Source organism: Haliotis rufescens, unplaced genomic scaffold (genome assembly GCF_023055435.1).
Source record: "Haliotis rufescens isolate VD_foot unplaced genomic scaffold, xgHalRufe1.0.p SCAF_1, whole genome shotgun sequence".
In the NCBI taxonomy this organism is placed as follows: Eukaryota; Metazoa; Mollusca; class Gastropoda; order Lepetellida; family Haliotidae; genus Haliotis; species Haliotis rufescens.
In genome coordinates, this window is record NW_025963779.1 from 8,892,405 (window position 1) to 9,469,120 (window position 576,716).

Sequence of the window (576,716 nt, forward strand, 5' to 3'; positions counted from 1 at the left end):
AAACATAATCAGGACGAAATGGGATTCAAACCCTTGATCATATGTTTTTTGAACAGCTAAGGGATGCAACTTGGCACAGCATGTGGTGATGCCTTAGTTGACAGGGCAACCCATGTCCCCACACCTTTAGAAGGAACAAACCATCAGGTCAGATGAGAATGACTTTAACTGACAGTTTATAAACAGTTTTGGACACAACAACGATTTATTGATTGAATGCCTAGACTTGATCCAGTTTCTGTTTCCAGACATAAATAACAAATTCAAAATTAAATGTTATTTTGTCACATGCTTTTTTCATACATAAAATCTGTCTCGGAATATTTACATCTTAATTTTAATTGTGTTGAATAATTGCGAGGATGTGTGGCAAAACAGATGTCTAAAAACATCTGACTTAGTCTACTGGAGCCAAGATCTGTCAACAATTGCCGGCAGTAGTTGCTGATGATAATTTCCTTGAAAATGATGTTTAAAGGATCTTCCGATCAAGCTGGCTTCATGTCTGGACTCCAACACAGAATGACTTAGAATAGTTGGTTGTTTGTGGCACGGTTTGGCTAGATGATTAATCTTGCAGCTCAATCTGCTCTGTATTGATTTTCTTCATCTCAGTATCCTGCCATTATGTGTGCATGTGATCTGTTGAACAACACCTTACTACTGCATGGGTGATAAGTGATGTATATAGGTACCAATAATTCAATTTGAAAGGAAGGATCTGCTTTGTCGAGGAAATTTACATAAGATATAAACACCGTTGAACTTTATAGCTTTTGATAAATGGCATTTGAATTGATGGCTATTTATTTGAAAAGGAATTATATAAAGGAAAATCTGTTGGGTTGATGTGTTAAACACTATTAAGTGGTTTCCCTCATCCGGGGTCCTAGTGTGTCTTATGATGTCCGATGCAATTGCCAATTTAGACTTCTACCATATGTGCCCATGTTTTTTCAGGTGAACACTTGACTTGCCCTTGCATGTGTTTATGACTGGTGCTACTGATAGGACAGAATACGCTCACTTTTTTGTGAACCCCTGGTGACATCACTATTTGATAGTGATTTGTAAACACATGCTCATGATATAGTCGGATATGGTCAGCTTTTAGCAAAGATTGGAAAGAGTTTTGTAGCCTTGATTTACGGAGAATGATACAAGAGGCTTTTTTTGTCTTAACCTGTTACGTATGTCACTGAGTTTCAGAGTTACTTTTTGTTTTTCACAAGAGAATTCTGTGTAGTGGCGTAGCTACTTCAAAGAACAATAGGCAAGTGATTAAACTTCAAAATCCTTACAAAACTAAATAAAATAATGTTTCATTTTTTGGTACTATAGTGTGTTCCACCTTCAGTCATTTGTTGTGGTTACATAATTTTTGGTTAATTTACTTGTTGACCTGCCTACTATATGAAAATTGTCATTGATGAGTTTTTTCGATATTATGTTTGCTTGTTGCAGAAGTTATTGAGAATATTTGATCACAGTGAACGAAATGTTCTACACTTACAATGTGTTATGTCCAGAACGGGGTAGGAAATCTTTGAGATATATCTGCTTGGATATATTGCACAGGCCTGCATATGTTTGGTCTGAGTTTGATAAGCGTCTTGAGTGTGTGAAAATAAAATGTACTAAAACATGTTTTCTTACATTATGATTTCCCCCAGCTAAGCCCATGACTTAATATTTAACAGTCTGGTATTCTGGTAATGCATATATTTGATTGCACATAGGGGTTGGATAGCATTGTGGTCAAAGCATTAGCTAGTCTGTTGAAAGACTACACAGGTACAATGCCCTTTTCTGGTGGCCCTTGGTTGTTTGCCACAGCTGAAAAATGCTAAATTTTATGATCTCACTGTATTATGAGATGTCCTCAAATACTATTCAGTTCAATTTGTTTTATTCAATACGTATTGGCCACAGACCTTTGTGTGCAGAATATGATAAAACAGACAGGCTATTTAACATTGGATAATAAGTTTTTTTCAACATGAGCATGATAGATATATTTAGCTTAATTAACTACAGTGTTAGGATCTTGCAATGATAAAAGGAGGTTGAATTAGTGATAGTTTGGATGGAGATAGAACTTGCTATTAAGTCTTAAGTTATCAAATACAGGGCAGATAAATATGAAGTGGTATTCTGTTTCAACACAGTTTAAGCTGCATATCTTACATTTATGTAGATTTTGTGAAATATTTGCATGCAACCCACGTTCGATTTCTAGATCATGACAACGTAATTGAAATCTGGAAAGAGCAGTTTTTAGTTTAACTGATTGGATGAATTCCAGATAAGTTTCACCATTTCTAAATTTATTAATTAGTATTAATAGTTTGTTTGCTTGTTTGAACGTGTACTCAGCAGTCATAAAGTCATACCAGATAGTCCAATGATTGACATCATGATCATCAATCCATACAATTGGGATACCATGACATGCATCAACCAAGTCAGCGAGTCTGACCACCTGATCCCGTTAGTCTTCCTGAAGACCTAGCTATTCTAACCCAGCCTCCTAACTCCTATTAATGGTCATCCTATTGTCACACATTTGGTGGAATCATTACCTTGTTCATTCACAGTGTAGTTGGAGGGATTGTATTTCGTCTGAAAAGAAACCTAACCCAAGGATATGACCTTAATAGACCATTTCTCTGGGAACATATGAAGCAAATCATACGTTGAAGAGTTTAAAAATAATTAAGACGATCAGAGTTAAGACAGTGAAATAGTATCAATTTTTGGTTAAAATGTTGACGGTATGTATAGCAATACATAAATCATCTAAAGAATATGAAATGACACAACTTCAATCTCATTGAAGATATATAAAATCATGTGTTACATAAATCACTGAGTTGTTTGTTTGTTTGTTTGTTGTTTAACGCCACACTCAGCAATATTCCAACTATATGACGGCGGTCTGTAAAATAATCGAGTCTGGACCAGACAATCCAGTGATTAATATCATGAGCATCGATCAACGACATTGGGATCGATGACATGCATCAACCAAGTCAGCGAGCCTGACCACCCGATCCCATTAGTCGCCTTTTACGACAAGCATAGTCGCCTTTTACGGCAAGCATGGGGTGCTGAAGACCTATTCTACCCCGGAATCTTCACAGGTTTGACTTAAGTAGTGTGTACAGGTAGAGGATGGAATGAAATGCTGTCAATGCTCTGTGTGGCTATCGGACAGTATTGCTGCCACCAGATGGCAGTGGAGTGCATGGCTCGATTCTGTCAACAGAGTAATGATTCAAACCCTTGCTGTTTGGTAGGCTGGATGTTATCAGATATAGTTTTATTTCAACTTCCTGAACTCAGTGGAATTAATATGAATGAGAAAACTACTTTGCTTGAAATGATATAATGTGAGAAGATGACCAAACACAATTGTGCATCGTTGGTATGGTAGTTGTCAAGTGTTCTTGTTTTGTTATCAGTTTCTAAAACTGTGTGTTAGGTTCAAGTGTTTCTGCTTTCCCAGTGTTTGATAGCATGGTGTTGGTGGCAGATGACACTGCACTACCTTGAATGGTCACCCACTTCAAACTGGTTGTTGTCTAGACTTCACCACTTCCTTGAATACTTGTCCAGCATCAGACCACCTCAAGCCACTGACTTTGTGACAGTTGTAGTCTGATCCAGCATCAGACCACCTCAAGCCACTGACTTTGTGACAGTTAAATGTAGTCTGGTCCAGCATCAGACCACCTCAAGCCACTGACTTTGTGACAGTTGTAGTCTGGTCCAGCATCAGACCACCTCAAGCCACTGACTTTGTGACAGTTGTAGTCTGGTCCAGCATCAGACCACCTCAAGCCACTGACTTTGTGACAGTTGTAGTCTGGTCCAGCATCAGACTACCTCAAGCCACTGACTTTGTGACAGTTGTAGTCTGATCCAGCATCAGACCACCTCAAGCCACTGACTTTGTGACAGTTGTAGTCTGGTCCAGCATCAGACCACCTCAAGCCACTATCTTTGTGACAGTTGTAGTCTGGTCCAGCATCAGACCACCTCAAGCCACTGACTTTGTGACAGTTGTAGTCTGGTCCAGCATCAGACCACCTCAAGCCACTATCTTTGTGACAGTTGTAGTCTGGTCCAGCATCAGAACACCTCAAGCCACTGACTTTGTGACAGTTGTAGTCCAGACACATTAATCATAGTAAGACAGGCAGACAGAAGCTTTGAAATTCATCCTTCATAATATACTGATCATAGTATATATCCTTTGTGAGAACATGATATTCTCTGTTCCTCTGGGAAATAGTTAATAATGTTAAAGAAGTGTGTACTCTTGTCCTTTGCTCATCCATTGCATTATATTGTTACCTCGCCATTAGAAGTTGTTTAACAGAAGATTCATACATGTTTTATCAGCAGAAGCAATTTTCAAAAGTAGGTTTTATTGACTAGTTTGTGTTTAGACTTATACTAGCGACACAGTGTGTCAGATCCCAAAGGGATAATTCTCCTGCTTCTAGTTTAACCTTGTGTTAATGTACATACACCGGCGCACCAGTTGAAACACTTGAAATGTAGTGTAACAGTTTACGATCAGTATAATGTGGTTACATTCCTAAAAACTAAATATTTCAGTAGAACAGATATCATTTCAACATTGTAAGAACTGCATCACTTGAAGCTTTCCTGACTGACTGACTGACTGACTGACAATTTTTCTGATGCTTTATTAAAAAGAAAATGGTTGTCAGGGCGGTGAACAGAAGAACCATGTGATGTGGTGTGGAGGATGAGACAAAATGCTGTGAACATTGTTGAAAAAATGTCATATTTAGTCAGGTGGTGAATGGCAATAACACCAATGTTTTTATATGGGACAAGGATAAGGAAGCATTGAGACCGGAGCTCATGTGACCTCCTCAGAATGTGGTAGTTAGTTTTGATGATCTGGGAAAGCATCCGTTTCCATGGTGTTGGCACTTCAGTGTGTGTTGACAGCAACAGAATGCTAAAAAGTACATTGATACCATGAACAGTAATTTGTGCCCTGTAATAGCTAAACGTATCCTCAAAATGACTATGTATTTCAAGAGGGCTATGCTCTGGTTCACAGAGCAATAATGTGAAAACCTTAATTGCTGATAATGACAGAAATACGATGGAATAACCAGCACAGTGCCAAGATCAATTGTGATTGAAAATGTGTGGCTAAAATTGAAAAGAAAAATACAGGACTCTGAAACCACATAATCACTGTTAAACAGCTGTTTGATGTGATCCATACCCCCTGGCAAGAAATTGAGTTGGATAATATTCCATGACTACAATTCAATTCCATGTGGGATAGCTCATGGTTTGGTTGTGAATGGGCATCTAACAGACTACCAAGGTAGGCAAAATACTTGTTCATTGATATGTCGACCTTTAAAAAGAGAGATGAAATGTCACAAACTGGCCACCATTTTGGATCATACTATGTAACTGGCATGGGTCTGTAGTCAGAATGGAGTACCATTGTTACCAACATGTTGGAAGTCAGAACAGTTGATCACTTGGCTGAGCCAAACCATGGTTTCGTTTGCACCATGGAGAGTCATTAAGAGTTGAAGGCAGTTCCTCAAGGCTTCTTATGGATAGTGACGTGGCTGCCATGCCACTGGTGAAACATGCCTGACGTGCTGGATTGTTTGTTGGAATACCATGTAAAGTGATAATAGGATCATATTGATTAAGCTTGAGAAGAAACTACTGCGCTAAATTTCTTTGGTCCTTGATCTATTATGCTATCATTGAATAACCTGGAACAAACCTGAAAAAGAATCTGTGAAAAACATATAAACCAATCAATTTCTTTCATTAGTCTTGAAATTTGCCACCATTCTGTAACTCTTCTGCCAACTCTCCAAGCCAAGTAATGACTCGGTAAAGACGTAGAGAGCCATGCAAATGGAGTGATTTCAGACTTTTTGTTTCAATTTCAAATTTTTTGTTGGTCTTGTAAAAGACAAGTCACTGGCTTATTTGGTTATTCAAGATTTTGTGGCATCATTAAGTCTATTGAGCTGTTGTTATTTCTTCCCATCTAAGTTTGAATTAAAGAAGCTTTTCCTAATATTTTTACTTTTTTGTCACATAAATTTCTACCAGGTATTCTATTGACATGAAGTTAGGCAAAGTGACAGCATGTTCTTTCAGGGATATTTTAAGAAGTAACTATACTCTTTAAAAAAAATAGGGGATCATAAAATCTAAATGTTAGTATCAGTATCAGAACAAAGATAAGTGTTGACAACAAACATCCTATGCAATTACATTTATCGCTGTAAAACTTAATACCAAAACACATCCTATGATTTGCATGTGCCTCGATGACGCAGTAACTCCACACATGTGTAATTCCTGATTTTGACATTTTCAAGGAAGGTTGATTAATCTCTGTGGACCATTGCTTATCTTACAGTTGTGATTTACATGATTTCATTCATTGTTTGTGTATGAATTAGCGATGCAGAGTCTGCAATGTGCAGAATGTCTACGGGCAAAGTTTCACAGTCGGTGATTAGCAGGCTATGGTACAGGTACCAACAAACCCAAAATGTTGACGATTGATCCCGTTCAGGGTGTCCCTGGTAAACAACAAGAGTACAGGATCCTTTGATCCGAAACCAGAATCTACGAAATCAAGCTCAGGTGATGAATCAAATTGCTGCAAACTCATCATGCTACTGGAGTACGAGTTCCAGGGCAGATCATTAGTAATCATCTGCATGCAGGTCATCTCCATGCTCCACAGCCATGTGTTGTGCCGCCCTGTTCAAATTGTCATATTGCCAACAGACGTCAATGGTGTACACAACGTCAAAACTTGGGTAACCGTCAGAGGTCAGGTGACATGTCTTCAGATGAGTCCCGATTCACTTTGTACTTCCTTGATAGGCGTAGTCATGTCGGGAAATGAACTTCAAGCCAATGTCAACCTGAGACCTCATGACAGATGTGGGGCTGGATTGGTTATGAGAGTGAGGGAGTGAGTGAGTATGGTTTTACGCTGCTTTTAGCAATATTCCAGCAATATCACGGCAGGGGACACCAGAAATGGGCTTCACACATTGTACCCATGTCGGGAATCGACATGGGTCTTCGGCCAGACGAGCAAACGCTTTAACCACTAGGCTACCCGACCCCCAGATCGGTTATGATGTCAGATGGCATCACTATTATGCAATAGGTGTGTGGGTTGATACTTTGACTTTCAGGACAACCACGCATGAGTTGTTGATGGTCACCTCCAGCAGCACAATATTCATGGAGTGCCATAGCCAGCAATGTGCCATTCCCCATTGAACACGTCTAGGAAATGGGAGACTTGTGCATCAACGTTATGGGCTGCCGACCAGCTGAATTTGGCCTGGCCCTGCAAGAGGAGTGGGACAGACTCCCTGGAATTGTCATTGGGAGACTTATGCAGTATGCCTAGTTGAGTGAATGAATGTTTGACAAAATATGGCAGAATTACACACTACTGATAAAAAAATGTCAACTTTGAAATTTCCCATCTTACCCCTATTGTCCTTGGTGGTCATAACATGAACTGTCATACTTCACTACCATTATGTGTTCCAATTTGTTCTTATCTGTCAGCAGAGTACATGGGTAGGAAACCAATCAGATATGAGTATGTTTATGCAAGCTAAGATAATTGTGTTTTTATATGCAGTAATATTACAATTGTGTAGCATCTGATGCAAGACTTTGAGGTTCAAATTACACTAAGACAGCCAGGCCATGAATTATAGATAATCGGTCATCCTAAGTCAATTAGTGATACATAAAGTGGTGATAGTTATTGCTTAAAGGATCACATGCATATCAAGACATTCATGAGTTCAAAGTCAGGGAACATTCACTGTCATGAACTGAATTAATACACTCTCTGTAATTGTGTATCTCACGGTCTTCTAGCTCTGCTCGATCAGTTCTCTTTTATCGAATAGAGAAAAAATGTTGCACAAGTTTCACCGCAGATGTTCATGTTTACAAATCATGAAATGTTGCTGAATATCTTCAAAAGCCTACACACTTTACTTTCATTTTTTGTAGTTTATTAAAAAATGATGGTTGATAAGAATATGTCTTCCAATTATTATGATCATAATTGGTAGTGCTGACCAAAGTGGAGGCCCTCTCTTATCCTCCCTATGGCAGACAGAGTGAACCTTTGATAGTCCCTCATCAAAGAAAACAAAGACAACTCCATGCCAAGATTTATTATAGAAAATTGTAGAAACCTGAAGACCTTGCCTTCATGTGATGTACAGATGTCAAAGATCAGACTGGGGCCACTTAATTCGCTGTCTTGAAATGCCGTGATCATATTAATGTCATTTGAGGAACAACAAACACAGATGAGAAACTTGATCAATTATTTAATTAATATCTTCATGATTTGTGTAAGTACTTTGTACTTTGTTCAAAGAGGAATTGCCCAATATAAAATGTGAAAAGTCAAATGTGGTTTCATGAGTGAGTATAGACTTGATTAAATAGTAATTAATTCGGTCTGATTTTGTTAGGGTATTTGTCATTGCGGTAGAATTGTCCTTGGTTTGAAAAGTCATGGATGCAAGCAACATCGCGCACCTCTATCAAGGTTAAACATTCAAGGTGCTCATCATCAACTCTGTGAACACTTCGACCGGAGGCTATGCTGTTCATGGACAAGAGGTTAGAATTTCTTCCTTGAAACAGTTTATTTGTAAACATTCTCATAATTATTTATACAGTTCTTATATGTTTGTTCTGTAGCTTTGTTATATATACTACTCAAGGGAAGTAAAAGAACACCCAATTATTTCATTTACTTTTATATACTTCTCAAAGATGTCAAGGACTACCCAGTTCTTTCATATTATTATAGTTAATCTGTCATCTGTCAGTAATAGTAATATAAAAGTGTGGTCTTCAACTTCTTTTGAGTGGTGTTTTATGATGAGAGTGAGTAAATAAACATTATATTATATACAGTTATTGCAAATATTTTTGCAGCTAAACTGAATAGGAGCCAAATTTAAAAACCGTCAGGCATGCTAGATAAAGATTGTGTTTTTCCCAGCTAATCCCACTACTTGTGTGGACCACCTCTTTGATCTATTAGTAGAACGTCTGCCCGATTGGTGGAAGGTTGGGGGTTAAATCCACGGCTGAGTCATAACAAAGACGTTAAAAGATGGTATTTGTTGTTATCCTGCCTAGCACTCGGCATTAAAGGGCTAAAAAAGGACTGGTTGGCTCAGAGTCAGTATACTGTATCTGAGTGTCGTATCCATTTAAACTGTGGCATGGTATCCCGGTAGGATACTATATGGCTCGATATAATCGGCATTAGTCTGGACTTGTACAAGCAGATACACACATGCATGCTATACAAGTGCAATAACCGTGAACATGATGTTAAACCCAATTTCACCTCGCGACCGTAGGTATGGGCGTTTGGGCATGTGTTCAGGCATTGCAGGCGTGCCTGTGTGCGTGCATGGTACACAATTACTCTGTCAAGAGTCTTGACACCTACAACCAGTATATAGGAACACCAGCATGTGTACAGTTGTTGTGAAGTTGTCACAATTACTCTGTCAAGAGTCTTGACACCTACAACCAGTGTATAGGAACACCAGCATGTATACAGTTGTTGTGAAGTTGTCACAATTACTCTGTCAAGAGTCTTGACACCTACAACCAGTGTATAGGAACACCAGCATGTATACAGTTGTTGTGAAGTTGTCACAATTACTCTGTCAAGAGTCTTGACACCTACAACCAGTGTATAGGAACATCAGCCTGTGTACAGTTGTTGTGAAGTTGTCACAATTACTCTGTCAAGAGTCTTGACACCTACAACCAGTGTATAGGAACACCAGCATGTATACAGTTGTTGTGAAGTTGTCACAATTACTCTGTCAAGAGTCTTGACACCTACAACCAGTGTATAGGAACACCAGCATGTATACAGTTGTTGTGAAGTTGTCACAATTACTCTGTCAAGAGTCTTGACACCTACAACCAGTGTATAGGAACATCAGCCTGTGTACAGTTGTTGTGAAGTTGTCACAATTACTCTGTCAAGAGTCTTGACACCTACAACTAGTGTATAGGAACATCAGCCTGTGTACAGTTGTTGTGAAGTTGTCACAATTACTCTGTCAAGAGTCTTGACACCTACAACCAGTGTATAGGAACATCAGCCTGTGTACAGTTGTTGTGAAGTTGTCACAATTACTCTGTCAAGAGTCTTGACACCTACAACCAGTGTATAGGAACATCAGCATGTGTACAGTTGTTGTGAAGTTGTCACAATTACTCTGTCAAGAGTCTTGACACCTACAACCAGTGTATAGGAACATCAGCCTGTGTACAGTTGTTGTGAAGTTGTCACAATTACTCTGTCAAGAGTCTTGACACCTACAACCAGTGTATAGGAACATCAGCATGTGTACAGTTGTTGTGAAGTTGTCACAATTACTCTGTCAAGAGTCTTGACACCTACAACCAGTGTATAGGAACATCAGCCTGTGTACAGTTGTTGTGAAGTTGTCACAATTACTCTGTCAAGAGTCTTGACACCTACAACCAGTGTATAGGAACATCAGCATGTATACAGTTGTTGTGAAGTTGTCACAATTACTCTGTCAAGAGTCTTGACACCTACAACCAGTGTATAGGAACATCAGCCTGTGTACAGTTGTTGTGAAGTTGTCACAATTACTCTGTCAAGAGTCTTGACACCTACAACCAGTGTATAGGAACATCAGCATGTGTACAGTTGTTGTGAAGTTGTCACAATTACTCTGTCAAGAGTCTTGACACCTACAACCAGTGTATAGGAACATCAGCATGTGTACAGTTGTTGTGAAGTTGTCACAATTACTCTGTCAAGAGTCTTGACACCTACAACCAGTGTATAGGAACATCAGCCTGTGTACAGTTGTTGTGAAGTTGTCACAATTACTCTGTCAAGAGTCTTGACACCTACAACCAGTGTATAGGAACATCAGCATGTATACAGTTGTTGTGAAGTTGTCACAATTACTCTGCCAAGAGTCTTGACACCTACAACCAGTGTATAGGAACATCAGCCTGTGTACAGTTGTTGTGAAGTTGTCACAATTACTCTGTCAAGAGTCTTGACACCTACAACCAGTGTATAGGAACATCAGCATGTGTACAGTTATTGTGAAGTTGTCACAATTACTCTGTCAAGAGTCTTGACACCTACAACCAGTGTATAGGAACATCAGCATGTGTACAGTTGTTGTGAAGTTGTCACAATTACTCTGTCAAGAGTCTTGACACCTACAACCAGTGTATAGGAACATCAGCATGTGTACAGTTGTTGTGAAGTTGTCACAATTACTCTGTCAAGAGTCTTGACACCTACAACCAGTGTAAAGGAACATCAGCATGTGTACAGTTGTTGTGAAGTTGTCACAATTACTCTGTCAAGAGTCTTGACACCTACAACCAGTGTATAGGAGCATCAGCCTGTGTACAGTTGTTGTGAAGTTGTCACAATTACTCTGTCAAGAGTCTTGACACCTACAACCAGTGTATAGGAACATCAGCCTGTGTACAGTTGTTGTGAAGTTGTCACAATTACTCTGTCAAGAGTCTTGACACTTACAACCAGTGTATAGGAACATCAGCCTGTGTACAGTTGTTGTGAAGTTGTCACAATTACTCTGTCAAGAGTCTTGACACCTACAACCAGTGTATAGGAACATCAGCATGTGTACAGTTGTTGTGAAGTTGTCACAATTACTCTGTCAAGAGTCTTGACACCTACAACCAGTGTATAGGAACATCAGCATGTGTACAGTTGTTGTGAAGTTGTCACAATTACTCTGTCAAGAGTCTTGACACCTACAACCAGTATATAGGAACACCAGCATGTATACAGTTGTTGTGAAGTTGTCACAATTACTCTGTCAAGAGTCTTGACACCTACAACCAGTGTATAGGAACATCAGCATGTGTACAGTTGTTGTGAAGTTGTCACAATTACTCTGTCAAGAGTCTTGACACCTACAACCAGTGTATAGGAACATCAGCATATATACAGTTGTTGTGAAGTCTCTCTCAGCTCCATCACGTGACTCACCACCAGGAGCAGTACAAAATCGGGAATACTAAATCTCATGAGACTAGGATTTCGTCCATGACAATGAAATATTTCATCATTTTTTAGATACAGGCAATTTATTTAACCAACATTGAGTGACAAATTTTTTTTTACATCAATCATTCCCCCAAAAATTTCTGTGTATTTTTAACTCAAAGTTTTGTCAAAGGGAGGATGTATTCAGATTTTTCAGAATGATCTATAACTGACAATGTCACCATGACACTCAATAAAAGTCAATTTCATCTGTCCCCGTTGCCAATGTGATTGTAGAAGTTATGAAGGTGGCAGATGGTGCGTTCATAGAGGTTGATAAGATCTCTGTGTTAGAATTATCATTTAATTGTTGTAGCATGAAAATAGCAATAAATTAATGGCAGGTGATGGAGTACAAGTTTGGACTTGGTATGACTTGTTGTAGACTGATTAAAATAAACAGACATTGTGCTACCAGGATCTCTTTCTTGCTAAAATTATTTTGGTAAAAAATAGCTTTTGAATTTACTATGCATGTGTATAGCTTCCTTATTCTTGGACAGTAATATCAGAAAAATAAGTGTCAAGAGTGAAGGATTGCAATAATATTTTTTCAGATAGCAAAACATATTGTGTGGCAGCCATTTGCTATTTGTTGCCATTACGTATGAGCTCTGGTATATATCTAAGTATAAATATGATAATCCTCAGGTGAGATGTGAACAAGGCCTTCACTAAATTGAGTGAATGCTGTAACCACTTGGCTACTCCGCTGCCCCTATAATGAATGATTCATTATTACCATATTTTCTTGAGTATAGTGTGCACCCAAGTATAATGCGCATCCCTCTCTAGAGGATTCAGGTTTTTTTTCAAAAATTTTTTTTCGAGTATTATGCACCATATCCCTTCAGTGATTTCAGGTAAACAAACTGGCCACAAGAAACTTGGTAAGTACAAATTTGAAATTTATGCCAAACATTTGTTTATCAAGAAATTTGTTGTCTGGATTATTTTACTAATAATGTTGCATCCGGGTTGTTGTTTTTCTGTAAGTGAGTGAGCATCGTTTTATGCCCCTTTTTAGCAATTGTCCAGCAATATCATGGCAGTGGACAACAGAAATGGGCTTCACACATCGTAGTGTTCAGCAACCCATGCTTGTCGTAAGAGGCGACTATGCTTGTCATATAAGAGGCAACTAACGGGATTGGGTGATCGGGCTCACTGACATGGTATCCTAATTGTGTGGATCGATGCTCATGATGTCAATCACTAAATTGTTTGGTCCAGACTGGAGTATTTACAGACCGCTGTCATATAGGTGGAATATTGCTGAGTGAGGCGATAAACAACAAACGCACAAACAAACAAACATTGTACCAATGTGGTGAGTTGAACCTGGGTATCTGGCATGATGAGCGTATGCAACGACTAGGTGACCCCACTGCCCCTCTTCTCTAAGCATGAAAACAGGATGAATAGACGAACAAATAAGTCTTATCATCATGGGAATCTTCTGTTGAGTGTTGATACCTGGAAATTGATTTAAACTACTCGTGTCAATGAGTATTTGGTGCTGTGAATGCAGAGAACACAGACATCCAAACATTTTAAGCCCAGCTCAGACTCCTGCAATCCTCTTACCACAGATACTGAAATACTTGAGTCACTGTAGGAGCTGCTGCTGCTGCCGTGGCTACATGCTTCACATTGTCTTTGATGTGTCCCTAACCTAACATTATAGCATCAGGTTACTTTTCACCGCAATTTCCACTTTTTACTTTTGGATGACAACTTCAGTATTAACAACTTCAGTGAACCAAATGTTAGAATAAACAGTTTACGCCCCTTCTCTCTGGGACTACACAAGTTAAATTAAGGAGAACCGCATATATGTGTTGTCTGTAATTGGCTTGTGAAAGTGCCTCATCTGTTTCATAGTTAGGCCTATGCATACAGATTCAGATTCTCTCAACAAGACTGTGTGTCAAGAGGGATGACGTCAGTTTTCCAATAGTCTACTTTCCCTTTATGTCAAGCAATAATCCAGGTGCTCAAGCCTTTAGGTACAATCAAGCATTCTAATAATTATGGAGAGAAAAAATTAACTTCACATTTAATGAAACTTATGTCACTTCACAAAGAGTAACTTTATTAAAGACATAAATGCCTATCTTGTGAGGAGACCACCGTAAGACCACCTATGAATGTGACACCACAGAGTTCCCTGCTGCCGTGTTCCCTGGCCTGTGAATGTAACACCACAGAGTTGCCCTCCTGCCTTGTTCCCTGGCCTGTGAATGTGACACCACAGAATTGCCCTGCTGCCGTGTTCCACGACCTACGAATGTGACGCCACAGAGTTGCCCTCCTGCCGTGTTCCCTGGCCTGTAAATGTAACACCAGAGTTGCCCTGCTGCCGTGTTCCCTGGCCTGTGAATGTAACACCACAGAGTTGCCCTCCTGCCGTGTTCCCTGGCCTGTGAATGTAACACCACAGAGTTGCCCTGCTGCCGTGTTCCCTGGCCTGTGAATGTAACACCACAGAGTTGCCCTCCTGCCTTGTTCCCTGGCCTGTGAATGTGACACCACAGAATTGCCCTGCTGCCGTGTTCCACGACCTACGAATGTGACGCCACAGAGTTGCCCTCCTGCCGTGTTCCCTGGCCTGTGAATGTAACACCAGAGTTGCCCTGCTGCCGTGTTCCCTGGCCTGTGAATGTAACACCACAGAGTTGCCCTCCTGCCGTGTTCCCTGGCCTGTGAATGTAACACCACAGAGTTGCCCTGCTGCAATGTTCCCTGGCCTGTGAATGTAACACCACAGAGTTGCCCTGCTGCCGTGTTCCACAACCTACAAATGTGATGCCACAGAGTTGCCCTCCTGCCGTGTTCCCTGGCCTGTGAATGTAACACCACAGAGTTGTCCTGCTGCCGTGTTCCCTGGCTTGTGAATGTGACACCACAGAGTTGCCCTCCTGCTGTGTTCCCTGACCTGTGAATGTGACGCCACAGAGTTGCCCTCCTGCCGTGTTCCCTGACCTGTGAATGTGACATCACAGAGGTACCCTGCAGCCGTGTTCCCTGACTGACTACAAATGTGACACCGCAGAGTTGCCCTGCTGCCGTGTTCCACAACCTACGAATGTGACACCACAGAGTTGCCCTGCTGCCGTGTTCCCTGGCCTGTGAATGTAACACCAGAGTTGCCCTGCTGCCGTGTTCCCCAACCTACGAATGTGACACCACAGAGTTGCCCTCCTGCTGTGTTCCCTGACCTGTGAATGTGACATCACAGAGGTACCCTGCTGCCGTGTTCCCTGGCCTGTGAATGTGACACCTCAGAGTTGCCCTGCAGCCGTGTTCCCTGACTGACTACAAATGTGACACCGCAGAGTTGCCCTGCTGCCGTGTTCCCTGACCTGTGAATGTGACACCACAGAGTTGCCCTGCAGCCGTGTTCCCTGACTGCCTTTGAATATGTCACTACAGAGTTGTCCTCCTGCAGTGTTCCCTGACTGCCTACAAATGGGGTGAGGTGAAATGGTTTTTAATGTCGCGTCCAAGATTATTGCACTTATATAGCGACATGCATGTACATGTGTGTGTTTGTGTGGCTGCTTGTACTAGTCCGGACTGATGCCGATTTATAGTGCTAGCTCACTGAGATACCATGCCGCAGTTTAACATGAATACCCCACTCAGACACAGTATACTGACTCTGAGCTGACCAGTCCATGTTTTAGCCCCTTAATGCCAACAGGGTAACAACAAGTACCATCTTTTAACATCTTTTGGTATGATGCGGCCGGGGATCGAACCCTGGACCTTCTGCTCTCCGGGCGGATGCTCTACCACTAGACCACGGAGGCGGTCGCCTACAAATGTGACACCTGATGCTGGAGTTGCCCTGTTGGAGTAGGGAACAGCAAAGTAGTGATGGCGCTCAAGGGTCAGGGACAAGGGATTCAGATGGCTATGGCTCTCCCTTTTTGTTGCAGCAGTTGATGCTTTTGACATTCCCGCACTACATGGGATCAATATATTAAAAAAGATGTTGTGAATTCTGTTCTGCAAATTGAAAATTGAAAAAGGCAATAACATCAAAATGAAATCTCAACATGCAGTGTTCCGTTGAAATGTTTACAGTGAGCATTGTTTTCTGCACTTTAGCTCATGGGGATGCCAGGGCTGAATAGCTCCCCAGTGCACAATTGTGTCATACGGGGCAATTAATCTGGATTGTCAAAGGACACAATTAAAGGTGCAAGATCACAGTCATATTTCTTTTTTACAGCTTCTTGTATATTCACATCAAATTTGTTTTGTTCTACACACTCAAGTTTGTTTTAAATTATTTTTTCAACAAATTATATTGACTAAACACATCATTGATGTCCCCCACTGAAACCAAATCCTCATCTGTACTCTGATGAATGAATCGCCTGCTGCATTACAGCCTTCTAATACAGACTTGTTTTAGAGTGTATTTGCAATGCATCACCTTGTGATGCTTAATAGTGTCTGGTGCAAACAATTAAGTATAAACATTTGGTCTGTTGGATAATGACTGCTTACTCCCGAGGGCAATGTATTAAATGTGATATTAATGGGGAGGTTGTCAAGATAAACAAAATATACTCACTTCGAAATTTGATCCAGTTCTGCTTTAAAAGGGTCCAAAGGTCCCCCCGTGTTTTCAAGCAAGAGGACATTCGGGAATCCTCAATGATGCTCAGCAAGTAGGCTCTCAAGTGGAATCACATTTAAATACTGAAACTGAAATCAGCATCAAGGTACCATTGAAGTTACACATTAAAACAATTGGGAGGATTGATTAAACTTGTCCTTTGCCAGAGAGAGCATGGCCAGTGGGAGCAATACAGTTTTTCTGTAAGGTTGCTGGTGCAGACATCACCAGATACCCATGATCCAGTGTGCAACAGCAGTATAGATAAAGAATCAAGAATATTTTATTGTACAAAAATGCCCACTTGGGGTCTGGTACAAAAATAGAATGAGATGAGAACATGATATATATGCATAACATAAATGCATGAAAACATGATGGAAATGGAAATACAGGTGATGGAACCCTATCCATATGTATGATTTTTACAAGTTTAAAAGTTATTGGCAACATTCATCAGGGTATATTTGAGAGATAAAGGTGTCTGATAATGCTTTGTGTACAGATTTTAATGGCAGATACAGACTTATCCAATGTGGGCCCTTATGTCTCAGCTGAAATGAAATACAGTCCTGGCAACAAAACTTCACCATTCTTTTGGAGTGTTCATGATTTGTTTTAGGAGGTTGGTTTTATAAGTCTAGGAAGTGTCCCTATTTCTAACAGTGTCCTGAGATTTCTCCTGAGGTCTGTATACAGTGGCATGAGAGCAGGAAGTGTTCCTCATCCTCCACAGTATGGCAATCACACTGCGGACAGAACCTATTTTCAACTGGAGTGTTGGAGTATCTTCCCCTTTCAATTTCCAGGCTGTGAAGACTCCGTCGGGGCTTGGTAAGAGTCCTTCTATGGCTTGTATTCTTCACAGTTGTGAGATAATATTTTAATCCATATTAGTCAGTTATCTGCCCCAGCTGACGAGGCTTAGGGTTTACATCCATCAGTTGGCACGTGGTCAGTTTCACGGAGATACAGTGAGTGGTGATGTTGCAATGGGGACTTTCAGGTAGCACACTGCGAAGACACTCAAAGTGTCGCTGTAGAAGTGTACTTCCAGCTATATGACATAGGCCTGTAAATAATCAAGTGGTTGATATTGTGAGCAATGATCCATGTCTTCCGGGTACAATGACAAGGTATAACCAAGGTCACACAAACCCCCACCCCCACCCCCATATATGTATATATGAATCATAATGGTTTGTCATTTAAAATTGCATCTGTTCAGTAATAAAGTTTTTCGGCAATAAATATTATCTATCTTATCTATCCTGACTGGGCATCTGTATGTTATCCACCCCCATCTCCCTCATGCTGGACCCTGTATATATGGTGACATCTGATACGATAACATAAGACAAGATATTTATTGCATAACATTCCTTGAAGAAACATGGCAATATTATACAAACTACAAATAGTTGAAATATCATCCATTAATAACCGGATGCCTCTGGTAGACAATGCATCTCCCAAAGAGAGAATTGAAATGATTAACACCAATAGATCAAAACTAACATCAAGATTCCAAATTTTACCTTTGACAGTTAATTTTCTTCGATTGTGTTGTGTTTGAACATTTGTGGTGCTTGTTTTGAGCTTTCATTTCGGTTCATATTTAACATCATATGTGAAATTCATGTAGAAGAATAGTCTCATTTGGTCCAGCATGTCCATGCTGCTCTGTTTAGTTCCACAGTCCACAGTGGGGAGAGTTGGTCAGTTTTAATTACACACTTCAAGGGCTGGAACAGGAGACAAATACCACATGTGACATGTGAGGGTGCAGTGTGGTCAAAAGGGCTCCAGAGAGGTGTCCCATTGGTTGATCTTGAGTACAGATAAACAACCTAAACAAGATGGAAGATGAAAACATTTCAATTATAGTTACGAAAGACTGTAGTTACTTCTTCAAACACTGGATTTACTAAACTGTCAAAATGATACTTACATTTTTGCAAGTATCTTGAACCCCTGTTCTGAAAAAGCAAAATATGTTACATGATTAGCTCAGACATGTTTATTAAAAGAACCATGTAGACAACGTTTAGATATGACGTAAAAACTTTACTACAACTATACTTATCAATACAGTATCTACACTAAGTTACGCTGCCAGCCACCTTATGATATATATAAATGTTTGTATATCGTGAATAAAAATAATATGTAATATCTCTATTAGACTAGTATCTAGTCTCTGAAATGAACATATCTTACAGAAGAAAACAGTTGTTAAATTATCGTTATGAAAAATAATAAAAAAACATCCTGAGACTTTCTTCATCCGCATACTGCAGTAATCTAGGTTTGCCAAACATTATGGACTTGCATAGGCTGTATTGGATATATTTGTTTGAGGGTCTGTATGACAGACTTTATATCTGTATATTATATCTATATATATAATATACATCATGTGCATCTACTTTTCATGTTTATAGTTATATTTATTCCCATATGTAGATAGTTTGTACCCTGCCCTACGAGGATGTTCTGTACATAAATATTCTTGATTCTTGATAATGGAGATCATGTCACTGAGTATATATCCACTGTGTCACAAAATATATACAAATATTAGTGCTTTTCAGATTTGTTTCTTACCACTTTCCTTTGTGAGGGTCAATAGCTCGATCCTTAAAGTAGTGTTTTCTTAAGTATCATCTTGTGATGTCAGTATGAATGCTGCTGTTTGAGCAAATAGATGAAAATGTTGGAAGAGTGAGTGAGTATGGTTTTACGCCGCTTTTAGCAATATTCCAGCAGTATCACGGCGGGGAACAACGGAAATGGGCTTCACACATTGTATCCATGTCGGGAATCGAACCCGGGTCTTCGGCGTGACGAGCGAACGCTTCAACCACTAGGCTACCTGACCGCCCCATGTTGGAAGTGGGGTGGGGGGGGAGATGTTATTCATCTATTCAACATGCAGCAGTACTCCATACAAATGTCTTAAAAGTGCAACTAGATCATTCATTGATACCACCAGCTAATGACATCAAAGACAAAGGACATAGCCTCTCACATTCATTGTGATACAAGAAGTAGGGGACCTGTCATAAAGTTAGAAGTTATGTTGTTTGATAAGAAATCATCTTCATTTTCTTCATCATTTTTTGGCTTTGATTCTTAAAATTAACATATTGTTGCATCACAGTTTGAGTTGCACAGTAAAAGAAAAATTGACACAGACATTTTTTAAAATGTTTTGCTGATTTAAGATTAAAATAATCAATTTATATGCTAGAATGATCAATTTAAATTTTAAAAACAGTTGTGTGGTAATATCGCAATACATGAGAAAGAAACATGAAAAAAGAACAAATATTAGGTTTTGCTTGTTGCCAAAGAGACATAGATACTTTTATAGTACTTAAACAACAATCATGTAAATATCAACCATAAATGACAGAGAATTATCAGTTTCGATTATTTGCCTTAACAGATTCCATTGGGTGTAAAAGGCAAAATAGTGATGAAAATTCTATGAATGGTTCAGTGATGACAACAGGTGTTCGCATACACAATACTATTCTAAATATACAAGTTGATTTTTGTTTTGTTTCTGGGAACCAATATTGTTTGTTTGTGTGTTATTTAACGCCGCGCTCAGCAATATTCAAGCTGTCTAGGCGGCGGTCTGTAAATAATTGAGTGTGAACTGATCAATCCAGTGATTGACATCATGAGCATTGCTCCATGGCATTAGAATACGATGACATGCATCAACCAAGGCAGCAAGCCTGACCACTGGATCCCATTAGTGGCCTCTTACTTCAAGCATAGTCGCCTCTTTTGGCAAGCGTGGGATGCTGAAGACCTATTCTACCCCTGATCTTCATGGGTTGTGAAGCAATGTTGAATCATCAATACTTAACATAGATACCGTGGTTACTAAACATGACAAAACTATGAATGGTGTCATACAATACAATACAATATTATCAAGAAACAATACTTCCATCTGTGATCATTTTCTTTTCAATAATTTGTCAGTCTTTAATAACCATTCATGTTATTTTCAAAATACACCTTGTTTATAGTGTCATGCTTGTAACTTCATATGAGACTGTAAGTGGATATGCATTCCTATGTGACATGCAAAATCTTCCCAAGCTATGAAATATAGGGTTTGATTTCTTTAGGGGAGACTTGACTCGGGCCAATTGGTAATATCAGGAAATTAGATTCAAGTCATTCAAAACTTACTTTTTGAACTCGGGGGCATGGGTGGCCCAGTCGTGTAAGGTGCCGAGATTCGCTGTGCAGAGTTGCTTCCCTTGGGCATGCCAGAAACCTATGATTGTGGGTTCCAAGCCTGGTTCGCCCCGATTATGTTTCTAGGTTTGTCAGCACCATACCCGTGCTCGTGTGTTTCACTGAAGTGGTAAACGTCTGAGACCTGCATCACTTCGGGCTTTCCTCCCACATTAAGCTGACACGCCATGATATAACTGGAATAATGTTAAAAGCGGCGTTTATCCCAACTCACTCATTCACTTACTTAGTGAACTCAATTTCTGTTGTATATACTGAACCAAAACTTGTGGATATCTCTTTGTAGTGAAGATTTAGCACACAATTTCATAAAAATATCCCCGAAAATATTCTTGATTCCCTAACTTTTTGTGTTCAGTATATATTAATTTACTATGTTCTATAACCAACTACACACAGACAATGTCTCCAAGAAAGAACATGGGCACCAGATTGTGGAGCATAGACCCCCTTTAAATACTGGGGAAAGGTTGCCCTATGGGAGGGTAAAGTTGCACATGATGCTATCAAAGTACTATTGCAATACTGCGTAGTTTTACAACACACACACACACACACACACACACACACACACACACACACACATATATATATACCAATGTATACTATAAGGCCTCATTAGGACACATGGATCAATATTTTTTATTTTTTATTGTACAACTACATATTCCTGTGGATACAGCTACAACTATTGCAAGAGCAAGACAGTGTTTGTAGCCATTGCAAAAGTTGAAATGCCACAACAGTCCTTCTATCAGTGGCTATCTCCCGATATAGTTTCCTGTGAGTGGTGAGTGATACCTTTGAGTGATTAACCAGCATGAACCTGACTACAATAGTGATGTGCTTGATGAATAAATGAACATGTAATTGTAGCACGGTGCAGAGCTGGGAATTCACCTGAGATACTGGCGGCAGTAAAGTGAGCAGTCTGTGAGGGTATGTTCTTTCAAATCAGTGCCATGGATCTGAAGCCGTGTCATGAACCCTGCAATTATTTGTTTCACCTCATGTCATGATTCTCCACGAAGTTCTTCAACTTAGTAGGTTAATTGGGTGTGAATGTTAGATATTAGCTGATTCAGTTTTTCCTCTCTGATATTTTCAGTCCATGGGATATTGTTTGTATGAAGACTTATAGCTGTAATAATTTGCTGAAATATTGGTGCGTATAGGGATAGTTTGTGCAATGGTACAAGTATTGAGCTACAGGTTATGTATGCATCAATACATTTGTATGTAGGAAATGTTACATGGTTATGAATGACTAATTTCTAACATTGCTAGTTTCAACATATCAATAGGTTTAATATCAGTCTGTTTGGGGTGCATGAATGTTCCCCTGACATAATATTTTATGATATCATAGCTATTTTATATCAAAATCTTACTTTCAAGATATGTATCCAATTTCATATTTTCCAAGAAAATGTTTTGTTACAGGCCTTTATGTTTATCAGTACAACAATAAATAAAGCAAAATAGTTATAACTGAAAAGAATTATCTCTGTCTTTGTCGTGAAGTTTCCTTTTTGTGAGTTGACATGATGTTCACGTTCCATGAAATTAATATTTTCTTTCCATATTTGCAATTCCTTTTCATACGAGAATATGAAGTATATTCCCCAATATTTACCCAGTTGTACCATTATCAGTTGAGATGGTCCACATCTTGGAATATTTATACAAGCTTTTAAGGCTGAAACTCAATACTTGGACATTTATGTTTATGGAGAACCTTTAAAACTTGAAGAAAGACCCGCTGTATTGTAAGTGTGCCCTTGTCATACCTCAGTATGGACAGGTGGTGACTCGGGAAGTTATTTTGAGCTTAAATGAAGGAGAGTCCTTGATAATAGGTGACCCTTTATCCTGAACAAACGTCCCTCTTCATCCCTCTTTGACCTTCAGCAAAGGGAAGGTCGATTGATGTCATTGTGGTCACATGATTACCCATCAGCACACAGAGATGAGGTCAGAGTTATGTACCCTTGCCTCCCGGCAGAGGATTGTTTGAATGTGTGTAAAATCCTGAGTAAACTAGGTACATGAACTGTGTGAGTAATACGACCTAATCTTCATATGAAGATAGAAACTAAACATGATTACATCAACAGTTGAACCTTAAGAAATGATTCATTTGATGATTTTAGATGAAATATCAAAATCTTTTGTTCTGGTATTTGGGACAGTGATGTGAAACCAAGCAGTAAATGCATATTGTCAGTTAATCAATAACATCTTTAATAAAACTGATTTAACAAAATCTCAGAGCCCTTTTCGTTGAGTTTGCAACACTGACTTTGCGGTGAGGAGTATTGACACTGTCAGTGGCCATATTGACACATCCCATTGCCAGTGGCTGAATCTCCTTGAAATTAAATACCATTCCAGATTGAAGAAATCTCCAATGAAGTTAAGTAGCTTTGATGTTATGCAGATGAAAGCTGGAAAATTATTTCATGCTTACGTCTGTAAGTGTCAAAGAGATTTCTCCACATCCATAAGAATCAATGATCTGTGTAGGACAGTGCATGAAAAAATATGCCTATGGAAACATTAACTTCATTTTTTTCCAAAACTAGAATAGTTACCGAGTGCTACCCTTTGGTATTAATTATTTTTATGTGGTAGGATATTCATTGTCCAAATACTCAGTTCCATGTCTTGAAAAAAATGAGTGCGCACAAAGACCTTTAGGATATTTGAGCTTGCTACAAGAATGAAATTGACAGTCAACAGATAGGCTGCTCCAACATGCATTCCATTTCCTGTTGCAAGTCCATGGAGATCGCCTTATCTTCACATGTAGATATCTGTAAAAGAATTACAGCTTGGGCACAGACATATATCTTCATGTGTCAAATATGACCCTTGAATATTTTTGTATTGGAGTATATAACATTTATCTGTCAAGAATAACCAAAATTTATGTCATGTTATTCTTCCATTTCATATTACCTTGGCATGCAAGTATTAGGATTTGTAACATTATATTTGGCAGAAATAGATAAATGATATCATCTACAGTGTGGTGGACTGTTTGAGACTTTAGATGATGTAGTCCCCAAAGTGATAAAAGAATTGCTCAGTGAAAAAACAAAAAGAGAACTTCTTAAATTATAGAGGTACCTGTCTCCTTTAAGATGAATATCAAAATTATCTGCTCATAATAAATATAACCTATCCCTGAAAGAAAATCAAGATAAAGTAATAGCTGATAAAAGTATAGATGAAAACATGTGTATCATGATATACCATTTAGTGCTGGTCTGGCTGTTATTGTAGGATTTTACCCATATTTTGGTGTCACTGGTTTGAATGCTCTAGAATTGTTAATAAATCATTTCTATGACCCGACACCCAATTTGCTTACTTTACTTACATGGTTTGTTCGAATTTTGTTGAAAGTAAAATACTTTGGAAAATTGGAAATATTTGGTCACAAGACCATCATCCCAATAAATCAACACGATTGTTGGTAAAGAGTTCTATATATCACTATCCAATGTTCATAGGACAGTTGTGACTTACATACCATCACAATACACTGGACGTAAGTAAGGCCATTGTGACTCAAGCTTGTTGACTCTGTCAGTCCATAATGCATTCCACAGTTCATTTCCGATAGTTTATACGCATACCATCCCTCGTGTGTCACTAATATTGAATGGATATCTCACAAGAAGTGGAGAGGTGACTTCAATCCCCGGACACACCTTCCTCTTGTCTGTTAGAAGAACCAACAAGAGTAAGTAATCCTTTATGAATGATATGTGTGAAGAGACATTCCATTACTGTGGCTTTATGAAGCCATATGACAACATTGTATGAGGAGTATTGTCTCCAAACTTAATAAGGCAATCTTGTTTTATCCCTTTAAACAGATATATTTTTGAGAGAGAGAGAGAGAGAGAGGCAATTTTGCTGTATCCCTTTAAACAGATATATTTTTGTGAGAGAGAGAGAGAGAGAGAGAGAAATTTAGAGAAACAGGAATAGTACCAACAATTTTACACTTTTTAAAAAAAACAGCCTTGTAATCTAAGAGACTGACCTTAAGGGAAAATATTCAGGCATTGTTTTCTGGGTTCAATTGAACCTTTTACATGTATTATATCAGATTTTAATTTTTTATGCCATTATGTACATTTGTGTATAAATTTCATCTGAATGTCCTTGAAATAGGTGCTGGAGACAGGCCAGAGATTTATTCAGCTGATTCTTAGTCTGGCGCATCCATCACTTGGCCAACGTCAATGCATCCTTTCATTCATTTCAACTTTGTTTTCCATAGTTATAAGACCACTAATATGATTTTAGATGGAGATGAACTGAGATTGTGAATCACATTAAAAAAGATGTCTCCAATAACCAAGATTAAATAAATCCTTGATCTAATAAACTACACTTCAAGTTGGGGTATCTATGGCAGTTTTCATTGAAATACACTCTGTTGCCTTTAAAATTGGCAAATCTACTTAATTCATCCTATGTGCTTTCTATATAATTAAAGATGTGGAATTGGTTATTGAACAGAAAAATATCAGAAAGTTAAGCTCAGTGTCCACTTCCACAAAATCGTATTGCTTAGATGATTGTCTGATTCCTATGCTTTAACATAGACTCATGAAAGTCACTGAGAAAAGGTTGCTTGTGGATTTAGGGCTCTGGACTTTGTTCCACAAAACGATCTTAGAGGTAATTATACTTTAACATAGAATTAAGATCATCCTAGTGCAAAGGTTGCTTTGTGAACGGGGCCCTCAGGTTACTGAGACAAAGAATACTCATTTTGTTTGTATGATCCCTCTTCCACAAAGCGATGTTAGCACTCAAACTGGCATCTTCCAGAGGCAAGGGAGTTAACTGACTGTAAAAGTCCAGTTCCCACTCTTACTAAACTAGGCTGCAATTATGGAGTTATGGAGTTATATTTTGGCTGGTCTAACGAGTCTATGCATAGTCCATTCAAAATCGCGTAATGAAATCGACATCCGGTTCGTAAACACAACATGGATTAGGTCAACTGCAGGATTTGCAAAAGATGTGTACCGTCAACTTGGCATCGACAATATTTTCCAAATTGTTTATGTTTTTGATCAAGGTTCGCACATGATTTGATGCACTTCGCGAGGTTAGACCCGTTTTATTACAATACATATCTTGATCATGGCTCAGACCATCTTGACTGGTGACCGCCATTTTGTTTGAAGGAATTGCAAGTGACATGAGAGGTGGAATCTGATTGGGCAATAGGAAGGGAATAGAAGGGTCTTAACTCGTAATAGCCACTGGTGGCGCTATGATCGAGCCCAGAAATTCCAGCATAGTTTGGCAAGGGCGGAAACTAGACTTTTACAGTCAGTTAACTCCCTTGTCTCAGGAAGATGTCAAACTGAAGTAACATTCCTACATCAACATCGACTTAGCTGTAATGTTCAGAGCATTCTGTGGACTTCACACACACACACACACACACACACACACACACACACACACACACACACACACATACACACACACACACACGAACTGCTGAACTTTCATTCGACTTGCACTGATTCATATATTTTATATCTCAACTAGGACACAGATTGGTAAAATAACATGTAAAGATAAAACAATAACGCTATCAATTATCTGCTGTAACAGATTGTGCACAAAGGGAAAATAGTAATGAAAATTATTTGAATGGATTAATGAAAATCAGCGATGACACCAGGTGTTCATGAATACCACTTTCCATACGAGTTCTTTATTCCCAGTTCTTTTGTATTTACTGATAGAAATTTCAACTTGCATCCATATTCACAAATCAGACACCAATTTTAATGTGACTGACATTCCATCCCTTGATACATCTGTCTCAACTTTATAGCATGTATAGCAGGAAAGTCAGCCTTACTTCAGAGTTTTATAAAGGAATCACTACCATTTTTACAGCCAGTACCCAGACACCAGAATGGTTACATTACAACTTCATATTCCTTTCATAGAAGCCTGACAGAAACCTTTGTGCAAGTTCTTGACATACGGCAACCTTCAAGTCTGACGTTGTTTTATTGTGTTGGTGATGGGGTGCTTCCTGTTGACTTCAAAAGATTATATAAAAAAATGTGGAAAAAACTTATGGATAAATGTTGGCATGGTAACGCCTCTGGGAAACATTGTACACGATATACTTCCCAAAGGTGTCACTTTCTTGGAAACACAGATTTTGTCTGCAGCTGCATTGTTTATAATTCACTTGAGTTCATCAGTCATGATGTGTCTCCTGGATGTGTAGATGTAGTTTTTTCGGTATCTGTCATGGTTTCTATGGCAGCTATGCTTGTCGTAAGAGGTGACTAATGGGATCGAGTGGTCAGACTCGCTGACTTGGTTGATGCACGTCATCGTACCCCAATTGAGTGGATCAGTGCTCAGGATGTCAATCACTGGATTGTCTGGTCCAGACTGGATTATTTACAGACCGCCGTCATTTAGCTGGAATATTGCTGAGTGCAGAATTAAACAACAAACAAACATTATTAGTTTTAAGTTTTCAGAATGTTGGATGTATACAACATTTGACACGCTAAACACCTCAGTATGTTCCTAGACAAGTTTTGGAGTAAAATGTATGACCAGTGTTTGAAATGACGGCCTGCCTGTCTGGATTGGTTAACTGTCAGAGTTATCAAGTAACTTGCCCAATGGCCCAGTATCAAATTTTCATCCATCTCCGCTATGAGTATTCTTTTGGTCTTTAGTTACTAATTGTCTTCAGAAAGATAAGTTAAATCAACATTGCAGTGGAGATTACACAGTTCTTTTCTCATTTCCTCTTTATTTGCTCCATAGTAGTGTACTGAGCAAAAGCAAGATCCTAGACAATAACACAATTCCCTGATACCAACAAAACTATCCACTTAACATTCAGCAATGTGTTCTGTTGTTGATAAAGTGGGTTGTCTGCTTATTTTGTTTCATGACTGCCATGGTGGTTGATGATAAGGAGATGAGTTATTAAGGGACAAAACATTTAATGACATGTATCTTTTATCAACTACTTCCATCGAAGTCAGAAAAACATGGTTTTGGGAAAAGCGTGCTGAGAATGTTAATCTAAAGAATGCTCTGAGGCTCCAAAGTACCACATTGCATACATTCATTTGGATTCATTGACTTGGGTATACATGTATCTTATTTGCTCAAAAAAGGATATATGAATTAAATCTGTTCACAATAAAATTTAAAACATTAAATTTCTATGTTTTCTTTTGAAAGCCATTTAAAATTACATAAATATAAGACTTCAAAAATGCCAGAGAATAACCTGTCTTGATTATCCAACGAAAAAGATTCAACTGGGCATATACGATACCAGTATATCATATCTTGTTTTAGAATAATCACAATCTGCAAAAAAGGCAAAATATCGATGAAAATAATGTGAAGGGATCAGTGAAAATCAGTGAATTCGGGAAAAGCGTAAGTATGACCTGCCCTTCTGGTAGCACCCATCATTCACAGTTTGAATAAGGATGTCCAGAAAATAATAATAATAATAATAGGCTCTTCATATTGCGCATGTTTCCACACCACTCGGGTGCATGCTCAAAGCGCTAAAAGTTCTGAAAGTTTTACTAAAACACCAATGAATGCATACTAAGTACAGTAGATGCTGAAACTGGTAGCCAGATGTTGATTCTTTGTGGCAGTATGCTAAACTGAGTTTCCATCGAGTGAAAAACAGGAGCCAAGTGAGACCGTTTGACAGCTATTGTGCTAAGTGGGCACCATTGTGATTATTGCATGGGTGTTAGAGGAGACATGCAGTATAGAAACTGATGTATATCACATTCAGAACTAATTAAGTTGCGCAAGAACCACCACCCACATGACTAATTTACGAATATTGCCACCAAAATGTCTCGTGTTGTGTTTGTGAGATCCAGTGTCTATAATGTTTGTGTTGAATACAATCCCACACAACTTCTAATACATCTCCTATGTGACTGCAATATTACACTGTGACATTCTTCTGATGCCAGTCCGCTAAGTGTTATTTTTCTAAATCTTTAAATGGTACTAAATTGGAGTTGGGGAACTGGCGGCATCTCCGTGGACTGTTGTAATTGAATCTGTGACGAAAATTCAATTGTATTCAAATCACATTTTCAAATAAGTTTATTATTCCTTCAGTGTTGTATTGCTCTAAATCAGTTTTCAAAATTACCAGCGAAAGAAAATATTTTCTTTCAAGAATCTGATGCCACCAAGTGCTGATTAAAATATTCGTAACAGTATGTCAAAGACCCATAAGCAGTCATACTTTCTTAAGTTGAAGCTTCTTTAACTGTCTGAAGGTTTGAAAACTGAGAGAGAAAGGTTATTAGGACTGTTAAGAGGAAAGATTTGATTGAATAGCCATCACAAGGAAAATCCATTTCTAATCGCCTTTGATAGTGTGTTCACTTGATGAATTTTCTTGGAGGCAGTTTTTAGGAAACGACATCAATGGGTCTGAAGTGGAGTTAAGTGACTTGATTCACAAATCATAAAGTTATTTGACTTGTATGGCAGAAAATGACAGTCCCCTGTTCATAGAAAAAAACTCAAATCTTTCAAATAGCATTGCCAACACTAAACCCAACTTGTATGCATTCATGGAGAAAATATAGTAGCAGTTACAGGCACTATTAACTGTCATATTTTACACTTGGATATCACATAAGGCTGGGTTTCTATTGATCAAGGAACCGTACTCTGATCAGGCACATAGTTTTGTGAAATAAATACAGAGCGTTTAGGTGGTTAAGTCTTGCGTTTGTATTGATTTCTTCAGCTGAGTTAAGTTTAGAGTCTGACAGGAATGCAGTGATTCACAAACTTCCTTTAATTGAAAAATAAATATGGATCTGACTTTGAATGTGAAATTAAATCGGAAATATGCAGGGTCAATATAGAACAAGTCTGGGCGAATAAAGAGTGAAGTGAAGCCCTGGTTTCAGTTGGAGATTTGGACAGGAAGTATTTTTAATGCATATAAAGCAGTTTTTTTAGCATTATTATGCCAGCTCGTCAGTTGATTTTAAACTGATATATTTCCTTAAGATAGCTATTGGATTATTTGGAAAATAAGACTGTTAATTTAGAGGACATGTATGTTAGTGTTAAGTGGCTAGTGCATTTGCTCATTACCCTGTTGGGAACGGTGGGGAAGCTTGATGGGCAGTGGGTTCAAGACTTGTCATTCACTCACTCACTCTTTCATTGGAACAATATATCTTTTGTTTACTCGCTCGGTGCTCACTCACTCACTCACTCACTCACTCACTCACTCACTCACTCACTTACATGTAGACTACAGTCTTCATATTTTGTGTTAGCCTAAATTTATTTTGGTTAAAGCGTTAGCTCTCCACGGCGAAAACCCGGGTTCAATTCCCAACATTGGTACAATGTGTGAAGCCAAATTCTGGTGTTCCCCGCCGTGATATTGCTGGAATATTGCTAAAAGCGGCATAAAACCATCCTCACTCACTCAATACTACTTTGCATGGTTTTTTTAATAAACTACAAACTTTGGCATAACATGACTTAACTGACCTAATGATTCAGAGATATAAATATGTATGGACTAGAATTTTCAACTAGACAGTTTGAGCAGCTTTATTGTTAGCATCAGGCCGCTATTTTGGATACTGGTCTGGACTGCCTCTCTTGGTCTAGTGGAAAGACTGTCTGCCCAGAGAGAGGTTGGTCATCATCTTCCCGAGGCAAGGGCATTAACTGATTATAAAAGTCCAGTTTCCGCCCTTGCCAAACTAGGCTAGAATTCCGCAGTTACACTTTGGCTGGACTACCGAGTCTATGCACAGTCCAATCAAAATCGTGTGACAAAGTAGGCATCCAGTTCGTAATCGATGTGCAGATTTTGGTCGACTACAGGGCCGGCAGATATAATGCAATTTTTTCATGTTTTTAATCAAGGTGCAAGTGATTTGAAGCACTTCGCGATATAAGACCTGTTTTATTACAATATAGATTTGGATTATTGATCACATCATCTTGATTGGGCGTTGCCATTGTGTTTGAAGCAAATGCAAGTGATATAAGAGGTGGAATCCGATTGGTCAATTGGAGTGAGTGAGTGATTGTGGTTTTACTCCACTTTTAGCAATATTCCAGCAATATCACGGCATGGGACACCAGAAATGGGCTTCACATATTGTACCCATGTCGCCAATCGAACCCGGGTCTTCAGCGTGACAAACATGTGCTTAAACCACTAGGCTACCCAACCGCACCCTGGTCAATTAGAGGGGTTATAGAAGTGACATATCTAGTAATAGCCACTGGTGGTGCTATGATGTGTGTGTGTGTGTGTGTGTGTGTGTGTGTGTGTGTGTGTGTGTGTGTATATATAAGCGATAATCTTGAATGAGATATCGAACCCTATTATGCTTCACATCATATTGTCTTGCAATTTGCTCTTCATGTCCAAAATTGTATCGATTGCTGTTTTGAAAGTTTTCATATCTTGTTCCATAAAGGTTATATTGCACAAGAAAATCATATCATTGAAAACTCAAGAAAATCTTTTTTTATTTTCATAAACAATATTTCTTTTGTCCATAAATCTATTTCAAGAAAAACTTTGGTTTCTCATGACAACTGTAGTCATGGTTATGTGGTGAATGATAAAAGAAATTTAATTGAATGATCACCTGATATAGAAATCTGTTGAACTGTGGCAAGAACATCCCTTCCAATATCTCCATTGTGATGCAAAAGATGTAGGAGTGGGTTTTTTCCAGTTCATATCTTGAAATAAGTTCTTTACAGATAAATTGTTTAAGAAATAAGAACCAAGACACTTGACCTCTTTCTCCTAGATCATTACTGTTCTTATGATAAATAATAGTCAGATATTTTCACTTCACAACTTCCAAACCTGTCGTGGCCATTTTGAGTATTGATTGAAAGGAAGCATTTCATTTTGTGATGTAAATCCAATGTTTTGTTTAAAAAATATTTTTTCAGGATTCCATCATCTTTAGACAAACCTAGCATTAAATTTAAGAGCTCACTTGGCCTTTTGTTTGGTTGGACAAAATAAAATAAAATCTTTTTTATTTGCAATTATTGGTAATATTTGTTTTGGAACTGTAATCATTATTGTGAGTCTAATCATTAAGATTGAGGTTACAACATTCAAGTCTTCTTGAAGCAGGCTTTTTCTACAAGATTTCAAAGAGTCATACAACTTTTGCTGAAAAGTTGTTTGATCAGTATTAAAACATTCATGGCATGAGTAAAGCTTTCAAAATGTTTTATGGTAGACATGTGGATGACATTTCTAAATTTGAAACATCAGTGACAAAAATGATGTCTGATGCAATTCCATTTTTTTTACTTGTATCATAGGTTCCCATGTGTTTTCAGGTGAACAATTGACTTGCCATTGCATGTGTTTGTGATGGTCCCACAGTGGGGCGGGATATGCTTTTTCTCAAAACCCGGCCTCATCTCTTACTAATATTGATTCATAAACACAATCATTTGATATAGCTGCAATTATACAATGGAAATGGTTTTGTCGCTTCTATTTATGGTGTTTAAATTTCATTTGAGATGACTTCTGTAGAGAATAGGGAATTCAGTCAGTTGCCGATCCATGCAGGTTTTTTATCTTAAAGAAACTGAAGGGAAAAAGAAAGAAAGAACTTTGCTTGTGCTTAGTCAGCACACCAATAATACTCCCATGTGGTTTTATTTTTTCAAAATAATTTAATTTAAAACTCTTAAACATTTGAAAAAATCTTTTCACATATATATATATACACAACTGATCATGGGTGTCTTAGACATCTTATCTTAAATCAATAAATTTGCATATTTCAGCACAAATTTATAACATTTCAAACAGGGAAGAGGTCTAGTGGTTGCAAATTCATTTCTTACTCCAGTCGTCATTGAATCTATTGAATTTTATGCAAAATTACCCTGTCTGATTGCTTTTTTCAAACTGTTGCTGGAATGAGTGATAGTTAAATAGACGTGATCAAATTTAACAACAGTTCTTTCAATTTTCAAATACATAAAAAGCAAACTTGGCAAACTTTCTTTTGCCCTCAGTTTAGGTGTATCTGGTGTATTATATCAACTCCTTTCTCTTACCACTAACTTATCAGATAATTTCACACACTCATGAGGTTGAAATTAACAATCAATCAAAATGCCTCTCATGGACACAAGTTTGGCACAGGTCTACAGGCATAATTGTGGGCTTATATTTTTGCTGGGAATGATGCAATTTGGAAGTCCTAGTTTCACAAGCTAGGAGGTAGATGGCGAATTGAGAGGTACTTATCACTGCTTCTTTCAGTCATGAAGGCACAGTGCAAATTGATTGGATATCTAGTTTTAGAGTTGTGTCCTTTGAACAAGACTCAAAATGAAGCTGTGGTGGGGAATGGGTCCTATTCTGAAAATAGAATGGAGATAATTGAGGATACACAGATTGTGAAGTCCATTCTCAAGTAATTCTTATTGTTGTTGCTTGTTCACTCACTCACTCACTCCGTGTTCTAGTGACACTTGAATGGTCCAGCACTGTGTGGAAAGTGCTGGAAGCTAGTTAGAGTAAATAAGTGGAGAGGGCGCGTGCCTGTCTCATCTCACATTTCATTTGACATAACATCAAGAACAGCTTTCATGTGTTGATCACTTATCACCCTGGATTCCAAGCCTAGTTAATTGTGTAAAACATTTGTGGATTGTATATCATTTGTTGGATGTTTGTTGGTTTCACACTAAGTTCTGTTACCTACAGATTTCTGAGGTAACATATAGTTTCAATTTGGGAATCGGCATGTAACAATTCTATAACACTGAATGTTTGTTGGGGGCATTTATATATGATTGGATGTCTCTAAAGAAGCTGAGTGAGTGAGTGCACACCCGCTGTAACTGTTCATGACAGTAGACATTTATCTTTGAAAGATGAGCCATCAGGGTATGTTGTTATTGGGGCATAGGTATTATCTCCAAGTCCCTGCTCAGCTCAAAGACACAACTCCTTAGATAATAATAATAAGTTCATCTATACTGCACCAGATTCCATTCACCAAGTTAATGCTCATGGCGCTACATAGTTTTAGCAAATAATGCGGATGAAAGGTGAGTAGAGGTAGATTGGATAGTGTTGTCAGAAAAGGTATGTTTTCAGATGAGCCTTAAAGGATGCAAGCGATGGCTACATCTTAAGATCAGTGGGTAGTTTGTTCCATAGCGAGGACACGCAGATCTGGAAAGATCTCTGACCAAAGGTTATGAGATGGGGTTCCGGGACTTGTAACAGATGGTTAATCTGCAAACGGAGAGATCTGAAGGCTTGTATTTAGACAGTTGTTCGGTAAGATATAATGGGGCTGTTTCCATGTAGCATTTGTAGGCCAAGACTAGAAATTTGAATTTAATTCTGTCTTTGAGTGGTAACCAGTACAGCGACATCAGAGCAGGTGTTACTGGAGTCCATTTTGATGTCTTCATGACGATACATACTGCTGTTTTTTGTACACGTTTGAGCCTGTGGAGTTGTTCATTTGTGGTGTAACTCATGAGACTATTGCAATAGTCAAGCCGTGATATAACTAAAGATCTAGCCAAAGTGTGTGCAGCTTCTTTTGTGAGTAGATGTCGAACCCTTCCAATGTTGAGGAGATGAAAGAAGCATGACTTTGAGACATGGCTTACATGTTGTTCCATAGTTTGTACACTGTCCAGAAAAACGCCAAGATTTTTCATTGATTTTGAGAATGCGACATGGGAATAACCTTCTTGTATTGTGTTTAACTCCCACTTTCTCAATTTTTGTTCTGATACCAATCAATAAAGTCTCTGTCTTGTTGTTTAATTTTAGTTTGTTTTCAGTCATCCACGGCTTCATGGCTCTGATGCAATCTTCAAATTTTTGAAGCTCTGTTTCAGTTTCAGATGGCATGAAAGTCTTCATCAGTTGCTTATCATTGGCATAGCAATGATAGTTCAGTAGTTGCTTAGAGATGATATGACCCAAAGTTTTAGTGTACAGTGTGAAAAGAATGGGGCCCAGAACTGACCCTTGGGGAACCCCACAAGAGAGAACAAAACTATCTGATGTTACCTCATTGACAGTGACTGACTGATGCCGTCCATCTAAGTATGATATAAACCATTTGAGAGCATTTCCTTCTCGTCCTATCTGATGGTGTAAACAATCCTTGCACCACTGACTTACTCTGTTGGATCCTGTCTATTGGGGTCTTGTAAACCGATGAGTGGACCTCTTTGAAAATACTTTGGATTCTATGCTGTTTCTGGTAACTTCTAATTAGCATGTGTTTATGTAGTGCCCCAAGTCATTCATGTGTCACATAACCTCACAGCAGTGACATGTCTTAGTTACATTGAGCGAAATGTTACAAATTTGTTCATTATTCACTGCAGTAGAGTGCATGTTTACGTGAGGCCTGCATTCAGTTAGTAAGAAAGGATCTGTAAGGTAAGGACATAGGTGTGCACAAGCTGAGAAAGCTACATTCTGTAATTATGCATAGTATTGTGATACTATTGAGTTTTCGAATTTCTTTATGTATAAATGTATGCAACTAAAGGCAAGCGTTAAAATTTAATTAGGTTCGGGTGATTTAGTTGGCATAGTTTATATAAATACATAGCTTTTCTGGAGTGCTGATAAATTAAGATGGTTGTGGAGCTATTAAAGGTTGTCATCAAGGGGGACACTTTTTACCCTCAAAAGAGTGTAGAAAACTATGGCAAACTGAAGTTCATGTAAGAAGTAGCACAGGTCACAAAACAGGTGAAGTTAAGCAACTTAAGTCACAGATAGTCCTTGGATGAGTGACCGCATTTGGGGCTGAGTGTTTCTGAGCGTTTCCAGGGCTTTGGTCCTTCCCCACACTGAAGCACATGTAGCACATGTGGCGTCTCCTTGGGCAAATGACTTGAAATGAGTCTCAGTTCACCCAGCAGTGAAGGGGTACCCGGTAGGCAATGGCAATGTGGTTGTTAACCTTTTAGCGCCTAACAGGCAGCTTGGGTTATATACTCCCCAAGGAGCTGAGAATGATTCTTGAGTGCACATTGATCATGTGACAGAGTCAATCCCACCCAGAACTTTTCGGAGAATGTGAAGACACCCCAACACTGCATCCTTCTGCATTACCCAGGTTGTCAGAAGGGCTGTATTCCTGGTAGAAAACCCAGGTACTCTCCCAATATCAGTCAACAGATTGGGAGGCACCAAACCTGAGGCACCGAGAACAATTTGGAGTCGGACAACTTGGTACTTGGGATGCAAGCATGACATTTTGAAAGCGAGGTCTGCATATTATGCCATGTTTTTCCTCATTCTTGTCAATCACAGAAGTGTCAAAAGGGACAGAAAATTCAATAGTATAAATGATTTAATTGGATTTATCAAAAAGGACAAGCTTAGGTTTGTTGGCCTGGATATAATGTCTGATGCTGTATACAGGCCTATTCCAAAGGATTTTGTATTTATCATTTTCCATGACGCCCTATATAATCTACATTTCATATTATTACTATTATTATTATTATTATTGACTGCTAAATTTAGTCTTTTTTTTGGAACACAGTGGTCCATACATTAGTTGAACACAAAACCAGCCTGATGTCCACCATTGCATATATCTGTTTGATGGCATTACAATCCACAGGGACCGACTCCATATATCTTGACAACCAAATATCCTTTTTGGCATGAAGAGTTACACCCATGGGTATTCTGTGTTACAATTGGTCCCCACCAACAACCTATGCTGGCCATACGAGGCAACTGTAATATACCGCTGAGTGCTGTGTTAAACAAGAAACACACAGACACAGACACACACAGACACACACACACACACACACACACACACAGACACACACACACACGTTTTACTCTGTTAATGTGAGTACATGAGCATGCACACACACGTGCACACCCACATGCGAATAAAGGACACTCTCATTTTTCACACTGAATTCATGCTTGCATCAAACTCATGATTTACAGTATTTATAAATCCAGGGTGTCCCTCAGCTATTTGTTGCCAGTTAGATGATGCAGTGACTTCTGGGTAGAATCCTCCTTCTACTAACTATAGCACATGTAATGAGAGACTTGTCTTGGGCATTATCTTTCTGTCAGATCCAAGCCATGATGAAGACAAGTTGGATCGCTTGAGCGATGGATACACTAACTGAAGTTCACGCTAATGAGGTTTCAGTGAAGGTGGGTTGGTGACAACATGAGGAGAATGGAATGTTGAGGCTCTCTGCTGTACCTTGGTGCTATGTTGTGTGTCATTACACACCAAAGTAAAGGTCAGTACTTGAAGCCATCAATGGTCATCTATTGTTCCCATGGGGATTCCACCCATTGCAGAAAAGGTTCATAATACCTTGTGAATGTTATATGAGCCCATTGAAATGGAGATCAATGGGTTACTTGGCTGACTGTGTGTGATTCACCCAATGACCTGCCCACTGACTTGCCCTTTGACTCACCCACCGACTTGCACATTGATTCACCCACTGACTTGCCCGTTGATTCACCCGTTGATTAACCTACTGACTTGCCAACTGACTTGCACATTGATTCACCCACTGACCTACCCACTGACTCACTCACTGATTCGCCCACTGACCTGCCCACTGACTCACCTACTGATTTGCCCGTTAATTCACCCACTGACCTGCCCACTGACTCAGCTACTGACTTGCCCATTGATTCACCCTTTGACCTACCCACTGACTCACTCACTGATTCACTCACTGACCTGCCTACTGATTTGCCCGTTAATTCACCCACTGCCCTGCCCACTGACTCAGCTACTGATTCACCCACTGACCTGCCCACTGACTCACCTACCGACTTGACCAATGATTCACCCATTGACCTACCCACTGACTCACTCACTGATTCACCCACTGACCTGCCTACTGATTTGCCTATTCATTCACCCACTGACTTGCCCATTGATTCACCCACGGACCTGCCCACTGACTCAGCTACTGATTCACCCACAGATTCACCCACTGACTTGCACATTGACTCACCTACTGATTCACCCATTGACTCACCTACTGATTCACCCGTTGATTCACCCATTGACCTGCCTACTGACTTGCCCATTGACTCACCTGCTGACTTGCCCATTGATTCACCCACTGACATACCCATTGATTCACCCACTGACCTGCCCATTGACTCACCTACTGATTCACCCACAGATTCACCCACTGACTCATCCACTGACCTGCCCACTGACCTGCCCACTGACCTGCCCACTGACTTGCCCACTGACCTGCCCACTGACTTGCCCACTGACCTGCCCAGTGACCTGCCCACTGACTTGCCCACTGATTCACCCACTGACCTGCCCACTGACTTGCCCACTGACTTGCCCACTGACCTGCCCACTGACTTGCCCACTGACCTGCCTACTGACTTGCCCACTGACCTGCCCACTGACTTGCCCACTGACTTGCCCACTGACCTGCCTACTGACTTGCCCACTGACCTGCCCACTGACCTGCCCACTGACTTGCCCACTGACCTGCCTACTGACTTGCCCACTGACTTGCCCACTGACTTGCCCACTGACTTGCCCACTGACCTGCCCACTGACTTGCCCACTGACCTGCCCACTGATTCACCCACTGACCTGCCTACTGACTTGCCCACTGACTCACTGACTTGCCCACTGACCTGCCCACTGACTTGCCCACTGACCTGCCCACTGATTCACCCACTAACCTGCCCACTGACTTGCCCACTGACTTGCCCACTGACCTGCCCACTGATTCACCCACTGACCTGCCCACTGACTCTCCCACTGACCTGCCCACTGACCAGGCCACTGACCTGCCCACTGACTTGCCCACTGACCAGCCCACTGACTTGCCCACTGACCTGCCCACTGATTCACCCACTGACCTGCCCACTGACTTGCCCACTGACTTGCCCACTGACCTGCCCACTGACTTGCCCACTGACCTGCCCACTGACTCTCCCACTGACCTGCCCACTGACCAGGCCACTGACCTGCCCACTGACTTGCCCACTGACCAGCCCACTGACTTGCCCACTGACCTGCCCACTGATTCACCCACTGACCTGCCCACTGACTTGCCCACTGACCTGCCCACTGATTCACCCACTAACCTGCCCATTGATTCACCCACTGACCTGCCCACTGACTTGCCTACTGACTTGACCAATGACTTGCCCACTGACTTGCCCACTGACCAGCCCACTGACTTGCCCACTGACCTGCCCACTGATTCACCCACTAACCTGCCCACTGACTTGCCCACTGACTTGCCCACTGACCTGCCCACTGATTCACCCACTGACCTGCCCACTGACTCTCCCACTGACCTGCCCACTGACCAGGCCACTGACCTGCCCACTGACTTGCCCACTGACCAGCCCACTGACTTGCCCACTGACCTGCCCACTGATTCACCCACTGACCTGCCCACTGACTTGCCCACTGACCTGCCCACTGATTCACCCACTAACCTGCCCATTGATTCACCCACTGACCTGCCCACTGACTTGCCTACTGACTTGACCAATGACTTGCCCACTGACTTGCCCACTGACCAGCCCACTGACTTGCCCACTGACCTGCCCACTGATTCACCCACTGACCTGCCCACTGATTCACCCACTAACCTGCCCACTGACCTGCCTACTGACTAGCCCATTGATTCACCCACTGACCTGCCCACTGATTCACCCACTAACCTGCCCACTGACCTGCCTACTGACTAGCCCATTGATTCACCCACTGACCTGCCCACTGACTCACCCACTGACCTGTCCACTGATTCACCCACTGATTCACCCACTGACCTGCCCACTGACTTGCCCACTGACCTGCACACTGACTCACCCACTGACCTGCCCATTGATTCACCCACTGACCTGCCCACTGACTTGCCCATTGACTCACCTAATGATTCACCCATTGACTCACCTACTGACCTGCCCACTGACTTGCCCACTGACCTGCACACTGACTTGCCCACTGACCTGCCCACTGATTCACCCACTGATTCACCCACTGACCTGCCCACTGACTTGCCCACTGACCTGCACACTGACTCACCCACTGACCTGCCCATTGATTCACCCACTGACCTGCCCACTGACTTGCCCACTGACCTGCCCACTGACTTGCCCATTGAGTCACCTAATGATTCACCCATTGACTAACCCACTGACCTGCCCATTGATTCTCCCACTTACCTGCACACTGATTTGCCCATTGACCTGCCCATTGACTCACCTACTGATTCACCCACTGACACACCCACTGACCTGCCTACTGACTATCCCATTGATTCACCCACTGACCTGCCCACTGACTCACCCACTGACCTGCCTACTGATCTGCCTACTGACCTGCCTACTGACCTGCCCACTGACTCACCCACTGACCTGCCCGTTGATTCACCCACCTACCTGCCCACTGACTCACCTACTGATTCACACATTGATTCCTCCACTCATTCACCCATTTACTCATGATACACTCATGCGCTGACTCACTGACGCAACCAATTACTCATTGGTTCACCCAGTGCTTCCGACCACACTTACGCCTACCCACATTCGTCCAATCAGTCAGTGACAAATTCCCCTAATACCTCTTCTCAATTGTCATTTTCTGAAATTCATTTTCTGAAATTCAGGAATTCACATTATGTTGTTAAAGATAGAGATGTTCAGTCTTCAAAGTATAAATATATTGTCAAACTTGGCAGAATTTTTTTATTTGAAATTTGAGAATGTTATGTCACCCTGATCCACCCGTTATGCCCTTGAGTTGTTTGTGAGGCCATATTGTGGACAATATGAAACACAAGCAGCTTCATTTGCCACATGAAATGCCTTACAACATCCCATCTTCTGGATTTGGAAGCACTTAACAGTTTTCGTCACGCAGTGCCTTCAAATGGTGTCAACGAAATTGATTTTATACTTCACCTTTTTGAGTGTTAAAATTAGATTGGTTTCATCTTTATATTTGCCTTAAATATCCATACCAGTAAATAAGGTTGTTATAAAAAGAATTATGATGATTCCTCTATTTTTAATCAATCAGGAGGAATGCTGTTTGCAAATAATGGTTTCATGGCATGTTGGTATTGTCAATTCTTTCAGAAAATCCTAGCTTGATTTTTGAATGTCTTTATTACATGAATGAATGCATCTTAGCAAATAAGAACTTTGTATCTTTAGTTTCCAAAGGCTGGAAGCTGCTAGTTCAAATCTATATTGCTAGTTGCTAGATTGGTAACAGTCATTTACATCCTAGAAAATCATGTCCTGGTTGTATGTCCTCAAACAGGGAGACAATTGTGGTGTAAGAGTTGCCTCCCTTTGTTGCCATGCAGGATCCACTTGTCATGAGTTCAAATCCTATCTTGATAATGACAGTATGTCAATTTATTAATTATCAAACCATCCTACACAGTATACAAACAACAGTGCCTCTATCAATTTTATTAAATTCTCTTCCTATCTTAACCAACCATTACAAATTGTATTTAAACAGTTGAATAACTGATACCAGTATGGATGGGGATATTTTGTAGGATGACCTTTGGTGATTATAAGCAGTCATATATGTCATAGCCAATCCGGATTAAACATATGTTGGAAATTAAATGGACACATTTGCAATTGTGCAGTATAAGCTGTGTGAGTGAGTGAGTGAGTGAGTGAGTGAGTGAGTGAGTTTGGTTTTACGCCGCTTTTTGCAATATTCCAGCAATATCACGGCGGGGGACACCAGAAATGGGCTTCACACATTGTACCCATGTCGGGATTCGAACCCGGGTCTTCGGCGTGACGAGCGAACGCTTTAACCACTAGGCTACCCGACCGCCCCAGCTGTGAGGTGTTTGAGGTGAAATGGGGTTTAACTTCATTTTCAAGATTATTGCACTGATAAAGCGATGTGAAAGCACATTAATGTGTACGTTTTCGTGGCTGCTTGTATTAAGGAAGGAAGAATAAATTCTATTACAAATACAGTAAAATATGTTTATAACAAACTCGCTTATAACGAACTGACAGATATCCCGAACTTAATTTTCTGTCCTGTCCATTTGCTATATAGATGTTGTATATATGCTTAACAATGGTTATAATGAACAAAAATTAGTGGTCCATTTAAGTTTGTTATAACCGTAGTTTACTGTAACCATAAGCAACTGAGCAGAAACAATAAAAAATGTAGAAATAGCTAAAAACTACCGTATATATATATCCAATCAAACTTCGTTTATAAGAATATCTTACATTAAGTTGAGATATGTACAACATTAACCTTTAATGTAAAAAAAATATAATTTTACATTAAGAGTTCACACGTAAGCCTTAATGTAAATTGTTTTACATTAAGAGTAATTAGGGTTGTAACATACCCCACTCAGACACAGTATACTGACTCCAAGCTGACTAATCCTTGTTTCATCACCTTTATGCCAAGCACCAGACAGGGTAACAATAAGTACCATCTTTTAACTTCTCTTGCTATGACGCGGCTGGGGACTCAACCACGGACCTTCCGCTCTCCTGGCAGACACTCTATCCACGGGACCATGACCATGGTGTTAATAAACTGTGATTCCTAGAATTCATGATTTTAATTACATAGAATGCCCATCCATCTAGTTTTTTCTTTCCAAACACAAACCAAAAAACTGACAAACTGGTTTTGTTTAGTTTTTATGTAAAGGATCAACATTATGAACCCTTATATTTATATTAATTCTTAGGACAATTATTCTCAAAACATAAACATCATATCCAAATGGATGTTTTAAGAGAACACTAAATGTATCAAGATGCCCGATTATACTCAGGAGAAATAAGGATGGTTTAGTGAGCTTGAGACGATGCTGAATGTAATTTCTCACAAGCATTACCATTCGTTCAAATTTGCAATTGATCTTTCCAGGGTATTTTTTGAAAAATTGATTTAAACCCTATTAAATTCTGTTATTTGAATGGCATGGTAGGTGTCCATGAATAAGTTCATTTAAATATAATTATTGATGTCTGGTAATGGAGGCTTATGGATAAGGCCATGGAATCCCTTTGGATGTGTTCTGCCTCATATGATGTCACTTCGTTGCGGCCTTGGAAAATTTATTAATTCTGATATTGGCAGATGTGACGAATTAAGACATTCTAACATTCTGTAATGAAATTTAATTTGAAGCTTGTCATATGATAATAATATTATAGAAAAATTCCATACACAGAGCAGTCAGAGATAGCCTGTTTGCTGATAAATGTTAACAGATGTTGTACCTGGAGGGCAAGTGGAATTTCCCAGGGGTGGAGAATGAGGGGGTGTTTTACTGGGTCATGTTAACATTGTATAAACAGGATGATGTGCGTAAGTGTGATGTGCATATAACAGTATTTCAGTTATAATATCACTGTCTGTACCCTATACCTGCATTAGATATAAGCCTCTATAAAACGTCACATCAGCATGGTCTGTGGAAGTAAAAACAAGTTTTGAAAATGGAAACTGGCAAAAAGTATTTTTTGTTGCAGATTGAGAAGTAATGATAATATATAATTACATGTTTCATGATTAGCAATTAGTCCTCATTTTTGAGCAACCCATTAAGATCTTGGTTAGAATTGGTCTTCAACAGCCCATGTTTGTCATGAGAGGCGAATAAGATGTGGTCAGGTATTCCAATTGCCTGGATTGCTCATGATGTAAATCACTGGATTGTCTGTTCCAGATTCAGTTATTTACAGACCGAGTTCAAATAACTAGAATATTGTTGAGTGCAGCATTAAACAACAAACAAACAAACAAATCTTTATTCATGCAGAAAGTATGTGGACATCGTTTGTTAACACCCAGGTGAGCTTCACATGCTCTGGCACCATTTCTTTAACCTTCTAAGGAACACAGTTTTCCTTTTTACTTTTAAAAAAGCTCTACTTGTACAAATTGCACTCCTTTTTAAAGATATTCATTTTTCGTAAGTGTCAACTCCATAACAGCAAATCATATCTTGTTTTAGAATGATCACAGTCTGTGTAAGAGGCAAAATAGCTTTGAAAAGTATATGAATTAATCGCTGAAAATCAATGATGACGCCCGTTGTGGCCAAAAAGGGTAAACATGTTGTTGGATTTTTGATTAATTCTTTTGGTTAATTTTATATTTAGCTGCCTTCGTTTAAGTTGTAAAGGGAGGTAACTCTTATTTCTTGTTAGTATCGCTGTGTGCAAGAGACTGCTGTGAGCAGGGCAGTGTGGAGGTTATATAATGGTAATTATTCAATTAATTTTAAAAGTTCAGTAACAGTGAAGTAAGACATATAACTAACGATTAAAGCAGGTAAGAGAAACTTCCCACTTTATCACCACGTAAAGTATGGTGCTCGGCTGTTGTAGCGGGATGTGGAATCATTTTAGAGATGACATCCTTACTTTGTCAGCTTGCTGATGGGGTTAACCTGCTTTGTCATGTTGATGGGCATCCGACCCTGGATCAGAAGGTCTGTGGTTCAAATCCCTCCATGGGACTCGGCATCTTCCCGAGGCAAGGGAGTTAACTGACTATAAAAGTTCTGTTTCCACCCTTGCTGAACTAGGCTAGTATTATGGAGTTGTGTTTTGGCAGGACTAACGAGTCTATGCATAGTCCAATCAAAATCGCAAAATGAAATTGACATCTGGTTCAAATCAAATCTTTTCATGGTTTTAATCAAGGTGCTCACGTGATTCAACGCACTTCACGAAGAACTGTTATATTACAATATAGATCTTGATTATCAATCAGATCGTCTTCACTGGGCGCATTTTGTTTGAAGCAAATGCAAGTGAGAGGTGGAATGTGAATGGTCAATAGGAGGGACATAGATGGGACATATCTTGTGATAGCCACTGGTGGCGCTACCATTGAGCCCAGAAATTCCAACCTAGTTCGTCATGGGTGGCAACTGGACTTTTACAGTCAGTTAACTCCCTTGCCTCGGGAAGATGGGGAAATTTTATGGTCACTACACAAGCATGAAATTGCTGCAATATACTAAGAGTTGCACAAGAACTCGCTCTATCCCTCTCCTTGATAGACAATGATTTCTTTGGTGTCATCCCAATGCACCCCGGGTATGTGCAGTCTATCATCTGCTAGATCCTCATCAGCAATCCCATGAAACCAATATGTCTGCATCACAATACAGCTTTTCAAAAATATTCACCCAGACATAACAGCAATAAGGCCAGAAAAAAGGAAGAATGGCAATTAATCACATTTTGAAAAAATAATTCTGGTATGAAAAGGGACAATTATGATTCCAGTCATGAAAGAATTTAATGAACTTGTATTCTGGAAAAGACTAGGTTGGTCATGTTGAAAATATGATGCAGTAGAGTTATGATCATCTCATCCTTAGAGCCTTCATCTGCTGCAAGGCCTGTTTATGGATATGACCAAAAACTTAATTATCAGTGATGAAAGAATATGAATGGGCTTCCTCCATGTTGGTCATATTGGAAATCTGATACAAGAGACATAATTATATCTTGTCGTCTCCACTTCACCTTCAGTTTCTGCCAGAGATTCCTGTTGTAGACATCATTACGTTCAGCATCAGACTAGGTTTTTTGTTTCTTTAAAAATTGCTTTCAGATCCATATGAAATACAACGTAATGATCCACATCACAACCATTAATCAGTGGAAATCACAGAGAAGCTTAAAAACATCATGATTTCATAAGTTTTAGATATACCATGTATTTTATGGATATTGATGTGATAAGTGCTCATGGAACTTAATGTGCCAGAATGTGATTTCATATTTCAGTTTTACTTCAACATTTTAGTCTCACCAGTATACAGTGTTCACTCGTTATTGCGCCCTTCAATATAGCGCTTACTCGGTTATAGCCCGCAGTAAAGCATGGCTCCCAAAATTTACTAACATTTTTAATAAACTCAAGTTTTCCAATGACGCGATGCTAAAATTCCCCCATCTCAGAAAACATTATCAGCTGATCACCGCGATCACGTAACACCGGAAATACCAGTCAACAAATCCTAACAGAAGTACACAATTTGATCCTATTATTATAATATCTGGTAATAAAAAAAAATGTTCATTGTTTATCTGGACTAATGTTTGCAATTTATTTTTTTAATTATATTCAAAATTTCATTCAAATATTATAATAATGTTTACAATAATTTCGGCGAAATCGTATGCGAAGGGATCGGTAGATCGCTCAACTCACCGTTATTTACAGCAACCACGGTCAGATTACCGGTATTGACGCCCTAAAACGAACTTTAGCAAGAGAATGGATACACATATCATAAATGCTGTACCATGACTTGCTAAAAGTCATATTTGAGGCAGTTTGACTATTAAATGTCAACATAACGTTTTCGCAATCTAAATACATGCAGCGCGGGAAGTCCCTACGGTGACTGGTCAAAATCGTTCCATACGTCAAAATATATCCTGCATACAATCTGTACCAAAGTGCTAGGCTTGTGTTTCTTATAATTTTAAGTATGTATGGTGGAAGCTGCAACTAAAATAACATGATATTAGAATATATTATTCCTGATAAAATAATACAGATACAATTTCTTCTGACCATTGCATCAGATTTCTTTTTTAGTGGTATCACTGGGTACATTTTAACTGAATCACCGGTAGATTGGGAGGAAACGTGTGCACAGCTGATTGCGATTTCCGGCTTAGTTTACGAGAAAATACACACGGTAATCTTAATCTCTGCATATAAAACAGTACCTTGGAGAGCAGGAAATACATTTTAACATGTCTAGTGATGTTTTATATCAAATTTCATACTTTTATTGACCAAGTTTGTTATAGATCTGCCTGCTTATTCACCTGAAGGGATACAATGTGTTTGGGGTTTTTTAAAGCGCAGATTAATACTCGATCAATTCTTTTTTTACACTATGAATCATAAATAACTTATGAAATGTGCAATGTAGATCGTGTTAGGTAGGCAGAGCATGTATACTGTTTTGTTGGTCATCTACCACCTACGACTCGACCTTCGTTAAACCGCTGATCATCTATAACGCTCATCAATTATTTGGACCCCGAAGGTAGCATTGTAGCGAGGGATCACTGTATAATGCAGAGGGATATAGTCGATGCTTCATCTGTCTGTCCATCATCCGTCCGTAATGATTTTGTTTCCAGAGCATAATTCGAAAACCATTCAAAAAAATTCACACAGATCCTGAAGTTGTGCCTTGTACTATTTGGGGGAATTTTTGGCAATTTTTTTTCTAGATTTCCATGAAAACAATTTGGACTTAGTCTCTAAAGGTGGGGTGGATTTCGTTTCCGGAGCAACTTAAAAACTGTGAAAGAGTTTTGATCCAAAGCTGGTACATGTATTACACGTGTTGATTTTTCCCTGTTTCCATGGAACCAAGTTGGACATAGCTGAAACGGAGGTAGGTGTCGTTTGCGGAGCAGAACTAAAAAAAACTATTCAACATCTTTCATCCAAACTTGATACATGTATTAATCAAAGGCTTAAGTGGTGCCTTTTGCTGTGTAGGAATTTAAAAAAAATAAATTCTATCAGGAATTAGAATAGAGAAGTATTTTCTGATATTAGGAATTAGAATAGACAAGTATTTTCTTATGTCAGAAATAGGAACAGACAAGTATTTTCTGATATCAGGAATTAGAATAAACAAAAATTTACTGTTATTGGTACTAAGAATAGCCATAAAAAAATTCCGATATCAGGAATAGAAATATTTAAGTATTTTCTGATATCAGGAATAGGAATGGACAAGTATTTTCTGATATCAGGAAAAAGAATAAACAAGGATTTTCTGATATCAGGAATAAGAATAGTCAATGATTTACTGAGATCATAAATAGGAATGGACAAGTATTTTCTGATAACAGGAATGGGAATGGGCAAGTATTTTCTGATATCAGGAATAGGAATGGGCAAGTATTTTCTGATATCAGGAATAGGAATGGGCAAGTATTTTCTGATATCAGGAATAGGAATGGGCAAGTATTTTCTGATATCAGGAATAGGAATGGGCAAGTATTTTCTGATATCAGGAATAGGAATGGGCAAGTATTTTCTGAAATCAGGAACAAACAAAAACAAGGATTTTCTGATATCAGGAATAAGAATAGTCAGTGATTTACTGATATCAGGAATAGGAATTGACAAATATTTTCTGATATCAGGAATAGGAGTAGACAAAGATTTGCTGTTATCAAAGTGGATGCAGTGTTGGATGTGAATACAGCAGTATACATCAGTGGTATAACCTGTTACTTTGTGTGATTCAAATACAGTTTGATACTTGTAGTTGTAAAGCCTTATGTGAATCTGTGTATGGCTTTCAAAACAAAGGCAGTATAGAACAGTATGATTTGTGAATACTCAAGTGGACAGTGACTGAGGCATATTACTAGATAGACAAACACGATGTTAGGTGTCGTTTAAACATATTTTGTTCATAAAAAGTGTATGTGATTTGATACAAGTTCTCCAACTTAGGACACCCAAATATTTATACCATTGATGTACAGTTTGTACTATACATGAACAGAACAGTTAGTCCAGCAGATATGTGCAAAATAAATTAAAATTGTGTCTATTGTCATAAAAGCATGAAATATGTGCAAAATAACTTAAAATTGTGTCTATTGTCATAAAAGCATGAAATATATGCAAAATAAATTAAAATTGTGTCTATTGTCATAAAAGCATGAAATATGTGCAAAATAACTTAAAATTGTGTCTATTGTCATAAAAGCATGAAATATGTGCAAAATAAATTAAAATTGTGCCTATTGTCATAAAAGCATGAAATATGTGAAAAATAAATTAAAATTGTGTCTATTGTCATAAAAGCATGAAATATGTGAAAAATAAATTAAAATTGTGTCTATTGTCATAAAAGCATGAAATATGTGCAAAATAAATTAAAATTGTGTCTATTGTCATAAAAGCATGAAATATGTGCAAAATAACTTAAAATTGTGTCTATTGTCATAAAAGCATGAAATATGTGCAAAATAAATTAAAATTGTGTCTATTGTCATAAAAGCATGAAATATGTGCAAAATAACTTAAAATTGTGTCTATTGTCATAAAAGCATGAAATATGTGCAAAATAACTTAAAATTGTGTCTATTGTCATAAAAGCATGAAATATGTGCAAAATAAATTAAAATTGTGTCTATTGTCATAAAAGCATGAGATATGTGCAAAATAACTTAAAATTGTGTCTATTGTCATAAAAGCATGAAATATGTGAAAAATAACTTAAAATTGTGTCTATTGTCATACAAGCATGACATATGTGCAAAATAACTTAAAATTGTGTCTATTGTCATAAAAGCATGAAATATGTGCAAAATAACTTAAAATTGTGTCTATTGTCATAAAAGCATGAAATATGTTCAAAATAACTTAAAATTGTGTCTATTGTCATAAAAGCATGAAATATGTGCAAAATAACTTAAAATTGTGCCTATTATCATAAAAGCATGAAATATGTGCAAAATAAATTATAGTTGTGTCTATTGTCATGAAAGCATCAAATATGTGCAAAATAAATTATAATTGTGTCTATTGTCATAAAAGCATGAAATATGTGCAAAATAAATTATCATTGTGCCTATTGTCATAAAAGCATGAAATATGTGCAAAATAAATTAAAATTGTCTATTGTCATAAAAGCATGAAATATGTGCAAATAAATTATCATTGTGTCTATTGTCATAAAAGCATGAAATATGTTCAAAATAAATTAAAATTGTGTCTATTGTCATAAAAGCATGAAATATGTGCAAAATAACTTATAATTGTGTCTATTGTCATAAAAGCATGAAATATGTGAAAAATAAATTAAAACTGTGTCTATTGTCATAAAAGCATGAAATATGTGAAAAATAAATTAAAATTGTGTCCATTGTCATAAAAGCATGAAATATGTGCAAAATAACTTATAATTGTGCCTATAGTCATAAAAGCATTAAATATGTGCAAAATAACTTAAAATTGTGTCTATTGTCATAAAAGCATGAAATATGTGCAAAATAACTTAAAATTGTGTCTATTGTCATAAAAGCATGAAATATGTGCAAAATAACTTAAAATTGTGTCTATTGTCATAAAAGCATGAAATATGTGCAAAATAACTTAAAATTGTGTCTATTGTCATAAAAGCATGAAATATGTGCAAAATAAATTGAAATTGTGTCCATTGTCATAAAAGCATGAAATATGTGCAAAATAAATTAAAATTGTGTCTATTGTCATAAAAGCATGAAATATGTGCAAAATAACTTAAAATTGTGTCTATTGTCATAAAAGCATGAAATATGTGCAAAATAAATTAAAATTGTGTCTATTGCCAAAAAGCATGAAATATGTGAAAAATAAATTAAAATTGTGTCTATTGTCATAAAAGCATGAAATATGTGCAAAATAACTTAAAATTGTGTCTATTGTCATAAAAGCATGAAATATGTGCAAAATAAATTAAAATTGTGTCTATTGTCATTAAAGCATGAAATATGTGCAAAATAACTTAAAATTGTGTCTATTGTCATAAAAGCATGAAATATGTGCAAAATAAATTAAAATTGTGTCCATTGTCATGAAAGCATGAAATATGTGCAAAATAAATTAAAATTGTGTCTATTGTCATAAAAGCATGAAATATGTGCAAAATAAATTAAAATTGTGTCTATTGTCATAAAAGCATGAAATATGTGCAAAATAAATTAAAATTGTGTCTATTGTCATAAAAGCATGAAATATGTGCAAAATAACTTAAAATTGTGTCTATTGTCATAAAAGCATGAAATATGTGCAAAATAACTTAAAATTGTGTCTATTGTCATAAAAGCATGAAATATGTGCAAAATAACTTAAAATTGTGTCTTTTGTCATAAAAGCATGAAATATGTGCAAAATAACTTAAAATTGTGTCCATTGTCATAAAAGCATGAAATATGTGCAAAATAAATTAAAATTGTGTCTATTGTCATAAAAGCATGAAATATGTGCAAAATAACTTAAAATTGTGTCTATTGTCATAAAAGCATTAAATATGTGAAAAATAAATTAAAATTGTGTCTATTGCCAAAAAGCATGAAATATGTGAAAAATAAATTAAAATTGTGTCTATTGTCATAAAAGCATGAAATATGTGCAAAATAACTTAAAATTGTGTCTATTGTCATAAAAGCATGAAATATGTGCAAAATAACTTAAAATTGTGTCTATTGTCATAAAAGCATGAAATATGTGCAAAATAAATTAAAGCCTATTGTCATAAAAGCATGAAATATGTGCAAAATAAATTATAATTGTGTCTATTGTCATAAAAGCATGAAATATGTGCAAAATAAATTGAAATTGTGTCTATTGTCATAAAAGCATGAAACTTGGCAGGGTGATAGTTCATTATGTGGGCAATATTTTCAGAGGTAGAGCCACTTAATTTTTTTTGTTTTTGTCGGCCACTTTGGATGATTTTCCAATATGGTCACCAGAAATATTTCTATTCTTTACAGTCAAAGGTTTTCTTGATTTATCTCAACAACCATATGCAGTACAAGGTCACTCCATTTCTTATTTAAAAGCTTATTTCATCAAGTTTATGATTATTAAAAGCAAACAAAATAAAACTTTCATATTTATTTTAATTACCGGTAAACACAGTTCAAGATAATCAAAATTGTTCACTACATTCTTTCAATTTGTGTTGATTCTGCCACCAAAAATTAAAGTAATTGTACATCATATACTTTGTTACAATGAGAGATATTAGGGTAGTTGTAGTAGCATATCTCTATTCCATGCAAAAATTGTTGACATCCTCATTAATATTTGATTATTCTTATTCAGTTGCCAGTATTGTAATACTCAAGAAAATCTTTTTTGTGTATATTTTATGAATCTTTAAATGACCATGAATTTCAAGATAATGACTGGTCCCTTTTCAATTGCTGCTTCCAAGAGAAAACTTAACAAATGATGCAGTGGACATTTTGTAAATGTATTCTGTTAATTTGAAATCAGTTGTCAATATAGACATAATAGACATATAACCAAAGACTTGAAGAACACAGTAAAAGTTTGGGACAGTTTATGGATAACATATCTGCTTTATTTACTGTAAAGTCAATGTTTCAGTATAGATCCTTATACCGTTGTCATGATGGGATCCGTTGCTCAGGCATGCTGACTTGGTTGATGGATGTCATCCTATCTCAATTGCTAGGATCAATGCTCATTCGATCAACCACTGGATTGTCTGGTCCAGACTAGATCATTTACAGACCGCTGTCATGTAGCCGGAATATTACTTAGTGGGGCATAAAACAACAAACAAACAATTACTAACATATCATAGATCATATTGATGTGTTCTCCAATAAGTTTATGTCACAAAGGGATGCTTCAAACATAAAAGTGAACACTTTATGCTTCACTTTATGTTTTGAGTTATCAACATTCTCTGCTGAAACTCATCCAAAATCATAATATTCCTAAAAACCAACAAGGTATTTTAAAATACTAAACGAGCTCCTGTGTAATACCAATTTTATGAAACTCGTGAATAGTTGATGTATCTGACTCGCGAAACTATTCATGAGTTTCATAAAATTTGTTTTACATGGGAGCGAGTTTAGTATTTTATTCATTACTTGCCATTTATAATGGTTTTTTTTAGAATTATGCTGTTCAGTGTGAATAGGCTGACACCTACACGACCCATGGCATAATCCAATTGAGTTCAACATAATATTACTTCAAACACGTCAAAAGTTGAAACGTATGAATTTAATACCATACAACGGTCTACCTTCAGAATTCAGGCGCCCGTTCCACAAAACTATCGTAGCGTTAAGGTTATTGCAACTCACATACTTTAACTTAGACCAACGACTGTCATTGCGCTACAGTACGATCGCCCTGTGGAACGGAGCCTTGCACCTCAAAGTTTACAATCATGTCACAATACCCGATGACGTAATTTGTGAAATTTTGTTCCAAGATCCATCGGCGAAACAATGCCATGTGACGTCAGGCTAGCAGCAAGGTTGCTGGGGTCATCGAGTGTGCATAAGCTCCTCTCAGTAATCTATCATCTCCATCCGCAATGTCGTTGAATAAGCCAAGGGATGTCGAGAGCTTTCAATATTTGTTCGTAAAACGTGTTCCAAGAGTACCCGGTACATAAGCACGTGTTTTGGTATTACACAATGTGTAATACAACTGTATGTTTATTAAACAGGTGATCTCTTCACGGGCAAGTAATATATAGAGAATACTACACTCATTCTCTTTAGGTATCATTTTTATGAAATAAGTAGAGTTTCTATATGGTATCTGGCCAAGTGAAAGCGAGGTCAGACACCATAGAAAGTTCACAAATTCACAAATGGTATTTAACGAGAATGAGTGTGGTATTTTATTTATTACCTATGTAAAGTATGTGTTTAAGTGTAAACAGGCCAAACTGAAACCGGTTGCAAATCTGGTTGTGCATGAATATTGATATATTCCCAAATATGGGCATTGTTGACATTTTAATGCATACATATTAACAGCATGTTCTTGCCTTTGTGTTTGCAAACATGACAGCATCAATGCTCAAGATCTTATTTAATAATTGATTCAACTTATGGTAAGTCAAGCGCATTATTGTCAGTACGCATGACAACTGTATGAAAACTTTAAAAAGTCACATGCTTTGAATCTCAGGCCACTCTCGGTCCTTCGCACCGACGGGTTCCCATCTTTGTAATCAAAATGGTTTGGTTTCCTTGATCAATCAGCAGAATTTATATCCTGTCTGTACCATTTTGGAAGAGGGAAATCAGAGTGCTCCCCAAAGACATTCATGTTATCTGTATGACCCTGCACTGAAGACATGAAAATCAACAAACTCAAGTCTGCTTACATGTCAGTGACAGTGACAAAGGCCAAGGTCAGCATCGGAATAAGAAAAGACAACTGTGATCTACTCACAGCGTTTTACGCTAGAGGTCAATAGAAAATGTTATTTTCACATTTGGGATGTTTCGGCCACAAAAACAGAAGTCAGACACACTTTCAAGGAGTTTTCAAATGTGTTGTATCGGAATTGTTCACTTTAAGTGATCTGGTCGTGCAGTCGTGTATGCTCATTCATGAACAAACACCTTCGGAAGCAATGTCACAAAAGTATGCTTAGAATGGGGACACTGATGGCACAACCGAAGCATCCATAGTATGTCTAGATATCAGTCCAGATAGTTTAAACTGACTTAATTTCACCACGCTTAACCTTTTATGTTAAATCAAATTGAAAGTCGCAAAAGTGGTCAGGTGCCTCGATCTATTGGTAGTCGTACTTTGCATACTTTGCATAATTTGCATATGGCTATAGCTCAATTATATAAGGTCAGTAGTAGTTCTATGCATAACTAATATAGAATGCAAGGCGAATTTGATGCATGTGACGAGATTGTTTGGTTTAATAAAGTGTGTGTAAATGTCTCTCGCTTTCACGAGATTCCTTCAGTTCTGCCTTGTAGTTGTAAAAGCGAATGACGTCTCGTGATATTTTTGTGAATGAAAAAAGAAGTTCCGGTGTGACGGGGGTCACGGTTATCCAATCAAAAGGAAAAAAATGAGGGTCAACCTTGTACGACACATGTGTGACGTACGGAATTAGTATGTTACCACCTGTATCTTCACCATGTGAGTAATAATACCCCAGTAATTTATTACAATCTACATAGTTACATAGTACATAGTTATCAAAATATAACAAAAGCAGCTTTGCCTGTTGCCTACAGAAGGAGAACATCCGGCTGGGGATCGAACCCCTGTCCTTCCGCTCTCCGGGCAGACGTTTTACCACTACAGGCAACAGGCAAAGCTTCTTTTGTACTATACATGAGAGAGAAAAGTCCGGGGTTTAATCCCCGGCTGCTTCATACCAAAAGAAGTTAAAAGATGGTACTTGTTGTCACCTTGTCTGGCACTCGGCATTAAGGGCTGAAACAAGGACTGGTCGGCTCAGAGTCTGTATACTGTGTCTGAGTGGGGTATTCATGTCAAACTGCGGCATGGTATCTCAGTGAGCTAGCAGTATAAAATCGGCATCAGTCCAGACTAGTACAAGCACGCACGCATCGCTATATCAGTGCAATAATCCTTGATGCAGAGTTAAACCTCATTTCACCTCACCTCACCGCTTATGATAGCAATAATGGCTACCATGAAAAGAAATTGATGTCGCTCCACCCCTGAAATTACCACTGACACCAAGTACCAAGTTTCAGGCTTTTATGATCAAAGGCACAATTGTTACAATTGTTACACATATCTGCTGGACTAATTAGGTAAAGGTAATGTAAGTGAACAGTGAGAACAATATGAGTTTTGATCAAGACAACACCTTTCACAACACTCAGAACGACTGAATTTTTGTCTCAATTGATCAATGTTGAAATAGTTTTGTTATTTTAAACTGTATCTATAATTTTAGCTTGAGAGTGATATATTGCTAATACACTTGATATGAATTTATGTTAAATCATAATTCATGTATGTAAGCACCAAATATTATTGTCATATAACTATAATCTCTCGATCTATGTCCACCATGATTGCCCGATTCATTTTGAATTATGATAATCTGCCTTCAGGAAAACATCATTTAACCCATGGGCAGTTTACTCCATCAGTTCTCTCCATCAATATACTATTTCACAGACGCTTCTCCCTTTGGATGCTACTTAATTCTGAAGAAAGCATATATGTCCTTAACAACGATGTATCTAATACTACTTTCTTCACAACATGTCATATCTGTGATGTCTATTTGTGTTAGATGTCTGTGGTACAGGGAGGAAGATGGATATATGCCTAATTGACAGTTTTCCTCATTTGATACTTTTCGCAATAAACTTGGGTGTCAGGACAGGGCAGCAGTCTGATTTATGAGAATTCCAGTGAGAGATGTCAAAATTGATGAAAAATCAACATCTTGTATAAATTTCAATCAGTAATTTGAGCCTGATGGTGAAATATATGACACCACTCTTCTCTGATTGGCTCAACACTAAATCAGGAAAATGTGGTAGCTTGACCTTGACCCTGTGTGATGGTGATGATGTGATTAATGTGATATCAATGTCGAGACGGGACAATTGTCAATTTATCTCCATCAAAGGCTGAAACGTTAATGTTGGTTACATCACAGTTGGTTATTTTGTTCACCTTGCAAGGTCTGTTCTTAAAGGATTCCCTGGTGGGGATACTTCAACTGTTCAATCACCAGTTGTCAGTCCATTTCAAACGTTGGGGAAAGCTGATGACAAAAAAATCAACACATGATCAAAACCAGTATACTCTTTCTCTCAGTTTTATTAAGCAGTGACTTTCTATTGGAAAAAAATTGATTATATTTAAGATATTACCAGTCAAGAGTTGAAGGTGCATGATCAGTGATCAGATTTTTTCATGACCTTTCTATTTTCACACATTTTTATCCAACTTTTTTAATTCTACACACTCAGTAATTTCCAGATTTTTTTACAAGAAAAATAATTTAATTTAACACTAAACATGTCCCCTCTCAACTTCTGGCCTGTCTCAGTCAATCATCAGATCTCCTAGCTCTCTACGTAAATGTTTTTTTGTTCCTCGATGATGCGTTTAATATAGAGTATTCCGAATATCAGAGAAGATGCTAGATGGTTTGCATACTAGCTTCTCTATGATGCCTTACTTCATATAATAAAGTAAGTTTATATAAGGCATTTTTGACACCTCCGACAAGTTCAGCAGTGAGAAAATCTGGTTGATTAACTTGTGTTATGCATCAACACATCACCATCTTATTTTACACAAAATACTTGAGTCAACTCATTTGAATGGCAACAAAATTTCAATTGCTGTGAAATTGAACAGTTTTCATTGTCAGATACGCTGGTTAAAAATGGCTCCTGGCTTTCCAACCTTGAGATGCTCAATCACATTTGCTGGGTTGGTTTCTTTTCCAGATAGGGGCACGAGTGGCCCAGTCGTCTAAGGCGCTGCAATTCCCTGTGCAGAGTTGCATCCTTTGGGCAAGCCAGAAACCTATGATTGTGGGTTCGAATCCTGGTTCACCCCGATTATGTTTCTAGGTTGGTTAGCACCATACCCGTGCTCGTGGGTTTCACCGAAGTGGTAAACGTCTGACACCTGCATCACTTCTGGCTTTCCTCAAACATAAAACTGACACACTGTGATATAACTGGAATACTGTTAAAAACGGCGTTAAACCCAAATTACTCACTCACACTTTCCTGATATATTTTTGCCTAATTCTATGTGACGTGGTTGATCATGTGTCATCATGCTTCAGTAAGATGGTAGGTGGCGGGGTAGCTCGGGGGTTAAAGTGTATGCTTGTCACACCAAAGACCCAGGCTCGATTCCCTACATACCCATAGCAAAAACTTAATGTTGACATATAATTGTCAAACTACAACTAATATGACTTTCAGTGAGTCAATGTATGGCATTTATCATTTTATGATATATATATCCATTCTCTATGACTAAAGTTTGTTTCAAGGCGTCAATAGCAGTAATATGACCATAGTTGCTGTAAATAACGGTGAGTTGAATGACCTTCCGATCATTTCACATATGATCTCGCCAAAATAAATGGAAAAATAGATAGCAAACATAAGTCCAGATATACAATGCAGCCTTTTATAACCAGACAATGTAATGAAATGTTTAGTTTGCGTACTTCAATTTGGATTTGTTGACATGGTATTTCCTGTTTTACGTGCTCACAGTAATGTCTTCGTAAAACTCTTCAACCCTGTGTATAAGACGGCCACCCTTGAAAGCCCCCTAATTTTAGGTCATAAAACTCACCTTATACACAGCGATATTTGGTTGGCCTGTAAAAATTCACTTGCGTATTTGGTGAATCAAACCGTATCCCTCCAGGAATTGAATTTGTTATTTGTGGTCACTAGAATTGAATATCTATGTTTTTTGTTTTTTTTACTTGAACTCATCAGTTATTTATCAAAGCGAGATATGCAAAATGGAATATATACAATCCATGCAGTAGTACAACTTGTGTCAGTTTGCTACAGCCCCTAGTGGTACTGTCAACCAAAACATGAGGCTATAGTATAAGCGGCATTGTCCCGATGTATTGCTTGTTTTCATCACAATAAATATCACTGAAATGTTTCAAACTGAGCAATAACATAACAAACTGTTACATACATTTTTAATAAACTCAAGTTTTACACTGACACAATGTTTTTCCCCCAACGCAAGGACAATACCAGCTGATTACCGTGAGCACATAACTCCGGAAGTAACATGTTATTGTATTCGTGAATAAATATTCGTGATACATATCATACTCGCCTCATAGTGTATTTGTTGCAGCCCTAGTAGGTACAATGTGTGAAGCCTTTTTCAGGTGTTATTGCTAGGACACTGCTAAAAGCGGGTTAAAACTATCCTCACCCACTCACAACCTGTTTCAATGATTAAGACTGAATTCAATAAATACAGGCTTCAACAATATAAATGTAATATTGCTAATTTAAGTGAAAAATACCATTCACTCACCCTATCACAATCTGTATGTGTGCTCTTGCCCTTTAGTCCCTATGGTATCATACAGAATCTGTGTAAAGAATGATATAAAACTGATCCCTGAGTTCTTGATTAACATCATGTCATGTATTTGAGGTAGTTCTTTAGATATTGAATTAATTCCTATAACGGATAGTTACATTTATACTGTCCTTGCAGCAAATAGAGAAGTTGTTGCTTTAGCATTCAACAATATTATCTTACTCACCTAAGTGACTTTAAGAACATGGGCAAACAAACCTACCAGTGTGACATGGAAATGTCGTAAGTATTGATCATTTTTGTTTTCAAAATCACATATTTACCATTTCAGAAACAGTAGACATCTATTGAAATTGCATGCACCTGAACATCTTTCCTAGGTACTTTGATGATGTACAGATGAACGCTTTATATACTCTTGGGACAGTTGTTTACTTTGATGTCTTAATAAGGATTATCTTAATGGCGTCTTTGTCCAACACATTTGCTAATTGACATTCTGTCTTTTGAAGTCAGTACATCTTTTAGCCATTCATGTCAGATTCTGCCATTATTGCATCGTGTTCATTTCTTGATGCAATCATTTCTCCAGTCACAGTGCATCTTTTTTTGTGTTTCTTTTTGTCCAATATATATCATAATCAATAATCCCTTCCTTGAGCAATCATGGCATGTCCAGTCAGGGAATCAGAAATGAGATTTGACCATAATTCCTTGTTGTATAGACAAGACTATAATTACTGTAGCACAAAGCTCACTCTAAGAATAGGCGCCAACGGACTGCAGTCCAATATCAAGAAATAATGGTACGGAAAGACAAGATTATTATTGTGAATATATACACCTGTCTAGGCTGAATATGTGTCTAGGATGATTTCCTTATGCGTCGGTACAGCTCAAATGTCTGGCAAATTGACAAAGTTGGAAGGAGGGTTTGTTTCAGATCCTTATATTGGATGCCATTTTGTCTAAATTGCAGGAGTCTTACTTGCTTTGGCAGAACAATTATGTTTTGGTAGAATTTGAGGACAATATATGGCATCTGTAAGCCAGACAGATTGGACTTGATGAAGGTCATGTATTTTCAGTACCTAGCAGACAAGGGTTGATGTGTGTTTGACATAATTGTTGTCAATAAAAAAATATGTAGGAAACTGAAAGGTTTTAGTCACTGTATCATAAAAACCAAGGTTCAGAATTGATCAGATTAACTGTTTTATGGTCACTGAAAAAGGGCCGGTTTCTTTTATCATGTTTAAGCTTCATGCATTTTTTTTTCAAGAATATGCTAACATCACAAAAACATGTTCGATATTGAAAATTACAAGGATACCAAATATTGATGCTATGCAGTCAGACAGTGAGTTTTTTTTCAATAAATTGTTTCAAAAAAAGACATAGGAAATTCACAAAATGAAAAAAAAAACATGATGAAAAGCAGATATGCCAGTAATATTGACATGGAACCCAATCTTTCAGTGTCATCATTTTTTCGTTTTTCATGCTGATTATTGATTGAGCCTATTCATATTAGCAAGCTGTCTTTTAGATTGATTAGTTGCCTCGTAATCAACATCTGCATGTAGGTCAGAAGGGAAATTCAATTAACTATACATTTCCTGAGCAGTATTTATACCTTAGGAGGTAACCTGTTTAAAAATGGTTGAATATGATGTGCTTAAATGTGAAGTAATAGAATTACGAGTTGTTAACAGCAAATAAATTCAGTTTGTCAATAAATCAATACAGACAGTTATTAATGTCAATTTTCTGACAAGGAAATCTATGTGAGGAACTTGGGTAACAGCTTAAGTTCTTATATTAAATTCTGAAAATGTTATATTGTCACTGGCAATCCATTGAATAAGAATTCATCCTTCAAACTAGTCACCGTTAAGTTACCTAATTGAATTTTGAAAAAAGGTTTTGATCATCGCAATTGAATTGATGAAGTAGTTCAAAATAGAAATTTGGTCGATGAATAGTTTGTGTTTGGCTATTATTTACACCTGCAAATAACTGATTCTGCTGTTGGTGGTGAAAATATATATTCTACCATCACATTGAAGAATGCTTGATTCTGATTGGTTAAAAAGAGATATTATTTTGCCTATTGATACCACTTTTAAATTAATTCATTTCAACCACAATACATGTGTATGAAAACATCGATTTGATGACAGCCTACATTACACCAGAGAATAATCTATTATCCGCTGAAACAGATTCCATTTTGTGTATAAGGGTGTGAAAATTATATGAATGTATCACTGAAAATTAGTGATGACAACAGATGTTCTTGAAAAGGGTAAGCAGTACATTCCCTGTCGGTAGCAGGAAAGGAAAGCTAAGGAAACATGCATTTTGTATGACCTAGCTACCAGACAAGTGTAACTGTGAACAAAACATAAAAACCTGTCACATCAAGTCACATCAGTTACATGACAATTGATGTTGCTCTGTAATATTGTGAATTAATTCCTATCAGGCAAAGTTAAGCGATGCTTGTTGCAGGCATGGGCTTAGCAATGTTGATTCTAAGCATTTCTAGGGATTCCACCCTGCCTCTCAGTCCTAGCAGCTAATGGGTGCCCGGTAGGATGACATGGTAGTATGTGTATGAATAATTTTTCCAGTTCAGAATGCGAAACATGGGTTTATGTACGCCTCAGGAGCAACCCAAAGCAGTAGGGATGTACATTGCTCGATTAACCAAGGTACAATTCATGTGGGATGAGCATATCATATTGTGTGGAGTTTTGCACTTCAGAAGTTGCATATTCTTGTAATACTCCAACAGACCCATGAAGATCTGGGGTGGAATAGGTCTCCAGCAACCCATGCTTGCCGTAAAAGGCGACTATGCTTGTTGTAAAAGGCAACTAACAGGATCGGGGAGTCAGACTCGCTGACTTGGTTGATGCATGTCATTGTATCCCACTTGTGTGGATTGATGCTCATGATGTCAATCACTGGATTGTCTGGCCAGACTCGATTATGTGCAGACCACCGTCATATAGCTGAAATATAGCTGAGTGCGGTGTTAAAAACAAACAAACAAACTAACAAAACAACTATATCTTTTCATATTCTTTACTTCAATGAATATTTTTACTGATAAGCCAGCATTAGTTATCTCACCAGGACAAAAATACGATCATGATCGCATCCAAAGTCAACAGTGCTCATATTTGTAATGAATTCACCTCTACTTCCAGAAAGTATGCCAAGCGCACACAAAGCAGTTATTTCTTACTACACGCTACTGGACTATCATATCACTCTCTATGTAATGTTCAACGAATACAGCTGAATGTCCTACCAGGCTTTATTGATGTCAACCTTATTGGTTTCTTATTTGTCATGTCCTTGATAGAGCTGTAAACTTTTGCAATAACCATAAGAAAGAGGGAGGTAAATCACAGACCTCCTCAGCAAGTACATCTGGAAATTGAAAATTTATTCTTCGAAATTTATTTCCTCCAGTCGATCAAGCAAATTACAGACCCATTGGATGCGGGGATGGTACTTGAGCCTCCCTTCAGTGATATATGCCTGTTAATATGGTCATACCGAATCTCCTGACCCTAGAGAATAAATTTAAAAAGGAACCCAGCTCAAGTCTAGAATGGTTTGGCAAGTCTAGATGGCCTCAGCTCTGAAATTAAACATTGTTCTGGGCTCCAATTGTATTTCATTTTTTATTTTGTAGGTATATTTTTTTAGATAAGACAGCTATATTTCTGGGAGTGAATGTTAGTGTCTGTGATTCCAGGAATGATTGTAGTAGAGAAGGATAATAGCAGTACATTTTGATTGAGCCAGTTCAGCTTCTTGCAGGAGACCCCTTCTTGGTGTGCTATTAAAAAAAGTTGATTTTGACATAATGGCTTAGCTTATAGAAAGAAGTGAAAATAATATTGATAACCATTGCAATTTGTTGTTTGATTTCAGTCTCAGAAAACCTGGAAACTTGGTTTTGGGTGATTTGGGGACAGAATGAAGATAAAAAATACACAATATGTGATTGTATGATGGTTGTAATCCTCTATCTGTGGTAACCGCATTTCTGTGCTGCTGCTCAATTATTTTAATATTGACTTGCAGCTATACACAGAGCTAAGAGCTGTCCCATAGTGTTTTCCCAATAGATCCGCCAATTACGAGTACAATGTACTTAAATTTTAGATTGTATAACAATATATTTACTTATCGAGTTGGAAACCGGACCCATAAGTTTTTTTGTATCTGACATTGTGCTCAGTGATGGCGGCCATTAATCTGTATTCTCTCGATGATGCCAACCGGATCAGACAGCATGAAAAAAGACATAAGTGAAGTGATATTTGAAGGCAAGTATCTTTGGAAGTGAATCATGTTGCAGTTGTCATTTGATCACGACACATGCACTTTACTGAAGCATGCAAATTGCAATGCAGATTTGGATCAGAGATCTATTGGAAAAACACTATGGAACAGCTTGTAGCTTTGTGTTGCGACAAGTCAATATCAAAATCGTTTATAGGAGCAGCACAGAGGTAGTTACCACAGCTAGTAATTCTCCTACCTGTACACACTAGTCTGGGGGTAATGTATTTCATGCTCATCCATTGTCCTGTGCCATGACTATGGAATTTATGTATATATATTTTAAATTATTTGGCTAAAAGCCCAGGCAAGTCTAGATCACATAAAACCAAGTCTAGTTTCCTTGATTACTCATATGGGAACAGCAGAGGAAGAAAGGTTACTTTTAAGAAATGTTTTCATAGTGTTAGTCTGGCTTATCCATGTCAGCTCATATTGTGATATTCTTTAATTATAGAGATATAAATAATGTTAACAATCATACACATTTAGAGATAATCATTTTGCATGTTTTGCTCAGGCCGTTCTTTGCTTTTCTAGCCTATCAATTGACCATGCTTGTTTCATACCAACTGGAACGCACTTCTTACAGTGAACACACACTGGAACCATTATAAGTTTGAGAAACTAGTGCAAAACATGATAGAATGTTGTGGTTTTGAACTCCCAGCAATCACTGCCTTGTGCTACTGTTTCAGTTAGCAAAACTTCTTTGATGAAAAACCAGTAAGTGTTTACGCTGATTAGAAATTAATTCCCAAACATTTTTTTCCACTTCACAAATTATTTGTATGGACAGATAATGATGAAAGCTTCATAACATGAGTTACGAACACATTCATTCACACCACCTTTGAGAAGCAAGCATGCAGCTCCACCTAGCACGTGTGTAGGGCAGAATCTGATACTGACAGACAAACACTCCTGGGATAACCTTCAGTGTTTACAGTGCCTTGAAATAATCACCAGTAATAGTTTTCACAACATCTGTAGGAGTAGAGCCTTGTTTGTGTATGCTGGATTGCATTCCATAATTCGGGCCGGCAGTGTGTCGCCATTTCGGAGTTGAAATTGTACAATGGACTCTGCTATGGCAGACATTTGTTATGATTATGGAAGGGGTTTTGAGGCTTATATATTCAAGTTCTCCACAACGCTGGCTTGGCTTGTTTGAAATAACCACAATTCATTTCTAGTTGTTGGCCACAAATCAACAAAATGGTTTTGTTTTTGTGAATTTTTTATCAGTGTATTTTTAGACTTTATATATATTTTGTTTGTTCCGTTACACATAACAAAGTGTATTGGAAACGTTTTCTACGAAGGTCAAGGAAGTCAGGTCACAGCTTGTTTATGTGGAAGTCATATGTCAAGGCTTGTTTATGTGGAAATCAAGTCAAGGCTTGTTTATGTGGAAGTCAGGTCACAGCTTGTTTATGTGGAAGTCATATGTCAAGGCTTGTTTATGTGGAAATCAAGTCAAGGCTTGTTTATGTGGAAGTCAGGTCAAGGCTTGTTTATGTTCAAATCAAGTCAAGGCTTGTTTATGTGGAAGTCAGGTCAAGGCTTGTTTATGTGGAAATCAGGTCAAGGCTTGTTTATGTGGAAGTCATATGTCAAGGGTTGTTTATTTGGAAGTCAGGTCAAGGCTTGTTTATGTGGAAGTCATATGTCAAGGCTTGTTTATGTGGAAATCAAGTCAAGGCTTGTTTATGTGGAAGTCAGGTCACAGCTTGTTTATGTGGAAGTCATATGTCAAGGCTTGTTTATGTGGAAATCAAGTCAAGGCTTGTTTATGTGGAAGTCAGGTCAAGGCTTGTTTATGTTCAAATCAAGTCAAGGCTTGTTTATGTGGAAGTCAGGTCAAGGCTTGTTTATGTGGAAATCAGGTCAAGGCTTGTTTATGTGGAAGTCATATGTCAAGGCTTGTTTATGTGGAAGTCAGGTCATGGCTTGTTTATGTGGAAGTCAGGTCAAGGCTTGTTTATGTGGAAGTCAGGTCAAGGCTTGTTTATGTGCAAGTCAAGTCAAGGCTTGTTTATGTGGAAGTCAAGTCAAGGCTTGTTTATGTGGAAGTCAGGTCAAGGCTTGTTTATGTTCAAATCAAGTCAAGGCTTGTTTATGTGGAAGTCAGGTCAAGGCTTGTTTATGTGGAAATCAGGTCAAGGCTTGTTTATGTGGAAGTCATATGTCAAGGGTTGTTTATTTGGAAGTCAGGTCAAGGCTTGTTTATGTGGAAGCCATATGTCAAGGCTTGTTTATGTGGAAATCAAGTCAAGGCTTGTTTATGTGGAAGTCAGGTCACAGCTTGTTTATGTGGAAGTCATATGTCAAGGCTTGTTTATGTGGAAATCAAGTCAAGGCTTGTTTATGTGGAAGTCAGGTCAAGGCTTGTTTATGTTCAAATCAAGTCAAGGCTTGTTTATGTGGAAGTCAGGTCAAGGCTTGTTTATGTTGAAATCAGGTCAAGGCTTGTTTATGTGGAAGTCATATGTCAAGGCTTGTTTATGTGGAAGTCAGGTCATGGCTTGTTTATGTGGAAGTCAGGTCAAGGCTTGTTTATGTGGAAGTCAGGTCAAGGCTTGTTTATGTGGAAGTCAGGTCAAGGCTTGTTTATGTGGAAGTCATATGTCAAGGATTGTTTATGTGGAAGTCAAGTCAAGGCTTGTTTATGTGGAAGTCAAGTCAAGGCTTGTTTATGTGCAAGTCAAGTCAAGGCTTGTTTATGTGGAAGTCAGGTCAAGGCTTGTTTATGTGGAAGTCATATGTCAAGGCTTGTTTATGTGGAAGTCAGGTCATGGCTTGTTTATGTGGAAGTCATATGTCAAGGCTTGTTTATGTGGAAGTCAGGTCAAGGCTTGTTTATGTGGAAGTCAGGTCAAGGCTTGTTTATGTGGAATTCAAGTCAAGGCTTGTTTATGTGCAAGTCAAGTCAAGGCTTGTTTATGTGCAAGTCAAGTCAGGGCTTGTTTATGTGCAAGTCAAGTCAAGGCTTGTTTATGTGCAAGTCAAGTCAAGGCTTGTTTATGTGCAAGTCAAGTCAAGGCTTGTTTATGTGGAAGTCATATGTCAAGGGTTGTTTATGTGGAAGTCAGGTCAAGGCTTGTTTATGTGGAAGTCAGGTCAAGGCTTGTTTATGTGGAAGTCATATGTCAAGGCTTGTTTATGTGGAAGTCAGGTCAAGGCTTGTTTATGTGGAAGTCAGGTCAAGGCTTGTTTATGTGGAAGTCATATGTCAAGGGTTGTTTATGTGGAAGTCAGGTCAAGGCTTGTTTATGTGGAAATCAAGTCAAGGCTTGTTTATGTGGAAGTCAGGTCAAGGCTTGTTTATGTGGAAGTCAGGTCAAGGCTTGTTTATGTGGAAGTCATATGTCAAGGCTTGTTTATGTGGAAGTCAAATCCAATCTTGTTTATGTGGAAATCAAGTCAAGGCTTGTTTTTGTGGAAGTCAAGTCAAGGCTTGTTTATGTGGAAATCAATTTAAGGTTTGTAAATTTAATTTAACTTCTGCCTCTTTAACACTGGTTTGAATCATTGAATCTATGAATGGTTTTACTGGTACATCACCATCCTTTGGAACACCTCCATGGTCTAATGCTAAAGCGTCCACCCGGAGATTGGAAAGTCTGGGGTTCGATCCCCGGCTGTGTCATACCAAAAGACGTTAAAGATGGTTCTTGTTGTTACCCTGCCTCAGGTGCTTTGGGCTGAAACAAAGACTTGTCGCCTTGGAGTCAGTAAACTGTGTCTCAGTGGGATATTCATGTTAAACTGAGGCATGGTATCTTAGTGGGTTAGCACTATAAAATCAGCATTAGTCCGTACTAGTACATAAACACACACACACACACACACACACACACACACACACACACACACACACACACACACACACACACACACACACACACACACACACACACACACACAAATTCAGCAAGGTTCATTCTTCAGTTTGGAGTGCATGTTAGGAGGTCAAATACACTGAATTATTTTCATGATATATAGTCTTAAAGGTGATTAAGTAATTAGAATATTGAATCCTGTTCATGTGTGTGAAATTCCAGCCATTAGACCACCTCAGCTAAATGTTTGTGTTGGCCTTCTTTCCACTAATTCCCCCAAATAGCTCTCTGCCCCCAAAAGCATTTAACATAATCACTTCCTCTGTGCACCAAAGGTTTCCCTTGAGCCGGAAATAGCAGCCTCCGTAGCACATGATGTCAGACAATATGTTCATGAACTAATTGCCTCCTGAAACTACTGAAGCTTCACATGGAGGAACACTCATTATTCTGATGATATGAACGATGTCCCTGTAGAAACTGGGAAGATTATACATGGCACCAAGATTATCTACCTGCTAACAATTGAATTGATTAAGCTTGAAGCTTCCATAATGTTTCGCTAATACAGTTAATGCTTATCCATATAAATATATCCATCTTGTTTGGCTTTAGTATATAGCAGTTTCTTTTCTTGTGTTTGTGGTTCAAATGAATACCTCTCAGACTTGATATGTATATCATTGATAGACATAATTACATGTATGTGTATCATAAAACGTAAAAATGATATTATTTTTTTGTTAAAACAATTAAAAGTCTTATTTTCCAATATTTTCCATTATAACATTCAATAATCTGACAATTCAGTCCAATTATTTGAACTGATGAATTTACTTTCTCTTGATTAAGTTGTAATAATAGTTATTGTGGTCAATTTCTCCCTATGACAATCAATTTCATTAGCAGCATGATTAGTTTTATGATGACTTGCCAAACTTGAAATGGCAAAGGGGGTTCATAAAATGATCTAATGTCATTGCGGACCAACCTTGATCTGGTCAGTGATACATATTTGATAAGCCAACTAGTCTCCTTCTTCAGGGTCATGGAGGGGACCACCTGATTGCTTTGTCTGTCAGGGGGAGGCATGTGTCATCATACTCTTTTGTTGCAGCATTGATGTGACTGACTGACTGACTGAGGTTATTTTTTAAACCTAAAATACGTTTTCATGTCTTAAACGTTCCTAGTAAGAATAACGAAATACATGTCGCTTATATCATTTTTAGACGGCATACTTGGCAACTGTCTGTTGAAGAAAGAAACAAAAAGGTGTTTGTGAAGCAGTTCCATTTTTTAATCGGATGCTATTATATTTTTTATTCTTGATGTAAATGACATGTATATAATTCTCAAATGTCAAAGCGAAAGTGAACGATTTTTTAAGGGTAATGTCTGTGTTTAAATACAGAATGGTGCTGCTGACGAGAAAAAACATAATTTGTTTATCATACAGACCAAAAAATGGATTTATTGAAAGAAAACAGTATAACTTTTTCAAAATTAAGACGAAATGTTCATGGTTGAGTGACTTTGAATGGACGGATATGAATGTTGATAGCAGTGACTGTGAATTATTTTGTACTGTCATAAATATGCTCACGTCAAAGGTCAATTACAGAAAATGGTAACAATACCTGAAAACATAAAACCATATAAAATGTAATAGGGCAAGTGAAGATATTGCAAAATGAGTAAGTAATAATATCTACTTGCTCTGTAGGACAATTCGGGTTTATGAGCCCTGATAATACCCATGTAATACATAGCAGGAAATAACAAATAAGGCATAATGAGATCGGTTACGTCAACCCAGGAACTGTAAAGGTTCCAAGTGTTACACGAGTTACCATGATCTGTTGAATGTAAATATCCATTGTGATGTATTCGTAAAACATTACCACATCTGCTGTTACTGGACATTTTCACAAGGGAATGAGCAGTGTTTTGACTATAGTTACAAGATTATATGACAAGGTTGCCAGGAACGAAGACCTCATCACATGCAGCTGGCAAATGTCATAACAGCTTGACGCAGTACCCATTAAGAAACAGTATGTCTGGCAAAAGATTACATTGTTTACTGGGAGCTGTGTTAGGTTATTTATGTCATTGTTAACAGCATTTGCAGTGAACCTGTGACAACAAGCCCCAGGAAGTCCAGATAAAAATATGTTGCCTTAGTTTTGCAAGTGGTGAACTCTCACAGTTTTCACATTAATGTCAAGCTCTAAATCGGAACTGCTACGCTTCTCTCAAAGCTTTATTTACCATGCAGGTGAGTTACAGCACTGGTGGGTCAGTACCAGATAAACTAAAATATGTGAAATATTCATTATATACGTCTTTTCCATTGGATGACAGGCCAGTCACATGACTACAAAATTGACGTTCATATGAACATTTTGAACACATTTTGACTTTCATATGTTTTTCATGAGACTGTATCCTTGATATGACATAAATACTGAAGGACTACTTCCACATTCCTGAGGAAACTCCTGGGAATGTCCTCAGCACAAATAAATACAGAAGTGATGTTCTTGATCATGTAGACTCTCTCAAGATGAAAGCTGCATTGTTGAATAAACTGGAGACCCGTGAAGATCTGGGGTAGAATAGGTCTTCAGCAACCCATACTTGCTGTAAAAGGCGACTCTGCTTGTCGTAAGAGGCGACTAACGGGATCAGGTGGTCAGGCTCACTGACTTGGTTGATGCATGTCATCGTATCCCACTTGTGTGGATTGATGCTCATGATGTCAATCACAGTGGATTGTCTGGCCCAGACTTGATTATTTACAGGCCGGCATCATATAGCTGGAATATTACTTAGTGCAGTGTTAAACAAAAAACAAACAAATGAATACACTAGAAAAGTTAGAGTCATTGACTGCATACCTGTGATAGAATACCCTCGCTACAACCCATCCAAGTGAACAAAATGGAGAAATACACGCCCAAACTATCAACTTGATCTGTGCCAAGACTGACAGTGACTGTCAACAACATTTTACAGTAATCTATGAATTTACTTTAGTATTAATTTGACACATCATACTAATAGCCTTTGAATGATTGGCCAACAGATCAATAACGACTAACGCCTAATCACCACAGGTTCATGGACAAGCTTGGAAATTTCCCTTATTACATTGAACATGTCAGCCATTTTGATGCCCTGTACTTGTATAAATGTATTACGACGCACTGTCACTGACTGACTTAACGAGGTAGTTCTTAACAGATATTTCTCATCTAATGATGTTATTATTTGAATCTATTTGTTGTAAACAACTTCAGCATACATAAACATACAAGTCATGTCTTGTTTTGAGGAACTATTTTTTCCCCATGATGCAGTTAGTTGATGTATGGTATAAGCGTAAACATTAAGTCACACATACTAAATGAAATAATTGTGTATACATCTTCCAGGTACCAAACAGGGTTATGAAAACAATTCGAACTGACTTTCACTTTGTGAGTTCATAGGATGAGATGTGAGATGAAATCAGGTTTAACGTCGCGTTCAAGATTATTGCACTTATATAGCGACGTGCATGTACGTGTGTGTGTTTGTGTGGCTGCTTGTACTAGAGCGGACTGATGCTGATTTATAGTGCTGGCACACTGAGATACCATGCCGCAGTTTAACATGAATACCCCACTCAGACACAGTATACTGACTCCGAGCCGACCAGTCCTTGTTTTAGCCCCTTAATGCCGAGCGTCAGACAGGGTAACAACAAGTACCATCTTTTAACGTCTTTTGGTATGATGCAGCTGGGGATCGAACCCCAGACCTTCCGCTCTCCGGGCAGACACTCTACCATTATACCACGGAGGCGGTCTTGAGTTCATAGGAGTATGAACCTTCATAGAGTGAGTGACGAACTGCATGAACACTGGAGCTTGCTTACTGTCTGAAGGTTTATGCTCCAGTGAACTCACACAAAGTGAAAGTCAATTCTAATTATTTTTATTTAATTCTTAAAAGAAAATGCAATCATGTGACATATAATGATAATGAAAATTGACCATTGCTAAATTGGCTGACATTCTTATATCAATATCCATGAAAGATGTCACAGAGACCTGAAGATGGGTGATGATGAATTTGTTGTATTGAAGACTCTGTCATATTTTTGAAACTATAAGTAGGTGTAAGGCTGCCTCAATGTGTTTAGGACAATGTATGATAGAGGAAGTGCTACATTAGAAGTGACTAGGTGTCACATTGAGTCAATCGGAAATTTCCTTATAGGTGCAAATGTACCATTATTAATACATGAGAGAATACTGTCAAGAAAGTAACATATGCATCACAGTTCATGTTGGATTCAGTTATAGGTTTGTGAATGATCAAATACATCAATTGGGCATATATTATTGTAATAGGTCCACATTTCTTCTGAATCGTATTTGTGATATTGTAATTTAGAATCAGTGATTCAGTATCATGCCATGTTTGATGCTGTAGATAGTTAATATTATTTATCATATAAAGTTTCATGAGTTTCTCAGCTGGATAAAGCCAACGGATAAAAACGAAATCTGTTGGGGTCATATTCGGATAGAGATGCAAATATCAAAGGTCAAGAAGGGACTACTTTCACTGTTTATAAACAAACATGGCGTTGCCCTTGTCATTCAGCGATCGAGTCAGAATTAACCATCAGGAATCTGGAGAAAGTACTCAGATATCTTTATCAAAAGAATAGTCTAATATTCTGAAAATAAGTGTCTACCTGTGACGTAGCTAAGGCATTTTACAAGTTTTGTGTGTACATCTGACTGCACTTCATGACGATTTGACAGGACTGTCAACAACGTCTGACTGTGGCCATGACGTTTCATATTCTAGGGTTTGAGTAGCTTCCCTTTGATAAAGGGCAGTTACTCTAACGGACAGACTGATGGATTGCCACGAAATGCAAGTAAAACAATTTGTGTAGTGAATTGTTGTTTTGCATATATGTAGTTACGCCACTGTATAAGAAACTGGTTTTAGTTGGAACTATATTGGCTACCGTCACTGTCCGACAGACACATCACTTACCCTCTTATGTAAAATTAATTAATGCGCACATTCCAGGAAAACATGCAATGTTTAGGTAATGTTTGTTAAATATGAAAGAGATTTTCGAGCACAGGAATGAAGAATGACATTATATGATAAAGAGGTTATCATGCTTGTGTGTTTGGGGATGGTAAATATCCTGTATTAGGAATAAACACTATCTATATGGCTCGCCAAGGTTCGCTAAATACAATGTTTATTCCTAATGCAGGATATTTACCATCCCCAAACACACTCGCGTGATAACCTCTATTGATGCAGTAGTAAGTTAATATTATTGATACAGTAGTAATTTTAAGTTAATATTATTGATGCAGTAGTAAGTTAATATTATTGATGCTGTAGTAAGTTAATATTATTGATGCAGTTGTAAGTTAATACAATTTTTGAAACATTTTCCTGAGTTCAATGACTCCTTGTATCATGAATTTTCTTGGTCAGTATATTTAGTATAGATCAAGATGCACAAGGCGAAAAACATGTTGTTAGTGTTCATTGTCAGTGTAATGTTATTGTCAGTGGAAATTTAATTGCTGAATGTAGGATATTGCTTGAGCCATAAAACAAACGCAGTTTAATTAGAAGTGTTTTGAAAAATTAGCATACTTATGTTGAGCAAAATATTGTTTAATCATACTGTTGTCGTTTGCTATATATAGCTCAGGTTTCATTGTGTAACAGAAAATGGGAATTGATGGGACTTGATAATCAAAGGTTATTGCACTAGAGATATGACTTTTGATATAATCTTGCAGAGGTAAAAGTTACTTCAATTTCAATTAATGTGTCAAAGAAGTAGTTTAATGTAGAAGAAAAGCTCATGTATGGTGCTAACATGCCCATAATTGTGATCAGGGTGAAAACTGGGATTTGGACACAATATTTATAGGATTCTGCCATGCCTAAGAGAAGCATGTTGAATTGTGACACTGTTGACGACCAAGCCGTGGACAAAATCAGGCAATATGAAATGATGAATTCTCTAGACTTAGTCTGAACTTGAAACCTATGTCTGAATGGTTTTTTTAAGAGGATTCCAGAGTACAATGGGTCGTCAGCACCCTATACTTGTCTAGTGAACAAAAAGATCATGTGGTTGAGATGTGTGACCTGATCACTGTCTGTCGGCTTGCTCTGACAGCATGAGGGACTTTTCATGGATCATGTATCTGGTTTGACTGGTCCAGGCTCTGTTTTATAGGATGCCTTAATATAGCAGGGATATTGGTGACGGTGGATGTAACATTCAGTCACTCATTTTATGTCTGTGCCATGAAGTGGGCCCTGAAAGTTCGTCAGACCTCCTCCATTGCCTTCTGGATGTAGCGTCTGCCTGGGGGAGAGGAAGAGGGGTGGTTTGATTCCCTAACCTGATCGTATATAAGATGGAACTTGTTGTTACCCTGCCTGGCATTAGGCATTAAGGGGATAAGGGTAAATATGGCATCATTCATATTTCTGACTCACCTCACCCCTTCTTCCCTGTGGAGATTTTAGTCTGGGTCCCCAGTCTTGCTTGTTGTCAGAGTCTACTTAATGGGGTATTGTTTATCAGGCTATGTGATTTGACTATTTGACAGTCATTCAGCACCCATGAGTGCACAACATTCTTTTAACGTTCTGTACACAGCGGTACAGTCTCCCTGCATGTTGCGGACTGTGGTGTTAAACAACATTCTTTAAACGTTCTGTACACAGCGGTACAGTCCCCCTGCATGTTGCCTTGTTTACAGTTCACAACCAAGTACAGAACAACACATTACCCCATGAAATTAGAAGAATTTAATGCTTGGATAATTGTGGTTACATTATCATCTGTCTACATGACTGACACGGTGATTACACATTGCAAAGTTTGGGTACTTAATAACATGGTCATTCAGAGCATACCAGCAGGAATATTTCCGGCATATGTTGCATAATTCTGATATATGCATGTTTCATGGCAATTGCACAGCTTGACATGTGATTGTCACAATTATCTCACATCACTTGCTATGATTCACATGTCATGCCAAACCTCCAGAAAAAGTAGTCGGGAGGCATTTTTCTGTGTTTGACACAGTCCCGGTGAGGATGGAAGAAATTCCTTGATGTAAGAATCATCTATCTTCTTGTTGTTGTTGTTGTTGTCGTTGTATTGCCTCCATGTGGATATTGCCTTGTCTCCTATCATGATAAACAATATATTACGAGTATGACGAACTCATAGTACTGCCTAAAACTTGGGAGATCCGGAAGTGATCTGTGTTGGAGTCCATAGATTAAAAAATGAATGAAAGTCACAGTCTCTTGCCTTTAGGGGCGGTGGGGTACTCCAGTGGTTAAAGCTTTCGCTCATTACACCAAAGACCGGGTTTGATTCCCCATATGGGCACAATGTGTGAAGCTTGTTACTGGTGTTCCCCACCCTGATATTGCTGGAATGTTGCTAAAAGCAGTGTAAAACCACATTCTACCATGAATTTGGAAATTACTTGTTTCTGATTGGTCATTCAAGGTTGTTAAGAATAAATGAACCCCTTCTGACTGAAACAGCTGATTTGACACCCGCACCACCGTGGAAGCTAATATTTTGAGAATAATGAATAGTCATTATCAGTAGGCAAATTTATATAATTATATGTACAATTATAGGCTACAAAATGCAAAGTTGCTATAATGTTCAAAGGATATGTTGCAGTACAATTCAGATAGAAATCTACAAAAGAATGTATCTGAGGACAACAGAGAGCTATTTGGTGCTTCCTATAAGAGACTGTGACATCATATCGTTTCCATCACAATAAGCGATATGATGTCATAATAGTGGCTTGGGATGTATATCGAAACCTTTTCAAAGGCTTTCTTAGTTTTCTTTAGGGTTGCCTGCCTCATGTTAGCTTACAAAGTTGCCGTGCTACATGCTTTCAGTGCCCGGTATAAATTCGAGTGATTTATTACTGTGTTAACAAACTGCTGGAGCGTATAGAGCGCCATATTTGGTTTAGAGGTTGTTGTTGGTGATTCCATAAATTCTGATCGACACTCACTCTAAACACTGGACTCAACCCATGCTGCATCACTCAAGGTATTTGCTAACACGAAAGAGATCACGTTTTTTTTAGTCATGTTCGAGTGGAGATAAACCTACTGTGTTTTCAATGTAGAGCTAGGTCATCCATAGATGGAACAGCACTTAATTTAAAATTTGAAACCTCATGCTGCACGTTCGGTCCCAAATTCAATTGAGAGTGCTTAAGTCTTCAGGTAACTCAGTTCTACATTGAAAACATAGTATGTTTATCACACTCACTCACTCACTCACTCACTCACTCACTCACTCACTCACTCACTCACTCACTGAGAGTCAACTCAGTGAGAGTAAACTCAATGAGAGTCGACTCAATGAAAGTCAACTCAATGAGAGTCAACTCAGTGAGAGTCAACTCAATGAGAGTCAACTCAGTGAGAGTCAACTCAATGAGAGTCAACTCAGTGAGAGTCAACTCAGTGAGAGTCAACCCAATGAGTGAGTGAGTGAGTGAGAGTCAACTCAATGAGAGTCAACTCAGTGAGAGTCAACTCAACGATGATACAGTGTGTGTCCTGGTTGTCTCATGCTTGTTTCTGTAGGTGACTGAATGGGGATTGGTTGGGGACAATTGTTCTTGATTATGATTACCTCTTCAGTGTTGGAGCACCATAAAAGACCAAGATGCATTGATGATTGTATAGGTATATTGCAATCTTGGTCCATCATATATAGGTTCTCAATATGATTTCTCATATATATAAATATGTCTTCTTTGCCATAGTTTATTCTGTGAATTATATTCATGAATAAATAACACTTCTTACTGTGCACAGAAAAACATGAAAATCTGCAGTAAAAGTAAATTATTCAAGAAAATTAAACAGAAAATTAAGTAGAAACCAAATATATATGCTGAGCAAAACAAGTTAGGCATCATAAGTATTTTGGGGGATACTTTTTGGAAGTGAAAATAAAATCCCCCAAAATATTAATGATCTCAAACTTTTCTTCTTCTTATTTTATTGTCCAAAATGACAAAGGGATTGGGCACAAGTGCACCACTTATTACCCCCTCCTCCCTTATTCAGTATATAACATATTTTTATGGGAAATAGCTTAAATGAGTGAAAGTATTAAGATAACAATAAACACGAACTGTTGTTTTCGGTTTTGTAGCCATTATCATTTTGGTAACAAATACATAGTGTGTATGAGTTCCCTTAAGCTTTCATACAGGTGTGCCACAATCAAACAGACTGTAGAATGACATTCACTCCCACCGGACTTGCTTCATGTCAATATATTTGTACTAAATTGCTAATAATACCAACTACCTTTTATTCATGTGACCCGGGAGCGTGATACTATAAATCATTATATGTTTTTTTATTCCTGGAACTGGACCAGTGTGATGTTGGTAGAGTGTGTTCGTCATGCTGTATGAAATATGAATATCAAGTGCTGTCAAGTTCCAAGCACACTTTCTGTGACTGCTGGTTCCCTTGATGACTTCAACATAGTGTTAATATGTTTGTCTGGCAAGCTAGAAGAGTGAAAACAGGAAAAAGATATTGCGAAATATACAAAAATAGTTCTTGTGACTCCTTTTACTGACCATTGCAAGTGTTCATTAGCTATATTGTGTTTATTAAATTCTTCTTTGCAAACAAATTGGATTTCAGGTAGCATGATGGTTTAGTTCATTTACTTAGGATACACATCAGACGTGTGGATACAGATTGTATCTTTAGATATAACCGTATTTGTAAAAGAATTTGCTGATTAGTCGTGATTAGCAACATATCGAGCCAAAGTATATCCTGGGGATCACATACGGTATTGAAGGTGGCCCAGGTGGCCCAGTTGTCTAAGGCAACTATTTGCTGTGCAGAAACATATTGTTGTTGGTTCGAATCCCAGTTTGCCAGTTTTGTCAGCACTATACATGTGGTAAATGTCTAAGACCTACATCATTTTGGGCTTTACTCCCACATGAAGCTGACACACCATGATCATAACTGGAATACTGTTCAAAGCAGCGTTCAACCCAACTCACTCACTACTGTATTGGAGGGGCAAGAATAGCTCAGTGTTCTACCATGTCACAGCTGGCAGAGATTTCATATGCTTATGGAAAGGGTTTTGTCGCTTTCATTTCCTTCTATAGCTATGATCTTGTGTTTCCTGTATTTGCCTTGATTATCATCCTTGGTTTGACAGCACTTAATTTGTCCTCATGGGAAAACAGCTACAAGCTGTGTCACTTTAGGCTTTCTGACATTAGATAGGACTGAAGTAGTGTTGAGGGAGGGGTAAGCCAAACTCATTGGAACACTGGAAGATATATGTAGTCATATTTTGGAGACAATTTCTAATGTTGGACCTGTCTTGTTGGTTTTTTTAGTGCCACGTGTAATAATCTAGCTGTATGGCCTGTAAATATTCAAATCTGGACCAGGCAATCCAGTGATTGATATTATGAGCAATGATCCTTGCTGTAAGAGTACAAACCAATCAACCAATTCTGATCTTCTGATCCATTAAGTTGCCTCTTGTGACTGGCTTATGTCGCAGGGGATCAATTCTAACCCCCAAACCCCATGGTGTAGGTGATCAGTGACACTCAAGTCTCAGAACCATATAGTAATACTTAGTGATTGAAGTACCATCTTCCCGAGGCAAGGGAGTTAACTGACTATAAAAGTCCAGTTTCTACCTTTGCTGGAACTAGGCTGGAATTATTTAGTAATGTTTTCACTGGACTAACAAGTCTATGCATAGTCCAATCAAAATCATGTAACAAAATCAACATCCCTTTCATAAACTGCTGTGCAGATTTCGGTCGACAAAGTGCTGATACGGTTTGATGCACTTCGCGAGGTAAGACCTGTTTCATTAACAATATAGATCTTGATTATAGGTCAGATCATCTTAACTAGGCGCAGCCATTTTGCTTGAAGCAAATGCAAGTGATATGAAAGGTGGAATCTGATTGGTCAATAGGAGGAACATAGAAGAGACATCACTCGTAATAACCAAGGGTGGCGCTACAATCGAGCCCTGAAATTCCAGCCGAGGCAAGGATGGAAACTGGGCTTTTGAGGTCAGTTAACTCCCTTGCCTTGGGAAGATGTTGAAGTACGAGCTTTTGAGTTTAAGTGCATAAACTGCAGGATAAAAGAAAATATTCAACAATGTTTGATGCTGGTTAAAAATCAGACAAAAGTGTTTTTTTAATGGGGATGTTTTTGATTCAATAATCATATTTATATAACATTTGTATTTTTTTTGTCAAATCCAATGTTCAAGTGTATAGTTTCTTTCGCTGAGCAATTTATGTAACATCGTGCACTACTTTGAATGCTTGTTCAAAATGAATCATATTAGAAAAAACAATTTCAACATCATTTACAAACACATATCTAAAATTAAATATTGACACAATCTGAACATTGAAGCAAGATGCCAAGATTTCCTGTTTTTACATTTGGATATTATTCGGTACACCCACTACATATTGATCAATATATACATGTGTATATATTGTTTCTATCTTTTTCAGGTAACTGAATGACAGGTTACATTAGTTTCTGGAGGTCTTGTTTCTGGTTTTGCTCTGAGATAACTTTGCATCTCACTACTGTAGAGTGATTTCTTGAATTCATAAAAAAATGTGGAAGATGTTAAATGGACTTTTCAGCCTCCCAAAAATAGAGGAAGTACTTTTAAAGCAAAAAGGATTTCTCTCATGTTTTGTTGACTTTTTAGGTGAAAATTCCAAGAGACAGGAAATAAAGATATCCACATGATTATCAGGTTAATTTGAACTTAATTTGAAATAATATTAAACTCAAATACAAACATATCGGTAAAGATTTCTGAAAAGATCTTCTAACACTATTGTATATGAGATTGTTGAAAATTTACATAAATATATCAGACAAAATAGACTTGCACCAAGTCTCTAAGGCAATAATTATTTAAATCATAATTTCTAGATTATATAAATAATGAGAACAAGTTGTCCCTATAAAAGATTGGCATCCTTAGACTGTCCGTTTATCTAGACTTGCCTATCATAAGGATAGAATTACTACACATCCATGGGCTTATCTTTCAGTACAGACTTGGAGCAAGGCTACGGACAAAATTAAATGCTAACTTATATAATAATTAATATTAGTGACAAATTCCTTTCCACATACATAAGAAATCTCTGCCAAAAGCAGAGTCGATTGTACGATTCCTACTATCTAAATACAAAATCAAGAAATATCGTTTGAATTAAGGTTGAAATTACTATTTCTTTAGAAAAATATAACTATGCATGTTGTGGTTGGCATGGTTATCTGGGTTTGTCTGATGGTACAGATGCTGTTTGCAGGGTCAGAAGGATAACGAGGGTAATATGGAGGCAAGTTACCTCTCTCCTCCAGGATGAGACAAAAACAAAGTCTTTTCATGAAGATAATAAAATCATTTTCATATTCAAAATGTGTAATACCTTTCAATGTACTAAAACAGAAACCATGTACATACAAATGGAGTGCCATTTACGTAATGTTTCCCAGACAACTTGCCACTTGAGATGCAATGTCGTTTTTGTACTGTCTGTGCATTACAAGTAGAAATATGTTTTTTTTCTGCTCTGTCAACACTGTCTGTTCTGCTGCATAATCTATTGCCACGTATGTTAATAAACCATGCTGCGTATAACGTTGGTTATTGTTGTTCACGCTACTGTGCAGCATCAGTAGAGGGTTGTGGATATGAGCATATACTCACAGAAGGTTGAGAGAAAAACTTGAATACGTAAACAGTAATACTGGAGCTTATTGGTTTCCAAATATATTTACAGTATTGACATCTGTCTTTGACATGGACATACCAAATAGCTATTTTCACTTCATGTTCTGTAATTTGGGATTTATTTTACAACTTATATGAAACCAATTATCATAAATGTGTATTGACCCTATTGATTGTTGTGTTCATCCCAAGATGAAATGCATAGGTTGACCCAGAAATCGGTACGTACAGAACAAGATTGTGAAATCATTAGGGTAGGTGAAATGGGGTGCGTGCGTGCGTGCGTGCGTGCGTGCGTGCGTGCGTGCGCACCAGTCCACACTGATGCCGATTTATAGTGCTAGCCCACTGAGATACCATGACACAGTTTAACATGAATACCCATTCTAGACACAGTACACTGACTCCAAGACAACCAGTCCTGGTTTCAGCCCCTTAATGCTGAGCGCCAGACAGGGTAACAACAAGTACCATATTTTAACGTCCTTTAGTATGATGCGGCTGGGGATCATACCCCGGACCCTGGACCTTCCACTCTCCAGACAGACGCTCTACCACTAGACCACGGAGGAGGTCCTGTGAAATCATTAAAGGACCACACAAGATCTATGCATAACGAACAAATTATATTGGAACACACAGGATTAGGTTTACAAACTTAAAAGGCAATACAATGGATCAAACAGGTGGCAGCAGCAATAAATAACAGGCCCTATTACCTAAGTCAGTGCACCCGCAATGACCAGAATTTATCACAGTTGAATGTCTTGAGTGAGGCAGGGGCTCTGTTTTTGAATGCAGGAGTGTTTGAAGCAGGCAATTAAGCCGAGTTTTTTTTGATAGGAATCCTGTCTGCACTGGGCAAGTAGATGATGCAAGTCAGGTTGTAGAAGGCCTCAAACCCTCACCTCGCTCTTTACTTAGGTACAGCCTTCTTGAAACTGGTGCCTTGTGAAGCATCTTCAACGAGAGAGTTTGTCCTTGAAGGGAGGTAGTGATCGATTGCCCTATAATTTCTGGTTGACTCGTACCACAAAATATCTCATGGCATTTGCTCTGGACTGTTTTCAAACAGCTGTCACTAACAATCATCAGAAGTAAACTAACTTCTTTGTGAGGCATTTAGAAGTTGGATTACTAAGTAAGGATAAGATATATGGATGAACAACTTCTTTGTTAGAATTAGGAGCGACGTTTCAGTGTAGGTTCTAACACCGTTATAAAGCTTGTATGATAACGGTGTTAGAACCTACACTGCCACATAACAAGAGGCATGGTAACAGTCACAGTTTCTAGCAGTTTGCAATACTGTTTCAACTACACATAGTTACAGCTAAAACAAATTAGGGTTTGTTTTCATTCAGTGAGACACTGGTAGACACTCATTGGCTTTGAATGAAATGAACAGATTTTTGTGGCACCTAGAACTAAACCTTTTTCTTAAATTGAAATCTATTGAGCTTTTTACATCCGTTTCAGCTGAAAATTAGATTATGTCTCTTTTGTCATGGGAACTACAAAGGTTCTGATCCCGTTTTCATCTTCTGCATCACACAGTTGTCAAAGAAAGAAAAAAAAAGCAAGAAAATAAAAAACTCCACATGACACCTGCCATTGTGTCCACATATCAAACTGGCATAGCCTTGACGAAAGTCTCATTTTGTATGTGGTCATGAAAACACCAAAAGAAGATAATAGGATTTTTATAAAAAACTGTAAGACACTGACATGACCCAGACCAGGAAGATGGGAAGACATCACCTGCAAACTGGATTAGGGTGTTTAGCTTCCATAGAGGGCAGCACACTCAAATACCTAGCTTGTATTCATACAGCAGTAATTACATACACTTGGGTTTTCTGGGCATTTTTGTAGTCCAGTTAAATACTATGCTGCTAAAGAAATGTTAAGGACCAGCCGATCCTTATATGTTACTATAGTTAAGCTGTCATGGAATATCCCTATATTATGTCTGAAGGCTTGGTTGGTTGGTTTGTTGTTTAACGCCACACTCAGCAATATTCCAGCTGTATGACGGCTGTCTGTAAATAATCGAATCTGGACCACACAATCCAGTGATTAATATCATGAGCATCGATCCACGCAATTGGGATCGATGACATGCATCAACCAAGTCAGCAAGCCTGACCACCCGATCCCGTTAGGCGCCTTTTACGACAAGCATAGTTGCCTTTTATGGCCAGCATGGGTTGCTGAAGACCTATTCTACCCTGGATCTTCACGGGTATGTCTTAAGGCATTACAGATAACTGTAGTAATATGAAAGAATCTGGTGGTCCTTAACTTTTTTTGAGTAGTGTGCAATGTTCATAATGCATTTAGCAGGTAAGATAGTTTATATACTACTCAACCTGTGATAGGGAGAACCAGTTATGTCATTCTGTTTAAATATACACTTGACATTTTATGAGAATCAGTTTTGTGTTTCATGGAGTTGTGTAAAAGTGACAAAACCATTTCCTTAGTCAAAAGAAATCTCTACTAAAATCAGTCCATTGTACGATTCCGACTGTATCATAAGCATGTGTTTGTGAATACTTTGTGAATCCTGCACAGTTCCTCAATTTTGAACCAATCATTATTGTTGTTATTATAATTTAACTCAAGTTTTCCATGTTAGTATCTGTCTTGGTAAGACAAATAATGTATTTACTACCTTGATTGTAATTAACTCTGGGTTTGATGCCTGTCTCTTTCCATCCCCAATACATTAGTAGTTAGCTTAATAGAAGTGAGTGAGTCAGTTGGGTTTAACACCGCTTTCAGTATTCCAGTTATATCATGTCAGCCTAATGTCAGCTTAATGTGGCAGGAAAGCCGGAAGTGATGCAGGTCTTAGATCTTTACCATTTTTGTGAAACTGATGAGCACGGGTAGAACCGGGATTGGAACCCACAATCATTGGTTTCTGGCATACCCAAGGGATGCAACTCTGCACAGCAAATTGCAGCGCCTTAGATGACTGGGCCACTTGTGCCCCCTCGCTGCATAGGATGATGATGATCATCATAATCATCTTCAGCAAAATGGACAATCACAACAGACACTGTACAATCAGGGATAATGTATGCATATTAAACAAAAGGCATATGATTGGTCACAAACGTGGTTAATGTTTAAATTAGCAGTACCTGATTGATCATGAATGTGGTTGATGTGTTAATTAAATCATATTCGTGGAGCAAAAACTTATATGTTCTTATGTACCTATTTATATTTTAGTTCTGCAGTTAACAACTTCTGTAAAAGTTCTAAATACTCCTCAGAAGAGTATTTTGAGGATATAATCATGAGCTTAATTTGTAACCTTCTAGTTTTGATGGAACGATAGCGACCTGAATTGACAAGGACAGGAAAGGGCTCTTCACACTATTAAGTAACTGATAGTAGCGCCATCATGTCACTACGCAGCATGATCGTAGTGCTTCAACTGTCCAATTCCTACTTAAACTTAGATTTACAACTGCCATAGTTCAGACATATGTATTGCTTGTGAAACAGGATTACGTTGGATGTACCAGATACTCTTTTTATTAATGTCTGGAGATGGTCTCAAAGATCAGGCAGAAAATGAGTATGATTGACTGTTAGAAAAAACTTGTCTGCTACTGAGGGCTAATTCCAGAGGAAGAACTTTGAAATTTTCGATCAAGCATGTTTATCAATAATCAGTCTTTAGCTACCTATAAAGGGCTCTTTAACCAAATACGGTTGTCTTGACACAGAATGAGACAATGACTCTAGTTGGGGTATCAAGAAAGAATAGATATAAGCATTCATTATCGACCTGTAGATTTTCTCATAGCTGGAATAGTAAGAGTGAGTGAGTGAGTGAGTATGGTTTTATGCCGCTTTTAGCAATTTTACAGCAATATCACGGCGGGGGACACCGCAAATGGTTTTCACACATTGTACCCATGTCGGGAATCGAACCCGGGTTTTCGGCGTGACGAGCGAACACTTTAACCACTAGGCTACCCGACCGCCCGGATTAGTAAGAAATAACACGTCAGAAACAAAAATATTTCCACTGACTGACATAATTTTGAAAGCTTTGTAATTGAAACCATATAACCTTTTCTCAGTTTTCTCAATCACACAGACATGTGTGTATTTGATTGTCAGTCCATGTGCTGGTTTTATTCAGAAATGTGTTCTAACTTTTTCGAGAACCTTCTCGAATGATTACACTGTGCTTGTGGGTCATCAGAGGTGGGGAGACAGGGACAGTTGGTCGTTAGACTTTGTCTACTGAATAACATTCTCCTTGTTTTCTTTCAGGGTAAATCTCATCATCTGCTGACAGAAGGCAGAGAAGGTAATTGTAAATCTTTACATCCAATTATTTTTTACATGAATTCTTCATGGCTGCTCTGGGTTTGATACAAGACTTGGACTGTCCGATGTTATCCATCTTTACTTATTACAGTGTGTGAATCTTTTATGGCTGAAAAAGCTCTAATGTTGACTTGTTACTGTATGAGAGCGGATGACTGTCTGAGAAATTGCATATGTAATACAACTCCCATGTCAATACCAGTGGCTGTTATTACCATTATGATGAGGAGCTGAAAATAGCTGTGCATTTCTATGATGCTGAAGGTTCAAAACATATCATACGTCTCAATTGATGATATTATCAGTGACGGTATTCAACACATACATCACACCTGATGATATTATCAGTTATGATATGTTGAATGCCTTCCATGCCCCTAGGGGCACCTGTTAGCAACCCCTGTGTCAGGTGATAACTTACGCACAGGATGACCACAGGATGACCACAGGATGCAGAAGGTGTTACATAAATGCCTTGTGATAAGTTATTGGTATAAAAATGAATTATGATATCCCAATATGCAAGGAAGTGAATAACTTCAGGACTTTTATTGTTTACATCTCACTCGTCCAGCCAGATGGGATTCCTGGTCAGACAGAGTAGGTCCCCAGTACCCAGTGCTTGTCATGGAAACAGAGGATGGTCTAAATGTGTGTCTAGTCAGTGTGCCCTGACTGCATGGGTATTTGCACATGCTATCAACTACTGGTTTGCATGACCCACAATTAGTTATTTACAGACTATGACATTGCAGAGTGAATCATAAAACAACATTCCCTCACCCTGTCCATAGCCTTATATTTGTCTACTATCATTTACATTTCTCCCATTATGTAACTCTGTACTATAACTTATGAGGATGTTGCACATTTGAGATTGGGGAACAACATTCTGAAACTGATTTCTTTTAGAACTGGCTTCAAATCTTTTCAAATCCAGGAAACAAAAGTTCATGAAATATGTTAACTATACAGGTGGTCTGAATGCAGTGAACTTGCAGAACTAATTCTTCACAATTACCACTAGAACAGTTACTCATGAGGTTACAATCACATCAAACAGACACTTTGAAACTTCTTCTTAAGATTGTTTACTGGATAACATGATGTGAAATGCAGTATGTAGATTTACCCTAAATAAAATACTGGGGCACACTCTCAAGTTTATGTTATCTTTGAATTTATTTAAAATTCAACATAACTGAAAATACAGTGTTTCAATTTATGATAAACTGCCAATATTTTGGGGATGCAACCTGATTAATTTACTTGGTTGCACCTGGCGCAGGTGGTAAAACAGAATGAAATCATACCCTGTAATGTTGTCATATTGAGTGCATTCTCACTTGACGACAGTTGCAGCTTGTCTGAACCTTTGAAAGAAATTTCAAATTTGTACTGACAAAGTTTCTCATCACCCTTTCGTTTGCCGGACTTTGCTGAAGGGGTACGGTGTAAATTTTTTCTGCGCATAATATTCAAATTTCTTTTTTTCCAAAATATTGAACCCGCTAGAGGGGAGTGCGCATTATACACGGGTGCGCACTATACTCAAGAAAATACGGTAGTCTACCCCTGAATCAATACACCTTGACCACCATGAGTACATCAAGCATTCAGTCGCAAACTTGTCAACAATAACAGCACTGACATTCAGGAAACATTGAAACTCAGGTACAATGTACAAGATAACTATTATGTATGTTTTTTGTTTTCCCCAAAAATGTACCAAATTTTGCTGAGTAAAATGTGAAGGTTAAAAATACTCTCTCCAAATGTCAATAGTCATGAATTGCAGGTCACAGTTAAAATTTAATGAAGGTGAGTTTTTTTTATAGAGTTTGTGATAAAGGTTCTTGATAAAGGTTAAGAGTGGCAGACAAATTGACACTGCATCTACATAGGGGAGTCCATTAAACACTATCAGGTCTCAAGACAATTATCGTGACCTATGTGTGTTACCTGTAGGTGGCTAAAGTGTGACCTTTCTTTCCAAGTAACATGATTTATCCATGGTATCTTGACATAAGATTCAAGACTCCGCAAATGGAGCATTGCACTTTTCTACAGGAACCTTGGACTTTTAAGAGTCTGTATATCTGGACAAAATGTTACAAATGTTTACTTCAATCAATATTTCTTGACACATACGTTTTTATTTGACATACGTTTGTGAGTTAAAGGTCAATGTGAAACAAATATTATGATGAACAATGGTTATGTCATGCATATTGAATTAGCCTGAGATACATCTAGCGTAATAATTACTTTAAGTTTGTTTTTTTGTGTCTGGTATGAAATCTGTTTTGTTACTTTATATGGATGTGTTTTTATCATGACTATGAATGCAGAAGTTCAGACAATGCTAAGGATGATCTGTATGTGCACATTATGAGTTACCAATATACTACCTGAAAGCCTTGATGCTTATAGATAGGCCAATATAGAACATTAATAGGCAATTGTGAAGTCATGAAGAAACTGAATTCACTATAAATCTGTGGTTTTATATTTCCACTGTTGTCAATTTCTGATAAATATTTATTCCTGAGAAAGAGTTTTATTATCCCCCCGGCATATAATGCGGGGGGAAATAGCGATCAGCCAGTCTGTTTGTCCGTCCGTCTGTCTGTCTGACCGACTGTCCATCCGTAATCATTTCCTTTTCCGGGGCAGAATTTGAAAACCATTCAGTGTATTTGATCGAAACTTGGCAAATCTATCAGGCACATACTGAAGTGGTGCCTTTTGATATTTTGGGATTTTTCTAATTTTTATTTTTTTAAATTTTTATGGAATGAAGTTGGACATAGACTCAATTGGGGATGGGGTTCGTTTCCGGGGCAGAATTCGAAAACCTTTCAGTGTATTTGATCGAAACTTAGCAAATCTATCAGGCACATACTGAAGTGGTGCCTTTTGATATTTTGGGATTTTTCTAATTTTTATTTTTTTTAAATTTTTATGGAATGAAGTTGGACATAGACTCAATTGGGGATGGGGTTCGTTTCCGGGGCAGAATTCGAAAACCTTTCAGTGTATTTGATCGAAACTTAGCAAATCTATCAGGCACATACTGAAGTTGTGCCTTTTGATATTTTGGGATTTTTCTAATTTTTATTTTTTTAAATTTTTATGGAATGAAGTTGGACATAGACTCAATTGGGGATGGGGTTCGTTTCCAGGGCAGATTTAGAAAACCATTCAGTGTATTAGATCGAAACTTGGCAAAGCTATCAGGCACATACTGAAGTGATGCCTTTTGATATTTATTTTTTTACGAATTTTTATTTTTTACAATTTTTATGGAAAGTAGTTGGACCTAGACTCCATTGGGGACGGGTTCGTTTCTGGGCCAGAATTTGAAAACCATTCAGTGGGTAAACAATGTATGCTTCTAAAAGAACATTCAACTGTTGACTCATTACATACAGAATTGCACATTTACTAGTGGTTACTTTACAGACAGCTGCCGGGGGATATGTCATCTTTCCTATTACTCTTGTTTTTGTATATTAGGGTTTGACCAACGTATTACCTTATTTTCCAGACAGGCCTACCCTAACAAGAAAAGAAAAATTCTGTGTTTAATTTATTAGTTTTACCCTCCACTGTGTTGCAAAATGAAAGCATTTCTTAAATGCTTTTTCTTTACTTATAAGCAGCAGCATCCCTGCACTTGTACACAGCAGACAAAATTAACATATCGATTTTAGTTTCAACAAAATCAGTAAATGTGCAATTGTGTGACTTGATTCCTGGTCCATGCCTCCGTGGCATGGCAGGAGTACTGCTGTGCTGTGTCAGGCAACAAACACCTTTTTATGCAAATTGTGTGAGTGGCGGGTCCTACCGTTAGGGCAGGACGTACATACCCTGTTTGTGAACCCTAGCTGGTGTCATATATTCTTATAATGTCTTTTTAGATATTTTCTTCTTATAAAAACTTTTATTTCATGAGTATTGTTGATAAGGACATTCATATTAAATCAATAATATTTTTAATTTTGCATCTTGCCTCTTGGCATATTCAGCAAGGAAATATATAAATCACCAAGTTACACTGACAAGGCCTTACAAAGAAGAAAAACATAAAACTAGCTATAAAATATCAAAAAGAATTATCAATTGAGCTAAGCCCAATGGAATCTGTTTTGGCAGTTTATTCTCTGAAGTTGACATTTTATAACAACAAAGTTCAAAGTATTATGTGCACATTTTCACATGCTTGATTAAACTGTGATAAAACATTACATTTCCCAAACACATAAATGTAAGATATGTCATCCCAACCAGAACATATTTTTGTGCATTATAACAATATATACATGACAAGTTAAATGCAAAACCTTTTAACGGCACAAGACTAATGGTCCCTGACTAATCTAAAATGACTAAGCTGCACTATATGTCAAAATAAAATTATACAAACCTCCCATCATGTGTTTTCATGACGACCATCTAGCCTGCCTGTCTCCCCAAGGCCTGGTTGGGGTTGAAATGTTAGATGCTATTGATAATCACAACAAAAACATAATGGAAAACTTGGCTATATAAATATATAGACCTTGACCATGTCGCCAGGAGGCCAAACTTACATAAACACACCACAGGGAGAACGTCTTTCAGGTTTACCCACCACGGAGACCTCCATTAGGTTTTTCTGCTATGGATCCTGGAAGACTGTTGTTTTTTATTTTTTTGGCAGCAAAATGTTACTTTGTCCTCAAGACACCATTTGGTATTAAATATGTTCTCCAAAGGATTTTAACACTACTCACTCGTCCTTAAAGTGGAAAAAGCAATATTGATAAAAATCTGATAATTTTGTACATACCATATTTGATGCAATAAGTACCCTGCTCAAATAAGTGCCTTCATTTGTAGGACACATTACAAGACATGCGTTATATGAGGGATGAACAGCTTCAGAGCGTTGTTATATTTTTCTAGTTCTGTCTCTCCAATTCCCAGTCATCATTCGATTCTTGTCAGAAATTAATTGTGAGCCTGGAACATCCATGTACAGTTGTCCTCAGTGAACCAATAAGTGTCTTATATTTGCCTCATCTTCTATATTCGTTTCACAAAGTACATTCATTTATCAGTAAGAGACACAAACAAGGTTGTAAGAGAGATGCTTCTAAATTTAAACAGTCATGCAACTCGTAATGCAACTAATGCTTACAGTTTATACCACCACTACTACTACTACCACTACTACCACTACTACTACTACTACTACTACTACTACTACCTTGGTCTGGTGGTAGAGCGTCTGCCCAAAGAGCATAAGGTCCAGGGTTTGATCCCCGGCCACGTCATACCAAATGATGTTAAAAGATGCTACGTTAAAAGATGGTACTTGTTGTTACCCAGTCTGGGCATTATGGGGGTAAAACAGGGACTGTTCAGTACACTGTGTCTGAGTGGGGTATTCATGTTAAACTGCCACATGGTATCTCAGTGGGCTTGCACTATAAACTCGGCATTAGTCTGGACTAGTACAATCAGCCATTTTTCCATAATCATAAGAAATCTCTGCCAAAAGCAGTCCAATGTACAATTCTGAGTATATCATGAGCATTTGTGGTACCAGGTGGTCATGAAAATGTGAACAATTCCTCCACCACCTGTCACACCCTTCACAAACACATACAAAGGCAAGGCAAGTGTTCACCTGAAAAAAACTGTGAACCTATCGTACAAACCTAGTGAGGAATTGCATCGGACATGGTTTTGGTCACTGTGTCGATCTTTTGATTGTCCTCCACATATCTACATATCTTTTGAAAGCTCTGCTAGGGTGTTTCTTACAGAAGCCTTTTAGGGCCATTTGTTTTTTAATTTTTTTCGATACTATCTTGAAATTTCAAGATACTAAGTTGAAATTTCAAGATACTATCTTGAAATTTCAACCTACGAGCGTAGTTTCTTGAAATTTCAACTTAGTATCTTGAAATTTCAAGATAGTTTCGAATTTTTAAAAAAACAGCCAAATGGCCCTAAAAGGCTTCTGTAGAATCTTGACATTTTAAGATTATTCACTTCAAACGTATTTTACATCTCAGGATGTTAACTTATTATCTTGAAATTTCAAGATAGTATCGAAAAAAATATAAAAAAACAAATGGCCCTAAAAGGCTTCCGTAGTTTCTACAGCATTCGAATTTTTGAAAAATCATCCTGTGCATATTATGTTATATGTATTGCTGCACAATACTGAAAATATGCACGAAAGATTACTCCATTGCAATACTCCTTGATTGTCCAGCCAAATTTATTCTATGGTAAAAATTATCATGACAGTACTTTATGATTATTTCCAGCTGATCAATATTGACATAAAAAATATGTAGACAATCAGTGTCACATTGTTGATTATTGGTATATCCTGGCTTATGATAGGTAATTAATGTATTTAGTGTAATTACTGGAGTTCATTATGGAAAATGCCAATAGTTTTGTTGAAAAATCTCCTGCCACTCGGTGCTAATGACTGCAAAGTATCTCATTTCAAACACATGTTGCATGTTATGGCGCCTCATAGATCACTTGACACATTGTTCATTTTCATTAATTTTTGTGGTATTAAACCCATAATGACCATGGTTTTGTACAGAATAGAAATGAAATGAAATATCCTCTTCACAAGTTTTTATTACTTGAATAATGTAATGTATCATTTCTATGTAATGTCTAGCAATTTGATTAATAAATAATGAACTGGAATGTATATTCTTTGATAACTACATATTTTATGTACTTGGGTCCTTAATACAGTTAAATACGGTATTGTGCTTACTAAGCGAATCCAATTGTCTGAAGGTTCAAGAAAATGTTTATTCACTTTGTATGTATGATAATAAACATCATTTCATTTGTGTGTTTGTTTATATTGTCAAAAAGGAATTATAATGAATATGATTGTCATTATGTGAATGTATGGAAATCTTATTCCTACTTCACACCCTTGGAACGCTGTTTGGCGACACAGAACTTGTGATACGTTCCTATTTCTGTTGCAGAAGCTACTGTGTTTTTGTTCACCGTATAGGGTGTCCATCCTCATCTTGGTGTGAGTAAGATGGATGATAGATGAACTTACTTCCAGGTAATAGAGATAGGTGTTGCTTTCAATGGGCTCTGTCATGATTCATCACAGTGTATGTACGTCTTTGAAGGTGGTAACTGATAATGTCTGGCTTTCCGGGGGTATCAGCAGCAACAATGTTGAAAGCAAACAAGTTTTCCATCGTAAGCAGTTTTGAGTTGTACTTTTCTAAAATACATCAATTATGTTTAGTGGAAGTTTTTTTGTTAGGCAAAATTAATGTGATCATTTGTTTTATGCCCCAAATACCTGAAGGCACAAATTAATAAAAGTTTTCAATATAAGGCAATCAGTCAGTTTGCTTTGATACATGCTATCCTTTCACTTCAGGTTTACTTGCTGGAGAGAGCGTGATAGAACATATATATTCAATATGTCAATGTAACTGTCTATCTTCAGATAATAGTTTACGGGTTATTACTGATTATTTTCAAAATTGTGTTTGTATGTTTTGTTTGGCCAAATTGTGACAGGCAGATTAGGTAATTAATGTTAATCTTAAATATTTTAATGATCTATTGCAAAATATGGAAGTTAAATTTTGATAATTGCATTGGTTTTTCTTTAAAGAGGTACCACAAAGTCAGTGGCATACATGTACTCTAAAGGGGATCTGAACCATTTCGGAATTGTTTTATAAAATATAGATAACCAGCTTTGTTTATTCTGAATGGAGATTACAATCAAATATATATTTCATTAGTCTGGTCTATATGCTGTTGAAATGGGTGTTGAAATGGGATAATTGCACTAATGTTCTTACATATATTCACAGTATACTTCTCTGAGCAGAACAGTCCTTGATTTTAGCACCAGTCTGGGAAACAACCAGTACCATCTTGCTCTACGGGCAGATGCTCTATCCTATAGACAACGAAGTCGGTCAATCTCGACTATAAGTATAATGTATAAATATCAATGTAAGTAGAAATATAGACTTTCAGCTACCATCTCATTCCTGTATAATCTCCATGTACTATTTAAGTGTCACCCATGTAAAATAGGACTGAAAAACAATTTCCCAAAACAATGAAGACATACTGGCTGAATACGATTGAATTGTGTTGAGCTACAGATTCTAAGCGACACAGTCAGCAGGACCTCAGTGGTGGAGCAACTCAAGGGGTACCCTGTAACATCATGTTCACACAAAAACCTGTCCCACTCATAGCACAGCAGGGTGTATCTTGTGTAACCACCCCTGTTTCTGATCCAATTGGTGCACCTTGACCTCATGCCCAATCATCTAAGGTGCTGTGCAGAGTTACATCTCATGGTCACACCAGCAACCTATGATGGGTTTGAATCAAACTTTGGATCAATTATGCTTCTAGGTTTGTCAGCACCATACCCATGCTCTTTGATTTCACCAAAGACCTGCATCACTCCGGGCTTTCCCCCTGCATCAAGTTGACATGACATGATATAACTTGAATACTGTTCAAAGTGGCGCTAAACCCGACTTCCTCACTCCCTCCTGCTCAACCTGTGAAGATCCGGGTTAGAATCAATCTTCAGCAACCCATGCTTGTCATAAGAGGCCACTACCGGGATCGGGTTGTCAGGCTTGCTGACTTGGTTGATTCATGTCATTGTATCCCAATTGCGTAGGTCAATGCTCATGATGTCAATCACTGGATTGTCTGGACCAGACTTGATTATTTACAGACAGAAAATTGTTATTCAGGTCCAGGTTAAAACCAATATCATCCTGCCTCAGTGTTTTGATCCAAGGATGAACAGATCTTTGATCACGTGCAACAGTTCCATTTGTGTGGTACCACTGTCTCCAAATAACACTCACACACTAAGTGACCTTCAAATGTGTTACAACTGCCATTGACTCTCCAGTGTGGTGCATCCCAATAGCTCTGGCACCGTTTTTAATACTCATCAGCTGGTGATATGTTTTAAGTGCCCATTGTCATACCAGTACTATTGATGAGGTTGGAAATGATGTGACTTCTTTAATACTGTAAAGAGCGACGTTTCAGTATAGATCCTTATACCTTTGTCAAGCAATGACTTGCTTGACAGCAGTATAAGGATCTTTACCGAAACGTCGCTCTTTACAGTATTAAAGAAATTGTTATCCATAAAATTGTGTCTACCTTATTCATTATCATGTGGTCTTGGATGTTTTGGAAGGTTGTGTATGTTTATTTCCAGTTTTGGACAGGACAGCTTCAACTCTACCAATTATATACATATTGGGACTGTGATTAAAGTGGTTAAAGTGTTCGCTAGTCACGCCAAAGACCCAGGTTCGAATCCCCACATGGGTACTATATGTGAAGCCCACTTATGGTGTCCCCCGCCGTGATATTGCTGGAATATTGCTAAAAGCTGTGTTAAACCACACTCACTCACTCATATCCATATCAGTGACATTTGTGTATTAATATACCTCTTCCAGAGCATACATCATTATTTGTATGCAGTAACATCCATTGAAGGGCATGTCTGCATACAAAATGTTGTAATGAACACAAAGGCTTGTTACCAGGTGCTACTGGTATGTCAGGACATGCTTACCCTTTTCTTGAACACCTGGTGTCATCACTGATTTTCAGTGATCTATTTATATATTTTTCACTACAGTTTTGCCTTTTACACCCAATGGAATCTGTTTCGACAGGGTTTTATATTTTTAGTAAAAAAGCAGCAAAACTTGAATCCATTATGGCCACTAAGCTATGAAACCGATGTCCAATATCATTAAGGTCCCCATAGACATTGTGAGTAAAAAGATAAAGTTGTTCCTTTGACTGTTAGTTCAAACTTGAATCAAATATGAACGCCAATCGCAAACTTGATTAACTCAGATATAGAAGTTGTACTTACAAAGATCCAGCATTTCCAACTGATAGCTCTGAAGAAAAAAGTTTCTTTAGAGGTTTGCTCTTGAAAAAGGAAACTCAAACTTGATTCCAAAATGGCAACCAAACCACTTGATGTAAAGTAATAGTTTTCTGAAACTTGATTAAAGTCTACATAGACATTACATTCACAAAGCGTCATGTTTTTTGAATGATTGTTTTGAAGTAGAAGAACTCTGAAATTATTACATCTGAAAAACAGTAATTGAAATGTGAGTACAAGATGGCTGTCAAATCATGAGACCAATAGATTTCTCAAACTTGATTAATGTCTACATGGACGTTGTGTTAAAAAGCTGAAGCTGTTTCTGATAGCTCGTACTCAAGAAGGCTTTAAAGGCATAGACCCACATATGATGTTCAAACTTTTATACAATATATAGATGACGAACCAGGTGACCATGCTATGGCATTTCTTTTCACGTTTGACTAAGGCCTTTCTGGACATATCCTTGAAGTACCAATATGATTTTTGTTCCATTTAGTGACCAGCTCATATTGAAAATTAGATTTAAGGGTTTTGAAATGCTGGTATCTATTTTCAGAGGCCAGCCAGGCTGGGATTAAATGGGCCTATTTTGCACCTACTTTTTCACCATTTCATAGTTTTTAAGCGCTATTTTGACTTTTACGCCCAGTGGAATCTGTTTTGGCAGATAATCGAGAATGGATATTGATGTTGATGTTTTATATTTCTCTGTTATTCTGTTGAGACTCTTTGCTATACAAGTTAATATTTGTTTTCAGAATCTTTTCAAATAGGATCATTATGTTATCTGAAACTTCAGCATGAAAAACTTATTGTCTTTGGACGAAATATTAATTGAGAGTTAAAAAACATAAATCAAGACAATATTAAAGAATAGTGCTCAAGAAATTATATTTATGTGTTCTTGATAATACAGCAAATGATATTTCATGCAATGAGATCCAAAGGACATAATATAAAATATCCCAATAGAGATAGATTATGTTACTAAATATATATCTTGTACGACATAACCTGGCAAAATAAATGTATTGAGGAATACTTTTTGTTTAATGACCATAATCTTTGCACAGTGCAGAGTAAAAAAATGTCTCACATAAACATAATTTGTTTTCCATATCAAGGTTAGAGAAAATAGAAATATTCTTCAAAATCTGATCCTACAACATTTATGTGGCCTATTTAGTTGTCTAGTAAACAAATCCAGGGATATCTATTTTCAGACTCTAGTGGTTTTTTTAGCATTACTAGATTTGGGGAGAATGTATTGTCATCTGGCTTAGGACTGACTGGTTAGTGGCAGCGGTTGTGGGTTCTTGTGAACCTTTTATCTTTAAAGCAATTCTGAAGGTTCTAAGGAGACATTGGTTTGGACTGAGGCAATGCCATTTGTCATGCCAGGAAGCAATGATCATGGGTTCAAATCCCTCATTTGTCCTTATGAAGATCCTTTGTCATTGTACCAGCATATCTGCACATGCCATACTTTGTTGTCTTCCCTGCCATGTTGAAATAAGGTTTTAAGCAGTGCTAAATGCAGTTCACTTACTATTTCACTCACAATTTCTTTGGGAAGTGTACCATCCAGAGTAACAGGGTATCACTGTACATTACCCTGAAATATCTGGCTCCTTCCCACTCTTCTCTCTCTCTCTCTTACCTCCACTTCTCTCTTTCCCTCTCTTTTCCACCCCTCTTCCATTCCTTCCTGTCTTACCTGCTCTTCCCATCTCATCTCATTCCTCCCTTTCTTCTCAAGTACTCCCCACTCCTTTCCCATTCCTCACTTCTGCTCCTTCCCACTCCTTCCTGCTCATCCCCTCTCCTCCCCACTCCTTTCCATTCCTCCCCTCTCTGCTCCTTCCCACTCTTACTTGCTCTTCTCCTCTCCTCCCCAATCCTTTCCCATTCCCCGATCCTCCTCTCTGCTCCTTCCCACTCTTACCTGCTCTTCCCATCTCTTCCCCACTCTTTTCATTCCTCCTTCATCCGTCTCTAACCTGCTCTTCCACTCTCATCCCCACTCCTCTCATTCCTGCTTCCAGCTCCTTCCCACTCTTGCCTGTTCTTTCCCTATCCTCCCCACTCTTTTCATTCATCAGCTTCCCACTCTTACCTGCTCTTCTCCTCTCCTCCCATCTCCTATCATTCCTCCCCTTCCTGCTCCTTCCCAATTGCCTGCTCTTACCCTTGCCGCTCCCATTCCTCCTGCTCCTTTCCGCTCATACATGCCCTTCTGCGCTCTTCCCCAATCCTTTTCCATCTTACCTACTCCTTCCTCTCTTACCTACTCTTCCCCTCTCCTCCCCACTCCTCTCATTCTTCCCTCTCTTCTCCACTCCTTTCCACTATTACCTCCTCTTCCCCTCTCCTCCCCACTCCTCTCATTCCTCCTCCTTCCTGCTCCTTCCCATGCTTACCCACTCTTCTCCTCTCCTCCCTACTCCTTTCCCATTCCTCCCCTTCTGCTCCTTCCCACTTGGTTCTCTTTCCTCCTCATTCCGCTCCTACCTGCTCTTCCCTTTTCCTCCCCACTTCTCTCCTTCCTCCTTCCTGCTCCTTCACACTATTCTCTGCTCTTAATTCCCTTCTCTTCCCCACTCCTCTCATTCCACCTTCCTGCTCCTTCCCACTCTTCCCTGCTCATCTGCTCTCCTCCCCCTCCACTCATTCCCACCCTTTCCTCCCTACTCCTCCCCATGCCTTCCGCTTCTTCTCATTCTTACCTGCTCTTCCACTCTCCTCCCCATTGCTCCCGCTCCTCACCCCTCATCAACACTCTTCTACCCTCCTCCACACACCTGCCAACTCCTCCCCTGCTCTGTCATGCTTCTCCTGACCACTCACCCTCTTCCCTCCCCTCCCCCAATTCCTCCCCACTCCCCAATCCCCCAGGTCCTCCTCTGTCCTACCTGTTCTACTCCTCTCCTCCACACTCTTCCCATTCCCTCCATGAACACCCCCACATCCTCCCTCTCCCCTCCCCTCTCCCCTCACCTCTCTTCCCTGCTCCTCTACCTAGGGGCTAGTGGGTAAGCTGGTACTTGGCTGCCACATATCCCTGTTGCCACCCACACTCATGCCTATAAACCCCACAGTCAAGGAAGGAAGTAGTTGGTGTTAATTCTATCATAGATCTATTAAATTTTTGTGAGGAAATAATACCAAAGCTTCATGGCAATGAAATAGTTGTGAGATTGTATTCTTTTCATTTCATGTGAGTGTTTCCTGTCTTGAGATGGGTTGGTTTCATTTGAACATTTGAGAAACACATTTAGTTGGTGATGGAGTACATTTGGTCTCCTTCTGTGAGGTATTAGTAGTAAATATTCTTTTATTACCTACAAATTGTAACTAAATATACAAATTGTAAAGTGTAGAGCTATAGACGTGTTAAACACCTGGCTAGTTTTACTTCAATCTTAAACATGAAACACTACAGATGTCAAGTACATGATAGGCAGGGTTGTGTTTGCTCTAAGATACAACACAGCATGCAGTTTGCTAAATATCAAATCTCCGTCTCACCTTGCTTCATCTAAGTGTAATGATTAGTAATGTGTGTGTGTGGCTGCTTGTACTAGACTGATGCCAATTTTATAGTGATGGTACTTGTTGTTACCCTGCCTGGCACTTGGCATGAAGGGGCTAAACCAAGGACTGATTTGCTTGGAGTCTGAGTTTGGTATTCATGTTAAACTGTGGCCTGTGATACACGTCACAAAACAAGTGCAACAATCTTGAACGTGACATTAAACCCCATTTCATCTCACCTCACCTCTGATCTGAACCCGAGAAGCTAAGTTTAACATCTTTGGTTGCGTCTGTTTTCCTGGTCACATATATAAGCCTACCATGGAGAGGGAATAATCAGTCGTCTTTTCACCGGTATCTGGTAAAGTTTATAAAAGGAGGGGTGGTTGTAATATATAAAGTTCAAGAGTGGGGTATAAGGGTTTTACATAGGCACGGAAGGGGGAAAAGTAGATATGTTTTTCTTTTAATTAAGTTTATGAAGGTTAGCTAGCTGTTACCAGAGACCAACATTCAGTTATAACCAGAGACCAACATTTAGCTATAACCACAGACCAACATTCAGCTATAACCAGAGACCCAACATTTAGCTATAACCAGAGACCAACATTTAGCTATAACCAGAGACCAACATTTAGCTATAACCACAGACCAACATTCAGCTGTAACAAGAGACCAGCATTCAGTTATAACCAGAGACCAACATTTAGCTATAACCAGAGACCAACATTAGGCTATTACCAAAGACCCAACATTCAGCTATAACCAGAGACCAACATTTAGCTATAACCAGAGACCAACATTCACCTATAACCAGAGACCAACATTAGGCTATTACCAAAGACCCAACATTCAGCTATAACCAGAGACCAACATTTAGCTATAACCAGAGATCAACATTCACCTATAACCAGAGACCAACATTCAGTTATAACCAGAGATCAACATTCACCTATAACCAGAGACCAACATTAGGCTATTACCAAAGACCCAACATTCAGCTATAACCAGAGACCCAACATTCAGCTATAACCAGAGACCAACATTCAGCTATAACCAGAGACCAACATTTAGCTATAACCAGAGACCAACATTCAGCTATAACCAGAGACCAACATTTAGCTATAACCACAGACCAACATTCAGCTGTAACCAGAGACAAACATTTAGCTGTAACCAGAGACCAACATTTAGCTATAACCAGAGACCCAACATTCAGCTATAACCAGAGACCAACATTTAGCTATAACCAGAGACCAACATTCAGCTGTAACCAGAGACCCAACATTCAGCTGTAACCAGAGACCAACTTTCAGCTGTAACCAGAGACAAGCATTCAGTTATAACCAGAGACCAACATTTAGCTATAACCAGAGACCCAACATTCAGCTATAACCATGCAGAGACCAACATTCAGCTGTATCCAGAGGCCAACATTCAACTGTAACCATGCAGAGACCAACATTCAGCTGTAACCAGAGACCAACATTCAGCTATAACCAGAGACCAACATTCAGCTATAACCAGAGACCAACATTCAATTGTATCCAGAGACCAACATTCCACTGTAGCTAGAGACCAACATTCAGCTGTAACCAGAGACCCAACATCAAGCTATAACGAGAGACCAACATTCAGCTATAACCAGAGACCCAACATTTAGCTATAACCAGAGACCAACATTCAGCTGTAACCAGAGACCAGCATTCAGTTATAACCAGAGACCAACATTTAGCTATAACCAGAGACCCAACATTTAGCTATAACCGGAGACCAACATTCAGCTGTAACTAGAGACCAACATTCAGCTGTAACCAGAGACAAGCATTCAGCTATAACCAGAGACCAACATTCAACTGTAACCAGAGACCAACATTCAGCTATAACCAGAGACCCAACATTCAGCTTTAACCAGAGACCAACATTCAGCTATAACCAGAGACCAACATTCAGCTGTATCCAGAAATTAACATTCAACTGTAACCATGCAGAGACCAACATTCAGCTGTAACCAGAGACCAACATTCAGCTATAACCAGAGACCAACATTCAACTGTATCCAGAGACCAACATTCAACTGTAACCAGAGACCAACATTCAGATGTAACCAGAGACCCAACATTCAGCTATAACCAGAGACCAACATTCAACTGTAACCAGAGACCAACATTCAGCTGTAACCAGAGACCCAACATTCAGCTGTAACCAGAGACCCAACATTCAGCTGTAACCAGAGACCAATATTCAGCTGTAACCAGAGACCAACATTCAGCTGTAACCAGAAACCAACATTCAGCTGTAACCAGAGACCCAACATTCAGCTGTAACCAGAGACCAAGATTCAGCTGTAACCAGAGACCAAAATTCACCTATAACCAGAGACCAACATTCACCTATAACCATAGACCAACATTCAGCTATACTCAGAAACCAACATTCAGCCATCACCAGAGACCAACATTCAGTCATTGCTAGAGGAAACCAATATTCATTTATGACAAAAGGAGGCAGACAATCAGACTTGTGTGTGACAGCTTACCTTAGTTGTGTGGTTCAATGCCCACAACATTGATCAACACTGCATTATTCAATGCCCATAACATCAACACTGCATGGTTTGCCTGGTCCGTCACCTGGACAGACTTGAGATACTTTCCTATGTGGGACAACTTACCTCAGTGGCCTGGTTCAATGCCACAACATCAAGAGGGTTTGCCTAGTCCAGACCCAGTCACAAATCTTGCATGACATAACTTCGTCATAACCCTCATTTTCTGATATCACTATTGGTGTAACATGTGAGGAATAGTATTGTGTAATAAATCACACCCCCATGTCTTCTCAGTTCTTTCATGCACACAACCACGCAGTGATTATCGAACACCCACCAGATCAAGTTATTGTCAAGAACACATCCATCCAATCATCCAGATCCTGGCTACACTGATTAGCATATAAGCTGCCAATATCCTTTATCTAATAAGTATTTACATAATCACTGCACCAGTTATTGATGCAGGTGATGTGTAGTAATATTAATAAAGACAGATCGCCAAGAACGGGATCGTGTGTAGGAAGTGTGAAAGGTTCTAATTAGATTGACAGCGTTCTATTTCTCTTGCTTCACCGCCCTGTAATGTATATCTATCTATCTTGTCAATAACAGTGTTATGCTATTGATCTAATCCATGCCTGCCACTCAAACCTAGGAGTGATGGCAAGTGTTTTGGATTGCGCACGTGTGTGATACAAGCCTATATCTCCCTATGGTCTTATCTTTCAGGATGTGTTGCAAGGTGCTTGCTATAGACAGCAGGTATAGTAATATAGCTTGACATGTTCTGATTGTGATGAGGATGTCAAGCTTGAGTTGGACTGAAATTAATTTCCCCTGCAGGTCTAGATGTTCAGGTTGATATGATGCAGAATAAGATATATGCTCATGTATTATGCATACATAAATTTCATATTGATTAGTCACTTCTGTCTTATGTTTTAAGAGACAGGATTGGCATGAAATGAATATTAGAGCAAACCAGGTAAAGACCACCGTCATGTCAATATCACAATGTGCATGCTATCACCGTGATAGTCACACGTACACACTGTCGGTTGACTGAGTTATCTGGTGTTTGGTGGGACGTCAGACCCCGGGTTGAACACATTGGGGGATTTCACGCTGTTTCCTCCCATGCAGATGTTGGGAGATTAGAGACGGAGGTATACAGTTAGCTCACACCTGCGCGGGTTTGGAGAAATATCAAACCACTGCCGATCTCCTTGCTGTGTTAGTGATGAGTGACACAATTTGAACCCTCAATATCTTTTGAAAGTCTCCCATGCAGGTAAGATCATATTCACAGTTCAAAATTTTAATTTGCTGAAAGGAATTTATGTCTTCATTGTACATGCAGAGGTTCTTTTTCTTTGTGAGTGTGTCTTCTCAAATGTCATCCATTCAAAATCGTTCATGTATGAGAGAATGAACATAATGAATTGGAAACATTTTCCAACATCTACGTCAAAAGCAATTGTTTGGTGGACATGTAATACATATGTCTCATTGTGTGCACATTCTTTGTCAAGAATGCAGTGGAATTTCAAAGCATTCATTTAAGTATATGATAAAAGCTTGGTTTTTTAAAAAAGGCCACATTGAAAGCTTTAAGTTTCAAACATTCATACACATTGGAGACTTTGTCTCTTACAAGAAACTGGAATGTTGTGCCAGTATCAGGTATTACTAGCTTGAGTGAGTGAGTGAGTGAGGGAAGGAGGGAAGGAGGGAGGGAGCGAGAGCAGTTTGGTTAAACACTGATCTGAACAGTTTTTCAGTTATATCACACTATCAGATTAATCTGTGACGAATTGTGAGTTGTGTTTAATGCTGCTTTTAACAGTATTCCAGTTATATAATGGCATGTCATCTTAATGTGGGAGAAAAGCACCCACAATCATAGGTTTCTGCACTTTGGTACCGTCACTATCATAGGGCATGGTGCTGACAAACCAAGGATCAACATCAGGGTGGATCAGGGATTCAAACTGATGAACATAAGATCCTGACATGCCCAAGAGAAGCAACTCCTCCCCTTCCCGTATCTGGAGGAGGGTGATATTTCACAATTATTAATGATAAAATACTTCAGAGTTGTGGCACCATGCTGTGTTTGCTTCAATTACAGAATATATTTGGTTGTGTAATGTTGCAATGGATGGGATTGATTAATGCATAATAGCTCCAGTCAGCGTACACTGCAACACCTGTCCTTATGCTCTTTGTTCTTTGTTATGACAAACTCACATTGTAACTAAGCACTATGTGTGAAAATATGAACATAATGACTACTGTTGGTGGAAGATGTTTATATGTTTATCACTCAATCCTAAAATTTGCATAAATACATCATGCAGACTTGCACAGGGATCACTCTGTTTCATACATATATTCACATCCTCATTCTTCATTGTATGACAGACACTAACTGGGACTTCACTGCCTGTGATGAATTGATCTTTCTTAAACTGTGTCTTGGCAATATATGAACTGCATTTTGAATATCAAGAGACAGATTCATAACCTTAGCAATTCTGATGATTCTATTTTTAGGTGATAACCCTGGAGGTGTTTCCCATTTTTTTCCTCCATCTATCTGCATACAGGGATGTTTTTTTCCAATTAATTAATTTTTTCCTGTGTCAAATAGTACTTTGAGTATAAAGTATGCCAAGGATACCTTATCACCTCATCAGTACAGAAATAGGTAAAAAAATGAATAAATAGTCTAGTCACTTGTACAACAAATGTAATCTGCAACGGTTGTCATTTCCTCTGTCAACGATCCAAACCTTGATGTGTGTAAAGGTACACAGTCCTTCCACCTGTCTATTGTCCTTGACATTGTTTGAGTCTGTGATCCATGATTGAGGTACAAAGGTGACCTCATCCAGAACCAAGCTTCTCTTCCCACATATTACCCAGTGAACCTCGTCAGTACATATGTCAGGCAGGCGACCCTGCACAGAGTAAATGTCGAGTGCTTCTCAAGCAAGTGTAAAAACTTCCAGTGAATACAAATAACGTATGTTATGTCATAGAGGTTGAACTCCAGCACATCAACAAATGCCATTGTTTGTGTTTGTCTACTGGAGGGACTAATTAAGAAGACTGACTTTGAACACAGATCCTCCTTTTGTCAACAGACTTCATCCTTGGTTTGCGTTAGGATATTTGAAAAATATCTGAATTAATTTGTGCCCTTGAAAGTATTTTAAAGATGCACTTCTCATTCAAACAGGACCCGTGAAGATCCAGAATAGATTGTGTATTCAGCAATCAATGCTTGCCGTAAAAGGCGACTTTGCTTGTCGTAAGAGTTAACTAACGAGATTGGGTGGTCAGACTCACTGACTTGTTTGATGCATGTCATCGTATCCCATATGCATGGATCGATGCTCATGATGTCAATCACTGGATTGTCTTGTCCAGACTCAATTATTTACAGACCGCTGTCATATATCTGAAATATTGCTGAGTGCGGCGTTAAACAACAAACAAACAAACAAACATTCAAACAGATTGTTACAGCCCCAAAACAGCTGTTGAAGGGATGGTTGGTTGACTAGTGGTTGAATAAGTGTAGCTGTCATAAAATTACTGAGTCCTGTGATGGGATTCGAACTTTTGACTTTCTGGTTTGGACACCTTGTCCACATGACTAAATAGGTGAAGCCAGTCAGCAAGCTGACCAGGTGAGGATGAAACCATTCCATGCTACACAGGCATTGCCCGATTTTGTTATGTTTAGGTTGGATTATACACAATAGTACAATATGTGAAGCTCTTTCTTTGAATCCACTATGGAGAGCTGGAAAAATGCTAAACCACTATAAATCGCCGTCCACTATCATAGAATAGGAGTAAAGAGTGGGCAGCATTCATGTTTACTTAATCGCTCTGTTACTCAAACATTAACTGAGCTGGGCTGTTAAAATGACCTCACATCATGCTTTTGAGTTTGTTTTGTATTTATAATTTATTGCTATTGATTATCTGCAAATGCTTTAGTATTTTTCTCAGATCATGTTTCATAGAAGATTCCAGATAAATATTGAGGTGCATGAAAATGATTTTATATCCCTCAGTATTTCAGCACCACCGAACTGGTTTAGTCAACGTTGAGACAAAATGTGTTGCTTTCGATCAGTGCTCAAATCAAATGGTGATTCGAATCTGGTTGGTCAATATTTGTAGAAGATTTGTCTCGAGTGTTCTGTGATGTGCTTTACCTCTAGTACAAATTGAAGTTCCATTGTTTTATCATATGGTTTGATTTAGTGAAAAGAGCCATATTTGAGTTGCATTATGTTAGGTATCCTCTAGGTACCATATGATATAAGATATGAATTTTCTATGTCTAAGAATGTTTATCAGGCCTACCAAAGAAAACCAGCAGAGAGCAAAAACACTGTGGAATATGTACACACTTTAGATAGAAATAGCCACATAAATTACAAACAAAACACAATCCCAATAAAGTTTGCATCATAATGATAAGAACCGGGCACATTTTCAATAGAACCAATCACAGTAAATCACACACACGTTTTTTACGGTCTCCATTGAAAATGTGCTTGGAATAAAAAGCAGACAAGCATGGGGTACTGGGGAACTGAGACTTCTGTCCAAGAATTCTCACAGGGAGACAATCATGGGGTACTGGGGATCTTTCCTGTCCAGGAATACTCACAGGGAGTCAAACGTGGATATTGCAGACTTCGTTTGTCCATAGAAACCAGCGACATCACTGAGTTCAGTTACATGCCTGTGACAATATGAACTGAGGCTGTAGCATGAATACAAACTGCAGGCAACGATATTGTACATTCAGACTGTCATAGAGACTGACATGTTTTCCACCATAACATTCAGATCAATTTATGCATCACTGGACCTTCTCTGGGTGTAAGCTTCCTGTAAATGGAAATGTCTAAGCAGGATAGAGAGCTTAATACTGAACATACATTGGACAGGACTCCTGTGGCACTGCGTGTATCACATCAATAATATCTGTCAATATGATGCTTTATATATCGTACTTGAAGCCAAATGAGGGCTATGGAATCAGAAAAGGAGAGAGTTCTTTGCATTCCCCTCAATGTTCATCCATTGATCTTGCAGGAATCAGGTGTTCACATGTTAGATGCATCCAATGTGAGCATTTTAAGAAGAACCTATTTTAATCTCAGCTGATGGGATATGCTTGACTTCCTCCATTATTGTTTAATTATTAGATCGTTGACAGAATTTGAAGTAGCATTGTAGGAACAATTGATGGCTTCAATACATCATCACTTTAATGCTTCATTAAATTGACAAACTTTGCTTGAGTGATTTTGATTTTCATTTATTGCGGTTATTCTGCAAATAGGGGTTGAGGCCATGGCCTTGGTTGAATTGATGATCAAGTCTCTCGGACATGAAAAGAAACAGAATCCACAAAATAGAAGCAACAAAGGCATAGTGAGACAAATCTTATAAATGCACAACTCCATCATTGAATGAACACATTGTTTGGGGCAATAAAAATTATGCCTCATTGTGCTTGTTTATATCTTGTGTGTTGAGGCTTGGGAATAAATATAAAGCAACAAAACCTAAGTTATTTCATTAATATAATTCACTTCATTTCATAGAGCAATATCAAAACACTCCTTGAGGAGGCATCAGGTGAATATCCTAATGGATATCATAGATCTAGTGCAGGAAAAAAGGACTTCAACAATTTGTCTGTTTGATGTTATAAATATATTGGCTTTTAGCCACATTATTGCTAAATCCTTTACACATTATTGCAAAATCTGTTTATCATACTTTTATCTAAGTCTTATCTGTACTTTATGTATCCCACTGCTGAAAATGTCAACGGGATAAAAATTGAATTTTCTTATGCAGGGTGTGATTATTATAGATATGTGTAAGCTTACGTCTAGACTTGGACATTTTTATAGAGTTTATGATTAATAAGTACATGTAATCGTTATGGATTTATAACATAGGTTTAATGAAAAATGGGGTCTCAAAATGTTAACAGGTTATATATCATAGAAAATCTACTTGATTTATGGGCCAGCCATTACAGAGTTCAATGGGTTTATGCTGGCTTTCAGATATATTGGATTTGCTGTGAGGAACATTATGCTCGAGTGCATGTCAATGTGTTGAAAAGATTATAAATATTTAACATCTAAAGTTGAAGTGGTCATCCAGTATTGACTGTTTTTAAAGATTACCAGCAGTTAATCTACAGTAACATTTGAAATATTCTTTGTACAAATCGGTGATTTTGTACTTGCTATTTATTATAAGAAATCTTTTATATCTATTTTTTAAAAGTTAATGCAGTTTTATGCTATTGTAATCATTATTACTGTGCCTTTCTGTCAACCAGATGTTTCTTATTTAGTCTGAAGCTGTCAAAACTAGTGATTGAATAGATTGAATAGAAACATGATGTCAGGGTGATAATACACTAAATCAGCAAGGATCCACCAAGAGTGAGTGAGTGAGTGAGTGAGTGAGTGAGTTCAGATTTATAGTCACATCGGCAGTATTTCATCCATATCGTGACTCCACCTAAGACTAATAGAACAGAGATATAATACCCTGGATGATCGGGAATGTGTTTGGGAAGGTTTGACACCAAATCATTCAGGTTACATCAAGAGCTGGTGCAGCTTCCCAAAGGGTCATCATTCATTGGACGAACAAGAAGATGCTGGCATTGTGACCATCTGATCCACATTTTTGCTGACATTGATGACAAAAATGCAGTATTGACAATCAGCTTCTCACATTATCTGCATTTTCTCAGAATTTAGTAAAAAAAAACAAAATTTAGCTTTTGACCATTACAAACTTCTACAACAACTCTCATCAGTCTCAGGGGTCAAATGTTTGGTAGACCTATATAACATGCTGACTTCATTGATTTATTCAGTCATACTTTGTACCTTATAATAGGTTGATATTGATAACACATGCGTTTCCATCTATGCAGTAGTCCTGGTGTGAAATATGTAACCTTCAACATGCACATCCATTTACAGAGAGTTAAAATGTCAATGGCATTGAAATAAACACACTCCACCTGTTTTCAACATTAAGGTGGGTGGGAGAAACTATTTCTCTCCAGCACAATTCCATCACAAACGTCTCAGTTGATTTCATATCTTGTAATTTTTGTTTGTTGCTGTTTCTGGCATGGAGATTCCAGTAGGTTTAGAGAGTAAACAGTCTTGTGTATTTCCAGTGCAACTCTCAGGTGTGTGTAACCATATCAACACTATCAGCATGTCAGACAGCATGTGCAGTCATTGATAGTATTGCTACTAGCAGAACCGTGATATCTGCAAGTAATGTGATTACTGTATTTGGCAGAGATCGGTTTGAGTTCTGGCCCTGAGGTGGCAACATGATGCTCAGAGTTGAAACAGAAGGACACACACTCAGTCCATTGACAAGATACATCTTATTGTTAAGTTATACTCATTGATAACCTCAAGTTGTAAGAGGTCACAAAGGATCTTCATGTTTTGTGCCCATCTCTGAGGCCAAGCACTTTTCTGGAAACACTGTTTGCTCCCAGTGTTGGGCCATCAATGAGTGAGTGAGTGTATATGGTTTTACACTACATTGTACCCATGTGGGGAATCGGACCCAGGTCTTCGGTATGACGGGCCAACGCTTTAACCACTAAGCTACCCCACCATCCCTGGGTCATTAATATAGAAACGGCTGGTTTTCAGACAATGAGTTTGAAAACTTGTTGTTGGCATGCAGAAATGATTGTTTTAGTTTGCCAAGTCCAGCTATAGGGTCAGAATGTCATACTTTTTCATGTCAAAGAGCAGAAATAAGACACATGCAGGAATATTTCGACATGAAACAAATGCCATGATAGGAAGTATGTTGACAGTTTCTGATTAAATATAGCTTTGATGATGATAATAATAATAATAATTAATAAATAAATAAAATTATGCATTCAGACAGTCATCCACAAAAAACATTGTGGAACAATGTTTTAAGACGAGACATTCAGGTTTTATCCGGCTGCACATTTTCTTATTATGTAAGGAAGGAAACATAAAATCAAAATGGGGCCTAACTGTAGTCATTGATAAATACACACTTGGAAATGTTCATTTACCCTGGTCACTAACACACTGCATATTGTACTTGGATGTAAACATATATATATGTGACAACCCTTGAGGGATGAGTGAGTGTTGCAGATACACTAGCTCATTAAACAGGAAGGTTCTCACAAGAGAATTATCAGTGTAAGGAGATCAAATTCCATTATTTATTTAAGCTTATGACTGTTGGCTATTCTAGACCTGAGAACCTATGCAAATGCACTTTCACATGTGTTTTGCCATTGTATAAAATATGCCATATTTTATGATAGTGATAATACTGAATCTCTGATCAAAGTGTCTTTATACATAAAAACATCAATGACAGAGAATAATTTGTTCCTATTTTTGGCTGAAATAAGTCCAAAAGGTGGTAAAAGTATGAAGAAATGACACCAGGTGTTCACAAACGAGCAAGTCATCTAACTGTAGCACCTGCCAGTCACACAATTTGCTAAAATAGTAAGTGTTTGTATGCTGGTCAGCGCCCCACCCAGCAATAATTCTGCTTATTACCACAGGGGCCTCTAGACATCCAGGTCTTGACACAACTCAACTTGGGACAAAAGTACATCATTCATGTATGTAAAATACATTTAAAATGATATCTGTGCCTTACAAATGCTTATGTTTATTTCAAAGTTCACTTCCACTTCCTAGACCTTTGTAAATGAAAGTGACAAAACCTTTTCCACATTCATTAAAAATGTCCATTGTACGATTCCTGCAACTGGTGTATCACAAGCATGTGTTTATGATTCACTATAAGCAATATGCCTCTTCCATGCCACTGTCTCTGTGAGGTAATATGTTCAGCACACATCATCTTCAGCTACATCATGTTTTATTGCTCCCCTAGAGATATATTAGAGATGAGATTTGCCAGTTTGCCCTCAGCTAATACATTTAAATAAGCACAAAAACCAGTGTGCAGTGAAATGCCTTCACAGTACAAGATCATGGAGATAAAGCGTTTTCTTCACACAGGTGTAAGTGGATGAAACGGAAACATTTTGATAACTATCTGGTATGCACTCTTAACAAAAGGAAAGAGGTTATGCTCTTTTTGACAGTAAATTATATTTTCAAGACGAGATCTGCACCGTTACTGAAAGGTAAGCCTTGCTGTTCTAGTTTTGTGAGGGTTGGTTTGGCTCAAGTTTGGCTTAGCCAATTTAGGACTTTTTTTTATTAAGTTGAGTGTTAAGCCTTGTTTCTATATCTGCAAAAACATCTGGATGTGCGCCATTTCAAACAAATAATATTTATGACTTGAATACAGTTTGCGCTGCATTTTATGAAGTTTCTTTTCTTTTTTAAGTAAATAAATGTTCCCCCATTCCATGCTGGTGGAGTAAACTCATTTCAACAGATGTACATAGGATACTGACAAACAAAGTTTATAAATAAACTGCTTGTTATTCATAGAACCTGATGTCCTAGTATGATTAAATGAAATGTGAAGTGCATCACCAATTATTTATCTTATCTATAATAGCAAATGAACTATGATATGAATAATGTTTGATGTGATAGAGCTGACACGATTGTGTTCATCAGTAGAGCTCTACAGTAAATCATGCATGTTCTCAAAACATAATTTATTTATAGAAGAAGAAGAATATTTATTGTACATAAATGACTGATCATATTCTATCATGCATTATTGATCATTTTTGAGAAACAATTGTTGCACAGTTTCTCATCCTAATTCCTTCATAGCTTCCTTGTTGTGAACTTTTTACCTTAAAAGCACCTCTAATGGTTCTTAGTAAGCATGGTTGGTTGGTTGGTTGGTTGGTTGTTTAACGCTGCACTCAGCAATATTCCAGCTATATGACGGCGGTCTGTAAATAATCGAGTCTGGACCAGACAATCCAGTGATTAATATCATGAACATAGATCCACGCAATTGGGATCGATGACATGTATCAACCAAGTCAGCAAGCCTGACCACCCGATCCCGTTAGTCGCCTTTTACGACAAGCATAGTCGCCTTTTACGGCAAGTATGGGTTGCTGAAGACCTATTCTACCCCGGAGTCTTCACGGGTCTAGTCAGTATGAGGTTGGGTGGGTCTAAGGTGCCACAGCATTCCTCAGACCCCCATGAAGCTGACTCTCTGAAATAGCTGAAATTCTGTTCAAAAGGGCATTAACCCCAACTCACCCAAATATTAAAGGCTTTTGTCCAATGAGATATGCTTATTTGATAATATGGGGCATAATAATAGCTTTATAAATTCATTGTCGGTAATATCACTTACAACCCCTCATATACAGTTGTAAATAAAAAACCTTGCCATATCATTTGTACTGTCAACAGTAAAAGGATGAAATATCTCTTCATCTTGCATTTTCAACTCTTGCAGAAACTCTGATATTTGTCGATATCCATACAGGAAGAGTTTGAAGAAAACATGGCCTAAACAAGATTACACATGCAATTCCTGTCAGAGGATAAACCTTAGTAATAGATGATGAAAGCAAAATATAATTCCTTGCTACCTTATCTTTATATCTTTCAGTACAAACAGGAAAACTATGTTCCATCTCTTGTAAAAGGATAAGAAGTCCCTTATCTGTGGCATGTCTGCGATGGTTCCAGCAGCTTTTCTCCTTTCTAATTTGCCATAATCCATTGGTGACTTTACAACGAGAATGCCAATCTAGCAGATGATGTGTTTCGGCTGTATGGCATTCTGGGAGATAACGAGGCCAAAAACAAACTTTTGTAGCAGATCGAGAAAAACATTCATTATCAGATGGGAACGTGATCAGACGAGTGGTGGAGAATTCAGCCGTGAAATTCCACTGATCACCTCCCTATCAGAAAGATTGGTCCTGATGTTGAGGGATAGGACTTTGATGCCTAGCCACTCGGGTATAAGACCCAGCCCCAAACATTCCAAGCAACCATTCTATTGGATGGTTTTATAGCTGAAGAAGTTTTTACAGTTCCTTTGGGCAAAACCTTTTGACAAGCTGTAGATTTTAGGGTCGTGGAAAAAGTGTTTTTAATGACCCTCTGGGTATAACACTTGTCTTTGATTCTGAGCAATTCGCAGGAATCAAGGTCATACACGGCTATTGGGATTTGATTATAGTAGGTGTTGTATTTCAACTGTTTTTGCTCATTGTATTGGTATCTCACAAATCATTTACTGTTATATTTTGAGATTTTTTTACCATTATTTGAATATAACACTTGCCTTTCATTCTGGTTGGGAATATGATACAAGTAGTTACAAATTGGTTATTTATGGTATTGTTTTTCTTGTTTTTTTGATGATCATTGTTGTATATGGTCAGCCAGTAGTATTACTTCTTTGCAAATAATTTTATGTAGATATGTTTTGGAAAGTAGTACACTCTGCATTCTTTGCCTCTGTATGGAATTCTCAAGGTCATATATCGTTACAGGACTGTTTATATGGAGAATCATGTTTCATCATGTACAGCCTATTATTTCAAAGGGAAAAGGCTATCTTTGCTGTGCCATCAGTTAGGAAGGAGATGTTTGTTTTCAGAGCAGATGTTGATGAATCAGATGTGTATGTCTGGTTCTTTATCATCCAACATGGCCTCAGGGAATCAATGAACTGGTTCTGAGAAAATTATATCTTTGGGGAGCATCAGATGTAATATCTTAAGTGCAAGGAATACTTACAAGATCAACAGTACATGATCTGTGAGGTGGCCCTGTGGTTACAGCAGTCTCCCATCACAGAGGCGTTCCACATCCATTGCAACCATTGATGCAATTGTGAATCATGTCTGTAATTTACCTGAGTCATGATGTATCTTCACTGTTGCTGCAGTGGTGTAAAATCCGTTTTCCACTTTGGATTTGAAGACTGACCATATTACATAACAACTGCTATGACGATTGAAGTTTATTGTAACCAATCCATTATTACCATCCTGCATATCTCCATTGTCATGCCAACCATCTTATTACCTTCCTACATATCTCCATTGTCATGCCAACTATCTTATTACCTTCCTACATATCTCCATTGTCATGCCAACCATCTTATTACCTTCCTACATATCTCCATTCTCATGCCAACCATCTTATTATCTACCTACATATCTCCATTCTCATGCCAACCATCTTATTACCTACCTACATATCTCCATTGTCATGCCAACCATCTTATTACCTACCTACGTATCTCCATTGTAATGCCAACCATCTTATTACCTACCTACATATCTCCATTGTCATGCCAACCATCTTATTACCTACCTACGTATCTCCATTGTCATGCCAACCATCTTATTACCTACCTACGTATCTCAATTGTAATGCCAACCATCTTATTACCTTCCTACGTATCTCCATTGTAATGCCAACCATCTTGTTACCATTCTATGTATCTCCATTGTAATGCCAACCTCACTTATTACCTTCCTACGTATCTCCATTGTCATGCCAACCATCTTATTACCTTCCTATGTATCTCCATTGTAATGCCAACCTCACTTATTTCCTACCTATGTATCTCAATTGTAATGCCAACCATCTTATTACCTTCCTATATATCTCCATTGTAATGCCAACCTCACTTATTACCTTCCTACGTATCTCAATTGTAATGCCAACCATCTTATTACCTTCCTACGTATCTCCATTGTAATGCCAACCATCTTATTACCATTCTTTGTATCTCCATTGTAATGCCAACTATCTTATTACCTACCTACGTATCTCCATTGTAATGCCAACCTCACTTATTACCTACCTACGTATCTCCATTGTAATGCCAACCTCACTTATTACCTACCTACGTATCTCCATTGTAATGCCAACCTCACTTATTATCTACCTACGTATCTCCATTGTAATGCCAACATCACTTATTACCTACCTACGAATCTCCATTGTAATGTCAACATCACTTAAGTTATTATCATCTTTTGACTACTTTTGATTTTCAAAAGCAAAGGGTGAATTGGTTCAGAAATAGAATAAGGAATATTGCCATGTCTTTCAGGTTAAAAACATTGGCACGTTCTCTCCTATACACATGGTTAAACCATTGAGAACCAACCACAACCTCATATTTGCACTGATCCTCATTAACTTCTCACTATGTGTTCTGGTTGCAAGTGTACAGGTAGTACTTGCCTTACAACAACATGCATGTTCAGTTACATTTTAATGATATCTACCACACAACAATACATACTGGTGATATATACTATGACATCAACATTGTATAAGTCGCCACTATTGTTTTCATTATTCTGTATTTGCACTTAAGACGCTTTAAGAAAACATGTAAATAAGTAGAATCACTGATGGGTCCATATTAGTTTCTCACAACATGCTCTGGGAGACTTGTAAGACATGCATGGATACACAGCCTTTACACAACAACATAAGATTAGTTGTCAGCAAATTCTATATGAGGAATAAGGACAAACACGCACAATGGCCATTTAGAGTACAGTGACCTTTGTATCGTGATTAGATTAATAAGTACAAAAATATTGTCTTTGGTTTTTCTCTGCCATGACCTGAACTGTGTGACCTACTGAAACTCTAATGTATTGTTTCAGTTGAATGTGTTTTATCGTCTTAAAACAAGCAGCAGTAAACTGTCAAAACACAGCTGTGAATGGTTAAAAATGAATCGATAACAATAGCACCTGAAAACACAATAGTGGTTTTTTTTAAAACAATTACATTTTCTTCAATTCTTTTTTAAAGTTACACTTTTCCTTGAGACTAGGTTTAATATCTTCCTTTACATATTTATTTGTAAAATGGAGCAACAAAGGTAGTGTAATTCCTTTGCCCAAATAGATCCATTCATATTATTTTACTGCTATTTTGCCATTTATGCCTAATGGAATCTGTTTTAGTGAATAATCAATACTAGTTATTCTCTGGTGTTATTTATATTTATTTTATATTTATTCATTATTTACATGGCTAGCACATAGAATTGACAAACAAAACTAGCTACAACTGACATTTCAGTTCGATGTTTAGCATACAAAAACTACTTTTTTTAAAGCTTAAAACTATATAGATTTCATTTTTTTAAAGAACAACCAAATTATAAAAACTAGGGTTGGAACAATACACAAACTGTGCAATCCTATCATGAAACCTTATTCATGATCTGATGCATATCACGATACTTGTATGTGCTCTTATCTGTGGTGCATAAGCCATCTTTTTCATAAACAGGATGGCCAAATACCTGGCACACTGATTATTTACAGTTGGGAGTGTCAAGTATGGCTCAATGGATGAAAATATTTATGTTTTCACTAATGATTTTCACTACTAATTAGTGTTTGGTGCAGCAGTTATGAAAGCAAACCTTTTAGGTATGAATCAATATTTGTTACTTTGTGTGCTACTGTAATCTATACTTGTATCATTAAGTAAAATATCGCGATCCACCGATGCATCAGTGTATCTTCAGACCACTAGTGAAAACATACCGGTAATAAAAGACAACGATATGCTGAGGAAACAGCCATCATCGATCCATCTTTCCCACAGACTGAAGATACTTGGCTTCACTTTATTTAATTGCATTAGTCTGTTACATTGATATACAGTGGCTAGCTCTACATATGTATAATGTCTGTCCATCGAAGACAGCAGTTTCCTTTCAGTAAGATATTTGTATGCAGGTTAAACTGTATACTCTGAGTGACCTTCAAACAGACAGTACAGATCTAGAAAGCAACTACCTCTATAGCTGCTCCCTACATCCAGTTTGATAAAGATTGATTATTAAAAATACTGCATTAAATATTCATTTTATCATAATCCTATCAAATTAATTCAATACCTGCAATGGTAGCCCAATAAATCGTTGAGGTTATGAACTAACTGAAATAGGACAATTTCCGGACCGTTTGACGAGTTCCTTAACATGTCGCTTGTACTGTGTTTGTGTGGAATCTACTCACTGGCATACACAGCAAGAATAACAGCAGGGGAAAATGGTATTGACAAATGCAACAGAATATGTGTGCGTCTCTATAAAACAACAGACCTTGTGTGTCCTATGTCGACACTAATGGTTGAGAAGAGCTGAGTAAAGGAAGGGTTTGCATTTCCATGAACTATCAGTGTAATTATAGTGTTTACTGTTCCTCGGACAGTGGCATGAACATGTGCAGTGTGTTTGCTTTCATGGAACCAAAGAACGGACAGCCATGCAAGACCCCAGATTATTATTTTTGCTAATTGAAATTAGTTGGTGTTATTGCTATGCTCATTGATGCAGTGGATCCTTATTATGGCTTGGGCACTTAGATATCATCAGCAATGTCCGTTGCAGCAGCAGCAGCAGCAGCAGCAGCAGCAGCAGCAGCAACAACATGCACACATACTGGAACAAAAGTAATAAATCTTTATATGTTGTTATATGAGCATTAACTGAACAAAACAAATTCTTGAAAAAATAGAGACAGAGTGTAACGGATATGCCATTGCTACATATGATCTGAAGAACAGTTTGAGAATGAATTATTGAATTATTTAAATGCTGCTAGATGTAAGAAATGATGATTTGCCATGCAGCATTTAGATAGCAGGATTAAATCAATGAATGCAGTTTCTTTAGAAGGCAGATTTAGCAATGCACATACGCTATTTCTAAAAATACATGATAGGGTATGGAGAGAGTCTTTATTAAAGATGAAGTATATTCTAAACTCATCTTACAGCAATAACAACAAAAACTGACACACATTGCCCTGTCCTACACCGCCTAATCCTGTACCATCCTGTCTCACCCGGTACAAGCCTGTCCTAAACCACCTCACTCTGAACCAACCTGTCTCACCCAGTACAAGCCTGTCCTACACTGCCTCACCCTGTACAACCTGTCTCACCCAGTACAAGGCTGTCTTACAGCGCCTCACCCTGTACCAATCTGTCTCACCCGGTACAAGCCTGTCTTATAATGCCTCACCCTGTACAAGCCTGTCTCACCCAGTACAAGCCTTTCTTATAGTGCCTCACCCTGTACAAGCCAGTCTCACCCGGTACAAGCCTGTCTTATAATGCCTCACCCTGTACAAGCCTGTCTCACCCGGTACAAGCCTGTCTTATAATGCCTCACCCTGTAAAAGCCAGTCTCACCCTGTACAAGCCTGTCTCACCCGGTACAAGCCTGTCTTATAATGCCTCACCCTGTACAAGCCAGTCTCACCCGGTACAAGCCTGTCTTGTAATGCCTCACCCTGTACAAGCTTGTCTCACCCAGTACAAGCCTTTCTTATAATGCCTCACCCTGTACAAGCCAGTCTCACCCGGTACAAGCCTGTCTTATAATGCCTCACCCTGTACAAGCCTGTCTCACCCGGTACAAGCCTGTCTTATAATGCCTCACCCTGTACAAGCCAGTCTCACCCTGTACAAGCCTGTCTCAACCAGTACAAGCCTGTCCTAAACCACTTCACTCTGAACCAACCTGTCTCACCCAGTACAAGGCTGTCCTACACTGCCTCACCCTGTACCAACCTGTCTCACCAAGTACAAGCCTGTCTTATAATGCCTCACCCTGTACAAGCCAGTCTCACCCGGTACAAGCCTGTCTTATAATGCCTCACCCTGTACAAGCCTGTCCTAAACCACCTCACTCTGAACCAACCTGTCTCACCCAGTTCAAGCCTGTCCTACACTGCCTCACCCTGTACCAACCTGTCTCACCCAGTACAAGCCTGTCTTATAATGCCTCACCCTGTACAAGCCAGTCTCACCCTGTACAAGCCTGTCTTATAATGCCTCACCCTGTACAAGCCAGTCTCACCCTGTACAAGCCTGTCTTATAATGCCTCACCCTGTACAAGCCTGTCTCACCCTGTACAAGCCTTTCTTATAATGCCTCATGCTGTACCAACCTATCTCACCCTGTACAAGGCTGTCTTATAACGCCTCACCCTGTACATGTCTGTCTCCTGACACCTCACCCTGTCTCACCCTTTGCAAGGCTGTATTATAACGCCTCACCCGGTAACAACCTGTCTCACCCTGTACATGTCTGTCTCCTGACACCTCACCCTGTCTCACCCTTTGCAAGGCTGTATTATAACGCCTCACCCGGTAACAACCTGTCTCACCCTGTACATGTCTGTCTCCTGACACCTCACCCTGTCTCACCCTTTGCAAGGCTGTATTATAACGCCTCACCCTGTACCAACCTGTCTCACCCTGTACATGCCTGTCTCCTAATGCCTCACCCTGTCTCACCCTTTGCAAGGCTGTATTATAACGCCTCACCCTGTACCAACCTGTCTCACCCAGTATACAAGCCTGTCTCACCTGGTTCCACCTGGTAGATAGTTAAAATCAAAGTTTATCATTGAACATATTGTCACAAACAAATTACTACCTATAGTTTGAGATGCAGTGACAAGACTTGATTGTCAGGCTTTACCTAAATAAATATTCATCCCTGTTTAACTGACAATTTTAGGCATGCTGGTGGTTATAGCAGAAGAATAGTTTCATTTGTATGATTATAATTTCACTGTTACTTGACAATTTCTGTCAGATTCGTTGAACTACAGTTCCCCGTAGTGACTATTATCCCCCGATGAGTCCCATTACAGACAGGTCACATTCAAACCCACATTCAGAATGCCTAGTGGTTGATTCCATCATACTCCAATGGGTATCATTGATCTCGTGGAACAGTTTGAGCTGTTCAATTCCTTTTGATTTGTAAATCAAACCCTTTCAATCCGTCATTTTCATTTCAAGGAAAACCGGTGGGTAATAATTATTATATGACTACATGAAGTTACTGATCATTAGTGTAATGTAAGGACATGACCATTTTGCAGGAGTTTCCGGTTTTGTAGAAGAATAAAATCGGCATCGCATGTGGGAGATAGGAACTATCAAACCATGAATGAAGTTTAGATTAATTTTGACATGGATTATTGATTATCTTCACTTTAAAAAAATTAATTTTGTGGGATGAGACTTTCTGAAATGGTATCATTACTGATGGGATTTGAGCTAATGAAGTGCAATTAACCTCCTTTCTGTCTTTTGACTTGTATTTTCTGTGAGCAGGTAAAAGTTAAAGGCACTGCTACTATCAAAATGAAAAGACACAGCAGATCCATATTTTGTCAAGTGTTCACCTATGAGGATCATTTGAAATACACCTGTATCGAAATAACCTGTATGCATGTACTGTTTCATGGTGGCCTCTGCCTTCAGTTAGGAGAAATACTTGATATCTGTGTGCAGTGAGACCTCATCACCTATGCAGCTAAAAATCTGGAGTGAGTGAGTGAGTGTGTATGGTTTTACGCCGCTTTTAGCAATATTCCAGTAATATCATGGCAAGCAACACAACAAATAGGCTTCACACATTGTACCAATGTGGGCAATCAACCCCGGATCTTTGGCATGACCACTTTAACCACTCCACTAACCCACCGGCTCTTTAAATATCTTGAACATATATCAAGCTCTAGTATAACATGTTGTGCCAGAGATCTGAACCGTCCTTGAAGGTCCCAGTTTTACACATTATATTTAAGATCTGAACCATCCATGAAGGTCGCAGTTTTACAAATTATATTGAAGATCTGAACCGTTCTTGAAGGTCGCAGTTTTACACATTATATTGAAGATCTGAACCATCCATGAAGGTCGCAGTTTTACAAATTATATTGAAGATCTGAACCGTTCTTGAAGGTCGCAGTTTTACACATTATATTGAAGATCTGAACCGTCTTTGAAGGTCGCAGTTTTACGCATTATTTTGAAAATCTGAACCGTCCATGAAGGTTACAGTTTTACACATTATATTGAAGATCTGAACTATCCATGGAGGTCGCAGTTTTACACATTATATTAAAGATCTGAACCGCCCATGAAGGTCACAGTTTTACACATTTCACTCACTCAAAATAGCCACTGAATGATGGTAATATGTCTATGAGGTGACACATGTGTTCATCTATACGTATGAACCACTAAGCCGTCAGATTGATCTGAATATGTTAACCTGGTTTGCTGAAAAATATTCCTTGCATTTACCTAATATGCATCTTATTTTGTGTCTTGAACCTCTAGGCCTGATTAATTGACCTGTTTGAATAGATTCACGTCTGAACAACCTAAGTTTGACCTTCTGTTTTGAGCTTGGGTTAACTGGCAGGTCTGAAACCACAAGAAACTTGTGTTAACTGGAAGGTCAGAACCAGAACCACAAGGAGCTTGTGTCAACTGGAAGGTCAGAACCACAAGGAGCTTGTGTCAACTGGAAGGTCTGAACCACAAGGAGCTTGTGTTAACTGGAAGGTCAGAACCACAAGGAAGGTCAGAACCACAAGGAGCTTGTGTTAACTGGAAGGTCAGAACCACAAGGAGCTTGTGTTAACTGGAAGGTCAGAACCACAAGGAGCTTGTGGCAACTGGAAGGTCAGAACCACAAGGAAGGTCAGAACCACAAAGAGCTTGTGGCAACTGGAAGGTCTGAACCACAAGGAGCTTGTGTTAACTGGAAGGTCAGAACCACAAGGAGCTTGTGTTAACTGGAAGGTCAGAACCACAAGGAAGGTCAGAACCACAAAGAGCTTGTGGCAACTGGAAGGTCAGAACCACAAGGAGCTTGTGGCAACTGGAAGGTCAGAACCACAAAGAGCTTGTGTTAACTGGAAGGTCAGAACCACAAGGAAGGTCAGAACCACAAAGAGCTTGTGGCAACTGGAAGGTCTGAACCACAAGGAGCTTGTGTCAACTGGAAGGTCTGAACCACAAGGAGCTTGTGTCAACTGGAAGGTCTGAACCACAAGGAGCTTGTGTCAACTGGAAGGTCAGAACCACAAGGAGCTTGTGGCAACTGGAAGGTCAGAACCACAAGGAAGGTCAGAACCACAAAGAGCTTGTGGCAACTGGAAGGTCTGAACCACAAGGAGCTTGTGTTAACTGGAAGGTCAGAACCACAAGGAGCTTGTGTTAACTGGAAGGTCAGAACCACAAGGAAGGTCAGAACCACAAAGAGCTTGTGGCAACTGGAAGGTCAGAACCACAAGGAGCTTGTGGCAACTGGAAGGTCAGAACCACAAAGAGCTTGTGTTAACTGGAAGGTCAGAACCACAAGGAAGGTCAGAACCACAAAGAGCTTGTGGCAACTGGAAGGTCTGAACCACAAGGAGCTTGTGTCAACTGGAAGGTCTGAACCACAAGGAGCTTGTGTCAACTGGAAGGTCTGAACCACAAGGAGCTTGTGTCAACTGGAAGGTCAGAACCACAAGGAGCTTGTGGCAACTGGAAGGTCTGAACCACAAGGAGCTTGTGGCAACTGGAAGGTCAGAACCACAAGGAGCTTGTGGCAACTGGAAGGTCTGAACCACAAGGAGCTTGTGTCAACTGGAAGGTCTGAACCACAAGGAGCTTGTGTCAACTGGAAGGTCTGAACCACAAGGAGCTTGTGTCAACTGGAAGGTCAGAACCACAAGGAGCTTGTGGCAACTGGAAGGTCAGAACCACAAGGAGCTTGTGTCAACTGGAAGGTCAGAACCACAAGGAGCTTGTGTTAACTGGAAGGTCAGAACCACAAGGAAGGTCAGAACCACAAGGAGCTTGTGTTAACTGGAAGGTCAGAACCACAAGGAGCTTGTGGCAACTGGAAGGTCTGACTCACAAGGAGCTTGTGGCAACTGGAAGGTCAGAACCACAAGGAGCTTGTGGCAACTGGAAGGTCAGCACCACAAGGAGCTTGTGGCAACTGGAAGGTCTGAACCACAAGGAGCTTGTGGCAACTGGAAGGTCAGCACCACAAGGAGCTTGTGGCAACTGGAAGGTCTGAACCACAAGGAGCTTGTGGCAACTGGAAGGTCTGAACCACAAGGAGCTTGTGTCAACTGGAAGGTCAGCACCACAAGGAGCTTGTGGCAACTGGAAGGTCAGAACCACAAGGAGCTTGTGGCAACTGGAAGGTCAGCACCACAAGGAGCTTGTGGCAACTGGAAGGTCCGAACCACAAGGAGCTTGTGGCAACTGGAAGGTCAGCACCACAAGGAGCTTGTGGCAACTGGAAGGTCTGAACCACAAGGAGCTTGTGGCAACTGGAAGGTCTGAACCACAAGGAGCTTGTGTCAACTGGAAGGTCAGCACCACAAGGAGCTTGTGGCAACTGGAAGGTCTGAACCACAAGGAGCTTGTGTTAACAGGAAGGTCTGACTCACAAGGAGCTTGTGTCAACTGGAAGGTCAGCACCACAAGGAGCTTGTGTTAACTGGAAGGTCAGAACCACAAGGAGCTTGTGTCAACTGGAAGGTCAGCACCACAAGGAGCTTGTGTCAACTGAAAGGTCAGAACCATCAGGCTCATGTGTTCTGTAGATAGTCTGAGCCAACAGACAGCTGAACGACAAGACACTTTTTTCAATCTATTGGTCTGAACTTCCAATGGGAAGTTTTAGATTCTCCTGTGTGTTGACCTGTGAACTATTAAACCTTAGATTTACAAGATGTGCCATAGAATATGAACAAAGCAGGGAATATCTCATGCATTTTCAATCTCCAAGAGGTATTCCCTTGAATGTAGTAACCAAGATAACATTGCTGTTCGATGTTAACCATGGTTCTATGAGCAGCTAGTATTCATTAATAATTAGGCTGTTTATTCTCTCAGGCGCTGAGAAGATTCATACGGAAATGCGTGGGAACCTGTGCTGAGCCGTGAGTATAAAATATCCGTGGAGGCACAGACTTATTGGCTCATTGTGCTCAGAGTATAAACTGTTGCTGAAGGCACAGGCGTGTTGGCTCGTTCTGCACATGTAATATGAAGAGTTTGAATCTCTCGGGATGAATGATACAGATACAGGATAACGTCTTGTAGCTGAGATATTTTAGCAATCGTTTTATCAGGGTGTTTTTTTTTAGAAATGCTTGAGATGTATGTTAAAGAGACAGTGGAGACCAGAGATAAAGAAAAACAAATATTTGATTATCGTCATGATTGGACTTTTAGATTCATATATCAAGACCAGGCCAATTAATGTACAATTTACTGAGGCAACATATGTAAGTGTTTTTTAAAAGTTGAAAAATATGCTATTTATCACATTGCATTCACAGCAGGGGGCTGGAAAATTTAAAATCCCAATCGGACATTTGCATTTAGGCCACGCCCCCTTCAAATAGCGTATTTTAGTACGACTTTTCACACACATTACAAGTTTACGTATTCATAATATGATGAATTATGAATTGTTTCAATGTAAATTGTTTAATTCACCTGACAATTAATAACAAATAATATCATTTTAGATTTACATGGAAAACATACGTTTGTTTCTGTTATAATAACGATCTGTTAACGTAGTGTACAGTTTAATTAATATTCATGAGTGTTATATTCATGAGTCTGCTCAAGTGTACGCATTGTATCATTTGGATCGAGACTATTATCCCAAATTTGGTTATCACGTGACCTCACTTGAAAAGTTTTTTTTTTATTTAAACTAAAGATTTTTTTAAAAACAAGACAGATAATTTAATCACAAATACTAAAATATCGTTGATAGCAATAGTAATTGAATACTTTTTTCATGTGTACTTAATTATTGACCATAAAAAAATTGGATATCGATCGTCCGAGAGAGCAAAATGGCGGTCAATCAAGATTCAATATACCACTAGCTACTGAAAACAATAAAATCTGCAAAACCTCATTGTATGTCAACCAAGTGAAAGTCGTTAGCCACGACTTACAAAATAATCGTCCAGACTTTGAGGGATTGGCAGATCCGCTCGACTGATCTGCATCGGTCGACTGGCTGTCGTCACGCTTTCGCTTCTTGTCTGAGGTTACGTATCGTAGCATTGTGAGGATAATGAGGTATTAATGTACAGTTGTAAACACCTTTCACTCAAATTAACAAGATGTTCTCAGTAATTAATCCTCGATTAATCAGTGTCAACTCAGTTTATTGCCTATTACAGTGATTGACCGATTGGACTATCATGTAGGTACGATGTATTTACAGCAATCAAAATAAACAAAGCTTGTCAGTGTAGTTAATCTTCATTGTGTTGCAACTGCAGATAGAAACTGCTCAGTCCTAACTGTTGATCATGTCCGGTCAAAATTTAAGAATGTCCGGACGATACTTTTTAAAATGTCCGGTAAGCAATATTTTAAAACGGACATTTGAGATTCCCAATCGGACATGTCCGGCGCATAGGACGGTTTCCGGACCCCTGATTCACAGTATTCATGGGTATTTCTGTTTTCCCTTGATCTTCAAGATAAATTTCAGTGAACTATTGGTTTTTTTGTGTGTATATTTATTGTTGCTATTTTTCACTTTGCTAACATTTATGGCATATCTGGTCCAACAAGTAATGTTTTGCTTAGATATACATGCAATGGCAGATTATACATGTTAATATCTTATATGTGAAAAGACAATCTTAACTCAACATAAAGTTGTGTTATACTGTTGAACATAAAGTATTAATAATGTGAAAAGTGATGAAATATTTATGTTGTCTAGATAATGTTCCCAGTTCAATGAATTTTGTTGAATGTCAAGGAAGTGTCGTGTTTGAATTGTCTCAGCATTATGTATTCTTAGCAGTATGTACAGCTTTGATGTGGGAACTGTCTGTCATGGGATGCTTCTGTAGTATTCATTGAACAGTATGGACTGATACAGAAAATAATACCTTGTGTTCTGTTTCCCAATTATTTGTCTATCTCCACACAGTGTTTTGTTCCCAAATTATTCATTAATCTCCACATTGCTTTCTGTTGCCCAAATATTCATCTATCTCCACACTGTGTTCTGTTCCCCAAACATTCATCTATCTCCACACTGCGTTCTGTTCCCTAATTATTCATTAATCTCCACACTGCATTCGGTTCCCCAAATATTAATTTATCTCCACCCTGTGTTCTGTTCTGCAAATATTCTTTTATCTCCACACTGTTCTGTTCCCCAAACATTCATCTATCTCCACACTGCGTTCTGTTCCCTAATTATTCATTAATCTCCACACTGCATTCGGTTCCCCAAATATTAATTTATCTCCACCCTGTGTTCTGTTCTGCAAATATTCTTTTATCTCCACACTGTTCTGTTCCCCAAATATTCATTTATCTCCACACTGTGTTCTGTTCCCCAAATATTAATTTATCTCCACCCTGTGTCCTGTTCTGCAAATATTCTTTTATCTCCACACTGTTCTGTTCCCCAAATATTCATTTATCTCCACACCGTTCTGTTCCCCAAATATTCATGTATCTCCACACTGTGTTCTGTTCCCCAAATATTTATCTATCTACACACTTTAGTTTCCATCTATTTATCTATTTGTCTATTGCTGGCCTTTTTCTGTCCCCCATCTGTTTCATAGGTCGGACATTTTACATGTGTCTTTAAAGTGGAACTAAGTTTTAGCTGATTCCTATTTCAAGGCCAGGCCAATTAATTTGCAATTTACTGAGGCAACATACATATGAACTGAGGAAGTAAGTATGAGCTGATTGGCAATGCATGATTCAGTCATTGAAGATCCACTTTGGCAGCTAAATGTTTATGCTGTTTATCAGCCTAGCACTGTTTGATGTCTTTAAGTTTCACACATGGTGCTAATGATATCGATACTGCTCAGACCTCAAATGTAAATCAGCATCTGCATTTGGAGTTGAAACTTTGTATGAAGGAAATCTAATTCATGTATATATGGCAACACTGCTGTACAATAGAACACTTCACATTGCTACATATTAGAAGACATTGTTTGGTTACTTGTTTACATACAGTATTATCAGTGTTAAGTGACTACCTCTGTGGACATTGTAAAGATAAGGGACTACCCTGATCATCCAACAAAACAGATTCCATTTGGCTTTAAAGGCAACATAGCGGTGAAGATTATATCAATGGATCACTGAAAATCGGTGATGACACCAGGTGTTCACAAAAAGGGTAGCCATGTAAGCCATTGCTTATAGGGACAGGTGAGCTACAGTGCTTTAGCACTAGTGACAACTAGTTCAAGATCGTACAATGTACTTAGGCAGTCACCCAATGAAGATCAGGGTCAGAATAGGTCTTCAGGAACCCATGGTTGTTGTAATAGGCAACTGACGTGATCGGGCGGTCAGCCTCGCTGACTTGGTTGATGCATGTCTTCATATCCCAATTGCGTGGATCGATGCTCATGATGTCAATCACTGGATTGTCTGGTCCAGACCTGATTATTTTCAGACCACCATCATATAACTGGAATATTGCTAAGTGTGATGTGGAAGAACATACAAACAAACAAACTTTTATAGTCAGTGATTTATTTATCAGGTTATAAACATACACTACACCAAATGTCAGTCTCTCATTGTGCAAGAACTGGTGTTTGAAAACCAAAAGACCATAAATTTCCTAAGCGCTTGTATAATATGTTATTGTATGTTCATCATGAACACACCTTCAGAACCAAATGTGTTTTTCTTAATTTACAGACATAACATCCCTGTGGGACAAATGATGGTCAATATCAATCTATGTCATTATGTGAACATTCATTGATTTCATGGCGTCAATCAATAAACACCAAAGTGGCTGTCACTTAATAAGCTATTTTATGTTCTGCTCTCACAGTTCATTTGATATTTCATTCACCATTGTGATAATTAATGACCATTTATTACATTAAGACTGATCAATGAGACATCAATAAGGAGACCCTACTTGGGCATTCCCATGCTGGTGCCGTCAACATGTGCGAACAATTAACGTATCTTGTTCATAGCATCGTGACATTGCTGTGATCTATGTGGCAATCCCCAGTACTTAACATATTTCATTAAGACAATTTGAGCATATTATGCAACAGGATGGTAATTTTCGGTCGGAAATGACATGCTTGAAGTCACATGTATATGATAATTGTTATCTGATAACCTTGGTCATTATGTGTCTTACTTGGGTGTAAAATGTCGCAGACACTCTGATGAGGAATATACACATCTAAGTAATAGGTAGAGGATGAGTGCCTTGCTAAAGTGTGTTTATATCCTGATAAAGTACTGAAACAAGTTTTCTATCTATCCTAGAGCATAGGCAAATACTCAACTTACACGAACTGTACACTACAGATCGCAAAACTCCACCATTCTAATTGGAAGCAGATTTCATGATTTTATTTAAACTGTATGGTTCATGCATTCACGTGTTTGTTGTTTTAGGCCTGTCAGGCTGAAATGTACAATTTGACGAAACACGAGAGTTTCCTGCCCCGATAGACTGTATACTTCACAGTAGTTTATCAGTGTGTATATGTACTCCATCTGACCAAAACAGTGACCACCCATTGGATGAAAGTATTTACCTGTGCTCTTAATCTGATTGAGAAAGGGACCTAATTCTTCAAATTTATGGCACATTAAGTAAAGGAGAAAATGTTTAAATCTTTTCATGAAAAAAAATTGTACCGCTGCTGCTGCTGTTACTACTACTACTACTACTACTACTACTACTATCACCACAACCACTACCACCACCACCACCACCACCACCACTACCACTTTTGCTACTACTACTACTACTACCATCACTACCACTACCACTACCACCACCACCACCACTTCCACTACCATTACTACTACCACTACTACTGATGTCACTCCACAACAGTCTAGGTATGATGGTAAAAAACCTCCCCAGAGGTACCAGAACCAACTACCTGTCATGCCTAGGAGATTCTTCCTTGCAGTGAACTAGTCATGTGTGATGATATTCTGACTGATACTAAAAGCAATATTATTCAATTACTGTATGCTCAATTTTCTTTGAGGGACCACTCATTTAGCAGAAAATCTATTTTATTAAAACTATTGCTTCCAATAATTTTTGTAACTGGTAAAAATAATTGGAGTAGATAAAAGTAACATCTGTTACAGAAAAGTGTCCATCCCATAACAACCCTTGGCTAGTTGGTAGTGTATCTTTTTTTGTGCATATTTGTTAAACTAAACAAATCTTGGAATATATGAGTAAAGATTCCTATTGAAAAGATGCTGTAATGTTTTTTCTTTGATTGTTGTTTAACGCCAAACTCAGCAATATTCCAGCTATAGGATGGCGGTCTGTAAATAATTGAGTCTGCACCAGACAATCCAGTGATTGATATCATGAGCATCAATCTATGCAATTGGGATATGATGCACTCCTGTAACGAAAGATGTTCATGTAACCATGTAAAAGAAAACATGTATTTTCAGAAACTATATCCTTTTGACAACCATGCATTGTGTATTTAAATGATTTATTTGAAAGTCAGATTTAACCAATAAGATCAAACGAGTCTTACGTGTCTTTCCTGGAACAATATTTTGTCCATTCCACAAAATGTCCTTCCTGAAACAATGATCCATCATGTAACAATGAACTTTTTGGTTACAAATTACAGTTACTACTATTTATCAGTTCAAATATTTACCATAGACATTTTATCATTGACGATTCAGATTTAAAATGATTGATATATACACTATTTTTGAACTGAGACAGTAATTATTTTGGTTGAAACCCTTGTCACTTTGATGATGTTACAATAACAAATAGATCTTAGGGCATTTTTACACCTAAAAGAATGCTTGTAGTATTGCGTTGTAGTTATTTTAGAACTTAACTCCTATTCTTGATTCAAACTTCAATTACTGGTATCTTTATGTTTTTATAATTCATAAAAAAAGTTTTGTTATGGGAAGGACATAAAACCCCTGTTCAAAGAGGAAAACCTAATAAAAGTAAAACTATTTTCACATTAAGCCAGATGATAATTGTATTGGTACTATGTATTGAATCCTTCATCCAAACCAAGGAATATATTGGTTCTACTCTTTCGAATGTTTTGTCACTTTTGAATTTTGACATATTTTGATATTGCACATGTTCACAAGGGCGTGGGCTATAAATGACTTTGTCTTTGTGTTCTTTTTCTTATTGTCTTTGGCAAATGATGGTGGCTTTAACCCTGAGGTCCACCCTGGTGTGACTCTTGGCATGTCTAAGGTGTCATGGAAAATGATGCTTTTAAAATTTTATGGAATGGGCCCATATACAGCTTTAGTAGAATTCCTGCCAATTAACCTAATCTTATCCTTTTTGATAAAGCCAATCAAGTGGTTTATGTAACTGAATTTTCTGTCTTACTGTATTTGAAATCAACATGATTAGCAAGATTCAGGAAAAGCATAACAAGTATGCAGACCTTTCTTTTGAAATGGCTCGCTTGCATCCGAAGTATGCAGTCCTCTGAATCCCTATTGTTCTCAGTGCTCTCTATTCTCTCAGTTTTGTGCCTCCAGACCTCTTAGCACCTTTTTGGGAAGTGCCTGGGTTCACCAATGGGAGAACAGACCTGTCAATCTGGGTAATGCAGAAGGCTACTGCTTGGGGAATCTCCATATTCGCAGAAACGTTCTTGGTGGGTGGGTTCGCTTAGGGAGAACTCTTATTCACTATCTCGACTGTGTGCAGAGGACACAATGGTACCTGACCTGAGGATGAGCCTAGCCAGGCCGGCAAGGACCCGGGCCCCCAACCCCCCTCTGCTGCATTTTCATTTTAATCTGTAAAATATCGTAATCAACAGATTAATATTCTAATGGTTCTCAAGAGGGGACTGATGAAAAGACTTGAGCTGAAAGACTCCTGCATGGGATCTACTACTCTTGCAATGCTGGCCCGGGATCTTGATTCACTCTGAACACATGCACTTATCATCCTGTCCTCACCAGAACCCAAATTGAAAGTAGTCTCTTCGATCTCAAAGGTTGTTCTAGGCAGGAGTGTTTTGATGTTTGTTCTGAACATCTTCAACCTATATCTGGTCCAAACATCAGGTCTGCTGTTGGAATAATCCATCACCATATATGTCATGAAAACCTCTTTCTCTTTACTGGCCTTTTTTAATTCCAATTTCTAGAAAGAACACTGAGTGTAGTGTATATCTCATTAGGTATCAAGCATTTTGATTAAAATCTATGTTCCAGTGTTAAGTATCAGCTGAATGAAATTTCATGAAAATGGTCGTGAAAGTATTGCTGAAAATTGCTGCACTAGATTTACAGGTTCCTTGGGGACCTTCTTAAATTAAATACTGTCAGTCGTGGTTTGAAATTATAAACATTAAAATTTTGGGAATTATAGGAAGACTTCAATTTTGACACACTTGATGTGTCATTTGTATATTCCTGAATGATGATATGTATTTACGGCATGAGATGTTTGTCAGTAATGGGCATAGTTTTGTGTATAATAGGCACAACATGTATGAAATTGAGATGAAGGAGGTGTAGTTGTTTGGTAAATTACACTACGTAAGTGATTGAATGTTTTAATGGTGATGTTTAGTGTCAGTATTAGTGCACCAGCACCTTGTTAGGTCTGACCCTGCTCCTCCAGACACTTCACCTTAAGCGGCCTGCATGATGGAGCAGCCAGGCACACAGAATATATGTTTACAGCATTCAGAACTAAGTATGTGTATAATATTCTACCCAATATAATCTGACACTGATACAATACATCTCTGCATCAAGGCCTGAGGACATTAGGTGTACCGTCGACCCGTGAAGATCAGGGATAGAATAGGTCTTCAGCAACCCATGCTTGTCGTAAGAGGCAACTAACGGGATCAGGTGGTCATGTATATCACTAGATTGTCGGAAATATTCTTGAGTGTGGCGTTAAACAACAAACAAACAATATGTGAACTGTCTAAGACACACAGAATAAACTATTATAGTATTGAGAACTCAGTATATATTTAACAGTAGACCTGCTATAATTAAAATCAGATCTTTTTCTCTGATACAAAACCTCTCTGCATCAAGTTCTAAGGACACCACCATAGGGTTTCCTGTCATTTCGTATCCCGGTGGATTCGTATCTCGTCAGTTTTGCTACCTACACAGTGGAATCTGTCCAATTCGGACTTGGTTGAAACTGGTAAAAAGGTCTGGTTTCTGGAGAGGTCCGGATTACACACAGTACAAAAAGTTGGAATGAAGACATAGCAAAAGCAACGATCATTTATCTTTATTTGCGTACACATACATTGTACATGAAATATTGACATGGGCTGGCATTAAATACATATTAAAACAGTCTTTTCTTGCAAAATTATTGAGAACGGACTGCTTATGTTTTAGAGGATTGTTTTTCAAAGTCATGTCCTCAGTCAATAGTTTCGAGGTGAAATACCGGAAAGTGGTTCACTTATCACAAGCTGTGTTTACTGTTTTTTATTGACGTGCTCGGGACACAGAATTAATCTGATTAAGGTGAGTTTCTCATAAACAGGTGAGTAAATTCTAATTAACTCTGCATACAATAAAGTGTTAAGATCAAAAAGGATTACATACAGGATTAGTATTGATGTTTCAGCTGACAATGACTGAGCTAACTTCAAAGTGAAAGAATATCCTATCCAGTACGTCCGGTCTGGTCCAATTCAATTTAGACAGCTTCTTTCAAAAAGTAAATTGTTTGTTGGGACCGTAATTTTAGTCAGAAGTCAGAAGTGTAAAAAGTCCAAATTATAGATTTGTAGGCTTGTCAGTTTGAGTAATGACAATTTATTACGGAACTGAGGGGACCTGAGTAAAAGTCCAGTTTTCACAAAAATCCAAATGTTGGACAGATTCCACTGCAGTTAGTTTTGTATCTCGGCAGTTTCTCCACAAAAAGGTCGTTTCGTAGCAGTCTGTGTTCGTGTTTTGTTGAGAAATAACGCTGTGTTAATTACAGGATATACAAACTTCAAACATTTATTCAAGGAACAGTGGACACATGGTACATATAACATATATACTCGTTCAAACAGAAATGAAAGCAATATGAAAACGTAAGTGTATCCAAGAGCTATTAGCATTACCCAGCACTCACCACAGGAAGTTTGCTCTTCTAGATCTAGGTGCCAATTGTTTTGTTTTTTGTTGGGGTGGGGCGGGGAATTCTGATTGAAGATTCGGAATTTTACTTCATAGTCGTACAAGGTCACAATTTAATCACTGGGTGGCTCAAGGGCCGTTGAACTTGGCCACATGTTGAATTAGTTGGCTGGCTGATAATAATCCCGCACTGTACTCACCCCAGAGCTGTAAAATGCGTGCCTGAAGCTGACAGTGCTGTCTTCGTTGGTACCTCTTTGGCTTGTTGTTTGACACAAGCTTGGCCTCTTTCAGCAATAAGGGTATTAGGACATAGAAGGCCAACCCATTGTTGAAGGCCCTCACATTGAAGCGCTTGTGCCAGCCCCTACATCATTGGTTGTTGATCTGGATGGTCTTTCTGAAGGCAGACAAGGACTCCACATCCCTTGTTGAGCTTTCCAACTATGTGGATTGTATGTTACAGCTGAGAGATGCAGCTTCTTCATGGCTGAATGTGCTCGCTTGGAAGATGTGGAAGTGACATTAGTATTCTCGCAAATTTGTATGGTCCTTCCTTCTTGTGATAGGGCATCAGCATCCCTAGTTCCTGGACCTGAGCATTGCCTGTGTCCAGCCTTGTATGTCTATCCCTAATAGATTTCCTCGGACAACCTGCCAAAAGCAGCTGCAGAGGAAAGGAAAATAATAAGTATCAACTATGACGAAGATTATGAGCTCTTTATTATAACCCTATGTTTGAACCACACCTATTTTCAAAGAGCCATATTGAAAATGATTTTGACACATCATCAAGGCTGCCACCTTTAAAGTTCTCACATTTGGCCTGTCAACATTGGGTTCATGTGAAATACTGTACACCTGTCAGAACATTCTGTCGTCATACAGAATTTTGGAGTCCATGTCATAATGAAAAAGTAAAGTAGTGTGAACACTATAATTTGACAAATATTCATAATTTGTGACTAGGTTTCAACCTTTCAATTACTATTGTGTTTTAATGCCAACCTGCCAACCTGCCAACCTGCCAACCTGCCAACCTGCAAGAGAACTTTTCGTCATTCATGGAAATTACCAAAACAATCAGGTGTCAGAAAAAAGGTGACGTCACTTGAGTTTACAGGCGAGGTAATGGAGATCATGCTTTTTTTCAAGGATTTTTTTTCTTTTGGAATGTAGCTGAATTCTATTGTTGAAGACATCACCTATTGATATGAAGCAGAAGTTGAGTTTGATTCACCCATCTCTTGAAATGTCAGCAATGCCATCTTAAATGTTCGAAAGTAGGGTACGTCATGATATATACCCAATGCTTGAGTATTAATGTGCAAAGTATGCACATACTAAAACCTACCGATTATAAAATCCATCTCAACTTCCTTCACTGCAGGTGCTGGTGGCAGCATGTCTGTGATAGCAAGCAATACAGAAATATATAAACATATTTTAAATGTTTATTCTTTTGAGAAAATGCAAATTCGTGTATTTGCAAGAGTATAAAATGAAAGCAATTATGTTATGACACACCTTTTTGAAGTCTTTTTTTCCGCCTTGACATAAATACAAAGACAAGTGGGGACCTGCTTTGTATCGCCATCTTGACGCAGAAAGGGATGGATTGACAGCAGCTGGTAAAAAGGCTTTGGGATTACCTTAAACCTTACATCTAGGAAGCACATCTTTGATTGTGCAGTAAGTTGGTCACTTGTGGCAAAGTTGAGGTGGCGTTCCTCGTCAACTCTGATGCAAGAAATTGGTTAATACGACCTTGGAGTTGAACTGAACTGAAAAATATATAACATCCAAAACACAAAACGATATTGAAGTTCGCTGAAAACATGCGTTAAGAATATAGCCATAGCTTACCTTGAAATCTAGATTGTCAGGTTCATTTAGGCACATGTTCTGCCTCACCCTGCTGGCTTTTCCTGCCCTGGTCGAGGGATTTGCATTTCTGCATTTCCTTGTGTGAATAGATAGTCTTCAACGATGCGTATCGCCCCCGTGATGCAAATGAGTACGGGACATATTTTCCATCCGTATGTACATATTATGATACTGTTCAAATTTGCATACATATATATAGTGACATATCAGTTTGAAAACTTAGGATTTTAGTGTATGGAGACAGAAAAAGTTGTTGATCATTCACATTTAACTATTTTTATCGAAAATGGAAATTCACAAGAAGGCCAAATGTAAAAATTCCCCCTATGTCTAGGATCAATTTTGAAAAATTGAAATATCAAGAGGTTTAATATTAAGATGGTGTTGTTTGGAAATACTAATTTACAAGATGATGTTAAAATATAAATTATTGGATCTGTACATTACTATGTTACGCTCACAAACAAATTTTGCTAAGCTTATTTAATATATTGTAATTATTGTAAATTTCTGTTACATGTAAATTTTCCTTACAGCAGACAATACAATGATTAACGAATATAGCGGGATACAAAACTGACGAAGGGATACAAAACTGCTGAGATATGAAACGTACAATAGGTGTAGAAACTGATGGTATGCGAAATGACCTGTTACCCCTCCATAGAAGGTTGCGAACTATCTCATCAACCAGACTGAGTATTTTAAATTTATGGTAGGTAAAATTGAGCAAATAATCCAGGTCTATAACCTATATTTTGGGAAAAAAAACATGTAATCATGATTTCAAATTATTTTTTATTATATTTTTTTAATATGTTGCCTTAAATTTGAGCAATGTTAGTTACATGTAACTTATTAGTCTGGAAGTGTAATCCATTGAATGCACAATGTTTTCATGATGAACAGATTCTAATTTGTAAACTGTGTTAGTAGAGGCTTAAAACAACACGTTATTCCACTAGCCCTAGACTACTAAATTGTGCTGAGGACAAAGACTAGTAGCAACTCAGAGCTTATGATAGTTCTGAACCAGTTCCCAATGCTTCAGGACATTGCTACAGATTGGAGACTGACTAAAAGTCACAGAAGATAACATAACATAACAAGTCCATTTATACTGCGCCAGATTCCATTCACCAACTTAATGCTCATGGCTCTACATAGTGTTAGCAAATAATGCTAATGAAAGGGGAGTAGAGTTGATAGTGTTGTCTGAAAAGGTGTGTTTTCAGATGAGCCTTAAAGGATGAAAGCGATGGCGACAGATTTAGATCGGATGGTAGTTTGTTCCATAGCGAGGAAGCGCAGAACTGGAAAGATCTCTGACCAAAGGTTTGAGACGGGTTTCTGGGACTTGTAACAGGTGGTTATTCTGAGAACGGAGAGATCAAGATGAACCACAGTAAACATTTTCCTCCTTTTAGTCATTTGTTAAATAAAATGAACTTCTAAGGCTGTCTAATAAATGGTATCAGAATTAATTAATGACATGATGTATTGTGCAACAACTTGTGACCATGAATGTTAATTGGGAGTGCTAGGACCGTCCTGATCCGTCCTGACCTGTCGTTATGACATTAGGGGTGTCAGTTACTAATGGATGCATGTAGACAAAGGTTGCAATTACACATTCTTGAAATGTGAATCACGTGGGAATCAGCCAAGTGGTTATAGTGAGACATTCGGAATGAGCTTGTGAATTCAGTCCAGTCTGTGTGTGTATGCTCATGAGACACATGGTCAATTTGTGCAAATTATCATTATATAATGTCATGTTCTGATATTTAAATGCATGTTTACAATACATCTTCCTGTTTTGTTTGTTTGTTTGTTTGTTTGTTTGTTTGTTTGTCTGCTAATGCCACACTCAGCAGTATACCAGCTATCGATATTGTGATCCACACTGTTGGTTTATTATGACATACAATCAACCAAATCACCAAGCCTGACAACCGAGTCCATTGGTCATCTCTTACAACCATCATAGCTTGCTGGGGACCTATTCTAACCTGGAATCTCCATGGGGACTCCAGCATAGATCAGTACTAGAACCTAATTGTTGTGAGTTCCTTTCAAAGATTTGCCATCGTTAGATTCCATGGAATGCTCCCACCTTAAGGCTTACATTTCATCAAATGGTCACCATCTACAATATGTGGTCTATCCACCCACATTCATCTGACAAACCTTGATATAACTGATATATGGTCCAAAGCAGCACTCTTCCCCTGGTTACCATTGTCTTTTGTCATATATACACACACATTAGATTGGAGATAATTACATTATTTTGTACTGTGAAATAGTTAAAACATAAATCAATAGGAAGCAGAGAAATCTAAAAGCAAAAATACAGTGAGTTTCACCTTACTATCGTCCTGACAGAAAATGAATTTAATGAGGTTAAAGAAAACCCAATTATTCAGTATTAATATCCAACAAAAGATAAAGTTCAGTTTTTCTAAGAGATACTCATGGAGGATTTTCATGGATGAATGAATACCTATCAGTATTTTACATTTACTGCTGATGCTATTATTACTACTTATGTTCTCCTCGCTATGGTAGCTAATGCAAATTGTTACCATATATTCAGTCCTCACTATAGTAGTTAGAATATCATATACTCTCTCTGAATGCAGCAGTAGACTGCCCCCGTGGTCTCGTGGTAGAGTATCATCATACCCATCATACCAAAAGACGTTAAAAAATGGTACTTGTTGTTACCCTGCCTGGTGCTTGACATTAAGGGGCTAAAAGAAGGACTGGTCGGCTTGGAGTCCGTATACTGTGTCTGAGAGGGGTATTCATGTTAAACTGTAGCATGGTATCTCAGTTGGCTAGCATTATAAAATCCGCATCAATCTGGACTGGTACAAGCAACCCCACACCCACCCACCAACACGCATGCACTCACGCACGCACGCACACATACACACACACTCGTTGCTATATAAGTGCAATAATCTTGGACACGACGTTGAACCCTATTTCACCTCACCTAATGCAGCAGTAGCATATCACATTTGACATTTATGATTGAGTGCTTTAGGTTTACATCTTGGATACCTCTGTCAGTCATGAATAACAAGAATCCATATGTCACATATTGAAACTAAACGCATTTGTCACCCTTTTACAAATCCCTTGACTCATCTTTACTGTCAACTATTTACCATGCATTGGACAGTCATCTAACAACTTAATGACTCTTAGCTTTGTCTGTCAATTACAAAGTTAAATGTAAATAAATAATTCACCTTCGAGATGTAGATGACCTTGTTGGCCTACAAGAGGAAACTATATGAGTCTAGGTAGAAATCTTCTCATCTCTTTGTACCAAATACACTCCAGAGCTTCTAAGTTGATTCACTCCACATGTGTGGACGTTTATTAAGGAGCATGTCAAGTGTGACATTTTGAATCAATACTCTGTCTCCAATACTCTTTACAACTGACTCCCAGTATTGATGACCTCCTTAAGGTCAATAAGAACAATTGGAAATAGACCATTTACTTTTCCTTCAGGTAGGATATGAGTAAGGGGCACTGTGTTCAAGTCTCCCTGTAAATGTTGAAAGCATTGCAATGTTACTTTGTAATTGGTATTATTTTCCTAATTAAATAGTTCTCTAATGATGTAATTGTAGGAGTTATTTATATAACCATGAGGTTTAATGTAGACCATTTAGTTCAAGATCATTAATGTACTATCTAATTAACTTCCTGTCTTTATGTTTATATTTCCTTTGGGTTCCGCATTTGTCTTTTAATGAATCGAAAGATCAATTCACCATTAATAAGAAGTGGAAATACATTTCTAGTGATTAAGCTTGTATGATTATTGTGCATTAGCTCTACCAGCTCAGCATGAGGGAGTCTTTGATGTGTTGTGCAAAATTGTCACATGTTTTAATCTCTATTTTTTTCCATTATGACACAGTAGAGTTGTCGGGCCATATGTTACTATGTTACATGTAATACATAGCCCATTGTTCCACTGGCAGCTTTGTTCAGTGGTCCTTGGCAGTAACTGTGGCTGTTCCAGTTCATGTGCATTACGTTGAAGGAGACACTTTGTTATTAAAAAGGCTATGAACAGAGCATTTTGCTGAATGATTACCATTCAAACATGAATTTATACCAAATTGTCAGAATCAATTTTTGATAAAAACACAAAATTCGTAATAATTTTGATTATGCTCCCAAACCTAGAACACTTTGCCCCCCCCCCCCCCCCCCCCCCTCGTATGCATGGTTTATTTTTAGCGGTCGGCCACCTGGAACTGTGATGTCATACCACACAGTCCGCTATGTGTTGATCGTTTGCGTTTATGCTAGGCTATCGACTGAAAAGTGATGCTAAGCGCTATATTTTGAATGAAGTTGCGGTGACAAAATGCCCTATTGTCTCACATTCGGGTGCACTTCCAGTGCTACGAATATTTCAGGCCTTCATTTCCATGGATTTTCCTGCGATCTGCCAAGAAGAAAGCTCTGGCTGGCGTATTGCCAACGTGCTGATGTCAAACTCAAAGACAATGCAAAGAATAAGCAAATACAGCATGTTATGCTCCTTACATTTCTCGAAGAAGAATTATGAAAGGCATCCCGCGTTCATGGCACAGTATGACCACACGAAAGCTAAACCTAAGCTTTTTAAGGATGCTGCACTGGACATTCCCCTGGCTATCGAAGGCACAAGCAAGAGTATGATCACAAAAAATACCAGGTTCACCGAGAGGGGGGCTTTTCAGAAGCGACGACGGTTAGAACAATTAGAAGTGAGTGAAATAGATTTGAACTTGATTTACAATATTGAGTCATATGATATTACATGCTCGCTTGTAACTTTCACAGTTTTTCATTTACCTGAGTTGTTGGGTGTAAATCGATTTTACTGTACTTTGTTTTTATGTCACAGTTTTCGTGCATGTCATAGGTTTTGGCAGTAGGCTTGTCATTTATGAGAGATTGGGCATTCGTCCTATATACACTCGTTGCAGAGTAACTTGGTTTTTTTAAAAATAAGAATTGTCATAATTGTCTACGATTTATATAATTTTTATTTTGTAAAATTAATTAGAATGTGAAATAAAATCATGAAGTATAAAGTAATTTTGTCTACGATTTATATAATTTTTATTTTGTAAAATTAATTAGAATGTGAAATAAAATCATGAAGTATAAAGTAATTATTTTCCCATTTTAGGATCTGAAAGAAGCATATGATAGTCTCAAAGCAACACAAGATTGTAGACAGTCCGGCAGTACAGATCTTCAGCAGGACATGTCAACGTTCGAGCCTGTTCAAACTTGTGTTGAGTATGGCAGTGGAAAGCACCATTTTGAGTTCAAGTGTCAAGTAAGTGATTTATTCTAACATTCCATATATTGATTCTGCTCAGAATAAAATTGTATTAATTAATCCGTAATTGTAACTATTTTAGCTTTCATAGTGATATTTGGATAATCATTTTAGACAAATATTAACAGAAAATATTCTAGATTGATTAAGGGATACCTTCTTCCAATTATTCAGGCCATTATGTCTTCATTCTGTTATGATAAATACCCTGTATCAACCCATTATGATATATGGCTTCCTACACACTCTGAGCTGTTGCACATGTATACATATCTGGAGACAAATCCAGGGTGGCAAAAGAAAAGACATGCAACACTTTTGAATATTGACAGTAGTGGGTGACCTTGCCTAGGTGAACGCTACCAAGCTGACGGCGTTCATTTCCCGATGTAAGTCAGTATGTCACGTGATTACAGATATATTTTATGGGAATTCCTCAATATCTAAAAATAATATTAAAAAATCATTTGTGAAATCTGAGGACATCGATTCAGGCTATGAATGCATGATGCAGGCTTTGAGGCCAGACAGATCATGTGTATGTTGGGTCACCGAAATGAAGCGTCCATTCGAAGCTATAACAGAGAATGCTCATGGAATTTGCTCATGTGAGGCACTGTCTTCATGAGCTGATGAACGTCAACAAATACAACTTCAATCCTTAATTTGACAGAAACCTTGCTCCTGTTAATCAAAGCCATCATGTCCAGTTGGTCCTGGGAAATCGCAATAGAATGGACATGTAATAGCCTGGATCATTGTGGATGGGATATAATGAGATATATGATTAAGGATATCTAATATATAGTTATAAGTTACACTGAAAGATTATGTCCATAAGGTCTGACCTGGTTTATCCTCATTGATATATGTTGATATGTAATCCTGTGTATGTATATATATGATTTTGATATTTGTCTTATTTACAGTGGCAGTTCCCAAGGCAAAAATACATCTTCGCACAAGACGGATTCAGACATTACCTGTCAGAAGAATCACAAGATGCATTCAGGCAAGACCACTGACGGTGGCGGTACAGTGTGACCTGTACAATCACATCTGATCCAGATTATTTCCCCCCCCCGACAACAATCTGTCAGGTAATTCAAATATGTCACAACTCAATGTGTACAGATAGACAGTTTATGTTAAGTTTGACACATAATCTTTTATAACTCTTAACTTAATCTTATATTGAACGTTAAAGTACATTAGTATTTATATTTTTCCTTCTTTTCACTTCAGATGCATGAACAAGAGGATCACTGCCCCACTGCCAGCTTCAATGAAAACCCCCATCCAGTTGATGAGAAGTACTTCTTTGTTGCGGAGTCATCACTGTACAGTTTGCTGAAGAACTGCAAGATATGCGACAGTATGAATGTTTCTGTTATCATTCACAAGCTTGTTGGAACCATGGTTCAAATTGAAATAGTCTGATTCTGTGGTCGACGATGGTGGTCAAGTCAACGACAAGATGGACAGATGCCATTAGGTAACCTCATGCTGACCTCGGGTATTATGCTGTCAGGCAGCAGTGCAGCTTAGGTGATCCACCTGTTTCAGTGCTTGAAAATGCCTGTTTTCACCAGCCAGACTTTCTGCAATTTGCAAAGCTGCTATGTTGTGCCTTCAATTCATGACATGTGGCCCAAATACCAAGGGTCTGTATGACAGAGTACCATGCTTCCTATTTGCATATCTTCAAAGCGAGGCCCATTGCACAAAGTGAGTTTAGCACTATACACCTGTAAGTCTTTATTAAAGTATGTTATTTGCAGTTGTCGTTACAGTGCTTTGTGTATGTGGACCCTGATTGTGTTAGTGTCAATATTCCTGGATATGATCACTCTTCTGTCACAGGGTATGGGTCTTCTAGTACCATGGGAGGCAATGTGTTTTGTTGAACCAACTTTTTTCCCTGTACTTGACTGTCACTACCAGGACAAGCATGTCCACAGAGGGTACCTTGTGATGAGTGGCCTTCACACTTGATTAAATCAAGATGGTCGATGCTAGCTGTCCAGTCTTATAAATAATGTGTTGCTGTCTAATGTGGAGAATTAGTCTTTTACCTGGCCTCTTCTTCTTCATGATTGAAAACAAAACACGGTTTGAAAAACAAAACCTACATGAGTACCTTGCCAAATTTTCACTTAGTACTGAAAGCATGTTGTTGGCGTGTAGAGACTGCAGACAGAGCCGGATAATGTTTATTGATTGTAGGAGAGACTATTGAGTACAGATCTAATGAACATAACAGTCACTGTGGAGAACAGGCATGGAGAGGGTGACATATGACAGGAGCACTAATAATGTTAATTGGATGTGTCTATTTCTTATATGGAAAAAGGCTCTCAACTGCTCAAATGCCAGTTGTCAGTAGACAGCAACAAAAAACACTTTCCATATCCATAAAAAATCTCTTCTAAAAGCAAAGTTGATTTACGATTCTGACAATATCATGTGTGTGTTTATGATCATTATCAAATAGTGATGATACCAGGTTTTCGCGGAAATGTGAGCCTATCCTGCCCTGCACCCATCACAAACACATGCAATGGCATGTTAATTGTCCACCTGAAATAGCACAAGTTACAAGTCAAAACAGGGAATTGCATTAGTCATCCTTTTTGTCACTGATGTGTCAATACTAACAGTAGTGCAGCTTTGTCCACACAGACAATGCTCAATACTTATGGCTGTAGGAAGCGGGGATGAAAGGTTCAGGAGGAGGATCTGTGAAGATTCATGGCTAGAATTTGTCTTCAACAACCCATGCTTGTCATTAGAGGCAGCTAATGGGTTCGGGTGGTCAGACTTGCTGGTTTGGTTGATGCATGTCATCATATCCCAGTTGTGTAGATCGATGCTCATGACATCAGTCTTAGGATTGTCTGGTCCAGAATTGATTATTTACAGACTGCCATCATAAAGCTAGAACATTGCTGTGTGTAGCATTAAAAAATAATCAAACAAACAAATCAGGAATTCATAGTAAAAATGTGTCAATATTTCTTTATGTCATTTTATTAAGTTTGTCATATCTCTACTTCTCTGCATACCAATAATGATGTATCACATGTTATTTCTCATTTTATTATCTGGCATCATAATTGTACTCATGAATGTTAGAGTGAATAAACTCAACAGTTTTGTGATTTTTAAATCAATGGAAAAAAAATGAACTGTTGAATCTTCTCAGAAACAACATGCTTGGGAATGGAAACTATGATATGATGAGTTAGCAACACAATTATAAGATAGAGCAACAAGGCTCTGAAGCTCACCTGAGCTTTCAAGCAGGTGAGATAACAATTGGTATTTGTTCAAAATGTTTATGAAACTTTTCCTCAGAAACCTGTAGACCTTTGGATCTGAAACTCTAGTAAGATTAGTATCACTGTATTATTTGACATACCACAAACAATTTTCTTAACATTTTATCCGAACATATTTAGGCATCACCTTCTCTGAAACCACACAGAAACTTTAGTTCATTTGTTGTTTACTGCCGCACTCAGCAATATTCCAGCTATATGATGGCAGTCTGTAAATAATCGAGTCTGGACCAGACAATCCAGTGATTGACATCATGAGCATCAATCCACGCAATTGGGATACGATGACATGCATCAACCAAGTCAGCGAGCCTGACCACCCGATCCTGTTAGTCACCTCTTACGACAAGCATAGTTGCTTTTTACGGCAAGCATGGGTTGCTGAAGACCAATTCTACCCTGGATCTTCACGGGGCCCATAGACTTTAGTACAGACTACCAAGGGAATCAGATTGAAGTAGGCATGTCACAGAAAAGAATTAAGTTACTATTCAGTGCAAGTTGTTCTATAGAGATAACAGCTACCAATAGAAGTGTCATGTTTCCTTTATGCGTCTTCATCAAAACTCATCTTTTGCTGACTTTGTGGTTCCTCTGAATATTACATTGATGCCATCTCTCCTCCCATCAAGCATATCATATCACACAATAACAGTGACATGTTCCATACTTGGCTGTATGTCAGTGAGTCAGTGAGTCAGTGAGTATGGTTTTACGCCGCTTTTAGCAATATTCAGCCATTACGCACGTCATAGCTTGAATTGCTATAGTGCTAATCGGGAAAAACTAATTGTGTGTAGTTGACAGTGAAGAGGACGTCTGTTGAAAATCTGAAAATTTAGTAAGTGTGACTGAAGCCAAAATACAGGATACAGCAAAGATGTAATAGAGGTATTCTTAGAATTATTAACAATGATAACTATTGTTCAATGTTAGTTTGTTTGTTGTTTAACACTGCATTCAACAATATTCCTGCTGTATGTGGCCTGTAAATGATTAAATTTGGAACAGATGATCCAGTGATTGATATTGTTAGCAACGACCTCCACCAGGATTCAGGCTGTCAACCAAGTCACTGAGCCTGACCATCCAGTCCATTTAGTTGCCTCTTATGACCAGCATAAGTTGCTGGGTACCAATTCACCTGGAATCTCTACTGGGTTCAAGCTTATGAATGAATGAGTGAGTATGGTTTTATGCCACTTTTAGCAATATTCCAGCAATATCATGACAGGGGACACTAGAAATGGGCTTCACACATTGTACCCATGTGGGTAATTGAACCAAGGTCTTCGGCATGACGAGTGAATGCTTAAACCCTTATGTATGTTGTTCCAATGGATGGCAGTTCCAATGATAAATCAGGTGCTGTAACCCTTGATCTATAATTAATCTCAATTTGCTGGAGTGACAAAGCAATACTTCTGTACATAAAGGGACCTAATTATATTTCATAATGATGAAAATGAAGTTAATTGAGTGCAAATAACTACAATAACTGTTTGATCATTGCTTTGATCATATATCCTAGTCTTGTAAGCAAATGTGAAATTTTCAACTCAGTAGTGTGGTTTCAAAAACAAACGGATTTCAAAATATTATGGATATTTGAGAATGATATCATTATGAATAAGTATATTTCAGGTAAATACTTTTCAGAGCTTAAATGAAATGAAACATTAATGTCCTTTACTTGAACAGCATATTGTTTTCTCCATTGGTTCTCATTGGTTAAAATATGTATTAATACACAGAAAATAGTACATGTGAGTAATATTTAAGAACTATGTTTTGATGACCCTAAGAATGTTATTTTAGTTCGCAAACGTCAGTATGTAAATAGAATCCTTATTCTGAAAAGGGGCATCAAGGGTAGGTTTCCAGGGAAGTTTCCGAAGAGCATGCAAGTCCAGACTGCCGGCCCTTGTGCAGCTCCAGTGCAGGAAAAGACTTCCTGCACATACTAGTGCACATACGTTTATTATTAATCTGGTTATTTCTAACCCTATGTATACTAAGTCAGTGAGTGAGTTGGGTTTAACGCTGCTTTTAACACTATTCCAGTTATATCGCGGCGTGTCAGCTTAATGTGGGAGGAAAGCCCGAAGTGATGCAGGTCTGAGACATTTACCACTTCGGTGAAACCCACGAGCACGGGTATGGTGCTGACAAACCTAGAAACATAATCAGGGCGAACCGGGATTCGAACCCACAATCATAGGTTTCTGGCGTGCCCAAGGGACGCAACTCTGCTCAGCGAATCGCGGCGCCTTAAACGATGGGCCAACCGTGCCCCCGTATACTAAATGAATATGTCTGTGCTTATACATGTACAAATAAATATCTCTTTTAGTCATCTTTATACTTTCATCTGTATCAGTTCATCGCTGTCATTGATGTCGATCAACACCAAGTGAATAACCCTAACTGACACAGCTATGTGCTATACATGTACATGTACCATTAGACAGGCCAATCACCAAGTAGCCATATGCAATGAGTGTATTGATACGCAGATCAGAAAGTAAGGTGTGTCATGTATGGTGTCAAAACATGAAATTGAATACTTGTTTACCATGTGAAATTAATACTGTGGTTAAAGGTTCCCGTCATTTACGAATATGTGGCATCTATTGTTTGAATAATGTATGTGTGAATTGTATTTCTTTATTGCTTTCTGACAGCAATGGAGTGGAAAAGCAATAAGCCATTAATTTTTAAAATGAAGCTTTTAGTCTGTGTATCTTATTCATCACATGACAAGAGGAAGAAAATTAATTTTTTCCATATAAATATGTAAATATGCTTTAAATACAGGAAAGTGGATGATAAGTGAGTTCCTAGGGTTGGAAATAGGTGAGTTCATAAAAATTGTATGTGCACTAGTGCAAATATCACTTCACTTACACAACTGTATTTTTCATGTTACCGAGATGGCATTAATGAGGTCATTCAAATTTGATTGTGACGTAAGGTTGGAATGACGTCTCACTAGAACGGCATCATAGCTTATGATTGTTGACGTCTTTTGACAATTGTGTTTTTCTAAGACGGTGGTCATGATCAGTGCATTTTTTTAAAAGCCCCAGAGCTCCAAAGGATTAAGAAATAATGAGTTATAAATAAATGATTACAGTGTCATACTGACTTTACGAAACTGGTGTAAGGATTCATCTATTATCCTCGCTTGGGAAATACAAGAATTTTGACACTCATTTTGTAAAATTCATATGACACAAGTGCTTATATAATAGTCTCCGTGGATCAGCTGGTGTTCTGTGGAGCATCTCCTTGTGCCACCTGGATCATCTAGATCATAATTCATGAGCATTGCTTTTAATCATGTATTTGTGTCAGTAGTCTTTAAGGCAAGGACAACCAAATCAGGTTGTTTTCTGTGTAAGATAAAAAAATCTTATTTATTGCACTTATACACCCACTATGGCTTAGGCTTCAAAAATGCCAAGACATTATATATACTATAACAAGACATGCCATTACACATTATAACAATGATGTGGCAATAGTACACTTAGACAGTACGGTGGTGGGACACATGTAGAATGGTGATCATTTCTTAATTTAAACATGCTGTGTATTAGACGTGCTAATAAAGATGAGCTGTTTAAAATGTGTGTTATGGCTATGGAAGTAGCACCCTCTGAATTACTTTCACCCTTTGAATTACTTTTACCATCTGAATTACTTTTACCCTCTGAATTACTTTCACCCTTTGAATTACTTTTACCATCTGAATTACTTTCACCCTTTGAATTACTTTTACCATCTGAATTACTTTTACCCTCTGAATTACTTTCACCCTTTGAATTACTTTTACCATCTGAATTACTTTCACCCTTTGAATTACTTTTACCATCTGAATTACTTTTACCCTCTGAATTACTTTCACCCTTTGAATTACTTTTACCATCTGAATTACTTTTACCCTCTGAATTACTTTCACCCTTTGAATTACTTTCACCCTTTGAATTACTTTTACCCTCAGAATAACTTTCACCCTTTGAATTACTTTTACCATCTGAATTACTTTTACCCTCTGAATTACTTTTACCGTCTGAATTACTTTTACCCTCTGAATTACTTTTACCGTCTGAATTACTTTTACCCTCTGAATTACTTTTACCATCTGAATTACTTTCACCCTTTGAATTACTTTTACCATCTGAATTACTTTTACCTTCTGAATTACTTTTACCGTCTGAATTACTTTTACCATCTGAATTACTTTTACCATCTGAATTACTTTTACCGTCTGAATTACTTTCACCCTTTGAATTACTTTTACCGTCTGAATTACTTTTACCCTCTGAATTACTTTCACCCTTTGAATTACTTTCACCATCTGAATTACTTTTACCCGCTGAATTACTTTCACCATCTGAATTACTTTTACCATCTGAATTACTTTCACCATCTGAATTACTTTCACCATCTGAATTACTTTTACCCTTTGAATTACTTTTACGCACTGATGACATGGTGTTACTTTCAGAAACATGTAGGTACATCCAAAAAGTCTCTGTATTATGGTCATATGAACACTTAATATTATTTTCCAAGAAGTTCAACATATTCAATCAAACCATCTCAAATTAGAATCGATAAGGAAAATCTTGACTTTGAAACATTTCAACTAAAATATCACATAGTTGCTGGAATATTGCCCAACATACAGGAAAAGTTGACTATTGGAAACTTGAAGTCATCCCTCTTGTCCTAGTCTTGTGAGGAGTGAATCAATGAAGATCAGGAAGGTTTATTTTATCAGACATTTAGTTTCAAAAACACTTGTGTTAATTAAGAGGGGATTAAGCATTGGCAAATTGGCAAACCTGGCAATTTTGATTGATGTCTTTCAAACCTTTATGCTATGATGGATAGCATTTTTGCAGATTTCTTCTCTTTTCTTGTGCAACCTAGCAGTTTATAATTGTTCTTATTGCTCATATACAATGTCCTCAGTTTCACACAGGCCACTAATAAATTATAACAAAGACATACATGGAATATCAATAAGGCTTTTGAGTATGTTTGAATTATGACTATCATCAGGGAGTACTGAGAGATGCTTGTGAATGAGATTGTCACCTTACCAGAACCCAAGAATGTCTTTATCACTAAGCCTCAATGGTGCCCCACTTGCTGTCAGGGACAGATATATGTGGTATGGACAGCCATGGACAAGCAGATAATGCACTGAGGGGCCCTTTATTGTATGTTCAGTGGGGTCCTGGGACTCTCATTTGCAACAAATCATTCTTTCATTAATCTTTCAACACATAAAATGGTTTCTTTCTGAGAGGGGAGACCAAACAATGCTGTGCAACCGAAATCCAACAGGCCCCTGTTGTGTATCTGGCTTGATGTATTTTACATCAAGGACAAGCATGGTGATCGACCTAAAAGGGACATTGTAACATTTTGAGAAATTCTTACTGAGCTTCAATAACATCGAAATACTTCAAAACAACTATTGCCTGTTTTATTTCAGACTTCAAGTGTTATAGTAGGGCAGGATACGATCACCTTTTCGTAAACACCGGGTATCATCCCTATTTGATGGTACAGTAAACTGTAACTCAAAGGGACCACAAATTTTTGTTCATTATAACAGTAGTTTGTATAAGCATATATACAGCAAATGTCCGTGGCAAAAAATATGTTTGTTATATCCGTCAGTTCGTTATAAGCATGTTCATTATATACATAGTTGACTGTAATTCATAATCACATGCTCGTTGGAATCATGTAATCATGTGATATTTCTTAGGACTATGGAAAGGGCTCTGATGCTTTAATTTATTATAATTAATTATTCTGAGAAAGGCATCAAAACTACAGACACTGACACATTAAGTAGGAAGAGAGTGTATCATTACTCATCATAAAATCTAGGCATCTTATTGGCCAGACAGTGTCTTGTAAAATTCATACACATGTTCATGATACAGACAGAATAACACAATCAACTCTTTTTAGCAGATGGTGGCAGGTGTTTGCAAAAGATGAATGTATCCTGCCCCACCAGTGGTACCAATCACAAACACTTGCAAAGGCAAGTCAATTGTTCACCTAAATAAACATGGGAGCATATGGTTCAATTCAAAATAGAGAATTGCATTAGACATAATTTTTGTCTCCGATTTGGAAATGTCCTCCACATGACTACCATAATAATTTTTGAAAGCCTTACTGAGGCCTTGAATGTTGTAACCTTGTTCAAACAACTTCTGAGCTAGAGTCGTATGACGCTCTTTGAAATTTTCGTGGAAAGACCATCCTCGATTATTCCTCAGAAGTTGTGAAATGTAGACACCAAAGGCTGGAGCTGTTGGAATATTGCTGTATAAAAAGGGAAGGGTGACTATTGGAAACTTGAAGTCATCCCTCTTCCTACAGTCTTGTGAGGAATGTTTTGTCACTGAATCTTTCAGAGTAGATCTAAATATGAAACAAGTGAGGCAGTCTCCCTGGTCCCATCTATTTCATCTTTGCACTGCACACTTTACATAAATAACCATGGTGGGTTGCAATAACACTGTCTGCAAAGACAGATGTATCTATGGAGGTCAACATGAAGCCAATCAGAAAGTGTGAGGAACAAGACATGATAGACAATACTACTAGAAGATCAGGTCAGGTTCAGTAGCAGTGGTGTGAAGTCCAATATATCAAGCAGCAGCGTCTTGTTCAGTCCTGTTCTAGCAGGTGCCCTGTGTGGAATTCAAACATGGTGCTGTTTGAATCAAGCCTGCACATAACCAGTTATCCTACATTTTTTTGGTTGGTTTACAGATCCACTGACATTAATAATAGAAAATTGTGAGAGAAAAAATATAATCAGAATAAGTTTTTTTATATCGCCAACAGTAAAGATTGCTTTCACAAAAACATCTATGTGATTTGTATATGACTAAATTTGCATAGTCTAAGATAGGCGGAGCATCATCTTTTTTCCACTAGATACATGGCTTCCTGTCTCACTGCATCAAATATACACACTGGTGCTGTACATGTAAACCCTAATTATCTGTCAGACCAACCAATCCATAAAGTTGAAATGCCTGTCAGATTTTAGATAAGTATAATATTTATTAGGGTCCAAACCAGGCTAAATATTAAGAATAAATATCACCAAACAATCCAAATCAAACTTTAAGCTGACTAAATATATCCTGTACAATGAATATTTATCTTAAACCCACCAACCAAATTGTTCACATCCAAATCCATATAAAAAAAACCTTCCCAAATTGAATATGATTTTTAAATTTCTGTTGATGGACCAGTTTAATCTTAAATGGATACATAATAATCAACACAGTATTCCCAGAAAACAACATTTACAAAGAAAATCTAGAATGTGATTCAAACCAAAATGCAAATAAATATTTATTTATCAATATATTTTATTTTTTCATGATGACAATGACAATCAGGCACTATAGGACAATAGTCCCCACAGTGGTATGCTATGAATGTCTTGGAGCAAGTCCAAACTGCAGTCAGTATAGTCAGAGACCATGTACAGTATATGGTCTATGATATAGTTACAGTGTCGGTGTTAATAACATAATTACAGTATGACATCCATGAGTTATTATGTACACTTCCCACAATGTGTTTCCGACTCTGTCCCGCTGACAAGGCTTGGATCATTAATACATAATATCCTTAATGTAGCCTCATTGATGGCCGTGCTTCATTCCTAATTGCAGTTTCAAGACATGAATAGTGACACTGAAATAATCCACATTGAGTAGGACACTTATTTCATCCAATTCTAGCAACGATCTAATGTGTAATTGTGGGATTCCCAGGAGTTAGGTTGAAGACTTACCATCTGTACTGGGGGTAGAATTGCATTTCCATCTTGGTGGTACCACCCATGGTGCCTCCTGCAACAACTGATGCCTGGAGCGATACGGTGTTTGTGTAGCTCTTGGAATATATAACACTGGTGTATAATGGTGTGGATAAAACATGAAACGTAACCAAATATATTATTTCTGACATTTCCTTATCTACTTCTAGATATATATCTATTACATTACTTAAGTGGAAGATATTTCAGAAATGTTGTTTATATTTGTTGTTTACTTTGTGATATTTGCTAGATTTGTTTGATATGAGATGTTTAAAGAGAAACTTGTCTCAGGCCAATTGCCAGTCGTAGGGAAGAAGTTTGGTTCAAGTTATTCAAAATCCACCTTTGTTACTATATATTTTGTGGTGTAAATGATGCAGTTTATGACAAGCCTGACAGAGAGAAAGGGTCTCACACCAGTGATTTGTTACAGCATCTGTACAGATCTACCCTGGAAACAAGCACCAGACCATGGAGCGATATGGTCCTCTTTATGTTGTATAAGACTGTATCATTTTCCTTTGCCTCAACAATTCAGTCTTTCTAAAACGCATTTAACCTCCTTAACATGGACCAATGAAGATCCATAAAGAACAAGTGAATTGTTTGTAGTTTGAGTGTGTTGACACTATAGCTCTGGACTGCTACAAATAAATGTTCTACCTTGAACCATCATATTGTAGTAAAATGGTGTCAGGAATGTCTCTCTGTATAGGTAATACCTAGCAATAGACATACCAAGCTTCAGGGGCATATTCAACTGTAACCCTTGATTCAATTTTGGCTATTTTGGTTGGAGCAGAGACCATATAATAGAATATTATATGGTCTCTGGTTGGAGACCATCTTTTGTCCTTTTGCAGCCACATCAGTAGGTTGGTGGGTGTTTGAGTGAGTGAAAATGTTTTTACATCACTTTTAGCAATAATCCAGCAAAATCCCAGGAAGGAGTACCAGAAATGGCAGGGGTACTGAGTGGGTTGGGCAAGAGACTAACACTTTTGTGTGCAAATTGTGTGAGTTATATTAGCAGGTGCTGCCAGTATAGCAGGACATGCTTTCCCTTTATGTGAGCACCTGGTTTTCAGTGGTCCTTTCATGTGGTTAATCACCACTGTTTTGCCTAATGGAATCTGTTTCAGCAGATAATCAAGACTGGTTATTCTCTGGTGTTGACGTTTTATATTCACACATTGTACCCATGTGGGGAATCTTACCGGACTTGACAAGCCACCAGGCTACCTTTGGTGTGATGAGCGAACACTTTAACCACGAGGCAACACCACTGCCCCCATGATAATGAAGTTTCAAGATGCTATGTTGTGAGCTTCAAGGTTACACATTGATATTAAGCTGACTTATTTGTCAAGTTTAAATCCTTCTGTTCATCCACATATTCATGAAATTGAATCTAGATTAGAAGGAAGAAATATGTGAATTTCTTCATGCTTTCTCAGTCATTTACATTATTCACAGGAAAGGATGATAGGATACCGGATGAAATGTTTTCTGAATCAGCTGTTTCATGTTTCAACTATTAGCTGAGGACCCCTGAAGATGAGCAACGATCCAAGCTGTTGGGGAACAATGACACATTATCAACCAAGTCACCAAGTCTGACCAACCGATCCATTAAGTCACCTCTTACGAACAGCATGGGTTGTGGATCAATTAATATTGTTACACTGATCCATTGACTGGAGTAATAATGTAGCGCTCTGAGAATACATGTACTTCAAAAGAATTGATTTGGTGCATAATAAATATACACATTATTATTATTTTATTGGTACAGTGTTATTAAGGCAGCAATACTCTTCTACTTTTGAACATTGATTTGGTGAGTCAGACTCTTTGTCAGGTGATTTTGTATAAAATGTACTTAATGCCTTTAATTCACCTCCAATTTGAACAAATTTGGGAGCTTCAGAAAACAAGATAATTTTGACAAACAAATCATGAATTGGCTGTGGCCTTCAGCCTAATTTTATTGTTCAGATCACATGTTGAAAGTATGATATTTGATTTTATGTGTTACAGATGTTGAAGTAATGTGGCACCCACATGAGTAATAACACTTTTGTTTTGATTGGCATGGGGTTTGTGGGGGAACAAATACGATGTTGAGATGTGTATCTATATACCGCTTGCTTCATCTAATAAAAGGTGGCAAATAAAACATATCATGACAGTTCCATCTTTTACCTCAGTATTTGATCAATCAAATGATTATATTCTTTTACTGTCAATATTCCTGTAGTTTCTTCTATTCAGATAGAAATATGATGCCCAAAGTGCAGGTCTCACTGAAACGTAGGGAGGGTTTCAGGGCAAAACATGCCCTACTGAAACGTAGGGAGGGTTTCAGGGCAAAGCATGCCCCACTGAAATGTAGGGAGGATTTCAGGGCAAAAACATGCCCCACTGAAATGTAGGGAGGGTTTCAGGGCAAAGCATGCCCCACTGAAATGTAGGGAGGGTTTCAGGGCAAAGCATGCCCCACTGAAATGTAGAGAGGATTTCAGGGCAAAGCATGCCCCACTGAAATGTAGGGAGGATTTCAGGGCAAAAAATGCCAGCTGAAACGTAGGGAGGATTTCAGGGCAAAACATGACCAACTGAAACATACTGAGGATTTCAGATTAAACATAGAGAAATTGAAGAACAAAGCTGAAAGAGAATGCTTTACATCTAAAAAATTTAATGCCAACTAAGGTGCAAGATGTCACCTAAGAAAGTGAAGAGCAGCAATGTCCTTGGGAACCCATGATGTGGATTCCAGGTCAAACATGGTGGAGTGAACCACTTGAGTGTCATAGAAGCTTTTGTTGGACCAACCTGTGATCAAGAGTGAGTGGCTGAATTTAACACTGCTTTGAACAGTATTTTAGTTAATCACAGTTTGTTAGCTTGGTGTGGGAAGACACCCCTAAGAGATGCAGGTCAGGCATTTATCACCCTGGGGAAACCCATGAGCAGAGGAATGATGTCGACAAACCTAGAAACATAATCTTAGCAAATCTGGGATTCAAACCCACCATGTTTCTGGCATGCTGAGGGAGGCAAGTCTACACAGTGAATTGTAACACCTTATACAACATTACTGTATCAGGAGACAGTCTCTCCTGGCTGATTCAGGGTGACATGGAATGATGTGGATCAGCCAGCCTCTGGTTTACCTTAACATCCCAGGTAAAGCTGTTGCATAATACCAGTGATGTTGCAGACAATTGTGTAAAATCTCCTTCTCTCCATTCTTTATCAGCCTGCATATCAAACATCTTCCACATGCACACATGCAGATATGTCTGTTAGCAGTTTGCACCTTAATTGTTGTCCCAGGTGCATGCACTTGGCTGTTGGGGCTGCCAGGGGGTAATAGGTAGCATCCCTCTAGGCAGCTGCACCCTCAACCACAGCTATGGGAGGAGACTACAAAGCAGTGGAGGTCTAGCCTGGCCATGCAGTCAACTTATACCACTGGAATCCCTTGGCATCTTGCACATTTTTCCACATTGAACTCTTTGACATTTAAACTATCTATATTCAATGTTCTCTGTAATATGTCCTCATGCAAGCTTTTATTCATTAAAGGGAAACTAGGTTTGGGGTGACTGCCAGTCCCAGCATATTTTATTCAACTACACTGTTGTAGAGTGCTTTGTTGTCTTCTAGTTAAAATCTGATTATGCATGTCAGTTTAGCAGTTAACGATTGTCCATCTTATTACACAGAGACTTCACAGTTTCTCACATGGTATACTTACAATGTTTAAAACTAGTCAGAAAATTGGCACTGTGGAGTATATTCCTGTTTAATGTGGCAGCCATGGAATTTCTTATTCCTTCCTTGGGGACATGAACACATGATCTGCTGGTCAGGAAGTGGCCAGGGCCAGGGACATGCACATGTTCCAGGGACTTCCTGCTCAGTGTCAGAAGTAGCCAGGAAACACTGTAGCACCATGGTCCAATATCATAATGCTGTGGATGGATTGTTGCCTAGTTACAGCTCATCACATTGATCACACCTGGGGGTGAAGTCCATTGTTGGGGCCCCTCATTGTGATATTGATGGAAATCTACAAAAGTGGCATAACACTTCATTCATTCATCTACCAACTCACTCATTTACTGACTATCCCCTCTCACGCACTCTACCCGTGAAGATAAGGGTAGAATAGGTCTTCAGTGACCCATGCTTGCTGTAAAATGTGACTATTCTTGTAATAGGTGACCAACAGGATGGGGTGGTCAGGTTCGCTGACTTGGCTGATGCATGTCATTGTATCCCAATTCCATTGATCGATGCTCATGATGTCAATCACTGGATTATCTGGTCTCGACTTGATTGTTTACAGACCGAAGTCATATAGCTGGAATATTGCTGAGTGTGGTATTAACAAACAACAACCAAACAAACCTCACGCACTAACTGTAATGCAAAACATCATTTACTCACTCACCGATGTGATTATTATTTGACTATATGACATATAAAAAAAACTGAATCTGACTACTATTTAATGCAGAGAGGAAACAACACATCAATGTGTTAACTGAATTTGTTTCCCGAGAAGTAGAAAGAAATGACTTTGTTACTGATGGGGAAGATGCTCTGATGATGAATACGACTGTATCTGCTCCTTGTCTTGATACATAGGAACTGTATCTAATCGTCATCTATCTTGGGGTGTAAATGGATGATAATAGTCAGGAGTCATCTCTTTGTCATAATTCTTCATGGTATAGCTATCACATTTTACTCTACAGAATGTTTCATGATGGGATGTTATGGTGCATATTAGCATCAGGAACTGTATTTCAGGACTTGATAATGTCGGTGAGCATCTTTTTTGTTCCAAGAAGAAAGAATCTATCAACATAATATGTGACAGGTAATTGATTGGGATGGTAGGAACAGACATCAGCAGGAGATATACATCCTTGCCTGCAAACACTTCTGTCATGTTTATCATCAGCCTAAAGAAGAACAGGGCTCACTTGCATTAAGCACTTTGTACCAGCACTATGACTATTGTTCGTGCTCGTACTCAAAGCAACATTTCTTTGAGCAAATCAATCCTGATGAAATGTTTTTATAATGGTGCTGTAAATGATAAAGATCCATATCAATTAATACATTTATGTTCTTTATGCTATGGCTCCCTCTTCTCTTACTTACTGCTTCTTTCTTTCCTTATTATTTTTTTTTCTTTTCCTCTTATTCTGTTTTCCTAAATCATGTCTTCCTCCTTGTGTTCTTTTCTTTTCTCTTCTTCCACTGAACGCATTCTAGGCATATTCACAATAATGTGGAAACTGATTATGTATTATCTTACGAATAACAAATTCCAGTAGACATTCATTCAGCAGCTCTGTATAGAAATGGCTGCTTCATGTTTTTAGTGCATGCCTCAGCAAAGGTCGTCTTTGAAACTTCAAGGTCCTGACAAATAAGGATGTTTTTTATTAATAGCCCAGGGTGATTTTGTGGACACATTTTTATGTGTTTCATGAATTAAAAACATCCATATTCATAATACAATTCAAGAACTGAAGGTGAATGATTCCACATCATATGCTGAGGGAGCCTTGAATTAATATGCTCATGGCAGACCCACATGTGAGGTCACAGTCTTTTGTTCACATGGTAGAGTTAATTACATATTGCATGCCTTTTTTACACATATTTTGAAGTCTTTTGCACATTGTTGACAGGTAGTTTGATCAATTTTCATGGACTACATTTTAAGTGATAAACTTGTAAGCATAATAGGTCGCTGTGACCGACTTTAAATAGAGATTATGTGTTTTTATTACCTCATCTTATACACTGAGCACATGTTAAGATAGCATGGTGTGTCTACTTCATAGTCCCTGGGAATTTAGTTTTCATTAATTGAAGGTTAATTGATTTCTCAAGGTCATACTCTCAACATAATAGGGGTGGTGTGGTAGCCTAGTGGTTAAAGCGTACGCTCCCTAGCCGAAAACCTGGGTTCGGTTCCCCACATGAGTACAATGTTTGAAGCCCATTTCTGGTTTCCCCCGCCGTGATATTGCTGGAACATTGATTAAAACTGCGTAAAACCATCCTCACTCGCTTAACATAACAAATAAAAATAATGAACTTTCACAATGGAGTGTTCATTACACCTCCAACAAGTAGTTTATAGCAATGTTTTCATAGTCCACATTTGTACAAACAATAACAGCCACGTTCATAATAGAGTTTGTAATATGACAGTAATGTCATGCAACAATATCACTGCACCAACAATCGCAAGATGTGGCTGTATCTAGTAACTATCTACACAAGCCTCTGTTATTGGTTCTCAAAATTGGCTTGCTCAACCAACCATTCACACTGAGTCTGCGTTACTACTGCTGATGGGAATTGGCAATTCAGGTCAGTTCTCATATAAGCAATAAAGACAGACCATGCAAAGTTATCAGTCCCTGTACAATAGAATTCAAAATCCTCACCTTGGTTTACAAGGCAGTGCACAGTTTGATCCATGCCTACTTACTGGAACTGATAGTACTGTACGAGCCTGCATGCTCACTCTGACTGCAAGACCAAAGTCACATACCAAAACATATGCCAGAAATCAGAGACACACATAATTTAACAAACTTTATAAATACACTGGAGACATGTCTCTCCTTTTAAGTCTCTGGCTAGATCTGTCATGGCCTAACCTCAGTTAAGAGGTCATAAGTTGGAAAGTGTGCTAGACAATTTCATAATTAAATAATGGGATATAGGAATGGGTGCTGCCTGTCCATCCGTCATGTTTCGTTTCCGGAGGAGAACTCAAAAACAATGAGAGCTATCTTAACCAAACTTGGCACATAGATAGATCTTTTGGTTAACTGGTGCCTTTTGATTGTTTAGGATTTTTAAAAAAAAGAATTCCTGAGTAGTAAAGCAGCCCTATATACTTAATAGATTACTGTTATTAAACCAGAACTGCTTATATACTGACCAACAAAAGTTCCTGTGACATTGAATAAGATTTAATGCAAAGTTATGTTTTTTACCAAATCTGAAACAATTTCGGTTTGCAACAGATAAAAGACTCCTGTAAGTGTTCAAGTGGTTTAATTTGCCATACTGACTTCAGAAAATGTGTGATTTCATAAAAAACATGAACATGCCAAAATGTCAATTTACAAATCAATGTGTGTCCACCTCTGGTTGCGATGCAAGCAACACATCTTCTCATGGAATGGACCAGGTGTTGCACAAAGTCCTGTGGGATATCTGTCCATATCTGCTGGAGCATGTTTCAATGTTCATGGGGTGTCTGTGGAACACGTGGTTGACGTCGATGGTGCTGATCCATCTCATCCCACATGTGCTCGATTGGTGAGAGATCAGGGTAGAGAGCCAGCCAGGGGATGACATTCACGTTTGTTTTGTTGAAGAGAATCCTGAACAAGTCGAGCAATATGAGGCCGGGTGTTGTCATATTGAAAGGTAATGCCTGGGTCATGATGACGCAAAAACCGTAGAACAACAGGGTTGATGATCTCATCGCGGTAGCGGTGTCCATTGAGATTTCCCTCTACTACTATCAAACGGGTCCTCTGTCTTGCCGTAATCCCACCCCATACCATAACGGTGCCGCCCCCGAACCGATCTTCTTCCATGGCACAATGATTGATGTAACGTTCACCTCGATGTCAGTACACTCGAATCCGTCCATAGCTGTGGCTGAGGTGAATACGAGACTCGTCAGTGAATAGGACTTGTCCCCACTGCCTTGCCGTCCAGCGTAGACGCTGTCTGCACCACTGTAGACGTGCTTGACTGTGGTTTCCTGTCAAAATGGGATGTCTGGTGGGTCTTCTGGCGACAATCCCTGCGAATCTGAGGCGATGACGTATGGTTTGTGAAGATATTCCAGGAATGCTTCTTGCAGTCACTGTTGCTGGCTGGAATTGATTTCGTAGGTGTGTTGTTCGAATCCATTTGATTTGTCGATTATTGGTTACGCGTGGCCTGCCACTCCGAGGATGGTCTCTGACTGCATTCGTCTGTTGCCAACATTGCCATAAACACCAAATGGTGTTTCTGTGGACGTTAAATTGTCTTGCAACATCACGTTGACTCAATCCTGCTTCAAGCATACCATTGGCTTGCAGACGCTCATTTTCGGACAGGCGTGTCATTTCGTAAAGTTGAATATTTGCGTAATTTTGTTGTTTTTCTGAGTGGTTGTTGTCAGCACGATGCTAAACAATGCATATGGAATACTGTTAACGCACATGTTTTTATACCCATTCTTGGGTAGTGAAATGCATGGGGCTTGCATAAAAGTCAACTTTTGCTTGGAATGCATGCTTTTCTGTAGCAGTTGCATTTTTGTGACTTGATTCCATACTAGTACATGTACTACAATATTGAAAACCAAACTTTACTTGTTTGAAAAATACACTAAAATATTGGTGTCACAGGAACTTTTGTTGTTGAGTATAACTTTGTTATTAAGGTAACTAGAGGCATGGGACTTTCTGTTTCAAAGTTGTACTACATCGGCCATGTGTTGAGGTAAGCAGTCACCTGATGTGGTCAGATGGTTCATGATATGTGTTTCTGAGGGGAAGGTTTGTAGCTTTCAGGAACAGGTGGAGATGGGATGCGTCAATGTAAAGCAAAATACTGGAATCAATGAAGATTTTAATGCACAAAGGAAAAACAGGCATGTGCAATGCATGCTTTGCACATGTGCACTTGATTAAGACCTACCCCTGGATGCAACTCACAGTGTTTCTGGGGAGAGTTGTTTTCTGATGCTGCATGCATTACTTGCAATATCCCCTACTTTTTCTGAGCACTATAGTCCATTGCCTACCATCTAGCACATGTACCAGTGGTGCTTTTTCCTCTTCCTCTTATATATGTATTATATTCACTGGCATAGTTTAATTACAGGCTGTCGTACAAAATGATAGTATAGGGATGCCTAATATCTATTATTTATAATAATGGGTAGCCCAGAAGTAAAGGTGAGGCCTTCAAGTGTCTTATAGTTGTGGGTTTCAAATCCAGACTGAAACACCACATGATCTTTATTGAGTTTCAACAATTAGATAAGAGAAAATATGTATGAAAATTGACTTGCCTTATCATGTGTTTGTGGTCGGTGCCACCAGTGGGGCAGGATGTGCTGACCTTTTTTTGAACACCTTGTATCATATATTTGATAGTGAACAATAGACTTTGCTTCAGGCAGAGGTTTCTCATGAATATGGAAAGGGTTTTGTTGCTTTCATTTGCATCAATTCATTGGGCCTCCAAAAGTAACATTCCGTAATTCCTGTATTATGTTAAACGTAAAACTGAAGTATTCACCGAAATATTTTAGCTCACCTCAATGAAATGCAAACACTTCCAGTTGACTGAAATATGCTGATACTTTATGTTGATATTCTGATACTTTATAATGTCACCATCATGAGGTTAGTTTTGTACAGACATCACCTTATCTTTTATGAAACAATTGGAAACAAATGTAGTGAATTTAAGCAAAATCAAACTCATCCATTGGCTCAGAGTTTTAGAGGAAATCTGCAATGTGAAAGGATACATCTATTATTACAGGTTTAATAAGAAACATTGCAGAGTCAGTGGGGTAGCCTAGTGGTTAAAATGTTCGCAAGTTTGCTAATAAATTTGGTTCTATTCCACACATGGGTAAAATGTGTAAAGACCATTCTGGTGTCCCTTGCTGTGACACTGCTGGAATATTACTAAAAGTGGCATAAAACCATACCCACTCACCGTTACTTGTTGCATATTTTACACTTATGATTATTTTGTTTAAATTAAAAAAATCTGATGGTTCGGTGGTCCATAAAAATAAGACATGTAATCTCTTTGGTGACATCATTAAAAGGATCGTCAGACAAGTGAAATACAAATGAAAAGAAAGTGTTTTTTGTTTGTAAAGTATTTTTCATTTCTGAAATGATTTAATTTCCCAAAATTGTACATATACTCTACATTTGTGAAGTTTTTGTATTTTTTAGAGCTGTTATGGCTGAAATTCCTTTTATTTCTACACCATTACATTATTACCTAAAACAAACGCCATCTTCTTTGTTACAAGACATTCCTCTGAGAAATATAATCTTTCATTCCAACGTTCTTAGAAACTTACAAATTCAATTTCTCTTAAACTGTTCCTATATTCGATTTCCCCAGTCCCCTGTAATTGAAACCTTGTCCCATCAGAACACAGTACCCATGCAATAATGCAGATTTATCAATTTGTTAACTGTGTGTGACTGGCAGTGAGAAATGCCACTCATGGTTTCATCTTCTGCAATCAATGTCATAAAGATAGCTGTTTTTACTTTGAAGTTAAGCTGGTGATACTATGGGTGAATAGCAGTTGCCAATTACAAACTATTTCAGAAGATACATTTCTTGCCATTGTATCCAGACAGATACATGCTTTTTCGTTTTCTGTAAAGGGCATCTGATGGGGTCAGTCTGACCTGAAAGTAGAATATATCCAAGTCCACTTAGAAATAATTTGGTTAACTAACAGTAAGTTCTGTGAGGTAAGCGATTATTCTTCTATCCTGGGACTCAGAGGTCTTTAGATTAACATTTGACAAATTGTCTTGAAGGCTATAATTGTTCAGTCAGCTTGTTCTTATGAAGGAGATATCGAAAGTGAGAAAAGTTACCAGCAACTCATGTCATAGGTGCCAAATACTTTGAACAAGCTGGATGTAGATCTGTAATTATCTCACATTGGCACCGGCTCACTACGCTAAAGCCTATAAGACTCTCTTGGATGAAGGTGTGGGTGAGTCTTAGCTACAGTCTGGTGGTACACAAGGTGTATTGAGCCTAGCTCAGCATGCTCAGACAACCAGTGTTACCCCTGACCCATGAGACGGGCATGATGACACACAGGTCCCAGTTGAAGGTCTGTGAATTTCCTATATAGTTACCCATTAATATTTTTGGCCACACTAGACATTTTGGCCACCTGATCTCCATTTTGGTCATCATTGGTGATAATGCTATATAGCAATAACTAAATCTTTCTTGGCAAGCTGTTGTTTGTTTCTTTAATGTTTACACTGCACTCAGGAATATACCAGCTATATGATGGCAATCTGGAAATAATCAAATCTTTACCAGACGATCCAGTAATTGACATCATGAGCATAATCTGTGAAATTGGGATATGATGACATGCATCAACCAAGTCAGCGAGCCTGACAACCTGATCCTGTTAGTCACCTCTTACAACGAGCATAGGTTGCTGAAGACCAATTCTAATCCAGATCTTCACATTGGAGTGAAGAATATAGGAGGACTGTATTAGTTATTAAGTATTAACAAGAGTAACGAGAGAGGTCAACTTTATGTTCTCGTCTTGGAATTGGACTAGGCAAGGCTGGTCTGTTTTGTAAGCATTTTGAGGTTTGTTACAACTTACTCACTACTTGTCTACAGCATTCTATTTTAGATGGGAATGAAATGCCAGCTTCTGACATTAAATTGCTGCAGAGACTTAATCTGTAATATGAGGCATCTTACACAGGTGTATATCAAATGAGTATTTGGTATGTCAAATATATTTAAAACGTCAAGGCAAGAGAATAACCATACTGGTCTCGATTATCTGCTGAAACAGGTTCCATTGGTCAGAAAAGGCAAAATAGCTGTAAAAATTACATGAATGGACCACGGAAATTAGTGAAGACACCAGGTAAGAGAAGATATGAAGATAAATTGTCTTATTGTAATGCTAAATATTATGTTTCGTGTTGCATTAACCTGGCAACATTACAGAAATATCACTGCAGACTGTAATCAATGACCCTGGAACCAGCAGACCGATGAAACAATTTGTACCACAGTGGACATCTTCCCGAGGCAAGTGAGTTAACTGACTATAAAAGTCTAGTTTCCACCCTTGCCGAACTAAGCTGCTGGTATTATGGAGTTACATTTTGGCTGGACTAACAAGTCAACGTGCAACGAAATTGAAATCTGGTTCGTAAATTGATTTGATCAGATCATCATGACTGGGTGCCACCATTTTGTTTGAAGCAAATGCAAGTGATACGAGAGATGGAATCTGATTGGTCCATAGGAGAGGCATAGAAGGGAAATAACTGGTAATAGCCACAGGTGGTGCCTCGATCGAGCCCAAGAATTCCAGCCTTGTTCGGCAAGGGTGGAAACTGGACTTTTAAAGTCAGTTAACTCTCTTGCCTCGGGAAGATACACAGCCGAAGGATGATAGCAAACATGTCATATGTTTAGGGGCAGAGGTGGCCCAGTCGTGTAAGGTGTCTTTATTTGCTGTACTGAGTTTGAATCCTGGAATCATCCACTCACTCATGTCACATCAAACCACATCTCTACATTCCCTGTTTAATGTATATTGAGTTAGATTTATGAATGAATGTTTGGTAGCCCAATTTTTGTTTTGCTGAATTTCATTTGGCTCCTTTTGTACCTGCTCCTGGTCTGTTAATTGTGATCCGAGTCCTTAGAGGGAACGACCCGTGAAGATCCAGGGTAGAATAGGTCGTCAGCAACCCATGCTTGCTGTAAAAGGCGACTATGCTTGTTGTAAGAGGCAACTAATGGGATCGGGTGGTCAGGCTCGCTGACTTGGTTGATGCATGTCATCAATCCCAATTTCGTGGATCGATGCTCATGATATTAATCACTACATTGTCTGGTCCAGACTCAATTATTTACAGACCGCCGTCATATAGCTGGAATGTTGCTAAGTGCGTCGTTAAACAACAAACCAACCAACCAACCATAGAGGGACCTCCTGAAAGTGATCCTTTGATCTGACTCACATTTGAAGGAAGTTGGAATAACTTGTGCAGCCACTGTTGGTGTAGGGACACCAGTTGGTGTGAGGGTAGCCAAATCTGTGTGCTCTATGCTGTTAATCTCAGACTGACAAATTGCCTCAACTTAAACATACACCGCTTCCCTCAACTGTTCGTTTATTTCAATCTGGGAATAACTGATTCTTCTATCATAAATATTTTTTGCTATATTTGCGGCTGTAATTAGAGAATTGGAAAAATGGAATGCAGCAAGCAGCTCTTAAGGTTTTGAACCCCTTGGGGCTTCCAGGACCAACTTGGTACTGGTCCTGGCTTGTCCTATAAGTCAGCTAGGACTGGTAGTCCCATTGGCCGGAGGATGAACAGTACATGGTCAAGTGACCATCATAGAAGACCAACTGTCCGTAGTCACCATCGCTCATACCTCATTGTGTACTTCAATCATTCTTGGGCACCGGTTTGTCTGCTCCTGCCTTGATAACATTACAGGCCACTGTGGAATGCTGATTTAATATAGAACATCCATGCCAGAGTATAATCGAGCTACTGTGATATGGATTGTTTATTATAAAACATCAACACCAGAGAATTATCAGTCTCGTTTATCTTCTGAAACTGACTTCACTGTAAACAGAATCAGACCCAACTGTAAACTCAAGTAAACAAAAGCACCAAAAACCTTTCCATTATCATAAGACATCTCTGCTCAAAATGAAGTCCATTGTACGATTCTGAATATATCATAAGTATGTGTTTATTAATCAATATGAAATAATGATGATACCCGTTTTTTCACAAAAAGGTGAGCATATCCTGCCTCACTGGTGGCACGTACCCGGTATCACAAAGTTACTGTTATTTAGTTGTACCCGTACTTTGTTACCCAGATATCTGTCTCTTGTGTTCAGACTGCCTCATCATAATATATTGCTTCTGGTTGGAACTGATGATATTGCTTCTTGCCTAAAAGCAGTATTATATGAAATTGCTTCTAGCCTAAAAGCAGTATTACCATGTGATCATATTACTTCTCATGTGCAGATAGTGATAACATACGAAAATATTGCTTCTAGGCCAGTGTGTTATCATAATGATATTGCTTCTATTCTGTGGACAGTGTTATCAAAGGATGATATTGCTTCTAGTCTGTAGACAGTGGTTTATGATGTTATTGCTTCTGGTCTGTGGATACTGTTATCAAAGGATGTTAATGCTTCTAGTCTGTGGACAGTGTTATCAAATGATGTTAATGCTTCTAGTCTGTGGACAGTGTTATCAAATGATGATATTGCTTCTTAGTCTGTGGACAGTGGTTTATGATGATATTGCTTCTTGTCTGTAGACAGTATTATTTGATAGCGATACTGCTTCAAGCCTGTGGACATTGGTATGTTAGGAGGATGTTGCTTCTAATATGGATGCAGTATTCATATGAATTAATGATTATATAAATTGTGGTTTATGATGTTATTGCTTCTAGTCTGCATGTGGACAGTGTTATCAAATGATGATATTGTTCGTTGTCTGAGGAAAATGTTATCACATGATGATACTGCTTCAAATGTTATCACATGATGATATTGTTCGTTGTCTGAGGAAAATGTTATCACATGATGATACTGCTTCAAGTGTTATCACATGATGATATTGTTCGTTGTCTGAGGAAAATGTTATCAATGATGATACTGCTTCAAGTGTTATCACATGATGATATTGTTCGTTGTCTGAGGAAAATGTTACCTTATGATGATACTGCTTCAAGTAGTATCACATGATGATATTGTTCATTGTCTGAGGAAAAAGTTATTCCATGATGAGACTGCTTCAAGTGTTATCCCATGATGAAACTGCTTCAAGTCTTATCACATGATGATATTGTTCATTGTCTGAGGAAAATGTTATCCCATGATGAGACTGCTTCAAGCGTTATCCCATGATGAAACTGCTTCAAGTGTTATCACATGATGATATTGTTCATTGTCTGAGGAAAATGTTATCCCATGATGATACTACTTCAAGTGTTATCCCATGATGAGACTGCTTCAAGTGTTATCCCATGATGAAACTGCTTCAAGTGTTATCACATGATGATATTGTTCATTGTCTGAGGAAAATGTTATCCCATGATGAGACTGCTTCAAGTGTTATCCCATGATGAAACTGCTTCAAGTGTTATCACATGATGATATTGTTCATTGTCTGAGGAAAATGTTATCCCATGATGATACTACTTCAAGTGTTATCCCATGATGAGACTGCTTCAAGTGTTATCCCATGATGAAACTGCTTCAAGTGTTATCACATGATGATATTGTTCATTGTCTGAGGAAAATGTTATCCCATGATGAGACTGCTTCAAGTGTTATCCCATGATGATACCGCTTCAAATGTTGTCCCATGATGATAGGGCTTCAAGTGTTATCACATTCTGATGTATGACTGGAGAAGTTTTGATGTGCACATGTTAGTGGGGGTGATGTATACTGAGACAAGGGTGAGACGTGGAAATGTTCTTTTATCTCCGACAGTCTGAGAAGTTGGTGGACTGAGTCTGGTCACTAATGGACTTTCACACTTGAGTTACGTCAGCAAAAACCCATGGCAACAAGTGTGAACAAATTGCTATCTGCAAATAGGAATTGACAGTGTGATTGATTTACGCTGTTTTTAACACTCATGACATTTGCTTTTGAAGGAATGAAATCTCTGTGGGTTGGAAGGAAGATTCAACATGATTGATAGTGATAGTTAAGTTGAGTGCTCCACAAGACAACAGGGAATCCCGCATACACAGATAATTACTTGTTATGCAAGTTTACATTTCACTTGCACAGAAGACATGACATTTTTTGAAGACAAAGGTTAGAAGTTCTTTGGTGAAAAGTTAAAAAGGATTCTATTGGATCTGTGCTCTTTTGTCATAATTTTTCCACTATCTCTATTTCATTGATTAGCCTTTCAGGACAATAATGACATCTTTGAATGGTTCTGTGTGATCCGTCACATAACTTTTGCCCAGTTTGATATTTTAGCAATTTTGTTCAACCAACTTTTGGAAGTTTTTATGTTAAAATGTTGACAGCATATTTGTTCATTTTCATGAATAATATCTTGCTGATGCAAGTCCTTCATTTCTAACTGACGGCAGGGCAGACAGTGGGCAAGTTTCATGTTCTGTGGGCCCCATCATGTTTTTATGCATAGCTCAGAAAATTTACATTTTTAATAAACTCAAGTTTAACACTGACACAATGTTTTTCCCTTCCTCAAAAAACAATATCTCTGCCAGCACGTAGCACAGGAAATACCAGTCAACAACTCCAAACTGAATTATGCAATTTAATCCCATTATTATAATATCTGGTTACAAAAATGTGTCCATTGTATATCAGGACTTATGTTTGTAATATATTTTAATTAATTTTATTCAAAATTTCATTCAATATTGATGACATTAATTTTGGCAAAATTGTGTGATAAGTGATTGGTAACGCTCATCAATTATTTGGACCCCAAATGTACCGTTGTAGCGAGGTATCACTGAACCAGTGAATGTTACAGACGACACCTTGGGTGTGCGATCTAAACCCTTGACTTCAATAGTAGTGCAGTTGAACATATTCACAGAGGTTCAAAAATTCTTTCCATGGATTCAGGAAACCTATGAGTTGAAGCTAACTTGTAAATGTTTTGGTTATGAAAATAATATTTGTATGGGAATAGGATTCCTTGTTAATCATACATCGGGCAATGTAAGAAAGTTGGTGAAGGAATGTGATTACAATGTATGAAGTAGTTTGAGATATCTCTGTTTGATATGGTCAGGATGCCATCATTTGGTGTCGTCATGGCCCTCAGAGTTTTAAGGTTGGAAGACCTCAACTGAAATACTGTTTGAAGAGGCATATGTGTGCAAATCTTATAGTAGTGAGTGAGTGAGTGAGTGAGTTTGGTTTAATGTTGCTTCACACAGTATTCCAGTAACAGTATGCTACGATTATGATGAACTCAAAGGGACTGCATATTTTAGTTTGTAATAACCGAAGTTTGTTATAAGCACATATGTATATAGCAAATGGGGAGATAAAAAAACAGTTTGGTATATCCGTCACTTTGTTATTATTGTGTTCGCTATATACGTAGTTTAATTACTGTATTTCACTGCGTTTTAGCTTGATGTGGGAGGAAAACCCAGTGCGATGCAGACAATACTTGTTAGCGACCAGGATGAAACCCAAGGATATGGTGCTGACAATCAAAGAAACATAATCAGGGAGAACTGGGATTCGAACCCACTATCATAGGTTGCTGGCATGCCTAGTGGATGAAACCAATAACTAGGCCACCCATGCCACCCTACCAGTCGTCGAAGGCATTGCGAGGAGTTGTCAATCATATACAGCTGATTGAAGTATAGAACCACAGACTCACTGTGATGTCAGGTCCAGAGCTAAGCTTGTTTTACCTACATGGTATAGAGCTATCACCTATATCACTTTCGTATCCTTAAGTGGCAGGGGCATTGGTGACCCCACCATCTGAGGCACTGCAATTTGCTGTGCAGAGTCGCATCCCTTGGGAAATTAGGATCATGGGTTCAAATCCTGGTTCTCCTCGATTATTTTTCTAGGTTTGTCAGCACCATAACCATGCTTGTGGGTTTCACTGAAGTGGTAAACGTCTGAGACAGCATCACTTGGGGCTTTCCTTCCATATTAACTTGACACGTGGTGATATAAACGGAACGCTGTTCAAAGCCCAGCTCACTCACTCACTCACTCACTCACTCACTCACTCACTCACTCACTCACTCACTCACTCATTTTATGTTGCATTGAGAAGCTGTAACATCAATGAAGACAGGGTTCAATTATGAATTTGGACTTCTTTATTCTTTCAATGTGACGTTTCAGTTGAGTTGCTAGTACCTATATCAGGCCATTAATCATCCACAGGGTAAGACATGGGTATATATAGCCTAGATTACATACATACAGACAGCAACAAAAACAACCAACAGTATGGGCAAACACCAACATTCCTGAATGAAATTTCAGATCCCCGTTCCACAAAGCCATCATAGCGGGAACATGATCATGACTCCCATACTTTAACATACATATGTGACAGTCGCAGAGATACGATCTCTTTGTGGATGGATCCCTAGGCATCAAATAGAATATATGAAACCAGAAAATATGGATATTTATGTTAAATATAATGAAAATATATGTTGAACTTCTAAATCACCCTCTCATCACTCCTTCAACTCAAACACTCACTCATCCTTGCCTTGAATAACAATAATGTGTTATACCAAAAGCCATTAAAAGGTGGTACTTGTTGTTACCCTGTCTGGCACTCGGCATTAAGGGGTTAAACAAGGACTGGTCGGCTCGGAGTCAGTATATTGTGTCTGAGTGTGGTATTTATATTAAACTGCGGCATGGTATCACATTGGACTAGCACTATAAATCGGCATCAGTCCGGACTAGTACAAGCAGCCACACACACACATCACTATATAAGTGCAATAATCTTGGACGCGACGTTAAACCCCATTTCACCTCACCTCCTCCTGCTTTGTGTCTGTGAATGTTTGACATGCATACAAAGACACTCCTCCACACAATAGCTATAAATTAATATCATATAATGGGCATGCACATCAATACCGTGCAGACCATCCTATTTTAATGAAGATTAATTGAAACATAAATCAATTTAGCAATAAAATTCACTGGTCTGAAACACAGTTCCGTTTTTAACAGATTTCCATCATCACTGTTGCTCACAGATTGAGGTAAAAGATCTATTTGTCCTTAATTATTGCAATTGTTGCATTCTCAGTTAATAACGCAGTTATTTTTTATCATTGTGGCATTTAAATATCCATAATGATTCTGGGGATATTTTACCCCATCATTCATTGGTGTACATATTTATGTGTTAATTGCATGCTGCCAAATACTGTTTCTGATGCTCAGAAGCGTAAGTCATATACTCGAATGCACCCCATGCTTGGCTCAGTAATGACTGATGCTCAGTCAAGCAGCTTCTCAGTGAATGTGGCACTATATGCGGGTAGATGCTCCCAATGCTTGGTTAAGGTTGATGCTCAACCACAGGTTTCATTGTTATAGTTATAGTGGTAGATAGTTATAGTGGTAGATAGTTATAGTGGTAGATAGTTATAGTGGTAGATAGTTTTAACATGAGAATCCCCTAACGCAAAAGAAACTAGTTTTGTATGCATGTGCTGTGGTATAATGTTATTCTAATAAATAGTTTGTCAGTTATCATGTGTTTGTTAAATTTATTATAAATATTGCAATTGTTTGCAAATGCAGTTGAGAGTGTGGCCAATGCAGGGCCTGAAGCATTTGGTAATAATTATCTTTGCCAAATAGCCAGAAACTATCCTAATACTCCATGTGGAATATTCATGATATGGTGAATGGGTTTGATAAATGGAGTATCATTTGGTGAAGCTCTGCTTGATAGCATTTAGTCGCAATATAAAACCATGATTTCAACGAACACCTCTTTTCAAACAAAAAACACATTATGGTCTAGTGAACTGTGGAAACACAGCTGTTGCAAATATTCTAAAAAAGGATGGTATAATGATGATAAATTATCCATAATTTTGGAGAAGTATGTGTTTTTGCAAACACATGGCTTCATAATCAATTGCCTGTTTCTACTCTAGAATGATTTGGGATTGAGGTTATAAAGTATGTTATTTTCCATTTTATGATATTTGAGTTCCATTAACTGAACAGCTTTGTTTAGCACTTTAGGATAATATTGCCAGTAAAATGTGTCTTTTACATGAAGCCATAACCTTGCCTAATGTATTCAACTGTATTCAGATGTGTTGTCAGGTGAATGGTCAGATGTATTGTTAGGTGAATGGTCAGATGTATTGTCAGGTGAATGGTCAGATATATGGTCAGATGTATTATCAGGTGAATGGACAGATGTATTGTCAGGTGAATGGTCAGATGTATAATTGTCAGGTGAATGGTCAGATGTATTGTCAGGTGAATGGTCAGATATATATTGTCAGGTGAATGGTCAGATGTATTGTCAGGTGAATGGTCAGATATATATTGTCAGGTGAATGGTCAGATGTATTGTCAGGTGAATGGTCAGATGTATAATTGTCAGGTGAATGGTCAGATATATATTGTCAGGTGAATGGTCAGATGTATTGTCTGATGTATTGTTAGGTGAATGGTCAGATGTATCCCTTGTTCCAGCCCTCTTAGTTTTTTGGGTTTTTTTAGGAGCCAAACCTACGTTTTTTGGACCCAACAGATATTTTAAACAGATTTTGTCCGTCACCAGTTCTGTTTACTTTTGGGTAGCCAAGGAGCAAGCAAATGATAAATTTAGGTACCCTGCAATCATAGATTTAAATCGCATTTGACCCTCAAAATGGTCACTACTTAGAAGACTGTCTTTCTAAGTTATACATGTGTATCAGAATTATTATCTCTTTAATACACACGGCACTTTTTTTTACCATCCCTGTTTCAGGGCCCAACCATTTCGTAGTTTGGGTGGAAGGGGGAAAGGCTGAGGCTGTAATGTTTGCTCTACACAGTTTCTTTAGTTTGTCATTCATTACAACATTTTCAATTTGCCTAACTCCCCATAAATGATCAGATGTTGTTTGCATCTGTAGCACATAATTATACCTCTTTTATTTTTGCTATTAAATTATGTTATCCCACGTTGGAGCAAAATTAATGACTTGTTGTCTTGTAGCATATTTTTCAATATTGCTATATTTTGAGGGAAATTACAGGCCCTTCAATAGATAGAGTGGCGAAACTAAGTGGTAGCTATTTTCTCCAGATTATTTCGAAATGCAGATAAAAGGGACGAAAGGGCAGAATTGAATAAGAATAATAACATGGCAGCATTATTTTTAGGAAGAGCTTCGGAGAGGTTGAAACAGATCTGGAATAATGCCATCAGAATTACCCTATTGATTCCATTCCGAGAAACATGCTGAAATATTCTCAGCTGATCATGAAAGAAAAACAATGTCAAAATTAGGAATATCTGTACATCAAAACTTAAAACATGATGGTTAAGTAGATTATAGTATTGGGTGTGTGTGAGGTTTTACTATAATTATGTGTCAGCTGTCATGTATAAGAAGCAGGACTCTCGGGACGAAGACATTGTTGTGAAAGTGAATGTTGGAGGATGTCTCTTGTGAATCATGCAAATGTGAGTTCTGGAAGCAGTCATTGCCGAAACATTGACTAGTGTTATAGATAAGCTAATTCTGAAGTGATATTGCCATCTCTCCTTCATTATCATGCCATTCTCATGTCATCCTAATGTCATTCTAATGTCATTACTCTTGGGATAAGATGTTAAAGCTGGCCATTCTGGCATTAGTTTGTCACATTTTGTTATCTTGATTATAGAAAAATAAGAACACCATGCTGTGCAACGAGATGGATGAGTTTGATTTTCCTATCATGAATTTCCCCTTCATGTCATGCACCATCAGTTCCAGCTTATGGCATGTACATTTCCCAATTGCTTAGGTACTTCAGAGCATGTACGATTTATTCACATTTCATGGAAGACACATTTTGTTTGCAACTAAGCTTTCCCAAAATATCAAGGTTTCACCATCAAAGGCAAGAAATCTTGTGGTAGACATTCAGAGGAATTTACTAGAAATGACACATTGCTTGTCAACATGATGATCGATGGTCTCTCATGCTTTGACCTTTACATGGAGTTTTCACATCTCCTAACTCACTGGCACTTTTTATGGAACTTGTGTGAGTGGCAGGTGCTTCCAAGGACCAGGACATGCTAACCCTTTTGTGGACACCTGGTGTCATCTCTGATTTTCATTGATCCATTCATATAAGTTTTGTCACTATTTCAGTCAGAGCAGGATATGCTGGCCGTTTTCCTGAACACCTGGTATTTGATAGCGATTCATAAACACATGGTCGTCATATAGTCGTACATCGGACTCTGCTTTTAGCAGAGATATCTCATGTTTATGGTATTGTTTTATGTAGCTTTTATTCCCAATGGAATCAGTTTGGGAAGATAATTAGAGACTGACTCTTTTCTGACTTTGATGTTTTGAATTTGCACAAATCAAAACATTGTGCTATGACTATTGAATCTTTGTATGAAGGTTACTTAAACAGTAGCCAGCTTGTGTCTGTACACTGTGTGAACTGTCCTGTATGCACATGCCAGGAATCACACAATGTGGCCTATAATTAGGGGATAGACAGTCAATATTTTGTTATGTTTAAATGTCTCGATTGTCTTCTTGTGTTTTAGAGTAGTTGTTTTTTCAGACAGTATTTCTTTAGTAAAAATAAATTACCTGGGATATGTTTCAATTAGTTTTTAAATTGGAGTTTGCTTATCCGTTGAAATTTTCATAGATACATAGCCAAACAAGGCCCATAATAAAATGACATCACTCAATTCAGATCATTTGCAAGGAACCACATCGTTTTGACGACTGCATGCGGGCTATACGATAAGTAGGACATTAGTATGCCCACGCACTGACAAAAATCAGATGTATTTCAATAACAAGATATTTAATTAAGTTATTGATTTGAAGACCAGAACAGTTAATATTTTAATGTTTACACTTTCATTTGTCAAACCAGAACCTATTTAAATAATGGTATATTTGGGATAACACTTTCTTTGTAAACTACAGATTCCAGTACTTTTTTCCAACAACTGGTAGTCAGACTTTCATTTTTTACCCTCTGGCTGTGTGGATTCAAATCCGGGTTGACACTCAAACCAAAAAAGTACTAGAATCTGTAGTTTACTAAGAAAGTGTTATCCCAAATATAACATTTGTTACATTTGACCACTTTCTAAATGGCATTGTGTGTTCAAAACCTTCAACCCTTCAAAACCGATGCTTGCCATATAAGGCGACTATACATGCTTGGTGAGGTGAGGTGAAATTGGGTTTAACGTCGCGTCCAAGATTATTGCACTTATATAGCGACGTGCATGCACGTGTATGTGTGTGTGTGGCTGCTTGTACTAGTCCGGACTGATGCCGATTTATAGTGCTATCTCACTGAGATACCATGCCGCAGTTTAACATGAATACCCCACTCAGACACAGTATACTGACTCCGAGCCGACCAGTCCTTGTTTTAGCCCCTTAATGCCGAGCGCCAGACAGGGTAACAACAAGTACAATCTTTTAACGTCTTTTTGTATGACGCGGCCCGGGATCGAACCCTGGTCCTTCCGCTCTCCGGGCGGACGCTCTACCACAAGACCACGGAGGCGGTCCTATACATGCTTGGGATTCAGTGGTCAGGCCTGCTGACTTGGTTGATGCATGTCATTGTATCCCAATTGCCTGGATCGATGCTCATGATGTCAATCACTGGATTGTCTGGTCAAGATTATTTACAGACCGCCGTCGTATAGCTGGAATAATGCTGAGTGCGGCGTTAAACATCAGACAAACAAAGAACAAAAACACACATTCAGAATGACGGAATAACAAATCAACTGTAATGTTACAAATTATGTTTATTATGTTGAAATAAGAAAGTAGATTAAATGGTGTTTATACACATGAATATACATATCTACCTTCTCTGAAATGTCATTTGTTCAAACATGCGTGTCACAAAATTACAAAAACGTGAAAATCCAGCAGAGATTTAACATCACCATATCAAAAAAGAAAGTGCATTGCTGTCGAGCATGTCTGAGGTAGAGATAGAACTGTCAGGGATGAAGAGGAACTACATTTTAAGTAGAGCCAGGTTAAGGGTTAATGTAGAGGGGGACTCCCACATCGATGCAGCACAGGGGGAGGATCTTTATAGCTTTGGTTAATCCTTCATGTGTGTTAGTCAGTGCAGACAAATCCTAGCTTCTATATACATGTGTATGAAATCTGTGAAAGTGATTTGAACTCACACAATCACAATCAACCTTTGAAGGGACCCTTACAGAAGCAGCTGTGAGATAGTTCAGTGGGCCATGTGTTTGCTTGACATTAATAAAACCAGGGTTTGATTTTCTATACCGTATATAGGTACATGTGATGGGTAGCCCAGTGGTTCAAGTTTCTGTTCAACATGGTTTGTGTCTCTCTCAAAGACAACACCTAGAAGCATTTGTGGAATTCGTTATTGGGCAATCCTTGTTCTTGACATACATGCTGCAGGACATGACTTGCTATTGGGTACATGAAATGGTAGTACATGTATAGTGGCTGTATTGGCTGTATGTGGGTGGGTATAGGTGGTTATAGGGTACCCCCAGTGTGTGAAATACATGCTTGCCTGTAGGCTCGTGGCAGGTAGATCATGTGTCAGGTCCATAGATTTCTATTGGTCCTTATGACTTGCAGTAAGATCGCCTCCGTGGTCTAGTGGTAGAGTGTCCGCCTGGAGAGCGGAAGGTCCGGGGTTCGATCCCTGACCGCGTCATACCAGCACTAAAAATCGGCATCAGTCCGGACTAGTACAAGCAGCCACACAAACACACACACTTACATACACGTCACTATATAAGTGCAATAATCTTGGACACAACGTTAAACCCCATTTCACCTCACCTCACCTCACCTCACCTCACCTCACCTCACCTCACCTCACTTTCAGTAAGTTTAATTCTAGATTTTTTGTTCACAATGAGTTGCAGTTTTTCGAATGATGGCCTGAAGAGTTTACTCAGGGCCTGCAGTCTATGGGTCCTGATGGCAGCCTGGCAATTTGTTTTCTTCAAACACTGGTCACCACATGTGTACACCATGTACTAAAATAAACACTACTAGCTCAGGCCCTCCTATCTATTTGATTGAAAAGAAGCATTATCAGAATGAATGTAAGCAATATTGTGTGTATAGCTACCAAGGGCGAAGGAATAGTTTCAAATGCGATATAAATGCTGTGACTATCGTCGTAACAGTGGATCTCATTGGAATCACCACATAGCTGCTATTGGAACTGACAGCATAACCAACCAAACACATTCGGTCATATCAGTTAAATTCCGCATTTCGCCGAACTGTAACAACACTTACGCAGTAGCGGAGGAGAGAGTTGGGGAAGTGTTTTAATCAACGCTTGTTTCCAGGGAATGTAATTCTTATTAAGAAGTTGATGCACACTGAACGTACATCATAATTCCCCTTCGATACAGATTATTCATTTTCAGCAAAAAGATATTTTGTATGCATTATCAATGTATTTTGATGGGAGTCGATTGGAAAGCTTATCAGTCATAGAGCTAGATAAATTACTTCACCCATCATTTCGTTCAATGTTTACGTCTTGGAGCTAGATCTAGTATTTGCCCAATAATTGTTGATACAACAGGGCCAATAAAATTTTCTGTCAGTCAATATAAACAGTTAGGAATTAGTCCGTGGCTGAGTGGCACTTAAACAATAATATTAATTTAATATTAATTTATATGTATTTTATCAACATATATCATTACCAGATCCTGATGTGTGTTTTTTGGCTACAACACATTTACCAAGATTGCTGGCATCTAATGGGCGGATGGGCGAGATGTCAGACATCTTCAGTGTGTTGAGAGACCATACCTGACTACTACCCATTTATTTGCGATAACTGATACCAGAAACATGCCCCCAACTTAGATAACAAATTCTTAGGCATATGAATACTAGTTGCTCAATGCCATGCACTTCATGTTTTATAGTCAAGACTTTGAGTCAAACTAACCAAAGAAATTACTTCGTTTGTCGCTTATTTGTTTATCGCTGACATTTCTCGCTCGCTGTTTTTCCGGAAAGGGCGTAGTCAACAAACTGCTATCGTGCTTTTGATGGATATAGCAGAAGTTATTCCGCTGCATTTGACCATAGTTTCCCATAGTGACTGTGAACATATTCAACTAACGACCGCTGTCAAATCCGATAATGTTACTTTTCGTTCGGATCATAAATGCATCGATTCCACTGGAAGCTTTACATACCAATACGCCTTCAGTTTAAACCCATTCAACGCTTTCTATTGAAGTAGATAGGAGGACCTGTAACTCACCCCAAAGAAAAACGATCTGGGAGCTCATTACAAACATTCACTCTAATAGGAGATATAAGTGCATAGAAGAAGGTTACCTTTACATTAGGCAGAGGAGGTGAGGTGAGGTGAAATTGGGTTTAACGTCGCGTCCAAGATTATTGCACTTATATAGCGACGTGCATGCATGTGTATGTGTGTGTGTGGCTGCTTGTACTAGTCCGGACTGATGCCGATTTATAGTGCTAGCTCACTGAGATACCATGCCGCAGTTTAACATGAATACCCCACTCAGACACAGTATACTGACTCCGAGCCGACCAGTCCTTGTTTTAGCCCCTTAATGCCGAGCGCCAGACAGGGTGAAAACAAGTACAATCTTTTAACGTCTTTTTGTATGACGCGGCCCGGGATCGAACCCTGGACCTTCCGCTCTCCGGGCGGACGCTCTACCACAAGACCACGGAGGCGGTCTTAGGCAGAGGACATGAAGGAATATTTTACCTTGCTTGACTGAATGGTTTGCCATTTAAAAGTTAATAGTAAACCAAAGGTCTCAAGTTACCTGTAGAACAGTTAGAGAGATGAGTTTGTATATTGAATATCATATTTTATTTGTATATGCATGTTACTGGTACCAATGTAGATTATGTAGAATAAAAAAACTATTCATTTCCTTCACCGTGGGTAAAGGTGCAAGTGTCTTGTAAGCAGTACAGATAAATGGTGTATGAGATGTCAGTGCAGTGTGGGGGTTGTGGGGAGACTACTCTAAAGAACGCTGAATTGGATTATTTGTTTCTAATGTTGATATTGACCTGATGGCGAAATTGTGAGGAAATTGATTGTCGTAAAGCTACAAATCGGTTGGTTTGACCTCTAGTGAGTATATAGGGCTTTGTGATCTAGAAGAATTCTTGGTGTTAGCTGCAGGCGAAATGTTTGTTCAGCTTCTGTAGACATTTATGTGCATAGAGCTGAACTGGGACTATACTCGCAGAATAAGCCTGAAATCTGATTGAACTATTTGTGGTCACAAATCAGGTCAAGTGAGTAAGTATGGTTTTACTCCGGTTTTAGCAATATCTGGGAACACCAGAAATGCGCTTCACACATTGTATCCATGTCAGGTTTCGAACCCAGATCTTAAGTGTGACAAGTGAACACTTTAAACACAAGGCGAGTGCAACAAGAAGGAGAATGTAAGAAGTTATTTAATAGAGCATTTGTGGAGGGGTAGCATTTTCAGTAGGTTTGCAACTGCTGAGAGTTTTCTAGAGCTACGGCCCTGACCCAAGATTGGGAAACAATCACTGGTGTTTCTTTGGCAAGTGATTGTCCATAATTTGCTTCTGGTCACCATGCATCAGATGGAAGGATTAGATGGGAAAGTTAATGCAAAGCATTCAAGTGCTTCTGAGAATCGTGGCTTGCATATTCCCCAGGGAGATGAGAATTCAGATGAAGCATTATAATAAAGCCACGCGCATTGAACATGTCCTTCAGTGGTGTGGAGTCTTCCACTTTAAGTCGCTATCTCAAGATAGCTTTGTCGAAAGGAGATTTTGACTGCAATATGTTAGGCTCCTCTTATAATCTTTTCTATGATCAACTTTGTGGCACTTCCGTAAGAATCTAAGACAAAATGCAAGATGATCTGTTGGCTTCCCGTACTTCAAAATGCCATCAAGCTCCTCAGCATCCACTTTGTGTGAGTGAGTGATGGTCATAAACACTGTTATTGTCCTTCTGGCACATGGCCCTGGTGGTCCAGGGGAGCCTATTGTGTTGAGGAAAGCTGTTCCATCCACTGGGAGATTTATTTTGCTGCAACATTTGTGTTCAAATATTAAACTTTGTCCTGTACAACAAAACTATCAGCAAATAGCCTTCTCTAATGCCAACATCATTTCCATGAAAATAGGACAGCGATCCACATGGCACAATGGCCAGCTTGAGTATATGCTATCTATCATTACTATCCTGGACAGGGCCTTTTCCACGTCAATATCCATGAAGAGCCCTGTTATAATAGATCCCCAACAATCTGTTGCTTGTAATATCTGACTAAATTGAACCAGCTGGTCAAGCTCATTGACTTGGTTGATTGCATCTCACCATACCTCAAAGGGGTGGGATTTTACTCATTATATCAATCACCGGTTTATCTAGCCCAGACTTGATTTTATGTTGCTGGAATACTGCTGATTGTAGTGTAAAACAACACCAAACATAATGTAAATATAAGGATGCAAGATCCAATTATTTATGTTTAGGTTCATCTGTCTTCAGTTTGATGAAGGAAAACAAATTGAAATTGTGGAATTTGATGTGCTGAATTGTACAACGATGCTGGGGGAAAGGGCATTCCCAACAGTGCAGAGCTAAAAATACACATGAGCATAGAATGCCGAAAGCATCTGTCTCTCATATCATTAAACTTCAGTATCACACATACGGTCAAATATCCATTTATTGAGCGTTCCATTACAAAAGTATGATATATTCATTAAGTTCTCCATTGTTTGTCTGTTATTCTCGTTTGATCAGGAACAATACAATATCAGTTTGATTTATAATATATGCATAGCAAACACACATGTTCAAGCTGAAAAGGAAATTTTATTAGGTGGAATGAAAACTATATCATTATTTACATATGGTTGGGTTTTGTTTGTCCATTGGAATTCTGATGAGCATATAGATATCAAATGTTAATTTAACACTTGTGACAGATAGACCAGAACTTAGTGAATTTCCGCCAATAACAATTACCATATATCGCTGCATAATAAGGCAAGTTTTTCAGACCTAGAGTTAGGGGGCGTTCAAGGGGGGTCGTCTTATACACAGGGTTGAAGAATTTTGATGTTTTTTTCCCCAACAAAAAGACATTACTGTGAGCACATATAACACTGGAAATACCATGTCAACAAATCTGTACTGAAGTTCGCAAACTAAACATGTAATTAAACTGTCTGGTTATAAAAAGTGTTCATTGTATATCTGAACTTATGTTTGTAATCTATTTTATTCATTTATAAACATTTCGTTCAATATTGTTTACATTCATTTCGGCAAAATTGATCACTAGATCGCACAACTCACCATTATTTACAGCAACCATGATCAGATTATCGCCATTGACACCTTGAAATGAATTTAGTGGATAGAGAATGAATATATATTAAATGCTATACATTGACTCGCTGAAAGTCATATTTGTTGTTGTTAGACTATTATATGTCAACATAAAGTTTTCGCAGGAACATCGACAGTGATTGGTCAAATTGTTCCATACAAAAAAATATCTGGAAAATATCTGAATCAAAGTGCTACACTAATGGTTATTAATTTATTTCAAGTTGAACCTAAAATAACATGATATTGGAATAAATTAATCCTGATAAAATAATAGTTTCAGATACAATTTTTCAAATCATTAATTGTATCAAAATTCTTTAAAGTTGTATTATTGGTTAATAAGTATGTAGTATGGTTTTATGCTACTTTTAGCAATATTCCAGCAATATCACGGCGGGGGAAACCAGAAATTGGCTTCACACATTGCACCTATGTTTGGAATCAAACCCAGGCCTTTGGCGTGACAAGCAATTGCCCCCTGTATAACTGTATGAAGCCTCACTATTGCTGATACGTGAGCATACTCACCGACAAAAGATATGCGAATACCATACAAGTTGGTAATATATGCAGTATTACTCATATCCAAGAGATATTAGATTGGTTTGATGTTCAAACGAACATACTGTTATATTGTGTGAACCAACACTCATGAACACATCACATGTAACTCTAGATGTACCATTTGTCTCAAGCAGGATTAGTGTGTAAACTTTGGAAATCACGTGCAGCAATCATGATAAGAATAAAGACACTCTGTGGTAACACTTGCCTGATTGTTAGTTTTGTCACCAATCGGTACACATTGGAAACATCTCTTAACTTACATACTTTTCCATATGTTTCTATAGTTCGCGATATTTGGCGGTGAGTATATATTGCTCTAAATATCGACATACCAGGTGAGCTACAGTGCTATAGTCATTGGTTGTCCTAAAACAGATATAAAATGCGTTCATGCAAGAGGGTGTTTTACCAAGAAATAATGCCTAATAAATGCATATGCACAAATAATATCTAAAAACTGATAACAAAGCACCAATGCTTTTTCTTGTTGAGCCCAACTGTTGGATGTAGGTTAGGAAACAGGTAGGACAACAAGAGAAAGCTACACACAGAGATGTCTCCCAACTGTGACTCTGCAGTTGCCGTGTGACATTATCAGGGGGAACCATCAATACCTTGATGCCATGCCGTTCTGGTAATGATGTCATTAGAGTTTGGGCCAAGTCTGGTTGTTATCTATATATGTGGCATTCCTTACATTTTTCCTCCTCTTCTAATCAGTGGTAATTATTACCATGCATAGTTTCTGGTGTCTTGGGTGCGATAGAGTGACTGTTCCTTGCTTGTTTCAAAAATTGCTTCAAAGGTAATCACTTTTTTAAAATAATGTTGGCATATGGGTTCACAAATGGATATGTTGGAAAGTTAGGTTTTGAATAAAATGTTCAGGGTAATTTGCCAGTAGTACATATAAAACGTAAATGCAAGAGAATTAGCTAGGGCTGCATCGATACAGGAAGATCACGATACAATACGTATCTCGATATCCTTGTCATGATACGATACATATCTTAATACGCAACAATTCGGAAAAAACAGATAACAGTACTCCAGCATTTGAGCATTTTTTGTTTCAATACTTCAAGCATCTCAAGAATGGACCTTTCATTATTTTGGTAAAATTTGGTAAATTATTTGATAATAACATGACTACTGAAGCTGTTAAGCTTCAAAGTGGAACTTTCTCTAACTTTCCTTCAAAACACTTTTAAATTTCAAAATAGCAGAAAACTTCAAAGTTCAAACACCAGAAACTAATCAATGTACATCACAGTCTGAGTAGTTCAACTTCAGGGGACAGTGATGCCCTCTGGGTACTGACAATGTCTCCTGCCACAAATATGACTTTCAACGAGTTAAAGTATGGCATTAGTAATATATGTATCCATTCTCTGGCAAATAAAGTTTGTTTCAAGGCGTCAATAGCGGTAATTTGAACGCGGTTGCTGTAAATAATGGTGAGTTGTGCAATCTACTGATCACTTCACACTCAATTTTGCCAAAACTAATGTAAACAATATTAAATAAGTGAGTGAGTGAGTATGGTTTTACACCGCTTTTAGCAATATTCCAGCAATATCACGGCTTCACACATTGTACCCATGTCGGGAATCAAACCCAGGTCTTCGGCGTGACAAGCGAACGCTTTAACCACTAGGCTACCCGACCGCCCCCAATATTAAATGAAATTTTGAATAAAATTAATAAAATATAGTACAAACATAAGTCCACATATACAGTGAACGCATTTTTATGACCAGATAGTGTAATAATGGTATTGAATTGCATGCTTGTTGACTGGTATTTCCAGAGTTACCTGCTCGCGGTGATCAGCTTATAATGTTGTTTTTTAGATGTGGCAAAACATTGTGTCAGTGTAGAACTTGAGCTTATTAAAAATGTAAGTAAGTTTTGGGAGCCATGCGTTACCGGACGCTTTAACCGAGTTAGTGCAAAATAGCTGTGAAAATTATATGAATGTTCCTCTGAAAATCAGTGATGACACCAGGGTAAAAAGGTGTAAAAAGGTTCATCATGTTCTGCCCTGGTGCTTCCTCTGTAGCTGTTATTGCTAACATGCACAAAAAACATAATCTGGGTAAAGCTTATAGTTTTAGTTCACCTGGGCTTGTGAACTTGACATGCATTTTCTGATCAGTGATAACACCTAAATTATCACAAGAGCGCTTGAACCAATTTGTCTACAAAAGCTGCCATATTGGAAAACACATTGCAACATCTATTTTCGTATATATTAAATTGATATTTTGTAATTAGTAGTATATGGTTGCACTCAGCATGTTTTTCCAGGATTTTCAAATTTGATCTTGGCACATATTGACCATGCATTATTAAGCAGCCATATTAAACTCTCCATTTGTGACCATTAGTCAGTGATATTTCATATTTGGGTATCATGTTGTATGGTTCAACAAATACGTGTATCTTGGTTGATCTTTTAACATTTGATGTTTGACTCCAAGTAAAATGATCTCATATTTAGGAGATAAGCCAATCTCATTAAAATCAGTTCTTAGTTCTCACACCCGCTAAACAAAGATCTGAGGACATCCCATTAGGGGTCATGTCAGAACGACCTTTCATCCGACCAATCAGAGCGTCGCTTACCAGATCATGAAAGTGACAGTTGGAATGTGATTTCTAATCATGCAACCTTGAATACTGTAACACGGGGTTTTCCGAACGATAGAGGAAATGAACAATTTGAAATTACTGCCGTAAAGCACGAGAAAGCTGCCTTCTGATTGGCTAAAGTCGCCTTCTTGTCAGTCAATCAATTGGTCGGTCAAAGTTCTCGCAAAGTCGGTCTGACGTGACCCGTAATGGGACGTCCTCTGATCTTTGTTTAGCGGTAATTTTAATGATATTAATGAGATTGGGAGATAAGCCTGCTGAGTTTTTAAATTTGATGTCATCTCACTGTAGAATCAGTACCTCTTCATTTTAGTTTGGAAACGAGCACCTTAGCATTTCATAAACATTATCACTTGTTTGTAAGTGTTGTTTTGTCATCTAATCATCAAACCAGTCTTGTTAAGGTCTAGGACATCAAAAACATCTGATAATTTTCCGATATCGAACGAATGCAGTTCTGATTGTTATCGGCAGGCATGTTTTTATGGATCATTATGTAGTTCATACGCATGTGTAAAGGTTTCATTTAGAGGTTTGAAACTGGAAAATTGAGACCTCATTTTAACCAATCAGAATCAAGAATTCTTAAAAGTCATGGTTTCTACAATTGACTAGACCATTAAATTATTGATATACTGGGTCAGGCACCACTCTCTCTCACTCACTCACGCACTCTTGAGTGTATACACTGGATCACTGTGTATCAGTCTTGTATCACAGTATCTGGTTTGTGTGGTCCCATCTTGACACAGGCCACCATAAGAGCTGTAATAATTAATGAAAACTGGTAGTCTGTCAGACAGACCTTCATACAAACATATCCAATACAGCCCACGCATGTCAATGATCTATGATCGCTGGCAAGTCTGATAACTGCAGTTTCAGAAAAAGAAGAGAGTCTCTGGGCTCCATTTAGCATATTTCTTCAAGACAATTTAACAACTGTTTTGTCTGAAAAATATTTTCATTTCAGAGACTAGATGTTAGTCTAGAAACTGATTAATACCATAGTCATTCTTTCTCCCTGTAATTTTGTTTGATTGATATTCTACAAATGGACAGGTAAATAAGAAATGTACAACTTGGATAACAACTTTTGTTTTTTGTACTAGATCAAGCTGTTCTCAGACAAAAGTTGAAAGTTTGCAAATGAATACATGTTTTATCAAAAGCGTGGTATTTAATGATTTGAAGTTAAAACTAACATCTTCATGTTCAATATCAATTTACATTCCTTTTTTCATAATTACAAATATTATTTCAGAAAAAATCTCATCTTTATGTGTAATTGGAACCCATGGCTGAAGCTTCCACTGATTAGCAATTAAAGTGTGTCCAGTCACTTCTCAATCTCTCTGACATCTACACAAAGGAATCTACATGTTTGGTGGACAGTTACATCTTGACATTTTATTGTGTGTCTCCACAGTCACGTTTATCATAGTCTGGATTGGTGGCAATGTTGCATTGACGCATACATAGGGTAATGATGGACGTGGGGGCGGCAATTTGACTATGGATTTAAATGGCAATTAAATTTGGAATTTGAAACTATGTGTTCCCCCACCTCATTGTGAAATATGGACAGAGTTTAGTACACACATGCCAATTCTAACATTTGGTTCATGACTGTAAAACTTTGAACTTAAGACTTGAATCAAGAATACATCTTCTGGGGATGTTTGTTCTGATGTGTGGAATCATGTTTGACAATATCGGAATTGTGTGATCTAAATATGTTAAAAGTATTAACTGGTGTTTTTTTATTGATTTATTCAAGTTTGTAACATGAGTTTGATAGAAAGATGTAATTGGCATTTGGATTTGAAGGGAGACGAAATGATAAGCTCAATAAATGTCAATAAATGTTTGATATATGCATAGGTTATACATCATCTGAATATCAGTAATATTTATGATTATTCTGAGAAAGAAGAGAGAGAGAGAGAAATTTATGAGTATACAGACAAGGGAAATATGGAGAGAGAGAGAGAGAGAGATGTCTATAATTATTCTTTTATTTTCACAACTCTTCAGCAATGAAATTAATTTCCCTGTAAACATAAGGACAATGACTATAATCAGTGATGTATCTACACATGGTCAGAGGTCAACATTCTTCCCCAAGTCTGCAGCAAATGTCTGTAAATATCCCAAATTGCAATTTCCCAGTTAATGTTGTTTTAACTAATGTTAAAATACCACTGAATTTAAAAAAAAATTGAAGGGAGACTGGATGCATCTGTCCCGTATCATCGTGAGTGTCTCGATCATCAGTCAGCAGATGAAATAATAAGCTCATTAGCATACGTCAATAAATGTTTGATATATGTATAGGTTATATTACAACATCATCTGTATATCAGTAACATTTATGATTATTCTGAGAATATAATACAACATTACCCTAAAATATTTATATATATGTAAATTAATGATGAAAAGTACACTACTCAGATGTAAGTGACAATTGAATTTATGAGTGTACAGACAAGGGAAATATGGAGAGAGACTGACAGACAGATGGGAAGCCAGTCATTCTGTTAATAAACATAAAGGACAAAAGCCTATTGTCAATGAAATGACAAACTTTCATTAATATGACAAAATAACTGGCTCCATATGGATGTATAAATTATTTTTTTATTTTCACAACTCTTCAGCAATGAAATTAATTTCTCTTTAAACATAAGGACAATGACTATATAATCAGTGATGTATCTACACCTGGTTAGAGGTCGACATTCTTCCCCAAGTCTGCAGCAAATGTCTGTAAATATCCCAAATTGCAATTTCCCAGTTCATGTTGTTATAACTAATGCTAAAATACCACTGAATTTAAGAACATGTCAGCTTCCTATTCTAATTTTGAAAATAATAACAATTTCCCCCAATTTGCCTGTCAAGGGCACTTAGTTTTGAATCCTAGATAAGTCCCTGCTATATGCACTCAACATGGACGTGAAGTTGTATCTATAAATACTCCTATATGTATGTGTTTTTCTACTATGTCAATAAATATGTAAATTAAATTGGAAACACACCCAGTTTACTGCTCCATACACACATGCATGCCTATGTCTGAATGAAAAATGGGACTAACTTCAATCTCTACTACACAATAACAACAAACAGCAAACAGATTGTCCATGTGTGGGGTATTTTATTGACGAATCCCTTGCAGCAAATAATATAGTGATGACATAGATGCAACGTATCCCCCTCTAGTGTCGTACTCTGTGCTTGAATCCTCCAGATGAAACTCAACACTGGTATGTATGATCATAGATTACACTCCTCACACCAATAAACATGTTTTTTTCTAAGAATCATGTTCCTTCTTTGATGTTGAGTGTGTAAATGAGGTAACCAATATATCGTTTGACAGATACCGAGGAGGAAAGGGTTGGCCTTTACTGTATTCTGGAGCACTGGGGTCTTACATAGACTGACATTTAGTCTATGTAATCTTATATTACACAATACCCTTCTTGACTCTAAAATTAAACAAATAATTTTCCCGATGCTGATTTCATATGTGGAATAGAGCTAGCTAGAGCTGGCTAGACTTGCTTTTGTATACATATCTGGAATGGTTTTTTTTTCATAAAATGAATATATTCCAGTCATGGTGCAGGAATAGGGTCTTACAGAACATGGTGTTATCAGTCTATGATGCGAGACTGTCACTTCTAGCAGCCTGAATGTCACACTGGGAAAAGTCGATCCAAAATGTCTGTACTAGAGACTTGTGCTATAATGGGGGTGTTGTTACATTGAAATGAAGGTATTCACTGGCAGTGGCAGCAAGAAGGTGTCCTGTATGCAAACAGCAGAGACATTCACAAAGTTAATGTATTTCCAAATGTCGAAGGGATGAATGTAATGTCTTCAGAACGTGCTAATGCTTTGATAGAAGAGTCTCAGCCAGGCAGAGGGTAAACGTAATGTGTGTTTAGCGTGGAATGGATCATACCGGCTAGAAAACTTCCCCACCACTCTCCTTGCTTATATCCCAGCTAACGCCATGAATCGGACCCAGATCGACAAACTCCCTGCTTCAATACTCCGAGGGAAGTTGTGATTTCAAATATCACCGGGGTTCCTCAATACCCCTGCTGATAGGATGTAATAGGATACAAAGTGACTCTATGATCCAGAGGTGGAAGGGTGTTTGTGTATTTTACTGACATTTTGTTAAGTTACTGACCATTTCAAGCTTCAGGCTTCACTCATGGCTGGTTGTGTCCTATAAACTGGTGAACGCATAAAGGCTTTAGATAATGGGTAATGGTACGTATATAAATTAGGAATTGTTATCTGTATGTGTAACATATTGTCTGATTTAAATAATGATAGTATTGCAATTGTATGACAAATGTTGTGGTTTTTTTATGAAATATTAGGATGCAGTGAAGTATATAATGTTTCATATATGACAATGGGAAAATATATGTTACTTTCATTAATTGTCCTACATGCCAATAATTGTGAAAAGGTGGCGTGCCAAAGCATTGTGAGTACAGTATCATGAAAATCTCTTTAAAGTTTATCTGGCTAAGATTAACTTAACCTCTACAGTGGAACATGAAGGTGGAGCCCTTCAGTGGGTATCTTGACTGTATACATGGTATCAAACCGGTGATAGGATACAACTTAAATCAGATATATCAATGGTTATGACCAATTTATGATTGTACAAAATTGCCTGAATGTTTACAGTAATCCTGTCCCTACGCCTTGCTCCTGATTTATTGTGCCCATAAATCCCTACTATCCACCCCCATTACCAAGAATGTGTCCCCACCCAGTGTTGTGCTTGCAGAATGCGTGGAGCGGAGAGAACCATGTCCTTTTCACAGTGAGAGTGGGTACACTGATACACAGCAGAGGAGCTTGCTACCGGCTAATGATATTTACCCTGTGAGGTTATTTAATTGTCCGTCTTCTTCCAGGTGAGCTGGTTGGCCGACTATGACGAGGAGTGTTGAGATGAGAGGATCGGAACTCTGCTCCGGATGATCAGCGTTGGACAGGCGTCGGGACAGACTTATTCGGGTTTAGTCTCGTGTTCGGCAGACAAGACACATGATCAAGCGACTCAGTGGATTGATTATTACCTGTGTGTTGGATTAATACGAGAACCGATGTGATTATAAGGCACAGCGGCTTAGATCTTTCGTAAACTGATGTCGCTGGTTAGTTTGACAAGTGATAGGATCAGTGGCTCGTGATTAGTTTGAAAAGGAGACGGCAGCTATGATGTTGCTGAACTGAAGAGTCACAGCCGATGATACGTGTGCAGTATTTCGTGGACACAAAGTAACTGCTTTCATTTAAAAGATAAGAATCTGTCATTGGAGCCTTGAAACACATGGTTGGTTGAAAATTTGAATGCACTGAGGTAGATTCATATGACGCAGCACAAATATCAAGGAGAAAGGAGTTATTGTGTACAGTGAAGGGATTATTGTTTGTTATTTCGAACAAGTTGTGATCAATGGTGTGATCAGTGAAGTTAGAAGTCAAACTGTGAAGCTGTTACAACTAGACTCCTGACTAAGACGTGAGTATAAATCTTCAATACAGCTACCACAAGCTGCTAAAATAAGTGGGACAATTTCTCTGTTATAAGTTCTATGCATGTATGATTCGGTTAAAACAAAACATGTCTCTGTAACTATATTATCAACATGATTATGAGGATAAGCTCTATTTTAAATAACATTTACAAAAGTATGACAAGCCTTAAAAAATTATTAAATTACATTATTGCTATCATAATCAATACTGAATGAGCTGTAAGGATATTATTTGAAAATACACAAGAAAGTTTGTTAATATTAAACCAACATGAATATGAACTATCACATTTAAAGAGCAAAAATTCATGTTCATTTGAATGTTATTGTGATACTGGTGTCATATTAGATTGAAATATTTCTAAGTGTGTATCAGTCCCCACACCTCTGTCAGGTAACGATGCACTGACACTACCATTACGCCTGACGCTAGTGTACATACACGCTGTCATTGTAGTCTTGTTGTCACTCTTTGGTTAGTGGTGATCAAACCCACTGTAGCTCTGGGATTGAGACGATTGATCATCAGTGGCTGCTGAAGACGATCGGTAAGCAAGCCTTCTCCCACACATGCTTAGCAGTGTTAAAGGGGCAGGAAGACTTGTGCAGCAAGCAGAGTGAGTTGACATAATCAATATTGGGGAATTATTGATACATGAGTGTTGGTGTGAAGGTATGTGCAAGTCAGAGAGGATGTAGGTACTCCAGGTCATACATACACACCACGGTAAGTGCACGCTTTCGGGATGGGTGATGTCAAGCTCCAGGATGGGGCGTTTTAGGTTATTGACATCTGCTACTTATTAAGCTCTGGGTAATTACTGTAGCGTGTTTCTGTCATTGTAGACAGTGGTTCATGTACTTGAATACCAAAATGACAAGTTAACTCAGACAGGACTTTGTTTTCGAATGTATCATTATTTAGTGTCATTGTTCATGTTGATTAATAGTATGTTCATGATCCAAGTTATGAACCATGTAAGAGTGAGTATTTAGAATTACATGTAACCAAATATTTGTGTGTTTTTGTTCCAAATTCATGTATCAGCATAATTAGGACACTTTATGCTCATAAATATGTGATGAAATGTTCATAAATATAATATCCTGATAGTATCAGGGTATTGACATGTTGGGAGGAGTTAAATATTGCAGGAAGTACCAATGTGTCTGATTACTGGGATGAGGTTGAGTTTGTGTCGGTGTGTTGGAAGTATTGATGACTTGTCAGTGATTGGTCTTGTATGTTACAGAGAAGGGGAGCAGAGACCTCCTTCAGCCTGGATTACACCACAATCAACTAATAGTGCATGGAATACGACCAGCACAAAATGAAAGAGTTAAACTCCTGTGGAGCAGAAAATCTCAAGGTACATCGATCTGTTGCTGCAATCAACCGATGTAATTTGGAACAGTTTCTTGTTTGCTGATGTGCAAAAAATCAGATTATTTGCAATTTCGGGAGTTGAAATAGTCGTTTCTGAAGGTGCTGATGACCCGAATAGGTTCAAGTGGTCAAGAAGAATATATCAATATCACTGTGACAGTTAGTGTGAATTGTTGTATGCAGTAGACACCGATTGTGACAGGGAGTCCAATCTACCAAGTTATCCACCAGTGTATGTCGGACACAAGAATTTTCAACCAATGACTAGGATCCTCTAATGAGCTCTTAAGCCATCAGCCAACAACTTAATGGAGAGTTAATAATACTAATGTTATATCAATAATGGCACCGGTGAAAAAGGTGTCTGTGAAAGCTTGGTTCCAGGATATGTTCTCTATCGTGCTATAATGGTCAGTTGGCGGATACGGATATTACCTTTGGACGTTCTGGTCAGTCTGGCGGCGCTAACATTGGTAGCCACAGGTAGGTGACGCACAGCTCCACAGTGATATACTGGCTCTAATCAAATGGATGCCTTCAGCAGAAGGCACCCCCTAGTAAACACTCTACTTTAACCTTTGAGCTCTGTTCTTGCAACACAAACATGATATATTCAATAACTTTGGCACCAATTAGGCTGCGCATGGATCGTGCTTAGTGAATCCTTCTTCAGGCAACGTTGTAGCAGTTTCTGTAGAGAACAAAGTAGATTGTCAATGCTGTCTGTGGCACTAACAAATAACCATTCCTTAAAGGTACATGATCACAGATGCAATATCTTTATGTTTTATTAATCTGAGATACATAGATATGTGAAAACCAATACCCAATTAAGACATTTATGATCTTGCACTGTACAAGGATATCAGATGTTAGTCGAAAGGGGGCTTGCATCATACATATTGGCTGATATAAATTGATTTTATTAACTGTGAAAAAACCCATAAAAAAGATATCACATCACAAATTTAGGCAAACAGGATTCAGCTATTATGCCAAGCTCCATCTCAGTGCATGGCACCTTATCTCTGTTATCCATCTAGATTATTGAGTGAATGAGGTATCCCTGTAATAAGCTTGGAGAATTACATGTGCACATCAAATGTGACATCATAGTTGTTTGTGATTGTTGGGAGAATGGCTTCAGCTATATGTAAACACATTCTGCAGCACATGTATAAAATAACATCTCCACTAATAATTGACGTGTAAAGTAAGCTTATTGTAGTATTATTACAATATCCAAATATCAAATAATATTTTATCCACAGAAAAAAATGCGACTCATTTCTTTCATATGCCCATACATAAAACTTTATAATATTCAGAAGAAGATTACTAAGTTTTGAATTACAATATCAAGCTTTATGACAAGGAATAAATACAGATAACAACTTCTTTATTATACATACACAATGTTTCAGGGCTACTTCTTGCCCTTTCATCACCTTTGTAATTTTAAAATGGCTATAAAGACTCTCAACATGAAGATTATTTTGTTCTCAGAGTAGTTCTTAAAATTTCTAACTTGTCATAAACGACAAATATAAAGGGATTAGTTGTCCATAATGGCCACCGAGCGGCCATATTGCATTGGATGATCACATCCAAATGTTATAAATAGAAATGTAATTATGGTTACAGCCAACGTGGATACAAATTTGTTGGTATTTTGCTTTTCATTCCCAGTGGAATCTCTTTTCGTTGGACAGTCAAGACTGGTTATTCTCTGGCACATGGAAATAACATTTTATTTTTAGGTATTAGACAGTTATTCTTAAATTTAGTTTCCCCTAAAGAATATGAGAAACACAGCAAAAGTCACACTGGTTGTATACCATTGTGTTATTAATTGTAAAATTGTCAAAAAGCGCCGATAAAGTCATTTTTGTGATGTACATGTGTATGATAATTGTGTTAATAAATAAAAAGGATTTGTTAAGTGACAGAAACCAGAGTAGTTTTCTTTCTTATGCTACCTGTGAAATGTGTGATTTAATAAATTGTAAAGTTGTACAAAAAAGGGATTGGCTATGTAACAAGAACCAGAACAGTTTTCTTTCCTATGCTACCTGTGAAATGTGTGATTCCATGTGACATTTCACACCAGTGACGTGAATCAATACTGCAACTAATGGCTCAAGCTTGTTGCCACATATTCAAGCCCAGTTGTGCATCACATATGCTGGCGTAATGGAGATATTACCGCCCTGGGAAAAAACATTCATACAATCCCGAAGTTTATAATTACACTTTTTTATTATTAAGTGTTCATAATACCAAAATGAATGCAAAATGCTGCATAATTTGAACAGACCTATGTCATTTTGAAACTTCCAATAAAAAGATTACTTCTCCCATTTTGTTATGACTCCTTGTGCATGTGTACAGAGTTTGTTGTATTGTTCTGGTACTAATAGCAATACCCATGGCCAAAAAGTCTGTCATTGTTTCACAAGCTGGAGATAAATCTGTCAATGCAAGCACCCCCTCCCCCCCACGTCATAGGAATACATCTTGCACAGAGACATGCTAAAGTACAAATACTATTCATTTGATGCCATATTGGCTTAGCACTAAATCCATCTTGAGAGCATATATGCTACACATTTCTGAAAATTGAAGATCAGATATTGATCCTTGGGTCATGCATATTTCAGTAACTGTTTGCATGAATGTGTGATTCCAGATGAGGTTTTGTGCTGTACAATGAGGAATGCTGTGTAAATTGACATTGTACAGTATCCATATTTGGTTTTACTCATTATCATGGAAGCTAAGAGACAGTCTTTTTGTTCATTATGTCCTGAAGGTTAGCTGGTTAAAGTAAATAGGGTTATTTGCCGGAGGCTCCTCGGATGATGTGGTTTTGTCCTCAAAGCTGGTTTGTTATATTTTCGTTGCTTAGGTGTTGACAAGACCATTATCTTTGATGCTGTAGGATCATGTGGTGTCATGTTTTGTTGATTACATAATAGATGAAGTGTGCGGGAAAATTTGAACAATGTGAGCAATATTAGTGACCTGTAGTTTCATGCTGGAACTTGGTTGAGGAATAACATCATTGAAAAAATGTATCTGAAATATTGACCAATACATTGATGGGACCATCATCCTGCTCACATCGTGATCAAGTTAAAAGTTTAGTCTATATGAATTTAAGCTCAATGTTCATGAAGGGTTTGAATTTGCAAATTTTGAATAACTTGGTTCTTGGTTTGGATTCAGCAACAGTTAGGTGTTATTTTTTTATATTATTTAAACATATTTTATTGTCCGAAAAGACAAAGGGATGTGGCAAGGGGTCTCCGTATTATTGTTATTTGTTGATCTGAATCTTTCAGTTTTTAGTCTTGAAAATAATCTATTTTCGCAAATAAGGATTGCATTATTGATCCATATTTAAATGGTGTCTTTGTATTAAGTAAAATATGAAATAATTTTTAAGGATTTAGTAGGCACTTTTACTGCTTTAACTTCTAAGTATGTAAGCTGATGAGGCATTGAGCAGACAAAATAAATCAAATGACTGTATATACAGTCAGTGTAGGAAGTCACACAAAGTCCACTGACTCCAGCTATATGGCCATACACAGCATCCATTGTGTCCTCCTGATCCACATCCTTGTCTACCCTGACCACAAGACCCATGTGCAGCACAAGGCAGATGAGATATGGTCAGCTATACAGCCATACACAGCATCCATTGTGTCCTCCTGATCCACATCCTTGTCTACCCTGACCACAAGACCCATGTGCAGCACAAGGCAGATGAGATATGGTCAGCTATACAGCCATACACAGCATCCATTGTGTCCTCCTGATCCACATCCTTGTCTACCCTGACCACAAGACCCATATGCAGCACAAGGCAGTTGAGATATGGTCAGAAAGAACAGAACAGTCGTTTCCAATTATTTTCTGATTCTAAAAGTATACCTTGAATATGTCTAGTCATAATGATTCCGTAGTACCTTGACGTCATGATATCTGTGAAGAATTCCCAACAAGACATAACTAACATGTCACAATGGTCGTGAGGATTTGGTGAAAAATGCAAAGGTTGTCATCAGTTTACAAATGTATCTTCCCTGTGAAGATTCCAAGGTTAAATAGATCCCCAGTAACCTGTACCGGTACTGCTTTTAGCGACCATCCTCTGATCCAGTGGTCAGGCTTCGTAACTTTGTTGATTGTGTGTCATAATACCCAAAAGGCGTAGAACGTCATTGAATCACTTCATGGTCTTGTACAGGCTATAAGATGCAGAGCCCACTGCTGTGACAACGCTTTGGTTTAACTAAAATTCATCTTTTGTCAAAATTATGTTGATACAATCCTAGTAATCTTGAATATTTTGATAAGCTAAAACAAACAAGTGTTCCCAAATATATGAATATATACACAACCTTATTTCCAAGGACTGTCTTCATGGTCTAATTGGTAGAGCATCTGCCTGGTGACTGTAGGTTGATTGGTTCGATCCCCTAGCCACATCACAGATGTTAATACCGGTAGATGGTTGCTACAAGGGATGTCACGATACAGGTGTCACACGAAGCGATACATACCTTGATACAGACGCCAAGATATAATACATATCTTGATTGTAACTGCATATATGTGGAACGCCTGTCATTAGACTTGGAATAGCGTCCTTAGCCTCGCTCATAAAGGTAAAGAAAGACACTTGACAACTGACTCATACCCATCAACATGACACACGAGTCCAGTGAACTATACTGTATGAGAAAACAATAAGAAACAAAGTTTACGTACTGTTTTAACAGGCAGCAAGGAAACGCTGGTCCAGCTGTCTTGTCATTGGGACGGTTTTGCATCCAAAAGACGACCAAGAAAGTTATGAGAAAATAAAAATTAGTTTGTACTTGATTATTGATATTGATGCGAGATCAACATCTGTTATGGGGTTAAATGTGAATTGATGCCAAATTAAGTGTATGGGATATCATATCATGCAAACGGGTGAATCGCGAAATCACTAGTTGGTACCCTAGCTGCCTTGCACTCAGCAATAAAGGGATAGAGAGTCAGTTTTCTCAGTCAATATGCACTCATTTTTTGAAGAAGTAACAATAATACTTTTCACGTTAACTTAACACTAATGTTTTATTGCACATTTCATCATTTCTACTTCAATTTACATCACAGGCAAATTCGACAGAACTTACAGGACTGAAAAAAATGGCAAGCCAATAACTCCACACAAACATACGAATATATAAATATAGGACTATATCTCAATAGTTTTTTGGCACAAAGGAGTCAACTTCTGGTTCCTGTTTGTAAGATGTTACTGCCTCATTAACTCTCACAGCAGAGGCAGCAACCTCTCATCAACCATTTTGGTTGAAACATTTAGCTCCAGTGCAGGTGGATAATATACAGCAGTAATTACTGGGATATCGGAAAACTACGGCAGAGAGTGGCAGCTGTCTGAAGCCACCACTGGCCACAGCTCCTCCTGGTGCCCACTGTAACTGACTGTAGCCAACGTAATATTTCCCTCTGTATATGTGGTACCACGCATGCAAGTAGTTTGCATGTAGATGTAACATTGTGAGATATAGTATTCATGCATCTTTGTGGTTTACTGTGTCTGTCCATTTCGAGACGTTGTCAGTTCCCTATTTTCTTTATGTTCCTGGGATATATTAGACAGGTTTGGTGTGTTGATAATACACACGTCATGTTTTTATGCATTTGTTTGAGATGATGCGTTGCTTGTTGTTTGTTTTTGTTTGGGAGTTTTATGTTTGTTTTGATAATTGTTGAAATCAAATATCACTATATATTTTCCATAAGTATTATTCAGTGGAAAACATGTTTTGGTTGATAAACAGTTTTGTTGTCTTGGAAACATATTTTACAGCAAATTTTACAGCAGTTGCTGTATTTATGGAGAAAGGTGATTTGTTAGGACAATAAACATCAAATGGTGTGAAAGTTGTCAGGGTTTGCATGACTGAAGCACATGTAACACACGTGGTGTCTCCTTAGGCAAGTGTCTTTGTTTGAAATATGCTTCTGTTAATTGTCAAGCATTTTACAGGAAGCTGAGAATGAACATGTTATGAATAGATAGTTGTGTCCCTTCGCCACATGAGAGACCTATGATTGTGGGTTCAATTTGGGTTCGCCCTGATAAAGTTTCTAGGTTTGTCAGGACCATACCATCCTCATGGGTTTCACCAAGGTGGTAAATGTCTGAGACTTGCATCACTTTGGACTTTCCTCCCACATTAAACTGACACTCTGATATGATTGAAATACTGTTCAAAGTGGCAATCAACCCAACTCACTTGCTCAGTTAATGTTAATAACAAGTGAAATAACTGTCCATATTTCTGATTGTGATGTAGAATCACTTTCACTCACTCACTCACTAACTCACTCACTCACTCACTCACTCACTCACTCGGCCTTTTTAGACTATTGATTTGAACAGTAGGACCTAATAAACTGCAATTTACAATTAAGCCATCGTTTCCCAGTCTGGCTCCTGGCAGTATTTGAGTTGCACCACCTTTAGTTATATTTATTGTGTAAAAAAACATTATTGATTTTGGATTTGACACCCAGGATCATCGCACAGGGCGGTCATTAATTGTCAGATGATTTGTAGACAAGTAGCAGAAAATATAATTTTAACTTTGGAGCCAAGATGCTGTAATGTTGGTAGTACAAAGACAAACATAATTTGTTTGTGCAAAGGAAGTCACATTCAAGAACCACAAACTGAGAAGGTCACATATTTATTGGCTTAGGGCAGCCAACCAATGGAATGACTGTTTTATTATTCAGATGTCTTGAATTTTATGAAAACTTTTATCAAATCTTGTTTATTCAGCTGTGTAGGTTTATCACATCAAATGTACTTTTAATATTGTACGATCTGCATGTGGCCAATTGGTATGACCAGGAAGAAATTCTGTTGAAAGAGATCATAGGCTTTGAAAATGATGGATGATTTTAATAAAAATGGAGGCGTCTTGATCAAATTTCATTTGAGCCCAAGTACTCGGTTGCATGACATTGATGTATATTTCTTGATCAGGAGTTTAAAGGCACACTATCAATGTGCTTTTATCATGGAAAAAACTTTTCGAAATTAAAAATATTTTCCTGAGTCTCAATTTTATATGGAATCAACATGTGCAGTAAATCTTTAATTCCTTCAAAATCTTTGGCTCAGTGTCAAATATACAACGAGAGTAATTAACAGGACATGTGATAACCATCCAGTCTTTAATAATCCAGTCCATAATTTGTTTCATCACTGACACTATTGACAACTTTGACTAGATAATCCAGTGCACAGATCCACAAAGCATTATAGCTTTACGACAGCTGTAAGCCTATGATAAACTACAGGTTGCCAAGACGGTCCTGATGGGGTGGTACTGTTTAGCGTTAAACAACTAATAAACCTATTGAAAACGTAAAATGAGTCCAAATTTGAAGCTCTACCAAAGCTTTGTGGATCAAGGCTCTTGATAATACTTTACATTTTCTTTTCTTTACATTTTTAGAAATTGTAACGCTTCATAGCTCATGATTATTCTTCTGATCCTAAAAATGGCATTACAAACTGCAGGCAGACATAATCAATATTTTGAATGTTTGAAATTACAGTTGCAAAAAATGTTGGAGTTGATAAATAGTTAATTTACATGTCATTATCTTTAGAATTACCTTAATTTATTAGACACAAGCATTAAAAATAAGTGACTCTCTATTTTTCAAAAGCACTTTGTTTAAGAGTAATTAGATGATTAGTTATATTTCTTCTAGGGAGTCCAGCTGTACATCAGCTCTTGTAATGTGCTCAAGCCACAGGACTAATATTCTTAAAGCATACAGCTTTAACTGTGGAAAGATGAACTTTGAATCAGACTGCTAACTCTAATTGTAGGTAGATATTTATCTAGCACTTAATACTTTCCTTAAAGGCCATGATTACACAGTAAGAAAATATGTCAGTTTCAAACAGGACTCCTTTGACCAAAACTTAAAATATTCTCCAGACTCTTGATGCTACTTTTATGGTCAAATAGTCACCCCATTATAGGTCACGTCAGACCGACAAGAATGACTGACAAGAAGTGGACATTAGCCAATCAAAAGGCAGCTTTCTCGTGCTTTACCGCACTAATTTCAAATTTGCAACTCTCTTCGAAACATATTTTTGATAAATTATCAATTAAAAATTTGAAACCTGTACAAATTCAGGAATGGCTAATAAATTGTCTAGATTGTATGGATTCAGTTGTTAAGCCCGTAACTATTGTTCTGAATACCCCGTGTTAAAGTTTTCGAGGTTGTATGATTAGAAATCACATTCTGACTGTCACTTTCGTGACCTGGTAAGCGACGCTCTGATTGGTCAGATGAAAGGTCATTCTGACGTGACCTCTAATTGGATGTCCTCAGATCTTTGTTTAGCGGTTGCGAGAACTAAGATCTGATTTAAATGAGATTGCAAATCCACTGACTCTAGACTGCATGAACATATATGTGGAGGATCACATTCAGGAGGAACATAAGGATCAGGGAAAGATTTTCTTCAGTTTTAATCCTTCACCTACTTATAATTACATGAAATGCAGTAGTCTTATTAATTTGGAGATCAGAGCTCATGATATCAGTCATTGGACGTCTGGTCCAGATTTGATTATTTACAGACAGCCATCATATAGCTGAGAGGAGCATTAATAAACACACATACAAACTTCTGTCACTTCCCTTCATACAACAATGAGGACTGGCATTGCAATTAAACAAACAAGAAGGTGGTCGAGTCTGGAGGACACAAACCAGTTGTGACAGCAGAAGACCTGTAGGGTATGAATTCAAACTATGGCAGCCAGACTGAGGCTGATCTGATTACTGACCCTGAGCTAGACATTTGTCTATGGAGATTTCTAGGCGGTCCTTGTTATCCCAAGTTTGTCTTAAGAGCTTGTCATAATGATGATTACTCACAAAATGATTTGTGATTTCCGGTGGCAACAAGTACATTATTGTATTGAAAAAGGGTGTTTCCTCTTCAATAGCTTTATTGTTACCTCAGGTTGATAGCCAAAAGTTTAAGAGGTGAAAAATTACTTTCATGATTACAAATATCACAAAATTTCAGACAAACAAAATTGTGTTTAGAAATAAATGACTTGCAAAAAATATGTGGATCAGAACAGCATCGCACCCCTTTATTTGAGAGGAAATAAATACATGCCTGCACTGTTCAGAAATATGACTCATTGTAGCACTGTGCTTCAGGTTACACTGGGTTTGTGTGAAGATGATTATATAGAAATCCACCTGCTAGAATCATGAAGTTATGAAGTAGTTCATAAGCTAGTCAACAAGCTACGCTGCAGCTAGGCGATTATGATTATAGACGGTGTGAGAGCCTGGTTTAAACGTTCAAATTCCTCTGCAGCACTGACACATAATGATAAACTTGAGCCATAGTAAAAATATCTGCACTGGAACCAAATGAATTATATATACCGTATTCGACGTAATAAGCGCCCCGCTCTAATAAGCGCCCATGGCGATATTTGCTAATATATTGGCAAGTGAACAATCCCAATTAGCATCCCTTCCGATTGATCAATGTACACAAGACTTATTTATTCGTGTATAATACGCACTCGTGTGTTATATGCCCCCTTAATTAATCTGGAAAAATATATCTGTCGTATATAAACAGTTCAGACCGTCAGCATAAACCACAAAATTTATCTTTCAACTCTGTTTTTTTCCACCAAAATAATATTCTAATAAGAGCCCCCTATTTCTAATTTTGAGAGCGCCCTGGGCGCTTATTACGTCGAATACGGTAAGTATATTTCATTGAAAAAAGGTGATCCTTAATAACATCTACTCTATTCAATTTGACATTTAAAAAAAAATCACTTGACATTTAACTTACAACACAAAATATTTTTGATAGAAACAATGAGTAATTTGACAGGATTCTGTTGAATATATATTATGAATTGAAGCTGTAGAGCAAGATAAATCAACATTTCATTATTATCCAAACTCAATAGTCAAATGTTTTATTATGCATTTCATTATATATGTACTGAATTCTTTATATGAAACTGATTTATTTATATTTCCTGCCCTTGTATGAAACAATTTGACCAATCACCATTGATGCTCCCACACTTGCGATAGCGAAAACTTTTTGTTGACATATAATGGTCAAACTACAACAAACATGACTTTCAACAAGTCAAAGTATGGCATTTATGATATATATATCCATTTTCTATTCACTAAAGTTCAATTCAAGGCATCAATAGCGGTAATCTCACCATGGTAAGGTGTGTCATCTACTGATCGCTTCACACATGATTTTAATTTAAACAATATTAAATGAAATTTTGAATAGATGTGATAAAATAGATTACAAACATAAGTCCAGATATACAATGAACACATTTTTTAACCAAATGTGATTACATGATTAAATTGCTTACTTCAGTACAGATTTGTTGACATGGTATTTCCGGTGTTACATGCTCATTGTCTTTGTGTTGGCAAAAAAACTTCAACCCTGTGTATAAGACGAACACTCTTTAAAGCCCCCTAATTTTAGGTCCAAAAAACTCACATTTTAAGCAGCGATATATGGTAGTTGTTATAACCCTGCCTGGTGCCTGGCATTAAGGGATAAAGAAAGCACTGGTCAGAGTCAGTATACTGTGTCTGAGTGGGGTATCCATGTTGAAGTGAATGTTAAGTTAATCCCCACTTCATTTATGGCGCTGCAGTTTGCTGTGCAAAGTTGTGTCCCATGGGCACACCAGAAACCTATGATGATGGCTTCGAATGCTGCTTCACCCCGATTATGTCATGTGTCAGCAATCTGGCATGATTCGTTATTCATGCATGCTTACAACAACTCTGGTCCAAATTTGATCATATACACACTGCATACTTGTGATATATTGCTGTCTTTGTAGTAACATTGTATTTCATTGCAGCTAGAAGGAGGTATACACTCTGATTCTGTGCACTGTTAAACTAGCACTTTCCTTGTGTTAAGATAAGTTGCACAACACAATACTATAAACACCATGTATTACACTTGGAGAAGTTTCCATGTTGAGACCAGATATTGACATTTTGCCAAGCTATACCCTGTAAGAAACCTAAAAATCAGTCATAGACCGGCCATACATTACACACAAAGTGTCAAGTCTATTAATTATATGTTTTGTATGTGCAGAGAACCGTATACATTTGTAGAGGAAGGTTCTGTACTGTGTGTGTGGTCATTAATATCAAAATGATATCTCCTTGACTAGTAGCTATGATTTATAGATCTCATCTGTCATATCTGTAGCTATAATGTAAAGGTCAGCCGTATTCAACCATTCATTTTTAACGGTAATTCTCAGCTTTCAAGTTATATATAGCTAAATGTTACAATGTAATAGCCTCATTGTAAATTCACTTAAGTAACACACATTTACAAATGGGCTTTTACAATGGTCATATAACATTTATTTTGTGCAGTATGTACATTTTCATATGGTATATTAAGCAGTTAGTATTTTAATTGCCAGACTTTTTTATGCCAACCTTTTAATTATGTGAGCATGAAGATCAAAGACAGTATAACTACCGTTTAGAACTATATTCCGTGTTTGAATGATGTACTGGGAATCTGACACTACCCATGTTATTGCTGTGTTTTGAGCAAACTGATTAGAATATAACATCAAGATGTTCTTGTCATATGCCTAATCATGTGTCATCTGACATTTGGAAAACTGTAACTTTTAAAACCCCGGCATTTGATGTGATGGGATATAGTCGATGAAATACAAAGTTCCGAATCCCAGTTCCTTAGTACTGATAGTTCAAAACTACTCTTGTATACAGACAGACAGATAGATATTCTTTCATCAAGTTGGACTTAAAGTAACAGTCAGATGATTTGTTCTTTTTAACGAGCGGGGGCTGGGGGTCTTGTCATCTTCTGATGACTCTTGTTTTTTGTTGTAAAAGTGGGCTATATCATGTCTTCGTATACCTTGTCCTTTCTAAACACAAAACTCCTCAATATATACTCAGGATTATTTGACTGATCAATCTTGATCTGGATTTGAAAGAAGTGCATACCGGTATGTTTAATTCCAACCTATTTACCCTTTTTTCTGGAAATTAGACTACAGTGGACTAGAAACTGAAATTCATGTACCTATGTTTACACAGATATTACTGTGTAGAAGATATAAATCGATGACTACTTATTTACATTTCTTATGGAAAAAGGTTGGTAATGTATAGTATTGATAATTAATTGATAGAACGGAGTCCCTTGCAGCTCAGTTCAAGAAAAACTTGGATAAAGTAATTATTGCTATTTTGTAATCATTGATCATTTAACCTTGTTTAGATGACATTTAGTATATCTCTCTGCTACTGTATAGTGTTGGACGGAGCATTCTCTCTGTATGTTCATTGTCAATGTTCATCTTAAGCCACAACACAAGAGCTGAAGGAACAGGTGTATCCCTCAATCTGGCCCCATCAAAAGGGTCTCTCATGTATTCTGGTTGCTCAATCATGGATGTAAAATGAATGATAGGCGATTATCATAAACACAAGGGAGGCCCCCAAGTCTTTCACAGGTATGTTCAGTTGTGTATTGTGTACAATAATCAGGTACACAAATACCTCCCACACAAGCCCCTGGGACAAACAGCCTATTGAGGTACATATAATATAGGGGTAATGTATATTAAGATGCAATTCAGATTTCTTGCTGCTATCACAGAGAGGAATGTTGTACACATTTTTCATAATCACTCCTGTGTGAGGAGTGTTTTTTTAAGGAGGAGTGTTTTTTTAAGGAGGAGTGTTTTTTAAGGATGAAATGACAATTTCGTGAGACCTACCTACAGTGGTAGATGCTGTTGATAATAAGTGTCTATTCTGCAGTAAACGAGGCACAGTGTTTGCAAAGAGGAGTGTTTGTATGTTGCCAAACCAACAAAGGTTTTATATGCATTTACAAAGATGTGCTTGATGAGAAACGAGAAATGTGAGAACGCATTGCCGACCTTGTCAGTGAAATGGGTTACTAACATGGGGTGGTTAACACTGTAGGAGAATGTGTGAAATGTAAGTGTGGAAGGTGAATGAGGTGTATGGTTCTTCAGTGGTGTAACAATAGTTTGTACACAGAAAGGGTTAAGTGTATGCGATCGTCGCGACCTCGAGACTATGCTGTATCATGAAGTATGTCGTTGGTGATAAGATCTACAAAACACCTCTACCTGTTGGAGTAGTCGGGGATAAAGAATAGCCTGATTCACGGAAGATAACACTGAAAAAACAATCCTAAAATACCATCAACATCATCATCAATATCATCAACATCATAATCAACATCATTATTAACATCATCATAATCAATATCATCAACATCATAATCAACATCATAATTAACATCATCATCATCATCAAAATCAATATAAATATCAACATCATAATTAACATCATCAACATCATCAATATCATCAACATCATAATTAACATCATCATCAACAACAACATCATCAATATCATCATCATCATCATCCTCAAAATCAATATAAATATCATAATCTTCATCAACATCATAATTAAGACCCTCATCAACAACATCATCAATATCATCATCAACATCATCATCATCATCCTCAAAATCAATATAAATACCATCATCTTCATCAACATCACGCATATATCATGGTAATTGTTAGCATTGTCTGGAAATCCTTGGAAGAAAATGAAAGATTATCTGTTAGAAAAAAAATCCAATAAAAAGTTGAAGAAAGAGATATATTAGGAACCAGGGAGACAAATCACTTACCTACTAGCACTGGCAATTTAATTAGTTTTATATTTTTCTCTACTGTATGATAAAAGAAGTGAGAAGTGAAATTAAGAATTTATTACCGCAAGAACAATGTTCCATTCCGAGGAGGACTGTAGGGCAGATGAATTCCACAGAGTCTATCCTAAATAACTTAAACTGTTTTCCAATGTTGGAAACATTGACGTGGCATGATCAAGGATAGGTCTCAAGTAAAAACTGTCTACAGGAGGTGACAAGGGCTCCGAGTAAATCAGTAGCCAGCAGTGGTAACAGAACAGGTTTTCATCAATACTTGCAGTACCCGCACAACTCTGGTGTCTACAGCCACGACCATCATTACCGAACTGATATTGCCATGGAATTTATTCCTACTTCATGCTTGGGGTGCCAGGTGGCAAGGACAGTGTGTTAGCCTGACTCGAGGTGAGAATGGTGTTTGGAGGTATGACCATGCCCGGGGGACATCTCACTTGTGCTGATGCAAGCGAGTGTGTTGGAAAGTTTGAGAGACGAACACTTGGTCTCTAAAAATTTAGAATTTGGATAGAAACAAACAGCAACATTTAAATTGAAAAGGAGACCCACTGAGAGGCGAGGTCGAGAACCTGTTGAAAATCTAGACTTGCTTCATTTAGAGCTACAGTATTACAGTAAGGACTGAGCGGAAGGAAAATAATAATGTTTGGGGACTTGTGCTTGGCTGACCACAAGCTAAGTAAACTGTGTCAGAGTAATAGCCTGTACTCACTGACTGTGTACATAAATGTAAGCCCGACATCTTACGTGTCAACCTGTCAAGTGTTTTTGTTCACTTTGTAAGCAAAATCAAAGGTCTGCCTCTAGCACTGAAAATGCGTGCATATACTGTGTGGCTGAACGCCATTAAGGTCACTCTGAGAAGCAGCTAGGTTACGTTGAAGTCAGTCTAGGTGCATAGACTGTATGGCAGCTCAACCAGTAAGTCTCTCTGAGATGCAGCCACGTTCACCCGATGAAAGTCTAGGTACATAGACTGTATAGCAGTTCAACCAGTAAGTCTCTCTGAGATGCAGCCACGTTCACCCGATGAAAGTCTAGGTACATAGACTGTATGGCAGTTCAACCAGTAAGTCTCTCTGAGATGCAGCCACGTTCACCCGATGAAAGTCTAGGTGCATAGACTGTATGGCAGCTCAACCAGTAAGTCTCTCTGAGATGCAGCCACGATCACCCGATGAAAGTCTAGGTACATAGACTGTATAGCAGTTCAACCAGTAAGTCTCTCTGAGATGCAGCCACGATCACCCGATGAAAGTCTAGGTGCATAGACTGTATAGCAGTTCAACCAGTAAGTCTCTCTGAGATGCAGCCACGTTCACCCGATGAAAGTCTAGGTGCATAGACTGTATAGCAGTTCAACCAGTAAGTCTCTCTGAGATGCAGCCACGTTCACCCGATGAAAGTCTAGGTGCATAGACTGTATAGCAGTTCAACCAGTAAGTCTCTCTGAGATGCAGCCACGTTCACCCGATGAAAGTCTAGGTGCATAGACTGTATGGCAGTTCAACCAGTAAGTCTCTCTGAGTTGCAGCCACGTTCACCCGATGAAAGTCTAGGTGCATAGACTGTTTGGCAGTTCAACCAGTAAGTCTCTCTGAGATGCAGCCACGTTCACCCGATGAAAGTCTAGGTGCATAGACTGTAATGAAATTTACCAGTACTTAAGTTCTCTTTGAGAAGCAGCCAGGTTTATTGTGCTGATAAAAGTGTGGGTGTATGGTGGTTATTTAATATGTAAGGTCAAGGTCCAAATTAATACAGTGATATGGACAGTTTTGTTCTATAAGCAGATTTCACAACCTCATGGCGTGGTCATCTGAGGCACTGACATTCACCAATATATATAGTGGGTTCTGATCCAACCTTCACCATCTCAGTCACTCATTCACACACTCGTGCACGCACTCACTCACTCACTCACACTGAAGCACACACTCACTCACTCACACACACTCATGCACGCACTCACTCACTCATGCACACATTCACTCATGCACACACTCACTTTCACTCACTCATTCACACTCATGCATGCACTCACTCACTCATGCACACACTCACACACTTTCACTCACTCATGCACACTCATGCACACACTCACTCACTCATGCACACACTCACTCACTTTCACTCACTCATGCACACATTCACTCACTCATGCAAACACTCACTCATGCAAAAACTCACTCATTCTTACACTCTCACTCATGCACACTCACTCATTCAGGCACTCACTCATTAATGCATGCATTCACTCACTCACATCCTGTGGGAAGAAGACTTATGACATGTAGTACACCACTAAACAAAAGGCTAGACTGTGGAGTTATTTTAACATTTTTGTAAGCTGTTTCAAAGCTGGTAACTGTGGCAAGGCTGTGTTATAGCTACTGTCTTCATACTTATTCCACTGCAGTTTCAATGTCATCAATGAAGCCTGATGAACAATACTGGGCAGTGTCAGATGGTGAGGTGAGGTGAAATGGGGTTTAATGTTGCGTGCAAGAGTAGTGTGTGTGAGGAGGGGCTTGTGCTTTCCAGACTAATGTCAGTCTTTAGTGCTGCTAGCCCACTGAGATACCATGCTGCAGACACCCCACTCAGACACAGTATACTGACTCCAAGCCGACCAGTCCTTGTTTAAGCCCCTTTAATGACAAGCAAAAAAAACAACAAGTACCATCTTTTTACGTCCTTTGGTATGACGTGGACAGGATTGAACCACCAACTTTCCACTCATCAGTCAAATGCTGATGCGCGCAGTATCGAAATATATATAGATAGCTGTTATTCTATAGCATTGTTCTTTGAAAATGTCAGCATTAACCATTGAAACCTCCTCAATAAGAAATTCAATGCTTGGTCATAAACTTTTCACGTCTAGAGCCAGCTTAAATGTTGTGGTTACATTTGTGCAAGTAATTGAATTTTGTCTATGCAACCCTCAGCTAATCAAATGGAATCTTGGCTGTTGGAGATTGCTGTGTCTTGATCACTTGTTGTTCAGAAAATAAAGTTTATTTGAATTTCTATTGGCTCGGATGGTGAAGATTCACCAGACTCAGGTTTCCAGAAATGAAATTGACTTGAAATGAGACAATATCCTGTGACTGAAGATGAAATTCCTCGATAAGGATTGCAGCCTGCCTATTACACTTGAGTCAAAGATCATTTGAAGAGAGTTTGTTGAACAAAGTTTATAGTATTTTATTCCACTAACTGAAAAAAATCAAACTTCTTATAGTGTAAAAAATAGACCATCAAAATGATCAAAGTTCTAATATTGTGAAACTTAAGATATGGATCACCAGTTAAGATTTATTCAATTTCAATTAAAATCATTTTGATGAATCATTGAGTATGATGAAATAATATTTTGTCGGAAAATTCATTACCTGAAAAAGTAATGTTCCAACTAGTATGAGGAGACATTGATGTGCCCGGTTGGTTCTACTATACGACTCAACTTTCCTTAGGGATAGTGCCACCACACAAAACGGATATATTTGTAATATTATATGTATAGTGTATGAAATAGCTTGGTGTCTCTATCAAAACATGTGTAGCATATATCCTTTAGCCTTATCCAAGACAGGGCTGTTGCAATACACTTCACGATGTAACAATAAGGTTTCAATATGATACACAACACCATGTGTTGAAACTCAACACTGTCTGACAGTCCTTCTTTCAGTCTTAGGGCGGTCGGGTAGCCTAGTGGTTAAAGCGTTCGCTCGCCATGCCGAAGACCCGGGTTCGATTCCTGACATGGGTACAATGTGTGAAGCCCATTTCTGGTGTCCCCCGCCGTGATATTCCTGGAATATTGCTAAAAGGGGCGTAAAACCATACTCACTCACTCACTCTTTCACTCTTATGAAAAGAGGCCAAAACAAACAGAGTAAATTAGAGTCAATCAAAACAGTTACTTGAGATCTTTAAGCACATACTCTCAGAAAATGGTAGTTTCTCATTTTCATTGCACATCATTGTTTGCTGTTCAATACTGCACTCAGCAATATTTCAGCTATAAGACAGCAGACTGTAAATAATCAAGTCCTGACTACGCAATCCAGTGAGTAATATAATGAGCAATGATCCACGCTGTTGGGTACCATGACATGTAATCAACCAGCTCACCAAACTTGATCCCGCCCCATTCTATTACCATGTTTCTGGGGACCAATTCTAACCTGGTGGCATCATGGAGGCATCTTGACACTCCTACTACCAAGCAGTGTTGAAACAACTCTACTCCAAGCAGACCAGGGGCGGCGAGTCAAACTTTAACACAGCAACAGCAAAATCTCGGCAGTTAAAAACAGAGCTTGTAAGAAGATATCACGTCATTGTTCTGGCTGGTTATTATAGGATCATTAGTCCACACCTCTGGGCTGTGAACATTACTTCAATTGATGCAGTCTGCAGCAGGTGTGTAATCTTAATAGCTGAATACCGCAACAGTGAATAACTTTCGGTGATTTACATAATCACTTGTTATGGTCATAGGAACATCAGTGCACATGTTTAAATGTTTTTAAACTTAGATGAATGGAGTAATCTTTGCAGGGCCTACCAACTGAGAGTGGCCTTGACCTTCATGCCTGACAAATTTTAGTGGCATAGAAACGACATGCTAAATTGCTCATTGACTACCAAGCAGGTATAAATTGAAATTCTGAAGTTGATTCATAAATGTATTATGCTTTTGAATCTGTCGCATCAATTTTATTTGGACTTGGTTTCTTTTCATATGACTGAGATACAGACGTAAATAACTAATAGAATGAGAGCAAGCATGGGTGGTGTGCTGTGGCGGCAAGTGTGAGCGTGGGTGTGAAGTGAGAGCGAGCGTAGGTGTGGTGTGCTGTGATGGCTAGTGTGAGCGTGGGTGTGCAGTGAGAGCGAGCGTTGGTGTGGTGTGCTATGACGGCAAGTGTGAGCGTGGGTGTGAAGTGAGAGCGAGCGTGGGTGTGGTGTGCTGTGACGGCAAGTGTGAGCCTGGGTGTGAAGTGAGAGCGAGCGTGGGTTTGATGTGCTGTGATGGCTAGTGTGAGCGTGGGTGTGAAGTGAGAGCGAGCGTGGGTGTGGTGTGCTATGATGGCAAGTGTGAGCGTGGGTGTGCAGTGAGAGCGAGCGTGGGTGATGTGCTATGACGGCAAGTGTGAGCGTGGGTGTGGTGTGCTATGACGGCAAATGTGAGCGTGGGTGTGAAGTGAGAGCGAGCATGGGTGGGTTGTGCTGTGACGGCAAGTGTGAGCATGGGTGTGAAGTGAGCGAGCGTGGGTGTGGTGTGCTATGATGGCAAGTGTGAGCATGGGTGGTGTGCTATGACGGCAAATGTGAGCGTGGGTGTGAAGTGAGAGTGAGCGTGGGTTTGGTGTGCTATGACGGCAAGTGTGAGCGTGGGTGTGAAGTGAGAGTGGGTGTGGTGTGCTGTGACGGCAAGTGTGAGCGTGGGTGTGTAGTGAGAGCGAGCGTGGGTGTGGTGTGCTGTGACGGCAAGTGTGAGCGTGGGTGTGAAGTGAGAGCGAGCGTGGGTGTGGTGTGCTGTGACGGCAAGTGTGAGCCTGGGTGTGAAGTGAGAGCGAGCGTGGGTTTGATGTGCTGTGATGGCTAGTGTGAGCGTGGGTGTGAAGTGAGAGCGAGCGTGGGTGTGGTGTGCTACGACGGCAAGTGTGAGCCTGGGTGTGAAGTGAGCGAGGGTGGGTGTGGTGTGCTATGACGGCAAGTGTGAGCCTGGGTGGTGTGCTATGACGTCAAATGTGAGCGTGGGTGTGAAGTGAGAGTGAGCGTGGGTGTGGTGTGCTATGATGGCAAGTGTGAGCGTGGGTGTGAAGTGAGAGTGAGCGTGGGTGTGGTGTGCTATGATGGCAAGTGTGAGCGTGGGTGTGAAGTGAGAGCGAGCGTGGGTGTGGTGTGCTGTGACGTCAAATGTGAGCGTGGGTGTGAAGTGAGAGTGAGCGTGGGTTTGATGTGCTGTGATGGCAAGTGTGAGCGTGGGTGTGAAGTGAGAGCGAGCGTAGGTGTGGTGTGCTGTGACGGCAAGTGTGAGCATGGGTGTGTAGTGAGAGCGAGCGTGGGTGTGGTGTGCTGTGACGGCAAGTGTGAGCGTGGGTGTGTAGTGAGAGCGAGCGTGGGTGTGGTGTGCTGTGACGGCAAGTGTTAGCGTGGGTGTGAAGTGAGAGCGAGCGTGGGTGTGGTGTGCTGTGACGGTAAATGTGAGCGTGGGTGTGAAGTGAGAGCGAGCGTGGGTGTGGTGTGCTGTGACGGCAAGTGTGAGCGTGGGTGTGAAGTGAGAGCGAGCGTGGGTGTGGTGTGCTGTGACGGTAAATGTGAGCGTGGGTGTGTAGTGAGAGCGAGCGTGGGTGTGGTGTGCTGTGACGGCAAGTGTGAGCGTGGGTGTGAAGTGAGAGCGAGCATGGGTGTGGTGTGCTGTGACGGTAAATGTGAGCGTGGGTGTGAAGTGAGAGCGAGCGTGGGTGTGGTGTGCTGTGACGGCAAGTGTGAGCGTGGGTGTGTAGTGAGAGCGAGCGTGGGTGTGGTGTGCTGTGACGGCAAGTGTTAGCGTGGGTGTGAAGTGAGAGCGAGCGTGGGTGTGGTGTGCTATGACGGCAAGTGTTAGCGTGGGTGTGGGTGTATTATGACAGTTAGTGTGGATGTGGGATGAGAGCAATGCATGATGAAATATGAACTAAAACAATAATATATTAATGCTGCTATTATTACCTTTCCTAAGAGTATTAACAATTAATATAAACCAATTGTCATGATTGAAAGAAAAAAGAATTCAAAATGCCTACTCATTGTATGTTTAGCTTGAGGCAACTAGATTTGTAAAAAATGTGACAACTATGTGACACTGTACATATGTCAGTACCGGGAAATAGATTCAAGGACATGCATATATATATATATATATGGCTTACACAAGGTCTGGGAGTAGCCCAGTGGTTAAATCATTCCCGTCATTGCCAAAGACCCAGGTTCGATTTCCCACATGATTACAATTTGTGAAGCCCATTTCAGGTGTCCCCCACCGTGATATTGCTGGAATATTGCTAAAAACAGTGTAAAACCATACTCTGTCCCTTACTACAGGAGGTCTGTGGACACTTCTTCTTCCAAAAGTCTTAAATGATTTACATGTTAAGTGAACCAGGTGAAGATTCTTGTTACTTTGATGAGGAAATTGTCTGCAACTGTCTTCTTGAGACGGGCATGCCAGATGCAGCAATTAATACTACAACACTTTTTTGGGTAATTCCATTAAGGTCTAGTCACAACAGAGGCATGGAAGCCAGGAAAACAGTGGCACTCATACATATATAAACACATAATCCATTTGTTGAGAATTCTACACTTCTTTTTTCCATTTTTATTGTCAGGGCATGTGTTTTTACGACCTCAGTAATTTGTAGTAAGACAGTACAGGTCACGCCAACTGTGGCCATTCTTCACAAAGGCTTTGATTCAGAAAGTCTGGAATTTGCAGAAAACATTATCTCAAAATGATGAAGTGTAGCCAAGCGTTGATGTCTTCATCCCTAATTTGTTGTGAGAGTGACCACCATCGAAGGCAATGGTTGTGGAGCAGGGGCAGGGATGGCTATGGTTGTGGAGCAGGGGCAGAGAAGGCTATGGTTGTGGAGCAGGGGCAGGGATGGCTATGGTTATGGAGCAGGGGCAGGGATGGCTATGGTTGTGGATCAGGGGCGGGGATGGCTATGGTTGTGGAGCAGGGGCGGGGATGGCTATGGTTGTGGAGCAGGGGCGGGGATGGCTATGGTTGTGGAGCCGGGGCAGGGATGGCTATGGTTGTGGATCAGGGGCAGGGATGGCTATGGTCGTGGAGCAGGGGCAGGGATGGCAATTGTTGTGGAGCCGGGGCAGGGATGGCAATGGTTGTGGAGCAGGGGTGGGGATGGCAATGGTTGTGGATCAAGGGCAGGGATGGCTATGGTTGTGGAGCAGGGGCAGGGATGGCTATGGTTGTGGAGCAGGGGCAGGGAAGGCAATGGTTGTGGAGCAGGGGCAGGGATGGCAATGGTTGTGGAGCAGGGGCAGGGATGGCTATGGTTGTGGAGCAGGGGCAGGGATGGCTATGGTTGTGGAGCAGGGGCAGGGATGGCTATAGTTGTGGATCAGGGGTGGGGATGGCTATGGTTGTGGAGCAGGGGTGGGGATGGCTATGGTTGTGGAGCAGGGGCAGGGATGGCAATGGTTGTGGAGCAGGGGCAGGGATGGCTATGGTTGTGGAGCAGGGGCAGGGATGGCTATGGTTGTGGAGCCGGGGCAGGGATGGCTATGGTTGTGGATCAGGGGCGGGGATGGCAATGGTTGTGGATCAGGGGCAGGGATGGCTATGGTTGTGGAGCAGGGGCAGGGATGGCTATGGTTGTGGATCAGGGGCAGGGATGGCTATGGTTGTGGATCAGGGGTGGGGACGGCTATGGTTGTGGAGCAGGGGCAGGGATGGCTATGGTTGTGGAGCAGGGGCAGGGATGGCTATGGTTGTGGAGCAGGGGCGGGGATGGCTATGGTTGTGGATCAGTGGCAGGGATGGCAATGGTTGTGGAGCAGGGGCAGCGATGGCTATGGTTGTGGAGCAGGGGCAGGGATGGCTATGGTTGTGGATCAGGGGCGGGGATGGCTATGGTTGTGGATCAGGGGCAGGGATGGCTATGGTTGTGGAGCAGGGGCGGGGATGGCTATGGTTGTGGAGCAGGGGCGGGGATGGCTATGGTTGTGGAGCAGGGGCAGGGATGGCTATGGTTGTGGAGCAGGGGCAGGGATGGCTATGGTTGTGGATCAGGGGCAGGGATGGCTATCTTGGCTGACAGAGTTGGATGTGCTTGTAATCCCACTTGAAAGAGGTGGTAAGAATGTCCTTAGATCATCCTGGTTTTATGGATGTAGTTAGGCCAAGGCAGGTGGGAATCTTGCTTCATTGGTGGAACGAATGGCAAGGTTTCCGCATTTATCATCCAAATGCTCAAGGGAGGTCTCTTAATGATGCCTGTGTGTAGATCGTCAGGTCTCATTATGGGGCAGAGGAGCTGTAGGCATGATAGATCTGGAGGCAAAGTGATGGTGCTGTCCCCAGAAGGAATACTGTTGTTACCTGAGTCTTCAATATCAGTAGATGAACAGTATTGTTTGAACATTTATCAATGCAAAACACATCCTATTATCCAGTTTGTTAAGTGTATGTTACAAATCGCTCATTTATCATCTGACTTCTGTTTAGGTGTGCTTGATAAAAAGTAACGTACTAATATAACAAGAGGAAAAAGTTCCATTACAGGGAATCTAGGTGGGAACAGATGAAATATTGGGGTGGAATGGGTACTACATTATGTCATTTGAGTGTACAGGGTACAAAGGCCACCAAAGAAAATGTGTATTTGTTATATGTAAAATATTACTCATTTTATGTTTTGAAAATTTATCCAAATACCGTATTCGACGTTATAAGCGCCCAGGGCGCTCTCAAAATTTCGTGGTTTATGCTGGCAGCCTGAAATATTTATGTACGACAAATATATTTTTCCAGAATTAAATTCCCCATAATTGAGGGTGCATATCACACAAGAGTGTGTATTATACGCGAATAAATAAGTCTTGTATACATTGATCAATTCGAAAGGGTGCTAATTGGGATTGTTCACTAGCCAATATATTAGCAAATATTCCCGTGGGCGCTTATTAGAGCGGGGCGCTTATTACGTCGAATACGGTAACTGTAAAATTGTGGATGCTGAAAAAAAGGAGATACTTCAACTCACTTACTCATTAGAGGAAACATCTATCACAAGGACAATTTCTCTTGTCAAAGTAAGGCCAGACTAATTTAATTACTTTCTTTACACATTTCTATCCAAATATACCTGAAATTAGGTGTGGGGGGAATAAAAGTCACCTTTTTACTGTTTATACTGTGCTGTATTTATCGCATGTATTTATTGCCTTCAATCTACCCACCTTTTTGGTTAAAAAAGGAACGTAAAACATGTTAAGTGTACAAGGCATGCTGTACTGTCCCAAAGCATGTTAAGTGTTCAAAGGAACACTGTTCTGTCCTAGAAAGCACGGTAAGTTACAAGAACATCATGCTGACCCTTTAACTGTACAAGGAACACTGTTCTGTCCTCTAAAGCATGTTAAGTGTACAAGAACATCGTACGGACCCTTTAACTGCACAAGGAACACTGTTCTGTCCTCTAAAGCATGTTAAGTGTACAAGAACATCATGCTGACTCTTTAACTGTACAAGGAACACTGTTCTGTCCTTTTAAGCATGTTAAGTGTACAAGAACATCGTACGGACCCTTTAACTGTACAAGGAACACTGTTCTGTCCTCTAAAGCATGTTAAGTGTACAAGAACATCATGCTGACCCTTTAACTGTACAAGGAACACTGTTCTGTCCTCTAAAGCATGTTAAGTGTACAAGAACATCATGCTGACTCTTTAACTGTACAAGGAACACTGTTCTGTCCTTTTAAGCATGTTAAGTGTACAAGAACATCGTACGGACCCTTTAACTGCACAAGGAACACTGTTCTGTCCTCTAAAGCATGTTAAGTGTACAAGAACATCATGCTGACTCTTTAACTGTACAAGGAACACTGTTCTGTCCTTTTAAGCATGTTAAGTGTACAAGAACATCGTACGGACCCTTTAACTGCATAAGGAACACTGTTCTGTCCTCTAAAGCATGTTAAGTATACAAGAGTGAGTGAGTGAGTGAGTGAGTGAGTAAGGTTTTACGCCGCTTTTAGCAATATTCCAGCAATATCACGGCGGGGGACACCAGAAATGGGCTTCACACATTGTACCCATTTCGGGAATCGAACCCGGGTCTTCGGCGTGAAGAGCCAACGCTTTAACCACTAGGCTACCTGACCGCCCAAGTGTACAAGAACATCAAACTGATCCTTTAACTGCACAAGGAACACTGTTCTGTCCTCTAAAGCATGTTAAGTATACAAGAACATCATGCTGACACTCTAACTGTACAAGGAACACTGTTCTGTCCTCTAAAGCATGTTAAGTGGACAAGAACATCGTACGGACCCTTTAACTGCTCAAGAAAAACTGCAGCAGCATCACATAAGATTCTTAAACCAATTGTATTCCAGCTGTGATGTGAAACTGCTAATATCTACAGTGTAGACAGTGATTGTGGACCAATAAATCATAAACTGCCTGGCCACTGGTACACAATGTCAGCACTAACCATCTGTCATGCAGCATCTGAAACTTGTGTAACGTTAATCTGGCCTTCATGTGTGGACATCGATCATCCCCACCCAGACATCAATAATTACTTCTGTGTAATATACACTAGATATGTCTTTACATGACACCTTAGGAATGTCTATTCTAAAAGGGGGACCATGAGAGGCCCAGTCGTCTAAGGCGCCGCGATTTGCTGTGCAGAGTTGCTGTGCAGAGTTGCGTCCCTTGGGCAAGCCATAAAACTATGATTGTGGGTTCAAATCCCAATTCGCCCCAATTATGTTTCTAGGTTTGCCAGCACCAAACCCGAGCTAATGGGTTTCACTGAAGTGGTAAACGTCTGAGACCTGCATCACTTCGGGCTTTCCTCCCACATTAACCTGACACGCTGCTTTAATACTCTTAAAAGCGAAGTTAAATCCAACTCACTCACTGTTCTGAAAGTGGGAAAGTTTTACTAAAAGATATATGTGTCCCTATAGGCATCCTGTTTTTCTAAGCTTACCATATGACAATTCATCAAATTTGTCGGAAGGTTCCGTCTTATAATTTATGGCATATATGTAGTGCATGTCAGTTTTGCTGCCCTCTTGGTAGGAGATAGGATATCTGTGTCTTGAGCTAGGATAAATCAGTGTCACAATAAGAGGAACATGTCTCTCGGTGAGGAAGAGAATTAATGGATGTCAACTTCTTTATTTTGAGGAACACAACTTTTCGGAGTATGTACTGATGAAGGAGTAAGTATATACTCCGAAACATTGTGTTCCTCATAATAAAGAAGTTGACATCCATAAATTCTCTTCCTTATGTGTATCATCTCTAAATGCCTTTCAAAGACTTGTTGTCTCTCAATGATATTTGCAAACTGTTTCTTTTATATTACGTTATATCCAAAATGAATGCCTAGCACCAAAGAAAAAAATCATTCTTTCTGAACTTGTATTCTAATCAAGTTTTTTCTTTGAAGCAATTTTCTCTTTTCTTTGCAATGTTATTAATTGTTGAAAAAACTCATTTTCTCTTGTCTTTGTCATGTGGCAGTCTTTAAGCACAAAAAAATGTAGAGGGGCTTATTTGATCTTTTCGTAGTTTGATTTGATATCCTGGTTATTTTCTGATACCACAATTGCTGTAGGTGTTTTGATTATAGGAAGTAAAGGTTTTTCTTGCTGTAGAACCTGTTAGAATTAAATAAAATGTCCTCATATCTCCATGATTGTTCCAAAGAATCTGATGAGTCCATTAGAAAACAGATATATCACTCAGCACCTTTCAGGAAACTGCTAATTTTCTCCGTTTTTTAAGAAGAGTTTCTTTTTTCACTTTATAATTACATGAGGTCATTGCCTAGAGACCAATTGATCAAACGCTTTAAAAGTGCTTGCTGTTGTATGGATTATTTAATTTGATCATGGAAAAGTTTTATCATTAGATAGATATTGTTAGTGTCACTGCAAGCCATTTGATGATGAAAATAATGTGTAGTCCTTTTGTCAGAGTAAGACTGAGAACGAGCATCATCATTGGTGTGAACTAACTGTAGCACACAGAGAGGAGTCTTCGAAGACCTAATGTAAGGATTACCCAAGGCATGGACATTCAGACAAACAGGGCACAATCTGGAATTCCCCTAGGGTCCCGTTTGCTTTCAGAATTTAATGTCAATTAGATATCGAGCTTGCCCTTCAAAGAAATTTCATTGGAGAATTTTTTGAGAAGTCATCTAAAGTTGAATTCTGTTGGCCTTTGGATATAAAAAGTCTTTGAGGGTGGAGGATTTAAGATATTTATAACGTTTATAACGTCAAGAGAGGATTTATAGCATGTGACTCCCTACATTTTATGGTTGTGAGGTTGTGGAATGTTTTCCAAGGAGGAACACATTGTCCAATGGCTGCCATTTAATGTGACCAGAAAATTTGTTGTTTATCACACATGTTTCATTCATTATAAGTGAAGAGAAAATGGACTTTCCCAGCACTGGCATTAATCTGTTTAATGATATTGAATGCTGTCCTGAAATTTAAGATCCTTTTGAAGCGTTTGAAAAAATGCTGATGTGTTTTTGAACAGCCATGCACAGCAGATTGTAAGGAAATCACTTTTCAGCTGTGTAGGTAGCCATCTGCATCAAATTGACATGAAATTGTGTTGCTTTTGTACCCAGTGTACATGTATGTTGTTGAAGTTAATAAGTTTTGTTCTAAAGTTTTACAAGAAATTTCTTTTTTTCACATCTCTTTGGCGAATGGAGAACATGATAAACCAGTATTCCCTATTTGTCTTGGCTAACATGGGCATCTGGGTGCCGTTGTACAGGGCGATCTTAGCGCTAAGGTGATCGTAACTCCCATACCTTAACATAGACCTAAGACAATCGTAGTGCTAAGCTTAAGGTTGTTTTGTACAACAGCACAATAGTGTCCGAAATGGATGTGTTCGTACATGACATTATCTTTGTGAATAGGAAAATGGTACATTAAAATAACTTTAGCTGATAAAGTTTCTATTTGATGTTAGAGGTATAGAGGTATAGAGGTACCGTATTCAATTAATGAAATATTTCCCAATATTCTTAGCAGACAGTGAACAATTTATTGTTTTGTGAAGAAGATTAAATTGCCCATAAGACTTAGTAAAGCTTTCAAAAAAGTTTATGGTAGAGACCATTTTATGGTTTAATGTGGATGATATTTCCAAATTTGACGCATCAGTGACCAAAATGATACCATTTGTAATTCCCTGTTTTGACAAGTTCTATTATGTCTTGCCTTTGCATGTGTTTGTGATGGGTGCCACTGGTGGGACTGGATATGCTCACTTTATAGAGTTTTAACAAACACCTGGTATAGTCACTATTTGCTAGTGATTCATATACACATGCTAATAATATTTGTCAAAACCGTACAGTCAGGTCTGCTTTTGGCAGAGATTTCTTAGGAATATGGAAAGGGTTTTGTCATTTAAGAGTTTTAGCTCAGCTATTGCTAGTGGAGATGCACTTACACTCTCTCCCCTACATTTCAAGATGTTTATTCAGAATAGTCTTCACAAATGTTTTTGCAGTCTCTGCTTGTGGAGATGCACTATATCTCACTATTCTTTATGTGTAGAAATCTCAGCATAATCTTTACAATGACTTTATGTGTCTTCACTAGTGAAGATTCATCCACATAGTCTAAGCTGGAAATGTTATTGCTGTGCAAAGAATAATCAGATTATACTTCAGTGAAACTTTATCACTCAAATGTTCTTAAGAAATGTCTTCACTAGCAAAGATCATAACTTTGTGTTGCCCCGACAGAGACATCCATGGTGACAGCATCTTTCACCAGATATCCAAGATAGAGGGAAATTTTGTTATACTTAGTTGCAAAGCACATTAATGTTTTTTATCAATAGTGTATGTCTTGAAAAGTAATATTCCCAAACACCCTGGTTAAATCTATGCCCCTATTCAATCATTAGGACCTGCAACATGGCTCCCTATGGCGCTCGAAAAACAAGGAAGCATGTTAAAGTATTCACTATTACAGATCTGACAGAATCTTTGAAAATCACGAATTTCATGGAATTATCAGGAAATGGTACTGCTGCACCATAAAGTGTTCATCATTTCATAAAAACAAATTCCCAGGAGACCTTCAAGGCTACCCAAAAGTCATAAAAATTATCTTTGCAGCATGGTAATTGGAAATAACAAAACCTCAAGACAATTATTACCATGTTGACAATACCAACCATGTGTATAAAGAGGGTTTTCATCAATTTAATGATATCGTCAAGTTTCAGCTTTTTCCTTGATTTATGGATCTGTTGACAATAATAATGAAAAAAATCAGAATGACATGGGTTTTTTTTCATTCCACTGGTGGTAAAAATCGCTTTGACAATGAAAGTGAGTGAGTATGGTTTTATGCTGCTTTTAGTAATATTCCAGCAATATCATGGCAGGGGACACATTGGACCCTTGGGGGAATCAAACCCAAGTCTTTGGCATGACAAGTGAATGCTTTAACCACTAGGCTACCCCACTGCCAAAAAAGTAACCCAAGGCATTTTTCAATGACTAAACAACATTTTTTCTAAGTATAAATTGTCATAACTTGTCATATATTAGATTTATGATATTATAAGGACCCAAACCAGTCCATTAATACCTATCAATCCAAGTCAAAACTTGTATAATGTATTTTATTTATTATACATATTTTCAACCCACAAACAAAATTTTCCATGATCAGAATCTGTAAACAAAAAATTAAATAGTCTGGTAGAACCAGTAGATAATGGTGATCTATTTCACTGTAATTAAGATGATATAGACATACAATAAAGGCTACTCTACAGCACAACTCAATCATGGAAAAGCTTTTTCATCAGATAGATGTTGTTTATGTTGCTGCGAGCTATTTTATGAGGATGAAAATAATTTGTAGCTTTTTCATCAGAGTAAGACTGAGAACATGCATCATCGGTGTGAACTAACTGTTACACAGAGAGAGCAACTATGGAGTCTTCAAAGACCCAATGTTAGGATACCCAAGTCATGGACATCCAGACAAACCGGGCACAATCTGGAATTCCCATAGTTTTAATCACATCATCTTAAAAATCCTGCAATTAATATGTACTTAAAACACTTTCCTAATGATCATCGTAATGTCAAGTGTATTGCTTGTACTTTTATGAAATGAGAAGTTATACTTACTTGGTATTTATGATGTAACACCAAGTCTATTTCTGAAATTACTCAATTATGAATTCACCGATTATTGCTGGAAAAAGGTTGCAGAAACATAACTATTTCAGTTAAGAACCATATTTCTGAAAACCATAGCAGCATGAATTTTACCTTTTGATCTAAGGTGCTGCAATATTGACTGTGCCATTATCAGCATTATCAGGAAGCTCTTTACTTGACAGTCTGCCATTACTCTTACCGATACTTTCAATACATGATGTTCACTCACCTTTAATGAGAGTATCACAATGACTTCCAAACAAATTTATCTTGTCACATAAAATTTGTTGAAGCTGTGACAAAAGCAGCTAAATAATAAATCGTACTTCGTATGAGCTATTGCAATAGCACAGGTTTTCACATAGCTTCCATGCAAGAGTTGCTGATAAATAATAAAACATATTCTAATAAATCATTAACAAAACATAGTTTTTATCCCTGAGCAAAATGTACTTCTTCCACCTTTATCTCAAAACATAGCTTTCACATCTAACCACAAAATATAACTTTTGATAAATCAGATCAGATGTGTTTTCTTTTTTCTTATTGCACACTTAAATGTATATTTTATTTCTGTTTCCTGATATGAAGCTGTACAGTCGAGAATCATTAACTAAAAGCTAAAGATCATTTTCCAGCAACAAATCAATTCATTTCAATTATACAGCAGGGCTACATTCCACAAGGCTTGCGTGGCGCTACGACTGTTGTGTTACAGCATGAGAGTTATGATCACCTTAGCGCTAAGATCGCTTTGTGGAACAGGTAAACTACCTAAACATATCTCTATGTCAGAATGATGAGATCTGATTGGTCCATGTGATCTTGATAAAATACTGTGTATACCGCCTTAGAGGGGAATAAATTTCTCATGGGGGTGGGGGGTGGGGGATATATCTCTTATACCCCACCACAAGCAAGTCAAGCTGCACATGGATTTCTGAGAGGCAGAATAAATCCCTTATACCCCGCTTCCAAGAAGTCACATAGAACAATCTAACCTCAGCTCAATGGAACAGCCGTTTTCTATCAATATTGAATATGTTTGAATTATTTTACAATGTCATATTAAAACATGTCGGTAAGATAAATTTTGTTGTAGCTGGATCACGAGGGCTACATGGGATTGTACCTGTTCCACAAAGCGATCTGTAAACCCCATGTACCCCTTGTATCCTGCTACAACTTATAATGTACTGCTTATGGCCAAAGTGAATGGAAGTTCTCCATCCTCTTTGACCATGATGTCTTTACACTGGAACATCTGTGTGACACATCAGGACATCAGAGGATGTCTATAGAACATTGCTTCTCATTAAAGAACATGCCAAAATTTTAATGTTTGTATCGTTTGTCTCAAAATAAGCCAATCAACTTACAGAAATGTCTCTGTTTTATAAAGATGAAGATTTTGTGAAAATGTGGGAAAACACATTAGGTGACACTGTTGCCTCATATGACACTGTGGTCTTATTACAATCTTTATACAATTCTGGACATAGCCAGACTTATCTGATTTTAGACAGACAGGTCATCAGGTCATCTTATTTGCTTTTGGTGGTACACAAGGACTTGATCATCTGAGGGGAAGCAGTACTCTAAGGTGATGGCAGCAATTCAGTGTGAAGAGTTCCTGCCCTTAATTACCCATGTACCCGTGAAGATGCAGGGTAGAATGGTCTTCAGCAACCCATTACCCGTGAAGATCTGGGGTAGAATAGGTCTTCAGCAACCCATTACCCGTGAAGATGCAGGGAAGAATGGTCTTCAGCAACCCATGTACCCGTGAAGATCTGGGGTAGAATAGGTCTTCAGCAACCCATGTACCCGTGAAGATGCAGGGTAGAATGGTCTTCAGCAACCCATGTACCCGTGAAGATCTGGGGTAGAATAGGTCTTCAGCAACCCATTACCCGTGAAGATGCAGGGTAGAATGGTCTTCAGCAACCCATGTACCCGTGAAGATCTGGGGTAGAATAGGTCTTCAGCAACCCATGTACCCGTGAAGATGCAGGGTAGAATGGTCTTCAGCAACCCATGTACCCGTGAAGATCTGGGGTAGAATAGGTCTTCAGCAACCCATGTACCCGTGAAGATCTGGGGTAGAATAGGTCTTCAGCAACCCTTGTACCCGTGAAGATCTGGGGTAGAATAGGTCTTCAGCAACCCATATACCCGTTAAGATGCAGGGTAGAATGGTCTTCAGCAATCCATGTACCCGTGAAGATCTGGGGTAGAATAGGTCTTCAGCAACCCATGTACCCGTGAAGATGCAGGGTAGAATGGTCTTCAGCAATCCATGTACCCGTGAAGATCTGGGGTAGAATAGGTCTTCAGCAACCTTTGTACCTGTGAAGATGCAGGGTAGAATGGTCTTCAGCAACCAATGTACCCGTGAAGATCTGGGGTAGAATAGGTCTTCAGCAACCCATGTACCCGTTAAGATGCAGGGTAGAATAGTCTTCAGCAATCCATGTACCCGTGAAGATCTGGGGTAGAATAGGTCTTCAGCAACCCTTGTACCTGTGAAGATGCAGGGTAGAATGGTCTTCAGCAACCAATGTACCCGTGAAGATCTGGGGTAGAATAGGTCTTAAGCAACCCATGTACCTGTTAAGAACCAGGGTAGAATAGGTCTTCATCAACCCATGTACCCATGAAGATCTGGGGTAGAATAGGTCTTCAGCAACCCATGTACCCGTTAAGATGCAGGGTAGAATAGATCTTCAGCAACCCATGTACCCATGAAGATCTGATGTAGAATAGGTCTTCATCAACCCATGTACCAGTGAAGATCTGGGATAGACTAGGTCTTCAGCAACCCATGTACTCAACAACCTGACCCGTGAAGATCTGGGAGGGAATAGGTCTTCAGCAACCCATGTACCCGTGAAGATCTGGGGTAGAATAGATCTTCAGCAACCCATGTACCCATGAAGATCTGGTGTAGAATAGGTCTTCATCAACCCATGTACCAGTGAAGATCTGGGATAGACTAGGTCTTCAGCAACCCATGTACTCATGAAGATCTGGGGTAGAATAGGTTTTCAGCGACCCATGCTTGCCGTAAAAGGCAACTATGCTTGTCGTAAGAGGCGATTAACAGGATCACTGACTTGGTTGATGCATGACATGGTATCCCAACTGCGTGGATCGATGCTCATGACATCAATCACTATTTTCTGGTCCAGACTTGATTTTTTACAGACTGCAGTCATGTAGCTGAAATATTGTAGTGTAGCGTTAAACCACAAACAAACAAACAAACCCTGGAGAATATATTAAAAAGGGAGTCCATCTGAAGTCTGGCAAAGTTTTACAATCTGTGGGTTTTACTCCAACTATGAGAAGACATACTGTGATGAATCTGAAGCTCGCTCCATGAGAGTTGCTCTTCTGAAGGTACCATGAAACTGTAGCAAGCTGTTCATGTATATTGAAGCTACAACAAATCTCAGTGCTTGACTATGAAGAAATGGTTATTTGGTTTCTTTAAGACCTTTTAGTAGAACTACTAGTTAGCTGATTGTGCAGCCCCCACAGACCTCCAGTGACTTGAGATAGAGCATCAGTCTGGAGAGGGGATGATTGATGGTTCAATCCCCAGCCATATCATACCAAAAGATGGTAATAAATTGTACTTGTTGTTACCCTGCCTGGTGCTCTGGATTAAGGGGATGAATCAATGACTGTTGGCTCAGTCTGTTTTCTGTGTCTTTGTGAGGTATCTATGTTAAACTGTGGAATGATATCTCAGTGGTATTGCACACATGCACCTCACCTCACCTCACCTCACCTCACCTCACCTCACCTCACCTCACCTCACCTCACCTCACCTCACTTCAGAAATATGGGTTATTCTGAAACAAAATCATTTACAGCTTGAGTTGAAATTGATATAGTGAGTACAAAATAGAAGCCTATAAAATATTTACATGCTTTCTCATTCCTAAAAAATATATTTCTTTTTATGAACCAGTGAACATTCAGGGATAAGGACAAATCTATTCTCTGCGAAAATGTGCATCCTTCAATGATTTGGATTTCGGACCAAATTACATTGTGGTAAGATTATTGACACCACTGAACTCATAAACGATAGTAATGAATGTTGGATGTGTGATTTGCACTACAATTAATCCATGTCGTAGGCTGTAGAAGCTACCAGACATCCCACGTGTGTAATCAGAGTCCTTATAAAACAATCTGGAGTTCCTGCCTTGTCTTTGCGTAATAACATTCTGCATACTCAGTATGTGATGTTACTAGAGCATCTCCAGGTTTGGACAGATTTAGACCTGCAAATTACAATAATTGAAGCACTATAATACTGCTGTGAGCATGTCTATAACACCAGTGAGATTGTTCAGGTTGAAGTCGCCGGATCTGACAGACACGAACTTCCGTTAATCTGTTCATGCATGGTACTTGTTTTACGTCTCAATATTTGAAGCAAGGCTTGTTACTAAAAAAGTTGAGATTAACACATGCTTTATGTGCTATAATGTTCAGTAGTGAGTGAGTGAGTATGGTTTTACGCCGCTTTTAGCAATATTCCAGCAATATCACGGCGGGGGACACCAGAAATGAGCTTCACACATTGTACCCATGTCGGGAATCGAACCCTGGTCTTCGGCGTGACGAGGAAACACTTTAACCACTAGGCTACCCGACCGCCCCTATAATGTTCAGTAACTGCAAAGGGACTCAAACAGATTTGTGTCAGAACCGGGAAAGGTTATAAATTGATTCCATTTTCTAATGAATCAATCTTTCAGGAATTTGTTCCGAACATTTTCTGAAACTTATTCTCAAAACAAACTATTGAGAATTTTATATTTGAAAAGAAAGAAATTGTTTCATTTCCTCGGATAAATCTTTTTCTTTCATTATTTGGTTCAGTAGGAAAGAACCACTCAGAAAAGTTAAAGAACACCCAATTCTTTCATGGCTTGACAGATTAACTATAGTAATAATATGAAAGCATTGGGTGTTTTTTAACTTCTTTTGAGTAGTATATTTTGCTTTTACCCTTGAAGGATTAAAAACAAGCTTAACTTTAAAGCTATTTTAAGTTTTTATGTGTCAGCGTGAGAGTTTATGGTTGTGGCAGTAATGTCATGTTAAGGGAGATTGTGGTAAAATGTCAGGCCCATTTCCGAGGATGACTCAGTGTTGGAGTATGTGACTAACCACTGGAATGGTACAAAGATCGAACAAGGGCCATCAAAGCAAACAGAAATATTATATATTTGATTATATGTCATCAGTAGGGCTGCAACGAATACACTATGAGGCGAATACGATTTGTATCATGAATATAGGGTAATGAATACGAATAATAATTCACGAATACAATAACAAGTCAGCAGTTGATGTATCATTTGTCATATTCAGCATGTTCAGTGAGGCAACAACAACATAAAATATTTGACATGGTTTGTTAATTTTTAATATATTATTAAATATATTATTCATTAATATACTGCATTTATCCAGGTACTAGTATCTGCTCAAATGCAACAATGACCAGTGACCACAATACTGTCAAATTAAATAGTATAAGAGCGCTGTCTTATGAAGAAATCTATGCATAAAATATGTTCTTATGGGTATTTTTATTATGTAAATGCATATGCTTGCATATTCATAAATATTCGATTCTAGTGGCCTCGAATTACGAATTCAATTCATGAATGGATACAGTTCGATTCACCGAATACGCGAGTGAATCGAAACAACCCCAGTGATCAGCTGTATTGCTCATATATTATAACTGCCATTTATTACTACAAAATGTGTGGTATGGTCTCAGTGTAAGTACTTAATAAAGGGAGCGAAGTCTTCCAGACCTGGGCACATTAATGTAGTTTCATACCCTTATTTAAGAGATTGATAGCTAGGTATTAACATCAAAACTAGTTTAGTTACTAACTTGCAGCATTTCATACCCTTAGTTAGAGTGATGGAAAGACCACTTGTTTGACTTGGGTTGGTGGCATTTATGATGTGTGAAAGCAATTATTTATTAGTTTATCTGTGTATGACTTCATTTCTACTGACTCACTGACTGACTCACTGACTGAGTCACAGACTGACTCACTCCCTCATTCACACCTGCAGGCATTTCATACCTTTACTTAGAGTGATGGAAAGGGCCATTTGGTTGTCAATCTGTTGGAAATTACACAGATGACTTGGGCTGATGGTGATTATGATGTGGGAAACCTGTGATTTGTTAGTTTATTTGCAAATGACATCACTTCTAAGCACCCACCCTCACTCACTCGCTCACTCACTCACTCACTCACTCACTCACTCATTCATCACCAACTCAGCCATTATCACACTTACGCACTCGCTCACTCACTCAAGGCCCACCAACTCTCACTCACTCACTCACTCACTCACTCACTCACTCACTCACTCACTCACTCACTCACTCACTCACTCACTCACTTACTCACTCACCCATCCACCCACCGAATCACTCACTCACTCACTGTTTAAGGTTCCATGTCTGAGGTATAGTCACAATCATGTCTTTCTCACATGTAGACAAAAACACTTCAAACAGAATGTTAACAACATATTTTAAAACAGTCAGGCCATGAATCATTGCAAAATTACAATGATGATCGACAGCAGGTGAGCATAACCCACCAATTCAACCTGACTGGAGGTCAAGGTTGCCACACAGTGTGTGCCAGAAATCGCTCTGTGTATTGAATCTTTTCACAAGAGTACTGTGTACATTTCCCATATATGCAGAAAGGTCGCTATTTAAACTATCTGTGTTCTTCAGCATCACAAGCTTCCACAGAGATGTAGAAAATGAATTTTGTGAAAAAAAAACACTTGACATTCCTGTCAGCACGAATACACTCACAACCTGCCTCCATTGAAGAGCAACATTTACATACCATGTTGACTAAGCATGTCCAACTAATGTTGCTGGCGTGATTAAGTAAGACCTATATTGAATATTCAACATCTGTTTCCCAAGACTAACAATTTCACCATCCCATCAAGCATACTTTTATCGGTATTTGAATAATCGGGACTAGAAATCCGGAAAATAATGTTTCCTTTAAGCAGGAAGGATAAGACTCAATTACAGTACGGCGGTTTGGGTGGTGAAATGTGGACCTGGATGCCAGTTAGTACGAATGGAATATTTTGTGCAAACTCGTTTGTGTGTAATGATGTCATCAGCGTTTTAAGGATAATTTAGGCCTCAGGGTTTGTTAAACATGAAATTATTTCTGTATTTTCTCCATGCTTGCTTCACGATCATTCGTTGTAATAAGATCACGATTTTGAGTTGAGTGTATTTGATTTTGCTTTTATTTCATACTTAATCAAAAATTTTGTACTTAAGATAATTAGTTTTAGTAATAAAATAGAAAAGAAATAGAAAAGAATGTGGAATATAGCTGCAGTGACTCATTGACATTTAGTTACAATACAAATCCTAAACAATATCTGTTAAAACTGTAATGTATCATATTGACTTTTCGTCCATTTTTCAGTTTAAGGAGAAGGTTAATGTATTGGAGGCGTTGAACATTAGAACAGGGTAGACATTTAAACAGGTAAATTATGCATCGATCTATGAATACATTCTAAATGGACTGTTCACTGTTCACTGAATTCAATAGCATTGACAAAAAGTAATTTATCTTTGTGAATGGATGAAGAATGAGCTTGAAATATTGAATAGAATTGTTTTGTGATAAATGTGTGGATATATTATGCACAAGTGAGAGTGTTACAGTTCTCAGCACTGAGTCACTCCTATCCAGCCTTTCAGGAAATCAGTGCACCTCCGTTCTCTGTGAACACATTCAGGCTAAGTTCTAGTGCGAGTTTACCTTGCTCTCTATAACACTGGTTAAGTGTTGATGGTAAAGCACTTACACCGTATATGACTAGATTAGCTGGATTTTGATGACCACAAAACATTCTGTAGAAAGGAGTCGGCCTATGTAAAGGTTACACTTTCCTTAAACTATTTGTCTATTAGTAAAAGACTATATTGTGTTGCTTCAGGTGAACAAACTAGAGATCACAAACTTTGTCAATGATTATGTGAAATTTGTGATTAAACATCACTAGACATGATGATTTCACGTTTCAATTGTATGTCTTGTTATGCTAGGCATTGTTTTATATGCATGGATTAAGATCACCGTGTGTATTTGTCTCAAAACCTATGGAACAGGGTAGACGGAAATTTTACGTATCGGCGGGACACACAATATCGCGAAAATTAATGCAAACATTATTGAATGAAATTTAAATAAAATTAATAAAACAGATTACAAACAGAAGTCTGGATATACAGCGAACACTTTTTATTACCAGATAGTGTGACGACAGGATTAACTTGCGTTAGTGAATACAGATTTGTTTATATTCTAGTTCCTATGATGCATCATGACACGAAGACATAAGTAGGTTGGTGGCCTGGCTTGTGTACTGTACATATTCAAACTTAATGTCACACTCATAAATTATTGTTTTTAGTTATTTTGAATAAAGGGGCATTACATTGTAATAACTCTTACCCCTTTGGTTTTTAACAATGGAGTTCTTTTAATGTGTAACAATAATTTATCCAGTCAGTTCATGAACATTTAGAGATGTATGATGTTACAGATACAGAAGGTGATCACCATGGCAACTTCAATTCCCAGGGAATGAAATGTGATTGGTGCTGGTGCATGTTCATGTCATACTATGTTACATTCGTGCCTAAGTTCCAATATTTTCCTCGCTCTCACTCGGGAAATACTGGAATTTGCAAACTCGTGTCATAAACATAGTATGACATGAAAATTCATATAATATCTTCTATTCACCACTGCAAAGCCACCAGATACTATCATGTGACCAATGTGCATTAAAAAATAACTGAATAAATTAGGTTTAAAATATCCTTATGTGGACAAGTTAGTGTTGTATACTCCCCAGGGAGTTGAGAATGATAACTGGAATGAAAACAGATCCACTGGTTGGGGAACAAATAAAACCCCATTAGAGCAGGTACTAGTACCTGGATATCTGCGATATATAAATGTATAGTTTAATTTAATTTTTAAAAAGTTGTGAATTTTTCACAAGGCACAGAAATGACAAACATGATCTTTATCCGATTTCCGTCAGTATAAACATTCCATTACAGAAGATTGGACCAGGTCCTCTTCCAATACCATCATCCAAAACTCGCCCTTCTTAAAGTATTCAATTCATGTCTATTCTTGCTCACAATACAAAGGTCAAAAGACCTTGTACCTTTGAACAATAAGTGTAATAACCATTCTAGTCTTTTGATCATTGTGGCAACACTTAGGGAGGTAGTTCTATACAGATTGCAGTTGACACTTGCAACAAAAGAATGGAGTCCAATCAGTTTTTGCAGCTAGTTTTTCCTGTGCAACACGTTACGAGAAACCACATCAGTGTTTTGAAGGATAATCTGAAGGAAAAATGTCGAAAAGCAGCAGGTGCTCAATTATTTGTGATTAGAGGCCATTTTCATCTTGGGGTTGATCAGGAAATAGATGGGAACTATGGCACAGGGTGACACTGGAGGAAGGGGCAACTTCTCGGTTTGTGGTCTTCGCTGTTTTTACCAGACTTGAAACAGACGTTATGCATGTTTTGCCAGAGTCTTAATGCATGTTGATGGGGATGCCATGTGGATGCCATGTGGATGCCAGACCAGGATGTGTTCTTATATCATTTGCAACATTGGGTAGGCTGACATACTGTCTGAAAGAATATCAAAAAGTTCAGAGAACATGATTTGGGACTCTGCATTCTGCCCTCATATTGTTTTGTGGTAATTCGTGGTATCTTTTGGTATAAGTGAGTGAGTATGGTTTTATGCCGCTTTTAGCAATATTCCAGCAATATCACGGCGTGGGACACCAGAAATAGGCTTCACACATTGTGCCCATGTCGGGAATTGAATCCGAGTCTACGGCATGGCAAGCGAACGCTTTAACCACTAGGCTTCCCGACCGCCCCTCTTTTGGTATAAATCTGCATGCCTCATTGTTTGAAAATGTTGTCCATGGATTTAGTGAGCTAATGATGTCAATGAAAAATGGTATCTTAATGTCCATCAAGGTTAAAATAGAGTTCACATTGGGAAATTGCCTTTTCATTCAAACTCTTTAAAACCATAAAGAAATGTTAAGCATGTCAGTTAAGATTGAAATAATATGATATTTATAGTTATTTGAATTTAATCTGAGTGTCAGAATCGTAAATAATATGAAATGGGTATGAAACACACAAACTTAGCTTTAGCTGTGCCACATAGTATTTCTGTCAGAAACATCATACATAATGCACTTTGGTTATAATAATGGTACTGAGAACATTTAGATTTATCATGATAGGACAGGATATATAGTGTGATGTGCTAGTCTTTTCTAATTCTAACATTGTATATACTATACAAAAATATAATCATCATTTATTTCTAGTTGAAAAAAAAAGAAGACAAAAACTATTTTCTTAATTATAAGAAATCTCTTCTAAAATTGATTGTACGATTCCAACTATATCATGAGCATGCGTTGATGAATCACTATCAAATAGTGACGATACCAGGTGTTTGCGAAAAGCTAAGTGTATCCTGCCCCATCAGTTGCACCAGTCACAAACACATGCAAAGGCAAGTCAATTATTCATCTGCAAAATACAAGGGAACAGATGCCACAAGTCAAATTAGGGAATTGCATCAGACATCCTTTTTGTCACTGATGTGTAAAATTTGGAAATGTTTGCCACATGTCTACCATATCAATACTTATCTAAGGTGACACACAGTGCTATGTCTCATATCATGACTTGTACTGCTACAGCCCAAGATAAGGGTGGTGGGATAGCCTGGTGGTAAAGGGTTCACTCGTGTTCACAGATCCAGGTTTGAATCCCCACATGTGTGACACAAATTTGAAAAAACCTTCTGGTATTCCCCACCTTAATTTTCCTAGAATATTGGTAAAAGCGGCATAAGGCCATACTCACTCACTCACTCACTCACTCACTCACTCACTCACTCAGCCCAGCAGTCAGTATACAGGTAAGGTCAGACTATGCACAGTAAATGCGTCTTAATTAGGCATGAATTTATGACTGGGGACAGAAATGTGAGATATTACTGTAACAACTTAATTTTTTTGCCCACCAGACTGTATGATACCTGATCCTCTTATGGTGGCATTACAATCCCCTCGTGAGTTTGATTTGGGTGTAATTGTATCAGAATTTAATCAGGGATGCAGCTCTCTGCAGGTTTTAATCATGCTCATTGAGTTTATCTTGTCCTGTGTGATCCCAGAAAATCAATGGATTTCAAATATTTTGCCAAATTTCTGCTTCACCTTCCATGGCCCAGCCACCTCTTGCAATCAATGATCTGAACCATGATACAGACTAAAAACAGGAAGAAGTTGTGGCCGAACTTTTCAGAGAAATCATAACTTATTTAACAATGCTGTATATTGATGCGAGTACTGTGGATATACAGTGTTAACTTCTAACACAATTATATGCTGTATGCACTATTGTAAGCAACAACTTTTTTCTGTTTCCTTATGTTTTTGCTCTCCACATTCTCCTCCCTCTAAGGCCAGGTGGCTGAGTGGTTGATGTGTTTTCTCCTCAGATTAAAGTAATGGGTTGGGTGGATTATGTGGGGATTATTCTTGATGCCAGTAATCTGTCTTTCCCTTCAGGAGTTTCACAAAATAACTGGTCCATCCCACATGCCTTCTTCATGTTCATGAGGCGAGACCAATTCATGTTGTTGTTTGAAGGATGGGCGAACCCATTATGTTTCTTTGATTAAGTTATTTTATTAACATCTTTTTGTGTTGTTAGAAATAAATGCCATAAATCAAACCGATGATTATGATTATATTTTGCCTCGATCTGCGTCTTGGTAGATTGACCAAGAAATTCTTTAAGGCAGGAGTGAGTGAGTTTGGTTTTATGCCGCTTTCAGCAATATTCCAACAATATGGGCTTCACACATTGTATCCATGTATCGGCATAACAAGCCAACGCTTTAAACACTAGGCTACCCCACTGCCCCATTATAAGGCAGGAAATAAAATTGGTCTAAAACATATACTGGTATTAAATGTTTAGGTTCATACTGAATGTACTGCTCTGATGAATGTAAAGTTTAGATGAATGTACCCCACTGCCCCATTATAAGGCAGGAAATAAAATTGGTCTAAAACATATACTGGTATTAAATGTTTAGGTTCATACTGAATGTACTGCTCTGATGAATGTAAAGTTTAGATGAATGTACTGCACAGGTTTTGTCTGAGAATTTCATTAACAGTCTCCATTAGTCTCAAGCCAGTTCAAACCAAGACTTCTTGGTCTTAATTTAGCAGGTGTCATTGCTGCAACTATGGGTTCCTTCAGGATATTACTTCACTGTATGTATATGGTTCTCATATTGGGATCATGTTGACCCAAAGGTTGGTGAGTATCATGAACATTGCTGGTGTCCTGGTTGATTCCAAATTCCACTATATGACGTCGGTCTGTAAACAGGGGTTGAAAAATTATTAAAAATGTTACTTGACCAAGGGCAAGTATGACCAACATTCTCACTTGCCCTATTTTAAAATGTACTAGCCCAAAATCAAGCTAATAAATTTGAACATCCATCAATAAACGTTCTCTTACGATTGCAAGCGTGTATGTTTGGGTCCTTGAAACAAATGGTGCACTTCATGACTTTCGCTGTGTCATCATACGCAACCCAAGGAAACTGGTCTTTCCACCCAGCGATAAATGTTCGTTTTCGTTTACATTCGTCATACTTCTTATTCTTTGCCGATATACAACTTTCGGAATTTCCCTCTGCCTTCGTCCCCACCGCCAAAGAAACTTAAAATAGACCGCTGAGACATGATCGGCCATGTGCGGTACTGGCAATATAAATTGTTATTGCAGATACCCCTCTGGGTGCTAATGAGGCAAAGGGAGACTACTCTGTCCTTTACTAGCTTACTTATTTGAAACAACAGATTTACTTACAGTGATCCCTCGCTATTGCACTCTTCAATATAGCGCTAACTCGGTTATTGTGTGCGGTAACACATGGTTCCCAAAACTTATATACACTTTTAGTAAACTCAAGTCACTGACACGATGTCATTTCCCCATTGCAAAAACATTACCACCTGCACGCAACACAGGAAATACCAATCAACAAATTCCGCAATTAAATCCTATTATTACTATCTGGTTATAAAAAAACACGTTTGTACCTTGACATATGTTTGTAGCATATTTTATTAATTTTATTTTAAATTTTATTCAATACAGTTTAGATCAATTTTGCCGAAATCGTGCGTAAAGGGGTCGATAGATCGCACAACTCGCCGTTATTTACAGCAACCACGGTCAGGTTATCGCTATTGACGACTCGAATGAACTTTAGTTGACAACGAAAAGAAACACCTATTAAATAAATGCCATACTTTCACTCGTTAAAAGTCCCGTTTGTTGTAGTTCGACAAAATTATATTTCATCAAAGCTAGGCCTAACGGAGCATCTAAAGTCGGAAAATGTTTCAACCTCGCGTTACAATTTCCAAGAAATTCCATTTCCAAGAAACATGTGCCATATATGGAAGTGTTACTACGATTTAACAATGAAACAAGCCTGGTTCTCGTTGTTGACCTGCCTGACATCGAAATGTATTAATCCCATTGGTTGACTGGCGTAGCTGTATGCAAATTACATTGTCAGTCTGCTAACAAAATATTAGCCAATCAAATACCGTAACATGATCACATGATTACATTCGCGTGAAACTTGACCCAGTTCAATTTGGGTGCTCTACTTGTCCACGGGCATGCTAGAAAACGTATATTACACGCCCGACATCTAAACCTTACTTGGCACGGGCGTCGGGCAATGGTATTTTTCAACCCCTGGTAAATGATTGAATCTGAACCAGACAATCCAGTGATTGGTATCATGAGCATTGATCCACACAATTGATAAACAATGACATGCATCAATGAAGTCAGCGAGCCTGACCACCCAATCCCAGCCCGTTAGTCGCCTCTTACGACAAGCATAGTCGGCTTTAAGGGCAAGCATGGGTTGCTGAAGACCTAATCTACCCCAGATCTTCACGGGTCTGATCTGAATAGATGGACAAGATAACATAAGATGAAATAAGATGAGATCAACTTTATTATCCAGAGGGAAATTGTTTTGCAACACAGGAGTAATGACACTGACTTTAAGAACAAAGAGTAATAGACACTTATGCTGTCATCTTCAGGGTAACATCCCGCGGACCTGATAACACATCACCTGCTTCTGTCATCACTCACCTTATAGCAAAAAGGCAATAGCCCATACAATCATTCACCAAATACAATGACAATTTGATAAAGTTCCTTCAGGATTTTCCTTTGAAAAGGCCATTATGCTTGGCTAAAAGACCACAGAGGTAGCGCATTCTCTGAAGTTCCTAACCTATGAGACTTGGTCTAGATGGGCCGGGGTTCGATCGGCCGTGTCATATCAAAAGACACTAAAAGATACTTGTTACCCTGTCTGGTGCTCAGCATTGAGGGCTAAAACAAGGACTGGTCAGCTCGGAGTCAGTATACTGTATCTGAGTGGCCATGTCATACCAAAAGATGCTAAAGATGGTACTTGTTTTCTTACCCTATAACTCGGCATTAAGGGGCTTAAACAAAGACACCTAGTTGGTACAGAGTCAGTAGACTGTATTATTTTTTATTTTACACTGCGGCCTGGTATCTCAGTGGACTAGCACTATAAAATCAGCATCAGTCAGGACTAGTACAAGCAGACACACACACACACATGTGCATGCATGTCGGTATATAGGTGCAATAACCTTGGACGCAATGTTAAACCCATTTCACCTCACTTCACCTCACCCTACCTCACCTCACCTCACCTCACCTCACCTCACCTCACCTCACCTCGCCTCACCTAACCTATGTGAATTGTAATGTCCATTACATGAATATGACTTTCCGACATCCATACATCCTGCTCCAGAGCTGTAAGTTTGTTTACCAGCCACAGAACATCCCATGAGTATAATAAACCCATCAATCCCCTCAGACTCAAACCCACCTTTTTCCTGCCTCATTTACTTCACTCTTCACAGCTCAACTTGTGTTTTTTCCCAGCCAGTAGAATATAAAGCAAGGAGTTTACCATCTCCCTACTCACTCATTCCTCCGCTGCCCGATAAGTCCTATATGCCACCTCAACTTCTCGCGTTCCTCTATTTGTTGCTGGCTGGGATCAGTGCTAACTTCTCTCCTCCCTCTGTGCTGCAATCAGAGGGTTTCAGTCATGATAGGCTGATTGGATGGTTGATGGATGAATGAGGTAATGGTTGTAGTTTCAGATGGCATGAAGATGACACAGACCATAGAACTGTTGTCATGAACATCCTTAATTGTTGGGAAAAGTACATGTATGTCGAAAATATGGTCATGTATGAATATTCTGCATTTTAAAACAAATATACAGAAAAAATTCCTTGGAACATATGGTAGGGCTGGTTGTGGAAAATGGGATCGTGGCTTTTCAAATCAGTATCATTGTTCCTGTGCAGTGGCATCTGGGGTGTCACTTCTGAATGTTTGATTCTGCATTGATAGAAGGGATTTGCGGGACATGCAAATTAACCCTTGATAGTTAGATTTGTAATTAGAAGCAATTTCAAATGTCATCACAAGTACTCGCTGGTTGGAGAATGAGTACCAGAAGTTATCATTGACCAGGTCAATCAGTATTGAAAATTATGGACATTGTTAGTTTTGAAAGTGGCAAGAAAGTTTTGACCGATGACACAATTAACCCTTATTGTGTCAAGTAGCACATAGGAGTTAATGCTAGATGACGATTTGAAATGTTTGAAATTGCTGTTATTTGGTTAAGTTATTGTACGAAGAGAAAGGTATACAATTTGAAACTGTTGACTATTGACAAAAAGCCTTTATTGCCTACTGAAACTTGTTGAACGTAATGTTCAAGATATGGAATTGTACAGATTGAAGTCGTGTATAGTTTTGAAAGTTGACAAAGAAAACATTTCTACACTGGAAGCCTTTACGATTGATTTGATCAAGTGTCAAGTTTGAAGGAAATCTTCTTTGTGTTGGCCAAGACAAACTGATGCCTTGATTCTCAGTGTTGTTAAAGAACCTTTGACAAGCAAGACAATTTGCTCGTACCAAATCAAGTGGACTATTACTGATGAGAAGTGGAGGCAGGGGTAGCTCCATTGATGTAATGAAGTACCCAAAGGGTCAGATGTTATCCTGATATCATTCATAAAAATGCCAATCAGATTTTTTAATCATTGCCCTCAAAGTCAGTCTATTGAAAGTCAATTCATACAAAATATATAGAATCTACTTTTTGTCTGCTTGTGTACCCTAATGATATAAAAAGCCTATTATAAGTAAAACAAAGTCTGATCTTGCGATAAGAAAGTTCTGAAAGAATTTATATTAATCTTGAGTATGATGACTTGTCAGCTCTGACGTATTGAATCAGATATTGATTTGCCCATGCATCACTGACACAATACTTGATAATTTTCCTGAATGATATCCTTCCGACTACATCTACCCTTGACCCACACAAAAAGAAATTATATTTTGGGTATAGGTATTGAAGAAAAACTTTCACACTAGGATGACATCCGTGAAGATCCATATCAGAATGGGTCTTCAGCAACCAATGCTTACCGTATAGACTGCTTGTCATAAAAGATGACTAACAGGATCAGGTGGTCAAGCTCTCTGACTTGGTTGATGCATGTCAATGCATCCCAATTACATAGATCAATGCTAATGATGTCAATCACTGCATTGTCTAGTACAGACTCGATTATTTACAGGCCACAGTCATAAGGTGGAATATTGAATATTTGTTTAAAGAACAAACAAACACTAGGAGGAATTATCATCTTCATAATAGATTCTGTGCCATGACGAAGGACTTTTAATATCAATATAAGAGGGACGTATTATCTGTATTCCAAGATGTAACACGATTCTTCTTTTTTGTCAGAAAATGTGGAAACATCTGAGTTTTCTTTTTTGACTTGATGAGGTCAGCCTGTATGTTCTTGGGGACAAGGCAACATTGAATCTTCTGTGACATCAAGAAGAGGTCGGAATCAGCAAAAAACAATTAATATGTTTGTAGATGAGACTAAACACAGTTTTCCAGACATCCATGGTCATTTGGGTAATAATAAAGGAATAATGCTAACTATTCCACAACAAAAACAGTTTTATCTCTTGCCAGTAATATGTTTTATAAATATGGAAATGGTTTTGTCTCTTTTATTTACATCCTTCTGCTGACAAGGTGGGTGTAGAAAAAGGTGAGGTGAAATGGGGTTTAATTCACATTCAAAATTGCTACACTTATATCGTGATGTGCATGCACTTTTGTGTGTGTATGGCTGCTTGTACTATTCAGACTAATACCAGTCTTAAAGTTTCAGCCCACTGAGATACCATGCCGCAGTGTAAAATATAAAGGATACCCCACACAGATACAGTATACTGACACCCTACCAACATGTCTTTGTTTAAGCCCCTTAATCCTGAATTGTAGGGTAACAAAACAAGTACCATCTTTAGCATCTTTTGGTATGATGCGGCCAGGGAATTAAACCACAGACCTTCCCCTCTTTGGGCAGATACACCATCCACTAGACCACAGAGGCAGTCAGGATGCATGAGAAACATAAATAAAATGTAAACCATTATCAATCAAGAACTCCTCCCCTGTTCCTAATGGGGACATTCCAGACACTGACACAAATAACCTTATTGCCTGTTCTTTTATTAGTGCCTAAAAGAGTGCTAGATTCTAGTCTACTGCTGCTGTGTGGGTACTGGGTTGGTATATTACTGGGCAGAAGGGATGCCAAGCTGGAGAGATCAACTCTGTGTGTGTGACAGTATGGTTCATTGTTCTAGTCTGTGATTTTAGTCACTGGTCTGAAGCCTGAGTCTAGTAAAATTCTGTTTGGTCTAGTAAGCTCAGCTATTTTTCATATGATAACACTAAAACTCTGTTGAAAATGGTGCTTAGAGCCATGTTCCGGCTAATGGACTCCAAAGTTTTTGGCACCGACGGCGGTTCCTGCCATCAACAACAGGTTTGTCAGATCCATGTCTACTTTATGTTTCTATCACTGAACAATCCACACACCACTCATGATCTGAGATAGGAGACACTGTAACTACTTTGTTGACATTGGTGACTGGAAATTTTCTGCCTGAACAGCAGCATGTAAGAAAGGTTGGTCAATAAAGATATAAGCATCCCTGTTCTATATAAAGAGTTTTGCCAATGGTTCACCCAATGAAATGTATCCCATTATGAGCTGTCTAGTCAAGTGGTGCATCGTTACACGTGTCAGTGTGTCAAGTGGCAGCATTACACATGTAAGGACATTAAATGTTGTCTAGCTCCAACTTATTGAATCCTAAATCGATTATGCCTCACCCATCGTACAGCACATCCAGACATTTTGGCTGAGTTCTCAAAGGTTAAGAATCGGGCAGATAGCGATTTTTTGGAAGATGGAAAAATAAAGCTTTTTCATTATAACAGTTATTCATTGATAAGTGACAAATTCATAGAAGTTTTAAGTTTGTTAATATATAGATGTTCATCATCTGCAATCCCAACACTTGTTTTACAAAGTATAGTGGAGAAAGATATGAACATTCATTTCACCCACCATGTTCAACAAACTGATATTTAAGAAACTTAGCAACCAAACAAGAATACACATTTAATACTTCAAGCATCCTTTATTATGATATTTTGTAGAGAGATTTCTGTACTTTTGATTACAGTAAACTATGTTTTTAACATTCACTCCTACAACAAACTGATGGATATAACAAACTATTCTTTGTCCCGTCCATTGGCTGTATATATATGCTGTACATTTGCTTATAACGAAGTATAGTTATAACGAACTAAAATTAGTGGTCCTTTTGAGTTTGTTCTAACCATAGTTTACTGTATCTTGAAATTGAAACAGGTAGTGACTTAAACAAGCATCCACCCTTGAATATTTACATCCATCCTGGCCCTTTATAGATTAAATACTCAGTAGAAATTTCAAATTAGCATGTACATATTAAAACATGTGGCTGAGTGGGTTAGATCGCTGACTTTGTGTGCTGGCGATTAGGTGCCTCACTCTGGCAAGTGTGGGTTCAAATCCCGGACGGGACTCAACCCCCAAAAAGTATGAGAATCTGTACTTTACTAAGAAAGTGTTATCCCAAATATAGCATCTGTTAGCATGTACATGTCAGTGAAAGTGTACACTGGTTGATACTCAGCAGGTGCTATAATCATGTGTTCATGCCAGTTTTATGCATTTTTTGTATAATTACTCTTCTAAAGATTAAAATAAAATTTGATTGAAATATTTTACAATTCTGTTATTTAAATTACTTTCAAACTATGGCAGATGGGTTGGAAAATGAGTTTCCTATTTTTTTGTGTTATACAGTTTAGTGATGACAGAATAATGCTCATGTAACGTATGTGTGTTTCTGTAGACGAGGACTCTCGTTTCTGGCATACATAAGTCAAGAAGATGGGCTAAGTGTTGAAAAGCTTTCCCAAACAACATAATTCATAGTTTGTGAAAATGTCTGTGTATATTATGTTTGGTTAGACTGACTATTGAAAGAAGTACCATTACTCTGAAAGAGAATGAAGATATTCCGTGTGTGTTATGGCTTTCAGAAACCGAACTCTTTACAAGCAGATGGAAATAATATTCTTTTGAACCATTACTGGAATAATGATTTAAAAGATGGTGATTTGCTGCCGAAAAAAACCCAAAGTTTAGGGCTCTTCTGCGAACAATCTCTCGAAGGTTTATATCTTGTGGAAGTGTACGTCTTCATGATGGAGGTTTGGGAACAGGGAAATAAATACAGAGTATAATGTGGCGCTGAAAAAAGTGAAAACAAGGGAGGTAATCGTTGTTCCTGTCAAGATTGTCAGGTCTCATGCAGAGAATATGCAAGATGTCTTGAAAGAACAACACGCTCTGTCTAATTGACGCCAGGAAAAAGTCCCATTTCCTAGTGAACTGTTTAGGTTGCTCAATACAAGCAAAGACAGAGTTAGCAGGAATCTCATCAGATTGGGCAAAATAGTCGCAATGCTTGTGTTGCTTCACTGTGGTACATTGAGCAAAATGACTCTTATGTCTTCAGCAGACTGATCATTTTGAAAGAAATGTTTCGCTACAGTCTAAAGTGTGATCTGAGATTATTATGTGGTGTAGTGAGTCGTTGAGCCGAAATACCTCAATGTTTAAATAATTGTTTGTGCCTCTACACTCAATAGCATCGTGTTTCCATGTTTTTTCTCATTCCTGCAACTTGTGAAAAAGATGGGTACCTTCAAAACATGCGATAAAAGTAACAAAAATTTCCAATTTCAATATTTTAAACAACTGGTGAGAACTAAGTGTTGCATTGTTGAAAAATCTCATACATTTCCACAAAACCATCCACATCTCCATCATTCAAAGATTATCTAATATCTGCAAGAAAAGCAAGAATTTTAAGCACTTATCAGTCGCCACACGTTGAGACACTTACTATAAATCATTTACCAGTGACACACTTAAGTTTGCCAACAATTCCAACAGGGCCCCTTAGCATTTCTCCAAAGGACTGTTCGGAGAACGAGTGTGTGCATGCTGCCAGTGTATGGAACGAGTTCTTCGCCAACTTGCATGTCACATCACAAGCGGAGAAGACAGCGTGCAACAGTTTCTTTCAAGTGCACACAGAATGTAAACAATGTGAACGCACGATGACGAGAGATGCAAAATGCGATATGTTACAAAATGATGGCAGCGCTACACGTTTAAGTAACACAAGTTCTGCTTATATGTTGGGCCTGTGTCTGTTGTTAGTTATGTTCCGACATGTTACGAGTAATCAAGTGAACACATCAAAGAGGCTTGTTGGGTCTAATATTGGATTTATACCACATTGAATAATGTTTGTTATAATGTGAGCTATAACACTTGTGTGTTTCCTAAACAATATGCTGTTAGTTTTGTTGTTTTTGTAAATGATATCCTCTCGTATATGTTTTCAGTGAACCAATATATCATAGGGTGAGGAAGTTTATTTAAACTATTTTTCATCAATATCTGTGTCAGATGTCTGGGTCTGTTGAGCCATGACTACATTAAACTGAGGGCATGTAAGTGCACAGTCTACCAGGAGTTTGTCATTACACTGAAGGTGCTCCCTCTGCCAGGAGCTAGTCATTACATAGAGGGTACTTCCTCTGCCAGGAGCTAGTCATTACCTGGAGGGTATGTAGGTACTCACTCTGCCAGGAGCTAGTCATTACATAGAGGGTACTTCCTCTGCCAGGACCTAGTCATTACCTGGAGGGTATGTAGGTTCCCCCTCTGCCAGGAGCTAGTCATTACCTAGAGGGTATGTAGGTACTCCCTCTGCCAGGAGCTAGTCATTACATGGAGGGTACTTCCTCTGCCAGGAGCTAGTCATTACCTAGAGGGTATGTAGGTACTTCCTCTGCCAAGAGCTAGTCATTACCTAGAGGGTATGTAGGTACTCCCTCTGCCAGGAGCTAGTCATTACCTGGAGGGTATGTAGGTACTCCCTCTGCCAGGAGCTAGTCATTACATGGAGGGTATGTAGGTACTCCCTCTGCCAGGAGCTAGTCATTACATGGAGGGTATGTAGGTACTCTCTATGCCAGGAGCTAGTCATTACATGGACAGTATGTAGGTACTCCCTCTGCCAGGAGCTAATCATTACCTGGAGGGTATGTAGGTACTCTCTATGCCAGGAGCTAGTCATTACCTGGAGGGTATGTAGGTACTCCCTCTGCCAGGAGCTAGTCATTACCTGGAGGGTATGTAGGTACTCTCTATGCCAGGAGCTAGTCATTACACGGAGGGTCTGTAGGTTCTCCTTCTGCCAGGAGCTAGTCATTACATGGACAGTATGTAGGTACTCTCTATGCCAGGAGCTAGTCATTACATGGACAGTATGTAGGTTCTCCCTCTGCCAGGAGCTAGTCATTACCTGGAGGGTATGTAGGTACTCTCTATGCCAGGAGCTAGTCATTACCTGGAGGGTATGTAGGTTCTCCCTCTGCCAGGAGCTAGTCATTACATAGAGGGTACTTCCTCTGCCAGGAGCTAGTCATTACATAGAGGGTACTTCCTCTGCCAGGAGCTAGTCATTACCTGGAGGGTATGTAGGTACTCCCTCTGCCAGGAGCTAGTCATTACCTGGAGGGTATGTAGGTACTCTCTATGCCAGGAGCTAGTCATTACCTGGAGGGTATGTAGGTTCTCCCTCTGCCAGGAGCTAGTCATTACATAGAGGGTACTTCCTCTGCCAGGAGCTAGTCATTACATAGAGGGTACTTCCTCTGCCAGGAGCTAGTCATTACCTGGAGGGTATGTAGGTACTCCCTCTGCCAGGAGCTAGTCACTACATGGAGGGTATGTAGGTTCTCCCTCTACCAGGAGCTAGTCATTACACGGAGGGTATGTAGGTACTCCCTCTGCCAGGAGCTAGTCATTACACGGAGGGTATGTAGGTACTCCCTCTGCCAGGAGCTAGTCACTACACGGAGGGTATGTAGGTTCTCCCTCTACCAGGGGCTAGTCATTACACGGAGGGTATGTAGGTTCTCCCTCTGCCAGGAGCTAGTCATTACACTTCTCTCCATTGCAAGATATTTGTAATACTGATGTACCCTATGAGGTTTGACATGAGGTACTCTGTAAGGTATTATATGAGGTATTGTAGTAGGTAATTATTGGTCATATCCCACAGTCATTCAGGGTACCACAAATTTATGTGCAGAGCTGTATCCCTTTGGCATGCGAAAAAGATAGGGTAGGGGTTTTAAATACCAGATTCACCCTGATTATGTGTCTTGTCAGCACCTTACCTGTGTTCTTGAGTTTCACCAAAGTTGTAGACATCAAAGATATTTATCAATTTAGGCTTCCCTCACACATCAAGCTGATACTATGATACAACTTAAAATGCTATTCAAATCAGTAAACCCAACTCACTCACTTTATGACCCTATCACAAAAATATTATTTTTTGTTTTACATAATCTAATAATCTCGTCACAAAACCCACAAGATCTCACCAAGGATATGCATGAGTTATTGGGAACATTATTTAATCACAATCACTCAGTATTTTGTCACTATTTGAATGCAGAGTTGCATCCCTTGGTTGTGCCAGGATATGTTGATTGGATTCAATGCCATACATATGTTTATGATCTCACCAAGTTGATAAATCATCTTCAGCACAATATACCTCAACTCATGATTTGTTGTGTCAGTACCTACAGATGAAGGTAATCATTCTGTCTGTTTCCATCTTTCTTTCCTTTTTTAATTACACCATATGCTTACATGAGTGCCCTTACCAAGGATAGATCACTACATAGAAACCTGATATTTTATCATTAAACACACAAAATGTCACCAGATTTCAAGTCTTATCAAAATCTCACCAAGGTCTTACCAAGGTCTTACCAAGGTCTTATCAAGATCATATCAAGATCATATCAAGATCATATCACAATTGCGTGGATCGATGCTCATGATATCAAACACTGGATTGTCCAGACAAGACTCAATTATTTACAGACCATCGTCATATAGCTGGAATATTGCAGTGTTAAACAACTAACTAACAAACAATCTTACCAAGATCTCACCAAAGACTCACCATGGTCTTATCATGGTCTTATCATGGGTTACATGATGCTGTGATATATGACAACTTCTGAACAGTGCTACTACATATAAATGCCATAGCTTTTACACTGCACCAAATGTCCCCACATCCCAGACAGAAGAGAGTGGTGTCCTGATAACAATCATGTTGTTCCTGCCGCTGTTTACTCTGCCCCCTCCCCCCACCACCCATTACTCCTCAGTTCAGTGAGAGCCTCATGGCGGAGTACATCACGAGAACTATTTGCTGCTCCAACTTTGTTTTCTTAGTATATATGTAAACGCAACATAACAAAATGGGGCAGATTTTACTTTCAAATAACACAAAATCATTGTCCCATGTTTAAAAGCATTTAGCACATGTTAACAGTTATCACCTAAAACTGAAGAAGTTTTTTAGTAAAACATCACTTTTGACAAAAAGAAGTTTAAGGTTTTTTCCAAGTTGTTAATGGGAATACTGAAGCGTCTCAATCCTAGCTCCAAGCTCACGTTCTCAGTGAGATTCCCCAGTTTCTGTTACAAATGTTTGTGAAACAGTGTTCGGTTTAAATACAAACAAAGCTGTATTTTTCACAATAGAAATCTCTTTAAGGTTTGTGCAAGTTCTTACCTTTGAGTGGGATTTGTTTATGCTGTAGGACTGCCTCAGTGATTTCTAGCTGTCAGTCAGATCAGCAGTGGGCAAATCAGTGTAAGCTTCTGTCTCCATTTCACACTTACTTTAACAACATGGGGATCCTGTTTTAACATGAGGAATTTTATGGAGATCGATGTGGTGAGTTACAGCATGACTCACAGTTCTAGGTTTGCAAATATATTGATTCAGAGTTGAAATAAAAAGAAAAAAATCATTAGAAGAAAGGGCCTTTGACAATTTTTAATAATTTTTTCATCTTAGAATATTTTTGACATATCAGGATATTCTGTATCATATATAGCTGAGAACTATCATTTCACTTTTTTACTTTTTTCAATTGTTTTGATGAAGAAGGCAGTAGCTGATTGTACACACTTTATTTCGTAAGTTGGGTTCAGTACCTTAAACAGTACTTCCGTCATATCACAGCAAGTCAGATTAAAGTGGAAAGAAATCCTAATGTGATGCAGCTGTTAGAAATTTACCACTATGCTGAAACCCTAAGTCATGTATGGTGCAGACAAACCAAGAATCATTATCAGGGATTTGAACTCAAGATCATTGGATAACCCACCCAAGGGACGCAACCCTGCAAAGTGAATTGCAGCAACTGCAGACAGAGCCAACCGTGCCCCTTGGATTAATTAGAAGTAATTATGAAGTATATGTATTGGTTCTCCATGTTGGAGTAGATACTGCCTTAAAGTCCATGCACAAGCACATTACATAGCTTGTTCCATGACAAGCAACAATAAGCCTGGGTCAGGGCTGAACTTCAATGGTAATTGTGTGCATGCAACACATGAATACAGAACTCCAAACCGAAGTCTTTCATAGCCAAAAAGAAAGGCATGCATCTGCAATAATCTTTTTAAGCAATATTTCAAGGCTACTTGAATGACCTTCCACGAAACAGTCTTTGTCATAACTTGCGTTGTTTAACACAGACTTAAAAAGCCATAGCAACTAATATTGCTTTGTGGCCCCAAGCTCTAAACAGCACAAAGTGGACAGTGAAAGTGCATGGATATCAGGACAGAGGTTTTTATGTTTTTGCCGGTGTGCTGTCCAATTGGGTATTCCTATGTGGCAAATCAGTTTGTGTCTCCCTAAGGGGCATGTTTGTTGCTGTGATATCTATAGAACTACTGACTACATCAGACACCCTTTCACTCTGACTTTAGTAATACAGTAAACTATGTTTATTACGAACACGCTTATACCAAATTGACGGATGTAACAAACTATATTTTGGTCCCAGCCATTTGTTATATATACAGCGAACTTGTCTTGTGGTCCCGTGTGTACTCTGAATGACAATGTTTATGTTTATTATGAATATGAACTGTTAATCTCTGCGCTGCTCACGTGTCACCATGCGAGGCTGTTCAAAGAGGCAATAAATAATTGAAGACTCTTGTGTCTGTATGTCAGTGAAACTATCACTAATATATGGAAAATCTCGCTCAAGTGTCTTTTGATATCAACTATATCAAGCTTCTGATTTTTTTACTTTTATCAACAAGTGTTTCTATAGTTGATATCAAAAGACACAAGGGTGAGATTCCATTTATCATCCAACATCATTCTCCCAACTTTTTCAGTTTGTAGACAGTAATAAGCAGTGTCTTTAGTGTAAAAAGTACTACTGACAGCTTCAGTAGCAGAGCCATTAGTGATGTCATTTGATTGTGACGTCATGGTAACCAATGACGTAACAATGGTCTACAAAGAATTGTGATTCAATTTCATTGCAGTGATATTTACAATATCTGTAGATACTTACAATGAACTACGGTTATAAAGAACAGAAATTTGTGGTCCCTTTGAGTTCATTATAACCATACTTTACTGTACAAAGTGCTTGTTTCTATCCCCTACTTTATAAACTTGTAACAATTTCCTCTTTTTCATCAATCAATTTTAGTTTATTTCCTATTTTGTTCCAGAACAAAACAAGAAGCATGTTCCCCAGCGTCACCGGCACAAGTACGAGCACAGGGAACCGGAGTACATTGGACCGATGTACAAGCGCCCTCCCCTCAAGGATTCCGTGTATGTGACCCCCAACCAGACGACTGTGAATGTCCGGATGGGGCACACGGCACATCTACCCTGTGTGGTGCAGCACCTGGGCACGAAACAGGTATGTTGTGCCATCAGTGAGCATCAGTTAAAGACGCACTCATCGTGGACAGCTTCGGCTGCATCAATGCAATGAATTCTCAAGCTATGCGTCAACACTTTACTTTTTCCATTAGCTCATGTTAGTAGTAGTTCAAAGTGACAGCGCTTGCTTACTAATGATATAAGCAATGTTCTTTTTGCAAACAGAGAACAAGTTAGACATTCTGAACCCAGACTCTTAACAAACACAATTTTGAGTGTATATATAAACCTGAAAATGTTAAGCAGTAATACTTCATTAGTTTCATATGTCCTACAAGTCAATGTAACTTTTGGAAACTCTACATATTGACCTCATTTCCGCAAATGTCTAAATAACACCAATACCTGACGAATAGTTGGTAAGAGAACACTGTCTGTGTTTCTCAAGGTAGTAAGGTCGTATCATATGTCAGGAAACAGGGAAAACAATTGAAAGGGTGTAAATAAATTTTCTGTGGAACTGTTACAATTATAAAATGTCAACGCCAGAGAATAACCAGTTTCGATTATCTGACAAAATGGATTAGATCGAGTTGAGTGTAAAAGGCAAAACAGCAGTGAAAATGATAGGAACGGCGATCACTGAAAATCAGTGATGACACCAGGTGTTTCATATCAAAATAATTTTAAAGATGCTTGTTTTCACATCTTAAAACAGGACATGTAACTTTTCATTAATTGTTCCTGAATTATATGGTTGCAACAACACAAGTTTAATTAAATTTTACAGCAACTCATGTCAATCATCTAGATGTCCTTTTTCTCACTTTGCAAGAGTAGTATTGATTTGGGGCATGTGGATGGCGCCAATGACAGGGAAGCTGTGCTGCGTTTGTTTGATAGAGATTGACCTCTGTTATAATATTAATCTGTAGTATCAATTTCCTTAAAAAGCCTATATCATATTGTCCATTTAAACATATCTCCATCATTAAAATGCCTATAGTTTTAGTACACACATATTTTCCCAATGGTACACTGTTCCTCATTAAGAACACCTATGGTACACCCACACTCATTAAGAACACCTATGGTACACCAATCATCATTAAGAACACCTATGGTACACCCTCCCTCATTAAAATGCCTGGGGTACACTAGTACACTCTCCCTCATTAAAATGCCTGTAGTACACCCTCCCTCATTAAGAACACCATGGTACACCCTCCCTCATTAAAATGCCTGTAGTACACCCTCCCTCATTAAGAACACCATGGTACACCCTCCCTCATTAAGAACACCATGGTACACTCTCCCTCATTAAAATGCCTGTAGTACACCCTCCCTCATTAAGAAAACCTATGGTACACCCTCCCTCATTAAGAACACCTATGGTACACTCACCCTCATTAAGAACACCATGGTACACCCTCCCTCATTAAGAACACCTATGGTACACTCACCCTCATTATGAACACCTATGGTACAACCTCCCTCATTAAGAACACTTATGGTACACCAATCATCATTAAGAACACCTATGGTACACTCACCCTCTTTAAGAACACCTTTGGTACACCCTCCCTCATTAAGAACACCTATGGTACAACCTCCCTCATTAAGAACACCAGTGCTACACATTCTCTCATTAGTCGCATGAGGCTGTCCTATGTGGCATTTCACTGATAATGGTTCTCCATCTGAGGTCAGTTCTCACTGAAACAGAAATGATTATATGAAGTCTTCACTCCCTGGTATGTACTTAATTTGCCTAATAAGGACACGATCAATCTGTCTAGACTTTGATGTTAGAGCTGAGGAACTTACTACTGTACACATAATGTATTTGAACTTAGCACTGTGTTTACATGCAATGGCATACCAAGTGGGAAGTGACTTCTCAGTCAAGAAAAACCTGTGAAAATGCAGTTGTGGGTATACTTATTTACACAGCTGTGACTTAGAAGCTTGTTGACTTTGGGAGCTCACTTCAAACAACATTATTTGCATATGTTGTGTGTATATGTATATGAGCATCTGAAAAACAAATTCATACAGCATCATGAAGCACTGATAGACTGACCTGTGTGTGGCAAATCACTTAGGCCAAGTAGCAGGAGCATGTGTGGTGGCCCTGCGGTTATTGCATGTTCGCTGTACAGGATTGAGTGTACAGGAGACCTGGGCAATCTGGGTGTGATTCCCAATGTAGCAGGGCGTGGAGTCGTCCTACAGATGACATCCTTACCTTGTCAGCTTGCTGACGGGGTTAACCTCTTTGGTCATGTGGACAAGGCGTCCGACCTATGGTCAGAAGGTCCGTGGTTCGAATCCCATCACGGGACTCGGAAATTTTATGGCTGCTACATTGGCGCCCAACGTGGGGCTGAGCACGTTCATATTAAATTTGAGTAAAATAAGCCTCAGTACCCTACTATGCGTCCCGGGACGTGCCTTCTGTTGACGGGGGAGTCTGTAGCAGGGCGTGGAGTCATCCCACAGTTGACATCCTTACCTTGTCAGCTTGCTGACGGGGTTCACCTCTTTGGTCATGTGGACAAGGCGTCCAACCTTGGATCAGAAGGTCCGTGGTTCAAATCCCATCACAGGACTTGATGGCCATTTTATGGCCGCTACACCAACATGGGCACATTTGTGACTTCATGTAACCTGTGATTCAAGCCCCCAACTCACACATGTCTTTAAAACAGTCAAGGTCTATGGAGAAATGTAGTGTATATGTTACTCTGAATAATGTGAATTCTCTTACAATTTCATGGCATTTGCCATTGGCGCTTAGCTAGAATATGTCAGTCCTCATCATATGTAATCACCATAGACTTGTGAGAAGGGCCATGAAAGTAACAAAGGGAGAAACAGTCATTTTGAAGCCAGCTTTCATTGTATTGTTTTAATGTCTTATTTCTTTGCAATGACCAATTTTCATGAATTACCATATGCAGAATTTCCCTGTAGACCAAACTGTGAGAAATCTTTTCCAACAACCAAGTTTAGCGTTTGGCTGAAGAAATGTTTTTGATGTTTATGACTTTGTCTATGTTTCACCTTGTATGAAACTAATGATATTATGAAGACATTCATGACCTTGTATTCTGAGAAAGGATCCGTGTGTCGTCATACAGTAAAAGGTTTACAAGCGATATGTATTCGGAACAGTTTCATGTTTGTCTTTAAAAGGAATTATTTGTATGAAACTTTGTTCTGTTAATTACAACTTCCTGTAAATATTCCTGTAAATTTTGTTTCTGAAATATCTTGTTTCATTAACCACTTAAATCTTTAAGCTGATGAACTTTTTTCTTAATCTAAGGGAAATGTATGCCTTTGGTCAAGTGGTCTTAAAAATAGACAAGAGGCATTAGTTTACCTGGTTTTTGAGGTATGCATATAATTATCTGGTTAAATCAGTCAAATAATGACATCATAAAATATCCCGGCTTTGAAGTTGGGAGAAACGACATCTTCCGTACTGTAAGCCAAATGATTTATAACCACATATTAATTTTCCCCGACCCCATCCATCATGGGTTTCTTTAACCATTTAATCATCTTGCTATAAATCCTGAAGAGTTGCAAACCAAAATTCCTATAGGCATATCCATCATAATTTCATGAAGGTATATTTCAACTCCCCCAAAACAAGCTGGTCATTTTTCAACCAGTCATCACGTTTTTGTCATTAAGTCAATTAGTTGGTCGTTCTCGTTCACATCATGCACCTTCCTCGTTCCCGACTGAATTTGGCCCACCCTGCAATTAACAAGCAATGAATGAGGAAACCTGACAGACCTCCCTTTCATCTTTGCCTCTTTGACAGCAAGGAACATCTCCATGGTAGATATATGTACAACAAAGCAGGGTTAACTATTGATCATTCATATATAAAAGTAGATAATTGTGTCATTATATTCCTTGTGAAGTACAAAATTTACTCTAAATATCAACTATGTTGCAGAAAGCTGTGTCTTTCATAAGGAATTATATACATGATTGATGATCATTACAAATCCTTAAATAAGCAGTTCATAGAGCATTTGTTTACTGGATGTGAAACAGTGACACATAACGTGATAGCAAGAGTGATTGATAGGACAGTAGAATTTTCTAGAAGCTAGAAATAAATACATTGGATAATTGAGATGATGATGATGATGATTGAGTTGCAACAGGCAGTAAACTCATTGGAGATTCTGTCTGTCTGTCTGTCTGTCTGTCTGTGTGCTGTGCTGTGCTGTGCTGTGCTGTGCTGTGCTGTGCTGTTTTAGCAGTGTTAATAACTCTTCTTATTGTAATGTTGCATGGACCCGGCCTTGCAAGTTCAAGAACTTCATGCTTGGTCAGCTTCTCATCTTCCTAGTCAATATTATATTTATCAATCATAAAACAGTAGGTGGACCCTTCGGGCAGATCTCCATTTACCAAGACCTGATATGATTTTATTCTCTTTTCTTTATACTGTAAACCAGACCATTAGACACTGACTTTAAGAAACCCATTAATCAGACAATAAACAATTCAAAACCAACCCCCCTTAACCACCAAATATTGATACCTTTACCAATAACCACGTGACCAATATATTTCAGCATCATAAATAAAGCTCTGAAATGCAAAAGGCTAATGTTACTACCACAATGACTTTTATACGAGTACTTCATTCTTACTGCAAATAAATTCTTTGATATGAAAGCATATGAGGACTCCATGAAATCATATGAAACCTTGATAAAAGAACTAAAATATTTATGTGAGCAAGGACTTAGGCTTCTGGCATGCTCCAGTGTTGAAAGAGTGAAGCTATAATCCTGGTTGATGGTAATTACACTCTATGTGTCAGCCTTTACTTCCTCCTGTCACATATTGCTCAATCCATTACTAGTATTGATGCTTGCATATACTCATGTCTAAGGTGTGTTTGAACATTTCTATGTGTGTGACCTGTGACAAACAGTTGTTATGAAAGTCATAAAATATTAAATACATAAGTAGATTTGTAGTTTGCAGTCTTTGCATGACAGGTTTTGAATAGGGGACTGAGTATAAGATGAGGTTATCGGGTGTAAAGGCTATAGAAAGTTAATTTTGTCACCTATTCACATGAGTGCAAGTCTAGGTTCCTTACAGTGCTCTACATGAATAGTCATGAAAGAGTGTTTGTTTACAGTCGCACTCAGCAATATTCCAACTTTATGATGTCGGTCTGTAAATAATCGAGTCTGGACCAGACAATCCAGTGATTGATATCATGAGCATCATTCTGTACAATTTGTATATGAGTGAGCGAGTGAGTTGGGTTTAACGCCGTTTTTAACAGTATTCCAGTTATATCATGGCGTGTCAGCTTAATGTGGGAGGAAAGCCTGAAGTGATGCAGGTCTCAGACGTTTACCACTTCGATGAAACCCACGAGCACGGATATGGTGCTGACAAACCTAGAAACATAATCGGGGCGAACCGGGATTCAAACCCACAATCATAGGTTTCTGGCGTGCCCAAGGAATGCAACTCTGCACAGCAAATCACGGTGCCTTAGACGACTGGGCCACCCGTGCCCCCTTGTATATGATGAATTGCATCAACAAAGTCAGAGAGCCTGACCACATGATCACATTAGTCAGCAATGATCACCAATTCTAACCAGGATCTTCACAAGGGTTTGGAAAGAATGAGTGAGTGAGTGAGTAAGTTGTGTTTAATGCTGCTTTGAACAGTAGATTTCAGTTATATCTCAGCATGTCAACATTATGCGGAAAGAAATCCAGAAGTGATGTTAAAAAAAACCTAGAATCACAATCAAGGCAAATTGGAGATTCAAACTCACAATCATAGGATTCTGGCACATCTAAGGGACTCAACTCTACCGTATGAAACCACGTCAGTCACCCCATCTACTGATGCAGATGTGTGAGGATGGGTTGGTTAATGATGTGAAAGATAAAATGATAAGTAGATCTGTGTACAGAAGCTGACAGGTATTGATGGACAGGTTTGTAGCACAGGGCGTTCACAGGCACAGCCCATGGGTCAGGACCCATTCTTTCGGAAGACAAATGTCGATCTGGATATCGATATGTGTAGACCATGAAAGTTAATGCTTTAGGCAGGCAAGTGGCTGAAGCAGAAGCTATTACTATCATACAGCATAAAAACACACACACACACACACACACACTTTCTCTCTCTCTCTCACATGCTCTCACACACTCACTCACTCACTCACTCACACACACACACACACACACACACACACACACACACACACACACACACACACACACACTTACTGTGAATATATCTGAACCTATGGACCTCTTTAAAAGCTGGATCAGACCTTGGTATTTTTCTGTATTGATTGGCAGGATACCAAAATAATTCTGATCACCAGATTCACACTTCCCCCTTCATTACGCCATCAAGTGTGTTTGATTTACAAGACTCTTTCAGATCTCTACCCTGACCCATACAATGTTAATGACTTTCTGAACATTTTACTGACAAAAGATATAATCCTGACGTGTAGGTTTGGTATATATAATATTAAACCTCCGACAAAGCTAGCATAATAACGAGTGAAATGCCATCAGAACAAAACTTCAACATTTTTTGGTTTTGAAAGGTTTAAAAGTGATTAGTTCAACACAGTTGTTTGTCATTCAAAGGATGACATTTCTTTGAGCAGTTAAAAGAGCAGACCCTTGAAGATCTGGGGTAGAATAGGTCTTCAGCAACCCATGCTTGTTGTAAAAGGCAACTATGCTTGTAGTTAGAGACGACTAATGGGATTAGTCAGGCTCCCTGACATGGTTGATGCATGTCATCGTATCCCATTTGCCCGGATCTATGTTCATGATGTCATTCCCTGGATTGTCTGGTCCAGACTTGATTATTTACAGACTGCCGTCATAAAGCTGGAATATTGCTGAGTGAGTTAAACAACAAACAAAAAATTTAAAAAGCAAGTTAGTGTCTTGAGATTTTGCCTGTTTTGTTGTTTATTTCATTGTTTTGTTTCAACGTAGTCAGCACAGAGCTCTGATACAGCGTGTAACATTGACGCCAGATTGTCCAAGAGGAAAATTGAAAAGATTCTTTCTAGAAATCATTTTCCGTGTGTACAATAGGTAAATGTAATAGACTGTAGCATCAACTACGGAAATCACCTTGAATGGCTGATAGACAACTTGTAGCGACGTTATTGATTTGTCTGATGTTTCCAAAAATGGTTCCATGCAAGGGATTCAACATAATAAGGTTATAAATTGATATAGCATTCTTTAGACCACTTCACTGTGGGGTATCTGTAACATAATCTGTTGCAAACAGGGATAGAGTGAAATTGTACAGAAATGAGGGACACTCTGTAATGGAAAACATGTGGGATTTATGTAATTGAAATAACCAAAAGTGGTGCTGTCCTTTTGTAAGTAAAATATCAATCTCATGGAGAAGGGATTTGTACAAACACAAATTTAAGTTCTCTTTTGGCAACATTCCAAACCAATATCAGCCTCAGAAAGCTCTAAGGTTTGCATGGTTTTTTTTCTGTTGGACATCAAGGATTGACAGTCTTTCTCTGCATCTGTATTTTAATCAGCTGGTTTATGGAAATTAAACAAAAAGGATAATTGTCAACAAAAGAATTAAGTCACTCACTCACTCACTCACTCACTCACTCACTCACTTATATGCTAGTACATGCTAGTACATGTTTGTTTGATGTTTAATGCTTCCCTTAGCACTAATCCAGCTATATGACAGCAGTCTGTAAATAATTGAGTCCCGACCATACCATCAAGTGATTGACATCATGAACATTCATCTATGCAATCAGGATATAATGACATGTTTCACCCAAGTCAGTGAGCCTTACCACCGATCCCCTTGGTTGCCTCTGACAACAAGCATTTGATCTATTGCTGTAAACCTATTCTAACCCCATGTCTTCTTGATGATGCTAGTAAATAGCCATCAAGAACAAGCACAATCATTTCAAAAAACTAATTAACATTAGCACTCAGAGCTTAGTCATATAATGCATTTCGGAGAGATCATCTTATATCTTTATAGCGCTTAACAAATAAAACACACAATAAATCACTCTTCAGAACTTTTGCTACACAACTGTTAACACCCAAAATTGATAGTCGAGCTGTTCAGTTCATCTGAATCTTCATATGAAGATATCTGGATTGATGAAAGAGAGTGGTGCACTAATATCAATACCTTCTTGCCCTCTGATGCCAAATTAGTCAATGGACAGTTGTTTTTCGCCTCAATATCCAAGGTGTCTGGAGAGTTAAGAATGGCCACTTACATCTACTTCAAATAGAAAGGGATAATAAAGTTTCCACGCACACATGCGGAATAGCACTACCAACATATGTTTTTATGTACAACCTCTGTTTGTCTAATGAGAAGGGTGAAAAAATTATTTCCGGGCCACCTCCGGACTGACAGAAGATGGCAGTGACCAGCTGGGATGGGAGCATCACCATGTGAATATGCACCACCGGTCTCAGTCTTGCCTACCAGGGAGCCACAGCTGATTGACCTCCAGCAACGATGAGCTTCACACATGGCTGCCCTAGTTGACACTTGTTAGCACCAGGAAGGACTGACTGATCTTCATTGAACCTGAATTTAGGAAATTGTTTTGATTGGGGAGACAGGGTTTCATGTTTGTTCATTATAGTCCTTCAATGTAAGGTACAGAATTAGGCCTTGGATTTGAGATGTTAAATAGAGGATTCATCACGAGTGTTTTTTTAATATGGGAAATATCAACCGAGTCTTAGTTAATCGGTATTTGCCTCGCCTGCCTTTGGCGAGGCAAATACCAATTAACAGGACGAGGTTGATATTTCCCATATTAAAAAACACGAGTGATGAATTCTATTTATCATTTTCACATTTTTGCTTCCAAATTAAGGAATAATTGCATTAAACATTAACATCAGCAACTTGTCGATATCTTACGTATAGATCGTGCGTAGTGATACATGTTTTCCATAGCCATGTAAACCAAAATAAACAATTCGCTGAGAAAAAAAGTTCCTCAGATTATTTTAAACAAAATACTTGAACAGACTTTTGCAGAATAATTGAAACTTTAATAACGGTAACAACAACGATTCTGTGTAATCTGATTATATCTCTGGTGTAACTTCACATCAAATCAAACCGCTCGCTCTTCCGGTTATCTAATTTGCATATCTAATTTGCATACTTATGTCATTGGGGTATGACATACATGTTTTTATGTCATAAGCTTATGTCATGGATAAATGCTTAAGTTAATTGATAAAAGACGATATTGAGAATGGGGGATAATTTGGAATGTCATGTGATGCAAACTTTTTGAGAATGGTTCTTTAAATATTTTGGGAGGAATATTATTTTGAAACTGTGTAAATTTAAAATTAGTGGGAAAGAGAAAATCATGTATTGATTGTTATCAATGTTTTCAAGAATGAGGACATGTAGTCTACTTAGATATTAAATAAAATTTTAGGCATTATTCTGATTGGACTTACTTCTATTGTTTAGGGTGCAGAAACTGAAGCAGTATTTATAACAACTCCTATTTCCATAAGAAATTAATAATCCTTGTGCAACTCTTGCTGATTCTCATAAAATAGACCTCACCTAACAAGAATACTAGCCACCTACCGGGTATATAATCTTGTGTGATCTCATCCACATCCTAACCTTATTTGATTCACAGCCATAGAATTAGTTAAGTAGAAATTCCAGACAATTAGATACAAGTACTGGACACCCCAAGACACTCTCCACAGATAATATGATTGTTTAACTGAACAGGAAATTAGTATCGACAATTCAGTGATAGACCACTAACCCAAAATGATGCAAATGCTGATCCAACAATACCCAACACAATCATTTTTTGTCAGATAATAAATCATTTATCATGTTGTAAAATCGTTTCAAGCATATGCCATTATCAACTATTATTGTTTTTGTTTTTTCCCTGGTCCATTGAAAGGTAGGGCGCACCACCGTCAATATAGACTAATACTTAGTCTGTGGAAACATTTCTTTACAATGATTGTAATTTCCTCCTGATTTGGAAACTTTCTTCCTCTGATGTTTTCATATGGGAATCAAGGAATCTAGACTTGGTTTAGTTTGTCTTGCCTCGGCTTTCGGTAAAACATATTTACAAAAATATGAATTCCACATTCATGCTGCAGACAGAACTATTGGCTACATACAATATAAAGTCTACACGTCTTGTGCAGTCACCAGTCATGAAATGAATAATCTCAAAATCACCAGGGCTTGCCCTAAGAAACTGACCTATTCTATTAGTGTTTTACAATTAATATTTTTTTTTTTTCCCTCAGTCATTATCACTTGAGATAACTGGTCTTCGTATTTCAGTGGTATTATTAAAAGGGATATAATATAACTGAAACATGGTCTATTTAGTATCATATGAAAAAGGATAAGAATCATCCAATCTGAACTTTCTTAATAGATTTTTAAAATATTATTTATGTATTTCCCTGGTATTTTCTCTCAGTCATTATCATTTAGATAACTGATATCTTATTAGCTATCATAGACATTTATATGATCATATTGCAGTGACATTATTAACAAGGGATATATATCTGATATTTTATGTATTTAATGGCATAAAAAATGTTGAAAGTTGTAAATGAAACTAATTGTTTTCATCCACACCTGTTTTAGTATTCTTGTGGCAGAAATAGAAGTAAACCTATCTGACCCAGTTCATTGTCTTTTCTCAACACCTATTAGGCTCGTCATGGCCTGGGGAGAACAGTTTTTCCTTCTGAATTAGTTAAGTTTGAACTGATGCGCGACTTGATCCGATGTATTAACCAATCTATGTCTGTTTCCTCACTCTTGCAGCTTCTCTCATCTCGACATGTGTCCCCCAATTCCTTTACCATCAAAACAAACAGGAAGAGGGTGCATCTGTTGATTCTTTTTATGGCTAGAAAAAGTTAATTTGGGAGTCACTGAGAGCCAAAATGAATAATTTGAAGTATTCTTGTGAAGACCCACTTTCTCCAGATACAAGATACAAGACTGTACGGTATATCGCTGTGTATAAGGCGACCCCACGTATAAGACAACCCCCCTGTACACGCCTTCGAAATCGACCCAAAATCCTATACTCCGTGTATAAGGTGACCTGGAATGAAACACATCACAAGTGCGCGCACAAACCTTATATATGCAATAAAAATATGTTTATCTTTTCTACAATGACTGGTCGCGTGTGTAACTCCAGCACATGTCGCCATTTTGTATTCACACGGTGCGACACCAAATTGGTGCCCATAAAATAAAATTCATTTATGAAGTAATAAAATAAGAACATATTGCACAAACATTCCAAGAAGAAACAGTGACAATATTCTATAAACTATATAAACAGATACATAACGAGTCAGGATAAACACACAAAGTATTAATACAAAATATTACGTTAAGACCTTGGTCCATCTGTTATACATACTTTAGGTTCATTTGAAGTTGTATACATGATAGCAGAGAATTTCTATGTTACTTGGTTCACTATTTTAAAAAAGTAGACTAAATATTTCTGTGATGTTAAGGCATTCAAAATAATGATGTTTTAGAGAAAGGGAACTGAACAGATGTCTTCATTTGATGTTTCTTGTAAATCATGTGTTTTAGTCCATACACATGTAGATACATTTAATATTTATTTTAAAAGGGCATTGATACATGATTTCAGACATTTGTGAATTGTACTTCAGAAGTTGAAGTTCTCCGATAGAGAAGGAAATTCACATCTGGCAAATATACAAATGATTCTACCATAAATTTAGCAAACAGTATTAAAATAGATTTTAGTTTAATTGAAAATGTGCTTTTTGTAACATCTTTTTATTATAATGTTTATTAAACTTTCCTTTCCAGATTTTCTTTTCTAGGAGGTTGTGGTGGGTGGGGAATATTATGATGAATTTGGTATTTTGCCTACAGACTCTTGGCATATTAACCATGAAAGTCTGTAAACCCTTAAAACATCTGAATTCTTTCATGGTAAATAATTACAATTGCCTTGTGGTAAATTATTTAAAACTTTGCTCATTTGTTTTGCAATACTTGTAACATATTTCTTAAAACATATTTCCGATATTTGGCATGAATATTGTCGTAGATGCGTACTTTCAAACCTTGCTGCACTGTGTTTAGTACCAATGGTCCACATCCAACATATTTCAAATAGTGTTTTTTTCTTATATCCAATCAGAAACAGGTTGCAGATGTATCAGCTAGCCTTGCATGATAAATTCTCCAATAAAACATTTCTCATCTACCATCAGTCATCTGTGAACAATATGGCCACCACATCCTCTCTGATTGAAGGTTTCGTTATTGCTGTCAGTGTGGTGTGAAAATGGGCCAAGAAATGGTTTTAGGATCCATTAACATCATTCCTCATATAAGTGAGCTGTGAAGAGTTAGGAATGAGCCCGAGGAGCCGAACCTCTTTAATTAACTTAATCATCCCGTTTATCCCCATCCCCACTTCTCTCCAGCTTCTAACAGCTGAACATCATATTCCAGTGGGGAAAATAATCCTAGCATGACAACTCATCATTGAAATTGGGCTAATTTATCATGTTCTTCTCTCTTGTAAAGAATTCCAGATTTCCTCATCCAGAGCATCAAACAATGTACGCCTAATCATTTGGACCTTATCTTGAGGGGGTCAGTGTGCATATGTTGAAAAATAGGTTGATTAATCAGAACTAGTTGTAGTGATAGCATCATCAAACAGCTTATCATGTTGATCTTCGTATCACGTCTCTTAAATATATGTTTTTTAAAATGACGGTGATTAAATAGTGTTTTTGTGTCACTCATTAAACCTAATATTAAATCTGGCATAAATAATTTTAGAATAAATTTGTTTAAATATATTAATTTTCTACATTTAATAGGAACATTTATTTCTTTTGCCTTTTGCGTCTGGTGGAATCTCTTTCGTGAATGATTGAGGGTGCTTATTTGCTGGCCTTGAGGGATTTTTTGTTTATGGAATTTTGGGAAAATAATCCTATTCGGTAGGTAGGGGAAAAAGTTTAATGAGTGAGATATTTGTGATTATAAATTTAAATGTTATCGGAATATATGGCCATGTTTGCAGTGTTACTTGTACTTGAGTATACCACTTCTTACTTTATTCTATGGTCTTGCAGTCTAACCTATGGCGTGCACTCATTTTGTGGTCAATATGTAAGTTTGCTTTTGGGGAATAATAAATTAGTGCTTTCAGATTACAAGAATATATTTTGAGGGCCATGCACTGGAAGCTTAAAAGGTTCCTCCTTCTCACTAATTCCCCTGACTGTCAGGTATATCGCATTCATCCCTGAGGGATCCCGTACTGCCACATGGGCTATCAGGTTCAGGACTAATAGACAGGAGCAGGTGTCCTGCGGGTCAGGTTCTCACCACCTGGACTGCAGCGAAGGTTCAGGTAAACCATACCTGAAACCAAGCCTCTCTGCATGATTATTTTATCAATATCTCGCACCTAATGGTCAGGCTGTGGAGTTAGTCATGCTGATCCAATGTCAGGAAGAAAGTGTCAACCAATGTGATATGGATACAGTGTTATGTCATCAGTACCTGAAAAGCTAGACTTTGATATGAATTGCTAAAGGTTTGTGTTGTTTGCAAAGGATAAATTAGAACCGCTTTAGGCTCATGACTCCGGACACCACATGGTTGTCTAATGTCATGATCCGGAAACACTACCTTTTGGTGATCATACAGTGTGATCCAGAAACCCCACCTTCTTAGGGATCATATATAATAACTCAGAAACCCCACCTCCTTGGTGATCATATATAATAACTAAGAAACCCCACCATCTTGGTGATCATATATAATAACTCAGTAACCCCACCATCTTGGTGATCATATAGTGTGATCCAGAAACTCCACCATCTTGGTGATCATATAGTGGGATCCAGAAACCCCACCATCTTGGTGATCATATATGATAACACAGAAACCCCACCATCTTGGTGATCATATAGTGGGATCCAGAAACCCCTCCATCTTAGTGATCATATATAATAACTCAGAAACCCCACCTTCTTGGGGATCATATAGTGTGATCCAGATACTCCACCATCTTGGGGATCATATAGTGTGATCCAGAAACCCCACCTTCTTGATCATACAGAGTGATCTAGAAACAATCATTGTGGAAAAAAAAGTAGATTTATCTGCAAAGCAAGAAAAAGTTGTTTCTGCATTAATGAAGATTTATTGTTTCAAGATCAATGAAACTTTGAATGTGTAAAACATGTCCAATTGCACGTAATTACAGAGCTACCAGTCGGTGTGTTCCATCACATGTAGGGTCATGACTTGCCTTATCAGGATTCAGTTTCATGCTTCCATACAGTTTGAAAAAATAACTGAAATTCCATCCAACTCGCAATAAAAACTAGAATGTGTTGATGATTAGAATCATTCAAACATGGTGCCTTCCTTTGCAGGTGTCATGGTATCGACAGCATGAGGAGCACATCCTGACAATCGGTGACATGACGTGGGTGAGGAACTCCAACATCATCGTGGACTACCACGAATTCGACAACGACATCAGCCACTGGAACCTCAGTATCTCAAAAGCACAGCCTCAGGATGAAGGCACATACATCTGTGAAATTATTGATAAAAAGAAACAGGTACTTCACGTTCGACTTCGAGTGTTAGGTGAGTTGAAACAATGTGTTGGAAGTTATATGCTCGTCTCCCAGGGAAGAAAACTATCAGTCAGAAATACTGGACGGAGACACAACATGATCATTTCCATACATGGTTTATCTAGCTTCAGTTTGCATGATACTATTCATGCTTTAAGTAAATGTTTGTAATTATATTTGGTTTAAATGGTAGAGTGTCAGTGAGTATGGTTTTACGCCGCTTTTAGCAATATTCCAGCAATATCACGGAGGGGCACACCAGAAATGGGCTTCACACATTGTGCCCATGTCGGGAATCGAACCCGGGTCTTCGGCGTGACGAGCGAACGCTTTAACCACTAGGCTACCCGATCGCCCCTGTAAATGGTAGATACAATGGTAGATATCTATACCTTCAAAACCTTATTGTGTACTTCAGTCTCATCCCAATCAGATCTTTTATTCCAATACGTTCCTTCTCTGTGATAAGATCTGAGGACAACTTCCTGAGAGACCTATGACTGCCCAATCTAAATGAAGGACGTATGGTTCTTGAGCCAGATGTCAGCTGCCTAAAATCATTCAGTTTCATTTCTTTATCACCTCGATTCTGCAGTTTTGATTTCTACAAAAGAAAAACCCAGCAGAACACCAGTATTCTTTGAGGGAACTCCCTTCTGTTTGTAGTGCTACAGCACTCAGAAGTGACTATGTGTATTAAATGTCCACAACAATGTAATGCCAAGGCCTTATATCATCTACATTGGCAATAGTTGTTTTCAAGTTACAGAAATCAGATATGCTGGCCTGAATACTTTGCTGACTCATACCAAGAATTTAGAAGCTGCTGTTTAGCTGATTAGAAAATTCTCCTGACTCGACCTTTGGAGGTGTTCTCACATGTTCACAGAGAGATATCTTATATCGGAGTAAAATATCTAATTTCATTGAGATTATGTGTACTTTGAATTATTGTCTGTAATATATGATTTCTATTTGATCAGGATAATTTTAGTCAGTCAATACGGAAGTTTACCATCACAGCCATATAATTTTTGTACTTATATATAGGCAACTTGACAACCCTTTGTGTAATAACAACTAGTTTAAGCAATTTACCACACTGAATAAGCTGATACAATCACGTTGTCATTTCCCATAATATTCATAAAGGTTCATCAGCAGGTTATTTATGAAGATCCTACACAACAGATATATATTTAGTAGCAGTTTGGTATGCTATAATTGTTACAAGTCCGTTAAGATATACAGTAATACTGTAATAATTCATAAAGGTAATGGAAGTACAGATAAGGTTTATTGTCACTACCAATATTTAGGGTTCATGATTTGTTCTTTTCATGCCTGTTCATCCATGTTACATGAGGTTACAGATAACCAATTACAGTATAAATATAATGTTACTGTTCTTTTAGGTTAACAAAAATGTTGCAGATATGATAAGGAGATGCTTTTGTACATTCTAGGTTTATCATTTTAACTTATGATTTATTCAAGTTTCAGTTATAAATATTTTATAACCATATTATTTAGTTTTATGGACATGATAGATATTATTATTTGTGATGCTGATAGTATATTTTTATTTTATTTCAGATCCGCCAGATTATAAACCAGGTAAGCATGCCTTTATTGTTATAATTAATATAATTGTAATAAACTATCTAACTTATACATTGTATGTAGAATATTATACCTGATTTGATTATTATCGCCATTATTAATTATTATTGCTATGACAATTAAACCATGACCACCATGCTGTTTATTGTGAGTGAGTGAGTTGGGTTTAACGCCGCTTTGAACAGTATTCCAATAATATCATGGTGTCTCAGCTTAATGTGGGAGGAAAGCCTGAAGTGATGCAGATGTCAGACATTTACCACTTTGGTGAAAACCCACGAGCATGGGTATGGTGCTGACAAACATAATCAGAGGAAACAAAATTCGAACCCATGATCATAGGTTCTCGCACTGCACAGCAAACTGTCGTGCCTTAGCTTCCTGGGTTATTACTAACAATAACTTGAATAACTGCATACAAATTGATTCAAATAAATGAATACCGAAAAATACATTTGCTAAAAACAAATGGGTATAATTGACAGACTAACATGTAAGCATTATTAAAGTTTTTCAAGACTAGTTCTGTTAGTCTCTTGTTGGTAAAGGTCCTGCAGTTGTCACTCCAGGAAGGGGGGAGGTCGGGTAGCCTAGTGGTTAAAGCCTTCGCTCGTCACGCCGAAGACCCGAGTTCGATTCCCGACATGGGTACAATGTGTGAAGTCCATTTCTGGTGTCCCCCGCCGTGATATTGCTGGAATATTGCTAAAAGCGGCGTAAAATCAATTTCGCTCACTCCAGGAAGACTGGTTTATTGTCAGATTTGAGTCCACCGATGAAGGCTCTATACACCTCCACCACCACATTAACCAAAAGTTACAAAACTGTTTATCATAAGAAATCTCTGCTAAAAGAACAGTTGATTGTTTCATTCTGACTGTATCATGAACATGAACATGTGTTTATGAATCGAAAAGTGATGAAACCAGGTGTTCAAAAAGGTGAACAGATTTACCCCAGATGATACGATGAACATTGATGATGTATTATTAATTATCTTTTATATTGCTATAAGTAATGATTACTTTTACATAATTGTCTGTAATTACCATTAGGTCCACTCTGTTGGATAAAAAATCAAACTACATGGCCTGTTAAATATTTCTCACCTTAATTTCGTTGATTTTTTTGCTGTGTTTTATTTATTTATGCACTGTTAAAAGTGGATATTCTCACGATCATACCAAACTGAGAAAGACATGTTTTATAGACTGACTGCACTGCATTATTTAACTCTGGATGTCTGTTGAAACCTCCTGGACGCTCCCTGACATACCCAGAGATGTTAAATAGAACCCCTTTCCAAGCCTGTTCAAACCCTGTCATCAGAATATCATTGAAGGGGACTGTTTGAAAATTTGACTCAAGTTGTGAAAAATACACTTTCTCAAGAATGTTTTGATCCAGTGTCATGGTGACTATAGATTTAGTAGTTAATTATGTCATTATTACTGCAAGACAATGTCTCAGTTTCACACTTAGCACCAGTTACAACATCCAGACGTACAGTAGACATGGGTGGCGGATCAGAGGACTGTCTCCATATCTTGATTCTTGCTTAAAAACTCGGAATATACATTTTATGAATTTTTCAAAATGCATGATGTATAAGTTCACACAGCAACAGTTGCAGTGAGATTGCAATCTTAGTTTCCTTTTAGATAAATGTCTCAGGAATTAGATCATAACATTGTTTTGTATCTTTTGTTTCAGAAATTCAAATATATGGAAAAGAATATGTGGATTTAGGCGAGGAAGTGCGATTGATTTGTAATGCCACAGGAGGAGACTTGATCCCAGAGGACATTGATTGGTTTAAGGATGGGGATATTGTGGACTCCACGAGATTTCGAAATGTCATAATAACCAAATATCGGTCTCTCGAGGACCAAGCGCTAGTGAGTGAGTTAATTATCGACAGGAGTCGAGGAGAGGACTCGGGGACTTATATTTGTCGGAGTTCTGAAAATCTTATTGATAGCATGGAGGTTACGGTTCTTGTTGGTACGTATAGTGGAGTTTCCGTCTTTCTTATTTCTTAATAATAAAAGTTACGATAAAGTTCAGAATTAAATACTCAGAGAAAGTTTAAAGGAACACTTGCTGGCATTGTCAGTAAAACTCAGAGTGATATCAAATTCATAATGAAAATTTGAAGTATGATATATACCATAGTTCCTTTATGTGTGTAGCGTGAGTTGATAAATATGACCAAGCACTCAGTATATGTATCTAGTATTACATTATTTGTAAAGAACATTGGAACATATGTATTATTGCTGTCATTGGAATGTAAGCCTTCGTAATATCCACCATAAGTCAGGGCGGTAGAAATCATACCATCTGCTTTTGTAAGGGTTCCTGCTACAAAGAATTCATTTGCCAAATACTGAAAATGCCTATGTCTGGTAGATACTTCAAGAAACTTCTCCATGTATTCTCCTGTATTCTCCATACAATGTGATTTTTAAAAACTATATACATCTCACGCCCTGCCCTTAAATATATTGAAATGATTTTTGGATAATTTAATGTGAAATATAGAAGGCTGAGTCTCCATAGTTTTGCTATTGACTAAGGTTAATCTATTTTTTTTAAATGAGATGTCATTTTATTGTCACATCGGCTGCGGATATGTGCATTTTCCCCTGATTACAGACACCAGTGATGTTTCAGTATTCCGTCCATACTTGTAGTGTCACAGAAACTAGTTGTCAATGTAATGTGGATTTGAATTATCCCCATGTTACTCAGACATAGCACTTTTATACCTTATCATCCCAAACTGGCTGCCACAGGAGATTCGTTATAAGTAAATAGCACAACAAGGCTTTGCAGACAACTGTGACGTCATTGGTTACCATGACATCACAATCCAATGACATCACCAACATCTATGCAACTGAAGCTTGGTAGCGGTACCTTTCACACTCAAGACACTGGTTTTTACTGCCCACTCACTGAAAAAGTTGATTTTGAATGATTAAGAAGAATGATATTGATGAAAAAAAGAATCTAACCCTCATGTCGTCCAAGCTAATATTTGCAAGACTTGTTGATAAAAGTTAAAATATCCTCTCCAAGACTTGGATTTTTTATCTTTTATCAACTCGTCCTGATTTGCTATTGGAAGACATTCAGTGAGATTATCTATCTCTCATCATTTTGTGCAGAAAATGGCCTCCTCAAAAACTGAAGGCGATCTTCATGAATAATTTCAAAATTGTTAAGAAAATTTAACGCCCTGTTTGATAATGAGTACTCACTATTTTCTCAATTGATGCATTATCTGTACTTTTAATGACAGCAATACAGTTATAAATGATTTTGTTCCTTTAAATTTTTTGCTGAGTATACGTTCATTCTCTACTTCCTCCCTGCTTGTTGTCATGAAGAGCCCACCGGTAAGTGCTGTCATCTGCATGCTTCAGTCAGGCCACAACAAATTAATACACACCAAGAAACTCTGTAAAACTCTTTCAAATTTCAGAAGGTTGAATAATATCTAAAAAAGTCAAATTCAGAATTTCAAGATGTGACAAATGAGCTTGTGCCTGATTGATAGGCAATGCATGCCCACTCACTCTGAAGAACTTTCTCCATTCATCAAAGTTGGAATTTAACTGGTTTTATTTATCAATAAAAAATAAACAAATCTGATAAATCAGAGAATGCAGTGTTCCTTTCAGCTGCAATGTATTCCTTTGTCATGGAAAATATATCACGAGATTTCATCAATTTCAAGCGGGAATTTTTGTCATGTGTACGAGGTAATCTAACATTAAAGTAAACATCAAAACTGTGATGTAAATGATGAAGTATAGTACCTGTTTGCAAATAAATAATAAAAATTAACTGCATACTTATGAAATGCCCAACTCGACACAGGTGCATGCTCTAAGTGCATGGTATATTTTTCCTTGCTAATTGTCAGCTCCCATATATAAGAATTTCATAAGCTAAACATAGGTTATTATAAACTGATGTAAAAGAATTCAACAATAATATTACTAAACTTCACAGTGTTAATGATGTCTTTGAGAAACTGTGATAATTTGTCAATTTTGATGTATACCAATGTACCAGCTAACAGTTCCCTATACAGAATTCCCTATAAAGTCTTAAAAACTTCAAACCTTTTAGTATACTATGGTACTTGAAGCACACCTCCACAAGACAGGAATGAGCTATTGTCATGGCTTTTGTCCATCCATCAATTTCTTGGTTCTCTAATCTAGATGTATGTTAGCAGTGCACTTAAAAGTCTCCTACAAAAGAACTGGACATATCAATATCAATCATTACTTTCATGTGTTGAGTATGTTCTTGGTTTTAACCAAATTATACCAATGTTTGTGGGTTTCACCAGAGTGGTAGACATCTAAAACTTGCCTTACTCCCACATCAAACTGAAGGGTGTCATATTAATGCATTACCATTCAAAGCAGCGTTAAACCAAACTCAATCACTCACTCACAATAACAAAACTAGGGTTTCATTTTGAAACACAAGGTCACCAGGGCAGCATATTTCAGTTAAGAAATTTGTTTTTGTATACCAATTAACCTTATTTTTTGAAAGGATGTTACATTTTCTTACCGCCAAATTTGTTGCTTTGTGAAAATCAAAGGGGATCTAACAGAAACAGTGAATGTGAAATATGGAATGACACATTAATAATATATCTATATACCGAGAGAACATATATTATTTCTTAGATGAACGCTTTATTATCTTCAAAGGACATTGCTCTGATTTGTGCAAGGTAATAAATATGTTAGTATCATCATCAATACATTTGAATATATCAAAGCAGATCTTTATAGCTAGTAAGTGATGTCCTGATATGAGACAAAACACTAAACCTACAGCTCATTGTCATTCAAGTTGTAAATCCACCAAGTAAGGTGAGCTTCTCTACCTCCCCATATTGGACCAACAAATATTTCTTCGATTCGCCTCACATTCAGTCTGTCAAAACTGAAACTGTCACACTTATTCCTCATTTCATGTTTTGGAATTCATCCGGATTTGGTTAAAAAACTCTACTAATTTGTTGTGGCCAGCTACAAAATCTACATCAAGATAAAACTGTCATCTGTCAGAAAATGTGACTTAATTTGTATGAATATGTCATCTTTTATTGAGAAGAAAACTTGATGAAAAGGTTTTCTTCACTGAACATTTGGTATATTCATGCAAACATTTCTAGCTGCTTTCTTAGAACATGATTTCATTATGTTCAGTTCTCTTGTTTTGAATCCGTGTATTTGATATTTTGAAATATTTCATTTCACAGTTTAGTTGGGCTGATGAAGACAACATGGTTATGTTACTATTTTGTTGCTTGAGGAGACAGAATTTTTGTGTTGAATATATTGAAAGTTTATTTTTTTTATTTCCATATTTATGTGCAACATTTGAATGTCATCTTAAAAGTATTATAAGGAACTGTGACCACTATTTATTAATTATATTACATCAAAGATGTATATGAATGATACGGACATTATGACCAGTTCATTTATTTAACAATATAAATATATATAAGATTGCATAAAGTAAATTCCAGTAAAATATAAAGTGTGTCATATTGCAATATGTTTGATAATTTACTATAGTCTTGTATATTTTCTGTATTTCATTTCAGCAAACTCCTCCAATGTGAAAAGAGGTAAGGTGATCTTCTGAAATAAATGATGCAGTTTCATGCCAAATGTGCACATTATGAGCTTAAGGAACCTTTGCAAAAAGTATACCTTAATAAAACTTTAATAATCTATTCTTAGCTGATACCACTGTTGGGAAGCACATTTCCTGTAATGATTGCACAGCACAGGTTCATACTGCAACGTTATTGTAACAGTTAATGAGTTTTCTACTCTATGGCAGATCTCATAAGACAAGTCTACTGACCTGTTGTAAAATGAAGGCATGCAGACTGTGTTACTGTTAAGATGGTCGCCTGTAATTTCACAATAACACAAGAGTGTCAAGGCATTTTGAAGACTGTAGAAACCTAGAGAAAACATCCATATACAAATGCAATTTGAAACTCTTATTCCAATATTATGAAAGGTAATAAATGGATATTTGGTCATCTTTTATCAAGAAGTGTTTGGGGTTTCACGGGCACAATGCAACTATTTCCAGTTGAAGATAACAGAGGTCGTCAGTACTGAGCTTTGATCTCAGCAGTAAATACGTTGCAGTGTTTGTTGTCTGTCTGCAATTGGACATAAAGACATGATTAATAGCATTTTGAAAATTTGAATATGGTGAAAAGTTTGCTTTGGAATTACCAATGGTTGAAAGGTAAATCGATTGATTGGTTAATCAATATGCTAAGCCATGAGAATCTGTTATGAATCTTGGTAAATGGTAGAATGATATCCTTGAATATGTATTTAGTACAACAGAAACCAACATTGATTTAAGGCAGTTACACATTTCTGCCAGGAAATATTATGTGTTTTTACTCCAGTAAAAACAGAATCCCAACATGTATGCATGCGACGCCAGACATATTTGAAGCTGCATACAGTTATATTTATTGCATACCCTGTGGGAATTGTCTTCCTAAAAAGATGTGATTACAATTGATTATCGATTGATTTACGAGGTAGGAATATTGATACGAAGCAATTCCGTTGATAATTAGTTCTAATATTTCCATATTTCAGGTTCTGGCTCCGGGTCTCAACATGCTCGGTCGGAACACCCATTCAACAAGGCAGCACTGCACATAAGCAGCAGTTTCAACATGGCCACACTAGTTGCTATAGCAACCATTGGTTTCCTGCAACTCTGGAACTCATGACAGTTGGACTTACCATGATCAGAGATGTAAAATACTCAGAACTATATTCGAAATTAAAGGGAGGCCTCCTTGCTGTTAAGCGAAGACAAAAGGGAGACAATTCAGAAGACACACGCTCTGGAACAACTGTGAAACGTTTGTTGCCTATTATGGTTACAGATTGAGTGTTATGACTGTTTTAACAGAAAAAATGTAACAAAATGTGAAGTAGTGAAGAAGTAGCTGTACCTTTACAAGAAGAAGAACTGGGAAGGGAGACTACTTTCATTACAAGCATTCAGGGGAGATAATGCAAAGCATTCAGGGGAGATAATGCAATGGATTTTGTTCATTGTGTCCCAGGTACAAAGGATTCATAGGAATCAGAGATAAAGTGGTCAGCATATTCCCTGAAAAAAAATAGCCTGATTTCAGTTTGTTCATATATGAGCAGACAAACATACTGCATCATCAAATATGGTTGATGACGCATATAAACACCATATAAAGATGTGTCAGGCTGAAGATTGTGAAATACAAAGAAAATAGCTGATATTTTTCCATCTAGCGTAGCTATCAGTGTGTTGACAAACTATCAATTTTGGAACATGACATTTCTATATGAAATAAAATGTATTGATAATATATGTTGATTAACTGACGCTATATACCAGGAACCACAGGGGACAAATAGGTGGATATTGGATCACCAATGATGAAGCTGTGAATGACTGGAGCATGTCTTGTTGCAAAACAGCACATTGAAAATCTCCACAGATGAAGTTTCTACTTTCAACTGCCAAGACAGACATCATTTCTGGAAATAATATTCTCTTTTTCCCCTGTTGAATTTCAATCATATAAAAGATGCCGATCTTCCTGTGCTGTTTGATTGAAACTGAGTTTTGTAATCAACTCTTTATATTGATTAATCTTCATGAAGCTGATTTTTTAATTGTATTGTTTAATTGGTGAATATTTGATTGAGAATAAGCGTTTAAAGAAGCATAATGTACATTTTAACCTTAAATCTTGTTTTAGGGTACTTTATTATAAGGAAGTTTTGTTGTATATCAAATGTTTGTTATTTTCAATATTTGTAGTATTATGTTTTGTAATATTTTCCAATATATTTCACTCAGGTATGGTAGATGTTATTCTATCAAACCTCAGTATATTTTCGTTTTATTGAAGTTATATAGAAAACAATAAAATCTGTTAGTCTCAGTTTTGATCATTATGATTTAAAAAGAACGTGAAACAATTTCATAAAAGTTGTACAATTGTGTACTTTTTATTTCAGTTAAACTTTCAGTTCAAATTTGAATATGTCAAATGCAGTATTATACTGTGTGAAACTTGTAAGAATGACACCATCTCACAAAGAAGATGTCCAAATTATATTTTAATATAAATGTTCCCACTTTTTGTACAGCCCTGACACTGATTATGATGTACATAGCCAAGCTAGAGCCAGCCGCAACACTTGATACAACTGTGTGTGCATGTGTCTTCAACGATGTTGTAGCATAATTTGACTGTAATAATTTGACATTTGTAAATACCCCATGTAAATGAGTACATTTTGTAAACCCACTTATTTATTTAGAAAAAAGTGTGTATATTTTCCAAACGTTAGCTAGTTGATATTTTAGAAGCATTTGTTAAAAATGCTCCTTTGCTGAAATGTACTGTTGAAAAGAATGACGAGCATGAAGAAAGGTATTGACAATTATGATACTCTTTATGTAAATTATGAGCAAATATGATTATGAATATTAATATTTGATTACACTCTGTTAAGCATGTATCAGGTTAACGATATATGGTATACACAGCTTTAATGCCTTCTCTACAATATTGAGTATTCCTATCTTGAGTATAAAGCATGTAAACACATAAACATTAGTCTGATACAAGAATAGAAACTTATGTGTACTGTGCATCGGGGTGTAAGTTACAAATATTTAACTGATATCAACCCCGCTTCTAATGGAAAGTTTTAATTATTTTCTATTTTTTTGAGAGGCAAACAAATGCTAAAATTAATATTACCCATTTGCAAAACAAACAGTCATTTTTTTATGATATCTAACCACTTAACTAAAGCATATTTATTTTTCACATAAATTATATGACGCCAATTGATCTAATCTGAAAATAATTTATTTTGATGGATTTTAACTTCTTTATACTTTCAATGCAGTGTTTAGTACAGGTGCTTAGTATGAAGAAAGTGCTTATTTTTATCAAATTCTGATGATCCAAGATGTATTTCAAGGCGTCTAGCTGATGCTCAGACTGGGGTATACAATACGCTTATTACTTGTAGCACTGGGAGCCTCATTCTGACATCAGTGTTAACAATGACAGAGGGGTCATGGCAGTACAGACAAGTAATTTTGAGAACCAAAGAATCATTTGAGCGATTACTTAGATAACCTTGAAAACAACCCGTAGAGGTATTTAATGTATGTCTCTATGATGAAAGCATAACATCCTTGTATAACTGGTATGTTTCAAAAACATGACTTTAATACTTCAATGAATAACCATTCTAAATGTATGTCCCAAACTGTCAAACTTTTGCAAGTCTTACAAGCAATTACAAGCACCAGTGCCAGTTTTACAGATTATGATAAGTGAATTTTGAAACATTCTTTCTTTGGGTGACATGACTGATTTTCAGTGATCCATTCAAAATAGATCATCTTTACTACTATTTTGCTTTTAACGCCCAGTGGAATCTGTTCCGACAAATAATGCATTGACGTTTTATATTTAAGTATTCTAAAGATGAAAAAAAAAGCTGACATAGATTAAACAATAGTGTTTTTGTTTCCTCCTGAGAAATTAGGATAGCATGTTATTTGATATATATTCCAAGGAAAGACACTATCGATGATGTTGGGTTGGTTTACTTTGAACTCAGTCTTGATCAAAATAAAGCAGAGGTAACTGATGTGACATTGGTAGGATGGTTAATCTATGCTGATCCAAGTTTTAAACAGCCCATTTATTTACTGTACATAATACCCTGTTGCACAGTGAGATCATTTTCTGACTATATTCTTCATGGATGTACAACATTCTATGTAACTGATGTTCTAGGTACAGTGCTCCCTCACACAAAGTGCCATAGATGTAACCAATATTGCATGATAACTCCCTACCATGAATATAGAAATCCATGAATGTCTCAACTCTATAGGGCTGGGAATGGGTAACTTGGGTACCCGGGTCGGGGGTCACGTGATATATTGTTTAATGACAAAAATTATCTAGAACTCTATGGTTACACTACAAGCCACTGATGTTTGCATTTCTTTTTGACTATGCACCCATTCCTTCTGATTTTTCATGTGGTTGAATGAAGATATAACTTAATTCAACTTCAGTGTATGAATGACCAGATTGTTCAATACATGTATCTAAATACGTTTTGCCAGGAGTATGATAAAAATGTTCCCAATCGGACATTTTGAGACATCTCCTGAGACCTACAGTGGGTACCCAGGTAGGGTCGGGTAATAGGGGGGTGGGTACCCGGGTAGTAAATTTGGACTCGTCCCAGCCCTACAACTCTACCAAGTCAGTTAATACAGGCTGAAACATTGAGAAAAATAAAGGTAATCCAGATTAAATCTGCATTAGTCTTGAAAACAATATGATCATGGATGTGCTGAGGGTTCCAGTAATGAATCTTTAAATTTTGTCTAGATCCAATTGACCAGCAAGTCTGATTTAAGTCATTGAAAACCCATGTTTATGTCTCCAATTAAGGATGGCTATCAAACTAACAGTTACTTGTGACACAGATCATGTTTAAATTCCACATGACACTACGTACGGAGTCTAGGTGTAACACAGATTCCTAGCCATGGACGCAGTTCCCCTTTAACATGACCCTGAAACCAACTTGAATGATGGTTTATAGAAGCTCTCATAAAATATGTATACCAACTGTCAGGGATTTTAACTGCCATTCATTGCAAGTGTTCCAAATGGGAAACTTCAAAGCATTATACCATGGCTTAAAGAAATAATGCCAAAACATTCTATGGTATCTTTTTGGAAATAAAACCAAAATCTTGAAGAAATGTTATAACTGGCACTGTTACCGGTAGCAACTGTCTCAGAATCTTGCAAACAAGTTAGTCTCACTTAACAGTAATACACAAGCATTGTTACCATGGAGAGATTCTCCTTTGTCTTGGTCCTTACACTAGAATTTCCACTGCAAAACACTAACTGCTGAGGCTAAAAAGATAATAGTCTTAGTTCTCAGGCACCGCCTGCATCATCATAAAGTCTGCCCCATGTTTCGTTTTTATTTCCATTTTAATTATTTTTTTAAATCCTAAAACAATGCGATCCACTATAGCACACTGTTCCTTCCCTTTCTATGCGCACTGCTTAACAGCGCATCTCGTGTTATAGTTATGACGGAAATAGGAGTTTGTTTGCTGGTTTATGTAGGGAGGCCCTTTCCCAGGTTGATGTTACACAACTGTTTATTTGGTTACATACTTTTTTGAACAAGCAAAAAAAAAACACTGCCCACCCGCACTATTTTTTCAAAAGTCATTGCCTGAGAACCAATTCTTTTATTTTTTTAAGCCTAAGTGTCGTAATGTCAATGAATGTGGTGTGTTGTCCACGAAGGGAAGGTCATGTCAGTATATATTACCTCAGTTTGATTTGCCAATTCAACTTGTTTTGTCAAGGTGCACATTTTTATCCTGAGTTCCAAAGGAATGTTTTCAGTGAAAGCATTTGTAACAGAGATTGATCTGTGAATCTGTGTATATTAGTCTTGTAATACTATGTAGATATATGGACCAGTGTTTGATTTGCCTAATACTGCAGGACAGCATCTCTGGAGTACAAGCCCAGGTACATCCCACTACATGTGATTCATGGTTACCGTGTACAAGTTAGATTTGCCCAATACTGCAGTACAGCATCGCTATGATACAAGCCCAGGTACATCCCACTACATGTGATTCATGGTTACCGTGTACAAGTTAGATTTGCCCAATACTGCAGTACAGCATCGTTATGATACAAGCCCAGGTACATCCCACCACTGAAACATGTGATTCATGGTTACCGTGTACAAGTTAGATTTGCCTAATACTGCAGGACAGCATCGCTATGATACAAGCCCAGGTACATCCCACCACTGAAACATGTGATTCATGGTTACCGTGTACAAGTTAGATTTTCCCAATACTGCAGGACAGCATCTCTGGAGTACAAGCCCAGGTACATCCCACTACATGTGATTCATGATTACCGTGTACAAGTTAGATTTGCCCAATACTGCAGGATTGCATCGCTATGATACAAGCCCAGGTACATCCCACCACTGAAACATGTGATTCATGGTTACCGTATCCAAGTCGAAGTATGGAAACAGATGCTAACCACTACACCACATTGAGAGGCAGTACACTACAGGGTCCTACAGTGGACCCAGATTCAAATCTGTGGCATGTTGTGAGGGCCATTTGGATGTTCCTTGCAATGACCTAACTGCCAAATCAAAGTTAAACATGAGCCATGTTACTCAGTTATAAACCACACCAAACCTCATCCATGCACTCAGACTAAGCCTGGTCTCTGAACATATATAATTCTGAAAGAAACAAGCGACTACATTTACATTTAAAAGGAACCCCAATGAGAGGGGAGAATCGGAACTTGTGGAAAATCTACACAAGCTTCATTTAAGGTTATAGCATTACAATCAAGGATGGGCGGAAAGGAAAATAATGATTCAGGGTCTCCCATGTACTGTGTGGCTGAAAAGGTTTAATCATGTTGGTGGCGTAGGTACATGCCACCCTTTGTAGGATCTGCTGAAGCTATGAATACCAACTTGGGTCCTCTTGGAGCAGTTGTTGTACAGTACAATTGCCCAGTTCTATATACAACTCGGTCATACCATTGCTGTTAATTTGGCAGTAAGAGCAGCCATACCTGAAAAAAAATGTTGATATTAAAGCCAGCGCTTTTATTACAAAGAGCAAGTCTATCCCTTTAGGACATTGTTGTTGGAGAACAAATGTAACCACAGGACAATTTAAATAAAAAAATATAGTTTAAAAATGAAATCGCATGTTGACACAGTGAACCTCACTGACTAAATGTCCTGCACTGCCATAGACTTAAATGTGTCCTGTACACAATGCTATACTGAACTGTATGGGTTGATGGGCTTGTACTGATGCGATGTTGTTAAATAATGTTGAGTTTGTACATAGTCTGTGTAATATTCACATGATGTTTATTTATTGCCATATTGATGATCTGCCATAGCATGGAACATAGCATTTATTTACTGTTTGGTTAATGTCATGTATGATGATATTTTTACCATGCCTGAAAATTGTATTTCTGTGAAATATAGACCTCATTTCCCAATATCCTTATAATTCTCAAATTGCTCCTAGAAATAAGATATAGATCTAGTCACAAGAAATGGTGTGAAAACTCGAAAGTTAAATTTAAAAATTTATTTTGCGAGTACATGTATTGAAAATGCATATTTTGAATTTGATCGAATTGAAAGGAACTCAAGTGTTACAAAATGTAATGTATTTTTGTATGTACACACATTACTTTGCATGGGGTACACTACACTGACAGAATATCCTGATTAGGAGTTAACATTTCAATAATACAAATCCTCAGTACAGTATAGTTCCATCAACAGGCAGAAAGTTTGTATTTTATGTAAGCTTCATTCATTTTCCAAACTGACTCCAAGCCACTGAAGTATTTTTACCCAGAAATTGACCGACAAGAGGTTATCTGGAACCCACGGAGCCCAAACAATAGGAAGACTTCACATAAACAGCAGCAGCTAGCTTTATATCCATCTTCCAAAGATTATTAAGTAGAGCATGTGTGTCAACCATCCAAGAAATACTACTTTTACCTGCATGTGAATGCACAACTCTATCAGATAATGAAAGGGTTTTGAGGCTTTATTTGCATGATACAATGTGTATTAACTCGATAATGCAAAGTGGCTCAAATGAAATGTAGCTGTCATCACCATGTTTTCATGCTTATTAATGAATCCTAGCATGACAATTTAGGGAGCTGTTCATTCACAGACCACGAATGACGAACATGATCTAAACTTAAGCTTATGTTGATCAGTTACCACAAGATTGAAGAGGAATTATTTGAAAATAGTAAGACATATTTCCAGTTCCTAATTTAAGCCTGAAGAGTGTCGGCAGGAGATGTCAGTGCATGTTTCTACCTATCTACCCCTGCTTAGTACAGTCAAGGGAACCCACGACTCCAGCTCCCAGCTACTGCATTTACCTGCAAATCATTGTACTGAATGTGTAGTAGTGTCTATCACTTTGTATGTTACTTGTATGAAGTTAAAAATAAAATCATTGATAATTTTCAATATTTGTTGTGTTTAATTAATTTTTTCTGTTCTGCTGGAGCTGTCATCTTCATTTTGATGTCCACCTTGTCCTAGTGGGTCACTGTCTTTCTTTCATGATTTGTTTGATTGTTTGTTGTTTAACGCCGCACCTAGCAATATTCCAGCTATATGACGGCGGTCTGTGTATCATCAAGTCTGTACCAGACAATCCAGTGATTAACATCATGAGCATCGATCGACGCAATTGGAATACGATGACAAGCATCAATCAGTTCAGAGAGCCTGACCACCTGATCCCTTCAGTTGCCCCTAACAACAAGCATGGGTTGCTGAAGAGCTAGTCTTCCTGGATCTTCATGGTCCAGAGACCATGTACTGAGATCGGTATATGGTCTTTGGGAAAGTCATATATCTTGTCCCTCTTTTGTTTCTTCTCCAAATAGAATCCAATCACACCTATATATTTTTTTATAATAATCCATCATAGTTAAGTGAAATATGTACACTTATGGCCAGTCAATATATAGAAGGCCTTATCTTCAGCACCACCCAAGGGTCTTCTTTGAAAACAACACAAAACAATGTTCAGTTTTTTTACATGTATATTCATTTCATCTTTGCTCATTACATACTTACAAATGCATGGTACATGGATACATCATATAAATAATGCAGCAGTATAGAAAATACAACTGCTAGAGATATGTACACCAGGAAGTTACAGACATGTTGGATGCAGTACAGTATATGTGAAAGTGCAACCAGTCTCGAAATGGTGCAACCGGCATCAACTGTACAACTGGCCTCTACATAACTGCCACCTTGCAACCAGCCTTGACTGAGTGCAACCAGTGCAACCAGCCTTGACAGAGTACAACCAGCCTTGACAGAGTGCAACCAGCCTCAATGTGGTGCAAACAACACACAGACTGTGCAACCAGCCTTGACAGAGTGCAACCAGCCACAATGTGGTGCAACCAGCCTTGACAGAGTGCAACCAGCCACAATGTGGTGCAACCAACATGCAGACTGTGCAACCAGCCTTGACAGAGTACAACCAGCCTTGACAGAGTGCAACCAGCCTCAATGTGGTGCAACCAGCCTTGACAGAGTGCAACCAGCCACAATGTTGTGCAACCAACACACAGACTGTGCAACCAGCCTTGACAGTGCAACCAGCCTTGACAGAGTGCTGCCAGCCTTGACAGAGTGCAACCAGCCACAATGTGGTGCAACAAACACACAGACTGTGCAACCAGCCTTGACAGTGCAACCAGCCTTGACAGAGTGCAACCAGCCTCAATGTAGGGCAGCCACCATATAGACTGTGCAACCAGCCTTGACAGTGCAACCAGCCTTGACAGTGCAACCAGCCTTGACAGTGCAACCAGCCTCAATGTGGCTAAACCCCCAAGAGAATGCAACCAGCCTCCATGAGTTGCAACAACATTAAGCATCAACAGTGCAACCATTCTTCAACAATACAGTTAGACAAGACACCAATCCCATCTTGGTGTCACCACGCTTGACACAAGGCTTGACACTATATTTGCTGCATGTTTGACACCAGATGTGACACCAGATGTGACACCAGATGTGACACCAGATGTGACGCCAGATGTGACACCAGATGTGACACGAGATGTGCACCAAGGGCTGCAAGTGGTAGTTGATGCTTCAATAAGTTTCCCTGGAGGATGTCAAAGATTAACAACCACCCATGTCAATGGGCTATTGTTTCTTCGAAACCATCAAGTGCTGATGATTTTAACTACATTTCTGTCCTGAACTGCTGTTTGAAGGAGTTTTAGTATTCACAAGTTAGTATGACTAAAGGCACTACAAACAAATTAAGTTGAAACTAAATCACTTCATTCTGGAAGATACTGTTATTGCTCCTGAGCTCAGCTGGCTAGGTTTATTGTGCATGGACTATCCGGAACACAACTGATCACTGACATCTGCATCTAGTAGAAAGGAGTGAGTTATACACATGAAAACAGAGGATTTACTGACAGTACACTTTCTATTAATTACTAAGACACTCATTCCAGTTACTGATGTTCTCGTCTAGAACCCTCCACAGTTTTGTTTTTTTTATCTGAATAGGTCCCTACATTATCCTGAGAGACACCCTACTAAGTTAGTGTCAAGAGCTGCATAGGTTGGATGTTGAGGGCAAGGAAGCCAAGGAAGAACAGCTGTTAGCAGTGGCCAGTCTGAAACTGTGTCCACGTCCTCGGACAACATAGTGCCTGTGTCCCTGCAACCTGACATCAAAGGACCTGTGTGTCAAAGGACCTGTGATTGATGCTCATGATATCAATCACTGGATTTTCTGGTCCACACTCGATTATTTACAGAACACCATCATATAGCTGGAAGATTGCTGAGTGTGGTGTTAAACAACAAACACACAGCTGTGTCTCACTGTACCCTTACAACATAAGGCCAGCATGTCATGAACCATGACAACATAAGGCCAGTATGTCTTGAACCATGACAACATAAGGCCAGTATGTCTTGAACCATGACAACATAAGGCCAGTATGTCATGAACCATTACAACATAAGGCCAGTATGTCATGAACCATTACAACATAAGGCCAGTATGTCATGAACCATGACAACATAAGGCCAGTATGTCATGAACCATGACAACATAAGGCCAGTATGTCATGAACCATTACAACATAAGGCCAGTATGACATGAACCATATGACAACATAAGGCCAGTATGTCATGAACCATGACAACATAAGGCCAGTATGTCATGAACCATGACAACATAAGGCCAGTATGACATGAACCATGACAACATAAGGCCAGTATGTCATGTACCATGACAACATAAGGCCAGTGTGTCATGAACCATGGCAACATAAGGCCAGTATGTCATGTACCATGACAACATAAGGCCAGTATGTCATGAACCATTACAACATAAGGCCAGTATGTCATGAACCATGACAACATAGGTCCAGTGTGTCATGAACCATGAAAACATAAGGCCAGTATGTCATGAACCATGACAACATAAGGCCAGTATGTCACGAACCCTGACAACATAAGGCCAGTATCTCATGAACCTTGACAATATAGGACCAGTATGTCATGAAACATGACAACATAAGGCCAGTATGTCATGAACCATGACAACATAAGGCCAGTATGTCATGAACCCTGACAACAAAGGACCAGTATGTCATGAAACATGACAACATAAGGCCAGTATGTCATGAACCTTGACAATATAGGACCAGTATGTCATGAACCTTGACAATATAGGACCAGTATGTCATGAAACATGACAACATAAGGCCAGTATGTCATGAAACATGACAACATAAGGCCAGTATGCCATGAACCCTGACAACATAGGACCAGTATGTCATGAACCCTGACATGGTTCATCACCAACATGTGCAATGAGGCATCAGGGATTAGCATGGGTATGATCTTAAAAGACTGGAGGTCAGAGTGTATCAGAACTTAACTGTGGTGTGCATAAGATGACAAACTAGATTGACATAAACATCAGATAATACAATGGAAAATATCAAATGTATACAAAGGGTAAAATATTTTGTTAAATTCTGAAAACAAGATAGCTGGATCAGTCCAATTTGGAAATATTTAAGTAGATACTGTACCAAATACAAACCATTTGCTGACGTGCTGACATTTTACCATGCATCAAACATCCTGATATTGTATGTATAACAAAAGATGAGAAAAAATGATCCAAGGCTTATTAAATAAAAAACAAGAACAATGCTTTCAGTTTTGAAATGTTCATTCTTTGACTTCTTTCTCCACAATGTCATCAACGATCAATGCAAGTGGTATAAAGATACTGCTGTTAAGGATGTGCAGAGATAGCGTCAGTCCCGGCAATGGTGGAACACAATGTGGACACTTCATGATCTATAACACGTTAAGAATTAATCTTACATTGAGTGCGAATCTTACACTGTAGAAGTGTTTGAACACATGCCACCTTCCGTTGTGATGTACTGGGCACTTTTTGCTGTCATGTGACAATGTGACTTGCAACTTGCAAATGCAAAAACAAGCCAAGATACATGTAATACTAAATGTATAAGCCTGTTTTAATTTGGATTTACATGTATATAATCTGTTCCTAGATCTTCCCTCGATGAAATGAAACAATGCAGGTTGTTATTTAATACAAATTCAACGCAATTCTACACAACAAAATGTTAGTCTTGTTTCATACCTTCATGACTAGTCTCTTGTTAGCTATGTACGCTAGTAACACGCTGCCCCTCTTCCAAACCTAAATGTAACAGGAATTACTATATTATTTTAATAATGGTAATCACTGCTAATTCAAAGAAAACTCATCAAGATCACTTCTGGTACACTGTGAAAACAGACATTTCACTTCGATGATGATGATGTACAAGCTGAGAGATGCAGGTGATGATTGCAGAGCGTTATGAGTGCAGTGATGATACAGTTACACATCGGGTAGGTGCTCATGGACTGCACCAGGTATTTTCAATAGTTGAACATTTCGCTCTAGAAGGCTGTCGTGCTGCATTAGTAATGTACAATTCAATATAAGTGCTATTATATCACACAAACGTTCTTACACATTAAAACCAGAACACAAAATATATCAGTTCCCGTTTCAATACGAACAAATACTTCGGCTTTTCCTTACGTATAGGCAGTTGCTTTCCACATTCTGCTGGACGTTCATACTTACTGAAGCTCTCATAAAATCTACAGTCTTCTCCTGAACTGAAGATGCATTTAAATGTTTTTAACAACTAACATTTACCAACTTTTTTTTATCTCAAATACTCCTCACAATAAACAATATGTTAGCAAAACAAAGATCAATCATATTGTGTAAAAAATGTTTGACATCTAAAGCAAAGGTTCTCAAAATGGAGGGCCACTTTCTGTGTTCGTCTTAACCCTTTTTAACAGTTTAATCCTGATGTACACTAAGATCTTAGGCTGTTACAGTTGAAGGCAACAACAGCATACATTTCCCCTTTGTGTTAAATAAAACAGTCTTTACATTTTGACAAAGTCTGACATAAATTTTGTTCCTCTGTATTGACAACAGCTATTAAGAAACCAACCCCAAGCACTAGAGACACGGAAATCAACCAGGTAAGGGAGACACAGTAGTAGGGTATCACATGGCATTGGTGTGGCTAGAGGCATGAAAACGATGTCCCATGTGTGAAGGTAACAGTCTGTACAATTTATACAAAATGTTTAATATCATACACAATCTGCATCAATGTCACAAGGGCTGGGCAAGAAATGCTCAAAAGCTCAAGGATGCTTTTTGGCGTCCACATGGTGTCCTCTCTCCACCGGACAACATCAGTCAAGCAACAAGTGTCTGAAAGGATGACTCCTTACTCCAAGTTTGACTGGAAAACAGTCTGATCATGTAAAATGGCAATGGCATGACAAAACTACAGGAGGATGTCGTCTTATCTGTCCATCGTTGTCCTGCTGGAACATATCTTAATGCTGACTGTCACTCACCAGCCATAACAGGCAGAATCTATGTCTCGAACATCAATGCTTAAGGTTTCAAACGATTTCTGACCAGTCCACAATACTTGGTAACATGATAACGGCAGTGGTGGTCATAGTTTGGGGTTAGTTTGGGGTTGGTTTGTGATATGCAGACTACAGCTAGCGGAGGATGTCTATCAGCAGTAATGGAGATTGTTGTCGCATGAACTAGTCCTAAGTCAGTCACACATGACTAGTAGGGTGGTGATGGTGTTTGCCTTCAGTGAGCTCCTTGATAACTCCATACAAGTATTTGGGACATTGCAGCCCACGTCTGCTGTTTGTGGAGGACATCTTGTAACTTCACAAAAACTAATGTGAGATGTCATCTTTCCATGTCACTACCACATGAATAGGCACAGATCAGGCTAGACAGGAGCTACTCTTGATTATCTGGCATATCAGCCAATACATACAGCATTTCTCCTGTTCTTAAACATTTAATTTTGCAGACTTTGTTTAATCAGAACAAATGGATTTCTTTTCACACCTCATATACTCCGACTGCATAGACTGCTTGGACATGTGTCTTTATGACTGCATAACATTCTGCTTGTAAGTCTGTCCAGCATAGGTTTTATTATGTTCTTTCGTTTTCAGAATTTGTTCGACAACAGCTGTAGAAATTAATGCCAAACCATAATGGATTTTTGCTTTGAGTAACAATTTCGGGATACATTGATCCTGTTCTTTCTGATTCACACTCTGTAGTATTTACAACCAAGTACAGAACAAGTCACTTAACCATCTTGCCCTGGAACCAGGTGAAGTATAGGGGTATTAAATGTTTAATTGCCTGCATGGCCAGTGAAGCTTTGTTAACCGACTGCCTCACTGACACTCTGCAGGAAACACTGACGCCAGCCAGATGCAGACATAAGTTACTAAAATGATCTTCTCCACAATGCTGCTGCTGTAGTTCCATATGGCTTTAGCACATTAGCACATTAACCCATTAGCACAAGTACATACTGTTGGATCTTATATGGAACATTGACCTTATGTATTAATTCTCCTTGCTTACGAATCTTACATCAGTTTTCAGGAAAATATTCTTGATTCTCGGGCACACCTTGATCAGGATGACTGCATTCTTATTTCTGCTTCAAGGATGAGGACAATTCTGACATCCAGACAACACTGTTTCTCACACTCACGGGTGGTAGTTTTTCACACTGACGGTGGTAGTTTCTTACACTCACAGGTGCTACCTCCCTACCAACTCCCAGATGTCTATTGTTTGAGAACCAATTTGTCAGTGCGGTATCAAGGATCCTTGTGCTCTGTTTCTCATATGTATACCGGAGGCTACAAGCTCTGCTACAGTGTATGTGCATGTTGCTGCCTAGTTCAAGTCCTCCAGTGTTGCAATAGGACTACAGTCACAATCACCACACTGACCAGCCACGGACCAGAGACAACAGAAGAACCTTGTGCAGAACTTGACCTTGTCTCATCTGTCTGAAGGTGACCAGAGTCTGAAACCAACACAATAACCCATATAATACCAAGCTGCATAATGTCACAGCTATATCATCAAACTATGGTTCATTGGTTTAAGATTTCAATTCATACAAAAATATGAAATCTTAAAGTACCTTGTTCGAACTAAATCATACTTAATCTTCAGACTAACGTCTCTTACAATGTTCTACCAAGTAGTCACTGAGTAACTGGTTTTAGATGTATAGTACAGTAGGGTTTGACAAGGACACAGCTGAGGCCCCATTACACCATAGCAACATTGCGTCATGTCTTTTGGAACTAATGAAAAAAAAAAGACTCCCTATGAAATAGTCAGGAATCAAATTCAAGCAATACTTCCAACTTTAGACTAACGCTATGTCTCTAAAAATATATATTTCATAGAAAAAAATAACATTTAAATTCAAAAGGAGACCAGTGAGATGGGAGATTCAGAACCTAACCCTGGGGAAAGTCTAGACTTTAGGGTTGTAGCATTTAAGTAAGGGCTGGTGGAAGGGAAAGTATTCCGGTTCATGGACTGAGAGACAAACTATTCCCACTTGTACACATGAATAAAGAACCTGGGACTATCAGCTGTACAGCCCAGGATAACTGACAAGGACATGGAAATAGCATTGTAATTGCTCCTGACCAATGACTTGTGAGTATTGTCGGGCTGAGGTTACTGTGGAAGTGTAAAACAAGGCCGTACCGTACTCACTGTAGTGAGGCTGTGTCTGCAGTTGCTCATGCTCCCGCTCAGGGCCATGCTCTGCAAGTGGAGATAGTTGACCGTAAACAGGTTGTTCATCAGTGAGTGAGTGGATTTGATGCCGATTTGAACAGTATTCCAGTTATATGACAGCATGTCAGCTTACTGTGGGACGAACCCGTGAAGGTCTGGGTTAGAAACACATGCTTGTAAGAGGCAACAGGGTTGTCTACCTTGTGGACTTGGTGCATGCATGTCATTGTACCCCAATTGCATTTATCGGTGCTCATGATGTCAATCACTGCATCATCTGGTTCATACTTGATTATTTATGGCCGTTGTCATATAGCTAAAATATCTTGACCGCAAAACAACAAACAAACAAATAATGTGGGAGGAAAACCCGAAGTGATGCAAGTCCTCACTTTGGTAAAACCGACGTGCACAGGTATGATGCTGACAAACCTCGAGACATACTCAGGGCGAACCTGGACTTGAACCAATGATCACCGGTTTCTGGCATACCAAAGGGATGCAACTCTGCACAGTGAGTTGCGGCGCCTAAGATGACTGGGCCACCAGTGTCCCTCACTGTTTCAGTCCATATCAGGATAAGTTCCTGGGGCCTGTTCCACAAAGCGATCTTAGTGCTACGATTGTCGTTAGCCTATGTTAAAGTATGGGAGTAACGATCATCTTAGCGCTAAGATCGTTTTGTGGAACGGGGCCCTGGATATTAACAGTTAGCATGATCAGTAGGTTCCCAGTTTTCCAGGGCCAAGATCAGATTTATGTTTGATTTTCTTTAACCCCAAAGTTTTGTTTGTTTGTTGTTTAAGGCTGCACCCAGCAATATTCAAGCTATGTGATGGCAGTCTGTAAATAATCGACTCTGGACCTGACAATCAAGTGATCCAGTGATTTACATCGATGAACATCAATCCACGCTATTGGGATACGATGACATGCATCAACCCAGTCAGCAAGCCTGACCACCTGATCCCATTAATCACCTCTTATGACAAGCAAAGTTGATTTTTACGGCAAGCATGGGTTGCTGAAGACCTTCAAGGTAACAACAAAGTGTTCATATTGTTATACTTTACACTTTACATACTCCCAAACACACCCATCAATGCACATTACTGTTTGGTATGAACACAGCAGGGTTGTTCCCAATCATGAACATAACAAATGTGTAAATGTCTACAAAGAAACCTCCACAAACACACTGCATGGTTCTTGACAGTGTTTTAATGGACAGAGACACACATTTCTGTTGGGTGAGTGAGTGAGTGAGTATGGTTTTACGCCGCTTTTAGCAATATTCCAGCAATATCACGGCGGGGGACACCAGAAATGGGCTTCACACATTGTACCCATGTCGGGAATCGAACCCGGGTCTTCGGCATGACGAGCGAATGCTTTAACCACTAGGCTACCCGACCGCCCCCATTTCTGTTGGGATAATCTGATGAGCCTATTCATGGTTGCCAGTTGGGTGATTCACATTGGCTCAATGACCTGAGGTGCTGTGCAATGTTTGTTAGTCCAGCCAACATCTGATCATCCCAGACCTGCCCTGACTCTGATGCTAGTCTTGTCAGCACTGACCCATGCTCTTGGGTTTTACCAAAGAGGTACACGGCTACGACCTTGTTCTTTTCTCTCCCATTAAACTGGCATGCCGTGATGGAACTAAAATACTGTTCAAAGCGGCATTGTGTTAAAACCCAACTCACTTACTAGTAGACAGGCATAGTGTTTTTCCCATTAAGATATTAACATAGTTGCACAAGGAGGTGAGGTGAGGTGAAATGGGGTTTAACGTCGCGTCCAAGATTATTGCACTTATGTAGCAACATGCATGCATGTGTGTGTGGCTGCTTGTACTAGTCCGGACTGATGCAGATGTATAGTGCTTGCCCACTGAGATACCATTCTGCAGTTTAGCATGAATACCCCACTCAGGCACAGTATACTGACTCCGAGCTGACCAGCCCTTGTTTTAGCCCCTTAATGCCGAGTGCCAGACAGGGTAACAACAAGTACCATCTTTTAACATCTTTTGGTATGATGCGGCCGGTGATCGAACCCCTGGAAGGTCTCCGGGCGGACACTCTACCATTAGACCACAGTTGCACAAGGAAGGGTCATAATACCTCACTATGGGAATTGTTTAAAAAAAAAGTAATCATGAAATCTCAGCATTCACTTTTAGTCTTACCACAATGACTGTTGAAAGAATAGATTGAAAATAAGTACATGTTTTTGTTTAATGTTGCACTCAGCAATATTACATCTATACAAGGGTGATGTGTAAATAATCAAGTCTAGACCAGACAATCCAGTGATTGATACTGTGAGCATTGATCCACGCAATCTGGGTATGATGACACGCCATAACCAAGTCTCCAAGCCTGATCACTCAATCCATTAACCTGCCTCTATCAACCAGCACAGTTGACCAAGTCAAACACAGAATCACCAGGGGGTTTGAAGACTAAATAAAACGGCAAATGTGATAAGGTTGATTGCATAGAGTCCAGGGCCCACTTGCACAGGTAAGCCTATGTTAACATATGGGAGTTACGATCATCTTAGTGTAAGATTGCTTTGTACAACGGCACCCAGGGCCCACTTGCACAGGTAAGCCTATGTTAACGTATGGGAGTTACGATCATCTTAGTGTAAGATTGCTTTGTGCAAGTGGGTCCAGGAATGTTCTCCAGTGCCACTTTTTGCAGTCATGGTTATCAGGGGTACTTTAGAACCATAATAATTATTAAATTGACAGTCACAATAAATATGCAAAGAAAAAAACAGAAATACTGCAACAAAAAAACAAACGATCTTAAGGTTCACTTTATCAACATAGATACTTGATTATAAACTAGCGCGTGTTCAAATTCCTTGTTGGAAAATCACTTATAAGTCATAAAGCAAAGATCCCCTCTCCTTGCATAGCGTTCAGAACTTAAACACTGCTGTTCCTGTACTAACCTCGTTTGTTAACATTCGATGACCCACCTGGAACAAAAACAACAGATGTCAAAAATAGCAAATAATTGAAATAATTTGAACATCATTTCTAATGATGAGGTCAAATGAAGCCTCATGACCCTTGTTTAACATGGATATGCCCAAAGTTGGATGACATTTTTATCCCTGATGTAATCTGTCACTTCCTTCTGACATTGCCCCTTGTGTCACTGTTGTGTAGATAAGTGCTAGAATTAGGGACCTATATAGGCGAGGAAGTCTCTAAGTGGTGTGTTTGTGTGATGTCCCGGCTAGTCCACACAGCAGCAGGTCAGTCGATGTTCAGTTCTTACCATCCACATCAAGCCATTATAATTTGCCCTCGGTGCCAAGTATATATTTTTATCAGAAATAATAAACCTCCAGTGACGTCCTCCTTTTGCTCTCCAGTTAAATCTCATAAACAGGGATGTTGTAATATGTGCAGGATTTTATTAATTCAACTTATATTGTAACATATGAATTTTTCTCGCTAGAAAATATTTTGCATTTGAACACAATGTAATGAAATGTAAAATGAAATGACAAATGATTTCTTTATATTCCCGTCGATCAAACATGTAACATTCCAAGTAAGCTTACCAGTAGACTACAGAGGCACTGATAAATCACAATGCTTTTAAGAATGTCTTTTTCGAGTAATAGATATTTTATGCCTGTTTCATAAGGTTCATTGAAAGTATTTTTGAAACACCTGGCTCCAAATGTGTCACGAAATTTATGCAAGTGTTACCACCTGGCTTAAAATGTGCCATGAAATTAATGCGTGTGTAAACACCTAGCTTAAATATGTCATGAAACTAATGCAAGTGTTACCACCTGGCTTAAAATGTGTCATGAAATTAATGCGAGTGTTAATGCCTGGCTTAAATGTGCCATGAAATTAATGCAAGTGTTACCACCTGGCTTAAAATGTGTCATGAAATTAATGCGAGTGTTAATGCCTGGCTTAAATGTGCCATGAAATTAATGCAAGTGTTACCAGCTAGCTTAAATGTGTCATGAAACTAATGCGAGTGTTACCACCTGGCTTAAATATGTCATGAAACTAATGCAAGTGTTACCACCTGGCTTAAAATGTGTCATGAAATTAATGCAAGTGTTAATGCCTGGCTTAAATGTGCCATGAAATTAATGCAAGTGTTACCACCTGGCTTAAAATGTGTCATGAAATTAATGCAAGTGTTAATGCCTGGCTTAAATGTGCCATGAAATTAATGCAAGTGTTACCACCTGGCTTAAATATGTCATGAAACCAATGCAAGTGTTACCACCTGGCTTAAAATGTGTCATGAAATTAATGCAAGTGTTACCACCTGGCTTAAAATGTGTCATGAAATTAATGTAAGTGTTACCACCTGGCTTAAAATGTGTCATGAAATTAATGCAAGTGTTAATGCCTGGCTTAAATGTGCCATGAAATTAATGCAAGTGTTACCACCTGGCTTAAATATGTCATGAAACCAATGCAAGTGTTACCACCTGGCTTAAAATGTGTCATGAAATTAATGCAAGTGTTACCACCTGGCTTAAAATGTGTCATGAAATTAATGCAAGTGTTACCACCTGGCTTAAATGTGCCATGAAATTAATGCGAGTGTTAATGCCTGGCTTAAATGTGTCATGAAATTAATGCGAGTGTTAACACCTGGCTTAAATGTGTCATGAAATTAATGCAAGTGTTACCACCTGGCTTAAAATGTGTCATGAAATTAATGCGAGTGTTAATGCCTGGCTTAAATGTGTCATGAAATTAATGCGAGTGTTAACACCTGGCTTAAATGTGCCATGAAATTAATGCGAGTGTTACCACCTGGCTTAAATATGTCATGAAACTAATGCAAGTGTTACCACCTGGCTTAAAATGTGTCATGAAACTAATGCAAGTGTTACCACCTGGCTTAAAATGTGTCATGAAATTAATGCAAGTGTTACCACCTGGCTTAAAATGTGTCATGAAATTAATGCGAGTGTTAATGCCTGGCTTAAATGTGTCATGAAATTAATGCGAGTGTTACACCTGGCTTAAATGTGTCATGAAACTAATGCAAGTGTTACCACCTGGCTTAAAATGTGTCATGAAACTAATGCAAGTGTTACCACCTGGCTTAAAATGTGTCATGAAATTAATGCGAGTGTTAATGCCTGGCTTAAATGTGTCATGAAATTAATGCGAGTGTTACCACCTGGCTTAAAATGTGTCATGAAATTAATGCGAGTGTTAATGCCTGGATTAAATGTGTCATGAAATTAATGCGAGTGTTAATGCCTGGCTTAAAATGTGTCATGAAATTAATGCGAATGTTAACACCTGGCTTAAATGTGTCATGAAATTAATGCGAGTGTTAATGCCTGGATTAAATGTGTCATGAAATTAATGCGAGTGTTAATGCCTGGCTTAAAATGTGTCATGAAATTAATGCGAGTGTTAACACCTGGCTTAAATGTGTCATGAAATTAATGTGAGTGTTAACACCTGGCTTAAATGTGTCATGAAATTAATGCGAGTAGCCTTGACTTTGAACTATAAAAACTTATCTCCCACAGAATTCCATGCTAAAGAATGGGGTGATAGTGTAAGCAAGGATTATATCCTACCTAAATATTATCCCGGGGGAAGTTTTACTCTGGAGTATAGTACAGGATAGGATTAAACACACTGGTATGGGTTCAAATTCACTTGGGAGAATCATCCTGACACTAGATTATTTCATCCCCGACATAAAAAATAGGGGAGGATAATATTCACTCTTACAATAGCAGTTAAATATTTGCAATCTTCACAAACTTAACAATTGCTTGATGTGTGATCTAACTTCCATGAAATCAAAAGCAGGATATCCAAAATAAAGTCTATTCCAATGGATGACAGACTAAGATGGTACAGGTTCCACGTGTTGTGACAGGCGTTATTCAGCATGGACTCTGCTACTTGACATCTCCACTACACAGGTCAGCAGTGTTTTGCTGGCAAATAGGAGATTATTTTGCAAGGTTACTGAGAACAAAGATGCCATCATACATGATCGTAACTGACCACACATGATACAGGATTTGGTAAGTAGCACTGTCTAAATCTAGTGTTAAGGATTTACACAGCTGTGAACAGCATTTCAGTCATTGAGCGTTAAGGATTTACACAGCTGTGAACAGCATTTCAGTCATTGAGCGTTAAGGATTTACACAGCTGAACAGCATTTCAGTTATATTACCAGTCCCAGACAAGTTCTACAGTAAAATTATCAAAATTCCAAAGTAAATTACTAAAATTCTGCAGCTAAAAATTACAACATTCTGCAGTAAATTCTGTGCTGAAAGCATAACCATTTTCCCTTTAATTAATGCAAACTCTTTTAAATTTTTTAATCTCTTGCATTTAGACATTTCAAGATAAACTTATGCAATACATATGTATAGTGTTGGATATTTATTTATGGTTGATGTAAACATAGTCTATGTTGTCATAACACCACAGGAAAAATATATATTTCAAATTTAACTTTTTGGTAGGATGCATATTTTGTATGTTTGAATTGCATGTAAAATGTTGGGCTGCCATATCCACTGTTTGACCAAACCAATTGATTCACTCCATCTGTTATGGAAACAGAACACTCCCTCATCTGAACCTGAGTCCAACTTGTTGCAACGGAAATGTAAAACAATTTTTCTAAAAATTCCTAAAAAACAAAGGCACCCATTCAGTGGATGTCTGATGTGAATACAAAGTTTCATGAAGAAATATTGAACGGTTTATGAGTTAAGATGGACAGACAGACACCATTTCTTTATCACCTGTAAAACTTGGGGGGGCGGGGTGATGGGGATGGTGGGATAACTGAAAATGTAACTCAACTGAAACTGTTACAAAGGAACGCATAATTCATGTTTTATAACTATAAGCAATAAACATCTGATCATACTTACAGGGACTTTCATTCACACTGTTTAAGTACATATGATTAACATGGTATTTGGATTGACTGCATATTCGTTAACAGAATTCCTCCCCCATGTTCTTGAGATGCCCTCAATGAATGGAAGCATGCAGGCAGTTCAATGATCTGGACAAAACTAACCCATGTGTTCCCGACTCACCTACTCTAACCGTGACTGACTGACTGCTGATTTCGTTCTCGGATCCCCGACACATGAACATCCCCGAGTCGTGGGGCTGGCTGTTGTCAACGATGAGCTCGCTGTAGAGGGAGCGGTCCTCCACGGTCCAGAAGCGGGTGATGATGTAGTTCCTGTACCTCTCGCCCGTGATCTTGTCACCATCTTTGAACCAGTCGATGCCCCGTGCGTTTAGCCTGCCTGAGATGTTGCATAACAGCCTGATCTCGCCTCCCATAGGCACATAGTTCGACCCTTGCAAGAAGATATCTGCAACACCACGTACGTGCCTCGTGATAGAATGGGGGACCACCTATTATGTATCACATAGCTGGGATATGTACAATTGAAGCACTGACAAACGTGTAACATTACACATCTTCTCATGTAACAACAGGAACTGTTAAGCACTGACGGACGATCAGTTTCTAAAAGTTGCAGACCTGATAGTTGTACTCCCTAAATTAACTCAGCATTCTAGTTTTAATTCAATGCAATTAGTAAATTAACTGTATGTTAAACACATTACTGATGAATAAAATTTCAGTTAAAGTTATTAAGTTGACAATCCACCAGTTTATTGTCTTTTTCTAAGAACTAGTGAGTGAGTGAGTTGGGTTTAACGCCACTTTTAACAGTATTCCAGTTATATCGCGGCGTGTCAGCTTCGTGTGGGAGGAAAGCCCGAAGTGATGCAGGTCTCAGACGTTTACCACTTCGGTGAAACCCACGAGCACGGGTATGGTGCTGACAAACCTAGAAACATAATCAGGGCGAACCGGGATTCGAACCCACAATCATAGGTTTCTGGCGTGCCCAAGGCACGCAACTCTGCACAGCGAATCGCGGCGCCTTAGACAACTTGGCCACCCATGCCCCCTTTCTAAGAACTGACATGAAACAGTACTATTCTTATGTTTACCCTTTTCTTATTGTCTAGAGCATTCTGAACTGCCAACAGCTAGTTTGTTCGGTTTGGTAACTTTGCAAAGTTGCTAATCCGGTTGTCTGACTGAAATTTTGGGGAATTTTATACACTGTGTTAAGAACAAAAAGGAATGTGGAAAATGTCATCCATATTTTCTGTTAATCTAAACTGATTGTTCATAGTACCTAACATCCTAATTCTTACCTGGCTTTCTTGCTGGGGGATCTGAAACATAAATGTAAAAGTTTTATTTTTATATCAGCTTGATATATACATTGTATTATCACGTATGAAACAAGACAGACCTTTGTTCTGAGTGAAGCTTAAAAAGAGTTACCTCCCTTGCACCAAAGCTGCAGAAACATTCAAGTTATGGCTCAAAATTGTACACAGCAAACCGCTTTAGTGAAAATTTAACTAAAAATGAACAATTCATTATAGCTAATATGAATTTGCTGTACAGTTCTAAACAATTCAAGATTATCATAAATAACCAAGAATTTCCTGCTTACAGTTCACACACCATGTAAACGCCTTACCTATAACAACCAGGTACACTTCTCGTACATATTTTTTTGTGGCTGCTATCTGGCACTCGTATATTCCTGTGCGGTCCTTCTGTGCATTCTTTATCAACAAATTCCAATCACTGACTTGGAAAGAAATTCTTCGATGCTCTGAAATAACATTTGGGTCCTTCACCCACGTCAGTTTACCGATTGTCAAGAAGTGGTCTGCCCCTTGGTGACGCCACACAACCTGGAACAAAGAGGAGGACAATACAGAGCCGGCCTACGATAACAGGCTTGATACAAGTCAATAGCAGGCGGGTGTTTGCATAATACACTGGGTTATCGTCCATCAGTCTGGGGATGGTGAAGGGTTTGTAAGTATTTGTACAAGTCATTGATTGTGAATTAGTGAATTTTGGGGCTATTTTCATCTCTGATATTCACTTTTGTAGAGGCATATCGTACAAAATCGATACTGGTGAATTTGCGACGACCATCACTGCGATATTGACTATAACATACATTCCATAAGAACGAGTAATTATTGTGTCATATTTTTCATATTTAATCGTACTGCATGAACTTATTGTTTAAAAAGGTGAAAATTGGATTAGAAATGCACATTTCACAAATGGACTAAAAAATATGAAAATAAATTCGCTTTATTAGGATGCTTTCTGAAGAAAATAAGTGCTGAAAGTTACATGACGAAATAAGAGAAATACTATGCACCATCCACATCATGAAACTAGTTAGCAGACAAAGTGGTTTTTTGTCAACTTTAATCAACGTTCTTGAACTACCATTACGCCCAGACCAATTTAGTCCTCCATTAAAGTGATATCCCAAAATGCAACACACTGATATAGCTTAATGACCCAACCGTACTTAAGTTACCAGTTGAAAATTAGAAATATGCCATTCTAATCAATCAATTCTTGACATGCCAGGATAATAATTTTCAAAAGAAAATCCCAAGAGATAAATTTCTAACGAGTCACATGTCAACTCTAAATATGGATGACTGACTGAACAGACTGAACAGAGGTGAACAATTAAGTCCAGGCAGGCTAATGAGGATTCCGATTCAAATTTATCCAACACAAAACTCATGTAAGTGGATTTGTATTAACGACTGAGATCTTATTTTAGGTGAAAATAACAATTAGCCTAATAATATTTGGATTTTCAAGAAATTAATTGAAAATTCTGTTTGCCCTAAAACCTGTATGACAACCTATATATTTTTTCTCCATTCTGATTAAATGCCAGTTTCATAGTGCTAGCCCACTGAGACACCATACCGTCATTCACAGTATTCTGACTACGACCTGACCAGTCCTTGTTTCATCCCCTTAATGCTGAGCGCCAAGCAGGGTAACAACAAGTACCATCTGATAACATCTTTTGGTGTGATGCTGTCCGGGCAGAGGCTCTATCAACAATCAGTTGATACCACTTATACACCTCCAGTGACGTCATCCTATTGTTCTCCAGTGGGGTTAAATCTCATAAACAGGGATGTTGTAATGTCCCAGGATTATATATGATATCCCTGGTATTTTACATAAAACCTCAGGATTTTATAGAATATTCCAGGCAAATTTTTTACATAATGTCTTATAATATTCTAGGGATCTTATATAATGAAACGTAAAATCAAATGACAAATTATTTCTTTATATTCCAATTTTAAGTTTCTATTTTCAGTTTATAAGTTAGATTAAACACTTTCCCTTGGATGTCCTTAATCCTACACTTAAAACAAGAATTGTTCTGACTTAAGTGAGTGAGTGAGTGACACCGCTTTCAACATTATTGCAGTTATATCACAGCATGTCAGCTTAATGTGGGAGGAAAGCCTGAAGTGATTGAGGTCTCAGACGTTTACCACTTCGGTGAAACCCACAAGCACAGGTATGGTGCTCACAAACCTAGAAACATAATCAGGGCGGACAGGGATGCGAACCCACAATCATAGGTTTCTGGCGTGCCCAAGAGACGCAACTCTGCACAGCAAATCACGGCACCTTAGACGACTGGGCCACCCTTGGATGTTGAGGTTTTTTTCTGACGCACATTTTCCTAAGATCGGAAAAGTGAAGGTTGTACGAGAATTGCGCTCATGTGGCACTGGATATACATCTGGCCATAAAATTACGCAGAGGTGGAGAATATTAAATTTCCCATTTGATGGTGTAAAGTTAACTGCAAATATTAAAACAGTTTTAAAAAAATACACTTCTAAGTGTTGTTGGAGAACTTATTTTGTGTTGAAAAACAGTAAATTTCTCCGCTTTTTATCGTACACCGATAAAAGTACTGTGCAACGATTTTTTTTATTTAGAAGCTTTACGGAATCTGTGAGCGAACAAAATACTGCCTCATATCTGATGGACATAACTATATATCAAATGGAATTATATGCGTATGTATAACGACATACATTCAATGCCAAAAATAGCATGCCGTAAATGACGAAAACTTATTTTTCTCTATGACGTCAAAAGGCGACAGTGAGGTTACACACGTACAAAGGAAAGGGGGCATAACTCCTTAGCTGTGGGTAAAGATAATATTTTTTCGTGGTGTTTTGTTCACTAGGAACCAAACTATTCCAACACAAATAACGATAAAGAAACAGTATACGTTTAGTTATTACAAAAACGTAAGAAATGATGAAATCGTACTTTATAAAAAAAGAGGTAATAGAGAAATGGATGGCCCTATCTAACCTATAACTTAGTCCTTAGATTCCAACATTCTCCTGAATGTGTAAGTGTAATTTGACTAATGTTGCACCATTATTAATGGAGCACTAGCCTTATCATCAAATGTAATGAAATACCAAAAAAATAACACCATTCTATTTGTCAACATGGCTGGTTTCATGTTTTTGATAACATTGGAGAAAGACGACACTGGTATTTTGATTAATATATATCACCCCTAATTTTCGTTCATGGTATGGAAAATCACGATGTGTAAAACGGAATTTGACGCTTTTTCAACACAACATAAAATGACTGCTTTCATCAAGTAAATAATGTAATGAATATGTAAACAATTAAATAGTTTATCGTGTATCTTATTTGGACAAGACACGCACCTGTTTGGCATCAATTTACGTAATGAAATACACAAAAGAATATTTCCAAACAACCAAAATTATATTCAATATTGGACATACATATTTGTTCATAATTATGTTGTTATTATATCTCTTCATCTCGTGTCAGAATTACACACTAAAAGATGTGAAGAAAGCTCTATTGGTATAGACTTATCAGGATAATCATATACGGTTGAACCAACAGGGCATCTGGCATGGGTTTTATTTTTATACATAATATAATGCAAAACAAGAATAATAATTCGTAAATTGTTTGTGACTAACGCGCACCTGGCGAATTGTTAGATATCACTGTTCTGTGTATCAAACAACATAAAAAACAATTCCAAGACCAAGATAATTCTTTCAGAAATGTGTGCATATATTTAACAAAAAATATTATCCATTTTGTTAAAGTTATATATTCAGTTTTAGTTATAAAATAAAATGAAACGGCTATTCATGGACATTGGTTATATGAACTTATAATATTGACTATTTCACATCCCAAGAAATATGTACATGCTGCAGTTACATTTACACTTCATCTTGTAACACTTGTCCAAAGGAAAGAAATATCTATTCAACACTAAAAACCTATCAATTATTATGTAAACAATGTTCAAACAAACAGGAGATTATCAAAGGTTCGTTCATACATGTTGTGGCCTATATTTACGTATGATATCATTTTGAACATTGACAAATATCCAAAGAGAAATTAATTGTGTGAAGAAATGTATAAAAGATATGAAAAATCCATATCATAACTGAAACTGTAAACAGCATGATACAATGATCATGTGCACTCTCATTCAAGGACCTTCACCTCAAAGAAATTACCAAACATGTACAACATTGTTGACGTATGAAATCACTACCTGTGACCGCCTTTTACAAAATGGCGTGTTCACTGTCAACAGTACGCAGGATTCGTTGATTCAGGGATCGTATAAACATTAATGTGACATGTAAGTAATCAGAAACATTCTGACAATCTATGTACTGTTATTTGTCGTTATAATTTTTATTGAAACAAACGGAAATGGTCAGAAATTCCGATAAATACTGTTGTCATTGTGCGTGATTTTGTGTCAGTCATGGTGTCACACAGGACGGTAACTTTGACAATTTCTGTTGAAAATATCAAATCATTGCAATGTATCTGTTATAAATTCCCCAATTCTTCCTACGATTCTCTTGCAATGCATATTCAGAAAATGTTGAGCCAATATCTTGAATGAATAGACGAATGGATAGCTCAAAATAGGAGAAAATGCTACACTGTGTAAAATCTGTATTTTGCTTTGTTTACATTTCAATCAAGTGCAGTTTTTCGAGCACAGCCTTCGTTTTCACACCAAACTTATTTTGCTTGATTTCATCCAGCCACTTTGTATTGGTGACAAAGACCATTGGTCATTTGATTCTAAAATGTATGAGGAATTCAAGGATGTGAGTATCGCAGCTAAGTTTAAAACATATGTGATGTTACAGGCGCCTAATTACCGGTGTACCGGAAATGTGATTTTGTAAACACTATCCAATATGGCAGAAAGTTCACTTCAGCGTTCGTGTTTGCGTATTTTCCAAAACATTCTAAACGATTCTAGGGTTATAGGAGACGTTTTGGAATGATCATTGGTGATTTCATAAAAGAAAGATACCCGTGATCACTAATATGCTATTTTTGAAATTAATTTCTCCGAGTAAATATCCGAAATTTAGATTTCAAAACATGCTGTAAATAACGCAGTGTGTGGTGATTTAGTAATGTGTAAAAAATGGCGACATTTACGATGTACCTAATTTTCAGAGGTCATTTACAGTACTTTTGCTTGGCCTAAAATGATAGTGGATGATATCACAGAACAGGGAATTTCCCACCTTATTCAAAACTGTGAAGCGTATTTGTGTGGGTGATGTATTTTGAATTTTATTCGACTTCAAAGTGAGGGTTGTAGAGGAGGGACATATATGTCCCTGTGGCATCCAGGGGGTTAAGACTTTGTGCCTTCCATTCAGCAGCTGCTTCCTGACAATGTCATCACCACGACAACTCAAACATATCAAACATATCAAACATATCAAATCTGGAGGTGTTATTTAGGGAGATATGAATACGACACATATCAAGTTACCCTCTGTTATTTACAGCACATAATAAATATACACCTGAAGCACGTCATAATAGAATAACCTGGAAGGGCAACAAATAAACAGAAATATCAATACATGGCAGACGTGCAAATGCTTGGCAGAGACTGCCATGAAGTGCTGTTTGTTTACGTTTTAATCAAGATGGATCCTGCAAGCAGGGGTTTGTTATGACCAAACATCCAGGTTTGGGAACACCATATTGAATGAACCAAACACACTCCATTTGTATTTCCCATCAGCCTTGCGAGTATAGCCTTGCTCCAAGGCTGTACTGACAGAAAAGTCCATGGATGTGTAGTAATTCTAGCCTCCTAATAGGCAAGTCTAGATATGTGGACTGTCTAAAGACTTCAGTTTCTTATAGGGACAACTTGTTCTCATAATTTACATAATCTAGATATTATGATTTTAACTAATAATTATTGCCTTAGAGACTTGTGCAAGTCTATATTGTTCAGCACCATGTGAGATGTGAGCAGTGTAGTAGCTGCCTGTAACACTAGGGGGAGTCCAGGAACAGGTAATCTGGTAGAGCGAGGTGACGGAATACCCTGTGACTTGACTGACTGCATGTCATTATATTCCAAGCACAGGAACAGATGCTCATAATATCAATCACTGGTTTGTCTGGTCCTGGCTCAATTATTTATAGGTCCTGGTCATCATGTAGCTGTAATATTGCCAAGTGTGGCGTTAAACAGTAAACAAACAGTAGTGGGTTTTCCAGCAACGTGTGAGATCAGCACCATGGTAACAGCTTTCACAGTGAGGCTTCTTAATACTGATTTGTTTTTAGATATTCCCTACAATGGCAGTGTCAGTGAATGAACTTTGTTTTTTTATACTTCCCTTAAAAAAATGTATGATTTTTTAAAACATTTTTTAATAAGTACTTATATAAGTAAAAGGGAAATTTTGCTTCCTGTGCAGAAGTGTTAAGTGTTGTTATGACTGAAATTATATTTAGCAGGAAGAAAATGACTGCTATGATATCAATTGTTTAACATTTGTGTAAATCTGATCTGTGAACAAAGCTATCAAAATAATCCTGCAATGTTGTTGATGAAATTATCCCCTTCAATGACCCTCTCATGTCTATTCATAGAAGTATGTCTATCACATCCACATCAATAACTGAGCTGCTTCAACTACTGTGGCTCCTGATGCCTGCCTGTGAACAAGATGGACCATGCAGACACAAGAACCATCTGGGGAAGAAAGACTAACACTAAGTTCCAGAAATAAAATGATCTAATTAAAAAATATATATCTACCAAATAAAAAGTAAAATCCAAATGGACCCCAGAACAATGTTTACTTTCTAGAACTGAAGCAGTCTAGACTTGACAAATCATTCTCGACTTCAGTTGGATTCAATATTAATTTATTCTCAAGTAGGCCAGCGCAAAGTCTCACCAACCCAGACATTTTCCCCATCAACCCAATTATATCTTAAAATGTTTCCTTTTAGGTGTAAAGTGTTGGGGGGAAAAAGACACAAAATCTGACAGGGGAATAGTTTTCTTTACTTCTGAAATTTGCCTATATTATGGAAAGATTTCTTTATTGAGAGACCTACTACAGCATTTAATAAACTTGAATTAAAGTTACATTTAGACTAATTTTAATTATTTGTATTTAATTTGTAGCATATTTAACAGAAATAAATAGGAAATTGTGAATATTGTGAGGTGTGAATCTCCTTTGCTTGTCATCACTACCCAAAGTGTGCAGTACATGCCCATGAAGATGAAACCTGGGACCTGCTTACTGGTGGTCAGATAGTCACAACACGATGGCATGCCATCATTTACTTGAACTGAAGTCTTTTGCAAAGTCCACAAAATGACACTACATTCAACTGTTTCAATGTAAACCGCTGTATTCAATGTGTAACTTCATGACTCTGCAACAGCAATTAATTATTCATGAATACTGCTGTTGAAATTGAAAATTATTTTCATGAAAAAATAAAATAATAATTATCATCATTTTTTACGTAATATCAATTTATCTCTGCATATTAACACAAAATAGTAAGGTATACATGGCATAATTCTATATATCCAAACACAGCTTATGTTATTAATATGAAACAAAACACCACAATAAGAGTTAAAGTATAAAATTTAAATCAGATAATCAGCTTTTTTCTGATTTTTCTCTGGGTTTACGACTTTCAATACATATAGGCAAATGCTGATAATCTCCTGAGTCTTGGTCTTACTGTAGCTTTTCTCAAAAAGCAATAAATGTTTATGTTCGATCAATATTATAAGAGAATGAACAGGGCACATTCCTACAGTGAACATCGATGAGCTTTTCCGTTTCACAATCTACAACATACACAGGTATCGTTAATGAATATGATTCTGAGGACTGAAGACTTACAATCTGGAGGATATTCCTCTTCAGTCATGATAGTTACCATCCCAAACAACCATAACATAACATTGCATTGCAGACGATGTTGGCGGCACCCTATTGGTACCATAGCAACAAAATGGTACTGTCTGTACAACATATCATCTAGACTAACATTTAGTCTCTGAAATCTTATATTACTCAATATCCTTCTTATTCTCTAAAAAAAATAAAAAATTCCCTATGCTGATTTCAGAATAGAGCTTGCTAGAGCTAGCTAGAGCTGGCTAGACTTGCTTTTGTATGCGTTTCTAGATTATTATTTTTTCTTAAAATAAATATATTCCACAGTCATGGTGCAGGACTACATATCATAATGAAACTACGTTAACAGACAAGACTTCAGCCAAACCTTGGACGAAACCTTAAATATTTCCACGATTTCATCTGTTTTTCCCCTGCAACCTTTGGGACTAATTGTTAGTTGTGATGGTTTTGTTTGTTTGTTTGTTGTTTAATCCGCACTCAGCAATATTCCAGCTATATGACGGCGGTCTGTAAATAATCAAGTCTGGACTGGCCAATCCAGTGATTGACATCCTGAGCATCGATCCATGCAATTGGGATACGATGACATGCATCAATAATAATAATCCTTTGAAATATATTTTTGTAAAGGGAAGTTTTCTTAAATGTATCCAACCCATTTTTCCTTCTCCATGGCTGTCTTAGAAAAATATGTTTCCATACAGTCAATACCGTTATCAGCACAGCTGAAACATATTGGAGGCCCGTTAGTGGAACTTCTAAATGGTCTGCCAAACCACTGCTTAATTATTTGATTTAATAGTTATGGATGGGTTCTCATCCCATTCAACTCTCATAATGTATTTTCTTTTCATTCATTAATAACAGTCCTATTTTATATTTATTCATGTTGACAAACATATACAGCAAAAAGTACCTCCATGGAAAGTTTTCTATACACAACACAACAACAGTTCTCTGTGTGATGGAAAACACGTTCTTTGAAGATGATCCTACTTTTCTTATTAAGGCACAAAACCTTCGCTGCAAATTCCTTTCCTACCCTCTATTTCATCTTAAGTGATAAAAATTAATCCAATTTTGACACAAAACATGCCTCTAATCACATAAATCACTATGTAAGTGACAAATCAGTCGCTGCTTGCCAGGCAATGCTGAAATCTGGGTCCTCGCTAATCCAACTAGCTCTACAAAACCTCACTTAACTGAATTATTATGCAGCCTCAATACCACCGAGGGGTCACTCATGAGTCAATTTGGAATGAGCTACTTCAATAAAAGCAAATTCACTCCATCACTAAACCTCCAGAGGCAACGAAAACAATCAAATCCAACAATTGGTACAAAAACTTCTTATTGGCATCCCTAGGTCCAATCACCAAATGGCAACAATTAGCCCATTATTGATTAAGGAATTGAGTGCTAATTTTAGAGCATTAAAAACGTCATCTTCAAGATAATAAACACCCATAAAGCCCCTCCAATAAGGACCCTCATCTGGGGCTTTTGAAGGGTCTTCAGAAAATACCGAAGTATTAAAAATTCATAATGTGATTCAGATCTAAGATAGAGAAAATTACCTCTGAATAGAAACAAAACTTGCAGTTTTTACTAATCCTGTTAGAAGACTGTGGGAAACAATGTTACTTCAGAGCACTGTCCAAACCTTACAGAGTTCCCAAATGTTTCCCCACTCTTGGATGATTTCCTTCTTACAATTACTAAATGAGTGTTAATAACAATTATGAATAATTACACATTGCTACCAGTTTCAAATTTGATTCGGACATGCCATACATCACATTCCATCAAAGGCATGGGTAAAAACCAGTGTGCATTGATCTTTCACTTGCCCACAAGCAAAACTTAAAAATCATGTGCGCCTTTGAAGATCCGGGTTAGAGCAACCCATGCTTGTTGAAGAGGCGACTAACTGGATCGAGCGGTCAGGCTCACTGATTGGTTGATGCATGGTATCTTGTCCAAACTGCTTTCATCAATGCTCATGATGTCAGTCACTGGATTGTCTGCACCAGACTCGATTATTAACAGACAGCCATCATACAGATGGAATATTTTTGACTGTTGCTATAAACAATAATAAAAACACAAACAAACATAAATAATGTGACCATTTTAATTTCATGATTTTAAAAATTCATGGCTTCCAACCCCTAGTCAAGGTCACAGCACCAATCGTTTCTTATGATTCTGTGTAGGTTTACAATCATCATCTGCTTAGATAATGGACATTGACGTATACTAAGGGGAGTAACCCTTAACATATAAAATTAAGGGGAATAACTCCCAAATGCAATGATATGAAAATCGTTTTGAAGAATTTACTAAACCTCTATTTTCAATTACTGTAGGCACTACTGGTCCACAATTGAGTCCCAGGGACAATAGATTTTACTCTACATGATCTATGACACAATATTATACCATTAGTCTCCTCCATCACATGTGCCATGCCAGGCAGCTGGTACAAATGTCTTCCAGGCTAAGAGATTGTATCTGGGGCAGGCGAACAAATGGGTCTAACTAGCACAGGATGGAGAACACCATTCATATTCCAAGATCTTATAAACCCATTCCAAAAATTACAACCAGGTTTGATGACAAAAATAAATCTTTCAGAAATTGCAAAAACTATTGGCATCCAAAATGCATCACAAAAGTAAAACATGACGGCAAGAATATGCCCCATCAGAATATCTTCATCTTGAAACATAAGTTTTTACCAAAATTGATCGCTGATTTGGGACAAACCATCTGATTCCGAGCTATCATTATTTTGTTTATCTGCATGCAGAAGTTTACTTGGAAACGATAGCTGCCCACTAAGCTGTTTCCCTACCACCATTCTACGCAAACTGATGGCACTCACATTTATTTGAAATTCATTCTCCCTTCCCGACATCCATGGAGTACTAATCAAGGCTTCAGCTGCTTGAAAATTATGAACACTAATCCTATTATCACAACCAATTTCCTACAAATCTCAATGGGCTAAAATCAATGTACAAAACCCAACCTAATTAAAATTTCAATATTAATCTGGAAGTGCAAGTTTGACAAATTTGAAGTAATCTTTTGTTTAGTGAAGTGTAGTGTTGTATATAAAAGCTGTGTTTTTCAATCAATACATAGAGTGTACCACTTTCCTGGACTTTCCCCATGGGGAAGCATCAAACTGGGATATTTTTCTGCTTCAGTATTGTCTGTCACAACCATCACACTGCCAGCCTTAAGGGGATACATGCAAGATTTACACTAAACATGCTGGACACTTAGACTTATCTCAATCAATAGTTGACTTGTGTTATGTTGATTACAACACACTGAGGTCATCACACTGCAAATCTATGGAAGGCTTTGTCAAAGGGTTTTGGTATCATGGGATAACAAATTATCATAACAGAGGTACGTGCTGAAAGCTCTCGGCATCAAATTACCAGATTCTTCATTACACTGATTCTGTTTCATGTGCAGATTTGTTCCTGTCAATAATTTAGCAAGTCCCATGCAGGGAGGTATATACAACTGATGTAGAATATCCTTAAGTATTAGGAGTTTCTGTGACTTGTATTGGTAATGTTCAATAGTGAGCAGGGGCGGTCGGGTAGCCTAGTGGTTAAAGCGTTGGCTCGTCACGCCGAAAAACCCGGGTTCGATTCCCGACATTGGTACAATGTGTGAAGCCCATTTCTGGTGTCCCCCACCGTGATATTGCTGGAATATTGCTAAAAGCGGCGCAAAACCATACTCACTCACTCACTCCTTAGTGGGCTAGAAACTTTGATTTTTACAGTGAAATTAATACTTGTATTTCTCGTGGACAGACTTACATTGAGTTAGAGAAATAGAGTTATCTTATTTAAAAATAGATTTCTACAAAATAAAAAAAAGGTACTAATGGAGACCAGAACAATGCTATTACAGATGATGCAATCTGGACTTGACATATCATTCTAGGCTTGAGAGAGATTCAATGTTAATTTATGCTCTTTGGTCAGGGAGACAGACTAGTTTGTTGAATGAGGTCTGATAATTCTGATAAATCAAGATGTCATTCAGGGAACCAATGATTCGAAATCAACTTGGGAAAGGTATCATTTGTATCTCACCTGACTATAAAAGCCAAGTGAGCATGTGTCATGGCAGTTTGTCAGTCACCTGTCTGTCCATGAAGTTTAACATTTTCTAGATCACCTCTGTAACTACATGGCCCATAACAGTTGAATGTTATGTCTCCAAGACCTTCCCAAAGAATTCTGATCCAATTTTAAACATGGACACCATGGCAGCCATATTGAAAATGTCATTTTTTCCCATTGTCCAGCCATGTTTTGAATATGTCTGTTGTGTATAAACGTCTGTTACATGTGTTACTTTTCTTTCCCATTCTATCACCATTTTAATTTCAACATAATATTCAGGATAAATTCAAATGAGCCTTTAGGTTTTAATTTGTTATGAAAAATCCTGAGTCATTTGCAAGCAATTCTAATTTTTTTCCAAAATGAAGAGGATGTGGAGGAGCAAATAATTTTCAATAGTTCAGGCACTGGATACAAAAGATACATCATAACTCCTAACAAAATGAATAAAAAGACTTCTTCCAGTTTATTAGGTTCAGGAACAACTAAAGAGGTATTACACACCACTGATTACAGACACCACAACCATAAGACTTCTTGCCATCACAAATGTTGCCAAATGTGTCTGATAAAAGACACAATATCACTGCCTCAATACAAAAAGCTACTCATAATCACTGTGACCACCTATCCCCATGATCTTGGCATCAATCTAACTAATCTGTTCCCTACCAAAAAATACCCTTATTATATCTTGTAAAATACACCATATGTCATCTCCTCAAATGCAAAAAGCCACTTCATCATGTTCTGTGATATGAAATCCCGGCTTCTTGATGAAACACGTCTTCAACTGAAGATGAACAGGAACCCTACTTAAAACAATGAGTATGTCTGTCACCAGTGGCATAGGCGGAAAATGAATTACTTTTATTAACAGCCATAGAAAAACAACCTATACATCTACAGCAAAGGCTAGTGGGTCAATGAAAAGTAAGACTGCATCTTGACTGAGGGATGGCTAGTCAGGAAATGAACATAGATGCAAGATGAATGGTCAAGTCGTTTTTCATAGCAACCAGTTCCATACAGAATTTGTGCTATAATTAAGACTACATCACCTTGGGCATGTTCCCTCTGTAGAGCTGACAGATGACAGAAGAAGGCTTTTCTATGCCACCAGGAATCACCTGACGGCATTACTTTAGTCTTGAAATGTCAATGGTGAGTTATTGGTAAATTGTGTCTGATGTTTTGTTATAATGTTTCACTGCGGCTTCAGTTTCAGACTCAGAATTATCCAAAGATCGACTAATACTGTTAACGTTATTGTCAAGATTTCAAAGGATCACATATCCCATGTCCGTTAGAGTATAAATATTTTAAAAACTATCTATATACGTTTTCTTATAAAGCATAAATTGTCATGTATACCTTGATACCACCAAAATTTGTTGAAAGTTTGGATTTTTTGCAGTGAGAGTGATTAAAATAAAAAACAAATAAATATTTTTATTTCAAACCCCTTTTGTTGACATTCTGAAATTCTAAGTTATCCTATTCTGAAGAAAAAATTTTTTTTAGATTGTTCCGATTGTTCTAAGCATTAACTTATGTTATGACAATTTAATGGGTTTGTTCTCATAATAAAATTATTCTAAATAAATATAGCAAATGACAACAGCCGGTTGATCACTTAATAAATATTCTACGCACCAACATCACACACTTTGATTCTATCAAGCAGTCCTGTATGATTATGAGATTAATTTTCCAGTACTAAATAAGGCCAATTGTGCCTTAATTTGACCATCCTGGCACTAGCCAACAAAGCCAATGAGTGACCAAGGGCTATGTCTCTCCAGGACGTAATTATAACAACATCAGGCAGTCTGGTTACATCAGTTATTGTCTGTGTGGGTCATCAGCAGCTCCAACTGACCAGGGGCTGGACAGGACTGCCAATAAAGAATCCCTCATGACCATGACAACAAGATTACAACGATAACTGTATTACTTCAACTCAAAAGCTTCACTTCTGGGTTAAGCCTGAAAAATGTCATCTGGTTTCTTGTCTGACTGATATGTCAGTTGTGTCCGATTTCTCAAGATGTGGCATGACCCAATTACCTTACAAACCAGGGAGCCGTTGTACAAAGCGATCTTAGCGCTAAGGTGATCATAACTACCATTCCCTAACATAGACTTACGACAGTCGTAGTGCTAAGGTTGTTTTGCACAACGGCACCCAAGACTTTAATACTTCGCATTCAGTCTGAATCTGAAGCAGATTATTACAATGCAAGATAAATGTAACATTATATTGTTGAATTTCTCCCTTAAATATTGCATTGACCTAAAAAACAATAAGATACACACTCTTGGTCTGTAGTCAATTAGAAAAGCATGTACTACTTGCATGCTACATGTGTTATCTGTATTTTCCTGACAGTGAGTGAGTTGTGTTTAAAGCCGCTTTGAACAGTATTCCAGTTATATCACGGCGTGTCAGCTTAATGTGGGAGGAAAGCCCGAAGTGATGCAGGTCTTAGACGTTTACCACTTCGGTGAAACCCATGAGCATGGGTATGGTGCTGACAAACCTAGAAACTTCGAACCCACAATCATAGGTTTCTGGTGTGCCCAAGAGATGCAACTCTGCACAGTGAATTGTGGTGCCTTAGATGACAGGGCCACCCATGCCCCCTTTTCAAGAACAGACAATGACATTGAATGAAGTTCTTAATCTTTTCAAAGTATTCAAATTTCTTCTCAAGAATTGTAGGACAGTCGGTCAATGACATTGATAGCACACAAGGTTTATTTCTCAACCTGTATGTTTAATAATTCATTTGGGACATGATTGATTGGTGTTAACAAAAATTAGGTTTTGGAATTGCCTTTGGACATTTTTCCAAACTTTCAGGGTCATGAAGTTTTTCAACAAGAAATGCCAAAGTTTGTACTAATCATTCAGATACAAAGTTGGCAATATTAATTGACGACGATCAAACTTGTCTGTAATTGGTTGCCATGATAATGAGGAACCTTTTTCCTGTGATGTCTAAAATACATCCAGCTGTTTAATGTGTCCCTCCCTTCAAATTTATTAGTTTTCTTTCTCTAATTCATGTCACTGTACAAGATTTGGAGAGTTGAACAACTAAAGTCAGAACTCACAAATTGCCTGTGCCTTTCAATGACTGTTCTCCAGAGACAGATGAAACGAAACATTCAAATCTGCCTAAAATCAATTGCCTCAAAGTCAGCCCTGTCAAGGACATGTGTTGACATTTCACAAGCAGCGATGATTGAGTTTAAACAAATATAAACTTTCAACCAAAAAATATCCTATGTCTTCAGACGTTATTACTTTTTAAGGTCATTTATTTATTATTTACCATGCACAAACAAAAAAGATCCTTCTGGCAAAAGAAACTCAATTTACACTTATCATGATGAAAAAATTGTGATTAAGTCCCAGTGAAGGTCTGCTTAGTGTGTAACTTGAAAAGAAAACCTGTTTGTTTTGGAGCCATTTAAGTGAATTATATTCACAAAGTATATTGTAAGTTACGGGAGCAAACAGCGGTCGCCCTTTCATCGCGTGGGTATCCTCACATTTAATAGATTTTTCAGGTCTGGAGATGAAGGGTATGGACCTTGTCTATTCTATGCTTATCAAATGGGACAGAAGGACTGCCGCTGCTAATTAGAAAATTGTATTAAGGAAATTAATGATCTTGATCTAAGCCCTGAGAGTCCTTCATCAGAATTGAATCAGAAGATCTCACTGTCCAAATTCGGTCAGTTCTGCCGTTCGCCGCTGCTGGTATCAGTTGTATCAAAACCTCATTTCCATCCTCAAACATACTGACCAGTGTCCATTTGTGACAACTGATGTCTACAAAAGGCTAAATTACTTTATGATTTCATAAAATTTGCATTAATTGTTTCCTTGCCCCAAATCTGTATCTGATTTGCATTAAATAAGCTTCATAACTATTGTGGGGGCATGGGTGGCCCAGTCATCTGAGGCACCGCAATTTGCTGTGCAGAGTTGCATCCCTTAGGCACATCAGAGACTTAGGGTTGTGGGTTCAAATCCCAGATCGTCCTAATTATGTTTCTAGGTTTGTCAGCACCATACCGGTAAATCAACATGTCTGGTGATTTTTATCTCCAATTTCAAATTTGTACTGACCAAGTTTCTCATCACCCATTCGTTTACCGGAATTCGCTGAAGGGGTATGGTGTAATTTTTTTTCTGTGTATCATATTAAAATTTCTTTTTTTTCTCCAAAATACTGAATCTGCTAGAGGGGGGGTGCACATTATACTCGGGTGTGCACTATACTCAAGAAAATACAGTACTCGTGCTACCTGGTTTAAAAAAAAGTGGTTACTGTCTGAAACCTGCATCACTTGGGGCTTTCCTCACACATTAAGCTGACATGCCATTATATGACTAGAATACTCTTAAAAGCGGTGTTAAACCCAACTCACTCACTCACTCATAATAATGTGCTACTGAAAATGAAATCAGCCTAAACATTCATTTTAATAAAATTTAAATCTCATTTTAGACCTCCTGACATTATTAATGGCAAGGCTTTGTTTGTTTGAGTTTAAAGCCGCGCTGCGCAATATTCCAGCTATATGACGGCGGTCTGCAACCGACAATGGTGCTGCATGTGGTGTAAAGGTGTCCTCCCTCGAAACAGAAGTAATAACACGTTTTCGACGCGAATGTTTTCGACGTGAATTGATTTGAACATAACGTCAATAATGTCAGTTATAAAAACTACAAGCTAAGTCATATCAGGAGGTGGGCATAAACCTGTAAACATTTTGCTTTTACAAAGGATCATGACAGATTTGTTTGTTTGTTTGTTTGTTTAATGCCACACTCAGCAATATACCAGCTATCGAGTCTGGACCAGACAATCCAGTGATTGACATCATAAGCATCGATCCATGCAATTGGGATCGATGACATGCATCAACCTAGTCTGCGAGCCTGACCACCCGATCCCGTTAGTCCCCCCTTATGACAAGCAATAGTTGCCTTTTATGGCAAGCATGGGTTGATGTAGAAGAATATTATTCAAACTCATGATGCAGCTCTGCACAGTGAATTGTGGCCCCTAAAACGGGGTGGGGGCTTTCAAGCATCATGAGGGGCAGTGGGTAGCCGAGTCGTTTAACTGTTTGCTTGTCACCCCGAAGACCCGGGTTTGATTCCCAACATGGGTACAATGTGTGATGCCAATTTCTGGTGTCCCCCACTGTGATATTTCAGAAATATTGCACCAAAAGCGGCATAAAAAACCAAACTCACTCACTTACTCACTCCAGCATCATGTATATTTCCTCAGTGTTTGATGTATGACTGAAAGCCAGAGTGTGAGTGAGTTGTGTTTAACGCTGCTTTTAACAGTATTCCAGTTACATCACGGCGTGTCAGCTTAATGTGGGAGGAAAGCCCAAAGTGATGCAGGTCTCAGACGTTAACCACTTCGGTGAAACCCACGAGCACAGGTATGGCGCTCACAAACCTAGAAACATAATCAGGGTGAACAGGGATTCGAACCCACAATCATAGGTTTCTGGCTTGCCCAAGGGTACGCAACTCTGCACAGCGAATCGCGGTGCCTTAGACGACTGGGCCACCCATGCCCCCTCTGAGAGCCAGAAGCTGAGTCAGGAAAGTCTCCTGTCACATAGCGGCATCACCATGACTAAATCATATTTGGCATCACTTAATTCAAGGACAGTAAATTTGCTATGGGAAATAACACAAGTGGAATCTATTCCAGGGCTCTTATATCCTGCCAGGGTATCTCAGAAAAAATGACAAATTCATTCCACTGTCACAGAAAATTATGATTGATACTCTCTGCTTAATGGTATCTTCATATCAGTCACAGATCAGGGCTTAATCGTTTCAGTCATAATTTCAATATGAAGGATAAGCTTTTTTGTAAACTGCACTCAAATCATTCCTGGTCTTTTCAAATATTTCTAAACACACCGTGCAAATTCCATCCCTATTCCCATCTACAAACACACACCACTCACAAGTCATCAATAATCACATGGAACGAAGGATTACAGATGAAAACTTGATACCTTAAAATATTTGAAAAAACAAATAAATGCAAACACATTATCTGCTGTTTTGAAGAGCTTGTTGGGTTTCCAGCCGTGATGATTAAAAATGTGACAGAAATACAGCTGTAGACCAGCTGCATGTTGTTGCACATTATTTTGACTGAATTCAATTGATTCATATTTTCTCCTCTATCAGGGGGCACGGGTAGCCCAGTCGTCTCAGGCGCCGCGATTCGCTGTGCAGATTTGCGTCCCTTGGACACGCCAGAAACTATGGTTGTGGGTTTGAATCCCGGTCCGCCCCGATTATGTTTCTAGGTTTGTCAGCACCATACCCATGCTTGTGGGTTTCACCGAAATGGTAAACGTCTGAGACCTGCATCACTTCGGGCTTTCCTCCCACATTAAGCTGACACGTAGCGATATAACTGCAATACTGTTAAAAGCGGGGTTAAACCCACTATGATATAACTGGAATACAGTTAAAAGCGGTGTTAAACCCAAATCACTCACACTCCTCCTCTATCAATTTACCATGAGGCAGATCACATCCTGATTACAAATACATACAAAACGTCAATGCCAGAGAACAACCAGTCTCGATTATCCAACGAAACAGATTCCATTAGGCGTAAAAGGGAAATTGTCGTGACAGTTATATGAATAGGCCACTGACAGTCGGTGATGACACCAGGTGTTGGTGAAAAGGGCAAGCACACCCTGCCCAACCAAATTGTGCTGTGTGTGGAGTGAAAGAAATATTTGTGCCGACTCTCCACTCTTGTCATGATATAGCTGAAACATGGTGGAGACTGTACACGAACTGGTACAGAGCCCATTCCATAAAGCTATCAAAGTGCAGCGACAGTCATAAGTCTATTTTAAAGTATGGGGTTACGATCAGCAACAGTCATAAGTCTATGTTAAAGTATGGGGTTATGATCAGTGACAGTCATAAGTCTATGTGTAAGTATGGGGGTTACGATCAGTGACAGTCATAAGTCTATGTTAAAGTATGGGGGTTACGATCAGCGACAGTCATAAGTCTATGTTAAAGTATGGGGGTTACGATCAGTGACAGTCATAAGTCTATGTTAAAGTATGGGGGTTACGATCAGCGACAGTCATAAGTCTATGTTAAAGTATGGGGGTTACGATCAGTGACAGTCATAAGTCTATGTTAAAGTATGGGGGTTACGATCAGTGACAGTCATAAGTCTATGTAAAAGTATGGGGTTACGATCAGCGGCAGTCATAAGTCTATGCTAAAGTATGGGGGTTACAATCAGCGACAGTCATAAGTCTATGTTAAAGTATGGGGTTACGATCAGCGACAGTCATAAGTCTATGTTAAAGTATGGGGGTTACGATCAGCGACAGTCATAAGTCTATGTTAAAGTATGGGGGTACGATCAGCGACAGTCATAAGTCTATGTGTAAGTATGGGGGTTACCATCAGCGACAGTCATAAGTCTATGTTAAAGTATGGGGGTACGATCAGCGACAGTCATAAGTCTATGTGTAAGTATGAGGTTTACGATCAGCGACAGTCATAAGTCTATGTTAAAGTATGGGGTTACGATCAGCAACAGTCATAAGCAGATGTTAAAGTATGGGGGTACGATCAGCGACAGTCATAAGTCTATGTGTAAGTATGAGGTTTACGATCAGCGACAGTCATAAGTCTATGTTAAAGTATGGGGTTACGATCAGCGACAGTCATAAGTCTATGTTAAAGTATGGGGTTACGATCAGCGACAGTCATAAGTCTATGTTAAAGTATGGGGGTTACGATCAGCGACAGTCATAAGTCTATGTTAAAGTATGGGGGTTGCCATCAGCGACAGCCATAAGTCTATGCTAAAGTATGGGGGTTACGATCAGCGACAGTCATAAGCAGATGTTAAAGTATGGGGGTACGATCAGCGACAGTCATAAGTCTATGTGTAAGTATGAGGTTTACGATCAGCGACAGTCATAAGTCTATGTTAAAGTATGGGGTTACGATCAGCGACAGTCATAAGTCTATGTTAAAGTATGGGGGTTACGATCAGCGACAGTCATAAGTCTATGTTAAAGTATGGGGTTACGATCAGCAACAGTCATAAGTCTATGCTAAAGTATGGGGGTTACGATCAGCTTAGCCGGACAACGGCTTTGTGGAACGGACTCAAGGAATCTATCACACTCACCTAGCCCCTGGGCACTCTGAAGGAGTCTTAACTCCCAGAGAACTTCATTTTGTGATAACAATTAAGTGAGAAGACTGGTAATTATATTATGAAATGGACCGAGTGTGAACAGGTAATTAAGTGACCACCATCACTGTCCTACAGCAGTGCTAACATCATCCCTTGGCTCTCCTGCTCAGCCTTATCAGCCTACTGCCACTTTTGTCCATGGTATTGTAGGTACCTTGGTATCTCAAAGCAACCTTGTGAGAGGTAGTACTTTCAAGTGATACCTGCCTGGAGGTTTTACATTTGAATTGTAAGACCTGCCTGGAGGTTTTACATCTGAATTGTAAGACCTGCCTGGAGGTTTTACATCTGAATTGTAAGACCTGCCTGGAGGTTTTACATTTGAATTGTAAGACCTGCCTGGAGGTTTTACATCTGAATTGTAAGACCTGCCTGGAGGTTTTACATCTGAATTGTAAGACCTGCCTGGTGGTTTTACATCTGAATTGTAAGACCTGCCTGGAGGTTTTACATCTCAATTGTAAGACCTGCCTGGAGGTTTTACATCTCAATTGTAAGACCTGCCTTGAGGTTTTACATCTGAATTGTAAGACCTGCCTGGAGGTTTTACATCTGAATTGCATGCTGTCATCAAATTCATGTTTTTCCACTATGTGTATTGTTTCACAATCAGGCATCCCAATGTTTTCCTATTCTTGCTGGTACTTCTAGCATTTAGTTCATAATTTAGCTACAACACTCCTTCTCAGCCCTCACTAGTCCCTCGCTTGAGGTTGTACATTTTCAACCCAACCCACGGGGAGTGCTCTAATGATAACCTACAACACAGAGCCTTAGTGAGTAGGAAATATGTAAAAAAAAATGTCACTGGTTGTTGATTTATTGTTGGACATGACAGAGTCGTAAATAATGTCTCATTCTTCTAATCATGTATGACAATGGACCAATACTTCACACATTTGTTAAGCTATTAAGCATTTTTGATATTAAAATAGTCTGTCAGTTCCCTTTGAATTACAATGTCACAGTTGGAGACACTGACAATGGGCTTCACAAATTGTGCCCATGTGGGGAACATGGTCTTTAGTGTGACAAGCCAATTTGATGCGTTAACACCAGGCTACACAGCTAATTAAAATGACTGATCATTTAATAACTAGTCCCATAAACAGTCAAACATTGCAACGACACCCATGACATGAATACTCAGGTCTTTCAAACATTAATGCATTAAAACCATGTAACTTTGCATGATGCACAATGGATGTCAATGTGAGTGAGTGAGTGAGTGAGTGAGTGAGTGAGTGAGTGAGTGAGTGAGTGAGTGAGTGAGTGAGTGAGTGAGTGAGGGCGGGGTGGCCTAGGAAAAGTATAAAGCTGCTTTGAGCAATTTTCAAGTCATTTCAAGGGGATACCATCAATAGGCTTCACGCATCATACCATTATGGGGAATGAAACCCAGGTCTTTGGTGTGACAAGGCTACCCACTTGGCTATCCAAATACTAATTTGATAGTTTCAATTGTACAGGGAGTATGGTCGACATCACGAAGTAATTCAATTCCTCTGCCAATTAACTCATCAATGTATCTGTAGAAGACAAAGTGTCAGTCTTTACATTCATCAACTCTTTAACATTCATCAACAAAGAGGCAGAACTGCTTGATGTCTGACCCAAGTCCACAGATGGGCAGAGTTGGACAGATTGACCGTCTGCTCCTCAAGCAACTTCAAGTCTGCCACCAATGAATATCAACAATAAGTGTTTACACTCAATGGATAATTTCCCTCCCACCAACCCCTTTCCTGTCCACTCAAATCTGATTTCTGGACACATTTTGTTGATGGTGACATGCCACAGTGTTTGCATGCATGCCTGCCACCAGTGGCCGGACCTGACTAGGGAGAAACTTGCTCATATTTCCCCCACCACAATTAATTTGCTCCCATAATTGTCTTTGATGATAGACTGAATGGCCCTTAACGGCAGACTGAACAGTTACAAGTATCTGGTACATGGCAGCTACTTGAGAGTGATTCATACATAGTAAGTGGTATGAAGACGACTATACACAATTGAAAACGTTACACGTAGTGGACGTGGTTAATGTTGTACGAAGTCGCTACAACTTAACTCCAGTCATTCAATACAATTCAATAGACCTACGCTGTCTTTTGAGACTTACGGTCACTTTGTGAAACAGCCCCTGACCTTCCGGAGTTAATTTTTAGAAGCACATTGGTTTGAGCTGATGTAACTGGTTGGTACTGGGCAGGTGATTGGATTAGCTCGCCGAAGTATTTGATCAAGCAACATAGTTTACTACTTGCTGGCCCCCTTGACAAGAAGAGCTGACCGAAATAGAACCCACTCAAAGTGCTGGCTTCCATTTCTGTGAGTGTATTGTGGTTTGTTGAAATCCACAATAGCACTTTAGAGAGGATCAAGAAGGTTTAGGAAAATTTATCATGACGTCCCCTCTAAATCAAACATAAGGCCATCGAAAGCAGAAATAGATCCTAGGTTTAGTCAACTTAAATTCAAGAATAACGATTGACAAGAAACACTGATGCTTGGTGATTATTCAAACTCTTTCCTTTGGTTCAGTGGAATGGTAATTACTTAAAAAGTAACATTTGTATTGTAGAAGTTGAAAATAATCTAAATCCGATTACACATCAATGGCAAAAGCCTGCTACAGATTACCGGTATATATTGTCCTAACTGCGTCTTTCATGTCTCCCGCAAGATCATGTTTTCATCTGTTTGTTTACAAGTTGACTGTTCACAATATCTAATGTATTTACATGCTTGGCACATAACATAACGGTTTCTTATTAAAATAGGCAAGGTTATGACAGTTCTTACAAAACATGTCACATACAACGAGAACCTCTTGTACCTTCTTATCAGACTGTAATAATAACGTCAATCTTGACTGAAGACAAATTTATCTTATCATGAACCCAGCCGATGACGTTGAAGCCCATCTCAAGTTACACAACTAAATTTGCTTGCCTTGGGAAGATGGTATTTGTATTGAACAAGATTTTTTTCATTACTGAGTAATGAACAAAAAAATGCAGGGAACTAAATCACGTGCACATGATGCTGTCAATTGAGGATTACATCAGTGAGCAACTACTATGTACAAAACACACAAAATTACAAAATTTAAATTTTTAGCAAATTGGTAATTTTCAATGAGAGGTTTGAAAACATTGCGAGCCACAGTGGAGTCTTGGAGGGACTCCGTCTTGACTTTAATGTCATCATTATATTTGGGTTGTCTGTCGTTTCATATTCCAGTTCAATTTCAATTCCACATCAAAGTAGCCATTGCAAATGCCCAATAGAAACAGAATTTCACAAAATTAGCAACACTTCGTGGCGTCTAGCTATAAAGTGGTGTAGGCATAAAACCTGAGCATGATTGTGAATAATTTACAGCTTTTGAGAAGAACTCTCATTCTTTAAAAGAACTTCTCTTTTCTCTTACAATCTCTCAGAGACTTTCCGAGTTCAAAGTGCTTATAGGATGGGCTGGAGGGTGGAGAAAAGTGTCGAAATACTGATATGTTTTAGTTGCTTGTTAAATGGCTCCTCTTCTAAAGATAGCTTCCATTTGGCATCTAAATGGTTGGGATCTTTAATGGAGTGAAATTAATTAGTCGCGACAGACAAGTCACAAAGTGGTTCTCAGTCTAGTTGCTCTGAGTGGATCAGGATCCTACTGTTCTTGCTTTTTTAAAAGACATCACTCTAGATTCGGGCAGCACAGGAAACAGTGTCTCCTGCGAGACAACGAGACAACACCTGCTAGCTAGCAGCGGAGACATTAATCAAGCAGATTCAATTGAGCTTAATTGGGTGGGGAGTTCACAATCAACACACCAAAGCATTCAAGTCCCCCAATATCATAACCTCTATCAATATTATTGAAGATGGGCCAGTGGTTAGTGCTTTCACTCAACACAAAGGATGTGAGTTCTATTCCCACAAAGGGGTAACAAGTAAAGTTGATGTAGCTTTTCTCATGGCAGCAATGTTAAGAACATGGTGAAAAATCTTACACAATCCTTCTATTCATGCTAAGATCTCTGATAGGTAACGTGAGGACACATGAAGTTCAAACACCAATATGGCCACTTTCACCAGAAGCTTCAAACTCGTCAGTAACCAAGACACCATCAAGGATGCTAATGAACAATACCGCTACATCATTAAATCCTAATTCCAACAACTCTCAAACAAATTAAGAAGGCTATCCTTTCTCTAACACCATCTGCTAACATGGCAGTGTATCTCTCCCTGAAGCAAGCCCGATGGCTTTCAGAATAAGGGCCTATCTCCTTACCATTAATAGGAAGCACAGAGCTCCTAGAGCACATGTTGTATTGTGTGTGCAGGCAGGGGTTGACCCCCACCTGCTGGCTATCATCTCTCTAGTGGTGGGGGAAGTGGAGGCCCTAGGGCAGGGGGGACAGTGTTGGCTAACATCAACTTGAAGTCGGAGTTTTAGCCTGAGGGAGATCACATTAACAAAGCATATGTAATGTTCAGTGAGACCACGGTAAGCCACCTGTCAGCTGTTTGTGAAGAATATACCACTGTTGTGTCGGTAAACTAGTAACAAGATATGATGTATTGTGACTAGTGCCTCATATTTCTTGTATAATCAATATAGGGTAATGTTTAGTGTGGAACATCACTTGAAAACTGTTTTAGCATGCATGAATAATTGATATGTGTACAACTGTTCAACATGGCTGTGCCTGTGTTGCTATCACATTATACCATTATTCACAGACCACATGATTTCAGGCGCGGTCGGGTAGCCTGGTGGTTTAAGCGTTTGCTCATCACGCCGAAGACCTGGGTTCGAATCCCGACATGGGTACAATGTGTGAAGCCCATTTCTGGTGTCCCCCGCAGTGATATTGCTGGAATATTGCTAAAAGCGGCGTAAAACCAAACTCACTCACTCACTCACTCACTCCAAATGATTTCAACTTACTTTACCAATTAATATGGACTAATTTATCATTTTCAAACAATGACATGTTTGGAATAAACCTCTGTTATAAATGAAGGTGTTTTTACTAAGGTGTTCAACTAAAAAATAAATTTCATGTAAAAAACTTTTTTCAGGGAATGAGAGAGTAAGTAATTTGGGTTTTAACTGTATTTAAGTTACAGTGCATCAGCTTGTGGGAGGAAAGCCTGGAGTGACTCTTAATTTTCCATTTGATACCACATCCAGTTCCTCAAGAGGTGAGTCTTCATAGTGCAAGGAGGTAATTATTGGATAATACTTCACCATGATACACATCCACTGAGATTATTTCAGATGTGTGCACTATTTGTGTAACTCTGTTACTTGATAAGACATCGTACTTACATCTTTAGATCCCAGGTTTTCAATCCGACAGGGCAGTTTTGCCAGTTGGCCGACCATGACGGTGATGTTGCGAGGGGTGGGCAGAAAGGCTGGTTCACCTGGTGTGGCACTCATCACACACAGATCTGAAACACAATCAACACCGTTACATACAGCAAGCTCTCCTGACTTTTCTTTCTTTGTTTCTTTGTTGCTTAAAGTAGCACTCGGCAATATTCCAGCTATGACAGCAGTCTGTAAATAATCGAGTCTGGACTAGACAATACAGTGATTGACATGATGAGCATCGATCCACACAATTGTAATACAATGACATGCATGAACCAAGTCAGTGACCCTGACCACCCGATCCCATTAGTAGGCTCTTACTACAAGCATAGCCGCCTTTTACGGCAAGTATGGGCTGCTGAAGACCTATTCTTCCCCAGATCTTCACAGGTCCTCTCCTGACGATACACACTGAGTGGGTTGGTATTACCCTACTTTTAGTAATTTTCCACAGTGGGGACATGTTTTAAGCAATGTGGAAATCAAACCCAGGTCTTCAGTGTGTCCATAGTCATCACCTCAACCATTAGACTAACCCCACAATCTCCCATGACAAACAGACACTTACATCATACATGTGGCAATAAACATACCTTATTCGACATAATAAGCGCCCAGGGCGCTCTCAAAATTAAAAACAGGGGCTCTTATTAGAATATTATTTTGGTGAAAAAAACAGAATTGAAAGATGAATTTCATGGTTTATGCTGAAATGTTTATGTACGACAGATATATTCTTCCAGAATTTAATTGCCCATAATTAAGGGTGCACATAACACACGAGTATGTATAAATAATAATAAATAAGTCTTGTGTACATTGATGAATCGGAAGGGGTGCTAATTGGGATTGTTCACCTGACAATATATTAGCAAATGTTACCGTGGCCGCTTATTAGAGCGGGGCACTTATTACGTCGAATACGGTACTACACTTTGCAATGGTCGAGCGAGTAAAGTTAAGCATCACTGGCAGTAATGTCATTTCTTGGTGATCTAAAATAAATGTTTTGAACTTTCAGATTAATTGTATCAAGAAGAAGAGATGCTATTTTAACTGCAGTCAAGTGAGCTTCTTGAGAATTATCTGAAGCATGATTTGAGTTGTTCTGATCAATACTGAACAAAAATATTTAAGGATCATGAAGTATTTTTATAAACTGTACACAAACTCAATCTTCGCTACAAAAAAAATATCCCGTAAAATATTCATGATCAATTACCTTTTTTGTTCAGTATTTCCATACTCTGATTTTCCATTTTGTCATTACTTAAATGTCCACTAAAATGTTTACATGTTGCAATTATCAGACTGGACGTACTCAATGATTTAATACTTTTGTGAAATAGATAATAATTTGTCTGCATGCATGAACAACAAACTGGAGCAAACTAATCCTATTAGACTTCCATATGAACTCAAACATAAAATATCTTTCCACACATTTATTTTTATGTTACAAGCTGAATAATACCATCATCATTTCAGAAATAAAAGAAAGATGCTTAATATGATTTTATACCCTCGAGACTACGGACATAAACTGAATTAATTTCCATTTAATTTGCGAGGGGAAGATTCCCATCGGTGCTGGCCTGCAAAATAACACAGCTGATTAGCTGTCCGGAGCTTGACACATCACAGATATCCATGAAGGAAGCGTAGCTTTGTTTCCAGTCAAAACAAGAAATAGAAATACATTGTACCTCCTAGACAGAAGAGCACCGAAACAGGAGAAGATAATTGAGGTGAAACATGACCCATGGACACCTGAAATCACAGTCACTTGACCGATCACCAACCTAATTGGTTGGAATTAAAATGGCAGTAGCCTCTGACCGCTCACAAAACAAATGGTATTTATAGTCATTAATTAAACAAGACATTAATCACCACGGAGAACCATGACCAAAATGCCAGACACTGAAAACTGTGAAATAGGGTGATTCTTTCATCGTATTGAACGCCTTCAACAAATCCAATCACATGAAAGTATCAAGACGGTCGTAAAGGGACGCTGTTTAAATGTCATGTCCCATGGAAAGGTAGACAGCAATTAAATCCTCTATTAGGCGTGTTGAATGTACACCACGCAGGTGGGAAATTAAATCAAACTCAAGAACTTGGTTTGTCGCTTCAATGAGATTGTGTGGCCCTGGAGACACTTCGGGAGTTCCTCCTCCATGGAGACCAGGATCCATTCCTTTTTTCATTCAGTGAAGTATATCAGTGTGACATTTAGGCCCGCAACAACAAATAGAAAGTACAGTGGAATCTGTTCAAATCGAACTGTCAAATTCGGATTTCGGTGAAAACTGAACTTTTTCTCCAGCCCCCTGTTCTTTAATGAATTATCATTACTCAAACTGACCTCCAACTCAGTAATCCAGACTTTTACACTCCAGACTTTGGACTAAAATCATAGTCCCAACAACCGATTTACTATTGGAAAGAAGCTGTCTAAATCGGATTGGGCCAGACCGGACTGGATCTGATATTCTTTCACTTTGAAGTAAGCTCAGTCATTGTGAGCTAAAACATCAATGCTTATCCTGCATGTAATCCTATTGACCTCAACACTTTGTTATCAGCTTAGTTAATTAGAATTTACTCACCTGTTTATGAGAAAGCTCAATATCATGAATTCAGTGTCATGAGCATGTCAATAAATAACGTTAAACACAGCTTGTCATTGTCAATCGCAATGGCTGAGCAGCCAGCAAAGAATAGGTGTATCGAACTTACACTTGCCAAGGAAGTTGTTTTAATTGAGAAATTTAAGTCAGTGCCAAAACCCAACCAGAAAGATTAGACGGTCTCGGATATTCTTCAATGTAGTGAAGACTATCAGCATGCGTTCGGGAAGACATTCAATCCTGAGGTCCAACTTTTTATACTCTGTGTAATCTGAACCTCGCCATAAAGCAGACTTTTTTACCAAACGAGTCCAAATTGGACTGCTTCCACTGTACATTGGTGTGATATCTTAAGCCCTGCAATAATATATAGTAAGGAACATTGGTGTGATATCTAGCCCCACAGTAACAGATAGTAAAGAACATTGGTGTGATATCTAGCCACAACAGATAGTAAAGAATATTGGTGTGATATCTAGCCCCACAACAACAGATAGTAAAGAACATTGGTGTGATATCTAGCCCCACTACAACAAATAGTAAAGAACATTGGTGTGATATATAGCCCCACAATAACAAATAGTAAAGAACATTGGTGTGATATCTAGCCCCACAATAACAAATAGTAAAGAACATTGGTGTGATATCTAGCCCCACAATAACAAATAGTAAAGAACATTGGTGTGATATCTAGCCCCACAATAACAAATAGTAAAGAACATTGGTGTGATATCTAGCCCCACTACAACAAATAGTATAGAACATTGGTGTGATATCTAGCCCCACTACAACAAATAATATAGAACATTGGTGTGATATCTAGCCCCACTACAACAAATAGTAAAGAACATTGGTGTGATATCTAGCCCCACAATAACAAATAGTAAAGAACATTGGTGTGATATCTAGCCCCACAATAACAAATAGTAAAGAACATTGGTGTGATATCTAGCCCCACTACAACAAATAGTAAAGAACATTGGTGTGATATCTAGCCCCACAATAACAAATAGTAAAGAACATTGGTGTGATATCTAGCCCCACAATGACAAATAGTAAAAAAACATTGGTGTGATATCTTAAGCCCCACAATAACAAATAGTAAAGAACATTGGTGTGATATCTAGCCCCACATAACAGATAGTAAAGAACATTGGTGTGATATCTAGCCCCATAATAACAAATAGTAAAGAACATTGGTGTGATATCTAGCCCCACTACAACAAATAGTAAAGAACATTGGTGTGATATCTAGCCCCACAACAACAGATAGTAAAGAACATTGGTGTGATATCTAGACCCCAAACAATATACAATAAAGAACATTGGTGTGATATCTAGCCACAACAAGAGATAGTAAAGAACATTGGTGTGATATCTAGACCCCAAACAATATACAATAAAGAACATTGGTGTGATACCTAGCCACAACAAGAGATAGTAAAGAACATTGGTGTGATACCTAGCCACAACAAGAGATAGTAAAGAACATTGGTGTGATATCTAGACCCCAAACAATATACAATAAAGAACATTGGTGTGATATCTAGCCACAACAAGAGATAGTAAAGAACATTGGTGTGATACCTAGCCACAACAAGAGATAGTAAAGAACATTGGTGTGATACCTAGCCACAACAAGAGATAGTAAAGAACATTGGTGTGATATCTAGACCCCAAACAATATACAATAAAGAACATTGGTGTGATATCTAGCCACAAGAGATAGTAAAGAACATTGGTGTGATACCTAGCCACAACAAGAGATAGTAAAGAACATTGGTGTGATATCTAGCCACAACAACAAATAGTAAAGAACATTAGAGTGACATCTAGACCTGTAATATACATTCTGCACCCCAACCCCCGCCCTACTATCTATGCCATGACTACATCAACTTTGTCAATACAACAACATGCACGGGCCAATATCATCCCTCCTCGCTGCCACTGACACTCTGAACAAAGAAGTCATTGTGGCCATCACATGCTCACTTAGTCAACTCTGGGGAAAAACACAAGGTGGTGGAGAACCTCATCCTGGAAGCCCACGAGGGCTTGTCATCACATACCATATCCATTATAGCTTTCTCTGTGTTCTGCCAGTGTTGTCGCGGACATCTTTACAGATCACACAACATTGCCTCTTCAGATCTTGCATCTGTCACTGACACCTCATAGCCTTCTATACATCGTTAGATTGATTTAATGATCAACATTACTTGCTTAGGGATATAGGTAGACATTAGGTGCAGCAGACACACTGACAAACTGCCTTGTACTTGTATCACAACACTATAGGTGAGGTGAGGTGAAATGGGGTTTAACGTCGCGTCCAAGATTATTGCACTTATATAGCGACGTGCATGCAAGTGTATGTGTGTGCACACTGAGATACCATGCCGCAGTTTAACATGAATACCCCACTCAGACACAGTATACTGACTCCGAGCCGACCAGTCCTTGTTTTAGCCCCTTAACGCAGAGCGCCAGACAGGGTAACAACAAGTACCATCTTTTAATGTCTTTTGGTATGATGCGGCTGGGGATCGAACCCCGGACCTTCTGCTCTTGGGGCTGATGCTCTACCATTAGACCACAGAGGCGGTTCACAACACTATAGCCTGTATTCTGAGGCTACAGTGTTATATGCACCCAGTGAACAAGTTATTAGGAATATCACAAATCTAAATGCCCAGGAACGCAAGCCTATTACCTAATGTATACAGAAACATTTGCAATTTACAAACTATCACATTTTCTTGTGCATAATGTGCAGTTGCGCACCATTCATTCTGGGGTACAATTTCAGTGGAAAATTGCTTTTTGAAACACATTTGTTCAATAAAATGGGAATTTTGTGATCAAACGTCACCAGACATGATGATTTACCATTTCAGCTGTCTTTCCTGTGATACAATGCATATTTTACATACAGAGATTAAGATTATCAGGTGTAATTGTCTTGTAAAATAGGCAGGAGACTGTAAATAAACATAGATCTACCAGATTCGGTTACAAATTACCCAATATTATCACTGAAAAGGTTTTTGAAGCAATGATCTGAAGAAATTGTATCTGAAACTTTTACTGTACTAGGTATAATATATTCTAATATCATGTTATTTTACTTGCTACTTTTATATATATATTTAAAATAGTGAGTGAGTGAGTGAGTTGGATTTAATGCCGCTTTTAACAGTATTCCAGTTACATCACGGTGTGTCAGCTTAATGTGGGAGGAAAGCCCAAAGTGATGCATGTCTCAGACGTTTACCACTTTGGTGAAACCCACGAGCATGGGTATGGTGCTGACAAACTTAGAAACATAATCATGGCGAACCGGGATTTGAACCCACAATCATAGGTTTCAGGCGTGCCCATGGGATGCAACTCTGCACAGCGAATCGCAGCGCCTTAGACAACTGGGCCATCCGTGCCCCCCTTTATTTAGAATAAAAATCCCCTTTAGCATAGCACTTTAGCATATCGCCTGATATGTTCAATATATGGAACAGTTTGATGGGTCACCCTCTGAGGCTTACAATTGCCTGGTCTCGTGATTCTGATTAGGAAAACAGTATTTTGAGACAAAGTAGTCAAACAACACCAAACATGAGCTTTTACACAGTCAAAATATGGCATTTATGATATATGTATCCATTCAACTAAGCTTCATTTCAAAGTGTCAACAGTGGTAACATGATCAGGATTGCTGTAAATAATCATAAGTTGGTGCGATCTAATTTGAAAAAATTATTAAAATGGATTATACATATAAGACCAGATATACAAGGAACGCTTTTTACAACAATTAGATAGTATAACATAACTTGCATACTTCAGTACAACTTTGTTGACATGCTACTTTCGGTATTAAAAATACAATGAAATGTCTGTCTGATTGAAAGAAGAATCAAAACTCTGCTTGTAATATGTATGTTTTAGAAATAAGGGTGCACTATACACACAAGACTATATGGTAGTTGAAGATGGTCTTGGGGACCTTGAGGTATTCCTCTATGGTATTTGGCTCCAGGTATCTCCCAAATTTGTTATAGCATTTAACATTAGGGTTACGACAAGGCCCCTGGACTATATACATGCTTACTTGATATTCAGATAGAAATAACCGAGTTCATAAAAAGCGTATGTGCACGAGTGCAAATATCACTTCACACGCACCAGTGTATTGTTTGCATTATCCCGACAACATCGTTGACACCATTTGGATCCAATTGTGAAGTAAAGTCAGAATGACGTCACACAAGAAACGACGTCATAGCTGAAGATTGTTGACACCAATCGACAATTGTGGTTTTATAAGACTGCGGTCATGATCAGTGCATTTTTCTTTTCTTTTGTTTGTTTTGTTTGTTGTTTGACGCCCAACTCAGCAATATTCAAGCTATATGATGGCAGTCTGTAAGTAATAGAGTCTGGACCAGACAATCCAGTGATTGACATCATGAGCATTTTTCTAAAGAAGAGCTCAAAATGATAAAGAAATAATGGGTTATAAAGAAATGATTACACTGACATGTGTCATACTGATTTTACGAAACTCGTGTAAGAATTCATATATTAACCTCGCTTGGGAAATACAAGAATTTTGACACTTGTTTTGTAAAATCAGTATGACACATGCTTGTATAATTATCTCAATTTCTCTAGCAGTGATTATTTACAGCATCGTTCAAGTAAATACCAAATGACAGCTCAATGAAATGATTTTAGAGGTCTCTCCGAATTTTAATATTGGTATTTGAGTTATGCTGGATCTGAACTTTTTCAGGCAATATAGTTATTATATCCCATGAATGTAACGTAGATGGTCGAGGATCACGTCAGGGTCATCTTGATAGTGACTATTATGAAGTCTAAACCAAATACAACACAATTCAATCATTCTTCCAAGACGTATGCAGGTTGACGTTGTGAACCATAATGACATTCCTTTGAACTGTTTTAATGTAAACATCCATCCAGTATCTACATCAATTCATTTCTGCTTGTAAAGAGAGTTTGGATATGTCACAGCATGTCATGGGCAGCAGGCAATCTGCATTCATCCTGGCAATGATCAAGGGAGAAGGTATCACCATAATGCTCACTTTACCATAGTCACTCCATCAAATTCTCTTTGATAATAGTGGAAAATATCCTCAAAAGTTCTATCAATTTTTCCCGACCACAGTTTCAACTGATAATTTTATATTGTGGTTTGTGCAAATCCAATGTATTTTTTTCTTTCTACTTTACTACATACACATGCAGTGTACTGAATTCTATTCACATGTATATGCTTATTTTATTATTTTATGCTTACAATTTTGTTTCAAACCAACCACCCTTGCACATGTGCACCAGGTCTCACAACAGCCTTTACCCATAATCCCTCAGTCAGCTCCCAAGCTTATTACCAAAAATTATTACGTATGTTGTTTTATCATAAGTATTAAATATTATGTATTTCATCTCATTGCTCTGTTTGGGGCGGTCGGGTAGCCTAGTGGTTAAAGCATTCGCTCGTCACGCCGAAGACCCAGGTTCGATTCCCGACATGGGTACAATGTGTGAAGCCCATTTCTGGTGTCCCCCGCCATGATATTGCTGGAATACTGCTAAAAGCAGCGTAAAACTACACTCACTCACTCACTCACTCATTGCTCTGTTGTGTTTGCACATACAAAGTTATGGCCCTGCAGTAATGTCAACCCACAGGCTAACAGGTACTGGCTATCAGCTACTGGCTAACAGGTACTGGCTAACAGCTACTGGCTATCAGCTTCTGGCTAACAGCTACTGGCTATCAGCTACTGGCTAACAGGTACTGGCTATCAGCTACTGGCTAACAGGTACTGGCTATCAGCTACTGGCTAACAGCTACTAGCAAACAGGTACTGGCTAACAGCTACTGGCTATCTGCTACTGGCTAACAGGTACTGGCTATCAGCTACTGGCTAACAGGTACTGGGGACCTGTTCAGCCCCAGAATACCCAAGGGTTGAAAAGAAGAAGGAAATCTTCCCAAGACCTCTCCTTCAACGACAGAACAGGATCAGAGGAGATTGCACCATTATATATACTATTAATTCTCCTGTATATGAACACCAAGAATCTCATCTCACCACTCCTGCCTTGTCTGCAACTGCCTGTGATAAACACATCCCACGGTAACTGTATTTACCTGAAGGCTTAAGGCTACACATACAAAAACAGTGATAACTTATTCTTTGTTTCCATCTATTACCAGGATGAGAGACTGTAAGTCTAAGTAATTGGTATGAATGGGACATGATGTCTCCTAAATCATCATCAACTTTGAAGATGATATAGAAGTATTCAAGGACAATTCTGATTTACGAACATTTAAGAAGCAAAAGTGGATTTAACAAGCAGTCATCCAAAATTTCTCAAACACTAGAGTAGAGAAAATGCATATATATCTCTTGAGCACTTATGGTTGAGATTATTTGTACCACCATAAAATCCATAAAGGCCCTTAACAGTGGTGGATCAGACCATGGCTTCTATAAGGTGATTAAATCAGAAAAATACCTTGTGTCATTATTCATTAAAGGTTGATGTAAGTTGTGATATTGGTCTTCTTTCTAATGACATTGATTTTTCCAAGCTTGTTTTAAGTTCTTAAAAGTAACACTACAGTAATATGAAGACCTGAAACCTGTGGTCATGATAGCTTTGATATGGCATAAACCTTTCAATGGTCCCGCAGTGACTCTACAGAGCTAAGATATTTTACTATGGCTGTCTGCTATAGGCTTTAATGGGAGAGACCGATGGACACAGTTAACAGAGTGAGTTTGATTTGTGACCGATTAGGACTTTATATCTCAATGTTACAGTTTTTAAGCCATGTGAAATGAAAGTGGACCTTGAGCAAGACAAGCAAATGTTACATGAATGGGTTCCCATGGAGACAGGAGAAATTAAATCACGGCAAGAAACAAGGGTCATTTTTCACCACGACATCCCTGGAGGATTAAGACAAGGGAGCTACATCAAGAGAAAAAGAAAAGAAAAAAATGAAGAAAAGAAAAAAATGAAGACAACCAAACTCTAAAGACAACTGGACAAGAGTAATATTGTAAATACATTGATGGTTTAGGCTGTAATCCTATGGTGATATCCCAGATTATGTTCAAGTCTGGATTGGACAAACCATAACATGAAATCATGCATAAGTCCATGCTAAAAATAAACTAGAAAGAAGGCTGCGTTACATTAAAAAACAGAAGCAGAACCTTCCCCACCTTTTTCTATTTGTGCCTTCAGCTCCACTAATAACGAAGAAATAAGCACTTCTAGAGTGATGACATCACTTCTGGTTTGGGAATATATATTCCCAATGTGGTCAAACTTTAAAACAAAGGACCTTTGCATGTATAGCTTCCTTAAAATAATGACAAAGTTATGACTATTTCAATGACGTCACTGGTTCAGGAAAACACATGTCTAATGCCATGAAAACTTTAAACAGAAAGTCCTGTGCCTCGTACTACCTTAATAAAAAAAGTTCTATGTACTTCAAGTCTCATGACATTACTTCTGGTTTTGGAAAACATATACAGTGCAACTTTAAAACAACATCTGGACCCCACCTACGGATGACATGTACCAAGTTTCAATGACCTACAGATGCTTCTCGAAATATTCAGTAAAGTTTTCTTCCAACCAATACCTGGAGGAGGACCTTCACCCTTTACATGACATATCAATGTGCCAAAATGACTTCCTTGTGTCATAAAGGAGATATACATGATGTATAACTCTGAAATATCCAAGTATCAAGTGGCTTTAAGAATGAAAATAAATATGCTGCTCATTGAAAGGTAAATGTGACACATTTAATGTCAAAAGATTGTTATCACATGTCAAATTATGAAAACATCATAACAACATCATGCATTGACTCTTAAAAGGTCAAAAGAAAAAGGCAATTAAGTGAAAATGACATACAAACTTTTACAATGGTTTTAACTGTGACCTTGACCTCATATGTAGGTCACTGACAACCCTGTCAAATTGTACCAAGTTAATTCAGTTCAATTCAATTTTATTTTTAGTAGGCCATTGGCCCTTGTACAATAAAAACACACATTTGATTTTAATTACATGTTTTAGACAGTGACATTCATTAATACAGATCTTCTTTGAGTTAAGGCTTCCATAATGTGCTTCAAACAGTTTCTAAGAATATGCGTACAATTACTGCTAATTACTTTATCATATTTATCTACATTGTTAATTTTTCCATACACTGACAAATATTTGTTACTAATGGCATCATAGGCTTTACACTCAAACATGAAAAGGATTTCATTTTATTTGAACCACATTCACACACCTTTCATGTCATATTCACACTTTAACCTCTCCGTTACACATTAGTGGCAGAGCATGTAATCTAAGTACGGGTAAACATATATATCTTCTAACATTTGTCTGATTAATGGAACTGACATAACATTCAACAATTAATGATTTAATTTCCAAATAATATCTTAGATGCAATGACTTATTGATGTCACAAGAATACGCGTCTTATCAAAATCCCTTTTTCAGTAAAAAAAAGTAGAAATAAACTGTGTTATACTGCCAACATCCTGACTACCAAACAATTCCCAAACCATAACAACACAGCAAATATCTAACAGATGTAGCCCAGGTAGCTCTTCCAGCCAGATCGAATTTCCTCATAAGTAAATAACAATGTTTAGGGCAGCGATCTTCAGACATCCTTAATAACTTGGACCAGTAACTAACACATTTTACATAACTGACATAAATATTAAATCTACCACAATCTGCCAAAATACCATTACTGGAAACATGCTTTTCCCCACCAAGCATATATATACAAAGGTTCGTTTGAAAGATTTCAATTGCCTTTCTTTCTTCAACCCCCAAACGTCCGTCCCATATAACAACATAGGCTTGACCTTACCATAAAACAACTTAAATATTAAACTTACAGGCATATTCATAATTTAATAAACATTTTCTTTAATGGAAAGAGGACCTTACTAGGTTTACTAGGCAGAGTATGAGTGCTCTTTGTCCACGACAATCTAGTTGAGAATATAATACCCAAATAGTTATAGTAAGATGCTGTTTTAACAGATATACCCTTCTAAAACCATTTCTCATAGGAACTGGGAAAACCACCATTACGGATTACTAAAACTTCTGTTTCATTGACATGTAAATGCTTCTTGAGTTATACAAACTAACTTTTCTTCAGGCTATGGTCTAGTAAATGACCTTGACCCTTGACATAACTGGTCAATGTGTCAAAAACATTTCCCAGGTCTATGAAGGAGTTCAGGACATCTTCTGCTTGAACAGTGTCATGCCCAAATACAATGAAAAGAAACGAGAACATCAGACGGGACATCAGACGGCATTCAGACAACTAGAAATGAGGAAATGAGGAAAAGAGGGTGATGATGCCTTAAAGGAAAAGTAGCATTGAAAAATGAGGGGAAACTAGTTAGAGAGGGTGAAATGCAATAGATACAGGATTAAGATATGGTGTCCAACTAATGAGGCAGACAACAGTTCCAGTCTTGGCTTCTATATCCTCAATGATGCTAGGAGGGAAAAATGAGTCCCTGCTTGGCACAGGACTTACATTCTGTAAATCAAAAGAAACGTCACTGTAAGCACAACACTAATCCGTCAGTCTACTTTGTCTCCTGTTCAGCTTGGCATGACATGTGCATACGGTAGACTTCCATTGTAGATTAAATCCATACACCTACATCACTCAGAGTAACGTGCACCATTACCATCAAAGACTTTTTTTCAAAGCGAAAATCATTCCCCTCCGTAAAAAGACTGGCGTTACCAGTCAGTTGTAAACCTCCACATTATGAAGTGACTGGGAAGGCTGCTAAGCTAAAGGCAACTCATTAGCTTGGTTGGACTCCATTTGGAAACGTCAGGTAGAGTGTTATATCTTGTCATCTTGTGAGGTGGCTGTTTACGTGTTTGCTGCGAGGGAGGGGGTATAGTTTTGTGTGTAAACATCATCACGGGACATGTGTACCTCTCACCTGTTCCACTCAGGTGATACCCAGTTCAAACTGTAACAAGAGACCGAGATTGAATTCTCAAACAAATTAGAATAATTTACACTCTTTGAAACTCATACATACAGATCTTTTTTTTTTTAAATTAACATAGTTACAATGATTTAAAAGTCTTTACACAAAAAATTCAACAAATTAGCAAACTTAGAATGCTCATGAAAAGTACATTGTGCCTGTTTTCTTAGAACATGATCTAATCCTGTTAGTGGACCTCCTTGGAGGTTAGCTAATGTATGTTGTAAATATTGCCGGAGATGCTTGTATTTAAATGTCAAAGGCAGCAACCATGGTGGGTTCAATATTACACAGTCTTTAATGAATGCTATTAAGGAACTGGATTGTGCACATCCATACCAGATGAAGGCAAAACAAGCCCACGTCCATACCCGATGAAAGCTTGCAATGCTTGCATATTGAAATCACCTAATAGTGAAGGAAATGTCTGGGGCTAGGTTGGGATAAATGTCTGGTGCTCAGGTGGGATAAATGTCTGGGGATAGGGTGGGATAAATGTCTGGGGCTTGGGTGGGTTAAATGTCTGGGGCTAGTGTGGGATAAATGTCTGGGGCTTGGGTGGGATAAATGTCTGGGGATAGGGTGGGATAAATGTCTAGGGCTAGGTTGGGATAAATGTCTGGGGCTAGGGTGGGATAAATGTCTGGGGCTAGGGTGGGATAAATGTCTGGGGATAGGGTGGGATAAATGTCTGGGGCTTGGGTGGGTTAAATGTCTGGGGCTAGTGTGGGATAAATGTCTGGGGCTTGGGTGGGATAAATGTCTGGGGATAGGGTGGGATAAATGTCTGGGGCTAGGTTGGGATAAATGTCTGGGGCTAGGGTGGGATAAATGTCTGGGGCTAGGGTGGGATAAATGTCTGGGGATAGGGTGGGATAAATGACTGGGGCTTGGGTGGGATAAATGACTGGGGTTAAGGTGGGATAAATGTCTGGGGTTAGGGTTGGATGAATGACTGGGGCTGGGTTGGGATAAATGTCTGGGGTTAGGGTGGGATGAATGACTGGGGTTAGGGTGGGATAAATGTCTGGGGCTTGGGTGGGATAAATGACTGGGGTTAGGGTGGGATAAATGTCTGGGGTTAGGGTGGGATGAATGACTGGGGCTAGGTTGGGATAAATGTCTGGGGCTAGGGTGGGATGAATGACTGGGGTTAAGGTGGGATAAATGTCTGGGGCTTGGGTGGGATAAATGACTGGGGTTAGGGTGGGATAAATGTCTGGGGTTAGGGTGGGATAAATGACTGGGGATAGGGTGGGATAAATGTCTGGGGATAGGGTGGGATCCCAACCAAACATCCCCTAGAGATCCAACCCTATCCCATTTGGATTCCTTGTCCAAATTATACTGGGGAGTTCCACTGTATGGTGATATAATTCAGTAAGTCATGTTACAGAACAAGGTTCATCCAGCATCCATTCAGACATCCCATTCCAATTTCTGTTGCCTCTTACAACAAGCATGAATTACTCAGGACCTGCAATCCCCAATGGGGATGGAGAGCTTAATGCTGTCATATTCTGCCATCATTTAAATTCTACTTTTCCTTCAGTATGCATAGAAAGGAAATGAATATGGTTCATGACAATTACACTGTAGATTTAACAGACTGGTATGACCAGCTTCATGACAACAAAAGCCAATGTTCCTAAGTTTTGTTGTCACTTTTCCATCCAAGACGATAACCAGTTATCTCATCTGAATTTCAAATGTAGATTCATGCCATCATGGAATGTACACAACCAATACTATTCTGCTCAATTGGAAAATCCTAATTCCTAGCAGAGTTCTTGACAACAAGAAACCGTTACAAGGATTAACAGTGAATGTGTTTTCACATATTAACTAAAGAGCTTAAACAATGAATAATACTTGTTGCCAAGAGAGAGGATGCTAACTCGAGGGTCAGACCATCTCATGCCGAAAATGTTCGATTATTGCGAGGTGAGGAGGACTGAGGTTTAATGTTATTATTGCACTTGTATGGCAACACGTCTGCATGTGCGGTGCCGTGCTGTGCGGTGCGGTGCAGTGCGGTGTGGTGCCTTGGCATGGCGCAGCGTGGCGTGGCGCGGTGCGGTGCTTGCACTAGCCAATACTTATGGCACTTTTATAGTGCTATATCCCACTGAGATACAACACTGCAGTTCTACATGGATACCCCACCTAGCATACTGACTCGAGCCGACCAGTCATTGTTTTATCCCCTTAATGCAGAGCACCAGGCAGGATAACATCAAGTATCATTTTTTAACTCAATGTTGTTTGCATTAATGTGGCCAGATCATGTGAGAACTGATTGGCCGATCACACCAACTCACTGTTATTTACAACAATCACTATAAGAATACCACTATTGGCACCTTAAACAAACCTTATTTGTCAGAGAATGATACATAGATCATAAATGCCATACTTTTCCTCACATATAAAAAAAAAGTTTTTTAAAAATTCCAATATTATTCATATATAGAGAGTGTTATATTTTTAGCCTCACTCTGGTACCACTCAGCCCCTTTCTCTCCAGCCAGTGTGTGGGCAGGCAGGCAGTTGATTAACTATCACCATGTGTGTTGTCCAGACAATCTTTATTGAACAACAACAAACAAGTGGCAATACAAACAGCAACAAAACCAAGACACTCCCAATTTGGCTCCCCCCTTCTTGAGTTTGTCCGCGCCCACCTGGACAGCAATCACCCCGGCTTCTCTACAAATATTAGGATTGCCTCCAATCTGAAATGCTTCTAATCCTAATTTCTAATTGTGGTGTGCAGCAAGCAGGTGTCATCTATCCACTATCTTTCTCTTATTTCAGTATCTATGAACACTATTTCATCAAAGCCAATCTTTATCTAGACAATAACACAGTTCTAACATAATAACTATTTTCATTTAATGCTATCCATGAAAACAGTTACATCAAAGGAAATCCTTATCAATCCAATAACTGATTTCAGAGCTTATAAGCATTCTCTTTTGATGCTAATAATATGATTAGATATACTCATCAAACATTCACAAATGTGTACTGTTCCCCACAAAACATTTGGATTGTGGAACTTTCAACAGCTGTGGTAATATTTTAAGTTCATATTGTTCAAACAATTACCCTCAGTTAGTTACAGGTTTGACCAAAATAAAATATATCCAGAACCACAAAATATTAATTTAAAAAGGTCATATACTATTTTGCAGTTTATGGTTTACTCACAACCAACAGAAACGCAAACATATAGAGAAGTATGTACGTTAAAAGGAGATGTTTCCAATGCGTACTAATTAATGACAAATGTTACCACTGAGTGACTTTTTTCTCATCATGATGACGTGATATCCAAACTTAAGATGCTAATCCTGCACATGACAGATGGTGCATCCTGAGTTAAGGATCTATGTTGTCACATAATTGTTTGTTTGTTTGTTTGTTGTTTAACGCCGCACTCAGCAATATTCCACCTATATGACGGTGGTCTGTAAATAATCGAGTCTGGACCAGACAATCCAGTGATTGACATTATGAGCATCGATCCGCGCAATTGGAATCGATGACATGTATAAACCAAGTCAGCGAGCCTGACCACCCGATCCCTTTTACGGCAAGCATGGGTTGCTGAAGACCTATTCTACCCAGGAATCTTCACGGGTCGTTGTCACATGTGATGCGTTCATGAGCATCGGTTCACACAACATACCACTATGTTCATTTCTGCATCGAACCAATTGAATATCTCTTGAATATGAGTAAGTCTTCTTATATTAACCAAAATGAATGGTATTCATGTTTCTTGTGGCGGTGAGTATAGTTCAATATTCTTTTATTCTATTATACAGTTGTTGGGATTGGTCGATTTACCAACAAACAATAAATGCCAATTCTGTATTAAATGCTGAACGTTCAATATTTTTCCAGAAACCTGTTCTCATGTGGAGTTTTGTCCTATAAACAATATACATGATAAATCATTAAATAAAGTTGACAATAAACTTTTGTTACATTCTTGTACTTGTATGTTTGTATTTTTCTAATCCATCAAATATAGGTCAGGCAAACAAGAACAATTGCAGTCTACTTTTTGTTATTTGCTGAACATGGTTTTTGAAAGTTACAACCTCATGAAAAAACATGAACACACAGAGAATATTTGCAATATAACACACGCAACAGCTGTTCTTTGACCAGCAAGTCCAAAATTACTAAGCTACTCATCTTCAAAAAAAACTGTTTCATACAAGTATAACAGAAAGCCCATGGCCACAGTATTGAACCACTGTTACTTCTGGTCACATAAAACAGATATAGCAACTATTTCTTGCTCAATGCTTTCATCTTCCTGAGGCAAGGGCGTTATCTGACTTTAAAAGTCCACTTTCCACCCTTGCCGAACTAGGCTAGAATTTCTGGGCTCAGTCATAGTGCCACCAGTGGCAATTACAAGTTATGTCCCTTCTATGTCCCTCCTTTTGACAAATCAGATTCCATCTTTCAGCGATAATCAAGATCTATAATGTAATAAACATGTCTTACCCCACGAAGTGCATCTAATCACTTGAGCACCTTGATTAAAAACATGAAAAGATTTGCAATATCCCTGTCAACGCCCACATATGACGATATGCATGCTATGCATATCCTGCATTCGACTGAAATGTGCACGTTGAAATCCATGTTGTGTATGAACCGCATGTCTTGTCTGTTATGTGATTTTGATTGGACTATGCATAGACTCGTTAGTCCAACCAAAATGTAACTCCAGAATCTCAGCCTAGTTCGGCAAAGGGTGGAAACTGGACTTTTATGGTCAGTAATCACCTTGCCTCCCGAAGATGAATGTTTTTCCTGACTCAGAGAAAATAGGTCTGTTGTGCAAAGGTTTTCTCCCACCTTTAATTGCTGTGATTGAGGAGGGAGGCACCAGCTCATAAACAACAGTGTACTAAGTAATTCATCTCATCCTAATGAAAACTCTTGGCTGGTAGATTTGTGGTACTGTCTTCCTACCACAATCAGGGCTGGTCCAATTAACCCTCAACACAAGCCAGGACTTCAGCGAGACTATATAGTTTAGCACCTTTATACAGTGGAATCACATTAACTCGAACTCCGTGAACTTGATGTATCATTTAAGACAAGGTAACTTCATGGCCTAAACAGAAAACTCACCAGGTAAAGTCTATATCATCAGCATCAAAGAATGAAAAACTCGGTATATTTTCAAATAAATAAATTGCAGGAGATTCCAAAAAATTTGACTTGCTAACCCAGAAAAATAATTCTTTTTGTGTTTCCCTAAACTAAAAAGTATACTACTCAACATTTGCTTGGGACCCCACTGTGAGCTGATGATGACTTTTGTTTCTTTCAAATGTTGAGTAGGATATTATACCACACCCACTAACAGACTACTGTTCCCTGGTTGGCTGAAAAGAGAATGGGCGGGGCTTGTGTTGCATTATTGTGCTGATGTCTCTGATTTTGTATTGTGGTCTACAGTTGGTTTGAGTAAATAAATAAATAAATAAATAAATAAATAAATAAATAAATAAATAAATAAATAAATAAATAATTACAATTGCCTTCAACATGTCTTTGTGTTAATGGAGTGATTAATTTAAAAAATGTTGTGCACATTTTGTAAGCAATACAGATATACATAGTATTCCCACCATTTACTTCATTAACACAGGCAAAAAAGGCAAATTTAAGTCAATTGTTTATGGTACCCACTTTCAACTGCTCGAGAGTCATAACAGGACTGTCTGTGTGGTCCGATGTGTTATATCCGAGCTATGTAAATGAGAAATTGCTGATGCCACACTCACTCACTCTTATAACACTGACAAAACTCAGGCTTACCCAACAGTCCCCAAGCTAACGAAAACAATAACTTATTGAAACATTGATAAATATTTTCTCACAATATGCCTGATTGGAAACTCACAAAACATCAACAAATGATTGAAGTTACCCGACCATCTACTTTCTGAACATATATTAATTTTGCATATGATCATGTGCATGATTCTGGTCATTTCAGAACTGCCCTCACCGGACATCAAAGCATCTCTAATGCTCACACAAATGCATGACTGGGTCCCTCCGATGGTCAGCCACATGTGTCCAGGCCACGTGGGGGACGACCCCATCAAAGTTTCAGGCAATAAATTCTTAATGAGCAAAATAAGATCAATCCAGTCGGACTTCATCAGCCTTAACATGTAACAATGGTAGAACTAGAACCAAACAAGGTGTGGCCCCACGCTATGATGAGAGACTCGCACAGCATCCGTGCACTTAACATGCTTCTCGGAGGGAGACACCGACATGCTAAATGGCCAGCTGCCCAAAATAAAATACATGATATAGTTCAGGTTTAGTTCCATAGACCTGTTCCCTGGCCACCTGCCATGATGAAATAAAGGCCTGCACAAACAGATCTCTGCCTCGGAGGAGTGAGATACTCTTATATAATACACATGTCTGTGACCTTGAGGAGGTTTCAACAGCAGGGAAGATGTCTGACGAAAAAATAGGTTCAAGTGCCATTTAATTTGTCAAGATGGAGTTTATGGTAGATGTGTAGAGAAAATCAATACTGAATGTGATAGGGTAATTTGGCTGTATCTATGAGGATTCTACAAACACATTAGACAGGGTCTGTCCTTTGCTTGTGTTGATTCATACTCTGTTGATCATAGTCTTATTGAGCGTCACAGCAAATCCTAAATATCTGAAGTGACACACACTTACTCACAATAGGAATAGAAAAGAATCCTTCCCTGGTTGCCGACAGGTGCACAGTTTGCAACTGTAATTTGATCAAGTGTGGGTGAATGAATCTTAAAATTTGTATCATTTACAAGAAGAAAACATCATCTACATCTTGAGAGTCAATTATTTTAATTTCAAAAGTTGATGACATTTTCTTTAATTGCAACCCTTCTGATTCATGACTTAGGTGGCATAAATATAAAGAAATTTGAAAAATACTTACAAAGAAGAAATCCGAAAATGCTTCGGTGATGGGTTGCAAGAAAATACTGAATTTATTTGATTTAAAATAAATTTCAAAAGGCAGATTGAATATTCTTTTCAACACACACCACATCAATACTTAATGTCAACACCATATCAACCTGATCGTACTAATGACCGAGTAGGGAGCTTCTGTGCATATTCACTAAAAAGTGTTTGCATGTGAAAATGGATTTGATGCAATGGAAATATCAAACTTTAACATCAAATCAACACAATTCCCCAATGTCGGCCCACGAAGTAGTGAAACCAGGGTCATTCTCTTTGATCTAGAGCTTCACTTAAAAGAGTAAAGCAATTACTTTTTTCACCCTCATTGTAGAAAGAGAGCTTAGTGCTTAAATATGATAGGTAGAAATTTAGAAATTCAATTTATCATCCAACAGGTGAAGAGTATTACATTCTGTAAAAAAGGAAACATGATCATTAAACATCAAGTAAATAAGAAATATAATGTTTTATCAAATATAGCTCTTCACCAAATCAAAGTACAATAAAAGCCACATGTATAGCATCGATATATGGATGATATTAAATTCTTGAAATTTACACTTACATCTTTCAAAAATCTTTTCCAAAACATTTGAACTCTCCATGAACTTAATCAATGTCTACAGAATTTGGACCCAACACACTCACTATTTTAACATCACCACAAGACATGACAGGCAGAGAAATATTACAGATGGATGGATGAATATTACAGATGAATGGATGGAGACAGATGGACAGAAGAATATTACAGATGGATGGATGGAGACAGATGGACAGAGGAATATTACAGATGGATGGATGGAGACAGATGGTCAAAGGAACATTACAGATGGATGGATGGAGACAGATGGACAGAGGAATATTACAGATGGATGGATGGATGGAAACAGATGGACAGAGGAATATGACAGATGGATGGAGACAGATGGACAGAGGAATATTACAGATGGATGGATGGAGACAGATGGACAGAGGAATATTACAGATGGATGGATGGAGACAGATGGACAGAGGAATATTACAGATGGATGGATGGAGACAGATGGACAGAGGAATATTACAGATGGATGGATGGAGACAGATGGACAGAGGAATATTACAGATGGATGGATGGATGGAGACAGATGGACAGAGGAATATTACAGATGGATGGATGGAGACAGATGGACAGAGGAATATTACAGATGGATGGATGGAAACAGATGGACAGAGGAATATTACAGATGGATGGATGGAGACAGATGGTCAAAGGAACATTACAGATGGATGGATGGATGGAAACAGATGGACAGAGGAATATGACAGATGGATGGATGGAGACAGATGGACAGAGGAATATTACAGATGGATGGATGGAGACAGATGGACAGAGGAATATTACAGAAGGATGGATGGAGACAGATGGACAGAGGAATATTACAGATGGATGGATGGAAACAGATGGACAGAGGAATATTACAGATGGATGGATGGAGACAGATGGACAGAGGAATATTACAGATGGATGGATGGAGACAGATGGACAGAGGAATATTACAGATGAATGGATGGAGACAGATGGACAGAGGAATTTTACAGATGGATGGATGGAGACAGATGGACAGAGGAATATTACAGATGAATGGATGGAGACAGATGGTCAAAGGAACATTACAGATGGATGGATGGAGACAGATGGTCAAAGGAACATTACAGATGGATGGATGGTGACAGATGGACAGAGGAATATTACAGATGGATGAATGGAGACAGATGGACAGAGGAATATTACAGATGAATGGATGGAGACAGATGGACAGAGGAATTTTACAGATGGATGGATGGAGACAGATGGACAGAGGAATATTACAGATGGATGGATGGAAACAGATGGACAGAGGAATATTACAGATGGATGGATGGAGACAGATGGTCAAAGGAACATTACAGATGGATGGATGGATGGAAACAGATGGACAGAGGAATATTACAGATGGATGGATGGAGACAGATGGACAGGAATATTACAGATGATGGATGGAAACAGATGGACAGAGGAATATTACAGATGGATGGATGGAGACAGATGGACAGAGGAATATTACAGATGAATGGATGGAGACAGATGGTCAAAGGAACATTACAGATGGATGGATGGAGACAGATGGAAAGAGGAATATTACAGATGGATGGATGGAGACAGATGGACAGAGGAATATTACAGATGGATGGATCGATGGAGACAGATGGACACAGGGAAGCCTGCATGACATTAGAAAAAGTAGCTAGTGACAACTTGTCCCAGTCTAGCTTATGTGCTCAACATCTGATGTTACATATCAGGAAGGGGTCCAAAAGCCAGCACTTTTAACAGAAAACAGTTAGCTCTATGCCATCAGGATAGGCAACATCACGATCAGGACCTATGGAAAACAATTTGAATCAGCTTTCCAAAATAAATTATTTTTCAGTTCCTGATTTTAAATGATACTTTTCAAGCTCTACTGTACTATACATTTCTGACAGTTTGATCAGTTAGAAGAAACTCAATTGAAAAGTGGGCCCTCTATCAGCTTCTTGTTACACAGAAGTTTCCATTATTTAGAGAAATGTATACAGCTTTTCTGTCACCACAATTCCAATCCAAGCCAGGAAAAACTGTTTGAATCAGATCTTGCGTCTATGAATCCCAAAGCACATCAAAATTTTAACGAATATTCAATTCTAGACACTAATTTCAACCCTTTCACACTTTTTTCAACAAAATGAGATAATCTGAAAAAGGCTGAGAGGTTTTGTCAAAATTGATTCAGCCTTCCATTAAAATTAAAGTTGGGCTCAAAGAATTAATGCAGGAGTATGCAGCAATTGTGTCTGTAGAACGATGGCAAGGCAAACAGCACGAGTAACCCGATATCATGTACCCAGGAGGGGGCTATCCGCGGCCATTAGCATCGCAAATGAAACCAGTCTTTGCTGATGCATGTTGGGAAACATCTTGTCGTCTTTAATGCTCCATTGATTCTTTTCCTTCAAATCTGGCACGAGCAAAAAATTGGTGTATTGATTATGTTTCATTACAAGGTAATTGGTTACCTTTCTATTCACGATGTGAGCATGACCTGATGGTCATGTGACCTGCTCGGGGCTACGCAGATCTGATTAAGTTTGGACACTCCATTGGCCACCCTCCTGGCACCTCTCACAACCTCTTAAGCTGTGAACGTCTCCCGAATAAATGCTGCTTTCCTAATCACTGACATGATCATCTGAGCACGATGGCCTGATTCCTCTTGATGGGGGGCAATAACAAAATTTTATTTTTTTTATACATTAGAAGGTTGTTTTTTTAATTTCTTTCATTATTTTGATGAATCTTGATTGAAAATTCTTGCTTTTCGAATAAATTTCCAAATTGATCAAGTTTAATGGTATTTAACGTCCGTCTATTTGCCATAGTGTCCAAACATTAAGAGAAATCATTATAGGGTCTAGCAGGGCCTACGACTGATTCAATTAAATCATGAGCATGTCCTGTCATCAGGTCAAGCGCCCTCTACTGGTACATGTTGGAAATGGCAATTTTATTCTCCACCACACACAGATGATCTAAGGGCACATGCAAAGTTTCCGAAACACATAATTAACATGGAAGGAGTTCAATGCAGCCATCACAAATACTTCATCAGGTATTCCTTCAATTCTTGCATGAGAATGTTAAATGTCAAAACAAGATCCAACAAAAGGAAAATTGTTCTTCTGATGGTGTCATACAAGCTGAATGTTTCATAGCAACTGTCATTCATTCCAGCACATATATCAACAATCTTTTGTACAAATGCTGTCGCAATTGAAATAATCACAACATCTTTGATCTTTCAGTCCTTCAAACGAAAGTTATATATATTGAAAGGCTACTAAAGTCATTGTCTAAGAATGTTAGGTAGTTTCCAGGTACACAATGTCCAATCACACTCATGAAAAGATCAACCATTTTATTTCAGAGCAGTCAGAAATTTTTTAAAAGTCAAATGATTTTTTTTTTTACCCTCATAATTCATTACCAACCACAAGTAACAGCCATCCAAATTACATTACCAGTCTCTACTTTAATCTGACAACTTATTTATGCTCACCACTAAACCCAAGGTTAAATGACTGTTCCAAAATATCACAGAACACAGGATCTGCTCAACATGTAATTTCAGAATGCCACCAAATCCACCCACTTCCTCCCTGTGATAAAGGAGGATAATGACCTGATTATTTTTAATAGCAATGTTCTTTTGCCCTGCCCCCAGCTAATCTTTCATCAGTTGGGTTGATATACCAACACCAAAACTGTAACCCTGAATACCATCAGATGAAATTATTTCCTCTTGTTCAAGCTTCATTTAGTCAGCACGTACACTGAAATGTTCTCAGAGAGCTGCAATGATAATAGCCATCAAATATGTACGGTGGTTCCCAGACCAATACTTTATTTAATAACGTCATGACAGCCACCAAAATAAGTTTTCATGTTCTCATATTGGATTACAAACACAGCTATTCTTTTCCCTGAATGTTGATCCGGATGCCCCAGAGCCTTGGCTCCACTCCTGTGGGATGTGCTCCGGGCATGCTCCGTCAATACAGATCAATTAAGACTCGATCGTGATCAATAGACTAAACTGAGGACAGATGTCGTGTTTCTTTATCATCACTAAGCACTTGGCGGGATTACTGTTGCTAACAGACTTTCTCTAAGCAGATTTATCACAACAACTTAGCCCCGAGTCCAGCACTTGCTATCCAACCCCAGCCTCAGTAATGACCCAACTAGGTAGCTCAAGAGCTGACAAGGCCTAGCTTGCCATCCTCTTGAAAGTGCCATCTTACATGGAACGCAAACATATTCTTCAAAGGGCAGAGGTTGTACATCATGTTAACCCAATGAAGTCTACACATTTTCCCAATTATTTCTCTTATATATTGAGCTAGGTAGCTATACTCCAAAGGATCTTGTTTTCCTCTAAAGCAATAGTTTGTCATTGTCATGGCCACTGTACACTGTTCATTCAAAAATGAATAATCAAAGAGTTCACCCCATCATAAAGACATGCGAAAACAGAGTAACAAGCTGATGTTACTTTTTCGTGATATACTGATGACACAACAATTTCATTACTTGTGAAGAGTTCATGCTGCTATTTTTCCTAATTATTACTTTGGGGTGGATAAACGTTCTCCACCAAGGGTCGCAAGAACATAAAAAATGGTCAAATTAATGAACACTTTAACTGTATAAGAATAAAATGCACTTTCCTCCCTCTTTTGATGAACAAAATTAAAATCTAAGATACACAATAAGGAACGTCAATTTAAGGCAAAAGAAACAGTGTTAGTAGCTCTCACCATGAATTGAGTGAGTATGGTTTTACGACGCTTTTAGCAATATTCCAGCAATATCACTGCGAGGACACTTGACATTGGCTTCACAGGTCTTCACGGATCTTCGGCATGACGAGCGAACGCTTTAACCACTAGGCTACCCGACCGCCGCCCATGAACCTGAGATTTGTAGTGTGTTTGCCAATCTCAAAGAACAACTAACATACAGATAAATGGCGCCAGCTGTATACCCAAGTTGTCTTACAGATAGACAAGTCGTACAAACACAGTTCACCCTAACTCAAACTTGTGTTGACATGCACTCGACACCAGTTTTTCATTTTGACACAAACAAATCTGTGGTAAGAACGTCCTATGTTTAAAGTACAGAAGCATCTACGAGAACATATTTCATACAAAGAAGTAGAGTAAAGATAAGCAGAAGATAAAACATGTGCTCATACAACATAACTCTCCCACTGTTTGTTTTTTATGATTGGCCCGGAATGCCACCCAGTCACACTGAGGTAACATCCAAGATGTAGGGCATCTATCTGGGGACATAAATGACTGATATTACCTTACCCAACTCACTAATTTTATTATCCAGATGAAATAAAGCAAGGAGGTTGTTTAGAAGAAGAATCCAGCCTTCGCAAATCATCCCCTGGAGATTTGACGCCTCTCTGCCAGCAGTTAATCAAGTGTGTAGCTTTTTCTGTTCCAAAATATTCTACTCTTGAATCTTCCTGGATTGGTGTTTACTTTCTACTGATTACGTATTTGTTAAATATTTATTCCTTGATTTCAAATTCCGGTAAATAGAGTTAAAAAATGACTAAAGGAAATATTTTTTACTTGAAGATTTTAATTTAGAAAGAAAAGGCTATTTCTTATGATACAAGAATACACACACCATTCTCCAGCAGACATAACAAGTTGGAACTAAACTGTACTCAAGGATAGCGAGGTGAGGTGAGGTGAGTTAGAAAGGGGTTTACATTTGCGTTAAGTGTCATCTTGTAACATCTTGAACCACCAATCTTCTGCTCTTCGGGCAGACGCACTATCCACTTGACCAGGGTGGCAGTACTCAAGGATAAGGAATGAGGTTTTTAGCCATACCAAGTCTGTACAATAAAACACGAAATAATAATTAAATTAGGCCTGAAACACGCTAACCCTGTCATCCTTCATCAATCCTGTCTGGGTACAATGACACACAGACAGACAGGTCATGGCGAGGTTTGGTATCCCCAATTGATCTACCATATCCATAATGGCAACCAGGTGCTCTATTCTATCCTGCAATCCTAAGTCAACCTACAACACCATGTCACAGGGTAAATAGTATACTGACATTTAGTCCGAGAAATAAAGTTATCTTATTTAGAAATATATCTACAAAATATATCTAGACTTGCCAAATGAGTTGGACTCCCTTTTAAATGTTTCCTCTAGGGTCTAAGAGACATTTAATGATGAAAATATTTGCCTAGTCTAAGTTGCATATACAGTTGAATCATGTAAAAATATCAAACAATGCTACTGTTTCTGATACAATGAAACAGTATAAACTGAAAGTCTGAGGACAATACAATGCAGCTCTCTAAATACATGTTGCCCAAGATAAACAGATTGCTGAATTGAGAACAAAGTGTTAAGTATTGTATTGGGACCATAACGATGCTTTGTGAAAAGAGACATAAGCCATTAAAGGAGTCATGACTGTGTCACTGGTTTAATTAAAATGACAAAGAACATCGGTTCCATTACATGAGTGTCAGTGAGCGAGTTGGATCTTATGCCACTTTTAGCAATATTCCAGCAATATCATGACGGGGGACACCAGAAATGGGCTTCACACATTGTACCCATGTGGGGAATCGAACCCAGGCCTTCAGCGTGACGAGCAAACGCATTAACCACTAGACTACCCCACCACCCTCCATTACATGAAACTATTAGGGTGTCATACTTTCATATAATCAAGTATGGAGCAAGTAAACCAACGTCACACATTCAGGGTATCTGTCCCTGTCATTGGTGTACAACATCAAACTTTTCATATAATCAAGTCTGGGGCAAGTAAACCAATGTCACACATTCAGGGCATCTGTCCCTTGCTGCCGTTGTGATCTAACAAGGAGTAATCTGTACAATCACTATTGACATCCACAGACTCCATTGTGGTGACTGGGACACATTTTACAATTCATGAAAACAGTGTTGAGAAATATTAACTTGGCAAAATGTTACATTATCCATTAAGGTCATCACAAGGTGAATTTTGTTTGCAGCTACCCTTTCATCAAAAACTTTGAGGCTTGCAAGCCCCCTCGACATTGGCTGGTCAGGTCTTCCTCTAGTAGGTCATCAGCATGTTTCTGTTAGCTCTCCTCTCTGAGATACAAACTTGTAGGTTAAGACACCTACTTGGAAATGCAGTTTGAAATCCCCATCGGCTTTCATCCTGACAGACATCAATGAAAGTTATCATTTCTGGGTGTTAACCAAGCAAGCAATAACTAGAGACCAATCAGCAATTGATTAATATTATTATTCCTCCATTTATCAAAAGTGATGTCTGGCGCACCATTTGCCCTAAACGACAGCAGATGTCAACTGACCATTACACTGCTGATTAAGGAGTGACAAGACAATACAGTAAACATCATTTTATGTATTTTCAAAAGACATTGTCATCAAAATTGTTCAGACAATTCTCAGGAACATGCAACAACTACATTGGTCAGAACTGAATAACCAATATTCTCTACAACATGCCCTATATTGGTTGAAATGAATAGAGTCCAATCTCTTTCACAAATTCAACTCAAATTACCAATACTCTTTTGCAACATGTCCCTCCTTAGTTCAAGCTTTATAAAAGAAGTCTTTAGGATCAAGTGATTTTTTTTAAAAGGAGCCAATTTCCCACTAAAACTACTTATCTGTGAACAAACACGCCTCATTACCCTTAGGGATGCCATCGTCACATGACAAGACTCACTCAAGTGATGAACATGGCACAGAGCGCTGCGGCTGTTGTCAGTGTTATTTGAGAGTCAGATGCTGATAGTCATGTACAGACAGAATAAAACCCTTCAGCTACCATACACAATGTTCATTGTTGCAAATCAATACTGAAGCCTTTTGAGTTTTGTTAAAAAAATACAGGACAGTTATTCAGCTGGAATCTGTTGGTTCTGTATGAAAGAACGTGAATACTGACAGCAAGAGAAGCCCTTCCTACTTTACTACTGTTTACACTCCAAAATACTTTGCACAGACTGAACTTAGTTCATGTAAACTGCATCTTGTACTGACCCTATTTCCAATAAAGTAAATGATATCAACGATGTTTCGTTTGTTTGTTGTTTAATTCTGCACTCAGCAATATTCCAGGTACATGACGGCGGTCTGTAAATAATCGAGTCTGGACCAGACAATCCAGTGATTGATATCATGAGCATCAATCCACACAATTGGGATATGATGACATGCACCAACCAAGTCAGCAAGCCTGACCACCCTATCCCATTAGTCGCCTCTTACGACAAGCATGGTCACCTCTTAAGGCAAGCATGGGTTGCTGAAGACCTATTCGAACCCGAATATTCACAGGTCTTATTAACAATGTACTCTTGCTTAGCTGAACATAGAGGTTATCAGGTGAATGTGTTTCAGGATGATAATTATCCGGTATTAGGAATAAACATATTATTTAATGAGTCTGGCTGACTTCCTATTTTTGTACTGTAGCAAAATCAAAATTATTTATTCATTCCTTTCCTCCATCTACACACGTCACACATTTTTGTCAATATTGTTACAATGTTCCTTAGTGCAATGGATATCAGGACAGACATCTCCATCATTTTGCAACAATGAACCTGATGGAGGATTGTTTCAGCTACTAATGACCATCCACTGAGGGTGTACATTACAATTTGCCAATCACCATTAAGTCTAGTACCTTTATCAAAAAGATTCATGATCAGAACACGTATCAACAATAACTGCAGTCATTTTCCTGTCAGCATCCACCATCATCTTGTCCATCTCATATTACAACAGGAATAACACCACCACCCTAGTCACAAGGTTGAGGCATTAAGGCACTCCAGGGCTGTTCTTGAAACACTCTGGAACAGACGATCACCACTTTGACATGGTTGCTAACACTTGAGATGGCTGGTCTAGGACTTGCCTGGACAGTCTTGACACTTGTGGATCTCTCCATACAGCATATAGATCAATAGGCCTGTCCCCCATACATCATGATGGATGACCGATGGACCAAGATGACGGATGCCATTGGCCAGAGTTCTTGACGAGGGCAGTACCTCCACAGCTTGGCAAAGGCCAACTTTGCTAGATACCCCGTGTGAGGAGATGGTTTTTGTGAGAGAAAAGGATTGAGTGGGCTTTCATATTTGTCCAGACACCTCACTAATCAGGAGTAAACTTTGACCTCTCAGGACTACAGAAAAACATCATTGGTAGAAATGGAAGGAATTAAATTTGATATTGAATCCAACTGCCTCCTTCTTTCATCTCATGGTTAGGTCGATAGTCCAGTAATCTCAAGTAGACTATGAACCACAGGAACTGTGTAAAACTCACATCTGAGTTAATGAAATCCTATCCTCTGACAATAAACCCTAATGCTTGAAAGTAGGCCTCATCAGGGCAATAGGTAACCGTGATGTAAGGGGCGACCGAGTCAGGACTTCCTTCAGACATTGAGGTTGTAACAGACTGGTGTTTGTAAATATTTCCTCGTGTCTGAAAAGTGTCAGACCTTTTTTTATAAAAACAACAAAAGAAACAATGACATCTAATTGGAATGCTTGGACATGGAACAGGAAAATCTAGCTGTCTTACATGTGACATTTGGATAAGACCGTCCTTTTCTGTGTTTTACAACATTCCTTCATTAAATGTTCCCTTTTTATTGATTGTGAAATCCGCAGATGTAGCATGGATAACACAGCCATCCAAATAAAAGAAAGAATTTCTTCAGAGATGAAAGCAGAGATACAGTCCATGAAACAGGAACACTGATGCTCACAGATACCCTATTATGAACCTTATGAAGACCCTGGGAATTGCCAATCTAGAGGGCCATCCAGAAGGGCTGACTGAACCCATGCATAGCAATGAGAAAATAAAAACAGTCACATTTTCATACATTCTACATCAAAAGCAATGGTCTGTGGGACACCTCTTATGTAACTGTAATGAGTGAGTGTGTGATTGAGTTTGGTTTTATGCCTCTTTTGGAAATTTTTAACATTCCAGAAATATCACCGTAGGGGACACCAGGAATGGGACAACACATCGTACCCCACATATTGTGCCCATGTAGGGAATCGAACACAGGCCTCTGGTGTTATGAGCGACTACTTTAACCACTAGGCTACCTGTGTAATGTGTCATTTTGTAAAATGTTCTCTGATTGGACTAATGATATGTGCGATAGTCCACTCATCTTTTATGCTGAGAAGGTTCTACTTCAATGCCAAATGTTAGAAAACCCTGACCTGGACAGGTGAGAATCTACCAGAAGGATGACCCATGCAAGAGGACGATTAGACAACAGTCTAGTCACCTCAGACACTGCAATTTGTTATCCCCCAACCTCAACCCCAAATAAATTGTCACTGAAATATCTTGTAAAAAAACCTTGTTGGATAAAAAAGAAGCTGTCTGCCCCAAAAATTTCATTGTTGTAACATGTTTTGGGTTTTGCAGCTGAAAAAATATCTGGTCTCAATATAAAATTCCAGGCCCCGCTCCCGGCCCCTTCCGAATATCAAATGATCGGTCCAAAGTGTCATGCACAAAACACATACTGCCTCAAAGTAACTGTGATTGATACACATAATATAATTAGGGTTAACAGGTTGAGCAAAGAGTATTATAAGGACTTGAATCTAAATGGCTAGAACTGGCATTCTGCCCACGTCTAATTTCCTTTACACAAGATCACCTTCATAGCAAGGACCCATGCATGGCAAGACCTAGCATAAAGAACAAAACAATATTAGTGACAAAAAATGTTAAAAACATACTTGTGTCACTTTCTTGTATAGTGTTTGGTAGATTACCAATGTTCGCCAGGGCATCAGCAGACAATGCCTCCGATGAAAATGTTGGATTTTTGGTCAATGACCTTACACATATTCATCCATATCAATCTGAACCCGTGGTTAATCAAAATAGTCTTGTCAGCAGCGAGGAAAGCGAGTAAGATCTTCCAGTGAAGATGATCATTTAGATGTCAACACAGGAGGACTAGGGAACACAATCTGGTATTTTATGTTCTCCTGACATTTCTAAATAAAATGGATGTTTATCAATAAAAAAGGTAATAAATTCGTGAGATAGTTATGCTCGTGTAAAATGTGCTAGGTGTAGATTAACACTCACCATTATCAAAACATTGCTCACTGTTGTGTTTATGCCAAACAACTAGCATCGGCCTAAAGCTAAATTTATTGTCTAAACAAATGACAAATAAATACCACACTGACAACAACACACTCAAAATACCTGCCACATTCTAATTTAAAAAAAATGTACACCACATTCACACTTGTCTATCCTAAAGCAGTTTTTTGTCATACAGTAGCTTATCCTAGATTCAGATACAGAATATGAAGGCAGTTATCATGGATCCAGAGGCGTTATTCAGGGGTTAAACAGGATCTACCTCTGATCATAAATAAACACACAAACTCTTTTTTTCACATTGACATTTATCGTTAAATCATTCCCAAGGCAAATACACGTACTTGATAATTTCTTATCATTTGTTATGATTAAGACATCTTCATTTATATCATCTCTCCTGTTTGTAAATAAAAAAGTGTAAAAAAGGCAGTGGTGAGTATTACCGTATTCGACCTATTAAGCGCCCGCTTACCTTAAGCGCATATTAAGCGCCCGCTCTCAAAATTAGAAATTGGGGGCTCTTATTAGAATATTATTTTGGTGAAAAAACAGAGTTGAAAGATAGATTTTGTGGTTTATGCTGACAGCCTGCACTGTGTATATACGACAGATATATTTTTCCAGAATTTAATTGCCCATTATTAAGGGTGCATTAATCACATAAGTGCGTATTTTACATGAATAAATAAGTCTTGTGTATATTGATCAATTGGAAGGGGTGCTAATTGGGATTGTTCACTTGTCAATATATTAGCAAATATCGCCGTGGGCGCTGATTAGAGAGGGGCGCTTATTAACCTGTTTCATATTCTTTTTTAAATGACTTGATTAATTTCAGGGCTTATAGGTAATATACATACGTAAGATGTCTAGTTTACCAAAGATGTCCTAAATATGTAGAATTGTTCATCCTGCATATTTTGCGAATAAAATAAGAGAGGTCTTTCTTGAAGAGTCAGACATATACAAGGGTTCCAAGTATGCAAGATCATGAACTGAATATATGTGAATTTATGAACACAAAAACTTTCAAAGTATATTGCCTTAGCATGTGAGGAGGGTGAGTGGGCGAGTATGGTTTTACGCTACTTTTAGCAATATTCCAACAAAATCACAGCGAGGGATACCAGAAATGGGCTTCACCAATGTACCAATGTCAGGAATAGAACCCAGATCTTCAGCGTGACGAGCAAACGCTTTAACCACTGGGCTACCCAACAACCCCGGTAACTTATACAAGGCACACAGCAAGGAAGATCCATTACACATCAATCTACCACAAGAACGACTGAGCAGTACGACATTCGGGACATCTAACAACATCTTCAAATATTCCACAAGCTTATTTAAAAACAATAATTGCAAAAAGACTATGCCAAAGTTGATTGCTTGAGCAACAAAGTTGATAATATCTTGGAAGATGTCACATTTTCTACATGTGAACAAAAGAAAAAGCTAGACTATGATGTTATCATGAAGTAAAAAAATCATTTTCCAATAGGATCGCAGATCTAGGGAGTCGTATGAAACCCTCCCAATCAATAGCCGCATGTCCGACTGACTTTGTTACTTTCTATGCTGGCTGTATTTTTAGCACAGCATCAATATCATACTTGTAGCATCATCGGCACTTTATGGCGCTAAGTTGTCCCCTCTCACAGACCTAACACTACCCATATATGAAGTACTTTGGCAAATAAAATCAGCAGTGACCTCATCTACTATATTTTCAGATGAACATTTCAGCAAAGTCTAAAGCTTCTCCCTGAGCATGCCCAAAGAAAACCATTCTGTACTAAAGTTTTTAGATATGGAAACTGTGGCTAGAGCACACTTATTACGCAATCACATGATGTAATTCTCATCAACAATTACTTTCTGATTATTGATGTATATAAATCACTGACATATTATAAACCACTGTCATTGAAAAGATAAATTCATAGGAATTTAAGTCGTTTTTATAGGCTCTTGAAGGACAAGTACATCAAGAAAATGACTAAACATGAAATACCAACTCACATTTCTCTAAAAGAGCAACAATTTCCATTTGTAAAATTTTAATCCCAAAAGGAACGATTGTTTTCAATCCGAATGCAAACCATCCATAAACTGGAAACCAAAATATACAGGGTGGATGTTTTACATTCTTATTCATACAAATTCCTTAATCTTCTATGGCAATATAGGGATACTGTTTCTGCTGAATGGGGGTCTGTGTGGTAGGATACTGGCACTTCCTTGTTTATCAACACTACACACATAATTCAACTTCTCGATCAGCTGTCAAAGGATGAACGTCAGTATTGGAAATATACTGGATTTCAAATGTTAAGAGGGAATTGATCTCCATGAACTGAATAATTAAGTAGAGATAAGACATTCCTGTATATATCAACTGGAGGCTCATAAACACACAGTTATATATAATCCTATATCAGACCACAAGCAGCATTAAACATTCTCCTCGGACAGTTGTAAATAGTACTGACTAAACACAAATATTCCAATGTATGTGTTTTGGTGTGCCTGCAAATTATTATGATGAAGGTGTGAACAGTCAGAATCCATTCCTAAAAAGGAAATTCCCCCATAATAATGTTGTTTGAGAGTTATGACAGTAGGAGTGGTCGGATTATTGAAGGTCTGTGTTGTTGGTTGTGAGCTATGACAGTAGGAGTGGTCAGATTATTGAAGGTCTAAGTTGTTGGTTGTGAGCTATGACAGTAGGAGTGGTCAGATTATTGAAGGTCTAAGTTGTTGGTTGTGAGCTATGACAGTAGGAGTGGTCAGATTATTGAAGGTCTAAGTTATTGGTTGTGAGCTATGACAGTAGGAGTGGTCACATTATTGAAGGTCTAAGTTGTTGGTTGTGAGCTATGACAGTAGGAGTGGTCACATTATTGAAGGTCTAAGTTGTTGGTTGTGAGCTATGACAGTAGGAGTGGTCACATTATTGAAGGTCTAAGTTGTTGGTTGTTAGCTATGACAGTAGGAGTGGTCAGATTATTGAAGGTCTAAGTTGTTGGTTGTTAGCTATGACAGTAGGAGTGGTCTGATTTTTGAAGGTCTAAGTTGTTGGTTGTGAGCTGTGACAGGAGTGGTCTGATTATTGAAGGTCTATGTTGTTATTTGGTTTCACATTAAGAAATGAGGAATGCACTTCACAAACTCTATGTATGTTACTAAAACCTGACAGTGCGGTTGAACAATGCAGTGACCATCACATTATTTGGGGTATGGATATTAATTTCTGAACTCAGAGAAAACATTTCAAAATAGAATAATTAACATAACATCAATAACAAAATATAAATAATCCAAACACTAAAACAAACATTGTGAAAACATATCAGTTCAGTAAGGATCTACCATAGAAGAATAACATCCTAAACTGAAGTATTCCAGCATCGCTTACAGTTATATCAGATGCAATTAAAACAGCTATTAGCTGCTATCAATCACTATTTATTTACAGACCAATCAGCTGTACTATCCCGAGAACTAGGTTTCCCGATTAACACCAATTAACACATGAGTCAACTTATTACAGTCTATTCCAACTATAGCTTGCAGAGGCAGGCTCGGGACAATATGTCATTCCTTAAAAAGCCAAGAAATGTATTGCTTCCAAACGTTTTTAGTTATAAAATGAGCAAATGTGGTTTTAAGTCATGGTCAACGCTACAGCTAAATCATGCCAGCAAAATTTTTCTTAATAATGGCAGAGAAGGTAAGTGTTGCCTGGCAAAATAAAGTATCAACACTTGGATACGGTATCAACACTTCAATCTTTTTCCAATAACAATCATATATTTTACATAGACACCAAGAGTAAGTGAGTTTGGTTTAACACAGCTTTGAACAGTGTTTCAGTAATATCATGGCATGAGGGAAGCTAAAGTAATTCACTGGTATAAGGTATTTTCGATTTTGGTGAAACCAACACACACAGGTATTGTGCTAACAAAACCTAGAAAAATAATCAGAGTGAATCAGGATTCAAACCCATGATCACAGATTTCTGGAATGCCTAAGGGAAGGAGCTCCCCTGCACAGAAATTTGCAGCACCTTCGATGACTGCTCCCACACCTAATGAATGGGCCAGATGCAGCCTCAATCATTGTGCAAAAAGAATATTGAACATAAAATCCATATACCAGGGGTGGCTGAAAAGGTCTGAGCCTAACTATCATGGACTGCTTTGGTGGAGTTGGTTCTTATTATTTTTCAACACGATCCCCTCCAAGGTCCACACTTCTACCAACGATGGCTGGTGTTGAATAAAAATGTCTTCCACAACATAAATGATGTCATCATCATCAACATTTGCCAGACAATTGTCTCTTCAAGTTTGGGAAGAAGTGGAATCTGATGGTGCCAAGTCTGGTGATTATGTTGGATGTTCAATGACTTCAAAGATAAAGTCATCCATTACATCCCTGGCAACAACATACTTCTGCACATGTGCATTGCCCTGGTGGAACAAAGCACATTTAGTGACTTTTCCACAGTGCTAAGCTTTAATATTCTCATGCAGTTGCCAAGCATAATATTGGCCATAATGGGATGTCTGACCTTTCGGGAGTAGTCCACCAGAAGGATCTCTTTGGAATCCCAGAAAACCAGAGCAATCACCTTGCACCTTTTCCTTCTTTTTTGACTTCTTTCCACTGCTTTGACTGTCCTGTCTCAGGCTGATAAGGGTGACCCCAAGTCTTATCCATGGATATGACTCGCTCAACAAAATCAGCTGGTCCTGCTTCAAAACAATGTAAATAATCACGAGAGATGATGAACCTGAAGCATTTCTGATCAGGAGTCTTGGAAGCCAGTGTGAGAAACCTTTGTCATACCCACTTCACTACTCAGAATGTTAACTCTCTCATGATGCCTACTGGCATGTGATGTGTGGTGATCTTGCCAATCATCTATTATCATTTGATGTATTTTATCAACATCAATGGTGGTGGCAGTTGAAGGTCTTCCTGATCTTGGATCATCTTTAAAGCTCCATCTTCCCCTTGAACCCAGATTCCCACCTCTTAATAGATCTAGATGCAAAGGAACAAGCATCATCCCTTAATGTTGACAGCATGTCTGCATGGATTGCTATTGGAGTCTGTCATTTCAGTTGGAGATACTTGATGACAATTTTGTCATTCCAACAACAGACAATATCCCGTCACTTTGATGCCTGCAGGAAGATGCTGTCTGGTCGTGTATTTGGTTCAAATGCAGCCTGTAGGCTTGGAAAGTACTGTACTGAATACATGCAAAATGTCAAGGGTGTTCAATACAGTTCGGTACAGAACTTTCCAGCCATCCTTGGTATGTTGTCTTTGTGAACAACCATCGTCTAAATGCTTATAAAAGACCACCATTTAGACACTGATGAACAATAAAATGTTGACATACAAAGAAAATTTGTTTGATTACTAGCACTGGTGTACAAGCAACTTTTTTATTGTTCTCATAAAGGTCAGTCAAAGACCTATTCCACTGCAAGTAATTAACTGTCAGAGAAGACGAAACTTTAGATGCAGAATGGAAGGGATTCCTATCTTTTGAAGAACCATGTCTACATATTGAGGGTAGAAAAAATATTTAAAAGTATGTTTTTGTCTCCTCTAATGGAGTAAAAGTAACTAAGATAAAAACATTGTATAATCCAAACATACATAACATATATCATAAGTCTTAAAAGCTCTATGGATGTACATGTGCATTCTTATTGGCCCTTTATTCTGAGAGTACATTATTTACACACTCCCTATGGGATTCCAGGACAGAACAGGTCCACATTAACACATGTGAAGACCTGGGTAATCAGTCAAGATTGTTGTAAGAGCCAAGTAACAAAGGGATCAGGGGTCCATTCCACAAAGCTATTGTAGAGCTAAGGTTATCTATCTCCCATACTTTAACTTAGAGTTACGACTGTCATTGCACTACGATCACTTTGTGGAAGGTCAGATGATCAGACTCTGTTGACTTGGGTCTTTGCTCGATGGTGTGGATCATTGCAGATACATTTAGTTACGGGTTTGCTTCAGATTCAATCACTTTCTAAGATCATAAGCTGCAAGGGTTTTTAACATATAATTTTAGTTATCTTCAAAGACAACTCATCTACATACCACCAGATTATTTTCAATGAGAATTTCATTTTGCACGTAAAAAATGGCATCAGTTTTAAAATAAGAGCTTTTGTAATTCTTGAAGTGAAGGGGAGCAGTTCAAAAGGGCTGACCCCAGAACACAATATGCTCAGTTTCGGAGGAAACAAAAGTAATGAGGTCATAGTTTGTTCCGAGATCCATGTTGACATTCAAGTCATAGTATTTAACCAGTTGATAATTGCAAGTACTTAAGAAATGCATAAACAGGTAACTGACAAGTTTTGAGAATACTATTTAAATAACAGCCACATTCTACTTGGCCCTTACATACATGGGATACCTCCCAATGTGTCCAGCAATCTCCCGGATGTCACCCGTAAACTGTAAAGAAAATTCGGATAGTCCCAACAGGTGCCTGAAAATTTTAACTTGAAATGAATAATCAGCTGAGTTCTTATCACTTCCTATGTTATTCCTGCAATAATAATAATAGATACATATGACCAGAACAGTTACATATGACATTATTGGTAATCAGATTTATCAGAAACTACATTTAGCAAGGGACGCGATATCGTGGTAGTTAAATTAGTATCTATAGTAATGGCGAATGCTTACTAACATACTAAATATGTCATACACAAAATGTTTCTTGTTCTTCTTTCAACTTTTATGACACATCAAATAGGTCTGATTAATGGTAATTCCTTTACCAAGTTTGGTATACACAATATCTGTCATGAGAAACTTAAGGGGGCAAATCTATATTACCGCGGTATCACTATTTTGTGCTGTAATACATGTGGATAATGGGTTTACTTCACTTCCTGTTTTCGATTATGCATAATCAGTATGCATACGACCTAGGTTAGGTCAAGGGACATTGTCTAAACAAATAGGTGCTTTTCTAAACAATTTTAAATAGAGGTAGGGGTAATTCCACTTCAAAAACATTTGAAAAACTATCGTAAAAAAGTTAACATGCATACTTACTGCAACGAGTTGTGTATTTGATCAAGCGATGAAATATCATGCTTAGATTTGCATAAGTAAACAGCCGACAGAGGGTGTGGATGATAAGATTGCCTGATACTGCAATAATATAGAGTCATGCTATACTACGAACTTGCGCCATTAAACTCTCGTAAATGAAAACAAAATATGTCCAGCAAGCACCATCTCCCGAAACACTATCAGTGATTGATTCATTTGACAGTTGAAATAACATGAAGTTACACAGACACGGTTCCTCGTAGGATTTCAAAGTCAAAGTTGAAGTGAACCTCATGTTAATTTGCCTGTTGGCTGGCATCGTGACTCGTCTGCACAGAGATGTCAACACATCAAACTTTGTCAAATTTCGCAATAATGTATCATGTTTAATATTTTACGCGAATTGATTGGCTAAAAGTTTGATAGCGTCCCAGGTCGGCATTCCAGTTTGCATATAACAGTATTAGTCAGCCAATGAGATTAACACACTTCTAGATCAGAAAGGTCAACGATGAGGCACATTTCATTCATAAAACCATAGTAAAACGTAATAGCACTTCCATATATGGAATACACTTCTTGGAAATGGATTGACGTGGGACATTTCTAGGACATTTATGAAGCGAGTCGTCAGATTATTAACAGAACACCTCAGACAGAAAAAAGCCTACAACTTTTTTATGAAATTAGGTGCGATAATGTTGCGCCAGGATAAACAGACTTGATATTTCTTTGGCACATTGTAATAAAAATCTCACCAAACCTGCTTCATGAGTAACCCTGATGATTGGTCAGATTGAACACATTGTAATATGGTCAAGCTATGGAGCATTAATTCATTTCAATATCAGTTTTCATTTATCTGAGATGATCTTTGACCGAAAGTGATGTGGGTAGATTGTGAATTTTTATATTATTATTGACCCATGTATCCTACGAGGCTGAAAGATACACAGGTCTATATAAAAACTGCTTTGAGTGTGCACAGCTGCCTATTCCTGTGATTTAATGAAGTTTAATCTTTAAATAATGTCATTATTAACGGACTGATTTTTAAATCTAAAAATGTAAATAGATACAAATCTCATGCCATATCCAGACCTTTTTAAAATATTACCTTTTAAGAAAAAGAAATTTAATTTGAAGTATTATTATTCTCTCATAGAAAGCATGTTTAATGAGTAAGGATAAGGAAAAATGGCCTTTGTGGTAACTTAAATGTAATGATTGTTGTGTTAAAATTCTCCCTGATATATGCAAACATCTTCCTGATATCAAAGGCCTAATGTCTCTGACACCCTCTGAGAGTCTATCACATGTACGCCCTTTATGGCAAACTTAAAGGCTTTGTTTCATACATAATTTATGTTATCTTTGGAGAAAACATATTCATAACATTTCCCTTGTGTCAAGGCCACATTAATATATTAATATAGATGTTAAGTTCAACTATTCATCAGTGTTTCAAGAATGAAATCAATTATTTCCAACAGTGTGTCAGCTTCCATTTGTCACAGCAGCAGAAATATGGCTGTTAAACACTTGCAACAGCCAAACTGAATGGACATCACACCAGACAAACAAAAGCCAAACGAGTTAGTAACAACACAAGGCAGACAACAGACAAACAAGTTGGACATTGCAAAAGGCAGACAACAGCCAAACGAGTTGGTAACAATTAACACAAGGCAGACAACAGACAAACAAGTTGGACATTGCAAAAGGCAGACAACAGCCAAACGAGTTGGTAACAATTAACACAAGGCAGACAACAGACAAACAAGTTGGACATTGCAAAAGGCAGACAACAGCCAAACGAGTTGGTAACAATTAACACAAGGCAGACAACAGACAAACAAGTTGGACATTGCAAAAGGCAGACAACAGCCAAACAAGTTGGTAACAATTAACACAAGGCAGACAACAGACAAACAAGTTGGTAACAATTAACACAAGGCAGACAACAGACAAACAAGTTGGTAACAACACAAGGCAGACAACAGCCAAACAAGTTGGTAACAACACAAGGCAGACAACAGCCAAACAAGTTGGTAACAACATAAGGCAGACAACAGCCAAACTTGATGGACACAACACAAGGCAGACAACAGAGAGACAAGAAACACACAATCAGCATCACAAGTTAACTCTGGGCCACATCATCCACTTGTCCTGATTCTGTAACCACCTGAACTAAAGGTCCTCCCCAATAGCCATCATATACATAAATACAAGTGAAATAACCATGTCCATACTCATAAGAAATCTCTGCCAAAAGTAGAGTCGACTTCACAATTCTGATTACATCACGAGCACATGCCCATGAATCATTATCAGACAGTGATGACACCTGGTGGTCACAAAAAGCAAGCATACCCTGCCCCACCAGTGGCACCCACCATAAACACATTCAATGGCAAGCCAATTGTTCACTGAAACCTGAAACGTTCAACGGCAAGCCAATTGTTCACTGAAACCTCAAACCACTATCTACAACCCATTCTGAGGCAACAAGTAGTGAAAATTACCTTCAAATTCCAAGTACCTATATGTATGTTTAGTATAAGTCCCATACTGAAACATATCTTTACAATTTACAAACTATGAAATATTGTGGAATCTAAAGCTTTAACATTCATGAGATTCGAAATAAATGCTCTGAAATTGTAGTAAATTATTCAAAACATTTGCAAGTGTCACCCAAACTCTGGTCAAGAATAGCTTCCTAAATCCACTGCTGGCAGTTACATGTCCAGGAATTACAATGTCTTCCCAACTGTGTGAGTCTTTTTACCCTCAGAGGTGGAGGATCCACGACTGCTGGTTCCTGCTTCCATTTAACTATCAATGTTGACCTTCTATTTGACGGACTCGGACACACAACTGTCAATAACACTGGGATACATTTCACCATGTGATCAATGCTCCCTTCAAATAATTCTCTGTAATGCCTCATTTGAAACATTCATCACTGTAGAATTGACAAATTTGCACCCCCCAAAAAAAGATATTGATGAAGAAATTTTGGAGCCCATGGCCAATCAGTGTAATATGGGCCACAAGCCTGTTGCAATAGTAGGATTACTTGAAAGCCACCTGTCAAAGTTTAAATGCTACCTTGATGACTTTCAGCAATGATTTGTAAATGATTTAAGCATGAAAAATCATCACATGATCAATGATACTTCAAGACAACCTTTTTACGATTCAAAGGAGGCAACTGCACACAGAAATACATACAAGCTTTTACAATGCAAATACCGAGTCTCACTCATGTCAGAAGCTGAAGAGATTGAAAGATAATTTTGGCCATCGTTCAGCAACATAAACCACTGCTGATGCCAAAATCGGTAATTTAATTCCCATCAGTCAAACATCCTATGAACATGACACAACTTTATCTAATAATATCTAACATTTTGCCAGGGCAATTTACATCATAAACAGTATCAGCTGAAAGGGTCTCTATGCGATATAGAAAGAAGCAGGAATGGAGCAATTTGGATCCTGAACCAATCACTCTCAGCATTAATTCGGAAAAGGATCCACCTAAAGTAGTCAAATTAAAGTTAATACAATAGCCACTTCACTTCTAATGAAAACTAATCACCACGAAACACTATTTCTAATTGCATGCATCTACAAAGGTTATCTGTTGAATCAACTTTCACATTTGATAAGAATAATTTTGAACATTAATACAAAACAGAAATTTAAAACACAAACTTGAATGTTTCTATAAGGTCAAGGGTTATAATTGAATAACAAATCTATCTGATCATGAACAAAAATACAACAAAATTAGATTAAAGTATGTTTTAACAAGCCACAATTCAGGCTGCTATTAATTGACATCTCTCTGGCACAGTCAGTATTTGGTTATGCAGTATTAAATTTTACAGAAAGAGCAAATATTAATGAATACAAAATGACGATTGGCAAATTACATGGCAATTATGTAAATTAATGTGATAATCTCCCGATGAACCGCATGCATAATACAGTTTCAATATTTTCTGGCAGAGGATAATGTGATTACGCAGACTGTGTACTGAGTTGATTCAGATTTTGTTTATGTGGCTAAAATTAAATCAAAAATATTGTGACTCATTTCATAATTTATTGAGTTTAACCATGACTTAATTACATGAAATACAATCCTGCAGGCAATTAGTGACTTGCATTGTGAAATATTTGAAACATTATGGCAAGAACATTTTTAGTGGTGAACACACATTCAGAACAATGGTTAAGTTAAATGACGAGATCTGTATCTTGGTTTAATGAGAAACAATTTAAGGAAGGCATTTAGTCCAATCTCCCATCCTAATGACCTTATAGAGGAGTGTCACAGTGTATTGGGATGAAAACGGCTAAATTCTCTACCCCATAACTTATACCGACTTTCATGATTGAGGTATGTTGTGTGTGATACTTGTGTACAAAGTTGAAAAGTCATATATTTGACAGAATTGAACTTTGTTCTTTTCAGACAATGCAAAAATTCAAGCAGATATTTAACATATACAGGTAAGTAACATAATTACACAAAAACAAAGGCTCTCAACAACAACAGAAGCCATGTTGATCCGTGTACAATCTCCCTTGGTAGTTCAGCAACAGCATATGACAACCTGAATCTGTTTGCTACTCTCAATGTGATATTTCTACAGCTATTTGATACATTTCTATCAAGTCTAATTTCTGAATACATGAAAGTATGCCATCCATTTCCCTATACAAGAAGTGCCGTTATCATCAGCATAGCGCCGTTGGTGCAATGACGTCAGCTGTCAGAACTCTGTAGAACTGCAGAGCAGGTGCTATATGAGTCTATCACATAATCAACTTACAATTACAACAATGTCTTAATTGCCTACAACGGTATACATTGCCTTACAGTGCACTCTTAGACCAAGGTCATGTCTGGAGAGCTCTGTCAGACTTCATACCATTGCATACCCTTCACCACAGCATAGATCGGTAGACTAACGCTTAGTCTCTGAAAATATTTATTTTGGATAGAAACAAACAAATCCATTTAAATACACAAATGAGCCCCAGTGAGATGGGAGATTCAGCATGAATCTGTGGGAAATCTAGACTTGCTTCATTTAAGGGCATAGCATAACAGTAAGGGTTGGGCGGAAGGGAAAATAATATGGTTCAGGGACTGTGAGACAGACTACATAGATCAGATGTACTTGTGGATAAGAAATATGTTATTCATGGACATCAATTTTGACAGGTCTATCAAATGGCATTCAAAGGTAGAATTATACAACTCCTAGTTGATCTGGGAGCCAAATGGTTGATGGCAGATAAATCCCTGAAGGAATTGACTGCAAAATCTTCAAATTCTGTAGGTGAATTTACAATTTTAGGCAAAATATTTGGTTAGTTGCCAGTTCAATTTGACACTTCAACAAGGACTTTCTCCAGCAGGAAAATCTGAGGTATCTTTTTGAAAAGCAACAGTCAGAACTATCATTTCAGTGCTATTTTAAGCAGCAGGTGATGATGAAATAGCCAGCTCTTAAATAACAATTAATTCCTATTATATGCAATGAATATCTTTGATGATAAAAAATTCAGATTGATCAAGTGGTCAGGCTCACGGACTTGGTTGATGCATGTCATCGAATCCTAATTGCGTGGATCGATGCTCATGACATCAGTCACTGGATTTCTGGTCAAGATTTGACTATTTACAGGCTGCCGTCACAGAACTGGAATATTGCTCAGTGCAGCATAAACAACAACAAAAAAACAAAAAATTAAGAATTGACTTCAATATTTTTCGTGTTTATGGAATTGTAAATGTAAAACTGTTGTGCAGACGGTGTAAATCCACGTAGTATAAATACAAATGACGACAATAACTTCACAGACTCAATGTTCAACACACAAAAACTGTAGACAACAATACAATTGAGTGACATCATTCACAGCAATAATACAACACAAGCCCCACCAACTCTATTATCATCCAATCAGGAAGCCGTATTCCATTAGTGGGCGTAGCCTAATGTATATTTGTTTGATGAAATGTTAGACTCAAAATTGCTTGGTTAGCCAATCAAATGCCACGGGTCACTTTCACTCTACTTTTGTGAACATAAACAGCACACGAGAGCTGAAACAGTGATATTGTCATCTGCAACGAGGCACGGTGTGAGAGGCTGACAACCGACTACCTCCACTGAATGAGAACGATGCATCTATCTTACACTTAGACTATCATTACTGACTTTGTACTGGAACCTGATGACATAACTGAACATCACACCATGACATTTACCTTTACTGCCCAATACTAATCATATAACTCTAAATTTGACTCTTCCTGAAAAACTTCAAGATACAGCTGCAAAACAAGATGTTATTTTAATTAAAGCTATCAGCCAAAATATATTTTTATACAAAATACATCTTGCAACAATGTACCTTTCATGGCAGTCAAATATATTTTCAACAGTCTGAAGCATATTTCTTTTTTATCAAGTTTTTACTGGGACAATGTACTTTTTTCAATAAAACCCCAGTCCCTCCCCCAGAATATAGAATGGTCGGGCCCTAAGTATGATATTTAGAGATCCCTGGGTACTAGTTGTGTAGGTGTGATAAGACAAATAACAGAGAACAGCGGCTAGAACAAACCAGTGGTCGATAGTGTAACAACCTGAGCTCCATTCCACAAAGCGACCTTCGCCCTAAAACAATCGTAATTCTAAGTTAAAGAAAAGGTGTTATGGAAGTCATAGCCCCAAGATCACTTTGTAATACAGGCCCCAGTACAGTAAAACCTAATTTGCATGTAACCTCCAACAGCTATGTAAGAATATATGCAATGGTATATTTGAAAAAAGTACATAAATGGTCAAATGTACAATAAACAGTTATTGACCTTACAGAAAGTTTAAAATTGTTTCATTATATGAAAAAAGGACAAAAGCATATTCAATATATCAAACTATATTAGCTACAATAACTTTAGAAGGTTCCAGCAAACAGAGACATCTGATTGGCTTAGGTTTTGGGAATCCACTGCTGGGTAATTCCCATTCTATTTTTAGCAACTCAAGTCAATACCAAAATTATCAGTACCGACTTGGAGTCAATATATTCTACCAAATGACATGTGACCACTTTTCAGCCAATGAATATGGTGGAAATCTTTGCATTATATAATAACTGAGATATTGACTATCATTAGGATTATCATTCACTGTTGCATTGATATGTACATAATACAATATAAGACCAGACCAGCAAACAGATTTTTGAAGGACTTGATACAAAATGCCTGGGACTGCTACTTTACTTGAGCTGAATGCCCCTTTAAGTTTAGCACAGTTAACTCTTAGTGCACATCATGGGTGATGTATTGTGGTTTGGGACAATTATAAAGACACTTTTCTAATGCATCCATCATCAGAGACAAGTTAAGTTTTCTAATTACTTTTATCCAGTCTACAATGAAAGGTGATTATCTCTTTATCTGAGTTTTGGGTCAATAGTGAGCTGCTAGCTGGTGGATGATTTTTCAAATTTGAAGTGACAACATTTTTTAAACACTCACATTAGACTAATATATCTGCTTAACAAATAATCTATTCATTGGGACCTCATGAATAATAAACATGTGGTGTGCATTCATACAAGGTCTTAGCAGCAACGTATTAGGACATAGATTAATATCGTAAATAAGGAATCATTACCAGTGAATTCGAAGGAATCTTTCACAAAAAAAACACCTTCCTTTGCAGCTCGTCTCCTGGTTTTTACTTCCAGTGGATGTCAACTGTAAAAATTAGGAATCGAGAGAAGTCCAATACTTACAATCGAGGATTCCTCATGCAGCAATAAATGGCTAAAGATTTACTTCCAACTATCAATTCTTCCTACATTATGCCCATGCTCCACCATAATCCCTAACCCATGATAATATCCAATCCAATAAATTGAACAGAATAAAAAGTTCAAATCCTCCTCTAGGGTGATTTATCTAGGAAAATGTCCATGAGAGCACAATCTCCAGACGCATTGGAGCACGCTTGGCACATTGCTTCTTTGCGGACAAGCTCTTACCTTAACTTAACTCTAGGAGAGTATGAAATTTCAATAAGTGAAAGAAAATTACTTCTACGAAAACAAATAAATTTCTTCTCTGTTGTCAAATGCATATCAAAATGTAATACTGCAGGAATGAATGCGGAACCTGTTCCATCTCCTAGCGACCCCTTTAAGATCAATCGCTCCATGGTGTCGAAGAGTTAACAGTGTATACGACTTGCCTGCCCTTTACAAGTCTATCCTGGTAGGTCGATCCTTGATCTGTAATTGAACTTGGCCAAGAAGCAAGATGTGAAACCAAGTAACAGACAAGTGTTACAATGTTTGTTTAAGGGGAATAGCATATCAGTCGTCAAATTTCATTTCAGTGCACTTTGTGTCAAGAATCCTTCAGTGATTTTGATGCTAGATGTCATATTCTATAGTTTGCTCTTAATCTCGCTGGAATAATCTATGAAGACCACCACTGTTATTTAATCTCATCAGCAGTTCACTAGGAAGGAAATTTAATGATTTCTTCCCAGAAAGACGCAAACATGTAACTGTCAGTCGATAGTGTCTCCTTGCTAATTTCATCCCTTGTCACATCGATAAGCATATTAACAACACCATGTTATAAGACAACAAAAACAGATTTATGTTAAACATCAAAAAGACGAAATGTCACAACATGTTGATCCTGTTTCAAGATCCCCAATGAACTGCATCCTTGGGACAATTTCCCCAACCAGTTTAACAAATTGCCCAGGATGAATTGCCATATTGATGTTCTTAGCCAATAGAGATTAACATCAAAAGGCCATTGGCAGGTGATAAATTCAATAGTCAAACTTGCAAAATTAGGCCAAATTTATTCTGAGGTCTTCCAGTGTGTCTGAGGCCCTTGTAAACGTCACTGATGTCCAATATCCATGCTGAAGTGATGGGTAAATTCATTTTCTACAGCTCTGTCCGAAAATGTCCACTTTAAGACCTCATTGGGATCAGTCGTGCCTGCTATAACCCTTCAAGTTAATGACAAGGTCAACCCATTTGCCTGAGTCGACTCCTTGTTCCTGGGGAGTTCACTGCCAGCCATGTTTGTAATCTCCATTACACAAACTTGTTGGATGGACCCTCTAAAAATATTCCTGTTTGGGATAATTTCATTCCTAATTGACAACTGGAAGTTGGTTTATCCCACTTCTCGAAAATGACAACTTTCTCAGTTCTGTTGCAAGATGGATGAGTGAAGGTCAGACATGTTTGTGGACAAAATTACTGTTGCCAAACACTCAGATTTAAAATATCTGCAGGAGATTTCTCATGGCTTGTTTAAACATTCAATTAATCACAATGTGTGGAAAATTGCTTCAGAAAAGAAGCATGCATGTTACAAAAAGCTTTCCAGCACATCATTGAGTGACAATGATCTTTTCCAAATGGGTTTTAAGGATTCACATGACACTGCTCCAGGTTACTCTATCCTAATCAAATATGTTAAATTGCATACATGTCATGCAAATGATGATAGTGAGTTGGATTCAGTGTCACTTTTAACAGAATTTCAGTTATCACATTAAGATATTTGAGCGTGTGAGCTAAGTCCTGGAGGTGAGGTGGTTTTGGTTTGGTTTGGTTTGTTGTTTAACGCTGCACTCAGCAATATCCCTGATATATGACAGCGGCCTGTAAATAATCGAATCTGGACCAGTCAATCCAGTTATTGATATCATGAGCATCGATTCCAATTGCGTGGATCGATGCTCATGATATCAATAACTGGATTGACTGGAATTGGAATCGATGGCATGCTTCAACCAAGTCAGCAAGCCTGACCACCCGATCCCGTTTGTCGCCTCTTACGACAAGCATAGTCGCCTTTTACAGCAAGAATGGGTTGCAGAAGACCTATTCTACCCCGGATCCTAATGGGTAGGAGGAGGAGGTGAGGTCAAATGGGGTTTAACATCTTGTTCAAGATTACTGCACTTATAAAGTATGAGAGTGTGTGTTGTTGCTTGTGCTAGTCCGGAACCGAGCCGACCAGCCCTTGTTTTATACCCTTAATGCTGAGCACCAGGCAGGGTAGCAACAAGTGATATATTTTAACGTCTTTTGATATGACAGGGCCCAGGGATCAAACCCCTGACCCTCTGCTCTCCCACAACACCACACAAGTGAACCAGTCATGGAGTGACTCAAAGTCATAGACCACTTGAAGGTGCTGACAGACAAAAAAACATAATCTGTGATTCAAATCCCATGACTGCCAGATCCTGGCATGGCTAAGGCACACAACTCTGCAACACTGCATCTAGCCAGCAGGTAGGACAACTCATCTTTAACTGTCATACGGAAGACTTATTCCTACAAGTCCATGTTATCTTATCCCAATTTCTGCAGATCAATGCTCATGATGTCAATCACTGCATTGTCCTGTTCAGATTTGATTATTTACAGACCAACGTCATCTTGCTGGAATATTACATAGTGCAGCGCTAAACAACAAACAATTAATCCAATTATCTATGAATCCTACATAAATTCTATGCCCAATAAATATAATTATGAGATAGGTATTTTCAAAATTTAATCATACTGATTGAATAAAAAATGTTGGGTTGGGCCACTCTCACTGTAGAGAAATTTGTCACTGTTGCATCTATGCATAAATGATTAATTACAGTTATTACACATGGATATAACTTTATTTCATATAAAATATAATAATTTTCATTATGTGCAATATGCTGCCATTTAGATATTTCATTTCTATTCAAATGATGTGATGTTCATGCAATGACATATCATACTACAAGGTTACAGTGTACATGTCACAATGACTATTGTTATTCCTATACTGTAACAGAGTTATGACAGCCATAGATAAGGTCACTCCATTGAATGGATCTGTTGTGTAATGAGAATTCGATGTGAAACACCACACTTTAATGACTTTCAGACTTTTCAGACTTTGATATGAGGACAAATACATCTGAAATGTAAGTGACCATTAAGAGAGATGAATCAGACTTTGAATTGTCCTCAACTTACCCAAAGCATTAATCAAAGCTTAAATTAAGAATACTTTGCACGATTTCGACAGTTTAAAGATGTCTCCACTTTCTTCATAGCATATCCTTCGGCAAACAGAATTAATTTGAAAACTTAAAGGACAATCACAAGAAAAGTGGTATTTTTCATTAAGATTTAGGGATATTGCAGGTTTTCATTTCAAAGTGAAGGCAAGCCCATAAATTGCAGTTCCAAAACCAGCAGCAAGTCATTCTATAGAGTTTGTGCAAATAAAAAGAACAATTTTCACCATGCCCCTAGCCCAATAGGTGACAGGTGATTGCAGAGCGGCTTAAATTTCTTAATTACCGAAGAATATCACTGAAAACATAAAAAATCAACCCTACAGGTGATTTCAACTAAAATGAAGTATTATTATTTATAGTTTCTGTACCTCCCCCCTGGGAGCTTATGAAATTAACTAGTGCGTATAAGATTGATTTAAGGACATGAATGTTGATTAAGTAAGAAAAATGTATTTGAACAAAATTCAAGATGAGAATACACTTCCAGAAAAACCACCCTGATCTTGACCATAAGTCAGTTCTCCATGTCCAGCATCACAATATTAAAGGAGGCTGTAAAAACAGCCACACTAATTAGAAATGCAAAACTATGAAATCAATCTGATGGCTTAATATAGAACATCTCGGAAATAACATCAAATACACAAGCACGGTATTGAAATTCATTTTTTTCTGACATTTTCATGCATCCCTATCAGTGGCAAAGAGAATACAAAATTAATTGATCATGAAGCGACATTTCAAACATCTCTGTAATCCTGACATTCTATTAATACAGGTGGCCTGTTTCTAACAGCATGTGAAAATACATGCACAAACCTAGAATCTCATCGGAAAGGTATGATTCACCAAAAAATCTCATAATCTGCCACAAACTCCTCAATTCATCTGCAATGGCCAAGCCTTAATTGAGTTTATTTTGCTCATATGACAGGTGTAGAAGTGTATTACACTGGTGATAGCTTTAGGACAAGGTATCAATATGTCCCTGTCAGATTGCCCATCACTGATTGAAATTAACATGCAGAATGCCCAGTTGTATTAGGCATCCCATCAAATTCATAGATGGAATATTTGACAAATGTTCATGGTTCCTTTTTAATGAACCACATGATTTACACCTGATCTACTGGCCCCTGCTCAATCATAATTATATACAATGTAGCATCATTTTCATCAAAGCCCATCTTCTACAGTCTTGATGGAATCCAATCCAGAATGGATTTGTGTAGAATTGTCCAGAGTTTTTAGTACGGACTACGACTCCAAAAAAGGTTGTATTCACAGTTTTTCAAAGAATTGAATGATCACTTTTGAGTATTTTTTTTTCACTTGGGTAACTGCAATCACTAAGTACTCTATCACTCTGTAAATTACCATTGATTTTCCATTACACCTCCCCGACATGTTTGGAATTTGGAAACAATTCAGACACACTCGTTTACAATAATGACGGGACACTGTGAATTTGAAAACAGCTTTATGCCATAAGACCCAATATTTCATTCAAAATGATCGAGCAATAAGATGAAAGTCATGTGGTCAATATTAGGATCTTAAGTAGGCGAGAGAATGAGAAAGATGCAGAGAGATAAGGGTTGGAGATGCGGGGCAATGGGAGGTTGGGCAGTTACGATAGTAGGGTGGGTCAATGAGGCAGGAGGCAAGTATCATTCAGATGTGATGATCAAATCCTTGACATTGTCATTTCTTTTATATGAATTCATAAAAAATAATGACATTGCTTGATTTTGATTGATGTAGTTTGGAATTGTTATGATTATCTCAGACAAACAGGGTCACAGTCTCCTTCTCATGTTCACCACCTCAGCTAGAGGTACTTGTGTTCAAGTACTTGCAAAAACAGGAACAACCCAGGACTAACATTCAGTCTATGAAATCTTATATTACACAATACCCTTCTGGACTCCAAAATTAAACAAGTAATTTTCCCTATGCTGATTTCATAGAATAGAGCTAGCTAGAGATGGCGAGACCTGCTTTTGTATTTGTTTCTAGATTGTGGAATATATTTATTTTATGAAAAACAAAACAGTCATGGTGCACCCAAAATATTATCATACTACTTCCAGACCTCGACCACAATCCAAACAGCTTCTTAAGATCTAACAAATTATCCAGGAATTCTCGGGATTGAAGAAATTTAAGGAAAAGTGCAACTTGCAATGAATGACCTCAAAGATGACCTTGACCTTTAATAGACATGTCACCAACATGTCATCTGTATGATTTGAAAAGACAAGCATATAAAGTATCATATCTGTAGAGAAATAACCATGCCTCAAAAACTAACAATAATATAGTCATGTTTTACAAAAAAAATGAATGCTGAATTTGATCACGGACTTAGTTTGACCAAAACCTTTCCAAAGCATGACCCTATTTATTGATAAATGCATCAATCCATTTTGAGAAAGTGGAACCATAAACCTATTTGTGAGATTTTTCTATCTCATAACCTTGACCTTTCATCTTCTCACAGCATGTGACAAAATAATTCCTCAGGGCCACTTGGAAGAAGTCCACAGAAGACTAATATCTAATGTCAATAATCTTTGTGAAGCAGGCCTCAGAAAAATCACTGGCGTCAGTCAAAATCCAAGAAAACCTTAAATCAGATCCATTGCACGCGGTTGATAACTAATGATGGTGGCCTACTTGTCAGATGAATAACCTCATGTTTACCAACTTGTTATAATCAAAACCTCAGCCAATGAGGGTGGCCAGCCAAAACTGGCCGACCTATCAAGGGGAGGTAACTGCATACAATATCATGCTAGGTGAAAACATCGTAATGAAAGAGTGAGTAAATGGATCTTTATGATTGTCTGGATGAATATGTATAACGCTTTACGTCAATCCAAATAGATTTAATGGCAAATTCTCCACAAGCGGCACTGAATCAATGTCAAGCAAGCAGTTGATGTACGACACTGTCAGTAATATTACAACTATATCATTGTGTAATGAAGCCTGTATGAGGCAACCAGTTCCTGAGGTTATGAAGCAACGTCTGTTGGTGTCATGTGACCATCCAATCCCCATTAGGTCATGCAGCTCCGGCCATAAACAAGGTCACTGGGTGCAGAATGGTTAGATCATGCATTGAACAGAAGCAAATCCTCTCAAGGTGAGGGAAGGTTTTCTTTCTTTCTTTATAGCAGAACTCAGCAATATTCAAGCTGTATGATGACAGTTAATTGTGAAGTTCGGAGTAGACAATCCAGTGATTGATATTGTGAGCAATGATCCACATAGTTCAGGAATGATGACACACAATCAACCAAGTCACCAAGTCTGACCAACCAATCCATTTGGTCGCCTCTTAGGACCTAAGTTTCTGGGGAGACCACAGAAAATTGAACTGAATCTTTTCACTTGAGGATATCTGCCGGTGAGGTGAGGTGAGGTGAGGTGAGGTGAGGTGAGGTGAGGTGAGGTGAGGTGAGGTGAGGTGAGGTGAGGTGAGGTGAGGTGAGGTGAGGTGAAATGGGGTTTAACGTCACGTCCAAGATTATTGCTCTTATATATCAACGGCATGTACTATTCAGGACTGATGCTGATTTTATAGTGCTAATCCACTGAGATACCATGCCACAGTTTAACATGGATATCCCACTCAGACACAGTATACTGACTCCTAGCCAACTAGTCTTTGTTTTAGCCCCTTTATGCTGAGCAGCAAAAAGGGTAACAAAAAGTACCATCTTTTAATGTCTTTTGGTATGCCGAGGCCAGGGATAGAACCCCAGACTTTCCGCTCTCCGGTCGGACACTCTACCACTAGACCCCGGAGGCGGTCGACATCTCCTGGTAACAGTGAGTGAGTGAGTGAGTTGGGTTTAACGCCGCTTTTAACAGTATTCCAGTTATATCACGGTGTGTCAGCTTAATGTGGGAGGAAAACCCGAAGTGATGCAGGTCTCAGACGTTTACCACTTCGGTGAAACCCACAAGCACGGGTATGGTGCTGACAAACCTAGAAACATAATCGGGGCGAACCGGGATTCGAACCCACAATCATAGGTTTCTGGCGTGCCCAAGGGACGCAACTCTGCACAGCGAATCGCGGCGCCTTAGACGACTGGGCCACCTGTGCCCCCTCCTGGTAACAGTGCAGAGAGGGATTACACTGAGAATGTGGGTCTCCGATGGTCAGGGTAATGCCACACGCAGGCATGCTGGCGATGGGTATCGAGTCCATGAGATCAAAATCTGTTACCAAATCCTACCTATGTGTCTTGAAATTTAGAACTTAACTTTCACAGTGATCTGAACCAAATAACAATATGCAAGTGTAGACTGAAAAAATTCAGGTGTTGCATCTTCCACACACAGGAAAGAAGTGACGATTCCCACCATACGCAAAGAGTTTTGTATGAGGGACCATTAGTCTGTCTTACAGACCCTGATACAAATATATATCAAATACAGCCCATGCAAGTCTATAATGTTTGGCAAGTCTAGATTACTGCAGTATCAGGAAATCTGCAAATGAAGAGAGTCACTGGGCTCCTTTTTATTATATTTTTATTAAGATAACTGAACAACTGTTTTTTCTCTACGATATGTTCAGAGGCTAGATGTTAGTCTAGAGGGACCATTTACCTTACAACTGTTGGGATGGCTGACAGTGAAGTGGAATTATGGGATGTACTTAAACTTCCTTTTCAAATATAACACTGTATCTTTGATGACTTAACTTAATGTTTATGATTCTTGGCTGAACCACCTCATCTTTCCCCACTGTACTGCTTCCTCGTACCAGCTGTACCAGCAACAGATTATTAAAATACCACGACACACTCCCAATTCACAAGCTGTGCAATGAACACAAAACCATATCAGCAGACATCCAAGTCATCCAAGTATAAACAGATCAAAGGGAAGAGGATTTCATAATCTAAAGCATGAAACTAATATATATATCATTAGACACATCTAAATAACTACATCGGCAGTTCCCTGTCAAATGTGATGAATGTGAAACTCATAGGTTTCCATAATGGTGTTAGAATCTGGCATCAACACCTACACTGCTGATCAATACTCTGTAGTTCCGTGAGCATCGCTAGGCCACACTAAACACTGGTTTTATGTGTTTTCATATCAAACATTTCCTCTCAAATATTAGAGCTTTTGTGCGATTTATGACTCTACATCAGTGTCGTTGAAATAAAAACAAAGGGGTCCACTTCTGTAAACGAACAACCCTATATTTCTTCATACTTCAAATATTTCTTGCTCAGCTGTCTCGCTATGCGAGAATGATGTCCCCTAATACATAACTTCCCACCAACATCAACGTTATACAACATCATAAACAAAGAAGGCTTTTATTGCTCAAAGCCATCTCTGTACACAAGCTTGATTATATTGCAATGCCCTTCGATAATAATATATCAAAATCACAAATGTCAACTTTTCTTGCTTGCAAATTGGGTCCACATTTCATTTGGGTGTGTCACTGCAGTGTCTTGTTATCTTCAAGCATCAATATGATGAATTACCAAGGTATATTTTACAATGTACGCAATGCATGTGTCATGGTAACATTGATGACGCCACTGCCTGGAATATCTTTTTCACACATAATAGATTCTTTGTGAAGCAAAACATAAAAGAGCTTGTGAGAGAAAAACATGGTACATTTTATGTATTATGCTCGTAAACTATATGACTGAAAAAAGTTAAAGAACACCCTATTTTTGACATTTCTATAGTTCATTTGTCATGGCCATGATAAAAGAAGACATCAATGACCTTATTGATTAAATGGGACTTTTTCTTTCAATTGAAAAATTAAAGAAGCTTTGAAATCAATCACACTTTCAAACATACATGAGTATACTGAAATCTGTAAAATAATACTGCTGTATAATAGGGATGACAATTTCCAAAAGAAAATGGAATACCCTATTCTACCTTTTAACTTGTTTCACCTACTTTAAACATCAAAGAGAAGTCAACATTACTACTCAACTTTAATACAAAGCAACTGTACTAAAAATCAACACTTTGATAAATTGGAAAGTCTACCAAAAGTTAGGGTGAGGAATGAAGATAAGCCAAACCACATCTTTAGATCTTTAGATGTGTAAACAGCACGAAAGTGTAAAACAGCTATCGGATCTCATGTCAAACCTATCAAGATGTTTTTGTCTTCATCAACACTGCCTTTATCAATATATGTTGTTTTTCCGAAAGTGAAATAATACATCAACTTTGTCTCATCGCTATATGGCTGAAACAATGCCGATTTAAATTTCAACACACTCACACACTCACTCAGAATGTGAAATATGATTTGTGATGTGGCAAGAACTCAATATGCAGTGCATCAAATCTATCCTGGACACATTGGAACAATGATTTTTAGCCTTGTGCCTGATTATGATGACATGATGCTTAAAATAGCTGTCCAATCAAATTACATTTCTGGGAGAGAAATTCTGTGCTCTGTTTGAGATAGGTGCGATGGAGGTGATGACAACATGTTGAAAATGAGTGAATGAGTGAGTATGGTTTTGTGCTTTTTTTAGCAATATTCCAGCAATATCACGGCGGGGGACACCAGAAATGGACTTCACACATTGTACCCATGTCGGGAATCGAACCCGGGTCTTCAGCGTGACGAGCGAACGCGCTAACCACTAGGCTACTCGACCGCCCCATGTTGAAAATGGGTCCAGAATATTTATCACAAAAGAATGTGAATGTGTATGGTTTTGCTCCGCTTTTAGCAATATTCCAGCAATATCACAGCAGGGGACACCAGAAATGGGCTTCACACATTGTACCCATGTCAGGAATCGAACCTGGTCTTCGGCGTGACGAGCACACACTTACCTACTTGGCTACCTGATCGGCCCTTTATCATAACAGAATGGGGGTGATACTCTGGATAGTCGAGGATGGAAATCAGGTGTTCTCAAATTATCATCTCGACTAGTATGATAAATCATGTTTTTTCAGTGTTATCTTATTGCATACAATCTTTATTTGATTATTTTAATGTCGGCTAATGGACTATTTTAGAAGACTATAATCATTGAGTGTAACATATTGGTCTGAACTTATCATGGTGGAAAATAAACTGTACATATTTTTATGTACATATTATTTAAAATAAATTATGGTCAGAGTAAAAAAAACATGAAAGAAGAAAAATAATCACTTTGATTGTCAAAAAGGTTTACCATTTACATTCCTTACCCAAAGTACTTGAAATGAAAATAACAATACAAAAAACGTGCAACATTGAAATTGCTCACTTTTTGCATAATCTATAGACAAATACACCTATTTACACCCTTTAATTCTTAAATGTCAAAGAACTAGGCTACTCTTATCATGTAGTTGAATGAGGTTTATATACATCACTGTCAGTGTAAAATGGGAGGAAAGTGACATCACTTCCACATTGGTTAAAATCTTGAACCCAGGTATTGGTTACCTTAGGAAGAAAAATGTAATCATATCAATATGTATAATGACGCCCTCTTCACATCAAGAAAACAAATCAGTAGAAAGTAAATTGCTCAGTAGCAGGAGAAGGTCATACTTTAACACCCACATAGCATGAATATTTAATTTGAATGTAATGTCAATGCACAAATATGATCAAACTACTGACACATAAAAAGGCCAGAATTAAGAATTAAAGACCTACAACTGTTCACATTTACAATCCTTTATCTATTTCTATACAAAATTAACACATTTCAACACTGTATACCAACACAACTATCAAAGATCCTTAAATTGAGTGTCAAAATTGGAATTCCTGCATCCACAAAAAATCCTTCCAAAATGACAAAAATGTTCAAAGAACCCAATTCCACATCCTACAACGGCTGACAGTCCTTCATCTCAGCCCAACATGGGTACGATCACACAGCCATGTACATGATATGAAACTTTTCCAACCTGTCGGAAGCCACTTCAAATCCACTGATCTACATTTCCACATTCTGACCCTACCAGCAAGAAGCACTTCCAGTCTTTGAAGCAACTACACAAAAACCATTGAAGGTAAGAGAAACCCAATGTTTCATCTTGCACAGGTCTACTTGTGTGGGGCGCTTTAAAGAAGTGATTGGTGCACAAATACATCGTGTGAGTGAATGAGGCCACAGATCACTGTGTCAGTGTAAAATTGGAAGAAAGTAACATCAATTCCACATTGGTTAAAATCTACAACTACAGGTATTCTGCTGCAAAGGCAAGGACATAAATACAAGCCAATCAAGGATGACAAACCTTTGATCCTCTCACTATCTTACATGGAAATGTTCCTTTAACGCGATATCATAATTGAAAAATAACATCACACAATGTCACAGACAGAGAATATGTAGCCGCTGCATTCAATCAAATTTACACAACCTAAAAGTTGTCTGTTTGATAGTAACTTTGTCACAGAATTGTAATTAACTTAAAGAAAATGTGTATGTAAAAGAAAGAAATCGTCTCAAATAGAATTGCTAAGGTTCACTTTGAACATTAAAACCTTGAGATCACACTGACATCGACCAATGGAAGATCAGTAAAGCCATATCACCTCTTGAGATATCTTTTGATCCCACAGCACTGATAGCTCCTATGGGAGCCAGTTGTTTGATAAAAAATCTTCCTCCCTAGCGAAAGCATAACAAATGTTTTACACGCTGCAATAGGGCCCTTTGCTACAGAGACGGGTTCTCATAGTGTCCAATCTCTTTGCATGGTGCAAGAAGTAAATGTCAAATTTGACGTTTCTTTTCCCTTAACAAAATCACAAAATACATTTAACAAACTAAACAAGCACCAAGGTACTGTTGTTCACCCCGCGTACATTCCCACAGATTGTTTTTCAGCTATAAAACGCAGCATGTAGCATGGGCACTGATCTCCTTCCAAAGGAGTCAGTGAGCGAGTCAGTTGGGTCTGAAGCTGCTTTAAACAATATTTCAGTTATATCACAATATTTCAGTTATATCATAATGTTTCAGTTATATCACAATATTTCAGTCATATCACAATGTTTCAGTTATATCACAATGTTTCAGTTTTATCACAATGTTTCAGTTTTATCACAATGTTTCAGTGATATCGCAATATTTCAGTTATATCACAATATTTCAGTTAGATCACAATGTCTAAGTTATATCACAATGTTTCAGTTATATCAATGTTTCAGTTTTATCACAATGTTTCAGTTTTATCACAATGTTTCAGTGATTATCACAATGTTTCAGTTAGATTACGATATTTCAGTTATATCACAATATTTCAGCTTAATGTGGGGGAACACCAGAAATGATGAGAGTCTGAAATGTTTACCACTTTGGTGAAATCCACAAGCACGGGTATAGTGCTGACAACCTAAAATAAAATCAGAGAGGACTGGGATTCAAACCCATGATCATAGCTGTCTGGAATGCTTAAGGGATGCCTCCAAAAGCAACAAGGAAATGAATGTGATAGATGTCAGTTACTTAGCTCACCTGGTGTAAACAGCAGGCTGAAGAAGAGCAGGACTCCGTGAGTAACGATGGTGAAGACGGTGGCGAGTAACTCGGCCATATCCTATGTTTGGCGACAGTACTCCCACAAGGTCAAGGTCATTATGCATGCAGGTGACGGCACACACCCGATATCGGTCACATATCGGCTGTTCGCATGTTCCAGTAGTATACTGTCATGTGATGACAATGTGATGCCAGTCCTTGAGGTTCGTCCTTACATCAGGTCTGTATCATCTTCTGTCCATTGTTTCATCTGAAAAATGCATCAATATCAGACTGACCTTCCATGTGCAAATCTTTCATATTCTGAAACTTTATTTACTATGTTTATGATAAATAGAGGATATTTGTATTTTCTCTTCATAACATGTTTATGTCTTTGAGTCACCTGATAAAGTTCATATTTTCTAGAGAAGAAATCTCACTAAATGAGAAAAATGTTGGGTTTTTTTCAGAAATAACAAATGAAAGCCTAGGGGAAGATATTGATAACCCATAAATCAAAAATATTTGTGATATTTATATGTTGTGGGTTGCCAAATACTGAATTATCATCCAAATGTTTGTTGTCTCCCCTACCTCTCAAAGTATTTGCATTGCATCATCCCTACATTTAAGAAGAGCCCCATTCTTTTGGTACCATTTCGGAAAGAGGTGCAAAAACATGGCCAATCATATGTTCACAGATGAAGACGTCTTGTAGACATGGTAGAAGTACCCTCACAAAGTGAAGAGGATGACGGCACAAAGGACCAGACTTGAAGATTTTCAAGGTGAATCAGTAGTTGACACTTCTGAGCATTTCAGTTGTAAAAATTATCATTATTCAAAGCATCTTCTCGTGGCTCATCATGTTATTTCCAGAACCAGTATTTCATTGGTTTTGATATTCCTCAGTCGCTCTCACTGACAGATTAGGTCGCTCTCACCGACAGATTAGGTTGCTCTCACTGACAGATTAGGTTGCTCTCCTGTTTAGAGTATAGGTAAACGACGTAAGACCTGCATGGACATTTAAATGGAATATTTTTGGAATTCTATTTTGTAATGTTGTCCAAACAGGCTACCATGTTCTTTCTGCAAGAAAACTTACAATTTCTGCTGTATGTTATTAAAGGTCATCTTTCAAGCTTGTAACATCAAAACTGATTTTGATGAATAAATAGATAAAGCAGTTCTATACCATCTATATATTCTTTTTCAAGTGTTTACTTTTTATAGATTCAACTGTTACATCTACCTGAAAAATTATTGAAAATTCTGACATTTGTGACATTACAGGAATAAATGCAAACGACATTTCTTGTCTACCTTTGTGTATTTACAAATGTAAGTGGTGCAGGTTTCTAGTCACTCTGTTGAATGTTATGATTTGAAATGAACTCATACTGTTGTTATCTGTATAGAAAGTTTTATTTCTGCAAATGAGATTTGTCATTAACTTGAAGTACAACTACGTTTCTAACTAAGTTTCAGTAAAAACGGTGACAAAGACCTTTCAGGATTACTGCAATAACCACTGTATTTTTAAACGGTGTGTGTCTGTAAACATCACAAATACGTGCAACTATTATTTTATTCGGAATAAATTATTCCAATATCATGTTATTTTAGTAGTATTTTTTCAATATACAATGTATATTTGAAATAAATTAACAACCATAAATGTAGCACTTTGGTCCAGCTATTGCTGGATATTTTTTTTCATATGGAACAATTTGACCAATCACTGCCAATGCTTCCGCACTTGCGATAGTGAAAACTTTATGCTGACAAATAATAGTCAAACTACAACCAATACGACTTTCAGCGAGTCAAAGTATGGCATTTATGATATCTATATCTATATCCATTCTCTATCCACTAAAGTTCGTTTCAAGGTGTCAATAGCAGTAATATGACTATGGTTGCTGTAAATAACTGCGTGGTGCGATCTTCCAATCACTTCACATGCGATTTTGCCAAAATGAAAATAAACAATATTGAATGAAATTTTGAATAAAATTATAAAATAGATTACAAAGGTATGTCCAGATATATAATGAACTGTTTTTATAACCAGACAGTGTAATTACATGATTAGTTTGCGACTTCATTACGGATGGTGTTTCCGGTGTAACATGCTCACAGTTATGTCTGCGTTGGGGAGAAAAACATCAAAACTCTTCAACCCTGTGTATAAGACGTCCCCCTTTGAAAGCCCCCTAATTTGTGGTACGAAAACTCACCTTATACACAGCAATATACGGTTATAAAACATATTATATAATTGGATAGCCCAAAGTGACCCCATTACCACTGCACTGACAGATCAAGGACCAGCATGAATGGGGTGAATCTAGAAATCCAGACCATAATCACACAATCTCAGCATGACTAATGGAGGTAACTTTAAATTGCAGCACCTTAGTCTACTGGTCTGTCTTTGCCACTCAACATCTGCTAAGGACCAAAATAGTCATCTTCAGTCAAAAATGTGGTCCTTAGCAAATGTTGAGTTGTATATAAGCAAGCTGCAAACAATCATAATAATAATCACCTATAATACCGAACGTGAGAGTTATGTACTGAAAGAGGTACATCTTCGCTATTCAGGTACAAATGCTAATGGTTACATAAGGAAGAAAAATGTATCAATATGGATAACGACGCCCTCTTCACATCAAGAAAACAAATCTGTAGAAAGTTAATTGCTCTGTGGCAGGAGAAGGTCATACTTTAACACCCACATAGCATGAATATTTAATTTGAATGTAATGTCAGTGCATGAATATGATCAAACTACTGACGCATACGAAGGCAGAATGAAACACCTACAGTCCATAATTACAATTCTATATATATATTTCTATACAAAATTAACACATTTCAACACTGTATAGCAACACTACCATTGAAAATCCTTAAACTGTCAAAATTGGAATTCCTGCATCCACAAAATCCTTCCAAAATGACAAAAATGTTCAAAGAACCCAATTCCACATCCTACAACGGCTGACAGTCCTTCATCTCAGCCCAACATGGGTACGATCACACAGCCATGTACATGATATGAAACTTTTCCAACCTGTCGGAAGCCACTTCAAATCCACTGATCTACATTTCCACATTCTGACCCTACCAGCAAGAAGCACTTCCAGTCTTTGAAGCAACTACACAAAAACCATTGAAGGTAAGAGAAACCCAATGTTTCATCTTGCACAGGTCTACTTGTGTGGGGCGCTTTAAAGAAGTGATTGGTGCACAAATAAACTGTGGGCCTGTATAAATGTTCTGGATGCCAGGGCTTGCCAAGCGCAAATATACAAACATGCCCAGGTTATAGTAAGCTGCTTGGCATTTCATGTTGTCACCTAAGTCTTGTATGTTGCAAAGTCTTGTAATGGATCGTGTATTGCGAACATTGTGAATATCATGTTATTATTAATAAGCCCTGAATATACCAGTCTAAGAAACGAATATATGCCCAATACTTTGTCAACTGACCTTCTTGTGAAAAGTTTAATGTTCTACTCAAATCTGATTCAATCATGGCTATGTTGTGAAAGCTACCTGTACTGTTGAGCCATGTATTACATGTGGACTGACGAGCTGACATAAACTATGATGAAACAATTTATTGTAAACCCATTTTCATACAGTAAAGTTTCAAGTTGATTTGCAACTTTGTTCACTATCATAAGTATTAAACATAACTAATATTCTAACTAATAATATATTCTCATAGTTTAATGTAAACATCTAAATCAACTAATTAGTTAAATGGGAACAAATACAACCTTACTTAGTGACTAACCAATAAATCTTAATTAAAAAAGTTATTGACATGTCTATAAATACTTGAGCCTGCCACATTTACATGTTGTACTATTGGCCTTTAAGCTGTGTATACTAATTAACTGCCTCTCAGCATTGTGAACATCAGGGGAGTGATAACTTTAGAAAAAATTTAATCTCCATCAGTGATATAGAGAGGAGACTTGTTTGGGACAATTAACCAGTCTACCACTCTCAAATGGAGATTTATCTGAAGAAAATCAAGTAAGGGAACTACAAATACAAAGTGATCTTTGTGCTGAGAACTCTTTACAGACATATAGTAGTCCAAGATTGTTCTTCCGAATTTATTTAGATGATATTATTATCTACTCAACATCATTATTGAGAGGTAACGTAGATAATGTGAGATAAAACGTTGCCTTTTCAGCTTCCAAGAGTGCAGTTCAGTTGCATCTGGAGAGAACGATTTTATACCCACATGGACATTGACATTGTTACTTGTCATGAATTGCTCATAAATGAATTAAGCCGCTGGTTGAATTCTGGCATGTGTTTTGAGGATTTTTTTCCATCACCTTTAATACTGCATTTTTCATTGTTTTTAATAGTCGTCCATTCTTCCAGTTTCATAAAAGCATCCACTCAGAGTGACATAGTTTAAAAAAACATGTTCTACAACTGAAAATCACAGTGTCGACACGCTTAGACCTATGAACGCTTGTGACATCCTACATATATGTTATATAACGCTTGTTCGCATATGTTCATATGTGACATCCTACATACCTAGGTGACCCTTCAATAATGACACCGAGTATAAATTCTTGGAACCAAACACAGCATTGTGAAAGCACTTTTCCAAAATGGATTCCCATCAGCACAGGCTAACAAATAGATTGGAGATACCAGTAATTCAAACATGTTTAAAGTACAACGCATGTAGGCCCAGTTTCACAAAGTTATCCTGGTGCTATGACTGGCGTAGGCCCAATACCTAAACATACAACAGTAAAGTTACAGTGATTGCTCTTCGAAATGGGGTTCATTGTGGCCATGGGCCTTGGACATCTGACTGCACTTCACATAAGTGTGAGTGTGAGAGGAGTGTGAACTATACAACATTTGTAACGCTCTTGAACCTTGTCCACACATTCAGGCAATGATATTTATATACATGTATATATATATAATTAGTGGTTATGGAGTAGGTAATATGATAGGTAATTAAGTGCTAACCAATGAATAATAATTGTTCAGACACATTAATTGGACATGTGTAATACTGGAATGTATGGTGAAAACTAGTAATATCTGTAACAATTATTATATATGAATTGTGACTCAGAACACCTCCATAGAGAGACTATGCTGTAAAACATCAGTAAGCACCACACCAATACATTGAAAACTTGCAATGAATATCAGTTTGGGAGCAGGGATTTGAGGTGAAATTGGGTTTAACGTCCTGTCCAAGATTATTGCACTTATATAGTGACGTGCATGCATATGTGTGTGTGTGTGTGTGTGTGTGTGTGTGTGTGTGTGTGTGTGTGTGTGCTTATACTTGTCCAGACTGATACCGATTTATAGTGCTAGCTCACTGAGATACCATGCCACAGTTTAACATGAATACCCCACTCAGACACAGTATACTGACTCCGAGCCGACCAGTCCTTGTTTTAGCCCCTTAATGCCGGGCGCCAGACAGGGTAACAATAAGTACCATCTTTTAACGTCTTTTTGTATGATGCAGCCAGGGATCAAACCCCGGACCTTTCGCTCTCCGGGCGGAGGCTCTACCACAAGACCACAGAAGCTGTCGGGGAGCAGGGAAACAAGTTGGGGTAATTAATAATCCATACATAAAATGAAGTCAAAGAAGACCAAAATCTTTTCATATGTTTGTTTTGATTGTTTGTTTAATGCAACAATATTCCAGCTATATGATGGTGGTCTGTAAATAATCGAGTCTGGACCAGACAATCCAGTGATTGACATCATGAGCATTGATCCACACATTTGGGATATGATGACCTGCATCAACCTAGTCAGCGAGCCTGACACCCCGTTACTCTCCTAATATGACAAGCATCGTCGCCTTTTACGGCAAGCATGGGTTGCTGTAATGGCTGGTGGGTACTACACACAGCCATTCAATTGCGGTTGTTCTAAACTTGTTTTGAATAGTATTCTTACAGAAAACTAATCACATTTCAGATTTAAAAATACAAAATGTCTGAGAATAACATTTTTTAATGGCTGCCATAAAAGTTTGTTCGTGACACCATGGCTGGGATCAAGCAAAGTTTGAGCTTCACATGGGTTTTGTAGCTTCATAAATAAAAGCGACACAACTTTTTCCATATTCATAAGAAATGTCTACCAAAAGAATAGTCAATTGTATGATCCTGACTATATGATAAGCATGTGTTTATGAATCATTATCAAACAGAGATGATACCAAGTATTCGCGAAAAAGTGAGCATATCCTGCCCCGCCAGTAGCACCCATCACAAACACATGCAAAGGCAAGTCAAATGTTCACCTGAAAAAACATAGGAACCTACGGTACAAGTCAAAATAGAGAATTGCATTGGACATAATTTTGGTCACTGACGTACAAGCTTATGACAGACAATGGTTGCATGAATGATAATGTGCCAAAATTAACAAGCATTTCATGAGCTGTTAGATCAGGTGAGCTAACAATTAGCTCATTGCACGCATCAACATTCCCTGCATGAAACAAGCATTCTGCTCTTGATGTACGTAACAGGAGGCAAGCAGGTCACAGCATGGACTCCTTCATAGTATGATATTCTTGAGCCAAAATGTTGTGCATCAAAACAAATGTACCAGGTTGAAAATAAGATGAAGATGCTGCATCATCAAGCACATGCTGGTTACTTGTTGTGAAGTAGGAAGTAAGTCCATTTTATACACAGTAAATGCATTTAAAATCTTGCTCAAAATTATCATTGGAATTTCTTATCAATAAATCAATAGAAAAGAGTGTACTCATGGCTTAGATATATGAGAGTCGGGTTATCCTCGTTAGGCTTCAAGTTGAACATAGAAGTGTCAATAAAACAATCATTGGTAACATGGTAACCTCCATGAACACAAACTACATTTGCAAGGTTTCTTATATTTACACACAGATAATTCCATATTGGTCTTGATACATATCCAGGCTATAGATACATGATGACAGAAATGTAATAGATAGATGTGACACACAAGTCTCTCACACCAATTAACTCTGACCTTTTCCTCTGTTCTTCCCATCAAACGCTGATGCAAATTTGACATCTGACATTACAAAGCTTCTTACAGTAATTGGTTTGAAAAAGAGATCATATGATATATTTTTTTCTTCAGATTTTCAGAAAAGCCTCATTCTTGCTGCCCAATAACTCTGCTTTTAAAATCAACCACAAAAATGTGGGATTAATTTGTTTTGAAAAACAACTTTTCTCACCAAAATTACCATCAATTCAATTCACACAAAAAGCATTTTCAAAAAATTCTATAAATTTCAACCATGATTATTTCCCACAAAGAAATGTTTTATTACGACATCAAAGTACCATCATCAACCGCTAAAAAATCCCCTTGACTAGAGAGAAAAAATGAGAATCGAGAAAAGAAATCAGTATTCTGGAGACACCTTTCTTGTGATTTCAGTGTCTATGTCTGAATGTTCAAGACCTCTAGCCACATAAAACACAAACATCTTATAAAAGCATTCTCTCTCTCTCAATGTCGTATTTGGCTTTACTGAAAAGTAAATGTCAAATATCCATTTACTTTACATTGCAGTTCTTTCATCAGAGAGCGAACCTATACATGCAGTTACATCACTTGGGCAATCTTTTTCATCAGTCAATTCGTTCCAAGTCTGATTGCCAATAGAAAAATCCTATCAATCTGGTTAAGCCACCCTTGGCCTCCTTAGTACTAAAAGCCTGGACAAGACCCCCTCCGAGGGAGTACTATTTTGAAATTAATTTTCTTCCTGTTTCAAAGAATATACCGAAAATAAAGTCAAAGATACCAAGCAAGATCTGTTGATATATTGTCTCATTTGCGGCTGGTTTAAAAAACAGATGGGTCCTTTTAACATTTAATTGATCTTTCATGGGGGTTCTTAAAACATTCCCTCCAAAAATGTTTTAAGAACCAAAATAAGTTGCTTAGAGACCAAACTTTCAACATAATTTGATAATATAATATTCCAATTATCTGAGATTTAAGATTTAAAATTGGGTTTAGGAACTTTTTATGCAGTTTCTTCCTGTCATAAACAACAGCTAGAAAAGACAAACAATGATTCATATATTCATACATACTCTTTGATTAAACAATACCAAAATCAAACATTTAATTGATTTAATTTTAACTTATTTACTTTTTGAATGAAAAATTGATAGGAAAGCCTTTTCCCCGAACTAGGTTATCAATATACTCCTTGATATGTTCTAACCACATAAATAATTAAGTTAACGAGCTATACAAGTCATAGATTAATTCTGACAATATAAATGATCAACTATGTGTCAAAAAACATCATATCAACAACAATATGTGTGACATCAGTTCTGTCAACCTTATATGCAACTCAAAAGAAGTAAAAGAACACCCAATTGTTTCATGTGACTATACTTAATCTGTCATGGTTGGTGGGTATATATTGCAACACACAGCACAGTTGTAGGTGTTCTTAAACATGTGTTGAGTAGTATACAATCTGCTAATCAGTATCAGTAGTACCAGATAAGATTCACAGAATACCAGGACATTTCCTTGGAGAAGCAGTAGACAATTACAAGATATACTGATAGAAGCAGTAGACAACTACAAGATATACTGATAGAAGCAGTAGACAATTACAAGATATACTGATAGAAGCAGTAGACAACTACAAGATATACTGATAGAAGCAGCTAGGAGACAATTACAAGATATACTGATAGAAGCAGTAGACAATTACAAGATATACTGAGAGAAGCAGTAGACAATTACAAGATATACTGATAGAAGCAGTAGACAATTACAAGATATACTGATATATAAACACAATGTGTAATTTGTTGTCACCACCCTTCATTGTCTCAGCCATGTGGTTGCTCAATAATACAACGAGAGAAAGCATCTAGACATGGACGTGCTTTTGTTACATTATTTTTTCATCAGGTAATCAATCATTCTTTCGGTGAAGCTCTTTGAAAACTTCCTGTAGACAGAGACACACTTTGCAAGCCGATTAATTTCAACTGTTTCAAGTCTATTTTTCGTTTTTAGATATTGGCAAAATGGCTCCTTCACATTCAACTAACTTCACCAGATGCAAAAACAAATCATCACAACAAGTTTGTCTTCCAATCTCGAAATCAATTTTTTAACCAATTTCCTCCCAAATCTGAAGAAGCCCTGTTCCCATGCAGTTTCAAGAGTTGAGTGGAATGTTTTCCTTTTATTCCTTCCACGAAATCCAACCTGGAAAATTTCAAGTTTGTGAAACAAGACCTAAAATGATTGAATTTAATTGGCTAATACATGTAGCACACACTAATGTGTGAAACCATGTCTCCAATAGTCTGTTAAGTGTTTCTAACGTCTTTCAGGGAGGGCCTGCATGATCGCAGTGCAAAATAAAGAGCATAAGTCACGTCATTTGCAGATAAAGATGGACACAGCTACCACCAGCATAGGAAATTGCAGTGGATGTTGTTACAAACAACTATTGTCTTCCTAAAAGAACAGTACTCATTGTGCAGGCGTACACATAATCTTCCAGCGCTTATTTCAGAATATTCATCCAACCATCCAATAAATGTCTTGCTCCAAGAATTACAATCTCTGCCTGGCAAATTAGGAAGATAACAAATTGCATATTTGCTGGACAATAATTGATGATGACATTTCCAACTGACATGAAATCTTAGAGAACAGTGCAACCTCATTCAAGTGACAAATCCCAAAGAACCCATATCACAGTTAGGACATGAAGAATGTGATTCAGATCAGCATCTTGTGAGGAACTGCACAGAGGTCTATGTGTGATGGGTGAAGGATGTAACTGTTAGGAAAATCAGCCATTTCACCTTGGGAGCGGTCATAATTGTATAGGATCGATATTTATCTGATGCTTGAATTCTGATCAAATTCCCCAAGTGTTAAAGTATCTATGTTAAATCTGGACCACATCCCCATACAATTAACACAAGTATCTTTAAGATCTTGAAATATCCCTTTTTTTTCAGTTGAACAACTTTCCTAATTACCAGTGACCTCAACTGCGACCTTTGTCCTATAGCAATCAAACTGTTTTAAAAGTCAGACATCATAAAACTATTTCTAGCCATGCCTTTAGAATTTGAAGTGTAGATATGAATAACGTTTCAAGTAGAACCACTATCAACTTATCTGATTTGTCATACATGTCCACTTGATTGACTGGCTATAAGCTTTTCACACCAGAAGCCTGTCTACTGTGGCATCGGTCAGTTGCTCTGGATAGCAAGAGCCAAATATCTGCAGCTATTCGGACAAATGTTTAAAAAGCCAAATATCTACAGTTACTGGCACTGAACGTTTCAGGAGCCAAATATCTGTAGCAATCAGCACTGAAGCTTTCAAGAGCCAAGTATCTGCAGATATCATCATTGAAGTTTTCAAGAGCCAAATATCTGCAGCTGTCAGCACTGAAGGTTTCAAAAGCCAAATATCTGCAACTGTTCAAACTGAAGGTTTCAAAAGCCATACATCTGCAGCTGTCAGCACTGAAGCTTTCAAAAGCCAAATATCTGCAGCTGTCAGCACTGAAGCTTTCAAAAGCCAAATATCTGCAGCTGTTAGCACTGAAGGTTTCAAAAGCCAAATATCTGCAGCTGTTCACCCTGAAGCTTTCAAGAGCCAAATATCTGCAGCTGTCAGCACCGAAGGCTTCACTATCTGTAAGCAGCACCACTGCACTCCTGCCTCCAATATCCCTGCTCACAATCAATACCCTCTGAGTATAAAAGATTGCAATTCAAGGAAGTTTTACGACATTACTACCAGAATTAGCCTCATTAATACAGTACTGATTTACTTTCAAATCAAGATAAAATTCTTGATTGAACCTTTCAGTCTCCACATTCTACTTGTTTCTATAACTTTACCATGAAGTGACTCATCATCTAGCCACAACCTTTCAAACATCACAGTGCCATGCTGTTGTAGTGTCAGTAACAGTTTTTATTGAATCTTTGACTTACAATCATGGGCATAAAAAGACCAATAATTTGCAAAGATGAAAGGTACCAATACCAATCATTCCTAATAGCACCTAACACGACTACCAGTAAATGACAATTTTTTCTGACCTACATAACCTCCACTCCATGAGTAAGATAAGCTAAGATGCCTCTCACTACTGAGTATTCATTAATCCTCCCATCTGTAACAACGTCAACAACTCCCTTGGGAGGTAAGCACTTGAACACTCTCTTCTGTATTCAAACGTTTAACAAACCAAACTTCAACCAGGATGCACTTACTCCTATCTGTTGGTCAAGGGTTAGTCTGCAACCCAGCAGAAGTGCATTCATCACCCACTAATCCTTGTGCTAGTCAGTGCAACTATCTGATGTCTATTCAAGCCATGATATGACTGCCTAAATGCCACACCAGTAAAATACCATCTTGATCCCGTTCCGAGACAGACCAACTGGGGTAGCACCATCATTCATCTTGTTCTACCTCAACTCCATTGGGAGTATACAGTAAGATCACTAATCCACCCACTAATCTATCAACCATGGCACCTCCCTGGTGTATAGGACTAAACATATCCTCCCTGCAGGACCTTCGTCATTGTAATCTGACCGAGTAGTTGCTATCTGATGGCCAGTACATTCCATAACATTACTCGTAGCAGGTCTACACAAATCAAGCGGTTGCACATTCTATGGGAGAAATGGGCCTATAAATTGATCTGCATAGGGGAAGTTACATTAGTGTGTCAAAGCAAAAACACTCCACTGAGCTTCAACTTAACCATTGATCTGTCACCAAAATCAGATCTCCCAAAAAATGTGAACTCAGAATATTCAACTAAAAAATCCTTCATCATCCACTGAACAGCTTGCATGGTGCGTCTGTTTAAAAAAATTGTTTGTTTTACATACATGTTTTTATTATGATGCTAAGAATTTAAACTTTTCTGATCTTGAATCTGCCTGAAAAGCTAGTTTCCTTCAGAACATGTCTCCTCGATGAACTAAAAACATACGTTGAAGATCGGAAGCTTAGTAATTTTGGACTATAGTCAACAGTCTCCTTCACATAACCTACAGTAAAACTGTACATACAAAGAGGACGGTAATCTATTAAAAAATACGCAAACTCCTCATATTTCTTGCTTAAATATACCTACCGGTACCAATGACAAAAACAACTCCCTAATATTTTCAAACATCAAGTCCAACAATAGTCACAGAAAAACATAAATATTTAATAATATCCTAATCACTTCTAACACTATTGTAATATATATGCCCGTGGGCATGGACAACTGGGAAAATACTTTCCACACCACTGATGTTATATGCTCGATTCAACTTCTTGTTTTAACATGTTTAAGTGTCCAAGACCAATAAACAGAATACTTAATATCCACGTACTCTGTGACACACATCCATCTGCATCATTGGTCAAATGAAAATGCCTTTGTAATTGATTTATACTTTCAAAGAGGCTGTATCATGCACACATGTTTAACGAACCAAATATTTTGTTAGCACGTGATAATTACCCACAAGAGACACAATTTGAATGTGCTTACGTTTGGAGTTCTGACATGATCAAATAACAGGAGCACATCAAACATTGTTGAATTCATGAAAGTAATTAAGGTGTGGCTTAAATTAACGTTTGATGAAGCCCTCCACCAATAACCCCCCAACCATCCCTCGCCATGGTCTAGTGGATAGAGTGTTTGCCCAGAGAGGTATGTTGCTTGTTTAGATCTCCTGGCAGCATCATACCAAGAGACATGAAAAGATGGCACTCACTGTTACCCTGTTGGGCACTCTGCGTTATTGGGCGGTGAGTAGGCATTTGGAGATAAAAACGTCTTATATGATGTAGTATACTGGATCATAATTTGACAACATCACAAAATGACTTTCAAATTGAATATATTTTTCACTTTTGCAAAATTAAGGGTAGGCTATATGAAAAAATAGAAAATAAATATATCTGGCCTTAATACAAAACAAACTGATTTGATCAATAAAGGAATAAGTCTTCTTTATATACTCCTGCAAACAGGATGGTGACAGTCACCAAAAGACTCGTATAACCTTAACAAATTGAGTGGAAAAATGCTCAACTTGTTTGCAGGTAAAAAAGCATTTTAATAACATCCAACAATAACGTGGCTGCAGACTATGTGATTCTTGTGTCCATATTGTCTCTAAACCATGATATAAGAGCTGTTCTCTAATCTAGACTGGCAAACAGCAGCTTAGATCAAACCAAGACAGTCAAACACAGAATGAAAACGGAATCAATTTAGTCAGCCAGATGAGCTAGCATGATGGAAAAATGCTTTATGGGTATGGCATCTCTGTCAGTGACAAATGTGCTCCATTCAACTGTGTACTGAGTTGATGCAAATGCTGGATATGAAACTTTTAATGATTTCCTGCAGCTTTATGCAGAATTTAACCATGATTATCCGTGATTCTACATTTAATGATATACTCTCAACAGACCACAAACACCAGATGTGGTCTTTATCAAATTTGCTTTTTGTGAAGTGGTGGTTATTTCCATCTTCAAATGTGATGAGTGGTTCTTGGGAAACTAAGATTCTCATCAAGCAGTCATAATACGTAACATCGCCTTCAAGTGGTCCTTAATTAAAATGAGACATTACAGGATATAACTGTGGCAATAGCAAATAAAACTCTCAGTAAATATTATCACACAGACTTAATACATCTTAAACAAGATAAAAATATTTTTAGATTAAGATTGATTAAGATTTCATTCAAATCTCAAAATCTCCTCCTCTGGAAGAAGAGTTTGTTTGTTTGTTTGTTTGCTGTTTAATGCTGCACTCAGCAATAATCAAGCAATATGACAGCGGCCCAAAATAATCAAGTCTGGACCAGACAATCCAATGATTGACATCGACAGCATCGATCTTCGCAATTGGGATATGATGACATGCATCAAGCAACGTCACCTTTTAGGGCAAGCATGGTGTGCTAAAGATCCACGCTCACCCAGGGTGTCATTGTACAAAACGATCTTAGCGCTAAGGTGATCTTAACTCCCATACCTTAACATAGACTTACGATAGTCGTAGCGCTAAGGTGATCTTAACTCCCATACCTTAACATAGACTTACGATAGTCGTAGCGCTAAGGTGATCTTAACTCCCATACCTTAACATAGACTTACGACAGTCGTAGCGCTAAGGTGATCTTAACTCCCATACCTTAACATAGACTTACGACAGTCGTAGCGCTAAGGTTGTTTTGTACAACAACACCCAGGTCTTCTGGGGTGGTAGATGGAGTATCAAACAAACAAAAACAAACCTTCACGTAGCATGAAGACAGTTTCATGAACTTAGCTTGGTCAGATGAAACCAGTAATAATTCAATGCACAGGTGACTAACGAGACTCAGATACATTCATATTTATACAGGTGAGCAACCACAGATACCAGTCCATGTTATACAGAAACTTCACCATTCTAACTTCTGAAATGAAGCCAAGAAAAACATCAGTTGAGAAAAGATTTAACCAGCGGCCTAGTGCCCATCTGAAGCTTATACAGATGAAAATCATAAAGCTAATATTTGGATTCCAGAGCTGACCTGTTTTTGTTCCTAATCTACTTAGAGGCAGCCTAGATACAAATACCTCTCACATAACTCAGGGATGGTTTTAACATGGGAATTAATCACAAATTAAGTAAACATTTTAAGTAATCGGCAATAAAACTTTACACTAATCATACATGACTTATCACCAGCCTTCAGGAAAAGCTAATTTCACTACCTCAACTTAAAGAATCAAATTTACAGCAAAATCCGCTTATCTTGACTAGGATGGATATGAGCAATTACATGTTTCACTAATGACTTCGTAATGTTTTATTCCAAACATGACCTAGTTAAATAGACTGGTTGAACTGTGGTCTCACTTCCTTCTCATGTAGATATCATATGTCAAACAGATGACAAAAACACAGACACGGATATTTATCCATAAACAGTCCGTAGTAAACTGCAATTCCTTCTGCACATATTCCAGACAGTAATTCTGCTACAAATGATTGTAGTATAATCAAAAATACCACCAAAGTTGTGCTATGTATATTCCAGTTCACTACATACTTTGGCCTCTCTGTGAGGAGGATGGCAAACAATAAACCAACTCTGGTCTCCCATTATCTTCAAATTGTTGGGATTAGAGATGAAAATATGCCATTGATGGTTGAGGATAAGTGTTCCAGCAACAGGGAAATCGATGGCACTTGGTTCAAATAAACAGCCTTGACTCGCTTACAGACTATTTGTAACTAGATCACTGTTCTTTTCCTTGGAACCTTCAGGGCCCTCTATGTTCAATATGTGTTTATGGATAGTACCCGGCTTCATACATTTTGCTCTGACACTCATACCTAGCATATCATCCCAACTGAAGCCGAAAACGACCATACCATCAAGCAATGCAAACATAGCAGCGACACATCCAACCAATTTGGGATATTCCTGGGAGTGCCAATATACCTAGTCCCATCATTCAACCATATCTCACCCTATACCAAACATACTACTAAACGCCCATGACCTATTACAAGCTGAAAATCGGCTGCACAAATGTTCTGGAGGATAACTTTCTCCAACAATCGAAGAAGCAGCAGGGTAAACACGGTACAGGAAAGTGACTCCAGGGCCGTGAAGTACCCACTTATGCAAGTGTAAATCAGATACTGATACAAACAAAAACACACGTAGGGCGCAGATGATGAGCCATAAAAACATCCATCAGTCCGTTCTCCATGACACTTGGGACCCTTTCTACAGGCTGACGTTCATTGCCGTGATAATTACCGGACTTCAGCATTTTGGACGTCTGGCTATTGCCTCATAAAGATGACAGAGAGATCTCCCCAGAATTCTGCATACAAGAAATTCAATCAAGGGATATATAGTGCAAGAAGCTTGGCTCCATACTGATACTTGCTGGAAATGAATAGGTTCGCGTCTATCTGCAATCACACAACAGTTGCTTTCATGATCAAACACAGCTCTTTCAATAAAAGGAAGACCATCAAATTGATTATGGCCAATTGAACTGAATTAGATCTATCTTTGAGAAGTACTGTATAATCGTGAGAGACATTACGGAATTTTGTCTCAAGACGTATCCATTGGCGATACTGTATATCTTTCACTTGCAAATCAGCATGGGGATGAATTTACAAAGTGGTAGCTCTTACACAATAATAGTGGATGCCACGGCTGTCACAGTTAGGCATTAATGGCACCGTTTCTTATCACTCTTTACAGCTCCGGAATTGTAAAAGACAAAGACATGGAATTCCATTTAGCGACTGTTGATTCTGAGGCTGAGACATCTGAATAAGAAATGGGCAATATTTATCAAGGAGAAATATACCACTGTCAGGCATCTGAATACTGCTTGTGCTTGCACTATGTCCCTGTTCATTCTGGATTGCTGACTCTTTGGACTGTTAATGGCATCTTTTTGAAAACATAGCAGACAGAATCAATCACAAAATATATGGAATTCAAAGATACTAGATCAGGGCAACAGAGTAATGAATTAAGTGAAAAAAAGACTAGATATTGACTTGTGTGCAATAGAATTTGAAGCCATTTTATGGTATTGCTGCAACATTTCAGCAAGGTCTGTCGACCATGATGTCTGGCTCTCCCTTGAAATACTCATGCATAATCATGCATCAGGCACTTACATTGCTAGAATTAATTCAAATTATCTTCATGTTCATATGCAATATTGACATGCTGAGTTGTACATGTAAGTGATTTGATATATGGTAATTGTAAACCTGGGAATCAATTGAATGGCTCAACTGCAGTTTAAACAAACATTGAATTTATTCTGTAAGTATTTGAGGTTGCCTTTAGAGGTTGTCCTTTAGAGTCTCCATTTCTAAAGTCATATGACACTTATAACAATACTGATTGATGGGATTGCAAACCTGTTAGAGCATACATAACATGGTGATAAGACAACACTTTATACATTTCATTTGCTTCATGGGAAACACTCCATTTGAAATGAGACTTATAAAGACCATTACTGTATGGTCATTGTCATCACCTTTCTGAGCCATCAAAGAATCATATAAAATGTCTCTTTTGATAAAAATATTTGATTTGATTTTTTAAAACTATTGGTTTTGAGTGAGTGAGTATGGTTTTACTCCACTTTTAGCAATATTCCAGCAATATCACGGCGGGGACACCAGAAATGGGCTTCACATATTGTACCCATGTCGGGAATCGAACCCGGTTCTTCGGCGTGATGAGCGAACGCTTTAACCACTACGCTACCCGACCGCCCCTATTGGTTTTGAATACCTGCAAAGTTTTGGTCAGTCAATCCAGCCGTTCTGGCACCACATTTCTACAAGTGCTTTGCATATGTTCCAGTTTTGATTTGCCTTTGCATGTGTTTGTGATGGGTGCCACCGATGGAGCAGGATATGCTAACCTTTTTGCGAACACCTGGTATCTTCACTGTTTGATAAGCGATTCATAAACACATTTAGTCAGAATCATACAATGGGATTTCTAATGAATATGGAAAGTGTATTTTTTCGCTTTTACTTAAATGACCCCTGGTTCAAGGGGAGGCAAACAGAATGCAGTAAATGTCAGAACTGCTACTCTATTTTACTAGAAACATGAAAGTAAGGACATTCTAAAACAAGAATCAGTGTATCCACCACCGAGTAAATCTTCATCATATTTTTTATGCCCAATTTAAACACGATATTTTCTCAGTATAATTCCAGACATAGGTACCAACTCCTAAGTACCAAGACCAATGTGTTTTCCAATCTCTGTAACAGTGCATGCTTCATTCCACAAGTTGGTGCAGCACAACAAATCCCTGTATGGAGCTTGTGTATATATACAGGGTCCTGCAAGACTATTCCTTGTACATGGAAGACATTGCCCACCTCCCCAGAGATCCGTACAGTCATCTTTATGAAAAACTGATGCGTTTGTTTCCCAGAGTTAAGCAATAACATAATTCACTTGCGACATGTCCAAATGGATTACAGGGACATGCATACACAGGTCTTTTTGTTTGGAAGTTAAATGTGTTTGAGTGAAAATTTGCAAAGATAAATTGAATACCACTGGCACCTGTTTAGTTTCATTTACTGCAATGCTGGAAATGACACTAAATTTGTCTGGACGTTCGCCATGCACTGCAGCTTCATCTCCCAATGCTAAACGTTGCAGTGTCTCTTGTACCACTTTTTTTTGTCTATAGCAGGAAAAAGCAAAGCAAAGGAGAAATAAATTGCTTTAATGTGGTTGATTATACCCATAGTTACCCCCCAAGCGGATTCCAGGTTCACCAATAACCTATGCCTGTTGTAAGAGCGATTAAACGGATCAGACGGTCAGGTTCGGAGACTCATGTCATTGTAACCAGATTGGAAATCAGCCGTCCCTTCCTTCAGTGTGTCTGATCCCTACGGTGATTCAGGGCTGAATCGGCCTGTAGTACCGCCTGCTTGTCCAAGTGACTGCTATGAGGAACTGGTGGCTGAATCGGCCTGTAGTACCTCCTGCTTGTCCAAGTGACTGCTATGGGGAACTGGTGGCTGAATCGGCCTGTAGTACCTCCTGCTTGTCCAAGTGACTGCTATGGAGAACTGGTGGCTGAATCGGCCTGTAGTACCTCCTGCTTGTCCAAGTGACTGCTATGGGGAACTGGTGGCTGAATGGGCCTGTAGTACCTCCTGCTTGTCCAAGTGACTGCTATGGGGAACTGGTGGCTGAATGGGCCTGTAGAACCTCCTCCTTGTCCAAGTGACTGCTGTGGGGAACAGGTGGCTGAATGGGCCTGTAGTACCTCCTGCTTGTCCAAGTGACTGCTATGGGGAACTGGTGGCTGAATCGGCCTGTAGTACCTCCTGCTTGTCCAAGTGACTGCTGTGGGGAACTGGTGGCTGAACTGGCCTGTAGTACCTCCTGCTTGTCCAAGTGACTGCTATGGAGAACTGGTGGCTGAATGGGCCTGTAGTACCTCCTGCTTGTCCAAGTGACTGCTGTGGGGAACTGGTGGCTGAACTGGCCTGTAGTACCTCCTGCTTGTCCAAGTGACTGCTATGGGGAACTGGTGGCTGAATGGGCCTCTAGTACCTCCTGCTTGTCCAAGTGACTGCTATGGAGAACTGGTGGCTGAATGGGCCTGTAGTACCTCCTGCTTGTCCAAGTGACTGCTGTGGGGAACTGGTGGCTGAATCGGCCTGTAGTACGTACCTCCTGCTTGTCCAAGTGACTGCTATGGGGAACTGGTGGCTGAATCGGCCTGTAGTACCTCCTGCTCACTCACTCACTCCATTCCTCAGCAAGAACATCATGATGTTTAAAGTGAAGATGTTAATGCATGACGAAGTCTCAGTATTGAAAGGGGCACCAAGTGAGTGAGTGAGTTGGGTTTAACATCGCTTTGGACAGTATTCCAGTTTTATCATGGTGTGTCAGCCAAATGTGGGAGCAGGTCTGAGATGTATAACACTTTGGTGAAAGCCATGAGCACGGTTTAAGCGCTAACAAACTGTGCAACATAACTTGTGCTTGTCGTAAGTGACAGGATTGGGTGGTCAGGGTCTTGGTCGTATGTCATTGTATCCCAAATGCACAGATCAATGCTCATGATATCAGTCACTTGATTTTTTGGTACAGACTTGATAATATAAAGACTGACGTTATTGCTGGAATATTGCCGGCAGCAGTGTTAAAGAACAAACACCGAGCAATGACTTCTGCTTCTGACACAGATGGAGAGGTTGATGAGAACCAGCTGCCATTGTTCTCTTCAATAAAAACATGGGCAGCTAACTTATGGTTTGTTACCTGACATTGAAGATTATTCTGTTTCATTATCAATGGTTTAATCTGCATTTCAAGGCCGAAGGAAATAACAAGGGACATGGTACTTAATCATTTCAATCACATTCAAATCCATGTTGTCAATTATTTGTTAAGAAAACCTAAATCACATCACATGTTAAGTCATATTGTAAATTATTCTGTCTCACTAACAGCTGTTCAAATACCTACATCACAAACTCTGTTTAAAGGTAATTGTCTGCAATAACATAAACAATATCCAGCGTGTATATTCATTATATATTCAGTGAGATTATTCATGAATTAAATTGTTCATGTTTTAAATATACAAGGAATTCCCATTTTACAACCTTTGTTTATGCAATGCATAACACTTTATGTAAAAAATCCATGGAAATACACATCAGCATTACAAAATATTCTGGTAATAGAATCAATACAATTACATCCACTGTTACTTTCCAACCCCATTATCAGGCTTGATGCAGTTGTCACGACGGCCAACACAAATAGACTGTACTCAGTGAGTCCTCATTACAATAGTCCCTCTAGATGGACCTGCACTCCCAGGGTGTTTATACATCATCGCTACATCTATCAGGGAAATATTACACAAATTTAGAGTGAATGAGAACATTAGGAAATGTGAGCTACCGTTGATGAGAGTACAATACATCCCTATTTGGATTCAAACCCAGGCCTGGTGAAGCTTGTCTGACTACACTCTCCAAAAACACCAAACCCAGGCCTGGTGAAGTTTGTCTGAATACACTCTCCAAACACCAAATCCAGGCCTCAGGTGAAGCTTGTCTGAATACGCTCTCCAAACACCAAACCCAGGCCTGGTGAAGTTTGTCTGAATACACTCTCCAAACACCAAATCCAGGCCTCAGGTGAAGCTTGTCTGAATACGCTCTCCAAACACCAAACCCAGGCCTGGTGAAGTTTGTCTGAATACACTCTCCAAACACCAAACCCAGGCCTGGTGAAGTTTGTCTGAATACGCTCTCCAAACACCAAATCCAGGCCTCAGGTGAAGCTTGTCTGACAACACTCTCCAAACACCAAACCCAGGCCTGGTGAAGTTTGTCTGAATACGCTCTCCAAACACCAAATCCAGGCCTCAGGTGAAGCTTGTCTGACTACACTCTCCAAACACCAAACCCAGGCCTGGTGAAACTTGTCTGACTACACTCTCCAAACACCAAACCCAGGCCTGGTGAAGTTTGTCTGAAAACGCTCTCCAAACACCAAATCCAGGCCTCAGGTGAAGCTTGTCTGACTACACTCTCCAAACACCAAACCCAGGCCTGGTGAAACTTGTCTGACTACACTCTCCAAACACCAAACCCAGGCCTGGTGAAGTTTGTCTGAAAACGCTCTCCAAACACCAAATCCAGGCCTCAGGTGAAGCTTGTCTGACTACACTCTCCAAACACCAAACCCAGGCCTGGTGAAGCTTGTCTGACTACACTCTCCAAACACCAAACCTAGGCCTGGTGAAGCTTGTCCGAATACACTCTCCAAACACCAAACCTAGGCCTGGTGAAGTTTGTCTGATTACACTCTCCAAATACCAAACCCAGGCCTGGTGAAGCTTGTCTGACAACACTCTCCTAACACACAACCCAGGCCTGGGGATGCAGGTGTGAATACACAAGCCAGACACCAAACAGCTTGTGCTTGTAAGTTCCACTTTATATCCCTCATGTTGATAGGGAGTGAAACTGTTGGGTATTGGGAGAGACTAGCGAAAGGGAAAATAATATGATTCAGATACTGTGTGACAGACTAAAGGTATTGGGATAGCATAAGGGACATATATTGTATGTTAATCTGTTGCAGATATGAAGCAGTCAAGAAGCCACAACATCAAATCCTCAAAGAGCTTGACCTTTACCATTCTGGTGAAACCGCTCTGGGGAAACCACCAACAAGGGGAAGGTGCTGACAAACCCGAAACACAATGAAGACGAATCTGCGATTTCATAGGTATCAGACATTCCTAAGGGATGCAACTCTGCACAGCAATTGCTGAGCCTTGTGCAACCAGGCCACCATTGCTTCCTCAAAATCATAGCCATTCACTGAACCTTGGACATGGTTATCAGGAGATAAAACATTGTTGAAGTACAAAACAAGTAACACATAGCATCAGAAAATTAAATTACAAAGATTTTCACACCCATTGAGTGAGTGGTATTGAGCACCACGAATAGTCTTCAAACTTGTACCCATGCATGAAAGGAATCAGGATCTTCAACATGGGCTTAAAATTCTCATCTTCTGAGGAATAGGATCTTTCCCATGTGGCTCATACAAGCCACTATACCCCAGCTGTACCTAATCATCCTCCATAACATAGCAAACTGTAATGTTTAAATTCTGGAGTAAGTAAACCAGTGGTTGAAATTATGAGTATTACTTCACACCACCTGGCTACTGTAATGACACACCACTGCATCATGCTTGACAATCAGACTGACCAAGTGATCATCATCCAAGAGTTATCAATACTCAGCAGGTATCTACTGCTGAGTGACCATTCTGGAGAAATCAGGAGAATATGTTGATTTTGGAAGCAAGCCGATTATCAACAAGCCCCTTGTATATTCAGAATCAACAGAAACGAGTGATTTCTCAGACTTGTACCATTTTACTGTTGATGTATAATTTCCCTATAATTTTGCATAATGACCTTTAGTCACATCAGTTTTACTTCTTTAACTGTTGTTCAGAAAGGCCAGTGAATTCCTGGCACAGAATCAACAGCACAACAATAACATGATGTCAGTGAAGATACTGGAGCCAACTAGCAACATATTCTATTCTTGAAACAAACTTGCAACATTCACACCTGGAATTGAATTAGGTGTCATCCCAACCTCGCTGTTCTTGTCTCAACAATGGCTGCAATCACACTGTCGGTGTCAGGTGCTACATCATAATATAAGAATAACAACTATAACATCCCATCCTAGACTGGACGAAACCAATCAACGCATAAATTCATAGATAACATTATCTGGTTGAGAAAACCTTCAGAATTTGTAATTTAGTATCAGACACTTTGACAAAGTCATTAAAGATTCACCAGCAGACCCATCAAGACTTGATATATCATAACAGGTGCCCTGATTTACAGATGAGAAGTTATCACCATATGCATGTATTCATATAGTTCGGTTTCAGTGCCGGAATCACCTGGAATCAATACTAAACAGAGCAAACACGATAACATGTGCATGAAAGAGTCACATACCTATGAATTATCAAAATAATGGGGAGTTCCATCCAATGAATTCTCAGGAATGATTCTTTAAACAAATCCACCCATCTGCCCAGACACTCCTTCCTCTCACACTTGGTATTTATCGGAGGTTCATGTCAAACAATAGTGTAAATCATGATACACATAATCAACTGCTAATGCTTCCTCTCAACATGCCTTGGTTCTGAAAAAAAAATCAAATGAAACTTCTCCTGATCAATTTTGTTCATGAAAGTAAATTTGGATTATTTCAGTTGCCATCTTTTACAATAAACACATCCAAACAGGCTGATCAGGAAATGTTTCTTTAAGATCTGTCTGGTACACATGACAAAAAAATCGATGAATTTCCTACATAATATATTTAGTGCCTTCGATTCCCGACATGGGTACAATGTGTGAAGCCTATTTCTGGTGTCCCCCAACGTGATATTGCTGGAATATTGCTAAAACCAACGTAAAACCATACTCGCTCACTCACTCACTCTAACGCCAAACTATATCAATCATTAGATTTCCATCCAAATATTTCAAAAACTGAGGAAGCATTTAAAATTTCATATTTTCAATTTATGCAAATGTCAATGATTCACAAAAACTGCCACTGGGTTGGATTCACATGATACCTGAATATTTGGTCAAACTCTGTATATGTTATTGGTCATCAGATTAAAACGGGAACATGGCACATGTTCTTGTCTCTGAGTTGGTGAGAGAGTGAGTAGGGTTTAACGCCAGTTTTAACAATATCAAGTTATATCATGGTGTGTCAGCTTAATGTGGGAGGAAAGCCCGAAGTGATGCAGGTCTCAGACATTTACCACATTGGTGAAACCCACGAGCACGGGTATGGTGCTGACAGACCTAGAAACATAATCAGGGATAACCAGCTTTGGAACCCACAATCATAGGTTTCTGGTGTGCCCAAGGGATGTAACTCTGCACAGCAAATCGCGGTGCCTTAGACGACTGGGCCACCCTTGCCCCCCAGTAGACCACAGAGGCAGTACAGGACAGAGATAGGGTGAGTCAGGCAGGTGATGTTGCATCAGGTCAGACATAGAACGTAGTAGGACAGAGATAAGGGTGAGTCAGGCAGGTGATGTTGCATCAGGTCAGACATAGAACGTAGTAGGACAGAGATAAGGGTGAGTCAGGCAGGTGATGTTGCATCAGGTCAGACATAGAACGTAGTAGGACAGAGATAAGGGTGAGTCAGGCAGGAGATGTTGCATCAGGTCAGACATAGAACGTAGTAGGACAGAGATAAGGGTGAGTCAGGCAGGTGATGTTGCATCAGGTCAGACATAGAACGTAGTAGGACAGAGATAAGGGTGAGTCAGGCAGGTGATGTTGCATCAGGTCAGACATAGAACGTAGTAGGACAGAGATAAGGGTGAGTCAGGCAGGTGATGTTGCATCAGGTCAGACATAGAACGTAGTAGGACAGAGATAAGGGTGAGTCAGGCAGGTGATGTTGCATCAGGTCAGACATAGTAGTAGGACAGAGATATACATGTAACGACTCTTTGTCTTTGGATGATGGTAAACATATCGAGCAAAATAGGTAAACAAACTATATCCCGGAATACTTTATCCCTGTGTGGCTATGGAAAGTGACAAAAACTGGCCTGTGAAATGCCATAAGTAAATGGTGCAGTGAAATGGGTTTTACTGCTGTGATCCAAGATTACTGCACTTATATAGTGATATGCATGCATGCATGAGTGTGTTGACTACGAGCCAACCAGTCCTTGTTTGATCCCCTTAATGTGGAGTGCCAGGCAGGGTAACAACAATAAGTGGATTATAAGTAAACGAAGGGTCGCCAGATGTCCAGAGCTGACCACACACTCTCAGACTAACCTGATCCCATCTTATCTCTTAATCAGGACCAGACCATCCTTGCCTGGCCTTCCCTGCTCTACAATCACACAAACATTCTCTGATAGACATCAGATGGATCCCATTCCCCTAACAACAACCTCATACCTCATTGTTCTCTCTGATCAACTCACCTGCATTCTTGCAACTAATGCTGGACTCAAGGTTCAGACATGTTCTTAGTGTCTGTTTTGGAATACCTCTTTGAAATTGATTCCCATTCTTCAGGAATGTCTTCCCATATTTCTACCATAATCTTGTAAATGCAGTAAGTTGTTAGGAAAGTTTTATTTCTGAGCTTAACACAAAGGAGATCATTGTTCAAGTCAATTCATGGCACAAACAGACAATAATAGACCTATTTTCTTCTCCCATGGCATTTGAAACATCTCCACATATTCAATTATGCCCTATAGTGTTTATCACATAAAAGAGGTTCACATTTGAAAACAGATGAAAATACCGTCCCTTGCTCTCAACGTAAAAGATGTCAGATGTGTGGTAGCTGGAAATTGAGGGAAATTAGATAGAGTGCATACAGGCACTCACATGGGGTCTTATTTTATAATAGTTTCTATATATGTACAAAGAATACATTCAGTTCCCACTCAATGTCAAAATATTTTCCTTTCAGCTTCCCCTCACACAAACATGTGCTCACAGTGTGGAAAGCTTTCACAGCTGAAACAGATCTATCAATGAAGAATGCATTTCATCATAACCCTAATACCTATTAAAGTGTGAACATTCAAACACAACATGATGGATAAGAATGGTGCTCATAGAAGCAGCATATCAGCTAATTAAGATCCAAATTGAAAAAAGCTATTTAAAAAAAATCCGACAATACATTTTCATCTAACACTGCGAATGAAATGTGAGATATCCTTAAAAAAAAACCTGTGTATACATTCCTCTGCAAGATCACTACTAAGGCTTTCCAACACTGAAAAGAACTGCATAATGAGAATTCACCTTGCTTCACATTTACTTTCCCACAGTGAGACATTAATGCCTCCAAGCCTATACTATTTTCTGGAAGATTTTAATACAAATTTATCTCCTCAGCAGGTAATTGTGATTCTCTGAGTGATTTGTGTTCAATATTCTCTCTGGCATATCAAATAGAAAAAGTACCAGAAGTTTTTTTCTGTCAGCATTGAAGAGACAATGTTTTGAAGATGTGCTTGCATGTAGTTTCTTCATGTGTGAGGTTCAACAGTCCTACATCCATTTTAGTATTATAGCCACTTTTTATTTCCTAAAAGATCTTTATACATGGAAATGGGGTTTGAAGGTCAGAACATATAAACATCCCTAACAGATTAATGTGCTCAAACTAAACACTCTCATAACGAGTGAGTGAGTGAGTGAGTTGATAATGAGATGATGTGTGGTGTATTTGCCAAATCAGATAGTTACCAGAGTAAGTGAGTGAGTGAGTGAGTGAGTGAGTGAGTGAGTGAGTGAGTGAGTGAGTGAGCATCTATTTGCCACAGGTACAGATACAACTAATGAAAAGGACAAAACTTTGCACAAATGTCTGAATATTTTATTAAAGAGTTCACAAGCAGTGAATTCTGTTCGTAAGCTGATATCAATAAAGGCAGGAGAAAATAATCTAGTATTGATCCAAATGTTGAAATGTTCGACAAATTTCACTCATTATATTTTATGACCACTGACAATCTGATCTGTTTAAGCTGACAATGGTTCTCCTGAGTCAATGCCTCAAACGTCATACGTGATATCTATAACTGGGTATCAGCTGAATCATCTGTTAATACTTGAGCGGAAAATGCAACATGTATCTGTAGTTTCCATAACTGCCACCAGGGGGCTCTGCTCATTATTGTTCATATCATCTCCATGCATTCTTGGACATAAAATGTTATATGTCAAGCATACATCATTTATTAAACTTGAGTTGACAAAAAAAAAAAATTTACTGAGAAAGATTTCTGTGCTTAAGGTGTATTTAGTCATTTATAGTTTGTATGCAAATACCTTAGAGTACTTTTTGAATCTGCCATGTCTAAATTATGTAGTAAGCGGGATGAAATATGAGGCAAAGGGTGTTTTTTTAGACGTAAACTGTTATTTCATGAAGGTTAACTTAAAGAATTTTGGCAAAGTTTCTGAAATGTCATAAAAACAGCTCTTCCCTGAGGTTACTAACTTCAATGTATCAAAAAGAACTCTAGATAAGAGAGAACTTTTTGCCTTGTCAGTAAAATTGATAGTTCCACGGCAAGGAAAGTAAGATGCATTTCATACATATAAGTCATAATGGATCGTTCAGATCCCTTGAATGTTGATTCAAGTCAAAGAATTTGATAAATTATAGTTCAACATTGCCATCATGACTGATCATAGCGGACGGAGTAAGTGGAGGCGAGGTGAAATGATGTTTAACATCACGTCCAAGATTATTGCACTTACATATCATTGTTGTGCAAGCGTGTGTGTGTGTGTGTGTGTGTGTGTGTGTGTGTGTGTGTGTGTGTGTGTGTGTTTGTTTTGTGGTGTGCAGTAGTCTGGACAAATGCCGATTTTAGTGCTAGTCCACTGAGATACCATGCTGCAGTTTAACCATGAATACCCTACTCAGACACAGTATACTGACTCCAAACCGACCAGTCCTTGTTTTATCACCTTAATGCCGAGCACCAGACACGGTAACAACAAGTACCATCTTTTGATGTTACGCGGCCGGGGATCAAAGCCCAGACCTTCCGCTCTCCGGGCGGACACTCTACAACTAGACCAGAGTAAGAGGAAGAGTTGGTTAGGGGGCGACCATTCATGTGGGTAAAGGGGGGGGGGGGGGGGGGGTTCATGTGTTTGGTGTTGTAAGGAGTTGTTAGGATAAAGGAGAGGTCGGGGGATGGGGTTGGGCGAGGGTGAAGGAAAGGTTAGGGGATAGGGCGGGGTGACGGTGATGGTGATGGAGAGGTCAGGAGATGGGGTTGGGAGATGGGGTTGGGCGAGGGTGAAGGAAAGATTAGGGGATAGGGCGGGGTGATGGTGAAGGAGAGGTTGGGAGATGGGGTTGGGCGAGTGTGAAGGAGAGGTTTGGGGGATGGGGTTGGGCGAAGGTGAAGGAGAGGTCAGGGGATGGGGTTGGGGTGGGGGTGAAAGAAAGGTCGGGGGATGGGGTGGGGTGGGGGTGAAAGAGAGGTCGGGGGATGGGGTTGGGTGAGGGTGAAGATGAGGTAGGGGGATGGGGTTGGGCGAGGGTGAAGGAGAGGTTGGGGGATAGGGCGGGTTGAGGGTGAAGGAGAGGTCGGGGGATTGGGTTGGGTGAGGGTGAAGGAGAGGTCGGGGGTTGGGCGGGTTGAGGGTGAAGGAGAGGTCGGGGGATTGGGTTGGGTGAGGGTGAAGGAGAGGTTGGGGGTTGGGCGGGGTGATGGTGAAGGAGAGGTTGGGGGATGGGGTGGGGTGGGGGTGAAGGAGAGGTCAGGTGATTGGGTGGGGTGGGTATGAAGGAGAGGTCGGTGGATGGGGTGGGGTGGAGAGTGAAGGTGAGGGCGAGGGTAAGTAAAATCTAAATGTGATTACAACATAGTACTTCTAGAGACTTCAAGTATTGGCTAATGTATCTCTAATATTTATTGTCTAACCCACTTAACAAATGGCCACAATGCATTCATACAATCAATCTCAGTATCTTAACCATACTCCATGGAAACACAGACAATTTGTCTACTTGAGTGCAACACCAAGGTTCACCTTATCCTATCCTATATCATATAACAGCAGAATTACTGTAATTTCTTCCAGGAAGTTTTATTAAATGTCAGAATAAAAGCCCCTTGACAACCTTCCTGGTCCTTGGGTCTCATAGAAGCAAGTTTTACAAGTCTGTGGTTTTTTGAGGGGTGATATAAAATCCTGTGGAATGACCCAAGATAAACCGTGAGTTCCTTTGAATATGGAGGAAAGAGCTTTAACATACAGTATAGATGGGATTCTCCAGTGACTAAACCATAAACTAGATTAAGTAGTGTCACACTAAGATAAGTCTGGCCATATCCAATTCCGTATTGTCATGCTTGGCTGGGTCTCATCCAAGGAATCATCATCGGCCTATAGGAAAGTTGCCTTTGTTGAATGGTGCAGGGCCATTTTCACTCCACGGACTGGCATACAAATGGCACCTTACACTACGGCAAGGCTACAAAATAGTTTTTTTAAAGAACAAGTTTAAACCTTTTCCCATTCCAACAATTGCAGTTAAAAGTTTCTACTTTTTGGGGCTGAGATTGTATTGAATCTTAACAATTCGGCTGCAAGTGTTGTCTGAAATGACAGATAAAGTTTAAGATTGGGATGTTGATGTCCATGGAAGGAATTAGGTGACTGGTTGGGTTGGCAGTTGAATGGCAGTGAATTGCTGAATGAAGTCGACAAGTGAAGGATGAAAGAACAAGCCTGAATATCTTACAAATACTGTCTGACTAAAGGAAAATGAAAAGTGATTGAGACGGAGACAGGTTTTTTTAAAGAATATCATGATACATTAATTTAAGGCACGACATCAGTGGCAGAGAATCAGATGGGGAAGGAGAAGATGACTGTTCCAGCAGATAAGAAGTAGATGCCAACTGTCCTATCAGCTGTGGTGGAGTCATGAAGGTGAGGTGAGGTGAAATTGGGTTTTACGTTGCGCCCAAGATTATTGCACTTATATAGCGACGTGCATCCATGTGTGTGTGTGTGGCTGCTTGTACTAGACCGGACTGATGCCGATTTATAGTGCTAGCCCACTGAGATACCATGCTGCAGTATAACATGAATACCCCACTCAGACACAGTATACTGACTCCGAGCTGACCAGTCCTTGTTTTAGCCCCTTAATGCTGAGCGCCAGACAGGGTAACAACAAGTACCATCTCTTAACGTCTTTTGGTATGACGTGGCCGGGGATCTAACCCCGGACCTTCGGCTTTCGGGGCAGACGCTCTACCACAAGACCACGGTGGCGGCTGAGCGCCAGACAGGGTAACAACAAGTACCATCTCTTAACGTCTTTTGGTATGACGTGGCCGGGGATCTAACCCCGGACCTTCGGCTTTCGGGGCGGACGCTCTACCACTAGACCACGGTGGCTGTCGGAGTCATGAAGTCAATAATGTGATGTCCACATACAGTGAGGAAGGATGAGCAGGGCAGCTGCTGAATGGTGAGATCTGGTGTTACAGGTGTCTTCATCTGAAAGTAATTTAATCTTCCAGATAGGTGTCTTTGTCCTTTGAACTATACTTTTATGGAATGAGGACAAGGTCTTGGAAGGTGATTATCACTGATGGCTTGGATGTTGTAGAGACTAGTGTGGATGCTATGGAGGCCAGATCACTATATGAACTAGCACTCCAATCATAAAACCAGAGCCAAATTGCAAACCATCATACAACTTAATGTTAACCATTTCATAAAGAAAAGCTTCAAGTCTTCTTATATGTGACATGGTTCACTTTAAAACAAACTAAAGAAAGAAATGAGTGAATGTTATTTAATGTCGCAGAGAGCAAAGCTCAAGCCATATCACATGGAGGCTTGAAAAGGATCATGTCTGTACAGGGACCAGTGACTGAAAGCATGAGCTCCAATCCACATCACTGGGCAGCCATGGGCCAAGTCACCAAGTTGGACCTTCCGATGCTCTCAGTTGACTCTTCTGACAATTGGGCTCCCCACTGGATCTCGGTGAAAAGAAACTGTTCTTATGCAGGTATGAGTGAGTGAGTTTATACGGTTGTATGCCCTTTATAGCAATATTTCAACAATGTCACAGCCACACTCCGGCGCAGTGGTGACTTAGCATAACACCACTGAGACAGGCTGATTTGCATATCACGTGACCGGACTTTTCTCTTGTTTGTAAACAAACGCGCTTTTTCAGAAATCAGCATAGAACGGACTAACGCAAGTATTTGGGGGCACTTAACATATTGTTTTGCATAATTATATAGATATGCTACTACAACTGCGACAGTGAATTTCATGACAATATATATTTATACCTCAAAGTGACCGTATCACTAGCTCTCCATAGGGCTTCGATGACAGCATGTGGAGCCGTACAACCAATGTAAACAAAGGATAACTACGCAAAAAACAAGTAGATTTTCACGTATTAGGAAACTTTCTTAATGAACCGTAACCATTCTTTGACATTTGTTTATGAAAATGTGAAGACTTGTCAAACATGGAACGGATGAAAATCATATTCAATATCTTGAATGGACTAGCTGTGAAAGATGTGACTAATCGTCACATGGCGCTGGCCTGTGGCAGGGTAGGAGAGTGTATCACAGCGGGCTGGACACCAGAAATGAGCTTCACACTCATGCAAGTATGATACAAGTCTCCATAGTTAAACCCTTGTTCACCTCTAGTGAAAGAAGTGAAGTGAAGTGAAGTGAGTATGGTTTTACGCCGCTTTTAGCAATATTCCAGCAATATCATGGCAGGGGACACCAGAAATGGGCTTCACACATTGTACCCATGTCGGGAATCGAACCCAGGTCTTCGGCGTGACGAGCTAACGCTTTAACCACTATGCTACCCGACCGCCCCTCTAGTGAAAGAGCAACTGAATGATGTTTCAGGATGCCAATCATGCCCACCTGGTCTGTGATAAAAAGTCACATCTGCCTCATGTGCCAGTCCAAGACATATGACTTATAAGTTGAGGAACTGAATTAATCATGTTAGCTCCAACTGAAAACTCCACTGTACACGTTTTCATATAATACCCATCAGTCACAACATCCTCTATTTGATTTGTACACGTTTCATGCCCCCAGTTTCTTAACCACAGTTACTGTGTCTGTTCTACAGTTACAAACATGCCAGCAGCTTGAAGACCCACTCCAATCCACCTGTGTCACTGAATAATGAGAAGCTAGGTTGAATCACACTATGAGTGAATAAGTGGGTGAGTCAGCCTTCTGATGGAGGAAATCCCAAAGTGACACATGTGGATGTTTACCACTATCGTGACAGCCATGGAGCACAGGTATCACGCTGACAGACCAAGGATAGCCTTCGGGGATGAATCAAGAATATTGAACGTACCATCTGAGACAGATCTCACAGTCAACACACCTCGGCACATGAACTGCAGTGTCTTTGACCCCTGTCACATCTTCCCTGACAGACTGAGGCAATGAATCACTTTGACATCATAGTGTGCAGTAGCACTATTCCATGTATATCACAAAGGTTTCTTTGAACACTATTTTAGTTAAATCACATCCAAAATGATGCAGGTAAAAGATGTTTTACACTTGGACAAACCAAGGACCACAATTACCACCATTGGTGGATCCTCGCACCGCAAAGGGATGCAACTCTGCTTAGAAGTGCCTTAAATGTGTGGGCCATCTGTCACAGCTGGAGTTGTTCCTCCTTGGTGGACCACACATCAAGGAACACAAAATACTCAGTAGCAACAATAGCCAACCAATCCTCTTTCAGGACACCTCATACCACAAGAACAGTCTACTGAGGCCAACCACACAACAGAATCTCCACACCAACTAACTTCTTAAGCTACAACACTAAAGTTAGACTAACATATAGTCTATGAAATCTTTTATTACACAACACATTTCTCTCCTCTAAAACTAAAACAAATTAAAAAAATTATGCTGATTTCACAGTGGAATAGAGCTGGCTTGAGCTGGCTAGATATAAGTTTATACACAGTCGAACTCGTAGAGACCTGGAAAAAGGTTCGGGTTATCTTGGGTTTGAGACATCGGGGGAATATTATGCTTAATTTGGATACTTGAGACGCCCAAATGAGTTCGAGACAACCCCGAATTTGACACATCCATGTTCAACACAACAAGGCTCGACTGTTTATCTTGAGCGGTTTTGTTTTAATTAACTACATATATGTTCCACAGTCATGGTGTAGAATTACCCTGAAGTGATCATTAGAACTTCAAAGCCGTTTAATCCACAGATGTCATATTACACATTAAAATAGGGAAAGGCACATGTACAATAATGAGAATTTGTTATCCAATTCCGGGTTATGAATTGTCTGGCTTTGATTAAATTAATGTTGAAAGTCCACATCTTTAAACTGGGATAATTTCCACATGACAGGTAATCCATATTCTCTTGGCACTCATTACATTTTTCAGATTCTTTGCCTTTGTACTTGATGGTTTGTAAATCTATCACAGTCTGCACTCTATGTACAATGCATTACAAGATCACGACACATCTCTGATACGTTTTCAAGTCGGCTTATCCTGACATACAAAAAAACACCTGGCCAATTTTACCTCAGCCTGTCGATCTAAAACAAATGATGGTCATAAAAACAGTATTCAATCTCCCAATCAAGCTCCTGTTTCATAAAACTTCATCAATCTTTGTTAGAAGTGACAGAAAAAATTAAAACATGAGAAGTAAGTAACATCTGATACATACCCTTCTATCAACATCTGTCACGTGGAGACATGACTATACTGTGGTTTACATTATTCTATGTCTGCCAGATATCATATCTATTTCCTATGCACATAATGACAAAAAGGTCAAACACAAAGCATACGCTGAGGATGAAGGGTTCTACTAGGGCATGGTGCTGCCAACAAAGACATCAGAAAACAGTTCTTGTGTTAAACCACAACATAAGTTGGCATTACAAACATTTCAATCAAAATATGCAAATATATAAATTGTATTATCCATTACTCAAAGAAAAATGGATCTGATTTAACCATGAGTGAGTGAGTGAGTTGGGTTTAACGCCGCTTTTAACAGTATTCCAGTTATAATGCGGTGTGTCATGTGGGAGGAAAGCCCAAAGTGATGCAGGTCGATGTAACCATGAAAATATTGCCTTTCATAAGGATATACTGCAGTGAAGTGCACAAATTTGGTGCACAAATTTTGGGAATCCTTTTTCATTTTTTGTGTTTATTGTTTCAGTTATTTGATAAAAGAAACTTAAAAATAAAATCTGCATTTGACATGAAGTTGATCTGAAAAGTGGGAAAAATTAATGGTAATATTGTGCCAGATTTTTGGTATTTTTGACCTATATTTGTCTGTATATGTGAAATGCAGTGGCAAGAGATGATATCAAATGTGTTTGATCAATTAATATCTGAAAACTTAATCATTACTTTTTGTATAATTTTGTAGTTTCATAATTTTCTTTATCAAGTAATTCACAGAACGTTTGTTTGTTTGTTGTTTAACGCTACACTAAGCAATATTCCACTTATATGACGGCAGTCTGTAAATAATCAAGTGTGGACCAGACAATCCAGTGATTGACATCATAACCTATCTACGCAACTGGAATACAATGACATGCATCCACCAAGTCAAAGACCCTTACCACTCAATCCCAAAAGTTGCCTCTAACGACAAGCATGGGTTGCAACAAAAAATTGAGTGGTTGGGGAAAAACATAATTTTTTAAACTTTTTTTTACGTAATTTTATTATGGTTGTTTTTAGCTCAACTCGGTAAAAGGCCAGAAAGAAAAAACAAAACAATATCAACCAAGCAACTCCTCGTCTCTTGGATGATTCTACTCTGGTGACTTGAAAAAAGAATGTTGAAAACAGCAGCAAATTCAGTTATACAATTTCCAACAATATCACTTTTAATTGAGTATGTACAAATATAAAGAAACAGTGATCTGTTGGTTTTAAATGTTCATATATCCTATTCTAATAATGCCAGCAAATCATATAATACTGCAGTCAACGACCTCGTTGGCCGACTTAGTGGATCTTCTTGCTTGCCATGTCAGTGTCAAGACAGTGACAAATTTGTAACCAAATGGAACACTGTTTGTCAAAGTTTGGATTTACTGCATGATTATATTTACAAATAAAATATTGCTGCTGACACTGACACTTACCCGGTAGGAAAATATTAGAGAAAAGTTGAATATTTATAAAAAAAAGCACAATATCTTGTACTTGTACACTTTTAGAAAGATGTAGTTACATCAGTCACAGTGTCATCAAGTAATTTTGCTTGAATTAAAACGCCACAGTTTTTTAACAGTTCTGTTATATCTCAGTGGTGAAGCTGAATCTATGAACCCATGATTTGAATTCTTTTCAATCCTGGCACATCTAAGGGGTGCAACTCTTCACAACCATCAATTTGACCATGTTTAGCACAGTCTAACATGACAAACCAAGGTAATAATCTGGATAAATCTGAGATAAAAACATGTTCTGAAGAACTTTACACAGCAATTCATGGCACGTCTGAGCACATGTCTCATCTTAGCCCCAGTTTAAGTAATGAAAGCACGATGAACACCAGCCTAAAGTGTTAAATACCAGTATCCTTTCTTTCTTATGTATTTGTGATCACTTTGATCTGTACAACCATTCTAAATCATCTTTCAAAGTTCAAAGTTTAACAGGCTGAAATGTCAAGACATTAATGACCACATTCATCAATGTTTATATACAGATCAGGTGATAATTCTTAAGGTTTTTGCACAGCAATATATCAAGCTAAATTTTCAAAGTACAAACTTAAATAAATATCAATGTTTCATGTTCACCACAAAACAATAACATAGACAATACATTCAAATTCACCGCAAGGCAAGACTGGCTGGATGAACTTTGAACACATTGCAACATATTCACAAAACATTTACAAAACTGTTTACTTTTTACACCATAGCTACCGGTCACGAAAATTCAGCCAAATATCCTAAAAACAATAAAAAATTGGTCATAACATTGTTGAATTTCTGTAATTCATATAGACAAAATACTCCAACACAAATCTACCCTGAAAGAGACATGAGGGATGTTTTGTCATCTAGATATGTTAATGAACCTTGGCAAGTAACTTTGAGCCGGAAAGGGAAATGTATATATATACAATTGATACCTAACTAAGACTTCAAAGGCTCAATTTTCATGAAAAATAAATATTGCATCCTCAGTAAATGTATTATCTATTATAGATCAATGATCCATTGTAAATATTACCATTGATTATGAAGAGGTGGGCTTTGTGCATTGACAGAAATCCTAGATCATCTTTGTTCATGATCCGGTAAATTCTCTCATCAAACAGTCATTGTTGTCTTTGTTAATTGGATGATGTTATGTAAACATTATGTGATCACAGTGATGGCCAGTCTCTGTGATCACTAATACCAGTAATATCTTCACATCACACAAAAAGTCGCTAAAATTGCATTCATCAAGGAAGAGAAGCATGCTGCAGATTGTGACAAAAAAATATAATTAGACTGAATTTTATCACATGCAGGCATGGCATAAACATATCAATTAAATGACAGTTCTAGATTGTCTGCCACTCAATTCTGTCTATCACACAGTTTAATACACATGTAAATATTTTTTTGGCTATTGCCTAGCAGATAACATTCTATATTGAAGGTGAGGTTGGCGAGATGAAATTTTCAAGATTATTGCACTTATTGCATACACATGTGCATGGGTATTGTACAAGTCCAGACTAGTGCTGGATTAATAGTGCTAGCCCACTGAGTTACCATGCTGCAGTTTAACATGGATACTCCACCCTGACAAAGTATTCTCACTTCGAGCTGACCAGACCTTGTTTTATCCCCTTAATGACAAGCGCCACTGAGGGAAACCATCTTTTAACATTGTTTAGTGTGACCTGTATCAAATACCTCACCATAGACTAACATTTAGTCTCTGAAATCTTATATTACACAATATCCTTCTTGACTCTAAAAATATATATAAATTCCCTATCCTGATTTCAAGTGGAATAGAGTTAGCTAGAGCTGGCTAGACTTGCTTTTGTATGCGTTTCTAGATTTATTTATTTTTCATAAAATAAATATATTCCATGGCCATGGTGCAGGACTAATCTCACCACTGAATAACCCTTTGTGTTTGCTTTGTTTTTGGCCACCATCAAACATGGATGTATACTTTCTTTAGCCTGGAAGTTTACTTCACTTTAGTTTATGATACTTGCCAAATGATAGTGGTTTCTCCTCTAATGTTTAACTCCACTCAGTAAGTTAAAAGTATGTACAATGTATAGTTGAAGCAGAATTGGGTGTAACAATGACTGAAAAGATTTGAAAAAGGAAAATATCAGGTGATGATGCTGCTCTCAGGTCAGACTGAAGAGTATTCTATTCCATGGCATTGGTTACTTTGAAAGAACAGAAGCCGAGGGACTTTCATTCCATGGACCACAGTATCTCTAGAGCTTGCACTCCAAGTGGAATGAACTTGGGAATTCTCTTGAAACATCCAGCTTGGTTACATTTGACTGTACAGGAAAAATTGGTCGTAAAAACTGAAATCGTTCATATTTTTTTGCTTCAGATTGACGTGATTAAATTAATGCTGACACCAGTATGAGATGGCACATGACCCCTGCATGGCCTTCACCTCTCAGAAGGTGAGATGAGGAGAGCAGAGGCAGCAAGGCAGGGCGAGGCAAGGCGAGGCGGGGTGAGTTGAAATGGCGTTGACCTTTCATTGTTTCATCCACTCAATACTGAGTGCCAGGCAGGGCAACAACAAGTACCCTCTTATGACATCTGCCCACCAATCCTCCGCTCTCTTAGCACACACTCCAATATACCATGAGGCAAGGCAAGGGGAGGCGAGGCGAGTTGAAATGGCGTCGACCTTTCATTGTTTCATCCCCTCAATGCTGAATGCCAGGCAGGGCAACAACAAGTACCATCTTATGACATCTGCCCACCAATCCTCCGCTCTCTTAGCACACACTCCAATATACCATGAGGGCGGTCCCCTCAGGTCTGTCTCAATCACCATAATGAATACAGGACTTCCTGTGATCAGAACTATTGAGATACATAATGGAGGTGCCCTTGTGCCCTGAACACAAACTTTGTACACAGGATACATTCTTGTTATAGATTACCTCTACAATAGCAGCAGGCTATCCTTTTTACCTATAATTAACAGCTTTTGAAAAACTTCTCGAGAAACATATGGTAGTCTATCAGAATAAGTTTCCAAATAATACTGACATTGCAAAATTTGAAATAGCAAAAGGTACCTATAGAGAACTCGATAAGCTATATATCACAAGTTTAAAGAACATATCTTCCACAAGTTCGAAAACTGAAAATACAAAACTGTTCTCTGACAGATCGGTAGCCTTGCTCCTAGGCTGTACTGAAAGAAAAGTTCATGGATGTATAGTAATTCTATCCTCCTAATAGGCAAGTCTAGATATGTGGACAGTGACTCTAGTCTCTTATAGGGACAGCTTGTTCTTATTATTTTCATATAATCTAGATTTTATGATTTAAACTTATAATTATTGCCTAAGAGACTTGTGCAAGTCTAACAGATGGTCTGACAGCCCCAGCCCCCAGTCTAACATGCCAGGAAACAAGGCTAGCTATTATTATTAAATGTATGTTGTAGGAAAGTGTGTAAATAGTCTTTGTATAGAATCTGTCCTTGGACATGAAACACCACAAAAAATATCTATGTTTGATTGAAAAATCATAATGCTAAACAAAAGTCAGCAAAAATAGCAATACAAATATCAAACAATTGTTGTTTCAGTGACAGCTGATGAGTGACCTTCATTCTGTTCTCAACTATTCTCAACAGCCGTGTGTGTGTGCGTGTAGCCTCCGTAGCCATAGGGAAAGGGAATCTGACCATGTCCATCATCTTGGATTAGTTACCCTTGTCTCAGTCCAAATTTGAGAAGAATCTTCTTCTTTACTTACCATCATGTGTGTTAATTAAAATCAGTGTAAAAAATCCATCATTCCCAGAGACGCCAAACCCATGTTGAGGCAATTAGAAATATCTAGGACAATTGTGGTCCAAAATGTGTAAATTTCAATGACTGTATGATATTTATAACAACAGACCACCTTTTGCATTGCATTTTATCACCCAAACAAACACAATATAATTTGTAAAAGTTTAAGTAATCCTCAACTAATTACATATGATAATGCCTGTAGCTAGGTGAATAATTAATGATATCACAATCCCCCACATCACAATTGTAAGCATCTCTGAATTTCCCCCCCACCCCCCCAAAAAGAGAAAAGAAACAAGAACAACAACATAGTTTTGTTTCATTTTTCTTTATTTCCCAATAGAAGTACTTTTTAGGAATCACTTCTTTAAAAACGTGTTTTGAAAAGTTTATTTCCGTTTTTATGACTGCCCCAAAGTTGTTTAATAAGCACTATAAACCTTCTTCACAATCCCAAATCACATCACACAACCCGTGTTTGAAAACCCATTTGTGCCCCCTGAGCTATACTACACATTTCTTGTCACTTTCTCACATATATATTAGAGAGGGTCCGCTTTGATGTTTCATCAAAGAACGGAATAAATTCACAATAAAAAGCTGACTCCATCCAATGAACGTGCTGAAAATATACTTCCAATCATGACATCACATACTCCATTGCTCATTGTCAAAATCCATACATCACTTTTATACCAATCGTTGAAATAATTTTCTTACAATTTTCACCATTGTGCAACAACATGTTCAGCAAACACGTGCAGCAACCTTCAGTAATAGGAAATCAGTCATTTAAGATGCCTGTGCTGCAGTAATTACGCATATTATTGCACATCCAAACACAAACGCCTGATGTCTTAACGTTCACAAGTGTTTGCAATCAGGGAAGAGATAGCAAAATATTTGAAGAAGTGACATTGATTTTCATCAGTAGCCACTTGGGATACATATCCATCCCGAGATAAGAACATATAATCACAGATGAGAATCTGGCCAAATCTGACAAATAGATCCAGTCTGCCCCTTGGTCAGGCCTGGATTCTGACCACTCCACAGATCGAGGTTCAGGATCCCGTTCTGGTCGGTAATGGAAAGTGCCAGCCCAGTGCAATTCATCATGTTACTGTAACATGTAACATCATGTAATATTGTGCAACAAACAGGATTAAGATATTGATGCTGGTGTAACACCATGGCATACCATTTTCCCATATCTACAGTCTGTGATCCTGGCTTAGATTAAACAGCATGGTGGCTGTTAGAATCTCATAACACTGCTGCAGGTCATATTGCTTGAAGGCGTGTTTAATGGGAAATGGTCTTGAAAATACTCATGCTGACACCTCATTTTAAATAGGAAATTGTTTTACATCTAGATTTTAAAAAAATAATACTGTATGCACAAATGACTTGAAACTATTTTTTGATGACATTAAAAGTTTTAAACTTTAAGCTTGATTTTTTATTAGAACCTTTTATGTTGCAAATGATTGTCTTTTACAAAAACTGACATTATTCAGTGTATACATAACACTACGGTTATAACGAACTTAAAGGGCCCACTAGATTTAGTTCATCATAAGATCATTATAAACATATATACAACATATAAACAGCAAATGGTCATGACAAAAAAAAACAGCTCGTCAGTTCATTTATATAAGCGTGTTCGTTATAAACGCAGTTTTCTGTACTTGCAAAGAGACCGCCTCCGTGGTCTTATGGTAGAGCGTCCGCCCGGAGAGCGGAAGGTCCGGGGTTTCGATCCCCGGCCGCGTCATACCAAAAGACATTAAAAGATGGTACTTGTTGTTACCCTGTCTGGCACTCAGCATTAAGGGGCTAAAACAAGGACTGGTCGGCTCGGAGTCAGTATACTGTGTCTGAGTGGGGTAATCATGTTAAACTGCGGCTTGGTATCTCAGTGAGCTAGCACTATAAATCGGCATCAGTCCGGACTAGTACAAGCAGCCACACACACACGTGCATGCACATCGCTATATAAGTGCAATAATCTTGGACGTGACGTCAAACCCAATTTCACTTCATCTCACCTCACCTCACTTGCAAAGAGGATCATATTTCCAATTTCCATAACAATTTACTTTTAAAAGCCACCCAAACCTTGCCTTTTTACCTACATTGTCAAACAAAATCCCCTCACATAGAGCCTAGCCTTTTTCAGCATATAAAAGCCAAGTCTTTCAGTATCATTAGCAAAGCTCCTATAACTCTTTTCATTTACGACAAAGAACAAAACAAACCATTTCTCAGTAACAATCTAGCAATATATCTATCTTGATTTGCTGTGTGGTTCAAGTAAATACGATCATTATCCTATCTTCTCCTTCGAGGCAACCACATGCAGACAAAGCATCGTCTTGATAAAACAAATGTTTGTCAAGAGCGTACTTTCACTTGATCAATAATACTGAATATCAGAGCAATAATACAATTGGAGGCCCATTATCTCCTGGCCCACTGTACATAACCAGTAATAAGAACGTAAATTAAGTGCCGAGGTATTCATCCTCATTATATGAACCAAAAACAAATACATTTCAGATTTTTTTTTCTCCTTAAAAATCCGCAAAAAAAACCTAAGAATTTTAACAAGTTTTATCACCGAAACAAACTTGATAAATAGGACATGAGATGGGAGTTGGAAAACAGTATAAGAGTGTTCGATACAAAATGTTTAACAGCTTCAATAATAGTTCACATGATCTTATACTCGTCTGACAGTTCTAAGAAGGCCAGAAAATAATTGAGTAGAACCAGGCAATTGAGTCGTTGATGCCATGGACAAGATCCTCACCACACATATCCAAGGACACCCTGTCAGAGGCACCAGGTCTCCTTCAGTCAGTACTTACCTGCCTGTTCATGTGTTTGTGATGGGTGCCTTTGGTGGGTCAGGATACACTCACCTTTCAAAAACATGTGGTATCATCACTATTTGTTAGTGATACATAGGGAATCATAGAGTGAGTGAGTGAGTTTGATTTTACGCCGCTTTTAGCAATATTCCGGCAATATCACGGCTGGGGACACCAGAAATGGGCTTCCACATTGTACCCATGTCGGGAATCGAACTCGGGTCTTCGGCTTGACAAGCGAACGCTTTAACCACTAGGCTACCCAACCGCCCCTCGGAATCATAGAAGCGACTGAGATTTCTTATGAACAGTGAGAGGTTCCCTGTCTGGAATCTTCTGGGGGATAACAACTTTGGTATATTTAGCTTTCAGTAGGGTTATGTATCAATACCTGAAACCTTAACATCACTATCTTATTTTGGATCGAGTGAGTTGGTTCAACACAACTTCAAACAGTATTCCAGTTATATCACAGTGTGTCAGCTTGATGTGGGAGGAAAGTTCGAAGTGATACAGTGAAGTCTCAGACATTTACCAGATTTACCAGCATGGATATGCATATGGTGATGACAAACCAAGAAACATAATCCATTTTGAAATTTCTAATATACTCTTGCAATACCATGTGATGTTAAAAAAATGTCAGCTGTTCATGAAAAAATACCACAACGCAGATGAGAAGCAATGACGGCCGACATCCCACTGGAGACATCCTTCCATTTTTCATCAGTTCAGATTTTCCACAGACAGGAGTGAAAATAGCAAGTATGTGACAGACGGTTCTGACCACAGCACGGAAGACTAGTACAAGTCTCTAGGAAATGATTATTTGATTGAATCATAATTCTTAGTTTATAGAAATAATGAGAACAAGTCCCTACAAGAGTCTGTCATCCTCAGAACTGTTGGCTTAGCAACACTTGCTGATTAGGAGGATAGAAATATTATATATACATCCATGAACTTATCAATTATTAAGTCTTTAGTTTTATGGTTGGACACCTTCAGTAAGAATAAAGTAAATTTTAAATTTTCATAATAAATAAAAGTGACAAACCCCTTTCCATAGCCACAAAAAAACTGCTAAAAGCAGCGTCCATTGAACAATTCCTACTGTGTCATGAGCATGTGTTTATGAATCATTATCAAATAGTGATGATACTAGGTGTTTGCTAAAAGGTGAGAGGATCCTACCCCCTGGTAGCACCATTACAAACACATGCAAAGGCAAGTCAAATGTACACCTGAATAAATACTGGAACATATGGTACAAGGCATAATAGGGAGATGCATCAGACATAATTTTTGTCAATGATGTCTCATGTCGACCACTAAATGTTTTGAAAACTAAACTGTGGCCTTGAATGTTGCAATCTTGATCAAACAACTTTGAGCAAGAGCTGTATGACAGTCTATGAAATCTTGGAAAGAAACAGCATGCTTGATTGTACCTCAAAAATTGTGAAATGAGGTGAGGTGAAATTGGGTTTAACGTCGCGTCCAAGATTATTGCACTTATATAGCGACGTGCATGTACGTGTGTGTGTTTGTGTGGCTGCTTGTACTAGTCCGGAGTGATGCCGATTTATAGTGCTAGCTCACTGAGATACCATGCCGCAGTTTAACATGAATACCCCACTCAGACACAGTATACTGACTCCGAGCCGACCAGTCCTTGTTTTAGCCCCTTAATGCCGAGCGCCAGACAGGGTAAAAACAAGTACCATCTTTTAACGTCTTTGGTATGACGCGGCCGGGGATCGAACCCCGGACCTTCCGCTCTCCGGGCGGACGCTCTACCATTAGACCACAGAGGCGGTCTCCGGGCGGATGCTCTACCATTAGACCACAGAGGTGGTCTCCGGGCGGATGCTCTGCCATTAGACCACAGAGGCGGTCTCCGGGCGGACGCTCTACCATTAGACCACAGAGGCTGTCAATTGTGAAATGAAAACACCAAAGCCTGGAGCTGCAGGAATATTGCTTGACATGAAGGAAAAGCTGACTATTGGAAAGTTATAAAACATCCCATGTTCCTGGCAGTTGTGACACTTCCTACTGCAATACATACTGCTACATAGGATCTGTTCCACTCCTAGGTCATGGGATGGCTGAATGTCACTGGATGCTATTTTCAAGCCATATATGGTCATCATCAAATAATTCTGAATCGGAACAATCGGTTAAAATTTGAATGTTGAAATCCACTCATCTTCATTGAAGTGACAGCTGAATGAGACATGAATCAGCCATAATATGGCTAACTGTGTACACAGACCCATCCATCACACAAGATTGCTGGGGGAGTAGAGTGTGTTTGCCCACTGTAATAATGGGTGAAAACACTTGGAGATGGGTATGTATGAGAACAACACAGTGATATATGAGAAAATCACAAAAAAATAACAAATTTATACATAACGCCGAGTCGTCAGACCATTGGTTATTGAGAGAAGGAATGTCATGATTGAAAAACACCTCACAGATTCCAACAAAAAAACTTCAGAATGATATAGAATAAGAGGTCTTCATGGTAAAGTTAGGAAATCTACTGCTGAAATAAAAATCTGAGACTGCAGACGAGAAATAAATAAATTCCCTTGCACGGCAAGTTATGTCTTCCATGACAACCCTAAGGGTAACTGTTTAACAATATTACCCATTTATTTCAAAGATCAAGGAGTAATTATCTAGAAGTAGTTGACGCAATTGTCCATTAACCAATTTTGAGCCTATCAAAACATAACCTATTACTATATATAAATAACATCATTGCATAAAACAACATCATTGCTTGCTGTCATTTCCGTATATGTCATTCCACGTCTGATACCATTATGCATGATTTAACACAGAAATTACGTTCTGATATCAAAACCAAAAGGAAATTAACACAATGTAATTGCTCAGGCAGTTTATTCCTAATTCAAAAATAAAACCGTTTATATACAGGAAAAGATTGATTTGATGTTGCAGTACATGATGGACACAGGCTTAGATGAAACTGAAGTGCAGAAACATGGCACCATAAAACAAGAGATGTTGAATGATTGAATAAGCTAGGGACCAAGCTCACATAACAATCATAAAACTAACTTGCAATTTGTTATCCATCTTCCCGAGGCAAGTGAGTGAGTGAGTGAGTGAGTGAGTGAGTGAGTGAGTGAGTGAGTGAGTGAGTGAGTGAGTGAGTGAGTGAGTGAGTCCGGACTGTTGCCGATTTATAGTGCTAGCTCACTGAGATACCATGCCGCAGTTTAACATGAATACCCCACTCAGACACAGTATACTGACTCCGAGCTGACCAGTCCTTGTTTTAGCCCCTTAATGCTGAGTGCCAGACAGGGTAACAACAAGTACCATCTTTTAACGTCTTTTGGTATGACGCGGCCAGGGATCGAACCCCGGACCTTCCGCTCTCCGGGCAGACGCTCTACCACAAGACCACGGAGGCGGCGTCTTCAGCATGACGAGCGAATGCTTTAACCACTAGGCTACCCAACCACCTCCCTAGGCAAGTATCTCCACTGGACTATATCAAAGCCTAGTTTCTACCCTTGCCACATCAAGGCCACTTTTCTTGGCTCGAACCTGGCGCCACCTCGTACAGATCACGAGTTGTGCCTATTGTAATGAAAACGTGATATCCAATCAGATCAGTGTTCTTATCTCATATAGCTTCACAAAGATGGCAACCACCAAAGGCGACGACCAAATCGATCAGATAACAAAAACATTCATGATTTCATCCCTGACACAAAAATATAGGCAATCGTTGGGGGTTTTAAAAGATGAAACAGACATACTCGTGTCAACAAAGACAGGCAGCGGTAAATCACTTTCATACGAAGATGTACAGTCGTGGATGTTGATTTTGGGAAACATTCTCTGATTGGACAATCGATATGTGCGATAATCCAATTTCATTTAGCACAGGAAGGTGGGCTTGATGTGGCAAGGGTGGAAACAACTTTGATAAAAAGTCTAGTGCACGCTCTTGCCTTGGGAAGATGTTTATTATCATAACTATGCACACATAGGACCTCTCATCAGAGATCACACTCCACCATTACCAATGAAATCTATTCCCAGAAAACAATCTCTATGTACATAATTATCATCACTTGATATTAACATTGCTTGATCATAAAACCAGTGACACAACTATATTACAAATGACACCATGTATGATATATGGGGTAGTAGTAGACTGTATTATGACATCCTAGTCAGTTTTCTTGATTCAGATCTAGGATATACACAGACTTTGAGTGTCAAGGATGCTTTGTCGTCCCATGTCTGTCGTCAGTCATCAGTCATTTCAGCCACCCCACCCTGATGTTTGGGAGTGAGTAAGTGAGTTGTGTTTAACGCCGCTTTTAACATTATTCCAGTTATATAAGGCGTGTCAGCTTAAAGTGGGAGGAAAGCCCGAAGTGATGCAGGTCTCAGACGTTTACCACTTTGGTGAAACCCACGAGCACGCGTATGGTGCTGACAAACCTAGAAACATAATCGGGGCGAACCGGGATTTGAACCCACAATCATAGGTTTCTGGCGTGCCCAAGGGGCGCAACTCTGCACAGTGAATCACGGCGCCTTAGACGACTGGGCCACCCGTGCCCCCCACTGGGTGGGAGACAGCTGATCACATCCACACCTACAACCAGGCATGTAGTACTGCACCATGACTGGAATTTATGTTTAAATTATTTTTTACTAAAAGCCAAAGCAAGTCTACATCAAACTAAACCAAGTCTAGTGTTCTTGATTCAACACATGAAAACAGCAGAGAAGGGAAGGTTCTATTGAAAAAAATAAGTTTCAATAATATCAAAGAAATGTTTTCACAGACTAAGTGTTAGTCTACAAGTCATGCCTCCAGGGATTTTTCCAGCATTTCAAACATGTCTTGGTAGGCAAACTGGGAGAGAAAAGGTGTTTTTAAAAAATTCCTTTTATTTTTACATCAGGTGTATTTTAACATTGTATTTTTACATTGCATTCATTGCAGTAATGTAACACTAAGCATTGAAGCCTCTTCCTGTTTACTATTTCTGTTATCAATGAATCACTAATTCATATTAGTTATAAATATAATAACATGAATTGTGAATTTGTTTCAATTAGGGACATTTTACTGTCATTTGTTCAGATTTGGGGTTGACTATTGGCCACCGCTAGATAACTCCCTGTGTGCTCCCTTGCTATAAGACTAACTGTTCAAGGTACTCAAGGCTCTATGCAAGGCTCTATGCAAGGCTCTATTCAAGGCTCTATACAAGGCTCTATACAAGGCTATATTCAAGGCTCTATACAAGGCTCTATCCAAGGCTGTATTCAAGGCTCTATTCAAGGCTCTATACAAGGCTATATTCAAGGCTCTATTCAAGGCTTTATACAAGGCTATATTCAAGGCTCTATACAAGGCTCTATCCAAGGCTGTATTCAAGGCTCTATGCAAGGCTCTATTCAAGGCTCTATACAAGGCTCTATACAAGGCTATATTCAAGGCTCTATTCAAGGCTTTATACAAGGCTATATTCAAGGCTCTATACAAGGCTCTATCCAAGGCTGTATTCAAGGCTCTATACAAGGCTCTATTCAAGGCTCTATACAAGGCTCTATACAAGGCTATATTCAAGGCTCTATGCAAGGCTCTATTCAAGGCTCTATACAAGGCTCTATACAAGGCTATATTCAAGGCTCTATTCAAGGCTTTATACAAGGCTATATTCAAGGCTCTATACAAGGCTCTATCCAAGGCTGTATTCAAGGCTCTATACAAGGCTCTATTCAAGGCTCTATACAAGGCTCTATTCAAGGCTCTATACAAGGCTCTATTCAAGGCTCTATACAAGGCAGAGTAGCAAAGGAGTTGCTGTCAACCTTGGAGATAAATCAAAACAGACAATGGACAATTGTACCACCTGCTATGTAGACAACAGCGTAAAATGGCTAATAAGAAACGTTGCTGTCAGTACTGATATTCAAATGTTTTCTGCATCAATATGGAGGAAAACCTAACACTAAAAAATAATGATTTGAGCAAAATAAATCATGATCATAAGGAGAAACATTTTTTCAAAATTTTGCTCCGTCAGTCTGCCATATTGAGATGAGATGTTTACTGAGCCAAAAATGTGTTTTGAGGGAATTTTAATGTCTGTCAAAACAAGGACAAAGTTCACATATTTGCCCAAAATAGAATCCCACAACAAGCTAACAAATACCAAATTTCATTACACTTTTTTTTAGTTTTGCAATATTTTGTCCAATTTCCAAACATTTATAAACAAAAATTATTAATAATATTCCATAAAGATGAAGAAGGGTCAAAAGTTAATCCAAACGTAGATACAGTGTCCATGAAATACACATATTCAGATAAAATGTCACATGGAAATGCATATGCCTATTTCTCAATAGTTATCATTTTTAACCACAAGAGTACCTACTACCATTTGATGGCCTTATTGCTGGGATTACACCAGCTTTAACACAGAGGGTTCAGTGGATTTGTTAAATGTATTCATTATAGGTTCAATACGTTAAGCGCTTACCTGTCACAATCAGGTTTAATGTTCATGAAATTGGTGTCAGTCATGTGATGAAGGTGACATGTATGTTCGTGCATGTGCTGCACCATCTGCGGTCTTCCCATTGCACAGGTGAGTCACTTTTCCATCTAGCTTAACATTACTTTGTGGATATTTGAGCTTGACTGGCATTATTTGAATTGACAATTGTCCAGGCCAATGGGCAGAGTATGAGCCGTATGGCAAATGTTTTTTTAACAGAATGAGTTTGATGCTGTGGAAAGTTGCTGTTAAAAGGTATAGCTGTGGACCAGACTAAGGGGACTTCATACCAAGGAAAGCAAAATGAGTTGCAAGAGTTTTTTCCAAATTGCAAAGAACAACTACAACTTTGTTTCCATTTAAAAAATAGAAATACATTTAACCCTGATGTTGTTGTATTTCAAGGAAGGGAAGCTTCTCTAAATATAATTCATTGCTGTAATCAATATGAAAGCCTCATAACAATGACTACTTTTCCACAAACAGCCGATCAGATTGCATGTTTCTTGAGCCTATTGCCAAAATACTTGTAATTATGGTAACCACACAATGACCAAAAGAACAATAATCAAAGTTGTTTTTGGATATTTTGATACTTCTTGTAGACATTTCTACTCGCATTATGTCAAGCCAATCTGACCCGTGAAGATTCCGGGGTAGAATAGGTCTTCGGCAACCCATGCTTGCCGTAAAAGGTGACTATGCTTGTTGTAAAAGGCGACCAACGGGATCGGGTGGTCAGGCTCGCTGACTTGGTTGATACATGTCATCGATCCCAATTGCATGGATCGATGCTCATGATATCAATCACTGGATTGTCTGATCCAGACTCGATTATTTACAGACCGCCGTCATATAGCTGGAATATTGCTGAGTGCAGCGTTAAACAACAAACCAACCAAATCAAGCTAATCTAGTGTCACAATTGTGAAAGGCCCTTCACATTGTCAACGTATAAAACAGTCACGACTGACAATAACTCACCAGATGACACGCCGTGCTGTGCTCTTGGGAAAGCGAACATCGAGAATCATCAGACAGAAACAGATCATAGATATGTGGTGACATTTCAACTCCTTTGCACATGTTACTTTCAGTTTGGATTATTTGACAGTCAATGTTTTGATATGCATGGAACTTGAAGTTCAAGATGAGACAGCTTGTGTAGTGTCAGTATTTGATAGGTTGATGAAAAAGAAAAACACCTCTCGAGAATATAATGATGATAATGGACAACTTTGTGGTGACTGCCATCTCTACAATGACCTTCTTGATCATTTGAATCATAATGGTGCAGGCTTTACCGGAGAAACTTTGCCATTCGTTGGCCAGAAGGTCTCCATTTTAGAATTGTAATTTCTATCATGGTAAATATTTTATGTTCATTTTGACGAATGTAAAAAAAAAAAAAAATTGAATGCATGAGTCAAGTCATAAAGTCAGTTACAAAACTTAATGTGTAATCGGGGCGGTCGGGTAGCCTAGTGGTTAAAGCTTTCGCTCGTCACGCCGAAGACCCGGGTTCGATTCCCGACATGGGTACAATGTGTGAAGCCCATTTCAGGTGTCCCCCGCCGTGATATTGCTGGAATATTGCTAAAAGCGGCGTAAAACCACACTCACTCACTCACTCACTAATGTGTAATCTTGCACAACACATTCTGAATGTGTGTGAAAAAGAAAGAAACTATCTGAGAAAAAGAACACTTTAGAGTGGCAACCATCATGATGGAATAATCTATGCAAGTGGTTCCAGTGTCATAGGCCATGTTGTGTGAGAGGACATACAACAGGCAACATACACTCTACAACAATAAATAAACATCCTTTCAGGTGAGCTAAAAATGAACATCTAAGTTCAGGTGAGCTAACAATGGGTGCAATAATCTCACCACAGAGGTAATTAAAGTCATTGGTTATCAAAATAGGAAAACACTGATGTAAGCTTGAGGTTACAATGAAGTTGACTGGAATCTAGCAAGTCGGGCAGAGACAGGGTAAATAAGTCACACCAATGGATGTCTCTTAGACTCCTCTGGCTTCAGCAGCTGGGGCAACCCTAGGTGGGATACGGAAGGAGAAAGAGACAGCCAATATATGAGATTCAGGAGTGGCGAGATATGGTATGGGTGTCATCCCAGGAACTAATTCCACTGCTTAAAGGGATGCAATAGAAAACCTATATCACAGAGGCCACACGTCGTTCCATAAACAGAAACAATTTGCCAGCAGTATAACATCAAAGCACTGATCTATTTATCAACTACAGAGTACTATTTATGTTACACTGCATTTCTCTGGATCCAGAATTGCTGTGCATCTTCTGAAGACAAGGCCGTGGCATGAAGGCATACGCTGACTGAAAGAAACCACTTAATCAATTAATCAATGCCTGGGGAGCCTTCAGGTGATGAGGAAATCCCCTGCCACCACTGTGGTACATGGCTTGAAGTCTTACCCATGTACAGGAGCAGAACCATGTCTACAGGATTCATGCACAGACAAACTTAGACCAATGTAAGGAAATGCTTTTTAAGTACTCTGATGTAAGTAAATCTAAGTCAACCAATGTCTACAGACACAACCAGTGTGCTGTACCAAACTCTTGATGGAATAAAGAATACCAAGAGCAACTCCTGGTGTATAATCCTGGCATGTATGCATGATGTTATATAAGAGCGAATATAGGGTGGAGCCTGTATACTCAGGCACTTAAATCCTGCCATGTATGCATGATATTATATAAGAGACAATATAGGGTGGAGCCTGTATACTCAGGCACTCAAATCCTGCCATGTATGCATGATATAGAGCCAATATAGGGTGGAGCCTGTACACTCAGGCACTCAAATCTGCCATGTATGCATGATGTTATATAAGAGACAATATAGGGTGGTGCGTGTACACTCAGGCACTCAAATCCTGCCATGTATGCATGATATTATATAAGAGACAATATAGGGTGGAGCCTGTATACTCAGGCACTCAAATCCTGCCATGTATGCATGATGTAGAGCCAATATAGGGTGGAGCCTGTACACTCAGGCACTCAAATCCTGCCATGTATGCATGATGTTATATAAGAGACAATATAGGGTGGTGCGTGTCGACTCAGGCACTCAAATCCTGCCATGTATGCATGATGTTATATAAGAGCCAATATAGGGTGGAGCCTGTATACTCAGGCACTTAAATCGTGGCATGTATGCATGATATTGGGGCCATATCTCAGATGGGCCATTCTAAGCATGTGCACGCACATAAAGGACCTCTGCTCACCCATGTATACTGGTTGGGCCATTCTAAGTAGATGATCAATACAACCAGTATCTACTTGTTGAGCCATACTTATCATGTACATGTATGTACAACTTATCCATGCAGTTTGGGCCTTTGTTTTTCAGTCAGCCATCAACGTTGGGATCTATTCCATGCCATATCTCCTGCTATGCAGACCAGCAACATTCCTCTGCTATGGATTACAAGCCAATACCGAGTAGCTGATCACGCTGAAGCATTCAGTGTTGAGTTGGGTTACTATACAAACTAAACTTGATGAACTTGCGAAGAAAAAGTTGACTGTTGATGGTGAGCGTGACAGAATGGGTATGTACGTTACTTATCTATCACAACAAGCAGCACTTAAGGAGTGAGCTGATCAGTCAAGCGGAACCACATTTAATGCAGTCAAACTGTAAACTGAAAGCCAAATGTCACACCAAGGCTGGAAATTAAAGAATTTCCTGAAAATCCTACAACTTGAAAGGAATGTGTTAAACAGTTTAACAGCATTGTTTCTTTAAGGATCAAAATCAGTTGACGAGGAGTTCAACATTCGGAAAAAATCATTAAAATTTAGTTGTTGGTTGTAACAAGAACTTTAAAATGAGATCACATTTTTTCCAATTTACGGAATCTATTGAGTTTCTTTTTCAGTGTTGGTGAAACAGTGTTATCTATCACAAGAACTTGTTGTCAGTATTTAATTTTCCAATGTAGACGGTAAATATAGTCGTGCATGAGAGTACATTCAATACCATTGAAATATTACTGCTGTTTCTACCATATTGATTACACAACATATTTTTGAAATGCCACCATCACTCTCTACTTTCAATTGGTATAATGTGAACCATCACATACAATTCAATTGACCCGCAGTTTTAAGAATGTGTGGGCTTGAGGCAGCGAGGCTGTTTTCTATCACATGGCCTTCAGACAAACCTTCATTCAATGTAGATATACATAAGGTGTCTGTTGTTAAACACATGACCATTCTGCATCCATCCATCAATATAATATCAATGAACAAATGCATAGTAAACAAAAACAAGTTTAAATTAGTTCAAGAAGATTATTCCAGGTTGTACATTCCCTTCAAAGACAATAAAATATCCATGATCACAGTTCAACAACTAGCACCACTAACAACGAATGAAATAGAACGAACTACCACCAATTACCCACACTGTAACATTAGCCTTTCCGTCCCTCTATTATTGATATGGGAAAATCTGACAAAGGTTCCAGGTCAAAGTCTTCATCGCTTTTTGAAGACAAGATGAAGATAAGACACTCGCATCCAATAATCAGACAGCTTCATCAAGAAACAAATACTCGTTGCAGGGATTACAACACTCGTCTATTCATCATTAATTGTCCTGTAACAGTTTCTGCTGATGGTACGACACATCCCCTTAACAAGAAGAACACAAGTAATTACTGATAAAGCTGGTAGTTTACTTGCCAGACTTTTTATCCCTGCGTTTAGACACACTGACAATTTTATCCTGAATGCCATCGTGTGGAAGTGTGCAAGGGTTGATGAGATAGGGGAAAATGGCTATTAGTCAAAACCATTAAAACAAATGTCTATAATTTGGCTTGATGTGTTCATCCTGAATGCCTCGCATTATCTGACACTTTTAATTGATGTCTTTCTTATTAATTTCAATATGAATCCAAATTGTCATTTGGGTGAAGTTCTTTTGTCAGCTTTATGTAATCAAATGCTCTGAAACTTTTTTCGATTTGGAGAGATCAATCATGATAAGCATAATATTTTCAACATTATAGGTCAGATCAGCTCTTTTAAAGCATCAACATATTTGTGGATTAAATTTAACCAATGTAATATATTTATAACCTAACAAAGCCAATTTCAGACATATTGCATTCCACTTAGACCACTATTCCACATTTATTGTCAACCACTTGAACCCCTTCAACATGTATTTTACACCACTTAGACCCCTCTTCCACATTTTTTACATCACTTAGACCACTATTCAACATTTATTGTACACCACTTAGACCACTATTCCACATTTATTGTGCATCATTTAGACCACTATAGCTGCATTCCACATCTATTGTACATCACTAAGACAACCATTCCACATTTATTGTACATCACTTAGACCACTATAGCTGCATTCCACATGTATTGTATGCCACTTAGACCACTAGTCCACATCTATTGTACATCACTTAGACAACCATTCCACATTTATTGTATCACCCATAGACCCATCTTCTATAGGTGTCATAAACAATTACATTTCTGCTCCTTGCATGTATCTTGGACACATCTCCTGGTAAAGCTAGAACAACATGAAGCTGAAACCCCTCGATCCAAACATCCATGTATATGGAACTGCAGTTTCTAATCCATGAATTGATTAGACAAACATCGCTAATTGCACATACCCCGACCAGCAATGTGCGTCTCTCACTTTCTACACAACATTGATTAGTCAACTGTGTTGTAATTAACTGCACGTCCTCAACTCAATGCTGTGACAATGCCTTATAAATTAGGAAAAGAGGGCCAACTGTGCCATTAGAGGCATCCAGTGTACTCATGTCGGAGTACACTCGGGCCTTTGACAAAAGATGTCGTCATACCTAGTGCTAATGAACTGTCCTTCGTAACCCAATATTACAAAAGTTGATTAACAATTTATACAAGTCATGTACTAAACTTACCCACCCCAGTACTCGCTTATCTGAAACTTCATCTTAATAAGTACTTTGACAAGGCTTCAAACTGGAACATTCTCCCTACCTCTGCACTCATTAACTCAGGATGTGTCGCTTGGTTTGTCATAGGAAAAACGATATCAAGTTCACAATTCTCTTCAAAAGAATAATCACATTAAGCAAAAGGAATTTTAAAGTCAGAAGAATCCTTATTTCCAATGGTCAATTGACCACGGCTGACAAAATAACATCACCAGTATCTTGTACGACCATCTTGAAAAGTCTATAATACTCCCTAATAAAATGAAACTTTTTACAACCGCCATCAAAATAATCATGAATCCAATGATCTATAATCAATAACCAATTATTGTTAGATCTGCTTCTCAGAACCTCATGCACTTCGTATGTATTTAAGCAAACTTTGTACATACCTGAAGCAAATACAAATCCTCGTTATCAAACCAGGTAGTCCAATAATCAAAGACACCTGACCAAGTATATCCAGCGTGTACTCCAAGCTACTCCGATGTGCTCCGTCGTCAGGTGCTACACAGACAGCATAAGCGTAGAAGCCTGTAGCAGTATCCTGTATCCTTCACACTGTTAGGCTCATCATCAGCTTGTGTTAATCTGCCTCAGGGGCGAGGGAGGAGAGAGAGAAAGCGTGCTGTCGGAGGGCTCCTGTCGTGCGGGCAGCCCACCACAATGTGCTGGAGTCTCTGACTGTCAGTCAGACCTCAATCAACTCCGTCTGGCCAATCGGGGAGCGGTCCAGGTCCCATCATTGTCTGTGAATGGGAGGACAAAAACAGATTTACTATGCAGTTGTTGTAGTAGTAGTGATGCTGTTATGACAAACGGTGGTGTTCACATGAGAGGGATTGGGTTATGTAATGCCTGGAGGAGGATGCACATTACTCTCGTTGTACTAATACTATTACATCAGGACGCTGATGGCTGTGGTGCTGTTTTGTATATGACTATTAGTGAGCTGACAACGTACCAGCTAGCTGCAGTGGCTCAGTATTCCCGGATTCTGTCTACATATTCTTTGATAACGGTGGCATTTCTTTGTTACATGTGAAATACCCCAGACCTAAGAATACGTTAAATATGATGATAGGCCGATGGTTCTAGTTTGTAATGAGGACAGAGATAGAATTCAACTTTTTTATTTGCAATGTTCAGGTACAGAAGCAATAATACCTTTAACAAGCTAGCACATGTACCAAACTTTGCACTGAAAGCATAAAGAAGGTGAAATCCTCTATTCACCTCTGTCATTGTTGATACTATAGAGCTTCTAAAATGACACTTAAAAACACTGTTACCTGTAGCCCTTCTACTAAGGATTTTTACTAAACATATGACACAATCCATTTCTCATCCCCATCCCCATCCCCATCCCCTTCTCAGTTCCAGCATCCCATCCTCCTCACCCATCCTCCTCACCCCTTCAGCTCAACCCTGAAATTAAGAGCCTTCCGGTTCCTGAAAAAAGTGTTCTAATAATCTTAAACATAACTTTATTTTGGGAGCTATATGTTAGTCTAAGGATTCTACGCCAAAGTCTGTTAAGTATGTATTATGATATCCCCATTGCATCATAAATTTTAGAAACACCAGAACTGTTTACTTACGTGTTTAAACTTATGTCATGTTTCTACGTTTCAGATGCTCTCTGACTCTTTGCTTGTTGTTTAGAGCTGTACTCAGCAATATTCCAGCTATTTGACGACAGCCTGTAAATAATCAATTCTGGACAAGACAATCCAGTGATTGATATTATGAGCAACGATCCATGTGGTCAGGGTAGAATGCCTGGTAGCCTAGTGGTTAAAGCATTCGCTCATCACGCCAAAGTCCCGGGTCCGATTACCAACATGGGTACAATGTGTGAAGCCCATTTCTGGTGTCCCCCGCCATGATATTGCTGGAATATTGCTAAAAGTGGCGTAAAACCAGACTCACTCACTGATGCAGTGATGTAGGTCTCAGACATTTCCACTTTGGTAAAACCCACAGGCATGGGTATGGTATAGACAAGCCTAGAGACAGAATCGGGGCAAACCAGGATTTGAACCCATGATCATCATTTTCTGGCGTGTTCAGGGGACAGTATTCTGTACAGCAAAATGGGGCGCCTTTGACGACTAGGCAAAAACAAACTGAACAAGACATGAAGTCCGGACATAAACCAGGATACTGCCTCATAACATTTAGTCTGTTAGTCGGTGTGTGTGACCTGACTGTAATGACTGGGAGCCCTTGAGTAGGAGTTTACTATGCGTCAGAGATCCGATGATTGAGTCTTGCAGGTAGGACCTGGCTAGGTGGCCTTGAAGATGAGACCAGGTTTATACCCAGGGGTGTTAGTAATGTATTTTCTCTCATCTGGGGCAGACAATGGGACTGTGTTTACCATGTAGAAGACAAGCGGATTCCCTTGTGACTGGGAGCTGGAAGCCAGTACATTACAAGCATCAACGATGAGTGAACTGTGTGCATCTTCGCAGGCTGTGACTACATGCCAAAGATATTGCTGTTTCCAAGTCATCTTGGTAATTGGAGACAAGACTGAGTGTACCACATAACTGAGAGACATTGTGATCATCCTATATGCCAACATATGTCTTCTAAAGAAGTGTTCAGGATCATAGGATATGAGGTGGTTATGTCATCTTACATCTGGGCACCGCCAAGACTAACAGATCAGGTTAGTCAAGTGTTCATTGTTATCTTCTGTTGACAGTGACACCAAGACTAAGGAGTTTACAATGGGGGACAGCAGGTGATTTCATACAAATTACTGGGATTACTATCTGTCTCCACGGTGACACTTCAACTGGAAGGACGTTGTTTACTTGAAAAATGGGTCAAACCTAGACACTAATTTTAGGACAATTGATAATGAGATGATGTGTTATACATCTGCCAAATCAGATGTTAAGCAGGTGATGTAGCATCAGGACAGGGTGAGTGAGTGAGTGAGTGAGTGAGTGAGTGAGTGAGTGAGTGAGTGAGGAAGGGAGGCTTGGCAACAACAAGTGCCATCTTTTAATATATTTTAGTCCAACACAGCCAGTCTATTGAACAACAGACCTTATTCTCTCTGGGCAGATGATCTATCCAGTAGACTACAGAGGCAGTACAGGACAGAGATAGTGGTGAGTCAGGCAGGTGATGTAGCATCAGGTCAGTGATAGTTGTAGGAAAGAGATAGTAGTAGGACATAGATAGTAGTAGGACAGAGACAGTAGTAGGACAGAGATAGTAGTAGGACAGAGATAGTAGTAGGACAGAGATAGCAGTAGGACAGAGATAGCAGTAGGACAGAGACAGTAGTAGGACAGAGACAGTAGTAGGACAGAGATAGTAGTAGGACAGATATAGTAGTAGGACAGAGACAGTAGTAGGACAGAGACAGTAGTAGGACAGAGACAGTAGTAGGAAAGAGATAGTAGTAGGACATAGATAGTAGTAGGACAGAGACAGTAGTAGGACAGAGATAGTTTTAGGACAGAGACAGTAGTAGGACAGAGACCGTAGTAGGACAGAGACAGTAGTAGGACAGAGATAGTAGTAGGACAGAGACAGTAGTAGGACAGAGACAGTAGTAGGACAGAGACAGTAGTAGGAAAGAGATAGTAGTAGGACATAGATAGTAGTAGGACAGAGACAGTAGTAGGACAGAGATAGTTTTAGGACAGAGACAGTAGTAGGACAGAGACCGTAGTAGGACAGAGACAGTAGTAGGACAGAGATAGTAGTAGGACAGAGATAGTAGTAGGACAGAGATAGTAGTAGGACAGAGATAGCAGCAACATTCACTCCAGCAGGTGATGTAGCATCAGGTCAGTGATAGTAGTAGGACAGAGATAGCAGGACAGATATAGTAGTAGGACAGAGATAGTAGTAGGTCAGAGATAGTAGTAGGACAGAGATAGTAGTAGGACAGAGATAATGGTAGGACAGAGATAGTAGTAGGACAGAGATAGTAGTAGGACAGAGATAGTAGTAGAACAGATATAGTAGTAGGACAGAGACAGTAGTAGGACAGACATAGTGGTAGGACAGAGACAGTAGTAGGACAGAGACAGTAGTAGGACAGAGACAGTAGTAGGACAGAGACAGTAGTAGGACAGAGACAGTAGTAGAACAGATATAGTAGTAGGACAGAGACAGTAGTAGGACAGAGACAGTAGTAGGACAGATATAGTAGTAGAACAGATATAGTAGTAGGACAGAGACAGTAGTAGGACAGACATAGTGGTAGGACAGAGATAATGGTAGGACAGAGATAGTAGTAGGACAGAGATAGTAGTAGGACAGAGATAGTAGTAGAACAGATATAGTAGTAGGACAGACACAGACATAGCAGGACAGAGATAGTAGTAGGACAGAGACAGTAGTAGGACAGAGATAGTAGTAGGACAGAGATAGTAGTAGGACAGAGATAGTAGTAGGACAGAGACAGTAGTAGGACAGAGATAGCAGGACAGAGATAGTAGTAGGACAGAGATAGTAGTAGGACAGAGATAGTAGTAGAACAGATATAGTAGTAGGACAGACACAGACATAGCAGGACAGAGATAGTAGTAGGACAGAGACAGTAGTAGGACAGAGATAGTAGTAGGACAGAGATAGTAGTAGGACAGAGATAGTAGTAGGACAGAGACAGTAGTAGGACAGAGATAGCAGGACAGAGATAGTAGTAGGACAGAGATAGTAGTAGGACAGAGATAGCAGGACAGAGACAGTAGTAGGACAGAGATAGTAGTAGGACAGAGATAGTAGGACAGAGATAGTAGTAGGAAAGAGATAGTAGTAGGACAGAGATAGTAGTAGGACAGAGATAGTAGGACAGACATAGTAGTAGGACAGAGATAGTAGTAGGACAGAGATAGTAGTAGGACAGACATAGTGGTAGGACAGAGATAGTAGTAGGACAGAGATAGTAGTAGGACAGAGATAGTAGTAGGACAGAGATAGTAGTAGGACAGAGATAGTAGTAGGACAGAGATAGTAGTAGGTCAGAGATAGTAGTAGGACAGAGATAGTAGTAGGACAGAGATAGTAGGAGGACAGAGATAGTAGTAGGTCAGAGATAGTAGTAGGACAGAGATAGTAGTAGGACAGAGATAGTAGTAGGTCAGAGATAGTAGTAGGTCAGAGATAGTAGTAGGACAGAGATAGTAGTAGGACAGAGATAGTAGTAGGACAGATATAGTAGTAGGACAGAGATAGTAGTAGGACAGAGATAGTAGTAGGACAGAGATAGTAGTAGGACAGACATAGTAGTAGGACAGAGATAGTAGTAGAACAGATATAGTAGTAGGACAGACACAGACATAGCAGGACAGAGATAGTAGTAGGACAGAGACAGTAGTAGGACAGAGATAGTAGTAGGACAGAGATAATAGTAGGACAGAGATAGTAGTAGGACAGAGACAGTAGTAGGACAGAGATAGTAGTAGGACAGAGACAGTAGTAGGACAGAGATAGTAGTAGAACAGATATAGTAGTAGGACAGACACAGACATAGCAGGACAGAGATAGTAGTAGGACAGAGACAGTAGTAGGACAGAGATAGTAGTAGGACAGAGATAGTAGTAGGACAGAGATAGTAGTAGGACAAAGATAGTAGTAGGACAGACATAGTAGTAGGACAGAGACAGTAGTAGGACAGAGATAGTAGTAGGACAGACATAGTAGTAGGACAGACATAGTAGTAGGACAGAGACAGTAGTAGGACAGAGATAGTAGTAGGACAGAGATAGTAGTAGGACAGAGATAGTAGTAGGACAGAGATAGTAGTAGGACAGAGATAGTAGTAGGACAGAGATAGTAGTAGGACAGAGATAGTAGTAGGACAGACATAGTAGTAGGACAGACATAGTAGTAGGACAGAGATAGTAGTAGGACAGAGATAGTAGTAGGACAGAGATAGTAGTAGGACAGAGATAGTAGTAGGACAGAGATAGCAGTAGGACAGAGATAGTAGTAGGACAGAGATAGTAGTAGGACAGAGATAGTAGTAGGACAGAGATAGTAGTAGGTCAGACATAGTAGTAGGACAGACATAGTAGTAGGACAGAGACAGTAGTAGGACAGAGATAGTAGTAGGACAGAGATAGTAGTAGGACAGAGATAGTAGTAGGACAGACATAGTAGTAGGACAGAGATAGTAGTAGGACAGAGATAGTAGTAGGTCAGAGATAGTAGTAGGACAGAGATAGTAGTAGGACAGAGATAGTAGTAGGACAGAGATAGTAGTAGGACAGAGATAGTAGTAGGTCAGAGATAGTAGTAGGACAGAGATAGTAGTAGGACAGAGATAGTAGTAGGACAGAGATAGTAGTAGGACAGAGATAGTAGTAGGACAGAGATAGTGGTAGGACAGAGATAGTAGTAGGACAGAGATAGTAGTAGGACAGAGACAGTAGTAGGACAGAGATAGTAGTAGGACAGAGACAGTAGTAGGACAGAGATAGTAGTAGGACAGAGATAGTAGTAGGACAGAGATAGTAGTAGGACAGAGATAGTAGTAGGACAGAGATAGTAGTAGGACAGACATAGTGGTAGGACAGAGATAGTAGTAGGACAGAGATAGTAGTAGGACAGAGATAGTAGTAGGACAGAGATAGTAGTAGGACAGAGATAGTAGTAGGACAGAGATAGTAGTAGGACAGAGACAGTAGTAGGACAGAGATAGCAGGACAGAGATAGTAGTAGGACAGAGATAGTAGTAGGACAGAGATAGCAGGACAGAGATAGTAGTAGGAAAGAGATAGTAGTAGGTCAGAGATAGTAGGACAGAGATAGTAGTAGGACAGAGATAGTAGTAGGACAGAGATAGCAGGACAGAGATAGTAGTAGGACAGAGATAGTAGTAGGACAGAGATAGTAGTAGGAAAGAGATAGTAGTAGGACAGAGATAGTAGGACAGACATAGTGGTAGGACAGAGATAGTAGTAGGACAGAGATAGCAGGACAGAGATAGTAGTAGGACAGAGATAGTAGTAGGACAGAGATAGCAGGACAGAGATAGTAGTAGGAAAGAGATAGTAGTAGGTCAGAGATAGTAGTAGGACAGAGATAGTAGTAGGACAGACATAGTGGTAGGACAGAGATAGTAGTAGGACAGAGACAGTAGTAGGACAGAGACAGTAGTAGGACAGAGATAGTAGTAGGACAGAGATAGCAGGACAGAGATAGTAGTAGGACAGAGATAGCAGGACAGAGATAGTAGTAGGACAGAGACAGTAGTAGGACAGAGACAGTAGTAGGACAGACATAGTGGTAGGACAGAGATAGTAGTAGGACAGAGATAGTAGTAGGACAGAGATAGTAGTAGGACACAGTTAGTAGGACACAGTTAGTAGGACAGAGATAGTAGTAGGACAGAGATAGTAGTAGGACAGAGACAGTAGTAGGACAGACATAGTGGTAGGACAGAGATAATGGTAGGACAGAGATAGTAGTAGGACAGAGATAGTAGTAGGACAGTGATAGTAGTAGGTCAGAGATAGTAGTTGGACAGAGATAGTAGTAGGACAGAGAGTGAGTGAGTGAGTGAGTATGGTTTTACGCCGCTTTTAGCAATATTCCAGCAATATCATGGCGGGGGACACCAGAAATGGGCTTCACACATTGTACCCATGTCGGGAATCGAACCCGGGTCTTCAACGTGACGAGCGGACACTTTAACCACTAGGCTACCTGATCGCCCCAGTAGGACAGAGATAGTAGTAGAACAGAGATAGTAGTAGGACAGAGATAGCAGCAGGACAGAGATAGCAGCAGGACAGAGATAGTAGTAGGACAGAGACAGTAGTAGGACAGAGACCGTAGTAGGACAGAGACAGTAGTAGGACAGAGACAGTAGTAGGACAGAGATAGTAGGAGGACAGAGACAGTAGTAGGACAGAGACAGTAGTAGGACAGAGATAGTAGTAGGACAAAGATAGTAGTAGGACAGAGACAGTAGTAGGACAGAGATAGTAGTAGGACAGAGATAGTAGTAGGACAGAGATAGTAGAAGGACAGAGACAGTAGTAGGACAGAGACCGTAGTAGGACAGAGACAGTAGTAGGACAGAGACCGTAGTAGGACAGAGATAGTAGTAGGACAGAGACAGTAGTAGGACAGAGATAGTAGTAGGACAGAGATAGCAGCAACATTCACTCCAGCAGGTGATGTAGCATCAGGTCAGTGATAGTAGTAGGACAGAGATAGCAGGACAGAGATAGTAGTAGGACAGAGATAGTAGTAGGTCAGAGATAGTAGTAGGACAGAGATAGTAGTAGGACAGAGATAGCAGGACAGAGATAGTAGTAGGACAGAGACAGTAGTAGGACAGAGATAGTAGTAGGACAGAGATAGTAGTAGGACAGAGATAGTAGTAGGACAGAGATAGCAGGACAGAGATAGTAGTAGGACAGAGATAGTAGTAGGACAGAGATAGTAGTAGGTCAGAGATAGTAGTAGGACAGAGATAGTAGTAGGACAGAGATAGCAGGACAGAGATAGTAGTAGGACAGAGATAGTAGTAGGACAGAGATAGTAGTAGGACAGAGACAGTAGTAGGACAGAGATAGTAGTAGGACAGAGACAGTAGTAGGACAGAGATAGTAGTAGGACAGAGATAGCAGCAACATTCACTCCAGCAGGTGATGTAGCATCAGGTCAGTGATAGTAGTAGGACAGAGATAGCAGGACAGAGATAGTAGTAGGACAGAGATAGTAGTAGGTCAGAGATAGTAGTAGGACAGAGATAGTAGTAGGACAGAGATAGCAGGACAGAGATAGTAGTAGGACAGAGACAGTAGTAGGACAGAGATAGTAGTAGGACAGAGATAGTAGTAGGACAGAGATAGTAGTAGGACAGAGATAGCAGGACAGAGATAGTAGTAGGACAGAGATAGTAGTAGGACAGAGATAGTAGTAGGTCAGAGATAGTAGTAGGACAGAGATAGTAGTAGGACAGAGATAGCAGGACAGAGATAGTAGTAGGACAGAGATAGTAGTAGGACAGAGATAGTAGTATGACAGAGACAGTAGTAGGACAGAGATAGCAGCAACATTCACTCCAGCAGGTGATGTAGCATCAGGTCAGTGATAGTAGTAGGACAGAGATAGCAGGACAGAGATAGTAGTAGGACAGAGATAGTAGTAGGTCAGAGATAGTAGTAGGATAGAGATAGTAGTAGGACAGAGATAGTAGTAGGACAGAGATAGTAGTAGGACAGAGATAGCAGGACAGAGATAGTAGTAGGACAGAGACAGTAGTAGGACAGAGATAAATAGTAGGACAGAGATAGTAGTAGGACAGAGACAGTAGTAGGACAGAGATAGCAGCACAGATATAGTAGTAGGACAGAGATAGTAGTAGGACAGAGACAGTAGTAGGACAGAGACAGTAGTAGGACAGACATAGTGGTAGGACAGAGATAGTAGTAGGACAGAGATAGTAGGACAGAGATAGTAGTAGGACAGAGATAGTAGTAGGACAGAGACAGTAGTAGGACAGACATAGTGGTAGGACAGAGATAAAGGTAGGACAGAGATAGTAGTAGGACAGAGATAGTAGTAGGACAGTGATAGTAGTAGGTCAGAGATAGTAGTTGGACAGAGATAGTAGTAGGACAGAGAGTGAGTGAGTGAGTGAGTGAGTATGGTTTTACGCCGCTTTTAGCAATATTCCAGCAATATCATGGCGAGGGACACCAGAAATGGGCTTCACACATTGTACCCATGTCGGGAATCGAACCCAGGTCTTCGGCGTGACGAGCAAACACTTTAACCACTAGGCTACCTGATCACCCCAGTAGGACAGAGATAGTAGTAGGACAGAGATAGTAGTAGGACAGAGATAGCAGTAGGACAGAGATAGTAGTAGGACAGAGATAGTAGTAGGACAGAGATAGTAGTAGGACAGAGATAGTAGTAGGACAGAGATAGTAGTAGGTCAGAGATAGTAGTAGGACAGAGATAGTAGTAGGACAGAGATAGTAGTAGGACAGAGATAATGGTAGGACAGAGATAGTAGTAGGACAGAGATAGAAGTAGGACAGAGATAGTAGTAGGTCAGAGATAGTAGTAGGACAGAGATAGCAGCAGGACAGAGATAGCAGCAGGACAGAGATAGTAGTAGGACAGAGATAGTAGTAGGTCAGAGATAGTAGTAGGACAGAGATAGTAGTAGGACAGAGACAGTAGTAGGACAGAGATAGTAGTAGGTCAGAGATAGTAGTAGGTCAGAGATAGTAGTAGGACAGAGATAGTAGTAGGACAGAGATAGAAGTAGGACAGAGACAGTAGTAGGACAGAGATAGTAGTAGGTCAGAGATAGCAGCAACATTCACTCAGGCAGGTGATGCAGCATCTGACCAAGGTCAGTAGTCTCCTCAAACAGTGCTATGACTGATGAGGAAAGTATCAGGCCAAGACCTCACCCAGGTATATTGGACGACCAACACCCCAGAGACTGTGGTCACTGTAATTTTCTCAATTATGTGGCTGCTGAAGAGACTAGACTGATGAGGTTACTATGTGGAGGAGTTGGGCAGGTGTTTCTGCTGTTCAACGTGGACGTCATTAGCTTGATTGGACAGTCTACACCTAACATAACATTGCATTAGGTGTAGGAGTCCGGATGCTCAGGGAATAGACCTGGCCATGCTCATTGATTTTGTCTTCAACAGCAGCCCCATCAACTTCACTGAAGGAGCATATCATGCTTGAATTGCCATGGGTTCTGATACATAGTTTTTGTCTTAGACAAAAATTATATGAATTTTTATCAACACATCAATCATTTATTCACCAGGGGGTTTCCATGGTCGTCATGATTTATGACAGTACAAAACAATTATGAAATCATAAATGTCACTGAATTGTTATTAGTTCATGTTATATTGAACGTCCATTATTTCAAGTTAATATTGTATTTGAACAAAATAACCATAAGCTTTTAATGCCATAATAAAATGAGTTTTTTTATATTTTCATCCCCACCTGTCGCACTACCAAACATCCTGCCTCATTACCAAACATAATTTTATTGTCCTCAAGCACCTACAGAAAATTGCTTGTGCTCTCGTTTCTATAACTGATAACATTCATAGTACACTTAGTCCAACCACACATTCATGATTCTTGTGAATCACATCTGTACATTGATGTACACAGATTCCTTGAACAGTTCTAAAAACATCCGTGAAATTTTTTATGCCTCCCTCCTAACATTACTTAGATATTTTGATGAAAATCAAATAATTTAGTTATTCAAGAACACATGTTCAGCTGCATGTATGCTCACTAAAAACCAAATCAAGAAATATTATAATAACAACCAAACATAGAAAGATCATTATGAAAATTGCAATACATCCAGAGACATGTGATAAAACTGTATGTCATAGTAAGTAATTCACAGGCTGCTGCCAAGGTGATAGGAGAAATTATTCTCAGTACTATGAGTGATAGTTGATGCTGTTTTTAGCAATATTCCAGCAACATCACAGCGGGGAACATTAGATATAGGTTCCACACAATACCCATGTGGGAATCGAACCTCAGTCTTTGGCGTGAGAAGTGAACACTTTAACCACTAAGCTACCCCACCACACTTATTCTCAGTATACGCCTCACAGAGAAAAATAAGTATCACTACAAGCTGATGGACCCGTGAAGATCCGGGGTAGAACAGGTCTTCAGCAATCCATGCTTGCTGTAAAAAGCAACTATGCTTGTCGTAAGAGGCGACTAATGGGATCAGGTGGCCAGACTCGCTGACTTCGATGCATTTCATCGTATCCCAACTGTGTGGACAGATGCTCATGATGTCAATCACTGGATTGTATAGTCCAGACTTGATTATTTACAGACCTCCATCATATAGCTGGAATATTGCTGAGTGCGGCATTAAACAACAAACAACAAACAACAGACTGATGAGCTACGTCAAGCTATGTCAAGGGATTCAAGGATTCAAGGATTTATTGAGGTGAAAAGCCATAAGACCCACAGAACAGATAAAGTCATGTGACTTACAAATTCAGAAAATATGTAAAGTGTGACTGCATAAGTATTATAATACCCACTTGCAACATTCAATACATCAATATCTGTAGTTACTATAAACTACAATTGTTTCTTATACAGAACATGTAAAACAGGTACTCTGCTATATCAAAGATCATCTCATCATTATAAGAGTTTACCATGAGCTATTTCAATGATATTGTTTCATTGTTTTGACGATCTGTAACTGGGCTCTTCACATGACAGATAACTAATTGTTATATATACACTATTCAAAAAGTAAATTATTTTCTAAATATTATGAGAGATGACGAAGCATCCCAAACAATAAATTTCATGTAAACAATATATATAATAATAAGTTGGTTTGGTTTTGTTTGTTTGTCAAAGTTGTCCATTATCATCATTATATTCTCGAGAGGTGTTTTTCTTTTTCATCAGCCTATCAAATACTGAAACTACACAAGCTGTCTCATCTTGAACTTCAAGTTCCATGCATATCAAAACATTGACTGTCAAATAATCCAAACTGAAAGTAACATGTGCAAAGGAGTTGAAATGTCACCACCTATCTATGATCTGTTTCTGTCTGATGATTCTCGATGTTCGCTTTCCCAAGAGCACAGCACGGCGTGTCATCTGGTGAGTTATTGTCAGTCGTGACTGTTTTATACGTTGACAATGTGAAGGGCCTTTCACAATTGTGACACTAGATTAGCTTGATTTGGTTGGTTTGTTGTTTAACGCCGCACTCAGCAATATTCCAGCTATATGACGGCGGTCTGTAAATAATCGAGTCTGGACCAGTGATTAATATCATGAGCATCGATCCACGCAATTGGGATCGATGACATGATCAACCAAGTCAGCAAGCCTGACCACCCGATCCCGTTAGTCGCCTTTTACGACAAGCATAGTCGCCTTTTACGGCAAGCATGGGTTGCTGAATATCTATTCTACCCCGGATCTTCACGGGTCTATAATAATAAGTACCAGAATCAACAGTAGGGAAACAGATTTAGGACAAGAAGTTATTTCCGTTTCCCTAAGGCTGTGTGAATCTGGTTACATGCTGTGATTCCTACATGCCATTGCACAATTATGACTTTTCCAGCCTCCCCAGACAGAAGAGCTGGATCAAATATCCCACCATCGTATATCAAAGCAACGATATACTTCCACTGTCCATAGTGCAAAGTGGGGACTGGCACAGGCAAGCTGAATGACTTGTGGCACTGATGAATAGACAGCATGAGGAGAACACATGAAAACAAGACAATTTACGGTCTTGTGTAAGTGCACGACCATCTCCAAAGCTAAATTGTCTTTTTTATCCAACTTAATTAATTCCCCCACAAATGGTTTAATGTCACTTCTACAGGCACATGGTGATACAGCAAGTTTAAATCTTGTATAAAAATATGATCACTTATCAGCTAAAATATCATTTTTAAAAAAACAATTCATACAAAAAATAATTTATGACACATTTACAGGATCATAGAGAGAAAGTGTTATTTAAGGTGTGAAACAATGCAGTGTGGGAAAAAGGTAATCAGTTGTTCATTCAAGCGAGTAAGCGGCTTTAATGCTTCTTTGAACAATAGTTTAGTTATTTCACAGCTTAATGTTGGAGGACAGCAAGCACTGACATGCATGGTAGATGGTTAACAATGTGGAAAAAATGCTGAGCTGGCGTGTGCTGAAAGACCCAGGGTCATAACCAGAGGGAGCTACGAGTATGGATTTGAACCCTAAACCTTGGTATTGCTGTTCACACTTTGGTACAGCATATTGCAGTGCGTTAAACCAACAGACTATCTCAATTCTGCAATGTCCCATAAAAAAATTTGTAATATCAGATAGTGTACAGAATTATGTTTTTAAATATTAAATTAAATCATATTGAACATTTAACAGCTGAGGAAACTACTGATGCATTTTGTTCCATCAGCTAATAATGTCAGTACAGTGATGACAGGTTGAATTATTGATTGACAATTGATGTCCACACTATGCCTTAGTAATAAAACAATGAGAATCATATGCATGACCACCAACCGAAGTTCATTTTCATTTGGTTTTAAACAGAAGATATTCAAAAGTGTATAAACCTATACCGGATCAGAATAAGAGCGACCTCCCATACATCTACCCAAAGTTCCCAAGCACGAATTGAACCGTGGAAATGGTGTTTAGGCTTGACATCATATCAACTAAACATTAACATAATCTGCATTGTTGCAGGGTAATGATGCCCAAAATACTGTCACAGTACTATTTCAAGAATGACATTGTCCCCCAAATTGGCCCCATCCCTATTGAAGCCCCATCCCTATTGAAGCCCCATCCCTATTGAAGCACAAAATCCAAAGACAAAACAAAGCCAGGACAGATTTTAAATTAAGTTACGGACAAATCTTGAGATGGTCCCTAATTTATCACCAGATATTATGCAAGTGGATGAAGCAGAAGTGGCAAGTTTGTTCTGGGCACAATACAGGTGTCTCACACACCAATCTGTACAGCAGACGCCAGATTCCGAGTGCTTGGCAGACGTCGTGCATCATTGTTATGGGGCTGTGTGGATCAACAGCCTCTGGTTGTCTAATGATTTAAAGTCAACATTACTTTAGGGCAGTCAGTGATGACCCATAATTAGAGGCTGTGGCCGATCATAAAACCTGTAATTACACAGTGGCCAGTGAAAACCATCATTGTCCATTGTGGAGGGTAGTGTACATTGCAAAGCAATACTTTCTCCTCCATTGCCTGTTGACTGGTTAATTGGTTTTAATTAATAGTTTTAATCTGTGAAATCCATACTGAATTGAGAGAACAATGCCCCAGGTTAATGGGAATGGATGATAATCGCTACGTTAGAGATCAGCTAACACGCTAGGTTAAATGTTTCAACTCTTTTATAGATAAGGAGAAATATTAGAAATTAACTAACCTACATTCCACTGAAATGTAAGCTTCACAGTAATATCAAAACGAACACAGTCTTATATTAAATGGAAACCTTCAATAACATTTTCAATTACATCAAATGTGTCCAGTTCACATTACAAAGCCAGATGACATTTCTACAGAAACATTGCGATCAGAGACCATATATCAGCATATGGTCTCTGTCATGATCTAGCAGTGCTATAAAAATAGAATGTTTACACTATGAATCCAAAGGATTATTTTCTAAGGATAGCTCAATAGATTTTCATACATTCAATCTGGGGGAACCCAAAAGGGCCACAAAGCTTTGTATCTCACCTCCATTTTAATGCAGCACAGAAGATGAAGCAAATTGAAATTAGAGTGAGTGAGTAAGTGAGTTGGGCAGATTTTAACAGTATTCCAGTTATTTCACGGCGTGTCAGCTTAATGCGGGAGGAAAGCCTGAAGTGATGCAGGTCTCAGACGTTTACCACTTCAGTGAAACCCACTAGCACGGGTATGGTGCTGCCAAACCTAGAAACATATTGGGGCGAACCGGGATTCAAACCTACAATCATAGGTTTCTGGCGTGCCCAAGGGACGAAACTCTGCACAGTGAATAGCGGCGCCTTTGACAACTGGGCCGACCGTGACCCCTTGAAATTAGAAATCAACAAGGTCATAACTGAGTTCTATATCATAGTATGCAAAACGTTAACAATATATTTTACACATTAGACACAGTAAATAAAACTATGTTAAATTTCATTTTAAAGTCATGTAAAAATCATATCGAGTTTCAAAATATGTATATATGTATGTTTGTTTTTCTTATTGATATAAATTTGTTGACATCAAATTCCCCATTCATCTTTGCATATCAACAAAGTTTATCAGTAAAACAAGAGTGTGGCCTTAATCACACAAAACTGTTTGTCATCTTGAAAATGATCATGTTCAGAAAAAGTGAAACATCACAAACAAAAGATGGTAAGTCCTTTAGACAGTGTGAGAACCTGATGGTGAGGGAGCTGTGTTTTAGCTTCATTCTGGCCACAACACAGTAAAGAACACCAGGAATAGGCTTCACACATTGTACATACTTAGCCAATGTGATAACCGACAAAATGAAGGTTTAGAGGAAGACACTATCACAAGTCCAGTTCTGAAGAACTAAACACCTTTATTAGTCATTAAACATGGCCATAAGAATCACATGTATTCTTGTCACTTTGTCTAAAATAATAGAGCCACAAGGCTCTGTAGCTCATCTGAATTATAAAGAAATAATGGCAACCATGTTTAAAGTCAGATTGGAATTCTGTGAGCACATGTTCGAGACCATCATAGCTGAGATCATTCACACAGACTTTCAGCTCCATCGGTCACACAGACTTTCAGCTCCATCGGTCACACAGACTTTCAGCTCCATCGGTCACACAGACTTTCAGCTCCATCGGTCACACAGACTTTCAGCTCCATCGGTCACACAGACTTTCAGCTCCATCGGTCACACAGACTTTCAGCTCCATCGGTCACACAGACTTTCAGCTCCATCAGTCACACAGACTTTCAGCTCCATCGGTCACACAGACTTTCTGCTCCATCGGTCACACAGACTTTCAGCTCCATCGGTCACACAGACTTTCAGCTCCATCGGTCACACAGACTTTCAGCTCCATCGGTCACACAGACTTTCAGCTCCATCAGTCACACAGACTTTCAGCTCCATCAGTCACACAGACTTTCAGCTCCATCAGTCACACAGACTTTCAGCTCCATCAGTCACACAGACTTTCAGCTCCATCGGTCACACAGACTTTCAGCTCCATCGGTCACACAGACTTTCTGCTCCATCGCCTTGTAGTTCAGAGATGTCTAAAATGCATTAACAATTAAAAATGGGGTATATGAAGGTCAAAGATTACAGCTTGATCAGACCATATCTGCAAACCACAAACTTGCCTCACATATGTCATAAACTCATCTGCAGAAATGGCTGAGCAATCGACAAATATGACATTTTCACCATGGCATCCATGCACTGACTTTAAAGTTGTAACTGAATTCTGTGAGCACGTTTTAGAGAAACATAACTGGGAACATTAAAACAAAGTTTCAGCTATACAGGCCTTGAAGTTTCAGAGGAGATGTCGAAAATGTAAAAGTTAAGAATGGATGAATGGATTAACAACTGGCTGGACAGGTAGACGATGGACAATGCACCACGATATATAGCTCAGTTGACCTTCAGTCAGGGGAGCTAAAATCTCAAATACTCTGGCAAATACAAGAGATGGCTGAAATATATGAATTAATACAAGTGTCTTCACGAGCCATTTAACGTGTCTTGTTCACATCAAATAAAGTAAATTACATTTTGTCAGTAAGGATACTGGAAACTAATATTAAAGAGAGAGCTGCAAATTGATTGGCTAAACAGGATTTGAAGTGTTGATATTTCTTAATTATTCTCTGTTCTTGGCATTCAAATAAATTGCTAAATATTGTTTCTTTCTGTTTAAATAAATGGGGTATTTGACAGGATGACATGAATTTTGTTATATTGAACTTGATTAAGATTTCACAAAAAGAAGTTATTTACATCACATTTCTTGATTTCTACAATATGACTAGAGTCACAAGGAGATGACACATCCCCCGGCCTGGTGCCATTCTGAAATGGAGTTTGGCTACTTACACCCTACTTTTGGTTCATACCTTCAGTTAGAGAAGAAACAAATAATGCTGTTCAGTATTTTTCAATATCCCAAATCATCAAAAGGCTACTTGATTGATCTGTATAGCAAGTTTCATCTTGAAATATTCAACAGGCTCTGAAATTTTTCAAGACGGGGGGGATAAAACTTTGGTCAAGGAAGCATGTGCTGTCTTCGATCGTATAATTATGTCACTGCAGTGCACATGCATCTATCCCATCTATTCTGTCTTATATCAAGACTTATATTAACACTTAGAGAGCGCAACACAAATTAACCGATACGTTTCGTGTTTTCAATGTTAACAAATGTTCGCCATCAGATGAAGGGGTATTATTGAGTATTTGAGGGCTAGGAATTGTAACATAGAAACATAGGGCACCTGGGCAGCAGACACTTAATGACACTTGCACATATAAGAAATTTAATGTTTACCACAAAGTCTGTGAACTCAATCTCGTCTTCGATTTTTATACTCCTTTGTATTGAGAAGATCAATGGTATACAGACTTATCAACTAAAAAATCTGTCCCTTATCCACACAATAATGAATTCAAAGTCAACCTAAATTATACAGACCAGAATTCTCCAGCACATTCCCTTATCACTCACACAGAATAGTCATTGAAACTGGATGCACCTAAATCCTTCCGGTTTTTCAGGTATGTGCATACCTATAGAAATTACTCAACCCTTGGTATTTAGAAATAATGGTGACTTGTCCAGTTACTAATTAGTGGCAACATAAATGGTTGTACACTTGCACAATTAATATCTGCATCTTCTCGTCTTTCAATAGCTGAAATAACATTTGATCTTAAGGTCAGGGACATTAAGATTGTCTTCAATGAATCAAATGGTTGCCATACTAATCTGATGGTAAAATGGACGACATTTCAATACATCAGACATCTAAAGAGAAATGCCATGTTGAGATTTCTGTCATTTACAGGGTGCTTACCAGTTTCCAAATGTCATAACATATCCCCAATAAACCATGTTCAGTAGACATCGCTCAAGTACAAACGTCTTGTTTCCAGAGCTATCCATTGTCTCCGAGATGACAGGCAGTTTGATACCTTCTCCAGAAAAAAGATTAATAACCCTCATCCTTTACAGGAAAATGGTCCAACTGCTCATCATGTGTTAATGAAGAGAGATACATGTAACTCAAAAGCAGTTAAGGGCCTTAACTTCTTTTAAGTAGTATAATAAATGTAGATATGTAACAAGAAATTACCTGATGAACTTCTTGAGTCATCAATTGTTTCAAATGAATGAGTGAAAGCAACAGATTTCAAAGTAACTGGTGATATTCTGTGTAAACTTATTGTAAAAAGTTCAAATTTCATCTTTCAACTTGTGACTGCTTCAAAAGATGCTGGTTGTCCATTGTCTTTATGTGTCATTTCAGAGTTGCATCCCTTTGTCATGCCAGGATCTGCTGATCATAAAGATTCCTGGTCTCCAGCACCCAATTAACCATATGCATGGTCATGAGTTTCACCTAAGAAGCGAACATCTCTGACGAGGGTCAGTTCAGATTTTCTCTCATTGACATGCTGTGATATAACTGAAAAACTGTTCAAAGAGGTGTTAAACCCAATGCAATCTTTCATACTGCAAGAAGCTGCAGTTAGTACCATGCTTCCATCATCAGCGTCACATCACCCTTTGTTCTTCTGACCTGTACAGTTTGTTTAGTTGCAACTGTGTATCTGTTGCCCATAATATTCAACATTTAGCCAGCATCTATTTTATCTTTAAAGACATGAAAAACAGTCATAACCCTGTAAAACTATGGGCAAAAGTTAACTCCATCTTTAGGGGGTGAAAAGGCAATTTCTGTTAAGCCAAAAAATGAAAATTACAGTCAATTATTCCCTTACATAGTTGGTATACATGGTCTCTCTTGCCATTCAAAAATGACATTAACTGGATCAATAAAAGTCCTGTTTCATTAACATCTTTATAACAATGCAATGCAACATACTTCATACTGACTTTCGATGGTGTTATCACCAAAATTAAGTGTGCTGTACAAATGTTTGCAACACACAAACTGACTTTCTCTTGAGAATTAACCTTCTGTCACATATATCCCACATATATCCTTGTCAAAGTAGGGCATCTTAACATCTCAATTCTATGTCGTCCATCTTGCTTTGTTGGACACGGGGGACTTCAGCAAATTACAATATAATCTGGCAGAATAACAACCAGACCAAAAATACTTACTCTATTTTTATATCATACCATTGTAATGAGAAAATCTGTTCATTATTCTTGAAGATCATTCATATTCCCATGTAGATTTTCCCAATGTTGAGAGCATTGTTCCAGAAAGTGATCTTAGCGCTATAATTGTTGTAAGTCTATGTTGTAAGTATGGGCATTATGATCATCTTAGTGCTAAGATTGCTTTCTGGAACATGGCGCTGGTATAGCTGTTTCATTACCGTGTCCAATTAAATAGAAAACTTGAAACATGTTCTCAACCATTGGACAATTCCTGAATATAATCATCTAGTCTATATACGGTGAGCCTTGAGCTAGTCAAAATCACATCAACGTGATATGGTGAAATAAAAAGTGTTCAACAGAGCCAAACACAGTTCAAAATAATTCTATTAATTAATCCCAAGATTAACCAAATTCAAATACAGCCATTTGTAAAACCCCAAAATCTTTGCGCTGAATTTATCAGTGGCCATTCCCTCCACTTCAATCTCTAATCTAAACCCTTATTGATGCACACTGTCACTTTGATGTTAATTGTTTCCTAGATTTTTAACTAAAAGATTCATTTGAATGCATAGAACAATTCAACAGTCCTAAACAGTATCGATCTCAACACCTTCCAAAGCTTGTAGTTTCAAAGGCACAATTCCTGACAAACACGATAGCAACAAACAGCCTTAAGATTGTTCTTAGTGTTTTATTACCCACATTTTTACAATTTAGCCCAAACCAGGGTTTTAATCATGAAATCCTTGAAGTCGCTACTAACAGATGTGTACCACAGGACAACAAATGAAGCATTGATTTTCCTTGCACGGAAGGTTGTTAGAATGGCCGTCCTCTACAGGTGCTCGTTTCCTGAAGACTGGCCAGCAAATAATTTAAAAAGTCATTCCAGTGTCGAGACAAGTACAGTTTACAGCTCTAAGAACCTCAAGGGAAATGAAACTGCACATTAAATCTGCCTTGTCTGCAAATTTCTATATTTATATCCAGGTCAATGTGAAGCCATTTTTTACCCAGAAAAAATGATATCTTCATGTTATTTCATACCAGCCTTGGCAAAAGACATGATTACATATTGATCTATAATCTTCCGTATTATAGATCTAATTTATATATCCATTTGTTGTCTTCCTCTCACTGGGAAGACCGTGACAATGGCTAATATACTTACAATGTATAGTAACAGCTCACAGTGGAGTCTGAAGCTGAATCACAATGAGATGAATCAATAAGGGGGAATCTCCGAGAAAGCACATTTCAAACAAAGACGTAAGGAATGATGTATTGTGCTTCTTTACTACAGCCAAATGAAGACCTGCCAGACTGCGTGAAAGCATTATCAAAACATTGTCTCAGTAATGTAAAAATAAAATAAAATCCCCGTCTGGTATGTCCTGTTATTTTCTAGATCATTATCCCCATGAGTTGGAAGAAATGGGCTGAAAAAGCAATTAATATTGTCTTTATATTATGCGATTCTTCAGACTTTCCATTAAAATCTATTGATTTTGGGCACAATTCACACATAGAAGTATTAAATAAAAAGGCTTGTTGAAAGGCTTTCATCCTGAGTTCACATCAGCGATATAAGGCAAAGTCGTGATTGTGTTCTGATTCAGTTTGAATACACAAACAATAACATGATTTTTACCATCAAGCTGCAAAAGAGCGAAGCATTGATTTTTATGCCACAAACAGGTTACAAAAAAACCATGAGGATGCTTTTATAACACAAAATTGATTCGGAAGCAATGGGACAGGTATTGTATTGACGTGAAGACTTTTCTAATAACAGACATGTCCAACAGAGTGAGCATACTGCATCATGCTATGCACACTAAATTACACCCATATATGTCCTGCAAATTGGATACATGTCAGCATAAATATGGTTCATGTAATATTCAGAAAGAAAATATTTTTCCTTATAAATTTCAATTTGCGAACATATAGGTTTTCCTTCAACAAAAGGTTGCCTGTATGGCCAATCTTTACATGGTCTTTCCAATCTTAAAAACAAGAGGATCATATTGATTAAGAAAAAAATAGCATTTTGCCCAAGGAAATAACACATTGACTCTAAAAAGCCTAATGATTAAACCATTCATAGGCCGTCCATGCTAGCGTATTGAGAATATGCCATACGACGGTCTAGAAGTTACAACACCTGACTTTAAAAAATTCACTTATACATCGTGGTCTCAGCAACCACTGAAATTGAAGTGCTGCTTCTCGATTGTCATTCTAAGATCAAAGTAAATGAAACATTCATAAACAAGTGATTCATGGCCACACAACTGCCCTGGAATGAAAATCGACTGTAATGAATCTGCTTCAGGCTATTGGCAATATGATGAAATCAGATTTTCAATCTATCCTGACCAAGTTTAAAGATTAATGATATGAGCATATTGCAACAGAAACAAGTGTCCGGACACAGGTAATGATACTATTAATCACAAGCTCAGCGAATCAGAAAAGATCGTCTGATAATGACTTCACTTTCATGATGGGGCAAGGACATGAGCGTTCTTCAGACTGTCGATGGGAGGCAGCACAGGAACATTATCAACACAAAACACTGTGGTCATCAGCGAGGATTAGATGACTTGATAAAGTGGACACCTATAATAAATGTCCATTAATGAGATGGTGAATGATATCCTAATTATGCCGTGGAAATCGCAAGTTCAAGAGGGAAGTCATCAACTTCAAAAACCACCAATCAAGTAGGATAAATCTGGCTTCACTGTTAAAAGATTGTTTACAGAACATCTAAACCTGGGATCTGGAAATAACTTGCTTTGAATCTTAAAGGATTTAACTGAGATTAGTTCAGCTTCTTTGACTGTTTACTTTTACCCACAATGTAATACAACATCTAAGTAAATGGATCGTGAGCTGCTAGCTTTTCAAAAACTGTCTTTGATCACGGAGATGTGAAACTTACGTATCATAAAACTGGATGTGATTAAACATAACCTACTGGAACACATACAGTCTGCCTGGAATAGCTTAGTTCAGTGTGACACCTCAGGCCATCTTGTCCAATACACTTACAGTTAAATCTGATATTGAACTAAGTTGGACTTACTTCTACTATATCCTTCAACTGAAGCTCTTTTTAGAGAAGTGAGAGAGAGTGAGTTGGGTTTAACGCCGCTTTGAACAGTATTCCAGTTATATCGCGGCGTCTTTTTAGAGAAAGTTTGGCCTGGGACAAGTCCAAATTTACTACCCGGGTATCAGAGTGGAGTGGAGCAGATATTCTGGAACAAGCCTTATATAAAAATGCAGGTGGCAGAAAGATGTGGTCTTACTTGCTATTTAGGGAGTCATTTTAAACAACATGATCCCCCATCAATATGAGGCAAACAAGCATTACTCCACCCTGGATTTCATTATTCTTCCCACTGTACAACCAATAAAGATTATTAGTGGGATATTGTAAAAAACAAACAATGTTCAGTTCCAATCTTACTTGTAACATCAGACAAAATTGATCTTCGGGAAGCCTGATTGATTAATCGATCTTTTGGGTCGACTGTCTAGACTTTGATCAAATCAATTAATCAGAAAACAACTAGCTTCAAATAGGAGTCATGCAATCACAAAGAAAATAAATTCAATGTATGTAAATGAGCTACGAATTTAGTATATATTATTCTTTTATAGATTGTAAACAAGGATGGGTCTTTCCAACAAAATACTTGCAATATATAAGACAGATCTACCATTAAGTTGGCAGCAATTAAACTTAAAGAGTGAAATTGATTGATTGTTTGTTGATTAACGCAGCACTCAGCAATATTCCAGCTATATGACTGCGGTCTGTAAATAATCGAGTATGTCCAGACAATCAAGTGATTGACATCATGAGAATCGATCCACGCAATTGGGATACGATGACATGCATCAACCAAGTCAGCAAGACTGACCACCTGATCCCGTTAGTCACCTCTTACGACAAGCACAGTCACCTTTTATGGCAAGCATGGGTTGCTGAAGACCTACCCCGGATTTTCACGGGTTTTAAAGAGTGATAATTACCATCTTCATTGTAAATGACCCCATAACAGACCTTTTTCTTACCACCTACATTGTGTCCTTAATAACATGACTGTGGTCCTAAAACAGCCATTAAAAGTTTGTCAAATCATTTCTACGACCTTGAGTTTCAGCTGCCTGTTAGATAACTTACAAAACCATCCTGATCAGTTACCATGGATACTTTGCGGCAAAACTTCAGGAAAAGTCTTTCTGACATTATCTTACACACTATCAATATCATCATTGAGATTTGTCAGCTTACGAGCAGCACAGTCAGCAGGCATAATCTTTAAGAATTTAAATACATATTTAAATACACACTTTTCAAAGACTTTAGCCAAACAACTGTTAAGGGCCACTGATCTAAACATAGAACCCTCATTATTATTCCATCCTAAACTGAATAGGTCCCATGGATGCAGGCTTTATTCCAAACACTTGGAATACTGGAATGGTGCGAGATATTGTTTAGGGAGCTCCTATAGACAATGGTATTAGTAGCAGTAATCTATTCCCAATTTCATCTGGTCCTGTAGCCTTTGTGAACTTCATTTGGAGTTAAATCTATCCACATAGGAAAATTCTGTTGTGAAAACACAAGCCCAGTATCTCCTGATCTAGAAGTTCAACATTACACTGTTCTGGATATTAATAATGTTTGCGCTGGAAACGGCATCATTAACTTTTTTGGTATCTTCATTCATGTGTGGGTTGGCGCTTAGATTTATTTTCATCATTTACCCCATTCTAATGTATTACTTTTAATGGAATGCAACCATTTCTTTAACTACCTTTGTATATCTTCTTATTTTTCTTTCTGCTCCAATAACTGAAATTACCCACATTTGCAGCTCATTTTCTCTCTGTGCCTTCTCATGTTGGGGATTATTTTAGTATGGAATCACTGAATATATATTCTATACTGTATAGGACCACCATGTGGTCTTGTGGGAGGGCGTCTGCCTGGAGAACGAAAGGTTCGGGGTTCAATCCCAGGCTGCATCACATAAAAAGACGTTGAAAGATTGTACAAGTTGACACCATGTCTGGCCCTCTGCATAAGGAGTTAAAACAAGGACTAGTGAGCTCAGAGTCAGTATACTGTGTCCATGTGGCGATTTCATGTTAAACTGCGGCATGGTATCTCAGTGGGCTAGCACTATAAAATCGTTATTAGTCCTAATTAACTCACTCACACACAATTTTTAACATGGACAAATCATGTTTTATCCTTCTGTTCATAACATAACTGGTCAATTAAGTGGTCCATTGAGAGGTCCATTTACATTGCCTCAGGTCTAGTCAGCTTTTTTTAAAAAAGGCAAGTGTAAATACTAGGCGAGGCAAACCAATGACTGACAGCATGAACAACAAAGCTCAGCAACAGGTACAACAACACACCATCTGCTGAATAATGGAGTCTGTCCACACAATCACAACTATCGTCGTCTCTTGAACCTCCTCCGGGATGCTGATATATATGGTAATCTGTAAAAAAGTTCCCAGCTTATTTGAAAACATTCAATCTCACTATTGTTTCAGCTCTCCGTAACAATATCAAAATAACCAACAATAACAGTTTTCATGTCAAGATCAATACCTTCTCTCATAGAATGATTGATTATTCCAACTGCTCATCACTCTTATCTACACAATATAAATTACCTCCTAAATAATTCTCCTATTGCCTCAAGCTAAGAGCCCCACCATTCCCCAGGCCAGCCGACATGTTTCCTGTTGCAACTGTTAGTATGCACAAAACTTGGTGAATCAACATGAAATATTCATTACCGCAGCTCTTTTATCTTCTGTCAGTACTTCCAGGTACACCTTTCACTGTCCTCCACATATTCAAAGCTGTGACAGAATCACTTCACTAGACTAGGACTCCCAATCTGTTGCATCGTCACAGATCAGTAACATTAATTTCAGGCTCCAAATATACAACATGATCAAGAATGAAGCCATTCTATGTGACATCATTGGCATTAACAAATTATGAGATTTACAAACCCTTTGTGCAGAGTAATGTTGCTACAAATACAAAAACACTTTCCAGCAAGATTGACCTTTTAGCAAGAACAACTTCCAAGCAAGACCACCTTTCCAGTAAAACCAACGTTTCAGCAAGACTGACTTTTCCAACAATTTTTTTTAAGACATCCCAGATCAATGGAGTCCAGACTAGCAAGGTTTTCATAGTATGTAAGTAAGAAAATGTACATTATGGTTAACAACTTCTAGCTTATTGCATATAGCGACGTGTTGATGACAATTCTTACACCCTTAACAAGCTTCTCTCTACATTGAAACGTCGCTATATGCAATAAGCCAGAAGTTGTTTTCTATAAAGTTGTACACTTACTTACTTACTCACCAACTTCTAGAATGCCAATTAAACAAACCGCCTCCTTGGTCTAGTGGTAGAGCGTCCGCCCGGAGAGTGGAAAGTCTGGGGTTCGATCCCCGGCCGCGTCATACCAAAAGACGTTAAAAGATGGTACTTGTTGTTACCCTGTCTGGCGCTCGGCATTAAGGGGCTAAAACAAGGACTGGTCGGCTCGGAGTCAGTATACTGTGTCTGAGTGGGGTATTCATGTTAAATTGCGGCATGGTATCTCAGTGAGCTAGCACTATAAATCGGCATCAGTCCGGACTAGTACAAGCAGCCACACAAACACACACACGTACATGCATGTCGCTATATAAGTGCAATAATCTTGGACGCGACGTTAAACCCCATTTCATCTCACCACCAATTAAACAATCCATTGTATGTAGTAATTCATGAAACACTATATAAACCCTCTGGCTAATTGTATTGAATGACATCCACCTGCATTATCAAATTTAAAGGTAAATGCTATTATCAACTGTAAAATGGTAACTGAAGCACTCATTAAGGGCGAAACTCCAATGTTGACAACGAATAATTACAAAAACCACATGAGAGCTGTAGTGAAGTAAAAATAATATTACCATATTCACAGTTCATATGAAACAAAATAAGATATGACAAATAAGAGATGTTACTCTTTATCTAACAAACCATTGTGGAGGTCATCTTGACATGCTACGCAAGTTATCAGGTAACAAGAACTGCATGATTGTTCTAATATAGGCTGTAGCAGGATAACTCAGGGCACATGGTGCTTTATGCTCAGGTGTATAACTTAATGTGGGATGCATAAAACCCCATATACCCCTAGTGATCCTGCTACGATGAATTTATCTTACTGATATGTTTTAATAGTATTATAACATTGTAAAAGAATAAAAACAAATTAAAAATTGATAGAAAACAGCTGTTTGATCTGTATCACATGACTTTCATTGACTCGGAAAAAGCGTGCAACCTTTTGCTTGGAAGCGGGGTACAAGGGAATTTATCTGGCCTCTCAGAAATCAACGTATAGCCTGCCTTGCTTGTGGCGGGGTATAAGGGATTTATTCGCCTGCTGAGAAATTTATTCTCCTCAAGGCGGGATACACAGTATTTTATCAAGATCATGTGGACTAATCAGATCTCGTCATTCTGACATGGAGGTATGATAATTAAAGTTCACAAGGGTGTACGGTACATGCATCACCTGAATGATGTATCTCCAGTGTGAAGAAGTTGGTGAGACAGAGACCAGTCCGAGGTGTAGAACTACATTTTGTGAATAAGGAAAAAAACTATTCGCTTTTACAATAATCCAGCAATATCACGGTGGGGGACACCTGAAACGGGCTTCACACATAGTACCCATGTCGGGAATCGAACCCGGCTCCTCAGCGTGACAAGCTAACTCTTTAACCACTAGGCTACCCGACCGTCCCTTATTCCTAATAGGACAGTACCTCATGTAAATGAAGTACAAGAATGTGAATAGCTGCACATTGAAGTACAAACTGTACACACAGATTGATCTCAGCTGGATATCTGTGGATGAAGGTTCTCAGTTCATGACTCCACTGGTCCTCAAGAAGTGATATTCTCATTTCACTCTGCTGTAGATGTAAAAAACATTGGTAGAAACTTCGCTGGCAGTGATTTGTATGGTGGAGTAGCATGGGCCAAGCCTATAGCTTTTCCTCTGTTCAGACAAGCTGAAGGCTTCAATTATCTGAGGTGTAATAAACTTGGACATTGGCATAGTCATAACTGGTAAGAACCATAGATCGTGTTTGCTTTTACAATGATGCATCAAAAGTTGAGAATGCGGTGAGTTACATTGCTGTGTTGAAGGGAATGTGGACCAGAGACTCAGCATATAGCTTCCATTGAAATTCCAAGAGCAATAAGGTCCCTCTTACCCCATGCTAACTTAAAAACATAACCCAGGAACGTTTGGTTGGGATGTGTTCATTCTGCTAGTCACTAGCTGGCTCGTCCCATGCTTGATTATTTACAGACTGATGGTTGAGCTTGAATTATTGTATTTATGGGGATGGTGAGGTGAAATGGAGTTTAACATCGCGTTCAAGATTATTGCACTCATATAACGACATGCATGCATGTGTGTGTGTGTGGCTGCTTGTACTAGTCTAGACTAACACCAATTTCATAGTACTAGCCCACTGAGGTACTGACTCTGAGCTGATCAGTCCTTGTTTTAGCCCCATAATGATGAGTGCCAGGCTGGGTAACAACAAGTACCATCTTTTAACATATTTTGGTATGTCACGGCCAGGGATCGAACCCCGGACCTTCCACTCTCTGGGTGGATGCTCTACCTATAGACCACAGAGGCGGTCTGTATACATATAAATGTATTCAATATGCTCATGTCCAGAAAAAAAGAAGGCATTTTAAAGAATCTTGCAATGTATGTATTTAAGTCTACAGAACTAAACAGGGCTGTAATAAAACAAACTAACATTCTCTCTCTCTTGCAGCACTCTGTGATATGGGATGCTGGCCTAGTACGCTAAGAACCCAGAAACTGCTGTTTATTTTAATTTCAAGATTTTGTAAATTTATGGCAGTTTTATCCCGAAAATAACAGCAAAATACATTTGCCAGGTCTGAGAAACATATCTTTGACCTTATCATTGCTAACCCAAACACATTAACAGGTTATTAAATAGGCACATGACAAAGCAAGATCAGATAAAAGTGTGCCATTGTCTCGTCACCCAATCAACCGCTGACAATCATTGATGAGTCAGTCACTAATCAAACAACAGACTCGGCCTACCTGGACACCATCTGCCAAGCATCAGGTGGACCTCCAGGCCTGTCTTTAGTGTACCATGTCCCCATCTGTTTACCATGTCAATACCACACTATTGATTATATAAAACATTCTTGCTTTTCAACTTTTAGGCAGCTACTGATCTGTGAAGATCTGGGGTAGAATAGGTTTTCAGCAACCCATGCTTGCCTTAAAAGGCGACTATGCTTGTCGAAAGAGGCAACTAAAGGGATCGAGTGGTCATGCTGACTTGGTTGATGCATGTCATGGATCCCAATTGCATGGATCAATGCTCATGATGTCAATCACTGGATTGTCTGGTCCAAACTCAATTATTTACAGACCGCTGTCATATAGCTGGAATATTGCTGAAAGTGACATTAAACAAAGAAACAAACAAAAAAAAGAAGAAAAAAGGTAGCTACTTGTCTCAATTTCATCCTCTTCTGAAGGTCACCAGACAAGAATTGTGACAATAGAAGTGTCTGGTAAATGATGGGGTATAAAAGCAGGATCTTTTAGTTAGGCTTGACCCATCTCTTCAAGCACATCTGAAAGTCACTGATGCATGACTGTGTTTAGATAATATTGTTGGCATCATGGCATGTATAGACGAGGCTTAATTTCATAGACACAATGTTCATTCAAATGTGAATCATCTAATTGGCTCCGTCTTTGTTTCTTTCCTCAATCCCAAAAATCAATCTTCATATTTTTCTTAAACACTAGTCTGTGTGGTTCACCTGGTGATAAGTGTCTTAACTAAATCATATTGTAGTAGAAAGGAATATTTATTACACTGCCAATAATACTTTGAAACTAAAGTTTGGTTTTACAGAATGAACTAGGTTATAAAAATTTTTATCAACCAAGATTTGTCCCCACAGAAGATATCGCTTTGGTGAGATCAAGCAACCTCTCCCAGGAGATATTGTTGCAATGAAATTGCATCACAATGCTTTGCAGACCATTGTGGCATCATATCGGTTACCATGCCGTCACAATCAAATGACATCACTAATCTCTCTGCTACTGAAGCTGGTTATCTTTACCTTCTACACTAAGACACTGCTTATTACTTTTCAAAAACTGAAGCTGTTAAAGAATGACATTGGATGAGGTTCTTTGAACTTTTAATGTGAAGTAAAAATACAGTAAACTATGGTTATAATGAACTGAAAGGGACCACTAATATTAGTTCGTTATAACAGTAGTTCATCATAAGCATATGTACAACATATATACAGCAAATGGCTGTGACCAAAACATAAGTTTGTTATATCCATTGGTTCATTATAAACATAGTTTATTGTATTCACAAAATCATACAATGTACTATGAATGAAACCAATAGCTTCTTTAATTTTTTGCCAATGGACAGCTGTACATGTTGACAGATGCTGCGAGAATTAAAAAAACAGACAACAAATTTCTGGAAGTGATAAGCCATTCAGTTGCCCGCCATCTAAGTCTGAGATCGTGTGTCCTCAGCACTATTTTATCCTTTACGAAAACCTGCACGCACATATGAGAATCTGGGTGCAGTCCGTCAGGAAGACTGAATAATTAATAACTTAACTTAATGAGTGTCTCTGTTTCAGTAAGCAAATTTTTTAGCGTAAGACTGGTTGGTTGGTTTGTTTAAAAACAAAAGCAATTTTCTTCACAGTTTTCATTTAACGATTATTTTAATTAAGTCTCCAGCACTTCAGCATAAAATACCCAGTTGGGAAAGTGAAACTAGTTTTTATAATGAGTAAAAAGGCATTTGAAGAGTTGTAACACAAGTAGTACAGAAGTGCGATGACCTCTCCTTGGTCTGATTGATTCGTTTCATATTTAATCTGTAACCGTCACTATACAGCGAGGTAGCTATCAACAAGGGTTTTAAAACAGTTTAAGTACTTCATTGGAAAATCAGGGCTACAGCTCTATACCCCTGGACCAGGTGAGGTGAAATGGGGTTTAACGTCACGTCCAAGATTATTGCACTATATAGCAATGTGCATGTGTAAGCAAGGTTTATATCCTACCTACATATTATCCCGGGGGGAGTTTTACTCAAGAGTATAGTATCCTACCTTACTGCCACACTGGTATGGGTTCAAATTCACTAGGGAGAATCATCCTGACACTAGAAAATTTCATCCCCGGGATAAAAAATAGGGTAGGATAATATTCACTCTTACACATGCACATGTGTGTGTGGCTGCTTGTGCTAGTCTGGACAAATGACGATTTTATTGTGCTAGCCCGCTGAGATACCATGCAGTTTAACATGAATACCCCACTCAGATACAGTATACTGACTCCGAGCCAACCAGTCCTTGTTTTAGCCTCTTAATACCAAGCACAAGACAGGCCCAGTAACAACAAGCACCATCTTTTAACGAATCCTCAACCTACTGATCTCCTGTCACACAGGCTTCCACTAGACCACGGAGGCGGTCACCCTGGAAAAGTTCTCAATGCTTAGATGGACTGTTATCACTGACCTACAGGCTTCCACTAGACCACGGAGGCGGTCACCCTGGAAAAGTTCTCAATGCTTAGATGGACTGTTATCACTGACCTACAGGCTTCCACTAGACCACGGAGGCAGTCACCCTGGAAAAGTTCTCAATGCTTAGATGGACTGTTATCACTGACCTACAGGCTTCCACTAGACCACGGAGGCGGTCACCCTGGAAAAGTTCTCAATGCTTAGATGGACTGTTATCACTGACCTACAGGCTTCCACTAGACCACAGAGGCAGTCACCCTGGAAAAGTTCTCAATGCTTAGATGGACTGTTATCACTGACCTACAGGCTTCCACTAGACCACAGAGGCAGTCACCCTGGAAAAGTTCTCAATGCTTAGATGGACTGTTATCACTGACCTACAGGCTTCCACTAGACCACAGAGGCAGTCACCCTGGAAAAGTTCTCAATGCTTAGATGGACTGTTATCTCTGACCTACGGGCTTCCACTAGACCACGGAGGCGGTCACCCTGGAAAAGTTCTCAATGCTTAGATGGACTGTTATCACTGACCTACGGGCTTCCACTAGACCACGGAGGCGGTCATCCTGGAAAAGTTCTCAATGCTTAGATGGACTGTTATCACTGACCTACAGGCTTCCACTAGACCACGGAGGTGGTCACCCTGGAAAAGTTCTCAATGCTTAGATGGACTGTTATCACTGACCTACGGGCTTCCACTAGACCACGGAGGCGGTCACCCTGGAAAAGTTCTCAATGCTTAGATGGACTGTTATCACTGACCTACGGGCTTCCACTAGACCACGGAGGCAATCCCCCCCTGGAAAAGTTCTCAATGCTTAGATGGACTGTTATCACTGACCTACATACCTCACAGTTTATTACTTTCCTCAGGAGAACACACTTTGTGCCTATTACCATATTTGTTCAGTACATTCCGTTTTCTGTTGAGGATAACACATAAGCGACGGGACATTGCAAGTAATTTACGAGCCAGCAAAGTTTGCATGTATAATTATTTGTAACAAATGCCCAGTTATGTGTGAATTATCTTACTTAAAATACAGCATCAAAGTGACAAAATACTGCAAAAGCAGAATTAAAATACAGCCTTGAAGTAAAAATAAATCAATAAATATATCAAATTAAATACAACCCAAATATGCTGCATGGAAATCTCATGCAGTACATAGCTCCTATATTTGTATTGCACATGCTTAATATTAATGCATGAGCTTAAAATACTACTAAAAAAAACATCCGACTTCACAAACGACTATAGTTAAATGTCATGGCCACGACAGATTAACTATAGCAATATGAGAGAACTAAACTTCTTTTGAATAATATGTACAATTTGGAAACATAACGGTCAAGAACATCGACAAAACAATTTAGTAAACAGGAAAACTGTCATGAGAACATGCCAATACATACCCCATGAGGATTCCGGATGAGAGTAGGTGCCCAGTACCCCATGTTTGTTGTATACTCCTCAGGGAGCTGAGAATTATTTTGAGTGCGCACTGAACCATTGACCAGGGTAAAAATGTCTAAGCTCTTAGAGCATGCTTATGCATGGAGTACAGCGCCATATAAATGGACTATTATTATTATTACTATGATTGTACGAGGCGATACATGCTTGCAGCCTGCAATGTGACCTGGCTGATTGAGTCATCACACCTGGTGGTGTGGATTGTGCTCATGCTATCAACCACAGGTTCATGTGACCCAGATTGAACTATTTACAGGCTGTTTTGATCACACCTCAATATTGCCGACTTTAGCATTCCCGGCCCTATCCTGAATGTAAGTCAAGCATTGACTACTTAAAGAAATCAGCCCATGATATGACTTCACTGCCAAGTTTCATAAAGTTATTTCAAACAAGAGCTGTATAAGTGTACAAGATATAGAAAAACTCACTCTCCAATATTACGAGTGTGTAGGAAATAGTGATTTCCTACCTAATGGATGTAATTGTATAGGCAGCTCCCTGGTCATTACCTGCAGTGTGTGGAGGAACAGGATGGACATGTTCAATATTGGCTGTCGAAAGTATCTCTGAGTTGCTGAATTAAAATCAAATAAATGATTTCTGATGGAAGCATTTATCCCTCCCTCACATTGTTGAGGATAAAAAAAAGGTTTCAGAAATGGAAAAATGTTTTCGCAAACATTGACGAGTCTTTCAGTAACACTCCTAACACAAGACCAGCTCTGATACAAGCACATTCTCATGTGGACCAGTCAGTCCTATCCATGCACTCCTAGTGTAACTATTGTAAGACACAAGTTCACTAACCATAGTTCCAAGACTGCTTAAAAAGACAATAAAACATTTAATTTATGATTTTTCTTTATTTTAAAGCAAATAGACTTCTCAAAAGAACACCTGATTTTTTCATATGGCTAAAGTTAATCTGCAATGACCATGAAGATTAACTATAGTCATATGAAAAACATCAGGTGATCTTTAACTATTTTTTAGTTGTATATATCCAAAAGGACAAGTAAATTAATATTAGGCTTAAAAAAACAAAGGGAATTGGTTCTCAGGCAATGGCTTTTGAAAATACAGTGCAGGGGGGAGGGAGGGGGTATTTTTTAAATTTACTTTGGGTTGTTCAAACTAGTATGTAACGAAATAGACAGTTTTGTACAATCAACCTGAGAATGGGCCTCCCTACATAAATGTATTCCTTGATGAGTAAAATACTGGAATACAGTTTCTGACTACCATTGGACTTGTAATATTTAAGGATTTTATAATTTTTGGTTAAAAATGGAAATGAAAAAGAAACGTGCGGCGAACTTTAGGATGATGTGGGCGGTGCCTGAGAACCAAGACGATTATTTTTTTTTAGCCTTACTTCAATGCTATCAAGTTCAGAAGACGAAAGCACAGGTTCAAATCCAAGTTGGTCTCCATGAGGTTGATATTTCTTAAAATATATCAAACCTTGTAGATTTGTCCTATCTGCACTCAAACCAGTCAGGTAAATCTCCATCAAGAGATGCCTACCCACACCTACACTAATATTAGGACAACAAATTAAGAATGTCTTCGCCACCTCAGATACTCTGTTCTCGTGCAATGCACCATCTGATAATTCCACCAGGTATTGATTATAGTTAATTTTTCATTGCTTGATGGTGCAACCATGCCAAGTGGAAGACGTGGAGGTTCTGAGTCCCTGATTGGGATACTGCTTTCCTCACAACAACCCGTCAGTCTGTCTGCTGCAGTTCCACGTCATTTGGCACTGCCGATCGGGCCAAGCATCTCACCCAAAGATGACATGATTTATCTCACTGAGCAGTCTAAAAATATGTTCACCTCCTATTTTAGTGCAATTCCCACTGACGGGATGATGGTGGTTCGATGAGCACCAACACGCTTCAATAAGCCACACTTAATTCTTCTAAATTGAAGTAATCAAAACTAACAGAATTCAAAGCATTACCTTTATTCTGCTTTCAATTTTAACAATTAAAAAAAAATAATCCTTCACATTTGCATCAGACTGAGATAATGCTGTTAGGACTAATTGTATTGGGGATGGAATCTGATGAAGACTACAACTTCATAATCTGTAAACCTCTTCAGCAAGTGGATCGTTGGTAAATTAGGAAAGATTTCAGTTTTACGAATACTTAAAGGTTATCAATTAAGCTGGTGAGTGGAAGGACAAGAACAGTGGATTCGTCTGGAGCAGTAGTTCATAATGTTTGCAGTCATCCAGGTCACATCATAGTGTGATGACACAGTATCAGCCACATCCCATCCTGGTGTAATGACACGGTACAGCTAGGTCACATCATGGTGTGATGACACAGAATCAGCCAGGTCACACCATGGTGTGATGACACAGTATCAGCCAGGTCACACCATGGTGTGATGACACAGTATCAGCCAGGTCACATCATGGTGTGATGACACAGAATCAGCCATGTCACATCATGGTGTGATGACACAGTATCAGCCAGGTCACATCATGGTGTGATGACAGTATCAGCTAGGTCACATCATGATGTGATGACACGGTATCAGCCACATCACATCATGGTGTGATGAAAGTATCAGCTAGGTCACATCATGATGTGATGACACAGTATCAGCCACATCACATCATGGTGTGATGACACAGAATCAGCCATGTCACATCATGGTGTGATGACACAGTATCAGCCAGGTCACATCATGGTGTGATGACAGTATCAGCTAGGTCACATCATGATGTGATGACACGGTATCAGCCACATCACATCATGGTGTGATGAAAGTATCAGCTAGGTCACATCATGATGTGATGACACAGTATCAGCCACATCACATCATGGTGTGATGACAGTATCAGCCACATCACATCATGGTGTGATGACACAGTATCAGCCACATCACATCATGGTGTGATGACACAGAATCAGCCACGTCACATCATGGTATGATGACAGTATCAGCTAGGTCACACCATGGTGTGATGACACAGTACCAGCCAGGTCAAAGCTAACATCCTTGAGGTCATCATTTTCCCGATGAAGGGGTAAGAAATAGCCTTGAAACATTGTTACAAACAAAAACAACGTTGTTTGTAATCCATGAAAGTTTCAAGTCTTAATAATCTGAAGTTTGTCAGCACCATGGATGAGCTTATGGGTTTTCTGACTGACTTTCCTCCCACAACAAGCATCATGCCACATGTCATATATAATGAAATACTGTTCAAAGTTTACTGTGAAATGTATTGACATAAACACACAAACACTGTTGTTTTCTGAATGTGGAATCAGAATACTATTGTTCCATATATAATCTGACATCCAATTTGAAAAATACTGCATTCACATTCATCAATAAATCAAAATACATACAAATGTGTTGACAAATGATCTTGAGGTGACTTCAAACATGCATGTAAAAACTATGTTTGTAACTTCACAAACAAGACAATAAATATCCTACAAATGAGTGTTCAACATTTATCATCGCTTGCAAGGTACCTTATTTGTCAAAGCTTCACAATGTCTGTACATCTGAAACCATTATTAACTACAAAGAAATCGTGCTTTTGGATCTGAACATTACTGATTTTGCAAAGGCTGATGTAATGTCTGGTGTGTTTGACGCCACACTGAGTGGTATTCCTACTGTATGAGGTGGCAGAAATAATCTGGACGAGACAATCCAGTGATTGACATTCAGACCTGTCAACCCCTCATCATGACAATAGGGGAGATTTGCCTCCAAAGGGGGAGATTTTTAAAATAGTGAAGATAAGAAGGTAATTTTTAACTGTTATATCAAAATATTTTAAAACAATAATTAATCATTTTCTTGTACGTACAGCTTGCTTAAATTCTGTTTCTATTTTCCTTTCGTTCTGAGTATTTGGTGCAAATTTGGTTACAAAATACACCATAGAAATATTAAGTGCATTTATACTCGGACCCCATGGTACCGCGGCATTCATCATATCGCGGCATTTGTGTTTTCCGGTAGTTCACGCGGGAAATGCCTCTTAGCGGCTGTCTATTAATGCAAATCAGTAACCGGGAAGTGATCACTTCATAAACAATTTCAATTTCCTCGGAATGTTCCGTCTGCTGTAAGTAAGGAGTTATTAATCCGTTGATACATATTTCTGGCATCTGTTGTAATATTGCCTTACCCCCATCTATCAATGGCCAACGATATAACCCGCAGTTCCCCAAGTAAACTTTCTCTATCGACCTGAACTAGATCATCTGCATATTCATGGCGACTAATGAGGTAACGGAAGTTACGTAGTCCGCACATTTTTCCCCGCTCTGTGCCCAGAATCTATTGGGAGATCATAAGGGCCATAATGCCAAACTTAGAAATACGTTCTTCACTAGTAAGCAAAAGATAAATACATACTTTGGGCATACTAGGAGTGCTTTTTATATATTTATTGTTAACTTTTAACATTTTTCCATTTTGTGATAAATCATTGTCATCCAATTTTTTTTAAACAATCTTAAAATATCATTTCTAATATTTTGATGTTGACTTATAAAAATATTTTTCTCTTACTTTTCGGTAAATATGCATTGAATACCTATTGCTGATAACACATTTAGAATTTTACTTGTGCTGTCTTTGCAATTGTCTGGACAAATCACTGATGTCTGGCATGATCATACCAAGTGGTTGGTAGAATTATGTCCTCTTTTTGTCCAATTCGGACCTCCATACACAACCTTTCTCTGTACCGTGATACGATGGAGTTCTCTCCCTTGTCAAACAGAGCGCGAGGCCCGGCTTTTACTCGGAGCTACTAATGTAAATAATGAACTTTTATCAGTAAAATATGCATTGTTTGACAAAATGAATGATATCTGATACAGAGAACACGAAAAATCATAAAGGTTAGTGAGTGTATTTTGTTCTGTTTAGCGTACATGACAAGTACCGCGATACCCCGAGATTGCAGGCTATTTTGATGCAAAAAGTTGACCCTTTTTTTCTGTCAGCAGTAGTCTGTTTACTTCGCTTCATAAATTTCCTAGAAATGTTCTGTTCACGTTATTCCATTTCCAAGAAATGTGTGCCATATTTGGAAGTACTATTACGTTTTACGACAATTTATGAATGAAATGAGTCTCGTTCTCATTGCTGACCTTTCTGACCTTGACGTGTATTAATCTCATTGGCTGACAGTCAGCCGCTGACTAGAAACTGTCGTATGGAAATTAGATTACTGGGATGCTAGAAAAGTATTAGCCAATCAACTTGTGTAAAATAATCATAAGATAAATTCTTGCAAAATTTGATAGTTCTGTGTCTTGATATTTCTGTGCAGACGAGTCACGATGTCAGTCAAAAGGAAATTTAAAAGTTTTACTTAAACTTTGACTTTGAAGCCCTAGCTATGACTAAGCCTGATCGTGTAACATTATTTTGACTACCAAATCAACCAATCACGCTGAGTGTTGTTTCTGGAGACGGCGCTTGCTGGTCATAATTTGTTTTCATTTCCGAGAGTTTAATGGCGTACCTTTGAGGTATATTGATGTTTTGACAAAGTTTCTGACAAATCTGATAGCCAATAAAGATATGTGTAACTGGGCTGGCAATATGTATCTACGTTCTTAATATATAGAGGAATATACACGCTAAGAACATGAAGAGAACAAGGTTCATTTCAGGAAGTGATAAGTACTCAGCAGCTGATTACTGTAAATCGTGAAATTAATGCGGCTCAAAAAGAATGCGACCGCTGGTCCCTAGCCAATTATGCGACTCAATATCAATACGACTACCCCCTCCTCTCAAGCATCAGTGGATTTATATCAAAAGAAAACGTCCTCTGTCTGGTTTACAGGAGAATCCTCACCTTAATCCAACCTTACAATAATCCCAATAGCACCGCTTATTAGCGTTGAGGAGAGTACTTCCGCTAAAACAATACATTCGCGCTGGCTAGTGTTGGCCTTTGACGCAGTGGCAAAGAACAAAGACACTGTGTTGCGTGGGTGGCGTCTGTCTGGACTTGCAGGTGTGATCAGTGATGACAAAAGTGAGTAGAACGCTTGTCTTGAGCTAAGTAGTGACATTTCACAGGACGTAATTTAGTGTTTGAATGACATTGTTTATATACTTATTACAAGTGCTGCTCAATGAACAGTGATGTGGAATACATAGTTGTTTGTTTTCAGTATATGTCTAAGTTGGTATTTCTGCTATCCAAACTGTCTTATTGGTGATATAAATGCGATGTTTAATAATGCGACCCCTCGCATTTTTCGCATTTAATTCACGCTCGCGTTAATTTCAAGATTTACAGTATTCATTTCAAGTTCAACCCTGCACATGCTTCAGGCACCTGTTAGGACTATTCCAGTTTTCTTTACAGTTTACATCGTTAAATCGTTCACTATTTGTATTTAATTACCAGTTGATTACTAGACAAAAGGCTCATCTGTGTCCCCTGGGGGATGGTTGTGACAAGGGTCGCTAATCCGGGAGCTTCCCGGACAGATCAGGAGGTATCACATGCATGTATGCATACAGATTTAATTGGAAAACTTGCTCATAGATTTCCGTAATCGTAAACTTCCTGTTCTTTGTTTTTGATCACGGGGACAATGGAGGGGAATTTTTAAAATAATGAAAAATGCTGTTTTGCGGGAGAAATAGTCTCTCAAATTGCGAGAGTCTCCTGCAAAATGCGGGATAGTTGACAGGTCTGGACAATGTAAGCACCAATCCACAGCACTGAAGTACAAGAACATACAATCAACTAAGTCACCCCAAGCCTGACACCCAGTCCATTTTGTCGCCTTGTACAAAAGAGAGTTTAAATTCCAACGTGGAATCCCTTTGAGGTCTTATGATAACGATGCATGTTCAGAGCACTAAGATTGTTTCAGTGAAGAAGGCCAAATGCCAAATGCTGAATGCTGTAGCTGCCTTTTGCATTGACCCACTTCCTTTATTTCAGCATTTTATTCCTAACATCCTAATTATCACCAATCGTTACATGCCTGACATTCTAAATACCACCAAACACGACATGATTTACATCTTCTGTCCCTGATTATTACCTCAACTCACACTGAACTAAATGACTGAAGTATGTTTTTCTCATAAACAAAAGCAACAAACTTCTTTCCATAGCAACAAGAAATCTTTGCATAAATTAGAGTCGATTGAACGATTCCTACTATATCATAAGCAAGTGTTTATACATCCATATCAAATAGTGATGATACCAGGTATTCGGGACAAGGTGGCACCCATCACAAACACATGCAAAGGCAAGTGCAATGTTCACCTCGGAATGTATGGAGTCCAAATAGGGAATGGCATCGGACATACACTTTAAGACAAGTGTTGCTAACCTCAACTTTACTGACAGTAACAAGTGAGTGCGTTGATGTCGGTAATCTATTACACCACAACATGCTTGTGGAGGCGTGCTGCTTTTTAATTAAATGTTTGAACTCATTAGTCTCCCCGTTCATTGTCACCTTGAAGCAATAGAGACAATGGAGGAGGGAGACACCAGCTAAAAATCTTTGCTGTTGCACTCACATTCACACTTGACATGAGACTTAAGATATGCATTATCCCTGATTGTTTTTATCGGATATTTTGTTTCTCGAACCGAAACTATGTTTGTGTTGTTCATTAACTTTTTCATCTCTATTTTTTATAAATTTTTCGTACTTGTTTGTTGTCCAAGAAAAGAAAACCAAAATAGTGCTTATTTATGTATCTTGTACCGAGCCATATCTGTAGCTTGTGTGTGTCTGTGAGTTTGTCCATTTCTTTTGCGACCCACTGTGCCTTTGTTTATCATACTAACATTCGATGTCGGTTGACATATCACAATGTAGACAAGCAGTGGGTACATTTGCAGTTACACTTCATGTTAAATACTCATTTAAGTTTCTGATTTTTGTACACATTTCTAAATTTCGATGTTTGTATAATCTGCGACTATCAATTTTCTTCATTTTTCTACTCCTCTGCTGTGGAGATGATCACCCTCATCCTGGACCTAAATACTTAAAAGACTTAAATATTATACACCTAAATGTTCGTAGTCTCAGGTATAAATTGAATATTTTAAGCGCAGAATTTGGGTCATACGATGTAATATGTTTGACTGAAACATGGTTAAGTGAAGATATTCGAAACAATGACATACAAATTCCTGGTTTTCAATCTCCATTTAGAAAAGACAGAACAAAACGTGGTGGTGGGGTTGCGGCTTATGTTAAAAATAATCTAAACGCTAAAATGATGAGAAATTTAGAACTTGCCGAGCTTGAGCCGATATGGATACAGGTTAAATGTAAAACTCGAAATTACTTAATTGGTACATTTTATCGTGCCGATAAATGTGTTCATTATTGAAATTTAATTGCTGTTGATCTTGATATGTTTACTATTGTTACTGGCGACTTCAATCTAGATATTCTATGCGAAACCACTAAAAAGAATGAACATTTACAATCTATGTATGGTTTAAAACAAATAATTACAGATCCTACAAGAATAACCTCTAATTCTAAAACTTTGATCGATTTAATATTCGTATCCTGTGTAAACAATGTGAGGTCTTCTGGTGTACTTGATCCAATCTGTAGCGATCACTGCCCTATCTTTGTTCATATAAAAGAAACTATACCCAGAAACTATGCGTTTAAGAGAAAAATATTTAACTATCCCTTGGCAGATGCAGATGGTATAAATCAAGGTATTAATGAGATTGACCTGGATAGCCTATTCTCATCTGATAATATTAACATTATCACTGAAGATCTGACTTGTAGACTTAAAGACATATTTGATAAATACATTCCAACTAAGACTGTCAAAATACAAACAAAGGATCCTCTATGGATAAATAACGAGATACGCTCTCTTATTAGGAAACGTAATCGTATTCACAAAATTGCTAAAAACAGAAATCGACTGTTAGATTGGGTAGAATTTAGGCTTTGCAGGAATAAAGTAATATCATCAGTCAGAATAGCCAAAAGAGCTCATGAATTAAAAATAGATAACATCATAAATACTTCATATGGTACTAAGATCTGGTGGCGACTAGTTAAAAAATATGTCAAAACCAACCAAAAATTCGCTGTTTCCGTCGACACCGCTTCAAATTGATTACATTTTACAAAATGAAAAACAGTATTTCACCTGTATATCCAAATGATCTCATTCCAAGTCCAGTCTCTGATAATAGCAATAATAACCTTAGAAATGGATCTAACATACAAACAATCAAATGTAGAACCCAGACCTATGCTAAATCATTGCTTCTGGATACGATTAATCTGTGGAACTATCTACCCAATGAAGTTACTAATTCTTGCTCATTAAAAGAATTCAAATCCTTAATTAATCGTTCTGATACAATTATTAATAATTTTGACCTAAAATACGGTCATAGATCATGCCAAATTGTCCACTGTCGCCTTAGGCTCGGCTGCAGTGACCTAAACGCTGATAAGTTTAGACGACATGTGTCAGACATATCAGACTGCACTTGTGGGTATCACTTTGAAAACGCAAAAGACCTGTCAAAAATACCATAATATCAGAAAAACTATGTACTTCTACACACATGGGTATGATTTAAAAATGGTATTACAGGGCAATAGTTCAGTTAGCAGTTCTACAAACATGACTGTTCTTAAATCAGTTCACGATTTCATTGTCAAAAGCAAAAGATTCGAGTAGCTTAATTTTATGCATGTAGTAATGGAAAACTGCTATATCTTATTTCACAGACACCACTTGTATTGGCTTCATTTATTTCATTTGTGCATTTAGTATGTTTATGTTTAGCACTATTTTACATATAATCTGATATATAACCAGCTGTTCTAAAGTTATTACCTGGAGAGGTATTTACATAAGCAAGTTTTGCTTGTTTACCGATCCAGATTTCTTTTGAAATAAAAATATGTTTAAACCACATGAGACTGAAAACTCCCTGTTAGGAAATTGGAATAAATTCTATTAGTTCTAAAATAGATTTATGCAACTGATATTTTGCCTCTTCTGGGCTCTAGTGCTCAATGTTGGCAAAACATGATTATTTTTGGGAATCTCTTTATGTAATTGTGCTCTCGGTCTTCATTGAAAATATCTGCCAAAATATTTTGATGCCTAACTCTTTTTGTTCTGTATAGATTGATTTTAAACATGTCATAAGCACATGCTGACACACACTGAACCAGTTTCATGGTGAGTACAAAATCATACCAGGAGCCAAATCCTTCCCATTCATCATTGACACTACAACACTGAAATCCCCTTGTTGCCACAGTTACATCCCATTGTTGCCACCAGTCATATCCCATTGTTGCCACCAGTCATATCCAATTGTTGCCACTGGCACATCTCATTGTTGCCACCAGTCATATCCCATTGTTGCCACCAGTCATATCCCATTGTTGCCACTGGCACATCCCATTGTTGCCACAGGCACATCCCATTGTTGCCACCAGTCATATCCCATTGTTGCCACTGGCACATCCCATTGTTGCCACCAGTCATATCCCATTGTTGCCACTGGCACATCCCATTGTTGCCACCAGTCATATCCCATTGTTGCCACTGGCACATCCCATTGTTGCCACCAGTCATATCCCATTGTTCCTACCAGTCATATTCCATTGTTGCCACTGGCACATCCCATTGTTGCCACAGGCACATCCCATTGTTGCCACCAGTCATATCCCAATGTTGCCTCCAGTCATATCCAACTGTTGCCTCCAGTCATATCCCATGGTTGCCACAGTTACATCCAGTTGTTGCCACCACCAGTAATATACCATTATTAGCACAGTCATATCCCATTAATACAATCATCAGTAATATACCATTAGTACCACATTCATATCCCATTAATAACACCACCAGTAATATACCATTATTACCACAGTCATATCCCACTGATAGCAACACCAGTAATATACCATTATTACCACAGTCATATCCCATTAATACCACCACCAGTAATATACCATTATTACCACAGTCATATCCCATTAATAACACCACCAGTAATATACCATTATTACCACAGTCATATCCCATTGATAGCAACACCAGTAATATACCATTTATTATCATATAATGGGTAGGTTTCTCGGCAGGATAAAGCCAACGGATAAAAACGATATCTGTTGGTGTCATATGCGGAAAGAGATGCAAATATCAAAGGTCAAGTAGGAACTACTTTCACTGTTTATAAACAAACATGGCGTCGCCCTCGTCATTCGGCGATCGAGGCAGAATTAACCATGGAGAATCTGGATAAACTACAGGGATAATTGCCATCATTATCAAAAGAACAGTCTAATATACTGAAAATCAGTGTCTAACTGTGATGTAGCTAAGGCATTTTATAAGTTTGGGCAACTTTGGAGATATAAATTTCGAAACAATTTTGCGAGGGCACGAGCCCTAGCCAACCGGGATCAGTAGCCATATCTGTGCTTGTAGACCTCTGCGGCTTGAAACCTACTCCACAAATTAAAATAGTTGGATTTGGCTGGAATATGTTTGAATTGTTACCTTGTTTCGTTTTGTTGCTGCGTGTACATATGACTACACTTCTTAACGTTATGACAGGACAGACTGACTGTCAACAACGTCTGACCGTGGCCATGACGTCTCATAGACTAGGGTTAGAGTAGCTTCCCTTTGACAAAGGGCAGCACTCTAGCGGACAGACCGATGGATTGGTCATATCCCATTAATAACACCACCAGTAATATACCATTTTTAGCAGTCATATCCCATTAATAACACCACCAGTAATATCCCATTATTAGCAAAGTCATATCCCACTAATAACACCACCAGTAATATCCAATTATTAGCAAAGTCATATCCCACTAATAACACCACCAGTAATATCCCATTATTAGCAAAGTCATATCCCATTAATAACACCACCAGTAATATACCATTTTTAGCAGTCATATCCCATTAATAACACCACCAGTAATATCCCATTATTAGCAAAGTCATATCCCACTAATAACACCACCAGTAATATCCCATTATTAGCAAAGTCATATCCCATTAATAACACCACCAGTAATATCCCTTTTTAGCAGTCATATCCCATTAATAACACCACCAGTAATATCCCATTATTAGCAAAGTCATATCCCACTAATAACACCACCAGTAATATCCCATTATTACCACAGTCATATCCGATTAATAACACCACCAGTAATATCCCATTATTAGCAAAGTCATATCCCATTAATAACACCACCAGTAATATACCATTATTACAACAGTCATATCCCATTAATAGCAACACCAGTAATATACCATTATTACCATAGTCATATCCCATTAATACCACTACCAGTAATATACCATTATTACCACAGTCATATCCCATTAATACCACCACCAGTAATATACCAGTATTACCACAGTCATATCCCATTAATAACAGCACCAGTAATATACCATTATTACCACAGTCATATCCCATTGATAGCAACACCAGTAATATACCATTATTACCAGTCATATCCCATTAATAACACCACCAGTAATATACCATTATTACCACAGTCATATCCCATTAATACCACCACTAGTAAAATCCCATTATTCCCACCAGCAACAGATTTTTCACATTAATAAAAATACCAATCTTGTCTACGGCACCATCAACTCTGCACCACTGTAATCCAAAACCATAGCCATCTCATATTGTAAAGTTAAATGAAGCTTGGTCAAGCCTTGTCCACTAAGTGACCGCTGCCATCTGCACAACCTCCAAGCAGTCATCAGTTATAGCGTTAATCTGTATCTGAAGCTTGTCATCCTCTGACACCAGTTCTGCAGAGAATCACCAAGGATCTCTGGCACACTTCCCAGCACAGATGGTCACAGGTCTACATGGGTTTATTTTCATCCCGGATCCATTAAAAGGGGTCAGACGGTAGGATGCCAATCCATTCATTTCTTGTGAAAACGTTTTGATCATGCTCCCAAGACCAGCAGAGCACTCTAAGGTAACACCCACGATTAGCTCAAGTGATGAAGGGGTTACTTCATAATCTCAAAATGAAGTGACATTGTTTGTCAAACCCTAAGCTTCCTAAAGTTAATAATCTGAATCATTCAAACATTTTCTCCCAAACCCTAAGCTTCCTAAAGCAATAAATCTGCAGCATTCTGAAATCTTCCCATTTGACACGAAGTGATTACATTCATGCATTATCTAATATTCAAGAATTATTTCTTTCATGGTATGTTTTGTTTGGTTGTTTGTTGTTTAACGCTGCACTCAGCAATATTTCAGCTATATGACGGTGGTCTGTTAATAATCGAGCTGGACGAGACAATCCAGTGATTGACATCATGAGCATCGATCCACGCAATTGGGATACGATGACACGCATCAACCAAGTCAGCAAGACTGCCCACCCGATCCCATTAGTCGCCTCTTATAACTCTTATAACAAGCACAGCTGCTTTTTACGGCAAGCATAGGTTGCTGAAGAACTATTCTACCCGGATCTTCATGGTACTTTCTTGGAAAGTGAATTGGCTTCTACTTAGTACCAATTACCACCAAACCTGCACGTCCGCAGCATGTAATGTAACCTGGACCAGAAAAAAACAGTGGTAAAAATGTGTGAACACAAGCCATGCAATGGTGATGGAGTATCATTTTACACTACTTTTAGCAATACCCGTGGCAAGGGACACACAAGGGGCTTCAAACATTGTATCCATGTGGGGAATCAACCCACAAGAGAACGCTTTAACCACTAGGCTACCCCACGCCCTTCCAATAAGGGTACGATGACAAAAACATACTAATCAACCCATTCAAGTCCCCTTTAATCGGCGTGAAAACCTCCTCTGCCTGAGATCCTACAGCCATCAAACACATCTTCAGAATTAATCTCTGTCAATTGATTAGTCTGACCCTTCTAGATGGCTTATTTTCCATGTTTAGCAAGACTTCTTCGTTTTTCTTTATCCACGTTAACGGATAACCTGTCAACATGAGCACAAGCTAATTGTCCAGCAAGCCGACAGACTATTTTTGACCCTCAAGCAGACCTCAGACCAAAAGTCAACAGCCTTGAGCATCCTTCTATTCCCCATTGCAGTTACAGAATCATGGCCACCTGAAACTTCCATTTGCGAGCCTCAATGACCTTCAATGCCATCCTCCAGCTTAGTGTCCTCTCAGTATCCAGCAATTGTCACTTGAATGTGTTGCATACACAGACTAATGAATACGCCCCTCTGAACCAATGATGGATGAAATTAATTATTGGATTTCACATCATGCTGGACAGTAGAAGTAGCCTACGCTTAAAAAGATTTGGTATGCTACTGTAACATTAGGCTGACCAATAAACAACATTGTCAAGTCTTATTTTCATTCTTATTGTCATTTGAGACAACCTAGAGCCCTTTTAACCAATTGTCAAACCAATTGACATCACTGCTCACTCCCACAATTTGATCTCAGCTCGGAACCAGCAGAGCAGGTATAATTTTATTGTATTACTGCTCACAGAAGGAAGCAACAATGAACACAAATGTCACTTACAAACTGTCAATAAGTGCTGCCATTAATGGAGACTTCAGCAACAATGAAAACTGTTCTTGTAGACATGTGTCTATTGACAATCATGTGATCAACACGGGCCAAAGAAGTATGAGCAATTTAACATGCTGTAAGATACACACAATCTGGAGGAACTGCCACGTGTTGTTCAAGGTCAGTGCAAATTTGATGAAAATTGAAATGAAAACTATCATAAAATTTGCATCAGCTGAAATAACAATATTACTACTGTTCTTAAGAGCAGATAATATTGGACATATATCTCCAAACACAACAGACCACATTCAATTTCTTTTTAAATTAGAAAAAGGATTTCTTGAAGGGAATGTATTGGTAGACAGGATCAAATTACATAGAATCAAAGAAAATCAATTTTGTAGTGATAATATTTGTAGGGACATAATTGCTGAAGTCACACACTGGTATTAACACTTCATCCAGCCGTTTAATGGTCATCTGATTGACTTTAAATCTAATGCTCATTGATTCCAGTGTCTAGGTCAAACCCACCTGTCCAGACCAATCTATATTTGCCAAAGTTATTTCATTATATAAACCTTGTCTCATTTCTGATGCAGTAGCTCCAACTTACCAATCCCTGTACAACCGACTGAAGAAAAAGGAATGAGGCAAATTCATTCTTGTTCGTTTCATGTTATTTCATGTCAGGAATAATCTTGAGGAAGGCAAAGTTACATTGATATACAAAATTGTTTGAATTGAGATGTGATTTGAACCATGGACTTTCTGATGCAATGCCTGGTGGTGTCTGGTGGTGCCTGGGGGTGCCTGGGAATGCCTGGGAATGCCTGGGGGTGCCTAGGGGTGCCTGGAAATGCCTGGGAATGCCTGGGGGTGCCTGGGGATGCCTGGGGATGCCTGGGGGTGTCTGGGGGTGCCTGGGGGTGCCTGGGGATGCCTGGGGATGCCTGGGGATGCCTGGGAATGCCTGGGGGTGCCTGGGGATGCCTAGGGATGACTGGGGGTGCATGGGGGTGCATGGGGATGTCTGGTGGTGCCTGGGGATGTCTGGTGGTGCCTGGTGGTGCCTGGGGATGTCTGGTGGTGTCTGGTGGTGCATGGTGGTGCCTGGTGGTGCCTGGGGATGTCTGGTGGTGCCTGGTGGTGCCTGGGGATGTCTGGTGGTGCCTGGTGGTGCCTGGTGGTGCCTGGGGATGTCTGGTGGTGCCTGGGGATGTCTGGTGGTGTCTGGTGGTGCCTGGGGGTGCCTGGTGATGTCTGGTGATGTCTGGTGGTGCCTGGGGGTGCCTGGGGATGTCTGGTGGTGTCTGGTGGTGCCTGGGGGTGCCTGGGGATGCCTGGGGGTGCCTGGTGATGTCTGGTGGTGCCTGGGGATGCCTGGGGATGTCTGGTGGTGCCTGGGGGTGCCTGGTGATGTCTGGTGGTGCCTGGGGGTGCCTGGGGATGCCTGGGGGTGCCTGGTGATGTCTGGTGGTGCCTGGTGGTGCCTGGGGATGTCTGGTGGTGTCTGGTGATGTCTGGTGGTGCCTGGGGGTGCCTGGTGATGTCTGGTGATGTCTGGTGGTGCCTGGGGGTGCCTGGGGATGCCTGGTGGTGTCTGGTGGTGCCTGGGGGTGCCTGGGGATGTCTGGTGGTGTCTGGTGGTGCCTGGGGGTGCCTGGGGATGTCTGGTGGTGTCTGGTGGTGCCTGGGGGTGCCTGGGGATGCCTGGGGGTGCCTGGTGATGTCTGGTGGTGCCTGGGGATGCCTGGGGATGTCTGGTGGTGCCTGGGGGTGCCTGGTGATGTCTGGTGGTGCCTGGGGGTGCCTGGGGATGCCTGGGGGTGCCTGGTGATGTCTGGTGGTGCCTGGGGGTGCCTGGTGGTGCCTTGGGTGCCTGGTGGTGCCTGGGGATGCCTTGGGATGCCTGGGGGTGCCTGGGGGTGCCTGGGGGTGCCTGGGGTGCCTTGGGATGCCTGGGGGTGCCTGGGGTGCCTGGGGGTGCCTGGGGATGCCTGGTGGTGCCTGGTGGTGCCTTGGGTGCCTGGTGGTGCCTGGGGGTGCCTGGTGGTGCCTGGGGATGCCTTGGGATGCCTGGGGGTGCCTGGGGGTGCCTGGGGTGCCTTGGGATGCCTTGGGGTGCCTGGGGATGCCTGGGGATGCCTGGGGGTGCCTGGGAATGCCTGGGGGTGCCTGGATCCATTCTCTGCTCCCAATACCCCACCATATAAAGAAGACAGGTGTACAATGGGTCTACATAGCAGGGCTCTGTTTATTTTTCTGATATTTATATTTTTCTAAAAGATTTATTTCACGAAAATATATAAAACATATAGTCATATTATAAAGTACATATACATGTAGAGTGTTATTTCTATTATTGCTCCTGCAATGTGACATCTCCCCAATCCAGCAGCAGCAGACATGACAGATCCTGTTTCGTAATTACAACTGTTCCACACTCAGTTGGGTCCAAATTTTATCAACTGAGTTAACATGCTATTCAGAAGTTATTTCAAATCTAAGACTTCCAGTTTAGGACCATGAACATGTTACTGACTCAAATGACAAATGAAATGCTTTATGTGCTTGAAGTGTGCGTGGTGTCACACTGAAAATAGTCAACATCGATCCACATGTAAATTTGTTAAATCTCTGATAAAAAAAATAAGCTCCAATCCAGTGACCCCTACACATTATCGACCAATTCAGTGGAGAGAGTGCAAGTGAAATAGAATGCATTTGATACCTGTTTATTCAATTTCAAACCTAACGTGTTAGCTTTGTGCCAGGAAATGTGTCAAGAACCAGAACATGCTGCGTACTATGCATTTATAGGAGGACAGACCACAGTGGCATTTTTGCAGAACTAATGCAGCAAAAGGATTTCATTTCTGTCAACTTAAAAAATAATAATAATAATGATAATGATAATAATAATAATAATAATAATAGTGATAGGCTCTTTATATTGCACATATTTCTACAACCCACAGGGGCATGCTCAAAGCGCTATTATTAGCCCGGTCACTGGATCAATAATAATAATAATAATTATAATAGTGATAGGCTCTTTATATTGCGCATGTTTCTACAACCCACAGGGGCATGCTGAAAGCGCTATTATTACCCCGGTCACTGGATCAATAATAATAATAATAATAATAGACTACTGTGTCCACCTGTCCAAGAACCACATGAACACCTAGAAAACTACTGTGTCCACCTTTCCAAGAACCACATGAACACCTAGACAACTACTGTGTCCACCTATCCAAGAACCACATGAACACCTAGACAACTACTGTGTCCACCTATCCAAGAACCACATGAACACCTAGACAACTACTGTGTCCACCTATCCAAGAACCACAAGAACACCTAGACAACTACTGTGTCCACCTATCCAAGAACCACATGAACACCAATAGACAACTACTGTGTCCACCTACCCAAGAACCACATGAACACCTAGACAACTACTGTGTCCACCTATCCAAGAACCACATGAACACCAATAGACAACTACTGTGTCCACCTACCCAAGAACCACATGAACACCTAGACAACTACTGTGTCCACCTATCCAAGAACCACATGAACACCTAGACAACTACTGTGTCCACCTATCCAAGAACCACAAGAACACCTAGACAACTACTGTGTCCACCTATCCAAGAACAGCAAGAACACCTAGACAACTACTGTGTCCACCTATCCAAGAACAGCAAGAACACCTAGACAACTACTGTGTCCACCTATCCAAGAACAGCAAGAACACCTAGACAACTACTGTGTCCACCTATCCAAGAACCACATGAACACCTAGAAAACTACTGTGTCCACTTATCCAAGAACCACATGAACACCTACAGACAACTACTGTGTCCATCTATCTAAGAACCAAAAGAACAACTAGAAAACTACTGTGTCCACTTATCCAAGAACCTCAAGAACACCTTGAAAAACTACTGTGTCCACTTATCCAAGAACCACTTGAACACCTACAGACAACTACTGTGTCCACCTATCCAAGAACCACAAGAACACCTTGAAAACTACCGTGTCCACCTATCCAAGAACCACAAGAACACAAATAGACAACTACTGTGTCCACTTATCCAAGAACCACATGAACACCTACAGACAACTACTGTGTCCATCTATCCAAGAACCACAAGAACAACTAGAAAACTACTGTGTCCACTTATCCAAGAACCACATGAACACCAATAGACAACTACTGTGTCCACCTATCCAAGAACCACAAGAACACCTATAGACAACTACTGTGTCCACCTATCCAAGAACTACATGAACACCTTGACAACTGCTGTGTCCACCTATCCAAGAACCACATGAACACCTTGACAACTATTGTGTCCACCTATCCAAGAACCACAAGAACACCTTGACAACTATCGTGTCCACCTATCCAAGAACCACAAGAACACCTAGACAACTACTGTGTCCACCTATCCAAGGACCACAAGAACACCTAGACAACTGTTGTGTCCACCTATCCAAGAAAAACAAACACCTTGACAACTACTGTGTCCACCTATCTAAGACCCACATGAACACCTTGACAACTACCGTGTTGACCTATCCAAGAAAAACAAACACCTTGACAACTACTGTGTCCACCTATCTAAGACCCACACAGAGCTCCAGATAAGCTTTTGGTGTTGTGTGTATTTTACCCATGTATTTTAAAATCATTGGGTATCAGTAATTCTATCTGCATATTCAAATTTCTGTTACCCACTAGTTTTTACACATGTGGGTATTTAAGTTAAATATTTAAAAACACTATTCATCTAGTCCCTGCAAACTGGTGTCGTGTGGGTTCGAGAGCTTTATAGGACTCAAAAATACCACGATACTTCCACAAGAAAGTGTGATGGCAAATGATCATGATGTAACTGTCATCGTGGAGTTTGGCAAGGTTGACGGAATGCCCGTTTATAATTTCAAAATAAGTTGCTGATTTGCTAATCGAATACGCAGGGTTACTTCACAATATTTTGATGATACGCACAAGTTTTATTTTTGTAGCGTATCTGTAATGTTCGTTGCGTATTTGATACGTTTGGATTATATTTTACTGTGTATTTCTGCATTTCTGACTGTGTTGACCTATCCAAGAAAAACAAACACCTAGACAACTACTGTGGTCATGATCACCTATCCAAGAACCATTCAGGTCCTCAAACTCTTCCTTGTGGGTTCCTGTACTGCCAGACAGTTCCCTCTGGCGTCATAAGGATGGTCAATAAACTATTATATCCACAATCCATCAATAAAAGTTATATTCATGTCAAGCTATCACTGGATGTCTAATTTGAGAAAAAGTGGAAAAACAATCCAATGAGCTAATATCATGTCAGTGTGGGTAAACACACATAAGTACATTCATTAAGACGACAGAAAATTATAACAAACTTGCTTCCATTTTCAAGAGAGCTATTTAAAAAAAAATGTTTTGATTTTTTTAACTTCACAGTTTTGAATTGAATGTTTAATTCAAACTTTATGGCAAATCCTCTATTTGTGTGTCATCTTACTGATGCATCAAACACACTGCATTTATATCTAAAATCATATTTGTGGAAAATCCAAAACAAGTAGTCAATCAAAAGTGCCACAAATCTTGGTTAAAAAATGTAGTATCTAATGAATATCTTAGATTCGCATAGAATGTAAATAAAAAGGTTATTTTCAGAGAATAAGAAAACAGAATAAGACTTTCGATGCATAAAAGCTCTGTAATACATACCAATACATTCACAATGGAGCAATCTGTATCAATTGTATTTCAAACAATTTTTTCATTGCTAATCTTTTACAGAGGACTATAGCATTACATTGTCTGGAATGGACAATATACTGAAAGGGTTAGATGTTTGATAGGACGTCTACATAATGCTGTGGGGCGGGGCGGGGCGGAGCGGGGCGAGGCGAGGCGAGGTTTAACATCGTGTTCAAGTTGTGACTGCACATACATAGCCACATGCATGTACATGGGTAGTGGTGGCTGCTTGTATTATTAAGGACTAATGCCAGTTTTATAGTGCTAGACCATTGAGATGCCATGCTGCAGTTTAACATGTATACCCCACTCACAGTATACGGACTCCAAGCCAACCAGTCCTTGTTTTAGTCCCTTAATGTCGAGTGCCAGGCAAAGAAACAACAAGTACCATAACTTACATCTTTTGGTACGATGCGGACAGGTATTCTTGGGCAGACACTCTAGTATCCACAATACCACAGAGGCCGTACCTATTGACACGTTATATCATAGGAGAGTGGGAGAAGGCAGGATATCATGGAAGGTTTTAGTGAATTAAAACATCTAATTTTCGTCATAAATATTGAACTAATTCATTTTACAGTATTCATGGTATTTGTGTGATTTTCATGACAAACTACTGTGAATATTGTGTGAGTGTCATATATTTTGAAAAGCTAAAGAAAGTCGCCATATGCAATGATTAGTAGAAACTTAATGATAAGGTCCAAAAGATATCTAATTTATAGAGAAGGTGGAAGTGTGTTTTGGCAACCTGTTCGGCAAAGGTTCCTGGCAGAATGACCTTTCACATCCATGCATTGTGATGTTGGAGCAAATCATAAAAATGCACATGTAAAATGTTCTTTGCTAATATGATTGGTCTCGCAATTACCACAACAAAATACTAGATGTGGATGGTAACAAATTACCACAACAAAATACACGATGTGGATGGTAACAAATTACCACAACAAAATACTTGATGTGGTTGGTAACAAATTACCACAACAAAATACACGATGTGGATGGCAACAGCTTATAGTCTCCTTCTCAGTGATATACACCACTTTATTGACATGGTTGATACACAGCTTATGGTCTCCTTCTCAGTGATATACACCACTGAATTGACATGGTTGATAAACAGCTTATAGTCTCCTTCTCAGTGATATACACCACTGTATTGACATGGTTGATACACAGCTTATAGTCTCCTTCTCAGTGATATACACCACTGTTTTGACATGATGGATACACAGCTTATAGTCTCCTTCTCAGTGATATACACCACTGAATTGACATGGTTGATACACAGCTTATAGTCTCCTTCTCAGTGATATACACCACTGTATTGACATGGTTGATACACAGCTTATAGTCTCCTTCTCAGTGATATACACCACTGTATTGACATGGTTGATAAACAGCTTATAGTCTCCTTCTCAGTGATATACACCACTGAATTGACATGGTTGATACACAGCTTATAGTCTCCTTCTCAGTGATATACACCACTGTATTGACATGGTTGATACACAGCTTATAGTCTCCTTCTCAGTGATATACACCACTGAATTGACATGGTTGATACACAGCTTATAGTCTCCTTCTCAGTGATATACACCACTGTATTGACATGGTTGATACACAGCTTATAGTCTCCTTCTCAGTGATATACACCACTGTATTGACATGGTTGATACACAGCTTATAGTCTCCTTCTCAATGATATACACAGCTTATAGTCCCCTTCTCAATGATATACACCACTGTTTTGACATGATGGATACACAGCTTATAGTCTCCTCAATGATATACACAGCTTATAGTCTCCTTCTCAATGATATACACAGCTTATAGTCCCCTTCTCAATGATATACACCACTGTTTTGACATGATGGATACACAGCTTATAGTCTCCTTCTCAATGATATACACAGCTTATAGTCCCCTTCTCAATGATATACACCACCGTATTGACATGGTTGATACACTGCTTATAGTCTCCTTCTCAGTGATATACACCACTGTTTTGACATGATGGATACACAGCTTATAGTCTCCTTCTCAATGATATACACTGCTTATAGTCTCCTTCTCAATGATATACACAGCTTATAGTCCCCTTCTCAATGATATACAGCACCGTATTGACATGGGTGATACACTGCTTATAGTCCCCTTCTCAGTGATATACACAGCTTATAGTCCCCTTCTCAGTGATATACACCACTGTTTTGACATGATGGATACACAGCTTATAGTCTCCTTCTCAATGATATACACTGCTTATAGTCTCCTTCTCAATGATATACACAGCTTATAGTCCCCTTCTCAATGATATACACCACCGTATTGACATGGGTGATACACTGCTTATAGTCCCCTTCTCAGTGATATACACAGCTTATAGTCCCCTTCTCAGTGATATACACTACTGTCTTGATATGATGGATGCACAGCTTACAGTTCTCATCTACCACAGTCCTCCTTTTAACATTTAGTAACAAGCCCGGGACAACCAAATCAATCATAATGCTTTGTCAATATCTATATTTGATGTGATGTATTAGGCAATGACCACTGTCGATGACCAGGTCTCATGGGCTCCTTGAATTCCTCAATAATTGAATGTTTTTCCACCGTTCACATCTGCATTATGGCAGATGATTGATGCCAGGGAAACTGACTTTGGCACATTGGGCGAAAATACGCAAACATATGCTTTTGTAACATCTGCTGGCTTTAATAACATGCCCAGTTTGACATCTGTCAGGTTTATGCTTTTTCAATGAGACACATTTTTTTCTACAATTAGTGCTAAGTGATAGCCAAAACCATGTCTTAATGTTACATAGAGAATGAAATTAACTTTTAACAAAAATCAGCCATGTAACAGGAAGACCCATAATATTTCTATTGTCCTTATTTAGTGGACTGGCGTCTTTGTTCTGTGAAACAGCTATTAGTCACACGTCAAAAGCATGAAAAATGCATCGTTCCAGCACAAACACTCATTATTTGGAAAACATATTGGTTGAAACTCTTCTCTTCCAGTAAAGAATGAAACCACAAATGAATTAAGTAATAGAAAAATTGACTATGCTTAAAATGCTATTTGAAAAATGATTACAGTGGTTCATTATATATGAGCTAATGAAATTTCATAACGAACAGAAACTGGTGATATTTTATTCAAAGGGTTCTAAAATATGAAATCATGTTACACAATAAAGCATTAAGGATGTGACCGAAATTGCCAAATAATGGCTCCTTTCATTGGGAAATTAACACTGTCACATATACATAAATATTAACAAAAATCAAATTATTCTTTCAAAATAAGATTTGTCTGATTTAACCCTGAGTTTATTATGGATTAATTAGTCATATATAATTGACAAATTTGAATTTATCTTTATGTCAATAATAACAAACTATCCATCAACAGAAATGATTTATTTATCATATATATAATGGTTAGGTTCTTAGCAAGATGAAGCTAACGGGAAAAATCGTGTAAAGGTAGCTGAGACCTTTTACATAGGTAGGCAATTTTGGAAACAAATTGTGAAGCAACGTTAACGAGGATGCTTGTTGATCAGTCTCAGGCACTTGTAGATTTATGCAGCTAGGCGTCTTTTCCAGAAATTAAAACAGTTGGATTTGGACGAAGTAGTTTGCCTTGTTTCATATTGTCAGTGTGAGTTATGTTACTGCATTTTGTAAAACGTTATGACGGCAGCTAGGGAGACCCTAAAAATACGGCACCGATATCTCAGACCCTAAGATTGTGTGAAAGGCAGACACTGACACTAAAAAAATATGTTTAAGCAATTGTCTTTTTGTCTACTTGGTAGTTACGCCACTGTCTAAAATACAAGTTTCAGTTGGAACTATATTGACTGTTGTCACTCTCCGACTGACTAACCACACACAGCGTGACATAATATATTTTTTCACACATTCCAGGACAATGCACTGTTTAGGTATCATTTTCAACAATAGAATTTAATAATGAAATGATATGATAAAGAGCCAAGGCTCACCAAATGAAATGTTTATTCCTAATACAGGATATTTACCATCCTAGAACACACTTGTGAGATAACCGCCTTACATATTCTAAAATTCTTTAAACAGGAAGTATGGACAATGTCATATACTATTCAAAAGATGTAAAGTGTGTGAGTGAGTATGGTTTTACACCGCTTTTAGCAATATTCCAGGAATATCATGGCGGGGGATACCAGAAATGGGCTTCACACATTGTACCCATGTCGGGAATCGAACCCGGGTCTTCGGCGTGACGAGCGAACGCTTTAACCACTAGGCTACCCGACCGCCCCCAAAAGATGTTAAGGACCACCCAGTTCTTTCATATTAATAGTTAATCGGTTAAGGCAGATGACATGATTAATCAGTCAAAGCATGACACATTCAATATCGTAAAATGAAAGAGTCAGATGATCCTCAACTTCTTTTGAGCAGTATATAAATACAGACTACACATGTGATGTGGTAAAGTAACTTGGTATTCAGGGATATTAATAAGAAAAGAGTACTTGGTCAGGAATATTAATCAAACAAGATTTACTAAACAATGAGCCTAGTGGCTGTTTTAATTTGCTTCCTAAATCCATACTAATCAGTTGAATAAATCTCAGGAGTGTGACAGAGTGAGTGAGTGAGTTGGGTTAACACCATCTTCCCGAGGCACGAGAGTTAACTGACTATAAAAGTCCAGTTTCCACCCTTGCCCCCTTGCCGAACTAGGCTTTTTTTTTTTAGTTACATTTTGGCTGGGCTAACGAATCTATGCATAGTCCAATCAAAATCGCGCACCGAAATCGAAATCCGGTTTGTAAAATGTTGTGCAGATTTCTGTCGATTGCAGGATTTGCAAAGCATGTGCACCGCCAACTCGTTGTCAACAGATCTTTTCCAAGTCTTTTCATGTATTTAATAAAGGTGCTCACGTGATTTGATGCACTTCGCTATGTAAGACCTGTTTTATCACAATATAGATCTTGATTATCAGTCAGATCGTTTTGACTGGGCGCCACCATTTTGTGTGAAACAAATGCAAGTGAGGTGGAATCTGATTGGTCCATAGGGGAGGTTTAGAAGGAACATAACTCGTAATAACCACTGGTGGCGCTACGGTCGAGCCCAGAAATTCCAGCCTAGTTTGGCAAGGGTGGAAACTGGACTTTTATAGTCAGTTAACTCCCTTGCCTCGGGAAGATGGGTTAACACTGCTTTAACAATATTTGAGCCATGTCACACCAGACCCGTGAAGATCCGGTGTGAGGTGCCAAAATCTACCTCCCTTCAGAGTATACCTGGGTAGATTCTGGGTTAGAATAGGTCTTCATCAACCCATGCTTGGTTGATGCATGGCATCGTATCCCAGTTGCATGGATCGATGCTTATGATGTCAATTACTGTATTGTCTTGTCCAAACTTGATTATTTACAGACTGCTGTCATATAGCTGGAATATTGCTGAGTGCGGCGTTAAACAACAAACAAACATATCAGTGGTCAGCATAAATAACTTTAGAGGAAAGACTCATTTGAAACCATGTAGAGATGTTTAATTAATACTTAATCTGATATGGTATGGTGCTGACAAACCAAGAAACATAATGAGGGCAAACTTGGATTTAAACTCACAATCTCAGCTTCCTGGCATGTCTAGGGGACACAACTCTACATGGTTAACTACTTCACATTAGATGACTGGGTCACCCATGCCTCTGTTAATATCAAGAAACATGACACCTCACAATACTTATATCTATTGCATGGAAAATAAGCACAATTGTCGAAGCCATACAAGCCCTTTCAAGCTCGCTTCAGAAGGGAAGATCCAGTTGGGATTCGGGTTGGGATTGGTCTTCAGCAGCCCATGCATGCCGTAAAAAGCGAGGAGGCTTGTTGTAAGAGGTGACTAATGGGATCAGGTGGTCAGGCTCGCTGACTTGGTTGATGCATGTCATCAAATCCCAATTGCGTGGATCGATGCTTATGATGTAAATCACTGGATTGTCTGGTCCAGACACAAGTATTTTGACCACCATGATATAGCTGGTACATTACTGAGTGCAGTGTTAATCAACAAACAAAAGGGTATAGACAAGCCAAGTAGACTTCAGAGAACTCACTATCAGAAACACAGGAATCTGTCAGAACCTTCAGTATTACAAAGACAGACAATTGTCAGCACTTGCAACGTTTCCCCATAACAATCAAATTGGGTAGAAAGTAGCAGTGGAACCAGAATTACCGTCTTAAATGGGGTGACCACATCCAACTGTCAAACAACCCTAGCCCTACCCTAATTCTGTCTATCAACCAAACCAACTTGCCTTGGACATGCACTCCCACCTATCACAAATTGTGCTCTGCACTCCCAACACAAGGTATTATCTCGAGATAAAAGCCACTGGTATCCTTCCCCCTGACAGATCTTGTCACCAGGTGATCTACAGCGTGATCAGGTGGTTCTCCACTGCGGGATAGCTCACCACCTCTCTCCCTGAGACAAGACATGCTGTGATTCCATCCCACCATCAACAGTATCACATAGACTGGAGGCGGATTACACTATAAGGGAGGTTAGGAGGAAGACCTTATCGTTCCTTCAAGTGAGAAATGATACTTCAGCTTCAATTTTACCTTATCTCTAACTTGGTCTGCTGTCATATGATGGGAGATAATGGCTGCTATATGAAGCTGGAGGCTTGTCAGGTCTGACGTTATTCCAACTGAGAACGACTGAGCAGTTAAGGTGATATCTGAAGCACTTACTGGAGACCTTTTTGTTTTTGTAATTAATTAGACTGCTTCACACCTTGTTACAATGTCACCTTTCCTATCCAAACCATGAAAAGACAAGTTCGACACATGATAATAATAATGATAATAATAATAATAATAATAATAATAATAATAATAATATTATATTATTATTATTATTATTATTATTATTATTATAATTATATACCGCAGGTATCCAGGTAATAGTATCTGCTCAAATGCAGTTTTATTTGTTCCCTGACCAGTGCATCTGTTCGCATTCCATTCATTCTCAGCTCCCTGGGGAGTATACAACCCAAGCTGCCTAGGGGTGCTAGAAGGTTTTTACTACTTCAAATATCGGGTACCCATTCCCTCCTGGGTGGACTTGCTGAGGGTGAAACAAGTAATTGACAAATGTAGAGATACATATCTCAAAAGCATTAATTGTGTTAAAGTATATATTCTGGTGTGCAAACCACTTGCATACAATCTGCTTTCATAAATAGTAGATATTACCTATACGGTTAGAAAGATCAAGTGTAATAACTTTTTTATATTTGCACATTTGCATTTTAGCGATTCTCAAAGCTGATTGGTCAGTTGAAGACAATACGTCACAGTGCTTCATTTTTTGGAAAAACACATCATCCACTGTCCATGATTACAAATTGATCACATGACATCATCTGAACAAAAGGCGTCATTTGGTGAAGTTTATCTGTAACGTTGACATTTCATACATTTATCTTCGTTTTCTTTCTCAGTGTGTATTGACATGTGCTTTATAGTGTGTGTTGACAGGTGCTTTATAGTGTGTGTTGACATGTGCTTTTTGGTGTGTGTTGACATGTGCTTTATAGTGTGTTGACATGTGCTTGATAGTGTGTGTTGTTTTGTGCTTTACAGTGTGTGTTGACATGTGCTTTATAGTGTGTGTTGACAGGTGCTTTATAGTGTGTGTTGTTTTGTGATTTACAGTGTGTGTTGACATGTGCTTTGTAGTGTGTGTTGTTTTGTGATTTACAGTGTGTATTGGTGTGTGCTTTACAGGGTATGCAGACATGTGCTTTACAGGGTAAGCAGGCATGTGCTTTACAGGGTATGCAGGCATGTGCTTTACAGGCTATGCAGGCATGTGCTTTACAGGGTGTATTGGTGTGTGCTTTACAGGGTATGCAGGTATGTGCTTTACAGGGTAAGCAGGTATGTGCTTTACATGGTATGCAGGTATGTGCTTTAAAGAGGAGTGTGCTGATACGTGACTCACAGGGACTGTCCTGTCAGCATTAGTTTGCTGGTAGTCGCCCATGTCCCCGACTTGTTCAGCCTCCAAATTCATGCCCTCCATTCACAGCAGCACTTTGCAAACACAGCACAACTATAATCATCCATTCAACAATGACAACTCCTACTTGCAGAGCTGAAATCAGAGACTCGCCAATCTGACCAAGGAATCAGTTAAGATATATTGGTCCTATGAACCATAACATATATCAGTCTTCACTTTTTGTTCTGACTTGCATCAGAAATCACCTTCCTGCAGGAAACCAAGTCATAATCTTAAAACGGCTATCATTACCTCATTTACATCATATGTCAAGACTGCAGTTAGAGGAACCATATAAATAAAACTGGATGAAATACAACTCCATCTGATTGACTTATAAATGATTAATGTCGTTTATCTGTCATACCCAACTGACAAGTAAATAGATATCAAAATGAAGGCCTATTGGGAAACAAGGGTACTTCATCATAAGACGTATACACATGCGTATAACTTGAAGTTCAAGAACGGATTCAAATTAATCCTAAAACAAATTAAGTTGCCAAACATCAATAATGCTTCCATCTTAATCAAGCTTCAGCTGAACATGAGAACAGTAGTTGTGTGTAACATATTATCTGGAATTGAATGTTTCACGAATAAACCCAGCCAGCTGGAGTCATGCTATTATGAAGTATAAGAAGAACTTTTTGAAAACGGCTGTATTCAATCAGTCTCACATGTGAAGGTCGCAGCTATCTAGAAAATTACATAACATCCTTGGAGCATGGTCAGTATTATCTATCTGTACGTGTCTCAGCCTCTATCGCAATGAGCGCTTGTCACACGTTTGCTGATACGTCCAACTCATATAAATATTTTCGGACTACTTCATCAATTATTATTCAACTTATGTGGACATCACTTGGTCAAACTTCTTAGGCAAGCCTTAATCCCTATTCTCGGCACACGAACTCAAATTTTCTTATCAAGCTGATAATTGAACATGCAGTAAATTCGTGACCATTCAAGGTGTCTAGAGTATATATACTGGCTAGCCCCGGGGGTACCTCACTGTCGAGAAATCCCCAATAAAGGAGCTGGCCATAGACACTTTGTTTCGTTTCTTTGAAGGTAAGTCATGTTCACCTTACTATTTCTCTAAAGTTATAAGTTAAATTGTTTTATAATTTGTATCGTATATGAAGCAATATTACCAGCTGTAAAGGTGTTTAATCTTATGTTATTGACTGTGTATAAGTGCAAATATATTAAGTGAGCTGTATCTATTTAACGGACTTATCTGTCAAATGTACGTGCGTTAGGTTTAGACAAAACTATCGTTTAAGTATTAACTGCACAGAATAGCATATATTGAATATCAAACATGTTCCGAGTCGGAAATAAGATGTTAACATTCGGGTGTCGTGGTAGCAAGCTGTGTATTTTATCTGCGTGTTGATATTTTAGTGTGATTCAGTTATTTTGTATATGTGAAAATGTCGCGTAAATGCAGACGAACTATTCCACTTTGATCAGACCTTTTATATCACACGAGGTATGTACATTATCTTTTAATGTAAGGATTCTATGATGAACCATACATTGCATGTATTACTTGTTCATAAACAGAATCCAGACTGTTTTAAATAATTTTTATATGAGTTATTTAATGGATCTAGCCTGGCAGAAAACGATAATTTCTGTAGCTAATATATCTTGTATTCTCATCACACATATTTATGCTAATAGCACAACTAAGCCAGAGCTAAATTCAGTAAGAATATCCATGTAATCATTTAGTTAATCTGTTAGCGATGTACAAATAAGATAGGTAACTCTCTTGTACTTACATAGGTCTGAGCATAATGCATTTGCAACACAGCTTCAGCAAACATGTCTACATTACGAGCAATGCCTAAAAATGTACATATATCCATATATTATACCATTGAGTAATGTGAATGGACATTTGTTAATGGGCCCGTTAACTCAGTGTATGTGGATGCTATCAGATATAGTTTGTTTGCTGCGGTAGTTTAGATGAATTATAGATATGGCCTTCAAGTATAACATATACCAGCATAAGACAATGAATGATATATGCTCAGAAGTACCGCCAACGCATGTTGTTATTTATATTTAAATCTGCGTACATTCGATACCGATATTGGGTTTAACTAGGTTTATACGGAAATAAGACATCTTATGGCACTCCCATTTAGCAAGGCGTAATCATAATTAGGAGTGGCTGAAAATAAGTATCACATAAGATTATGTAAGCTTTGTTCACAGGTATCTTTGTAGACTGACTTTAATATTGTTATTTGTAACTGGTTGTTTTATCACTTAGCCCATGATACATTGGTATATCATGACATTTACACTCTTATGTATTATCATTGTTTAAATATCACACACTATTGTGATAACTGCTTCTTTTATGGAAACTGTAAATGTTCTATATGACTTTGTACTTTATATGTAAAAATAATTCTTATTTTAAATGTGAACGACTGTCGAGAAATCCCCAATAAAGGAGCTGGCCATAGACACTTTGTTTGGTTTCTTAATTTGAAGGTGGTGCCCGATCCCGAGCTAATTCCCCAAGGCTAATTCTAAATATTGTGACGGTTTGAATACGAAAGTGTCAAACCATCATAAACACAACAAATGAACTTATCTGAAAAACGTTTATTCCTAAGAGGAAATAGATTTATTTTTCAGTTTTACACATTACTGCAATACAATTGGGAAAACTTGAAACATTTTTGTATAAATGTTGCATGGGTGTGATTGAAAATGTGCTTATTTGACATCTTTTGTCTGTGCATTAACTTATATTTCAAGGTTTTGTTTTCAGGATATCCATCCTGACATCTTCTGTGTTCTGTTTTCTATTTTGCCAACATTGATAAAGAAAATCCACACAAAAATATATTAAAGATGTCACTTAACCATATAAGAGCTGAAATGTTCTACTTCCTTTATCGCATATGAGACTGAAGCTTGTCAGTCATTGTCATGCTTGGAGAACTGTGAACATAGCCTCATTGGTCAACAATGTCTGATGGTAAAAAGCGACAAAACCATTTCCATATCCAATAGAAATCTATAGTTGACAGAATGATTCTGACTATATCATGAGCATGTGTTTATGAATCACTATCAAATAGTGATGATACCAGGTATTCACGAAATGATGAGCATATCCTGCCCCACCAGTGGCATGCATCACAAACACATGCAAAGGCAAGTCAATTGTGACCAATTCAATTGTGTTTATAAAGACAGCCATTGTGACCACCTGATTTTTATTCAGTCTGATAATGGTCTTCAGGTCTGCCCTGAAATCCCCCCCACTCCTGGTTGTCAAGAAGTCCTGCTAAAAGAAACCGACTGAATTTTCTTTCATTTGTTTTCCAATAACATTCATACCAGCTGTTGATCAGGGTATGTATAAACACATACAGCTACAGTCATTCCATTTGGGCACTTGAGTTTGTGTGTTTGTTTGTTTGTTTGTTTGTTGTTTAACACCGCACTCAGCAATATTCCAGCTATATGACAGCGGTCTGTAAATAATTGAGTCTGTCCAGACAATCCAGTGATTGACATGTGCATAGATTCACACAATTTGAGATACAACGACATGCATCAACCAAGTCAGCAAGCCTGACTACCTGACTCCTTAGTCACCTCTTCCAACAAGCACAATTGTCTTTTATGGCAAGCACGGGTTGCTGAAGACCTATTCTACCCTAGATCTTCACGGGTCAGGGCACTTGAGTATCAACATCAAAACAGCCAAAATCATTTGGATTATTCAAAAGCAAAAGCATCATGTTGACTTATGAGCCATTACTAGTGTTATGTATCATATAAAATGTAAATAACATTACAAACAAAGAACTCCAAACACAGCTCTATTGACTAAACGCAACATGCCATCACCTCACAGGGTCTTTCATCTCCAACAAATGGAAAATACAAATACATTGTTCAATAATAATTTCATCAACACGCACTCTGATGACTAAACACTCCTGAAACGATCCTACATTAAACTACATCGCAGGTGATGGCTTCAGAATTGCTCAGAACTACACAGAAAGCATTTTCAACATGACTCAGTTCATGAAAGTTACTAAGAGCTTTTCCGTTAAATGACTCATAGGACTTCCATTTACTTTGCACATCCAGGAAGCAAAAGAGACTTTCTGATATTTTTGTCCCTGCCATGAATAAATGTCGATTAAATGAAGCGTTCAAGAATTGGCATCAACCAGCTTGGTCAAGCATGAAACACTGGCCATTGTGTTCCTATGTGCGAACATTTGCTGCACGTGACTAACATGATTATGTAAGCCGTTCAAAGAGACGGCCAGGTAAAGAGGAATTCAGGTGTGACAATATTGATCCTGTTTCAGCCCCAGTTGTTCAATTAAAGAGACTTATCTTCATTTGGCTTTGATTTGCCGTTCATTTGGATAGCATGTCATCATTGATGATCAAACTGTTTGATTTAGCGTGTCTGATGCTTTGGATTGTTTCAGATGATTGTGTCAATTGTTTTAGCTATCATGGAGATCATTAAAGGGTATTATCACCTGTTTCATGCCTGTAAGAACCCACTCAACTGTTTAACTACACAGCTTTATTATCTACTGGGAAATGCTGATGGGTATTAATCTTTTTAAGTCCTCTGTACCTGAGATTATAATGTTAGGCTGATTGGGATATTAGATAAGAGGATCTTCTTTTACATGATTGGATGGAATCTGATGAGAATTGCTTACAGTTGTGTCATATCCTTGAGGAACCTCACGTCATGTTACATAGTTATCTGGTGCAGCCGGACAACAAATCTTAAACATTAATCACATTGCTGAAGAAGATTTAGATAAATGTTAATGCTTAATAAAGATACTAGTGGTTAAATAAGTATTGGGTTGACCCTACTTTGAGCAATGAGAGTCAGTTCACAGTGACGACAGAACATGACAGAGCATTATTGGGAGACTGAACCAAGGCATTTTCAAAATATATATCACCATCATTATCTTCATCACAGTCATCTCTGCACTATTATTCTTTTCAGAAACATTTCACTGTCATATTTTTTTATTACAAAGCCATCGCACCTCCATCATTATTTTATCTCAAATAGTTTCATCATTATCATTTTCATCACATATTTCACAATTATTATTTCAATCAACAAATACACTATTATTTTTATCATAAATATATCTTTTCATTACTATTATTTTCACCACAAATACCACACCATTAATAATTTCAAGACCTGGTAATCACTGCCATTATTTTCATGATTCTTATCATTATTTATGTCTTTAATACCACCATCACTATTTACATTCCCTGAATGACGTTTTCTTAAATAACACAAAACCTACCCCACTGGACATCCACATTCACAAATCATCCACTGGCTGATACTCCAGATAGTTATCCTGTCCAAACCAATCACTCTAAAATTCATGCCTCCATGTCCCCTTGGGACAAATATCAATTTCAATATTCTGAAACAATTTTTAACCTTTCATCAAGAAGGCACATAACTTGCACAATCTGACAGATTGAACAATATGAAAATGACAAACACTTGTCCTTTTCTGACTCAACACTTAACAAAGTCCCATTTCCCTTCCGGACAAGAAATTTAACTACCTGTGGACCCTCACCAATGGATTTCCTTTTGTTTTATGCTTCCATAGTTGGAGGAATAAATAGAAATTGACATGAAAACTTCCGTTTCCTTTATTAATTAATTTTTCATAAAAAATGAGACTCATAATTTGCTACACATCACCCAGAATATTGTCACATGATTCTGCAAACATAAAATCTCTTGGAATAGCTGAAACGTGAGCATCATCAATAATCACACCCATCCTGCTCATCTGCCATGAAGCTTCAGATGAATTCTGCCCGACAGATGACAACAGCGTTTATTAGATACCTGTTATGATGAGAGTCATAGATTCAATCATCACCACATCCTTTTGAATGCAGCCAGTGACTATGCTAACATTATTTATTAATCCAGTATTGACTCACGCTTGGTGGTTATACATGACAGAATTACAAGTTGGAAACTCTTCACTGGATGTTATCATTGATGTCCTGAAGAACTAAATGCATTTAGAAATACTGGAACTATTCTGAAAGTTTTCTCTATGCAATAAATCCTCATAATAGCACTTCCACCTGCTCTTGTTGTATACATCACCAGTTATACTAGGTGTGCCACATTTAGCATTAAATAAGGGGTTTTTTAACAGACGATTCCTGCAGTTTCAATGATATACTCCATTTGTTCAATCTTTCATTCCTACCTTATCTATAATGTGCCACAAGCATGTACAAGTGTGTTGAAACTGGCGCAGTATAATAATTATTATTATTGGTGATTCCCATGGGTGAGTAGATATTGTTTTAGTGAGTATACTGAGAAACATCCATCTTGAAGTGTTGGAGACCCTTTCTCTAGCCCTGGAAAATTCTGTCATTTTGTCAAGTGAATTACCATATTTATGTGTTTGGCTTCAATAACTTGTGGTTAATTCTCAGACCTGTGGCATATTTTGGATCTAGCTATGCCAACTTAAAGTTATGAACTTCATGATTAAAGAAGATAATGGATTTTTTCTGAATACATGAATATGAGCATCACGTATCAGCCTAAATTGATGACATCAACTGATGTGATGACATCACACTGTAACAGTTCTGCACTGATGAAGTCTGTGAAAAGGCGAAAGTACTTTGCATAGAAAGAAGCACGCCAACATTAGGTCCCAGAAATAAAGTTATAGTATTTGAAACTACATATCAACAAAATAAAAAGTAAAATCCAAATGGAAAACCAGAACAAAGCTTAATATTAGGTCAGGCAATCTTGACTTACCAAATCACACTAGACTTAGTTGGAATTATTTTATTATTTATTCTTTACTGTCTGGGAGACAGACTAAGAAAGAAGATTCATATTCAGATCCTAGATACATTATCTATTCTATCTTATGTATATTATCACCATCTACTCGGCTAAGTGAATCTGATGGTTCAGGCTAGGAATGAAGTCGCATGAGGTTAGGTTTCACCAAGTTGAGCTAATTGGTGGTGAGACTAGGTGCTCCAGGACATCACCAGCACAGTGATAAGGCACATTACTGAGATACAGATACACTTAACATACCAATGGAAAAACATGATGACCAAACTAAGGCTGACAGTATCACTGGTGTGTCACTATTTGCCAAACAATCTCTAGTCATCTTGGTGCAACAAACAATTTTTTTCCTTTTTATCTGTTCCTTTATTCTCTTTATCTGTTTATTTATTACACTGCATCATGGTGTCTCTCCATCCTTGAATCACACAACCCCTGCATGTACTGTATAGAACAGGATGGCCACACTGAACCATGCTCTGCATGTACTGTATAGAACAGGATGGCCACACTGAACCATGCTCTGCATGTACTTTATAGAACAGGATGGCCACACTGAACCATGCTCTATATGTACTGTATAGAACAGGATGGCCACACTGAACCATGCTCTATATGTACTGTATAGAACAGGATGGCCACACTGAACCATGCTCTATATGTACTGTATAGAACAGGATGGCCACACTGAACCATGCTCTGCATGTACTTTATAGAACAGAATGGCCACACTGAACCATGCTCTATATGTACTGTATAGAACAGGATGGCCACACTGAACCATGCTCTATATGTACTGTATAGAACAGGATGGCCACACTGAACCATGCTCTATATGTACTGTATAGAACAGGATGGCCACACTGAACCATGCTCTATATGTACTGTATAGAACAGGATGGCCACACTGAACCATGCTCTATATGTACTGTATAGAACAGGATGGCCACACTGAACCATGCTCTATATGTACTGTATAGAACAGGATGGCCACACTGAACCATGCTCTGCATGTACTTTATAGAACAGGATGGCCACACTGAACCATGCTCTATATGTACTGTATAGAACAGGATGGCCACACTGAACCATGCTCTATATGTACTGTATAGAACAGGATGGCCACACTGAACCATGCTCTATATGTACTGTATAGAACAGGATGGCCACACTGAACCATGCTCTGCATGTACTGTATAGAACAGGATGGCCACACTGAACCATGCTCAGCATGTACTGTATAGAACAGGATGGCCACACTGAACCATTTGCTCTGCATGTACTGTATAGAACAGGATAGCCACACTGAACCATGCCCTGCATGTACTGTATAGAACAGGATGGCCACACTGAACCATGCTCTGCATGTACTGTATAGAACAGGATAGCCACACTGAACCATGCCCTGCATGTACTGTATAGAACAGGATAGCCACACTGAACCATGCTCTGCATGTACTGTATAGAACAGGATGGCCACACTGAACCATGCTCTGCATGTACTGTATAGAACAGGATGGCCACACTGAACCATGCCCTGCATGTACTGTATAGAACAGGATAGCCACACTGAACCATGATCTGCATGTACTGTATAGAACAGGATGGCCACACTGAACCATGATCTGCATGTACTGTATAGAACAGGATAGCCACACTGAACCATGCTCTACATGTACTGTATAGAACAGGATGGCCACACTGAACCATGCCCTGCATGTACTGTATAGAACAGGATAGCCACACTGAACCATGCCCTGCATGTACTGTATAGAACAGGATGGCCACACTGAACCATGCTCTGCATGTACTGTATAGAACAGGATGGCCACACTGAACCATGATCTGCATGTACTGTATAGAACAGGATGGCCACACTGAACCATGCTCTGCATGTACTGTATAGAACAGGATAGCCACACTGAACCATGCCCTGCATGTACTGTATAGAACATGATGGCCACACTGAACCATGTTCTACATGTACTGTATAGAACAGGATGGCCACACTGAACCATGCCCTGCATGTACTGTATAGAACAGGATGGCCACACTGAACCATGCTCTGCATGTACTGTATAGAACAGGATGGCCACACTGAACCATGCTCTGCATGTACTGTGTAGAACAGGATGGCCACACTGAACCATGCTCTGCATGTACTGTATAGAACAGGATGGCCACACTGAACCATGCCCTGCATGTACTGTATAGAACAGGATGGCCACACTGAACGACACATCTCCTCCATGTACTGTTTGTTTGTTGTTTAACGCCACACTCAGAAATATTCCAGCTGTATGGCTTCAGTTTGTAAATAATCGAGTTTGGACCAGACAATCCAGTGATTGACATCATGAACATCAATCCACGCAATTGGGATACGATGACATGCATCAACCAAGTCAGCAAGCCTGACCACCCGATCCTGTTAGCTTTATGACGAGCAAAGTCACCTATTACGGCAAGCAGGGGTTGCTAAAGGCCTAGCTATTCTCACTCAGATCTTCACAAGTACTGCATGAATTGCATCGAACAAGATGGCCATACCTACCTCAACTAAGTTACCGCCAACCACAAGCAGGGTGTTCAGGTGCCTCCTATTCTGATGAGGAATTCTGCAGGTATGTCAGCAGCAAAAATGACTGCCATGTCAGTTAGTGTTTTGTGTAGTTTTTAGCTGGGAACAGAACACCAAAACACAGAGTAGCCATCCATCACTGTCTCCACCAGGAACGAGCATGATAACAAAGGTATGTTATTTGTAGCAGAAAGTTCAAACTTAATTACACTCTCAGGTAAGGTAAATGGGTCCTTTGATAAAAAGCATGTGAACCCTAGACTTTTTTTTAATACAGTACCTCTTTCACAAACAGTTTCTTCAAAAGATAGTTTGATGACTTGGGTTAATATTTACACATTTCTACAGATCTTAAAAGCAATGAGTAGCATGTAATTAACTATTTACATACATTTGTGGTCAGGAATATGGCTGGTCTATCTGAGTGGATCATAATCCATGTAAAACAGGTAACAGCCCTCAAGGATTGTACATCAATAATGGCCAGAAAGACAGACACTACCTGGGATGGTCAGACATTCCCACAGTTAAGTACTTTGTTCATCACACTGAACACGGAAGTTTGCCTCTTCAGATTGATAAAGCGGCTAGAGAGTACAGTTGGTGCCCACAACTTTTGATCAAACAGCCACCTTTATCTTTCAGGCTCATTTTCCGAAGAGGTTTGTCTTAACAATTCGACTATTATCAACCGTAAACCTGACTGATCGGAAGTTTATGAGACAGGTTCTTCTGACTAGAATTTAAATCTGTTGGCTGAATTACATACATGCTGAATGGACTAAATAGAGCACTTCACAAAGTTTTCGTTATAAAATGACCTACAGGATCAATTCCACCCTATCTCCCCAGAACAAAAATAGCAAGGTGCACTTGCCCCATAGGATCAACAGCATTAAGACCAAACAAGCAGATGCTAACACAGTATGCTCCACATAGTCCTGCAAGGGCATTCTGACATTCAGCTCAGGCAGGTATACATGTTCAGGTCTCAATAAATTGTCCATATCATGAAGAAAGAGTTACTGTAACTTCAGTTACAGTCTTCAACAGACTGTATTGTATCTGTCAGGATTTGTGGCAGTATTAAGTACATCTGATTATACATAAACAAACTTCTTAAGAAGAGCAGTAGTGACCTTATTGCACGCGAGAAGTATTAGGAATACTCTACCTTTGTTTTGTAATTGATTGAACTTACTTACTCCAAATCAAAAAGATGAAACAAAAATCATTCCAAAAGCATCTACAACAGCAATCTAATTTGAAAGAAGACTTGGACTATAATTGGTTCACTGGGCAGAAAATAACAGCTGTCAGGACATTGATAGAACGCATCCATTATGGTCCAAACGGTGTCCTACAGTTTTGAAAAGAATCGATTTTCTTCCATATTGCTGACTAGCAGGAATTTTGTGCCAATCCCATTGCAAGCACTTCAAGAACCTTAGTGCTGATAATTTGGCTGCTTTAAAGATGAAGATAATGATGAGATTTGAAGATACATTTTTAGGGCCTTCAGAAAGAATTGCATCATATGCTGGGCTACTTGTATCCAATCATGATCTGAGTCGCTTCAGAGGAACACAATGTCTTGAATCAGGGAATGTATTCATTCATTTCTTTCCAAGTAAGATATCAAGACATATTTCATTCAAGATAGACAGGTTTAGGAGAATATAGGGGGATTATTTTTAGATCTGTTTTCATACAATACATTAGAAACTTAATCATGTCGCTTCTGCTTCTTGATTTCCTGGTGTGAGTGAATGAAGGTAAAGTCGTCTGTCTTGGATCAGACAAACCAAAAGGCAGTGGTGTGGACATTAATGAACACCCAAACAATGGGAGTGAGTGAGTATGGTTAATCCACTCTTAGCAATATTCCAGAAATATCAGAGATGGGCTTCACACATTGTCCCCATGTGGGGAATTGAACCTTCGGTGTGACAAGCTAGGCTAAGACCACTAGGCTACCCCACCGCCCCCAAACCATTGGAGAATTGACACACCTTCAGTCAGAGTAGAGCTGGGAAGATCTTGGCCTTTATCACTGGTAATTTATCCACATTCTTTTAGCAGCCATTGTCAACACCTGATTCCTGTCACCACCTGATATGGTAGACTGCCATGGATGTGAAGCATGAAACATTGAATCCAGCAGCTATCATTACAATACCTTGAGTACACCTATTTCAAGGTGTCTGAAACTTACCAATAATGACACTTTACCAATGTTTCGAACTGGAACCATTTACCTGATCTGTAATCATGGCAAACAAACCACATCTCCATATTTTCCAGAATGACCTTAAAACTTTCCCACCAGACACATGTATCATGAACCATTTTGACTACAAAACCTGGTGACTGATAATCTCACTAATATCCGTCTTTTTTACATCTTTGTCTTAATAATACTTAAGAACTCAAATTCCTTGAATCATTGCATGTACAGTTAAGCATCATAGGCAGCAAAATAGACTACCGTATACATGATGATTTACCAATTAAATTGTATTTCCTGTTCTGACAGGCATTGTTCTATATGCAGAGATTAAGATTACCATCTGTATGTTCTCGTAAACTAAGCCTGAAGTAGCAATCAGCTGTACACGCGTTTCTCAGAATCTACCTGTGATTCGGTTAAAAATTATCCACAAATATAACTTTTAAGAATTTTGATACAATGATCCGAATAATTCTATCTGAAACTATTTTTTTATTAGGAATAATCTATTCCAATATAATGTTATTTTAGTTCAGCTTTACTATATATATTTGAAATAACTTAATAAGCGTAGCACTTTGGTACAGCTGAGAAATATCAAATCCACATCGCCAGAGAAATATCAAACCCCATCAGAAAAGGATCAAATCCAAGTCAGAGAAGTATCAAATCCACATTGCCAGAGAAGTATCAAATCCACATTGCCAGAGAAGTATCAAATCCACATTGCCAGAGAAGGATCAAATGCATATCATCAGCGAAGACGATCAAATCCACATTGCCAGAAAAGTATCAAATCCACATCACCAGAGAAGTACCAAATCCACATTGCCAGAAAAGTATCAAATCCACATTGCCAGAGAAGGATCAAATCCACATCGCCAGAGAAGTATCAAATGCATATCAGAGAAGACGATCAAATCCACATTGCCAGAAAAGGATCAAATCCAAGTCAGAGAAGTATCAAATCCACATCACCAGAGAAGTATCAAATCCACATTGCCAGAGAAGTACCAAATCCACATTGCCAGAGAATTATCAAATCCACACTGCCAGAGAAGTATCAAATCCACATCACCAGAGAAGTATCAAATCCACATTGCCAGAGAAGTATCAAATCCACATTGCCAGAGAAGTATCAAATCCACATTGCCAGAGAAGTATCAAATGCACATTGCCAGAGAAGTATCAAATCCACATTGCCAGAGAAGTATCAAATGCCTTTCATCACAGAAGACGATCAAATCCATATCACCAGAGAATGATTAAAACCACAAAGTAGAATCAAACCCATAACATCAGAAAGGGAAAAATGGCTCAAATCCACTAACCAGGTCACACGCGAGACAGAGACATCCAGGAATGTCCATACAACAATTGCACCCACCAACTCCCATTTGTGTCAACCACTTCTGACAAGTATAGTGTTCACAGGTGGACCCCATTCAGGACTGTAAATGCCATACCACCATTGCGCCCACCTGATCACCATTTGTGTCACCTACTTATAACAAGCTAAGTGCACTGGGGACACTTTCTGCACTGGAATTCATATGGGAGAAACCCCTTGACTATCTTATGATACTGGAATCAGAGCCAATTGTCCATGTCAGATGGGTTATGCCAGTATAACACGGCAATTATGCTGGTTGCTCACTTCTAAGACACTCTGAAGACAAAGCCTCAGATAAGTAACACCACTTGTGAATAATTTGTCTAGAACTTGTTCCAGTGTTTGAGGAGCAGATGCTCTTGAGTAATGTAATCATGCTGTAATGGAGTAATCTCCCACATCGCTCTTTGGACTTCAGTCAAAGACAAGTCCATGGAGGACAGAGCAAGGCTATTGTCTGTTTGGCAAAGAATCATATCAAAGCAAATAATGAGGACCCCTTACCCACTTTACAGTATCACAGACAAAGGAGACACATATGTATTCATTTCTCATACATCCAAGAATACAAATGATTAAAGATTAACAGAAACAATTGTGACGTTATGATTCATCATTGTTCAGAGTGAGTAAGTGAGTGAGTGAGTGAGTGAGTGAATGAGTGAGTGAGTGAGTGAGTGGTTATGCAACACATCTCCGCACAACCAATGGCATTTTAATTGCAGTGCCTTCGATCCCCCTAATCATGTCCCCTTTCTGCTGAGTGATTTGGAGTGAGGTTTTAAGTGGAATGAGTAGTGAGTTGGGTTTAATGGTAGCAATGCTCAGTTGAGTGATGCAGAAGAGTTTTACCTGTTCTTGAAACTGAAAAGAATGGATATGGTGATGACAGATTAAGAACATCTTGGATTTGAACCCATGATACATGACCTGGCTAAGTGATGTTCAAGGCTGTATTGCACAGTATACTGACTCAGAGCTGACCAGTCCTTGTTTTAGCCCCTTAATGTGGAGCGTCAGACAGGGTAACAACAAGTACCATCTTTTAACGTCTTTTGGTATGACACAGGCGAGCATCAAACCCCAGACCTTCCAGTCTCTGGGCAGACACTCTACAACAAGACAACTTCATGAGAGTGCATCACTTAGAACACCCAAACTTACTGAACAGCTTCAATTATAATCTGCACCAACATCTGTGCAACAAATGCATGTATTTTTTCTGTCTCAAGGCAGGTTTTGGATATTTGGAATTTTCCTTCCTTCCATGTCCCTTGTGACATAACAACTTGACATCACTGAACAACAAAGACATGGGAACTAGGTGTTACAGTTTGTACATATTGGAAAACATTGTCATACTGAAGAAACAACCCACAGCCTGAGTGTGAAGTTTTTGTCAACTGGCACTAACATTCAGTTAAGGCTTTCATGAGACAGTGACAGGGTTCAACTGATCTGATACACGAGAAACCACATGCAGTCACAGGAATCAGCTGTAATTAGTATGAAGAGTCAAAAACTTATTCTGCATGTCTTTTCTCATGCTGCTCCTGGGACAAGATGCCACCACAGTGAGACCTCTGCACAAGCACTAACAACATTTGACTTCATGAGGGAGTTGGTTAATGTACAACAGTCAGCAATCATCCAGGTCCTCGTGAATGTCTACCATCTCTGTATTATGTTTTAAATGATCTTTTTTTCTGCATTCGTTTAAAACTGCTGCACATGTTGCCTGCAAATGACCCTTTCGAAACCATGATAAATCTTCAAAAACTATGTACGCTCCTTCACGATCTTTCTAAATTCATGATTTACTTTAATAGCTTATAACTTTTTATGTGTTTTCATTTCATACATCAATTTTCTTATCAATAAAATGGAACTGTACTTGGTCATACACTGGTGGTCTAAACAGAGGGTCGTTACTATATGGTTGGAATAATGACGAAGCGACATTATATTTTAACTCACTGAACGCAAGGCCCTAATATAAAGTGTAGAAGACACTCCCTGTTGAGTAATCTCCCTTCACCGACTATAATGGGCAAGAGTTCAAATCTAGGTTACAGCATTCCCATCATACATCAGCCATGTTGTGTCTGTAGACAAATCTTCATTGGTCTCAAAGCAAGGCAGGCTTCAGTAATAGGGTACATTGCTTCCAGTTTACTCCCAAAATTACTGGACCACCTTGAAGTATTGCATCAACGAATATTCTGCTCCATAAACTTGCTGATCGACCATCACATAAACAATACAAATGTCTCAACATCAGAAGGCAGCAGATAATTCACTTCCTTGTACTGGAGTGTATATTGATATTGAAAAAATATATCACAGCAGTGGAATCACTGGACTACTGACTCAATATATAGGAACTCGAGTTAACATCATAAAACATCAGCCCCAACATGGAGTCAATATCCTTTTCTATATACAGTACTCATGTGACAGTTTCTAAACCAATCAGGAATAAGGGCAATTTGTCATGCTGTGATAGTTGAGTGTGCAGGAAGCTTACATATGCAGTTACACTTCTGCCATATGTCAGGAGCACTTTAAATTGTCTCTAATGACGGAAGGCAGAAATAGTCAGACTAGTGGTTGATAGTGTGGGCATCAAGAGTGGCATCAAGAGTGGGCATCAACAGAGTGGGCATCAATAGTGGGCATCAACAGGGTGGGCATCAAGAGTGTGCATCAACAGAGTGGGCATCAATAGTGGGTATCAACAGTGTGGGCATCAACAGTGTGGGAATCAATAGTGAGCATCAAGAGTGTGGGCATCAAGAGTGTGGGCATCAACAGTGGGGGCATCAACAGTGTGGGCATCAACAGAGTGGGTATCAACAGTGTGGGCATCAACAGTGGGGGCATCAACAGTGGGGGCATCAACAGTGGGGGCATCAACAGGGTGGGTATCAACAGTGTGGGCATCAACAGTGGGGGCATCAACAGTGGGGGCATCAACAGTGGGGGCATCAACAGTGTGGGCATCAACAGAGTGGGCATCAATAGTGTGGGCATCAACAGAGTGGGCATCAATAGTGGGTATCAAGAGTGTGGGCATTAACAGTGGCATCAATAGTGGGCATCAAGAGTGTGGGCATCAACAGTGTGGGCATCAATAGTGGGCATCAACAGTGTGGGCATCAACAGTGTGGGTATCAAGAGTGGGCATCAAGAGTGTGGGCATCAACAGTGTGGGCAACAACAGTGGGGGCATCAAGAGTGTGGGCATTAACAGTGGCATCAATAGTGGGCATCAATAGTGGGCATCAATAGTGAGCATCAATAGTGGGCATCAACAGTGTGGGCATCAACAGTGTGGGCATCAATAGTGGGCATCAAGAGTGTGGGCATCAACAGTGTGGGCAACAACAGTGGGGGCATCAAGAGTGTGGGCATTAACAGTGGCATCAATAGTGGGCATCAATAGTGGGCATCAATAGTGAGCATCAATAGTGGGCATCAAGAGTGTGGGCATCAACAGTGTGGGCAACAACAGGGTGGGTATCAAGAGTGTGGGCATTAACAGTGGCATCAATAGTGGGCATCAATAGTGGGCATCAACAGTGTGGGCATCAACAGAGTGGGCATCAATAGTGGGCATCAACAGTGTGGGCAACAACAAAGTGGGTATCAAGAGTGTGGGCATTAACAGTGGCATCAATAGTGGGCATCAACAGTGTGGGCATCAACAGTGGGCATCAAGAGTGTGGGCATCAATAGTGGGCATCAACAGTGTGGGCATCAACAGAGTGGGCATCAAGAGTGTGAGCATCAACAGTGTGGGCAACAACAGGATGGGTATCAAGAGTGTGGGCATTAACAGTGGCATCAAAAGTGGGCATCAATAGTGGGTATCAACAGAGCAGCATGAAGAGTGTGGGCATCAATAGTGAGCATCAATAGTGGGCATCAAGAGTTTGGGCATCAACAGTGTTGGCAACAACAGGGTGGGTATCAAGAGTGTGGGCATTAACAGTGGCATCAATAGTGGGCATCAACAGTGTGGGCATCAACAGAGTGGGCATCAATAGTGGGCATCAACAGTGTGGGCAACAACAGAGTGGGTATCAAGCGTGTGGGCATTAACAGTGGCATCAATAGTGGGCATCAACAGTGGGCATCAACAGTGTGGGCATCAACAGTGTGGGCATCAACAGTGTGGGCATCAACAGAGTGGGCATCAATAGTGGGCATCAACAGTGTGGGCAACAACAGAGTGGGTATCAAGAGTGTGGGCATTAACAGTAGCATCAATAGTGGGCATAAACAGTTGGCATCAACAGTGTGGGCATCAACAGAGTGGGCATCAATAGTGGGCATCAACAGTGTGGGCATCAACAGTGTGGGCATCAATAGTGGGCATCAACAGTGTGGGCATAAACAGAGTGGGCATCAATAGTGGGCATCAACAGTGTGGGCATCAACAGTGGGCATCAATAGTGGGCATCAAGAGTGTGGGCATCAATAGTGGGCATCAACAGTGGCATCAAAAGTGTGGGCATCAACTGTATGGGAATCAATGGTGAGCATCAAAAGTGGGCATTAATAGTGGGTATCAACAGAGCAGCATGAAGAGTGTGAGCATCAACAGTGAGCATCAACAGTGAGGGCATCAACAGTGTGGGCATCAAGAGTGTGGACATCGACAGTGTGGACATCGACAGTGTGGGCATCAACAGTTGGCATCGACAGTGAGCATCAACAGTGTGGGCATCAACAGTGTGGGCATCAATAGTGGGCATCAACAGTGTGGGCATCAACAGTGTGGGCAACAACAGTGGGGGCATCAAGAGTGTGGGCATTAACAGTGGCATCAATAGTGGGCATCAATAGTGGGCATCAATAGTGAGCATCAATAGTGGGCATCAACAGTGGGGGCATCAAGAGTGGGGGCATCAAGAGTGTGGGCATCAATAGTGGGCATCAACAGTGTGGGCATCAACAGAGTGGGCATCAATAGTGGGCATCAACAGTGTGGGCATCAACAGTGTGGGCATCAACAGAGTGGGCATCAATAGTGGGCATCAACAGTGTGGGCATCAACAGTGTGGGCATCAACAGAGTGGGCATCAATAGTGGGCATCAACAGTGTGGGCATCAACAGTGTGGGCAACAACAGTGTGGGCATCAACAGTGGGCATCAACTGTATGGGAATCAATGGTGAGCATCAAAAGTGGGCATCAATAGTGGGTATCAACAGAGCAGCATGAAGAGTGTGGGCATCAATAGTGAGCATCAATAGTGGGCATCAAGAGTGTGAGCATCAACAGTGTGGGCAACAACAGGATGGGTATCAAGAGTGTGGGCATTAACAGTGGCATCAAAAGTGGGCATCAATAGTGGGTATCAACAGAGCAGCATGAAGAGTGTGGGCATCAAGAGTGTGGGCATCAACAGTGGGCATCAACAGTGTGGGCATCAATAGTGGGTATCAACAGTGGCATCAAGAGTGTGGGCATCAAGAACGTGGGCATCAATAATGGGTATCAACAGTGTGGGCAACAACAGGGTGGGTATCAAGAGTGTGGGCATTAACAGTGGCATCAATAGTGGGCATCAACAGTGTGGGCATCAACAGAGTGGGCATCAATAGTGGGCATCAACAGTGTGGGCAACAACAGAGTGGGTATCAAGCGTGTGGGCATTAACAGTGGCATCAATAGTGGGCATCAACAGTGGGCATCAACAGTGTGGGCATCAACAGTGTGGGCATCAACAGTGTGGGCATCAACAGAGTGGGCATCAATAGTGGGCATCAACAGTGTGGGCAACAACAGAGTGGGTATCAAGAGTGTGGGCATTAACAGTAGCATCAATAGTGGGCATAAACAGTTGGCATCAACAGTGTGGGCATCAACAGAGTGGGCATCAAAAGTGGGCATCAACAGTGTGGGCATCAACAGTGTGGGCATCAATAGTGGGCATCAACAGTGTGGGCATAAACAGAGTGGGCATCAATAGTGGGCATCAACAGTGTGGGCATCAACAGTGGGCATCAATAGTGGGCATCAAGAGTGTGGGCATCAATAGTGGGCATCAACAGTGGCATCAAAAGTGTGGGCATCAACTGTATGGGAATCAATGGTGAGCATCAAAAGTGGGCATTAATAGTGGGTATCAACAGAGCAGCATGAAGAGTGTGAGCATCAACAGTGAGCATCAACAGTGAGGGCATCAACAGTGTGGGCATCAAGAGTGTGGACATCGACAGTGTGGACATCGACAGTGTGGGCATCAACAGTTGGCATCGACAGTGAGCATCAACAGTGGGCATCAACAGTGTGGGCATCAACAGTGTGGGCATCAATAGTGAGCATCAACAGGGGCATCAACAGTGGGCATCAACAGTGTGGGCATCAAGAGTGTGGACATCGACAGTGTGGGCATCAATAGTGGGCATCAATAGTGAGCATCAACAGTGGGCATCAATAGTGAGCATCAACAGTGGGCATGAACAGAGTGGCATGAAGAGTAAGCATCAACAGTGTGGGCATCAAGAGTGTGGGCATCAAGAGTGTGGGCATCAATAGTGCGCATCAATAGTGAGCATCAACTGTGAGCATCAATAGTGGGCATCAATAGTGAGCATCAACAGTGTGGGCATCAACAGTGTGGGCATCAACAGTGTGGGCATCAATAGTGAGCATCAACAGTGTGGGCATCAACAGTGTGGGCATCAATAGTGAGCATCAACAGTGTGGGAATCAACAGTGTGGGCATCAATAGTGAGCATCAACAGTGGGCATCAACAGTGAGCATTAAGAGTGTGGGCATCAAGAGTGTGGGCATCAACAGTGGGCATCAACAGTGTGGGCATCAAGAGTGTGGGCATCAATAGTGAGCATCAACAGTTGGCATCAATAGTGGGCATCAACTGTGAGGGCATCAATAGTGAGTATCAACAGTGGGCATCAACAGTGTGGGCATCAACAGTGTGGGCATCAATAGTGAGCATCAACAGTGTGGGCATCAACAGTGTGGGCATCAATAGTGAGCATCAACAGTGGGCATCAACAGTGAGCATTAAGAGTGTGGGCATCAAGAGTGTGGGCATCAACAGTGGGCATCAACAGTGTGGGCATCAATAGTGGGTATCAACAGTGGCATCAAGAGTGTGGGCATCAAGAACGTGGGCATCAATAATGGGTATCAACAGTGTGGGCATGAACAGTGTGGGCATGAACAGTGTGGGCATCAACTGTGTGGGCATCAACAGTGGCATCAATAGTGTTGGCATCAATAGTGTGGGCATCAACAGTGTGGGCATCAACAGTGGCATCAAGATTGTGGGCATCAACAGAGTGGACATCAAGAGTGCGAGCATCAACAGTGGCATCAATAGTGTAGGCATCAACAGTTTGGGCATCAAGAGTGTGGGCATCAATAGTGGGGGCATCAAGAGTGTGGGCATCAATAGTGGGCATCAACAGTGTGGGCATCAACAGTGTGGGCATCTAGAGTGTGGGCATCTGTCAACAATGGCATCAAGAGTGTTCACCCACCGACACCTTCACCCACTGTCCATGTTCACCCACCGACACCTTCACCCACTGTCCATGTTCACCCACCGACACCTTCCCCACTGTCCATGTTCACCCATCGACACCTTCATCCACTGTCCATATTACTGCCCACCTTCACCCACTGTCCATGTTCACCCACCGACACCTTCACCCACTGTCCATGTTCACTCATCGACACCTTCCCCACTGTCCATATTACTGCCCACCTTCACCCACTGTCCATGTTCACCCACTGACACCTTCACCCACTGTCCATGTTCACCCATCAACACCTTCCTTGACTGTACATATTACTGCCTACCTTCACCCAGGGTCCATGTTCACCCATTGACACCTTCACCCACTGTCCATGTTCACCCATCGACACCTTCACCCACTGTCCATGTTCACCCACCGACACCTTCACCCACTGTCCATATTACTGCCTACCTTCACCCACTGTCCATGTTCACCCATATTCTATCTAGCTGTTTATGTTATCAGTGTCCTCCTGTTTCCAAGTCCAGCAAACCATGTAATTACCCTGTAAACACAATCCTAGCATGGAGATTAACCTAGCTGATAAAACACATGAGCTCTTTAACAAGTTAGAAACCTCCACAGTTCACCAGGAATGGAGATCTTTGGCAGAGCAAGAAGAAACATGGGGGATCATCTCTGGAACTTATTTTAGAACGTTATTTCATGGCTGAGCTGATCTGAGATAGACCAGCCAACATATCCATGCATCGATCCAGATTCTGTTTTTGCAATTTACCATCTTCGTTACACCATACTTGTAATATTATAAACAGTCAGCCAGGAATATAAACACCAATGTCAGAGAGATGATATTATCTAAAACATCAGATAGGTCACGATCCCTTCAGATCCAAGATCGATCATGCTTTGATGCTAGCTAGAGGGCAGAGCTGAGTTTCAATGTTGCAAACTTATGTTCCACAAGGCTGTACTTAACATAAATATTTGGTATCCTTACAAAACCGATTACCTTCTCTACAAGACAAATCAAAATTTTACAATATGCATAAAGTTTCTGGAACATATTTATCCCTTTGTCATATTATCACAAGCGGATGATTAATAGATCTTGCCATAAAACTTACAATGCAAGCTGATCTTTGAGATGAAGACAACTGCCTATGGATAACATTATTTAACTGGACTGTTTGAACCTTTTAATCATCATTGAAATGAATCTGGTCCTGATAGGTGTCAGGTGGCCAACTCCAAGTCAGCTAAGAAATACATGTCCTTGGGCATGTTGGAATAATATGTTAAAAGAAGCTACATTTTACGTGTCAAGGACTAAGAAGATGCCCATATCTTCTGCCACTACAGAATCGTTCTATCTGGAGTGAGTGATGTGAGTTGAACTTGGAATAGTATCCCCTGGCACTTCAGTCATGGCACAGTGTGAGGAAAACCCCAACTGGTGCAATTTAGTCAAAGATCAGTTCCACTTTGGTGTGGATGTGATACGCAAACCAAGGATCATAAAATTAGCAAAGAGATAGATTGGAAAACATGTATATAAACTAGGTGCCACTTCAGTCAATTTTTTATGATTATGCCGTCTATATTTTTTTGTTTATTTCCACAGCATGTGTGCGTGGGTGCTAGTGTCTGCTGGTACCAGACCTGACAGATGCTGATAGTGCTAGCGCACTGAGATACAATGTCACAGTTTGTAATGAATACCCCACTCAGACACGGTACACTGAATTCAAGCCGACCAGTCCTTATATTAGGAGCTTAATGCCAAGCACCAGGCAAGGTAACAAGAAGTACCATCTTTTAATGTCTTCTGGTATGCCATGGATGGCAGACGCTCTACCACAAGACCACGGAGGTCACATAACATTTTGACTAAACATGTATACATATATATTACTCATGATTTGAAAGGGACATTTGTGTATGAAAAGAAATAACAGAAATATCCATACCGACACCACCACCCCACATCCACCCATTCTTTTTCTACATCTCTTTCAATAAACATACAAGTGAAATGAAAGCATACAGTTTGGACTCAAGGCCACAGCTAGTACAAAAGCTTTGTGTAAGTGTGTGTTAAACTGCAGGATCCCTTATTGAACTGAACCCTAATCTATTCTCATCACAGTTTGACTAGCCTCTTACTGCAGTATCAGTGGGGGATTCAATTACACTGTTCAATCAAGGTTTATCTGCTGCAGACGTGGAGATGCCAGCCATGCAGCATCACCTATACCTGCTGCATGTCCTCCTTCCCACATCAGCAGGGAGAACTAGCACATGCTCTGTAGCTCACCTTTATTAAAGCACAAGTTTTTGGTTTGGTTTGTTTGTTGTTTTACGCCGCACTCAGCAATATTTCAGCTATATAACAGTGGTCTGTAAATAATCAAGTCTGGACCAGACAATCCAGTGATTAATATCATGAGCATCGATCCACGCAATTGGGATCGATGACATGCATCAACCAAGTCAGCGAGCCTGACCACCCGATCCCGTCAGTCGCCTTTTACGACAAGCATAGTCGCCTTTTACGGCAAGCATGGAATCTTCACGGGTCTAAAGCACCAGTATTGTTTGAACTTATTTGTGGTATGTGAATTATAGTAAGATATAATCAGCTCCTTCATATGAGACATGTAAACTTTTGGACTGTATGTACACAATTAACTGAAGCCAAAAGGTTAGAATAACATCTTGTCTCTGAAATGTTTGTTTGTTTGTTGTTTAACGCCGCACTCAGCAATATTCCAGCTGTATGATGGCAATCTGTAAATAATCAAGTCTGGACCAGACAATCAACGGAGTGACATCATGAGCATCAATCCACGCAATTGGTGAGTGAGTGAGTATGATTTTACGCCGCTTTTAGCAATATTCCAGCAATATCACAGCGGGGGACACCAGAAATTGGCTTCACACATTGTACCCATGTCGGGGATCGAACCTGGGTCTTCGGCGTGACGAGCGAACGTTTCAACCACTAGGCTACCCGACCACCCCCACGCAATTGGGATATGATGACATGCATGAACCAAGTCAGCAGGTCGGATCACCAGATCCTGTTAGTCATCTCTTACGATAAGCATAGTTACCTCTGACGACAAACATAGGTTACTGAAGACCAATTCTAATCTTCACGGGAAAGAAACAGTTGTTATATTATCTAAATATAATATAAGAAACAGGAGCCTGCTGAAACTGCAGTAATCTAGTCTTGCCAACTTTCATAGACTTGCATGGGATATATTGGATGTATTTGTTTCTGGGACTGTATGACAGACTACTAGACTAACATCTAGTCTCTGAAATGAACATATTGTACAGAAAAAAACAGTTGTTCAGTTATCTTAATAAAAATATAATAAAAAGGAGACCAGTGACTCTCTTCATTTTCTGATACTGCAGTGATCTAGACTTTCCAAACATTATAGACTTGCATGGGCTGTATTTGATATATATTTGTATCAGGGTCTGTAAGACAGTCTAGACAGACTACCAAAAGGTGTTTCCATGGAGATAATGCATAAGCATGTAAACAAGACAATCCACAGTTTATAAAGGAATACCATCAGGTTTTCATGAGGACTGAATCGTAATGCAAGAGGTCTGCGAGTTTGTGAACCACTAGGGTGTAGCAAAGTCTATTGCTTGTTGTCTGTCACTGCTTGTCTGTGTGCTATTGAGGCAAACATGTGGTACGGGAAACATACTCTGATCTTGAATCAATTCATAAAGAGTGAGGTTCATTATTAAAAATATTCCAGATATTTCATGACAAGAGGGACACATCTATAAAGCAACCCCATGTATAAGACGACCCCCCCATGAACAAGCCTTTAAAATCGATGCTAATTTATATACCCCATCTATAAAGCGAATATAAAGCGAATATGAAGCATGTCACCAGTGCATGCACAATCCCTACCTTTGCAATAAAAACGTGTTACGTTGTTTCCATCCAGCGATTAGGGAAACAAACAGATCATAACAATTGAACTTGGTCAATACAAATTGAAAGGTTGAGATAAAAAAACCCACTAGACATGATCATTTACCGATTAAATTGTATTTCCTGTTCTGATAGGCATTGTTAAATATGCAGAGATTCAGATTACCATGTGTATTTTTTCGTAAACTAAGCCGGAAGTAGCAATCGGCTGTACACACGTTTGTCGGAATCTACCGGTGATTTGGTTAATAATTAGCAAATAATATAACTTTAAAGATTTAGTCCGGACTGATACCTCTAGACCACGGAGGCGGTCCAATATTCAATGAAATATTGAATAAAATTAATAAAATAGATTACAAAGGTAAGTCCAGATATACAATGAACACTTTTTATAAGCAGACAGTGTAATTACATGATTAGTTTGCGTACATCAGTATGGATTTGTTGGCATGGTATTTCCGGTGTAACATGCTCACAGTTATGTCTGTGTTGGGGGGAAAAACATCAAAACTCTTCACCCGTTTGTATAAAACAACCCCCCTTGAAAGCCCCCTATTTCGAGGTACGAAAAACTCGCCTTATACACAGCGATATACGGTAACAAAATATTATTTTGATGCAATGATCAGAACAAATAATATCTAAGACTATTATTTTACCAAGAATAACATATTCTAATATTGTTTTTTCAGTTATGGCCTTTTTTATAAATATCTAAAATATCAATAATCATTAGCATAGCACTTTAGTATTATTTTATGTACGGAACAGTTCAACGAGTCACTGTTTGTGGCTCTTGCAGACTTGCTATTTCAATTGTGAAAACCATATGTTGACAAATAATAGTCCAACTACAATAAATATGATTTTTTACGAGTCAAAGTATTGCGTTTATGGTACATGCATATGTATCCATTCTCTGAGAACCAAGGTCCATTTCAAGGTGTCACTAGTGGTCATCTGATCATGGCTGATGTAAATAATGCAACACTCTCCAAAGGATCCGCCTTGGCAGAAAGCCCTCAGTGTTCATGTCATCAGTGACCCATATTAATGTGCCCTACACATGTCCTGCTCCCCATGCACTCTTAAGACCCATGGAGATGCGGGGTAGAACAGGTCTTCAGCAACCCATGCTTGCCGTAACAGGCGACTATGCTTGTCGTAAGAGACGAGTAACGAAACAGGTGGTCAGGATAACTGACTTGGTAGATGCATGTCATTGTATCCCGATTGCATGGATCAATGCTCATGATGGCAATCATTGGATTGTCTGGTCCAGACTTGATTATTCACAGACTGCCATCGTAGAGCTGGAATATTGCTGAGTGAGTCGTTAAACAACAAACGAACAAAGCGTAACACTCACTCCATGCATGTCCTCATACCTTCATATTCATGTTCTAGTTATATTTTATGGGAATGTGAAAAATATCCTAAATGTAGCTGCATAGCACTCTACATGCTTCACCGTCAGAGTCTCCTCGTTCTTCAGGTTGTCTTTTAATGATCACTTAAGGGCATGTGAAGATCCTGGCCATCACATCAAGACCCAGACATGTCTTCCTGTCTACAAGACAACAGTCAACACACATCAGCCCAGTGCCTCAAATCTTCACACCAGATTAAACATCAGGAATCGAAACACTCCTTCTGCAATTTGCCTTCACAAATATGATGTTTTCTGAGCAAATACAGCAGCCTCGTCGACAGACATCTTATGTCTCATATCAGATTAAGTAATTGTGACAGATCTACAGTCCAGTCTAATGGTCGATGGTATTTCTTGAAATTCTATAGAATCTACAACTCTGACATTTACTCTCTGGCATAACTATCCATTCATTTCGTGAGAAAAAATATTTCTAAGAGGGCATTAGAAAATATTCCTGTTGGCTATCTGAAGGGTACAGTAACCGGTGTGTAATATTTATCCTATTTGGACATCACCAGATTCACTTCATCAGGATCAAGACACTTATACAGTGCCAGCATCAGGACCATTGCACTTACACAGCGATGTGTGTGTGTGTTTGCATGGCTCTAGTCCGGACTAATGCTGAATATGACCAATCAAACATTGCAGAAAGGTCCACTTTCCACCATCTTTCCGAGGCAAGGGAGTTAGCTGATTGTAAAAGTTCAGTTTCTACCTTTGCTGACAAATTGGGCTAATTTGCTAATATGTTATGTCCCTACTATGTCCCTCCTATTGACCAATCAGATTCCACCTCTCATAACTTTTGCATTTGCGTACAAAAAATGGCGGCACCCAGTGAAGGCTATCTGATCAATAATCAAGATCTATATTGTAATAAAACAGTTCTTACTTTGCAAAATGCATCACATCACGTGAGCACCTTGAATAAAAACATGAAAAGACTTGGAAACTATCTGCTGACGACGAGTTCATGGCGTCATGGCTGATGTCAATTTTGTTATTCAGTTTCGATTGGACTTTGCATAGACTCGTTAGTACAGCCAAAAAAACCTCCATAATTCCAGCTTAGTTCAGCAAGGTTGGAAACTGGACTTATATAGTCTGTTAACTCCCTTGCCTCTGGAAGATGCTATCAACCAGCTTGTATCTGTAACTTCCAACACATGTGCAAGTAAGCATGAAATACAGGTATTTGAAGCAATTACATCTAGTTTAGATTGGCTTATTCCGGCAAGGTTGGAAACTGGACTTATATAGCCTGTTAACTCCCTTGCCTCTGGAAGATGCTATCAACCAGCTTGTATCTGTAACTTCCAACACATGTGCAAGTAAGCATGAAATACAGGTATTTGAAGCAATTACATCTAGTTTAGGGATACTGTTGGGAATTTGAATACAAAAGGTAACATTTAAGTTACACTTACAAAATAAAGGTTTTTTCTTGTTTCACTGCATAATGACAAAAAATAATCACACATCAGTCGTAATTGTAATACTTGGATTTAGTTTTCGTTCATTTGCTGTATCATTGAATAGAATCATCCTTCAAACCTTTCACAGGCAATACGAATAACAGTTAGGATAAATTATTTACAGTGTACATGTGTGTTATAGTGGCAATCAGTAGCATTCATCAACAGCTGTGTGAGTGGCATGTGGTCATGGAAGTTACAACTTGGATTATATTTTTTACAATGAAAGTCAGCGATTGATGTTTGTTTGCATTTAATGGCCCTAACTTCTGTGGATGAAACTAAGTTAGACAATATAAGTTGCAGCAGGATCACGAGGGGTACATGGGGTATTATGTGTCCCTCGTTAGGTTCGAAACCACAAGCCGAAGGCGAGGAGGCTCATGGTATAAAACCTAACAAGGAATGCATAAAACCCCATGTAACAAGAGTGATCCTGCTACAGCAAATTTATCTTACCGACATGTTTTAATATGATATTGTTAATAATTCAACAAATTCAAAATTGATAGAAAACAGCTGTTCGATTGAGCTGAGGGTAGATTGCACTATGTCGCATGACTTCCATTGACTTGGAAAAGCGTGTGGCTTTTGGCTTTGAGTGAGTGAGTATTGTTTTCTGCCGTTTTTAGCAATATTCCAGCAATATCATGACGGGGGACACCAGTAATGGGCTTCACACAATGTACCCATGACGGGAATTAAACCTAGGTCTTCGGCGTGACGAGCGAACACTTTAACCACTAGGCTACCCGACCGCCCCCTTTTTGCTTTGAATAAGGTTTATAAGGGATTTATTCTGCCTCTCAGAAATCCATGTGCAGCCAGATTTTGCTCGTGGCAGGGTATCAGAGATTTATTCCCCTCCTGAGACAATGTATACTCATCCAAGGCAGGATACACAGTGTTTTATCAAGATCAACACATTACGTAAGGATGTGGGAATGGAAAGAAATTATTTCACAGTGACATTTGACAGGAATGTAGGTTTATGGAACCTTGATCATAGTCAATGATTCAAAATGTATGCGAAAATTAGAAGAATAACAATTCGTGTCAATGAATCATATTATTATTTTACGACTGGATATTATATATATGGAAGCAAACTGTTGTTATATTCTGATTTCTCAGAAGAAATGTGTTCCGTTTGCCAACCTACTCACATTATCAATAGGGGAGCCTTGTAACCAAACATATGAGACCAAGGCTGTGATTGGTTAATATGTGATGACATTTCAAAGTTATGAATAAACCTCTGTATGCATCTTATATACATGTACATTAAGTGTATAATTACACCGCTAATCAAGCAATTTTGAAATTAAAACAAACACAAATGCAGATTTGAGTGGATGAGAGATATATGTCTCTTAGATTTATTCTCAGTGGTTGCCATGACTGAGATGGTAAAGACTAACAAAGTAAGATAAATTTTATTTTTTAGGTCTCTCATGGTTACTCAAGTTCAGAATAAATACCAGAAGCCATTGCTTCTATTGTTGTTATTGCATTAATTACAAGTTTGAAGTTCGAAGACATCTCATGTACTTGTTATCTTACCAATCACAAGAAGCTGAGATGAGTATTAAATCAAACAATGCAGCTTAAATTTCTTGTTGCTATGATTTGATTTTATGTGAGTATAATGCCAGATGTGTATACATCATATTTTTCACAACCAGAGCTAAAGGCAGAATGCAGACCTGTCAACCCCTCATCATGACAATGTGGGAGATTTGACTTCATAATGAGGGAGATTTGCCTCCAAAGGGGGAGATTTTTAAAATAGTGAACATAAGATAATTTCCAACTTTTATTTTTAATAATGTTACTAAGAAAACCAAATATTTTGAAACAATAAATAATCAATAAGTTTCTTAGACGTACAGCTTGCTTAATTTCCGTTTGCATTTTCCTCCTCCAAAAATAAACCCAGCACAATCTACCCATATAACTTTCGTTCAAAGATCATCTCAGATAAACGCAAACAGATATTGAAATTTCACAATCGGTAGCTTGACCAGTTGACGACGTGTTCAAATCCGACCAGTTGTCAGGCTTTGTTACGGTGCAGGTTTTCTGAGTATTTGGCGAGATATTGGTTACAAAATTTGCCAAAGAAATATCAAATGCATTTATCCTGACGCAACATCATCGCCCCTAATTTCAATAAGATACACTGGTTTTCTTCTGTCTGCGGAAGTCTGTTGACAGTCCCATTACTTCGCTTCTTAAATTTCCTAGAAATGTCCACGTTATTCCATTCCAAGAAATGTTTGCCATATTTGGAAGTACTATTACGTTTTACTACAATTTATGAATGAAATGAGTCTCGTTGTAGTTTTTTACCTTTCTGACCTTGACGTATATTAATCTCATTGGTTGACTAGTACTGTTGTATGCAAATTAGATTGCAGATCTGGGACGCAAGCAAACTATTAGCCAATCAAATCGTGTAAAATAATCACATGATACATTCTCGCGAAATTTGATAAAGTTCTATTTTGATATTTTCTGTGCACACAAGTCACGATGTCAGTCAAAAGGAAATTTATAAGTTTCACTTTAAACTTTGACTTTGAAACCCTAGCTGTGAGGAAGCCTGATCGTGTAACTCATTGTTATTTCGACTAGATCTACCTAATCAACCAATCACGCATAGTGTTGTTTCTGAAGACGGCGCTTGCAGGACATATTTTGTTTTCATTTCAAAGAGTTCAATGACGTAACTTTGAGGTATGTTGATGTTTTAACAAAGTTTCTGACAAATCTGATAACCAACAAAGTCACGTATAACTGGACCGGCCATATGTATCTACGTTCTTAAATTATGGAAGAATAAACACGCTAAGAACATGAAGACAACAGTTCATTTCATGAAGTGATGAATACTTGGCTGATTTTTCATTTCAAGTTCAACCCTTCAGGCACCTGTTAGGACTATCTGAGTTTTCTTAACAGTTTACATTGTTCAATCGTTAACCATATGAATTTAATTACCAGTTGATTACTGGACAAAGGCCCATCTGGGTTCCCCCTGCGGGTGGCTGTGATAAGGGTCGCTAATCCGGGAGCCTACCAGACAGATCGGGACGCAAACTTCCCATTCATTGTTTTTACTCACGGGACAATGGAAGCGAATTTTTAAAATAATGAAGAATTCTGTTTTGCGGGAGAAATAGTCCATCATGCGGGAGAGTCTGGGAGATTTCATCAAATTGCGGGAGTCTCCCGCAAAATGCGGGAGGGTTGACAGGTCTGAGAATGCATGGTTACGATCACATGCAGCCAGATACAATGTATCAGGAACGTAACTGTGTAAGAAATACACACAAGTGTACTGCAACTGTTTAAGAAATACACACACGTGTTCTGCAACTGTTTAAGAAATACACACACGTGTACTGCAACTGTTTAACAAATACACACACGTGTACTGCAACTGTTTAACAAATACACACACATGTACTGCAACTGTTTAACAAATACACACACGTGTACTGCAACTGTTTAACAAATACACACACGTGTACTGCAACTGTTTAACAAATACACACACGTGTACTGCAACTGTTTAACAAATACACACACATGTACTGCAACTGGTAATTACATCTCATCACTTTATTTGTCACTTCATTTGCATAAAAATATATACTTTTTTGGGAAATCTTCATGACTTTTGGGGAGCAAGGGTTACCGTCCTGCATCCGGGCTAGCTGTAGTATATCGAGGAGCATTATATCGAGGAATCACGATATTGGCAAATTTGAGATAATGGATATCTATATAACATGGGCCGAATGTATTTATCATCCCGAATAATTCTTTCAACATGTTCAGTTTTTAAACAATAATAAGTCTTGAGTGAAAAGCACCCAGCGTAGCAGCTACGTACAGTGGCAGAGATATTAATAATGTCAATTGATTGTGATATAATGGTAACTAACGACATAATAATTGTCTGCAATGGATTGTGATGCAATTTCATTACAATGATATCTGTTGTGGAAACAAGTTTTGGATGATGAAGTCAGCCCTTTATTTTGAACCACTTAGGCTCTCAAATAACAGAGTAATATTCCTAAACACTTCAAGACAAAATCAAGTATAATAGAATATTCCTGACCTCTAGTGAGTCAACCACATTCAGCACCTTCAGGTTACAGTAGTCATGCTGTTTATCAGTGAAACCATATCAGCAAAAACACACCTGCAAGACAGCAGTTTATTTGTACTAAAATACAAGGAATAAGACACAAGCAACCTCATTGAAATCAGATCTGAGTTCTCACAGTGGCTAAACAAAGATCTGAGGACATCCCATTACGGGTCACGTCAGAACGACCTTTCGCAAATTTTGACCCACCAATGAAGTGACTAACAGGAAGCTCAACATTAGCCAATCAGAATGCAGCTTTCTCGAGCTGGTTTCAAAATGGAGATTTCAATTCCAGAGTATGCTTGAAAAATATGTTGACAAAGTTATCCATTATAACTTTGAAAACAGAAAAAAATATAATTCTGGAATGTCTAATATATGACAGAGATTGGATGGTAGTCCTTCTCACAGACTATGGAAAGTCTTTCATTTTAAATGTTCACCCCACTGAAGTGAGAGATAGATGGTGATTTTGATGGAATCAGTCGAACAGCCCGTAACTGTCGTTCGGATATATCTCACATTAACCTTTTCAAGGTTGCATGATCACAAAAAAAAACCCATTCTGATCTGGTATTAAAGCGAGGCTCTGGTTGGATGAAGGGTCATTTTGACATGACCTATAATGGAATGTCCTCAGATCTTTGTTTAGCAGAGCTAGAACCAAGATCTTATCTTAATGAGATTGAAGACACAAGGCCCTGTAGCTCATCTGACATTTGTAGTAGTTACAATAAGGAAGAAACTGCAGCCTCATCACAAGAAAAGAACCACTTCACACCAAGTGCAAAACATCAATCATATGGTGGTCCCCACAGTTTCTCAATAAAATGAAATTTAGGTCACAACAACCTACATAGAGTAAAATAGGTCATGACTACCACAGTGTTTTGAATACATAGGCTCCGGGTCATTGTATATTTGTTTAACACTGCTTTGAACAGAATTCCAGTAATATCACGGCATGTCAGCTTCAGGTGGGAGTAAAGTCTGAAGTGATGCAGGTCTCAGATCTCACCACTTTGGTGAAACATGACCATGGGTATGGTGCTCACAAACCTGGAAACATAGAACCAGGATTTGAACCCACAATCCTAGGTCCCTGGTGTCCCTAAGGAACACAACCACGCATCATAGCATAAACTGTGAGGGACATGCACAGTTTTGTTTGTTTGTTTGTTTGCTGTTTAACACCGCTCTCAGCAATATTCCAGCTATATGACATTAGCCTGTAAATAATCAGAACGAACGAGGGAGACTCTGACGGTGAAGCATGGAAAGTGCTATGCAGTTACATTTATGATATTTTTCACATGCCCATAAAATGTAACTAGAACATGAATATGAAGATATGATGACAGTCTTGACAGAGTGATACATGGAGTTAGTATTATGCTTTGTTTGTTTGTTGTTTAAAACCTCACTAAGCAATATTCCAGCTATATGACGACAGTCTGTAAATAATTGAGTCTGGACCAGGCAATCCAGCGTTTGTCACATGAACGCTGAAGACATATTCTACCGAGGATCTTCAAGGTCGACATGCACAGACATGCAATGAGGATCAGATGGTTACGATGTGTCTGATATGTATCTGCAACCCCTGGTTGGACTGGTCCACTCTGGGGTTGGACTGGTCCACTCTAGGGCTGCCATTGTTCAGCCATGTTCCAGACAGTGGTGCCACCAGACCATACACTGCCAGACGGTCTCACCATGACTACAGGCTATCTACATGTTTGGTAGAATATTCTCTGGAACTTTGAAGGTTACGGGTAACAGATGTTTTATTCAATTTTTACAGCTATTGAACAAAATTATTCTTTCATAAAGTTGGAATTAGATGATTACAGATTTCATCAATATATGATTACTAAAGTACAAAATATCCTCTGTAGTCAGAATCTCACATGATAATAACAAGTGGTGCATGAACCGAGTGGAATTATTATGGAAAAATTATAAATAGCTGAAGCCTTATCATTAAAAGCTGCTCGTCAAGGGAAATGTGATATGCAATATATTGTGATATGTCCATGGTCTGAAATCATGTTATTACATTAATAGTCATTTTGCATCTCCAGTCCACTGATCAAGAAAAACAATTTCTCAGATATGCATTCATCATGGAACTGTGAAGTGAACCAGTCTCCATGAGGACTGAAATGCAGCTCAAAGACGACCAGGAACCTGTCTACATGAGAAGGACATAAAGACTTCTCACAAGGGAATGATTGTTGCAAGTTTTCACCTCATCTTGGCAATCCGTGTGTGTGGTTTCTTGTATTAATCAAGACATTTTGTGCTAGCCCACAAAGATGTTTCTTTTGTATTTTGTTGTTTAAAGCTGGACTCATCAATATTCCAGGCATATAATGACGATCTATAAATAATTGAGTCTGACCCAGGCAATCCGGTGATTGATATCATGAGCATCAGTCATATCCCATCAGCAATTGGGATACAATGACATGCATCAATCACATCAGAGTGCCTGACCACCTGATCCTGTTAGTTTCTTATTAGTACTTGTTATATCCCCTTAATGCCAAACAGCAGGCAGGGAAGCAACAAGTACAATCTTTTGGTATGACGGGCAAGGTGATTGAACCACTGGCCTTCTACTCTCAGTACAGACACTCTATCCACTAGACCACAGATGTTATAATGACTATAATCAAAAGAAGTCTCTTAGTAACTGCTCATTGTCCATACAGGCGATTCCTACAAGTAATTGCAAGAGAGACCTGCGAAGATCCGGGTAGGAATAGCTCTTCAACAGACCATGATTGCCTTAAAAGGCAACTATCCTTGTTGTGAGAGGCGACTAACAGGATCGGGTGGTCAGGCTCGCTGACCTGGTTGATGTATATCATCGTATCCCAATTGTGTGCATCGATGCTCATGATATCAATCACTGGATTCTCTGGTCCAGACTTGATTTTTTTACAGATCACTGTCATATAGCTGGAATATTGCTGAGTGCGGCGTTAGACAAAAACAAACAAACAGTGCAAGAGACACCTCTTAACACTGAGTGGAGGTAATTATTTCAACTATTTCATCGAGTTATTAACTGGAGGTAATATTTCAACAATTTCATCGAGTTATTAACTGGAGGTAATATTTCAACAATTTCATTGAGTCATTAACTGGGGGTAATTATTTCAACAATTTTATTGAGTTATTAACGGGAGGTAATTATTTCAACTATTTCATTGAGTTATTAACTGGAGGTAATTATTTCAACAATTTCATTGAGTCATTAACTGGGGGTAATTATTTCAACAATTTTATTGAGTTATTAACGGGAGGTAATTATTTCAACTATTTCATTGAGTTATTAACTGGAGGTAATTATTTCAACTATTTCATTGAGTTATTAACTGGAGATAATTATTTAAACAATTTCATTGCTTTCTTGACTGCATTAATGAAAATACGGATTGCTTGAAAAAAAAAATTGAAGTCAGGGTAAGATTTGTGTTTGACCAAGCAATACCACTGTGGTGGAACAACAAGAATGGGTGTCACATGTGCACATGTACTCGTGTGGGCCAAGTCTTCACTGGTACAGAGGCAATGCCTCAACTGCTCCTCAAGAGGCAGCAAATATGGAGGAGCCAATCCATGGCAAATGGAATGCCATTCTAAACATGTCTAAAAGGTTGGCAGTCAAACTGACAAGAACATGGTTCATGAAAATTATGTTTGTGTTTTGTTTTTTTGTTTAATGCAGCACTCCGTACTCAACAACAAAAAGTTGGGGATCATGAATATTTTGCAAACAACCAAGTCACCAAGTCTGAGTGAGTGAGTGAGTTGGGTTTAATGCTGCTTTTAACAGCTTAATGTGGGATGAAATCCCAACATGATGAAAGTCTTAGCAGTTTACTACTTTGGTGAAACCCATGAGCACAGTTATGGTGTTGACAAGCATAATAGGTTTCTGGTGTGTCCAAGGGACGCAACTATGCACAGCCAATTGCGGTGCCTTGGACAAGCCTATGAGCATATGAGGTCACCAAGGATACTATTCAAGGGCCATCTGAGATTCAAACCCATGAATAGCTTATTGCTGCACCTTAGACTAATGGACCACCTGCACCCCTGATCACAATACATTTGATTGTTTTGTTTGTTGTTTAACACCACACTCAGCAATATTCCAGCTATATGATGGCAGTCTGTAAATAATCAAGCCTGGACCGGACAATCCAGTGATAGACATCATGATCCATGCAATTGGCATTGATGACATGCATCAACCAAGTCAGTGAACCTGACCACCCGATCCCATTCGTCGCCTCTTATGACAAGCATTGTCGTTTTTTACAGCAAGAATGGGTTGCTGAAGAGTGAGTGAGTGAGTATGGTTTTACGCCGCTTTTAGCAATATTCCAGCAATATCACAGCGGTGTACACCAGAAATGGGCTTCACACATTGTACCCATGTCAGGAATCGAACCCGGGTCTTCGGCATGACGAGCGAACGCTTTAACCACTAGGCTACCCTACCGCCCCAGGTTGCTGAAGACCTTTTCTATCCCGGATCTTCATGGGTCACAATACATTTGATTAAATGAGAGTCACTGTCATCTCAGCAACCTCACTAATGTTTATGTCACAGGTCTTGTTATGTCCAACCAATGGTCAATAATGTGAGCATCACTCCACACCATTACAGTGCAACAAACAGTCAAGTCACAGACAAGACACAGGTCTATTCAGTAAGTGTTCATACAAGCACTAACAACAATTAACAACACCAACAATCACATCACAAGACTGAAGCTCTTGGGGCCACTTCTCTCATGGAGATCCCTTTCACTAGAACCATCAAGGTAGAATCCAACATGTATGTTTCACAAATCAGTAATAAAACACTAAACACAAGTCCCACCCTCCCTATACCTTCCATCACACCTGATCAGAGCATCGCCAACATCAATACAATGTATTGATCACAACTACTCTGTCAAATCTATTTTCCCACAGATGTAGCAGCCGAGCAGAAGATGAACGTCAGTGACAACAATGCGGGAGTACTCCCAGTCGGACAATGTCTATATTTCCCCTACACTGCATTACCCGAACATGTCAGCGTGACAATACCCCGAGGTGGGTTGTATGCAGTGTGTACTAATCAACCTAACTGACTGTGTTAATTACAATATAGATCGGTCAGGGCGTCCAGTAGATTACACCAATGACCAGGTCAGTACCGATTTGTCATTAACTCGTGGTGTGTGCCTCACTGACCAAAAAGTATTGAGCCTGTCCAGGTAGTTTATGAATTTTTGTAGGTTTCAGTCAGCTCTGGAACAATGTCCAGATTGTGTCAGTGTTAGTAAGAGCAGCTACTGAGAACAACTCAATCAATGACTCTAGAGTGAGTGAGTGAATTGTGTCTTACACCAAGAGCCGACCACAGAGGTTCAGGTGAATAATCTCTGCTTGAATCATTGCCCATGATTCAGTAAGTGGTTTGTCTGGTCCAGATTCAATTTTCTACAGAACTCTGTGTTATAGTTACTTCTGACTGCTCTGTAAAACAACATTCATTTACTTTCTGGACAATCACCATCCAGACATGAAGTCTTCAGACATTTGCACAGCAGGAATTGGTCCAGTAAAAACCTATAGGAGTTGGCTGGCATGATGATGTCATCATGTCTGATATGGCGTGACATTTGCTTGTCATGTCAGTCGACTTATGTACAGTGAATCTCGTGATGGTCAAATTGTCACACAAACTCACACGCAGAAAAACTTTTTGTAATTTGGAAACTTGCAATGATAAATTTGTTCCATGTGTCAAAAGCAGGGTCAACAGTATCTTACAAGCTTAACCTTCTGGAACACCTCTTGACCTTGTATATCCCCTACATCTTACTACAGGCCGGCACATAGAACTCACAACGGTGGGCTTGTAAATTGGCTAATAACAGCCTAATGCAATAGAGTACAATCTGCTACATGTTGTAGAATGTTGAGGGTAGAAGAGGGAAGGTTTCTGGCACCAAGGGGAACAAACTGAAGGTCATACTGACCATATTTCTGTTTGCGTTCTGGGGCTGGGGAGGGGGAATGAGTGGCCCAGTCATCTAAGGTGCTGCAATTTTTTGTGGAGAGGTATGATCGTGGGTTCAAATCCCAGTTTGTTTTGTATCTAGGTTTAAGAGCACCATACCTCTGCTTGTGGGATTTACCAAAGGCGTAAACATCTGAAAACTGTATCACTTAGGGAATTCCTTCCACATTTAGCTGACACACCATGATATAACTGGAACACTGTTCAAAGTGGTTCATTCACTCAGTAGTAAGGTTCTGTTAAAGAGATTCATTCATTCAAACATTCAGGACCATTCATTCACCTTTACTTGCCTTCATTCAAGCATTCAGGACCATTCATTCACCTTTACTTGCCTTCCTTCAAGCATTCAGGACCATTCATCCATTCAAGCACTGATACTCTTCCTTGTGAACCATGGGGTAACAATCCTAGTCAGGTGTGTCAATATTTCTAAACAGGTATTTCTTATGGCTAAATTCAGTCACTTAATTAAATCGGAAGCTATCCATGAAGACTATCATCAAAAATAGAATATATTCTTAAAAGGAATAATTTTTCATATACTAGAAAATTACTTTTCTAAATAGAAAGCAATGAGTATCAGTAATTTCTACATCTATCAAAGAATAGGCAGACCACTTACACCCTACAATTACACCTAAACACAACCAGGTAAATCCAATTTAGTTTGGTGTTTTGTACTGGCTATATACCCGATGGAGTCATACCTCCACATTTGTTTTCAAGCACATTGTGTAAAGACACATGTCAGTGTTACAACGTTGCTACTTTCATCAACTATTAATCCGTCCTACAGTTGGGGAATTGTCCATTTTGCCTACATCACCATTTTATGATAAACATGGTTATCATATTCCCAGGGAACAAAAAGCTCTCCAACTCTGAGTGCACAATCAGCCGCCAGGGTGCACAAATGCCCCCAGGGTGCAGTCAAGTGGTACAGGGACGAGGCAGGCGAGGGGAGAACACTTTCAGAGTTGATCTGTACCAGTAAGTCAGGCATGCATGCGAGTGCTGGAAACGTATGTATATAAAGTTCACGTAGGAGTTAACGTGTCCCTTAGTGACGCAAGTTATAGACTCTTGCAGCTTTACTTATGTTGTACACTACATTACCTCAAGGTGCAGCCCTGATCAAACAGATCCTACATACTATAGGTCACGACTCTCTGTTAGAACTGTGTTTGTTAAAACCAAAGCATCCATTGGAAAGGCGAGAATAATACTATTACTCGTTTAGTGAGGTCCAATATGCCTAGATGTAAGAGCCAAACTAAAAATAGAAATCTTGTTGTCTGGGTTGATTTTAGCTGAAACTTTATACAGAGGTATTTCTTTTGGAAAGTTTAACAAGAGACAAACAAAAGATGGTAATAAAGAATATTTCACCCATACAGAAAATTTAAAAACCATTGTATATACTTTTGCAAAATTTGGGTAAACTCATCATAAAAATAACACATTGGTTATGATTATACACTTTTCACTTTTACAGTGTCGGTAATTTGAAAATGAAAGAATTTGTTTTCACCTAAACATGATTTATGCAGACACAATGACCACAACTAGAACATCAAGATATCAGTATTCAAGCTGTATCTAACAATAAAACACTAATCTGATTTTCCTAACTTCCTCATCACAAACTTCCGTTTCCTCTAAAATCTCATCCCATCAATTTCAGATGGTAATATTTGCCTAATTAATGACAAGAGGACCGATCAAAGTTAAAACCAACCTGTCAGTTTATGTATATCCTTGATTACAGTTCCGTAAGGACAATCCACAGTTGACTGACATGAGGACAAAATGTCTAGAAATAGTGACTGCAATTTAAATGAGAATGATGTGTAGAGAGAGATAACTATGAAGAGAGATAAGTGAAGAGTCTGGAATACCTCACATTGCAGGCACCTGACAACCCTATCTTCTGCAGCCACAACAAACGTCATCATTACCTGTAACCTCAAAGGGGAAAACTTTTTAAGTGTGATCTTGTCACTATAACCGTGTTGTACACAAATGACTTGGCACCAGCTGCTTTAACCAACGATTTCCCTGAAGACCTGCTGGGGGCTATCTCATGATAATCAGCATGTATTACTTCATCTTCCAAATCTAAGGAAGACACATGTGTTTGTTCCTAAAAGGGAAGTACATAGTTTTCTGTATCACTCAAAAATGGCTACCACCCTAGGTTCTTCAAAAATTGACAAAGGGGCGTTCATGAAAACCATACACAAGTTATATTTGTTTTCACAGATCAAGTGGTCCTGAACAAACTTAGTTCCAGGGTCATGATAATAAAACTTTTTCGATTATAGTTGGTTGGTTGGTTTAACGCCACACTCAGGTTTTCAGCTATATGAGAGCGGTCTGTAAATAATCAAGTCTGGACCAGACAATCCAGTCATTAATATCATGAGCATCGATCCACGTAATTGGGATCTATGACATGCATTAAACAAGTCAGCGAGACTGACCACCCGATCCCGTTAGTCGCCTCTTACGACAAGCACAGTCGCCTTTTACGGCAAGCATGGGTTGCTGAAGACCTATTCTACCCCGGATCTTGTTGCACCCTACAAATGCCCTTGTCTCACCCTACAAATGCCCTTGTTGCAACCGACAAATGCCCTTGTCTCACCCCACAAATGCCCTTGTCTCACCCTACAAATGGCCTTGTTGCAACCCACAAAATGCCCTTGTTGCACCCTACAAATGCCCTTGTCTCACCCTACAAATGCCCTTGTCCCACCCTACAAATGGCCTTGTTGCAACCCACAAAATGCCCTTGTTGCACCCTACAAATGCCCTTGTCTCACCCTACAAATGCCCTTGTCCCACCCTACAAATGGCCTTGTTGCAACCCACAAATGCCCTTGTCTCACCCTATAAATGCCCTTGTTTCACCCTACAAATGCCCTTGTTTCACCCTACAAATGCCCTTGTTTCACCCTACAAATGCCCCTGTTGCACCCCACCAATGCCTGTTGTACCCTACAAGTGCCCCACCCCTCAAACCACCCACTATATTGATCCACCCTACTAATGTACCTCACTTCTACAGGTCAGAGATGGACACTGCCTGTGGTGCCAGGTATACAATTAGCAACAATTGATTAAGCAGAGAGCACCCCTGCCTGCTGGCCCTACCTATCCCAGTGAAGCAAATTACTTGTAGCACTTAACAACAATAGAGGTCTAATCTACTGGCCACAATCGCTCCCTTGGCTGACCACTTCCTACAATCTATTTATTTTTCTAAATACAGCCAACCTCTATAAATATTTATTAAGCCTCGCTGCCTATTATTCCTTTGCCACGTCAGATAATCAACTGCCATTCTATTTGAAAGAGTAGATGTATCAAGTTCGAAAATACTTCTTAATCAGTTGTCCAAACATATTAGCAGCCTTTGCTTTTGAACAATCCAATTAATTCAATTTCAAAGTTCAGTTGCTACCATTGGACTTTAAAGGTCAAAGTACCCATGATTGTAAGATCTATTTGACAGTGGAAATTATGAAACAAAAATAATAACCAAGCTGATCAAAGAATTAGACACGAAATATACAAGAATAAAAAATATGACACCAATTCCAACCCAGAATCACCAAATAATGAAGCAGTAATAGTACCAACATGTCAATATTGTGTTTATTTTTGTCTTTAATTTTGCAAAAAGAATATAACTGAGACCTTGTCATTATATTGATGCCTAAACGGTTTTTAAGAATGATTGAATTCAAAAACAAAAACCAGGACTATTCGAATGTCCAATGAGATATTCAACAAAATTCACTCTCATATAGATTGTACATCCAATATTTCATCATGCAGAGCCGCTCTGCTGGGAATATCACCGCATAAACCCATATTGAGTAATGAATAAGTTCACCTATCATCAGAGGTATGCCATGTCTTCAGGGACCAAACCTGACATTACAACAAGGACGTTCCAGAGCCCTTTCACTGTCATCACCCAGCAGTGCAGGTTGTCTCCCTTGAGTGTATACTTTTCATGCGATGTTATCGTATTGCCCACAATGGCAGCGCTGCATCTGATGGTGCATGCATGTCCCTGGGAGGCTGGGCTGGTTTATCCAGTGCAAGAGTGAGTGAGTGAGTGAGATTGGCTGAGTGAGTGATGGCTGAGTGAGTGAGTGAGTGAGTTTGGCTGAGTGAGTGAGTGAGTGAGATTGGCTGTGTGCGTGCGTGGGTGGGCAGACGAGTGAGTAAGTGAGTGAGTGCAGTTCTCAACAACAAATAATTTAGTCTGAGCCATGCAAACAACTGTTTGATAGCCTAAACAGTTATCCATGCTGTTGGAATACAGTGACACCCATTCAGCTTTGTCAAATTGTGACCGCCTTATCAGCAATATTCTAGCTATATGACGGTGATCTGTAAATAATCCAGTCGGGACCAGACAATCCAGTGATTGACATCATGAGCATCGATCCACACAATTGGAATACGATGACATGCATCCACCAAGTCCACGAGCCTGACCACCCGATCCTGTTAGTCGCATCTTACGACAAGCATGGGTTGCTGAAGACCTGTTCTAACCCGGGTCTTCACAGGTCAGAAATTGAGTGAGTATGGTTTGACAACAGTTTCAGCAATATTCCAGCAATATCACAGCAAGGACACATTGCTCCCATCTGGGGAATCAGACCTGGGCACTCGGCGAGACGACCATGCTTTAACACTGAGTTGAATGATAAATAGGAACATATGAATGATTTAACAGAATGACTCTTCTGGAACATTTTCATCAGTACTGTAATCATCCTCCAAGGAATACTATATACATACCAGAATTCTTCTGAGTTTTCAATTGTAATCATAAAGTTCTGCTGGTCTGGGTTTCATGAAATACTGAAGAGCATAATCATAAAATTTTTCCATTGAATGCAAACGCCATGAAACCAAACTACAGAGGGTGCAGATACACTGTTATATACTACTCAAAAGACATGACAGATCAACTATTGTCAAATGAAAAGGGTTAATGTCTTTAACTGCCCTTGAGTAGAATGTAAGATTTAGATGGTTCTAAATGGAATGGTTAAGAGCCTTGGTAGGACTCCCCAACATGTTATGGTTCAGATCCATGGTAGTGATCAGATCCATGGTAGGGTTCAGATCCATGGTAGGCTTCAGATACATGGAAGCGATCAAATCCATGGAAGGGTTCAGATCCATGGTAGGGTTCAGATACATGGTAGGGTTCAGATCCATGGTAGGGATCAGAGAATTCATTTCAGAAAATCTAGACTTGCCCAGGATTATAGACATCCATGGGCTGTACTGGTTATATTTGTTTGAGGGTCTGTATGACAGATTAGTGGGAAGGTAACAGGGTCTTTCTTGCAGTCAGTCAAAAGTTAAATTAATATCACACACAGCTAAAAGGGCTTACATATTTACTCCTTTTAGGATCGCTGTAGCTCAGGGTGCCATGGTACAAAACAGCCTTAGCGCTACCATTATTGTAAGTGTATGTTAAAGTGAAGGAGTTATGACCACTTCATCCCGAAGATCCCTTTGTACCATAGCACCCAGGTTCTCAGATGAGCAAATGCTTCAGCCACTTGGCCACCCACAACTTCCCTTATGACAGCCATCAGTTACTGAAGCCTCATCATTCACCTGCCCTCCCACGAGACGGTATGCATGCGTGGGTTCCCAATAGGCTGTATAGACAGCGTAATTTGGGTCTGGGCCATGGATACAGATGACAACACATTGATGACTGGCTCAGTTCAATATGCCCCAAACAAATAAATCACTTTAAGTGTCATGCTATCTTTTCTATCACTTCAGCTCAAAGTTTTAATGTGACATATCTCAGCCAGTATAATGACAGCTTACTCTGGTAGATTTCCCACAATACCGTCGCCTCATCCTTAACAAAGACTCCACCAGATACATCTAACGCCAATGCCAGACGACGAAGGACGAGGGAACGGAATATATACAGCAGTGCTCCTATCATTATTCTGTAAGATGATAATGATATCAATATAACAAAAAGAGTCATAAAAGCTTACTCCACAGCTAAGAAAACCTGCCAATAAGATCACACAGCAAAAACCTGCCAACAAGGTTGTGATACCCAACAATAACCTACCAACAAGGTTGTGCCATCCGCAATAACCTGCCAACAAAGTTGTTCCCCCTGCAATAACCCACCAACAAGGTTATGCCCCCTGCAATAACCTGCCAACAATGTTGTGCCCCCTGCAATAACCTACCAACAAGGTTATGCCCCCTGCAATAACCTGCCAACAATGTTGTGCCCCCTGCAATAACCCACCAACAAGGTTATGCCCCCTGCAATAACCTGCCAACAATGTTGTGCCCCCTGCAATAACCTACCAACAAGGTTATGCCATCCGCAATAACCTGCCAACAGTGTTGTGCCCCTTGCAATAACCTACCATCATGGTTGTGCCCCCTGCAATAACCTGCCAACAAGGTTGTGCCCCTGCAATAACCTGCCAGCAAGGTTGTGCCCCCTGCAATAACCTACCAACAAGGTTGTGCCATCTGCAATAACCTGCCAACAAGGTTGTGCCCCCTGCAATAATCTACCAACAAAGTTGTGTCCCCTGCAATAACCTGCCAACAAAGTTGTGTCCCCTGCAATAACCTGCCAACAAGGTTGTGTCCCCTGCAATAACCTGCCAACAAGGTTGTGTCCCCTGCAATAACCTACCAAGGTTGTGACCCCTGAATAACCTACCAACAAAGTTGTGTCCCCTGCAATAACCTGCCAACAAAGTTGTGTCCCCTGCAATAACCTGCCAACAAAGTTGTGCCCCCTGCAATAACCTACCAAGGTTGTGACCCCTGAATAACCTACCAACAAAGTTGTGTCCCCTGCAATAACCTGCCAACAAAGTTGTGTCCCCTGCAATAACCTGCCAACAAGGTTGTGCCCCCTGCAATAACCTACCAACAAGGTTGTGCCCCCTGCAATAACCTACCAACAGGGTTGTGCCATCTGCAATAACCTGCCAACAGGGTTGTGCCCCCTGCAATAACCTACCAACAAAGTTGTGCCCCCTGCAATAACCTACCAACAAGGCTGTGCCATCTGCAATAACCTACCAACAAAGTTGTGTCCCCTGCAATAACCTGCCAACAAAGTTATGTCCCCTGCAATAACCTGCCAACAAGGATGTGCCCCCTGAATAACCTACCAACAAAGTTGTGTCCCCTGCAATAACATGCCAACAAGGTTGTGCCCCTTGCAATAACCTGCCAACAAGGTTGTGCCCCCTGCAATAACCTACCAAGGTTGTGCCCCCTGAATAACCTACCAACAAGGTGCCCCACCAGGAGTGCTGAAAGAGTGCTCAACAACTAGCCATGACCTCATGCTCCAGCAGGAATACTGTCCATATGTCACAAAGAATCAACAGAGTTCACCTTCACTCACATATAAAGTAACATTATTCAATCATTCATGAAAACTCACCAAAAATAGCCTTGGAAGACAACCACCATATGTGTGTGCAATCAATTCTCCACCAACAAGATCAATTAATGAGCAGCCAGTGTATTAATTAAACAAGCAAAGGTATATTGTTACCCATCGGAAGGATCTGGAGATAACAGTGTGCAATCTGTTTCTGTTAATCACATGTATCTACTTATCTTTAACTCATAACATTCAAATTAATAGTCCACACAAACCATAAGGCTTGTGAATGGACTAGGTTCTTTTAAGTCATCGGAGTATTGTTTGTTTGTGGTATAACGCCGCACTCAGCAATATTCCAGCTATATGACGGCGGTCTGTGAATAATTGCGTCTGGGCCAGACAATCCAGTGATTGACAGCATGAACATCGATCCATGCATTTGGGACACGATGACATGTATCAACCAAGACAGCAAGTCTGACCACCAGATCCTGTTAGTTGCCTCTTACGACAAGCATATCATCTAAGTGAAGTAGTCATTATTAATACTGGTCTTAGCCTTCTCGGTGTTAACAAAGACTTTACATTAGTGGTGAGTGAAATATTACCGAGCCAATACCATCGTGACAATATCTGGCTGACATTTTCAAGGTGTAGCATTCAGCATTTGTATCAATATTCTCATCCTGTATATCAACACATTTTGATTTTCCAATGATACCTACCTGTCAATTAGAAATGCCAAAAATATTCATTAGCCATATTTTTAACAGCTTAATCTAGAGTCTTTGAATGCATTTAGAAATTGGATGTATACATGAGTATTATCATGGGTAACACCTTTTTATTATTCAATCTCTTTCCACAATATGGAACATTATTTCTCGTCAAAACATTCTTTTAAAGATTCTCTTAAGTGAACTAATTAATTCTATTTTCCCTAAGAAACAATCCACAACAAATCCTGAACTCATTAACACACATCCTGTTTGGTCATCCTAGAATGTCAATACATCAGTGTGCCATTCCCTGCTGGCAATGAATTGAGATAAAATACCGCTCAATGTGTAGGGGTCATGAATATTCCAAGACCCAACTGAAGATTCAAACCACAGACCACCCCATCATGAGCCACCAGAGAATGTCCTGGGCACAGTACGCTAGGTTCACAGCATGCCGACATTGTGCTCACCAGAGCATACTTATTCCATTAAATAACAACATCCATGTCAAATATTTATATGATGATGTTTATAAGGGTCACGCTATATGGTATTCTACAAGGGGATGGGATATTACTGGGGGAAAAAATGAAAATAATATGATGCTTCAGACTGTTGAGAAAATATGAAAATGTTGATCACAAAAAATACATTGTTGCAAAAGGTTTATAAGGGACACTATCTATGGTATTCTGCAAGGGGAAGGGATATTATAGGGAAAAAAATGAAAATAATATGATGCTTCAGACTGTTGAGAAAAAATGAAAATGTTGACCACAAAAATACATTGTTGCAAAATGGCTTCTTAAGACAAATCATTTAGGCTTATAGTTTTAATTTAAAAACATTTGCAGCTATATCTGAAAAAGCATCTAGTCTCCATAAAAAAATCCTATGCCCCCTCCAGAATTATCAGTTGGTCGGTCCCTAAACCCTTTACCAATAATAAGTCTTCCAGGTTTTTGTGCTCATTTCTTGGTTAATGAATCTACAGATCAAAAATTCACAAATGTCAACAACAAAAAATACTGATTTCTCTTCTCGCCTCCTTGTCTAATGTCAGCAATAAAATATACTTCTCAAAAGCAAAGAGGGCAAGGGAATTAATGCCTTCTCCCCCTACATTTCCCAACCCCTCAAACATAATACATATATTTAACAAAATTCTGAAACACAAGCAATCAACAAATGGGTCAAAATGCAAATCCTACATGTGTAAATAAAATTCTATGGCATGCTACATGCCACAGGCTATCTATTCCCCAAACAGAAACCCACCAACCCTATTGTATTGCTAATACTTTGTCTGTTCAGTAATAAATGAAACTCATTGGTGTCACACTCTCAAAATCCAAATTCTTGAAGAATATTTGGGAGCCACGAGATACTTCATGCTGCATGCAAGGTAGCGGTACATTGAGGGGCTTTGTATTGATGGTTTCCTGTATAACTGCTCCTCAAATGGTTGTAGTTGGTCAACTCTATTCAAAAGGAAGAACACTTGTTAAATGGTGAGTAAATAAAAGAGTGAGTGAGTGAGTGAGTATGGTTTTATGCCGCTTTTAGCAAACTTCCAACAATATCACAGTGGGGGGATACCAGAAAATGGGTTTCATACATTGTACCCATGTTTGAAGGTCCTTGTAGTGATAAGTGAATGCCATAAAAGTGAGTGAGTGAGTTGGGTTTAATGCTGCTTTTAACAGTATTCCAGTTATATATTGGCGTGTCAGCTTAATGTGGGAGGAAAGGCCGAAGTGATGCAGTTCTCAGACGTTTACCACTTCGGGGAAACCCACGAGCATGGGTATGACAAACCTAGAAACTTAATCGGGGCAAACCGGGATTCAAACCCACAATCATAGGATTCTGGCGTGCCCAAGGATGCAACTCTACACAGCGACAGGGCCACCCGTGTCCCCACATAAAAAAAGAGAGCCTTGAGAATAAAGGTTTCAAAAGACTCTAATAGATATATACCCACTGACAAAAGAAACACGAATACCATACATGTTGGTTAAAATATGAAGAATTACTCAAATTCAAGAGACAATAGATCAGTTCGATGCGGATACGAACATACCAGTATGTTGTGTGAACCGACACTCATGAACGCATCACATGTGACACCATAGATCCATGACTCGTGATGCACCATTAGTCTCGTGCAGGCTTAGCGTGTAGCATTTTGTGGTTACACTTGACTGATTGTTAGTTTTGTCATTAAGTGGTACACATTGGAAACATGTCTTCTTAATGTACATACTTCTCTATATGTTTCGATGGTTCTTTGGGCAGTGAGCATATATTAAGATTGCTGAACGCAAATCCATTTCACACACATGAATAAAACATGTTTAACCTTAAGATAATGTACTGGTTTGTATAGTTTCATGTTTCTTGTACACCTATAATGACTTCGCCAAATTTTAACTTTTACCTCCATAGATGTTAGTAAGAATGAATCCTTTTGGATGAAACACATGTTTCTTTCTGAACAAAACACTCAATAGTATTTTCAAATAATGAGCGCACACTCATCGTACCTGCTTTATTTGTGCACAAATTTGTTTCGTTTCATCCCAATAACCCATCTATAAAAGTAGAGCAGCTGTTTGGCTGATGCAGTGATTGGCGCCTGGTGTTATCACAGCAGCGGAACCCGTGTCCCAGATGTTGCGGCTATGTTACACAGGTAAACATGCTCCGTGAACCAACGAGACACATGCTCGTTATATATGCAGATAGGTAAACACATTGGCGGAAGCGTGTGGTGCTGAGAACGGTATCGCTGCGAGGGTAAACACTAGGACGGATACTGTAAATTCCCACTGCTATTGTGCATCAACTCCAAGTGTCAATGTGCTGGTAAGTATGTCAAATCAAGGTGACAAGCCCAGTTACGCATCCCTTTAATTTATGGGTTTTATCTTAACATATTTTAGGAAATTTTCGGCCACATTGACGAGTGTTGTGCAGCACTTGAGAAACAAGAGATATCCGAATCATTACCACTGAAGCTGTTTACAGTGACAACACTGTATTCCTTGCAACACAGAAGACCAAAGTAGGATTCCAGAATAATGGAGTCGGTATTGAGTTCCCTGCAGTTCTACCATCAGCCTGATGCCAAACAAATACTCCTAATTGGTTGGGAGGCATGACAGTATATTATTTTGGCTTTAATTTAAGCTTTTATCAAAAGATGAAAAGATGAAAAGACTTCACCAACTTCTGCATGTCCTGAGAGTACCTAATACTTTAAAGATGAATAAAGTGTATGTACATGCGTGGGTACGAGGGTACGTACGTGCATGCATGGGTGGTGGGTGCGTGCCTTGGTGTGTGGGTGGATGCCTGCATGGTTTGCAACAATGTGAACAAATTATTTACATTAATAATCATACAGATCAGGCAAGTGTCAAATTATTTGTTTGTTTGTTATTTAACCCTGCACTCAGCAATATTCCAGCTATATGACAGTGGTCTGTGTAAATAATCGATTCTGGACCAGACAATCCAGTGATTGATATCATGAGCATCGATCCACGCAATTGGGATACGATGACATGCATCGACAAGTCAGCAAGCTTGACTGACCAATCCCGTTAGTCGCCTTTTACGGCAAGCATGGGTTGCTGAAGACCTATTCTACCCTGGATCTTCACAGGTCAGTGTCAAATTGACTTTAATTTTTGAGGTTACACAACTTTGATATGACAGGCATACTCACACCATAATATAATGAGACATTGGCAGAAAATAGCTACCTGCCCATGTCGGAGAGAATAATCATTATTCTGGGAATACCAGTTGTGTGCAAAGTGGTTCCATTATTGCGTATCAGATTTCACACTGACGTAAAATGGAGAACTGGATGAGTATCTATTCAAAATGACATATTCGCTATTGCTGATGTGGTGGCCTCATAAGATGACATAGTCACCGTACAATGACCACCACATATTGTAATCCAGGTAACATTTTAGCTTCATAGCTTTTCTTACTCAATGATTGAATATTGAAAACTACTGAGTGAGTACATCGCCATTTGGAAAATGCAACTTTTAAAGTGTGAAGTGATGGTGAAGTGATGGTGAAGTACCAGGCTAAACTTTCGGGCCCAGAGCTCTTCCCCTGGCAATGAATAAGGATAAATTCTGTTGGAAAACCAGGAATGATGATCAGGGTGACACTGGCACACCTTAGGGATGCAGCCCTGCACAGAGACTTGCAGCACCTCAGATGGGCAACTAGACTAACACTAAGACTATGAAAACATCCTGTAAAGTAATTGTCTGGTTGAGGAACCTTTCCTTTTCATATGTGGAAAGAATGAAGGAATCTCTCTCTCTCTCTCTCTCTCTCTCTCTCTCTCTCTCTCTCTCTCTCTCAACAACAAACAAATTAACCATGACGCAAACTTAAGTCAAGGCGTGACCTGTTCACCATGATGTGACCTGTATACCATACTAGTGTAAAGGCTGGATATTTTGCCCAAGTTCCTTACAACAGTTACCAAAATATCCTGCCAATTTACTAATTTTAGAATAGGGTTTTCGGGTTCACGTCACTGGTCTCAGGGGTCCCATAGCAACAGCTCTTAGCCAATAGCCTGGGGATATGGGGTCACATGACAGGGGCCAGTGCCACCGTGGGACCCCTAAACTTTTAAACAGCCTCTTTCTGCCTGCACTGCCTGGACACCAACATCGCCAGATAGCCCTGTTCATTTTGTTTTAGGTGTTTTCCAGATTGTCTTTTGTCTTTTTGTGTTGTGTCATCTTTGACTGGAGTATTTCGTGCAGTAAGCACACTTGCCCACCCCTTTTCCATGAGACGAAATCGTTACGCAACCGAGGTGATTTCACAGGTCTTACACTAATATATGCAACAGCAACATCCAACTCATAAATTGACTTTTGGAATAAAAAATAATTAATATTTCTTCAAATTACAGAGAATCCCTGTCAAGTCTGGACCCTGTTGGAAAAGAAACCTTGTCAATCTGGACCCTGTTGCTACAGAAACCCTGTCAGTCTGGAGCCTGTTGAAAGAGAAACCCTGTCAGTCTGAACAATTACTGTTATGAACATCTACACATTTACAAACGACATTCAATGATCAATTGATACAAAAAAGTAAAATCAATAATTTTACAGGAATTAACAAATGTTGGCATGATGAGAACTCTAACATTATCAAAACCATGCAACACTAAACCCATGTCGTCCTGCTTGTGAATCACACACAACCTTGAGATATGACTCCGGTAGTGGAGTTATCTAAGAAAACCATTCCTCCCTGTATATCACATGAATCCAGAAACACAGAGCCAGGCCACACACCAAACACAGAGACTTCATGGTCCTAAATGAAACACAATCAAAACAATTCAGACACTATAAACATAAAATTATCTCAGAACAATGGCTAAAACACTAGAAAATGATAATGCAGTTATGCCAGACATACTCCTGATTTCTTTTGTGAGACAAATGTGATAAGATATAACTTAATATATTATTTTAAGTTGGGAGCACATGGGTTGGAACTATTCTTACATTGTCCTCCAAATACTGAAGATTAAAAAAAGACTTACTCCCCAATGAGAACCCACAAACCAAAACAAACAATACGACTCAGTGTCCTATTCATGTCACATCTTGTCTCCCAGCTTGATATGGCACCAATAACACACAACATGATATCAAACAAAAACAACCACCAGTATCCCTTACCTCCCCAAAATGATTAAACATTCTTAGAAAACAAAAAATGTATTGATCAAAATCTAAGTTTCTGATGATCAAAAATAAATAAATTCAATACACAAAGTGTACATTAAAGAATAAAAAATCTTAATCAACCAAATACCCACACACATGTGTTTCTTTTCCAAACACATAAACATAAGCAAGAAATCACACAATTATCACTGTAATTTAACTGGATATCTATCAATAATATAGTTAATTACTACAACAAGATAGCAGTACCATCCACTCATCACAATATCATTTGGGGGTTACAGAGTGTATGGTACCGATAAGGCGCCAGTGTCAGTTGCCAAGGAAATGAGCATATAGGAACTTCCTGGCAGCGGTTGCCACGCGTCCCCACGACAGGTAACAGGCATTTTGGATCAGGATAACATAGTGATAAGCATTGACACAGAGAGGCCGATGCCTCCGTGGGTGGCGGAGGTGTGCCTTGTTTACTGTTATCATTGCCAGTTTACAAACGATGAAACGTCTCTGTTTGAAAGCAAGACACGTCTGTGGTGGACACTTTCAGACCGATGTGTGTTGCTGATGGTGTAGTTTCTGATGTTGTGGGTGGGGCTTGTAAAACATGGCTTAAATGTTTCAAGATTTGAATCTAAAACCAAATGAACATTATCAAACTACAGCAGTTTCAAATCATCAAAACTCTTACATGCCACAGTGTGTCTTTATTTAGTCTTAAAATGACTCACAGTCCCTAACAAAACAATCAAGATGGTTTCTATTAATCTTGTTTACCATAAATAAAGAAAAACTGTTAAAAAACATGTCTAGGCTGGGTCTAAATGTTTTTTAACTCTGCAAGTTTTGTTGATACAGGTTCTTGTTCTCTTGATGTGGCATTTGAGCGAGTGAGTCTAGTTTTATGCCACTTTTAAAAATATTCCAGCAATATCACAAAAGGGGAGACCAGAAAATGGGCTTCACACATTGTACTCATGTGGGGAATCAAACCCAAACTTCATCGAGATGAGCCAACGCTTGAAGCACAAGGCTACACTACTTCCCCATGGTCATTTTAGAAGAAGTGTCAAGGAAGACAGAAAAAGGACCCGTGAAGATCCCGCGGAAGAATAGGTCTTCAGCAACCCATACTTGCTGTAAAAGGCGACTATGCTTGTCGTAAAAGGCGACTAATGGGATCGGGTGGTCAGGCTCGCTGACTTGGTTGATACATGTCATCGATCCCAATTGCGTGGATCGATGCACATGATGTCAATCACTGGACTGTCTGGTCCAGACTCGATTATTTACAGACTGCCGTCATATAGCTGGAATATTGCTGAGTGCGGCGTTAAACAACAAACAAACAAACAAACAAAGAAAAAGAATTATAGATTTCACCTTCCTTATTCTTTCAGTGACGTTTCAGTACCGGTGCTCATACCATTATCAAGCGAGGGATAATTAAGGTGCTAGCACTAACGTCTCTACCAAAGTTGAAATGGGAAAGTCAACCCCGTCTTCAGGTTTTTATGTTGAAATGACCATTGGTGATTGCATGGGTGAGCTAAGAGCTATAAAGCACAAACCTTTATTTATTATCTGACCACTTAAAATACAGTCTGGACTCCAATATTTCGAACCTTGTTGGAATGTGTTGTAACTTCGAGGTGCTCAGACGATGGACATAATGATGCATGGATAGATCAAGTAAAAGTACTACAGATCAATAATCAATAGCAATATGAATGAGTGAGTGAGTTGGGTTTAACACCGCTTTTAACAGTATTCCAGTTATCCCGGCTTAATGTGGGAGGAAAGCCTGAAGTGATGCAGGTCTCAGACGTTTACCACTTCGGTGAAACCCACATGAACAGGTATGGTGCTGACAAACCTAGAAACATAATCGGGGCAAAACCGGGATTCGAACCCATAATCATAGGTTTCTGGCTTGCCCAAGAGACACAACTCTGCACAGTGAATCTTGGCGCCTTAGAAGACTGGGCCACCCGTGCCACCCATGGCAATATGACTGGCACACAAGGAATTGATAACCCAAAGGCCTGGGTCCTTCACTGAATTGCTCACAATCACCCATCTCTGACCTAATGTTATGTGTGAGGTTCATTAAAAACAACTCTCACTTCAATCTCAATGCTTGCATATTGGGAGTAAAATTACATGGCTTTGATTTCTTCAATCCGTCTTTGAGTGCTGCCATGCTTTTATTCATGTCTACTCATGTTGTTTTATTTGCTCATAAAAATTACCATTTACAACTGGATTAAAAGGTAAGTACAGAATCGTTTGAACAATTGGTTCAATTGCAGTGGACTTTTACACTTTTGTTTGATGATTGTGTGAGGAATGATACTAGAAATATATCAAGGAGAATTGCTCACTGCTATGTGAAACGCTAAGCCTTATTTGTGCTTCTCAAAAGGGTTAATCTGGCAAAACCAGCTTCAATGTACAACATATTCTATAGTAAAACTCAAAGAAGTTATTTTACAGCTAAGTCCAAGTTGGGACTGAGTCCAGAGATCGAGAGAGTACAATGTATTTTTTATCTCAAATCACTACATTGTTATTACCTTGGTCAATGAATCAGTGTGCACTCCATTTTCATTCTCAGCTCCCTGGGGAGTAACAACCCAAGCTGCCTGAGAGGCACTAGAAAGTTAACAGCCACATTACCATCTCATGTAGTCTGTCATACAGACCCTGAAACAAATATATCCAATACAGCCCATGCAATACTATAATATTTGGCAAGTCTAGCTTAATGCAGTGTCAGGTCTGAAAATGAAGAGAGTCTCTGGGCTCCTTTTTATTCTATTTCATAACAATAATTTAACTGTTTTTATCTGTAAAATTTGTTTATTTAAGAGACTTAGATGTGAGTCTACTCTATGCCCAAAAGATGGTTTCTTCTTTCAATCATATTTACGTAATGTTTAAATTTGAAGTATTGTTCTTTGGACTTCAGCAATATTTCAGCCTTTTGGCCTTATTTGCTTCCTATAAATTATACCTTTCTCCTTGTTGCTGTCTATCAAACTACATTTTGATAACTTTGTTGATTAGTTATTTCCATGATTGGTAAACAAAACGAATTAAAACTAAAACTCAAAAGCCAAAAATGAATGTATTTCTGTTTCCAACAATACTTTAAGTCAAAGACCCCCATTCTGCCCGTGGATAGGTAGATGCTGGCAAACCACAGATCCTTATCACAGCAGAACTAGGATTCTAACCAAACGATCAGTAGATCCCAGCAGAGGCAAGGGATGCAACTCTGTAGAGCTAAGTGTGGAGGCTTAGACCACTGGGCTTATGAAACCGCCGCCAAAATGTCATGATACACCATCATTCTACAAGACAACACCATGCATGGCTACAGAATTATGAAACTACCTCATCCCTCCAAGGGGGGCACAGGTGGCCCAATCGTCTAAAGTGCCGCGATTCACTGTGCAGAGTTGCGTCCCTTGGGCACGTCAGAAACCCATGATTGTGGGTTCGAATCCCGGTTTATGTTTCTAGGTTTGACAGCACCATACCCGTGCTCATGGGTTTCACCGAAGTGGTAAACGTCTGAGACCTGCATCACTTCGGGGTTTCTTCCCACATTAAGCTGACACGCTGCGATATAACTGGAATACTGTAAGCGGCATTAAACCCAACTCACTCACTCATACCCCCAAGACACTGAAACCTTTTGCTGAAGTTACATGTTACAATACACCCAGCACCAAGTATTTTTCTTCTTTTTATCTCACTTGATGTACAAGCCACATACTGCATGATATGCACTTGACATCTCATCATCAACACTGAACTATTCATGAAAATAGCATGTGATGGGGTTGAGCAGATGGACCACAAGCATCCTCTGAAAAATGTCAAGTTCCAACAGAAGAGCAAGCTAACGCTGTTATAGTGTTTTTTAATCAATCTATTGGGCTTCAATTTGTCCATGGAATATAGAAATTGTTACCAAATCAACCAATGCCATGAGGCTTTCATTATTATAATAAGAACACAGAAGCCCATTTCACCTCACATCACCTCACAACAGACATTTATATGAATCAATCTTGTACACTGCAATAACAATCATGATTTGTTGGAGGGAATTAGTATGGCTTTACAAGGCTTACAGTCCAGCCATACAACAGCAGGGACATCAGTAGTGGGCTTCTTCACACATTGTACCAACATCAGAAGGGCGTCCAGCACAGGTCGTCTGTGTTTTACCAATGCTAAGCAAAAATACTTCTTTTTTTTTGCGAATTGTGTAAAAGGCGGGTACTACCAGTAGGGCAGGACATGCTTATCCTGTTTGCGAATGCCTGGGACCAGTAAATTGGTCTATTCAAAAAAATTCAAAGCTATTTTGACCATTAACCCAATAAGAATCTGTTTCAACAGATAAACAAGACTGGTTATTTTCTTATATTGTCATTATATTAAACCACTGGGAACACCACCGGCCCTGGTTTCATGAATGAAAGTATCCCTCCAAAATGTGATCTCAGCTAGCAGACTTTTTACATCCAATCACTATACAAGAATAATTCTTAAAGGTCTAGCAGGGCTAGCAGGTATTCCCATAGCCAGACCTCTATATTTTTGACAATTCATCCACGAATACATCGAGAGCTTTGAGAGAACATGTTCATGAAGATGGAAAGGCTTTTTGTCGCTTGTATTTAACAAATACAAGGCAAGCCACCCAGGTAAAAATATGTATTGCATGTTGTATTCCACCACCTGCATCTCCAGACGAAGCATGGCAGGATCCAGTTGTCAAACAACCAGGCCATGACATATAAGCTTATATGACTTCAGTTAGGTGTACTAAAAAAGAACAAATGCTATAAATATATGCAACAAAATTCTTACATGTCCATCCTTTTTACATTTTCTTTTGTTTTTTAATGCCGCACTCAGCAATATTCCAGCTATATGACGGCGGTCTGTTTGACATGATGAGCATCGATCCACGCAACTGGGATACGAGTTCTGATTAAGCACAGTCAAGTCCTGCTCATCTTTACATCAACAATAAGCAATTTTTCCCCACAAAACTAAACAAAGCAGCAGGGCCAATTTTCATTCATCAGTTCCTCTCATAATGAAGCACATTGCAAATAGTCGTAAGTTTATTGATACCATACTTTAAACAAAAACAAAAATCAAATATATTTGTATAAAAAAAAAAAATCAAAGCAATATGCAAGAAATCCTTTGCAGCTATTTATCAGAAATAATAAAACATAAGCAATTACAAAAAAATCATGAGTCTAGTAATTCCATCCGCCTATAAATCAAGGAGAGTGTATATAAGAGTGTGTATTGATTTTCATCAGTATCTTTTCCTGGTCCAGTTTATGGATAGACAGGAAGACCACCATAGCGGGATTATCATCCCAGAGTAAATCTGCCAAGATATGTGCCATAAAATAGCTGGAAGAATGGAAGCTATCTGCTTTAAAGTAAGCACTCTTATCAATTATCTGGTGATATACAACAAAAACACATGTCTAGGTGTCTGCAGACTTTCCTGAACCCATCAAAACTGGCCAATCTGATTACAAAGCAGTTGGAAGAGAGATGGTGTGAAAACTTCAAACAGTTTGTGCAGTGCAGAAAGAGACTTGACAAATTGTTCTGGTCATATCATACACAGTGGTCTTCAACAGATCTTCGTAACTGACAAAACTTGAATAATGGACTGGTCATTGTAACAGTATCACATTTCAGTGGCAATACATTTGAAAGGAAAACAGCATCTCAACTTGCCAATAGCAAATGGTTTCTTCTGACATAAAAGAGCCATCTGAAGGCATTCGTATATACAAATGGTACATTCTCATCTCAGTCACATTCAACCTGTTCAGAAGCACCCATGAAATATCACTGACTTACATGGCAATTTGTGTATATTTAGTTTCACAAATTACCAACGATAAAAAAAGTTGAGTGCAGTTTGAAACTTTGATAACTATGCGCAAAATACTTTGAGAAACATCAATTTCCTTGTCAAAGAAACCTATCAGTTTTGAAAATGGTAATCATAGAAATTAAGAAGTATTTCAAAGAATTTTTTTCCTTGCCATCAAGAATATCATGTATCGTCAGTCCAGCTCTCACTGCACATGGCCCCTTGAAGATGAAAAATATTTATGCTAAACTCGCAGTTATTTACAGAACACCCTCGGATGTAAATAAACTATGACTGCAACTGTCAGTTTCAACAGAAAAATGAACCATCTGTAGCTAAGAATGATAAGCGTTACAGACAGCTTATATTTTGTCTAGTCTAATCACTATCTGATAAGAAGTCAGGTATTTAGTAAATACAATATGGTAGCTCAGTGTTCCATCATTGTCCCACACGTACATCTACACAATCTTTGAAACATTTGCAACAAAAACACTTGAGAAGCATGTACATTGGGTTTTTTTCACCATATTCATGTCAACATCAGTTAGCTTTGAACAGAAACCTGCCCACATGGTCTGCTATCTGATGCTGTATACTACTCCAAAGCAATGTCCTGGCCACAGCTCTCAAATTCACTCAAGTTTTAATTCAATACATCAATGCACTAACATTTAGGAAGAGATAATTAGTATTATTGGACACAGGATAGCTAGGCCTTAATTCTCTTGTTGGTGCATATAGCTGTAGTACATGCTTGCCTCTGATTGGACACCAAATGATTTGTATATGTAGGTATAATACACATCTGGATATTTGGAAATGTAATAAAACCAAAGTTAATATACCTGCAGCATAAGATAAGGATACCATGAGGTCTGGATATCTACAATTGGAGACCTAGATACCATGGGATCTGGATATCTGTAGTTGAGACCTAGATACCATGGGATCTGGATATCTGTAGTTGGAGACCTAGATACCATAGGACCTGGATATCTGTAGTTGGAGATCTAGATACCATGGGATCTGGATATCTGTATTTGGAGACCTAGATACCATGGGATCTGGATATCTGTAGTTGAGACCTAGATACCATGGGATCTGGATATCTGTAGTTGGAGACCTAGATACCATGGAATCTGGATATCTGTAGTTGGAGATCTAGAAACCATGGAATCTGGATATCTGTATTTGGAGATCTACATACCATGGGATCTGGACATCTGTAGTTGGAGACCTAGATACCATGGGACCTGGATATCTGTAGTTGGAGATCTAGATACCATTGGATCTGGATATCTGTAGTTGGAGACCTAGATACCATAGGACCTGGACATCTGTAGTTGGAGATCTAGATACCATGGGATCTGGATAACAACTGTAAACCTAGTTATCTGGAGATCTACGGACCTGGCATCAGAAATTCCATGAGATTTAGACATCTGCATAGAATTGTAAAGATCTGGAGTTTGAGTGAGTGATTGAATGGGGATTAACATGTTTAGCAGAATTCCAGCAATGCCATGGCAAAGGACACATTTATCACGGAGCATGACAAGCGAATACCCCAACACTCCCTGGAGTTCGAGAGATCAACTGACATCCAGCAGCCTGATGATCCTCACACTGATTATTTTGGACTTTGGATCTTCAAATCTCCAATACCAAGCTCTTATATGTAGATCACTGACATTCTGAGACCACAGATCTGTATTGACAACACCCCCTTGACATCCTGCGACCAAGATCATCTAGTTCAGAACATATAACAATCTGACGACCTGCAGACCAACAAACCCTGGAACAAATTGAAGATAAATGTACCAGGCAATAATATGGAATGGATGGAAGTATTGAAACTTGTTTCCAAGTAATCCATCATTTGCTTTCGACATAGAGAGTAAAGAGATGAGCAAGTGTGTATCTAATGCATAAAAATACCATTGTGATAAACCAGATTCCTGATATTGGTTTGACAACTTCATATTTCTCTTTCTGAACAGATTGCTTACAGATGTTAAATTGTGACAGATCTATTCCAAACAAGGTGGTAAATGTGTATCCTCCTGCTCAAGTCATCTATATCAATAAAGTTAAGCAGCCCTTAGTACAAAATGCATCTGTAATCAATTGTATTTCCTGGGTTTTACAGAATTAAGAAAAAAATCAATGCCTGTTCTCGTACACCATTTGCGGAGGACATGGCGCCTGGCCATTGATTTTATCATTTACCTTTTCTACGACTGCCATGGAACAAAAAAGTACAGTAAAATATGACCTGGTTATATTGGACATAAATAACCTAAAATTTTCTTTTATAGTATCTGGAATGATTCTATCTTAAATTATGTCAAAAGCAAACCTAATCATCCTCTGTAAGGTTCTAAAATCAAAACAGAAATATATTTCCTCTGCTTAGTCTGTTTAGCAGTAGTTTGTTGTTTAACACCGCACTCAGCAATATTCAAGCTATATGACAATGGGCTGTAAATAATCGAGTCTGGTCCAAACAATCCAGTAATTGATACTCTAAGCAATGCTTGTTAAGATTGAGGAGTGGATAGGCCACCGTTGTGTCAGCTTTATGTGGAAGAAAAACGAAAGTGACTGACATTTACACTTCACTGTAACCCACTGTGAGGATGTAGGGTTAGAGTCTGGACCAGTGGATGTTTGCAAGGCTTAGAGAGTTGCTTTACAGCTGCAGACTTGCCCTGCCCCAAAGACCATGGGTACACAATGATAGTCTGTACTCCTACTCAAAGGAAGACTCTCTTCAAGTTCTTTGTAAGCTGCTGTGACAGTATGAAGGAGCAATACTGCTATGGTGAGACTCTAGGCATGATGGGAATAGATGGATGCACTCTTTACTCATTGTTTTGAGGTACTTATTAGGAGGTTGTCAACAAAAAATATCAGTTGATGGGAATGTTGGAAGTATCATTTAAAGTTTCTGGAGATGGTGGAAGCAGCCGCTTACTGAGTTTTTAGTAACATCCTTTCTGGAGAGTATAGAAAGCATCAGTTTTCTTGCGAACATTGGGAAGCATCAGGTGATGGACAGGCAGTGGAAGCATGATATTAAGGGAGTTGAGTGAGTCAATATTACACATTACATCCCCAATATCTTAGACATAGTGGAAGTTACATTTATGGAGAAAGTGGGAAAGCATCAGTTTAAGGAGACAGAAGCACAAGATGTAAGGTTTATGGAGATGGAGGCAGCATCAGTTTATGGAGATGGAGGAAGCATCAGTTTATGGAGATGGAGGAAGCATCAGTTTATGGAGGTGGAGGAAGCATCAGTTTGTGGAGGTGGAGGAATCATTTTGTAGAGGGTGGGGGAAGCATCAGTTTATGGAGATGGAGGAAGCATCAGTTTATGGAGATGGAGGAAGCATCAGTTTATGGAGATGGAGGAAGCATCAGTTTATGGAGGTGGAGGAAGCATCAGTTTGTGGAGGTTGGGGGAAGCATCAGTTTATGGAGGTGGGGGAAGCTTCAGTTTGTGGAGGTGGGGGAAGCATCAGTTTGTGGAGGTGGGGGAAGCATCAGTTTGTGGAGGTGGGGGAAGCATCAGTTTGTGGAGTTGGGGGAAGCATCAGTTTGTGGAGGTGGGGGAAGCATCAGTTTGTGGAGGTTGGGGGAAGCATCAGTTTATGGAGGTGGAGGAAGCATCAGTTAATGGAGTTGGGGGAAGCATCAGTTTATGGAGGTGGGGGAAGCATCAGTTTACTGATGTGGGGGAAGCATCAGTTTATGGAGGTGGGGGAAGCATCAGTTTATGGGGACTGAGGAAGCATTTAAGGATTGACTGTGTATTTTGTTCAGTTCATTGAGGTATGATGCATCGAAAAACCAATGTGCAAACTGTGACAAAAGTTTGCACATCGGTTTTTCGATTCATACTTCAATGAACCGAAAAAAATACACAGTCAATGCTGAAAATTAAGTTTGACAACAATAGTTTAACCAAAAACAGTTGTATATATCAAAACAGACAAAAATGACAAGATTGATAAACATTCCAGGTGTAGGAATACATACTGTGGCGCGACATGAATAAGGTGATCGTTTAATTTATGACACACCTAGTAACTTAACAGTAGCCAATCAACGTAGAGTAGGATCAAAACAATGTTCATAGGACCTGTAAATTAGGGCAAGAGGCGAGAAGAAGTGCAAATGTAACGAACCGGAAGAAATATGTCTAGGAGAAGGCAGCTGTTTTAAATGACATGGTCAGTTACCGCCAGATTCAAACATTAGTTCCCTGAAAACCGGAAAACACAGTTAGAAAAATGCTGGTTAGAAATGAAACCCGAAGATATAAAAGTTGTGGAACTGAGGCGGGAACAAAACAGGCGGGCAAGCCTGCACATTTGCTGTTTCATTCCTTCCTTCAGTTTCGAAGTGAAGTTTGGATAATAAAAATGCATGAATGTCACTAAATGTCCTGTGTATGACGATACACGTGAGCAGAAAGAGAATTCCCTCGACTGTAATATTGGGATTCCCCGACATTCAACATTTATAAAAGTAGTGCACCTCAGTGGGCGTGGCTTAATTTTTGAAATTGGGAAATGAGTGCAATAACACATGACCAAATCAGTTAATCAGAATGCAGGAATTTCAATGAACACCACGAAAATTTAGTTATAAGGATGTGAATGATGGAGCCAGTATAAGTTCATGGATAGGGAGGAATGTACATTGTAGTTACAACTGCTATAAGTTATTATCAGACGGGGCGATCAGGTACCCTTGTGGTTAAAGGGTTCGCTCATCACACTGATGACCCGGGTTTGATTCCCAACATGGGTACAATGTGTGAAGCTCATTTCTGGTGTCCCCCGCCGTGATATTGCTGGAATATTGCTAAAAGCAGCATGGAACCATACTCACTCACTCACTCACTGTTATCAGAGACCATATGCATAGTATGTGGGTGAAAATGTTGTGAAGATATACTCAAGCTACAAATCATAACAATCTATGTTGTATACCGTGCCACAAGTTTTGTTTTGCTCTCGACGCCAAAGGTCTTCATATGTCAAATGCGAAATAGTAAGAGGATCAAAGTGATTAGAAAAACACTAAACAGAAAGATTTCATGACTGAAACATCATTTTTCACCTGGTATACTCTTTGATCCCTTTTCCATTAGTTGATTGTACACAACCAAAAATTCAGAATATATTTCTCCAGTCATACAAAGACTGTTATGATGAAGTACATGTTGTGGATATGTCTGCAGTTTGTATTTTCAAAGGCGGTTTCACTATCCCCTCTTTGAAATAATATGATGCCTGATTGAGTCATGGGGCAGTGCATTCCCACCAATCAAATTACAGCTCTCAGAAACAGTAATATGCAGATCTTCAATCGAGGCAGTTTCTTTGATCTGTAGAATTATGAACATTTATCAGTAAAAAAGTAACCAAAAGACAAACACAAACAACTTGTTTTTGCAGTGAACAATAATTTCTGTCAGTTAGTTCATGATGCATGCAAACATACGGAGACAGAAACTCTTCTTCGGTTGCTACAAGTTATGGGGGCTGCCATATTTCTTAATCAATGGCGCCAACGGTAGCTATATTGTAGAAGGATCCAACTTGTGTCCTTGCACAAATTTATGACAATGTTACTCCCAACCATCATGAATAGTTAGGTTCATTGATGTTGTGATTATATATATATATATATATTTGTACAAGTCAAAGTGCAATGCAATGTTCAGGGTTTGGGGAAGTGTATCTGCAAAACCTTGGACTGCGGTTGGAACAGGTAATCCACAGAGTGATATTCACCAACACCTTCACCTTCAACAAAGACACACAAAGAACAAAGTGGACAGGCCTGATGACCTGATCTATTGTCACCCAATATTAGGACCAATCTAACCCAGAATCCCCAAGGAAGCGCATTCAAGTGTGTCAAATATCGCCTTAAACAATATTTCAGTTGTAGTGTCAGCGTAATTAATGAGGGAAGACAGCCCAAAGTTACACTCCTTGTGTAATCTATGAACCAAAGATCATTATCATCATTGGGAATTCTGAACCACTATCAGCAGATCCAAAGGGAAGCAACTCTTCAAAGTGAGTATGTGGGTATGGTTTTGTTCCGCTTTTAGCAATATTCCAGCAATATCACGGCGGGGGACACCAGAAATGGGCTCCACACATTGTACCCGTGTTGGGAATCGAACCCTGGTCTTTGGCGTGACGAGTGAACGCTTTAAACACTAGGCTACCCGACCGCCCCTCTCTTCAAAGTGAATTGCAGCTCTAGACCTCGGAACCACCTGTGCCCTATTTCATTCGAGGACGTGCCTCCATTAATCCTTAAAAGATCGTCTCCTCAAAAATCTTTCCAAACTTAAACGATATGCATCAATTGAAAAAACATCACACTGTTTCTCCTACCTAAAAATAGATTTAATAATATTGAAAAACATGATCATTGCGTAGTAGTAATGCTTATTGACATATCCCAGACTTATAATGCACAGTCATTCAGGCATTCTCAGCCCTTGAGTGGTGAGAGAAAAACACGTCCAACCAGAAATCAAGTTTCACCGATTTTTATTTAGGGCCGAGACAATTTGACAAATTATAGTATTGATAATGGCAATTTACGATAAATGAAGTCATTGACCCACAGGATATCAATATATCGCTTGTAACATCATGAATTTAATAGGGCATGGGTGATTAAACATTGATATTTGTGACAAAATATCATTCAAGTGTTGAAAAAGCTTTGTCATCACTCATACAGAAGAATTTGTCACTACTAAAGTATTACGTGATTGGTTACAGCTAATTTCTCAATTAATTTTCTTAGTTATGAACGTTGTCCAAATATTTATTATTTATATATAAAAAGCTAGATTAGAGTCCAAGTGACAGTAGAATAGGGCAAGAGTGATCCATCATCAATACCTGCAAAATAAACCATTCAAGTGTGAAAAATTCTCATCGCTCACTTTAAAGATTTGTCACTTATAAAATATTCATGTCATTGGTAACAGCAAATTTCATCATTTTTCTTGATTAAGATCCTGTAATAAATCTAATCCAAACACATGTATATGAATAGCTTGATTAGGGTCCCATTGCTTGGAGCCCCGTGAAGATTCCGGGGTAGAATAGGTCTTCAGCAACCCATGCTTGCCGTAAAAGGCGACTATGCTTGTCGTAAAAGGCGACTAACGGGATCAGGTGGTCAGGCTCGCTGACTTGGTTGATGCCTGTCATTGATCCCAATTGCGTGGATGGATGCTCATGATATCAATCACTGGATTGTCTGGTCGAGACGCGATTATTTACAGACCGCCGTCATATAGCTGGAATATTGCTGATTGCGGCGTTAAACAACAAACCAACCAACCCATTGCTTTGAGAAGAAAACAGAAAGTTTGTTAGTGAGTGACTTCTGTTTTAATCCAGACATAAATGTTTGAGCATTACACACCAGCCAGACAAAACAGGGGTTAACAGTGTGAACAGAGTGTCACATTGCAGCTACCTGATCTTGATTTTAGCTTCAAAGGGGAGAGGGTGGGTGCTACAAATACTGTGATTTTGCTGTTACAAGCAATCTTACTTGCTTGGGAAACATCAGTGCCTATACCAATGTTGTAAAGAAAAGATGCTCAAAAACTAATAAGTCCTGTCATATGCCCATTGATACGACAGCTTGTAATTGCTGCCTCAGATATATGGCAGCACACATTGTCACAGTGTTTCAGTTTCAGGGTAATTGCCACTAATTTCCGGGAATTTACCAGTTAAATAGGACATGGACTGGTAAAATTTAACCCCATCAGTCAACTGGAATGTGGACTATGACTTGATAAACTTAGACAGAATCTCTATGTACATTTATGAATAAATAAACCAAACATTGTTTTAGCATGTTTGTGACTGCAAGACGAAGAGAAATTCCTAATCCATATTTAGCCAAGCTTAACCATTGGTTGAGCAGAGTCAAAGCACTTTATTTTAAGTCTAACATGGTTGGGTAATGCTGACCAATCAAAGGGGAGAAAAATAAAAATGGTGATAAAGACACAATTAGTGATGATAATAAATAATAGCAAAATAACCTCTTTCCATATTCATAAGAAATCCACATCAGTGGAACCCATTACAAAGACATACAAAAGCAAATAAACTATTCATATTGTTACGTGTCTATTCCCAAATTGAAACAATATGTTAATCCAGAAATCTTTGTGAAACCAATAAACAACCAACAAGTGGAACACAATCAACAAATGTACTACAAAATTCACCAAGGTTACAAATCAGCACAAATTACTGCATAGCAATAAAAATGGCAGTAAACAATAGAGTGGTAGTACAATTTTCAATGGCAATAAATAATATGATGTCAGTGGTCAGTATCAAATACAAAAATACAGTGGTGATAGCAACAGTCCGTGACAATAATGTATATTCACCCAGTGGAGACTGGTCAAACTTCTGAGATGGGCTAGGCAGGGAATCAGGGATGGTGAGTGATCCTCACATGAAAGCTGGTTTCAAAACAAAGAAATGTGTGCAAGGCGAAATGTGTGAGAGAATGTGTGAGAGATAAGGCAGGCACGCTCTAGTTCCACTATATGTACAGTCTAACTAGCTTCCAGAACTTTCCAGACGATGCCGCAAGGCTCAGTACAATGTGGGACCAGTTTCACCGTTTCTGGAAGTTTACACACCAAACTAGCATCTAAATATTTTTCCTGACGACTGATTAGATTAAATGGCACTACATTCCAGACGACTAAACACTGCCCAAATACAATGCAATGAGCAACTACCAAATGTCAACAGAAACAATGTAACGCAGTTACAATCACTGATTGTTAAACAATAAAATACGTTGCCACATAATAATTTGAAAAAATACGGGAATATATGGCACAAGTCAAAATAGGGATTTCCACACGACATTATTCTTTTATTGATTTGGAAATGTCTTCCACATGTCTACCATAAAACTTTTTGAAAGCTTTACTGGGGCCTTGAATGTTGTAACCTTGATCAAACAACTTCTGAGCAAGAGATGTATGACATTCTTTGAAATCAATGCTCGATTGTGCTTCAAAAGTTGTGAAATGTAAACACCATACGCTGGAGCTGCTGGAATATTGCTCAACATAAAGGGAAAGTGGACCATTGGAAAGCTGAAGTCATCCCTCTTGTCATGCAGTCTTTTGTCACTCTTCAAGTACAGATCTAAATATGAAACAGATGAGACGATCTCACTCGTCTCCTTCACTTTCAATTCAGGTGGGTAAATCAGTGGAAGGGAACTGGCTATTTGATGGTTATTGAACGTTATCAGACCATCGACATACCTGAGCTTATGTTAAACTTCTTGGTAAAATTATCTGGTTTTGACTTTGCCAATCCGAGCAGAAATTCCAAAACACCTAAAACATCTGAGGTGAAAAAATCTACGTCTGGTGAAGCTAAAACTATGTCAAGAACAAGTATTGTGCAGAGTGACTAATTGAACTCCTTCTTATGGCTGCGACACATGTGTGATATTTTGTACTGCAGAATTTGTGAGACTGCATGAAAATGAAATGGTTTCACGAGGGGATGAATAAACATGAAGTAATCACCAACTACAGAATATCATGACCGAGCCAGTCACCATGAGGCTGTTCATTTTATTGAATTAAATTGAATTAAATTGAATGTACTGGTAATTTTAAGTGCTGTGCCGGTCTAGTGTCATTAAATTGGACCAGATATACTCGTCGTTGACTATGCAAACAACGGTCATGTGTTTTCAGAGACCTGACAGATCACATTATGCACAGTCTGACTTGGTAAATAATTGTAGGAGTAGGATTTAGCTGCCATTGTGATCACCTAATTCCCATCATTGCCATGCCGGAGGCCAGGGTGAGGTACTGGGGGAGACCACCTGAAACCCATTAATGCCGTGCCGTAGACCAGGGTAAGGTACTGGGGGAGACCACCTGACACCCATTAATGCCGTGCCGTAGACCAGGGTAAGGTACTGGGGGAGACCACCTGAAACCCATTAATGCCGTGCCGTAGACCAGGGTAAGGTACAGGGGGAGACAACCTGGCACCCATTATTGCCGTGCCGTAGACCAGGGTAAGGTACTGGGGGAACCAACTGACACCCATCATTGCCGTGCCGGAGACCAGGGTAAGGTACTGGGGGAGACAACCTGGCACCAATCATTGCCGTGCCAGAGACCAGGGTAAGGTACTGGGGGAACCACCTGACACCCATTATTGCCGTGACGGAGACCAGGGTGAGGTACTGGGGGAGACCACCTGGCACCCATTATTGCCGTGCCGTAGACCAGGGTAAGGTACTGGGAGAGACAACCTGGCACCCATTATTGCCGTGCCGTAGACCAGGGTAAGGTACTGGGAGAGACCACCTGACACCCATTATTGCCGTGCCAGAGACCAGGGTGAGGTACTGGGAGAGACCACCTGACACCCATTATTGCCGTGACGGAGACCAGGGTGAGGTACTGGGAGAGACCACCTGACACCCATTATTGCCGTGCCGGAGACCAGGGTAAGGTACTGGGAGAGACAACCTGGCACCCATTATTGCCGTGCCGTAGACCAGGGTAAGGTACTGGGAGAGACCACCTGACACCCATTATTGCCGTGCCGGAGACCAGGGTGAGGTACTGGGGGAGACAACCTGGCACCCATTATTGCCATGCCGGAGACCAGGGTGAGGTACTGGGAGAGACCAGGGTGAGGTACAGGGGGAGACCACCTGACACCCATTATTGCCGTGCCGGAGACCAGGGTAAGGTACTGGGGGAACCACCTGACACCCATTGTTGCCGTGACGGAGACCAGGGTGAGGTACGCGGAGAGACCACCTGACACCCATTATTGCCGTGCCGGAGACCAGGGTAAGGTACTGGGGGAGACCACCTGACACCCATTATTGCCGTGCCAGAGACCAGGGTGAGGTACTGGGGGAGACCACCTGACACCCATTATTGCCGTGCCAGAGACCAGGGTGAGGTACTGGGGGAGACCACCTGACACCCATTATTGCCGTGCCGGAGACCAGGGTAAGGTCCTGGGGGAGACCACCTGACACCCATCATTGCCGTGCCAGAGACCAGGGTGAGGTACTGGGGGAGACCACCTGACACCCATTATTGCCGTGCCAGAGACCAGGGTGAGGTACTGGGGGAGACCACCTGACACCCATGAATGCCATGCCGGAGAGACCTGGGTAAGGTACTGGGGGAGACCACCTGACACCCATTATTGCCATGCTGGAGAGACCAGGGTAAGGTACTGGGGGAGACCACCTGACACCCATCATTGCCATGCCGGAGACCAGGGTGAGGTACTGGGGGAGACCACCTGACACCCATAATTGCCGTGCCGGAGACCAGGGTGAGGTACTGGGGGAGACCACCTGACACCCATTATTGCCGTGCCGGAGACCAGGGTAAGGTACTGGGGGAGACCACCTGACACCCATTATTGCCGTGCCAGAGACCAGGGTGAGGTACTGGGGGAGACCACCTGACACCCATTATTGCCGTGCCGGAGACCAGGGTAAGGTACTGGGGGAGACCACCTGACACCCATTATTGCCGTGCCGGAGACCAGGGTGAGGTACTGGGGGAGACCACCTGACACCCATTATTGCCGTGCCAGAGACCAGGGTGAGGTACTGGGGGAGACCACCTGACACCCATTATTGCCATGCCGGAGAGACCAGGGTAAGGTACTGGGGGAGACCACCTGACACCCATCATGCCGTGCCGGAGACCAGGGTGAGGTACAGGGGGAGACCACCTGACACCCATTTTTGCCGTGACGGAGACCAGGGTAAGGTACTGGGGCATATTCAGACTCCATATCCAGACAGTCTCCAGTGCTAACAAATGTACATTGGACCCTGAGGAAATGAACCACAGAAACAACATTTACATGACCATTATGCTACACAACTTCCTGTGTCTTTAGAGATACCAAACAGACCCCTTTTGACCTTATTTGTAATGAAAATATTCAGTTGAAAGATATAAACCAGACAAATATACCTAAATATAACATAACACAGAAGGCTGATTTCCATAATTCATATCCCTCACCCAACAGAACACAGACCGATCATAACTCTCCGCTATGTTTCAGGTTGCCGATTGATCAATTGAGCTTTCATCAGTTTAATTAGTCCTTTTCTTACATTCACCATGTCTCATCATCAGGACTTTGCTTTCATGTTCCACAGATCAAAAGCCTCGATTAGGTTGCCGCACGGTGTCATGAGACGAAGATTTCATTATATGTGTCAGTCGCTTTAAGCCGTTTCATTTATTTATCCCAGTCAGGTGGGAATCGGTATTCTTTGACGTACAATTACACGTAGGCGCCTCCTGATTGAGAATTGGTAAAACCCTCTCATCAGATGCGACATCTTTTGTTCCTCAAGCAGAAATCTGGCTCTCACATGTGTCATTTCCTCAAATTAAAACAACTTTTCAAGGAAATAAAAAACAATCTTGTCTTATTTTTGTAAATTCTCTCGGGCATGTACACACACAGAGTGGTGCCTTCTTGTTGTAATTAGCAAAACCATTTTGACAACTTCAACATTTTTCACAAGTGAGATTATTGACAACAAACAAAACTCACAAAGGAGTAAATCTTTACAGCCATTTATAGAATTCAAAGTCACAACTTTTTGGGGTGTTTCCCACAGATTCAAACCAATGTATTAATGTACCTTCAAAGGAATATTACAAATTTTATTTCAAAGATATCTTAACTGTTTTTGACAGATTTCCTCTTATCTTAATTACACCACTATTTCATGAAACATATACATGCTCAAATTTGGTATTTAAATGATGTAGGAATTGTTCTTTACCAAATTCGTCATGTCATGAAAAATGATTTACGCAAAACTAAAACTCATCTAAGTGTGTTTTGTAATGATGTCCAAAACAATAGCATCAATACTTGGTGTTTCAGTATCTGGCTATGCATCATTATGGGATTGGTATGATGAATGATGATGTCGCTGACAACCCATAAGAGGTACGTGTTTTCAACATCCTCCAGCAACTTCTTCCAAGTTTTTAGTCATCCTAAGCATATATCATCATTTCCCATTTACTTTTCCTTACATCATCAGAGGAAAATGGTCTTTGACAGATGGCCATACTAACTGATTACCTTGGTGATCAGTCACTGTATCAATAACCCTCCTGTCCGGACGATCTGATTTCCTTCGTCTTTGTTGGTTTTTGTAACGTCCCCAGTGACCTTGTTCCACCTGGTTATAGTGAGTGAGTGAGAGAGAGTTGATTTAAGGCCACCTTGATAAGTAGCCTAAATCTTGAAATTAATGCGAGCGTGAATTAGATGCGACAAATGCAAGTGATCTTTGCTCGCCTTAACTAAACTTCACAAATTTCCCCAAAATGACTATCAACAGTAAGACGGCCTCATTGCACACTTTGGATAGTGGAAATACCAACTTGAATATAAACACAAACAACAATATATTCCACATCATGGTTTATTAGTATTGAACAATGTCATTCAAATTATCTCTGCTGGGGTCAGGAGTTCTACTCACTTGTGTCAAACTAGGCATCAATGAGTCCAGACAGATACCACCCATGCAACACTGCGTCAAAGGCCGATACGACCCGACCCACACCGATAGGCTTCATCACACTTATCCTCAGATCTATAGCTTTTGACTTGTCCTCTACCTTCAAGTTTGTTGACACCTTCTCTGCATACCAATCAGTGAACTGTTGTTGGTTCAATTAATTTATTGCCTTTTAACTTCCTTAATGCCAATCAGGGGGCACGGGTGGCCCAGTCGTCTAAGGCGCCGCGATTCGCTGTGCAGAGTTGCGTCCCTTAGGCATGTCAGAAACCTATGATTGTGGGTCCGAATCCCGGTTCGTCCCAATTATGTTTCTAGGTTTGTCAGCACCATACCCGTGCTCGTGGGTTTCACCAAAGTGGTAAACGTCTGAGACATGCATCACTTCAGGCTTTCCTCCCACATTAAGCTGACACGCCGCGATATAACTGGAATACTGTTAAAAGCGGTGTTAAACCAAACTCACTCACTAATGCCAATCAACAAAATACACACATAAACTGTGTGTTGTTTTGGGGAAAACACTGTTTATATGTTTTTACGGACATGCTCTACTCAGTGCTAATAAGCAGTGCTATTTGTGTTTGATTGGATTAAGGTAAGGATATATATCATTCCAACGGGGATGGGATTGGGATCGGAGAGTCGCATTGATATTGAATCAGATTTTTGGCTAGGGGTCAGCAGTCATATAAATTTTGATACACATTAATTTATAGATTTACAGTACTTCAGTTATATCCTGTGTATAGGATGCGGGAGGAAAGACACAGGTGACCGAGTTCGTAGACGTATATTTTTTTCGCGAAACAACAAGCACAGGTCTATTGTACAGTCTCCCCACCCCTACTTCTGGACCTGCCAGTGATAGCAGCCTGGATATCCTGTAAAATACAGCTGACATATATATAGTCCTCAAAAGAATTTAAAGACCACCTGTTTCCTTCATATTGCTATAGTTAGTTTGTCATGGCATGACAGATTAACTATAGTAATATGATAGAAACGGGTGGTCCTTAACTGCTTAAGTAGTATATCTGTTGCATAAAGCTATTATTACTGTTGCGTACAATGGATATTCTTTTTATATTCAGTTATAGTTGGATTTCATGTTATTTTGTGCAAGTATTGCAGCTTTTGTTCATGCATCTCACAGAGAAGGGCAGGTCGTGGCAGGCAAAGGGCATCTGGTGACAGACATTCTAACCGATGCATCCCTAAGTCTTTTGCTAATTCTTTTGGTAGGATGGAAATTCATTATGTCTAGATGGAAGTTAATTTGAATTTTTATCTACAAATAACATTCAGGCAAGGTCTGATGGGGATCTTCCCTTAGTTTGACCTAATCTGGTGCCAGCCATGGTCATGTGACTGTTGAATCATACATTCCATCGGACTGTCTCCAAATATTTTGGAAATGACAGTGATGTGTTACTGATTTCAGCATGTTCAACACTTACTGCTTGCATGGACATCAGGTTTTCTATAGTCCCCTTGGTCTCGTTCCACAAAGCGATCTCACGGCTACGATGTAGGTTAAAAATGGGATTTCAGATCGTCTTAGCACTAATGTAGCACCATGTGGAGCATGTTCCCAATGAGTTCACAAGGTTTTGCTGTAGTTTAATGGAATGGGTCTGGACAAAATCTCAAACTACTGCTATTATATGGGCTTTGATTCTACACTGCCTTGAACAGTATTTCAGTAAGTTCAAATGGACACAGGTCATCGACTTTTATGGCTTTAGTGAAACCATTGAGCCTGAGTAATGTGCTGATAAATCAAGAATCCTTATCTAGGATCTTTTAGGATCCTGGCACTACTAAGGGAGGAAACTCTGCACAGAAAACTGTTCCCATACAATTAGACATGCCATTTAGACACAAACACATTTGTAAGTTGATTAAATGTCATCCAATTAGCCGAAGTTTACAGTTGGAATATTGCATCAAATCTAAAGCTGCAGTTTACACTTCAATTAATTTCCTCTGATGACATGGTTAGCTGATCATAATGATACTAACACAGAGCACTGCAGCCATGCTAACAACGATGCAATCTCACTTAATGCACTTCCTAGCACTAAGTACATCTGTCTGGGGAGAAAATGGTTCCGTTGAGCTGCAGTTGAGACAATTTACAATAAGGGTCATTTCACATCATCACATATTATTGCTATTTTTGAAGTGAGTCTTTGCTATAGATTACAGCATGAATCTCATGCAATAATAAGCAAATAACTTTGATAGGAAACAACTCAATCTATCACGTTTCAAACATGCAGACCATGATTCACCGGGTGGCTTCAAGTAATTGGTAAGCTACAGTAACATTTAGCTCTGCACGATCTCAGAAAAGACTATTTGGAAAGTGTTTCTTAGCTACATGGCTAACACAGAGAAGGGATTTACTCTAATTGTACATGGCAGCCACTGGCTCTGTAGCTCACCTTCATTTTCTATCAAAGACTGTGCAATCTTCAAAGGATCACACAGAAATTCAGTGAAACCATTCATAGATCCAATTTCTGACAAATTCCTGTCCACCTTTGTAGAAACCATTGACAGACCAACAGCATTGCGGCATTGTTAGACTTGCACAAGTCTCTAAGGCAATAATTATTAGTTTAAATCATAAATTCTAGATTATGTAAATAATATTAGAACAAGTTCTCCCTATAAGAGACTGGAGTCCTTACTGTCCAAATACCTAGACTTGCCTGTTAGGATAGAATTATTACACATCCATCGACTTTTCTTTCAGTACAGCCTTGGAGCAAGTCTAGGGCATTGTTTACAGAGGCATAGCCCATAAAACATAATGAAGACTTGGAGTTCCCCATGCTTTGATCAGCCATGTTATTGCTTACACTAAGATTTGCATGTACCTTTTCATTGCTGACAACTTCAGAGGAGAGTAGCATTAAGTAAGTTAATAAAAACAAGAGACAACTGTCACACTGTCATTTGTTTGTCTGACTATCCATTTCATAACACAGGTTTGGAAAGATCATTAAATGTATGTCGCACACAATACAACCATACAGACTGGCACATATTGTTTGTTTGTTTGTTTGTTGTCTAACGCTGCACTTAGCAATATTCCAGCTGTATGACAGCGGTCTGTAAATAATCAAGTCTGGACCAGACAATCCAGTGATTAATATCATGAGCATCGATCCACGCAACTGGGATCGATGACATGCATCAACCAAGTCAGTGAGCCTTACCACCTGATCCTGTTAGTTGCCTTTTACAACAAGCATAGTCGCCTTTTACAGCAAGCATGGGGTTGCTGAAGACCTATTCTACCCTGGATCTTCACGGGACAGGCACATTTGTAACAATACAGCATGGGTTGCTGAAGACCTATTCTACCCTGGATCTTCACGGGACAGGCACATTTGTAACAATACAGCATGGGTTGCTGAAGACCTATTCTACCCTGGATCTTCACAGGACAGTCACATTTGTAACAATACAGCATGGCAAATGGTGCATATTAAATATCTAGACATTCAACCTTTGGCACCAATTCTCCTTAATGAACACAGCAGACAGGTATCAAGTATACCTGTATATCCGGCCATAACGTCTCAGAATTTGTCAGATGTTTAAGAATCAATAAATTCATCAATCTGGTATATTTCCAGAACATTTTCTAGTTATTTTCATTCGTAAGATACTTCTTTCATGATGTTGCCAAGAATTTATTAAAGTCAAATGTATTCTTTCACAATCAATTTGTTCAATCAAAAACAGTTTCAAGTAACTTCAAAACATGGAGGATGTAGAAGAATATACATGTATTTGATAAATTCTAAAGATGGAAGAACAAAGGAGTCTATTCCCTTACAACATAAGAAACATTTACACTGATATCGCTGGGTGCACATTTGTGTGTCTGGATTTATTCCAAGAATAACAGGGCAGTCGGGTAGCCTAGTGGTTAAAGCGTTCACGCATCACGCTGAAGACCTAGGTTCGATTCCCACCATGGGTATAATGTGTGAAGCCCATTTTTGGTGTCCCCCGCCATGATATTGCTGGAATATTGCTAACCACATAGCAGTGTAAAACCACATTCACTCACTCACTCACTCCAAGAATAACAAATTACAAACTATGAAAAACAATATCTGCTGGAGAGATTCCTACACATCATTCAAAATCAGACTTTCAAGTTAAAAATCTACTAAAACAATTTGCCTTGGGAGTCATAAAAAATAGAAAAGGTGTCTGCTCTGTTGTATACAACTCATAAGAAGTTAAGGACCATCGGTTTCTTTCATGACAGTCGTTAACTTCTTTTGAGTAGTGTATGCAGTGGATATAAACCAAAAGGACATGTTTACTAAATCTGGTAGAAAGGAAGATTCGGTCGCCAATGTTAAAATGGTAGACTTTAAATTTGCTTATATATTTGCTCCTTTGTTTTCATCCTCCGATCATAAAACTAGTTCCTGTTCTTGAAAAAACAGTTGGCCTAAGATTCCTATTGAAAAGACAAATATATCATGTGTCTATTCCTTCTTATATCCTATCTAGAAACTTATCAACTTTTATTGTGTGACAGACTAAATCGATATAGTTATTTGTCCCCACGTTCTGGTGTACACCTTCGTACAAAGGGAGATTTCTCCATCCCAATGAATCATCAGGGGACACATAAAGACACTGCCACTGAAAAAATCAATTTCCAAAGAAACTTTTTGCCATACCAGACACATCTCTTATTATTAGTTGACAACAATCTTGAATAATTGACATTCCACACAGACACCCAGAGAGCACCAACAGCTTGAACATTATTCATGCTACATGCTAGTCATTGAAATAGTCTATTTATCAAATTATCAATACCTACGTAAATATTCTCGGCTCTATTAAATGGCTCAATGACTTTTCACAAGTCAATAATCTCTATAAATACTTCCATCGGATTTTTCCCATTGCTTCCAATGCACTTAGAGATTGAGCTGCACAATGAAATTACCAGAGTTGACGAGTACGTCATAATGTGATGTCCAATCCATTGATGGTCCTGACATCAACCATCTATGCCCCGACCAGCCTCCGGACCAGCCTCCGGAAGATGGCTAAGGGAACCTATGGCTGTGATCAATTGGGAATCTTGTTCAGGGATTGCTATGACAGGAACTGACAAGGATAGAATGCTGGCATAATTTCATCTCAAACTGTTAGTCTAAACTGGCATAAGCTCTTCCTGCACTGACAAACAGTTGTCTTGGCAGGTTTCAGATGAAATAAGATGTATTGACAGAACTAAATTACTTCACATCACTGTATTGGCAGGCAATTGATGTATTTATTGATGTCCGGTTTTTAGAATTCATAAAAACAAACATCAGCTTCAACTTCCAAAGATCTTGAAGTAAGAAAATCCATATGAAAGGCTTTCTCATTTTGTAAGGATAATCTAAAAATGACTATCTGATGAAAAGAGAGACATATTTATATTCTAGAAGAAAAAAGATATAGAAAAGATTTGTCTGAAGAAAACAAACTCCAGCAATTGTAGTTGTTTTGTTACAGCAACATAAAACATGACAGCAATTCCAAGAAGAGCTTTTTCGTTTTTTGAACACCTGGTGTCATCCCTGAATTCCAGTGACCCATTCATATAATTTTCAAACTAAATGCCTATCAAAGAAGTTAGTTTTATGACCCGTGGAATCTGTTTGGCAGATAATCAAAACTGATCAATCTCTGGCAATGACATTTCATATTTCATGCAAAGAAACAATGGACCATGATGTTTCTTAACTGTTCTCAGCCTTCCAACTTCTGTAGTTGGTTGGTTGGTTTGTTGTTTTACGCCGCACTCAGCAATATTCCAGCTATATGACGGTGGTCTGTAAATAATCGAGTCTGGACCAGACAATCCAGTTTTTAATATCATGAGCATCGATCCACGCAATTGGGATCAATGACATGCATCAACCAAGTCAGCGAGCCTGACCACCCGATCCCGTTGGTCGCCTTTTACGACAAGCATAGTCACCTTTAATGGCAAGCATGGGTTGCTGAAGACCTATTCTACCCCGGAATCTTCACAGGTCTCCAACTTCTGTAATTCACCCTAATACAAAGTACTCATAATCCTTTCTCATAGAGGAACTCACATGGAGGTAGTTTGCTTTGCAGTAATGTTTATATTATAGTTCCTGTTTAAAACCTTTTTGCCTTTCCGTACCATCTGTATCTGCAAAGTATAGTATTGTTAATGTAAAAGACAGAGTTTTTTTCAGTATCAGGATATCTTTCCCTTGTTATCAATCTTTTATCCAAAGAAATTAATACAACACAACACTCTGCATGTATATGTTTATACTTTATGCTGTTGTGTCCATCACTTGATTGGCTGATCAAGACTCCATTGTCATAAAGGTTGTCATCGTATGGCAGGAGTACTGCTGTGTGCAGTCAGGCAACAAACGCTTACATTTGCCTGCAAATTGTGTGGGAGGTGGTTGCAACTGGTAGTGCAAGATATGCTCATCCTTTTTCACAAACACCTGGTGTCATCTTGGATTTTCAGTGATCCATTCATATAATGTTCGAGACTGTGCAGAGTCAAACAAATTAACAAAACAAGTCTTGGTGATGATAAGTTGCAAGATAATTGAAAGTAGGCAGGGAATTGTCTTATTTTCCTTCAATAACAGATTCACTTCAGAAATGGAAAAAAAAGTGTGAGTATTTCTCCCAAGTGATGTGCGTACCTTACACTTATGATTAAGGATTGGTCAAAAGTATCACATGTTTTAAAAAACAATTATTTCTTTGCCAATCTTCTCAAAATAGTGCTTAAAACTCCTGGCGCCATACAAAGATTCAGAGAGCAATTACTGAGTTTTTTAGTTCAAGTTTCAGAAACAGAAACAGTCAGCTGATTCTACATCCGGCATGTTTCCATGGAAACGGTACAAAGGGATATTTTGAAGATACAGTGAATGAATCCAAAAGTCACGACCACTAGTTTAATTTTTTTTAAAGAACACTTGAACACTGAACCAAAATAAACGACTTACATACCAAAGGAACCCCTTCATCACAAGGTTGAAATGTCTGCAAAGGGGAAAAAAAGGAGAATCTTTTCTTATTTCACTGGAAATAAACCCAACCACCAATCAGACTAATATTGATAAAGCATATACAATCAAAAACTACCCATTGAGAAAGAGACACCGCCTGAACTCCTGTACATGCAGCTTGGCATGAGTGAGTGAGTGTGGTTTTACGCCGCTTTTAGCAATATTCCAGCAGTATCACGGTGGGGGACACCCGAACTGGGTTTCACACACTGTACCCCTGTCGGGAATCGAACCCTGGTCCTCGGTGTGACGAGCTAACTATTTAGGCTATCCCCCACTGCCCCTCAGCAGCCTGTCATTAAGAAATAGTATATGGAACTTGGAGGCATGCATCTTCCCGAGGCAAGTGTGTCCACTTGCCTGTATCAAAGCCTTGTTTCTACCCTTGCCACATCAAGGCCACTTTTCTTGGCTCAAACCTGGCGCCACCTCGCGTCGATCACTAGTTGTACCCCTTTGTAATTAAAACGCGATATCCAATCAGATCCCTGCTCTTATCTCATATAGCTTCACATAGATGGTGACTACCATAGGTGATGACCTAGTCTATCAGATAACAAACAAATTCACAATGTCATCCCTAACACAAAAACATAGGCATTTGTTGGGTTTTTTAAAAGATGAAAAAACAAATTTGTGTCAAAAAAGACAAGCAGCGGTAAATCACTTTCATAGGAACGTGAACCAGTCATGGACGTTGATTTTGTGAAATGTTCTCTGATTTTACTATCGATATGTGAGATAGTCCAATCATATTTAGCACAGGAAAGTGGGCTTGATGTGGCAAGGGTTACTAGACTTTGATAAAAAGGCTTGTGGACACTCTTGCCTCGGGAAGATGGGAGGCATGCAACTGTAACAAGATCACAAAATGACATTATTCCACACATGTGTACAGCTGATTGATTGATGACAGAGAGAGTGAGTAAATATGGTTTTATGCCACTTTTTAGTAATATTTCACCAATTTCAAGGTGGGTGACACCAGAAATAGCTTTCAAAGATTGTACCCAATCAAACCCAGTCTTTGGTGTGAAGAGTGAATGCTTTAACCACTAGGCAATCCCATCGCACCTATCAACAGTGTGAGTGAGTTGGGTTAAATGCCACTTTTAACAGTATTCCAGTTATATCGCGCCATGTCAGCTTAATGTGGGAGGAAAGCCCGAAAACATAAACCGGGATTTGAACCCACAATTATAGTTTTCTGGAGTGCCCAAGGGACACAACTCTGCACAGCGAATCATGGCGCCTTAGACGACTCGGCCACCCGTGCCCCCACCTACAGACAGGGGAACAAACTCAGCACTTTATCTCACTGCATATAAGTGCTCACTTGCAGAACAAAAAGGTGAACTTGTATCTTTCTATCACATTTATTTACAACAATGACTGACGATTGGCCACACAGGTCATGCAGTCGTCAGAGCATGCAGAAACACAACGTGGTCTTTGAAGTCAGTGGAACGGAACTCAATGCTACTAACCTTAAGGATGGGAAATATTTACTTCAAATGATAAATAGGCAACTGACATGGCCGTCAGGTCAAGAGACCATACATTGTCTGGAAGGAACCATTTATTAGTTCCAAGCAGCAACCATGAGATGGGAAGATTCATCAAGAGATGACATCGGCTCTGGCCAGGAAAGTACAGACTGGGGATCATGTTTGGGCAGTGAATACAGAGGCAATACTCATGTAAATATGCTTCCTGTAGTACAATGTAAGGCCATGACAACTTAATTTTTCGTTTTATGGTATTTTCAATAAGCGAATAGTCGAATACACAAATTATAAAAACTCAAGAATAATGTCTTGATTTTACAAATTAAAAATACCAGAGAAGATGTGAAAAAGCATTTCTAAAAACATTTGCAAAATTAAGACAAGGTGATAATATACATATATACTCACCATCAAAAGAAACATGAATATCATACATGTTGGTTAATATATGAAGAATTAGTCATATTCAGGAGATATTAGATTGGTTCGATGCATGCACAAACATATTGGTATGTTGTGTGAACCGATGCTCATGATGCATCATATGTGACGTCATAGATCCATGACTCGAGATGCAGTATATAATTTATAAAGACATGCTGTGGTAACACTTGACTGATTGTTAGTTTTGTCATTAAGTAGTACACATAGGTAACAACCCCTTCTTAACGTACATACTTCTCTATATGTTTCTATGGTGCACGTTTTATTTTGTGGTGAGTATAATATATATAATCTCTGCAAAAAGAGAAACACAAAAGTAGCAGAATCGTTAATGTTGCCAACATCCATACAAAATTAATACCAAAAATGAATTGGTCTTTTCTGCATGGATTTGTGTGGAAAGAATGAGGTACTGCAGAAATTTGGTGAAAAGATTGAAAATTGCAAAAAACACAACCACGTGGGAGCCTGGCGCAAAAACACACCAACATGACATGCATATGCAACATCACCTTTTGAGCTATAAAAACGTTGGGTTTTCATTTGCACACCATCACAATCTTACAGCAAGCGAACAGCAAAAACATGCCATGACTGACGGAACCCCAAACCCAACAACGCCATTGGTCGAGTGCAACAGGAGAATTATCTTCAGGAAGTGTTCAGTGGTACTGTGGTGATGTGGGCAGGCATCTCCTACACTGGTAGAACTGACCTGGTGCTAGTTCTGGGGAATGTAACAGCACAATGTTATTCAGATGAGATTCTTCGGCCACACGTCCTTCCAATTATGTAAAAAGCAAATGTGTTCCAACTAGACAACGCCCGACCACACACGGCAGGACTGACAACAGATTTACAGGAATCACAACATCCAGGTTCATCCATGACCCTCCAGGTCTCCATTTTTAAAACCAATTTAACCTTTATGGGACGCACTGGATCAACGACTGTGACCACATCAGCAACAACCACAGGACCTCCGACAGTTTTGGCACAAGCACTGCAGTCAGAGTGGGCCAACAATTCAGGATCTGATTGCTTCCAAGGGACCACAATGCCAGTCAGTTTTGGACTCTAATGGTGGCCATACAAGATATTGAGAACAGATGACCTTCACCTTGAAAATCTACTGTTCCATGTGTGCCTTTTGGAATCTGGGTCAATGAAGAGGTGTGCCAATTTTTAACAATCAATTACCATCTGTTAATTATTTTTATGATACATAAAATATTCATCAAAAATCACTTTTGCATTTCCCTTTCCTGCAGGGTATATATACAGCAAAACTTCAATAAGTGGGGTAAATTTGAATACAGTTTTAATTGGCTAGTGCTTTCAACTCATACACCGTTAGAGAGTTGGAACTTTACTGTGACTCTTTCTGATATATTTATTAGTCAAAATTAGATCCATGTTGTTTAACTGTAACTCAACATTATCATGCAACACTATATTAACCACTGAATGATTTCAAAATTTAAAACAAACAATAAAATATTCAATTTGTATCTGTATTATATTAATACGGTAAAAGTCTCAGATATGACATTAATTGCCCCTCACCATGTTAAGATACTTGGCAGAACCAGAATCCTTTGGATTATTCTAAGAATTGATTGATGCCTCCTGTCTCCGCTTATCCAAAGAACGAAATTTAAAAAATATCAAGTTGCATCCCAGTGCATGACAGACACACTCGTGGAGTTAGAAAGTGTCGTGAGCACTGCATTGTTGTGGAGAGATACTGAAAATACATGTGCAATAATTCTGAAATCAAGATTACTGGTTCAACTGTGTTGGTTGGTTGGTTTGTTGTTTAACGCCGCACTCAGCAATATTCCAGCTATATGACGGTGGTCTATAAATAAATTGAGTCTGGACCAGACAATCCAGTGATTAATATCATGAGCATCAATCCACGAAGTTGGGATCGATGACATGCATCAACCAAGTCAGTGAGCCTGACCACCCGATCCCGTTAGTCGCCTCTTACGACAAGCATTGGTTGCTGAAGATCTATTCTACTCTGGATCTTCAAGGGTCCAACCGTGTTTGAGAGTGAGTGTATTTAGCATTAAATCAAACAAATCTGTCCTTCAGAATCTCTAAAAATTAGAATGTGTTGTCAAAATAATTCTTTTCCATAATATATTGGGTAAAATCCTATTGACCCCATTATAAAAATACAATTTCAAGTGAAACTCTGACACTCTAACCTTACCATCATCAGATTTGTGCTGTTAAAATTATTGCCAATAGATTTCAGTCTGCAATGTCAGTGCGAATCTCTTAAACCATATTTTCTGTTTCATCTTTCATACAATCATAAACACAGATCTCCAAGGGACCCTCAACGCCTCCCCGGCAGTTCACAGGAGGCTATTAGACTATGCAATCCCAGCCACTCAGTCTTCATTTAGATTGTGCAATAGTGTAGAAACTGCAGAGGAGACAATTAGGAAAGAAGTCACTGGAAAGTTTTGTCCCTCAAATCTTGAAAAGTGAAACAGCAAATTAGGACTGACAGTTTGATTCCTTGCCATGTCAGTCATGTGACAAACAATGCCACTTTCGGTCACCAA

General features: G+C 38.8%; 6 protein-coding genes across 13 annotated transcripts; 3 read left to right on the plus strand and 3 right to left on the minus strand.

Moving 5' to 3' along the window:
• Positions 1-38,142: 38,142 nt before the first annotated feature.
• On the minus strand, positions 38,143-39,722 carry LOC125378527 (dermokine-like). Its single transcript, XM_048394108.1, has 2 exons — positions 38,947-39,722; positions 38,143-38,830 (listed from the first exon to the last, which is right to left on the minus strand). Exons 1-2 carry the CDS (start codon positions 39,720-39,722, stop codon positions 38,143-38,145), a joined length of 1,464 nt encoding a protein of 487 aa, XP_048250065.1.
• Positions 39,723-75,558: 35,836 nt separating this feature from the next.
• LOC125378627 (leucine-rich repeat extensin-like protein 3) lies at positions 75,559-97,381 on the plus strand. Its single transcript, XM_048394613.1, has 2 exons — positions 75,559-75,678; positions 96,398-97,381. Exons 1-2 carry the CDS (start codon positions 75,559-75,561, stop codon positions 97,379-97,381), a joined length of 1,104 nt encoding a protein of 367 aa, XP_048250570.1.
• LOC124136673 (zwei Ig domain protein zig-8-like) lies at positions 84,335-271,492 on the plus strand. Of its 6 annotated transcripts, none has more exons than XM_048401856.1 (10): positions 84,335-84,350; positions 187,222-187,832; positions 189,102-189,718; positions 245,649-245,845; positions 260,376-260,595; positions 262,182-262,202; positions 263,922-264,212; positions 265,604-265,612; positions 267,859-267,882; positions 268,892-271,492. In XM_048401856.1, exons 3-10 carry the CDS (start codon positions 189,643-189,645, stop codon positions 269,026-269,028), a joined length of 975 nt encoding a protein of 324 aa, XP_048257813.1. In that variant the 5' UTR covers positions 84,335-84,350; positions 187,222-187,832; positions 189,102-189,642; the 3' UTR covers positions 269,029-271,492. The 6 variants fall into 6 exon arrangements, with proteins under 6 accessions (XP_048257813.1, XP_048257765.1, XP_048257861.1 ...); XM_048401808.1 differs by lacking the exon at positions 84,335-84,350 and adding an exon at positions 101,516-101,731; XM_048401904.1 differs by lacking the exon at positions 84,335-84,350 and adding an exon at positions 122,260-122,275.
• Positions 271,493-277,008: 5,516 nt separating this feature from the next.
• On the minus strand, positions 277,009-432,828 carry LOC124136671 (fibroblast growth factor receptor-like 1). Of its 3 annotated transcripts, none has more exons than XM_046502644.2 (9): positions 432,500-432,827; positions 377,720-377,993; positions 318,276-318,400; positions 292,800-293,019; positions 292,465-292,485; positions 291,315-291,602; positions 287,178-287,204; positions 284,184-284,234; positions 277,009-283,473 (listed from the first exon to the last, which is right to left on the minus strand). In XM_046502644.2, exons 2-9 carry the CDS (start codon positions 377,796-377,798, stop codon positions 283,346-283,348), a joined length of 939 nt encoding a protein of 312 aa, XP_046358600.1. In that variant the 5' UTR covers positions 377,799-377,993; positions 432,500-432,827; the 3' UTR covers positions 277,009-283,345. The 3 variants fall into 3 exon arrangements, with proteins under 3 accessions (XP_046358600.1, XP_046358599.1, XP_046358601.1); XM_046502643.2 differs by having other exon boundaries at positions 284,175-284,234; positions 432,500-432,826; XM_046502645.2 differs by lacking the exon at positions 284,184-284,234 and having other exon boundaries at positions 432,500-432,828.
• Positions 432,829-480,508: 47,680 nt separating this feature from the next.
• LOC124136715 (basic salivary proline-rich protein 1-like) lies at positions 480,509-482,017 on the minus strand. Its single transcript, XM_046502711.2, has one exon. It carries the CDS (start codon positions 482,015-482,017, stop codon positions 480,509-480,511), a length of 1,509 nt encoding a protein of 502 aa, XP_046358667.2.
• Positions 482,018-508,399: 26,382 nt separating this feature from the next.
• LOC124136714 (uncharacterized PPE family protein PPE21-like) lies at positions 508,400-513,974 on the plus strand. Its single transcript, XM_048395715.1, has 10 exons — positions 508,400-508,441; positions 509,596-509,920; positions 510,185-510,298; positions 510,465-510,719; positions 510,902-511,240; positions 511,477-511,563; positions 512,172-512,282; positions 512,465-512,803; positions 513,040-513,126; positions 513,682-513,974. The coding sequence occupies exons 1-10, from the start codon at positions 508,400-508,402 to the stop codon at positions 513,972-513,974; spliced, it is 1,992 nt and encodes a 663-aa protein (XP_048251672.1).
• Positions 513,975-576,716: the final 62,742 nt, after the last annotated feature.

Coding starts and splice junctions, on each gene's coding strand:
- LOC124136671 (XM_046502643.2), bottom strand. CDS start 377,798: ATGGCCGAGTTACTCGCCACCGTCTTCACCATCGTTACTCACGGAGTC. Junction 293,020..318,275: donor AAAACCTGGGATCTAAAGAT/GTAAGTACGATG, acceptor TCTTTGTTCCAG/GTTGTGTGGCGTCACCAAGG. Junction 283,474..284,174: donor GCCTCACTACAGTGAGTACG/GTACGGCCTTGT, acceptor TGTTGGTTTCAG/ACTCTGGTCACCTTCAGACA.
- LOC124136714 (XM_048395715.1), top strand. CDS start 508,400: ATGTCTTTTCTCATGCTGCTCCTGGGACAAGATGCCACCACA. Junction 511,564..512,171: donor CGACAGTGTGGGCATCAACA/GTTGGCATCGAC, acceptor GGGCAACAACAG/GATGGGTATCAAGAGTGTGG. Junction 513,127..513,681: donor CGACAGTGTGGGCATCAACA/GTTGGCATCGAC, acceptor GGGCATCAACAG/TGGGCATCAACAGTGTGGGC.
- LOC124136715 (XM_046502711.2), bottom strand. CDS start 482,017: ATGGATCCAGGCACCCCCAGGCATTCCCAGGCACCCCCAGGCATCCCC.
- LOC125378627 (XM_048394613.1), top strand. CDS start 75,559: ATGAGAGTCGACTCAATGAAAGTCAACTCAATGAGAGTCAACTCAGTG. Junction 75,679..96,397: donor ACTCAGTGAGAGTCAACTCA/GTGAGAGTCAAC, acceptor TCCTGCTTCCAG/CTCCTTCCCACTCTTGCCTG.
- LOC125378527 (XM_048394108.1), bottom strand. CDS start 39,722: ATGGGCAGGTTAGTGGGTGAATCAGTGGGCAGGTCAGTGGGCAAGTCA. Junction 38,831..38,946: donor GTGGGCAAGTCAGTGGGCAG/GTTAGTGGGTGA, acceptor ATCAGTGGGCAG/GTCAGTGGGCAAGTCAGTGG.
- LOC124136673 (XM_048401856.1), top strand. CDS start 189,643: ATGGTCAGTTGGCGGATACGGATATTACCTTTGGACGTTCTGGTCAGT. Junction 245,846..260,375: donor AGCACCTGGGCACGAAACAG/GTATGTTGTGCC, acceptor CTTCCTTTGCAG/GTGTCATGGTATCGACAGCA. Junction 262,203..263,921: donor TCCGCCAGATTATAAACCAG/GTAAGCATGCCT, acceptor CTTTTGTTTCAG/AAATTCAAATATATGGAAAA.